At 46.8% G+C, this 524,251-nt stretch overlaps 1 protein-coding gene, 1 long non-coding RNA gene, 1 other non-coding gene and 1 pseudogene across 5 annotated transcripts; 2 read left to right on the forward strand and 2 right to left on the reverse strand.

Annotated features, from left to right (window-relative positions):
- Window positions 1–40,926: 40,926 nt before the first annotated feature.
- Window positions 40,927–44,280, reverse strand: LOC140642251 (large ribosomal subunit protein eL8 pseudogene; annotated as a pseudogene).
- A 12,242-nt stretch (window positions 44,281–56,522) lies between these two features.
- SH3RF3 (SH3 domain containing ring finger 3) lies at window positions 56,523–410,447 on the reverse strand. The gene is made up of 11 exons (XM_072842672.1): window positions 409,863–410,447; window positions 212,412–212,687; window positions 191,887–191,982; window positions 161,102–161,455; window positions 160,600–160,641; window positions 144,385–144,464; window positions 134,602–134,772; window positions 132,181–132,428; window positions 114,345–114,679; window positions 66,750–67,084; window positions 56,523–59,892 (listed from the first exon to the last, which is right to left on the reverse strand). Exons 1-11 carry the CDS (start codon window positions 410,445–410,447, stop codon window positions 59,724–59,726), a joined length of 2,691 nt encoding a protein of 896 aa, XP_072698773.1. The 3' UTR covers window positions 56,523–59,723.
- Window positions 147,020–154,585, forward strand: LOC140643007 (uncharacterized). Of its 3 annotated transcripts, XR_012039389.1 has the most exons (5): window positions 147,020–147,419; window positions 147,843–147,947; window positions 149,152–149,325; window positions 150,906–153,568; window positions 154,127–154,585. It is a non-coding gene; the product is annotated as an uncharacterized lncRNA (long non-coding RNA). The 3 variants fall into 3 exon arrangements; XR_012039390.1 differs by lacking the exon at window positions 149,152–149,325; XR_012039391.1 differs by lacking the exons at window positions 149,152–149,325; window positions 150,906–153,568.
- Window positions 410,448–478,076: 67,629 nt separating the features above from the next.
- Window positions 478,077–478,184, forward strand: LOC140600585 (U6 spliceosomal RNA). Its single transcript, XR_012003780.1, has one exon. It is a non-coding gene; the product is annotated as a U6 spliceosomal RNA (small nuclear RNA).
- The last annotated feature ends 46,067 nt before the right edge of the window (window positions 478,185–524,251 follow it).

Here is a 524,251-nt window from a genome sequence, read left to right on the forward strand (position 1 = left end):
CAGCCCTGTGTAAGTTTAAAGCAAAGAGCATAATGACTTGACCTTCATATATTGTGAAATGATGACCACGATAAGTTTAGTTAACATCTATTATCTCATAGAGACACACACAAAGTGCTTCTCTCCCCTTGTAGTGGGAACCTTAGGGTTTACTCTCTTAATGACTTTCAAATACACAGTACATCAGTGTTAACTTCAGTCATCTTCCTGTACATTACATCCCCAGGACTTGTTTTTCTTGTAACTAGAACTTTGTACCTTTGACTCCCTTCAACCAATTCTCCCTCTTTCACTTTCTTGGTTAAATTTATTCCTAAGTTGTTTTTTTTTTTATTTTTGAAGCTCATATGATTGGGACAGTTTTCATTTCTTTTTCAGTTGTTTTATTTTTAGTGTATAGAAATGCAACTGATTTAATTTGTTTTCTGTATCCAACTTCTTGAGGGTTTTTAATCATGAAAGTATGTTGTATTTTGTTAAATCCTTTTTCTGCATCCCATGTAGATGATCATAAAATGCTTACCTTTCATTCTATTAATGTGGTGTTTCACATTTATTGATTTGCAGATGTTGAACCATTCTTGTATCCCAGGGATAAATTTCATATGGCCATGGTGTATAACCCTTTTAATGTATTGGATTCAGTTTGCTAACATTTTGTTGAGAATTTTTACATCTACATTCATTGGGCCTATAGTTTTCTTCTCTTGTAGTGTCTTTATCTGATTTTGGTATCAGGATAATGCTGGCCTTATAAAACAGATTTGGAAGTTTTCCCTCTTCTGCAATTTTTGGGAAGAGTTTGAGAAAGGTTGGTGTTCATTCTTTTTTAAATGTTTGATAGAGTTCACCAGTGAAACCAACTGGTCTTCGATTGTCTGGGTTGGAAGGTTTTGGATTACCAATTCAATCTCTAATTTGTTGTTTATGGTAGTGTCTTATGATCCTATGTATTTCTGTAGTATCAGATGTAATGTCTCTTCTATTTCTAATTTTACTTATTAAGTCTTGTCTCTTTCTTTTGTAGTCTACCAAATGTTTGTCCATTTTGTTTGTCATTTCAAAAAACCTATTCTTAGCTCCATTGATGTTTTCTAGTCTCTATTTCATTCATTTCTACTCTGACCTTTGTTATTTTCTTTCTTATGCTAACTTTGGGCTTTGTTATTTTTCTAGTTCCTTGAGGTAAAGTTAAGTTGTTTGAGATCTAGATTCTATTTTCTTACTATATGCATTTATTCCTGTAAATATCCCCCCAGATGCTTTTATGGGATCCTATAGGTTTTACTGTGTTGTGTTTCCATTTTCATTTGTTTTGTGATTTTTAAATTTTCCCTTTTGATTTCTTCTTCAATCCATTGATTATTCAGGAGTGTGTTGTTTACTTTCCACATATTTGTAGATTTTCCAGATTTCATACTGTTGATTTCTAGTTTCTTACCATTGTTGTCAGAAAGGAAACTTGATATGATTTCAATCTTCTTAAATGTGCTAAGACTTGTTCTGGGCCCTATCGTGTGACTTATCCTGGAGAATTTTCTGTGTGCACTTGAGAAGAGTGTGTATTTGCCGCTGTTGGATGGAATTTTCTATAAATGTCTGTTATACCCATTTGGTTTAATGTATGGTTCAAGCCCAAAATTTCCTTGTTGTCTTTCTGTCTGAATCCAATGCTGAAAGTGAGGTGTTAGAGTCCACTACTATTATTGTATTTGTTGTCTATTTTTCCCATCAGATCTGTTAATAATTTGCTTAACATATTTAAATGTTTTTTAATTTTTAACTTATTTTTATTAGTTTCAGAGGTAGAATTTAGTGATTCATCAGTTGCATACAATACCCAGTGCTCATTACATCATGTGTCCTCCTTAATAACCATCACCCAATTATACCTTCCTCCTCACCACCTCCCCTCCAGCAACTCTCAGTTAGTTTTTTGTTTCCTACAGTTCAGCATCTCTTCTGGGTTGCTTCCCTCTCAATTTTCATCTTATTTTATTTTTCATTCCTTTCCCCTATGTTCATCTGTTTTGTTTCTCAAATTCCACATATGAGTGAGATCATATAGTGTTTGTCTTTCTCTGACTGACTTATTTCACTTAGTATAATACCTTCTAGTTCCATCCATGTTGATGCAGATGGCAATATTTCATTCTTTGTTGATGGCTGAGTAATATTCCAGTATATATATATATATATATATATATATATATATATATATAATGTATATATATAATGTATATATATATGATATGTATATACCACATCTTCTTTATTAATTCATTTGTTGATGGGTATCTGGGCTCTTTCCATAGTTTGGCTATTGGGGACATTGCTGCTATAAACATTGGGGTTCATGTGCCCTAAGAATCACTATGTTTGTATCCTTTGGATAAATGCCTAGTAGTGCAATTGCTGGGTCATAGGGAAGCTCTATTTTTAACTTTCTGAGGAAACTCCACATTATTTCCCAGAGTGGCTGTACCAGTGGTTTACATTCCCACCAACAGTGTAAGAGGGTTCCCTTTTCTCCACATCCTCACCAACATCTGGGATTCTACTGGCTGGTATTTTGGTGAGAATTTTTGCATCTGTGTTCATCAGGGATTTTGGTCTGTAATTCTCATTTTTGATGAATTGACTCCTTTATTTTTACATAATGACCTTCTTTGTTTCTTGTTACCATTTTTGTAAAGTCTATTTTATCTAATATAAATATAGCCACCTCTGTTCTCTTTTTGTCTCAACTTGCATGGAATATCTTTTTCTATCTCTTCACTTTGAGCCTGTTTGTTTCATTTAAAATTTTATTTATTTATTTATTTATTTATTTATTTATTTATTTATTTATGATAGTCACACAGAGAGAGAGAGAGAGAGGCAGAGACACAGGCAGAGGGAGAAGCAGGCTCCATGCACCGGGAGCCCGATGTGGGATTCGATCCCGGGTCTCCAGGATTGCGCCCTGGGCCAAAGGCAGGCGCCAAACCACTGCGCCACCCAGGGATCCCCCATTTAAAATTTAAATGAGGCTCTTGTAGGCAGTGGATAATTGAGTCTTGTTTTTATTTCTTATCCATTAACTACTGTGTACCTTTTGATTGGTGAATCAATCCATTTACGTTTAGAGTTACTCTTGATGTATAAAGACTTACTAATGCCATCTTCTTAATTGTCTTCTTACTGTTTTGTACCTCTACTATTTCTCTCTGTTTCTGCCTACAGTTGTAAGTTGATAATTTTCTGTGGTGGTATGCTCTGCTTCCCCTTCCTTTATCTTTTGTACAGCTACTCTAGGTTTTTGCTTTGTGGTGGTAACCATAGGGCTTATGTATAACATCTCAGATGATATTATCTATTTTAAGTTGATAGAAACTTAACTTCAATCATCTATAAAAGTCACTTATACCCCCCTTATATATATGATACATGTATATATGTATATATATTATATATAACATATATATTATATATATATATGTTTTAGGATTTTATTTATTCATGAGAGACAGAGAGAGAGGCAGAGACATAAGCAGAGGGTGAAGCAGACTCCTCACAGGGAGCCTGGTGTGGGACTTGATCCTGGAACCCTGGGATCATGCCCTGAGCCAAAGACAGATGCTCAATCACTGAGCCACCTAGGCATTCTCTCTTTTATATTTTTGATGTTATTATTTACCTTTGTATATTGTATATCTGTTAGCAAATTATTATTTTTTAGTACCTTTGTCTTTTAACCTTTATATTATAATTAAATGGGTAACACACCTTCCTAATACAGAATTAGAGTTTTCTAAGTCTGACTATATATTTATCATGACCCACGTGTTGTATACTTTCATGTCACTGATTACTGTTTTCTTTTAAGCATTTCCTGCAAGGCAAGTCTAGTGATGATAAACTCCCTCAGCTTTTGTTTGTTTAGGAAAGTCTTTATTTTTTCTTCAGATCTGAAGGATCCTTGCTGGATAGAGTATTCTTGGCTGGCAATTTTTTTCCAACACTTTTGAATGTCCTTCTACTCTCTCTGGTCTGCAGGGTTTCTGCTGAGAAATTTGCTGATAGCATAATGAGGGTTACTTTGTAGATTAACAATCTATTTTTCCCCTTCTGTCTACTTTTCAGATTCTGTCTTTATCTTCAATTTTTGAAGATTTCATTATAATGTGTCCTGAAGAATGTCTTTTTGCATTAAGATAACAGGACTATCGGTTAGCTCTGAACTTTGATATTCAAGTCTCCTGCCAGTTTGGGAAGTTCTTAGGTATTATTTATTTAAATAAACTTTCTGTCCCCTTCTCCCTGTCTGCTCTTTCTGGAACTTATATTATTCTTTTTTTAAAATAAGCTTACTCATTTTGTACAGCTTTATTGAGATATCCTTTGCAAACCACACAATCGACCCAAAGTGTACAATTCAATGACTTTTGATATATTTGTATGGTCATGCGTTCATCATCAAAATACATTTTATGATATTTTTATTATCCTAACAAGAAACTCCACACTATATCACCTAGCCTCAATGCATCTCTGTCTCACAGCCCCAGACAATCAATAATCTACTCTCTGTTATAGATTTGCCTATTGTGGACAATTATTACAAATGGAATTTAATCTAGTTTATTAATATGGTGAATATCATAGATTTCTTTTTTTAGTGTTGACCAAATTGTGCATTCCTGGGATAAATACCATTTGATCACAATATACTACTCTTTTCATTTATGGTTAGATTTGTTTCACTAAATTAAAAAATATTGCACCTGTGTTCATTAAGGACGTCAGTCTGTAGTTCTCTTTTCTCCTAAAGTCTTTGTCTGGTTTTGGTATCCATGTTGTGCTAACCTCATATGTTGGGAGGAAATAATCTTGCTTTTAAATGATCAGGAAGAGTCTGTTTAAAATTGGTATTCTTTCTTTAGTATTTGAAAGAGTTCACCAGTGAAGCCATCTGAGCTGATATTTTGTGAGAAGGTTTTGAATTTTAATTTCAATTTTGTAAATAGATATAAGACTATGCAGTTTATTGATTTCTTCTTGAATGAGCTCTAGTAGTTTGTCTTTCAAGAAATTTGTTATAAAAAAAGAAATTTGTTTTAATTTTGTCTAAATTATCAAATTGATGGGCATCAATTTTTATTCATAATATCTCTTTCTTATTCATTTAGCGACTATAGGGTCTGTTTATTGTCCTCACTTTCATATCTGATATTGATAATTTGTATATTCTCTCTTTTTGCCCTCCTCAATCTCCTAGTTTTTCAAAGAAACAGCTTTTGATTTTATTGAAATTCTTCCTTATTTTTTCACATTTTATTTCATTGATTTATGCTTTTATCTTTACTTCCTTCTTCCTACTAACTTTGGCTTTATTGGCTCTTGTTTCTCTAGTTTCTTAAGATGGAAACTTGAATAATTATTTTATAACTTTTTTTCTATTGTAACTGTTTAATGCTATAAATTTCCCTCTAACCATTATTTCAGCTGTATCTCACAATTTTTTTTTAAATTTATGATAGTCACAGAGAGAGAGAGAGAGGTAGAGACATAGGCAGAGGGTGAAGCAGGCTCCATGCACCGGGAGCCCGACATGGTATTCGATCCGAGGTCTCCAGGATCGTGCCCTGGGCCAAAGGCGGCACTAAACTGCTGCGCCACCCAGGGGTCCCTATCTCACAATTTTTTACGTGTGTTTTTAGGTTTGTTAAGTTCAAAATATTTTATAAATTTGTTAAAATTTTTTGAACCATGAGTTTCAGTTCATAAGAAGTGTGTTGTTTAATTTCTGAGTATTTGAGGGGATTTTCCAGATATCTTTCCATTATTAATTGCTAGTTTAATTCCATTGTGGTTCAAATAAAATATTTTATATGATTTCAACCCCCTTACATTTATTGAGGTGAAAAATATGGTATATGTAGGCAAATGTTCTGTGTGCACTTGAAAAGAATGATTATTCTGCTTCTATTGGGTGCAGTGTTCTACACATGTAAATTTGGGCAACCTGATAGTGCTGAGTATTCTGTATCTTTATAGAGCTCCTGTCTACTTGTTCTATTGGTTGCTGAGAACATTTTTGAAATTTCCAATTACAATAGTAGTTTTGACCTTTTTACTGGCTATGGGATTTGGAGATATTTTTCATTTCATCAGTTTTTTGGTCCATGTACTTTGGAATTCAGTTATTAGGTGCATATACTCTTAAGATTGATAAGTTCTCTTCATGAATTGTCCCTTTATCAGTAAGAATGATAAAATTTATCTCTGATAAAATTATTTGCTCTGAAACCTACTTTGTCTTACATTAATATAGACACTTCAGCTTTCTTTTCAATCACATTTTCAGAATATATCTTTTTTCCATTCTTTTTTTTTTCCATTCTTTTCCTTTTAATCTAGCTATGTCTATATTTAAAATAGTGTTTTACTAGGTGGCATATAACTGAATCTTACTTTTTCAATCCAATCTGATGACCTCTGCCTGCTAATATTGGAGTGTTTTTGGCCATTCCAGTAATAAAATTGAATTTAAATATACAATCTTGCTGTTTTGTTTTGCTTCATCCACTCATTGTTTCTTCTTTCTCATTTTCTTCCTGATTTCTTTGGATTAATTTAATATTTTTTATGTTTCCATTTTATTTCCTTTTTGTTTGCTTAAGAGGCATATTTCTTTGTTTTAAGATTTTGTTATGGCTAATGAGTTTACACTACACATCTTTAATTACTTATAATTAAATTATCATGATATTAAACATAAATGTACCACTTTACATATTTTTTAAGCATTTTATTATAGTATGCTTCCATTTTACTTTTTCAGACATTGTGTTATACTGTTTTCATATATTTTATTTCTACATGTTATAAATTCCATAATATCCTTTGATTTTCCTTAAAACAATTGGTTATCTTTTAAAGTGTTTTTTAATATGAGAAAAATCGTCTTTTATCATATTTACTATTTCCAGCACTCTTTACACTTTGTCTAGAGTTGAATTTCCTTCAAGTGTCATTTTCCTTCTGCCTGAAGAACTTTCTTTACCATTTCTTATAATCTAAGAGTACCAACAATAAACTTTTTCAGTGTTTGTTTGTTTCAATGTCTTTCTTTTGTTTTTGTTTTAGAAAGATATTCCCTGAGGAGGGAGGGGCAAGATGGCAGAAGAGTAGGGGTCCTCAAGTCACCTGGTCCCACAAACTTACCTAGATAACTTTCAAAACATCCTGAACACCTATGAATTTGACCTGAGATTTAAAGAGAGAACAGCTGGAACGCTAACAAGGAAGGAAGATGAAAAGAAAAAAAGAATAAAGTGGGGTAGGGGCCTGTGAGAAGCCAGGCTGAAGTGGAGCAGCAAGAGCCTCTGGGACAGGAAAGCCAAGCCCTGGAGAAGTGGAAACTTTAAAAATCCACACCGGATTTTTCCTGGATGGAAAAGTGCTTAGCAGGGAAATCAGGCAGAGTCGCAGGAGGGGCAGTGAAGCCTCAAGATTCCCAGAGTCACTATTAGAGGAGGGGCACCCAGGGGAAAGCTCACTACAAACCATGGGCTGAGATCTCTATCTCAGAGCGTCACAGCCCTCTGGGGCTCTGGGAGAAGCCAGTTGGTTAGGCAGGCCAGCTCTGGACGGAGGTGGCTGAGCCCCATTGTCTTCTGGAGAGGTGGCTCCCAGGTGGGACCAGGGGCACAGGGACACAGATCCCAGGGAGCCGAGCAGACACAGCCAGTGATCCTCTGTTCCCCCTGGGAAAGGCAGAAGTGCGGAGGGTCCAGGACAGCAAGGACTCTCCTGCTGCTGGGTGCCCCCAAGCTGTGCAGATCAGCGCACATGCACCTCCCCGGAAGCATCTAGGCCAGTGCAGAATGGGAGCTGCAGGTAGTTACTCACAGGGAGCATTCTCCAGACCTGGAAATCTGGTAGCCACCAGTGTTGTTCCTCCATGTTTCACCTTGTGCCTGGGAGAGGTGGGGTTTTCAGGGAACAAAGGCCTCACAAGGTGAACAGCTCCCACTGAGCCTGGCACCCGGCAGGGGGCAGGGCAGCTCCCCAGGCACACACCCCTGAGAATCAGCACAGCAGCCCCTCCCCCAGAAGACCAGCTGGAAGAACCAGGGAAGAGCAAGTTCTTGACCCAGCAGTGCTGGAAAGCTCCAGGACTGAGAGAAAATAGGCCCCCCTAGAGGGGCCTTTCCTTTTCTTTTTCTTTTCCTTTTTCCATTAAGACTTGTTTTTATATCAGATAAAAATTTCCAATATTTTTTCTCTTTTCCCACCTTAACTACAATATTTTACCAGCTCTTCATTTTTATGTTTTTTCTTTCTTGACTTTCATATTTTTACAACTACATGTCTTAGATATATTTTACACGTTTGGATTCCATTCAATGTATTCAATTAAATTTCGGGAGATATATGAGATATGGGATTTTGTTTTTTTTGTTTTTTTCTGCCTTGTTTGATTTTACAATGGTGGAAGTCAGTACCTTCTAAAACACAACCAACATACACCCAGAGCCAAGTGGAATACTGAGGTGGTTCATTCTGAGATTATCTTCTCTCTTCCTTCCCATTCTGCCTCCCTCATTTACCTTGTTTATGTTTTGGTGGTCAAGGTTGGGCTTTCTATAAGTATTGCTGGATTATGCAAATTTGGGATTGAGCATCAACTAACATACAGAACAAAATACACTCAGAACCAAGAGGATCACCCTCTAGGACCCCTCAGGTAGATTACATTCTCTCTCCACTATCATGTCCTCACCACCACCATCCCCCTACACCCCTTTTTTCTTTTCTCTTTTTCCTTTTTTCTTCCATTATTTTTCTTTTCTATTTTTCTTTGTGGTTTTTGACTTTTTATTTTCACCACTTTATTTTAAAATTTGTTTTCATTTTAGTGACCCTTTTATTTTGTGCTGTTCTTCTTTTTCTTTTATTTTGTGGTCTCTGACCACTTCAGAATCATCTAGGGTGTATTTTACTTAGGTCATGATTTCGTTGTTGTTATCTTTGACTCAGCCCACTCATACAGCCACTCTGCACTGGAAAAAATAACTAGAAGAAAGAATTCACCACAAAAGAAGGAACCAGAAACAGTACTCTCTGCCACAGTTACAGAATTTGGATTTCAATATAATGTCAGAAAATCAATTCAGAAGTACAATTATAAAGCTACTGGTGGCTCTGGAAAAAAAGCATAAAGGACTCTAGAGACTTCATTATTGCAGAATTGAGATCTAATCAGGCTGAAATTAAAAATAGATTAAATGAGATGCAATTCAAACTGAATGTCCTGATAGGGTTAATGAGGTGAAAGAGAGAGTGAGAGACCTAGAAGACAAGCTGATGGCAAGGAAGGAAGCTGAGGAAAAAAGAAAAAAAAAACAATTAAAAGCCCATGAGGAAAGGCTTAGGAAAATAAATGAGAGCTTGAGAAGATTTTACATATATTTCGGATTCCAGAAGCAGTTGAGAGAGGGAGAGAGAACCACAAAGTATATTTGAACAAGTCATAGATGAGAACTTCCCTAATCTGGGGAAGGAAACAGGCATTCAGATCCAAGGGTTAGAGAGGACAACCCCCACCCAAAATCAATAAAAAAAAAATTCACTGCCTTGACATTGAATAGTGAAACTTGCAAATTTCAAAGATAAAGAAAAATTCTAAAAGCAGCATGAGACAAGACACTATTATATGGGGAGAAATATCAGATTAACAGCAGACCTCTCCACAGAGACCTGGCAGGTCAGAAAGGGCTGGCAGGATATATTCAGGGTACTAAATGAGAAAATTATGCAGCCAAGAATACTTAATCCAGCAAGGCTGTCATTCAGAATAGATGGAAGGAGAAAGAGTTTCTAGGATAGGTAGAAACTGAAAGAATATGTGACCACCAAACTGGCTCTGCAAGGAATATCCAAACTGGCTCTGCAAGGAATATTAAGGGGGACCATGTAAAAGAAGGAGGAAGCCCAAAGAAACAATCCACAAAAACAGGGACTGTATACGTATTACCATGACACTAAATTCATATTTCTCAATAGTTACCCTGAACGTGAATGGGCTAAATGATCCCATCAAAAGAGCAGGGTACTGACCTGGATAAAAAAGCAAGACCCATCTATATGCTATCTACTCATTTTAGACCTAAGGACACCTCCAGCCTGAAAACGAAGGGGTGGAGAACTATTTACTACTCAAATGGTCTTCAAAAAAACGCTGGGGTAGCAATCCTCATATCAGATAAATTAAAGTTTATACCAAAGACTGTAGTAAGAGATGAAGAGGAACACTGTATCATACTTAAAGGGTCTATCCAACAAGAGGACCTAACAATCATGAATATTTATGCCCCTAAAGTGGGAGCTGCCAAGTATATCAATCAATTAATAACCAAAGCAAAGACATACTCAAATAATATACTAATACTGGGAGACTTCAACACAGCTCTTTCTGCAAATAACAGATATTCTAAGCACAACATCACCAAAGAAGCAAGGGCCTTGAATGATACACTGGACCAAATAGATTTCACAGATATATACAGAACTTTGCATTTGAATGCAAATAACTACACATTCTTCTCAAGTGCACATGGAATTTTCTCCAGAATAGACCACATACTGGGTCAAAAATCAGGTCTCAACTGATACCAAAAGATTGGGATTGTCACCTGCATATTTTCAGACCACAACACTTTGAAACTAGAACTCAATCACAAGAAGAAATTTGGAAGAAACAGAAACACATGGAGGTTAAAGAGCATCCTGCTAAAAGATGAATTGGTCAACCAGGTAATTAGAGAAGAATTAAAAAGTTTCATGGAAACTAATGAAAATGAAGATACAATCATTCAAAATCTTTGGGTACAGCAAAAGCAGTCCTAAGAGGGAAATACATGGCAATACAAACCTCCCTCACACCTAAAGGAATTGGAGAAAGAACAGCAAGTAAAGCCTACATCAGGCAGAAGAAGAGAGATAATAAAGATCTGAGCAGAACTCGATGAAATAGAGACCAGAAGAACTGTATAAAACAATCAACAAAACCAGGAGCTGGTTCTTTAAAAGAATTAATAACATACATAAACCATTACCCAGCCTTATTAAAAAGAAAAGAGAAAAGACTAAAATTGATAAAATCACGAAAGAGGAGAGATCACAACCAATACCAAGGAAACACAAATGATTTTAAAAACGTATTATGAGCAGCTTTAAGCCAACAAATTAGGCAATCTAGAAGAAATGGATGCATTTCTGGAAAACTACATTACCAAACTGGAACAGGAAGAAATAGGAAACCTTAACAGGTCAATAACCAGGGAAGAAATTGAAATAGTCATCAAAAACCTCCCAGGACACAAAAGTCCAGGGCCAGATGGCTTCCCAGGGGAATTCTATCAAACGTTTAAAGAAACAATACCTATTCTATTAAAGCTGTTCCGAAGGCTAGAAAGGGATGGAATCCTTCCAAACTCATTTTATGAGGCCAGCATCACCTTAATTCCAAAACCAGACAAAGACCCCATCAAAAAGAATTATAGACCAATATCCCTGATGAACACAGATGCAAAAATTCGCAACAAGATACTAGGATCCAACAGTACATTAAGAAGATTCTTCATCATTACCAAGTGGGATTTATCCCCGGAGTGCAAGGTCATTCAACACTCGTAAAACAATCAAGGTGATAGATCATATCAACAAGAGAAAAAGCAACAACCATATGATCCTCTCAATTGATGCAGAGAAAACATTTGACAAAATACAGCATCCATTCCTGATCAAAACTCTTCAGAGTATAGGGATAGAGGGAACATTCCACCATATCTTAGGAGCCATTTATGAAATGTCCACAGCAGATATTATTCTCAATGGGGAAATACTGGGAGCCTTTTCCCTTAGATCAGGAACACGACCGGGATGTCCACTCTCACCACAATTATTCAACACAGTTCTAGAAGTCCTAGCCTCGGCAGACAACAAAAAGAAATAAAAGGCATTCAAATTGGGACAGAAGAAGTCAAATTTTCCCTCTTCGCAGATGACATGATACTGTCTATAGAGAACCCAAATGACTCCCCCCGCCCCAAGATTGCTAGAACTCACACAGCAGTTCAGCAATGTGGCAGGATACAAAGTCAGTGCTCAGAAATCGGAGGCATTTGTATACACTAACAATGAGACTGAATAAAGAGAAATTAAGGAATCAATCCCATTTATAATTGCACCAAAAACCATAAAATACCTAGAAATAAACCTAAGAGGTAAAGGATCTATACCCTCAAAACTACAGAACACTCCTGAAAGAAAACGAGGAAGACACAAAGAGATGGAAAAATGTTCCATGCTCATGGGTTGGAAGAATTAACAATTAATGTCTAGGGATCCCTGGGTGGCGCAGTGGTTGGGCACCTGCCTTTGGCCCAGGGCGCGATCCTGGAGACCCGGGATCGAATCCCACATTGGGCTCCCGGTGCATGGAGCCTTCTTCTCCCTCTGCCTGTGTCTCTGCCTCTCTCTCTCTGTGTGACTATCATAAATAAATAAAAATTTAAAAAAAAAACAATTAATGTCTATGATCCCCAGGGCAATTTACAGGTTCAATGCAATCCCTATCAAAATACCATCGACTTTCTTCAGAGAGTAGGAACAAATAATCTTGAGTTGTATGGAATCAGAAAAGACCCCGAATAGCCAGGGGAATATTGAAAAAGAAAACCAATGCCAGGGGCATCACAATGCCTGACTTCAAGTTGTACTATAAAGCTGTGATCATCAAGACAGTGTGGTACTGGCACAAAAACAGACACATAGATCAATGGAACAGAATAGAGAATCCAGAAATGGGCCCTCAACTCTATGGTTAACTAATACTCAACAAAACAGGAAAGATTATCCACTGGAAAAAAAGACAGTCTCTTCAATAAATGGTGCTGGGAAAATTGGACAGCCACGTGCAGAAGAATGAAACTAGACCATTCTCTTATACCATACACAAAGGTACACTCAAAATGGATGAAAGATCTAAATGTGAGACAAGAACCCATCAAAATCCTAGAGGAGAACACAGGCAACACTTTTTTCAACTTGGCCACAGGAACTTCTTGCAAGCTACATCTATGAAGGCAAAGAAAGAAAAGCAACAATGAACTACTGGGAGTTAATCATGATAAAAAGCTTCTGCACAACAAAAGAAACAGTCAACAAAACTAAAATACAACTTACAGAATGAGAGAAGATATTTGCAAATGACATATGAGAAAAAGGGCTAGTATGCAAGATCTATAAAGAACTTATTAAACTCAACAACCAAAAAACAAACAATCCAATCATGAAGTGGGCAGAAGACATCAAGAGACATTTCTGCAGAAGACATAGACATGGCCAACAAGCACATGAGAAAATGCTCCGCATCACTTGCCATCAGGGAAATACAAATCAAAACCACAATGAGATACCGCCTCACACCAGTGAGAATGGGGAAAATTAACAAGACAGGACACAACAAATGTTGAAGAGGATGTGGAGAAAGGGGAGCCCTCTTGCACTGTTGGTGGGAATGTGAACTGAGGCAGCCACTCTGGAGAACAGGTGGAGGTTCCTCAAAGAGTTAAAAATAGACCTGCCCTATGACCCAGCAATTGCACTGCTGGGGATTTACCCCAAAAATACAGATGTAGTGAAACTCTTGGACACCCGCACCCCGATGTTTCTAGCAGCAATGTCCACAATAGCCAAACTGTGGAAGGAGCCTCGGTGTCCATCAAAAGATGAATGGATAAAGAAGATGTGGTCTATATATATACAATGGAATATTACTCAGCCATCATAAAGGATGAACACCCACCATTTGCTTCAATGTGGATGGAACTGGAGGGTATGATTCTGAGTGAAGTAAGTCAATCAGAGAAGGACAATCATCATATGGTTTCACTCACACGAGTAATATAAGAAAGAGTGAAAGGGATTATAAGGGAAAGGAGGTAAATGAGTAGGAAAATTAGAGAGGGAGGCAAACCATGAGAGACTCCTAACTCTGGGAAATGAACAAAGGGTTGTGGAAGTGGGGGTGGGCAGGGGGATGGAGTAACTGGGTGACTGGGTGACAGGCACTGAGGAAGGCACTTGGTGGGATGAGTGCTGGGTGTAATACTATATGCTGGCAAATTGAACTTCAATGAGAACAAAGCAATCAAACAAAAAAAAAAAGAAAGATAAATCCCCCAACATGGAGTTCAGGTTGATTTTTTTTCATTCAGTACTTAAAAGGTGTCATTGTCTTATGGTTTGTATTGTTTGTATTTTTTTTAAAGATTTTATTTATTAGAGAGAGTGAGTAGAGAGTATGAGTGGGGGAAGGGGTAGAGGGAGAGAATATCCAAGCGAACTCCTGCTGAGCTCAAAGCCTGATGCGGTACTCCATCTCATGACCCATGAGATCAGGACCTGAGCCAAACCCAAGAGTCAGATGCTTAATTGACTGAGCCCACTCAGGCACCCCTGACTTAAATTGTTCTTGATGAGATGTCTCCCTTATTCTTAACTTAGTTCCTCTCTACATACATGCTTTTTTTCCCTCTGGCTACTTTTAGCTTTTCTTTTTGTCACTGGCCCTCTGGAATTTGATCATGATTTGTGTATGCATACTGTGAATCCTCATGTGTGTTTTCATGTTCTTTCTACTTGGGACTCACGTAGTGTCTTGTATCTGGACATTTATAGTTTTCATCAAGTTTGGAAAATTTTTTTCATAATTTCTTCAAAGTCTCTTTTTGTCCACCTTCCTTATTTTCTCAATATTATATGTGTGTTAGGCTAATTGATATTTTCCCACAGCTCATTGACATTCTCTTAATCTCTTTTCTGAATGTTCATTTTGGATAATTTATACTGTTGTGTCTTCAACTTTATTGATCTTTTTCATGAATCACCTAATCTGCTATTAAGAGCGTAAAGTGTAGTTTTCACTTCAGGTACTGTATTTTTCCTCTCTATACATTACATTTGTGTCTTTTAAAAATCTATCATTTTACTTTCCATCATTTCCATGCTTTCTTTTACCTTTTTAAACTTATGAACTATAGTTATAATAATAGTTTTATTTTTTTAAGATTTTATTTATTCATTCATGAGAAACACAGAGAGGGGAGAGAGAGAGGCAGAGACACAGGCAGAGGCCCCATGCAAGGAGCCCGATGTGGGACTTGATCCCGGGTCTCCAGGATCACGCCCCAAGCTGAAGGCGGGGCTAAACTGCTGAGGCACCCGGGCTGCCCACGATAATAGTTTTAATGTTTTTGTCTACTAAATCTATAAGCTGGGGATCCCTGGGTGGCGCAGCGGTTTAGCGCTTGCCTTTGGCCCAGGGTGTGATCCTGGAGAAGCGGGATCGAATCCCACGTCGGGCTCCCGGTGCATGGAGCCTGCTTCTCCCTCTGCCTGTGTCTCTACCTCTCTCTCTCTCTCTCTGACTATCATAAATTTAAAAAAAAATTAAATCTATAAGCTGTGTCTTGTATATGTTTATTTCTATATACATTGATAGATGTATACATTCTATATACATTGATTCTATATAGATTGATTTTTTAAACGTTGAAAATCATATTTTAATACTTTAATTTTAATATAATCCAATCACTTATTAGTGATTCTTTATTGAATGGCAGATATTGTGAAATTTATATTATTAAAAATGGAGTGCTGGAGTTTATTGTATTCCTTCAAAAAATTTGGCTTTGTTCTAGATGCAATTAAATTCCTTGGAATCAGTTTAACCTTTATGAGACTTGTATTTGAGCTTTGTCCAAGCAGCTTCATTCTGGAGTGAATTTGGTTGCATTACTGAGACCACACCATTCTGAGGCCTCTTGTATTAGGAGGTTTCTTCTTACTTGCTAGTGGGAGCACAAGCTACTGGTCAAGTCAGTCCTGGGGATTATTTTGCCTACTTCCTCATGGTGGTGCTTTCCCAAGCTTGCATCATTCCTTCACATGGATTGGTACTCAAATAAAGGTTTGAGGGGTCCCTATGCAGATCTCCACATCTTGCTCACTCTGTACAGCCCCCTCCTTTTTGGTACTCTCTCCCACAAATTCTGCTTACTTTTGCTTCTGTCTGCAGAACTCAGCAGATTATCTTTGGGTCTCCTTTCCTTGTACTAAAGCTTAGATACTCTCCAGGCAGGGCCTAGGCATTCACTGGGTACACTCTGTGTTATGGGCTGAGTTGTGTTCCCATTCATATGTTGAAGTCCCATCTCCTAGTACCTGAGAATGTGACTGTGTTTGGACTTCTGAAGAGGTTAAATAAGGTCATGAGGGTTGGCCCTAATACAATGTAACTGATGTCCTGATATGAAAAGATGAGGGGATCCCTGGGTGGCGCAGCGGTTTGGCGCCTGCCTCTGGCCCAGGGCGTGATCCTGGAGACCTGGGATCGAATCCCACGTCGGGCTCCCGGTGCATGGAGCCTGCTTCTCCCTCTGCCTGTGTCTCTGCCTCTCTCTCTCTCTTTCTCTCTCTCTGTAACTATCATAAATTAAAAAAAAAAAGATGATTGGAGCATGGATATACAGAGGGAGGGCGTGTGAGGACACAGGCAGAGAGCAACCTTCTCAAGTCAAAGAGAGAGGTCTCAGAAGAAACTAATGCTTCCCACACCTTGATCTCAGAATTTCATACTACAAAACTGTGAGAAAATACATTTCTGTTGTTTCAGCCCTCCAGCCTCTGGTACTTTGCTATGGCAGCCCCAGCAAAATAATGTACCTCCTTTGGATTCCTTGTCTCAGGAATCAGTGTTCTATGATGTCTGTGTTCTAAAGTCCTGTCTTCTGTCTGATTTTCTAGTTATATAAGCTGGAAGGAAATCCAATTCCTGCCTTCCATTATGTCCATAAGCAGAAATCAGAACTATAGCTTTAGTCACTCAGCAATACCTGCTCCAGCTCTAGTTGTGATCCAAGAGATGACAATTCACAGAATGTCAGATTAGAGAGAAGTCTGAAGGAGACTATAAAACACAGCCATAAGAAGAAAAAACTAGCCTACTATAATAAGAAACTCAAAGTCAAAGGGGCTTAAACAGGTAAGACTTTATTTCTTTCTCACACAATACCTTGGGCAGGCAGCTTGATGGAGTCAGACCTCCCCGCTTCTTGCTTTTCTGCTGTCTGTAGTCTTGCTCCGGTCCTCATGGCCAGAGCTGGCTTTCTACACAACTGTGCTCCAGTTGCTGCAGAAATAGGGAGAGAAGTGGGGGACTGTATAGCTTTCCACACCTGCCCTGCTCACGGCCAGGCCAGATCACCTCGTGAGACCGTGAGAGGCAATCTTATACTCAGGTAAAATTTATATATCTATGGAAGAAGGGGAGAGTGATAGCAGTCTATGCCACATCAGTAAAACTTTTGTGTTTGATGAGATAAGAAGCTTTTTAAATGGGATGTAAGAGAGAACTTATCCTTGCAAAATCCTGTACACCAGGCAGCATCAACATAGCTGGGCATTTCAGGAGATAACCAGTGAAGATTTGTTTGGAATGGTGCATTTCCACCTGAATCGTGGCTGTGAAGTGGCTTTAAAGGGATGTCCCTTGACAATGGTCTCATGCCTGATACTGAGTAAGAGGGGATGAGGAATAAGCAAGCCTGAGAGATCTGGCCCCAAATCAAATTGTGGGGGACTTTGGGGATATAGTGTCTGCTGGATATAAAATGTGATAGCTGAGCTGTTTAACTTACCTTTGTGATATCAATTCTTGATCATATTTTTAAGTCTAAACATCCTTATAAGCTCCTCTAGGAGCATGTTAGAACATCACACCCCAACACAACTGACAGCTTGTCAATTGTTACAGAAATTTTAGATTACAGAAATGTTATATTTGCCAGGGAGAAATAAAAGGAGTCAAGAGCACACATGGTTCAAGGCCTCTTTATCACAGGGATTTGGGGCTTTTCTATATAAGACCTTTATGAGTGTTCTAGAATGTAGGGGGCATCCATAAAAATGGTATTCTGGGCCCCCACCTCTGTTTCAAGAAGAATAACCCTATCTAGTTTATATGTTAGACTTCCAGTTAAAATTTTTAATTTTTTTTAATTTTTAAATTTAAATTCAATTTGCCAACATATAGTATAATACCCAGCACTCATCATATCGCATGCCCTCCTTAATGCCCATGACCCAGTTACCCCATCCCCCTACCCACCTCCCCTCCAGCAACCCTCAGTTTGTTTCCCAGAGTTAGGAGTCTCTCATGGTTTGTCTTCCTCTCTGATTTCTTCCTCATTCAGTTTCCCCTCCTTCCCTTATAATCCTTCTCACTATTTCTTATATTCCCCATATGAGTGAAGCCATATAATGATTGTCCTTCTCTGATTGACTTACTTCACTCAGCATCATACCCTCCAGTTTCACCAATGTCGATGTAAATGGTAGGTATTCATCCTTTCTGATGGCTAATATTCTATTGTATATATAGACCACATCTTCTTTATCCATTCATCTGTCAAAGGACATCATGGCTCCACCCACAGTTTGGCTACTGTGGACATTGCTGCTGTGAACGTTGGGGGTACAGGTGCCCCTTTGTTTCACTACACCAGATGAGATTTCATTTGAACAAAAGTTTCTAGTCTTTTAAAAATATGAAGTATAAAGAAGTTCATTTATAATTTGCTTGCTTGGTGCAACTCAAAAGTCTGTATTAATAGATCATTCCAATGCCTAGAAAGTGACCTACTGTATAATCGAAGAGAAACCAACCTTCCTTGCAAATTCCGCCTGTTTATCCTGAGAGTCCAAAGCCATTCAAGCCCCAGTTCTGGGAGCAATGCTGTCTTACCACTGACCTTCTCCAGGTTCCACAAATGCTCATCTTTAGTGTTTTACCACATGTCCTACAACATGGCAGCTGGACTTTCAGTGGGACAGGGAGCCAGTGCCGACTGCAGTGCGACACTCTACATTCACCCACATAAGCTTTTTTAAAAAATGTATTTATGTTATATCCTACTTTTGGAGGAACTCCAGTCACTCTACAAATGATCTTTGGTCAAGTGCAATGAATTGCTGGTTTCTATATACAAGGTTTTACAATTATTCAGGTTGGTACATTAATCTCTTCCCTTAAGGTAATTTTGACCTTGAGTCTGTCATCTACCATATCTATCTGTCCCACTGGGCTTAGGGTAATTGATAGATGTGATATTTATTCCTTGATGCCTTCACCTAAATTATAGAATGCTTTACTGGGGAGAGCCCTGTGGTATGCCACTAGAGACTCCCCTTCACACTGACAGTGATTTGACTTGGCCCCACAGTAGATTCTGAAGTCTTTGATTAAAATCTAGGTCCTTTGATAAGTTAATTGAAAAAAAAATCTAAATCAGTGATGCTCCCAATGAACAGCTGAGAAGTCATTCCCAGACTGATTTACATTTATTAGGGCTATGATGCATGTTTAAGAGTCACATGAAAGGGCTGAGTTCAGGGTAATGTGTTGGATTGGCCGTGATTTTAATAACTCAGGGTGTGCCCCTCCTTCCCTTTATAAGTGCTCAACACCACAGCAGCTGATAACTGAGTAGAGAGAAATAGCCAAGAGGGAGGCTTCCAGAGTCCGCATTTCTGCAAAGCACGTCTTGAACATTTGAAAGGGCTGACATCAAACACGAAATCAGTCTGGAGAGCAGGATGTTTTCACATCAGAAACCAAGTGTCAGGATTGCAGCTTTGAACATCAAAAAAGAGGGAAGGAAAAAAAACCCTCTGACAGCATTGATAGCCAAGGGACAAGCTCTGAGACCAAAGACAGAGGTATTGGGCCACATTTTCAAAGATCTTGGTTGAAGGGTCCTCTGCCTGGATCTGCACTGTTTGTTCCCTCTGTTCACACCCTCCCTGGCTGGATAGGACAGGGTTGAACTAGGCCTGCGGTGTGGGATGGGAAAGCACATGCAAGCATGGGCCTCGGAATGGGTTGGGGTGGGGTTCTGAATTTTTCTTCATTTGGGCAGGGCTCAGCCCTACCTTCCACTGTCTCAGGCTCAGCAGACCGCCCTCAGGGCCACTTGGGGAGGAGGAACCAGCTTTGGCCCAGCCCTTCCTCCCAGGTGTCTCTGGGTAGGGTGAATACTGGACAGACGGATCCCCCCTACTAGCCCAGGATACCAACAGTTGGTGTTCAGCTCAGACTCCAGCCGAATCCAAATCAAATCAAAGATCATTTGATTTTTTTTTTTTAAAGATTTTATTTATTTATTCATAGAGACAGAGAGGGAGAGGGAGAAGCAGGCATCATACAGAGAGCCTGACGGGGGACTCGATTCAGGGTCTCCAGGATCACGCCCTGGGCTGCAGGTGGCGCTAAACCACTGCGCCACCAGGGCTGCCCAAAACATAATCTTCAATTTAAAAATCAAATGATCGGGCAGCCCTGGTGGCGCAGTGGTTTAGCGCCACCTGCAGCCCAGGGCGTGATCCTGGAGACCCTGGATCGAGTCCCCCGTCAGGCTCTCTGCGGAGCCTGCTTCTCCCTCTGCCTTATCTCTGCCTCTCTCTCTCTCTGTGTCTCTATGAATAAGTACATAAAATCTTAAAAAAAAGAAAATTATGTTTTGAGGGTGTAAGATATTAATATGGGTAAAAAGTAAACACTGTATAAAAGGGCATACCCAGAGCTGTCAAGGTCCCATTTCCTTAACCATTTTTATTAGAATTGTGTTTATCATCAGTTTGTTAGTATTGCTTATGCAAAACCAAGCAAATACAAAGTGTATATATGTATGTATGTGTGTGTGTATATGAATAAATATATATTCTTACTAGTTTTATAATACACTTATTACTGAAAAATGTACATTTCTACAAAAAGATATGCACTATTTATTGTTCCACATCTCACTTCCTTCATTTAACAAACCACGTGGAGGTGATCCCTGGGTGGCTCAATGGTTTGGCACCTGCCTTTGGCCCAGGGCGCGATCCTAGAGTCCCGGGATCGAGTCCCCCATCGGGCTCCCGGCATGGAACCTGCTTCTCCCTCTGCCTGTGTCTCTGCCTCTCTCTCTCTCTCTCTCTCTCTCTCTCTCTCTCTATGTCTATCATAAATAAATAAATAAATAAATAAATAAATAAATAAATAAATAAATAAATAAATCTTTAAAAACAAACAAAAAAACCACGTGGAGACATTTGCTAAGCTGGGCTCCCCGTGGGCTCTGTGGTAGGGATGTGCTATGCGTGCCACGTGTGTTCACTCAGTCCTTGGCTGCTGCACACTTGGCTGCTTTGTGTCATGTGATGTTACAAGGCTGCAGTGAATGCTCTGGTCCAAACGTCACTCTCGGTGCACAAGTGTGTGTCCATGTGGCTCCAGTCCTCTCCCCAAGCTATGCTCCTGCATGCACACTCCCAGCTGATCACCAGTGTAGCCTGCCAGGCATCTGAGGACATCAGTGGGTCTCATGGGCGATGAGTAACATCTCACTGTGGTTTTTCAATTTGCATTTCTCTGATGATGAGTGAGGCCATCCTTTCCTATGGCAAAGGTCATTTGTATTTATTTTCTGGAAACCACTCATTAGATTCTTCAGACGCAAAGCAGAAATATCAATCTCGGAAGTCAGGGAAAGAACAGTTTTTTGTTTGTTTGTTTGCTTGTTTTTTTAAGAAAGGAGTTGTTTTTATTGCCAGAAAGCTGAGGGCAGGGAGGATGTAAACCATGAGATTTATTCCGTAAACAATAGAATGGGGAAGAATGGGTGATGATTCAAGAGAAGTATCCATGCCCCGAAGGGCAAGAAGTTTCATTCATTTGGAGGGGCTGGGGAGCACAGCCTGGGGCCTGGTGGGTCCCTGGAAGGCATCTTTCCAACGGTGCTTCGGAGGCAGAGCCCCAGGAGTGTGATGGGTGTGGTGACAGGGTCCTTCCCCCCCCCCCCACCAGACCTCTGGGATGCCTTCCCCACCTCCCTGCTCCTGAGCACGTGGTTTCACTGTGTCCCGAAAAAGGAAGCCAACACGACCCAGTCCCCGTGGCTCTGCACCTGCTGCCGGGGCCACCTCGGGCCACCTCGGGATCTCCGCCGCCCGCGCGGCCCCATCCGCGGGCCAGCGCTCCCAGGCAGCGGGCTCTCCTCGGCAGCCACCGTGCCCGCCTCCTCCTCGGGCTTCGCGGCTCCGGGCTGCCTCCCAGCCCCACGCTGGGAGCCCCCCCTGGAAAATTCTCAGCAGCTTCCTCCGTGCCGCCAGCCAGGGCTTCTTGTCCTCCTCTGCCTGCTTCGGCCGCCCATCGCCTTTGCCTGGCCGCCTCCTCCTCCTGTCCAGGTTCAAACCAGCGCACCTCCATCCTTCCCGAGGGGCAGGACCGGCTGGAAGCCCTCCAGGATTCCCTGAGGTCAGACCGGGCCGCCGCATGGCTCGGAGCGGTCCTGCGACTGCTGCAGGGACTGGGGTCCGGGGCCACTCGCGTGGCGGCCGCGCGTGCTCCCCGCGGCTGCGGTAACCAGGCACCGCGCCCTGGAGGGGGGGGCACGTTATCCTCTGCGGCTCTGGCGCTGGTTCAACGTAGGCCTCACTAGGCTGAGATGGGGTGGCCGTCCAGAAGCTCTAGGGGGCAATCTGTTTGCTCACGTCTTCCAGCTTGTGGAAGGAAGGCCGGGTGCTCTTGCTGGCTCACCTCCCCCCCCCAATCAAAGCTTGCAGAGGCAGATTCAGCCCTTCTTACATGGCATTTGTCTCTCACTCTTCTGCCCCCTTATCTACCTGCAAGGGTACAGCCAGATAACCCAGGAGGATTTCCCGGGCTCGAGGCCAGCTGGGAAGCAGCCTCAGTTCCTCATGGAATAGGACAGATTCACCGGCTCCTGGGGTTAGGACATTGGGAGCATGGTTCTGCTTCACCTATAGGATGTTTGGCACTGGCCCCACCTTGCCACCCTGAATGGGCTTCAGGGGGATCTCCTGGTCTGTTCTCCTGCTCTCATCTCCACCCCCAATTTCCCTGGCTTTCTACCCGCCCAAGGATCTCTCAGCCAGTTATTTCCTTTTTTTAAAAAATGTTCATTTTCCCTTTTTTTAAATTTATTTTTTATTAGTGTTCAATTTGCCAACATATAGCATAGCACCCAGTGCTCATCTCATCAAGCGCCCCCCTCAGTGCCCATCACCCAGTCACCCCCACCCCCCGCCCACCTCCCCTTCCACCCCCCCTCGTTCGTTTCCCAGTTAGGAGTCTCTCATATTCTGTCTCCCTCACTGATATTTCCTCTATCCCTACACTCTGATCCCACTCATTTTTCCTCCTTTCCCCTTTATTCCCTTTCACCAATTCTTATATTCCCCAAATGAATGAGACCATATAATGTTTGTCCTTCTCCGATTGACTCATTTCACTCAGCAAAATACCCTCCAGTTCCATCCACATTGAAGCAAATGGTGGGTATTTGTCGTTTCTAATGGCTGAGGAATATTCCATTGTATACATAAACCACATCTTCTTTATCCATTCCTCTTTCAGTGGACACCGAGGCTCCTTCCACAGTTTGGCTGTTGTGGACATTTCAGCCAGTTATTTCCACTCCAATCTCTTTATGGAGCTGGGAAGGCGGCTTCAGTCCTGGGTCACTCTGACGACAGCTTGAGGTCCTTCAAAAGGAATGGATTGCATAGCAAACTAGCTAATATTAGCAGCCTGTCACCACATCTATTTATTTTCTTTAAAAAATTTATTTTATTTGTATATTTTTTTATTGGAGTTCAATTTGCCAGCATATAGCATAACACCCAGTGGTCATTCCATCAAGTGCTCCACTCAGTGCCTGTCACCCAGTCACCCCATCCCCCCGCCCACCTCCCTTTCCACTACCCCTTGTTAGTTTCCCAGAGTTAGGAGTCTCTCATGTCCTGTCTCCCTCACTGATATTTCCCACTCATTTTCTCTCCTTTCCCCTTTAATCCCTTTCACTATTTTTTATATTCCCCAAGTGAATGAAACCATATAATGTTTGTCCTTCTCCGATTGACTTATTTCACTCAGCATAATACCCTCCAGTTCCATCCACTTTGAAGCAAATGGTGGGTATTTGTCGTTTCTAATGGCTGAGGAATATTCCATTGTATACATAGACCACATCTTCTTTATCCATTCATCTTTCGATGGACACCGAGGCTCCTTCCACAGTTTGGCTATTGTGGCCATTGCTGCTAGAAACATCAGGGTGCAGGTGTCCCAGCGTTTCACTGCATCTGTATTTTGGGGGTAAATCCCCAGCAGTGCAATTGCTGGGTCCTAGGGAAGATCTATTTTTAACTCTTTGAGGAACCTCCACACAGTTTTCCAGTGTCTGCACCAGTTCACATTCCCACCAACAGTGCAAGAGGGTTCCCCTTTCTCCACATCCTCTCCAACATTTGTGGTTTCCTCTCTTGTTAATTTTCCCCATTCTCACTGATGTGAGGTGGTATCTCATTGTGGTTTTCTTTTTCCCTGATGGCAAGTGATGCGGAGCATTTTCTCATGTGCTTGTTGGCCATGTCTATGTCTTCTTTGGTGACATTTCTGTTCATGTCTTCTACCCACTTCATGATTGGATTGTTTGCTTCTTTGCTTTTGAGTTTAATAAGTTCTTTATAGATCTTGGATACTCGCCCTTTATCTGATAGGTCATTTGCAAATATCTTCTCCCATTCTGTAGGTTGTCTTTTAGTTTTGTTGACTGTTTCTTTTGCTCTGCAGAGCAATCAAGCTTTTTATCTTGATTAAGTCCCAATAGTTCATTGTTGCTTTTGTTTCCTTTGCCTTCATAGATGTATCTTGCAAGAAGTTGCTGTGGCCAAGTTCAAAAAGGATGTTGCCTGTGTTCTTCTCCAGGATTTTGATGGATTCATTTATTAGATGAATACCATTTGATGGATACCATTTATTGAAGAGACTGTCTTTTTTCCAGTGGATAGTCTTTCCTGCTTTGTTGAATATTAGTTGACCATAGAGTTGAGGGCCCATTTCTGGGTTCTCTATTCTGTTCCATTGATTTATGTGTCTGTTTTTGTGCCAGTACCACACTGTCTTGATGATCACAGCTTTGTAGGACGACTTGAAAACTGGCATTGAGATGCCCCCTGCTCTGGTTTTCTTTTTCAATATTCCTCTGGCTATTCATGGTCTTTTCTGAATCCACACAAATCTTAAGATGATTTGTTCCAACTCTGAAGAAAGCCCATAGTATTTTGATAGGGATTGCATTGAACCTGTAAATTGCCCTGGGTAACATTGACATTTTCACAATATTTATTCTTGCAATCCTTGAGCAGGGAATATTTTTCCATCTCTTTGTGCCTTCCTCAATTTCTTTCAGAAGTGTTCTGTAGTTTTTAGGGTATAGATCATTACCTCTTTGGTTAGGTGTATTCCTAGGTATCTTCTCCTTTTGGGTGCAATTGTAAATGGGATTGATTCCTTAATTTCTCTTTCTTCAGTCTCATTGTTAATGTATACAAATGCCACTGATTTCTGGGCATTCCTTTTGTATCCTGTCACATTGCTGAATTGCTATATGACTCTAGCAATCTTGGAGTGGAGTCATTTGGGTTTTCTATATACAGTATCATGTCATCTGCCGAGGGAGAATTTGACTTCTTCTTTGCTAATTTGAATGCCTTTAATTCTTTTTGTTGTCTGATTGCTGAGGTTAGGACTTCTAGAACTGTGTTGGATAACTGTGGTGAGAGTGGACATCCATGTCGTGTTCCTGATCTAAGGGAAAAGGCTCCCAGTGTTTCCCCATTGAGAATGATATTTGCTGTGGACATTTCATAAATGGCTTCTAAGATAGGGTGGAATGTTTCCTCTATCCCTACACTCTGAAGACTTTTGACCAGGAATGGATGCTGTATTTTGTCAAATGTTTTCTCTGCATCAAGTGGGAGGATCATATGGTTCTTGTTTTTTCTCTTGTTGATGTGATCTATCATGTTGATTGTTTTACAGTTCTTGAACGAGCCTTGCATCCCAGGGATAAATCCCACTTGGTCATGATGAAGAATCTTCTTAATGTACTGTTGGATCCTATTGGCTAGTATCTTGTTGCAATTTTTTGCATCTGTGTTCATCAGAGATATTGGTCTATGATTCTCCTTTTGGGTGTGGTCTTTGGTTTTGGAATTAAGGTGATGCTGGCCTCATAAAACGAGTTTGGAAGTATTCCATCCTTTTCTATCCTTCAGAACAGCTTTAGTAGAATAGGTATTGTTTCTTTAAACGTTTGATAGAATTCCCCTGGGAAGTCATCTGGCCCTGGATTTTTGTGTCTTGGGAAGTTTTTATTTTTCACTTTAAAGATTTATTTATTTGAGAGAGAGAGAGAGAGAGAGAGAGAGAGATTGTGTGCCAGTGGGGGGAGGGGCAGAAGGAGAGGGAGAGTCGCAAGCAGACTGCACTTAGCACAGAACCTGACACAGAGCTTGATCTCACGGCCCTGAGAATCATTACCTGAGCCAAAACCATGAGTGGGATGCTTAACCGACAGCCCCCCAGGCACCCCCAAACATCTCTGTCACTTTAAACCACATTTTACATGCTGACAACCTGCACGGAGTTAAAATAATTGGAAGATATCAGATAAAAACACAGATCCCAGTTTGTTTGGAAGAACCAGAAGACCCATTCCTGCAGGTGTCCCTGGGCTGGAGCCCCCATGAGGGGGCCCCCTCAGCAGGTCCTTTGCTGGCCTGCCCTCAGGCCCAGGCCCTTCCTTTCCTGTTCTGCTTCAGCAGCAGGAACTGGCCTCTGAAATTACATGCCCAGTGTCCTTTTTTTTAAAAAAAAATTATTGAAGTTCAATTTGCCAACATTTAACATAACACCCAGTGCTCATCTCGTTAAGTGTCCCCCCTCAGTGCCCATCACCCAGTCACCCCGACCCCCCGCCCACCTCCCTTTCCACTACCCCTTGTTCATTTCCCAGAGTTAGGTGTCTCTCATGTTTTGTCACCCTCACTGATATTTTCACTCATTTTCTCTCCTTTCTCTTTATTCCCTTTCACTAATTTTTATATTCTCTTGGGAGGTTTTTGATGACTGCTTCAATTTCCTCCCTGGTTATTGGCCTGTTCCGGTTTCCTATTTCTTCCAGTTTTGGTAATTTGTGGTTTTCCAGAAATGCATCCATTTTTTTAGATTGACTAATTTATTGGCGTATAGCTGCTCATAATATGTTTTTTTCATAATGTTTTAAAATTGTATTTCCTTGGTATTGGTTGTGATCTCTCCCTTTTTATTATTTTATTATATGATTTTATTAATTTGAGTCTTTTCTCTTTTCTTTTTAATAAGGCTGGGTAATGGTTTATGTATGTTATTAATTCTTTCAAAGAACCAACTCCTGGTTTTGTTGATCTGTTCCACAGTTCTTCTGGTCTCTATTTCACTGAGTTCTGCTCAGATCTTTATTATCTCTCTTCTTCTGCCTGATGCAGGTTTTATTTGCTCTTCTTTTTCCAGTTCCTTTAGGTGTGATGTAAGCTTGTGTATTTGAGTTTTTTCTAATTTTTTGAAGGACGCTTTTATTGCAATGTATTTCCCTCTTAGGACTGCTTTTGCTGTAATCCAAAGATTTTGAATGGTTGTATCTTCATTTTCATTAGTTTCCATGAATCTTTTTAATTCTTCTCTAATTTCCTGGTTGACCCATTCATCTTTTAGCAGGATGCTCTTTAACCTCCACGTTTTTCTGTTTCTTTCAAATTTCTTCTTATGATTGAGTTCTAGTTTCAAAGTGTTGTGGTCTGAAAATATGCAGGTGACAATCCCAATCTTTTGGTCAGTTGAGACCTGATTTTTGACCCAGTATGTGGTCTATTTTGAAGAAAGTTCCATGTGCACTTGAGAAGAATGTGTATTCAGTTGCGTTCAGATGCAAAGTTCTGTACATACCTGTGAAATCCATCTGGTCCAGTGTATCATTTAAAGCTCTTGTTTCCTTGGTGATATTGTGCTTAGAAAATCTATCATTTGCAGAAAGTGCTGTGTCGAAGTCTCCTGCTATTAGTGTATTATTATCTAATTATGTCTTTACTTTGGTTATTAATTGATTGATATACTTGGCAGCTCCCACATTAGGGGCATAAATATTCATGATTGTTAGGTCCTCTTGTTGGACAGATTCTTAAGTATGATATAGTGTCCCTCTTTATCTCTTACTACAGTCTTTGGTATAAACTTTAATTTATCTGATATGAGGATTGCTACCCCAGCTTTCTTTTGAGGACCATTTGAATGGTAAATGGTTCTCCAACTTTTCATTTTCAGGCTGTAGGTGTCCTTAGGTCTCAAATGAGTCTCTTGTAGACAGCAAATAGATGGGTCTTGCTTTTTTATCCAGTCTGAAACCCTGCATCTTTTGGTGGAATCATTTAGCCCATTCACATTGAGAGTTACTATTGAAAGATATGAATTTAGTGTCATCATAATACCTATTCAGTCCCTGTTTTTGTGGGTTATTTCTTTGGGCATCCTTTTTCTTTTACAGAGTCCCCCTTAATATTCCTTGCAGAGCTGGTTTGGTGGTCACATATTCTTTCAGTTTCTGCCTGTCTTGGAAGCTCTTTATCTCTCCTTCTAGTCTGAATGAGAGCCTTGGTGGATAATGTATTCTTGGCTGCATGTTCTTCTCATTCAGGACCCTGAATATATCCTGCCAGTCCTTTCTGGCCTGCCAGGTCCCTGTGGAGAGGTCTGCTGTTAGTCTAGTATTTCTCCCCATATAAGTTATGGATCTCTTGTCTCTTGCTGCTTTAAAGATTTTCTCTTTATCTTTGGAATTTGCAAGTTTCACTAGTAAATATCAAGGTGTTGAACGGTTTTATTGATTTTGGGGTGGGACCTCTCTATTTCCTTGATCTGAATGCCTATTTCCCTCCCCAAATTAGGGAAGTTCTTAGCTATGATTTGTTCACATATGCTTTCTGGCCCTCTGTTCCTCTCAGCACTCTCTGGAACCCCAATTATACGTAGATTTTTCCTTCTGAGGCTATCATTTATTTACCTTAAGCTTTCCTCATGGTCTTTTGTTTTTCTTCTGTTTCCTCAGCTTCCCTCCTTGCCATCAACTTGTCTTCTATGTCACTCACTCTTTCTTCTACCTCATTAACCCTCATCCTTAGGACCTCCGGTTTGGATTGCATCTCATTTAATTGATTTTTTTAAATTTCGGCCTGATTAGATCCAAATTCTGCAGTCATGAAGTCTCTTGAATCCTTTATGATTTTTTCCAGATCCACCAGTAGCTTTATAATTGTGCTTCTGAATTGGCTTTCTGACATGAATTGTAATCCAAATTCTGTAGCTCTGTGGCAGGGAGTACTGTTTCTGGTTCTTTCTTTTGTGGTGAATTCTTCCTTCTAGTCATTTTGCTCAGTGAAGAGTGGCTGTATGAGCAGGTTGAGTCAAGAACATCAATCATGACCTATGTAAATTTCATGCTAGATGATTTTGCTGAGGTCAGAGACCAGAAATTGAAAACAAAGATCAGAACGAAATAAAACAAAAGGACCACTAAAGTGGAAAGTAAATTTTAAAACAAAGTAGTAAAAAATAAAAGTCCTAGAATCCCAAAGAAGAAGAGAAAAAAAAAGAGAGAAAAAAAAGAAAAAGGGGGAAAAAAAAGTAAAAGCAGAAGAAAAAGAAAAAAAAGAGTGGGGGTACTGGGAGATGGTGGTGGTGACGAAGTTGTAGTGGAGGGAAAATGTAGTCTACCTGAGGGTGCTAGAGGGTGATCCTGTTGGTTCTGAGTATATTATGTTCTGTATGTTAGAAGATGCTCGGTTCCAAATGTATATAAACCCGAAGTACTTGTAGAGAGCCCCAGCATTGATCATATAAAAATAAATGAGATAAAAAAGGGGGGCAGGTTGAGAATGAGGAATCTCACAGAATGAACCAGCATGGTATACCGCTTGGTTCTGGGTGCATGCTGGTCGTGTTTTAGAAGGTATTAACTTCTGCCATTGTAGAACAAAATGAGGCAAGACAACAAAAAACACAAAACAAAACAAAACAAAACAAAAATATCTTGTATATATCTCCCCAAATTAAGTTGGGTATGTTGAAGTGAATCTAGAAGTGGAAAATATATCTAGGACCTGTAATTGTAGAAATAGGAAAGTCAAAAAGGAAGAAACTTAAAAATGAAGAGGTGGTAAAATATTGTAGTTAAGGTGGGAACAGAGAAAAAAAATGGAAATGTGCAGTCTGATATAAAAATGAGTTGTACTGGAAAAAGGAAGAAAAAAATAGGAGGGGTACCCTCTAGTTCTATACTGTAAATCCCTCGACTTCCCCTGGAGCTTTCCAGCACTGCTTGGTCAAGAACTTGCTCTTCCCCTGTCCTTCCTGCTGGTCTTCTGGGGGAGGGGCTGCTGTGCTGGTTCTCAGGGGTGTGCACCTGGGGGAGATGCCCCACCCCCTGCCGGGTCCCGGGCTCAGGGGGAGCTGTTTGTCCTGTGAGGCCCCTCTTCCCTGGCGGCCCCACCCCTCTGAGGCACAGGGTGACACCAGGAGGAAAGCCCTGGCAGCGACCAGCCCTCCAGCCCCGGGTCCGCTCCCACGGTAACTGCCGCAGTCTCCAGGTCCGCGCTGGCTGGATGCTCGGGGGCGGGGCGGGGGGCGCTGACCTGCACCGCTTGGGAGGGCTCCGCGGCAGGAGCGTCCTCGCTGTCCTGGGTGCCCCCCGCCTCCGCCTGTCCCGGGGGCAGTGCAGGGTCCTGGGCTGTGTCCCCCGCGCCCTGGGATCCGGGGCCTGCGCTGCTGGAATCGCGCTCCCGGGCCGCGGCTCCCGAAGGCAGCAGGTGCAGCCCCCTCGCCCGGAGCCCCCCCCCCCCCCCCCGCCCGGCTTCCCCCCCCGAGGCCCCGCCTGGCGTGCGCTCCAGCCCTTTACGGAGCTCGGCGGGCGGCGTGCAGCGCGCTCTCCCCGGGCGCACCTCCTCTGTCGGTGACCCCGGGAACCTGGAGGCTCCACGGCCCTCCTGCGGTTCTGCTCGAGTTCCCTGCTGAGCTCCTTTCTGTCCGGGAAGAATCCGGTGCAGATTTTTAAAGTTTCTGCTCCTCCGGGGCGGGGCTTTCCCGTCCGCCCGCCCGGCCTTAGCCTGGCTCCTCGCGGGGCCCCTCCCCCACTGGATTATTATTATTATTATTTTTTCTGCCTTCCTACCTTGTTAGAAGCGCAAACTCTTCTCTGTAGCATTCCAGCTGTTCTCTCTTTAAATCTCAGGTCGAATTCGTAGGCCTTCAGGATGGTTTGAAAATTATCTAGGTAAGTTGGTGGGGCCAGGTGACTTGGGGACCCTACTCCTCTGTCATCTTGCCAGCAGCCCTCAAAATTTATTTTGAGATAATTATAGACTTACAAAAGTTACAAAACAATACAGAATTCTCATATACCTTTCACCCCATTCCCCTCACATTAACATCTTACGTAAATAACCACAGCACAGCGCCTATATTGGAAAGTGGACATTGATATACTACTATTTGACCTTATTCAGATTCTGCCATCTGACCCACTAATGTTCGCTTTCTTGGCCAGGACCCCATTTTGCATTTGTCCTGCCTCTCTGCTCTCCTCCAATCTGCGAGAGCTCCCCAGTCTTTCTCTGTTGTTTAGGACCTTGTCACAACACATCTTGAATACGGGGAAAGGTGTGCAATATTCCTTTGTCTTTATCTTACTTTAGCTTCTCTTTTTTTCACACTGTGGGGAGGAAGGAAACAAATGCCATTCTGCCTCAAATATGCCATGTTCTGTTTGGTGTCCAACTTCTGTGCACGTGGCTGGTTTTCCATGGCCGTTGAATGTGCAGGTCCTCTTACCCTCTCTCCTTGTCTGTTCAGAACCCTCTCAGTGCTTGCATGTGGCAGCTGATCAATAAATGTTGACTGAGCTGGGGTTAGATACTTAAGAGAGTTTAGCGCTTGTGAGCTTGTGTGAGGTGTTGCACATTTATGTAAGCATTTGTAGAAGTGTGTCTGTGTGTGTGGGAGGGGGGTTCCTCCATGAACGGACTATGAAAATCAGTTATTTCTATAGGCCAAATTAAGCCATTTAATTTTTCAACTAAAATTTGCTGGGTTTCAACCTGGTGACAAGCACTGTACTGATTGTCACTGTACCAAGTCTTAGAGCAACCAATAATTGAATGAGGCAGAGTCCCTGTCCTGGGGTGGGGCAGTCTTTCATTGGAAGCAAAGCCTCACTGGTTGGAGTTCTAGGAACACAGAAGCAATCAAGGAGGGCTTCCTAGAAGAAGTGACATCTTAATTGAGACCAGAAGGTTGAATTGGAATTAACCAGGAGTGTGTGTGGGGTGGTGGTGATGGAGACCAAGGTGAGGTTCTCTGGCAAAGGTGAGAGAGGGTGCATTTGGGGAACTACAAGCCAGAAATGGGTTTGTACCAGGTCCCACATCAGACACACTCTACACATTTCCTTTAAGCCTTCCACCTCCAGAAAGTAGGCATTATTGTCCTCATTAAAAGCTGAGCTGAAAGTAACTCAGAGAGGTGACTTGTCCAAGTCCACAAGGCCAGTAGGAGGGAGCCCTGAGCGCTAAACTCAAGAAAAGGAAGCCAGTGCTGTGACTTCGAGGTCTCAAGGATGACAGGTTGACAGGTGAAGCCTTTATAAAATGGAAAAGAAGGGATTTCCAATCTGTAAAAAGACTTATAATAAAGCTTAATTTTGGTCTCTCTTCCCCCAGTTTCCTGGCTGCTGGAGCATGGATCTTTGGCAGCAGGATCTCAGCAACTGTGGTTGGCAGGCGACCCCTCACTGCAGGACCCTTGTGGCCTTGTGACTGTGAGCCACAACCTGTGCCCGGGTTGCAACCTCAGGGGGCAGGCATGGGCCTGACGTGGCCTCCCACCTGCACAGTCAGCTCCCCGGCGCAGTTGTTTTAGAAATTACCAGCAAGTCTTCTGATGAAGCTGGGAGAATTAGCAAGAGCAGCAGGACCAGCAAGACCCCAGACAGATGAGCTAAGAAGGGAAAGTGGGGCTGGTAACCCTGGACTCGCAACTGTAGTCCAGGCACTCACACATGCATCGAACAGGCAAAGCCAGTGGTGGAGGAAACATGTGCAGGTGTTAGAATGGAGCCTGATTTTTACAATAAGAACAATGGCCAGTCATGTGACCTTTCTCCCCTGTATTTTATGACTGATGTGCCCTCAAGTAGGTTGTCCTGAGGTACTCCGACAGGTGACTCAGGAGTCACAGAGGGACCTTCCATCCTGACTGCAGGAGACAACGTGCCGTGAATGCCAAGAACACTGTGATTCTTGAGGAACCTGACATGCGTGGGGCGCACACTGCGGCCTAGCAAGTGTACTCCAGCACACAGCTGTTACTCTATCAGGCCTCCACTCATATGCGCTGCTTCCAGAAGACAATCAGGCATTGAAGATGGTTAGTTTTTGACATTTGGGTAGAAGCAGTTGCAGAGAACTGGAGATCCTCCCTTATTGTTCCCAAGAGCTCACTTAGGGGTTGGCTAGAGCAGACACCCACCCGAGAGCCTCTAGAACTGAGAGCCGACCAGTGTGAGCAGTCCACTGCCCCTACAGGGCCACTAGTGGCATGTTTTCTTGCAGTCTGTGACTATCCTGGTAGGAGAAAATGGATCAGTTGATTTCACCTTGCCTTTTTCTTAAAAGGGTGTTTCTCAGGTGGCCCCAAACTGCCCAGGACTGTGGCTGGCAGGGCTGCAAATTCAGAACGTGACCAAGGCCAGCATGTAGGAGGAGGTGACTGACTGGTGCACAGAGACTTCAGTGTCCCACCTGGGTCTCAGGAGGGCCCTGGGGAACTGCCCATGCTGTGGGATCCAAATGGCCAGGAGGTACCATTGCCAGGTTGTGAGGACACTAGGGATCTGCAGAGCCAGTGTGGGAAGGTTGGGGGTACTGGGCTGGAATGATCTTGTTATGGGTGCGAGGAGACCATAGTTGGGTCCAGCCGGTGTGGCCTGGGAGGTCCTCTTCCCTCTGGCCAAGATGTGGCCCAGGGCTGCTAAGGTGCTGAGCTCTTCCAGGAGGAGGGCATTCATTTATATTCTGGTCAGAAAAGGCCTCCTAGAAGGCTCTGGGGGCAGGTGGGGATGAGGGGGGCTTGCAGCACAGCACAGCTCCCAGGTGAAGTGTGTCCCAGGTGAATGTGGATGGGGGCAAGGGTGCCCAGCCCCCCGTGGCCCCTATTCAGCTTGAGGGTCCTGTGGGACCCGTCGGGGCACGGCCTGTTTTGGAAGGGGACCTGGTCCATAGAGCGGCACACATGCCCCCACCTCGAGGTAAGACTACCCACATATCACCTATTTAGAATGTCCTGCAGGGTGGGGACCGCAGCCGCCTCCTCCATGCAGCCTCCCCCTCCATGCAGCCTCCCCCTCCATGCAGCCTCCCACCCTCCCCAGCACCTGCGATGACTCAGGGGCTGAAAGCCACGGGCAGCTGCCTCCCAGGCCTCCTGTCTCCTTGATCTGCCTGGGCTTGTTCCCGGAGGGCTGGCGAGCACTGACCTTACCACTGTGGCTAATGCTTCTGTCACTAGGATGTGAGCTACCACTCAGCTGGAGATTTATCCTATTTCTGATTTTCCTATTTGTGCCTCACAGCTCTGCTTCTTTGCTCTCACTGCAGCGGTTTCTACTGAGCCAGTGCCTGTAAATAGCCATGGCATGCAGCCCTGCCGGGGTGCTGCCTTCATCACAGCTGCTGACTTGCAGGGGCTGGGGGCAGCACAGAGACCCCCCCCCCCCGCTCCGCCCCAGGGACACGGGCCAGCTCCCACCTCTGCTGTGAGACAAAGGGCTAGGCTGTTCTGTGTGCACCTGCCTAGCTGCGCCTCTGGGCCTCTGGACCCCACTTTCTGCTTGGGCTCAGCGAACGCAGCCTCACACCCACCCTAGTAAGTGGAGGGATTTGATCTGCTTTTGTCAGGGGAGACAGTGGTAGTAGCACAACTATTCTTATTTAGCAACAACTAAAAACATCCACAGCTTATCTGCCCACGAGGCTGCAGTTTGGACTGGACTCGGCAGGGCAGTTATGCTGCTGGTTTCTGGGGTCCCCTATGGGGGAGAGTCCCCAGCAGACAGCTGGGCTGTGTGTCCCCAGCAGGGTTTTCACCAAGTTGGCTGTTGCGGTGCCAGCAGGAAGAGTTATATCCTGACGAGCAAGCGCCTTTCAACCTCTGCTTCTCTGACATGAGTCCCTCGGAGGACAGGCCTCTCCTGGTGTTCTCAGACAGTGAGGACCTGTCTGCTTCAAGACTCAGGGCCCAGTGAGATGCTCAGGAACTACATGGCCTAGCACTCTATGAGGCAAGAGGGTCGGCACTCAGGGCCCAAGAGAGCCCTTGGTCCAAGTGCATTACAGGGCAGATGGCATTTTACATATTATGTGTCCCCAGAGCTGTGCCCAGAAAAGGTGCTCAACAAAACTTTGTGGAAAAAAAAAAAATAGAGGCTGGAGGAGAGGGAACCGGTAATCATGAAAATGAGCCAGGGCAACCTGTCCAGGGGAGGGTGTTAAGGAAGCAAATGTCTGAGGGGTGTAGATCCATTACAAGAGGAAATTTAGTGACAGCTCATTTACATATCAGTGCATATTTGTTCCTTTTAGCACTTATCTTACAACGCATAAATGGAACTGGAATTTCTGCAGCTCTGACTAAATGCACATCTACTCGAACACCCTCCTCTCCGTCCTTCTCCTGAGCCTGACGGCTCCATGGTAGCAGCCCTGAGGCAGGCAGCATTGAGGGCCAAACTGTGTGCTGAAATGAAGGCACTGAGCAAAGGTTCTCAGCCGTGGCAGCATATTAACATCCCTGGGAAGCTTGTAGGAGACGCTGACGCCAGGACTGACCCCGGGGCTGGGGCACGGGACTGGGCATAATTGCTGGGGTGGGACTGGACACTGGTACTGTCTCCCAGGGATACTCATATGTCCCGGACCACAGTAGACAGCCCCACAAACAAAGATGCCCCCTCAAAACTTAGTCGGCTGACTTTTACTGATCTCAACTAGTTAGGAGATTCAATTCATATTAATCCTATGCTCATATAACAGTATCTTGTTTAAAATTAAATTTTGAAGAAAAATTCCATTAAAACGTTGAGCATTACAAGTAAAATGCTGCCATCCTAGCGTTGACGGCTGCCCCGGGGCCCAGGGCCAAGTCAGGGCTGTGCTGGACCTGTGCCTCTGAGCCTGCCTCACCCACGCACACGCACACGGAGCAGCAGTTGCCAATACTGCCTGCCCTCTCCCCGCAGGAAAGTCACCTTCAATTAACACCTACTGTAACAGTACTTAGGTAATGAGCTGATTTAATCTGTATTAAAAGTGCTAACAGCAGGGGCCCCCAAAGAGCAAAGCTGCAGCTCGGTCTGCTAAAGGGAACCACCTGTCCCCGTGGATGTGATCCTTTCTTCTGTTAGAAGCTGGTGCAGATGACCCTTCCAGCCAGCTATTTTTTTCTAGTGTCAAAAATATCAGCACTGAAATAAAGGGGTGGGAACAAATAGAAGAGTAAAACAGAGTAGGCTTAAGTCAGAGCTAAAGTGTCAAGCAGTAAGCACGCCCTGAATGCTGACTCAGCACGACCATTGCCACCGAGTCCAGCGCCAAGCCTCCCTTAGCTCTGCTCAGACACCCGTAAGCAGAGGGAGCACCCTGAGCCCCACAGCCATCCCCTGGCGGGCTGGCGCTGCCGAAGCAGCTTAGTAGTCCTGTCCTTTCCCAAGCACGTTCTCAGCCGCACTGGGGAGCCCGAGCCAGCAGAGCAGGCTCTAGGACAGTGGGCAAGCCTGCCAGCACAGCACCACCCCGCCCACCCCTTGGGTGGCACCTCCCTCCCTCCATCCCCTACCCCTCTGACGTTTAGTCTCCTTAATGGAGAGGACAGTGTGAAGCTGGGGTGCACGTGTTGAGAACACCCACCTGGCTTCAGTCTGGCAATTCTTCAGCAGGGCTCCTGTCCCCCACCCACTTCCTTCACCCTTTGGCTCTAAACTCAGTTCCGACTCCCTTTAAAATTCTCAGTTCATCCCTCCCTTTAAAATTCTTTTTTTTATTTTGAGATAATTGTGGATTCACATACAGTTTTAAGAAGTGATATAGACAGATTCCACATACCCCTCACCAAACTTCCCTGAGGTACTGGGCTGGCATCTTGCAAAATGATAGTACCGTCACAGCCAGGGCCCCGATTCTGGTATAACCCCATTCAGACTTCACCTGTTTTACTGGCACTTGTGTGAGTGTGCAAGTATACATGTACACGCATCAGTAGTTCTGTGCAACTTTACACATGTATAGACTCATGTGACTACCACCAAGACACAGAACAACCCATCCCCACAAGGGCTCCCCCTACCATGTGTAGCCACTCCCACCTCCCTCCTCTACCGCCCACCCCCTTGTCGCCACCAATCTGTTCTCCAACTCTATAATTTTATGGTTTCAAAACTGTTATGTAAATGGAGTCATATGGTATGTGACCTGTCGAATTTGCCTTTTATTTTTCCAATCAGCATAATCAACCCTGGAGATCTAATCAGGTTGTTGCCTGTTTGCTTTTCACTGATGACCAATATTTCGTAGGATGGATATGCCAGAGCCTATTTAACCACTTATCCACTGAAGGACGTTTGAGTCTTTGGCAGTTTGAGGTTATTATGAACAAAGCCTCTATGAACACTAATGTACAGGTTTTTGTAGGGGTGAAATAGTTCGCATTTTTCCAGGATAAACGTGCAAGGGTGTGCAATGTCTGGTCACATGGCAGTGCATGTTTAAGTTTCTAAGAGACTGCCAAGTGTTTATCAGAGTGATCCTACCATTTTCTATTCCTGACAGCAATGCATGAGAGACTCAGTTTCTCCACCTCCTCACCAGCATTTGCTGTCGTTACCAGCTTTTATCTTAGCCAGGTGTTTACTGGGTATGTGGTGGTGTCTGGTGGTCTTCATTTGCGTTCCCCACATGGCTAATGATACACACGGAGCACCTTTTCATGCACTTCTGTGCCATTCGTATATCCTTTGGTGAAATGTCTCTGTGCCTTTTGAACATTTTTCTAATTGAATTGTTTGGTTCTCATCCTTGAGTGCTGAGATTTCTTTATATGTTCTAGATATAACTCCTTGGCTATTTCCCTTCTCCTCCCTTAAAAAAAAACAATAAAAGCTATTCTTAAAGTGTTTCCTTAGGTTCAGTTTGCTTGAGGCTTCTGTGTCCACCCTGCTGCTGCCAGCTGCCCTTGGCAGTGGCTTCCATGCTGGGCCCACTCCCTTCACCCCTAGAATCTGACTCCACCTCTCCCAGGCTCTTCAGCCAGCCAGCTCAGCCCTGCATCACAGTTGGCACCAGAAGAGGACACTGCAGTTCCAGCCAAGCTGTGAGCCCAGGGTGGTCCCAATGGCCGGGCCAGCCTGCCCTTGTGACCCCTCCCTCTTCTGCAGCCTTGCTTCAGGGACCAAGCATGTAGCAGGAGCTCCACCCCAGTTTTTAGCAAAGCAGCCTTTGCCTCCTTCCTAAGACAGGAGCCCCATCAGCCACTTCCAATAGGTCCCCACCTGATTTCTTGGTTCTTCTCTGGCCTCTCTCGTGGGTACCTAACACAGGGACATGTCCTGGGTCTCTGGAACTGGAGGCCACCTCTGAGCTCTGGAGAGCACCTCCTCCCTGATTCCAGTGGCCTCTCTTCTTGAAAACTTGTTTTCACCTGCACGGGTTCTCTTCCCATGAGGCTGCTTGTTCCCAGGGGCCGGGCCCCATTACAGTGCCTCTTTGTCCACCTGCCAGGCTGGCATTTCCCGGGGAGTGCAGCGTTACTGATCCTACTCCATGGCTGGCACTGAGGGGGTGCTGAGAAAGATGAAGAAATGCATCTCCACCCGCAGAAACATCATAGGACCACGGACCCAGGCTAGGATGACCCAGGGGGAAAGGGTGGGTGGGCAAACAAGACTAGGAGCCTGGGGTGGTAGGAGGCAGGAGCCTCTTTCCCATCCTTGGGCACCCTGGCAGCCTTCTCAGTTATAGACTGTCAATTCTGGCCCGATCATGCCCCTCCTCAGCCAAAAGGCCTTGATGGCAGCTAGTGACCATAGCACTGGCAGTCTCTGATAAATGTTCACTAAAGACTCCGTGGATGGCAATATTTGGTGCCATCTACCCTGTGTCAGGCATGCCACACACAGTTCCTCTCCTCATTCTACAGATGAGAAAAGGCAGGCTGTGCTGAGGAACTGCCACAGCGAAAGGGGCATGCAGGGGGGCTGGATTTGCATGCAGGCTGCTAAGCTGCCTGGTGGGCACCTTCTCCCCAACTACCATTCTTCACTGCAGGTCAGAACAGCAGACTGCTCTCTGAGCCCCACATGGCCAGCTGATCACTTGCATCACCCTCTTATGCCATCTCCATCCTCGCTGACGGAAGGGACACCACACCATATGATCCTCACCTCCCTCCGTCCAGGCGTCCTGTTGTAGCTGTGCCAGTGACTCCAGCCATGTGGGCACACAGCTGGTGTATGGGTCCAGGGGCCCGCCTCCCCGTGCAGCTCACCCAGGACAGATCCTGCTGGTGACAGAAGAACTGGGCAAGAACCCACAGGTAGACAGCTCAGAGGGGTCTTCCCTCACCTCTGTGAGACCATAGGGGATAGGATTCCAGTGCCCTGACACTTCTCTCTTCCTGGAATGAGCGACAGAGGAGGCACCTGCCACAGTAGCTGGAGGAGTCCTCCACCTCCCGCCTCTGCAATGGCCTCGACAGCAGCAGCCGGGTCCCGCAAATGTTCCAAGTCAGGGCCACTGACCCAGGAGGCTGATACATGAGCAGGGCTGGAGCAGCGGCCCCTCTAGGCCACAGAGCCCACTGGCGGCGGGTTCACACACGCCCACAGCTGCAGGAGGGCATCCCCGCTGACACACTTCCCTATGTGCTTCTCCCTCTCATTTAGAAAGAGGTCATCCTCTCTGAGAAGTCGGAAGGCAGAAGATGCTCCTCAGCTCACTCATGTCTACTTCATATTGTAATGGGTACGTGTACAGAGCTTGACTGTCTTGGGCAAGAAGACAGACATGGTGTGCACTTACTAGAAGCTCTTCTGTGAGAGGCAAGCAGTGTGTGAGGGTCAACTGCCCCTCCTGCTCTCCTCTCCGTCCCGGGCCACAAGTCGCCTGTGTCCCCAGCTATTGCTAGCTTTCCCTCAACTCCGCAGAGGAGAGTGGCCAGCTGATGTGAGAGGGCACCCTGTGTCTCAGGGACCCCGCTCCAGGTAGCCTACCACAGAGAACGCAACACAGTGCTCTCCCTGAGAGCAGGGTCCTGGAATCCAGATCTCCCAGATCTCCACCCGAGTGTATGGCCATACTACAAAGACTCAGGCAGCGGGAGGGATTCGGCTCATATGTTAGACTACTTCTTCCCTTTTCCCTTCGGGCCCGAGGAACCTGGTTCCTGGAAGGGGCCTCAAGATGGAGGCCAGAGGCCAGAGGCTGCCCTGGGGGCTCCCAGCATCCACATTTCCCACACCTGGGCTCGCCGAGCTTGGAGGCACATCCAGCCCTCCTCCCATCTTCAGACCCTGACCATCCACTAGGATATAAAGTGTTGCACAACTAGTGCCCTGGCCTGGGCTACTGAGCAGACAACAGCATTAAGAGAGCAACAGCCTCGTACCCTTGACAAAAATGTGCGGAACCCCCAGTTGCTTTCTACATATCAGAGTTCTGGGACATCTGTTGATGAAGTGATAACTAGCTGGGTGGCATCCGGTGCGTATGTGATTATTACATTTTTAAAAAGATTTTATTTATTTATTCATGAGAGACACAGAGAGAGGGGCAGAGACACAGGCAGAGGGAGAAGCAGGCTCCATGCAGGGAGCCCGATGTGGGACTCGATCCCAGGACCCCAGGATCACAACTTAAGCCCAACCACTGAGCCATCCAGGTGTCCCTGATTATTACATTTTTAATACATGTCTGTCCTTTTTTTCTATTTTCTTGCACTGGCTGAAAGAACTTTTTTATTAGTTATTTACAGAAAATTCAACAGTGTCCACTTAGCCCAGTCTGGTGGCCATTTCTTTAGCCTGTGCCTGTCCCAACTTGGCAATGGGAGCCACCAACTTTGGACCCAGGGCACTGCCTCCCCAGTGGTGGCAGATCTCATCACATCTGTCCTTCTAATTGGTCCTGACAGCTTTCACCAGCTTAGCCAGAGCCCCTTGTCTTCCAAGTTAACCTGTGTGCAAGCAACAGGGTGCAGGTCTTCATGTGGACCAGATGCCCCCACCCGGCCCTCCCCTTGATAGTGCGGTAGGGAACCCCCATCGTGTGACACAGGCAGGCAGGAGGACAACCAGCTCAATAGGATCCACATCCTGTGCAATCACTACCAGCCAAGCCTTCTTGTTTTCCACCAAAGTGGATAACATTAACCCCTGCTCGAAGGACAGGTGGCCTCTGAGTGGAGACATCCCCTTTGCCGGCAGCTGCCTTTTCAGCCTGGGTCAACTATCTCGGCTTCTTCTCTTGCTTTGTCTCTGGTCTCTACACAGGCCAGCTGAAGCAGCTGGGTAGCTGTTTGGTGGTCCGAGGCCTGGGTGAGCTGGTTAATCTTGAGAGGCGCTTTTAAATGCTCATAGAGAATAACCCTTTGCCACTGCAGCCAGGGGTAGCAGGGCCACTTGACAAAGGAGGTGAGGTCCTTTTGGGGCTGGATGCCCTGTCCAATGACAAAATTCTTGGGCCTTTTCTCAAACAGGGTACTGACGACCTTCTTGGCCCCCTGCTTCTCCTTCACAGCAGAGGCTGGGGCTACCTTCACCTTAGCCTTCTTTCCTCTTGGCATCTTGGACAGCTGGAGGGTAGAGGCATATCTGCTCTTTTTAAAAAAGGAGGTGCAAATGTAGCATTTTCGGGTCAGAAGCGACCCTGGAGACCAGTGTGATCTCCTCAACTGGTGCTGAGCTGTGGAGGAGCTCAGGGAAGCATCTCCTGACCTGGGCAGTTTCTTGTGCCAGGACTGTTCTTTTAACAGTAGGAATCACATATGTGTCAATGATCAAATAAAGGTTTGGGTGGATTGTGCAGTAATGTACATGCATTGGAGCACAGAACACTCTCTGTGAGAATGCATTTTTTTTAAATCTCAGCAAAGCTTATGGGGGATTTTGATTTAGTGTATTTGCTTGACATACAATTCACTTACTAATTTTGATCATGAGAATGCCCATCAGAAATCACAGCGATGCCTCCCCTCAGAGTATACAAACTACAGGTGCATCCCGTGTTTGTGGCTCTGAAGGCACGGGTTCTGGAGGCTGCAAGGAGGGTCTGACTCCCAGCTCAGCTGAATGGTGGTTGTGGGGCCTCTGAGAAGCTACCTGGCCCCCCTGCGCCTCCACTTTCCCATCAGTAAAACAGCATGGGAGTGCTTGTGTGCAGGGAGCTAATAAAATTAAGTGAGATCATTGATAAAATGCTTGGAGCACAGTCACTGCCAGCTAAGATCATGTGTAATGCTAACAAGGGGAGGGGAGCTAATGGTCCCCTCCCTCTAGGGGCATACTGATTAATAGGAGGAACAGACTTGCATGTAAACAGCTCTTGCATAAGGGTTAGAAACAGATCTCTGCCAGATAGAGCAAAACTAGAAAAGTAATACAATTGCCCATATGTGATTGCCCATATTTATTTTTCTATCCTTCAAGTTATTTCTTAGGGATTTCGTTTAAGGACTCTAATGAGACCAATGAGAGAAACAAAGCGTTGGGTTAAGAAGACAGGTACAGAGCAGGCGTGGTGAATTTGCAATTCAGTAGAGCAGCCCACTTGGCAGGAGGACCTTGCACCTCAGACTGGCTCCATTTTTAACAGCATTTGCCTCTGAAGTCATAGCACAAGACTCAGTGCCACGCCCTTTGATCCAGTCGCCCTCGCTTTCCCTTAGGGGACATACATATGCTCGGCCAGCATTTGCGGACTGTGCAGGTACAACCACACTACCACCCTGAAAAAATCTGAGCCCCACACGTGAGTTCACCCCAGGCATGGCACAATTTGTGTGGAGCAACCAAGCCCATGTTTGTGAGTGTGTCCTTGGGGCTGCTGCATACATGCAGAGGGTGTCAACCTGAATTGCACATTAGGTCATCTGAGACCCTTCAACCCCCAGACCCTTAGTTTCAGGAGCTCAGACAGTGACCCAGTGATGGGACCTTGGGAAGCTTCCATGTGATTCCAGCACATGGCCAAGGTGCAGAATGAGTGAGCAGAGAGGTGCCAGGACCCAAGGGCAGCTCCCTTACAGTCCACAGGGGGCGCTCAGGAGGGAGGACAGCCATACACCTGACAAAGTCAGCCTCCTCCAATCCACTAATGGACTTCAGCAAAGCAAACAGCCAGGACCTGCCCACTGTGCATGCCAAACCTGCAGGTTTTCTGCTTCCGGTTCCCATTGACTTGTCTGGCCTTCCTTGCCAAGGTATGCTGAAGCTGTGAGGAGAAACCTTCCAGTGGAGGTTCCTGTGAGCCCTCAGATCAGCCCACTAATGATCAGTAACCCCTTCAAGCTTTGGTTGAGCATGAACTACATTCCAGGCACTGAGTGTTACCCTGCTGAAGAGGGTGGCGGGCACAGAGACAAAAGGGGGCATGGGTTAGAAGGGCTGCAGGAGGCACCAGCTTCCAGAGGGAGGGGGTGGCAAAGGCCACAACTCTTTGCACACAAGGGTTACCCTTCCCAAGCAGAGCACAGTGGTTCTGGCCGGCTCTGGGTCTGGGGGGTCAGGGATGGGGCTGATCTTCTTGGAAGGCTTTTGCTGGGGAGGTCAGCTCAGCGGTGCCTGCTGCCACTGTCCCCTGAATCATGAATGTCAGGGACCAGGCCGAGACTCATTAAGTTGAGGCCAGCCACTGGGTGAGGAATGCTGTCCATCTACCCACAGTGACCGGGATCCATCTTGACCATGAGGTGACGTAGTTTTTGCGCTGAAAGAAGTTATTATGGGAAAATTATTGGATTGTCTATTTTGGAAAATGCAGCCGTTGTTAAGGAGGTCTTCATCTGAAGGCAAGAGACAAGGAAATGTGCATTAATTACTTGGCAAGCTGAGAGCCATCTCTGCACTGCAGTTAGCTGCATCTCATAGTCCTGGCCCCGTTTCGAGGTTTGGGGGCTCCTATAGGGGCCAGCCACGATTTTCACCCCCAGGACAGCTTTGCCTCCTGTCTGCTGCCTTAGTGTGGTGAGTACTGAAAGCCTCGTGCCTGAGCTGCCTCAGGGCAGGCCCCAGGGCACCAGGCAGGAGCTGTGAGCCTGCAGGCCACCAAACCCAGGTGCAGACCCTAGGCATCTTCTCTCCTGAGGATGGGCCAGGCTCTTGGCACACACGCAGCCATAGCCTGTCAGCCTAATCATCTGTATCTGACCAGGTTCTGTTCCAGGACTGAATTTCTGTTCAGTCCCGGCTGGGGGTCCCATGGTCCCTGTGCTGGAGAGAACCCGAAGGGCCCAGGAGGCCTCTCCCGTGGGAGATGCTTTACAAAGATTGTGCCACTTCCTTCTTCAACCTGAGAGTAGGTCTGTCATATCCACATTTTCTAAATGCAAGATCCCTGACCTGACATCACATTGTCAGTAGGGACTTGGCACTTGAACTTGACTCTCTCTAATCCAGGAAACCCGTGAAATGAGTCCTGAAGTAAGGCCAGACCATGCAGGCTGACAGCCCATGTGCATGGGGGTGCTGGGAGGCTTTGCAAGTGGGCTCAGCAGGCCGGGGGCCTTAGGGGCTCCAGGGTCTGAGACTCAGAGTCTGCAATCTCAGACTGGCCTTCCTCTGCAGGGGGAGGGGCGGGACCCCACATCTCACGGCCCCAGGAAAGGTCCTAAATCAGAACCATTCTATTCAACTAGACACCTTGGTGCTGAGGGTGCTGAGTATGAAAACAGGTGATTAGGCCAAAGCACACCTTGCCTTGAGTATGAACATCTCTGACGCCAATGGCCATGTTGGGGTACCGGGAATCTGGCCGATGGGACAAGTGAGCCCCTCGGTGGACTTCAGCCTTCCTGAGTCCCACAGTGGGGAAGTGGGCATGAGATCAGGGTGTGCCATGCTGCTGGTTGGTCCTGCATCTGGGGAGTGGCCATCTCACTTGTGCCTGGTGCTGGGGTGATGGCAGCTCACACAGTGCAGGTGGTGAGCTCCCACTCCATGCCCAGGGAGACGGCACCAGCTTTGCCCCCATGCCTGCCCACTGCATCAGCTCCCTTTGCTCAGCCACTGCCTCCAAACCTTCTTTAAGCTACATTTGGATTGTCCGAGGTGTAGTGTGGAGTCACACGTCATGCCAAGCTCGCAGTCACTGGCTGCTGGGTGCTGCCAGGTTTCCATTAAAGCTGCTTCTTGAGCTTAGAGAACATCTCCTGCTTCAGGCCACCACGCTGAGCCTGACATTAAGGCTGAGCACAGATCCTGGCCCAGGAGCAGAGGCATTTGGTCTTGGAGGCCATGGGTGATTTGCAGGATGCATGTCATCCCTGGACTCATGTTCTACCAGCAGGTAGTTCATGAGGAGTGGGGAATACCCGGTAGTGGTTGGGTTGGTACCCTGGAGTTTCCGGGAGAAGCTGTATGTGAGAGGGAGGGTGTGGGGACCAGAGGGGAAGGGCGGGGGCATGTCATGGACTACAGAGGAGGAGGCCAGCACAGGAGGCACAGCAGCGTGTCTGTGAGCAGCCCAGCTCAGGCTGTGCACGGTTTGGGTGGGAGTTGGCGCCTCCTCCCACGGGCCCCGGGCCCCCACGGTGACTTCACACAGTCAATAAAACTGTGAGGGGCTTCCACATGCCAGTCAGTCTTACGGTGACAGGAAGTGGAAAATGTGGAGAAGGAGACGCCAGTGCAGCTGTGACCCACTGTGGGTTACTGACATTTGCCCACTCAGGCTGGGAGCTCAGATTCTGGGCCTGGAAGAGAAGAACACTCCACACCCAAGGCCTATGGGTTGAAGGAATTGTACCCAGTGGAGAATGGTGTGCCCTGAAGGACGGCCCCCAGGACCTGCACCTTCCCTCCAACCGCCTGGCCGGCCCGGGCACAGGTTGCTCCCCAGATGCCACCAAACACCCCGAACATGATCATTAGTTCCCCGGGGTTGACCTGCTTCTAAGTCAGAGCTGTTTGCAAGTCTTGACTCATTGGAACCAGGGTTGGCAGAGGTGGATGAGCGGCTGCGGGTAGCTGATATGGGAGCTACTCTTCCTAGTAGCCCTAGTCTGTGTTCTCATGGCCTCTGAGTCTATGGTAGATGCTCCACATTTACCTGCTCAGCGCTGCACTGAGGCTCTGCATCTGGAACCAAGTCAAGAATCACAATGAGATTCTAGAGGCAGCCTGCCCAACACATGGGAATTCCCGGGGAGTTACGTCAGCTCGGGATCTGGCCCAGGGAGCTTGGTGCACAGTTGAAGTTTCAAACAAATCTCTGAGCCCGGAGAGCATTTGATGGAGGAGACAGAAACTGGGCTTGCTGCCTTCCTGAGGGACGTGGGGATGTGACCTCTTAAAGGCGCTTCCCTTGTTCCCGCTCCAGGTGGAGCTGAGAAGTCTGACAGGGGCCACAGACCCCATGGGGATGGGATGGCCAGCCTCGATGGGCTGCAGGCCTCCTTCCTGCTGCCCCCCAGGGCGGTGAGGGAGTGAGCACAGGACAGGCTGGGAGTGAGGGCTTGGTCTGCTAGCGGCGGTCCCTTCCCCGCACCTCTAGCCAAGTCCTCTGCACCTCTGGGTGGCCTTGAGCAGGGACACAGACTATGGCCTCCATGGTTGCCTTGCCTCTTCTCCTCCCACGTGGTCCACTTCCTCTTAATCTTCATGCGACACAGGACAGGAGGCAGGGCTGTCTGGGCGGATGGAGGGCAGGCTTTGTCCAAGATGGGCCATGGTGCCAGGTACTTTCTTTTGGGCAGTTACTTTGGGGAACAGGAGTGGAAGACCTGGACAGCCAACCAAGGAAGAAGGGGTGTCTTAGAACTGTCCCCTAGGAAAGGGAGGTTCCACAGGGCATCTGTCCAAGCATCCCCTTCCACCCTCAGCTTTCTGTACATTCAGTGCCCTGTAGGCTCTTTCACTGGGGTGACAGAAAAGCTTCTGGACATGAAGGTGCAGCCAAGGGGAAGCATGGCCAGGTGACACCCACAAAAGCTAGTTGCCATGGCAATGGCTGCAGTAAGTGGTGGGCCTAGGGGATGCAACGTGGGACCCAGAGGGCTATTCAGCTTTCAGGAAGTGGGTAGCCAGGAAAAGAGGCAGGGGTGAGTCAGGGGTATTGTCAGTTCGGGTGAGAGAAGGGTGGATTTCAGGGGATCAGCAGGCAGAGGTCCTCAGAGAGACGCACACCCGAGGAGGTCAGAGACCGAGTGCTTGAAGGATCCACGATGCCCAGCTCACACACCAATTCTTACAGGGCTGGCTCCTCACCTTCTCTCAATTGGCCTCTGCACACACGAGTGGCGCAGCACACCTGCTCCCGCCTCACCTCAACACAGTCTCTGTAGTCAAGGATTCTCAAAAAACACTCAGCATGGAGATAAAGAGACACACCGCAGAGGATGAGACCAGTGAGGGGGATTGCAACAGACCAGGAAAGCGGCTGCTCAGGGCCCACGTGACAAATCCTCAGTGACCAGGTGAGGGGGCACACATCTGAGTAGGGGCACTGTGCTGCCTCCACCTGGTGGGGTCACACCTGGGCACCCCAGGGTGGGGGCAGATGGATGGAGTGGGGGCTGTGGGTTAGAAGGTGCCACTTCAGTGGCAGGACTTTAGGAAGACGAGGGAGAGCGTGTGGAGGGCAGCCCCTGGATGGTGCCTAGACCCTGCCAGGTCACCTTGGGATGTGCAGGGTGCCTGCGACATGGTGCATGGATGTGTCCAGCCAGCAGTCAGATCCAGCAGTGAGGCTCAGGACAGGGGGAGGCTGAGGCACAAGGGTGAGCCCTATAGTGTCAGGAGGCCCTTAGACAGCAAGAGTGTGCAGAGCCATCAGGAACACAATGGGGGAAGGAGCCACAGGACCTCAGCAGAGTCATGGCCAGAGCCAAAGGGAGAGAGAGTTTCTGGAGCAAGGGGGAGGCACCTCGCAGAGCCAAGCGAGGCAGAGCAGGCTAAAGAAGGCAGGGCAACTGCACCTAGAATGGTTTGTATGCTGAGACTCATGTCACCCCACTTTATTATCACACGAGTGGGGGCTTCCCAGGGGCCAGGGTGGGCATGGGCTCTCACATGCCCGGAGGCAGTGGGGCATAGGCAGGACCACATCCTCTGCAGCCTTCCTCTCCATCTGCAGGGCTTGGCAGCAGTCAGGCCATAGTGGCCATGGGCACTGGTCCGTGAATGGGCCTCACGCTGAGGCTGTGCAGCCTGGAATAGGTCCCCTCCTCCTCTGCCTTTTGCACTGAGGACCCAGACTGCCCTATGCCCTCAGCGAGGCCTTCCCCGGGGAACCAGGGCCCAGGCACCTCGGGGAGCCTCCGACCTAGGGTTCTGGGGCCCTGGTGGTCCCAAGACCGCTGGGTGGAAAGCCAGGACCTAGGGAGACGAGGGTCCAGCCTCTGCTCCTGTATTCCACGTCACCCCTCAGCTGGGCTGGCTGACTGGGGTGTGCTCCTGCTTTCTAGACACTTAGAGTGACCTCAGATGTAAGATGGACAGCCCATATCTCTGTGGGCTCATGTCTCAGAGGGCTGTGAACTCTGAAGAGTCCTGGGGCGGGCAGCTGGATCCCAGTCCTCCCCGGGACATCTGATGGGGTGGTATGGAGAAGGAGCCGGCATGAGTTCTCCTTTGACGGAGAAGAGGGGAGGCCCCGCCTTGACAGACAGCTGCTGGCCTGTGGTCCGCCCTGTCTGGTCTCCAAGGTGGTGATGGGATGAGCGTCTGCGCCTCGTGCCAGCCTGACCGCAGGTGGCAATGCTATGAGCAGGGCATTCTTCTCGCGGGTGTGACTCTCTGGTCCTCATCTGAGGGAAAGGAAGCAGGCATCCGAATACAGACAGTATCAATTAGGATGTTTGGGCAATTCCACAAAACAGAATGGAACCAACAGGAGCTCTGGCCTGTGGGGGCACATGGGACACTGGCCCCTGGCCCCTCACCCAGGTATCCTTGCTTCCCCTTCTGCCCTCCGCCAGGGCCCCATCTCTCCCTCTGCCTGCCCCCAGGGCCCATCCTGCCCCTCTGCCTGCCCCTAGGATCCATCCTGTCCCTCTGCCCACCCCCAGGGCCCCATCTCCCCCTCTGCCCTCCCTCAGGGCCCCACCTGCCCCTCTCCCCTCCCCCAGGGCCCTCCCCAGGACGCCGGTGCCTTGTCTCAGACTTGAGCAGCAGCAGAGTGGCAGCTGGCTGGAGCTACTCAAGGCATGTGGCACGGTCCCTCTTAACCTTGTTGTGAGGACAGCACTCCCAGGCCACCAGGCACCAGCCTGTGGGCCAGAGCAGAGGCACACTGCAGTGGAGAGGAATTTTCATTTTTGCCTCAAAGAGCTAGTTGCCTCCTAAGTGGGGGCACCTGGCACCCTGGGCCTCTGGGGCCCAGTCATCAGAGGCCACAGAGGCACAGCCAAGTACCCACTGTGGCTGTTGGGGACACCATCCTCCAGCCTGAGAGCAGAGACACATGGGAGAGCCTCCCAGGTAAGCTGTGTGTTGTGACAGTATGCAGGAGGTCAGGTGAGGGTGTTGTCACCTGCCGCTCAGCCAGGCCTGCCTGGGGTCTGGAACGTGGTCTTTGGAGCTGGATTGTCTGGATTTGAATCCCAGTGGCACCACTTTGCTTTAGCCTCAACACAGCTGTATAGTAGCTCTCTGCCTCAATTTTCCCATCTGTGAAATGGTCATGGTAACAGTTTCTGTCTCATAAAGCTGATGTGAGGACAAAAATGAGAAAACGTGCATGAAGCACCATGTGTGTGCCAGCAGAGGGAACTCTGTCAGCAGGGTCAGGGAGGCAGCACAATTCCAGGACCTGTGTCCACACCCCGCCCCGAACCATCCTCTACCTTAGCTCTCGTCGGCTTCCCCGGCGATCACTATGTCCTTCTGTCTCGCATTCAGTTCTCCGGAGGGAAACTTCTTGTTTGGGTAGTTGGATCAGCTCAGAGCCCCTGCTTGGCCCACCTGTGGGCAGGACTCTGGCCCCTGCTGCTGTTGCTGGAAGCTCCTATCAGGCGACTGGGGTCAGGGTGTGAGGGTGGCAGACGGCACACAGCAACGCCTCCACCGCGCAGGCTCTAGTAGCCTTTTGCTCAGAAGGGGCCTTGGGCAGTCGGAGCCTGTATCCTGCCAGGAATGGAAATGAAGCCTCACATCACCACTGGCCTCTGAGCCGGAGCATCACCCACCTGAAGGGCAGGTGAGAAGCAGAGGGATGGAGTCTGGCTCTCATTTCAGTAAACGCATCCACCTCCTTCATGTGAAGAGGGTCTTCCGGCAACCCCAACCCAATGGTCCCCTGGGGCCTGCTAAGCAGGGGATCCTGATGGGCTACGATCCCCCAGATGGTTCATTTCATGCGTCACCTCACTGGGTGAAGGGATGCCCAAAGAGCTGATAAAATAATATTTCTGAGTGGGTCTGTGAGGGTGTTTCTGGAAGAGATTAGCATTTCAATCAGTAGATGAGTAAAAAATATCTACCCTCCCCAGCATGGGTGGGTGTCATCCAATCTGTTGTCATTGAATAGAACAAAAAGGCAAAGGAAAGGTGAATTTCTTCTTGAGCTGGACGTTCCTCTCTTGCTCTCAGACGTTGGAGCTCCCAGTTCCCAGGCCTTTGGACTCAGATTGAATTATGCCCCAGACAGGCTTTCCTGCTTCGCCAGCTTGCCGACAGCCAATCGTGGGACTCCTCAGCCTCCGTCATCGTGTGAGCCCATTCCTGTAATGAACCTCCCTTTATATGTCTGTATATACCCTGCTGGCTTCATTTCTAGGAGAACCCAGACTTAACATGTGAGCCCGTGGTGGGAGGGGCCGGGCATCCTCCCTTCCCCAAGCCACGCTACCTCCTCTGTTTTCTTTACAGTCTTATAAAGAAACAAGTGCAAATAAGAGATCTTCGTCTGAGACATGACGACAGCCTCCTCCTGGGCCTTCACCATGGCTTGGCTTAATCAAGAGGCAGCGTGCTCATTTCTCTCCATGTCCTCGAAGCCAAGGGCAACACCATATCTTTCCTGGAACTTTTCAGTAGCTTCTTTATTGGCTTCTCTACATTTGTATGATCTGCTCTCTCTCTTGCCCAGAGAGGGAGTTTAAAGCACAGCTATGATTGTGCCACACTCCCTACAACTCTTCAAAGGTCACCCTTGCCTCTGGCCTAGAAGGCTCACTCCCACTGGCCAGTCCCCTGACATCTCAGTTCCCCCTTCTGCCCCCCTTCCTCCAGCTCGCCCCTCCCTTGCCTCACCCTCTCTCTTCTCCCCTTACCCCCAGCTTAGTCTAGCACTCTTCTGCTCCTCTGGGTACTTGCATATTCAGGTCATCCACCAGAGCAGCCTTCCCTCTCTCTAAGAACCACCTGCCATGCTGCTCCCCCTGCAACTAGGTGACATTCTCCTTGTGATCCCTCTGTACTTTGTGCATAATAATTATTTGCTGAGTAGCTATTGTCTAATTATTTAGCCTTTGACCTCTTCATTACAACATGGTCTCCTGAGATCGGCACTGTTATGGGCTAAGTTCTGTCCCCTCAAATTCATATGTGACTATGCTTGGAGACAGGTCCTTAAAGAGGTAATTAAGTTAGAAGGAAGTTACCAGGCTGGGCTATTCCAGTATGACTGTGTCCTTATGAGAAGAGAAATTTGGACACAGACATACACAGAGGAGGGCCACGTGCAGGCACAGGGTGAAGGTGGCCATTCACAAGCCAGGGAGAGAGGCCTTGGGAGAAACCACGTTGCTGATACCTCAGACTTCCAGCATCCAGAACAGTGAGGAAACAAATGTCTGTTGTTTTGCCACCCACTCTGTGGAGCTCTGTCACGGCAGCCCTAGCAAACTAACACAGGCATCGTGGATTTGTCCACCTCTGTTTCCATAGCACCAAACACAGTTGCTTTCTGCTTTACCTACCAGAGCCCCGCCGGGCAGAAGCTCCAGGGGTGCTCAGCGTCTTGAGCTGGATTGTCTTGCCTACATTCTCAGTGATGCTGGTGCCCTGGAAGGATGGAGAGCCCGTGCGCAGATGCAGAGCAAGTGGCCTGAAATGACCATGATAAAATGGGCCACATCCTCAGATTTCTCCTGGCAGGAATGTGCTTACCCCCTTTCTGGGCAGGAGAGGGCTTCTTCCTTGCTATATTGGTACTGCTAATTCTTGCTAAGAATCTCTAGGCAAGAAGCAGCTCGAATCTCATCCTTGAGTGGGCTGGATCCCTCTGCCGTGTGCAACCACTGCTGTTTTCCTCAGGCACAGGGCTTTTCACGTTTCTAGTTACTCATTCAACACCGGCCTTCCTCTCCAGACTGTAGCTCCATCCTTCCTCACCGTGTCTGTAGGGGCAGCCTGGCATCTGAGTGCTCCCTTGCCTTGTGTGTCCCACTGAATGGACGGATGAAAGCTGGAGCCTCCAAAGGTGCATGGATGGGTAGACTTCCTCCATGCACTTCCTTTCTGCCTCGTGGCTTTCATCTGGTTCTATTTTTTGGGACACCGAAGAATGTGATTTCCTCCAAACTGAGAATCTTACTCCATATTTATGTTCAAGTCTGTCGATATTTCCTATGGAACCTTTTTGAGATTTGGTGTTTATATCTCACCTTCAGAAATACAGTGCAGTATCTCTGATGGTTCACTTTACTTGATCAGACTTTGCTAGGATGTTTCTAGGGGCAGCTTGCTGGGGTAGGTATAGCTCTGTGGAGTGGGCATCTGCTGGTTTTAGCTGGTAAGTCACATTTTCCTTCAGTTTTGCCATCAGCACTATAGGGATGTTCTCTGGCCTCCATCTTCAATCCATGTGGTTCAGCTAGATGATAGCTCAGGGACAGCCTTTATCTCAGGTACCATAAGTTAGCAAATTCCCACCCTCTGTCCACAATGGCTGAGTCAGGGAGGTAAGCATGGGTCCAGACTGAAACAGTGGCTTCAACCCCAAAATTTTGTCTGGGACCACTGAGAAAGAGAAGGTTGGTCATCCCAAACCTGCTGGGGATGTGTGAGAGAAAGGAGCCAACATGGAGGGCAGCAAAGACAAGAGATACCCAAGAACAGCCTGTGAGTATGTGGATCCAGCAGTGCCTGAAGTAAAATATACCTAAGCTAGCTTCTTAGTGGATACACAATTGGTATTTTGGGCGGGACATTCTACACATCACAAGATGTTCACCATCCCCAGTTCCCACTAGCAAAATGAAGGAAGTTTTCATAGTCACTGTAACAATCAGAACCACCCCCCTCATTTTCATGTATCCCAGATGGCTACCCTTGGCTTTTCAGTTACTCGACTCAAGAATTTCCCCTTTCATTTATTCCATTTGGTTTTCTGACATTTTCAAATTATGACTAATGACAGTCTGTCTATATTTTTGGGTGTCAGGGATTTAATCCTTAGCATGTCAGTTGATCTTGCCTGTCAGAGCACAGAACTAGTTCTGAGAGGAGCCAATGGCCGGCACAGCTACCTATCAACGTGGACAAATGAAAAGTTGTCCAATTCTTGTTCTGGAAAACAGAACAGAGGAACAGACTGCAGCATATTAGGGCCAGCCTTGGATATTGGGGTGACAACAGTTGGACCTAAATCAGGACACTTCCAGCTCACAAGCCCAAGATGCACTCCCTTGTGGGCAACCAAACGCGGCTTCCTTTGAGAGATTAAGAGAGCCATTTGGAAGGGTAATATCAATTGAAAATGAGATAAGAACCTCAACATATTCAAACCAATAAGGATCCTTATAGGATCCATAAAGACGGCGAGTGGGTCCCATGAGGCCAAGCCAGGGTGGGAGCTGGCTTGGGGAGGGAGGGATTCGGGCCTCAGCATTTTCTCTGAGCAGCACAGGCTTTATGGGGGGATGCTGTGTCCTGCCTCCACATGTCAGGTCTGAGAGGAGAAACATTTATCTCAATGTTGGAAGGGACCTAGAGATGCTCTAGTCTTTCCTTCCCTCTAGTATGAGCCTAAGGTGTGTTCCCTTAGGCATAGCTCAGAGCAGGTTGCTAATAACCATCAATAGCTCCCCCACCTATAGGACCAAGCACAGACTCTTCTTAGTATTCAAGCCCCGTCAACCACAGCTCCCCCATGCACTAATGTGAGGTCTTACACAGGGCATCAGGCCTTGTGTTGCCTCTGATTCTCCATCTATAAATAATATGATAGCGGTGCCCATCTCAAAAGGTGGTTCCAGCTGATAACAGAGTGTTGGCTGCTCAACCATCATTTTAGGGTTTCTGCTGCATTCAGTAAAGGTCAAGATATTGGATGTTGAAAGTCCTGGCTCTGCCACTTATTTAACTCAGAGCTAATATAATTTCCTAGCATCTTGATTTCTTCACCTATAAAATGAGAATAAGGACCACATTCAAGGAGATGCTATAACGATGAAGTGAAATAATTTATGTAAATAAAATATAAGTGAAAGATTTTGGATAGAATATCAGTCCCTCCCTTTGGAAAAGCCCCAGGCCCTGGCCTCCCCCACCCTCTAAAAAGCACAGTTTAGGGAGAGATTCACAGGGAGGTATCTAAGGGGCTTGGCTCCCCCGCCCATAATTGTCACACAACTCCGTGAATCTCTCCCAGATTCGCCCATCTTGTTAACAGCCAGTTGTGTGTTATCCTAGCAGCTCTACTGAGGGCTGGCTGCTCTTACACCCTGTAGCTTGCCTGGCAGCACCCAGTATGGCTCTTCATGAAGAAATTTAAATGGCCTATGGAGCTTATCTCCTGGGAAAGAAGACCCAATGGTCTCTAGGGCAGACATGCCATCTTGTAAGTTAGAGGCAGAAGTGTGCCTCCTGCTCATAAAATCCACAGGACTGAGGCCTCTGCTGGGGGTTCAGCTTACTGGTAGATGGTGACAAATGTCCACCGTGGAGGCTGAGTGGTGGAACTTCCTTGATTAGAAAGCTGTTCTCCCTGTGGGTGTTAAATCAGTAAAGGGAAAGAAGTCCTCTTTGCTTAGCGGGCATGGATTCACAGACAGAAGTTATGTGATTTCAATGTTAAAATGGCACCAGGTCCTGTGAGGTTGCCATAGCAACCTCTATAGTCAGGGTACCTCTGCCCCACAGACTTGCGCATTGTCCTGCCAGGTACCCTTGCCTGATATGTTGTGAAGGGCACTGCCTGCATGTCCTCTGTCTGCTCTTCTCATGTGCTCACTCTCAACATTCTATTCCTGTAGAGGGTTTGGGGTCCTGCTTCTGGAGTAGTCTTGAGTCTAGGTCATAGCATTCTGTGAGCTATTGGACCTGAGGCATTCATTTCACCTCTTCTAACCTTGATTGCTCATCTAGCGAATGAGGATCAGAGTTTCACTGAGGGTGGGAGGGTTATGTGAGCAAGTAGTATACTTTCTTAGTATAGTGCTGGGCCCTCACCAGACTCCCCACTCATAACCTGTGCTTATACACATTCATTTAATTTTTGTAGAAGAGTAAAATGGCTCCTTGCTAAGCTCTCTTCCAGCTCGAGGATATATGTGATAGTCAATGAATATGTGGTATGTGTCTTGGCTACGAGGACAGTGAAAGCCTATTTCAGGAAGCACCCGGACATGTTTCAGGCTGGTAGGGCAGCCCTCTGCCAGGCATTGGTGTATCAGGTTGATCTGGGACAGGCCTACTTTCCTAGAGGTTGGTGGCCTCCTGAAGTCCCTCTTGTTAGTGGATTCCAGGTACTCTCCTCCTTGTGCTTCAGGGAACAGCTCCCCACAGTCCAGGTGCTCTGAGGGCCAGAAAGACCAGGGCAGGGCTCTGAGTATGCTGGTCTGGGAGGTCAATTCCAGGCACTTCTGGAATTTATGGACTTGAATACTGACACAAAACATTTTCCCACGAGAAAGGAAGGTGAGTTATTTGCAAAAAGTCACTCCACCTTTCAGGCAAATGAGCCACTGGAGGTCCTGCACACCCACCAGTGGGTGGCTGGCTCAATACTTAGTGCCCGGATAGTGCCTCTCTGGCATATGTTGGACATGGCTGTCTTGACATTCCTGGTCTCCCTAATGGCCCAACACCCTGTGCTTCCCACATGGAAGCATTCTGCAATGGTGGGTGTGTGAGCCAACGTGCTGGCCAGCAGGGACACAGTAAGGCACCTGCCTTGTCACACTCTTACCCATTTAGGCCTTTCTGCTCGGGCCCCTCTCAGCCTCTGCCCCAACCTCACTGCTTGAATCATCCAGACACAAGACCTCTCCATGTTCATTTTTATTTAAAGACTCAGAAACACAGGCATCATAGTTTGTCATCACTGTCAATTCTTTCAAAATCACACGCTGACATTTGTGTATAACAAAAACATCGGTGTGTGTGTGTGTGTGTGTGTGTTTGTGAACTGTGCAAAGTACAAAGAACTTCCCAGCCAGGCAGCTGAACTTGTTTGGGGTACCAGAGCCTGGCATTCACACATTGAGGCTGCCAGGGAACTGGCTGCCCACTGTCTCCCCACTCCACTTCTGAGGCCCTTAGGTTGGACCAGATGTCCCTGTCACTTCAGTGCCTGCGGACCTCAGTGGTGGCTATGGACTCTATGCATTCCTCAAAGCAAGTCACTTTGGCTGCCAAATGCCACTAATAACCAAGATGTGTAAATTGCTGGGTCAGGGTAGAGTGTGAGGGTTCAGACAAGGTGTTGGTTTCATCTTAGTAGCCAAAATGAGTTTGTTCTGTAGGGCCAGATGGTGGTTCCCAGGGCAGGGTGCCGGGATCAAAGGTGCCCCTTCCTCCTTTTTCTCCTCCTGGCTCCCTTGGATTCTGTGTCTGCAGCAGTGCCTCAAATCCCTTATTCTCCTCATTGTACTTCCAATCTCTACACCAACATCTGTACTGCCTGATAGGGAAACATTTATTTAAAAAAAAAAAAAAAGACAAAATCATCACAAGGTGGTAATTCTGTTCCTGCTCCTCTCTGTGGGCTAAATGGTCATGAAGGCTGATGGGATTTGATTGAATGTGTTTGAAAACAGCCCAGAGCATGGGTGCTGATCGTGCACTTCCCTGCTCTCTGTGAGTCCCACCTGAAAGGATGTCCTGGTGATGGCTGGCCTATGGCATTGCTTCCTCCCCAAGGTCATACCAATGCCTGCCCCAGCTCTGCTGCAAAAGGAGCCAGTTGACACCTTTCAAAGGCACGGGATGCTGGCCCCAACTCTCTGCTGTGAGGGGGTGCTGGGCCCTGCTGGGCTGCTGCCTCACCCACAGTCACTAGGCTGTTCAGCGATTCCTACCTACCACGAGCATCATGTAGGCAGTGGCTCGGAGAGGAAAGAAGATCCAAGTTAGTCTATTTGTTGCTTGGTAACTGTCTTCATTTTTTAAAAAAAGGCTTTCCTTATTATCTGGAGATTTGAGTTAGTTTTGGTCTCACTGGGGAACATGTGTCTCAGCATGTTAATCCACGCACATTTTTGGTGATGGCATGATTTTAAACATGCACATGATTTTTGTGCATTACAGGCAACTAATTTGGCACTGATGGCAAATGGTTACCTTCTGGTTGTCATTAACTCATGTATGGGGCTCCCCAGGTTTAAGCCGGATTTTGTCTTTCTTTGATTCAGAACAAATTTCTCAACTCTTATTAAATCTATGCTCATCTGGAGAAGGGAGAGGAACCTTTGTCTAGGTGTGATATCACCAGCATGGTAGCCACCTGGCAGTAACAAATAGCCAAGTAACATCCCCAAATAGGAACTCTGAAAATAAACATTTGGTATTTCAAAGGCATCACATCAGGCGAGGGAATGTGTTTCTGGATTTTGTTGCATCTTTGAAAACCAGGCAATCTTACATTACCAAAGGCTAATTTAGTCAGCCTAATTTAAACTTGAGTAGTTTTGTAAAAATAAAAAGAGGGGGCTTATGAATTGTGACTTTGAGCTGATAGGAATGTATTCTTAAGGTCTGACTCTCTTGAGAATGAGACTGCCTTCTCCAGTCTGTGTCTGGGAGGTCTGGGCTGCCGGGCTCAGGAGGAGGCTCTGACGGACCCCGCCCGGGACAGGGTGCCAGGATTAAAGATGCCCCTTCCTCCTTTTTCTCCTCCCAGCTCCCTTGGATTCTGGGTCTGCAGCAATGCCTCAAATCCCTTGTTCTCCTCATTGTACTTCCAGTCTCTACACCAACATCTGTACTGCCTGATAGGGAAGCATTTATTTAAAAAAAAAAAAAAAAAAGACAAAACCATCACAAGGTGGTAAATCTGAACTCTGGTTAAAAACTGCACATTTCAGTACCAAGAAGTCATATTTTGATTATGCTAATTGTATTCATTTTCTCTAAAGCAATAAAAGGAAAATTCTGCCTTCCTAGGCTGGGGTTGACCTTCATGTTCTTTTTACTGCCACACAAAAGCAATTATAGTGACCCTTCCTTGAAATGGTTCCAGTTCTTGAAAAATAATTACCACTGTCTAGACATAGCACGGAGCTTTGGTAAGGGTTTAAAGAAATTGGTTTTTACCAAACTCCCTCCAACCACTATTTAAGTGGTTCCCTCTTCTCCACGGAGCAGTAGCCAACACTGATGTTGAGTACGTGGGCTTTTCAGAGTTTTCCAAAATTCACATGCTACGTATAAAAATTCTGCCCACTTGATATCAACTTAGATATTTTTTCTTTCAAGCTCAACCAAGTCATTACTGGTTTTACAAAAAGGCAGCACCAGATGTATGAAAAATAGGCAATGTATGACCTATTAGAAATATAGAAAGTCTAACAGCTTTACCTTAAAAAGATGTTGTAAGAAAGAAGCAATGCAAAGGGACAGTGGCGGCAAAAGAAATGTGTGGCTTATAACATGGGCAGGAAACAAAGCCAAGTGCGATCTGGCGCCTGCGATGGGAGCTGTGCGCTGGGCTGGCCCGGGGACCCCACGGACCTGGCGAAGGCCCGGGCCGGGAACACCCTTGCTGTGCGGCCGGCTGGCAGGTGACTGAGGTATATAGAGAGGTGATGGAGCAATCTGGATCCCCCACAGGAAGCCCTGGGCAGCCCATCGAGGCATCACGCTGACGCCCTGGGCCCTGGGCCCTGGGCCGCCGCCCCTCGGCAGACTCCAGGCTCGGTGGGCAGCCAGCAAGCCCGCCGCCGCTGAGCAGTCCGGCGCGGAGCAAATCAACCCGCATCAGCAGCTTCTCTTTTCAATGACATTTCCTTACAGTTTACGCAGAGGGAAGCGTTTTTGTCGGAGATGCACCCCGGGGCGCGCTCTCGGTTGGGGGCTGCGGGTGGAGGCGCGACCCTGCGTCCCTCAGCTCCCGTCCTCGTCCGGGGTGGCCTGCCGGGAGCCGTGAGAGGGACCCAGGACCCTCGGCGGCCTGGACCTCCTCTCTTCACCCCCTGGGGACCCCGGGGAGCCTCGGTGCCCAGGAGCAGGGTGTGGGGCCGGTCCTCAGAAGCTCTCCACAAAGCTGCCTGGGAAGAGTCCGGTGCGGCCGTTCCTCTGCAGGGTTCCCTTGTACCAGCCGTCCTCTCGCTTCTTGTGCACAAAGACGATGTCACCTTCCTTCAGCTCAATCTCCGCCTCACTCTGGGGAGGGTAGGAGACCACCACGCGGTACCTGGGGGAGACAGACACCATACGGGGTGAGCCTGACCCCAAGGCCTGCTCTCAGGGTCTCTCTCTCTGTTCTTCCCTTCCTTTTCCCTGCCTGTTGTAAATTGTTATAATTTGGGGCTACTTCCTCCGCTTTTAAAAATTTCTACTTAAAAAATTTTTTTTTACGACTTTTTCATTTTTTATTAAAATTTAAAAGAATTTCCCCTGGTGTCCTCCCAGAGCCCACTCCTGTGGCTGGGACGCTTCCCTCCCTCTCGCCCGTCTCAGACCACAGTCTCCCCTGGGTGGGGCAGAGGACAGCCACTGTAGTCCCGGGGCAGACACTGGGGGAGGGCAGGACACGTGGCTGCATCCTCGCCGTCTCTCTGGGGCTCACCGGTCCACGGGCCGGCCGGGACCCATGCGGTGCCCACGGTAGGTCTCCTGCACTGGCAGGGGCAGGCGAGCTGGGGTCAGCAGCACCTATCACCCCACACTCTGGTTGTGCCCCCGGCCTACAACCAGCCCAGTACATAGGAGTGCAGTGACTGTGTGCCCGAGGGGACCTGGGGGGGGCCTGGAGAGGGCCCAGGGGCCAGCGGGTATCGTGGTCAGCGCAGGGCAGGAGCAGCCTGGGAGCCTGGCGGGAGGGGTGAGGCAGCCGCTGGCCGAGGGCAGCTTCTGCTGCTGCTGTGGAGGCTGGGCAGGGTGAGTAGCTGGACTGTGGCCACGCAAACCACCTGGCGCACAGCCTCCCTGCCCAGGGTGTATACCTCACCTCCTGCTGTTGGCCTCTGGCCACAGGAGGGAACACCGGCCAGACGAATGGCCAGGAGCTGGGTGACCCATGGCCTTCAGGGTCCCCCATGAGTAGGGGAGGAGCCGTGTGTTGGTGGGGGTGCTGCTGGGCCTCAGAGGGGCACCCCCAGCACACACTGTCTGCTGCTGTCTCCTGGCAGGGGAGGAGGGAAGATGTTCCCTGGGCTGCCAGCTGTTGCCTGTGCCCCCATCAGCACAACCACACGAGGGCCCCTGAAGGAGACCATTGGGTGTCCCAGCAGCTCTGTCCTGAGGACTGTCAAGGGGCTCTCTGCACGGGGCCTCTGACCTGTATGTTCTGGTTTGGAAGAAACCAGGACATTATAAAACACGTCAGCATTTCTTAAAAGTTCGGCCATAGACTGCAGGACCCGTGGGTCAGGTTTCTGGCTCTATCCTGGACCTACTGATGAATCTCTGATGGGTCCAGGAAGTAGATTTTCTACCAGTTATATGGACGAATGTTTGCCTGCTGCTGTCTGAGAGTCAAGGTCAAAGTGCCAGCAAATCTTCATTCTTCAGCCACCTGCTGACAGGGCCTGGGGCGCTGGCCCATCAGAGGAGGACTGGGAAGTCACAGCTTGCAGCAGCTGGGGTTGGTGCCCCGGAGGCTGGGGGACGATGCGCAGGCAGAGACGAGCCAGGCCCCCACTCTGGGGAGCTCACAGTCCTGGCTTGCTCCGGGCTGTGAGGGCAGGGGGCAGAGAGCAAGGTGGCTCCTGGGGCCAACCTGGCAGGCCAGCAGGAAGGAAGCAGGGCCAGCCAGGCAAGCTAAGTGCTCTGCAACAGCTGCAGGTAAGGGAGGGCTGGGCTAGTTCTCACTGCTGTCTCTGGACTTCAGAAACTGGCTTTTAGGGTACAAAGGAGGAAAGAAAAGACAGTATGCCTCCCACCCTCCTCCCAGCCCTGAAACTGTATATGGCTGCCTGCAGCCCCCCCTGGAGGACAGATGGCCACTGTGTGGATGGGGTCTGTGAGAGCGACCAGCACTGCAAAGCCTGCACCCTCCCACGCCTCTGGCAGCCAGGCTGTGTATGCGACGGGCGGGACCAGGGCTGGCCTACCTGTGGCTCTCTGCTACCCTCTACCTCTTCTCCAGACACCCACCTCCCTCTCTTCCCCGAGGAAGAAAAGGCAAAGAATAACATGATTCCTCAGACTTCAGACACAAGTTTTGGCTTTTGCCTCAACTGCCAGATGTGAAACAACAAGCAACTCTGAAAATGTAATTTGCTAGAAAAAATAGTAATTTGGTGCTTCTGAGCAATTCAATGATTTAATGAGCCCAGATGGATGATGTGGGCCTTATGCTAAGAGTTGGGCATTTAACGTTTCTGTCCAGATCATTCCAAGACTGAGCTATTTTTCCTGATAGTCCCTGTTATAGACACAAAGGGCCACATGAACAGTTAAGGACAGCAGCTCCTCCCGGGCTAGGACTGTGGTGTCACCAGTCATGAGACAGCCCCGTGCTGAGTAAAGGTCATGTCAACCACGGATCACTTCCAGACACAGAACTCAGGAAACCAGAAGGCTGAACGTCACGATGAATTCTTACTCCTGCACCTTGCAAGTAGCTTTACGTGTGAGGTGTGGAGTGTCCTCAGCAAATGTGTCATCTGCAACTCCCTGACAACGTGGGTGCCAGGGGGCACTCCAAGGGGCAGGCTCTTCGGAGCACTTGCTTCTGGGCTGTTGAGGATGTGTGATTCCCAAGCTGGTAGACTGTGATCATGGCAGAGCAGGGCCCTCTAGGAGCCTGGAAATAAGCGTATGTCTTCATCTTGAACACTAAACTCCACCATCGTCACACGTATTATTAGTTGCCTGTTGCTGCTGTAACAAATTTCCACAGAATCAGGGGCACCATTCAGCATAAATTTCTTACTCAGAGTTCCTTAGGTCAGACATCCAATCCAGTCTCCTACCCTGGGTTCCTTCTGGAGGCTCTAGGGAGAATGCACTTCCCCCTCCGTAAGCTCCTAGAAGCTTCCTGCATTCCTGGCTGGACACTCCTTCCTCCACTTCAAAGCCAGCAATGGCCACTGGAGTCCTCACTGCATCACTCTGACCCTCTGTGCTGCCTTCTTCTTCTACCTACAAGGACTCTGTGGTCACACTGGGCCCAGATAATCCAGGATCATCTCTCCATTTTAGTTCCAGCTGGTTGGCAACCTTATTCTGCCTGCAGCCTTCATTCCTTGAGATCATGTGAGGCCACACAGTCATGGTTTGGGGGATTAGGGCATAGACATCTTTGGGAAGCCATTATTCTGCCAACTATGACACATAACAGATCAAAGCCAAACATCTCTGAAATCCTAACAAAGCCAAACAATTCACAGGCTGGTTAGAGGTGAGGATAAATATATTCAGTGTGTGAGTACGTGAGAAAAACGACTTTCCAATCAAAAGTGGAGGAGAGGGTGCCAGTCAGCACCGGAGGGGTCATCACGTTATTCTTATGTATGTCACACCATTGCACATTATTACATATATTATTTCATATATTATTACTGTTCTTTTTTATGCATTCATGATTTCCTAGGTTTGGATCCATGTGTTTTACAAATATTATAACTACAAATAGATATTAATATCTGTACTTTGTATGTGGGGGAATGGGGACTCGAAGAAGTAAGACACCTATTTGGGTGAACTGGCTGGTAAGTGGTAAGCGTGCCCATTTCTCAGAGCCACTGCACAACTTCCCCAAAGTGTGAGAGCCAGGAGGGAGGCATCCAGAGGCTGGGGCAGTGGGACGGCTGGCTCGAGAAGTCCGCCACACCTGCCCAGGCTCGGCACATCCCTGCCAGGGAGACGAGGCATTAGACAATGGCACTGGGTCCAGTGACTATACCACTCTTATGTATTCCCGAAGTACCTTCCAGAAATGTGATTCCCTGCACACTGTCCATAGGGCATAATATATCCAGATGGCCCAAAGATTAGGTTTGCAAGGAAGACTTAGTAATGGGCACTCTGGTTTACACATTAGGCCTGTGGTTTTGGTGCCTATGGGTCTCCTGAGGGCTGGGCCTGCCCCTGGGGAGCTGACTTGCAGGCCTGGCCCCATGGGCCTGGGGGTAGCTCTCCAGGGTTTACTCTCCTGGGTGGCCTCCCTCCAGCCCACACTTCCTCCCTGTGGGAGCAATGTCTTCCTGAATCCTCAGGGGGGAAATGGAGAGACCTGAGGGAGTGTGTACATAGGAGACACCCACACGCAGCAGCCAGAGACCAGCCGCTCCACTCAGGGTGAGGGAAGCCCCTCCTCAGCATGCCGGTGGCAGACACCTCCTAGGAGTGTGAGCCCCGGGTGCCCTTTGTCTTCCTTTCACCGTGAACTGTAAGGTGGCCTTGCACACGCAGGCACTCTACAGACCTGTGGCATCTGCAGCAGGGAGTCTTGTTACAGCTGCTCCCCTCCAGCTGCAAGCTAAGTTTTATTCAGGAACCTGCAGTGCTCTAGGCCAAGTGCTTTCTGGACCTGCCCCAGCCTGGAGATGAAGCCTTTGCATTGTGAAACCCTTACTCCGACCTGCTGGGGCTCCCCAGGACATGAGGCAGCCTATGGGCTGTACAGGGTGAGGGAAGGGGGCATCTGGGGGCTTATTAGGCAGTCGTTGGTTTCAAGCTGTATTTTGAAAACTCTCATCACTAATGAGCTGCACGGCGTGCTGGGGACAAGCAGGGTGCCAAGAATCTCTGGGTACAATAAGCCCTGATTAGATGGAATATTCACAGAATGAGAGTAATTCTCTGAACTTTCTAGTTAATCAGAGACTTTCATGATTTTTTAGAATAGGTCTTTTAAGACCTTTTATTAAGGCGTCTGGAAGTTGAGGGATGTGAGGAGAACAGAAACCCAGGGGAGATATGAGAGCATGTCTGAAATACCTAGGTCTGTCCTTCTCAGGAGCCACCAGCTTTGTGATCCGAGGCAAAGGGACTGGGAGCCACATTCAGAAATCACAGGCAGCTGGTGGTTGGTCTTGTGGAAGGAAGAAGGTTCTGACATGAAAGAGCCACACAGTTGGAGGAGGCTCCCTGGAGGGAAGGAGAAAGAGAGAGAGAAGTGTGTACGTGTGTGTGGTGTGTGTATGGCATGTGTGTGCACATGTGTGGTGTGTGTGTGGAGTGTGCACATGTACGTGTGTGTGGTGTTTGGGGGGGTCTCTGTGTGTGTGCGTGTGTGGTGCGTGTATGTGTGCATGTATGTACCGTATGGTGTGGGGCATGGTGTGGTACGGTGAGCCCGGTCTCCTCGGGGCTGGGGATGTGCAGAGGGGAAGGCAGCTCATGGCAGTGGGCCCTGCAGTGACTGAGTCTGCACAGCAGGTGTAGGTCAGACACACAGGGCCGTGGTCACCTGTGGAGCACATGTAGGCGTCCTGGTAGGGCAAGATCCATGCAGTTTAAAGGATAGAGACACCCAGATCCCTCGGTGGGCAGATGATACATTGGGGCGACAGCTGACTGTGCTTCTCAGAGCGGCTGGGGAGCCCTGGGTTCAGTCCCTGGCTCAGCTGCTACCGAGCTGTGTGGTGTTGGGCCAATCCCTTAGCCTCTCAACAATCCTCAGCTTCCCATCTATGGGATGGGATGTGCTCTAGAGCTCCCATGAAGGCGGAGGTACCAAGCACAAGGCCCTTGGAGCAAGGTGGGACGCTGTGGGCCCAGCCTGGGATTTGGGGCTGGCACCACACCGCCTGCAGAGCGTCTGAGTGGCACGTCACCCCTGCTGGCTCTCGCTCTAGAAGTGGGCGGGAGCACGGCCCTGCTACGGCTGTGTCAGGGACCCCCAGGCCCTGCCACATGGGGAGCCCGGCGCCCGAGCCCAGAGCACCAACCCGGCCCCACGCCCACCCACCAGGTCTGCCTGTGGCGGTCTGTGTGGCCTGAGAGCCAAGAGTACCACCATCGGTTTTTTAAATGGTTGAAAAGCAAATCAAAATATGAATATTTCAGGACACAAGAAAATCACATGAAATTTAAATTCCCGGGGCCGTAAGTGGAGTCTTACCAGGAAACCCACACCCACCATTTCTGTGTTGTCTGCAGCTGCCTTCCCACTGTCACGGCCCAGCTGAGTGGTGGCAGCAGACCCCATGACATCTGCAGCATCCACCATCTGGGCCTTGACTGAAGAGGTGCATCTTCCCTCATCTACACGGAACCTCGGCCAGCCCGGCCTTGGTGCCAGAGGTCAGTGGGCGCTGGGGATAGCGGTGGCCTTCCCACCCCAGGCACCAGGGGATGCAGGAGAGGGCTGGCCGACATCAGTGTGGCAAAACAGGGCAAGGATCCTGACACATGCCAGGATCGCCTGCTCAGGAGGCCACTCGCAGTCTTACCACTTACACAGTGCTCGCTTAGAAGGGAGAGCTCATTCCCTCTCCGTGCGGTGCCCTCTAACCCTTATGTGAAGCTCTTGAAGGACCCGTCCACTGGGGGTGGGGGGGACACCAGCCTCCAGCCTTGGTAAAGTTCAACACCTAAGGCTCCTCAGGGGACCCAGTTTATTGCTCTGTACAACTCTAGGCTTAACTGTGAAATTCCTGGTTTTGGTAGAAAAGCAAATAAATATTGGCAATTTTGTGTGGTTCAACCCAAAAGATTATATACCTTGAAGCCAGATTGGGGGTGATGCTTTCTAATGTTAAGGTGTCAGAGCTGCTTCCGGGGTGGGGCACACAGACCACGGGATCAGCCTGGGGGTTCAGTCCAGGGGTTGAGGGGGTGTGGTCCCTCACCAACGTCATTGCTCACTCTCTGGGCTCAGGACCCCATCAGTGCCAAATTTCCTGACGAATCTCTTGCAAATCCTAAACTCAGGACCCCGGTGGATTCAGAATGTGAAATATGTTCCCTTCTTTCCCAAGTGTGTTTTATCTGATCCTTACCAACCAAGCTCAGGAACCGAGCAGATGTGGGTAAGAGGGACGTTTGGTCAATTTAATCTGAAGATCCCCTTGTCACTGTTCTCCCCAAATGGCTCCCATCTCGGAGACTAGCCTACACCAAGGTTCCAGAGGACGTGAGCCCTGCCCCCACCCTTACCTCTCCCTGGACAAAGGCTTGGGCTCCGGACGGATGGCAGCCATGGAGAGAGGTGCTTGCCTGGAGGGGGATGAGGAGAAGTTCAGATCCAAGGAGCCTGCCTTTCTGTGCAGCGGCTCCATCCCCACAGCACCCTGCATCTCACTCTCTATGGGGCAGGAGCCTGCCCTGCCATGCATGGACAGCGAGGACACTTCGGGCCCCACGGCACCCTGGAGTGAGGTGTCTGCTGCCACCTGGGCTTCGTGGGTTGGAGAGATGGACGGTGGGGAGCGGGATTTCTTCTTGGTGGAAGCCCCAGCGAGAAGCTTCAGCAGCCCACTCTTCTTCTCTTTCTGGAAAGACACACAGAATTGAAACCCAGTGGGTTAACACCCCTACGTTATCAAGTGGTAAGGGAAGTATAATCTTACTTATACAACATATACAACATAATCTTGTAAAGCACCGGTGCAGGTGCCCAGAGCAAACCCAGGAGGCCTGGGGGCAGGCGGAAGGCACTGATCCCAGGGGAGGAAGCTGTGGGGGCGCCCTTCTCTACAACATCCCCCCTTGCCATCGAGGACCACCCCAGACTGGCACCCTCACTGGCTGAGTCAGAGGGGCCAACAGTCAACATGATTTGGTTCTCGTTACCCAGGAGGGGAGTGTAAGCATTCTCCGTCAGGATCCTGAGATCCACTCCTTCGGCCCTTGGGTTTATAGAACCAAAGCCCATGTGTCCTGCACACATCTTTGGAAACTCTGGGCAGCACTGTAAGCACACCTTCCTCTGCACATAATTGACTGTACCACATGGGAAACCTGAGTGTTATGTGTGCATGTACGTGTGCAAGCGTGTGCCCTGCATATATTCCCTGAGAAAGTCATGTGTGGGCGGGAAGGACCACTTGTCCCAGAATCCAGGGCAGCTCCCCAGGAGGGCGTCCCCTTCGTGGGAAACATCCCGATGAAATATCTTCACCTAGCAGGTGGCTTTGTTATTTTAAGAGGAAGGGCTGCTATGGGATGTGACAACCTTCAGGTAATGGCCCTTCACACACAAAACAAATGACCTGGTCAGAAGAATCTGCCGCCACAGTCACGAGGCCATCCATACGCTGTCCCACTAGACGTGCAGAGCTCTCCTGCACCAGAGCTCGCCCCCAGCTCTCACGGAGGATTCCTCATCACGCACCACAAAGTCCCCCGCCGGCGGGACGATGGGCAGAGTCTGTACTGGAGATGCCCTCAGTGCACCCTCACGTCCTGGGGCTCAGGGCAAGCTCTTGATGGGTAACGGAGAGACAGACCCAGAGAAGGGTCCAGCCGTGTCCTCGGGTGCCCCGGCCCAGCCACCCTCTCTGCCCTGAACCCTTCGTATCACTGTCAGCAGTCGGCACGCCGGCCTCCCTCAGCTTGTGCCAATCCATGGAAGCACATGCAAGGAAGCGTGTGAACGCTGCCACTGAGTGATGTATGTGTGTGAAAGAGAAAGTGTGTACAAGTGCTTCTAGATCAATCCAATTGCCCTGGAACTGGAGTACTTGTATGGCCTTACTCGAGTTTAGTTTTCTTTTTACAGATTTTATTTATTTATTCAAGAGAAAGAGCACTCAAGAGACAGTAAGCACGAACAGGGGTGGGGGGTGGAGGGCAGAGGGAGAGGCAGACACCTTGCTGAGCAGGGAGCCCCACTTGGGGTTCAGCTCCAGGACTCCGAGATCATAACCTGAGCTGAAGGCAGACGCTGAACCAACTGCACCCCCCAGATATCTCTAGAGTTTGGTTTTCTAATGTTTTGGGGGAATCAGGTGGCAGGGGCTATGGGCACATGGCGTAGAACACACGCAAGTCTGAAACTGTAGCCACTGAGTCAGGGATGGCCACAGAAGAGTCTGCTTTGGTCACTGGGCTGAGCAGACCCGGAGCTGGGCTGACAAGATTTCCTCTTCCCACCTTCCTTGTCTGCATGGTTAGAGGCCCCTGGGGATAGCGGGCACGTATCAAAGGATGTGCACGTCCTTAAGCTAAGCCAGTAACACTTTAGCCTGAACGAGTCCATGTTTTTCTCCACTCTTAGCATTGATAGTGAAAGAAAGAATGGAAGCGGATGTCCTGAATACTGTCCCTGGTGAGGAGTTGCTGGCAGGGCGAGCAGACTGGTGGCAGCAGGTGGGCGTAGGGTAACATGGAGAAGGGAACCCCCCGTCTGTTGATGATGTCCTGCTTCCACAGGCATCAGCGCTGGGACACACTTAGGAGAGCTTCACGAGTGTGGCCACGAGGGGGCGCAACACAGCTGGCTCAGAGGCATCCTTGTCTCCCAAGTAGCAGGGGCTCCCGAGCCCACTACCAAGAGGTGCTGGCCGCTGGCCATGTGTGTCCGGCTTCTCATGACAACAGTCTGCTCACCCAAGGCCACAAAGGGGAGGGCCCTGGAGGTGGGCGGGGTGGTGTCTGACGGTCCCCGGCCCTCTGGGAGCTCCGGAAGGCTGAGCCTGCCCAGGGGATCTAAGGAGCCATGTGGACCCCCACACCAAACACCCAGACACGGTTAGGTCAAGTCTCACGAAAGCTACGTGTGATCAAATGTTCACATCCCAGGTACTAATCCAGTGGGATGGCGAAGCTGCAGACTACAAGCGAGAATAATTTAATCTACAGCCCTGACAGTCTACCCTGAGCAATGCTGCCAGCGCTGTGGTCAGAGGGGCCCTGCGTGGGAAAGCACCGCCACAGAGACTGTCCCCATCACCCCAGACAGCACCTGTCTCTCCTCCATTCACAGCCAGCGTCCCTGACCTCTTCTACATGTGACATAAAAGTGGAAGGAGACAGAACGAGGATGTGCCCAGGGCTAGCGGGGAGCTGCCTCTTAGAGTTTCAGGGGTGAAACTACAGCCCTACCTGAGACACCCTAGCAGGTTACAAAATAAAAAAGGAAGGGCCGAGGGCCCAGTGTCAACTAGCATGACAGCTCCTGTGGGTCACATGGTGGTGTCCTTCTGTCTCATGGGCAGAGAAGAGGTTTGGCCAACAAACGCCCTCTTGCAAGGCACCACTGAGGGACAGAAAGCCCTGGAGCTGTGGGCCGGGCCCCGGTGAGTGTGCTGCAAGGGACACAAGACAGAGCCACCGGGCTACGGAGCAGGTTTGCAGGGAATTCTGGCCTTAGTTGTGCTCTGGAAAGAGGTGCAGGAATGTGAGGGGTAATTTTCCTGCCTTAGTTCTCCACGATCAAATATGACAGATCATTCTCTTAATTTGACTTTGGCAAACACGGATATCACGACTGGAAAAAGCCTCTCCTTTGCCGTCCACGACAGAATTCTGCTAATGCCTTAAGTACCGGGGGATTACAAATGGCTGTGGAATTTGGTGAACTAGCAATTCCATGCACACAGAATTCACAAACATGTGGGTAGGTGTTCCAAGCCCTTCCCCTGGCGGTGGTCCAATTTTGGTGACACAGGTAAGAATCCACTCATGAGACTCTGAAGGTGGCAGGGAACAGACTTGCCGATCAATTTTAGGAGCAACGCCATGGGACAGTAAGAAGTTTTAGAGGACACAATTTCAGGTTAATCTGGACAAAAGGAAGATGGATTTGTTGGGGTTTCTTCTGGGACCAAGACTAAATTAGGGACTTTCCTGAGCCCAGTCAGGTGCAGAGAATGGTGATCCTGCAATGGTTTTGGGGGCGGCCCTTTCAGGTATGCTGCCAGAGTCCCTGCTGCCCTGCACAATTTCCTGCCTGCGTCTGCACCTCCCTCTATGGCCTGCCATCCCTTCTCCAGAGGAGGAACACTTTCTATCCCAAGGCCACAGGGCAGCCATTTCAGCCTTGTGGGGGACCCTGAACAGTCTGAGCTGTGGGAACAAAAAGCCTCTCTCTTTCAGTCCTGGCATGTGGGGGGCACATGTGCAGGGAAAAGTACCCTCACCTTCCGTCTTCTCCCAATGTGAGTGATGGGCTACTCCCGTGAGTGAGAGAGGCTCCCTTCACAGTGCTCCACACAGGCAGCAGTCCCATGCTGCCTGGCTCCCCTTCCTCTGCCTCTGGAACACACAGGAGCACAGGGGCAGCCCAGGCCAGCCTCAGGAAGGCCCAGCTCCATGTCCTGGCTCTGCCCACACTGAGCAGTTAAGATGACAAATGGCAGAGTGCTTTTTAAACTACGAATGCATGTCACAAATATTTGATTGTGTGGCTCTTTTTATGATGTGTTTATATGATGTGTTAATTTTAGGTTCTTGCAAAACACCCACCACCTAGTTAACTCCCAGTACACTTTTGTTAAATGAAGAAAATCAACTTCATTTCCACCCGAGGCAAGTGTCTCACTGTTAACCCTTGAGAGGTCCCACCAGTCAACATGGGGTCTCTTGGCTCTCCAACTTTGGCTACAAAGAACCAGCTAGGGAGTTGGATAAGTATAATGCTGGCCCCACCCTCAAAGATTCTAACTCAGCAGGTCTGAAATGGGGACAAAAGAAGTGATTCCTGATTCAGAACCCAGGAAGGGATCAATTACAAGCCACCGGTCATGTGTGACCTGCTAATGATTCCAGAAGACTACAGATAGTGCTGTAAAAACCCAGAGAAGGGACCAGCTTCAGGGGAAGGTGATGAAACCAGGTAGTTCACTGAGCACCTACTAAATGCCCAGCCCAGGGAACGTGCATGGGTTTAAAGCTGTGCTTGGGAGTGCTGACATGCACGGTGTGCGGATTCTAAGCTGAGTGTCTGAGCTGTCCACTAGCTCCCAGGTGGGGCCACCTCCCTCGGTGCACTTTGAGGGGCAAGGCTAATGTACTAGTAGAGGCTCAGCAAGCAAGGCTGGCCACACCAGGCAGAGGAACAGGCTCGAGCCAACAACTGCTGGCACCAGATGAGGTAATTCCAGAAGCCCCGCCTCTCAAGATACACATGTAGTTCTGAAAGCCTCCCTCAGCATTCTCATGTTAGGGAAGGAAGAGCTTACGAATTGCGTTAAAAAATTTTATGTGTATATGCACACATGCACACTAACACATACGTACACACACACCCTAAAATAAAGTCAAACCGTACTTTAAAAGCACCATCTGAAAACCTAACATTAAAAGAAGAGATATTTGAAGGGGTTCATTCATTATAGGAACATCATAAAACATCTTATAAATAAATAATAAAATAATAGTTTTTGTTATGATTAAAATAGGGGCCTCCCTAGGGGCCTTAATTGTTTTACAGAACATTAAATGTAAAAACTTGGCAAAAGGAAAAAGAAATTTAAAGCTTAAATTAAGAACTGCTGCCAGTTAAGAGTTAACCAAAAAATTATGGGAAATTCTCTGTGAAATTATGAAAAGCCGAAGGGAATAGAATTTGATTTATAAAATGTGGCATTAAAATTTTCAGGGATACAACTCATTTCACAAAAATGAAGTAAACCTATAAATGTGACCTATAAGTACCACGTTGTGTTTTTGTTTTTTGTTTGTTTTATCAGGTTGTCTCCCTCGTTAACCTACGTTAAGGAAGGTGGCCATGGCATAGCTCCTCTCAAAGAGACTCTTAATTCTTATTTTGTGCAGGGAAACACTTAATAAATCACTGGCCAGGCACACAGCGAACGCTGGGCCACCTGCAGTGGCCAGACTTGACAGTCTGGGAAAACCTCAGCTGGAAGAATCCCCAGTATGATGCCAGAAGATGGGGACACGCTCCGTGCGAAGTCAGAAGGCTGGCTGCGACCTCTTCCTTTGCAAACAAAGGATCAAACACAGTCACACATTTTCCCTCTGCATTTGCGTGAGCTGAGGCCCAGGAGACAATGGTCGCGTTCAGATCATGTGTGGACACTGAGGAACCTGGTGGCATCTGCAGGCCGAGGGAAGCATAGAAATATTCCTTGCAGACTGTTACTATTAGTTACAGGGTTGGGGGGTGGGAGTGGGGGTGGGGAGGGGCAGGCACAGGAGGGAGGCTCCAGGCAGCATTTCGCTTTTGTGATGCACTCTTATTTGTTTGAGTCATTATGTCAAATGTGTATCTCTTTTAGTTTAATGGGGGAACCATAATAAAGGAAAAAGTTGCATTCTGTTGCTCTGAACATAATGGTCCTAGAGGTGATAAACCAGGGGGAATTTTTGCTGTTAGCTTATGGAGGAGGTGGTTTTGTAAGAGGGGACAGTTGGGGTAGCCTTGAGGGCTGGGCTGATTTGATTGGATACGGTGAAATGGGTGGGCTTGGGGGTGAAATGGTCCCACTGAGGGATGAGAAGGTGTGGAAGGAGCAGATGAGATGCCTGGGAGATGAGAAAGGCAGGCGACAGCATATCTTGATGGCCATAAGAACAAGCTGAGGGGCTGAAGTCAGCTTGGCAGACGCTAGGAGCTGCAGGGAGCTGTGCTGGAGGCGGAGGTGGAGGAGAGGAGGAGAGCAGGTGAGTGAGTGACTCTGGTGTGGCCAGGTCAATGGCATGTGGCCATGGCTGAGGAGCCTGCGTGGGGACCATGGGACTACAGACAGTGATGATGACAGCCACAGGGCACTTAGGGGGAAGGTGATGCCAGCTCCTGCCAGCTGGAGACAGGAGTTGGGGCACGTGCGCCCTGCAGCCAGGAACTTGCTCTGTGCCGGCATGGGCACTGCAGGCTCTGGCTGACACAACCGGCGGAATGATCAAGAAAGCCAAATCCATGTAGGAAGAGAGCCAAAGAGTTCTCAGGAGCTACATCAATCCACGGTCAGCCAGGAAAATCACATTGCAGGCATCGGTGGCCTCCAGGATGGCCAGAAGCTTGGAAAGTGGGGGTGTCATCCTCACGCCCCTTAGATTGACTTGCAGCTGCCTATTTAGGAAGGAGCTGGTGAGACTAAAGTGTGGTCAGAGGCCCGATGCACATGGATTTGGCATGACAAACAGTGCCGGGGGCTTCAAGGAGCCTTTAGGTTCAAAATAAAAAACCAAGGGACGTGGCGCATCCTTATCTTCATATACTGAGTCTGGCTTCCAGACAGCCAGGTACACTTGGAAACCTTTTGATTAGAAATTTATGTTTGGAAAGTTTCCTACTGGAGATGGGGAAACAGTAATTAAAAGCTATGCCCTGGTAAAATTTTGATGGGGAAAGGCACATCTTTGCCTGAAAACATAGTTACTGTGAGAGCAGAGAAAGGGTTATAACAATATAAACGTGTAGTGCTCTTCATAAAGGGTAGAAGAATAGAGGAATATAAGATCTACAATAAATAAAGAGGAAGAGGTTAACAAGCTAATTAAAGGAGACAGAAAAACTGTGCATTTAGCTATTGGCTATTTTAGACATTAAAACATCTTCAAAAATACTGTCCTCAAACGACCAAAGTTGAACATTGATTCCTGAAAAAAATGCAGAAGGGAAGCAGCAGATAACAATGTGCCAATCTAACTGTGCTTTCTCTAGCTTTTGTTTTTGATGGGAGAGATGCCTGCTCCAGTATGCTGCTTCTCTCGCTCCTCCTGAGGACGGAAACCATTAAGTGAAGCCTTTGTTCAGTGTTCTGCCCATGGCACTGTGCTGGGCACTCTGAAAAGGGAGCCGAATGGGCAGAAGAGAAAGTGGGAGTTGGTTCTGGGTCCTTCAAAGCAGAGCCACAGGCACTGTGACAAAGACAGCAGTTTGTCAGGATCAGAAACAGAGGAAGAACACTGAGGAGCTGGGCCTGGCGTGGTTTGGGGCCACCAGCCAAGTTCAATGCAGCAAGAAAGACCTCCTGAAGCAGAGGATACCCTCTTCCTGAGGAACTTCCAGATGGCACATCATGACCGCCTTGAAGATGGAGGGAGCTGGGTGGCACTGCATTTATCAGCTGACTGATCGTGAACAAGTTACTTGACTGCTCCTAGAAGTCACTATGAGCTGGGCCCCAAGTCTTGGACATCATCAGCTCTGAGATTCTTAAAACAACCCAGTAAAAAAAACACAATCTCCGAGATTCTAAACAACAGACCCAGGGTAATCAACCAGAAAGAAAGTTGCACGATCTGGATTGAGGCCCAGGACTCGATTCCAAATTTTAATGCCAGCTCTACTGCTTTGTCCTGAGAGCTAAGGCACGGAATCCCAATATGGCACCAATAAGTGGGAGGCCCCCCGGCCATGCCCTGCCGAGGTTTTCATGGTTTAAGTCACTTCGTGGATGGGCACTGAGGTATTTACACAGAGCAGTGATTACAGAACTCCAATGAGGACTACATGATGGTAAAACAGGGGGTTGGCCAGTTACCCCTCATGAAACAGCCACTCTTTGCTCCTCTGGGCTGCTTCTTCAGGATGGGGCACTGCCAGTACCCTCAACACTGGTGGGGGACTACTAAGGATGGCAGGGAAAGCCCCTAGCGAGTGCCCAGCACACAGTGGGCTGTCGACAAGGCCTCTCAGCTATGGTGGCGGTGCATGCCGGCATCTTCATCCTTCCTCTGGCCCCCAGCCAGCTCGCATTCCTGGGAGCCATGGCCGACGTCACAGGAAGGCTCATGCGTCCACTTACCCACCAAAAGGAAGATCGAATAGGACTCAAGGACCAGCTACATATCCCCTAGCCTCTGGAAGCCTCTTGTGCAGTAAGAGGCTGAGAAAGATCCTCCGAGTCCCTGAAACGATGCACTCAGGCTCCCAACTGGAGGAAACACCCTGGTGTCTACTGAAGGGCAGGAATGTTGTGAGAAGCAAACCGCACCAACCATATTGTTTTCCCTTGTTTTGTTCACACTCAGCTTGCCGGGTGGAAAGCACCAGGTGCCCTTTTCATTTCTTAGAAAACACAGTAAATAAATATGGTGACAACATGGTGGGGACTAGAACTTGAGTGCAGAGAGACAGCACAGAGCCGCCTCAGCCAGGCTCTGGTCACCCTGGATGCGACCTGTCCAGGGCACCGGCCTTCCTCATCAACTCCCCGCTGAGCAGGGCCTCTCGTGGGCTCCTTGCCTCCGTACCATGTACCATGGTTCCTTCCCCTGCCCTCTGCACAGCTGCTGGATTCTCCCCCCGTCCAGGACACTCAGGGACTTTGTCTCCTGCTTCACTCTAGAGTGTCTCCTGCCGAAAGCTTTGACACACGATTGGCTCTTCTGTGGTGAAAGCATCTCTAGCCCCAAGGTCTCAAATGAGCTCTAGGTGTTTTATCTGCAACCTCATCTAGACATTCTTTTAAGATAGAAATCCCACAAATAAAACCATCAACAGATGCCTGAAGCTCTGGGCCAGAGGGCGTGCGCACACACACACACACACACACACACACACACACACACACAGCAGATGTGAGCCCTCAGCACCAGCGGCAGGCCAGTGCCCTGGCCTCCGAGCCACGGGTCCTTGTCCTCCTCAACACAGGGCAACGGCTCCAGGGCACCCGGCTGCTAGGGTGGGGTCCACAGCCCACGGAGGCTGTTTCTCCAAACTTGCAAATAATGGCAGCCCACGCTCATCCTCCCCCAACCTCCTTGCTCATCAGGCCCGTTCACAGGGCCCCTTTCCAGAGGCCTGACTCACTCTCTGATTTCCTTCTCAGTCAGGCAGGCAACCGCACCACTGTTTTACACAGGAGGACAGACAGCTCAGCCAAGAGGCAGGGGGGCACTGACCATGTGCCCGGCGTCTGGACACCATTGGTGTGTTCGTGCACCTTCTCTCAGCTGGCTTGAGCTGCTGTAACGAAACGCCAAATATGGGGTGGCTTACACAGCAGCAGTGTATGTTCTCACAGCCTAGAGGCTGGACATCCATGAGCGGGGCGCCAACATCGTCAGGCTCTCGGCGAGGCCTCTTTTCCCGGCGACACATGTCCAGCCTCTCACCGAGTCCTTGCGTGGCTGTTCCTCACTGCAGGTGCATGCAGAGGAAGCCAGCTCTCTCTTTCTCTTCTTCTAAGGCCACTAATCCCATCATGGCGCCCCACCCTCATGACCTCATCTAATAATTAGCCCCCAAGGCCTCATCTCCAAAGGCCATTGCACTGGGGCTTTGTCATATGAATTTGGGTGGCAGGGGACGTAAACACCCCTATATTCATGTCCTTCTCGTGCAAAATTTTGTCCATAACAAAATACCAGACTATACCCAGACACTAGCAAACTTCCTTTCTTGCAGCCTACCAGCTGGAGGTCCGCGGTTAGACGGCCAGCATGGTGAGGACTGTCTCCCTGCTTGCAGACAGCGCCCCTTCTCGTGTTGTCACATGGCCTCCCCTTAGGTGTGCAGGTGGAGGGAGGTCTCTCTCTCCCTCTTCTTCTATGGCCACTGATCACAACCTGAGGGGCCCACCCTCATGACATCATCTAACCCTCATTACCCCCCAGACGATCCACCTCACCCTGGGGGGTTAGTCTTTCACTTATGAATTTTGGAGGGACGTGAACACTCAGTCCCAGACAGTACTTTATGTAACACAGCTGTTATAGGGGTCACAGTCACCTGATTCACAGATGAGGAAATTCAAATTCAGGGAGATGAAGTGGGTGGGATTGGGCTTTGGATCCAGGTCTTGACAGTGAATCCCAGGCCTTCTCTACCTGTCACGCCACCTGCCATTCCCACTGCACTTGATGAATGAGCAAATGGAGGGAGGGTTTGTTATTCCTTCATCACTGGTGTCTTCAGGGCCTCTGGCCTCGACCCTCTCATCCCTGATCCACCCCATATCCCAGGGTCTGGCCAAAGTTCTGGAGCATTACTTGTGTCTGCTGAATCTAATCAGGCTTCACTTACTGCCCCTGACAGTCACACCTCCAGGGCTGGACAGGCTCAAATGCTCCCATAGGTCCCACAGTTCCTTGAACCAGCCTCCATGCAGTGAAACTCTCAGAGTGACAGACATTGGATGTCATCTCCAGATCTAACAGAGCCAACGTGGGTGGGGCAGTGGAGTCACATCACAGGGACAGAGCCCTGGCATCCCCGATTCCTGTCCTGATTGTTCTCTTTCCTCTTGGCCCCACTGCCACCAAAGCCTTCCCCAGGGAGAGCTCCTTGCACGCACCCCCAGGTCTTAGGCCCAGCCCAGGGCAGCACCCCACCAAAGTGCTGAACAGGGGTCAGAGCCTGGTCGGCCTGTGGCAGCCACACAACCAACTTCTTTGGTGTGGGCCCACGGTACTGTCACTCCACACAGCAGGTGAGGCCAGGGTCATGGCATCCTGGGCAGGTGTGGCCCACCATCAGTGGGTGCTGAATGAAGAAAGGACATGCATGGCTTGGAAGATATGCATCAGGCTTGTTGGGTGTGCACTAGGAAAGGACAGGTCACAGGGCACTGGGATACTCATTCTGAAGCTGAGATAGCAGTCTGAGACTCCAGACAAAGATGGGAAAGACGGGCAAGGCAGCAGAGCAACAAAGAGCAGGACACAGACCGCCTGTCTACTCCAGTCCAACTACCTACCAGCCATACACCTTGGACAAGTGCCCTAAAGTTTCTGTGCTTCAGAAGTGGGGTAACAGTAGCACCCCCCACAGAGAGTTATTATGGGGACCAAATGGAACCATGCATGCTATATGCCTGACACCTGGGAGATGCATGCTTGTCTGCAGTCATAGTCACTGTCACTGTCCATGGAGATGTTGGACTCAAGGCCTTCTTTCTGCAAGAATAAGTCTTGGTATGAATGACACGTGTCATTTCATAGCTGCTTTTTACTATGTTGGAGAAGAAAATATGACCCCTCAGCCAAAGGAACAGTGCAGAATCTGGTCTTTCCTTCTGAATCAATGGTCCTCTCAAGTAGCAATGTTGAAGTCACCCTTCCTACAGGCTGTGGTGACAGGTCTGGCCCAAGGGGACATACCACTTGTGCAGCACTGAGCTGTAGAGGGCTGTCAGGTCCACAGAGCAGTCCAGGCCCCTCTCCCTACTATTAAGAAACTGACAATCTATTTCAACCGAAAAACAAGGAGGCAGGGGGTGTGTGTAGGTGCCCAGCACTGACAGGTGGCAGGCGTGGACGGGGCTGTGAAGTTCAGTAGGTGGGCTCCTGGCACCCCCAGGCCACTGCTTCCTTTGCCCATGTCACTGGGAGCTGGAAAGCCAGACTCTATAAGATAATATATTCAACAGAATTTACTTTTGCACTTAATTTAAAAGTACTGAATCCGAGGTAGCCCTAATAGACAAGCAATGTTCCGGCTGAACTCAGGGAAAGAGTGAGAGGTCACAGAGCTAGATCCTAAGTCCCCTCCCATTCACCCTCTTTGTGAAGTGACTTTGTACTCCCCTTGTTACATGACAGGAGTTGCGTCTCGTCCACATGGGCCGGGGTCATTGGGATAGCCTCGGCTGATAAGCACTGGAAATGCCAGTGGCAGGACCGTGGCAGGAAGATGCCATGCACTCATGCTCGGAGCCCAGCTGCCATACTGCAAAGAAGCCCAAGCTGCCCACTCATAGAGACCCTGGAGAGGCCACAGCTGGTGTTTGAAGAACAGCCTAACAGAGGCGCAAGCCAACTGCCAAACCTGTAAGCAAAAACACATCCCAACAGACTTCTTTGGAAAATGTTACAGAAACATTGGAAACGTACAATTGAAGGCTCACCAGGCATCCAAATAATAGATGAGAAGAATTCTGTCAAGAGAGATGCCAAGACCTGAGCTTCAATATATTTTTACTGAGTTATCGAGTTCTAGATAACCTAATACAACCAAGTCAAAAAGGAGACCAACCAGATGGGGTGTGCAGAAACTAGAAGGCCCATCCTGATTTCCAGGCTTGACTGGGAATTGGGGTAGAAGGGTTTTACCCAGAGGATGCATTTTTCAGGCAGCTCACAGAATCCAATCCATGCAAATCTGAGCATATCAAAGAGACAGATCAGTGGCTTTACAGGAACCAAGAAAGAGAGAAGAAATAAAAAAGAGACAGAAGGTGAGACTGAACAAAGCTGTGAGGACATAAAAGCATTTAAATTGCTTTTCCCAAATGCTGCCTCCTACCAGGGAAGCTCATTTCCCTCGGCAAAGACACTGCTCAGCTAGCTTAGAGGACTTGGTGGGCCTTTTGTCACTGTCATTGGACAGTATGCTCAGGGGACTTATTCCTCAAAGCCCTCTCTCAGCCTTGTTGGTCCTCACCGGGGTGAGGGAGGCCAGGAGGCAGACATGTAAGAAGAGATCTCTGGGCAGGTCTACACTGAAGGGAGAATTCCATGGGGGCTGTGATCCAATCACTTCATTTCCCAACTCCTGCTGGGAGAACCTAAGTAAGGGCTAGCTCTCCCCTACCCACACATGTGGTGGGGACAAAGACTTTCTGATCTCCTGATCTCCTTTTAGGGACTTCAGGATTGGGTTGGGAGAGGGCCATGGGGAACCACCAAAAGCCATGGCTATGGTAATGAGTAATGGCAGCTGACTGTATATGGCTTGCCATTTCTTCCTTGGAGGGCAGAGAGTGACTCTAGAGGTGAAGGCTGTGTCTTTGTAGAGATGTGAAAAGAAATTTTCTCTCCTCTGGGTCAGTTCCTAATAGTCACTACAGGACCAGAGGGCCCCCTACTCTGGGGGAAGGAAGTGTAAGCTTAGAAGATTTTCCAGTTTTCCCCAAGGCTATGGTCATTCAGGGTCAATGTCTTCATAATCACCTGTTGAGGCTCCTGGAGAACCCAAGGGCACTTTAGAGGGCATTCAAAAGACCAGTATCCTTAGTTCTTGACATAGTAGAGTCCAGCTTAACAAGAACATTCAGATATTTTGTATATGAGATCTCATTGTAGGATCTGCTTGAAGAGTCTAAGACGATCTGAGTAGGAACCTCACCTTGGGGTTGTGCCACAATTGTCAAAGGCTCATTATGCACACGGTCATATCTGCTCTTCACCCAATCCCAAACTATGACAGCACCGGCGGCATTCCCTATGAATGTCACACTGAAGGATGTTAGTAGATGGGCAAAAGAAGGAAACCTAGACTTCTAGACTAGGCTAGGATATTCTTGAACCTTCGCTATGCTAACAAGTTAAATTTTCAAAAATTTAATTTTATTTTGAGAAAAACACTGAACACAAGATCTATCTACCCTTTTTAAGAATCCAGCACAGAATTGTGTATAATCTAGTATTGCTGACTGCTGGTACAAGGTTCTAGAGCAAATGTCCAGAATGAAGTCACCCTGCTTAAGGGGAACTTTATCAACAAGCATAAGTTGATAGCAATATGAATAAATTCTAATAAGCTAAGTTTTACTGCAGGATTTTTTTGGGTAGGCCTCGGGCTCTTTTAAAAATGAAGAAAGGATTCTGAAGATTTGGAAAGACAATGAGTTGACAGCATAGTATCAACATAACCAAGAGTCAGAGCCAAGCCTGGGCCCCGGGGTCCAAACTCAATTCATGGTTCTAGGGACACAGCTAGTTTATACACCAGCGGTTCTCAGCCAGGGGCAATTTTGCTCCCCAGGACACACAGGGAAGATTTCTGGCTGTCACAACTGGGGTACAACATGCTACCAGGTCTAGCTGGCAGAAACCAGTAGTGTGAGGGCCTAGGTGCCATAGATGGTTGAGCATCTGATTCTTGGTTTTGGCTCAGGTCATGATCTCAGGATCATGAGATGGAGCCCTGTGTCAGGCTCTACACTCAGTGTGGAGTCTGCTCTCCCCTTACCCCTCCCCCATCTCTCTCTCTCTCTCAAATAAATCTTAAAAAAAAAAGAAGAAAAAGAAAAAAAGAAACCAGGAGTGATGCTCAACATCCAAGAATCGTCTGGCCCAAAGAATGTGAAGGCTGCCAAGCCTCGGTTGCTATGGCAGGTGGCAGGCACTCCCTGTGGGTCTGTCCCTGTCCCTTGCTGAGGCCCACTATGGTACAAGGAGTGCAGATGCCGGCTGCAGGTTGGCTATACTCTGGCTGCTAGTCAGCATCACACTCCTCTCTCCACTTTGCCTCTGAGACCCAGGCAGCTACAGGAAGCAAGCTTGGACCAGCTCTTAGGAGGCAGGAGGGCAGGCTGCCACTCTGTGGGTTTGCTTTGGGGAGCAAGGAGGTGCAGGGGCGATGATGGGTGTGTTTGGAGAGAATGATCCAGAAGAACTTGGAGATTCGGAGATAACATCGAAAGGTACTATTTCAACGTCTGTGATCTGGGGAAGCGGGGGTCGCCCCTCTTGGTACTGGAGTGGGCAGGCCGGGGCTGGCTTCTGGAAGGCTGCTGAATTCTCCAGTCAGGAGTGAGTGTGGCACATTTATGTTCCCATCCTAAAGTGTCAGGGACGGCGGGCCTCCAAAACCGTCAATACTGCCCCCAGTTTGCTGTGAAAGCAAAGAGTCATCTCTGGCATTTTGGATAGTAGACAGGACTTGGCCCTCAAGCTTCCCAGACTCCTGGCTTCCATGTGTGCCCCCTCACCATGGCAGGCTTCCCTGGTTCCGAAGCTCCGACAACAAGTGCACACATGTCTGTGGCTGTGGGCCTCTATGTGGTTCTGACTGTAAGCTGCCCCCCACCGACTGTGGACATCACATGTTGCTCCCAGGTGTCCCCAGAGGGATGTGCCCTGCTCTTGGTCAAGGCCATGCTTCCCTCAACAGGGCACCACATCCGAAGCCCATCCTCTCCCAGAACTCTGCTGGGGTGTCGGCAGGCAAACATCCATGGTCAGTTCATGTTTGCAGCCCAAATGGTGTACAGAAACCTGAGGGCCTTCTTTCCTCAATAGGCCTGGCCCTAACTATCAAACTCATAACTCAATCTCATCTTCCTGTTTTAAAAGAACAGCTACAGAGAGCCATGCCCACAGCCACCTCCCCAAGGAGCAGCCAAGGCCTGCACCTGCGTGCCTTCCAGCAAGTGCTCTTGTGCACCGGCCCAGCCTCTCTGCACCTGTACCTTCCCAATACCTGCCAGCTCTGAAATCCACCAACCACCAGCCCCGCATTATCATCTCAAGTGCAAGCCCCCCCCCCAAAATAAGGTGATGAGGTCAGATAGAGGCATGGGAAGTTTCTCCCAGCACCATGGCCCCCTCCCTGACTCTGATCTCCACTTTTGAGGGAAAGACAGTATGTAGGTGGACTTTCTGGCCCTAAGTGGGGGCTGCATTTACATGTGGGGACGTGTTAGTGTAGGAGTAGGGGTAGCTCTGCTGATGACAGGGAGCCACACAAGAGAGCAGGTAGGAGACACTGCAGGAGAGAGAGCACAGGGGAAGGCAGCTGATGTGCCCTGGTGGGGGCCCACGCACTAGGGGCCCCTCAGACGGGCTCAGGCCAGGTGAGACAGGGCCAGTGGGGGCCCGTGAGGTAGGGAGGTACGTGGACAGGCTGGCGGTTGCAGAGGACACCAGCGCTCCCCTCCACCCATCTGCTGTGAGCCCTAATCATGCTTTCAGGCTCCACTTGGAAAACATCTCCCCTCTGAAACTTGGATGGGCACTTGTGGAGGAGTTTATTTCTCTCTCCTATGCTCTGCCCTGTTACATCTGGGTGCTTTAGGCCTTCTGCGGCCTCTGTACTTGCTGCTTTGACCTTCCCCGACAAAGAAGCACCAGGCACAACCCATCATATTCACCCCAGATCCAGGGCCTAATGGTGGTGCCCCCAGAGCACCCCATGTCCTGAGTGTGGAGCCAGCCTACACTCGGTAAGTGGCCACGAGCCCGCGGCCAAAGGGGAGGCTCACTCAGGGCCAAGGCTCACGTCCAAAGTCCTCCAAGGAGCCTGGGTGCCGAACGGGGACCAGATCAGACCTCTGGGTGGCACTCACGCTTGGAGGCAAGCAGCCATCCTCCGGAGGCAAACTATCAGAGCTGAGCCAGAGTGCACTGGGTTTAATACAGCTAAATGAGGGAGGATCAAAATGCTGAGGTTTCAGTTCTTTACAGATTCTTCTGGACTCAGCACCTGAGAAGCTGTAGTAACGTGTGACCCTGTGCCTTTGACATCTCGTTCCAATGCCATAATCTTTTCACTGAAGTAAGAAGGCCCTGTTAACTCCGTAGAATTTATAGCATCACATTCCTTTCTTTAAAATTGCTTCGAAGGAGATTAGGCCACAAGGCAGATGGGCAGAGATAAGAAACTGGAAGAGCATCGCTTGCTCTAGGGCATCCAGGCTGTGCTATGGTTTTGTCCTGCTACAACTTTGCCTCACATTTGGATTTCCAACAGGCTTCTGGCTCGTTTTCTGTAAAGCCTATACAGAACTTCCAAAATTATTAGATTAAATAAAATGGATTTGGATGAAATCTCTGTAAAACCTGGCATCCTTCTGAGAGATTTCTGGGATGGAATGAGAAAGATGAAACACTTTACTCAGGTATGCCAAGTCCATGTGCTTTCTGAAAATTTTTTCCCCCTAAAACAAACCAGATGGATATAAATCAATTCATCCGACCTGAAAGGCAGCTGCAGGATGGTCAGTTATGTGCGGAAGGAGCAGCATGCTTCGTCAAGGGCATGCAGAATTTCTGAGGCTCAGTTATGAGTCAAAGCTATTATTTCCATTAGCGCTTACCGTGGGCTGACAGCAACCCAGGACTGGCAGGCAGCCTGCAAGCTCTGCAGGATGATTTGAATTTCCTTCCTACATCTGTGTGCTTCTTAAAACAGACTGCTTCCAGGAAATGCGAGATGCACACCCCACCTGCAAGCCACCCTCAGAGCTGCAGGTGAGGAACGGAGGCCGGCTGGCAGGGTCGTCTCCAGCCACCGCCCTGCCACCCCTGCCACCACCTGGCTGGGAGCAGCCTACACCCTGGCCAGGAGCACCTCCCTGATTAGGGGCCCAGATTTGGGTGTTCATCCGTGTCCAGTTTTCAATTGGCAAAAGCTCCTAACTTTCTCTGAGGAACCACCATCATGAGGCCATGCGTGGGTGTTATCATCACATTAAATAGAAAAGGAAATCTGGAAGAAGCTGAGGTATCAGAATCCAGGTGAATGCATCCTACCGGTCCCCCTACCCGCTCTGCTTGTGCCTGCATTCCCGGTCTCATCTTGGAGGGAAATGAATTACCTCCTAGACCAAATGACATGATGGGTGATGCACACAGGCCTATCTTCTGAGAGCTGCCAGGCAGCCACTTTACCTGTGGTCGAGGCGTCTCAGCAGAAGAGAACGTGGGAACAGTAAAGTAAGAGGTGCTCCACGCAGAAGAGCAGGATAAGTTATCCGTGTGTTGTGGGTGGGTTTATCTTCCATGCCTTAATTCTGGGCATTGTTTTCTTTGTGGATGTGGAGGCTGAGACGGAAGGAGGTCCATCGGCCCCACCCCAGCTGCATCCTGGAGCAGGTGACTCAGAAAGCAGCCTCGTCCCATGAAGTGCCACACCATCGGCCTCTGAGCACAACTGTGGGTCAGGGGAGAAGAAGGAAGGTAGTGGATGACCCTGGCCCCACACAGGCCGTTCCTATGGTGGATGTTGTTACAAGTGTTTTCTTGTAATCAATTAAGAGGAATGGAATAGAGCTCATTTTGTTTTTGTGGTAAGGTCCTTGGACTCCTTGATGAGAGGCTGCTGTGAACCTGTAAGACGTGGCCCTTCTGTGCCAGAGGAAACAGGAAGGCTCTCATGTGTGAGAGTATGGATTTGCCTGTACTAACTAGAAGACAGTCCTGGTTGCTCGTTGCCAGCAAGGACTCAGCTACAATAACCACCCAAAATGGGATTCTTGAATATTAAAGTCATTACCATCAAGTAATTCCAGCTAGCAGGGTAATTCACATTATCTGCTCATGGGTTCATTTTGCTGCTTGCACTTTCAGAAAATGCTCTGAAAACCCTTGTGGTCTAGGTTGAGACGCTCCACGGAAGCACAAATGAGGCTGTCCACAGTCACAATGGACAAGTGCCTGGCCCCAAACATCACACAACTGCTGGAGGCCATTCAGATGTTCTTCTGACTAAAGTCACAGGTCATTCCCGACCTGCTCCCTGAGCCTCCTGAGCAGAGGCAGGTAAGATAAACCGCCTGGAGCTTTGAAATGCCTTGAATGTTACTGCATCTGGAAGCTCAGAAGACCACCACTAAGTGTGGAGCAGGTTCCAGGGTCCCACCTTTAGAGGGTCAGGGTCACCAGAAGAAACAGTTCTGAATTCTGCTTCTTTGTTATTCTGTGAGGTAACGGTTTGTGCTCTCTGCTCTCCACGCACATGGTAGCATTTTCTTTCCTGGCCCGTTGGGATCGGATGAGGGCATGCATCTCCTTCTGAGCAATGGGTTGTGGGAAAACTTGTGAGCAAATGTGATGTGTCACTTCTGGGCTGAAACATTTAATTGCTCATGGGAAACCTTCCAGGAGTCTCTCCCTCTCCTAACAGCCAGCAACGGCAGCGGTGGCAGGTCTACCAGCTGACTCCTGAGATGGGAGGACCTGGATTACTGACTCTAACCAAATGGCAAAGCAGCTGAGGTTTATATGAGAAATGATCTGCTATTTAGGATTGCTCATGTTTTGTTCCATTTTCCATGATTTGCTCCATCACATGGTAAATACAAAGACAAGACTGTAGAATGGTCAGGATCAGGAGTGGTAAGGTGGTATCATACCATAGTGCATGTACTGTTTCTGAAATAGATATGAAAACCATGTTCATTCTTCTGGCTCTAAAATGTGTATTTTCACAAAAATACACTAAGTTCTTTTTTAAAACGAAGTGTTGTCCTCTTTTTTTATAACGTGGATAAGTTTTGACATATGCATACACCTGTGAAACATTACCACAGTCAGGGCACATGCATTCCCATTACCCCTAAATGTGTGCTCATGCTCCCTGGTAGTCCCTTGCCGCATATCTCCTGACCTCAGGAAACCACGATCTACTTTCTGTCTCTATAGGTTGGTTTGCATTTTCTGAAATTTTATATAAATGAAATGATCCTTTTTTTTTTCTCTTTGGCTTCTTTAATGATCTTGTGAGTCATCTATATCACTGTGTATATCAGTAGCTCATTTCTTTTCATTGCTGATTTAGTATTCCATTGTAGAGCTGCCACCCTGTTGTTCATCTATTCAGCAGTTGATTGACATCTGGGTTGATTCCAGTTTGGAGCTGTTACAAATAAATCTGGTGCGAATGCTCATGTAGGAGTCTTTGTAAAAGCCTGTGTTTCCAATTCTCCTGGGTAAGTATTTAGGGGTAGAATGGCTGGGTACCATTTTTATATTTCCACTAGCAATAGATGAGAGTTCCCTATCTAATACTTGAAATACTCAGCCTCTCCTTCCCTCACTGAACATGGACACACACAGACATACAGACACAGACACACACACACACACATTAAGGAGTAAGTTTCTACATAAATACAAGCACAAGTCTTGTAGAAAAAATTCTAGCCTTGTCTTCTTTACAGAATAACTTTCTTGTCTCTATGGCCAAGTCAATTATTGTGTTACCTTCCTTCCCCCATCTTTAATGGTAATGTAATTATTCACTTCTTCTTCCAGAACAAAAAGAGTCTATCTTGCTCCATATTGCTTTCATCTCTGAGACCTTCACCTACTTGTTCCACTGCCTGCCTCCTCCAGTGGACCCACTGCTCTTTCTAAAAGCATATGCAAGACCCTATCACTCTCTAGTTTTAAATCACTAAAGACTCAGTACTGAATTTCCATGAGGATCCAGATTCCCTGCTGTGGCTCACGAGGTCTCCTTGGGCAGCCTACTGATCTCCTGTACCTCTGTTACTCCCATTCACCCAGTTCCTGCCACATTAGTACTTCTGACTTTCTTCAAATGTGCCACACTTACTGTCCTCAGGGCCCTGGCTCTTGTAATCTCCTGATCTAGAACACTCTTCTCCCTTGCATGGCTGCTTCCTTCCTTTCTTCCTTTTAGGACTCTCTAAAACACCACACCCCTCCACTGCTGCCCTGCTTATTTTTCTTCATTCTGCTTAGAGGATCTGGAAGGATATTTGTTAGTTCTTTGCTTACACATTTGGCTTTGCCCTACCACAAGTCAACTCCAGAAGGGCAAAGACCTTGTTTGCCTTGTTCACCACTGGATCCTGATGCTAAGAAACATACCTGAGATACGGTACTCACCAAACAGTTCAAGGATAATATATGTCTAGGGCGTTAGGAGCCCCACTGCATGAGGACTGATTTGTGATCTGCATTTGTTTAATCTAGATTTTAAAAAGTCTTGAGTTGGAGACTTCAGCACCCATCCCCTATCAGTAACTGACAGACCCAGCAGGCAGAAAACCAGTAAGGACATAGTTGAACTCAACCCCACCATCCATCCACTGGATCTAACTGATATCCATAGACGATTTCATCCAACAACAGCAGAGTACACATTCTTTTTAAGCTCACATGGAACAGTCACTAAGATAGATCACATTCTGAGCCATAAAACACGCCTGAATAAGCTTAAAATAAAAATTGCACAATGTCTGCTCTCAGACCACAATGCAATTAAACTAGAAATTGATAACAGAAAGATAACTGGAAAATCCCCAAATATTTGGAGATTAAGCAACACACTTCTAAATACAACATGGATCAAAGAAGGAATCTCAAGAGAAATTTAAAAATATTGTGATTAAGTGAAAATTAAAGTACAGCTTATCAAAATTTGTGAGATTTAGTGAAAGCAGGGCTTAGGGGAAGTTTGTAGCATTGAGTGCATATATTAGAAAAGAAGATCTAAAATCAATAATCTAAGCCTCCACCTTAGGAAACTAGAAAAAGAACAAAGTGAATTCTAAGTAAGCAGAAGAAAATAAATAAAAAAATTAGAGCAGAAATCATTGAAGTTGAAAACAGGGACTTGATAAACCTCTGGCTGAGCAAGGTAAAGAATAAGAGAAGACACAAAATACTAATGTCAGATGTGAAAGAGGGGACATCACCACAGGTCCTGGGGGCATCACAAAAAAATAAGGAAATATGAATAATTTCATGCTTACAAATTTGATAAGCTAGATGAAATGGACCAATTCCTTAAAAGACACAATCTGCCAAAACTTACCCGAGAAGAAACAATCTGAATAGGACTAACTCTATAAAATAAATTGAATCAATTATTATTATTATTTTTTAAATAATAAATTTATTTTTTATTGGTGTTCAATTTGCCAACATATAGAATAACACCCAATGCTCATCCTGTCAAGTGTCCCCCTCAGTGCCCGTCACCCATTCTCCCCCACCCCCTGCCCTCCTCCCCTTCCACCACCCCTAGATCGTTTTTCAGAGTTAGGAGTCTTCATGTTCTGTCTCCCTTTCTGATATTTCCTACCCATTTCTTCTCCCTTCCCTTCTATTCCCTTTCACTATTATTTATTGAATCAATTATTAACCTTCCAAAACAGAAAGCACAAGCCCAGATGGGTTCATTGGTGAATTCTGCCAACATTGAAGGAAGAATTATACCAATTCACTACCATTTCTTTCAGAAGATAGAAGCTGAGGGAATATTCCTAAGAGAATATTTTCCTCTTCTCCAAGGCCAGCATTATCCTAGTAACAAACCAGATTTAAAAATTACAAGAAAAGAAGGGCTTGGGGCAAGATGGTGTTAGAGTAGGTCCCCAAGTCACCTGTCCCCACCAAATTACCTAGATAACTTTCAAATCATCCTGAAAACCTATGAATTCGGCCTGAGATTTAAAGAGAAAACAGCTGAAATGATACAGTGAGAAGAGTTCAGGCTTCTATCAAGGGAGGAAGACGGGGAAAAAAGAAATAAACAAAAGACAACCAAGGGGGAGGGGCCCCGCGAGGAGCCGGGCTAAGGCTGGGGCGAGTGTCCCCAGGACAGGAGAGCCCCGTCCCGGAGAAGCAGGAGCTTCACCAACCTTCCCCGGGCGGAAAGGGGCTTGCAGGGAGTTAGAGCAGGGCCCCAGGAGGGCAGGGATGCCCTCGGGCTCCCTGGGACACTAACAGACACCTGTGCCCCGGGGAGAGCGCCCCACACCCCGCAGCCGAGCTCCCTAAAGGGCTGCAGCATGCACAGCTGGACCCGGGAGCAGCTCGGAGGGGCTCCGGTGGCGGCTCCGAGGAGAGGGGGCTGCGTGTCCCGGGAGGACGAATCCAACAGCGCAGGCCTCCGAGCCAGGGTGGTGGGGACACAGCCCAAGATCCGGCCTCCCCCCGGGGACAGGCAGAAGCCAAGAGGGCCCAGGACAGCAAGGACACTCCTGCCCGGAGCTGAACAGATCAGCGGCCCCGCCCCCGGAGCCTCCAGGCCCTGCAGACAGAGAGCTCTGTAGTTACTGTGGGAGCTGACTTCAGGGCTCCAGAGCTGGCCACTGCTACTGTTGTTGTTCCTCCTGGGGCCTCACAGGATAAACAACCCCCACTGAGCCTCACAGTGGCCTCACTGGATAAACAGGTTAAACAACCTTCACCGAGCCCTGCACCAGGCAGGGGGCTGAGCAGCTCCCCCAAGTGCTGACACCTGAAAATCAGCACAGCAGGCCCCTCCCCCAGAAGACCAGCTAGACGGAGAGGGGAAAAACAAATTATTGACCAAGCAGCACTGGAAAGTTCCAGGGGAAGTCCAGGGATTCACAGTATACAGAATCAGAGTTTTTTGTTTTTTGATTTCTGTTTGCTTCCCCTCTCTTTTTTTTTTCTTTTCTTCTCTTCTCTTTTTTTAACCTTCCTTTTTTTCTTTTTCTTTCTTCTTTCTCTTCTCTCTTTTTCTCCTTTTCCCAATACGACTTGTTTTTGGCCACTCTACACTGAGCAAAATGACTAGAAGGAAAAACTCACCTCAAAAGAAAGAATCAGAAACAGTCCTCTTGCCCACAGTTACAAAATTTGGATTACAATTCAATGTCAGAAAGCCAATTCAGAAGCACGATTATACAGCTACTGGCGGCTCTAGAAAAAAGCATAAAGGACTCAAGAGACTTCATGACTGCAGAATTTAGATCTAATCAGGCAGAAATTAAAAATCAATTAAATGAGATGCAATCCAAACTACAGGTCCTAACGACCAGGGTTAACGAGGTAGAAGAGCGAGTGAGTAACATAGAAGACAAGTTGATGGCAAGGGGGGAAACTGAGGAAAAAAGCAAAAAACAATTAAAAGATCATGAGGATAGATTAAGGGAAATAAGTGACAACCTGAGGAAGAAAAATCTACGTATAATTGGGGTTCCCAAGGGCGCCGAAAGGGACAGAGGTCCAGAATATGTATTTCAACAAATCATAGCTGAAAACTTTCCTAATCTGGGGAGGGAAACAGGCATTCAGATTCAGGAAATAGATCCCCCCTTAAAATCAATAAAAACCGTTCAACACCTCGACATTTAATAGTGAAGCTTGCAAATTCCAAAGATAAAGAGAAGATCCTTAAAGCAGCAAGAGATAAGATATTCATTCCTAACTTATATGGGGAGAAATATCAGATTAACGGCAGATCTCTCCACAGAGACCTGGCAGGCCAGAAAGGGCTGGCAGGATATATTCAGGGTCCTAAATGAGAAGTACCTGCAGCCAAGAATACTTTATCCAGCAAGACTCTCATTCAGAATAGAAGGAGAGATAAAGAGCTTCCAAGATAGGCAGGAATTGAAAGAATATGTGACCACCAAACCAGCTCTGCAATCAATTTTAAGAGGGACTCTTAAAATTCCTCTTTAAGAGGAAGTCCAATGGAACAAACCACAAAAACAGGGACTGAATAGGTATCATAATGACACTAAACTCATTATCTATAGTAACTCTGAAAGTGAATGGGCTTAACGACCCCATCAAAAGGCACAGGGTTTCAGACTAGATAAAAAAGCAGGACCCATCTATTTGCGTCTACAAGAGACTCATTTTAGACATAAGGACACCCACAGCCTGAAAATAAAAGGTTGGAGAACCATTTACCATTCAAATCGCCCTCAAAAGAAAGCAGGGGTAGCCATTCTTATATCAGATAAACTAAAGTTTATCCCGAAGACTGTAGTGAGAGATGAAGAGGGACACTATCTCATACTTAAAGTATCTATCCAACAAGAGGACTTAACAATCATCAATATATATGCCCTGAATATGGGAGCTGCCAAATATATCAATCAATTAATAACCAGAGTTAAGACATAGATAATAATACACTTATACTTGGTGATTTCAATGTAGTGCTTTCTACACTCGATAGGTCTTCTAAGCACAACATCTCCAAAGAAACAAGAGCTTTAAATGATACACTGGACCAGATGGATTTCACAGATATCTACAGAACGTTACATCCAAACGCAACTGCATACACATTCTTCTCAAGTGCACATGGAACTTTTTCCAGAATAGACCACATACTGGGTCACAAATCAGGTCTTAACCGATACCAAAAGATTGGGATCATCCCCTGCATATTCTCAGACCATAATGCCTTGAAATTAGAGCTAAATCACAAGAAGTTTGGAAGGATTTCAAACACGTGGAGGTTAAGGACCATCCTGCTAAAAGATGAAAGGGTCAACCAGGAAATTAAGGAAGAATTAAAAAGATTCATGGAAACTAATGAGAATGAAGATACAACCATTCAAAATCTTTGGGATATAGCAAAAGCAGTCCTGAGGGGGAAATACATCGCAATACAAGCAGCCATCCAAAAACTGGAAAGAACTCAAATACAAAAGCTAACCTTACACGTAAAGGAGCTAGAGAAAAAACAGCAAAATAGATCCTACACCCAGCAGAAGAAGAGAGTAAATAAAGATTCGAGCAGAACTCAATGAAATCGAGACCAGAAGACTGTAGAACAGATCAATAAAACCAGGAGTTGGTTCTTTGAAAGAATTAATAAGATAGATAAACCATTAGCCAGCCTTATTAAAAAGAAGAGAGAGAAGACTCAAATTAATAAAATCATGAATGAGAAACGAGGGATCACTACCAACACCAAGGAAATACAAACGATTTTAAAAACATATTATGAGAAGCTATACACCAATAAATTAGGCAATCTAGAAGAAATGGATGCATTTCTGGAAAACCACAAACTACCAAAACTGGAACTGGAAGAAATAGAAAACCTGAACAGGCCACTAACCAGGGAGGAAATTGAAGCAGTCATCAAAAACCTCCCAAGACCCAAAAGTCCAGGGCCAGATGGCTTCCCTGGGTAATTCTATCAAACGTTTAAAGAAGAAACCATACCTATTCTACTAAAGCTGTTTGGAAGATAGAAAGAGATGGAGTACTTCCAAACTCGATCTATGAGGCCAGCATCACCTTAATTCCAAAACCATACAAAGACCCCACCAAAAAGGAGAATTATAGACCAATATCCCTGATGAACTTGGATGCAAAAATTCTCAACAAGATACTAGCCATTAGGATACAACAGTACATTAAGAACATAATTTACCATGACCAAGTGGGATTTATCCCCGGGATGCAAGGCTGGTTCAACACTCAGAAAACAACGAATGTGATTCATCATATCAGCAAGAGAAAAAACAAGAACCATATGATCCTCTCAATAGATGCAGAGAAAGCATTTGACAAAATACAGCATCCATTCCTGATCAAAACTCTTCAGAGTGTAGGGATAGAGGGAACATTCCTCAGCATCTTAAAAGCCATCTACGAAAAGCCCACAGCAAATATCATTCTCAATGGAGAAACACTGGGATCCTTTCCCCTAAGATCAGGAACAAGACATGGATGTCTACTCTCACCACTGCTATTCAACCTAGTACTAGAAGTCCTAGCCTCAGTAATCAGACAACAAAAAGAAATAAAAGGCATTCAAATTGGCAAAGAAGAAGTCAAACTCTCCCTCTTCGCCGATGACATGATACTCTATATAGAAAACCCAAAAGACTCCACCTAGGATTGCTAGAACTCATACAGCAATTTGGCAGTGTGGCAGGATACAAAATCAATGCCCAGAAATCAATGGCATTTCTATACATTAACAATGAGACTGAAGAAAGAGAAATTAAGGAGTCAATCCCATTTACAATTGCACCCAAAAGCATAAGATACCTAGGAATAAACCTAAACAAAAAGGTAAAGGATCTATACCCTAAAAACTACAGAACACTTCTGAAAGAATTTGAGGAAGACACAAAGAGATGGAAAAATATTCCCTGCTCATGGATTGGAAGAATTAATATTGTGAAAATGTCAATGTTACCAAGGGCAATTTACACATTTAATGCAATCCCTATCAAAATACCATGGACTTTCTTCAGAGAGTTGGAACAAATCATCTTAAGATTTGTGTGGAATCAGAAAAGACCCTGAATAGCCAGGGGAATTTTAAAAAAGAAATAGCTGGGGGCATCGCAATGCCAGATTTCAGGTTGTACTACAAAGCTGCGGTCATCAAGACAGTGTGGTACTGGCACAAAAACAGACACATAGATCAATGGAACAGAATAGAGAACCCAGAAGTGGACCCTGAACTTTATGGTCAACTAATATTCGATAAAGGAGGAAAGACTATCCACTGGAAGAAAGACAGTCTCTTCAATAAACGGTGCTGGGAAAATTGGACATCCACATGCAGAAGAATGAAACTAGACCATTCTCTTTCACCATACACAAAGATAAACTCAAAATGGATGAAAGATCGAAATGTGAGACAAGATTCCATCAAAATCCTAGAGGAGAACACAGGCAACACCCTTTGTGAACTCAGCCACAGTAACTTCTTGCAAGATACATCCACGAAGGCAAGGGAAACAAAAGCGAAAATGAACTATTGGGACTTCATCAAGATAAGAAGCTTTTGCACAGCAAAGGATACAGTCAACAAAACTCAAAGACAACCTACAGAATGGGAGAAGATATTTGCAAATGACCTATCAGATAAAGGGCTAGTTTCCAAGATCTATAAAGAACTTATTAAAAAAAAAAGAACTTATTAAACTCAACAGCAATGAAACAAACAATCCAATCATGAAATGGGCAAAAGACATGAACAGAAATCTCACAGAGGAAGACATACACATGGCCAACAAGCACATGAGAAAATGCTCCGCATCACTTGCCATCAGGGAAATACAAATCAAAATCACAATGAGATCCCACCTCACACCAGTGAGAATGGGGAAAATTAACAAGACAGGAAACAACAAAAGTTGGAGAGGATGTGGAGAAAAGGGAACCCTCTTGCACTGTTGGTGGGAATGTGAACTGGTGCAGCCGCTCCGGAAAACGGTGTGGAGGTTCCTCAAAGAGTTAAAAATAGATCTTCCCTAGGACCCAGCAATTGCACTGCTGGGGATTTACCCCAAAGATACAGATGCAATGAAACGCCGGGACACCTGCACCCCGATGTTTATAGCAGCAATGTCCACAATAGCCAAACTGTGGAAGGAGCCTCGGTGTCCATCGAAAGATGAATGGATAAAGAAGATGTGGTTTATGTATACAATGGAATATTCCTCAGCCATTAGAATCGGCAAATACCCACCATTTGCTTCGACATGGATGGAACTGGAGGGTATTATGCTGAGTGAAATAAGTCAATCGGAGAAGTACAAACATTATATGGTCTCATTCATTTGGGGAATATAAATAATAGTGAAAGGGAATAAAGGGGAAAGGAGAAAAAATGAGTGGAAATATCAGGGAGGGAGACAGAACATGAGAGACTCCTAACTCTGGGAAACGAACTAGGGTTGGTGGAAGGGGAGGTGGGCTGAGGGTGGGGGTGACTGGGTTACAGGCAGAGAGAGGGGCACTTGATGGGATGAGCACTGGGTGTTATGCTATATGCTGGAAAATTGAATACCAATAAAAAATACATTTATAAAAAAATAAAATTAAAAAAAATTACAAGAAAACTACGGACCAATATTTCTCATGATTATAATGTAAAAATTCTCAAGATAATGTTAGTAGATAGATTCTAACAAGGCATAAAAAGAATTATATACCATGACCAAGTGGGATTTATTTCAGGTATACCAGGCTGGTTCAACATTAAAAATCAATTAATGCAATCCATCACATCAATAGCCTAAAGAAGAAAAATTGCATGATCATAACAACAGATTCAGAAAAAACATTTGAGAAAATACAATACCTATCATGATTAAAATTCTTGGAAAACTAGGAATAGAGGTGAAATTACTGAACCTGAAAAAAAGAATATTTCCCAAAAAATCCACAGCTATCATTATACCTAACGGTGAGAAACCGGAAGCTTTTCTGTTAAGATCAGGAACAAGTCAAGGGTGTCTGGCTTACCTCTCTTACCACATCATACTGGAAGTCCAAGCTAATGCAGTAAGACAAGGCAAGGAAATGAGGAGTATACAAATTGAGAAGGAAGTAATAAAACTGTCTATGTTCATGGATGACATGAGTGCGTAGAAAAATGAAAAGAATTGTCATAAAAACTTCTGTGACTAAGATGCATTATAGCCAGTTTGCAGGATCCAAAGTTAATTCTTTTCCTCTATACCAGCAACAAACAACTGAAATTTGATATTAAAAACACCATACCATTTACAGTAGCACCCCCCCAAAATGAAATACTTAGGTATAAGTCTAACAAAATATGTACAATTTCTATGAGGAAAACTACAAAATTCTGATGAATGAAATCAAAGAAGAACTAAGTAACTAGAGATTTATCCATGTTCACAAATAGAATAACTCAGTACTGTCTAGATATCAATCCTCCCTACTTCACATATCAATCCAACACAATCCTGACCAATATTCCAGCAAGTTATTTTGTGCATATTGACCAATTGATCCTAAAGTTTATATAGAGAGGTAAAAGGTCCAGAATAGCCAACACAATATTGATGAAGAATAAAGTTGGAGGATTGATAATATCAATGTCAAGACTAATACAAAGCTACAATAATCAAGATTAAGTTTCTGGCCAAAGCTCAGCGGTTTAGCGCCTGCCATTGGCTCAGGGCGTGATCCTCGAGTCCTGGGAACAAGTCCCGCATCAGGCTCCCTGCATGGAGCCTGCTCCTCCCTCTGCCTGTGTCTCTGCCTCTCTCTCTCTCTCTCTTTCTCTCTCTCTCTCCCTCTCTCTATCTCTCATGAATAAATAAATAAAATCTTTAAAAAAAAAGTTTCTGGCCAAAGAATAGACAAATAGATCAATGGAACAAAATATAAAGCCCAAAAATAGACCTATACAAATATAGTCAACTGATATTTGACAAAGTAGCAAAGTCAGTACAATGGAGAAAAGATGGTCCTTTCAACAGATGGTGCTGGAACAACTGGACATCCACATACCAGAAGAAAAAAATAATCTAGACACAGATTTATGCTACTCAGGAAAACTAACTCAATAGGGATTATAGAATTAAATGTAAAACACCAAACCATAAAACTAGAAGATAAAACAGGAGAAAACTGAGATAAATTTTGGTTTGGTGATGACTTTTTAAATACAGCACCAAAGGCATGATTCATGCTCTGCTCTGCAAAAGACTCTGTGAAGAGAATGACAGGATCAGTCACAAACTGGGAGAAAATATGTGCAAAAGACAAAGACAAATATGATAAAGGACTGTGATCCAAAATATACAAAGAACTCTTAACTCAACAGTAAGAAAACAAGTAACCTGACTAAAAAGTAGGCAGAAGATCCAATCACCTCACCAAAGAAAATATACAGAAGGCAAATAAACATATGAAGGGATGCTCAACATCCTATGTCACCACAGAACTGCAAGGTAAAGTGACAACGAGATACCAGTACACACCTATTAGAATGGCAAGGATCCAAACAGTGATGACACAAAGTACTGGCACGGATCTAGAGCAACAGAAACTCTCATTCATGGCTTGGTGGGAATGCAAAATGGCACAGCCCACTTTGCCTTTTCGTTTTGTTTATATTTTAAAAATTGTATTGTTTTTACTTTTAAATCCAGTATAGGTAATATAGTATTATATTAGTTTCAGGAGTACAATACAGTGATTCAACAATTCTGTGTATTACTCTGTGAATTATTTACGGTAGCCGAATTATGGAAGCAGCCCAACGTCCACTGATAGATGAATGGATAAAGAAGATGTGGTATATGTACACCATGGCACAGCCACTTTGAAAGACAGTTTTGACAGTTTACAAAACTAAACATGTTCACCATATGATCCAGCAATCACACCTTTTGGTATTTACCCAAATGAGTTGAAAACTTATGTCCACACAAAACCTGCACAAGGTGTTTACAGCAGTTTCATTTGTAATTGCCAAAATTTGGAAGCAACCAAGAATCCCTTGGTAGGTGAATGGATAAATAAACTGTGGTACATCCATACAGTGAAATATTATTCTAAAATGAGCTATCAAGCCATGGAAAGATGCAAAGGAACCTTAAATGTATATTATGAAGTGGAAGAAGCCAGCCTGAAAAGGTCACATGGTATATGATTTCAACTAAAGGACATTCTGAAAAAAAGGCAAAAAAAACTATGGAGACAGTAGCAGAATCAGTGGTTGACATGGGTTGGGGGGAAGAAGGATGGGTAGGCACAGCCCAGAGGATGTAAGGCAGTGAAACTATTCTGTATGATATTATAATGGTGGATATGTGTCTATATATTTATTGAAACCCAAAGAATGTACACCACCAAGAGTGGACCTTAGCATAAACCACAGACTTTGGGTGATTATAATGTGTCCACGTAGGTTCATCGGTTGTAACGAACATGTCACTGGGGAAGGATGTTGATAAGTGAGGAGGCTGTGCACGTGTAGGGGTGAGGCTACATGCGAGATCTTTGTACCTCCTCTTTGGTTATGCCGTGAGCCTCAAACTGCTCTAACAAAGTCTATTTAAAACACATCTTTGGGAGGGTGACTTACAATATCAGAGGGGCTGCTTTTAGAAGAGAAAATGGACAGTGAGGTGCCAGAACCACACACACCAGGGATCTATTCTGCAGGATGTGGATGTATGTATGTGAATGCATTCGTGCATCATGTGTAGGTGAGTGCACGTGCATATGCATGTGCAAGTAGGCATGCATGCATGTGTTAGTGTGTGCATGTGTGTACATGCAGGTTTGCATGCATGTGTGTATGTTTATATGCATGTGGCTGTGTATACACATGGGCATATATTTGTGTGCATATTTATATGTACGAAAGTATATGGGCTGTAAATTGTGACTCAAGATGGAGTTTTTAGCAACAGGTCGCTTCAGTCATAGGACAGGCTACTTCGCTCAATAGTAAATTCCCTGTCCCTAGAGGCATCTGAGAACCTGAGTGTTCCCTCTCTAGTCATGTTGTAGACAGACCTGCTGGGTTTGTGGGGGCTGGTGGGTCTGTGTGGTAAGCTCCCTCCTAGAGCTAAGTCTGTGCACCTGGAGCACTCCTGCATGAAGGTCTCTGCATCTTCCTTTAGCAACCTCTTGCCAGGAATTTTCTACAGGTGCCTTTTCCTGAGAGAAGACTCTGAGTGTTCACTTCCTGCCTTATGTATGTTCACCTCCAGCTCTGAGAATCCCGAAAGCCCAGCTCAGGGAATCAGAGAGTGCTGAGGGAGCCCAGAGGCCCCAACTGGGGAACATGATGCCGTCGAGGCCGAGAAATGGACATTTTTCCTGCATCCCTCTCAATACTTTCCTAATATAATTATCTGAAGCTATATCTCTCTAAGGTATTGAGGAACTTAAATAGCTTGATTACCGTGGAAACAAATGGTATCACCCTTCTTTTCTGTAAGTCCTGGAAAATTTATGGCTTCCTCCCCATTGCTTCCTAAGTACTGATTTGTTACCAAGTTGTGCAATAATCAGAAATTTGAAGTGATTTATGTCCTGTCCCCCAACAGGATGCATTTTACTTTACTTGTAGCTTCACATAATAAGTTTAAACTCTAGTTCCCAAATCATTCAGTGATGACTTTGTACAGAATTATAAATAAGAAATAGCTGTTATCATCATATGCATTGTGAAATCTTCGAAAATAAAACACCAGCCTTGGCCACGTCTCTCATAGTTTTATTTAAGTAATAATATGCTTGGAGATTTTTAGCAATGGCTCACCTAATCAGTTAATAGTATTCTACTGATGTTAACCATTACAGTTACTTTTGGGAGTTAATTTGGCTAGGCTCTTGTGGCCATTTGTTAGGTCAAATGCTTGCATGATGCTGCTGTGAAGGTATTTGTGGATGTGGTTAATGAAATGATCTACAATCATTTCACTGTAGTGAAGGAGGTTACCCTCCATAATTCAGGTAGGCCTCATCCATTCAGGTGAAGGCTTTTAAGAGCAAAAAGTGAGGTTTCCTATGGAAGAAGACATTCTGCTTCAAGGCTGCAGCCATCAACTCTTCCTGAACGTCTACCCGCTGGTCTGCTCAAGAGACTGCAGACATGCCAGCCCCCACAATCACATGAGCCAATCCTTTGGTTCTATTTCTCTGGTGAACTCTGAATGACAGATTTTGGTACCAAGATGGTGCTAGAGGAGCAGAATCTTCAGTATGAATTTTCTGAGTTAGTTATGTGTTTTTTGGTATTGGTTCTCTACGCTGACAGATTTAAAGGCCCCATGCCTCTATTTTCAGTGGTAAAGAGGATAGTGATTGTCCATGGTAGGATGTGCCAAGAGAGATACAAAATATATCACCACTGGACACTCCTAATCAAATACTCTTAAGAATCAAGCTTCTGGGTGATCATGTATAGGTTACCTTAGAACATTTTTGTCAAACTCATGAGTATAATGAGATTGGCAGTTGCTCTTAACTGTGCTGGACAAATGATGAGTTTAGGATTTCAAATTCCCAGCTCAAGCAACACATAAATAACCTGAAAGTTTCTATGCCCTGAAAGAAACCCTATCTCTTGCAGCCCTAGAGCTGAGACTTCTGACCATTAAATCCAGAGGTTCATCCTGTCAGTGGCTGAATTACCATGTAGATCAAATGCCCAAGCTCACAGTCAGTCCACTGTTGCAGGGGACACTGAATGGAAAGCAATGGGACCCTGGAAATTGGCAGGGGAATACATGGTTCGATTCTGATGAGGCTTGAACACTGAACCCTTAAATTCTACCAAGTCTTCTCTGCCAGTAGAAGCAGCCCATGCAGCCATGTGTGAGGAGGTGAACCCTCCTTTGACAGAGGAGCCCATTACGGCCTCCCCTCAGGTAGTTGGCTTGCAAGACACTGTTGATCCTCAGGACCCACCTCTACCACCTCTCTTCGCTTCTGGATCTAGAACTAGACTCAGGTCTGAGTGGACTCCAAAGGATGAGGGGCACAGTGTGACCCATGAGGACGTGTGCCACACTCGGACAGAAGTGTATGACTTTTCCAACTTCTAAATCTGGGGAATATGTGTGGAAATTGATATTAAGAGTGTGGGATAATGGTGAAAGAAACAAAATTGGAGCTGAATTTATTCATGTGGGCCAATGAACAGACATTCTGGATTTAATGTTTGGGTCATGGGATAAGAAAGATCTCTAATGGATGGCTGGTTGGCTGGCTGAACACAGATCAAAAGATGGAAAATAGTAAATGAGGTTGAAATGCCACCTGCCTTGATATACTATAGAGAAAGGTATGCAAAAGTTTTGGGAGATGGGAATGTTGAGTGGATTTGTCACATAAGACCTGCTCACTCATCTCAGGATTACACGTCTCTCATGTCCACCATGAGAAACATATTTTTGAGAGCTTCAGAATCCTTGAAGCATTCTGTGGTCATGCTTCCACACTGACCAAACCTTACAGGGAGAAGCATGGTGCAGAAGGAGATGCATGGAGCATCCTCCTGAATGCAACAGGAGGACGTGGATCCTGAGCCAGGAGAAGCCAAGTGGAGGCACTTAATTGCCAAAAATAAGCTAGTCATGGTTGCCACGATGGATGGCAGAGTCCAATCAGTAGTCAGATTGGTGGAACTCAATAGTAGATCATCGTATCCCTAGAAAAGGAGGAGACGGGCAGTTCTACTAAATCCTGATTTGATCAGTATAAGCAGAAGAGTTCTAAGTCTAGTGAACAGATTTCTAACTACGTTCATGACTTCTACATCAGTTCCCAGACTGAGGGTTCAGAGACCCAGAATCCCTTTGATGAAGGGCAAGCTGGGTCCTCTTGAGGAAGGACTCCACTATGTTGCTAACAATTTATACTGTGAATCTTTGTCCCAGCTCTCCCAAAAAGGATCTTTTTTTACCAGGCTAACTGTGCATTGGGGAAAAGGAAATATCAGACCTGTCGGGAACTTCTAGACATTGTACCTGAACTGCCACTGGCTCTGGGAGACTCAAATATCACCATGTCCCCTAGTCAGAGTGGGGGCTTATGGAGGTCAGGTAAATGATGGAGTTTTAGCTCATCTGTCTCACAGTGAGTCCTGTGGGTATTTAAACCCTCCCTGTGATTATTTCCCCAGCTCTGGAATGCATACTAGGAATACACACAATTAGCAGTTGGCAGAATCCATTCTCACGTTCATTTCTTAACCTGTGGAGTGAAGGCTATTGTGGTGGGAAAGGCCAAGTGGAAGCTACTAGAACTGCCTCCACCCAGGAAAATAGTAAACTTTTTAAAAAAATTTTTATTTATTTATGATAGTCACACACACACACACACACACACACACAGGCAGAGACATAGGCAGAGGGAGAAGCAGGCTCCATGCACCGGGAGCCCGACATGGGATTCGATCCCGGGTCTCCAGGATCGCGCCCTGGGCCAAAGGCAGGCGCCAAACCGCTGCGCCACCCAGGGATCCCAGGAAAATAGTAAACTTAAAACAATACCACATTCCTGGAGAGACTCCAGAGATTAATGTTATCTTCAAGGACTAGAAGGATGTAGGGGGTGGTGATTGCCACCAGGTCCCCAGTCAACTCTCCTATTTGGCTGGTGCTAAAGACAGCTGGAGGATTTCTGTAAGTTTATCCAGGTGTTAACTCTACTAGCAGCTGCTGTACCACAAGTGGTCTCCTTGCCTGAGCAAATTACCACATTGCCTGGTACCTGGTATGCAGCCACTGACCATGCAAATACTTTTTCCCCCTCCATATCTCTTCATAAAGACCAGCAGAACATTTGCTTTCAGCTGGCAAGGCTGGCAGTACACCTGCACTGTCCTACTTCTGGGGGATATCAGCTCTCCAGCCCTATGTCATATTTAGTCCACAGGGACCTTGACCACTTTCCCTTCCACAAGACATCACACTGATCAATCACATGGGTGATACTATGCTAACTGGAACTACCGAGCACTAGGCTTATTGGATACTAGACTTATCGGCAAGACATACACCTGTCAGAGGATATGCTGAGTGAAATAAGTCAATCGGAGAAGGACAAACATTATATGTTCTCATTCATTTGGGGAATATAAAGAATAGTGAAAGGGAATAGAAGGGAAGGGAGAGGAAATGGGTAGTAAATATCAGAAAGGGAGACAGAACATAAAGACTCCTAACTCTGGGAAACGAACTAGGGGTAATCGAAGGGGAGGAGTGAGGGGGGTGGGGGTGAATGGGTGACGGGCACTGGGGGGGGCACTTGACGAGATGAGCACTGGGTGTTATTCTGTATGTTGGCAAATTGAACACCAATAAAAAATAAATTTATTATTAATAAAAAAATATAAAAACATAAAAAACCCATTACTCAAAAAACAAATAATCCAGTTAATAAATGGAGAGAAGACACAGATATTTTTCCAAAGAAGATAGCCAACAGAAAAAAAAAAGAAATAAATAAATTCAGTGGCCTTTTACCTCCGTGAAATTTCTAGGGGCCCAGTGGTGCAGAGCACGTTGAGAAATCCATTCTATGGTCAAGGAAAAGTTGTTACATTTGGCCCTTCCCACAACAAAAAAAGACACACTACACCTAGTGGGCCTCTTTGGATTTATAGGCAACGTATTTCCCATTTGGATGTGTTACTCCAGCCCATTTACTGAGTGTCCTGACAGAGCTGCTAGTTTTGAGTGGGGCTCAGGATAAGAGAAGGCTCTGCAAGAGGTCCAGGCTGCTGTGCAAGGAGGTGTCAAGGAGGTCTGGGAAAGTGGTAAACGGATAGACCTCAATGAATGGGCAAAAGTGTGAAATGAATTTGTGTCCTATATGAATGCTCATTAAAGGCTGCCCTCAGCAGGGGAGGATTTTAATGACCCATTCTGCGAATACCAGTCATCCCTTTTCCCCAGCCAGTCCTGCCAAGTGGCTATTGTTACAGGACAGAGGTCATGTATAGCTTAGTATCATGGACTTCCACTCACCAAGGACAGCTTGGTTATAGGAGTGCCCATTCTGCCAGCAGTAGAGACCAACACTGAGCTCCTGATAGGGCACCATTCTCAGGGGTGATCAGCTGGCTATCTGGTGGCAGATTGATGACACTGTCCTGCTTCCATCATGGAATGGGCAGCATTTTGTTCCCACTGAAACAGACACTTATTCTGAATATGGATTTGCCTTCCCTTCATGCAATGCTTCTGCCAAAACTACTGTTTGTGGATTACAGGATGCCTTATCCATTAGTGTAGTATTCCACACAGCATTGCTTCTGATCAAGGAACTCACTTCACAGCAAAAGAAGTATGGCAATGGGCCCATGCTCATGGAATTCACAATCTTACTGTGTTTCTTACTACCCTAAAGCAGCTGGCCTGACAGCATGGTCTTTTGAAGATCCAGTTGCAATACCAGCTGGGTGGCAACACATTGCAGGGTTGGGGGCAAGGTTCTTCAGGAGGCTGTATATGCTCCAAATCAGCACCCAATTTATGGTGCAGTTTCCCCCATAGCCAAGATTCATGTGTCCAGGAATCAAGATGTGGAAATGGGAATGGCACCATATACTACTGCACCTAGAGACTCACTAGCAAAATTTTTTATTTATGTCCCCATGACTTTATGCTCTGCTGGCTTACAGATCTTAGTTTCAAAGGCAGGAATGCTTCCACCAGGAGACACAACAATAATTCCATTGAACTGGAAGTTAAGACTACCACCTGACCATCTTGGACTCCTCATGACTGAATACACAGGCAAAGAAAGAAGTTAGTTTGCTGGCTGGAGTGACTGATCCTAACTATAACTGTTGCAGTCAGAAGTTGGGTTTAGTTTGGGGGAAACTGGGCTGTACCCCACAATGGAGGTGAGGAAGAGTCTGGAACACTTACCTTAGGGCATCTCCTAGTTCTATTATGTCCTGTGATTAAGGTCAATGGAAAGCTACAACAAGTCAATTGAGTCAGTACTGCTAGCAGCCCAGACCCTTCAGGAATGGGTAATGGGGTTACCCTACCAAGGAAAGAACCACAACTTCCTGAGGAAAGAACCACAAGTTCCTTTGCCTTCCTTTGAAGGCAAAGACAATATGGAGTTGGTAGTGGAAAAAGATAGTTATAAATAGCAGCTATGACCAGTTACAGAAACCAGGATTATAATTGATTTTATTACGAATATGTTTGTATGTGTATAATCTCTTTTTCTTCCCTCTCTTAATTCCTTATCATGTAACATAAGTTGTACTGACTTCATATTATAGAATTTGAATATTTTTAACTTTACATCATGGTATTTAAGTTATGGTATATTGAGGAGAAGAGTGAGCATCGCCTAAGGACTTTAATCCTCTTCTGGGGAAAGGGTTAGTGTGCTTTCAGTTGTATACATGATAGTTGTATCATATTAGGCAGAAGCATGACTTCACTGCTATCTTTATTTGGAGACTAAGTATGGTTTACAGGGATGGCTATGGGTGCCACATTGACAAAGGGTAGATTGTAATGATTAGTTCTATGTGTTAAGTTGGTTGGCTATAGTGCCCAGTGTTTAGTGAAGCTCTAGTCTAGATATTGCTGGGAAAGCATGCAGTAGACATGATAAACTTCTACGAGGAGCTGACTTTAAATAAAGGAGATTGCTTAGAGTATGTGCCCGGATACGTGGGTGGGCCTCATGTAGTCAGTTGAAGAACTCAAGAGCAATCTGAGGTTTCCTGGGGAAGAAAAATCTCTGCTTCAAGACTAGAGCAACAACTCTTGCCTGGGTTTTCTGCTTGCTGGCCTCTGTCACTGGGAGACTTGCCAGCCTCCCCACTCATCATGGGAGCCAATTCCTAAAACAAGTATTTATATCTATTTTTTGTACTGGTTCTGTTTCTCTGGAGAGTTCTGACTTATACAAACAATAATTAATTTTTAATAGCAGAAGATATTATCCCTATTTTAATATAAAACAAACTGAAGTCTTAAGTGATGTGTCCAAGGTGATGCAAAGTGAGGAGAGAACCAAGAGTCGGAAGGAAGTTGGTGAAAATCAGTAATCTGGTCGGGTCTTACAAAGACATTGGAAAGCAATACTGTTTTGTTTTTATTAAACTGACCCATTAGTTCTACTTGAGATGAACAGAAGGAGTGTGAATCCTCTAAAAAGATTAATGGACTTCATTCTCATGCTATATGCAAATGTGTCCTGTAATTTACTAAGACATGAATTTACTAAGTCTAGAATTATGAAGACTGTAAAATATCAGGTCAACAAAAATCAAGGCTGCCCCAAGAGTGACTTCACCCTGGAGGGAAAAGATGGTATAAAGTTGTCTTACCTCAGTGAGTTGGCACGGTGCCCTCGCCTCTGCCACTACTGTCTGGGTGGTGAGCACCAACAAAGCAAAATAAAACCGCAGCAAACAATACGATGACACCAGCACTCTGTTCCTTCTCATCATGGCTTCAGTTATGTGACAAAATGGAAAAGCACTCACAAGTTTTTCAGAACATTAGAGATGCCCCATCAAGCTGACATTGTCTGCCTTTTGGAAAGGGCAGCCTGTTGGGTCCCATCTGCAGACATCGCCTTCTGGTGTGGTTTATGGGGTGCATGTATGTGTTTCTTTTTAACTGATTCCATCAGCTGAGTTTTTCCCTGGGTAGGGAAGACTAGAAAAAAGTACTTTGTCTTTATGAGCAATGTGGAGATACGTCATGAGAAAGAAGGTAGTAAGAGTGGTAGAATTTTGCAGAACAGAATCCAAACTTGTTGTGGGAATCAAGTGTGCCCCATGCCTCTTGGCCATTTGCACACTGACAATCCACATCACCAACCTTGCTGTCATAGGCATCTCTTGGTTGTCCAGAAGGGCTGGTCATGTGTCACTAGAGTGTAAAATCCCCTAAAGATCCAGATGAGGGCAGCCCGGGTGGCTCAGCGGTTTAGCGCCGCCTTACAGCCCAGAGCGTGATCCTGGGGACCTGGGATCGAGTCCCGCATCGGACTCCCTGCATGGAGCCTGCCTCTCCCTCTGCCTGTCTCTCTGCCTCTCTCTCTCTCTCTGTCTCTCATGAATAAATAAAATCTTAAAAAAAAAAAAAAAGATCTGGATGAGTTACAGTGGGCTCTGTCCTATGAGGAGGATCACAGAACCCTCATGGCTATTACCAGTAATCACAAATTCTTTTCCATGGCTAGTTTACTACTATTTTAAAAATGAATTTTGGTTAAATGCTTTGTGGTTGAAATGTAATTTCTGACTAAAATAGTTTTCTTGAGCTCCATCCATTGCTTCGGCTAAATAGGTATGAAACTGACACCTTAAAGATCCACTTTATGTTTCTCAGTAGAAAAAGAAAAAGAAACCAGAAAATGGAACCTCCAGTGGCAGAGGAGATGAAAAAAATACCATTTCCTTAACAGATTCCACCAGTCAATTCAGGTTCATTTTTAAGGAGCCTACATCTCTCCATTTTTCTAAAACTGCAAAACCAACTGCCCTTTTAATCTTTTATAAGAAGTCTCAGGGATAGAAATTTTCTCTCTGTATCTATCCCACAATTCTTACAGAATCTGGCCTTCAATTAACATCACATTATTAATAATGATTGCTAGTATTTTTGTCCCAAATACTAAGCTGAGCATTTATGAGATTAACTAATTTACTCTTCCCCCAAACTCAGAGTGACAGGTACAATCATCCTCATTTTACAGATGAGGAGACACAGGCACAGGAAGATGTCACAGGGTCGGTCAATAAATAGAAGGACCCTGACTTACACTTGGCAGCTGCACCCCAGGCTCACCCTGTTTGCTCATAAATCAATCAGCACCATCTTTCATCTGGACCATGCCTTGAATGCTCGGTGGCAGGAGCCCCTGGGCTCCCAACAGGAGAAGCCAGCCAACTTCTCCCGGCAGAGGAGAGGGGGTGGCATCAAGGGGTCTGGCTTATTCCCAGTGATGACAAGCTGCATGGTCTGGGGCAGGCCCCCTGACTACCTGGACCTCTGCATCCACATCTGTGCCCTGGAAGGGTCCCCAGCACCCTACCAAGCTGACACCTGGAAGTGCATTGGATTGAATTTGACCCCAGAACAAAAGCTGGGGTTTTTATGGGAGAGCTGGGGGGATGGCCTGGCCCAGCGGTGCCTTCCTGGGAGAAAGCCAAACCCTGAAGAAGGTCTCAAGCTGCCTCCAAGCTCCCCACAGATGGGGTGGGGTCACCGTCCTGTCCTGCCTGTGGGTCTGAGTTTTGACGGGCATGAGGAAGTGGTTCTGCCCTTGTCATCAGGAAAGTGACACTCCAGCAGCCTGCTCCCTTCCAAAAATAAGTTGCCTACAAAACTTCAGAATGGCTTTGTTTTGACAGCTGGGATTTGGTCGTGCTTTAAGGATGGGTTCATTTTCAGCCTAGAAATTACTCATAAGCTAAATGCCAGCTTTTCTCATCCCACAGAAGGCAGCCCAAGCACAGGGATGTAGAGGAGGAGGTCTGAAGTTGTTGGGGCTCCAGGTGGCCCAGGGCAGCCCGAAAGGGACCCGCTGCCCAACCAGAGAGCCAACGCCAGTGCCAAGGGTGATTAGAGCTGCCCAGCACGGGTGTTTCCCAGAAAGAAGTGGGCTTCCTCAGCCCACAGTGACCAACTGACCACCAGACTCCCAAGCCCCAGCCCATCCCTACTTCTGATTAATGTCATGGACACAGCAGGACACCTCCACAGCACTGGTTTGGGTGGCGGGGCTCATATAGCTGGTGTATGACCACAGGACGGTGTCTGCTGGTCTCAAAATTGGAAACACACTGCAGCAGCTGAGTGAGATGTTGATCACAGAGCTCACAGTAGCCCCTTCCAGTCTGCCATCTAGAAACAGCACACATAAAGGCTTGCTTACTGCAGAGAGCCCAACTGGAAAGAAAATGATTCATAAACCAGTGACTTTTCAATTTAGAAAAAACTTCCTGGCTGTTCTAAAGAGTTCACCCTCAAGATTTCTTTATATTGCATAGGCCTGGGTTTTCACTGAAAATATCATGGTAACCCTATGTAGTGTATGCCTGTTATGCTCTTCAACGGGTGGAATGTAGATAATAACAAGTTCAAAGTTCATCTGCAAACATGCTTCCCATGCTGTCCCTGCTATAGGCCAGGCCTGGCTGTTGCTGTTCTTGACCATTTTGTGAGGAGTGCCGCTCCCCTCACACCAGCTCCCCAAGGCCTCACATACAAAGGTCATGCCATCCATGTGGATTCGACCAAATGGTTCACTGCCTGGGCTCTGGCTGCAGGGGGCCCAGTGTGGAACCAGAAGGCAGACCCCCCGCCTCGGTCACAGTCCCCTCTCCTAGGCACACCCAAGGCCTCCTGCCACAGTTATCCCTGACCTCTCACTGCAAGACATCTGGACAAGCCAAAACCACCTGAGGCCTCAGCCTCATGTAGACTGGAGAGGCCACCACAAGTCAGCACGTCAGAGCCAAGCAGTGCCAACAAAGGGGTTGGGAAGCCAGAGTCCTTGGGCTGGCCTCACTGCTGATGCTGTGTGACCCCTGGCAAACCTCTCAACATCTCTGAGTCTCAGGAGCATCATCAAAAAAGAGGAGTTTAATGAAAAGATCTTCACAGGTTCCTTCCAGATCCAATATTCTTTTTTTTTTTTTTCTAAAGATTTTATTTATTTATTCATGATAGTCACACAGAGGGAGACAGAGAGGCAGAGACACAGGCAGAGGGAGAAGCAGGCTCCATGCATCGGGAGCCCGACGTGGGATTCGATCCCGGGTCTCCAGGATCATGCCCCGGGCCAAAGGCAGGCGCCAAACCGCTGCGCCACCCAGGGATCCCCAGATCCAATATTCCATTACTCTGTGGAACTGAAACTATTTCATCCATATACAAAAAGTTAACTTTCTTTTGGCCTATAAAGTAAAGAATTTCTCATAAGTCATGGGAATGAGAACTCATTGACAACAGTTTTCCCAACTCCCTTTAGTCCACAAATATCACCAGATAGAAGCAAGGCACTCTTCAGGGTCTGCTGATCAGGGCTCTGAGACTTTATGGAAATGAGTCTTGTATCGAGGACTCAGCACAACCACTACCACCATTTCTCCCAAATATACTGACCCCTCCTATATGTGATCATGCTGATCTAGTCTATTCTATTTTATTCTGTGCATTTTATTCTATTTTAAAAAATATTGGTTCAAATCCCCTGAATTGGTTTGGTGACTCATGAGAGGGTCACTTCCGAACCCGTGGTTTGAAAGATCCTGCTATAGCCATGATCACAGGAAAGGCTATGCCGATACCAAGGACAGCATTAAAAGAAGTAAGGCACCATCAGAGGGGCTGTCAAGAACTGGACACAGGGACCTGAGCAGGAAGAAGCAAGACAGTGAGCGGCTCAGAATTCAGAGGAGGGAAGGAGCACAGTTGGGGAAGCTTCCTGGCTTCTGGAGGGCCATGGTCTTTTCCTTCCTTACTCAGTGTGTCACTGCTGCTGGCCAATGACCGTGGCCTCTGTCCAAGGGGCAAAGAGCTCTCTCTCTGATGACTTTCCCCTGGAGTTGACCCGAGGGGTACAGATCTGCATCACCTCGTCCTGAATGTTCATGAGGCCTCAGACACAGAAAAGTCATGCATGGACATGACAGGTAGTATTTGATGGTTGTTTCAAGCACAAAATTTTTTTTTAAGTGCAAAAAGGTTAACTTAGAGACTACAGATCAACTTAAATTTCTTCCAAGATTTTCATTTCATTCCACTCTGTGATCTGCCCTAAAAGATGACCCCAAGAGTTGTATCCAGTCCCTTTATCAGAAAAATTAGACTCAAATCCTTGGATCGGAAGACCTCCAATGATGCCTACTGGCTGTACCTTCTTCCCTGAATCGAAGGGATCCACTCAGCCTGGAGTAGGCCCATCCTCTGTTTAACTCCCTGCCCTTGCACTGGTGCCAGGAAGCACTCCAGTCTTTGTCACTAGGCTTCAGGGCCGAGGCACAAGGGTACACCTCTGGACTGGGCACTGCTGGCAGAAATGGGCAGTTCTCCAGGAGGATGGAGCTACTGTGTGCTGGCAGCCGGGCCACAGGGAAAGCCCTGTAGGAAGCCACATGACCAGGAAGATGGGCAGGAAAGGCATCTGGGAGAGAGGCTGGAGGCTACACACTGGCAGAAGCCCCGGGCCCAGAGAGGAGCTCTGGACCCATCTATGGAAAGGGTCCCCACCCTGTCAGCACTTGAGTCTCTCCGGAGGCCTCAATCCCAAAGTTGGCCAAGCAGGGCCTATGTGCAAGGTGTGGGTGCAGCAGGGCTGAGAGGCCCAATCCCCCAGGGTAGCACTAGCAGAGTGCCAGCCTCCTGGGGACCTCCACAGCAACCCACACAGACGAGCCAGGTTTGGGGGCCTCTTCCTATGCCATGTGTAGGGACACATGGGAATAAATCTCCCCTGCTCCTAGGAGAGAATCAGTCCTGCTGCTACCTCAGGTGCCAGGAGTCCTGACGATCTCTCTTGGAAGGGCCTGGATTGAATTTCAGAAGAGCTCGGCACTGTAAAAACACACAGGCACTGTGGTTTGGGTCTCCAAGGACTGACCGCAGGGCTGGGAGCTCCACAGAGGAAACTTCACTAACAGAAACAACCTGGAGAATTGGGCGAGGGGACAAGGGGTGCAGGATAAGGGCATCGAGGCCCCCAGCCTGGTGCACGCAGGTGAGCTGTTCCCGTAAGCAGCTACTGTCTTGGCTCTTGTGGTAGAAATGGCAACTGTGGATGTTTTACTGGGAATACAAAAGGGAAAACCAGTAACAGGTGGTTTTTTTGTTTTGTTTTGTTTTGTTTTGTTGTTTTTTTTTTTTTTTGCTTTTGCTTTGTTTGAGAGGTGAGAAATGAAAACCACACATAACACTTAGAAGGCTGATACACAGGATTTGTCAGCTGGGGTTTGATATGACTGCTGCTGTACCTATGAACATATGCTCACCCAATCCCACAAAGTCCATTTCGCTCACTATCTGGGAGTGCAACCTGGACAGCCCCCACGTGTGGGCAGTGAGCACCCAGCCCCGAGCATGGCTGGTACAGGCTGGGGTGGGCATGCGTTGCGCTGCTGGAGCTAAGTGGACACATTAGCTGCTTTCCTTCTGGGAGCAGAGCTTCCTCCCATGGTGCCTTTCATCAAGAGGGACCTGCTGGGTGTCCCCTGGACTCAACTCTTCCTTGCTGAAGTAGGAGAACCGTTAGCACAGAATGAACGTGAAATGGAAACAAAATGTCTGCTAAGTGTCCAACAGGCTGGGAATGTGGAGAGAAGGCCCAGCGCTGGTTTCCCTTAGCAACACGCTTTAGAGGACAAGACGGTAGGCAACATCTCTCTCCCTGTGGAGTCCTACAAACCTGACGCTAGTCACCAGCCCTCCTGAAGCGCCCTATCGGTTCTGCAAACTAGTCCGGGTATTTTTTGGTAAAGAGCTAGAAATGTTTCCAAAATTATTACTGCCCTTTCCTTTCCAAGTCTTGCCCCCTTTTAAGGCCTAAAGGATGATGTAGTCTGCCCAGAAGGGTGTCCAAGTGAGAGGGTGGGCTTGCACCCCCACGTCTGCCTCCCAGTGAGACCCGGCCACGTGTCCCAACCAGGCTGCAAGGTACAGGGAGCAGACCAAGATAATGGGTTTGCAAATAGACATGGACACAAGACTCAGAGCAACCATTTCACTTTGTGCCGGGGCACCATGCTGGTCTCAAGCGGACTTGAGCTCTGCTGGCTGAGGGCACAGCAGCCACGGTTGTCCTGAGGCTCCTTCCACACTCCTGAGCGTGGGGGTAACATTCCTCAGGACCAGGAGGTGAGACAGGAGGTAATGAGGCCTGAGCACTACCGATCCGGGGACCCTGAGGAAATCGGAGTGCACAGCTCTGAGAGGTCCCTGGACTCCTGCCAAGCATAGGAAGTGAGCTGGTGGGTATGTGGATGGGGCAGTCGACACTGGGCACTCTCCTCAGGGCACGGGTGAGTACACCATCCTGCGTGGCAGGGCTCAACCCAATTCTGGCTAGCATGCTCTAGTCAGAAGACTGGTTTTATACAGAAAGGTTTTAAAAGTCCCACAGAAGGTGGTAAAGCCAAGAGGGAATGCGTGTGGGGCGTTCATGCAGCAAGGCCAGTGAAGAGAGTAGTTCCCAGGTGAAGACGTGGGTCTGCACTGTCCAGTACACTAAAGGGCAGTGCCATGGACCATGGGCACTCGAGAACGCCCCCTGGATTGCAAAGACTGAACGTGAAAAATGGTAAAACACCTCATCAACATTTTTATGTAGATCCCATGTTGAAATGATAATATTTTTAGATATTGGGTTCAATAAATTATAGCATTAAAATGAATTTCAGGGCAGCCGGGGTGGCTGAGCAGTTTGGTGCCACCTTCAGCCCAGGGCTTGATCCTGGAGACCTGGGTTCGAGTCCACGTCAGTCTCCCTGCATGGAGCCTGCTTCTCCCTCTGCCTGTGTCTCTGCCTCTCTCTCTCTCTCTGTGTCTCTCATGAATAAATAAATAAAATCTTTTAAAAAAATGAATTTCACCTTTTAATTTTGTCTCTCTTTTTAAAAAGATTTTATTTATATGAGACAGAGTGAGAGAGAGACCACAGGAGGAGAGGAAGGGGCAGAGGGAGAAGCAATCTCCCCACTGAGCAGGGAGCCTGTGTGGAGCTCAATCCCAGGACCCCGGGATCACGACTGGAGCTGAAGGCAGATGCCTAACCGACTGATCCACCCAGGTGCCCCTAATTTTATCTTTAAAATTATTTTAAATTATTATAAATGTGGCTACCAGAAGATTTTAAATTAGATATGTAGCTTGAATTATAGTTTTATTGGGCAGCGCTGATTTAGAAATCTGGACTCTAATCTTGGCTAATCTAGTCTCTAGCTGGGTAGCAACAGAGGCAAGCTCATTGGACTCCAATTTCTTTTCTGAAATAAGCCCAACTTCCTTCACAGTTAAAAGACTAGCAGAAAATGCTGTCTACACCAGCTATCAGACCAGCATCCCTCTCTTGTTTCTCCGCAGGATACAGGCCTGTCCCGTGTGGCTGAACAGGTCACAGGCTGCACAAGGGTGACACATTGAAGGGAAGGGATCCTGTTCAGAGTATACATAAGTAGATTTGTATATTTATTATTATAATATCCTGGTACCTGGCAATAAGTATCTTGTTCTAACAAAAAGCAATACTCTTTTTCTGATTTGCATAAAAGCTCCGGCGGCCCCACCAGAACCAGAGTCCTGCCTGAATTCCACTGCAAGGACAGCTGCTTTGCTGGTTTGGCCTCGGTCTCTGTCATAGGCCTGATGCATTGGGGGGCAGGAACCTGGTACCTTATTTTTACAAAATGTCACTAGTGTCTGGTGCTAAAGACTTACATTAACCAACTGGGCCATGGCCAGGGCTCACCCAGGATGTGCCACTTACCTTTTCATTTTTTTTCTCATCTGGTTTGCATCCGGTGTTGGTGGGGCTGGACGATGACAGGCCACTGCCAGGCCCCCCTCCGGCCTCCCCGTTGAGGTTGGCTGCACTGACATTGGGAGGCGTGACGGCTGATGCTGCGGATGTAAGTGGGATGGCTGCTCGGGGGCACTGGGCCCCAAGAATCGTCTGCATGGGGGGCTGGTGCAGGTGCTGCGGGGACACCATCGAGTGGGGTCTGAGGCTGGCAGCGGGCAGGCGTGAGGGGGAGTTCTGGGTGCGCAGGGGCGACACGGTGGCTGTTGGCCGGTCTTGGGCCTGGGCTGAGGAGTGGGCAGCTGGAGCACAGGGTTGGAGAGAGAGTGGGGTTGCAAGGTTAGTTTGTCATGGCTGTGCCATCATCGCGGACTCCACCCTGGATACATCCTCCTGGGCTCTCAGCCTCTGTCCTTGGTCCCTCTGCACCCACCCTGCTCCTTGGGGACAGAGATGGGGCCTGGTGCCTGGGGGAACACATCCCGTCTCCCTGAAGCCCTGCTGCAGCACAAACAGCCTGCCCTGGGGAGGAGCAGAAACCTCTTCTCCAAGGTTGTTGCCAGTGTGGACATGTCCCCAGTTCCCATGAAGCCTTCTAACTGGTTTTCTCTGCTTTGATGAGCAGACACACTCACAAGTTCTTTTACATCGCCCTAATGAAAATGTTCATAAATTAAAGCCCATGACAGAATCCTGAAGAAGCCCCAGGACACCCCCTAGAACTATTAGACACCACTGCATGCAAGGTGACCACTGCCAACAGCTGGATTCTGGTTGCTTTAGACCCCAGAACTGTAACTGGCCCTTGGTCCACACTCAGCATTTGAGCTGGCTGAGCTAGGCCTGCGTGCCTGCGGCAGCTCTTGTGGGTGACAGTCACAGGAGGAAGGTGCTGCAGCTTTGGGCCATCACCATGCTCACTGCTATCTGCCTGTGGCTGTTGCCTTGCTCGCACACCAAAGTCAGTGTCTGGATTTATGGAACAGAAATGTCACAATGATGTATCCACCCCCTACTTGCCAGCAAAAATGCCTCCTAAGGGTAGTAGGGTCTAAAGGCCTACCGTTTGTAAAAATCTACCATTTGAAAACATAAAGTTCCTTCCAAACCCAGCACCACATTAAAATTAATCCTGCTGCAGCTTGTGTCAGTAATTTTGAAGAACTGTCTCCTAACTCGTAACAGAAGAAACTTACAGGGGCTCAGAGTGAGCCACATCAGAGCAATGTGACTGGTGACCTGGGCTGGGGACCTAAAGGGAGACATGGGTCATGGCAGCCCACACCACTGCATGCCACGTGGCCCATGCCACATTGCACAACTCAGATTAGATCGTTTTTGCACGGTCATCCAGAGAAGAATTACACTTTACACTGCCCTTATTTCCTACCACCAGAACTCATGGCATTTGTAGCTTCAGCAACATGAAGAAACCACATGTGAGAAAACAAAACAATATTCTCAGCCCCCAAATATGCCTTGAATACATAGTCTACTCATAAATCCTAACAGCGTTTCCCTGGCGTGTGAAGTAACTTGGCTGGGCAAACGAGAGCCCCTCCCCACATGGCCCGGCCTCAGATTCTGACAGCGCTGCGTGGGAAGAGCTGGGGAGATCTAATTACGTGATCCTGGCCTCCCTGGGACTCAGGGACTCTGGCCGTGTCCTCTGTTTCTAGGAGGTGCGATGTATAAGGGCTGATTTATGGTTTTAAAAGTATTCAGAGTTTGGGGCGGGTTTGAATCCTCACTCAATGTGGCCTCACATTTCAAAAGACCAGGTTTTAGGCAATGATGCAGATCAATGAAGCCACTGGGGTCACTCCATCAGCCCAAGGGAACCCGTGACTTGGACAGTGCTCCCAGGGCCATTCGTCTGCCTCTCCCCAGCTATCTGAACTCTCCTTCACCCCAGCCCCCTGGCCCTGGCATGGGGTGCGGCAGCTGGACCAGGCAAGAGTAACAATCACTTGGGCCCAAGAGCCTGCAGGGGCTGCTCCACATTCTCCCACGGAGTCCCACGCTGCTCCCCTCCACCTCTGGCTGGCTTCCACATGCCTGCCACATGGCCCTGCCAAACCCAGTACAGAAGAGGAGACAGTGTTCCAGAGAGTTCTCAGCCTGCCTGCCAGGCAATCCCTTTGACATCCTCCCCCTTCTCTCCCTTGTTCCTCCCTCAGCCACTCCAGCCTCCTCACTGTTCTGCCAACACAGGCTCGCTCTCACCTCAGAGACTGTTGCACAGAATACACTTCCCCAGAGGGCCATGCGTCCCTTTGCCCACTTCGGTCACGGTCACTGCAGACTCTGAGCTCCCGGAGAGCCTGTCCTCGCCCACCCACCCAACAGTGCAGGCTGCCGCTCTGCAAGCCCAGCCACTCCTGGCCCGCGTCATCTCCCCTTCCCTCCCACGGCACCATCTGCTCTCCACACTGTGAGTCCCCCTTCATAGCGTGTGGCTGCTCCTAGCCTGCCTCCCCCCACCTCGAGGTGAGCCCACGAGGGAGCTCCACTTGCTGTGCAGTTCAGCAATCTACCCCCAAACAGTCGCCCTGGGGCCCAGCATGCAGATGCTTGATCAATTTCTTGAATGAATGAACAAGTCTTTGAAAAAAGAGAATTTTCAGATTTTACAGAATTGAACCACTGCAGAAGATAAAACTCTTCCATGAGAAAGAGGGGCATGACTCATCACACTGGCTGGTAGAACAATATGGGGTTCCCCGGAGCCCCAGGAGGATTCATCCTCAGGTTTACCCACCCTGTGCCATCCGACCTTGGACTGACCTAGACCACTTCCCTCCAGTCACCCTGCTACTTAGCAATGCCAAAGCCCCTGTGTGACAGAGGCAGCAGTCTGAGGAAATGTTCCGGTTCCATACTGTTCCCCTCTGCTTCTCCTCCGTAAACCTTTGGCACAGCCCAGCAACTCTGTAGTGCCTGACCCCCCTGGACCTCAGTCAGTTCACTGCTCCGTCATCCCACAGGTGCTTTATAAAGACTAGTTGAACCAATGAATGACCAACCTTACACCAACATTATCCTTTTCTTATCCTCAAGTTTATCACTTCCCACTTCATGGATGAAATGAACATTGGCAACTCCCCAAACTTCAGGCCAGGCCAGCCTCTCTCTCAACTCATCTAGACCCACCCTGCCCTCCGGTCTCAAGGATACAGGGTCCCCACAGGTCTGCCCCATCATGCTCATCTTGATCCTTTCCCCTAGCTCATCACCTTCTCACCTGTATTAAATTTCTCTATTAACTTTCCTCTTGCAATTTACTAAGCAAGTTTATGGCTCCCATTTTTAAACAGTCTTTTTTTTCTGGCCAGTACCTCTTTTTCCCATTTTCCTTTTACCTAGTATTCTTGAAATAGTGCCTATATTTGTTCTTTCTTACTTTTCATTCAATTATTTGCATGATCTGTATTTGCCCTCATGACAGTTGTCATCTCTGCTCTGTGTTCCAGATACATTCCCTTGTGCAGCTTTCTAGTGTTACTAATTTCCATCTACAACTATGTCTGTGCTATAGTCTATGTTACCTATAGAGATTTTGTATTTAAATAGATATATTTTTCCCTTTCCAAAATTTCAAGTTGGTTTTCATATTCACCAGTTTCTGATTCATAACTATCCATCCAATTTTTCCCTTTCATAACACACTGTTTTTTCTTTTTCTTAGGGGGGGGAATGTAGGTGTTATTCTTTCTTTTCCCTTTTAGAGAATTATTTACTTATTTATTTTTATTTATTTGTACTTTTAGCTAGACTCACACCCAATATGGGGCTTGAACCCATGGCTCCAGGATTAAGAGTGGGATGCTCTAATGACTGAGCCTGCCAGGCACCCTTAGAGGATCTTAAATATACTGATATCAAAGCCTTTTTCAGATTTCTCTTTTTTAAAAAAATATTTTATGTATTCATGAGAGCCACAGAGAGAGAGAGAGGCAGAGACACAGGCAGAGGGAGAAGCAGGCTCCATGTAGGGAGCCCGACGTGGGACTCCATCCTGGGACTCACCCTGGGCTGAAGGTGGTGCTAAACCGCTGGGCAACCGGGGCTGCCCCAGATTTCTCTCTTACTTCTCTCCCATTTCTTCAGTTTATTGGCTATCTTTTATGCATTAGTGTTCCCCTTGTGCTTTGAGATTTCAGTATGCAAGCTCCTCTTCAGTATGACTATCCTATTGCTCTTGTATCTTTGGTCACTGCTTCTGCATGGTCCCCTGGGACCTTCTCTCAGAACCAGGTATAACAGGATGGTTATAGAGCCAAACTCAGCTCCATGCCCAGGTGGCCCTCTCTATCCTCTCCCATACCCCAGGGAGCAGCTCAGTACTCACAATTCCCCAAGCATGGGGGGACTGTAGCTGTTCAAACCATTGCCCTTGGCTCTGGTCCCCTGATACTCACCAGGGACTTCTTGTCCGTTTTCTCCTGCAGGAGTTGAAAGTCAGCCAACACTGCCTGCTTTTCATTCCAGTAAGCCAATGCTTCAACCCCATTAGCTATTGTGTGTCCCATTTTGTTTTGATCCAAAGAATTGACTTTTTAAAAATTTAAAAACAAACAAATCTCTTTGTGTTTAAAAGAGGGAATGGGGGATTCCCACATGAACTCACTGTCCCATACTATCGAGGAGTTCTTCATTCACTTCTCAGTCTACTGAAATATAGTTTGTCACTTTCTTTCCATCAAATATTACCTGAACAAGATCAATTATGACTCCACCTGTTAGTGAATTTAATGGACACTTTTCTGTTTTCAGAAAAAAGTATCCACTGATCTAGTTGCTTAACTTTACACCAATACCACACTGACTTTATTACTGTAGCCTTATGTCCTGAAATCAGTGTTAGCCTTCCAACTTTGTTGTTCCTTTCAAGGTCGTTTGGCTATTCTAGGTCCTTTGAATGCCTATATGAATTTGAGAAACAGGTTACTAATTTCTACAAAAAAGTAGACTGGGGAGGGGCGTCTGAATGTCTCAGGTGGTTAAGCATCTGCCTTCAGCTCAGGTCATGATCTCAGGGTCCTGGGATATAGAGCCCCACACCAGGCTCCTTGCTCTGCAGGGAGTCTGCTTCTCTCTCTCTCCCTCTCCCTCTGTGTTCTCCCCCTCTCTCAAATACATAAAATCTTAAAAAAGATGTTGAGTGCATTTGTGATTGGTATTCCATTGAATCTATAGGTCAAAATTTTGGATAATAAATCCCTTAACAATAGTAAATCTTCTCACTCATAGATAAAGTGTTTTTTTCTCAGCTTTTTCAGTCATATTCAATTTCTCTTAGCAATATTTGGTAGTTTTCAGCAGACAACTATTCTTCTTTTATCAGATGTGTCCCTAACTATTTTTCATGTTCTTAAAATTGTTATTATCTTTTAAAATATCATTTCCAATTATTCACCACTAGTATGTAAAAATATACTGATTTTTGTATATTAATCTTGTATTCTGCAACCTTGCTGAATTCGTTTATTAGCTATACAGAAAGTTCTGTGTGAGTGTGGATTGCCCAGGGTTTTCTATATTCGAGACCATGTTATCTGCAAATAGATATAATTTTCCTCCCTCCTTTCCAATCTGCATGCTTTTTATATCTTTTTCTTGACTAACTGCTCTGGATAGAATTTATAGTACAATATTAAATAGAATCGGCAAGAGTGGATATTCTTGTTTAATCCTGACCTCAGGGGAAAAGCTTTCTATCTCTCACCATTAAGTCTGAGGTTAGCTGTGGTTTTCATGGATGCCCTTTATCAGGTCGAGCAGCTCACTTCTATTTTCTCATTTTCTGACAGTTTTTAATCAGGAATGTGTGTTGGATTTTGTAAAAAAAATTTTTTTCCATATCTGTTGAACTGGTCATATTATTTTTATTCTTTGATTTCTTTTATTTAATTATTTTTTACTGGTGTTCAATTTGCCAACATATAGCATAACACCCAGTGCACATCCCATCAAGTGCCCCCCTCAGTGCCCGTCACCCAGTCACCCCCACCCCCCGGCCACCTCCCCTTCCACCCCTCCTAGTTCGTTTCCCAGAGTTAGGAGTCTCTCATGTTCTGTCTCCCTCCCTGATATTTCCCACTCATTTTCTCTCCTTTTCCCTTTATTCCCTTTCACTATTTTTTATATTCCCCAAATGAATGAGACCATATAATGTTTGTCCTTCTCCGATTGACTTATTTCACTCAGCATAATACCCTCCAGTTCCATCCATGTCGAAGCAAATGGTGGGTATTTGCCGATTCTAATGGCTGAGGAATATTCCATTGTATACATAGACCACATCTTCTTTATCCATTCATCTTTCGGTGGACACCGAGGCTCCTTCCACAGTTTGGCTATTGTGGACATTGCTGCTAGAAACATCGGGGTGCAGGTGTCCCGGCGTTTCATTGCATCTGTATCTTTGGGGTAAATCCCCAGCAGTGCAATTGCTGGGTCGTAAGGCAGGTCTATTTTTAACTCTTTGAGGAACCTCCACACAGTTTTCCAGTGGCTGCACCAGTTCACATTCCCACCAACAGTGCAAGAGGGTTCCCCTTTCTCCGCATCCTCTCCAACATTTGTGGTTTCCTGCCTTGTTAATTTTCCCCATTCTCACTGGTGTGAGGTGGGATCTCATTGTGATTTTGATTTGTATTTCCCTGATGGCAAGTGATGCGGAGCATTTTCTCATGTGCGTGTTGGCCATGTCTGTGTCTTCCTCTGTGAGATTTCTGTTCATGTCTTTTGCCCATTTCATGATTGGATTGTTTGTTTCTTTGCTGTTGAGTTTAATAAGTTCTTTATAGATCTCGGGAACTAGCCCTTTATCCGATAGGTCATTTGCAAATATCCTCTCCCTTTCTGTAGGTTGTCTTTTAGTTTTGTTGACTGTTTCTTTTAAGATACCCAGGAATAAACCTAACCAAAGTGGTAAAGGATCTATACCCTAAAAACTACAGAACACCTCTGAAAGAAATTGAGGAAGACACAAAGAGATGGAAAAATATTCCCTGCTCATGGATTGGAAGAATTAATATTGTGAAAATGTCAATGTTACCCAGAGCAATTTACACATTCAATGCACTCCCCATCAAAATGCCATGGACTTTCTTCAGAGAGTTGGAACAAATCATCTTAAGATTTGTGTGGAATCAGAAAAGACCCCGAATAGCCAGGGGAATTTTATTTTTTTTAAAAAAAATTTTTTTAGAAATTTTTATTTATTTATGATAGTCACACAGAGAGAGAGAGAGAGGCAGAGACACAGGCAGAGGGAGAAGCAGGCTCCATGCACTGGGAGCCTGACGTGGGATTCGATCCCGGGTCTCCAGGATCGTGCCCTGGGCCAAAGGCAGGCGCTAAACCACTGCGCCACCCAGGGATCCCAGCCAGGGGAATTTTAAAAAAGAAAACCATATCTGGGGGCATCACAATGCCAGATTTCAGGTTGTACTACAAAGATGTGGTCATCAAGACAGTGTGGTACTGGCACAAAAACAAGACACATAGATCAATGGAACAGAATAGAGAATCCAGAAGTGGACCCTCAACTTTATGGTCAACTAATATTCAACAAAGGAGGAAAGACTATCCACTGGAAAAAAGTCAGTCTCTTCCATAAATGGTGCTGGGAAAATTGGACAGCCACGTGCAAAAGATTGAAACTGGACCATTCTCTTTCACCATACACAAAGATAAACTCAAAATGGATGAAAGATCTAAATGTGAGACAAGATTCCATCACAACCCTAGAGGAGAACACAGGCAACACCCTTTATGAACTTGGCCACAGTAACTTCTTGCAAGATACATCCATGAAGGCAAGAGAAACAAAAGGAAAAATGAACTATTGGGACTTCATAAAGATAAGAAGCTTTTGCACAGCAAAGGATACAGTCAACAAAACTCAAAGACAACCTACAGAATGGGAGAGGATATTTGCAAATGACGTATCTTTGATTTCTACATACAGTAAGTTATGTTGATTGGTAAATGTAAATCAAATCTTGAATTTCTAGGAGAAACTCTACTTAGTCATCATATATTATCCTTTTTATTTATTGCTATAATCGATTGCTAAATTTTTTATAGAGTTTTTACATCTATGTTTATGAGTTATATTGGTCTTTTTAAAATTTTCTTTCAATGTCTTTGTCTGGTTTGGGTATGAGGGTAAAGTTGGCCTTACAGAAAGTTAGGAAATATTCTCCCTTCTTTTCAATTTTCTGGAAGAGTTTCTATAGAATTGTATTTTTTTTCCTTAACCATTAGGTATAATCTAACGATGAAGTCACTTAGGCTTGGAGATCTCTTTGTGGAAAATTTTTAACTAATTCAATTTCTTTAACTAATAGACATAGGCCTATTCAGATTATTGTTTCTAAAGTTTATCAATTTCTGTTTTTAAGAAATTTATCTGTTTTGTGTAATTTGTTGAGTTTATTGGCATAAAAATTTTTTTAAGGATTTTATTTATTTATTTGAGACAGAGAGCGTGAGCAGGGGTGGAGGAGGGGCAGAGGGAGAGAGAGCAGCAGACTCCCTGCTGAGCAGGGAGCCCAGGGTGGGGCTCTATCCTAAGACCCTGAGATCATGACCTGAACCGAAGGCTTAACCGACTGAGCCACTCAGGTGCCCCTACTAGCATAATCTTTTAAATAATCCTTTATTATTCTGTAAAATCTGAAGTAAAATAATAATCCCTAATTATTCTGTAACATCTATTATTCTTAGTATTGATGATTTGTGTATTCTCTCTTATTCTTTATCCCTCTGGCTAGATGTTTATTGATTTATTACTGATCTTTTCAATGAACTAGATTTTTGTTTCATTGATTTTCTCTATTGTTTTTCTGTCTTCTATTTCATTTATTTCTGCACTGAATTTTTTTCTGCTTCTTTTATGATTCCTTTGCTCTTTTAGTTCTAATTTCTTAAAGTAAAACTGAGGTGATTGATTTGATATCTGTTTTGTTCCTAACATAGGTTTTGAATGCTATAAGTTTCCACTTAAGTACTGCTTAAGAGGCATCCCGCACATTTTGATATACTGTATCTTCATTTTCATTAAGTTCAAAATGCTTCCTAATATCACTTTTGATTTCTTCTTTCATCCATGGGTTACTTTTAAGTGTATGTGCCATTTATTTGGGGATATTTGGGGGTATCTTTGTGTTACTAATTTCTAATTCATCGGTATTGTAGTTAGGGAATGTGATTTATGATACTTGAATCCCTTTAAATTTATTGAGATTGAAATACTATGGCCCAAAATGTAGTCTATCTTGGAAAATGTTGTTCACTCGAAAAGAATGTGTATTTTGCTCTTGGTGTAGCGCTTCATAAATGTCAATTAAGTCAAAATAGTTACAGGTTGCTAAAATGCTTTATATTCTTACCAATATTCTGTCTACTTCTTCTGCCAATTATCAAGAGAAGTATTTAAATCTTTGACTGTAATTGTGAATTAGTCTATTTATTTCTCCTTGCAGCTCTACCAGTAATTGCTTATATATCTTGAAGTTCTGTTATTTGGGTATAAATATTTAGTCTTCTTCACGTACTGACCCCTTCATCATTATGAAATTGCCTTTTCTTTTAGTAAAAATATTCTTTGTTCTAAATTCTACTCTGATATTAATATAACATTTCAGATTTCTTTTTAGTAGTATTAGCATCATACATTTGATCCTCATTATCCATAGATTCTGTATGTGCAAATTCATCTATTAGCTAAAATTGATTTGTAACCTCCAAATCAATACCTATGGTGTGGGACACCTGGGTGGCTCAGTGGTTGAGCATTTGTCTTTGGCTCAGGGCATGATCCTGGATTCCTGGGATCGAGTCTCGCATTGGGCTCCTTGCATGGAGCCTGCTTCTTCTCCCTCTGCCTATGTCGCTGCCTCTCTCTCTGTGTCTCTCATGAATACATAAATAAAATCTTAAAAAATACCTATGGTGCTTTTGTAGTCATTTACAGATATGCATATACTAGCAAAAAATTGAAGTCACTGAAACATTTTCCCAGATGAGGTGCAACAAGATGATGCTCTGCCTTCTGGTTTTAGCTCATACAGAGATGCCCAGAGACAGAGATGGGAGGGGCAGGGAAGTGCAGTGCAAGACGCTCCAGCTCTGGGACTCAATGGATAGGCTTGAATCTTGCTTGTCACCTGTTAGTGGGGTGGTGTCTTGCAGTCACTTCTGAACCTTATTTTCTCTTTTGTAAAATAAATAGAATCTCCCAGAATGACTTATTTTTAGTATTTAAGATTATAATCTCTGTGAGATACATATACACATGCACATATTTCACTTAGCAGAAATAGTTTAGTATTCACTAATGTGTGGAAAATTTATACAGCATAGCTACTGTGAATAATGAGAATCAACTGCATATCTTCATTTTCTTACTCTTTTACTTATTCATGTTTTTATATTTAAAGTATTAAAATGGTTCCTGTTCACAGCATATAGCTTGGTTTTGTCTTTTTTTTTTAAGGTAATACTTGACAATCTGCATTCTTTTTAAAGTTTAGAGCATTTATATTTATTTTTATGAAAAGGTTTAAACCTACATTTTACTATATGTTTGCTATTTTATTCATGAATTATTTGTTTCCTTTCCTCTCTTTTTATCCTTTCTTTTGGATTAATTGGAAGTTTTTGTGATTCCATTTTACCTCTTCTGTTAATTTATTTGCTGTAACTCTGTTTTGATATTTAGTGCTTGCTTATGTCTTTAATTTACCACAGTCCACCTACAAGCGACTCCATAACTCTTCACACATAGTATAAGAACATACTAATAATAGTAGAATAACATCTAATAGTATAGTATAATAGTATGTTCCTTCACTCCCAACCTCTATACATTTACCATTATACATTTTACTTTTACATGTGTTTTTAAATTATTTATTTAAATTCAGTTTAACACATAACTGCATTATTAGTTACCGGGGTAGAATTTAGTGATTGATCAGTTGCATATAACACCCAGTGCTCATTACACCCAGTGCCCTCCTTAATGCCCACCACCCAGTCACCCCTTCCCCCCACCCACATCCCCTCCAATAACCCTCGTTTGTTTACTAGAGTTCAGCATTTCTTCTGCCTTTTGCCTCCCTCTCAAATTTCATCTTATTTTATTTCCCTATATTCATCTGTTTTGCTTTTTAAATTCCACATGAGTAAAATCATATGGTATTTGTCTTTCTCTGACTTACTTATTTTGCTCAGTATAATACCCTCTGGTGCCATCCATGTCATTGCAAATGGCAACATTTCATTCTTTTTGATGGCTGAGTAATATTTTGTGATATAGAGATATAGATATGGATATCCTTTAACCATTCATCTATTCATCCATTGTTGGACATCTGGGCTTTTTCCATAATTTGGCTATTGTGGATCTTGCTGCTGTGATTATTGGGGTATGTGTGTTTTAAATTTCAAACTGCATTGTTTTTATTCTTGTTTAAACAGTTTGTTATAGTTTAAAGATATTTAAATAATCAGAAAAAAACTTATAGATTGATATATACAGTTAATATTTCTTAAGTCTTTCACTCCCTTTTATAGATCCACATTTCCATCTGATATCATTTTCCACCTTCCTTAAGAATTTTGTTTAACATTTTTCATATTGTGGGTCTATTGGTAATGAAATATTTTAGCTTTACTAGGTGTGAATAATTATTTTGCTTTCATTTTGGAAGAAACTTTTGCTGGATGTAGAATGCTAACTTGACAGATTTATCTTTTTCAGTACTTCTTTCAGTTGCTTCACTATTTTCTCACTTTAGTGTTCCCAACAAGAAATATATAGTCATCTTTGTTTTTTCCAAATTTATGTATCATTTTTTCCCTTGTTGCTTTTTAAGATTTTATCACAGATTTTGAACAATTTGATTATAATTTGCCTTGATGTAGTTCTCCCCATGTTTCTTGTGCTTGGGGCTCACCAGCTGTCTTTGATCTGTGAATTTTAGTTTTCATCAAATTCAGGACAATTTGGTCTATTATTTCTCAAATAATTTTTGTCTCACTTTTCATTTGTCTACTTTGGAGACTCCAATTACACATATATTGGGCCACTTGAAGTTGTCACTGCTCACTGATGCTCATTTTTAAAAGTTCTCTTTTATGTTTGTGTTTCATTTTTCATAATTCCTATTGCTATTAACTTCAAGTTCACTAATATTTCCTTTGGCAATGTCTAACCTGCCATTAATTCTACCCACTGTATTCTTGATCTCACACACTGTAGTTTTTATTTCTAAAAATTTGATTTAGGTCTTTAAAATATCTTTCATGTTTCTACTTAATTTTCTGAGCCATTATAATATATAAGCACACAATAATAGATGCAATTATAATATCTGTTTTTATCTTTATCTGCTAATTCTAACATATGGGTCAGTTCTGATTGGCTGATTTATTTAATCATTGTGAGTCATATTTTCCTTCCTGTGCATAGGAATTTTTTTATTGCTATCAGACATTGTTATTTTTATGTTATTGAGAGCTGGATATTTTTTGCAGTCCTAGAAGTACTCTTGAGCTCATTCTGCAACACAGTTAAATGAACTGGAAACAGTTTGATCTTTCTGAGTTTGCTTTTAAGACTAGGTGGTGGGACTAGAGCAGTAGTTAGCCTAGGGGCTGGGTCAAGGCCCTTGTATAGACTACTCAATGTCATATGAACTGTTTCTCCATCTGGCTGGTGGAACAGGAACTATTTCCAGCACTTTGTGAATGCTGGGCACTGACAGCACTGATCCTTTTTCTCCTAGTTCCCCTGGCTTTGCACAGTTTCCTTGCAAACTCTTGTTCTTATAAATTGTTTCTGGTGGGATGATAAATCTCCTCATTACTTTAGGTTGGTCATAAGCAGAAGCCTAGATTTATCCTTTAGATACAAAAATCAAATTATATCTATTAGTTAAAACCCTCTAATGTGCCCCAATGCCCTTAGGATAAAAACCAAAATTGCATGACAGGTCTAAAAGAACCTCCATGATCTTCCCCTGCTTACCTCTCAGCTTTGCCAGAGGTACTCATTCTCTCCTTTCTTTGTCTTTTCACCCTGACTTCATCTCAGTTTTCAAGTGCACTAGCCTTAGAGGTTTCTCCATGCTTCCACCCTCACCTCATGCTCGGCTGCATCTAAATTCTACCCAGCTTTAAGACCTAAAATTAAATTTGGCCTCTGCAGAGAAATTGTCACCAACATCCTGGTCTTCTCTTGCCATGTCTTTTGTTTCAGTCACATCAAAATAAATAAAGTTACCTAAAATAGAAACTCTGGTATTTCTCATTGCCATGTCTTTGTCCTTGCCGGTCCCTCTGCTAGAACTCTCTTTGTGCTTTGTCTGCTCAGTTCCTATTTGCATTTTAAAAATCAAGACAGGATCACCACCTCTTGAAAACTTTCTGCTCTCTCATTTTCCTCCCCAGTCTGAGTTACATATGTCTCCTCCATGCTTCCATAATACCCTCTGGATACCTCCACTACAGTGCTTTTCAAGCTCTATTGCAAGAATTTATTTTCTTGTCCTCTTTAAGGGGGTATAGAATTGGGGTTTATGTGGTTCTTCTCTACATTTCTAGAGCCTATCAGAGTATCTACCTCTCTTTCAGTTTTTTTTTTTTTTTTGGTTTGGTTTTTATTTTGATTTGGGTTTTTCTGCAGATGAATAAATAACTGTACAAGGCTCTTGCCCCTGCTAAACACTGATATGAGGATGTGTGGACACTGGTGTTTTATAGGGAGAGCTCTGCCCTTGGAAAAAGGAGTTACATTAATCAAGCAGAACAAATCATATTGGATGCTATGGCCAATGCAATTAAGCCTTTGTCAAACTGCCTGACTTTGGCTCAAGATGAGAACATTGATGAAATGCCTTTCAACTGCCTGGGTTGGGGTCTGCTGAAATGGGCAATTACTGCAGTGAACAATCCATTACTTGTACTGTCAACAGCGTGTTTTTTCTCTCTAAATGCAGAATGAAGTGGAAAATGCTATGGGAACTCAGTGGCATTTAATTTACTGATATGATGTGGTAGGAGCCATTCTTTAACTTGACTGTGACAGCAAGTGTGTGGGGATAAGCATGCAGTTGGAATGCACTGGGGAAGCTGTTTTAAACATCCTGTGCCTCACTCTTTCCATATGTAAAATTAGACTGATGGAAGAGAATGCTTGTCACACCATGGTGGTTACTATGGTGATCAATGACTGAGATGCAATGTTGTACTGCCTCTAGCCATGCCAATTTCTTTCAATTCTGCTTGTTATTCCATGGAGGGAGAAATGACTGGCAGGTCTCATTTTCTTCTTTGAACTGGGAAAGTTGCTAGCTAGGCATGGCTTAGAAAGGTGATCATACTGGCATTTTGTGCAGATAACCCAAGGGCTACTGTGCTGGGATATTCACTCTCAGTGAGGACCTGGGCTACCCAAACTCTCCATATCGTGGTGCACATAGAAACGTGTATGTAGCACACTGGTGTGAACAGATTAGATGTTTATAGCCAGGAGGGACCTGGCATGGGACTTTAGTTGCCCCAGGTCCTGCCTGGGTGCTGCAAGGGTCAATGAGGTCAGGATCTTGGGTACTTCAGACCCAGTCACAGCACACCAGTCGGGAAGCTCTGCTGAGGGCTCACTCAATCACTTGGCCACTACAGTGGCTGTATGTCTAGCCAGAGGCTACTAATAAATGTCATCAGATGAACTTAAGCCACGTTACAAGCATGGCTGATTGGAAGGTAATTGTTGGGGGTGAGATGGCTGGTACCAGATAAATATTGTTGCAGAATTCTTATAGTATAAAGACAACTAGTTCTTCCCCGTGGGCCAGAGCTACAAAAGCAGAACTCATTCCTGGCTAATTTAACTAAAACACACATTTCTGAAAGACTATTAGGCACTTACAGAGTCTCTGGGATGGTATAGTCAGTCTTGGAGACTCTGAAGCCAAGACAGTGCCAAGCCCACTCATGAGACCTCCCTGCTACAGATCCCACTGCTGAGGGAAATGGACACTATCCAGAAGGAGGCTGGACAGTGGACACCAGATATGCACCCTGTGCCCAATGATGACTGGCACTGACACCACATGTCCATCCTGCTTCCCCTGAAGGAGGATGCATTTTCACCACTACCTTCTCTCCCAAAGGGATCCACATAGCCCTCATGTTTGCGGATCTTTTTTTTTTTTTTTTAAGATTTTATTTATTTATTTAGTCATGGGAGAAAACATACAGAGAGAGAGAGAGAGAGAGAGAGAGAGAGAGAGAGAGATTGGCAGAGGGAGAAACAGGCTCCATGCAGGGAGCTCAATGTGGGACTTGGTCCCAGGTCTCCAGGATCAGACCCTGGGCTGAAGGCGGCACTAAACTGCTGAGCCACCCGGGCTGCCCTGTTTGCAGCTTTTGAATGTAAGTCACATTACACACAGGCATGTCTGTTCCTAGCATCTAGGTCATGTGTCTGCACTTATCTACAAGGTGAGCTGAACCAGCAGGCTCAGCCTTCTACCATGACGAGGTGGGATTCATATACAGGATGCAAGCCCCATGTAAGGACAGTGATCCAAACCACTGTGGCATGTGCCCATTACACGTTGCAAAGCCACATGTCATTGTCTTCACCATAAACCAGCCCCTCTGGTTTCTTTAGGCTGATGATGCCGTTGTCATTCTCCTAATCACTGGTTCAGAGCTTGCTTCAGCAGCACATATACTAAAATCCCAGTCACTTGTCCGGAAACTGGGCAACTGGACTTGGTTCCTTGCCCTCCCTGAGCATTAGCTTATTTCTAAGTTACAACCATCTGCCTCCTAAAGATTTTGTCATTTGTCTCAATTCTACAGCCGCACTCACTGGGTCTGGGCCCCTTGAGACCTCTCACCTGGGGACAGCAACACCCTTCTAGTGGCTCCCAATTTCAGGCTGCCCCTCATCAATTCTTCCTCCCTACCATGCCTGCAGATATTTGGTAAAGTGCCATTCCTCTTGTGTAAAACCCCTTCAGTGGGTCCCCATAGCTTTCATGAGAGAATTCAACCCCCTAGATCCTTCATTAATAATTTATATTTACTTTTTGGACTCTCTTGCCCTTAGTATTACAGTAATATTCTTATTCTCTAACAGAAGAAGAGAAATAGCTACATGTACTGAATATAGACTAGATGCACCATGCTAGACAGTCCTCACATTATGCCCCTGGAGTTAAGTGCCATTTTACAGAGGGAGAAACCGAGGCAAGCAATAATAATGGTGGCTCAGCCCCCAAACATAGGTCTCAAGCTCATGCCTTCAGGAAGATCTGCGTTTACTCTGTCTTCACTGAATTTCTTGCACCTGGTTGCATCCTATGTGCATGCAGCATGTTATTTCTGTTCACTTGACTATTCCCTTCCTCCTGCTTCAAATGGCACCTTTCTTGGTTTCCCTACCCAAATTACTTTGCTGCTTATTCTGGGATCAACCTCCTCTGAGGAGCCTTTCCCAGCCTCCCCCATCACCCAGCACCCCACTTGGGACCCTCCTCCATAGCACCCAGAGTCCTCCAACCTGGTGGCACCACCTCTCTGGCAGTGTGTGGGAGCTGAGAGCAGGGACGGAGTCCTGTTTTGTTAGGGAGCAGGCTGACTGAAGTGAACTATCCCCTGAAACATTCAGGGTTCTTCCTGTCATATCTAGCAGTCCTTGCTGCCGCGTGCCAGCCCGCACCAGAGTGGCACCAGCACGGGGAGGTGAAGGCCAAGTTCCCCAGAGAATGGCTGGGTGGGCGTGTGGACAGCCACCACCTGCCCTCTTGTCCCATCAGCCGTGACTCGGGAGAAAGTATGGCCCCTGAGGTGCTAAGTATTATCTCGACTTTTCACACTTGAGAAGGTGCCTTCTGGAGCACTTCTAATGGGCCATCTCCTGGCTGGCTAGATTCTAAAAAATCATGTATTTTATTGCTCCAGAGAATTGACACTTTTTGTCCTTTAAGCCTTACTTTGAGAAGAAGAGAGATGATTTCTGAGAGAATAAGGTTGGGGTTGGAGCAAGAACTCTGTCATTCAAATGAAATTCAGTTACACCCCTGCCCCACCTCTGTCCTGGGTTCCTGCACCGCACGGTGACACTGTCGCTGGCTCTACAATTTGGGAAGGTGCTTGGTATGGGCTCCCAGGGGCACCATGAGCCAAGCTTCCCCACTTCCTCAGGGCTCAGCGCTAAGTGTTCAAGCCAGTTGTGCTGACCTTCTCTAGGCCTGTAACGTCCACCCCATAATTTCTTTTCATCTCACACTGTCCTGGGAACAACTGGATTTTCCATAAACTATGTCACCTTGGCTATTGATAAGGCTGCCAAAAAGGTGAAGGTGTCAGTGACCATTACTGCGTCTAGCTTCAAGGCATTTCAGAGAAGGAGCTCTCTGGCTCTGGCTGGTGGGGCGCTGCCTCGCCGGGCAGCCCCCGTGTGCTGGGCACCTGGAAGGCCAGGGCGGCGGGCCCAGCCACTGGTGCCAGTGTTAATCTCATTAGACCATGCAGTCCTCTTGCTACAATGAAGTGTATCAATATTTGGGAATTTTCTAACCCATTTCAGCTGTCAGGACAGGGTAATATAAGTCATTACACTTCCTGGAGATTAGCAGAAGCTTATGATCATGATAAGCATATACAACTTGCCCAGTCTTGGACTGCTTGAAACCTGGGTCATAATATTCCTCCTGAGAACCCCTTGTCAACTTTTCTTCCAGACTGAGACCTTAGGAGCAGCACATACCTGTGGGGACGGTGCCCCGGGCTTGGCTGGTGGCCGGCTGGGCTGTGTGCCGCAGGCAACTGCCCGTCGGTGGAGAGGCCGCTTGGTGCTGGGCCTGGGGTGTGGTGAGGGGAAGGGCTGGCCTTGTGGCAGTGGCTGGGCTGCTCAGACTTCCACCACCTGGGTGGATGGTTGTGGCCATCCCTTTGGCCAGTGGAGACCCTCCAACGACATTATTCCGGGGTGGCCCAGCCCCTCCTACAGGAGCTCTGAGGAAATAAAACAGAGTCAAGTCAGGTGGGGTCACAGATGAAACCACACAATACAGGTTGTTAATAAAAGCCCATTCCTACTTCCTAGCTCTGAGAGATGAAGGCCGCACAGCCCAGGGCACAAATACTAAAACAATGTCAAGATGATCCTGTAGGCAAATGTGCCCAGAGCCCAAGCTTGGCAGTGGAACACTCTTTACAAAACCCTCAGGGGGCTAACTTTCAAAGTAAATAGTTAAGAAACAGCAAAAGAACCCTAAGAATCAATATTAATCAAATATTTTGTACCAGATTCATTCTAAAAAACAGTTGTGTCTGTCCTCACACATCCAGAAGGATGACTCAGCCACATCCCATAAGGCTTGGACACCTCTCTGGTACATGGTGGGAAGCAGGGCAAGGACCCACTTTCTGGACACGGCCTCTGGGAAAGGGCACAGCCATGGCCTTCAGAGGGATGTCAGGGAACTTGCAGTTTTATGCCCGAAATAGATGCCCTTTCACCCCAAGTTTCCAGATGAAACCAATTTACAGTGTTTAAGAAATATAAGAGGAACACAATAACTCTCAAGATGGACTTTAGCCTCTGACCTCCAGGTATGTGCACCAAACTCAGGCACTGGTAGGGAGCATGAACTATGGGGCAGAGTCTGGGGGTCAAGTCCCCTTCTGTTCTCCCTGTGTCTCAGGGGTGAGACCCCAGGGGCCACGTGAGGGCGAGAACAAGCCACCAGGCCCATTGGCAGGTGGGCAGCCCCAGCCCGTGTGGCCAGTACCACCAGGCCATGACCTCAATCAGGGGTGGGCTGGCAGCACTAAGTCAAGGTTCCTGGACAAGCACCATGGGAAGGAGGCTCTGGGCAAGGACCCCACTGTCCAGCAGGCCTGACAACTGCTCTGAAATTCGTCTCTAGCCAGGAACTCCATCAGTGGGCCAGCCAAAACCATGAATGTTTTTCAAAGATTTATTTATTTATTTGAGAGAGAGAGAGAATGAGCAGGAGGGGCAGAGGGAGAGAGAGAGACTCTGAAGCTGACCCCGTGCTAAGCGTGGAGCCCTATGTGGGGCTCAAGCTCAGGACCCTGAGATCACAACTGGAGCCAGAATCAAGAGTTGGACACTCAACTGACTGTGCCACCCAGGTGCCCCATGAATTTTTTTTTTTTAATCACATCTGCTACCTGCTGCGCTTACTCTTACCCTGGGAAAAAACTGTAAAGACTGAATAAGTATGCTCACAAATCATGGGCCTTCCCAGGAAGCTAGGATGTGATGACGTGACCAGGAGCCCACCTCACGGCCAGCACACCCCTCTGGTGTGTCAATCCGTCTAGCCATCAGGGCAAGGTTGAGGCGTTAAGGGGTTATTTTTCTGCCAGTCCTGCCCCCAGAGAGCAGAAACCCAGAAGCCACGTCTTCATGTCATTTTCTTGTCCTGTAGTTAACCCAGAGCTGTGCCCATGAGAGGTTTCCACGTAAGACTGACAAATAAGACCAACAGTGGACTCCTCATCTTCATAGAAACTTCTCAGACAGCTCCAGATAACCTCTTGAGTAAATTTTTATATTGTATTTTCTGTTTTACAAAAATGATATACCAGGATATTTGCAAAAGACAGGAAAGCACAAGGAAGACGAAATGTTTAATTAGCCCAATGCTGTCATTCAGTCAAACTCAGTAGCTTTTGAGAATACATGTGTTTCTTTTGCACGTATGCAGATGTGTGTGTTTTATGCACAACAGGTTTGTGTGTAGGACACACACACATACACACACACACGCCTTAGCTGGACTAACACTGGACACACAGGTGCATGCACACACTTGACATCTCAGTCTCCTGGGTGATCTTCCATTTCCATTCCCCTTGCTGCCCTGACTCCAGCTCATCCTCCCCATCCGTTTCCCTCAAAGATGGTTCTGCTGAGTGAATGACAAGCAGAACCTAACTCAGAAGGTGAAAAACTTGCCATGTGGAACCCTTGCTCAAGGGGAGCTCTGAGCTCACAGGGCAAAACCCTGTGGGCAGTGGAGTCCTCGCCCACTTCTGCATGGGTGTTGGGCTTGTGCAGACTGAAGCATGATCTTCAGGCTGTAACCAGTGGCAGGGGGACGTGGGTGGGGGTGCTCCCTCCATTCCCAGACAGCGACACTGACACTGGCCTCACCTGGAGACGGGTGTTACATAGTTTCCTGGGAACACCCCAGAGAGCCCAGTCCTCAGGGATGTCCCCTTGAACCAGCCGTCCTGACATTTCTCTAGGACACGGTACATCTCGCCCTTCCGCAGCTCCAGCTCATCATTCTTCTGGGGCTTGTAAGCATAGAGTGCCAGGTACCTACAGGGAGAAGAACAGGGCTAAGGATAAGTGATGGCTGGCAGGGGTGGGCAGATGCCATCTGGCATCGCTTAGATCGCATGAGGGCTCATCTTTTGATGAACCCAAGTAGCTGATGCCTGCAGGGCTTGTGTGCACCATGCCTGACCTACTCTTTATGATAAACCACTGAGGGGGTGCAGGGACGGGAGAGCACCCAGCACTGCTGTTGCTCACCTGGAGGACCAGGTCCTGAGAGGTATGTGCAGGGAGGAGACAGGGCTCTGCCTCTTGCTCCTAGAGCCCAGGTCACTCCACAGCTCTGTGCTGGCTGACCTGGGTGGGCAGGTGGTCAGCACCACCTTCCCATCTGACAGGTCAGTGAGCCCACAGGACTCATCCCAGGTCCTGGAGAATAGGCTAGAATTAGATCACTGGTGTTTGGGCCCCACCATCTAAAGCCTGATGCTCTAAGCCAGAGAAAACTTTACCAGGCAAATTTGGGGCTGGATTTTTCTCATTTCGTCTAACCAGGCGCTGGCCTGCCTGGTTCATTCAGTCAGTCATTATGAGCTGGAAGATATCCCAAAGGCAGTCTGGTTAGGGGATTCTCAGGTGCATCCTTTCTTGCAGGATTTGTGCCACGACTATTTAAATTCTACTTTTGTCTTAAGCCTATGTGAAGGGAAACCAAGAACAATCCCAGTGGTGTAAATCCTGGCCTCGGGTTTAGAAGCTGTGCCTGTAGTATATGTAGCTCAGGACCCTGGGCCAGCCTCTTGTCACGTATCTAGTGAGACCTCAGTCCTCAACCCCAAAGGGCACTTGCAAGGACTGGATAATACTTGCAAAGTGCTTTGCTACTTTGGGGGTTTGGAGAAGTGGGTTTTAACCTGACAGAAAGATATCAGGCAACTATGTTGCTCATAAGATCCAGGAGGAAAGTTGGTGAGGCTTCAGCTCAATGAGAAACAAAAAATGAATTTTAAAGAAGTGTCATCTCTTGGCTCCCCTGGCAGAATGGATGGCTTGGTGGGCACGCTGAGCTCTCCCAGGACCATGGGCTCAGGACCAGAGGCTCTCAGAAGGCTCACAGACCACCCTCCTGACCCTGGGAGGGGCCTCCTCAGGAGGCAAATACAGAAATGGGACTCACCAGGGTTCAAGCAAGAAGGAGGCCCCCTGACTCTCAGAGGCCCATGCTAGAACATGCTAGAACAGAATGGGAACCTATGAAGATGTCTCGTCCCTAATATAAAGTAAAATAAGGTAAAACAACCTAAAAGCTGACACTCCTCTCAGCCCTGCCCCAACACATTACCTGCCTCTGTTCCATTCAGTGGAGGCCTTGCCTGGTTAATGTCCTTTGTTTATAGGTTGACCCCACTCCTCCCTCTTCCCTTAGAGATGAAAGGGTGGCTTACATCTTGATTTCTCACTGTTTGAAAAGATAAATGCCGACAACCAGGAAGGACTCTGGGCTTCAGGGATGATAAAGGAAGCTATCACTGGAGGCCCCCCCCCACCCTTGCTTGTCAAGGGCAGAAAGATCCACGTTTCTGACGCAATGCCCAGGTGACAAAGAGAACCTGGGTGTCATCCGTCTGTTTTCACATCTGATGACTCCCAGGAGCTCTCTGATGGTGACAAACAGGAAAGCCACATGACACCTGCATCTGCGCTGGGACAGCAGCCTGCCCTGTGACCACTTGGGGGCAGCCCCCGTGGGGAGGTGCCCTGGGCCCCAGCGAGGGCAGCATGGACACAACGGGAAGGAGTGTGAGAGGGCTGGGCCGCGGGAGGCTGGTGAACAGCAACAGCGACGCATGCCTTTTGTGCCTGCTCTCAGGGAAATGTAATTGAAGCATAAATCCTGTTTGCTTGCCTCCTGTCTCTTCAGGGTGTGAAAACAATCTTTTTGATTCTGTGAGTACACAGTGGCCATGCTGGGGGTGAGGGCCCTAGGAGTCTGTGTGTGTGCACAACACTGACCTCAGCAAACAATCACGTGTCCTCGGTTGGAGAGGGAGGAACCATGTGCTGCTTCTGTTCCCCTTGCCCAGCAGGGGTGATGGCACCAGGCTCCTGTCCCCAGCCTGGACAAGGTGCGGGCACTGACATCCACCGCGCCCAGTCCTGGGGCCTGTGCAGAGCCCAGAGGCCCCCGTGGAGCTGTGATGCTGCCGCATGAGGCCTACGAGCAGCCGGTGCCCCACTGGCTGCCTTCTCCACCCCCAGGCCCAGGAGGAGACCAAGTCCCAAGTGCCTGGGGTGTGTCCTCCCCCTCCCTCGGGGCCGCCCATCACCTGGTGTCCTGGAGAGGCTCCACACTGTGCCATCTGCTTGGGGAGGCCTTTTCCAAAGGCTGCTTTCAGGTGAGGAAGTTCAAAACGGCATGGTGTTGGAGAATGTAAATGCTCTGTGCTTCCACCATCATTTCCCACTCGGGGGGCAGGTGAGCAGCCCTGAGCACTCGAGTCCTCACGTGACAGATCCTCCTGCCCTCAGCTAGGATCCCAGCGAGAGACAGCCCCCCGCCACTGCCTAGCACGCTGACCTCCTGGGGATGGTGAGAAGTGGCCCACAGGAGCCCCGTCTAGGCCGAGGGAAGGGGGCTGCGTCTACGTGTTTCCACCAGGGCTCACCGCAAAACCTGGCTCAGGGCGGCCTACACCAAGGCACCCCCAACGTGCTATATTTGCACTGATGTTCCCTTCTATCCTCCCATCTGTTGTTCGGCCACTGGCCACTTCCCATTACACAGGATCTTCTACAAGGGCAGAGGTGGGTCCCTGTTCTGTTCACTGCTCTACGCCCAGCATCGAGAAAGTGTCTGGCACAGAGCAGATGCCCAACAAGTGCTTGTTTGATAAAAGAAGATAAAACAGGGGCTCTGGTGTTGGGACCAAGATGAAGACTGCTGAAGGGAGTGTGTCCACATGTACCTGCAAGTGTGCAGGTGCGTGCCACAAACCGTCCCCCACAGCCCTGAGGTCTGTTGGCTGACCTCGGACACAGAAACACACGCAAACAGGTGCCAGCCTTCCCCACTCAGGAGGTCAGTACGGAGCTGGGACCAAGCCAGGAGGGGACGGCATTGTGAGGAGGCAAGAAAAGGCATGGAGGATGGGGCTGTGGGATGAGGAGAGGCAGATGGTGCAGACAGGGCAGGGGGCAGGGAGCTCAGCGTCTGTCCAGCAGGGACCCAAGCTGTCCTGCAACAACCAGACAGACAGAAGCCAGCGGAGAAGGCAGAGGGTGGTGGGCGGGAGGTCGTGGACGGGTGAGAGGTGAGGCAGAGTGGGGAGGAGAAACAGGAGCCAGAAAGCTTCGATTAAGTTTCCCATCCAGCTTGTCCAGTTCCCGGGGGTCCAAGAGCCCTCTAAACAGGGCCCATGGGTGCCCACAGAAGGTCCCTTTGATGGGAGCTTCCTCCGTGCCTCTCCACCCATCCTCGCGGCCCTGGGGCCAGAGTGACTTCGTGTGCTGAGTGGAGTTCAAAGCCACCCAACCATGCCAGAGAGGACAGACCCAGGTGAGTGCAGGGGGACCCGCACCCACCCACCCCAGGCTCAGCGAGTGATGGCCAGCAGCACCCGACGTCCACCGCAGGGGAAGTACACTGCAAATTTCAAATATAACGCTAGCAACAGCAAGTGCAGTAAACACCCCAGGACCCATTGGAGCTGCTCAACAGTCATGTTCGTGATCCTGGGGGAGTAGCCATCAAATAACTGGAAGTCAATTATCTTTTGGGAAGGAGCCGATTATCTTACCCTCCACACTTGAAGACCCCCATGCCATTTAACAGAACAAAGACTTGGCATTCCCATCTCAGCACCAAAGGGGAGCTTCCAGCCTTCCCCCATCAAAACAAAAATGAAAAAAAAAAAAAAAGAAGAAGAAAATTCTTGATGTTATGGGCCTCAAGCCATCCAGACTAAACCTTCCAAGTCAGAAAAGTCTCCTCTCACGCTTCCACTCTCATTTTAGAGGAGTACACATGGTTCCTGGGGACATAGCGAAGCAGGAGGAAGAGCACCCTGGAGGTGACCACAACCTCCCCGCCACCCGGTCGGTCCTCCCCAGGCCTAAAGCACCTTCCCTGCCCACACCCACTGCTGGCACCAGACCCGCTGAGGGACAGCGCTCACGAGCACACGGCCGTGGGCCTCGGGTTACAGCGTGCCCCTTCACGGGGGGCATGTGGGACGCTGGAACTCACCGCTCCAGGTATTCTGCTCATCCCACGCTCGGGGACAGACGCCTCTCATGTGCTGCCAACGGGCAGTACTGACGGTGCCCTTCCCGGGGATGCTGTCCCCTCTGAGGGACGCCACGCCGCTCCTCCTCAAACACAACCCTGAACCCTCAAGTGTCAAGTGGCCGATGTCGTGCAGAGCTCCAGGCCACCACAGGCACCGCGGGCCACCAGCTAAGGCAGGACGGGGCAGGGGTGGGGAAGGGCTGTCTGCTACATGCCAGCCTGTCACGGGGCCTTGCTGAAGCCCCATGTGAACTCCAAGGCAGGGACGACCCCTCATTTCACAGCTGGGGAAACTGAGGCTCCAAAAGGTTGAGGACCTGTTTCTGCAGGGAGTTGGGCCAGAGGGGCTCTGGGGCCCCAGGGCTGGGTGGGGGTCCATGAGGGGCGGTGGGGGCAGCTGGCAGGCCCCCAGGCTGGGCTGGGTTCTGAAGCCGGGGAGCCCCTGGCGCCACTGCACGGGTGTGCGCTGAGCGCTCCTGCGTTTGCTCTGTTCATGGTGATCTGTCCTCCCATCTCAGTCCTTCGAGTTCGGCCTCCAGGTGTGCGCTGCCAGGGGACTAGAATGTGAACAAATCTGACTTCACTGTGGAGGGCCTCTGCCCCTCCCACTTGGGTTTCCTTTGGGGGCCTCAGAGAGAAGAGCAGAAGCAGATGGCTCTGCAGATCGTTTTTCTGCACGTGGTGTCCGCAGAGACCCAGCGTGTGGCTCGTGTGGGGAGAGGCGCTGGTTGGGGAAGGGGGGGGATATGCCATTTGACATCTGCTTTCTTTAGGAATGACCCAAGGAAAGCAAGGGATGGACCACACTCAAATGGCAGATGGCCCCGGTCACTGTCAGCCTAATGTCTGCAGCCGCCGGGTCCCCACAGCTTGTCATTCCCTCTCCATCCATGTCCCCTCCATTGGGTGCAGCCAGGACAGCGTTGCTGGTAGTCTTGGCACCAGCTGGGTGCTCGGAGCTGTAGGCTGGAGTCTACAGGGACCATGCACACCTGCTATGAAACAGGAGGCGCCCCTATGGTCCTGGTCTTCATGGTTCCCAGGGCCTGTTCTCACTTCTCACTCCTTCGAAAGGCCCTTCAGCTCCACAGCCTTCCACTGACCCCTCAGGGTCATTAAAAAACATGTGGATCGGAGGAGGCTGCTCCTCCAGGCTCAGAAGTCACCTCTATGGATTCACATACACAGGCTGGCATTAAACACACCTTATTTAATGCAATAGTAGGAGAGTCTGGTTCAGAGAGCCTGCTTCCCCACCATCCTGTAGGCTACGTGGGCTTTTAGGCTCTAAGGCAACCCTGCTCTGACTTGAAGCAGTCCTGCACGTGTGAGCCCAGGCTGAAAGGTCAGGCCCATGCCCCCTGCCCCAGCACCCTTGGATGTGTGATGCACACATGGAGGCGACTGTCAGGTGTGGCCAAGCAGTCTGGCATCATGCACCATCGACATTTCCCAGCAGCCTATCAGATATCTCTAGGACACCAATCACTCCTCTGTATTACTTACTCATTTCTATAGCAAGGTGTTCACTTGTGTTAATTATCTACAGAGTTTTCTTCAGCCCTAATCAAGGAGTGAACTGAAGTATTTTAGTGCCTTCATTTATTTCATACCCTTTCTCATCTATATGATGGCTTGCTTATGTTTCTTCTAGGATAAGTAAAAGATTCTTTTCAATTATTCCTGTGAAGTGTTCTGCTCCTGCTCTTCTCAGCACAACAGCTCAGGTTAGCATGACACATGCCCACTCCTTGTCTGTACCATTCAATGGATGTCTGCAGAATGATGATCAGGTGCATCCAGGTGGTGGAGAAGCCTGCCCCAGGAGCACCTGCTCTGGGGAAGGGGAGGATAGCCTAAGTGCATGACGGGGTCTGCACAGGATGCTCTGGGGACAGGGAGGGGCACTACCCCTGCTCAGAAAGCCACGTAAGTCCTCCATACAATGTGGCAGCTGAGCTGGGGAGGTGTGAGTCAATGCAGGTTGCAGATGGGGCTGCCTGCGGTTGCAAATGCTCAGAGTGGGAGAACAGGGAGCTTTTGGGGAAATGTTACTAAGCCATGGAATGGTTTCACCCAGGAGCTCATCCTGCAGGCAACCCCACTGGCTCTGCCCACCCTCCTGGTCTTTCTGTGGCTCGCACAACGATGCTCCCAGACCTCACAGGTGGCACACAGGTGCTCACACACTTCAGGAGGCTCCTGGTTTCCCCCTAGGGATAAACTACCCATCTGTGTGTGGAAGTTTCCCTCCCAGACAACCAGCGGCTCTCAGGGACCACAGCCATGCCTGCCCTTGGCTCACAGGTATGCAGACCTGAACACACTGGGACGAACAGGGAACGGCAGTCTGGCTTGTTGGCCCACCTGCCACCCATGCTTCTGCTCCTCCTCCAGCACAACAGAGTCCTCAGTAGGGCATCTGGGAGACTGGGCCAAACTGAGGTGGGACTCTGGAGCTGACTCAGCCCCCTCCCTTGCCTGGCCCTCCTCTCCACCCACCCCTCTGGTCTTACCCCCCCTCCCCCGGCTCTGCAGTGCCTGCATTAGAGGGGAGGCGAGAACTAAGCCCCCAGCCTGAGCGGTGGCCTACTCCCAGTGTACTGTAACACCGTAGCCTTGCCAGATGGGCTGTTCCTGACTCGACACTCATTTCCACCCCTGGGAGGCAGATAAAGGGCAGTGAGTCCATCAGCCAGGGGTGGACCTTGGGTACCTTCCCAGCACTGCACAAGTTAGCAGGGAGGGCACAGATCCCACAGATCTGAAGACCAGCAGCCACCTCCGTGCACTGGGTTTGCAAACTGAGACCCCCTTTTCACGTGTCAGGGCTACTGGGTCCCTCGGAAGCCCATGCCAGTGGACACGTTTACATGCTAGAGGGACATAACAACACCCCACACTGCAGGCTGACCTGAGGGGTCCTGCCTCGCAATCACATGGGCTCGTGACCCCGGCACATGAGCTGAGGTTTGGCAATCATACCCACGTGCCACAGGGATGACAGAATGAGGGCCTGTGGGAGGGACGCTGACTGGCCCAGCCCAGCTCATCGGGCACTCTCCGAGGCCCAGGGGCACTGCTGCGTGCAGGCTCCCCGGCTCACAGAGCATGCTGGCCGCTGCAGCTTTGTGGTGAAGGCACTTCCCACTCTCAGTCTCAAACTTTTGAACATGACTTTTGCACTGTTCTGGGAAGAACGACCAGATAAAGAGCGACCGCACTCCCCCCACAGACATCTGTCACCAGGATACACGGCAGGGCTCACGTGTTGGAGCCAAAGAGGATGGGAAGTGGTTAGGCTCATTCCCTACTCCATGAGCTGATGAGGTCAGCTTCATCTCCTCCCTCAGAACAACATGAAAAATGTGACCTCCAAGGTCGTGCTCTGCAAATGGATCTCGTACATTGCTACGTGTGGCACCCCCTCCCCTGGTGCTTGTTACACAGTAGAAAGAGCCGCAGAGAGCATACATTTAACTTACAACAGCCAATCACCGTGACGCTGGCCACGACTTATCTGCTGCTCAGACGACCACTGTCACCAGCAGTCACATGCCTGCCAAGATACTTTTCATCTTTTAAGTGACATCATCTGACACATAAATCTCCCTTCTGTTACTCAAATAAAAATCTCCCTTCTGTTACTCAAATGGGGACTCAGTGCTTTGGGGTAAGGCTGCTAGGGAGAGGGCAGAGGGCTGGGAACAACGGTGGCCTCCTCATCTCCCAGAGCAGAGCAAGGGCAGGAGAAAGGTCACTTCATACTCTATACCGAATTACAAAACCCTCCACAGCATGGAAGGTCTGTGCATGGTTGTGGCTCCCAGTAGCTATTCACAATATTCTTGGACTATATTAGTAACCTTTGTGTCTCGAAGACAGAGCAGCCTTCTTGGTGGCTGACCTAACATGTGAGAGCTGAGGGCTTTGGCCTGACACCAGAAGCCGAGGATGCACCCAGGATGGGGAAGGCTGTGGCCATCAGAACAAGGAAAACGTTACTGAGAGCCTGTGTGTTGGGCATTCATTTGGGGAAACCCCAAAATGAAACCCCTGGGCCTTGTCCTTGTCCTGCCTCTCATTTGGGCAGCCACATTACGGCCTAATGGTCTCCTATAGATGCTGGTCATTTCCTTGGGGATTGGGTCCTGCAGTCAGTTCTTCAAGAAGAGCAAGGCCTTCACTACCAGCCTCCTTGACACCCAGGTTTGAGTGGAAGCCCCGAGAGCACATCAGGACCCTAGGTCAGAAGATAGCATCTTCTGTCCAGGGTGGGTGAAAACCTGAATTTCAGCCTAAAGATACCTAAAGGTAGCTTCCTAATCTCTGTGCTCTTCAGGAAGCTGGGTAAAAAAATAGGTTAAGTCTTAATTTCCTTTGGTTTAGTGGGTCGTGGTAATGCAATCACAGCAGTGGGCAGAGAAAGGGAGATGTTCAGGGATTCCCTGTCTGCCACCAAATAAAGACAAACATTTCAACTGAGTTTAAAAAAGATAGGTGAACACATGCCAGTATATTTAAGCTTCTAGAAAACCTTTTGAAGCTCAGCAACTTGCTTTTTCAAAAGGCATTTTTGTTTGTTTTTGTTTTTCATTTGGAATATACCTTCTGTTCTACAATAGTGCAGGTTCTCAGTGTCTCCAAGGCCTGCACTGGGACTGTGGAACATGCAACTTTGCCATATTGTTTGCCAAATTTATATTCTCCACCTCAAAACATCCATTCAAGTAACTGAGCTCATTGCCAAATAAAAGAGTAGAAGGCAGTCTAATTTTTCAGAACACTATTTAAATGGAGAATTTTTAAACTGCATGTAGCTCTTAAGAGCTGTAATTTAACAAGAGCAAATTTTCTAAACAAGATAAGCATCTCACTTCCTGGCAATGATTCATCTGGTTATATTTGAGGATGATATGCAGCTGCTATGATATAAGCTGCCTTAACTGTAGGGCAGTAGTGGCTGTTAAAACATGGAGCTACTTCCGAGCACTTGGTAACCAGCTACTGCCCCATGCTGGCAGGCCCGCCCACCGCCCCGTCCTCTGCCCTCTACACCTCCTCACCGGCCTCCAGGATCTTCTCTGTGCTATACCCCGTCCTTTCCTGATTGGCTGGCACGTGTGCCATCAAATCTTTTGGATATCCCCCTTTTCACAAATGTCCTGGGGACAATGATATTGAAAGAACCTGCTAGACTTTGGTTTCCACACTCTCTTGTCAGCAGCATTGCTGGATGCACATAACTAAACTACCAGCTGGTAACAAATTCGAGAATCCTATGGAAGCCACATGTGGACATGCCAGCAGGGGCGGGAGGGAGGTGCTGGAGACACAGGACCCCAAAAACATAAACGGCAGCTCACACGTTGAGGGGCAGCTGGACTTTGGGAGCTGTGCCTTGCTGTTCAGCTGCTGAGGCAGGTCCGGCAGAGGAAGAGGAGTCCTGGAAACAGACAAGAGGAGATAGGAGTGAATTGGCAGGAGGCTCCTGCCCCAGGGAAGAGAAGGGCAAAGTCAGGCTGGAGTCCAGAGGCACCTGCTCTCCCCTCACCAGCCCCATCCTCTAGCCTCCAAAATCCTTAGGTTCCACTTGCCTGGGTTGTTTGTCAATAACATTTATATAAATATAAACATATTTATTTAAATTTACTGAAGTTTGATTATATATTTATTATATATATATTTATTGAAGTTTGATTTGCCAACATTTAATATGTGACCACCAAATCAACTCTGCAAGAAATATTAAGAGGGGCCCTGTAAAAGAAAGAGGAAGCCCAAAGAAATAATCCACAAAAATGGGACTGAATAGGTATTACGATGACACTAAACTTCTCTTTCAATAGTTCCTCTGAATGTGAATGGAGTAGCATTTTTTCCCAGCCCATTGGAGGGCGCTTGGTGGCCACCGACGTCTGGCCCAAAGCAGCTTCCAGGTGCCCCTAGGAATGAACAGCTCAGAGAAGCATACTTTGGGCCTGGGTTTGGGTTGGTCAGCATCACACTGTGCTTGACATAGAAGAAGGCAATGTAGGGAGACCCATTTTTCTTCTTAGAACTTGCATTAATTATTCTTGTGTTTGTCAAAGAAGACAAACCAGGGAGGACTCCCGGCTCCCTCGACTTCAAAGGGCATGGATCCCACCGTCCTGCAGACGTCCTGCAGACCCAGACAAAACCTTTCATGTGACAAAGCACAAGCTCATTTAAAGGCTGACCTCCCAGGAGCTGGAGATTAACCCCAAAGGAAAACTGGTCCTTTGGCAGTGACGGAGGGGCAGGTGTCGGCCGAGCAAGCATCCCCTGCAGTGGACCTGAGTGTTCACAGCTAAGTGTTCACTATACAGGGAGATGGCTGGAGGGGGGTCTACTTTGAGCTGCTCCCCACTAAAGCCTGTGAAGCATGTTAAACCGGCCAAGGGAAGTAGTGACAGGCCAGGTGGAGGGATCTGGGCCACAGGATGATCTGGTGAGAACCCTGTAGCCCCAGGCCCTCACCCCCTGCCTGTCCATCCTGTCCCCACACTCCCCAGGGCAACATCCTTCTTCCTGGGTGAGGTAGTAGATGCCACAATGAGTTGAACTGCGTCCCCCAAAAGAAACGGCCACGCTGTAGCCCCCGCTACCTGTGAAGGTGACCTTGTTTGGAATGAGTCTTTGCAGATATAGCATAAAGTAGGGATCCTGAGATGAGATCACCTGATGATGGTGGGCCCTAATTCTGGTGACATGTGTCCTTGTACGAGTATGGGACGGAACAGAGACACCCATCGGGGAAGAAATGCCATGTGAAGACAGAGGCTGACAGGAGTGATGCAGGGATCGGGCAGCCAGCAGCTGGGAGAGAGCCTCCTTCAGCCTCTGGAAGCGGCCAATCCTGCCAATATCCTGATTTCAGACTTCTGACCTGAGACCTGATAGACAGTAACTTCCCAGTGCTTTGAGTCACGCAGCGTGTGGTACGGTTACAGCAGCCCCTGGACGCTGATATAGATGGGTATGCCTGGCCGTGTCTGCAGGACGGTGGGATCCATGCCCTTCAAAGTCAAGGGAGTCGGGGGTCCTCCCTTCCTCCCTTTTAGGCTCCCCAGCAAGAGACAGGGCAGGGATCCTGGAGGAAACTGGATCCAGATGACCAGGGCGCCAGGCAGGCTCAGGAAGACCTCACGGGAGCCGCTAGTGCCTTGGTAGAGGCAGGTGGGGGAGCAGGCGGCAGGGCACCGTGGCTCCGACTGGCAGAGGTGGGCAGGACACTACGTGTGGTCCTCGGGTGGGGAGGGCCAGTGGAAGCAGAAACCACAAGGATGGGATGAGAGATGTACCTGGCATAGACCCCGGGACAACTGTACGACTCAAGTGGCTGTCCTGTCGCTTTCCTGCTTGTGTGGAGGGGCGAGGGGGTGTTTCTCCTCAGCTCACTGACCAGTCCTGACCTTGCTCAGCCGATGAGCTCTACGTGCTCCCAGTGGCCTAGGCAGCCAGACCAGGAAGGTGCCAGAGACCACAGCACACCTACACCTCTAAGAAGCTTCTACTTCTCGTCTGGATGACAGGGTCCCTGGCAGAATGGAACATGCAAGCAGGAGCGTGACTTCCCTTGCGTCTCCCAGGCAACTCCAAGTCTCAAAGGAGCTAGACTCCTGGGAGAGAGAACTTTGATTTTCAAAGGATTGTGTCCCCGTAGCTGGTGCACAGACGCTGGATTTCCAGAGTGCTGTGTAGGAGGGGCTGAACGGAGAGAAAGTTCTTGCTTGCTCATCACCCCGGCCCTCCCCCAGAAGGAGATGGAGACCACCAAGGGCTCAGGACTGTTTCCTTTCGGGACAGTTGCCAGTGTAGTTCACCACAGCTGGCCAGGGACCATCGTCCACAGAGGGCCCTCCACGGGTGTGCCCCCAGGCTCCAGGTCCCCCAGGTATGTAGTGTGTGTGTAGCCACGGGAGAAAGGTTAGGGCCCCTCGTTTGGTCACAGTGGTGGGCGTGGGCAGGGGTGGCACCACACCAGACATGGCCAGCAGGTGTTGGCGAGCACCTTGGGCATGGAGCTCATCAGCTGAGCATGATCACAACCAGTGAGCTCACGGGAAATGCCCTGCCCATGTACGAGGCAGGACAGCATGTGCCAGCCAGGTGGAGGGCTGTGAGGCCTGGAGGGCATGGCCTGGGCTAGCTGACCTCTGCTGGCCCCGACTGTCAGGACCCTGACCCCCATACGGGGCTCATGCTGGGGGGACAAGCTTTGTACATGTCACAGCACAGGCAGGGCCATGGAACACAGCGCCTGGGGGCAGGCCAGACAGGACCTCTGTGAGCAGCAGGCCTGTAGGGTGCAGGCACAAGGGCCAGGCAGGCGAGGGAGGAGCAGAGAGGCCTGCCTTCCTGGCAAAGGCTGCGAGAGGTGAGCCGAGACTTGTGGACAGAGCTCAGTTCTGCACATGGAGGGAGGGGTTGGGGGTCGAACCCAGTGACCCAGCTGTTTTCTGCTGGGAATGAGCCCTAAAACATCTGAAAAAGGCAGACAAGGATCTCACAGCAGAGCTTTTTATAATAGAAGATACTTGAACTACGGAACCAGCCCACATGTGCCTGGTAGAGGGCCTGGTGGCAAATGATGGCACAGGCCCCACACAACCACAATAGAGTGGACATATGAGGTCCATCAAAAGATGCATAGATTTCCATGGGGAAAAAAATGGTCTAGAAATGTACATATATCGAATGATAACACTGGTAATTATAATGGTAGTTGGGTTTGGGATAATTTTTTTTAAGTCTGTACAAGTTTTTCATCATTTTATTTTATTTCTCTTTTTTTTTTAAGAGAGAGAAAGAGAAGAACAGAAGGAGAGGGAGAGAGAATCTCAAGCAGATGCTACGTGGGGCTCAATTTCATGACCCTGAGATCATGACCTGAGCCCAAACCAAGGTCAGATATTTAACTGACTGAGCCACCCAGTACAGACCCCCCCCCTTTTAAAAGTCTTTCATCATCTTAATAATAACAAGTGACTATAGTTTTCTGACATTTCCAAAGTCATACAAAAAGAATAACAGGGCTCAATTATTTGAGGTCTGTTTTAAGGTCACACTCTGGTTGACAGTGATTCCATGCTTCCCTGGTTTCTACATATGCCATCTTTGTGGTGATGCCAGGAGGGGACAAGAGAGGACCCTGGGGATGACTCTTCAGATCAGCCACTGGGCGACTGTTGGCAGCAGCATGTGGGCATCGGCAATCTGCTGGCCAGCAGGTGTCATGGAGACACGGAGCCCAACCCATAACCCTGCTTTCTTCAACATTCCTCCTGTCTGAATAAACTCTCCCGAATCAGGCAACTAGTCCAAACCAGCGCTTCACATGCAAAGCACCGCTGACCCAATGTGGGAAGGCTCTGAGTCTCACTGCCTATAAATAAGGCAGCCTGTCAGAGGTCTCCACTGCCCAGTGTCCTCAAGCCACTCAAGCCAAAAATCCAGCCAGGAGCAATGATGTATGTGGCCAGGAGAGACAGAGCAGACAGATTTCCATCTGCCAGGCCTGGGCCAGTGGGGAGGCTGGGCCCACAGGCTGGCACTAGGGCTCCAGGCCCCATCTTTGCTGGCACCTGCCGACTCCCGTGGACCCAACACAAGACACTCCATGCAGCCAAGGGTCAGGAGGCTTGGGAGGACCAGGCTGCCCAGGCACGTGGAGCCACCTCAGACATGGCTGTGCACCTAAATAAAACCAGTGGTAGGGGCCTTCTGACAGCTTTGCAGGAGCCCTGGCCTCCTGCTGACACTTGATATGTCTATGCTATAAAGCAAATATGTGGGATTGCACAGCAAACCATTACTTAGAGCTGGGATGGAGGAGTGCAGAGACGTCACACTTGTGAAAGTGCTTTTTCTCAAAGGTCAAGATGGATAAGGTGGAGGATTGATGCTTAGCACAGTGTGTGCATCTGACTCGCTCCTCCAGGCAGGGCAGAGCCCAAGGCAAAAGCCTCCCAGGATGTCTGCTGAGGAATGGCTACACCAGGCAGGGCTCTATCCTCAGGGACAGAAAAAAACAAAGTGTGACTTTCTGATGGAGATGGGTTTTCAATCCATCCTGCTCTGCATCAGATCTTCGTTTTTGTTACTATTAGTAGGAGGTGATGAGAAATGTTGCTGGTGCCAGCGGGCGGACGAGGTAACTCCACTGACAACAGAGCTGTTGACGACAGAGGACCGCAGGCTCAGCTGAGCAGAGCGTAATGACGAGATCGTGGGCCCTTTTGAGTGGCCCAAGAGGCAGCCAGGCCACTGCTAACCGCTGGCAGGTATCACAGCAAAAAGGGGCTCTCCTTTAAGTGACTTAGATTAAAAATTCATGAGCATAGTGCATCGCACTGGATTCCCTGTCCTCAGCATCCTGCCAGGGCCTGGGAGGCACTGTGTTGACAGGAGGCCCTGCTACACCCTTAATGAATTGTTCTGAGAACATACAGGACAAGCTAAGTTTAGTCTGAGGTGGATTTAATGCAACCCCCAGGTGTTTTGTACCTCTCATTCCCCAGCTCTGCCCACACCAAACAGGGCTTTCTGGGCCTCGGACCCAGGCTTGTTTCCTCCTAGGCAAGAGCCACAGGGCTGATAGTGCTGTGGCTTTCAATGGCTTAACGTTATGATTCTGTGCCTTAGGGGATTAGCGAAGCCTTGGTGGGAGTGAGAAAAATTAGGCAGGGATAAAAATAAGGAAGGAGAAGCAACTACAGCTGCTTTCAGATAAAAATAATTGGGAATGCAGCCCTCGAAAAGATATCCTGTCTCAGAGGTCAGCAGGTGGACATCTCTGCCCTGACTTCAAAGCCAAGCCCAGCCCTGTGCACCATGGAGCTGTGCCACTGGGTCTGTCACAAGGAAGGTCTTTGACTCTGATAAAACAGATGCATGTCATATTCTTTCTGGGTGACTCTACGGCAGGACACCATGCCAAGGAGCCTAGTAATGCTGTTTCCTGGAGCCATGCACGCCCACGGCCCTCCAAGGACATGCACTGGTCAGGAGGCCGAGGGGCAGCAAGCTCTGTAATCACACACACAAGGCAAGCTTCACTCTTTCCAGGCCTCCTTTCCCTACCTACCAAAGACAGACCCCCGAGACTGCACACGTGAGTGGCTCACACACCTCTGGAGCAGAAAGTCGATGAAGCCTGGACTGCTACTCACAGAGTGCCCTGCACATCTCTTTATAGTGCCCTGGCCTCTATTGGTTGGAAGGCCAGCCTGTTTCTGGCTGCCATGCTGAGGCCACGGACCCCAGATTCTAAATTGTCTGGTTGTTACCAGACCCCCGCGGCCCAGAGCTTCATTTTCATGGGGCCCTGAGCAGTCCTGGAAGGTGGGCTATTTTATTTTCCTGTCAGGATTAGCAACAGGGAAAAAGGGATTCTGTGGCTGGCAGGCCGTGTGGGGGCTCCTAGTTGCCCTCCTGGACACATTGGGACCCTGAGAGAAACATCTCATTTTAATTTTTAATATGAGTCCAGAAAACACTGTCATCACCCCAAAGAGCAGTGAAATGAGCATGTTTTATTCATCACATTCTACTCTGGAACACGGAACGTGCTTCCTAAAGAAAACTTTAGAATGAAACATTTATGGCCTGATTCTTCTGCTTAGCTTCCAAAAGAGCTGCACATAGCCTGCAGGGCCAGTGGGTCCAGGGGTGCCTCCCTGGCCCTGGCCCAGGGGATGTGGGCTGGGGAGGCCTACCTGGGCCAGGCAGGGTGGGGGCCTCGGCTGGAGGAGCTCAGGCCAGCAGCGTGAGGTCAGGGGCTAGGAGCCTGCACAAGATGGTCCATCCAGGAGAGAGGGCAGCCATGCTTTGTGCCCACATGACCTCCCCTGCTCTCTCGTAGGCACTCAGGAAAGCTGGCTGGCTGCCCAGGGAGGAGGCCTCTGTTCACCTCCAGTGCTGCCCCCTGCCCGTCCTCCCTGCAGGAGTTGGGACGTGCTCACCAGCATCCGACTCTAGCATCCAAGCTGCTGACTGCAACTCTGCATGTACAGGCCTCATTGAGTCTCCGTGGTTGGCTTCGGGGTCAACACACTCACCCCAGTTCAAATCTGGCTGCTCCCTGCTTCTGTCAGTGAGGTGTTCACGGCACCCAACCACACCGACTCACGTGCGGCTTCTGCTCACAGAGCAGGAGCAGCTATGACGGAGACCACATGGCCCACGAGGTCTAAAATATTTATTACCTGGCCCTTTACCTGCTCTTGGTGGGATAGGATGAACCTCCAGCTTCTGCCCTCATCTCACTGGGCCAGCATTTGGCCACAGCTGTGCCAACATCCAGAACATTCTTAAGGCAAAAGGCAAAAGGCAAAAAAAAAAAGAAAAAAAAAAAGAAAAAATGGTGGACAGATATAGGAGAATAGCAGCCACAAAATGACTCCAGTTTAGGGAATGAAAATCGACTTGCTTGATGGTTCAGCGTAGGAAGGTGCCAGCAGCCCCTGTAGACAGAGCAACTCCTTTCTCTGTGTGAGGCCATACAACCCAGGGCATCTGTATCCTGCTTTGCACAAAGTGTACGTTAGTCATAGCCCAATGTCTTGCCTCCTGTATAGCGAGAGGCTGCCAGAGTGGCGGGCTTTGAGAAACCATCCGTTCAACCCTAATTGTGTGTCTATCCTCCCACCTGTGCCTCTGCGAGCCTGCTGTGGGGACGCTCTGTGACGGGCACTGAGGGGGCGTAAGGGACCAGCAGACCTGGTCAGTGAGGCTCACAGGCTGTGGTGCCATTACGAGAGCCGGTGGTGGTGCCCGCCCAGCTGTGCCAGCTCAGGGGACAGGAGGGGACTGAGGTCCGGGAAGACTGCAGGGTCTGCCAGGCCTTGCTGGGTCACTGATGCCCTGGGTGGGGAAGAAGCAGCTGGCAAGGTGTGCTCTGGGAAGTGGCTGGGGCTGGCCGGGCTGCAGGTGAGGTGACCAGGAAGTGAGAGGGTGAAAGGGGAGACTCTGAACATCCTCATGACCTCCTACCGAGAAACGGTGCTTCACACCAGCCCTGAGGGCACACGAAGATCCCGGAGGAAGCCAACTCAGTGATCCCTGCTGCCCATTCTTGCTTGCCTCCTTCTCTCTTGGCTCCGTCCAGAAGCAAAGCTGCCCTCCCTCCTCTGACCTGCCGTGGCCCTTCCCTTGTGCTCACGCACAGAACTTCCTACTGTCTACCCCCCAGCGCATGGACATGTTCCCAGCTCTTGGTGGGCTGGGTGGGTTCTGCAGGCTGGGCTCCATAGGCTGCTGGTTTCACAAAAGTCCACTAAACTTGAGAGGATGGCCTGAGGGAACCAGCAGCTTGCCTGCATTCCTGGGCCAGCAGGCGCCCACCAGAGCTTCTGGGAGCTTACCAGGTGCCAAACGGACCCCAGGGACCTTCCCTGACACGTCTCCCCTCACCCACCACAGACAGCCTGAGGCACAGACAGAAACCGTGGGTATGGTTCCCATCTTGTCATAGCCACAGGAGAAACCTGGTTGGTACCTGATGAAAACAGCCAGGCCACGGTTCTCTGTCCCCACAGCTGGTAAGTCATGTTCACAGCAGTTCTCAGGGTTGCAAAAGGAAGTTCTCCTCACACAAAGTCCTCAGGATGGGATTTTTAAAATTCATCCCATGTTCACTTGTTACTGTTTTTCTGGCTCCTTCTAAAGGCATGGAGTTCAATTCCTAACTCTGTGGAAATGCTACCATTAAGCAGCATTCTCCACCTGGGTGGTGCCGGAGCCTGGTGGCCTAGGGCTGACGGCAACGGAGCGGCCGTCACTTCCATCAGCACTGCCCCTGTGCTCCCTCCCACCCAGGGCTTCGTCCTGGGCCCCAGATAAGAGCTAAGAGCAGCGGAGCAGAGAGCCTTGGGCCTGCTCCTCTGAAGCCAGGTGGCTGTAGGAGGCATCTTAAAGATGCCCTGGAAGCTTCCAACGAGACTTCTCCTAATTACTTCTCAGACGCGGGCAGACACTCAAGGGGTATTCTCTTTTGATGTTTTCCCTGCTGAATTTCAAACGCTTCCCCTTCCATGGATTTCAAAGGGCATTTTCCTAATCTCCAGGGTTTCTGTTTGCTTGTGAGAAGTTGATTCGTAAGCCATCTAACTCCGACACTGAGAAACATTCGGGGTCTGGTGAAGGAGCCTGCCCCTGCTGGACAGGGCCAGCCGGCCGTGACCCTGGCCCCTTCACAGACCGAGCCCAGAGCCGGCCGGGGAGCCAGCACGCACCCGCAGGCGGCCCAACACCAACTAGCATCAAAACATTGCCTTCAGTCTACAACTGTCAGCTCTTCCACTGTCCTTGTCTGCAGACGGCAGTGCAGCCTCTTCAAGCTTCTCGGCCTCTGTGTAAACAGTTAAACATCTGCAAACAGATGTGCAGGTTCCGGGGGCTGATCTCTTCTCCTTATGGGTATCCAACTAGACTCTGTCTCTCCACCCCTGCAAGGAGAGCAGGGCCTTTGCACCAGTTCCCATACAGCCCACCCCTGCCACAGGGATGAGACATTCCAGAACAGAGGTCAGTGAGTGTTTTCCATATGGGGCCAGAAAATGAGTATTCTAGGCTCTGTGAGTCATCTAACACAGCCCTTTCCCAGCACGAAAACACGCACAGATGATGTATGAATGAGGAGGGGTGACTGTGTTCCAGTGAAACTTTCATTCACCACAACAGGGAGTGGGTCAGACTTGGCCCGTGGCCATCTGGTGGTGTCCCAGGAGGGCACCGTGGGTCACAGCCCTGGGCTGCCCGGGGCCAACACGGCTGGGTGAGAAGGAAGCCACTGAGGGTTTGAGGCTGCTTGTCACTGTTGCATAACCTGGCTCACACATGCCAATCCGGGGTTCTCCTGGGCTATAGGAACCCACAGAGGTTCCTCAGGCGGTCTGGTGATGACTCTAGCCATTTGCTTGGTTTCCTGTTTGGTTTATGAGGGAATGATTCTAAAATGTATGTAATCACCTCCTAATTTGATCCAATGATCTCTATCAGCAAATGACTGCATTTTAAAAATTGGAGTCAGCCTGAATAACCTCTCCTCTGTGCCTCCTCTGATAATCCTCCCTCTTCCCGCAGGAAGGACATGTTGAGTGCTGCTTCATTATTCATGAGGAATGGTGTTGACCCTCTGACCTCTCCAAATGGCAGGGAGAAATAATTCATAAAGGTGCAAATGTGAGCAGGGCAGGCCATCTGAGGCTCAGCTGACCCTGTGCCCCTGGGAGCCCCTCAGCTGGCCACCTTGCAGCTGAACCCTGTCTGCCTCCCCTCAGGGAGCTGGTAAGAGTGGGGAGGCCATGCAGCATCTCTGGCATCACATTGTTAAGTAAGCAAGACCATTCAGTATGTGGTGCAGCGGACACAGACCCCATGCTCACCCAAGAAGAAATCGAATGGGTATGAACTCTGCTCCAGGGCAGGTGCCAGGGTACAGAAGTGACCGGCACCTAGTTCTTGCCCTCAAAGAACCTGAGGTTCAGGGCGGTGGCCAAATACACAAATGACAGAGGCTACATCTTCCACAATAAATGTATGGAAAATGTCCTGCAGGCACAGAGCAAATGAATCTGGTTGGGGGGAAACGAGGTGTCCTAGAGCCATGGAAAGCTGCAGAGGGGAAGTGAGCAGGGATTTCCCACACGGGGATGTGTCTGTGTCAGGTGGAGGGAGGATGAGAGGGGAAGGGAGAGAGGACACACAGACGGGCTGGGCACAGGTCACGGTGAGGGGTGAGCCCGCGCCACATTGCTGTGTGGTACAGGCTACACGCAGGGCAGCCAACGTGGGAGCGGACAGTGACAGGGGAAGCTGGAAAGAATCTGGGGCTAAGTGGAAGGGCTCTGCAGGCCAACTTAAGGAACATGGAGTCAATCCTAAGGCAATGCAGAGTTCCAGAAGCAGTTGTGGAAAGATCAGCCTTATTACCGGTGGATTCTGGGGAACCCCAGAAGCAGAGAGTTACTTCGGAATCAGCCTGAACCAAGGCAGACAGGGTGCCACAAATGAAGGGGCTCCCGGGTGTGGCTGGAGTTGTCAGGCTGTTCTGGCACCCCCTGGCAGCTATGCTGGGGCTCGGGGATCAGGTTACGGGAATGACCTGAGAGGACAGGCCACGTAGACTGTCTTGAGGCTGAGGCACTGGAATGTCTAAAGGCCTCCTCTGTGGCCCTCTTCCCACTGGAGGCTGTGTGCTGTAGACAGCAGGGCTCTGGGAGGAGGGAGAGGAGGGCTGCCCGACCCACCGGCCGGCGCATGATGCCTGTGTCAGGCTGCACCGGTGTCAGGAGTGGTTTGTTACAGTGGATGGTCTACATCACCCTGATTGACACCACGGGAGATAGGCTGTGGAACTAGAGCGACTCCCGGTTGGATGGCAGAGGGGACAGGGCAAGCAGGGGCAGGGGGGTGGCACAGTTTGGGTAAGATGGGATAAAGATGAGGAAGCGGGCTTGAGGACAGAAGAGGACAGCTGCGCTCTTCTGATGTGGCTGGAATGAGGTCCCTGTGTAGGGCCGCCATCGGGTGAGGCCTGAAGGCAGAGCGTGGACAGTGCGCGGCCTGGCTGCTAGTTAGATGAGAGCCCCTGGGAGCGGGCACGGGGCACAAGGGAAAGGCTGATGTTCACATGGGGCAAGAATGTGCTCGGAGTGTGGGCCCAGCTCCCAGGAACCCAGGGAGGGGTCGTGCCCACAGCATCTGGAGCTGCAGGATCTCAGGGAGAAGGACAAGGGGCGGGGACACAGGACCTGTGGGTGGCGCGGGCTGGCTGGTGTGGCAGCAGGGGTGGAGGTGGGAGCCATGGCAGAGCTGAGGGCGCCTGCCGAGTGGGGAGCCATGTGCTCTAGGAGTAGGAGCGGGGCGGGGCACGCACCCTCTCTGGACAGTGTCACCATCCTCACCCCACAGCTCCGTGGGAACCCGAGGCCCAACTCTCGTTGTGGGTCCAGGGGGAACATTCCATCAGGTGGCCATCCTTCCGACACAAGGTCCCATGATCATTCCTTGCTGGACACGAGGAGCCCACATTTCTGAGTGGGAATTTACCATAGTGGCCTTGGATGACTGAAGGCAAGAAGAAATAAACACAGTACAGCAAGAACACGGGCAGAACACGAGAGGAGGAAAACCCTCCACCGGCAGTACTGAAAGGGGAAGCCAAGTGGAGGGGCAGTGGGCTGGCCAGGGGCCACCTTCCTTCCGGCTCCTGCCCATTGTGCCTCATCCCTGTGCCCCTGGCTCTCCGGAACTAACCCCCCGGGCAGATTCTAGAGCCTCAGGATTCCCACGGGTGCGCAGAAACCTCACGACAAGGTGGTGTCCGACAGTACCCTCCATGGCGAGAAAGGCACTCGAATTCCAGAACCTTCCATGTTCCCAGCCTCCTGTCAAGTGCCAGGCCAGGGAGGACCTGGTGTTTGCGCCTTCCAACTTTAGGCCAAAGTCAGAACCTTCCTCTCGTTCTGCCTGAGGACCCCACGCTCCCACCCAGGGTGAGCCATACGACGGCCATGCTCTTCCTTTTCTTCACCTCTTGGCCTTCCCGGCCTTTCCAGGACATCAAAGCTGCCTCAGACGTGAGCCTCTGTGTGTCAAGGGCCACGGAGTGTATACTTCAGCCTCTGGCTTGTTCTCTGTCTCCTTTTCTTCTGTCTCCAACCTCTTTTCTTCCTTTTTGAAAACAACCCTTAACAACATGCAAATTGTTCTGAGAGCCAGAGCCGTGGAGCAACAGCCCCAAGGGTAGGTACAGTGTGCAAGCCTCGGGCCCAGCACAGTGTCCTGCTGCACAGCTGACCCCCTGCAAAGGCTTCAAGGGCTCGGCATCCTTCTCAGCCCTCACTCTCACTCCTGCCTGGTGCTAGGACTGCATCCTGAGCCTGTCTCAGCTCTGAGAGGGAAGCGATATCTCAAGCCTCAGGGAACTGCTGCCTCTCCGAGCAGGGTATCTAATGAGGCCCTGGGAGCAGACCTGAGCCCACCTGGATGGGAGCCCGATGTGGCTCCCAGAGCCCACTGACTGTCACACAGCACCTTGCACATGGGCCTGGCTATTACAGCCAGACCACCCTCCCTTTCTGATGGGTTTCGTTGGTGGGGTCAGCCCTGCGGTTGGGAAGTTTTAAAAGCCTCCCCTTGTGGCATGAAACACACCAAACAAGAATCCAGACGGCCGGGATCCCCAGCTCTGTCCTGCAGCAATGCCTCGAGTCTCCTCCACCACTGCCCTGGGGGCAGGGACCAGGCATCCCTGGCTTAACGGACAGGCCTCTGGGACCCAGCACAGGTCCCACAGCCTCTGAGGTCCAGTGAAGGGAAGAGAAATCTAGGGCAACCAACTGCCCCGCTGTGCCCAACTGTCCCGTTGTTAGCACTTTACTGCTGTGCTCTGGGCATCCTCAGTGCCAGGGGCGATGGGTGCTGGTCATCCAGTGTGGACTCGGGGCTCATGTCTCGCGCTGGCCTGCACTACTGCCTGGAGGGGGACAGAAGGGCTGCTGCAGGTGTCTGAGGTGCTGGTGCCTCTTGCTACACACAGGAGGCCAGGAGCTCTCAAGGCCCAGCCCAGGCTGCACCCAGACCAGCCGCGTTGGTGCTGTGGGGCCAGAGCTGTGTCAGGGGATGTGCAAGCCTCCTGCTGCAAAGGCTGGATTCTGGGAAGGGTCCTCGGACTTGCACGGCGGGTATATGAGGCCCTGGGCCCACACAGCTGGGCCTGGTTGTCGCTGGGGACAGACCAGTGAGCTGCTGGCAGGCAGGATGCTCATCAATCCCCACCCTCACGAGGTACTGCTGTGGGCGGCGCCACCCCCCTTCATCTACCTGTGGCCTCTGGCACTCCAACGTCTAGCGCAGTCCATGGTACAGGGAGAACGTGGCCAGCACACATGAGGCCTGAGCCCCGGCTGACGTACCCGATGCAGCGGGGCCGGTCTTATTCCTGATCCCCAGCGGCAGAGGAACCACTACACATGCTCACTGAAAAGAGGTCAGCCTGTGCTCTCAATTTACCCTCACAGCAATAGCTGCTCCATTTAACAGATGAGAAAGCTGAGGATCTGGGAAGAGTTGGCACCTGGACCGTGATCAACCTGGCGCTTAAAGGCAGCTCTAGAGGCTCAGAGAGGTTCAGCAATTCTCCTGGGTGCACAGCCCATGAGCAGAGGAGCCTGGCTGTCCACTGAGACACTGCCCTCATCTGCACGCCACCCGGGTCCCAGACTAAAGGAGGAAGGGAGGAGGGGAGGGAGGGAGGAGGCGGCCTGGACAGGGTGCCAGCCACTCTCCACAGGCACTGGCTGTATTTTCCTTCTCCATCTCCTGGGGCTGAGGTCAGCCCTGTGCATTTACAGAAGAGGAGCTGAGGGGCCGCGGTGTCCATAGCCTGGATTCGTGTCCGTGCCATCTGGACAGGGCAGGGAGTCTGTCAGGCCAGTGCAGTGCTGAGACATGACTCATGCTCTCTGGGCTTCAGTTTCCTCATGTGCAAATGAAAATAATCCAACCTGCTGGCTCTCCTGACGGTGGGATGTACAAAGAAGCCCAGACAAGGGAGGTGAGAGCAGGAGCGGAGGAGATGAGGCTGGAGCAGCACTGCCTGGGGTCACGCAAGCCGCACACTTGCACACACCCTGGATGCCCCCCCAGGCAGCCGTGCAACCCCCACTGTGCTCTGCAGGGTGTGGGCCCAGCTTTAGGTCAACAGTGCTCACTGCCTTCCATCTGAGAAGCAGCTACCGAATTTTAGAGCCATTTGTATAAAAACCATAGCCCTGACACTTCCCCTCGACTCTACGAAGGAACACGAAGGAGAGCGAGGAGAGTCAGCGATGCTAACGAGCTCTGGCTCAGCTGCGGGGGCTTCCCTATCCCAGAGCATCTCACCTGCGCTGTTACTGTGTGCACGTGCCTGGTCTGAATGCAGCTCATCTTCCACCAGAGGGTTTCAGGATCAAGTCCAGTAAACAAAGAGCAGCATAGTCACTTCACATAGGGCAGCCCTTTCTGATCAGAGTCACATCCATGTAAGGTACCTGTCACATGAGAGCCGGTCTTGCAGACTGACTCAGTGGCAGCTGCTCACCCGAGGCCATGCACACCACGAGCACACACTCAGCCACCCCTTTTCCATGCAGGTAGCTGCTCTTCCAGGACACACAGGCCTGTTGCCACAAACTTTCTATAAACACTGTGCAGTGTTCAACCAGGGTTCAGTAACTGTGACAACCAGTGACCACAGTTGCCCTCATTCTCCAGAAGAAGATGCTCTGGGACCCCTGGCCTAAAGTCCTAAACCCCTGCTCTTGTGGCCCAAGAAGTCCTGGGTGTGTGGGTGGGGGTGCAAACATGTGGGCAGAGCTGGCCTGGGTTCCTGATGACTGGCCTCGTTCATCTCACAGAGGGTTAAGGGTTCATCTTGTCAGTGATGATGGTCTGTGTCACGGCCTGTCTGCAGGGGCCTGGGGGACAGGAGGGCAGGGGTCTACCTGCACACTCCATGCCCCAGGGCACCAGGAGGCCCAGGCAGTCTTGCTCTGCCAGCCTGGAACCCATCCCTGACATCTGTCTGGCATGTACAGGCCTCCGTTTGTGGATGGAGGCAGGCCTGCAACGATGCTGCGTTTCTCCAGGTTCACAATCACAAAGCCCAGGTCTGCCTGCCAGGCACAGAAACCTGGGACTGGGTCCTGCTCCAGCGTGCCTGGCACAGTGGGGAGACGATCCGCATGGCACCGTGGCCAACTACAGGACCTACAGCTGCCACACGGGTCCTCGGGTCGGCCAGGAGATGGATGTCCTGGTGTGACCACGGGTCAGCACAGTCACACCTAGCCAGGAAGGCAGCAGGCAGGCGGCAGAGCTGGGGTTGGTCTGCGGGTGCATCTGACCTCGGACGGCATGCTGGTGCCTGCAGGACACAACCTGTGGTGTCTTCCAGCCTTACCCTTCCTACGGCTGCTCAGTGCCACCTCTTATGTGTCCCAATAATTAAGTTAATATGGGATGGGAGATAGGTGGAAACTGCTTTGCTTGACCTCTCACCCTTTTCAATGACCCTGACGAAAGCCTAGAGCCTGGCCATGACTTTCACTTCTAATGTAACTGCCGGAAAATGGGACTCAGGGTCCCAGTCCTTGCTAGGATGAGCTGACTCAGCACTGAGGTCCTTGTGCAACAAAATGGGACACAAATTAAAAAAAGAAAATCTGTTCCCTTCCTACCCTAGAGCCTGTCTCTAGTAGACCCAGACTGCATGGCCTGAACCTGCCCTCTGCTGCACTAACTCAGGAGCTGTGGACAGACAGGAGGGCAAGAGCAGGTGAGGATGAGGGCGAGGCAGACAGAACGCCAGAGCCCACACATTGTGGGGCAGGAACTCTGCTGATGTGCACTCAAAAGCTCCTGGGAACACTGGGGAAGCCTGAGCCTGGCAATCATTACCCACGGATTACAGGACACCATGGCCAGCACACGGAGACCAGCACGTGGTGTGTGGGGCAAACAATGGCTGGTAGCTTGAGAATAACGTCCCCCTCTTTCCTTCATCTTACCTCTGGAATGGAACCAGTGCCATGTCTAGAAATAGAAGGTCTCTGTAAAAATAAAAATCAAAGTACTAAACAAGGCAGTTCATTCTGGTTCTGAGCTTCTTTTGAAATGAGACTAGCAAGTGCTACAGAGATGCTAAAAACATACCATGCTGACAATAAACTGTACCCAGACTTCCTGCAAGACTCGACTGGATGCCCTGCGTGCATGCTGACAAAGGAGGACTTTCTCGAGTACACAGGCCTGTGTCACACACCACCTAGGTCACCTTTCCAACACCGAGTACCACTCCTCCATTTACCCTGGGAGCTACGAGACCAAGGCCTGGGGGTCCCTGAGGCCAGGCAGACACTGGGAAGTCATGGTGGCCCCCAGGGGCACGGCTGCCGTGGCCTTCCTTCTGCTAGTTAGGAAACCGGACGCTGAGCGCATGGCTGAGGATGCAGCTCCCTACCCCAGGACCAGAGGCCCAGCACCGCCCTGTCCACGACCCGAGGACATTACCTGGGTGGGAGCGCTGCAGGACAGGTGGGCCAGGTCCCCGATTCTGGCCGCGGCCCGGGGATCACTGGAGCTGATCAAAACTGGAGCGCTGATCTCCATGGAGTGCCTGTGGCTCGTGGCTTGGGAGGACTTGTGTGTCACACTGAGCGCGGTGAAGGAGTGGCGCTTCTTGGCATTCTTCTTGCTGTCCACACGCCGCTGAAAGGCGCTGACCGCCCCCGTGCTGCTCGCTGAGGGTCCCACGGCCACACTGGCTGCTGTGCCGGGGTCACAGGGCACCGGGGCGTGGCAGCCAGACACAGCAGCTGGGCAGGGCTTGTCCATCTCCATGAGCTGCTTGGCCGAGTCGTTGAGCTAGGTGAGAAAGGGAGGGGAAGCTTCAGTTAGTAGAGGTCACAGGCTCCAGCCCGCGTCCTCCCCACCCGGCAATGTGTTCTCACTCACATGGCCTTTCCAACAGACCTCCCTGTGAGTGGCGCTGGGCACAAACACAGCAGAGGCAGCAGTGACCCCCAAAGACTTTATTGCAAAGGTCTCCAGAGCAGCTGTTTTTGGGGTAGCCCCATCCTTTCCCAGAGTGCCCATTTCTGGGGTGTGAGGTGCACACCTGCAGAGGGCATGGGGCAGGGGAGGGAAGAAGGAATGCCCAGCCACGGGCCCCACACTCCCCACGGTGACGGGTCTGGCCTGCCTGGCACCACTCTGGCCATGTGGGCAGGAAAACGCAAGGCATGTGAGCAGAATGCACAACTGTCCCTGGTGACGGCAGGTGGTGGCGAGTGTCCCACCTGCTCGGCAGCAGCCATGGATGCTGTTTGCAGGACCAGGCTCGCCGCAGGCTGATCTGACCCCCAGTCCATGAGGGGGCAAGACCGTCCTGTTTTCAGCGATTCTGCAAGGACTCAGGGCACTGCTTCTTCCATTTCTCCCTACTTGTATCATAAAATAGCAGATACCTTCACCGGAAAAGTGCCTCTGACAAAAGTTCAATCCCAGGCAGTGCTTATCAGGTCAGGTGGGATGGGCTCGAGCCCCTGAGCAGCCTGGGGGACCCAGGGTCGGCACCCAGGCTGGCTGACGGCCTTCCCTACCAGAGCTGTGCTGGGCGGCACCTGAGGGGGGGCAAGGCCTCATGCTCCTGGAGATGCTGGGGGGGCCTCAAGGTCAACTACCTTCTGTGAGCCAACTTGACTCTGCCTCCTGCACTCCCAGCAAGTTTTCCATCCCAGGTGCGCAACAGAGCCCTTCCTTCTCGGTCTGGGCTGGGCTCAAGCTAAGTTCCTACCCAAGGGGCAGCGCGCACAGAATAAAGGACAGAGAACTGGTTACCATGTGTTCAGTGTGGCCAGGAAGACAATGTGATGTGAGAAGCAGCCTGGGAACGTCTCTACAAGATGGGTTAAATAAATGTCGTTTTGCTAGGTAATGCCTGTAAAATTCTACTCTTTGTCCCTCATCCTTTCAGAAGTAGCAGAAGAAATGGAGTCACCACCAGCTAGCCCTGTGGGAGCCCTAGTTCAGGAAGCACAGAGTGAATCATGAAGGAGCTCGAACCTTTGCGTTTTGTTTCCTCCTGAGCCAACAAACAGCTGAGGGTGTCATGGGCTCAGGTGGGCCCGGCTGGCCCAGTTTCTGCCAGCACACTGTGGCTCTGCTGGTGCTGGGAGCAGTGGCCACAATGACCCCTACATCACTGGGCATGGGTGCCCTCGTCCAGCTTCCCGACCACGAGGCAGCAGCAGGTGGCTGGATCCCAGTGTGGCAGCTGGCAGGTGGGGCAGCGTGCCTGCTGGGCTCCAACCCTGCTCTGTCTTTTTTTTCTCAGCACACATCACATTCCTAAATGTCCAGCCTATGATCACAAGCTCTTTGAATTCCCGAAGGGCAAACGCCCTGAGGCCAGTCATTGCCCAGCTCCGGCACTGCTCTCTGAACGAAGGTGATAGCCTGGAGCACACCTCCCTGGCCTGACATGGAATAGGTGTTCTTGCAGGTGGACAGGGACATCTCCAGCCCATCCATTTCTTCTCAGCGTTCTCAAAGGTGAAAAGGTCCCTTCACTCTGAAGAAGCACCAGTTTTCCTAAAACTCACTTCAAGATCTGGGCCTCAGCCAGGGTTTTTCTGCATGACAAGGGAGGCAAGCACAGGCGTGCCTGTCCCTGAGAGGCCTCCAGTGGCTCAGGGGTGTGAGCAGGGATGGTGGGAAGGATGCTTTCATTGGCAGGCTCTCTGCCAGAGCAGTGTCCGCGATGGGCTCCTGCATGTCGCCCTTGACACTGCAATAAAACTAGAGAAGAAAATCAGAGGAGAAGGGGGGATCAGAAAGACAAAGTGTGTCATGTCAGGCCATCCAGGAGGCTGAGGGGCCCCAGCTCCCACTTGGATTTGAGATGCCAGCAGCAGGGCACCCCCATGGTCCTGCCACAACATTGGGGGGTGGGCTTCAGCGGTCACCCACGCATGGGAAGTAGAGATAACATTCCTAACACAGACAGAACGTCAGAGGTCAGTGAGGCTGAGCCAACCAATAAGCCTTAAACTCAGAGGCTGGAGTTTCAGGGTGTCCAGGCAGAGCGAGCCACCCCAGGCTGAGGCCCAGGAGGTGTCAGGTGAGTGCATGGGGCACAAGTCGCCCTAGAGTCGGTATCTGAGTTAGGGCCTGGGATAGGAAATGGCTTGGTCACAACTGTCCACCCAGTCTTCCACCTGGGATGAGCCATGACACAGTGTGTCCAGAGGAGGGGCCACAAAGGGCAGACGTGAGGGACAGGGAAAGGGAAGAGGGTACAGCAAAGATGCATCTCCCTTCTCCACACTGTGGCCCCGACGTGCCCCCAGAGGGAGCATCAGAGTGTGGGTGGCACCCCACATGCCCCTGGCCTTGCCTTGGCCACTTCCAAGGCTACATGGACTTCAGAGGGAGAGTACTCGGGTTGCTGGCAGAGCCTCTGCCTGAGAGGTCAGGGGAGAAGGCAGGACGCAGGGCCCTCCTGAAATATGCACCAAACCATGGGTGCAGAGTAAAGAGTTCAGGGCTGAGGGCGAGGCACAGTCCAAGGTGCAGGAGCCACCCCCAGGCCCTTCCTGAGCCGGGGATGTGCAAGGGAGCTGAGTGGGGGGCCAGGCCTGGAGGGGTCCAACCCGCCTGCCGTGGAGTCTGGGTCAGCCCTGGGACGGTGGAGGACAGACCACATGTTCACACCCAGCCTGTACTACTAGGGTGTGCAGCTGGTAGCATCCTAATGAGTTAATAACAATAAAAAAAAAAAAGGCCCCTCTGAATTTAAGCAGTGAGAGGAGGGTATGCTTCATCTCCATAATGCCAAGCAGATCACACACGCAGCAGTAGCTGCTCGTCCAGCCCCTGCAGACGCCCAGGCGAGGGCTGTAGAGCTGTCAGCATTTCCATTACAAATACCTGCCTTTCCCAGGGAGGTTTTGAAAAACTCACTGTAGGCCCCAAAATGTGTGATCTAAATCCAGGATTATTTCCTTTGAAACGTTTCTTCCAACCAGGCTCAGCTGTTTTGCTCTATTTTATGACTTTATTCATTTGCTGCTTCTACGGCGCTGGCTCACAGAACAGACCGGTGGCCATGGCCTCGCACGGCCATCCTGGGGCTTTTCGCACACCTGGGCTCGGTCTCCTGGGCCCCAGTGCTCTGCACCAGGCTGCAGGCCGCAGGCCAAGTGGCCACAGAGGAGCAGGAAGCAACAGGGACAACGCCTGCCACTTACGGGCAGCAGAGCCCAGACCCAATACCTTCATGTGGAACAGCAGTATATGGATATATTAGCACTGATGCCACCCAAGGTTGGGCTAAAATAACCTGGTTCTTCCTCCCAAGCAGTTGATCTGGAGCATCTCACGTAGTTGCCCTGTGATTCCGCTGAGTGTGAGAAACGTGTGAGAAACTCTAGGATATCCAGGCATGGGCAGAACAGAGGCATACGCGCGTCCAGGGCAGAGGGAGCCATGATCTGAGCTGAGGCCACAGCAGCTGGGAGCACCACAGGGGCTGGCCTGGCAGGACCTGCTCACTGATGGCCACAAGGCTCATCCCAACACCGCTCAGTCCTCGAGACCTTTCCCCAGCAGGCTGCCATGGCCAACCACGCCGCCCCCCTCTCAATGGACACCAGAGTGTGGGCCGCATGCCCATGGTGGGCACTGAAAGGGAAGGCCAATAAATGTCCAGAGAGATAGACATGGTCAGCAAGCCACAGGGGTAGGGAGGGTTTCCTTCCTGTGCTGAGCGGTCCACACGTCATCCGTGCCAGAGCCCCTGACATCTCTGCGGTAGGCCAGTGGCTGGCCAATGAAAGCCCCTCCCAATGAAGATAGACAGTTCAGCATTAGCTTCTTCACTGAACCTTTGCTTTGGTGACAAGCAGCTTCTTGTTGGAGCCGTGTGTACAGGGGATTAAGCCGTAATTTGCCACCCTGGACTGGACTAGACAAGCACACGGCCGGTAAGCAGATGGTGGGCCGGCAGATCCCACGCCGACTGCTGCAACTCTGTGACCGGTTCCTGGCAGCGACCGTCCCCACTGGGGGAGCTGCCAGCGTCTTCCCAATAAGCTCCGATTAGCCATGTCATGTGACACTCAGGGCTGGGCCCATCCACGGCCTGACTGCAGGACACCTTTGCCCCGCACGTGCTGGGCAGCAGCTCCTGCAGTACACCCTCCAGGTGCAGCCTCCATTTCTCATCTCCCAGACTCCAAATGGGGCAGTGCCCGCCTGCCCGAGGCCTCCACGCCCCAGAAGCCAGATGGCTCTGCTCTCCCCGGAGCAGGCTACAGCCTGTCTCCTGGGCCTGAGGGATGCTGCCCAGGTAGCCTGGGAGCCCCAGGGGAAGGACCGAGGAGGCTGTAAACTCTGAAGTCACCCCCATGTTCCCCCCACAAGCAGAATGCTAGAACATTCTGTGAATGGCTGCTTCCTGCCAATGGTGAAGAGTGATATGTGGAGGGGAGAACGCGTGCTTCCTGGAATTCTGCCCCAGGATGCTCCCCGCTCCCACCAAGATGTGCTTCTGGCAGTGACAGGGCTCTGCTTCCCCATCTGAACATGGCTGGTCACCGATCTGCTCCTCTCCTCACAGAGACAGAACACACAGGCCTGGGCTGCTGTTTGCACACAGATGACACACACACCCCAATGCATCCAAGAACCCCTATTCTGCCCGCTTGGGGATGAGAATAGAAGACATCTCCAACTTCCATACAAAATGGAAACAAAGTGGCACCAACATGGACCAGTCTCACTGGGTTTGTTCATGTATCCTGAGGACAGTCAGTGTCCCTGGAAGGGATGGCACCTGGCAGGCCTGTCCCCTCCCTCTGTGGGAGGCCCTCTACAGTAGCCAGCCCAAGCCCCAAACACTCAGCCGCCACCCATGTGCCTCGTCCCCGGGTCCAGTCAGCCATGGCGCGCCCCAGTCAGGGACCGTGGGTCTCCCCTGGCACAGGACCCTCTTCCCAGGCCTCTGCCTCACCAACTTCGTCAGCTCAGGTGTGGTCTTCCTCCACGCCACTCTTCTCTCCAGCCACAGAAACATCTGGAAACGTCAGAACTGAAGGGTTCTTCTTTCCATTGTTGCAATAGTTCCATACGAAGTCCTCTTAGAGTCACCACTAGAGAGGTGGCATCCTGGCTGCAGGTGATTTTGGGGACCGGATTGAATAAAAAAGCTCTCATCTGCAGGCTCAGGTGAGCCCTGAGGCCCCCGCAGGGAGCCTGAGGCTAGCAAGGGATTTTGGCACTTGATCCCGGGCAGGGCTCAGTGACCTGAAATCACCAGTGCTGGCCAAGAGGACTTGAGACTGAGGGAATGTGGGGGGATCTTTTAAAGAAGGAGTAAGACCGGAAACCAGACATGCAGGCTGCTGTCAGATACAACATGCAAGAAGGGACAATGGGGCGAGGGGCCCTGCAGGTCTCAAGTGAAATACCAGGAAACCTCCATCCTAACCCAGAGGCGAGAAGTCCAGTCTGCATGCGCCCGCACCCCAGAACGACAGGCTGGCGATGGAGACCAGAGGGAGGGAAGTATGTGTCTTTCCTTTCTTGGAAATCCAGGAAGCCAAAGAGGGGAGCAAGCTGGAAGGCAGGTGTCACCATTTAAAACACAGGCAACCAGTGGATGCGGGCACACAACCGCTACTTCCTGAACACCTGTGGTGTCCTGGCTCCACTCCTGGGGATGCTCTGGTGAGGGGGAGGGGCTGTCCTAGTAAAGCCTATACTTCTGCATGGGGCGAACTCTTTGGGAGCTTTGTAAAGCTGTGGATTTTGGCTCAATAGGTCTGGGATGGCCCTCAAGTTCCTGCATGTAGACAAACTCCCGGGAGACACTGCTGTGGCTCTTGCAGACCCATGGTGGCTGGAACAGACTGCTTTGCGCTCTCCCCACAGAAGAGCCACATGACCAGAGATGGAAGCCTGGGCTTGGCACACAGCTTTAATGTGAGGCTTCCCCCCCACCCCCTCATCCCCCGGTGGGCTCCGGAGAACACAGGTCACCAGGCCTGCTAGTTGGCCTATTATTCGTGACAGCTTCACAAACTCAGGAGCGGAGGAAGACTGGCCTTTACTCGCCTGAAACTTTTGTCAGGAAAAATCTCAGGAGCCTCCCGCCTCCAGAGGTGGGCAGGCACACACGGCTGACTGCATTTTGATCTGTGCTCGTCTGTAAAACACTCCGTTCTTTGGGGACCAGATCGTCAGCAGGGGCAAGTGAGAAGAGAATGATCTGCTTTCAGCTCTGGCACCCCTCACCCTCCTCCTCGAAGGCTGTCTCGGGAACACAGCTTGTGCCTTTGATGAGCAAGGCCTTTGTGACCAAAACAAGGATTCTGGAGCACTAAGAAGGTTAAAGCAGACAGGGGATGACGGCCAGCCATGCACAACACAGTTCCACCCTCGCCCCACAAGGCTCATCTGACCCTCATACCCACCGTCCAAGGTCCACACGGCCATTTCACAGAGGAGTACACTGAGTCTCAGAGGAGAAGTTTAAGTGTCTTGTTCCAAATCACACAGTGAACAAGTGGCCAGATGGCAGGCCTACCACATGTCTGTGGGTCTGCCATTGTTCCCTTCTTACTGCAGAGTGTGGAGATGCTTTCTGGTCCTGCTACATCTTTGGGTTAAAAAATTATCATAGCCATGAGGGTACATCTATGCCTTCTGCAATCAGAGGGGCTTGGGTTCCTTTTAGAGATTCAAATGTGGACCTTTAAAACATCCAGACCTTTTATGGGAGCATGAAAATTAGGTCAGGCAAATTCTCACCCTGGGAGGACCCCAGTTGCAATTATCAAGGGTGGGGGCTATTTCTATTCTCTTTCATTTTATTGCAAACGGGTGGGGACCTCACAGGCCTGACAACAATGCCAAACCTTTTTTTACTGGAAAATTGAACTCTAGACATTTGTACTACACATGCCAACAACCTGGGCTGACATTTTCCCATTCGCTCAACATGTATTTGTTGTGTACCTGCTATGGGAAAGGCTTTTCTACCCTGGGAGGTATCCCCATCCTCATAACTAAGCACTCTTTGAGGTGGTGAGCACCCCAGTGGTGTAGTGGAAGCCATCATCCCAGGCTGCTGGCCAGTCCGCGTTGACCCACACCCACCCAGCCCAGGGCAGCTGCTTCTTTTCTCTTCTGTTCTCTCCGTGTCCTCTTCTCAAGGTGACTGGATTGGACAGGTGAGGCTGCACTTGCCAAAGTGGGCTGCTGAACTGAAGCAGTTATTCAGATGACTGAGGTTTCAAACAAGAAATATCCAGCAATTAAGACAAAGCTGTAGACCTGAACTGCCTAGACAATTGCTTAATCTTGCATATAAAGACTGAGTTCGGGTGAGGATTGTGGAAGAGATGATCCTAAGAATTAAAGTGCAGGGTGGGGAATGGGATTCATTTCAACACCCCATTACCACAGACTCGACAAGGACACTTGTCAGACCAGGACACTTCCCATGAGAAGGGGGCGCACATCCCCTGGTCCCCTAGAAGCTTGTAGAGCAGGGGCTGTTTCACATACCTCCATCGTGCTTGCAGCTCAGAGTGGGGGCAGCTGGGCACGGCTACCCACCGCCTCGGCAAACCTGTCCCACCCCTTGCCCTCGCAGATCACGGTGACATTCACATCATAACCCTCTATGACCCTGTGCTGCCCTGACAGCACCTTCCTGAGAGTCAGAGGGGGGGCCCTGGTCCTCTGGGGCACATGTGACAAGGCAGTGAGTCCTGGCCACGACCTCATGGCCACATCACTGCCATGTGGGCTCCTAAGCGGCCCTCAGATAGAAAGGCAGTGTCCCTGCTTGGGGAGTGGGTCCCTCCACTGCAACCAGAAACTACACAGCAGGCTCCCCCTTTCAGCTTCTGCTCCAAGTCATCACCCCTTCCTTCTCAGGCATGTACCCCAGTTACCATGGGGAACAAGGCTTCCTCTCCTTTGAATTCAGCCTCTCATTAGTGGGTTATGTTCCCTGTCCTAGCAATCACACTCTCCATTCAGTATCCGAGCCAACAAAAAAGGAGAATTCCAAGGAGTCTGATAAAATTATAGAAGGAAAAAGAACTTCACTCATTTGCTAAGAATGTGTTAAACTCAGGAAAAAAGCTCGTAAGCGGCAAAGAATTATGATTAGCACCTTAGCAAGGTGTGTCCTGTCAGCAAAGCGACCGCTTAGAAGTTTTGAGATTCGTGTAAGGATCCTATCATAATTTTGTCTGAAGATAAAATGTAGAAGGAAAAAAAAGGTTGTTTTTCAACTAAGAAGAGGAACACAAAGGCACCATTTATTCTCCATTTTCTGTAAGAACCCTCAAGGGGACATCTTGCTGCTTGGAAGGTAGCAAGACATGGGACTGTCCCAGCAGAGATACCCCCGTGCCACAAAGCGCACTGCCTGGGGGGGGGGGGGGGGGCGGGGGGGTGTGCTTGCACCTGTATCTCTGACCGTCTCAGACCAGCACTGACTGAAAGTGTCACAGAAGTCACAGATTTTGGGCAGCTGAGAAAGGAGGAAAAGGGAACCATGAAGGGATGTGGCTGGTACAGAATTCAGATTCAGATGGCAGACAACAGCTTCTTTGATGGTACCAGGGCCAGTCCAGCAAGGTGACCCAGTCCAGGGCCCTGCAACCTTTACCCCCAGCAGTAATGCCCTTCTGGGCATACAGTGCCAGTAAATTACATACGTGTTCTAGTGTACCACTATATTAACACGCATCAGAAAACATACACATAATAGAAATTGAAAGGAGTCAGAAAAATTTAAATAATAAATTTGAAAAAAGTTCTAATATCTCCTTTCTTTACTCACAGAGCTTCATGCATCCTATTTTGTTTTTGTTTTTTTTTTAAAGATTTTATTTATTTATTTGAGAGAAAGAGAGTGTGAATAAGGTTGGGAAGAGCAGAGGGAGAAGCTGACAGCCCCTGAGCAGGGAGCCGGATGTGGGACTCGATCCCAGGACCTGAGATGAAGGCAGACAGACGCTCAACCACTGAGCCACCCAGGCGCCCCATCGTGTACCCTACTTTGAAGATCTCTAGCCAACAGGAATTTTTAAAGTGCCAATTTAGTGGGTCTTGATCAGTGTTTTCTAAAAAAAAAAAAAAGAACCAGATTAAAAGAGAAAATGCCAGAATGCATCACGTGCTAAGGGTAAAAAACAGCTGGTTTAGTTTCACATACACACTGGTGCATTCTCTGGGTCACTATGTAAACGGCATTTCTCATTGTGAGATGCAATCTAAGACGGCTGAAAGCCATTGGTATTAAGAGGGAAAGAGAGACATTTCCCTGTCAAGAAATAAAAGTCCTCTTTTCCCTGTCTGCATGGCTTCAATGTGTGGTGTGAGGGTGCCTGGGGGGCTCAGTTGGTTAAGCGTCTGCCTTTGGCTCAGGTCATGGCCCCAGGGCCCTGGGATGGAGCCCGCTCAGTCTGCTTCTCCCTCTGCCTCTGCCTCTGCCACTCCCCCAGCTCTGTCTTCCTCTCAAATAAATCTTATTTTAAAATGTGTGGTGTGGTGCCTCCAGCCCCCATGGCTTGGTGCTCCCCATGAATAGCTGGAAAGCCTTTCTGGGGACACCCAGGCACCATAGGCTCCCTGCAGAGGACCCAGGTTGAGAACACTGCTTGCTGGGGATCCCTGGGTGGCTCAGCAGTTTGGCGCCTGCCTTCAGCCCAGAGCATAATCCTGGAGTCCCGGGATCGAGTCCCACATCAGGCTTCCTGGATGGAGCTTGCTTCTCCTCTGTGTCTCTGCCACTTTCTCTGTGTCTCTCATGAATAAATAAATAAAATCTTAAAACAAACAAACAAACAAACAAACAAAAAGGAAACACTGCTTGCCTCTGAACCCACCCAGGCCTTTCTGGTCTCCTCTAGCGACGCACATCTTTGAAACTACACACCAGCTGGGTTCGAGGATTTAAGGCCACAAGGGAGATGCTCATGGCCCCATCTGTCCTTGCTGACCCTGGGCACCTGTGTATCTGCAGTGGGGCCCTGTCATGCAGGGGACATCTCTGAGACCAACTCCCAAGGGTAGTGAACAGAGCTTATGTAGCCAAGAGACCCGGGATGCCACCCACAGCAAGCTCCCGGTATGGCAAGGGACATAGCTTGGCTCTGGTTTGAGGAATGCTCACCAGGCTGTCACCGAGTTGTTCTGCTGTGGTCTTACATTCTGACTGCTACTTCCTCACCACTGAATCATAAACAGCTGTCAAGCACTCACAGTGCCTGCAGACATGCATCTCCTCCATGCCCTCCCTCCCTCTCTGCCTCTGTCCCCATCTCTCTCTCCCTCTCTTTTGAGATCTCAGGGCAACCCCTGTATCAACACTATCAAGATCTCAGAGCTGATACAGTTTTGAAATTTAGAGCCTACTTCTTCCTCTTGTAAATAATCACCTCACTTCACAAATGATTCATGAGCTTCATGCTGGGCATGCAGTAGATGCTCAACAAATAGTCAACGAATGGATGCAGCTAACGTGTGTGTGTGTGTGTGTGTGTGCATAATAATGTCTACTTATTGAGTACAATCTAAACGGCAATTCTGTGCTTTGAGCTGTGCTCTCATCAACACCCCCCCTCCCCCCCCCACATACACCAGGCCGGGGGCTGAAACTCACACCTGGCTTTGTGCACACCCACCCACTGGCTAAGAGGAGAGGGCATACTGGAGCTGGCACTCCAAATCTGAGCCTGAGCCCAGGGTCTGAGCTCCCAGAGACAGCGGGAGCCCCCTCGGTTCAGAGTACTCACTCATCCTCACCAGCTGTCACATGTGAGCTGCACACAGCAGCACGTGGCCAGAGAAGATTTTCATAGAAAGAACTTCCTTTGGGATCTATTCCATGGTCACAAAGTGGGTGTGAGAATATTCAGAATTCATAAATGCAAATCCACTGAAAGATCTATTAGAGAAAGATCAGGGTAAGTGAGGAAGGAGCTTAATTTCAATGGTTATGGACCGAGGCCAAAAGTGATAGGAGCATTTCAAGGTAGGGCAGGCACAGGTGGGTACAAGAACACATGTGTGCATGCGTGCATGCACGTGCTGTGTGCACAGACTCTTAAGCCAGCACTCAGGTCATGGATATTTCTGGTTCAATGCAGGTGAGGATGTGATCTGAAGCCTCTGTGGCCTGCTGAACAGTGGTCAGATGGCTCCGAGGAGCTGGTGCAGAGGCTGTAAGGAAGACCTGGGCGGGCTGCTGGGGACTCCTGGGCCAACTGGCAGCAGGGCACAGGCCCAGATAGACTAGCTGGGGGAGAGGTGTCCCCTAAACCACCTGAGTTTGGTACTACAGAAGTAGAGGATCTGATTACTGAGTACACACATATTAGATGCTTGCTGTATGCCAGCGGTTTTGCTTGGCACTGAAGGTACATCAATGGAAAAAAGTAGATAAAACCCCTGGCTTCATGGAGACCCAGCCAGTAAACAAATAAATATGGAGGAAAAAAGTCTGCAAGAAGGTGCACTGGGAAGGGTAGGGCTGCACGGTTACAGGCGGTGGTATGGAAAGGCCTCTCTGAGACAACACCCAAAGGACACGAGCAAGGGAACCTGTTGACACCTGAGGGAAATGTGATGGGAGTGAGTAGGTACTGCAAGTGCAAAGGCCCTGGGGTGGGAGCAGGGCTGGCAGTCTGAGGAGGAAGACGGAGGCCAGGGAGGCCAGAGCACACTAGTGGTGGAAATAAGGTCAGAGGTGACGAGGATGAGCGGGCAGCCTTGGCTTTGCTCTGAGTGAGACAGTTGGTCTGCAACAGCAGACGGACATGTGAGGTGCATGTGGCAAGGCCCCCTGACTATTGTGCTGGCGGTAGACTACAGGGCCCAAGGGCTTTGAAGCTATTGCAACAATGTCACTGGAAAATTCTCACAATTTAATGGGAAAAAAGCAAGATGGAAATACTGATGCAGCACAATCCCAAATTTGTCCACAATATATGTAAATTTATACATAGAAAAGAATAAAGGAAATAAAACAATATGCTAACAACATTTCATTTTTTTCCTAATGTGCTCATTTATATTTACTGGTAGGATTATAGGCAATTTTATTTTTTTTGTTTGCATTTTTCTGAATTTCCCTGTTTTGAACAATAACCTGGTGTTATTTTCACAATCACAAGTTATTAAAAACAAAAGCGCAGATCAGGCTGGGATATTGATCAACCTACAGTGACATTTCCTGAGTTGTGGCAAGAACATATTTTTTTTTCCATTTTGTAAAAAGTGTATGAGGTGCCATAAAAAAATTGTTGTTTTTTAGTTTAGTGAGATGCAGTATTTTTTTGGAGCATGACGTTTCAGGAAAGGGCTAGCAAAGTTGGCCTCCTCCCAGGTGGCTTGGTTTCTGGCCCTGGCTGGGTGGTGGCACCTTGATGTGGGAGCGCAGACAGGCTGTCACAGTCTAGAGCCCTCAGAGAGCTTCACCTGGCATCATGCTCCCACAAGGGGCTCAGAGAGCTCAGTAGGTAGAACGGAATCTTGGCCCAAATGCAAGGGAAATGGAAGCCCTGAGAGGTTAAGCAGAGGACAGAGTAGGGGCCAGCAAGCCAGGCCCACAAGCCAAGTCCAGCCCAATGCCTGTCACTGCACATAGTGTGGGGACACGGCCACACCGGCTTACCTGTCGTGTATGACTGCTTCTACCTAACAAACTAGCACTTGAAAAACAAATGTGCCAACTCCGCCCTGGAACAGTGCTCTGTCTCAGCCTGCGCTCCTGTCTCCTCCTCAACTGACTGCTGGGAAGGAAGGTGGGCACAGCGTCTCTTAACATCTTATAACAGACACAGAAATAGTAGGATGCACCTGGTCATTGGTGTCAGCAGCCACCACGCTGCTATTCCTCTGTCACGTGCTGCCTGCCCTGTGCCCCTGGTTGTTTGGAGCAGTTAAAGCAAAGCACAGAAGCCATATGATGCCACCTGTGGCTGCTCAGCGGACAGAGATACACACGGTCACTAGCTCGGCTCAGGGACTGGTGGGGGGGAGACAGTAATTCTAGGTGGGTGTGCTGGCTCTTCAGTCTCCACTCAGGTGGGTGGGGAGGTCCCTGGGTCTCTGCTTTGAGGGTGAGGAACCAGCAATTTCCCTGATTCCAGGCCTGATCTATGTTCTCCTACTGAGATTTATCTATAATTATGTTAACCTTTCAACTTCCCTCTCTCAGACACTCATCTTTTCCTCAGCTGAATCCAAGAACAGGGTGTGAACACTTAATAGGACCAAAAAACCCCAATGACAGCCCAACAGATTCTCTGCAAAATTTATATATTTAAGAATATGTTAGCATATGAACTATTTGGCCAGGAGAAACACAACCAGGAGCAGAGCCTCAACCACACCTTCACCCCCTCCAAATATGAAAAGGTTTATAGAAGCAGAAACAGACCCCCTGGGATTGTCTTTCTGTACGTGGTCCTGGACCTTGCCTCCAAGGTCGGCAGGCACAGGGCTGCGCAAGGAGCTGGCTGGGAGGGCAAGGGTGCCTCCAGGGCAGCTGTGGGAGCAGAGAGGCATTCCTCTGCAGGCCCTGCGCCTGCACCCCCTGCCTCTCCCATGCTGCAGTCCCACCGAGTGCTGGGCTGCTTCGTTTTTGAAAGCTGGACTGTTCCACACAAGGCTCCCTGGCCCACCCACTTAATGGATACCCATTCTCCAAATGACGTTTCCTTCACTCTGAACAAAACACAATACTATTCCAAATAAACTTTTCAACACGTTGGTGTTCTTTTCCTCATTCATATGGTCAGTCTCCAACACAACACTCCAGCAGTAAACACGATTTTGTGGTAAGTCTCATGTGCTCCCGCTTCCTGCTCTCTACACAGGCTCTAACAACGTTAAAGGGAATGTTATTTTCTTTTTCTTTTTTTTCAAAGATTTTATTTATTTATTCATGAGAGACACACAGAGAGCAGAGACACAGGCAGAGGGAGAAGCAGGCCCCCTGTAGGGGAGCCTGATGTGGGACTTGATCCCAGGACCCCAGGATCACACCCAGGGCCAAAGGCAGATGCTCAACCACTGAGCCAACAGGCGTCCCGGGAATGCTATTTTCTAACACATAGTTCACACTCTGTGCTGGCCAGTGTTATATGAACTTTACTCATGTTACTGATTTAATTCATACCTGAGCGAAGTGAGGTAGGCAAGTATATTATCCCCAGAACACAAATTAGGAAACTGAGGCATGGGGAGGGGAAGTCTGATATGTGGGAGAGCAGGGCTGCTCCATCCAGGGCCAGTACCACAGGGGCAGTGAGAGGCCAGGGGTGAGGCCAGGTGGGTTCCATGGGTCCACAGGCTACGGTGAATCTGGATTGATTCCAAGAGCCACAGGCCCCACAGGAGGTTTCACAGGAGTGAGGCCACTCAAGTAACCCTTGTAGGGATGGTTCTGCTCACCGTGTGAGATGGAGCTCACAGACAAGGTAGGGCTCAGGGCGGCTGGGAGAGGGTGAGAGGTAGCACCCCACCTACAGGGGGCCAAGGCCCCGGGGGTCTCTGATCACTGCAACTTGAAAATTTTCAGTCCAGGAGGTTTTGTCTACACTTGTGTCTCACTAATGAGCCTGTAGGTTGAGCCAGGGGTGGGCATACGGATGACATGGACATGGTCGGGGAGAGTCAGTGAGCTCAGAGACACAGGTAGTATGAACAGAGATGGACCCAAACCCAGACTCACAGGGAGTGAGCAAACACCTCCACTTGGAGCAAACACCTCCATCCTCAGAGTGGCTGGCCCCCCGCCGCCTCCTTGACCTCACCTTACTCAGCCTGCCCTGTCCTGCTGGTCACCACTGCCCCTTAGCCACGAGCCAGCTCAGGCCACCACCTGGAACCTACACCTGGAACCTGCACTGCTCACTCACAGGTGGCCTCCTGGGTGGGGCCTTCCAAACATGCTAATTAGTATTATAGTCCCCTCACCTCAGCTTCCCGCCCCTCCTGCCAGCTTTCTTCTCCACAGAGAATATACTACCTTCTAGAATTTGTCTCTTTTCTCCAGTCTTTGTCTCCCTCCCACTAGAATATGGATTTCAAGACATTTCTTTCCTGTTTTGTTGGCAGCTGCATCCCCAGGGCCAGGCACATGGCAGGCACTTCAGCAAATGAATGAACAGAAGGGATGGGTGAATGAAGAAAAGAACAGTGGTGTGAAAGATAGAGTCTGCAGAGCACCGTGGTGCTCTCTCAAAGGCTAAGACACACCCACAGAAACCTAATGAAGGAACAAACAGATCTCCAGCTCTTGATAACCGCCCTGGCATCGGCAGATGTATTTCTATTTTACAGTTGGAGACGGCAAGACTGAATGCGACTGCATTTGCCCTCCCTGGAGACACAGCCAGGCACTCCTCCCAACAGGCTGTGCCGTAGAGGGTATGCTGCCTTCACCCACAAGGGGCAGCCCAGGTAAGTGTTGGAGCAACTAGGAATCCTCTACAGTCTCATTAAAATGTTTTCCCAGAGAGGCTAACACAGTCCTGCAGTGTGCCGAGGGTCTACAGGCAGGGAGATAGGCAGGGAAACCACTGAAAACAGAGACATCTGGAAAACAGTGGTCGACAAACCAAGTCTTTGTCTCCGCTTGCAACAGAAGGAGAGTCCTCAATAGCTTCAAACTATAACTCTTAATTGCTCTCACTTTGAAGACGTGAAAGAAATAAAAGCAATAGAGAATAGCTTTGAGTTTCTCTAAGTCCAGCAGAAACCAAATGAAGCCAGAATTAGCTGCATTTTCTCATTTTGCAATAATCTGTTGAACTGTGGCAACAAGACAGCATCTCCCATATGCACGGGCATGGTGTGAGCATTCACCTGAATCCTAAAAAGGTCCTGGCCACCAGCAACTCACGCCCCCTCCTTTCCAAACAGGAAGCATTACCAAAGGGTAACGGGGAAAGAACAGCATAAGGACAGGGGAGGCCGTCTCCAACAGGCTCTCGGGGTCAGTCTTGGTGAGAGTTCACTGTCCAGGCTCAGAACTACTGGTAAAGTGGCCGCTGGGACCCGGGGGCAGGTGTCTCCACTAATGCTCGTCAGGTCTGGAGGGAAGACACCCGAGGCCCCTGGCGATCCCAGCGACTCCACATGGCTGTCTGCTTCCAGGTGTTCCTGCACTGAACACAGGCCTGAGCCTCAGCCCAGAAATATCCCACCATCACCTCATTAACACCTGCAGTCAAATCTCCGTGGCTAAATATGCTTTACCATCACGTCTGGAGAACAGCCACCACCACCACGGCCTGCCCAAGGAGGTGAGGGGGCCTACAAGCAGGACTCTGCTGGGGTGGGCGCTCCCATGATCCCAGCCGAGGCCAACCCCTGGGGCTAAGTAGAATCTGACAAGTTTCCTCCCCAAGTTCTTAGGCTCGGGCCCACCCAGACCCACCGCATCAGGTTCTGGAGCTCCCTGGGTGTTTCTAACACTCACTGAAGTTTCTGAGTCACTGGCCTGGACTACTCCAAAAGGAGAGGTAAACATGAAGAGAGAAGAGGAACGCAGAGAAAAGGGTTAAGGTGGTGGGGTATAGCCATGCCAGAGGGAGGGCCAGTGGGATTGGATGGCTCAGCACCCCATGGGGCAGTGGTCGGAGCAGACGCAGAGGAAGACAGAGGGCCCAGGGAGGGTGCTCCAGGTAGGTAAGAAGGGAGCCTGTCCTTCACCCCTGGGTGTGCGGGACGGAGACCACCCACTGGAGCAAAACTCGAGGGGAAGGGAGAAAAGCAGCTGGAGCCCAAGGCAAACACGGCTGCACAAGTACGTGGTGGGCACACTTGCTTTCCCACTAGAGGAACCGGAGGCTGCGACATGGTGATAGGTTTGGACACGGCAGCCAGGAATGGCTACTCTTTACTGTCACCTCACCTCTGTTTTCAGTTGACTCCAGGCTGAGACATCTTTAGTCCCTACTTGTCTCTTGAAGATGGAAAGTCATGCAGGCCTTCTCTGGCTTCCTGCTTGGCCCACGGGCAGCTGCACCACTCAGGTGTGGGCTCCTCCTCATCCCCCAGATGCTCCCACTGAGATTGCTGAGCAAGGGCAGCAGTTTTCCCAGGGACCTGCTGAGTCTGGTGCTGAAAGCACCCCAGCTGAGGCCTTGCCATAAGTTTGATAAGTCATGTGAAACTGGCTCACAAGCCAACAATACCACACAGGTGCACCTGTCTTATGCCAACACAATGCTAAGATCGATAAGGGAAAAAAATTATGTGCTACGGGGTCCAGCCTCTTATATCTGTAGTTAGGGAGGCAAAGAATGACAATGAACCCAGAAACTAGGGAATGTACAACATTGTATTATGAGATGTTAACCCCAGAAGTGATTCAAAACCAGCTGAAGCAGTGAGAAAACAGGGTGAGCTGGTACCTCATCACTTGTCTTTGTTGGGGGAACCCCCAGTGATCACACACACGTGTGCACGTGTCCTGCCTGGGGGTGCAGACCCAGACCCTGGCCAGGCCAGGCCAGGTGCATAGAACTGAAGTCTTCCTCTCTGGTGGGACTGTCTCGTTTCTTTGTGTCATGCCGTTAGCAGTAAGGTAAGTGAAACACGGTGAAGACAAGATGCGCTGCTCATTCTCCTGGTGGGTTTAGGAGTTGGCCTCCCAGACCAGTTCGCCCAGATGCAGAGAAAGCATGGAACACCAGGAACTGCCCTGCCTGGCTCCTGAGGAACCTGTCTGCTCCACACTCCCGCAGCCTTCCTCCACCAGGCCAGTGCCCTTTGGTGACTTCGAGTTGCCCTGCGAAGCGCATTAAGTTTTCATGAAGGCACAGTCCATGCCTGGACACAGAAATGCAGGCAGAATTCGCAGCCAAGTCAAAGTGGGGAGGAGTCCCTGCCAGCAGCTGCCCACTGCTGTAGAAACTCCTAAGAAACAGGCTAGCAACAAGAAGAAATAAAACAAACTTTGTTTAAAGTTAAACTTTGTTTAAATGGGAGATGCCCCTCAACATTCTATGGCAGAAATCCCTGAGAAGTTTCTTTCCTGTGTCATTTCTGAGGCCTTTTCCCCCCCGCACGCCCCTGAGGCGGTGAGCTCAGGTGTCCCAAGAGAGGCTAGGTGGGGAGGGCGGCCACAGGGAAGGAGGAGACAAGGGAAATACCAGCAGTGAGACACACACACCACTGGCTCACCTTCAAAGCTGGACTACTCGACAGTGTTTAGAACTTGGTCATAGCCAGTATCCATAGTGAATAATTACCTCAAAGGCTTTCACTAGTTCCTCATCTCTCTAAAAAGAGTCCTTGATTACTTGGCACTGGAGTCACGGATAGGCAGCACTGGAGAGCCATAACTGACCTATAGCTTTCCTCTTCCACCAAAAAATACCCCTGTGATTCTTTCTCAGCCCTATTTACCTCTCCCTGCAGTTTCTTTTCTTTTTTTTTTTTTTTTAAGATTTTATTTATTTACTCATAAGAGACACAGAGAGAGAGAGAGGCAGAGACACAGGCAGAGGGAGAAGCAGGCTCCATGCAGGGGGAACTCGATCCAGGACCCTGGGATCACGCCCTGAGCCGAAGGTAGATGCTCAACCATGGAGCCACCCAGGCGTCCCCCCATCCCCAGTCTCACTGAGCCATAGCTGACACAGAACACTGCACTAGGTGATGGTACAACGTAATGACTTGTCACCCTTATTTTGAAGTTCCTAAACCATCACAGGTTAACACCATTTAGCCAAGGATCACGTTTACCCTCTTGCCAGATGCACTGACAACAGATCTATGAGACACCGTCTTCACACATGGGGCATCAGGAGCTCAGGACAGTAACTGCCCAGAGAGGTGAAGGCTGCCACCTGAGGCCTCCAGTTCACCAGGGCTCCAGGGCTCCTCCGAGTTGGGAAGACAGAGTTTGGGGGCTGGGGAGGCAGCAGTGGCTGGGGTCTGTGGGCCTAAGTCCTGGAAAGGAGAGATCTGTAGAGAGTCCGTCCCACTGCCCCCCTGAAAACCCCCCAACAAGTTTATAGCTGAGTACTGATGAGGGCATTCATGGGAGGAAATTACCCAGAGCTGGGGAAGAACCACCAAAAGGGGAAGACAGAACAATTCCTGAGGCTCACACAAAGCTGGAAACAGTTTGCATTCCCACCTTTGAAAGTGAAAACCTTGTCAATCATAGGGCTTGGAGCTTAGAAGATTACAGCTTCGGAAGTGGGGATAATTAGCTCTACATTAGAGGCTGCCCTAGTCCTGTGGAACAGAGCTTAAAAGCAAGGCTCGAAACCACCAAACTGTTTGTAAGTGACCTAGTGACATCCCAGAACAAAGCCTGAGCATATTTATGGGAATTAAAAAAAAAAAAAAATCCAGCATCTGAAAAGGCAAAATTCACGAAGTTGGTGTCCAATTAAAAATAATCAGCAATGCAAAGAAGCAAGAAAATGCAATCTATAAATCCATTTTATAGATATTTATAGAGGAGAAAAGTCAGTGAGTAGAAACAGAACCAGAAATAACACAGAAGACAGAATTTGTAGACGAGCATGTCAGAACGTTTACCATGACTTTACCTCCAAGCATGGGTGTTAAGGAGAGATACAGAGGACGTAAGAAAGACTCCAGAGATGGAAACGCGGTATCTGAACTAAACTCCCCCAGACACTCAAAGCAGCCACCCAACTGCCCCAGTCAGAGGCGCAGCCCGCTCCCATCTGTCTGTCTCTGAGGGTTCTGTGCTTCTCACTTGCCAGTTCCCTTCACGGAGGCTGTCTTTCATCTCCTTCCACAGACAGCAGGGATTTCAGCAGTGTGCTTCAAACGAAACCTCTCTGCAGGAAAGAATGGGTGAGGTTTGGTACAATGTGCTACAGAGAGAAAATGTGCCACCCCTGTGGAAGGTTCGGGGGTCTGGCCCGCCCCCCAGCTCCCACAGCAGCAGACCTGGCCACAAGGGAGGCCCCAAGGGCAGGGAAGAGCTGCAGAGCCCTGGGAAGAGCTGCAGCCGCACAGACTCACTCCACTGCCTCTAAGTAAATTGTGAGGACCAGGCTGCATGTCATTGGTTTTCAAAGTACATCAGGATGAAATGTCACTAAAGCCTCATCAGGTCACTAACCTGACATTTGGGGTGTTCTCCTGGGTCCCCAGTGAGCACCTGCTGTCAGCATCACCGTTCCCTACCCTACCTGTCTGTACATACTCTGAACTTCTAACAGCCCTGTGGGGAGAGAAGCTGAGCTGGGGAGAGAAAATCCAGCCCGTGTCAGCACCAGGGTGTTTCTGCCAGCACTTCATACAGGTTAGCACAGCTGATTATTTGTGGGCAGTAAAGAATGATAAAGGGAAAGCAATAAAAAAGTAAGCAATGTCCTTGTCCAGGAGAGCCCCTCAGGCTGGGAGCCACTAACCCCCACTCGCTGGGCTGCTGAGAGCGTGGGGAACGGCCGGCTGTATCCCCAGCAGCTGTCAGAAACCTTCCACCTCCTCGGGAGTCCTGTTTCCCTGAAATGCTTGCACGCAGATGCCGTAGCTGCAGAACCATTGCTTTCATTTGTGGGATGTGGGACCATCGCCATGGGGCTCGCGCCTGTCACTTCCTTGGATCCTCTGATAGGCCTCTCAGGGGGCGCCATCCACATTTTAGAGGCGGGGGGGAGTTCAGTGCAGAAGCATCAGAGCTGGACAAAGCCCACAGAAGCCTCTGCTTCCAGAGTCCTTAGGTAGAGCAATGGCCCTTCCAACCCCAGGCCGACATTCTCGATGGGAGGGGGGCAGTCACCTGGCAGCAGCTGCCCCTATTACTTCCTGACGCGCTGGCTCTCCCTCTGAGGAGCAGGGCATCCTTGGAAGGAGGAGGGAGACAGACACCAGGACTGGTGACTATGAATGAGCACCCTCCCCAAGTTGTCCCTACAAATTTGCCCACCCTGGACCCCATGGACAGTGTGGGGTCTGGGGAGGACGCTGAGTGGGGGAAGAGGATCTTGAGCTCCAGTGCCTACACTTTTCTGCTCAGGAACCTGGGAGTGAGCATGCCCCCAGAAGCCACACCCTGTCCTCCACTTCCTCCCTGGAAACAGCTGCCCGCCCCAGGCAGCGAGCTAGAAAACTATGACAAAGTGGATGAAATCATGAGCAATCCGTTCTTACATTGGGAAATGGCAAATTCGATGTATGGAAGCGCTGTCTACGACTTCAGAATGGTCCACAGTGCATATGAGGATAACTTCAGACTCCCTTTGTTCCCAGTGAAAGCTGTCGCTTGTGCCAGTGAGTTATGACCAAATGCTTTAATACCGTATTTCGAGATGGAGGCTCAAAATAATATCCTCTGTACAATCTGAAGTGACAAGGAGACAACTGTGCTACATGACGAACTGAGTTCAACATTGTAATCACCTGAAGCTGAGAACCCACCTGTCTAGCAATGTACCTTGGAATTGCTGTGCTGCAGACAAGGGCTCCCGAGTGGGCATCAGCTGTCATTAGGAACAACCACCACATTTCGTTTCTTGGCTAACTCAAGATTTTCGTTTTTGCCTCCGTCAGTTTTCCAGGATCTAGAAACAGCATCTCGTCAACAGTTTTCCCTAACAGCACATAGGATTCACTCAACACCAAGACTGGGGCTGAGGCCTAGACACCAATGGAGGGCTGGGGTCCGGCTCCCCAAAGTCAGAACTGTCTGGGCTCCCACCAGCCCCCATCTCACTTTCTGGAGCCTGGCCCTGCTCTCCCATCTCTCACACTGTCCAGAATACAGCCCCCTGAGACATGCCCGCAGGGACTCCAGGCCTCCAGTGCCGAGGACTGGGACTCCTTCCCATCGGCGGGTGAGGTCATGAAGGGTTCATGTGTCAGCAGCAGAAGGGCAAGAAACCGGATAGAGCAGAGCTGTCCTAGGGCAGCAGGAGCTGAGGATGGAGCCACCACGTGCCCCCTGCTTCAGCTCCTAGTTTGAGAAATGGGCTTCCTGCAGAAGCCACTCTGGGCTGCATCTGGCTAAGGGAGGGCTCATGAAGGGCAGAGCTGTCTTTGATGCATTTTGAGTGTCAAAGGAGATAAAATGGACTTTAGCACATGCTCAACCTTCAAATTCTATCTTCCAGTGCTCACATCCAGGTTTCTTCCCATCATTACTTGTCCCCTGGGAGCCTTCTCTCTCCTGAGTCAGCTCTTCTTTCCAAACCACCCTCTTTGGTCACCGTCCTGGCTCCAGAGCTAGTGACCTCTGTCAGCACCCCACAGCACCTCACAGCAGCCCGCAGCAGCCTGCAGCATGCCGTAGTACCCCCAGCACCCTGCAGCACATTGCAGCACCCCACAGCACCCTGTAGCATGTTGCTGCACCCTGCAGCACATCGTAGAAAGCCTAAGCACCCGCAGCATGCTGTGGTACCCACTGCCCTGCGCACACATCCCACTAGCACCCCTACACGACTAGGCCCCAAACCCAGGAGCCCTTTGCCCACCCTCTACTTCTGCCCCCGCTCCTGCCTCTCTCCCACGTTCCATCTCCCCCTGGCCAGAAGCCCCCACGTGGCTTCTGTTCTTAAGCCCTAAGCCTTGTCATTCTCGACAAATAATGAGCCCAGTAGCGGAGACCAGGACAACTGGCATAAACTCTGAGTATCCCCCAGGTCTCGGGCCTCGGGCTTTGGAACCTCCCAATTCACCTCCTTCTCCCTCTGAAGGGCAGGTTTCTCCCCTGTCCATCAAGGGGGGCCCTCTTCCCCTCCCGGCTCTTCTTCAGCTGTGCCCTGCAATCCCTTGGGTTTTCTCATTGCCCTCTCTCTACTGTCCTCCCTGCTGCCCCATCTAATAGAACCCTGAGCAAGTGCTCCCTTGACTCTGATAACCACTGAAGATGTGCTCCTTTCCTGACTCTTCACCTGAGACCTCACCTACCCACCTGCTCATCCCTCCAGGTTTTATCTTTGTTCAGCTACACAACAGATGCCTTCACAGGTTGATAGGGAAGGGATGCTTTCACAGAGGAGAGGTATTCCTTAGGGGTCCTCTGAACATGGCTTGTCACTTCATGTTACCTCCTTCTAAGTGCCAATGAAACACACACTGAACAAAATTAGAAAGCACCGGAAGTGGGCAGTCCCTCCTGTTGGGAGGATCTACTCTTCGCAACCTCCTGGGTCCCCAGAACCCTGTGGCCAGGCAGCTGTGTGACCAGGTCCTGGTGGTCGTCAGTGGTGGTCTGACGTCCCCTGCCAGGCCTGGCCCACGAAACTCCCACACTATCCTCACTCCTACATGTTACAGACAGCAGAGCCCCCCAGGAGGGTCGGTCCCCCTAGAGCCTCTGTGAGCCTGGCCAGCCTGAACAGCCAGATACGACCCTCTAGTGTGGTTTAGCCCTGGGATGTCAGGGTTCACCTGTCACAGCAGGTACTGATACCTCAACTAGTACACTCATCAACCCTCATCCCAATGTCTTCCCTTCTTGTTGCACGCCTGCTTCCAGGTACTCCCGTCCCTAGACTCAAACCCCCAGGGATCTGCTCCTTTCACCTCTGCAGTGTGAGGGTCTCCAGGTACCGGGCACAGGAGAGACACCCGCAGAGTCCCAGAGTTGGCCTGCACCCTTTCAGGTGTGGCCAAGGGCGGCCACTGTTCCTTCGCATGTGAGTTGAATAAATTATCATCAAGAGCAGTTTGCTTTCCCCCCCAGGGAACCGAGGTGGCCATCCCCTTACCTACATATTTTTTTTATAATATATTTTTTTCTTTCTTTTTTTAAATTTTTATTTATCTATGATAGTCACACACAGAGAGAGAGGCAGAGACATAGGCAGAGGGAGAAGCAGGCTCCATGCACCGGGAGCCCGACGTGGGATTCGATCCCGGGTCTCCAGGATCGCGCCCTGGGCCAAAGGCAGGCGCCAAACCGCTGCGCCACCCAGGGATCCCCCTTACCTACATATTTAAATGTAAGAGCACAAAACAAGGAAATGCATTAACGTGTGTCTGTTAAATAAGGGTTGACATGTGACATACAAGAGGGAAAGAAAGATCACCACTTCCAACCCAGAAGTCCTGCCAGTTGGCAGGAAGACAAAACGGTGCTTCCCTGGCACCGGTGGCCAGCCTCTGGGCCTAGGTGTGCTCAGCGCGGACAGCACAGCCTCTCTCTACCGGATGTCACCACCTGTCCACAGGATGAACAGTCTTCACTATGCGCCTGCATGTGTGCATCAGCCCAGAGCACAGGAAAGCCAGTTTTCAGGGGTGGGTGGCTCCCTCTCCCACGGAAACCTGTCACTGCCCCTCTTCTGGGTGCCAAGCCCCAGGAGATGAAGGGGAAGGAGATGGATAGAATCCTGCGTGCACAGTACAGCTGGGTGAGTGCATAGTCTGTTGGGAACACGGAGGAAGCCCTTACCCCAGCAGGGGCAGAGGTCTCTCACAGAGGGGGTAGGAGCTGGCTGGAAGGGTGTGGGGTTTGGCCTCAGGAGCTATATGAGGGGAGCTGGGGGTGAGACATCCCATCTTCTCCCCAACAGCATCCTCACTGGCAGGAGCCAGCCCCACGCAGCCATGGATTCCAGGGCAGGTAGGTCAGGCAATGGCACACAGCTGGCAGGGACAAGTCTGCGCACCCAGCAGTGCATCGAGAGGATGTGAGACCCAGCAAAGGTGCACAAGAGTGAGGGAGGTGCTGGTGGGCCTTGGGGGAGCACCAGCAAGGGAAAATCTGGGCCAACTCCAAAACTCAGGAACAAGGCAACCACATTCTTCTGCTATGTCGACAGCCAGTCCCTGTTAGGCCCCCTCTAAACATTATGTGATGTGTCTTTAAAGTTAAAACCAGTCCAAGCCCATTTCCTCCCACTCACTGTCTCTACTCAGCGTGCCCCTCAGTCCCCCAAACAGCCTCTGGCTCTGGACAATCACTGCATTTTGTTGGACACAGAGAATGGCTCCTGGCGAATTCCTGTGCTGACCTCCTGACAAGCTGTCACTCCCGCAAACATTTATTAAGCACCCACTGTGTGTAGTCACTTTGCTAAGTGCTAAGGATATTAAAAATGAATAAGAGAAGGACCCTGATCTGAGCAGGGGAGTGAAGAAGTTTAGGAAGTGCTGGAAGCCCTGCACTTTGACATGAACAGGGTCCTATGGCTCAGGAAATGATTTCATGAAGTGAGGACCATTTGAATTGGGTTTTGAAGAGTGAAGAGGAGCTCTACAGGTCCTAGCATAGAGACCCTGAGCTAGGAAGGGCAGTGTGGAGGTTTGGGTGGCTGGAATCTCAGGTCCCTGGAGAGGGTCTGGTGCCGCCATACCAGGTGGAGGTTGTGAAGTTGGGTTTCAGCATCTCATGGCGGGTTTGGAGATCACCACCCTGGAGGCCACTGAGCCCAGGCTGGGAGGGACAGAGAAAGCTGGGACTTGGGGTGGAGGGGAGGGCAGGGCGGATTTAAGAGAAACACTTCAGGTACAGGGTGGAGGGCAGACTAGTGATGAGAGGTTGGTGTCAGGGGCAGGCCCAGCCACTTGGCCTTTCTTGCTCATCCTCAAGCAAGCACGAGCAGACCACCATGACAATGTCTCCCAGGGAGCCAACCTCATATACCCCAACCATGAAGTACAGCTAATGTTTAAATATCCCATTCTGCAGGAGTAAAGAACCATCACGTCACCTGGTAACGGACCTGGGTTAACTGCTGGTGGTCCCGGTCTCCCCACACTCTGCCTAAACAACTGATTTTCTGAACGTGAAAGGAGAACTTGACACTTAAGCTCATTGCATTCTTTTCAACTGTATTTCCAGCCTATCATGGTCTTTGGGATCTTAATCCTGGCCGCGTGGAGAGGTTTTCCTGGCAGACAAGCAACACAGGCAAATTTCCTCATGTGCCTTCTATGTCTCCATCCAGATCATTAATGCTCAGAGCACAATAGTCCTGTGTCCTGGTTCTGGATCTCTCCAGACTGAGACTAATTTCTATGAACGCTCAACAACAGCTTTCAAGTGAGCAACCTCTCCTATCACGCAGCATGTAAATATCTGCATTGCTTGTCTTGACATTACCCAACTGCACACCTGGCTGAGCTCAGGAAATCATGGTGGGGCTGTCGTGCCTGTACAGAGTGGGGGCCTACCTTCAAGGAGCTCTCACCCTGCTGGGGAGTGGAATTGAGCATTTGTGAGGAAACACTCAGAAATACAAGGCCAAATATGGTCAATTCCCAGGAGTGACAGAGATCTCCAGTAAACTCATGAATGGACCAATGAGCAATTATTCACTCAACAAACCTTCCTAATAGCAGAGCAACAACAGAGTTGGCCCTTGAGAGCCTACCTCATGCCTGGGCTGTGCACTCTGTTATTGTCTTAAAGCCTTGCAATGATCTTCATGAGGTCTATGCTACTGCCCTGGTATGAGAGAGGAACCAGGCTCAGAAAGTCACACATCTAGGCCATGGTGTTGAGCCCAGTGCAGGCTACCTTTGAAACCCATGATGCTCTGAACTGCCCTGAGGCCCATTCATGATTCTGCCACTGGGGCTGCCATGGCCCATGAGAAATAGGCCTGTTCTTGGAGCATGACCTGAGGTCCACATTAAGGGTAGATGCCAAGCATGTCATCTTGGAGCCTTGTGGGAAAGGATGATGGGTCTGGCTTGGCAGGACCTCTAGTTGGGTCTACTCATACCGCAGGGTGGAATCCAAAGCCAAACCCAGCCCCACCAGGACCTGAGAAGAGCGAAGTGCCTCACCTGTGTTCCTACAGCACATTTACCCCACAGCAGGCAGCACTGAGCCCCCACACACAAAGGAGGGGGGATCCCTTGACCCCTGGGCCTGAGGAATTCTCTCAGATTCATTCTCTCTGAAAGAGGAAAACGATGACAATTACTCTGCCTCCTGGAGGCACCGAAGGAAGGCCATGTCACCTTTATGTGTTTGGGTTTATTCCCCGATGGCCAGAGCAACGCTGATTCCTGTCTTGGGTAGACATCAGCTGGGGCGCCTTGCCCAGCTGTAATCCAACACACAGCAGGTGTCAACAACACATGCCATGGTCCTGGTGAGGAGATGGCTGCTGATCGTGACTGTTCAAGAAACCAACAGGGAGAAAAGAACCAGGAGGCAGGTTCAAGACGACAGGCCAATGGCTGGGGAAGCTAGAAAGGCAGTGAGGAGGTCAAAGGCGGGGAAGGAAGTCACGCAGGAGGCAAGAATTGAGGGTGAAGGAGCTAGGTGCGGGCATTCAGTGCCTGAGACCAGCTGGCCCAGGTCACCGATGGGGACACCATGGCAGCCAGGCCCTGTGCATTAGGGGGAGTGGGGACAAAAGGGTTGTTTCTGTAATACTCCAGAAATATAGATATTTCTGGAGATAGGGAACGCCTTCTCAGAAGATAAGCTGCCAGGTCTAGGCCATGCAGCCCCAGCCTGGCTTTATACCTGCCCTACTGTGCCTGCCTGGCAGGCCCAGGCTGAAGAAACGGCCCTGCTTAGGGGAGGATTGTACAATCTGTGAAGCACAAGAGCTTGTTCCCTCCTTACAGATCCACCTGGGTCAAGCACAAGGCCAAGATCTGCCTCAGTGGGAAGTCAGATTCAAACTCTGTGGAAGACCCGAGCTCCAACTGCTTGGATCTCAGAGGCTTGCTCAGCCTCTTGGAGGGAAGACAGCCTGAACTCGGGACCCCCTGAATCCACCCCTAAGGCTACAAGGGGCCGGAGCCACCCACGCACTTCAAAAAGGAACTTATCCAGAAACAGTGAGACATGGTCTCAGGAAATACCCATTTGGGGCTTCTTGTCTACAGTGGTGGCTAAGCGAACAGCCAGGAGACTGCTTCGGACCAGGTCAGGGTGCAGAGCTGCAGCCCAGGCGTCCAGGGCCATGGCATGTGGCCAGGCAGCTGCCCGGGAGCTACCCTGCCCAGGAAGGAGCAGGGTCCAGAGGAGCAAGGCCCCTGCCACGGTGGCTTAGGGGGGGCTTTGCCAATGCTCCTGGGAGGGCAGCTGAGTACCCCTGCACCTCGAGTGTCCTCAGGGCATCTAATCTGAGGAGACACATGAAGGGATCAGGAGCCATGTTGAGAGCAGAGGTGGGACTGTCACTGGAGGTATGAGGCATGGAGGGCTTTCAGGCCAGCGGAGGAAGGAGCCTGCCTCGAGGGAGACATGTTCGAAAGCATCTCCAATGGCTGGGCACTAAGGCCCTGGGGAGGCAGGGACAGGCCATCTGCCCTTTGGGTACATCTGTGGAACCAACGGGAGTCACAGTGCACCCAGCTGACAGGTTTCCCAGCACTGACCCCCAGCCCAGCCTGCCTGATGATGCCCAAGCCCTTCCAGAGGGCGGGTAGCTGACGGGCCTGACCTGGCCTTCCCCAGAGGGTGCCCGTGACCTGCTGAGGCATTCCTTAGCTCCTTAAGCTGCACTCTAAAGTACACAAATGTCAACTGCACACCAGTTTACAACTGCACACAACTCTGAACCACTCCCAAGACTAAGATATCAATACCCCAGCATCCCAGAGTCATCCCTCCCTGCAGAGGCCCCACGGCAAGTGAAAACCGTATATACTCTTTGGTGTCTGGCTTCAAAGGTTTGTCTCTGAGATTCAGTCATGCTTGGAAATGTAGTAGTCTATCGTTCATTTCCTCTGCTGGGTAGTATTCCCATCATATGGATATACCCCCATTTACTTATCCATTCTGCTGCTGATGGATGGACATTTGCAGCATATCCAGTGTGAGGCCATCACAATAAAGTTTCTGTAAGCATTTCTGCATATGTGTTTGAGTATCCTTGTAAGTTGGCCAAGGAAAACAAGTTCCATAGGCTACCGATGCCTGCAAAGCCAGATTTCTCACTTCTAGACTGCACCGCAAGAGTCACTCTTGATACCAGGTTTATCTAAGCAGCAGGATAGGAAAGAAAATACCCCTGGAAACTGGAACAAATGCCCAAGTGGAAGCTTACACGGTGTTGGAGGAGGTTTGACTTGTACAGTGCATGATAGAGGGGTGTGTCTGAGCATGTGTCTGAGTCCATTTGGGAGTTTGTGACTGTGTGAGCACTGCGTGTGCTGTGTGTGGACCTACTATTACTGTGTGACACAGCCTTGGAATCTCCTGGGCAGTTTATCCAAAATTACTGTGAGAACCACTCATCCAGAGCATTTAGAGAAAGGAGAGGAGGTGAGCAGAGATGAGGCTAGAAAAATAGATAGGAGCAAACTGCATTCAAAGTGGTGAATACTTTACTATAGCATTTGGACTTTATCCTGTAGGTGACAGGAATCACCAGACGTGTTGAACAAACACCCAGTGGCACCCGCACACCACTCAGCAGGCATGGCAAAGCCGGCTGCGTCACCGAGCAGATGTGAAACCCCGCACCAGGCTGAATGAACTACAGTTTGCTAGTGGGGGGAGCCGGAGGGTAGGGCAGTGAAGGGCTGAGTCTGTGTTCATGTTCTGGCTCTGCCATTTATCAGCGAGGAATGGGGACATTCCTGGCTTTCATATACCAGAGTTGTTGAGAAAATTAAATGAGCAAGTACTTGAAAGTGTTTGTCACACAGTCAGCAATAGCTGAAATGATTCTCAGGATAACTGCAGTGGTTAATAGATGAAGCATGTATTGGCTCATGAGTGTACACATGTGACTTGCACTGACAAATGGCACACGTACACACGATGGGCAAACACTCCTGCACACAAACAGCGGTTTACAAATCAGACATTCTAAGATGCTCCCAGCTCAGCCACTGCTCATAACTTACTCATTGGAAACCAAGTGCTCCTCAGTTATAGAAAGGAGACAGGAAATTAACAGGCCCCAAGTCATCTTGGCTTCAGGGACTCGCAGCTGGGTGAGCTGCCCGGTCACCAAGTCCTCAGAGGACTGCAAATGGCCTGCCACAGCCGTTCTTGCAGTGACACGGGGAATGCTGCCTTATCTGGGCTGGGGAGACATGAGCAGCAGTACCTAGGAGAGTCTGGGGAAGCGGGTGCCAGCACAGGATTTCTGTGAGAAGTGGGGAAAGCCCACATCTGTGATGCCCACACAGTATGATGGTCTGCAGCCAGGCCGGGACAGATGACTGCAGGAGCCGAGGCAGTGCTCCTAGCACTGGCACAGCAGTCAGAACAAAACCCAACACAGTCTCCATCCTCCTCTCCACAGGCCAGGAGCCCACCCCTGCCCCTTGCCCCACCTGGTGAAACAGACAGCAGGGTGGAAGAGGAAGCCCATCTGAGAGCATAGTCTTACCTCCACGTACAGCAAGGGGAAGATCCCAATCTTGTCTCCCAGCATGCCTTCTGCCCAGTTGTCATCCACTCTTCTGATGACAGTCAGGATCTCGTCCTGGGGTTGCCGCAGCCCACCATGCACACAAATACATGGACACGCAACAAACACAACAAAAACAGAGACAGTCAGTACTGCAGGAGCTAGGAAAAGATCCCAAGCAATGATGTAAATAATAGTTTATTATCTATTCTGGGATCTGACATATGAAAAGTCTGCCCTTACATCTTCACCCATGGTCTCCCTCTTTCTCTCTTACATATTGATTATAGCTGCAAAAATCCTCAAATAGAAAAGCGTGGCAATTTACAATATGGTTAGTATTTTAAAATTCATGTTCCTATTACTTATTTACTGAAATAAAATAATTTTGAATAAAAATAAATTCAGCAAATATAAAGCTTTTTAAGTTTCTGGCTCCATCCACGAACAAAAAATGACCCAATCCAATTCCATTTATTTTGAGTCATGGGTACAAAAAGCTTTGGATAACCCTCTTAAATTTTTTGGCAATGCAGACGATGCCAAGTATAGATGCACAAAGTGGAAACAGATGGAATGAGAAAGGAAGAGGCATAAAGCATGGAGGAAGAGGAGCTTTCCGGGGAGACTGGCAGCTTGGTGGTTGTGAGAAAGGTCACGCCCAGGATGCCATCAGTGTGCCAGGAGCTGCAGGGACAAATGACAAGGGGTGCAGATAGGAGGGTGGGAGAGAGAAAGTGATGGAGAGCAAAAGAGGGAATCCACCAGGGAAGAGGACTGGGGATGAGAGACAACAAGGGGCAGCATCAAGTGTCAAGAGGGCCAGACAGGGATCTCACAGGCAAAATGGTGCCTCCATCAGCAGTCTGTGGCTGGCCTCTATTCCCTCTCCAGTATCCATCCTCCTCACACTAAGCAAGGTTTGTTTATTTATTTATTTTTTCTAAGCAAGGTTTATAATGGAACCCCTCAAAGACTGTCTGCCAAACCACCCTCTCTCCCCCTGCCCTGCCACATTAAAACCTTCCTGTCATTTGTCCCTCAGCAAAATCTGCTAGGGGACTACTTTGCCCATCTGGGGCTTGTGATAAGGAGCTGATGGTCAGCCTAATGGGGTAGCCCCTCCTGGATTTGAAGGTATCATCTGAGTCTTTAATACTTTCATATGAAAGCAATGAATCTTCCAGTGAGGAGCTGAGTCCTCCAAGAGTCTTCAGTACTTTAATATGAAGCAGTAATATGGGACTTGGAGGCTTCTTTCATGTCAGAGACACATTTTAGGCCAGCACACTTCATCAAATTATCAGAAAAGGTGGCTTATCTGTGAGCTAAGGGACCACACATTTTTGGGGTGTTCATCTGGGTCAAGGTAGAGTGATCTAATGAGGGTGGGATATGCCTTTTAGAGAACACAGATAGGGAAAAGCAAGGGTGAGTGTCTGTCAGAGAAGCTCCCCATGGTCTATTTCAAACCTCTCCTCACCTGCTTCTCACAGAGGAGAGTCTAGGAGCAATCATACGCCTCATTTTCTCTGCCCTCATCCCCAACCTCCCAGTTAAAAAAAAAATCAAATAACAAAATAATCTGTGACTTCAGAGTATTTCTTCTCTCAATTGATACAAGCCAGAAAAACACAATAGACACTACAAGGGGAACATATCCTTTCATATGTTACAGGGTAGGTGGTTCTTAGGCTACAGAATGATATTTGTAAGGGTTCCCTTCTAGCTCAGGAATTAGAATGCACAGGCTTTTCTGTAATCGTTGGGCCAAAGCAGCCAACTGTCATGAGGAGAGATGAAGAGAATGCCCCTGAACTCCCATGCCTTGCTCACCTCACAAGTTCAAAACTGGTGAGAGTCCTGGGCCTGTGATGAACTCAACTCAGATTCAGCCAAAGGGAGGCCCTTAGGATGTGTGCTGATCATACAAAGGGAAAGGTAATTGAAGGTTTCCTACATGTCAGAGTTTTTGCAACAATAAAATAGCACCAAAAAAAGACATTTAATTTTGTAAAATTCAAAAGAAGAAAATGCCAGGTTAATTTTGGTTAAAAACCAGAAAATACCGGGGGATCCCTGGGTGGCTCAGCGGTTTAGCACCTGCCTTTGGCCCAGGGCGCGATCCTGGAGTCCCGGGATCGAGTCCCGCATCGGGCTCCCAGCATGGAGCCTGCTTCTCCCTCCTCCTGTGTCTCTGCCTCTCTCTCTCTCTCTCATAAATAAATAAATAAATCTTTAAAAAAAAAACAGAAAATACCATATTATCCACACTATTGCTTAGGACTGGTCTAGACATTAGAGCCAAAGAAATAAAAGAATATAAGACAGAAAGCATGAATATTGGAAAGAAGGTATAAAAAATTTTACTTAGAAAAAACAGTATAAACTAAAATTAAAATAAGCAAATTTGAGAAGTACTGCGAATTTTATTTATTTATTTATTTATTTATTTATTTATTTATTTATTTATTTTACGGGTCAGGCTTTCTTCTTCTTTTTTTTTTTAATGCAATAATTCCTTTATTCTGCAAATGCAAGAAGTTGATTTCTCATCCAGTTGTTGCTAGCTTGTCCCTAGGACTCAAAAACCCCATCATTTTACCATAATCTTGAGATGCTTACACTTTTGTTTTGTTATTAGCTTCAGTAGAATTTAGTGATTCATCAGTTGCATATAGCACTCAGTGCTCACTAGATCAAATGCCCTCCTTAATGTCCATCACCCAATTACCCCATCCCTCTACCCACCTCTCCTCCAGCAACCCTCAGTTTGTTTCCTATAGTTAAGAGTTTCTCTTTTTTTAAATTTTTATTTATTTATGATAGTCACACACAGAGAGAGAGACAGGCAGAGACACAGGCAGAAGGAGAAGCAGGCTCCATGCACTGGGAGCCCGACGTGGGACTCGATCCCGGGTCTCCAGGATCACGCCCTGGGCCAAAGGCAGGCGCCAAACCGCTGCACCACCCAGAGATCCCCAAGTTAAGAGTTTCTTATGGTTTGTCTTCCTCTCTGATTTCATCTTATTTTATTTTTCCTTCCCTTCCCCTATGTTCATCTATTTTGTTTCTTTAATTCCACATATGAGAAAAATCATATGGTACTTGTCTTTCTCTGAGATACTCACATCTTAACCCAAAAGGGCAGGGTGGTTAGTGCAATGCTGGTTTGCTTTACTAGGGGAAGCAATATTGTTGTACATAGGATTGTGCCAATAACTTTGATTCTATTCTGAAGAAGATCATTTGTAGGCAGGTTAGAAGAGGGTCAGGCTTTCTTTACTGGTGAGCAGGCAGGTGGCGGGTGAGTCGGGAGCTGGGGAGCAGCTGGGGAGGGGGTCCTGTGGCTGCCTTAATGGCAGACCCGCAGCCCTGGTGGCCAGACGACTCCCCTGCAACCGGGTGTGGATGGCAGGAGTGGGGAGGGGCGGGCGGGGCCGCCAGCAACCATGGGGTCAGAGCCCTCCGAGGCACAACACAGACCCCGAGGCAACCCGCCAGCACGGACTCGGGCAGGCAGGACGCTTGGCGCAGTGGGCAGCGCATCAGTCTCATAATCTGAATACTGCAAATTTTAAAATACATACATAAAAATCATTGGTTTACTCACATACTAGCAATAATAAGTTAGAGAATATGATTAAAATTGTCTATTTAAAAATTTCTCTAATACACCATATATGCCAAAATGAATTACATTAAAGATTTAAATGTTAGAAAAAAACTCGAATGCCCAGGAAGTAAATATGAATTGGTGTTTAATCCCAGCTAGGGAAGGCCTTTTGAAGTATGATAACAATGATTTGGCTACACACAAAAATGAAATTTTCTATAATAAAAACAGCAAAAACAAAACAAAAAGGCAAAAAAAAAAAACCTAGAAAAAACTTGGAGAATCTATGAGAAACAACAATTTAATATCAATACTACATAAAACTTAAAGATACAATAGAAGAAAAAGACAAATACCTTTAAAGAAAAATAGGCCAAGGGCAAAAATGAGACAACTCACAAAAAAGAAGAAAAGTAAATTTGCCATTCAACATATTTTTAAAAGTTATACCTCACAAAACAATACAATTGTAAACAAGAAGAGGTTTTTTTTTTTCTTCAATGTTCTATTTGGCCTATCAAACTAGCAAAAAAGAACATAAAGTGTTGGTTGGCATGCAGGGAATAGGCACTTTATCATTTCTGGTGAAGACATAAATTTATAGCAGGTAGTTCGGCAATTTCTATCAAACATCAAAGCCTGCATACCCACTGATCTAACAAGAGCACTTCTAGAGACTTTACCCTAGGAAAATTAAAGATGTGCAAAAAGATTTAGCTCTGAGAATGTTCATTACAGTGTTGTTCAATTAGAGAGAAACTAAAGACAAATGCCCAGCAAGAGAGGTCTTGTTAACTAAATTATGGTAGTGCCCTCCAATACTATCCCCACCTCTGGCCCACTCTAGCCATCTTGTGCTACATAAGGAGACAAGAGGAAAATAGAGACATCCACATGGAGTTCACAGTTTAACATACAGGTTCCTTAAAAGACTAAGATCTGATAATAGGACCATAGGACTATACAGTGCTCCCCCCTCCCCAAACACCACCATATTACTAAAGGCCAATTTATAGCAGTTCTTTTTACCTGGTACATTATACCTGGCTATCAAGGGGGAAAAAATGTATTACTGGACATACTAAAAGGCGAAACAAAACAAAAACCAAAAATACAGTTTGAAGAGACAGAACAAGCATCAGAACAAAACCAGACTCAGACAAAGCACGGATGTTTGGAACTATCAGATGGGGAATTTAAAACAACTCTGATTAATATGCTAAGGGCTATAAAGGACTAAGTATACAGCATGCAAGAACAGATGGGCAATGTAAGTAGAGAGACAGAAAGTCTAAGAAAGAAACAAAAAGTAATGCTAGAGATAAAAACACCATCATAGAAATGAAAAATCTTTAGATAGGCTAATTAGTACTCTGAACATTGTCGAGGAAAGAATCTTTGACTCTAAGGATATCTCAATAGAAACCTCCAAAACCGAAAAGCAAAGAGAACAAAGACTAGAAAAAAAGAACAGGATGTGAGATACCGACAAAACGTGTAATGTATGCATAATGGAAATATCACAAGGAGAAGAAAAAAGGAAAGGAAAGGAAAGGAAAGGAAAAGAAAGGAAAGGAAGGGAGGAAATAGAAGAAATATTTGACACAATAATGACTGAGAATTTCTCCAAATTAATGTCAGACATCAAACCACAGACCCAGGAAGTTCAAAGAACACCAAGATAAGTGCCAAAAAACCTCCCACAACCTAGGCATAATCAAAGGACTGAAAATCAAAGATAAAGAAAAAATACTCTCCAATTGATTTACAAGGGGTGGTAAAAGGGGAGGTGGGCAGGGGATGGGGTGACTGGGTGATGGGCACTAAGAGGGGCACTTGATGGGATGAGCATACTATATGTTGGCAAATAGAGCTCCAATAAAAAAATACCAAAAACTAAATAAAAATAAAGAGAAGATATCAATGTAAAAAAAAGAAAAAAGAAAAAGAAAAAATACTCAGGCCAGCGAGGGAAAACATCATATTATGGAAAACCAAAAATAAGAATCACACCTGACTTCTCAAAAACCATGTAAGCAAGAAGACAGTGGAATAAAATATACAGAGTATTAACAGGAAAAACCCACCAGCCTAGAACTAGGTACACTGAAAAATTATCCTTTGATAGTGAGGGATAAATAAGGACTTTCAGACAAACAAAATTTAAGGAATTTGTTGCTAGTGGACCTGTCTTGCAAGAAATATTAAATATTAAAATAGTTCTTTAGAGAAGTATGTAGGTCAAAAACTTGAATCTACATAAAGAAAAGAAATTGGAGAAGGAACAAGTGAAGGTAAAATGTAACTTTTTTTTTATTCTTAATTGATCTAGCTGAATAGTTTGTTCAATTAAAATAGGAACAATATATTCAATCACATATGCCTATATGTTATTATATATTATATATACACATATATTACATATATCATGTATACACATGTGTAAGTAAAATGAATGACAGAATGATATAAGGGACAAGAGATAAGAGTTAGGATTATTTAATTATTGTAAAGTAGTCATACTACCTGTGAAATAGTACAGTGTTTTTTGAAAGTGAACATTATTAACTGCAAATTTATACTGCAAATTCTAGGGCAACTGCTAAAAATTTTTTAAATACAATTGATATGCTAAAAAAAGAAAACAGAATCACATAAATTGCTCAATTAAAACCACAGAAAGCAAAGAGAGAGAGATAGAGAGAGTGGAGGGCAAATATAGGAACAAAAATCAAGGGCAACAAATAGAAAACAGAAACAGATGTGGTAAATATTAATCAAAAATATCAAATAATCACTCTGAATGTCAATGGCCTAAATTCACAAATTGAACAACAAAGATTGTCACAGTGGATCAAACAGCCAGACCAAACTATATGTTGTCTACAATAAACCCACCTGACATATAATGATACATGTGAATTAAAGGTAAATGTATGGGGAAAGATATACCATGATGAACACTAGTCAAAAGAAAGTGGGAATAGCTACATTAATTTTGAACAAAGCAGAATTCAGAGCAAGGAATGTTGCTGGGGATGAAGAAGGGTATTAAATAATGATAAAGGAATCCATTCTACGAAGAGACATAATAACCCTTAGTGAATATGCATTTAAGGACAGAGAGTCAAAATATATCAGGCAAGACTTACCTAACTGCAAGGAGAAATAGATAAATCCACTATTATAGTTGGATACTCAATATCCTTCTACCAGAAATCGACCAATCCAGCAGGCAGAAAATCAGTAAAGACACAGCTGAAGGCAACAATACCTATCAATCAACTGACAATAATAGACATCAATAAACTACTTCATCTAAGAACAAAAAAATATACATTCTTCTTAAACTCACATGGAACATTCACCAATATAGATCACACTTGGGGCCATAACCCACCTTATAACAAAGTTAAAAGAACAGAAACAATACAATGTCTGTTCTCAGATCACAGTGGAATTAAACTAGAGATCAGTAACAGAAGGGTAACTGGGAAATCACAAAATACTTGGGAATTAAATAATATAATACTAAATAACACTTGGTTCAAAGAAAAAAATATCAGGAAAATTTAAAATATTTTAAAACAAATGAAAACGAAAACACAACTTGTCAAAATGTGTGAGCTGAGGGAAATTTATAACACTGAATGCATATATCAGAAAAGAAGAAAGCTCAATAATCTATAAAGAAAATAAAGAAAATCAATAATCTAAGTTTCCATCTTAGAAAACTAGAAAAAGCAGAGCAAATTATATCCAAAGTAAGCAGAAGAAAAGAAAATAAATAGAACAGAAATCGATGAAATTAAAAATAGGAAATCAATAAAGGAAATCAACAAAACCAAAAGCTGATTATTTGAAAAGATCAATAAAATAAGCCTCTCACCAAGGCTAACAAAGAAAAAAAAGAAAGGGAACAAATTACTAATATCAATAATGAAAGAGAGGCCATTACTATAGATCCTAAACATTAAAAGGATAATAAAGGAATATTATGAACAATACCACTCCCACAAATTTGATGACCTAAATGAGACGGCCCAATTCCTTTAATGATGTTATCTGTCAAAATTCATATAAAAGAAACAATCTGAATTGACCTATGTCTATTAAAGAAAATTAATCAATAATTAATAAGTTTCCAAAACAGAAAGCACCAGACAAGTTCACTAGTGAATTCCCCCAAACATTTAAAGAAGAGATTATACCAAATTATCTAACAATCTCTTCCAGAAGGTAGAAGCAGAGGGATGACTTCCTAACTCATTTTATGAAGCCACCATTACACTAATACTGAAACCAAAGACACAGCAGGCAAAGAAAACTACAAACCAATAGTTCTCATAAGCATAGATGCAAAAATCCTCAACAAAATATTAGCAAATCGAATACTAAAAAGTATAAAAAGAATTATGCAGTATGACCAACTGGAATTTATTTTAGGTATGCAAGGCTGGTTCAACATTCAAAAGTCAATTAATATAATTCATCCCATTAACAAGCTAAAGAAGAAAAATCACATCCTCACCTTAATATACATAGAAAAAGCCTCTAACAAAATTAAACACTGATTCAGAATGTCAAAAAAAAAAAAGCTAGTTAGAATAAAGTAAAACTTCCCCAATTTATGAAGAACATAAGAATAAAGTAAAACTTCCCCAATTTATGAAGAACATTTACAAAAACCCTACAGCTGGCATAATAATGGTGAGGAACGAGAAGCTTTCCCACAAAGTTCAGGAATAAGGCAAAGATTTCCCCCTTCACCACAGCCTTTCAACATTATACTGGAAATCCTATCTAATGCAATAAGACAAGAAAAGGAAATAAAAGGCATACAAATTAGGAAGGAAGAAATAAAGCTTCTTTATTTAGTTTGCAGATGACATAATTGTTTACATAGAAAATCTGAAAGAATAAATGAAAAACTCCTTGAACTAATAAGCAATTATTGCAGGGCTGTAGGATATAAGATTAATATACAAAAGTTAAACACTTCTATATACTAGCAATGAGTAAGTGGAATTTGAAATTAAAATCACAATACTGTACATTAGTACCTAAAAAATGAGATGCTTATGTACAAATGTACCAAAATACCTACAAGAGCTATATGAGACAAACTGTAAAACTCTGGTTATTAAAATTTAAAAACAAAACAGAGAGATATTCTATGTTCATGGATAGGAAGACTCTATTTTCAAGACGTCAGTTTTTTTCATCTTCTAGATTTAATGCAATTTCAATGAAAATCTCAGCAAGTTATTTTGTGATATTGACAAGTTGACTCTAAAGTTTATTTGAAAAAGTAAAAGACGCAGAATAGCCAACACAATTTGAAAGAGAAAAATAAATAGTGACATTATATGACATCAAGGCTTACTGGAAGTTACATGACTGAAGATAGTGTGGGATGGGTGATAGACTATAAAGTGATATCAAAGGAGCATAACAGAATTATGACCTACATAAATACAGAATTAGACCCACATAAATACAGTTAATTGATCTTTGACAAAGGAACAAAGGCAATACAAGGAAGAAAAGATAGTCTTTTCAACAAATGATGCTAGAATGATTGAATAGTCACATGTAAAAAATGAATCTAGACACATACCTTACACCCTTCATAAACATTAACTAATTGAATAATGGAATAAACATGAAACGCAAAAATATAAAACTCTTGGAAGATAACAAAGGAGAATATCCAGATGACTTTGGATTTGGTGATGATTTTTTGGATACAATATCAAAGGCCAATCTATGAAAGAATTGATAAGCTGGGCATCATTAAAATTAAAAACTTCTACTCTGCAAAACACACTATCAAGAGAATAAAAAGCCACAGATTCATGAAAATATTTGCAAGAGATATATTTGTAAAGGACTATGATAAAAAAATACAAATAACTCTTAAAACTCAACAGTAAGAAAACAAGGGCACCTGGCTAGCTCAGTCAGTAGAGCATGTCCTCTTGATCTCAGGGTTGTGAGTTCAAGGCCCACATTCGGCATAGAGCCTACTTAAAAAAATAAGAAAATGAACAATCCAATTTAAAAATGGACCAAAAACCTAATGACACCTCACCAAAGAAGATATACAGATGGCAAATATGAATATGAAAAAAAGTTCCATGTCATATGTCATTAGGGCAATGAAAATTAAAACAACAATATGCCAGTATACATGTATTACAGTGGATGAAATCCAGAACACTGACAACACCCAATGCTGGCAAGGATGCAGAGTAACAGAACACTCATTCATGGCTGGTGGGAGATGCAAAATAGTACAGCCACCTCAGATGATAGTCTTGTTTTTAACAAAACTAAACATACTTCTAAAAAAAAAAAACATACTTCTACTTTATAATCCAGCAGTCACACTCCTTGGTATTTATCCAAAAGAGTTGAAAACTTATATCCACACAAAAACCTGCACAAGATATTTATAGCAGCTTATTCATAATCCTAAAGCTTGGAAGCAATTATGTGATGTCCTTCAGTAGGTGAATGGATAAATAAAATGTGGTACATCTAGATGGTGGAATATTATTCAACACTGAAAATAAGCTATCAAACCATGAAAAGACATGAAGGAAACATAAATGCATAAAGCTAAGTGAAAGAAGCCAATTTGAAAAGGCTACATATTATGTTATTCCAAGTATGTGACATTGTGGAAAAGGCAAAACTATGGAGACAGTAAAAAGATCAATGGTTGCCAAGGGTTGGGGAGTAGAAAGGGAAGGGATGAATAGGTGGAGCACAGAAGATTTTTTAGGGTTGTGAAAATACTCTGTATGATGCCATAATGGTGGATATATGTCCTTATAAATTTGTCCAAACCCACAGAATGTATAACCTCAAGAGTAAACCTTGATGTAAAATGTGGACTTTGGGTGATTATGATGTGTCAGTGAAGGTTCATTAATGTCATTACACATGTACCTCTCTGGTGATGGATGTTGATGGGGGAGGCAGTGTCCACATGGGGCTAGGGTTACATGGGAAATCTCTGCACCTTCTGCTCAACTCAGGAGCAAAATTAAAATTGCTCTACAAATTAAGTCTATCTTTTAAAAAATAGAGTGATGAACATGAACAAACAATAGCATCCTACAACAAGGTAGATGTAGCTCACAAATGTAATGTTGAGAGAAAGTAAAACTGGACACAAAAATATACATGTATGGTCCATGTATTTGAAGCTGGAAGAACAGACACAACTCATCTATGGTGTTAAGGACATGGGAAGAGGGAAAGGTAAAAGGACTCGGGTGCTAGTATCTCACCGTCTCTCCACTGGGTGAGTGAGTATAAGGATATTTTTTCCAATTACCAACCTGTACAACTTTGATTAGCGGACATGATGGTATATTATGGTTTATTTAGATTAAAAGATTTTTTTATTTATAAATTTATTTTTTATTGGTGTTCAATTTGCCAACATATAGAATAACACCCAGTGCTCATCCCATCAAGTGCCCCCCTCAGTGCCTGTCACCCAGTCACCCCCACCCCCCCGCCTACCTCCCTTCCATCACCCCCAGTTTGTTTCCCAGAGTTAGGAGTCTCTCATGTTCTGCCTCCCTTTCTGATATTTCCCACTCATTTTTCTCCTTTCCCCTTTATTTGCTTCGACATCGATGGAACTGGAGGGTATTATACTGAGTGAAATAAAGGAGAAAGGAGAAAAGATTTTTCTAAGGTAATAATCCATTCAGTGTAGACAAGTCACAGCATACCCTGAGTACTGCAATTGGTTCTAACACATCTGTAAAGAGACATCACACACTGAGGAAGCCAACCATTACGTGATAGTCTGAAATCAAGTCACAGAGAGCCAGAGAAGAAAGTGGGATCACTGAGCCTGAGATATGAGATATCTGAGCAAAGGGCATGGTTACTGTCTTCCAGCCTTGGCATCATTACCACACTGAAGATCTGGGTTCATTTGAGTCACCTGGGAAGGGAAGATACGCATTAAGGGCTCCAAGGTACTGAGAAGTGAATGCAGCTCCACATAAGGGAGAGCCATCCAAAAACAAGTGTCACCTCTTAGGCCAGGGGCTTGTCTTCACTCTGAGCGTTAAGCAGTGCCAACCTGTTTCTGCTGTGGCCACCAATAAGCTAGCATCCCTTAAGAGCCAGATATGAGTAAGAAACTTTCCCTTCCAAGAAGAGCTCAACACTTGGTGGGAAAGGTCTGCTCATAAAGAGATGGACATCACCCCATACAATGTAAGTACAGTGAAATCCCAGCAAAATGCAATAAGTGGGGTTCAAAGTCCAATCCTGTCAGTGCGCTCCTGTGAGGTTAGTGAGATGAGCAGGTGTAACCTGCATAGACCCATCTGCCTATCAGATACAAATTCAATACAGTCTCAGTGGTGGTTTGGTGGTACCTGGTGGCAGGTCTCTGATCGGGCTCAAATATTGATGGAGGGCAATTCCTGGCTTCATGGCAGTGGTAGGATCCAAAACAATCCCATTTAGCTGGCATGAATTTTGTTGGGGAGACTGGGCTGGCTGGAAGAAAAGTGGGTGTAGGAAGCCAGTCACTCTCTATACACACAAATAAGTAAAACTACATTTGCCTAGGAGTGTCGAGAAAGATCTCCTACAGCTCTGCCTCTGACCCAAACTTGCACAATGGAGACAGCCTCCCAAGAGCATTTGAGTGCTGGGCAATGGGAAAATTCCCTGCAGCACGTCAGAGCTACCAGCACGAGGTCTGTTATGTTCTGGAAACAGTATTAACTTCTCCTGCCACCAATACAGGACCAGGGAAACAATGAGCCTTTTTTCATGGCTGGACCACATCAGGTCTCTGACTCACTGTCATATTTTAAAAAGCTGGAGGCAGTGCTTTCAGAAGGATAAGGAAAAGGGGAAATCCCTGCTCTGTGGCCTCTCTGGAGTATAGAGAATTGCTCCCCACTCAAACTCTAAATGCCTTTCTAAATGACAGTGGCAGGATTGAGCTACATGGTTCAGACCTGAGTTTTCAGTTGCTGCTTCATAGAGAAAGGCATCCCTTGCATGTCACACTCAACATGGTGTGTTGCCAGTGGCCTCAGAACAAAGCCATGCTGAGTGAGATGCTGAAGAACACTGAGTGCTTGGCCTCCATAGCGCTGTGCTCTATGTAACAGATCAGCAAACTTTCCTAGAAAGGGCCAGTCAATACCTCAGGATTTTAAGGCCATATGTCTCTGTCACATATGCCAGTCTTCTGTTTTGGTGTGAAAGGAGCCAGACAACGTGTAAATGAAGAGTAAGTGCCAATAAAACTTTATTTACACAAATGGCAGCAGGAGGGTAGGATTTGACCTGCAAGCACCAGTTTACCAACCCCTGCTTGATATGGTTGAGTAAACAAAATCTAACTAGACACCACTGATAGTCAGGAGGGGCAGACAAGCTTTGGGCCAATATGGCAGCATGTGAGGATTTTATGGAGGAAAGCTGTTCCCACCACATCATTTCACTTTCAGAGTCATGGCTCAATTTCATTCACATGTTTCATGTCAGGTGCTCATTATTCGCCATGGGGCAATTTAATTCCATATGCTGTTTTCCTTCTTCCCTCTAATTTCCAAGCTTTGAAAATACACCACATGCCACTGGTGTACAAGAGTGGCTCTCCTTTGCATTCAGGTGGTCTCAGGGTGCTCCTAAGTGACCGTAAGTCTGGGCCATGAACGTAACATGGTTATTAAAAAAGTATATTGCTTTTCTTCCCAAGGCTCAGTAGGTAATACATTTGCAAAGGATTCAGGTACCACGGTAGGCCTGCCATCTAAAACGGGCCTTCAAAATGCATTTCTTTTTTTTTTTTTTTAAGATTTATTTATTTACTAGAGAGAGAAAGAGAGAGAGCGCGTATGCAAGGGAGAGAGCATGGTGAGAGGGGCAGAGGGAGAGGGAGAATCTGAAACAGACTCCCACTGAGCCCGATGCAGGGGTTGATCACATGACCCTGAGATCATGACCTGAGCCGAAACCAAGAATGGGCCCCCGGGGGCCCCTCCAACTGCATTTCCATTTCACTCACCTAACCCACCCAAAGTCTGTGCATTTGTTCCTACCCGGGGGAAAACGGATCTGTAAGCAGATGGGCTCTGTTACAAGCAGAAGCTGGGAGCAGAGCACTGAAGTTCCCCCTTCTGACCCACAAGGAGGGTAGCACGTCTGTGTGCACACAGAAGCCCTCTGGATAACACTGACGGTTGCTGGCCGAGCACTCTGTCCTTCAATACCATTTCAGAAACATAATTCAGGAAATGTCCCCGCTCACCCATTGGGGACTCAGCTGAGACAGCCCGTCCACTGACAACCTTGGCAGGTTCCTTCAGCAAGTCTGCACACACCAACCTCTGAGGCTCTAGTGCTTCACTCTCCTCCACATGGGGTGTGGCAATAACATGGACAAAGCAGCCAGAAATGTCCCTGCGGGGCCACGGAGAGCAAACACACTCCTGGAGCGCCACTCAAATATTCCCGTCCCCATCGCCACAGTCAAGTGGTTTCCAAGAAGCATGGGGACCAGAGGGAGTGCCTCTTTCACCTGTCCCTGTGGCTGCCCCAGGCCATGGCCACCTCGTCCTGAGTGTACTGTCACTGACGCCTCCCCACCAGAAAGCTCACCAGTGTGCAGAGCCCCTGGCCCACTTCCCGGGAAGAAGGCAAATGGAAAAGGGAAAAGTTCACAAACTCCTGCAGCTCTTTGTTGCAGAAATAGCACAAATGGTTCCTCTGGGCAGTTCTGGGTGAGGCTCTCAATGCAGTCATGGCTGCCATTAACCCTCTACTGTCCTCCTGAGGACACCGGGAGCCAGGACCTTCCAGAACAAGCACTGTCCAGTCTTGCACACCCCATCTCAGTTCCAGAGGCCGTCAGAGGCCTGGGACACCCAGAGAAAGGCAGTGCTCTAGAAGAGAGGGGAAGAGCTGGAAGGGGCCTCGCCTACACCCACAGGGGTGGTCCTGGTATAAGAGGAGATCCCAGAGGCCACACACCACACCCTCCTGGGGGCCCAGAGGTCTCCTCTTACACACACTGCCACATGTATGCACACACACCACAGACACACAATGCCACACAAGCCATATGCACACACACATACTCTCTCCATAGGATGGAAGCTCAGGTTCTGTGACGATCCCTCTCCTGGTGCACCCACTGTGGGCTGTGGGCACTTGAAGGTGAGACTCTGTTCCCACCCACTGGCCCACCTGGAACACAATCCAGCAGTGATAAACATCTGATGAAGGAATGAATAAATGGATCAAGGAGGCTGGATGAAAATCAGCTTACACTCTCTATAGCAAAGCAGGTGACCCCTTGCCCAGGCCAAGGCAGAGTGCCTGAATGTGTATTCAAAGTCCTGTGTTCCCTTCACTGTCCCACAATGGGGACAGGCAGTTAGAAACTGCAGGATGGCCACCCTTGGGAAACCTACACGCACACATAAGACAGACACCTGTCACATTAAAATATGCATACTACCTTCTCAGGAGGAGAAAATGGGGTGTGGAGTGCTGCATAGGGAGGTTCCACCCCTCAGGGGTCAGGGGCCACTCTGAGGGACGTGCAGACAGGTGGGGAGGGCTGCAGAGGCCCCAGGAGAGCCAGCAGGCTTGGATGGAGGGAAGGGCAGGGTGGGGAGGCCAGTGGAGCCAGGAGTGGAGTGTGCCAGAGGCAGGCCCGGGAGGGAGGTGGGCGCTAGGTCAGGTAGGGTCTCACGGGCAGCACAGCTTCTGATGTTGGCTCTGAGGAGACTGGAAGCAGGTGGGGCATGCCCCAGCCACTGAGGTGACAACAGGCTGGGGGTGCCTGCAGTGAGCCAGGGAGACGGAGCACACCAGGTGGGAGGCTAGTCCTGGGGAAGAACTCACATTGTGCACCTGTCTGAAAATATTTTCTGACAAAGCTTCAGACATAACTCAAGCTCTGCCTGAAAATCTAAAAGATTCCCTGTCAGTGTCTCCAACCCTCACCTGGATGTTCAAATAAGGGGCTGGGCAAGGACATTCCTCAGCAGTCCTCTGGCTGCTCTCCTGTCACCACCTGGGTGCTCATGCTGGGGACTGGCCACCTTAGTAAAGGTGCCTCCTCTGCCCAGATGGCCAGGCAGCAGAGGAGGCTGGGAAGAGGGAGCCCCGAGCCACAAAGGTAACTGAGATTCTCTGGTAACTTCTGAAGGAAACCTGAGCGAGAATTGCATTGAGGCTCATCCCACTTTGTTTCCTGAGTCCTTCCAGTCCTGAAAGCATATCTTATCACCCCTCCAGAAGAAGCAGGGATGACACAGCAGGCCTGGTGCTCAGCGTTGGGGACAGCAGTCTTGACACAAGGCTGAGATTTCACAGCCCTGGGCAATACCCTGAGGGAGTTAGCCAGAAAGCTATGGGTGTGGCCAACTGGCCAGATAGACTCTCAGCTCCCCGTGCAGCGTGTGCCTCAGGAAGGGTGTCCGTGTTTCTGTGAGCATTCTGGACCAACATAAAAAGTGCTAAGTATCTGACCTAACTTCATCTTCTCTTGAACAGGAAGAAGGCAGAGGATAGAAAGCAAATACTTATCGAATGCCTATTTTGAGCTCTGTTATCCAAATGCCATTGCTCATTGAATCCTGTTATAGACTCCACGGCAGTTAATAAAAGAGACTCAGAGAGTAAGTACATGTCCCGAAGTTGCCATTTAATAATAAAAAAGTATCATGATTTATAACCTTGTTTACCCGACTCTAGACCCCAAACTGTCTAGACTTGATTTTTGTCTAAGCCTGTTCTCTGGATCAGAAGCACACAGTTTGGGATTAATGCTGGGTTAATTCACATAGGACGGAAGCCCTACACTTTTGGGAAACAATGACTAAACATTCAGTAGCATCATAAGATCACATGGAAGGCGCCTGTGGTGATCCCAAGAACAGAAGACTAGGGCTAAGCCAGGACAGCATGGAGGTGATTTACGTGGGTCTTTGCCGACTCAGAGCATCCCTCAGGCCCTTGGAGATGGCCAGGGAAGAGAGAGAGGTGAGCATTGGAAAGGAGCTTTCCTGCAGCCTCACATGGCAAGCATGACGGGGTTCAGCCCAACACAGTGAGCCTCAGGCTCCTGCTGCTAGCTGTGTGCAAACGTGGCTTTGGGGTCAGCCAGGCACCACCCAAGAGAAAAATCTCATGGCCTCTCAGGATTTCCGAGCATTTCAGAGTGAATTCACTAAAGGGTAGTCCCAGGCCCTTTACTTCCAGTACAGCTCCCTGGCAGGGTGATGAAAGCGTTCTCATTAACTGGAATTCACATCGTTAGGGCTTAATGAATATTTGCTGAATTTTGTAGTTGAGTGAAAATAAGGTAATACGGAGAGTAAGCTGCCACCAAGCAAATGGAACTCAATGTCCCCACTTGTCTGCCAAGCCCTAAGTTTAGCTCTTTACTTGGATCACTCAGCCCTTGGTGCCCCTCTGTAGGATCTGTGTCCTGACCCTGAAGATTGGGAGGCCCAGCAAGGTGAAGTGTTTTCCCAACATGTGAGATCTCTCACTGCCATGTCCCTGCACCAAGGGTGCCTCCCCAGCAGGCCCCTTCCCTCCCTGTGCACGTGGAGGCAGCAAGCATCAAAGCCTCATGTGAGAGCCTGTAAGAGAGCAGCCAGCAGAGCTGCACTGGGCACACTGTAGTTCTTTCCTTTGGGTTTTGTATTTTCACATGCCGTGCTTTTTGGAGTGGGACTACTAAGTTATAAATTATGCTTTTCATAGCTGCTTTACAAAAAGTAATTATTCATTTTCTTCTTAAATGAAACAAGGCCTTTGGTCTTAGAATGGCTTTAATTAATGCAATTTTAACAGGACTGTTCAAGAGCCAATGCCGAAGGTAAAAATCTTGCTTTGATCCCCCTGCTTCCTGCCTTTTTTTTTTTTTCTTCCTGCCTTTTTAAACCCAATCAATCCCATCACAATGATGCTTCTGAAAGGTCAGTTAGCATCATCTGTGGATTTTAGAGACCCTTCTTGCCTTGATGTCTCCAGAGTGGAACACATGCAAACAACAAAGCATTCCATGCAGGCAAAACCAAGCTGGTCTGAAGCAGTGATGCCAAGCCCGGAGTCACTTGAGGTATGATATAAACGGAGGTTGTCAGATGGAAACAGCATCCCAGGCATGGAAACAAATGAGCTGGTCAGATGTACATGGAAGGGAAATGTTAGGCAAGCAGTGTGGGTAAGAGGAAATATGAATCAAGCAGAAGAGAGTCATGATTCCTCACCCATGTCCTTCAGACGCTTTGTCTGAAGACGTTTAGAGGTAAGAGCTACAGATAGAACAGATGCTTGGTAGGTGTGGTTGTGTCTTAATCCAAGTAGAAGGGCAAAAATGGGTGCTCCTAAGAAGGTTATGTGAACATGACAGGGGGTGGATGTCACAGCATGATTTTCACCGGGAATCATGTGCAGGTGTCTCTAACTCTCCACATTCACCCACAAGATGCAAGAAAGAAAAGTCCTTGAAAAACTCCCTAAGATATGCACTTCCTACCTGGCTTCCAGTGGGAACAGCCACATTATGTAGCCAGAGACCCCCAGGTCCTCTTGCACTGGCACCTTTGCCCCTAAGTCTCAACTCCAATGCCATCTCCCAGAAGCCGTCATAGCCACAGACACCTCTGGTGATGCCCGTTCACTCCCCAGATGCAGACACTGTACCCCCAACTTAATTCAAAATAAGAACATTGCCAACTACAGAATGAGTCTAAGAAAGCCTGAGTTCTAATGTTCCCCATGAAGACTACTTTACTGCCTCTTTTGAAATAGCAAACATGAAGCACTACCATTGAGTATTCTGGAGCCTTTACTAAAAGACCATAGCATCTCACTCCCGGGTGGCCAGGGCTATTCTCTGAGGCTGGCTTTGGAACACTTATTTCTTTCTTTTTTTTTTTTAAGGCCCCAAATCAGTATAGTTTTTATTGCATCTTTAAAGTATCACAAATAAGTCTGAAAAATCACCTGGCATCTTGCTGTTTCTGTTGCTGGACAACTCAGATCTTATTCATCAGCCTGCTAAACTGTTCCTTTTTCAGAAACATAGACACACTTATTTCTTGACTTGCTCCTGCCTGCCTCTCCCACTGGACTTGGGGCTATGAAGGACTGTCCAAGTCTCCCGGTGTAGCACAGTGCCCAGCAGAGGCAGAAGCAAGAACACTTCTTGATAAGTGGGCAAGCGCCTCTCTGTCCTCTTGTACAATGGGCTCGGGTCTCCACCCTGGAGGTGAGGGTCCCAAGCAAAGGATGTTAACACAGCAGTTATGACACTGGTGGGAGAGGCAGGCCTGTGCTCACACTAGAGGAAGCTGGGGGCTCCAGGGCTCTGCAGTGGTCAGTGCACATCGCACTCTCCCGGGTCAAAGAGCCTCCTCCAACACAATTCTGTGAGGATGGCTGTTGCTGGAGCCAGCTGAGCTCCAAGAAGTCTGGAGCCATCTCTTCAGCAAGAGCCCAACCAGAACCCAAGAGATTGACAGGGATTCCTGCTCTTGGTCAAGAGTGACAGCACAGAGCATCACAGGCCCTCAGGGCATTCTTCTCTCAGGGCAGGTTCTCCAGAGTTCATTGGGCAGAAAAGTGAGCAAAGTAGGGGCTCTGTCCAACACTGCACTCCAGGCCCTGCACTGTAGGCCTAGACCCAGAGAGACCAAGTGGGGAGATGGGAGGAGGGAGGGGCAGGTCTGGCTGCAGCTTCCTAAGAAGCCACATCAGCCAGGTGACAACCAGAATTAGCATCAGAACACCTTGATGAAAAGGAAGGAAGAAAGAGTGGAATCTGTGAATGAAAAATAGATTATTCACTGTCAGTCTGAACAATGGAACAAGACATAAATAGCAGCCAGGCACAGGACATGCCAATTTTGCTCAAAAATGGTGCGTGCAGTCCTTCCGTGGCCCTCCAGAGAGTTCACCAGCACCGCTAAGCTCTGCCTGAGCCCAGTGGGGAAAAGGGGGTAACCTTGGCTCTCAGAAGAAGGAAGGCCCTGGGCTTTCAATTTTGAGATTTAGAGCTATAGCTCTGTCCTGACAGTCCGTGCTCATAGGAGGCAGGGTGGGAGAGGGGAGCAGGAAGGCAGGAGAGGCTGAGCCCTGGCCTCAGGAAGCACCTCAGCTCTCTGAGCTTGGACTCCCACAGCAGGGAGACAGCCTGTAGGTAAAGCTGCTGAGGGCAACTGCGTCACCTCTGGTCTCTCCACGCTTCACAAGGGCAGAGGCCCTCCTGCATCTCCCTGGGCTCCGCTACAACAATTCCACCAGCACCTGCCACTGAGTCTGCCACCACCCGGGTCCCTCTCTGCAAGGTGACCCAGCCTGGCCCCCAACACACGTGCATGTGCCCTCTCCACAAGGCTGACCCAGGCTTGCCCCCAGCACACGTGTGCGTGCTCCCTGGTGCTGCAGAGCACGGGGCTGAGGCATGCTGGTTTCTGGGCCCCACACCACTTCCTTGTGAGCTGCAGGGGTCTCTGCAGCAGGCTCCCACAAGGAGCCCCCCTCCCAGGTCTGTGAGTCCGTCCCTGAGAGACTTCACTCCTCTGCACCTGAGTTGCTGCAGAGACCCCAAGGTTCAGGTGACAGAGGGTGTCGCACCTGTTACCCAATGAGCACACCGTCAGCTCTCAGGCGGAGCTATGTGTCAGGCTGTGCAACATCTCTTTCCATCAAACAAAAACTCAGGAAGTAGGGACAGCTGCTCTCTCTGCTTCCCAAGGCACAGCAGGGAGGGTGGATGGCGGGAAGGAGCCAGGACTCAAACTAGCAGGGAGGTGGGAATCACAGAGGTGGGCGGCAGTGTTCACGGGGGTCCCCCCCTCACCTTGGTGAAGGTCAGACAGTCCTTGTCCTGGTCTCTGTCCTTCATCTCGAAATCATAAAGTGCTTTGCCCTGGGGCGGGGTCTGCGGCAGGGGCCGGACACACTGGATATAGCTGGCAGGCAGGAAACCATGTGCCCCATGCAGCTCCCCATGGTACCAGTGCTCATCCACCTTGCGCCGCAGGATGATGACATCGCCCTTGCTGAACTTGAGGTCGCCGGGTTCCTTTCCCTCGTAACTGTAGAGCGCCTTCCCATAGGGAAGCTGGGAAAGAGTCTGAAAGGAAAACATAGTACCTGGTTACTCAATGTGGCCTCCCTGCTTCAGATCTGTTCAGGGTGGGGGCTCCCGTGCTGTGTGGGCACATACAGAGTGTTCCAGAGTGGGAAGTACTTCAAAGAAACAGACCCCTGTATGGGGATGCTTGCCCTGCTGAGACAAGACAAGACAGTCCCTGTATTGCCAGGCCCCCCAACACTCCACGTGAGACGGGGACCAAGCACAGTCCTAGACTGTCCACAGGAACCAACTCACTCTGCTGAAAAGTACTGTGGAATGGGGGCTGAATTACTGTCATTTACAGGTGAGGGGGCTGAGGCAGGGAGAGAGAGAAGGTAAACTGGCCCAAAGCCACATTCCCGCAGGGTAGCAGAATCCCCAGCAGGGGGCTGCCTCTGATATTCCCATCCCCTACTCTGTGCTACACTGTCATCCACTGCAGAAAACAAAACACATGTTAATGGGGTTTTCAGGTCAAGGGGACAGACCGGTACTTACCACAGGACCTTCCCACTCACAGCCTTACAACCAAGGGCATGCACCTGTCACATCCAGCCCAGAGGGACAGTCTGGCCAAGGAAGGCGGAGGCCACTGTTGCCCCCCCGCCCCCCGAGGACCTTGGTCCCCAATGCACTAGGAGTTCTAACAAGTGGTCTCTGGCTGTCACACAGTCATCCACCCCCCAACATACACACACCAATGACAAATAGTTTTGTGATGCATACAGCATGGCAGTCTGGTCCAGAAGTACAATTTCAAGACCATAAAATAATATCCTCAATGTCATGGGATGTTCTGGGCATCCTAAGATTAGCCAGCCCTTCTCAAAGTGATCTGCCATCTTTGGTCTCAAATGGTGAGTGACCAGTTCGAAAACCAAAACAGAATTGTGGCAATCTCCTGTTTTTCGCAATTAGGAGTCTGCTGAACCACTCTGAAATCTGATATCACCATCCACTTCGTGGGCTCCTCGACTTAAGTGGACCCATTTCATAAGGATCAGTGGCCGCTGGGGTTTCTATTCCTCTCCCATATGGGTGGTCAACACCCATCAACTGGGTAAGCTCTGCCAGAGGCCAAGTCTCTGCCAGAGGAAAACCAAAGGAAAACCCACCACTGTCCCTGTGGCAATGCCCAACAATTTCCCAGAGAGAAGCCGCATTTTCTTACCAGGGCTGTCAATGCCAAGGATTTCTTTAGTATTCGAATCAATCAATAGAACCACAAAAGCCTGAAGCAGTAGTACATCGAAAAGCTCTTTGTAGAGGACTTAATAGCATGTTGGCAACTCAATCACTCTGCATTTATGTTTCAGCAATGTCAAATGACAGCAGTTAAGAGAGAACCTGCTGGCAAATTGACAAACAGATACCACCAACCAATTAAATAGTAACACCAAAGGGTTTTTCATTGCAGAACGCATGAGGAAAAAAAAAATCAGTTTGCTTCCAATAACACTCATTCTGGCCAGCTTTGTACCATGAACACAATAGCCTACAACAGGCCCCGATTTCAGAGGGGTGACTTGTAATCTAAGTACTGTGATCAGGAAAGAATGGAAGGGGCTGTTGGCTGTGAATCACCAGAACAGCTGACACACAATGGCCAGTCAGTCTCCGCCCAGGGGTTCTCAATCAGGAACAGTCTTGTCCCCCAGGGAATATCTGGCAATGTATGAAGGCATTTTTGCTTATCACGACTGGGAGGTGGGGTGCTCCTGGCATCTAGTGCGCAGATACCAGGGACGCTGCTAGATGTCCTGCAATGCACAGGGCAGCCCCCACGGCAGAGAACTACCCTGCCCAGAACATCAAGCCTGCCAATGTTGAGAAACTCTGCCCCAGCCTGTGAGTTAGATGTACAAAAAGACAGGGTAGCTTTCTTGTTCTCTTTGAACTTAGCCTATCACAACTTTACAGGTTAAATGTAACACTGACTTCCATTGGCAGTCATTTCACTACTGAGCACACCCATCAAGGGAAACTGAGACACCCATCAAGGTAAGAGGTGTGAGAGGGACAATAAGGAGAGAACCCACCCTCAAGTCTGAAAATGGGCCTCAGCTCAGTGCACAAAAGGAACCTTCACTTTGCCGCTTTGCCATTTCCTTTCACCCCCAGATGAAGCGTACAGTGCTCAATAGCAATGTTTGGAGAACCACAGACTCGTAGGTTGTTGGCTAAGTTCTGCTAGTCTTCATAGCAAAGAAAAGTAAGAAAGGCCAGATTTGCACTCTTGCCTGGACGGACTCTGCATCCATCTGTGTGCTATTTGGACATCCGCACCTCCCAATTATCTCCAGGAAGAGGGGTCACTGGTGTTCCCACTCCGGCCGCCAGCCACCAGCTTACCAGCTCAGGTGACACACAGCCCACCTCAAGCACCACTCCTGTGCATGCTGTGCAATCCTGGCCCCCACCTGCTTGGGATGCAGCAAAGGGCCTGATGCAGCGACAAAAAAACGAGCCCTTCCCATGCGGGTGGCCTGGCTCCAGGGCTGGTGCATTCTTTCAGTTCCTGTGAGCACAGACTGCTGATGCTCAGGAGACCTGGTCTTTCCCTGCCTGTCCAGAATGGGCACAACCTCACCCATATGGGCAGCGTGGCTCCAGGCCTCCTGGTCAGCCCAGCACCTTCCACGGCCCCAACTCTACCTACCTCTCTGTTTCCAGCTTCCCTTCCAAGTCGTGGACTTAGTTCCAATCTAATCACTTGCTCAACTTCTTGATCCAGACATCCCACGGCTGTCCCTAGAGCCTCCAACCCCTGTGTCCCTCATCCTGGCCAGGGAATGCCTGCCTGCTGCTCAGAACGTACCCTCAGTGACCCGTGTGCACACCCTCTCCCTCCACCTTGGCTCTCATCTGCAAGTTCTACTGCCCCACTGGTAAGCGAGTGCTCAGGGAAACAGCAGGGAGGCGTGCTTCCACTCCATGGCCAGGCCCTTCCTCTCTCCCACCTACACTACTGCAAACCTCCACCAGGGAGCCCTTAGGCCCGATATGCCCACTATGAGGTGGGATGCCCAGACGCAGAGTGGGTCCTAGCACCCTGGGGCTCCGAGCTTTCAGAGGCTACCTACTACCCTCAGGGAGGAGGACCAAGCTCTTCAGCACAGCATTCAGGGCTCCCCATGTGGCTCAGCACAGCTTCCAGCCAGTGTTCCCGATGCTCCTCCCCACAGCCCGTGCCAGCCATGGGGGGGGCAGATCCTCACTCATGGAGCACAGGCTTCTGGGACCTCTGGGGCTTTGCGACCACCTTGGCCCCTCTCTCCCTCTCCAACCTGGCAGCAGCAGGCTGTATTCTCCCATCCTGGGAGCATCTACTCCATCAACCCCTCCCACAGCAGCCCCCAGGAAACCAAGCTCCGGATCAGGAGTGTGCAGCACACAGCAGGAGTCCTGTACATGTGTGTCCATCGGTCGGTCTGAGTTTCTTTGTGAGATAGGGCCTGGGTGGGGACTGAAGTGGAAAAAGGCCCTGGTCAGCCAGCACGCCTCCCACAGAGGATCCAGGATCAGGCCACTCCCAGTTCCACACTGAGGAGCAGAAGGGCAGCTATACTAGGAGGTGAGTGGAAAAGAGAGGGGCCAGGGGGATGTGAGGCAGCCCCAACACCCCGTGACCCTGAGGTCAGATCTCAGTGCTCGGAGCACACAGTACAGCCTGGCTGGTCCAGTCAGGTGGCCACGCTCTGGTCCGTGGTCGGGGGTGGGCAAGGAATGGGTGAGTGGAGACAGTGAGGGAGCACCACAGACAAGGAAAGCGAGAGAGGGAGCCTGCCCACCCCAGAACTCCCTCCCCACGCTGCCGAGATGGACACCTCAATGAGCAGGACTGGGATGCAGGGCTGTTTCTGAGGGCAGCAGCACAACTTAGGGATGGCACCAAGACGGCGTCTATTCAGGGGCCCGAGCAGCTAGAACTGGGGTCTTGCTGTTAGGAGATGCTCTGAAACAGGGACTCTCAGGCCTCCAAGGGGCCTGTCATCTTCCAAGCCCTTTATAAGATGAACTAATTAGTCCCTGACAGGGCCTAGAGGCAGCACCCTCGAGGACCCTCCCACCTTAAGGAAACGGAGGGGTGTCTGTGCAGCCACCTCCTCTTCGCCCGCAGACTGTTCCTGCTACCCCCAGCTGTGTACGCCCCCCTCTGGAGGAACCCTGTTCAAGCGCTGCCACCCAGCTGGCCTTCTATGGGCTCAAGACATTAAGGAAAAGAAATAAAAGGCAAAGGGAAATACATCTGGGATGCCTACAGGATAATTAACACCAGCCACCCCTGCAAGGCATTAATAATAATTAAAACTTATAATGTCAATTTCATGGCTCATTACTCAGATGTAGCACACAAATCTTACCGTGGGCTTAATGTCCTACCCCGTGGAGACATGGGTGCTCACGCATGCACGGCAGCACCATCTCCATCTTTTATGGAGATCATCACGGCAGCAGGCTCTGACAAATGTGCCTCCATTACGCCATGCTGCTGACAAGGCTCTAAGTCACACCGGCTTCCCTGGGACCGGGGCCTGGTATGTGTGTGTGTGTGTGTGTGTGTGTGTGTGTGTGTGTGTGGAGGGGGCAGCATGGCAGGGCCAGGTCTTCCTCCTCCAGATCCCCCAGCAAGCTAGAGCAGAGAACTCACCCATGTTTTAGACTCTAAGGACTAACCTGTTCTTCCTCACTCAGAGCTTCCCAAGCAACAGGTGTAGTGAGCACAGCCTCTAACTACATGTTACCAACGGGAGCTCCCCAGACTCTGCCCCAAGAGGACAGATAATGTACCCAATTTTCATTCCATGTTGCATCCCTGACCCAAGGCCTGATACAGATCACATGCTCAAAATACCTATTGAATGAATGAACACAAGGACCAATCAAACCAGCCCCCCAGGACTGGGCCTGGGCTGAGTGCCTCTGGCTGGAAGAGCTTCTCCTGCACATTGTTTTTTCCCAGAATGTGAGGGTCAGGGTCCACGTAGCCCAAAATCCTATTGCTAAGAGTGGCTGGGCCTGGATAAATGGGGAAAATCCCAACGATTACTTGAGGAGGAAGGCATTGTAACAGGAGGAAACAGGCTGAGCAAAAGCACAGAGTTAGGCACAGACATGGGTCTGCCTCACAGACATGGCGGAGTTGATGGTCACTGGGGAAACAGCCTGGCACGGTCACCTGGGGATGGTGAGCAGGCCACAGAAGGGAGGCTGCCTAGCCACACAGGTGCCAAGCCCGCAGGGCCTGCAAAGGTGGCAGGACAGCTATCTGTCCCCCAATATCCATTTGCTCCTTCTTCTTCCCAGAGCGACTATTCCAAGCTTCAATGGGAGTCAAGGTCACACAGCTCAAGACTCCATTTCCTAGCCTCGCCTTCAGGTGGCCACGGCCATGTGTCGTGACTCTAGTCATTGGAGTCCATGTGAAAGCAGCCTCTACAATTCGGGACCTTGTTTCCCAGTGACATTTGTAAGGAAATCCAATTCCTGTTCCCCTTTCCACAGTCTGGATGGCGAGATGGTGGAGGTGAGCCAGCTTTTTCCAGTCCATGATCCCACTCAGAGTAGAAGAGGGAAGAACCTGCTCCTTGGATGACCACATAGAACAGATCCCTGGACTGTGATGTGACGGAGAGAAACTTCACCAAGAAAGCTGCCATGCCTGGCCATCCTCCCACCCGAACTCCCCCTGGATCCTGGCTAACTCAGGATCTGTGATATGATTGACCATTTCTCCAGCTTGTAAGCAGTTCTCAAGGCAAAGCACTTACCCACACCACCGTGGAGGTTACCATGCATGTATTTCCTGTTAGATCGGTACTTTGAACATGAAACCTTCAGGTTTAGAAGTTCTTGAAAAGCCCTGATTTCTTGGCCTTATCATGTGTTAAATAAAGTACTGAGACAGAATATCCTCTCCCTCTAGTTTACACATTGAATCTGTGATAGAGCTGTCACCACATCACACGTCAACCAGGGTGTTCCCAGGTTTTAGTTTTATGGCTCTTCAAGCTCCTTCTCCCATTTTTCTCATTAAAAGCTTTGCATTGGGTCCTGGATTTTTGTTCCTTTCACTCTTGGATCCCAATGATTTTTTTTTCTGGTATTTGAATACACATGCTTCCCAGAATTTATGGACTACCTCAATGTGCCAGATCCTGCAAGCAGGCCTGCCGGGGAGGAAGATGCATCCCTTTATTCAGAGGGTCACTGAACAGGGCAACAAAAGAGAAATGTACTTTTTGTCGCCACACACAGTGGGGTGAGGACCCACTAAGCAGTTACCATGGGATGCAGACTGAAGCTGTCTACAGCCAGGAGTGGCTTTAGTTCCTTAATATTTAGCACAAGTTTCATGCTGCAGCAAGATTAGTGAGGATTAAAAAGAAATTGTACCTTTCTCTCTTTTTTTCTTTTATTTTTCCAGATCTTTCTAGTCAAAGGCCCTCTTCCCAAGTTTGCCTGCTCTTCTATGTACTCTGGCAGTCAATTTGCTGATGTGAGCAGTAATTTGCTAGAAGGTGGTGGGGCTTAGCTTCCCATTCTGAGCTGTTAGAAGTGAGATTTAAGGAAACTCATGTTCTGCCTTCGAGACATCTGGTGACTTTGGATATCACCGTTTGGATGGAGTCATTTGTATGTAGAAGGTGTGAAGCCCCTTGGGTTCCTCCAGATGAATGGGGCTATATAAAGCAACGCTGTGCTTATGTCATATAAGGAATGTGGTTCTTTGGACCTCTTCTCAAATTAGCTGACACAACTTTGTAATAAAATCATGTTATAAGAAATAAAACTTTTTCAAAACAACATGCTCCTGTTCAAAGAATTTATGCTCTAAAAATCTTTAGTCACCCTTCAGAGGGTGTGAAGCCACTTTCTAAGCCACTTGCATTTGTTACCCTGGAAAGAGGAGAGACACTAGGATCCAGAGAGAAGGTAAAATCCAAATCAAGGTCTTCTGAAAGCCAACTGAGAAACAAGTCTACAAAAAAATTGCTCCTAACAAGGACATAGTTCAGTTAGGAGGGTTTTTGCTTTTTATTTGGGGAGATTTGTAGCCAACATGCATGGAAATATTGAGAGTGAAGATCATACTAGGGAAAGCACACATGCACACACCTGTGCACACACTGACATGCTCACAGGCTGGGCCTTGTCTCAGCATTCACACTGATGAGGGTCTCAGACAGTTTGCTGCCCTGTGTGTGACCATCAGATCTCCTAGCACCCTCCTCTCCATCCTCAGGGAACATGCAGTACCAGGGTCCTTCCCCCCACAGCCAGAAGCTCACTTTCTACCAACCATATGAAGAGGAATAAAGGGAGCCCCCACGGTCACCAAAACAAAGTCTTCTCTGCTGCTGCCAGCACAAGACTGCTGCTGACATCGGCAAGGCAGGCTCACACGGGTGTGGGGAGCTTCTTGCCACCTGTGTGCATAGACCTGGGGAGTTGAGATGCACACTTGTATATGCCCTTTCTCCCTTTGAGACTTGTGCATCCTTCAAAGTCTGAGCAGCTTCTAACCACACACAACTACATTTCTGTGCACCAGCTTTTCCAAAGTTAGCTGGTTTTACAGAGTTTCCACAGGAACGCTACAGTGTGTTGCATCCTGGTCAATCAACAGCTTCATAAAGTTCTATTTCTCTAGCAATCTCTCCATTTCTGGTTTGCAAAGATAAAGATGCCCTGGAAGAAGTTTTTCAGAAATGCTTGTGTTGCCCAACTCCAGATTATCTACGCTATGGCAGGGGTGAAGGGCTGTGACACTCTAATATGCGTTTCAGCCCTCCTTACCGTGCCCCTCAGAGGGTCCTGGATGCACAGCAACCAAGCTGTCACACCCAGGCCCTGGCTTAAGTCCTTGCTCTCCTCCAGAGAGAAGGGAAAGGGGCAGCTCAACAGCCATGTTTGGGAATGAAAGCCAGAGGGTTCTAGGAAAGGGAGAGCCAATGCTGAAGGCTGAGGCCCCTGACCAGAATTCTGTAGTGCCCTGGCCCCACGCTGTGTGTGCCACGAGGCAGAGCACCTAGCTAGCCACATGAGAGGACTCCTGGGAGCTGCAAAGAAGGCTGACCACCCGTGACAGGTGTGGCCAGGAAGGGGGCTGGGAATGGCCTCCCTTCGCTGACATCAAGACACGGATGCCCAGAGTCTCCCTGCGCAGAGCCAACAGCCTGCCTCCCTCTCAGTGGGGAGAGGCGGAATCTGACTGCAAATAGCCCACCAGCAGAAGGGCAGGGTGAGGCCCCACATGGGAGGCCCCAGCTTTACTGCGCCCCCAGGGTTTCCAGACAGTTCCAGCCCAGTGCCCAGCGTGACCCTCCAGGCGAGAGTGTGCTTTCCTTCATTTGCATAACGTGTTTCCACTCAAGAGCTTGCAAAGGTTCAAAGGCTAACACACGAGGCCCTCAACCCCCGCGGGAGACCCTGTTGTACATGCACATCCCTGTGTTCTGTCCAACGCCATCCAGCTACCCATGGACCTCACCTTACCTGCTGGCCACCCCTGCTACCTGCGAACCAGGCTCTCCCCAGGCCATCTGCCGTCACCACCTCACAGTGCTGCAGAGACCCTGCCACTCTGGGAGCTGTGAAGGCCCATTTGTGTTTCATTCCATGACCTACTCAAAGTGTGAAGGATGCCCTATAACACCTGGTTCATAAAACAAAAGTAATTCTGTTCTGACAATGATGAAAACATGAGATAATTAGATAACTGCCTCGAAAAGCTTTAACCCTAGGCTTAGCAGTCTTATATCTAGGGTGTTAGTAAGTATTGTAGGTATTTGTCCAGTCTCCTGAGATCCAGCTTTCATACCTCATACAAAAAGAGGCATGTTTGAACAGCATACATGTAGGCACGCAAGCACATCTGCACGGACACACACCCAAACTGCTCTTCAAACATAGTCTGTTCCGCACAAAACCAGGTTTATTGTTTTGAAGCAGAGAAGAGAAAGAGAAGGTGAACATCTAATATTAGCATAGATCAGGAGCTGGCAAACCATGGCCCTGGGGCTGTCAATCCTGCCTGCTATCTTTGTACATCAAGCTTTACGGGGACGCAGCCACACCGTCCACTTACAGCAGCAGAGTGAGTGGTGGCAACCGTCCACACGGGCCACAACGCCAAGAGCATTTGCTATCTGGCCCTTCACAGAAAAAAGTCTGCTGACTCCTGGAATAGAACGTCAGAGCAAGCGATGGCCCAAGGTCAGATGCTTGCCCAATTTCCACTCAGTCCTGCGAGGGAGTGGCTGCAGAGCCCCTCTGTGCAAGTGGAGCACACGCTGCTTTTAAGAACAGCACTGCCACGTCCACTGTCAAAGCAGCGACTGAGGACCTGGACATGGCCCTGGCTTGGTGGTGGCCCTCCAGCATGTCTCTTGATAAAGCACCATATGCAGGGCCTCCGTTTTCTCATACGCTGGAGATAATCAAATCTTTCCTTCCAAATTTCCTAGTAATGTCAAGAGAATAAAATTGATGGCATGTAATGAGCTTTCTCTTAATGAAGAAGGTGCTATAAAAATGATCACCGTAGACTGTGTGCTGAGGCAAACAAATGTTCCAGGATCCTGGACACCAGTGCTTGAAAAGGCACTAGTAATGACCCCCAAATGGAGACTGTCAGATGGACGAGGCAGGACAGTGCCCTGCCTGGCACCGGCACACATCAGCTCCATCACGCGCCAGATGAAAGTAACATCAGCAAAGGTCTAGTGTGTTCTCTCAGCTGGGACATCCTCTCCTTCCCCTCCCATGGGTCCCTGTGTCCTGCTGAGGGTCCCAGGAGTCCTTCGCACCTTGTTTCCAAAGGGATGCTCTTCACCCTGACTTCCACAGTTCCTGCCACCCCTTCATCAGAAGGACTGGCCACTCACTGCTGAGCTCTTTGGATGTGCCTGGTGCTGCATCCTGCACTCTCCTTGTGTGACCCGTGTCTCCTCACAGCCACCCTATGGGTTGGTCTTGTATTACTGACACTCTATAGATGGACACAGGCACATTGAAGTTCATTCCTTTGCCCAGTGTCCTGGACATTGTACAAAAGAGCAGACCAGGGTCAGAACCCAGGTGGTCTGACTTCCAAGCCTGGGTACCAACCCACCATTTATATCACCTTCTAAAAACAACATGACCATTTATTTAGCCGCTACTTCATGTCAAACTCCAGGTAACTCGATTATTCCTCATAAGAACCTTGTAAAGTAGGAATTACTACTGTCATTTTATATAATTGAGGAGAATTAAGAAAGGTAAGGAAGTTCCTCAGTGCCATGGGGCTCCTAAGGGAGGACCAGCTTTCTAGTTCATAGTCCCAGTCTCCCTCCTCATGCTCCCAAAGTGGGAGGGGAGGCCGTGAGGGGCTCTGATGATCACCCGGAAGGAAACATGGAAGGAAAAGGAAAGGTATGGACTGGTTACCCATTAAGCTAGAAGGATCCAGATCTTTGTTTGCATTTATCCACTTTGGAGAAGTAGTAGTCATTTTCCCACTTTTGGGGAAGACCACGTCAATACTGTGAATGACATGGAGATGTTCCTAGACGCGTTCTGGATGATGGTCACCTAGAGGAGCCTGTGGCTGGCAAGTGCAGCAGGCCCTGGAATGGGGACTGTGGTCTACCCTGAGAAATGGTCTCTGTCTGGCAGCTCCTTTATCCTCTGATCCCTCCCAGGGAATGAAGGGCTTGCTGCCTGCAACCCCAGCCCCTCCACCAAGGGTACCACTGGGGCCTGAATCCAGGGGTATCCAGGCCAGTCTCATGTCTGACATCATAACCAAGGTCCCCAAGGGAAGCACGTGCACCAGAGTGTCCTTCATGAGGACTATACACCAGGATCTCTAAGCACTTCCAAGGTCAGGAGGTCAGGAAGGATGGCAAAGGGTTCCTATCCTTCAACATCTGCTGTTTTTCAAAAAGGAAAGTAGGGGCAGATGGTTCCTTCCAGACCCTTATTTCAACCGAAACCATCACATGATCTTTAAATATTTTTTTCACATCTTATTGTTTTAATGCTACCTTCCACCCCAGAAAAGAAAAAGGAATACAATAATGTAAGGGGAAAAATAAGAGATTTGTAAATGTCTATATAAAAAAAACAAGTTTCCCTAAGAATCCAGCTTTATTTAAGGGCAGAGAAGGGAGGCCTGAGTTAGAATCCCGGACCCTTGAGAGGCTGGGGATGGCCATGCAGTGATGCGTCTAAGAGCTTGACCTTGCCGCCTGCTGGACATCCTGTGCCTCAGTGTCCTCATCTGCAGAACAGGTGTCATAAAGTCCTTCTCTGCCAGGATTTTGTGAGAGTGAGTGTGGTAAGAGTTATCAGATACTTGTACCAGTGCCCAGAACCCAGTGAGAACCACGGGTTCCCATTAGTCTTAAATAACTTCCTGAAGACACCGTCAGAAAGCAGCACATCCTCTGTTTGCATCACACGGCACAGAGATTTCACACGTGCTGTGAAAATAAAGTCCTCAGCAAAATAAACTTGATCGTGATACTATATTAGTCAGTTATAAAAAGAAAAGCTTTCCCCTTGACAGAAGGATGGGTGTCACACTCGCTGCAGCCCCATACATCCCTCTGGCAGGGTTTAAGGGCAGTAACACCTCAAGCACCATCCTTCATCCTTCATCACCATGCGAGGAGCACAGTTTGCAGTGTGGGAGGTGGCACACCACAGGCCAGGCAGCCATGGCCTCAGCCATGGGGCAGTCACAGGGCAGATAGAGGGCGGGCCGGGGCCAGGAGAGAGACAAACAGCACTCAGCTCCCCATGGGCTCTGAGCCTGGAATCCCAGGCAGGACGGGCCTGGTCTTCCCCAGAGCAGAAAGGGGTCGTGGGATGGCTGGGGGTCCTCTCACCTACACACAGGCCCTGTTCCTAGAAATCTTTTTGTCATGGGGCCAATCTCAGAAAAAACATCCCATCAGCCTCTTTTCTATATTTTCTCTGTCTTCTATAAATGCTTTAGGCACTTTAGATATAGGATAGAAAAGCATGAAAACTTCAAACCCTGAATTAGCATATTGAATACTAAATAGGATTTGCTAATAAGTTAAAAAAAATCAAGCATGACTCAAAGGATAGCTAATGGTTTGGGCTTAATTCATGCCTATATTGAATTGTCCTGCTTTACACTAATCCTGGAATTTGCTACCTAACCTACAGAAGATAGGGATCTGGGTGTGCAGGGCTCAGACCACCGTGTAGCTGGGACAGGCAGGCGCAGGGGCAGGACTCTTCACCACAGCCTTCCGGCTGAGCCCTGGTAAATATGGCTAGAGCTGGAGGGGAATCCCTCGGTGCTTTCTTTCCATGTTGATTTACAGAAATCATTAACTCCAGATATTTATTTACAAAATGCTAGGCTAACTTTGTAATGGAAATCACCACAGAATTGTATGTCACACTTTTATAGACTTCAGGTGAACTTCATAAATCAATGATTAATGGAAATAGTCTCACTAAGGAGAAACAAACAAATGGTGTCTGGAGTCACTGCCATCATGTGTGTCGGAGGGCGGTGGACCCCTGCCATAGCCAGTGTCCTCTGCCCACGCAGGAGCACGGGGCACTGTGAGCCCTCCGTATTTGTTAGTCCTGTACTCCAGGGAGAAATTTCCTGGAGGCAGCTTCAGTCTGAAATATATTTTGTAGGCTAGAGAATCATCCCAGTTACTACCTGTTTTATCTATGAGAAATTCCTTCTTGAATGCTTCAGGCTTTGGTATGACTTTGTAAACCTACTCAAGTGCAAATGGGGTCTCCAGTTGTCCTTTTATCCCACCTACAGAACAAGACCACCTCTCTAGCCTGGAACCTCTTCCCCCGCGTCAAGAAGGGTCTTCAGTGGCTGGCTTCTGGGCCAAGTAGTGATTTTTGACCTGCCTAAAATATTCAATATTTTTGAGTTTACTAAAAGATTAAAGAGCTTACTTGGCCTGCCCGAATTTTTAAAAACTAGGAAGAGGAACACCATCTACTCTAAATGTTTTCTAATGGGCAGTGAACAAAACACCACGAAGTCCCTGCCCTCATGGAGCTAACGTCCCAGCTAAGGGGCAAGTGAGGAAACACCCACATAAGCAAAACTGAGAAGTAGAAAGTAGTCAGTGCTGAGGAGCAAAAAATCAGGGAGAGAGAAGAAACACCAGGAAGGGGGCAGGTGGGAATCTTAGACAGGTGTCGCCAAAAATGGTGATTCTGGGCAGCCATGAACTGGGTGTGTGGGGCTTGGGAAGGAGGGAGGGAGCCAGGAGAGGCCATGCAGCTCCAGGGGTTCCAGGGGCCCCTGCATGAGATGGGTGTGGGTAAGGGCTCTGCTCTTGCAAACTGAGGCACAGGAAGAGGATAAAGAAGGACTCAGAAAGTTCCTTCCTCAGGGGGAGGCGGGGTGGGCATTTTTGGAAGAGATGAGCTGCTTGCCTGGGGCAGTGAGAGCTGAGCCATCAAGCCCCACAGCTCTGCCGCGAGCACGGCCACATCTGGCCGGCATCCTGGATCAGGCTCAGCCACAGAGGCAGCATTCTCACTGCCAGGATGCCCCCATCCTGATGCATCTGCACTCAGAACACACAAGTTTTACTTCTGAAGCAAGTAGTGCCATAACCATTCCCTGTGCAGAAACAAAACTACCTCAAATGCTGAACAAGGCATGTGAGTCATCAGTGGTTGAGCGTTTGCTTTGGCCCAGGGCATGATCCTGTTTCTCCCTCTGCCTGTGTCTCTGCCTCTATCTCTGTGTCTCTCATGAATAATAAATAAAATCTTTAAAAAAAAAAAAAAAAAAAGCATGCCTTCCTGTTGCTATTTTGTCTGCCTCACTGGCCTCCCTGCCTCTCTTGCTGGGATCCCACAGCACATGGGGACTGTGGCTGCCCCACAAGCCCCTGTCATCATGTGAGGGGCTACTCAGAAAGTCCTCTGCTTGCCACCCCCACCAGTCACTACCCTTCCTCCAGACAATCAAGTCTTTACTCCTGTTTTCTGGGAAAAGTCATCCAAGGACAAAGTCAGACAGGAAACTCTCAGACCCAAAGAGCAGCGTTTTTTACCATGAGAAGGCCTCATGGCGGGGGGAGGCACCCAACCAGTGAAGTGGTCTTTAATGGTTTAGGGTACAAATGAAGAGCTGGCAGAGATTTGAATGAGTGGCTGGAATTTTAAGAAATCTAACAAATTCACCACCTTCCAGAGGTTATTCTAAGATGCTACAATTATTAATTAATTTATTTTACATGACATTATTAAGTGAATATTACTACTGTCTCCATTGTGCAGATGAGGAAACTGAGTCACAGAAAAGTAAGAAGTTTGTTCAAGGTCACATAACCTCTATGCCAGGGGTCAGCACACTTTTCTCTAAAGAGCCACAGAGTAAATACTTCAGGTTTGCAGGCCGCAGGATCTCCTGATAGACCTACTCCATTCTGCTGTTGTAGCATGAAAGCAGCCATAGATTCCATAGATTATACCTCAGTGAACAGGCGGGGTGTTCCAATAAAACTTTATTTACAAAAACAGGCAGTGAGATAGATCTGGCCTCCAAGCTCAAAGTACGTTCTCTCGCTTTGTGTCCTGCAAAATGTGATCACTCTCAAATTGTCCTCAAGGAGCATCAGGTTCAATCTATTTTGTTTTTGAAAGCAAGAAACCAATGCACTGACTTCCTTAAATTCTGATGCCCAAATTGATGTATCAGATTGGTCACAGTGTCTTATGCAATTTAGTGATATAAGATAACGTGTCCAACAAGGAGAAGCTGGGGATTTTTAATGGTAAAATTAATCACCCTAACCTGAATTTTCAACTACAGGCAGGGGGATGCCTGAACAAACACCCCTGGTTTCCTCTGAGGTGCAAGCCTGGCACTGGCTGCCACCGAGGCTGTGCCCAACGCAACATTTAACTCAGGAGACATGTTAGGGCTCAGATCCGAGTTCTATTCTGGAAAATGCTCCAGGGCCAGTGCCTAGGCTCTGTGGCCATGCCCCAAAGCCTGGCAGGGCCACACCCACAGGGAAATCAGTTGGAGGGGCCTGCGTGCAGCTCCGGTCAGGCCAGGCTCCTGGCACACTCACCTTTCCATAGGACCCCAGGCTGGGCTGCAGCCCAGCCCCACCTGCTGCTGGGAGGAAAAGACTGCAGGCTGTGCTTGTGCTCTGTAAGCTGTGGCAGCAGGGACTGCCAAGGCTGTGCTTTCACACTATTTCCGCCCCATCACAATAGCTCAAAGGAACCCATCGGTTTTGAAGCCTTTATTCTGCATGGCAAGAAATACCTGAATGTGTTTGTAAGGACACAATGGGCATACCATGTAAATTCGAGAGCGAGGCCCTGAGTCCCATCCACCCAAACTAGTGCCTGAACTGCTGCATACTGAACTCCTGGAGCTATAAGAACTGCTGCACAGGGTGATGCCAATGTCACCGCGGGTGGCCCCAGCCTCCTCAGTGTGGCATCCTGACAGAACTAAAGGCACAACAGTGTGTCCGGGAAGAGCTGAGCAGACAGTATGTGGCCGGGGCAGGAGAAGGCCCAGTCCCTCTGTCCCACACCCGGTCTTGGAAGCAGGCAGGGGTCAAGAGCAGCATCGTAGAGCCTCATGCCACCCCAGCCTCGCTCAGGCTGCCAGGCCATCCAGAAGACCCGATTCCAGCCAAGCAGCCCAGTCTGCAGTGCTCACCTTCGTCACCTGATGCAAAAACAGGTCCAGGAGCACAGGCAAGTGCGGGAAAGAACTGAGGCCATGGAAAGAAGTCAGGAGATGAGGGGGCAGGGCTGGACAGACACAGGAGGCCTGAGCGAGGGCCCCAGGCCACGGCAGCTCCCTTCTGGGGTGAAGCACCTCTCCTCCCACTGCCTATGGTCAGCCTTGCCCGCTACAGACCCCAAGCAAGCACCAACGAGCCTGGAAAAAGTCGTGCAGTCTTTTCATTGTAGAGAAAGCAGAAACGTAGAGTTCCGGGAGCCACTGTGGCTGGGCAAGGCCGGCATCCACGGCTAAGTGTGGGCTGCACGCATGGCAAGACCCACAGCGCTTCGGGCCCAGCTCTCCAGGCAGGCCGGGCCCTTGGAGGCAGCTCTCTGCCAGGCCTCCCACCAGGAGTGGCCCTCCCACAGTCTTCACCAAAGACCTCAGAACCCTGATTCCTGTGATTCATTCACCTGAGCCAGCAGTCACTGGCCATCTGATCTGTGTCAGCCGCGGTTCTAGTAGTGCTAGTAGGTGAGAAACAGAACAGACAAAAATCATCTATGCTCTCTGAGGGAACACACATAAATCATTACATAGATGCAGCACACTGAAGTCAGGAAGGATTCCAGAGGAAATACCCGGGAAGAGGACAGGAATGTCAATGGGGCTGGGCTGGGGGTGGATTGCAATTTTAAATTCAGTCCAGGTTCTGGGGGAAGTGGCCCAGGCAGGGAGGACTCAGGCCATGCTTGGGTGAGGCCCCAGGCCTTCAAGAACTCCTCTGTTCACACTCAGATCAGTGTTTTTACAATACAAACAGAAGAGCGAGAAGTGGGGTGGGGGGGGCAGGAAAAAAGGCTGGGGAGGCGCTGGTGACAAATGAGGAATTTCTGTGATGGCCATTCCCAAATCTTGCTCAGGCACACAGCCTTGGGGGCAGAGGGAGGGTCTGTGTACAGCATCAAGGGCTGTCGGCTTCATGAAGCTGAGCCCCAGCTCTCCTGATGCTCAAGAAAACAGAGATCCAGGCACAGAACATGGAGAGAAGGGAGAAATGCCTCTGGTCATCTGGGGCAGAGCACCTTCTGTGCTCAAGAGAAAAGCTGACGGGTCCTTTTTAGATTTTGGTCCAAAGTCAACAACAGAAGCTACAAGGATTCCAAATGCCTGGCTTTTCACATGCGGCTCAGAACCAGCTAAGATGTGGCACAACTTCCACTCAGCAGATATTTCCTTGGCATGCCCTTTCTTCTCCTTTTTTTATTTTAAGATTTTATTTATTTATTCATGAGAGAAACGGAGAGAGAGAGAGAGAGAGGCAGAGACACAGGCAGAGGGAGAAGCAGGCTCCACGCAGGGAGCCTGACGTGGGACTCGATCCTGGGGACCCAGGATCAAGCCCTGGGCTGAAGGTGGCATTAAACTGCTGAGCCACCTGGGCTGCCCATGAGCACGCCCTTTCTAAAGCACTTCGCAGGTGCCAGCAACCCAGAGAAGACTGGAAGACCTGACTAGGGAGTTCTCAGTCCCTTCACACACAGCGGGATCGTTGATGGGAACCAGGGTGAGAAAACACACAGACACTCACCACACCCCGCTCCCCCCTGCCCCACAGACCTCTTCAGGGGCCTGGGGAGTGATGGGGTCTATTTGCCTATCTGTGTACATAGGTGAAGTATCTACCTTTATCCATCCATCTCTCTATCCTTCCATCATCCATCCACCCACCTACTGACTACCTTCTCCATGCCAGGTACTATGTGAGATCCTAGAGATGTAACAGTTTAAGGGCTGACTCACTCCTCATTCTCACAAAGTCTGTGAGGAAGACATAATTTTTGTTTAGGTTAATCATATACAGAACATCCATGACTTTTAAAAATCTACAAGACAAAAGCCTTGGATACTTCTTTGTATTTGTTTTTATTTTTTAATTTTTTGAGAGAGAGTGTGAGCAGGGGGCGGGGCAGAGGGAGGAGAGAGAGAATCTCAAGCAGGCTCTACACTTAGTATGGAGTTCCATGTGGGGCTCAATCTCACGACCCTGAGACCATGACTCCAAGACCACAACCCAAGCTGAAATCAAGAGTCGAACGTTTGACTGAGCTACACAGGTGCCCCAAGCTTTGGACACTTCTGAGACATGCCATGATGACAAGCAAAAAAAAAAAAAAAAAAAAAAAAAGAAGGGGGGTGAGAGAGATGGGCACAAGAAGTTCACCATTTTTCTTCAGTTTTCTTTTTCTTTTTTTAAGTTTTTTTTTTTTTTTTTTATGATAGTCACAGAGAGAGAGAGCGAGAGAGAGAGAGAGAGAGAGGCAGAGACACAGGCAGAGGGAGAAGCAGGCTCCATGCCGGGAGCACGACGTGGGATTCAATCCCGGGTCTCCAGGATCGCGCCCTGGGCCAAAGGCAGGCGCTAAACCACTGCGTCACCCAGGGATCCCTTCTTCAGTTTTCTAATAACATTTGAAGTGCTAACCAAAATTGAGGAAAAGGCAACATTCTTCTTTCTGTGGACCAGTAGGTTAGGCAGATTCATCACATACATTTCAAAGTGGCAGGAACTGGGCAGAGGAATTTCTTTCCAGCATTTTCCCTCAGAGAACCTCTTCACTCTCCCCAGAGAGGGAGAAGATGGACAGTCGGTACATATACCACGTATGCAGCTTTTTAAATTTTTTAACCATTTGCTTCATCTAGATGAAATTACATATTTCTTAAGGGCCAGGAATGTTGTCTTCTCATGGCATCCCCTTTTCAATGCCTGGCTCAATGACTGGAGACCCAAGAATCCACTGGAAAATGTGATCTATCTGGACCCAAAGTTAAAAGGTTCTCCAGAGAGACTTTTAGGAACCATTCACTTTCATATAACTTTCTTCTTTGGTCACACTCTGGACATTGAAATATTGCCTAAACATGGGAGAACGGGTGGGTTGAAGGTGCATGCTGGGCTCATCTATGGTAAGAAAAAGCATCTATTGCTTAGTTGGCATCAGGCTCCCACAATTTATTTTACTTTCCTTTCTGCTGTCTTTTGTCTCAGCTCTAATCAAACCAAGAGCAGCCTCGGAGCAGCCCTTGGAGAGGCCTAGACCTCTCTGCTGAAGCGTCCTGTACTGGCCTGCCAGCTCAGAACTCCACTAACTGACCCTCCATCTCAGAAATGTGCCTGAGGAAGCTGGGCCATGGCAGGGGGAGGGGACAGACACTGGCTCTAGCCACGACTTCTGGGATCATTTGTTTTTCCTCCCAGCACAAAGAATCCACTGCTTTCCATCCATTGGAAGAGTCTTAGTGAATTCACATTCCTTTGGGACCAGAAGTGTTCCTCACAGGGACCTATCTCCATGCAGAAGCCCTTGTGCCATGATTTCCTCTTTGCTCAGAAATTTCCAGGATGGTTCCCGGATGGAAAGATTTAGAGGCAATCCACAAAGCTTGGTCAATGACCAGGTCTAGAGTTAGGGACACAGAGAGGACAGCAGGTTGAAATGCCAAGGAGCTGTGGACAGGCAGCCCATTGCAAGAAGCTGCAATGGCAGTGAGAGGAACACACTGAGAGAAGAGGAAGGTGACTACAATAAATATCTGACCACAAGAAATGTGGATGCTGTGGTGCCTCTGTGGACATGTGACCAGACCAGGGAGACAAGAAAGGCCAGCCAGGACATGGGAGGAAGGGGGGCACAGGCTTGTCATGACTACTCCATTAACACAATCACGATCGTGATCACGATCCCTGGGTCAGAGAGTGGAGGTGGGAACTGGGATTTCACATGCTTGACATTTCCACATTTCCAACTCTGGATGGCATTTAATGCTCCTGTCAGTGGCTGTCACCTCCCCGCCACCTCCCCGCCAGCAGAGATGCATGATCACTCTGGTTCACAAACACAGAGATTGGGGGATGAGAAGAAACATGCTATCAGATTACAGGACAATGTGCAACCTGGAGCCTAAAATGGAGAATAGTCACATCACCAAAAACTATTTCTGGATTTCCAATCCTATCGGTACTACCATCTTGACATCCTGGACAAGCCTCCTGACTGAAACAACTAAGATGCTAGATTTAAAAGTACCAAGACCATGTTTGAAATGCACTGCTGAAACGAGAGGTTCACAGCACGTCCTATGAAGTGTTCTTGGGGGTGGGGAACAAAAAACAAATCTATTCAAACCAGTTTATGGGAAACATGGGGGATGCAGGCACGTGATAAATAACAACACAAGGATGTAACCAGCAAAGTCAAGAACATGGGAATTCCACAGCACAAACGACTAGGTTTCTTCAACACATCAATGGCATGAAGAGCAGTGGGAACTATTAGGTGAAAAGGAACAGAAGAGACATAATCCAGTGCCACACGTGGATCTTACTTCAAACAAACAAAGAAGCCATGGAAAGACATGTTATTTATTTTTCTTTTTTAAATTTAAATTCAATTATAGTAGCACATCATCAGTTTCAAATTTCACATTTTAGAGATTATCTGGGAAATTTGCACATGGGTGATATTAGAGAATTATTGTTAATTTTGAAAGATATGATGATATTGTGGTTATGTTTTTTTAAGACTTCATCTGTTGGAGATACATAGTGATATATATATATATATACAGGTAAATGATATGATGCTTGAAATTGGCTTTAAAAGATAACACGCACACACAAAGTGAAAGGAGACAGGAAATAAGATGAGCAAATGTTGATAGCTGTTGATGCTGGATACGCGGGGTCATTCTACTAGACCTATTGCCATTGTGTATGAAAGTATCTACAATAACAAGAGAAAGAAATACATGGCTGAGCTGTCACACAAAGAAGGATTATGCAAAGGTCAAAAGTGAACACAGGAACCCTGGGGAGAGTGCACCAAAGCCATTTTACTGTGAGGTTTCTGTTGAACCATTTTGATGCTGGCAAGCGGGTAGGCTGTGAAGCCTCAGGCCCATTCACAGTGGGGAGTCTTCTCAGAGCTACCTAAGAAAGTTTGGCTAATAGGCTACCTCCTTTGTGGAAGCAAGAATGAGAAACATGCCAGCTGCTCTGAAAGCCAGTCTCCTAAATACAAGACTTGCCAGCTGACTCCATCAATGTATAAAAAACCATAACACGTCATATCTAATTTGGGTATTCCAAGCATATAACATGGTTTAAAATTAGAAAAATTACTCATTTGTCACACTGAAGATTGAAAGAGAAAAATCTATATCATCTCAAAAGTTTTTTTAAAAAAAATCATTTGACAAAATTCAAATTTGACTTTCCATTTAAAAATAACCTCTGAATAAATGGAAACAGAGAAAAATACACTCAACCTGATAAAGAATATCAACAAAACCCCTAAAACAAACACCATCCTGAGTAGGGAAATCTTGAACACAGTACCTTGAAGATCAAGAACAAGGCAAAGATGCTTTTTTTTTTTAATCACTCTAATTCAACACTGCACTGGGGATGCTGTCAGACAAGAGAGAAAAAAAGGTAGATAGATTGGAAAGGAAGAAACAAAGCTACAATCATTTGTAGATGATATGATCAACTAGGTAAAAACCAAAACTACTACCCAGAAGTGATTAAATTAAGAATTTGGCAAGGTTACTAGATACAGCCACCAATATGCAAAAGTCAACTGTCTTTCTATACACAATCAACAGAGCACAGAATTTTAAAAAATACTCTATATTTTTCTTGCTATTATAAATGATATCAGGAATAAATTTAACACAAGATATTCATTCCCTTCATGGCAAATATTATGAAAGTTTATTGAACGACATTAAAGATGACCTAAATAAATGGAAAGTAATACTATGTTTTGGAGTAGAAAGTTCAGAAAAACTGTGATTTTCTCTCAAATTGATATGTAGTTCAAATGCATTCCTAATGTAAATCTCAACAATTTTGAAGTTCTTAACAACCTGATTCAAAATATATAGAGAACAGCAAAGTCCCTTGTCCTACTAGATATCAAGGCTTTAAATACGTTATAGTAATTATGAACGTGTAACGGAATCAGGAATACACAAATGGATGGAGGGAACTGCCCCAGCCCAGAAACAGCACCACACAGACATGGTTACAGATCAGCAGGGGAAGGCTAAGCTATTTAATAAATGATATTGGCAAAACTGATTTATCTATGGGGTGGGGTGGGGGGAATGGTCCTCTACCTCATCCATATACAATGTTATTTCCAGCAGAATTAAAGTCTTAAATATGAAAAGTAAGTCTGTGAAACATTTAGAACTTAACATAAGGCTCCAGAGTTGGAAAATACATTTAAAATAAAACATGAAACATTCACCATAAAAGAAAATGTGCTCAGTTCAACAACATCAAAATTTAAAAAAAAAAAACTTCTATTCATCAAAGGGCACTAAAAGAAAGAGCCAAGCCACAAACTGGAAGAAAATATTTACAACACATTTCAGAAATAAGGTATTTGTCATCAGAATAGATAAATAGCTCAGCAGCAGACCTACACTGTGGTTAGGGTAAACCTTGCTGCCGTGGGCTGGGGGACTGAGAAAGATGCCCCATTTGCCCCATGGACTCCTCCCCAGTGGGGCAAACATTGCAGCAGTAATGCCTACTCTGGTGGGAAGGATGAAGACAGGTAATATATCCAACACTACTGAGAAATAAACTTGGATAAATATAATCCATCTTCAAGAAAGGGAGAAGTAACTCCACCAAGCATTGTATAAAAGACAAACAGAAGTGCTCCATAAATATACGAAAACATACTCATCACCCCGGGTAATCAGAGATCTGCAAATTACATGCCATTTCACACTCACAAGTCTGGCAAAAATTAAAAAGGCTGACAATAGCAAGTGTTGACAAAGGGGTAGAAAGAAGTATCTGCCAGCAATGCAGGTGGGAGGGAGAGAGATGCTCTCGCCTGGCTACTTAGTTCCAAAGAAGCTCGCCCTGTGTTCTCTAGAGAAAGGATGCACTTCTGTGTGTGCATCAAAACAAAACAAAACAAACAAAAAACCCAGAAGCAACCCAAATGCCCATCAACTGTAAAGTGGGTAATGTGTGATACACACAAATCACGGACCACCACCCAACAGGAAAGACGGGTGAACATCATCTGCAGCGTCAACACAGCCGACTCTTTGCTGGGTGGAAGAAGCGAGTCACACGTAATGATTCTAAGTATGTCATACTCAGCACCAGGCAAAGCTAAATAAAACTAAACAAACTATTCAGAAACACATACACACATTCTTAAATGGTTTTGCCGCCATAAGAAAAGCAAAGGAAACAATAAAAAAATAGGAAAGCTGCTTGAAGAGCCTCTCTTGTCCTGACATTCTTAGGCTAGTGAGAGACGCACTGCTGTGTGTTATCATTCCTTAAACTAGATAGACTTCTGTGCATATGTTTCACAATAAAAGTATTGTTAAAAATAAAGTATAAAGACTGCTCATTTTTTTTCTTTTTTTAAAGATTATTTATTTCTTTGAGGGGGGAGGGGCAAGGCAGAGGGAGAAGCAGCTCCCCACTGAGCAGGGAGCCTGGGCTCAATCCCAGGGCCCTGGAATCATGACCTGAGCCAAAGGTCATGCTTAGCCCACTAAGCCACCCAGGCACCCAAAACTATTTCTAATCTAAGCACTATGCACACTTTAACCCTCCATAGCTTCTCATCCGGAATGATTTGGAATGAACACCTACTAGGTTCACGTTCACATCAGTGATGCTGTGCAACAGCAGTAACAAGGCAGGAGGGCAGTGGGAACAGGCAGGATCCATGCTGCTCTGGGCTGGCGGTGTGTGACATACTCAGAGAGGGGTCACTGGAGGAACAGGGGGGATATCTGGCCTGGAAACCAGATTAGTGCAGATAGGGGATAATAGGTGTTTTTTTTTAATACTTTAATTAAAGTGTCACCATGTAAAAGATTGGGACAAACACATAGAGAGCAGCCCACAGGATGGAGCCCAGAACACCAGGTAGATGTTAACGGCAGACTGAGAATTCTTATGGAAAAGAACCTCCTAGCACCCAGAGTGGGGAATGGAATGGGCTGCCTCTGGAAGGAGTGAGCTCTGGGATCCAACTCAATATGGAAGAGATATTTGGGGACTTTACGGGGGCTGGGTCACTTGGGGCTGATGGAAGGGGAAACCAAGAAAGTAAACAGAGGAGGAGGTCCCTGAGACCCCCTTCAGGCCCTGGGATTCTAGGATTTCTTGGTTCACCCTGGGCAAACCGACCTACCTTGACTCCTGTGATACTAGCTGTAGAGATGGAGTAGGCTGCTGAGCTTAGGGAAAATTAAAGACTAGTGTGTGGTTCCTGAGCACTGCAAAGGAAATATGGTCAAGAACCCCCGCATTGACCTCCAGGGCCTGGTAAGAGTCATCACATATTCCCTTTCAGCCTCTAGAAAAAACAAAACACAAAAACCACACATTCTTAAAATGGTTCTTAACACAAGCCAAAGGCCTGTCCCAGAATAGCCATTTCCTTGCCAAGGTTATGGACTGCATTTTTCTGTATGAGTCATTACTGTTTAGGAATGGGAAGAAGAGAGAGTTTGGGGAATTGACATCTCACTGTTGCTTCCAGGAGATGGAGTGCCAACATGCACACATGCACACATGCACACTGCAGAAGTTCAAACACACTGCACATAAGGGAGGAAAAGGCTGCGCCTCAGAATTGGAGGCAGATTTGTCAGGCTCTGTTCCCATCTGTATTCATCCTCCCTAGTATCACTCAGTGCATATACAGCATTGTTATTGTCATCTACTTGGCTACCAGAAGGCATCAACAGCCTCTGAGCAAGAATTCCAGGATCGAGAACCAACTTTGCCTTCTTAAAATACCATCTTCAAAGGACTTACTAGCAGTTTACAAATATTAGTTGATAGATCATCGACGTGGTTTTCCTTCCAAAGGTAAGTGGTCACTGCAACCTTATTAATTTATTAGATTAATATTAATAGATTAATTAGATTTATTAATTTAAAATCTAAGAGATTAATCAAAACCAGTTCACACCCTCAAGGATGGCTATAACCACAAAAACAGACAACAGGAAATGTAAGCACGGAAGTAGAGAAATGAACTCTCATACTCTGCTGGTAGAGATGTACTGGTGGAAATGGTGCAGCCGCTCTGAACACAGCTACACAGAACTACCATATGACCCAGTGATTCCACTCCTACATCAATGAAAACATCTGCCCACACAAAACCTGCACATGAATATTCACAGCAGAACTATCCACAATAATCAAAAAGGAAGAAAACCCAAATGTCTGTCCACTGATGGCTGGATAGACAAATGTGTTCTAACCACACAGTGCAGTATTACCATTCGCCTATAAAAGAATGAAGTGCTGATATATGTCACAACCAGGATGAACTTTGAAAACATTATGCTAAGTGAAAGAAATCAGACACAAAGTCAACATATTATCTAATCTCATTTATATGGAATATTCAGGATAGACAAATTCATAGAGACAGCAGATTAGTGGTTTCCAGGAGCTGAGCAGACAGGGAATAGGAAGAGTCTATTGTTGGGTATGAGGTTTCTTTTTGAGGTGAGGAAAATGTTCTGGAATTAGGGGTGGTAGTTATACTAAAAAATACTTTAAAAAATAAAATTAGGGATGCCTGGGTGGCTCGATGGTTGAGCGTTTGCCTTGGCTCAGGTCGTCAGCCTGGGGTCCTGGGATCAAGCCCCACATTGGGCTCCCTGCAGGGGGCCTGCTTCTCCCTCTGCCTATGTCTCTGCCCCTCTCTGTGTTTCTAATGAATAAATAAATAAAATCTTTTAAAAATATATAAACTTAAAGAAATGAAAAGGTTAGCACTCTGAGATATCTGGGGACCTAAGATCACAATTGTTAACATGCATAAAACAAGTTAACTGGAGCAATGTCTTCACGTTCACCATCTTTTCCAAATTTTGCCACCACTTGTACGAGGGCAGGAGCACAGCCATCATGGTTCTCCTCATTTCTTCTGGCTCCTGCCAGAAGCACACAGGTGAACCCGCATGCAAACCACACGGGCATAAAGGATTCTAGCTCCCAGTGCAGAAGCACATGGACTCAGGTCACACTGGAGACCACTATATTGAGGAGTTCCCAGTTTCTGCTTGCCCACCACCACTTTTAGTATTTTTCCTGGACAGAGAGGTAGGGGCTACAAGTTATTAGCAGAGAACACACACGGATAGTTCGTTTGTTTTTAAGTCTCACCAAACATCCTTTGGGGTGACAACCTCCAGACCAATCTCCCTAGGTCTTCTTCCTTCTTCCCCCACATTTCCCCCTTCCATCCATGGAAGCCAAGACTATCTCTGGAATACATCCTAGACACTCAAGCAAGGCCAGCAGAAACAGCAAAAGGCAATCCCCAAGTTCCTGCCTATCTGTGCTATAACATTTTAATGAAACAATCCCAGGGGTAGGATGATAAAGACACTGACATGGTACAAGAAAATCCCTCTGCAACACAGCTTCATGGCCATGCCCACATCCCACACTTAGCTGTTTTTATGTCTGCCTACTCTCATTAAATTCCAATCTAGCCAGGGAAAAGTCACCTCTTGGCCTCATCTTAACATTACAAGAGTTGTGCATGGAACTTTAATTGATGGCAATAAAGCTGTCTGCCCATATCCCAATGTGGTGAGATATGCAGACACAAGAAGCCTGATTTCCAAGCTGCAGAAGGGTCCTCATTTGAATTCTTATCTACTGAAAAACCAAAAATGAGGTGACAGTCTACCCCTTAATGAATTAGAAATCACTTATGTGGGTACCCTTTGTGCTCCATTAATGCATCCTTTTTAAAAGGTTATTTCTGTATTGGATTCGTCCTTTCACATTCGACTGGCAGCTACTGCAGATTTATTCTTTCAGTAAATTTATTCTTGCAGTAGTTCTCAAAAATCAGCACACACTATTATACAGCACAGGCCCTATTTGTGAAATTATTTATAGCCTTATTTAGAAAGCTAAGCTTCCTTAAGACTGACAATTTTATTGGCTGATGTAAGCTCAACTCCAAAGCAAGGAGCACTAACACTTCTTAGTTCAGGATCCTGGGATCCTGCCATACCTTTCAAGGCCAAGGCTGCCCTTGGGAGCCACTTCACAGGTTTGGCTTTGCCTCTGCCTGGTCTGGCTGCCATCAGACTAGGTTGGTTTACAGAGGAGGATCTGGATCTAGGACTTCAATGGGAAATGCAAAATACCCAAAGTTCTGCTAAAAAGGGAGAAGGGGTTGCTATTATTTAGGGATCCGAGACTATGAGAAGCCATGCCAGGCATTCTGTGCTTGCCTATCTGTCCTTTCCCCCTCACCCTTTACCTTCTTCTCCTTCTCACTTTCTCTCCCTCTCTCCTTCTCTCCCTGCCCTTCTTTCCTTACCCTGATTTCTAATGGTCACGGTGATTATTTTTTAAAGAACGTGAGTCACCCATTCTTGAAATGTGGTATTTGCTTCAATACTAAATTACCAGGACAGATCATCTTTAGAGCTGAGACCTGCCAGAAAATGGTCCCTCTCCACTTCACAGAAGTCCTAAAGTCCTAACCACACTGGGATGTCAGGAAGGTGAGGTAATCCACTGGAATTTGGTCAGAACTTTGGGATTCTCATGGCCAATCTTGAAAGTCAACCTGTGACCAATCCCTTAGGCATTTCTTCCAGCATTCATAGTGGTAGTTGGAAGTAGAGTCTTTCCCCTCTAGAAATCTCTTTCCTTTTTTTAAAAAAAAACTTTCTTTTTTAAAATTTTATTTATTCATTCATGGTAGAGAGAGAGAGAGAGAGAGAGAGAGAGAGAGGCAGAAACACAGGCAGAGGGAGAAGCAGGATCCATGCAGGGAGCCCCACGTGGGACTCGATCCTGGGACTCCAGGATCATACCCCGGGCCAAAGGCAGGCACTAAACCACTGAGCCACCCAGGGATCCCCAAATCTGTCTTTCCTTGAGTTGCATGGCAGGGGACCAGGGTTGACATCTGCTACACATTCATTTTTACCAGATCTGAGCTGCCATGAGAGGGTTTTATCTAGACAAGGCTCCTAAATTGGCTTGGCAACATTTAATGCTTTATTGATTAGTCTTATCTCCTGTAATCCATCTAGTCATTGAAGAGTGTGTTTGTTAAATTTCTATTTTAATAAAATCCCCAACAACATTTCTCTTCCTTTGTTAAATGGAAACAAAGCATAATCTTAAATACTGTAAGCAGATAATAAAAATTTGACAACTGTATGCTCTGACTCAACTATTTTCCACTTCAAATGCTTCTAATCCATGCTGGCTTTGGCAATGAATGATGTTCTGGAGTGAGGAAGAAGCAATTTGCATGCCACATTTGCTCTACCAATTTACTAAATTAAGTGGCAAGATAGTGAAGGGGTGGTGTTTTGATGAGAACAATCTAATTAAATGTGAATCCAAGGTTGGAGTTCCATTATTGACTGCATACCTCAAAGAATGCAAAGAAAGAAGAAAAACATTTGAGAGATGTGTTCATGTACCTTAGCATCTTGTGCATTCATGTGTCTTTCTTTCATGAATAGTTTTTCTTATTATCAATATTCATTACTTAAATTGCTATAACTTGTCATTAATAGCAGCCATTCTTGAGGTCCTATGAAACAATCTTAAAAGCATTACATACATCCTAATCCTCACTTGCCTATCCAGCAAGATAGGTGATATTAGCCTTATTTTACAGATCAAAGGTTCAGAAATATTGAGAAAACTTTATAGGGCCACACAGGGCAGGGATTTTAATCCACGCCTGGCACTGAGTCCAGGGTTGTTGGTCATCACAGCTGCTCTGCACATACCCAACTGAGCACCATGCCTAGACAGCTTGAGATTCCTCCAGAAATAAATTCATTTGCATGGCACTGCTTACTCACCTGTAGCACTTGCCTCTGTGTTGAGATTTTATGGGAAAGGAATACCAATTATCTTACAGGCACAACAGTTCTGTGTATTGTGCATTAAAGTGCTAGAATCAATAACTGACTCTGGTGACTTAGTAGGCAGAGAGTTTAGATATTTTGATGAGGTTGGGATAGGACTAAATGATCCCAGATAACAAATGTGGATCTAATAGGTCGAACAACCTCCTTTTTATAGCATAGAAACCAGCCTTGGATTTGAAGATGCAGGGGAAGCTGTGATCCACTGCGGAGAACCTGAGTCCTGTGGTCCTGTGGCTGGAGCTGTTCTACCAGCAGGAAAGGTAGTCTTGTGCTCACTGTGGTTACATTTGTCCCTCCAGTCAAGGGGGCCCCTGGTGACCATGCAGAGGGCAGGAGGAAGGAGACCTGTCTTTATGGTTGTCACGTGCCCCCTCCCCACAGGGCCACCTGCCCAGAAACAGCCAGCCAGGCAAGCAGGGGCCAGCACGATGGATCATGGCCAGGAAAAGTGGGCAGGGAGAACAGCCACCTTCATTCCAGAAACATACTCTGCGGGGCTGCAGTGACAGGCATTCTAGTGTTCCCCAACAACCCATGACAGAGAGGGAACAGCCACAGCATGGGCAGCATCTCAGAAGACAGCACCGCAGGGGAGGTTTGAGGGGACGGACACACAAGCCAGCAGCTGGACAGCCTGAGGAGTCATATGCCTTCCCAGAGCAGGGGACACGCAGGGTTCTCAAAGATGAGTAGACTTTTGCCAGACGGAAGGAAAAAGTGAACATGGACTTAAGAGCTTGACCATCGAGCATGAGTAGTGAGTGAGAGGCAGAGATGCAAAGGACCACCTAAGGGAGAGACTTCAGGTGCACAGGGGCCAGGTGTCAAGTGCAGCCAGGTAACGCAAAACAACTCTTCTGGAAACCTGCTGAGGCTATTTTATTTCATGGTGTGGGTGGAGAGGCTGTGTTTAGTGACCAGAGCCACCTATGGACTCCAGGCTGGCAGCCAGACTGCTGCTTTTGCCCTCCTTCCTGCCCACTGGGGGTGGGGGATGCTGGTTACTTGAAACCCTGGTTGGCACAAAAATCCTTTCCCATCCCAGGGGCTTGGTTTCAGGCCACATTCAAAGCAGATGCCCGCTGAAGATTTAAAATGGAAGCTGCTCCAGTTGGCACCTGCCACTGCCCTCTCTAGCCCTGCATATACCGTCAGAGGAGATTTAAAATCCTAAACGCAGGGAAAGTGGACCACCATGATGCCTAACCCTCTCTCTTCCCAGCTGCCAGGGGCTCCAAGGTGGACCAGGGGAGGTAGGATGTGGCCAGGATGTCTGGGACAGGGGAACAGGCCAGGCCTGGGAGCAAGCCAGCCACATTCGTTTGGCTCTGCCCTGGCTTCCCCCTAGTTAGCACATTTTAAAAAGAGGGAAGGGGGACAAAGCTAATGTTTAAAAACAACAGGGATGATAGGAGAAGATGGGGCTGGGGAAGGACTTTCTGCTTTGGAACAAGCCCCATGGGGTTGCTTTTTGCCATGTGAGCCCTTCCCATTGGGAAACACAAAGCTGTATTCGCATTTCTCTGACAAATAAGCTGCAATAGAGGAAAAGCAAAGTCCTTGTAAATGCAAGCTCTAGGCTCAGAACATTTAAAGGAAAGCACTTCATGTTCTAGGAGTCTCCGCTGGGCCTGTGGGCAGACACAGTGAGGACCATTCGTCTCTTTCCAGCCACTGCCTTCACTGGCTCAGAAGAAGGGGAAATAAATGTAGAGTTTATATCAGGATGCCATAGGGACCAATTCTTTCTCAATTCCAAATAATGCAACAAGCTTAACCCTTGGATTTTGTTTTGTTTTTAAGATTTTATTTATTTATTCTTGAGAGAGAGAGAGAGTCAGAGACATAGGCAGAGGGAGAAGCAGGCTCCACACTGGGAGCCCGATGTGGGACTCGATCCCAGGCCTCCAGGATCACGCCCTGGGCTGAAGGCAGGCGCCAAACCGCTGAGCCACCTGGGCTGCCCAACCCTTGGACTTTGGAAAACCATACTGATGTCACTATTTAACATGGACAGGGTGACAAGCAAGTGTGAGGTATAGGGAACGAAACCAAGACACACCCCAGGCAGGGTGGGGAGCTCCCAACCCACAGTCAGACCTGAGCAGCCACTGTGTCCGCAGCTGCTGTATTAGGCAAGGCACACAGGACAGTCCTGATGCTGCTCATAGAACAGGGACACTGCTTAGTCTCCCAGCTTTTATCCCAGCCAGATGAGTGCTTTTGATCTGTTCTAGAACAGAGACTTTAAATAAGGATGTCCTCAGAGAAGTTCTGAAATAAAGTTTCATTGCATATTTAATCCATTTGGCTCAACTGTCAAGAGGTAAGTGATTCCAGTTGGGTCTGACTCTAGAATCCTCCCTCTTTCTTCTAAGGCTACTCTGCCTTTGAGAGAAGCCTCAGGCCAGGCTAGTGAGGGTTTACCTCTTCTACTCCATCTTGAGATCAGATGGTGGCACACAGAAGGCCAGCACCTGGGCTTCCCCTGGCAGCTGTCCAGGGTAGTGCCGGCTTCGGACCAGAGCAGATTCTGCGGACCGTGCCTGCTCCATGCTGTGCTCTGAATGCCACCGCCGACATATAACTCCCTTCGGAGTCTGCCCACAAGCACCCTGACTTTGAACCGATATACCCCACAAGAGCAAGCTCCAGTTGTCTGACATCTTTTATCCCACCAAATCCAAAATACAGAGTTGAAAAGTGCTGATAAATGAGTATTTTGAGAGCAATCCTGCCTTGCTCCTCCCTTACACAATTCTCTCTTAATCAACTGGCACTCAATGGTATTCCTTCTTCATAGACGGCATGTGCAGTACTTGGCGAAGAGTGAACATTCAGGAATGGGCTTTCAGCATCTGGGAGGTATGCAGCCAGTCACGCTAGGAAGAACAGCCGAATGGAAATACTCCCAAACATCTGGGGCCGCGTTTCAAATTTCAAAGTGATTCTTCTGCTTGCACAACTTTACAATCTTGGCGTTTGCCAAATGCTTATGTTTTGCTTAATCTGAAATTAGGCAAGGATTTCAGCTCTCACTCTCCACATCCCTAGAATGGTTTTGCCGTGTAAAGGGGGCCTTTTGCAAACCGAAATTCAGCTGCTTATGGTTCGGTGAGACCAAGGAGAGTAAGGGAAATCAGCAGCCACATTCCCCTCCACTTTGCAATTATCTGCCTTCCTGTCAAATGCAGGTTTGCCCTTGTCCGCATGATACCTTCTAGTCAGTAAAGTCAGCGAAGCTGCCCCAGGTCCCTCAGTTCTCAAGCTGAGGGAGACACTGCTGGCCGCACTCCTCTTTCCTCTTGACCCAGACTCCAGTTATTTGCCTTCCTGAGAAATTCACCCCAGACAGATGAAGTCCTTGCATGTACTGCCCAGTTAGCTTCAGGATACCATGCAGGCAGGCATAGCAGAGGGCATGCTGTGAAAAGGTTCCTTCTCAAAAGGCAGCCATCCCTCTTATTTTAATATCATGGTATAAAAATTAAGGTAACTAATACTATGCAACTGAAGTCATTTAAACATAGGTCAGTTCTCTTTCCCCAGGGACAGAAACCAGAGGACTTTCTAATCATCCTGTACCATCAGAACAGAGGGGCAAAGCCTGGCAGAAACTGAACCAAAACTGAATCCTTACTGTGACCCGGGCTAGCCACTTGCCAAACCATGCCACGCCATGTCCTGATCCAAGAGCTGGGGAAGTCAGGGGAGTGGGGTTGGGGTACCCTCACTAGGACTAAGACAGCTGCCTCACAGAAATCCAACAGGTGGAATGAGAGATGAGGACTCTCCTCCCTCTGCCCCTTCTCCCCTGGAATTAACTCCCTGGGGTGGGAGCAGGGTCAGCATCAATGGTACTGACCATGGGTACAACCTGACACAAAACCACCATCGGCTGGTGGACGAGAGCCAACACTCCAGGAGTTCACCTCGCCAGAAAGCATACCCAGCACACCTGAGCAGGAGGTGGCTCTGTGGGCTCAGGAATCTGACACCATAAAAACAAGATAAACATTTACGCCACTCAAAACTTGCCCTCAGACATTTACAGCAGCTTTATTCATAACTGCCCATATTTGGGAGTGCCTTCAGTAGGTGGATGGATAAATAAACCTCCAGACAATGGAATACTATCCAGTGTTAAAAGAAATGAGCTACAGAGCCACAAAAATAATAAACACATATTGCTAAGTGAAAGAAGCCAATCTGAAAAGGCTACATACGGTATGAGTCCAACTATGCAACATTCTGGAAGAGGGGAAGTATGGGGACGGTAAAACGATCAGTGGCGGGCAGCCCCGGTGGCCCAGGGGTTTAGCGCCGCCTTCAGCCCAGAGCGTGATACTGGAGACCCGGGATGGAGACCCACATCGTGCTCCCTGCATGGAGCCTGCTTCTCCCTGTGTCTCTGCCTCTCTCTCTCTCTGTCGCTCATCAATAAATAAATAAATAAATCTTAAAAAAAAAAAAAAAAAAGATCAGTGGCCTCCAGGAGTCGTGGAGGAATCACAGATGGATTTTTAGAGCAGTACAATTATTCTATATGATATTACAATGAGGAAATGTATCATTATACATTTGTCTAAACCTGCAGGATGTTTGACACCAAGAGTGAACCCTAATGTAAACCACAGACTCTGGGTGATAGAGATGTGTCAAATTAACCAATTGTAAGAAGTGTAATCTTTCTGGTGGGAGATGCTGACAGGGAGCCTGTGCATATCAGGGGGCAGGAGTCATACAGGAAATCTCTGTACCTTTCTTTTGATTTTGCTGTGAACCTAAAACTGCTCTATAAAATAAAGTTGATTTAAAAACAATAAAGTCAATTTAAAACAAAAAGCAGAGGAAATCTCTAGGATAAGAGACAAGTTCTCTTCATGCCAAGGGCTGTGTTGCTAAAGACCACCTGTGCAGCAGTGATGGCAGGGACCCCAACACCTGTGACAGACAGGAGGCCAGCCTCTGAAGGAGAAAGACCAAGTGCAGTGAGCTCTCCAGCAGCTGGAGGCCCAGAGCCAGCCATCGTCACATTTCCCATGATCAGTGCCAGCCTCAGTTCTGAATCCAGAAAGACAAGCATGAACTTCACCCTTCCCTCCTGCATCCTTTTCACATCCATGTGCCCCAAGACAGAAGGCTCACAGTGCTGACCACCAACTTAGGGCTATGCACATTTGCTCCAAGGGATGAAGATCAAGAACCAGGATGTATCAGGGGACCCTCCTCCAAGCCCTCACGTGCAAAAAAAGCAGCTCTGGACACCTCTTACAGCTCCATTGTGCCGTCTCTCTCCTTTGAAGGCTTCATTTCTTTTTCCCTGCTTTAGAACTGCACGCTAGGAAAGTATTTTTTAATCACATCAAATCCCTAAGTATTAAAAATCTTTGCAATGTAAACAAACAAAAAAACAAATATATTTGTATGACCTCTCAGACCAAAAAACCTCCAAACATATCTCCAAAGGTTTCCCATTCGTTAGCGTGACATAGGAGCAGAGACCTCCCTGCTCTGGTTAATGGGTGATGTGCTGGTGGCTTGGTACTTAGATCAAGTCCTGACATGAGATGGTAAGCAAATGGCCTTCCCAGATGGGTGTGCTACACTTGGCTGTCCACACCAACAGAGGCTCATCTATGCTAATGCCATCAATAGCTCTTAGCAATCTACTCTGTCAAAGGTCACAAGGGTCAGACATTTCATCTGTGTGAAATGGAAGAGCACACAGATGAGCTCTGGATGGGAGAGTGGTAACCAAGACAGGAGGCCCATGCGGATCTTGACCTGGCAAGCATGTTCTCGTGTGTTATAGTTTTTGACATCTATAAGATACTCATTATCCCCTCTGCTCACAGCAAAACTGGTTCTGTGGATTTATATTTTCATTGAAGCTAATGATTTCCTCAAACTATCCTACTGAGATTGGGGTTTATTTTCCCTTGCTTTTAATCACTAAGAGAACTGTAAGACTCAAAGGACAAAGAATTGACCTTGCTTAGTATTACTCAGTTAATAGCCCAAAGCTGGGGGTGGACCCAGGGGCCTTTTAAATTGCTGGGCTTGTCCCACTGGACAATTCCGCGTTATTGTGCAGACTCACTGCCCTGTGACACACTGTGGGTTCACACATGAGCAAGGGGACCCCAAAGAATAAATCATTAAAATAAGACATTTTGCCAACAACAGTCATAAAACCTATGGCATTTGTCTTTATTATTCTGGGGCAGTGTTGCCTCGATGGACCTTTCTGCATCAGTGGATACCCTCTGTTTCATTGTCCAATATGGCAGCCATCGCCAAGTGTGGTTGTGGCTACCTAATCAGATAGCACAGCTCTGGAATACAGGTGCTGGCAGTTTTAATATTTGGGGCTAAACTGAAAATAACAGTCACAGAGATGGTGCTGTGACTTTCCCGTGGTCACCAGTGATGTTTTAGCTATGCTCCACCTCCTACCAACACAGACAGGTCTATGGTGGGCTTGTCTAATATCCTGGTAGTCTGATTCTCTGGTTCATGGGCAGAAATTTGATGCCAGTAAAGTTATACCCCACATTAAATAAAATCAAACTGGCAAAACACAGAGTAAGAAGTTGGCTGGTGAAGATTATGCACTGTTTTAAAAATTCATCAAATGATTCATTAAGGAGCATTTGCCTTATGCATGTAAAGAAGGACTAATTTACAAATTTATACACAACCTTTAGAGACCAAGCAAAGTGACAGACACATGCAAATGAAGGTGGAGACATTATTCATGAGGTGGCAAGAATAATAAAGATGAATAAGCTACTAGTTTTATTCCTATGGTGGAGAAATCCCCCCCTTGCAGGGAGGTAAAGGCAGAGGTCAGGCCATTTAGGGCTGACCCACTTTCCCAGTGGGATCTCACCCCTATCTTTCTTCACTGCTTGCCTGGCTATACCAAAGCATTATTATTATAATTTCTGTATGATCCATGGGATTTGCCTCTTCAAAAGATCCATTCTTTGGAATCCTGAGCCTTTAGGATAATTGAGGATTCATTAGCCTAACCAGTTCAGGGAAAATAAACTCTTCTAAACTATATTTCAAACCCTATTTCCTTAAATAGGCTGCCTGATGCACACATGACCCGGTGTCATTTCTGTGCCTCTGTCCTGGTCCCCAAGTACACAGCGTAGTGTCATCTCTGCCTCAGTAAGCCTGCTGCCTTCCGCCCTTTGGGGGGGCCCCAAAGCCACACTGGCCCAGGGGCCTCTTCCTTCTCCGACTGGCCCAAGCCCCGGTGGTTCTGGAACTCCTCCTCGTCACCTTCTCTCTTGCTCCCAAGCCTCCGCTGTCTCTCTCAGGTCCTATTCAGTGATGTCCAAATGCCTCAGCTTACATGTGAGGCCCTGTGCACTTTTTAAATGTCTTCTCCCTGTCACTCTTCAGACCCCTGTGCTCTAGGAAAACCCACATCACCTAGTCTTCCCCAATGGCACTCAGAACACTAAGCCTTTTTCCTCAGCTCACCTGCCACCTCTGTGGAGCGGACAGATATTCCATCTCGACATATAAACTCCAAGCAGCTTTCAGGCCTGAAGGCAAACACCAGCACCTGGAGAAAGGTGTCTCTTCTTCAAGCCAGGACAATCAGTCTCTGTCCACTAAACTCCCAGAATATTTTCATCCTGTCTCTCCTGTGGCTGTTAGGCTTGAGAGGCAGCCGGACTAGAAGTTAGCCACAGTGAGGTCTCCTGCCAGTTGGGGCCCCGGGTGTTCAACTCACAGCTAAGTCCGCAGCCTCCCTGGGCTTCTGTTTCCTCTTTGGCAAAAAGGTGATACTAGTGACACTTACCTCATCAGGCTATTGTGAGCACTACCTGACACACTACTCCTCAAGGGTGGACAGCAATCTGGCACTTGGTGAGCTCTCAGATGTGAGCCTTTGTTTGGTATCACCTCAGACCAGTGCCTCCTGCGAACACATTAAAACCTGATGCTACTGTCACAGTTCTCATCCCCGGCTGTGCACTATGATCAACTGGATTAACAACCAAAGTGGCAGGAGACAGATGCCAGGTCCTGCCCTCCAGATGAGAACTCACTTAATTGGGGGTAAGGTCTGGTCACCGTCAAGAGGAAGGTGGACCCTGAAACCAGACCAACATTCAGAGCCCAGTTCAGGCACTCAGAAGAGACCAATGAGCACAAGACACACATCTCCCCTGCTGAGGTATGTGTGTGAGTTGGGCTCCCTGCCTTCTGCCTCTTCTTAGTGCTATCAACGTGCCTACCTGGAACACCCGGTCCCCATTCTCCTTCCACTTTACTCAGATAAAAACAAAATCAAAGCACTACTCTGGAAAAACAGTGTGGCAGTGCCTTTACAGGACAGAAGTACCATGTGACCCAGGGATTCTATTCCTGGCTATATACCTCAAAGCCAAGATTCATAAGGAACATTCACTGCAGCTCTAAGTACAATGACCAAAAGGTGGGGGCAGCCCAAATGTCCACCAGCGGGTGAATGGATATGCAAAATGTATGTATGTATAATGGAATATTAGACTTAAAAAGGAACAAAATTCTAATGCACGCTCTAACATGGATGAACCCTGAAGATGTCATGCAGAGTGAAAGAAGCCAGACGCTAGAAGACAAATACTACATGATTCTACTTATTTGAGGTACCCAAAGTAGAAGAGGAATTCATAGAGATAGAAAACAGGAGAGAGGCTGCCAGGGGCCGGGGAGGGGCGACTGGGGAGGAAGAGCTGAATGGGCACAGAGTTCTCTTCAGCTGATGAGAGGTTCTGAAACCAGTGAGAGGTGATATGTGCACAGTATTGCAGATGTGCTAAATGCCACTGAATTGTAGGCCTTAAAATGGGTAACCTGGTGAATTTCATATAATGTGTATTTTACCACAATAAAAAAAAAAAAATCCAAGACCTGAACTTGTTAAGAGTTATTATAGAGAGGAGCAAGCTGACTTTGAATGAGTACCTGGTCTGGTCCACAAGAAAAGGGAACAAGATTTAGAACCTGAGCTATGATGGATTTTTGCCCCTCCAGCCTTTTATGTTTAATTTATTAAACTCTGTGTTTCTCTGTAAGGTTTTGATATTCAATAACCAAATTGCCAGTTCTGGGTAGCTGACATATTTGCAAGCTAAAAATGCTAAAAGAAATCAAGAAATGTCCTCCTCAGAGTTCCTCCAGTTGGTGTCTCCCTGCTGGACTGGCCACTGTGGTGCCCAGATCAGCTCAACAAACAGCACTAACAGTGCTGGACTCTTTTGGCCTGGACTCACCATCATAAGGTAGGGATTTAGGATAAAATTGTGACTTATAGAAAATACCAGCTCTGAAGTCTACGTGACAGTGTCCCATCCATTAGAAGATCATGTAATTGTGGGTAGGGAAGAATGACAAAACTCCAAAGCTATATTTAAAAAGATAATAATAATAAAGAATGGGACAAGCCACTCTTTTCATAAAGTTCACTGCTTGTGCCATATGATTAGCCTTGATGTGACTCATCCATCACTGGAAATTAGTGCAATTTTCAAAGTGAAGCCAAACAAAGAAAAACAACCACCACCAGGGTACACCAATTAGAAAGGTATTTCCATAGACTTGATCCCTAGTCAACTACTAAATCATTCTTCATCCATCCACTGCATTTAGGATAAAAATGCATCTGTTCCAAGTGATAGCACAGAACACAGAACAGAGCTGAGCTGAGCAGAGAAGCAGCGTCCTGCTTACCCTCAAAATTATACCTTTATTAACTTCCCCTGGCAGAATGCTCCCAAAATGATCTTAACAGAACGTCTTCAATGCCATACATTACAACACAGATTTAAGAATTAAATCGATTTGGCTACATAAAAGCTCAATTTGTGAAAAGGTACTTATGTATATTCAATTTCCAAATATGCACCTCCCAGCAATGGAAACCAAATCTGATGAATGGAATGACAGGCGCAAATATTTTTCTATTTCCAGCCACCATGAGACAGAAATACAGAACTGCGGATTACACAGAGAGTTAAAAAATGCACATTAAAAGTCCCCCGTTTTAGGTTATAAACCTAAAAATGTATTGCAATAACACTGGGTGCCGTTAGCTAATTCCTTAAGTCATACATACCAAGTGGCAAACGATAGAGAAAGAATTCCTCTATGAGCAAATCACAAAGCCAGCAAGGAGTGTGGCATGCAAGCCATACACACACATGGAACCAAGCTTCCACGCTCTTGCTATTTATTCAAAATACACACCAACTGTGTATTGGTTGAACATACTATCAACCAATCCATCAAACGACCCTGTGGTGGTTTTGTTTTGTTTTTAAGATTAATTGATTTTTGAGAGAGAGAGAGAGAGAGAGAGAGAGAGAGAGAAAGCGTGTGAGCAGGGGAGGGGCAGAAGGAGAGGGAGAGAATCTCAAGCAGATTCTGCACCGAGCACAGAGCCCAATGTGGGGCTCAGTCTCACAACCCTGAGATCATGACCTGAGCTGAAATCAAGAGCTGGCCACCCAACTGACAGAGCCACCCAGGTGCCCCAGCCTTGTGGTTTCTAAGCTCTTTCTTGAATCGTCCCCTAAAGGAGTCCCCAGACAATAAGAAAGGTGATCCTGCCAAGTCACCTGGGATTGTCTTAAATAATGTCCCAAGTCACTGAGTGTGCTTGGAGTCAACTGACTGGTAACTGTGAAGTCATCCTGAGGACTCAAGTTACACAGCAGGGCCCCCATCAGTGCATGTAGCTTCCTGCTGAGAGAACACCAGCAGCTACCGTACCAGGTGGTCAGGGAACACATGCACAGGCCAGGTCCAACAAGCATAGACAGGGGGGACCTGCCCTGCTTCCTTCATAGGCCATGGGAGACAGAGGCATCAAATGGCCCCCAAAACCACAGTGTGTCATCACCACGGGCTCTCCCTGCCACAAATGTCCCGGACCTGGTTAGAGGACAGAGCACTGAACCTTAGCTGGGGAATGTATCTCCATACATGCCACATCTGCTTCTCTCATGACACTTCATGTCATCAGGCTGCTACGAAGGGTATCTGGATGGCAAGTGTTGTCCTTTCATCTTGCCACCCCGAGTAGGAAGGCACTTGACAACAGGGAGGGGAACCCCATGAAAACCAATTTCCTGCCAGCCTCTCTAAAAATATTTTCCCAGAAACCACCTTCATTCAGCTCTGCCCTCACACCTTCTGCTGTGCGTGCAGTCTCTCCTCCAGCAAGGGAGGAGTCTTAGGGCTCAGCTAAGTGCTTCTGCAGCATGGCCTTCTCATGGCAGGACACAGTCCTGTGAGGGACTGGACAGCACAGGAGTCAGAATGGTACCACAAGGTGGCTGCCAGCCTGTGTGCAGGGACACCCTCCCTACATCCCTCGGCCTGGCCCCATCTGGACGCTCCTCAGGTACTGTGCTTTGCTAACTCTACATCTCTTCTGAGGGACAGTCTGTGCCTTCCTTGAATGCATCCTGCCAGGCACAGCCTTTCTCTGTAAGCAAGTACACAGATGATGTGACAGCTGCTTCCCGCTGATGATACATGAGTCGGGCTCAGCACAAGGAAGGACAACACCCTTCATGTATCCCCCTGTGGCTGAGGTAAGCCCAGCAGAGCCACTCCTGGGGTCACAAGTAACCCTGAAATGCCTGAATCAGTGACAGCTCTTCTTGTCCCACCACAGATGGGCATGCTAGTGGGGGGAGGCCCACCCAACAGTGCAGTCTCAAGGTGCATGCAGCCCACATGCTGGCATAGTCCTCCTAGGGTATCGTCACGGTACACACAAGGGAGGACTGGCGTCTGCAGAACATCCTGCCACCCCTTGCCTTCAGCCAGAAGCCACAGGGCAAATGCCAGTGCATGCTGCCCTGCGAGAAGCCCACGGCAGGGCAAAGGAGAGGACCCGGCACAAAGGCTAAGGAGCCACCTTCTGTTCCTTGTGGCCTGTCAGTTCGAGGTCTGGAGGCACCACAGCAAAGTGGTGGGACTTGACCCACGTGGTCCTGGCCGCCCGGCTCAGCCCCTAGAGCCAAGAGCACTTTTCCCAGTGGTGTGGTCACCAAGTTATGCTGTGTGCAAGGTTAGGGCCCAAGTAAACACAGCTGTTTCAGCACCATCTTTGGTGCACGTTTGTCTTTTCCTTTTAACAACAATGACAGTTTATTTAGCTACTTTTATAGTCACAATAAGGCAAGATGTTTTGTTTCTGTTTGGGTGGGTGCTTATTTCCCACACAAAGCATGAAGCAGTCATGAAACATCCCGTGCATTTCTCGTTGTCTTGACTTCTGCCACCAAAGCTCAGCACAAATACTCACACAGGGAGGGAGGTCTGCTTGCATGACCACCGGAACCCTATCCCCCACATGTGCCCCAGGCCCCCAACCCCAGGCCAAACCACCCTCTCTCCGCTCTTCCTTTCAGCCCAGAACCACCTATCCCTGTAGACACAGCCCTTCTGCTTTCCCGAGGGCCTTTCTTGGGCCCCAGCCCCCAGAAGCCCTGCTCACCCTGCATGGGGGTGGCTGTGCTCCCTGGCACCCAGGTGACTTCTTTCCTTCCTTTCAATTTTACTGAGCTATAGTTGAAATCCAGCACCGTATAAGCTGTGTAGTGCTTGGACTCACCCGGTACTGTGAGTACAATGCCTGCCATAATAAGCTTAGTTAACATCCATCACCTCATAGAGATACAAAGAGGAAAAATGTGTTTTTTTTTTCCTTACAATGAGAACTCAGGATTTATTCTCTTAACAATTTTCCTGTGTATCACATGTGTGAGCACGTCCTCATGCTCTCCCGCACAGCTCCACAACTCAGTTAACTTACAGCTGGAAGTTGATAACTTCTGACCACCTTCACCTGATGCCCCCACCCCTACCCCCACTCCACCTCAGGTACCAGAAATCTGATGGCTTTTTCTAAAAGTTTGGTTTGTTGTCATTTTTAGATTTAATGTATAGGTGAGATCATTAGTACCTGTCTTTCCCTGTGTAACTTATCTCACTCAGCATAATGCCCTCAGGGTCCTTCCATGTTGCTGCAAATGGCAGGATTTCCTTCTTCTTCATGAGTGGGTAGTATCCCACTGTACGGTGTGCATTATATATATATATGACACATATAATGCATACACATCTTCTTTATCCATTTATCCATCAATGGACACAGGTTGGTTCCGTCTATATCTGCTACTGTAAATAATGCTACCATGAACATGGAGGTACTCGTATCTTTTGAATTAGTGTTTTTGTTTCCTTTGAATAAATATCTGGAAGTGGAATTGCTGGCCTATCTAGTAATTTTGTTTTTTAATTTTTGGAGGAACCTTTGTACTGTTTTTCAGCGTGGCTGCACCAATTGACATTCCCACCAACAGTGCACGAGGGTTCCCCTTTCTTCACATCTTGCCAACACTTATTTCCTTTTGACAATAGCCATTGTGACAGGTGTGAGGTGAGATCTCATTGTGGTTTTCATGTTTCTCTGATGAGGAGTGATGTTGAGCACCTTTTCACATACCTGTTGGTCACCTGTGTATCTTCTTTGGAAAAACATCTATCTTCTTAGGAAAAACATCCTTTGCCCATTTAATGAGATTATTATTATTTTGGTATTGAGTCATATGAATTCCCTGTATATTTTGGATATTAACTCATTAATAGATATACAATTTACAAATATTTTTCTCCCATTCCATAGGTTGTGTTTTCACTTTTATTTTTTTTTTTATTGCTTTGCAGAAGCTTTTTAGTCTGATATAATCCTGCTTGTTGATATTTGATTTTGTTACTTGTGCTTTAGGTCTCATACCCAAAAAATCATTACCAAGACCCATTCAGGGAGCTTTTCCCTATGCTTTCCTCTGGGAGTTTTATGGGCTCAGATCTTACATTTAAGTCTTTAATCCATGGAGAGTTATTTTTTGTGAGTAATGTCAGACAGGGGTCTAGTTTCATTTGTTTACATGTAAATAAACCTTTTCTCAGCACTATCTACAAGAGGACTATCTTTTCTCCACTCAGTATTCAAGGCTCCCTTGTCAAATATTAGTTGACCAGATATGCATGGATGTGTTTCTGCCAGGTGCCCTCCTCTAAATCTCCACATTGGGCAGAACCACATGACCAAATATGGCCTGTTGTAAGTAACTTTCTCCTGATGATTGGGCCTTAATTTTTATCTTGAGCTTTCAGGGCAGGAAACCTTGTTCTATAGGTTACGAAAGGAAATGCTTACTTTTGTGGTTCTTAAATAACAAAAATATTTATTGGTTTAAATGTCCTTCTGTCTCTATAAGGAGACTGGAAGGGAAACTCAGGTATAAGGAAGACAGTACCCCTGTGAGATTCTACAACGAGCTTCAGTAAACAGGCTTCCACTTTAGGATAAATTGCAGAATTTAAGAGCAAGAAGCAGTCAACAGGTTAAGACCAGCTGAAGAATAGATAAATTAAAACATCACAATTCTGAGAACTAATCCAGGAGAAAATCAGCAAGTCCCTCGCTGTGGATTCCTTCCAAAGAGATCAATATTATCAAAACAATCAAAAGTATCTTAGGCACCATTTCACCTCATGGACCTAGATAACATTTAGATGGAGAATCACACAGAACTTGGGAAGTCCCCAAGGAACCTCATGGATGGATAAATTAAGTAATGAACACATCGCATGTTCCTTTTCATAAGCTGAAGGATGGAAACCAGCCAGGCAACTGTGAGTTCTGACCTATCACTTCTGTAACCTCACTCCATGTCTCCTCATGGTGTCTCCAAGCTCCCATGACCTGGCTCCTAAGGCTGCTGTCTGCGGGGTAGCACATCACAGCTGCACTTGGTGGGGCAGGTGTGCCACCTGAGGGGTGGGCCCCTCCTCTCACCTGCTCTGAGGCTGCACCTGCACCATCCTCCCAGTTCAGTGCCACATGCCAGCTCACCATCAGCGGGGTCCTCCTCAGCGATTTCCGAGGTGGCTCTACCTGCCACCATCACCAAGTGAGGGGCTGAGCAGGGTGTGAAATGCTTCCCTTAGAGGGGGGCCAAGCTCCTCACAAAACTGTAAATCCAGGTTGGGGTCCAGCCTTTCCTGCTGACTAGCTTGGTGTTACCTATTTTCTTAATTCTGGTATCCTCAGGGTCTGGCCTAGAAAACAGAATCCTCCCACAAGGGGCAAGTTTTCCCTGGCATCCACTGATTCCAAGGGCTCAAACAAATACATACAGCTCAATTCGAGTTTTCTGGTGTGTTGACCCACAGTTGAGCTGATTCAAGGGCTCACTTCAGCTCTACTTACACAATCCTGCCTCTGCTGGGACTCAGAGAGGCAGCCAACCGCTACCAGGCACAGCTGACATTATTTGAAGCAGATTTTAGGTGTGCAGCAAGTGTACTGACCACATGGCAGACCACTGCTCCATTGACGCCCTCCTGCTCTGAAGACCAGCCCCACTAATGGCTGCCCTGATGACAAGCAGCCAGGGCTGACCATACACACAGGAGGAGCTGATCCAGGAGCATCTGTGCACTGGTTGGCAGACCCTCAACCCTACATGGCCTGATTCATAATGAATGGCTGGACCATACTTTCACCATCCGGAGCAGCAATGGACAGACACCTTCTGAGATGACAGAAATGTATCACATCTGTGATGTCCAGAGCAGTGGTTGCTGGTGCTTAAGCCCTTGAAGAGTAGCTGGTATGATTGAGCAACTGAATCTTATCTGATTTTCATTACTTTAAATTCAAGTCTGAATAGCCCTAAATTGCATTGGGCAGTGCAGCTCTGAAGAATATGCACTCACTAGACAGAGGACATTCTAGTGTGTGTGTGTTGGGGGGGGGGGTGGTTGAGAACTTTGGTTATCTAGTCTCTGGAAGCCTTTGCAGGTGCCACATACTCCCCGTGACTTGGAGAGAGGAGACCGGGGACCCCATGGAGGAGGACAGAAGGCTGCAGGCCGACAGCAGGTGATCTTAGAGCCAGGCCTCCTGAGCCTGACCACATAGCTCTGCTCACCTCCCTGTTGCCTGTCACTCATGCCACAGGAGTGGGCCTTGCTTCCTTGAAGTTGAGAAGGGAACAGAAAGCACCTCAGGACCACCAACCCTACTGGGTGCCATATCCTAAGCCTGAAAATTCTCTCACTTAAAAATAAAAAAGTTTCAAAAAAAAAATAATAAAAATAAAAATCAAAAAAAATTTTTTTTAAGTTTCATCACTTTTCAGTGTTCAGTCTCTGAGTCTACACAGAGATCATCTTAACTAAAAATGTAGTTTGAGCTGGAGGAGGAAAGCCTGGCCCTAAAATAGAACAGTGCTCACCCTCCATCAAGTTGAATGTGAATTTCCACTTAATCCTGCCGGAGACAGGCACTTCCTCCACATGGTGCTGCACACGTTCCCTGTGATGCGCCTGCAGGGAGCTGCTTCACCCCACACTCCTGACGACTGTGTCAGAGCTGGCACCTCCCCCAAATTTCCTCAGCCACACTGAGGAGTTGAAAATTCAGGAAATTTTAAGAAAGCTTAAGGAAATCAATACTTCAGTAGCAAATTCGATGTCGAGATAACTAGAATTTTCCCTCCTACTCCGGATTGCCCTCATTTAACTAATTGGGGCTTGGAGGGGGAGGTGAAAGCTAGCATGTGATGACTCATCCCTGGGATGGCTCTCTGCGGGGCCGGCGAAGCCCCAGGCCACTAGCTGCAGCTGCCCCCAGGTCTGTCCTGGCCCCAGGGCATGACAGAGTGTCCTGGACGCCAGGAGAGCAGAGGCCTGAAGTGCCAGGGAGACTCCTCGGGGCCCCAGCCACCCCCAGCATGGCCACACACAGCCCAGCTCGCTCACCAAGGCGGGTGTGGCCCTGTGTCCTTCCCCATGGGGCTCCTGAGAACCAGGGACAGCTTTGGGGATCCGGTTCAGGGGAGCAGGCAAAGAAAACAGGAGTGAACTTTCTCCCGCCTCTGTGCCTCTGGCGGGGGAGGGGGAGTGGGCAGACCTCCAAACAGGAGAACCTCCAGGAAGAAAACACAGCAGGCGCCATCTGTGTGGATTCCTGGCAGGAGCTGGGGCCTGAGGACACGGACTCAGGGACAGTGACGGACAGGCTGGGAGCTGGAGGAGCAATGCATTTTCGCCTTGAGAGGCTCAGCAGCTATTTGGAGGCACAGCCCTGCGAACAAATGTCTGCTTGATCCAAACTTGTCACACTTCCTAGAAAGGCAAGACAGGGCCAGGATGACAACAACAAGATGGGTGCTTACGGGTCACCTCTCCCAGGAGGACGACCCGGGATGTGCAAGGACCTACACATACACTCAAATAACTCTCCTCCTCCGAAACAATCCCGCTCCGTTACAGCACGAGACCGAACTTCCTGGCAGAGAAGCAGTGTGGCCTGCGCTTGGCCTGGGGAGGAGGACGCTCAGGCCACAGGAGCACCTGGGGAGGGTGATGTGCAGACAACTCGCTGTGGAGGCGACCTGTCCATTTGCTCCAGGCATGCCACCTGCTGGATGTGTCCTCATAACCCTGTCATCAGAGCTGCCCGCTCCCCACATGAACCATCCCTGCTCTCCCAAGAGGAGAGGAAGGCGCCAGCAGCTCCTGGGTGTGCTCAAGTGCAGCACTATCATCAACACACATGCACACATACACAGACACCACATACGCACAGAGACACTCAGTGTGGGCCAAACCCATGCTAACGTCTCTGGGGTATACATCAGGGTCCCTCTGCTCTCTCTATCCCTGAGGTGTGGGGATGTGGGCACCTGTGCCCGCTGTCAAAATCTTCACCCCTCCCACGTTCTTGCTCCATGGAATGGCTGTCCTCCCAACACAGTGCAGGCTTCCATTCCCTCACTCATTTGCTCACCGGCTGTGTACTATGGGCTGCAGTGCTTTCTGGCCAAATGACAGAAGAAAGGACAAAATAGAACAAACCCTTCCTGCTTTAAGCTTTATCATTTCATTCCTTTCTGAGTTGGCTCTGTACATTCTACTTGTCATTCAGCAGTTCTGAATTTTCATTTCAGGCTTTTTAATTGAATGTTCAGCCTGGCTGTACATGCTGAGTTTCGTAAGCATTTTAATCAATAAATAAATTAGCCTGCATCATGGCCACATCCTCCATCTGGTGCTGACAACAGAGCAGAGAGTGAGCAAAGAAAAGCCTTGCTTGTGGATTCTCTCTCTCTTTCTCTTTTTATCCCCCGGTTATCTAGAATATTCCAGACAGAACCTGCTTTGAGATTCATCAGGTATAGGGCAAAAGAGGGGCCTCATAATTCAAGGTTTCCTGGGAGCTCCCAGGAGGGAAATTTAGGAAATGAAAGGCAATTTTACCCCCTGGTGATTGTTGGAGGTTCCCCTGGGAGAGCAGTCCTCTTGTCCTAGGCCAAAAGGTCAAAGGCCTGGTGGTGAATCATGAGGATGTCTCCTTATTTCAAAAGGTCCCAGAGGCCAGCAGACTTTCGTTAGGGTAGCCCCATAGTCAATGACTCAGGTATGCATTGAAGGTTTTATGCACCTAGCACCATTCCTAAATATGTGGTTTCAGCAGCAGCAAAGTGGGGAAAATATCTCTGTTCTCCAAGACCTCAAATTTTAGTGGGAAAAGACAGACAATAACAAAATGTACCAATAAAATATAGAGAAGGCTAAATGTTAGAAAGTCTTCCAGGGAAAAATAACAAAGGGAGAGGGAACAGGAAGTATTCGGGGAAGGCAAGGCTGCAGTTTCAAGAGTCATCAGTCAAGGAAGGCCCCACTGAAAGATGACATGGCGGTGCCAACAGAATGTGCAAATGTCCTGAGGCAGGAGCCTTTCTGGTGAGCGATGGGAATGGAAGGGGCCTCTGCAGTTGCAGCAGGTGGAGGGGCAGAGAAGAAATGGCCAGAGAGGCACTGGCAGTAGGGACAGGGAGTTGGGCCCTTGGAGGCCATCACACACTCTCGATTTTTCCCTGACATGAGGGGAGGCACTGGGGGGTTCGGAGTCTGGTACGGCATGGTCTGACTTCTGTTTTAACAGGATCACTCTGGCTAGTGTATGGGAAGAGATGCAGGGACAAGGGAAAGAATAGGACAGACTCAGGAGACAGCCCCCTCATCCAGGGAAAAGGAGACCAAGCCCCACAGAAAAGGAGGTGAACTCCCTTTGTGGGGAACACTGATGGGTGCACCAAAGAAGGTTAGGGCCACCGATAGCCTGCTTCATGGAAGAGTAACTGTGGAGGTCCTGCAAGGAGCACCTGACCAACTCCCTGGCCTACCACCTGCGGCTCGTCCTCCCCCAGGCCCAGCAAGTGCAGGTGGTGACCAGCATCAGGTGGGGATCAGCACCTGCAGTAGACAGACCTCTGGACTCCTGCCTATGCTGTCCTCCACCATGGGAGACCCTCCTTCTGGGGCCACAGGCCACGGGTCCAGGGCAGCCACCAGCCCACTGGTAACCATGCACAAACCTGACCCAATGTGAGACCCTGCCTCAGACACACAGTTCCCCTCCCACCTCCACCTAACCCTCGTGGAGCCCTGCTCCCTGGAAAACAGCTAAGACCATGCATGCCCTGCCCTCTCACAGTCTCCTCTGTCTCTCTCCATCTGTTTGGTGACTACACCAACTTCTGTGATCTCATACCTTCTGTCCCTCCCCTGACACTGCTCATGTCCCTCACCATGCCCACCTCACCCTGCCCACCTCAGCTTCACTCTCCCTACAGACAGGTCTGAGTGGGACGGTCCCCCCCGCCCAACAGAGGATGCCCCTGCTGGCCATGTTCTCATGCCGCGTGCCACACCACTTTCCAGCGTGGCTGCCCGTGAGCAGAGTTACACCCAGGGTGGGGGGGCTAGGGCAAGTCCGAGGCGCCTCCTTGTCTGGGTGGCAGTTGAGGTTCTGATCACCTAGGTGGCAGAATGTCAGCTCTTTCCCTCCCCTTTCCTGGGCTTCCTCTCAACTGTTTTTAGCAAAGGGCATCCTCAAAGAAGGCACACAGATAAGTCTTTTCTATTATTTACAGCATTTGCAGTAATAATAAAAAAATAATGTCCATGGCAGAAGGATGCATTGGCAGCAAAGTCTTTCCAGGCAGTCAGCTCCTGACCATTTCATGAATACCTATGCAGGTTCCTTCCGGGTATATCCCTCTTCCCTGCTCAGTGTCTCCCACGTACTAGCACAACCTGCAGGCACGTATTTGGGTGTTTATGTCCTGGCTGTCCATCCCACTGGAACCAGGAGCTCCCTGCAGCCAGGATGTGACTGGGGTGACCTACCAGTACACACAGACGGCTGGCCTCAGCAACTGGCATGCAGCAGGGGCTTGGTAGGCAAGGCATGTGAAGGAGTGAGGAAGGGGATGGATGGCTAGAGCCTTGCGGGGAGCTCCCACATTGAGCTCACCCATACTGCAGCCTAAATATTACAAATGCTCAACAAATATTAGCTAAAATAACAACTGAGAAAACTCTAGGGCCTCGACCAAACATGCCCTCCCTCTCCCCAACTGCTTTTCTCCTTCCTAAGTCCGCTTTCCACTTGTTTTGTACCTCCTCTGAGTTACACCCACACACTGGGCTCCGTGTCAGGGTTCTGCCAAGGCCTGTGCTGGGCCAGCACCTCCTCCAGGTGGGCCTGCCTCAGAGAGTCCCCGCCTTGGGTCATGACACTTGGGTACCCTGGGGTGGCCCTGCTCCTCCAGGAGCTGCACCTGTCCTCTTCCCAGCTGAGTCCTCGGACCATGTAGAGGTGCTCAAACATCCACCGTTCAGCTGAAGGAAGGCAAGGACAGGACACCGATCTTTGAGAAGCTCTCCAACAGAGCGAGAGGTCCTACCAAGGAACTTTATCTGACACACAGACTCCTCCTTTGAAACAACAGAAGAAAACCTTCTGGCTAGAGAAACTATCTCACAGAGGGCCCAAGGAACAATCACCACCCACAAAGAGCTCCCTGCTGATGGGTCAGAAGAAAGACTCCATAATCACTTCTCAGGCAGAAGACAGACCATGTGGAGAAGAAACACATGAGCGGCTGCTTGGCTGAGCCATGGCTGCTAGGTGCTGGATGTCTCGTGCAGAGGTGCTCCTGGAGGATACAAATGAGGACATGGGCGCCTGCTCACAAATCTGGGATCCTCAAGCTGTGGCCTCCACATGCAAGGAAATGTGGGCAAGGAGTGAATGTGGACCATTCTCCCGGTTCTCCTGACCCCTAGTCTGAAAATAAACTAAAGAATTTCTGCATAGGCGTGAGCAAGGGAGAATTTTCTTCACCCCCATTCCATGCTGATGATTTCAAGAAACTCTGATAGCCAAGTAAGGATGCTAGGACAGGATGCTTATTCTCTGGCGTAACTCACTCCCATGTTGACCAGGGCACTGCCTGAAGGACAACTAAATAAGTCTGGGAAACTGGATTTACTTTGAGAAAGGAGCTCCTGGGTTGGCATGGTCTTTCTGCCCTTTGTCTTCAAGAGATCAGTGGGCTCAGCAAGGATGCTGCCTGGCCTAGCAGGAGCTGACTCCAAACAGGCAGTGGAGTGGGGAGGCTGTGTGGGTGAGCAAGGGGTGGCTCCCCTTCTGTCACTGGCTACTCCTCCCCTTTGCTGGTGGCCTGGACTGGCAGCGACTGACAATGCACTGAACGCCCAGGCCAGTCAAGAGGAGGCAGGCCCAGGCCATAGCTCCTTTACCAGGTTTTGCTTGTCTCTGACTCTGCATGAGTGGATACTGCTGTGTTGTATGAGCTGGGCTGCAGACCCAACAGGAAGGAGGAGACAAGACTACGGTTGGCATGTGGACTTGCCTATGTGCACTGCAGTGCTGGATATTTATCGAAGGAGCATTTCCCTTCTCATTCCCCTCCCTCTGCTGTGCCAATCCCAAGGCAGCACAAACATGGGCACATGTCATGGCATGCAGCTATCCAGGAGGGCTGAAGGACACTATCTCATGGTTTTACCATAGAGCAGGAGCCTCCCAGACATCTCAAGGCATGGGTCTTCTTTCTCCAACCTTTCTTTGCTTGTGTCTCAGCAAAAGTCTGATCTTTCTGCCTGTGTGAACACCACATGGCCATTGAGTAAGCCAGGCAGGTATGACCCCCTTCTGTACGCTATCTCAGCAAGACAGGTACTCTTCCAGGCAAGGCATGAGGATAATAAATTGGCAAAAGAAAAAAGAAAAAAAAAAGATATAGAAGAAAAATTTCCAAAATCCAAATTAGGAAATGCTACTTAAAACAAAAAGATAATATTATTTTAAGTAGAGAATAAAAAATGAATGAGCTCTAACAGGTCAACGGTTACATAAATTATGAGAAGTTTTGTAATGATTTATTTCCACAGCTATTAAATATCCCATTAAAAAACATTTTAATGAAGTGAAAATATTCTAACTGAATACATCACTAAGTGAAAAGACCAGGATAGAAATCTTCATGTTTCACATGATCCCAATCATGTTTGGAAAACAAGCACATATGCAGAACACCAAAATATTAACAAGGGCATTCTCTGGATTACAGAAAGGGCAAGTTCTATATCCTTCTTTAAATGCTATATTTATACATGTATACATCCCACATTTCCTGTCATGAGCATAAATGTTTTTAGTTAGAAGGAAACATTTAGAAATGCATACTATTTTCAGACTGAAGAGGCATCAAACATGACTCGGCTTTCAGCAGCTCCTCCACAGAGCTGAGACGCTGTGGTCACTTGAAACTGTTAACTTTGCCAAGTCAATGGATGAACCCAGAGCCTAGGAGCAGGTTGGAAACAGAGTAGCTGGTGGGAGGAAAAGGGCTCCATGTCCCCTGGAAAGTGATTCAGTCTTCCCAAATCTCTCCATTTTCTCCCTATCACACAGGGTCTACCTGGCCCCAGAAGGCCACAGGGACTGCAGCATCCTTCAAGAGCATTGCCAGGATGGAGAGGGCTTCGTGGCATCTCATAAGCACTCCCCGGAGTCATGCATCCCAAGAGCCACCTGGACCTGAGCCCAAGCCCCACCCCAGGCAGCTCCAGCTATCAGTAATGTTACATGACATCCCACTTGAATGTTGAGTAGATGGGTCTTATTCAACCAAAAGCAAGAGAGGCAGCTCCATGCTAAACACTGAAAATCAAAACAACTTCCCTCTTCCTTAAGCATAATGCAAAAAAAAAAAAAAAATATATATATATATATAGATATATATATAGAGAGAGAGAGAGAGAGAGAGAAATTTCCCTGTTTCTTTTTCCTCCTGACAGCCTTCTGTTGTGGCTTTTCTGGCATTTCTCTGAATTATCTTGACAGCATTTTCAAGGGAATTATGTTAAATGGTACCCTGCATCGTACCCCAGAATTATGAGAAAAGTATCTCAGATTAGGTTGTTTGATCCACTCAGTGGCCAGTTCTGGATACTTCCCAGCTCAAGGGAATGAAGGTCCCAGTGGGAACTAGATGAGCACGAGAGAATATATGAGGCAGAGCTGCTGGGGGCAGCCAGGCCATGGTTCCTATGTGCCTATGTGTACCCAACGCTCTGCCAGGCACTCCGGGGAAACAGCAACAAGGCAGGCAGCCATACACATGGTCCCCGTTCTCAACAAATTCACCATCCAGCCAAAGAGGTAGAAAACACATACACGAAGAACAAAGATGATACTTATTCCCCAAACCAGGATTAACAAGATGTCTCAAGCAGTTGTTTAAGGCGGTCAAGAGCACTGTGTTATGAAGGATTCTGAAGCCCCATCATGAGGCCAGGATGTATGAGCAACAGCAGTGCCTCTGTGAGTGCTGCCAGGGCAGGGGCAGCCTGGCCTGTGTCCTTCCTCCCAAAGACCAGGGGTAGTACAGGGAGAGCAACTCAGAAGGCTTTAAGGAGGAGTTAGGGCTTGAGCTGATCTAGAAAAATGATAGGCTTTGGGAAGATGAAGACATTTTAGTGAGAGGAAACATGCCCAGGCATGGTATGTGTAGAAGGCTGAGGAACATGGACTGAGTACCACAGAACATGAGAGTTTGGTTGGGTGGTTCCAAGAAACGGAATCAGGTAGGTATGGGTACACAGGTGTGTGTATGTGGCATGTATGTGTGTGTGTGTGTGGGGGGAGCCTGAGCATTCTATGGTATACATACATCTGAATACACTCATTTCTTCTCCCACTCAATTAATCTAATAAATATTTATTGTATGCCTGGATGCAATGCACTGGATTACTGGAAACAGAAGACCCCCTTTGCCTTCCATGTTTCTCTTGACAAAGAGAAAAAATAATGTGATGAGCTCTGAAAATCTTAAGAAGACAAAGAAAGGTTTGGTTCACTCAAGGACCACACAACTTTGGCCACCTACATTCATGGTAATCGAAATGTGATCTATGGATCAGGAACACTGGTATCACCAGGGAGCTTCTTTGGTTAATGGTGACTCCCAGGCATCCCCCTGGACCTAGAGAATCAGAATCTGCATTTTAACAGGATCCCACCATGGTCAGTCAGCACATCAAAGAGTAGAAGCACTGATCCAGGTCAAAGAGCCCCAAAGGTTCAGAATCCAAGATTTATAATTAGAGCTGCAAGGGACCTCAGCAATCACCTAGTTCAATCCCACATTTGCTAGATGAGCATATGTGCTAGTATGAAAACGTTAACTGGGTTCCTAATTTTCCCATTTTTTAGGATTTCATTGTCACCTAGTATGGGGCTAAAAAAGCCCCAAACCATCAAAAACAGGTGTTTTTCACAACTACACATCCTCCCTCAGCAGTCATTCCCAGGAGTTAAGCACCTGCCACTCACTCTTCATTTCCCATTTTGTAGCATAAAGCCACACTTCTGCCAGCCAGAGTGAGAGTCACAGGAGGATGAAAATTAACACAGCCTCCCATGTGCCTTGAAATCAAAACCCAAAGACACCTAAGTGTGAGGTAAAACTTCCCAGTGCTGCATCGTGGTGACCATTATTACTGGCATCTTTACACAGAATTCCATGACACCCAATGTTTAGCTAAAGGTACTTGTAGACTCATTTTTGTCGAACTGAGACATACGACAAGAAAATTCAAACTCATAAACAACACTTTGCTATAGAATAGTACATACAACTCTTAGTCAAGTAACTATCTAAAATGGTTGTTTCTATGACTCCTTTATATACTAGCAAAGGATTTGAAATCTTACTTCAGTTGGGAGCAAATAATGAGAAGAATCATCTCCAGCCAGTTAGTGATAATGTGGCATTCATTACAACACTGTGTGCACAAAGAGCGTGCATTCCAAGTCATATGACAGCAAAGAAAGGGCTCTTTTTGCAGGAGAACAGAGGAAGGGTGGAAGAAGAGATAGTTAATAATTTTCATTTGACAGCTTGGAAAATCCCAGTTCAGCTTTAGAATGCCAGCTCCTCAGTTATAATTTAACACCCATTCCAAGAACAGTTGACAAACGAATGTTAGTGAGCAACACAATGCCATTTTCATTTGCCAGCCAGAATGATTTTTTATGTCCTTGATAAGCCCACAAATAAATTTGTCAATTTATTCATAGCTGTGATTTGGAGTCAAGATGCATTCTCTTATGCTCTACAGACACTGGTACCGCTTTCTTTACAGTACCTCCATCTGTTTTTCTACCACATGGGCATAAAGATTTCCAGAAGCTACTAAATAAGAAAGTGATTTCAGTCATCCTGCTGTAGTTCTCTAGCCATCTGCCATCTTACCCCCATGTGTCCTCCGTTGTGACAGCCACTTTTGCCCCTGTTCCCCAGGCAAGGATCAGGGCTGGCCATCTCGAAGGCCCTGGCAGGACCCCATTATGCAAGGAGGAAAAAAAATGGTGGCAAAGGGTAAAAATAAGTCAGGCCCCTTTGGTGACAGTGCCTTTCCTTGCAAAAATCCCAGTGTGTACTCAGGAAACATAGAACAACCTGCACCAGAAAAGGAGTAGGGTGGCTTTAGTCCTATGCAGCCAGAAAATTCTGTACTGGAAGGTCACCTGGGGTGCCTAATAGTGTAGGGAGGAAAAATGTCTTTAATGACATCTCTGTAGGCTAACGTACATTCTGGCTTCATCCAATTTTAAAGCTGGCATATTCATATTAAAATGCCTCCTCTGTGAACTGGTCTTCAGATAAGAACACCTCTCTCTGAGTGTTCACAAGCCCTAATACATTAAGGACTAAGGCAACCTCCTGGACGCCAAGGCTCCTGTAACTCTAATTGGAGGAATGCAAAAGCAATTACAGCTAATAGCAGTCATCCTGATTTTTAACTTCCTTCCTTCATGAGGCGCAAGGATTTGGATTGCTTTGCCTTTCCTGAATGGTTACAAGTGCTGTGTGTCTAGGTTTTACAAGTTATTAGAAATAGAAGTTAAAAGCATTTTCTTGGCAGCCTCCACCTATGGCCAACAAGGTAGTTTGGGGACATGGGGCGGATGAGACAGAATTAAAACTAATGACATCAGGAAAGGACAACTCCACCAGCTGGCAGCCATCAGTCAAAGTGCCACAAGGCTGCCCATGCCAAGGGCTGAACCATTCTTTTGGTTTCATAGTTTTATCAGGTGGGTCCTGGAGAAGAGAGAGGAGACATTCAACTGGGCAACTGAGAGTTTATATAAGGGAGATTGCCAGGAGTGTGGGCAGGGTTTAGGACATTGCATCCAGGGTAGTGCAGCCCCCTACCATGAGCAAAACTTTAGCATCCTGGACCCAGAGCAGAAGAAAGGAGAGAGGTCTGCAGAGCCCAGACAGAAGAGTTCCAGGCAGGGGGCTCATGGACAGGAGCAGAGGGCTCTGTGGAAGGAGGCAGCAGGCAGTACATACCTGGGTCCATGCTGCTTCCTCCTGGTCATATCCAACCATGATTCTGGGATGCTGTCCAGACATCTCAGCCTCCCGGGCATGCACAGGCACAAGGGGGAGGGTGACTCTGCAGAGCCAAGTGGAAGCCACCTGAGAGTGGTACCCAAGCCTGGTGTTCTCCAAAACTATTGAACAGCTGTTAGGTGCCCAAATATCTCAATTAAAAAAAAAAAGATTTATTTATATTCTTGAGAAGCTCACAAATTAAAAGTGTCTATTTATTAATAGCTATGGTTTGGAGTCAAGATGGTCTGTAGACACTGGCTGCTTTCCTATCGGGTATCAGGCAGCAGGGAATGGCTCTGATCACCTGGCACGTTCCAGAACCACCACAGGAAGAGAAGTGGCTATTCATGAGATCCCAGTAGAAACCAGGCCCTTGGAGAAATTTCTACACTGCAAATTTTGGATGCAAAGTTCTATGTCATGTGATCACTGCTTCTTTCGAATCTCTGACAACCTGACAGCCCTCCTGTGAGGCAGGTACCACTGTCAAGACCTGAGCGTCACAGGTAAGTAACCGAAACCCTGAAAGACCAATGTGGATGTAGGCCAGGAGGCCTGAGGTGTGGGAAAGCAGGCAATCTTGTGTTTCACAGAGTTCCCAGCCAAAGGAGAGTGGCACAACTGGGATCAGGGCAGGATCAGAGAACTGCTCATTCTTCCTTTCAAATGCAGACCCATATCACTGCCGAAAGCCCTTGACAACAGATGGGCTTAGGAATTCAGAAATGGTTAGATTTAGGAAAGGTAGAATTACAACCTCCCCTATGTTACATAAACCCTCCCAATAGGTCCTGCCCTGCAACATATTTCTGCAAGGAAACATAGAGATCACTAATTTATATGGACTCATGGGAGCACACATCGGGTTCTGTGGTCAGATGAGTTTGTGCCAAACATAAGAGAAGGATGTTTTGTTTTCAGTGCTTTGGGATTTTCAGCACTACAGATGAAAGACTTGTACATAGGGGCTCCTTGCTCCTTCTAATCAGGGAGTCTCTTGGTCATGGGAACTAGAGCCAGCCAGCCCTCATGCTCAGTGCCCATCCTGGTGGCCAGTCAGGGGGCTGAGTGTAAGGTAGCCTGGGTTCCATCTGGCCCACAGGGCCACATCCTGGTTCCAGGCCAGCCCTCAGGGGCTGCCTGACTTTTAGCAAACCACTGAACTTCTGTAGGCTTTAACTATTCCACCGGAATCATGAGGCGATAAGAACAGATCGCCTCCAGCAGGATCACTGTGAAATGGCAGCAGATGGTGCTAACAGACCCTTTGCCTTCCCCTAGACTTTCAATCTCTCACCAATCTCCCTAATTGCAAGAGGGCCATGGATGAGGCCAGGTAGGAAGGCCTCACCAATTCCTTCCAGGAGGATCAAACATCCCCAGCATGTTTTATTTATTTATTTATTATTTATTTATTTATTTATTTATTTATTTATTTATTTCCCCAGCATGTTTTAGTTCTCACAAACAAATCTGTTTCCTTCACAGTTCCTCCCTCAGAGTGACCAGGAAATCTGTCCAGTCCCTTTTGTCCATCCCTTTCTTTTTTTTTTTAATTTTTATTTATTTATGATAGTCACAGAGAGAGAGAGAGAGGCAGAGACACAGGCAGAGGGAGAAGCAGGCTCCATGCACCGGGAGCCTGATGTGGGATTCGATCCCGGGTCTCCAGGATCGCGCCCTGGGCCAAAGGCAGGCGCCAAACCGCTGCGCCACCCAGGGACCCCTGTCCATCCCTTTCTTAAGAACTCAGAGTGATGGCAGCAAGTGCTGTGTGGTCTGGACACATTAGGCCACCTACCCTGAAATATCCACATACCCCAGCCAGGAAAAAAAACAACAAAAAAAAAAACAACAAAAAAAAAACAAAACAAAAAACAAAAAAACCCCACTGAACTTGAAGTGAAATCCTAGGATAAAGTTACTTTGAAAAACCACAGATATGGGAGTCACGTCTCCAGGGCGCTGATCATCACGTAATTTTCCTTTCTCCCACTGAATGAACGACACTTGCTAGACGTCCATGTCAAATGTCAAAAACATCATCGTTTTTCATCATTTTTATTCATAAGCATGAGGTCAGGTTTACCAATACCTTACTGGAATATGATTATCACCGCTATCTTAGCCCAACTATCCTGAAGGCCACAGAACCTCAGAACCCAGAGCAGAAAAGTGAAAAACTGGACCAATGAAGCCACAAGCCACATGAGTGAAAAGAGAAATAGGAATGCCACAGAAGAGAGTCCATAAAGGTGCATGGGTGAGAAAGCAGCACCCTTGGCTGGGCACTGGGTAGCAGTGTGGTCCCCGAGAGCACATGACAGTCACTGAGACCCGGATGAGGAAGGAGGAAAGGGCCTCTAACCCGCAGACTCGCACACTGCTGGACCCAAGAGGGCCGGTGCCCCCACACTGGCCCGGTGACCCTGACAGATGCAACAGCAGGCCTGCAGAAGCCATACGTGGAGCCCTTCCCAGCAGAACTCCTGGAAGGACTGCCATAGGCACACCGCAGGCTCCAGGCTTGGCACGAACACACTCCAGGGCATGACAGGATGAGGCTCAGCACCAGCTCACTACGCTCCCTCCGCCAGCGCTCAGGTGTCCTGCAAGGGTGGGTGCCCCGCAGGCACGGTTAACACACTACTTCCAATGGGCTAACCGAAGGGCACCACGCAGAGAGCAGGAACACAGGAGAGCAATGGTTCATGCCCTACGTCTAATTAAGACAAAATATTTTGTACAATTGCTTTGGAAACGCATGCTATTGATTCACAGACCGCCCTAATCCGGCTATTAATACCTGATGTTTCCGCAGCCCTCCCACAGCCCCCGGGCAGCCCAGCTCTACGCCGGATGGCATTCCGAACACTTGACTAGTGGCACGCTCCCCGGACCAGACTGCCAGGGCTGGACACCATGGCCCGCTTTTTCTGGAAAGCAGCTTTCCACAGTAAGCCCCCCCCCCCCCCACACACACACACACAGCACCTCTTCTCCTCCCTTCTTTCCTCCTTGGGATGGACGGTGAACTGTTTGTGTGTCTTGCTGTTACTCTGGGCAATGATAAGGTAGGTGTGGCCTAGGTGCTGGTGTGACAGCACAGGTGCAGAGCCAAAGGCAACACGTCCTGGAAGAGGCACCTGTTTCCTACACTGAGTGTACTTTTGATAATGTGAGGCTGAAATATCTCTCATTACTTTCCCAAACCCTGTCATCAGGAAGGCAGATGATGAGCCCTCTGAAGATTTGTAAATCCAGTCTATTCAGAAGCATTGTCCTCACATACAGCCACAGATCATTTTAATCCACACGCTCACTCCACAGGGATGTGCCTCCTAAGCACCCAGTGGAACTGCCTTGAGGACAGTGAGTCTGTCTGGCCTGGCCTGAGGACAGCCCCACAAAGTCACCAAAGCCTCAATAGTACCATTCAGCCTAAACAACTGGCAGGGGTCCCCCACATGCTTGCAGATGCCACTCCACATCCTTCTTCCAGCCAACGACACTGTTACTACGCAGAGAACTTAAACATGAGGTTTCCTGCAATAGAACTGTCTCCTGTATGTTCCCCAAAGTTGGTGGCATGGAGGCTGGACTTCCAGAGACAATGGGGAGAAGGCTGGGCTCCATGTCCTGGGCCACGTCTCATCTGCGCCTACCTCACCCCTGACCAGCTGCCTTCAAGAAGGAAGTCGGAACCTGGGGACAGGAGCCTGTCCTGACAGCCACCAAATTTCACTTATTCCATCTCTTCTGGTTTATTTTATAAATTGGGTCACTATTTTATAAATTGGGTCATAAATTTTATTTTATACAAATTTTATGCAATTTTTTTATAAATAAAAAATTTATTTTATAAATTCAGTCCCTGAATGCCTTAAGGATTAAAATGACCTTTAGTAACACTCACTGTTAACAAGAGAATGAAGGTGCTCTAGAAAACCAACAACCCCCAAACGATATGCTTCTCGAGAAGAGGTTCCTGAGGGGCACACCCCAGAAGGGAAAGCTAGAGGGCCTCCAGCCTCACTTCCCTAGTGCGGTCCCTTCTGGAAGACTTATGGGCTCAGGACCTGACAGATCCTGCTCTTCCAAGGTCCTTCATTAAGAGGGGAAATGGGGAAGCCCGCCAGCCAGTGACAGAGGACTATCTGTGCCAGTTTTGATGAGGAGCTGTTCCGTGAAGTGCCGTCAGCAGTGCCACCCCCAGGACTCTCCTCTGCCCGGTACACAGCACCTCCACACAGCTACGGGGGGCAGGAGAGGGTCAGAAACAGAGTCATAGCCCTGAGCCACATAGCCCAGGGGCCACTCTGTACAAGCTTGACTGCAAGTCCACATAAAAGAACCCTCCACCCAAGACCCCTGGCTGCTTAGCACCCGGCCTTGGTTTGGGAGCCAGGAAAAGCCATATTCAAATCACAAGACCACCGCTTAACAGCTCTGGTACTTGGGACAGCTACTTAACACTCTAATTCTCAAATTCTTAACCAACAAAGGGGAGCAAATGTCCCCCCTTACAGGGCCGCTGCCAGCACCGAGAGGCACACAGTGGGAACACCTCCCTTATAACCACTTTACCACAGCCCCAGCCGTGAGAAAAAAGTCACAATTCACCCCATCGCCAGCCCTCCTCTACCACGCACCCCACGTCCTCCTTAGTAGCAGGCCAGACCTCACTGTATCTCCTGGAGACCCTCCTAGCTACTAGCAGTGCCCAGGCTCACTGGCATTTCTGAAGCCCCTCCATGGGGAAGGAGTTCCCACCCTGGGGCTGGGTGCTGAGCAGAAGAGTCGCACTGGCCCTCCACCCCACCCTGAGGGGAGGCCTGCATGGGAGAGGCTGGCAACCAGCCATGGGGCGGGGGCAGAAGGGGGGCTGGTGTCTGGGCAGGCCTCCCCCAAGCAGGTGACCTGGACCAGTGGGCCTTCTGGGTAAAGGGAAGGCTGTGGGCCCAAGCTCTGGGTGGGAAGGCTACCATGCTGGGAATGGGAAAGCAGGGAGCAGAGTGGGGGTGATAATCCCCAGGTGTCTTCACAGATCACACCAGCACTTTAGAAAGCCAGGCATTTTCAGTTATCTTTTGGGATTTATCATGCTACTGCCTTCAGCACCAGCACCTGTGAACCAGCCCTGGGCCAGGCCCTGACCTATGATCTACCCTCTGTGCGGGAATGCAGTCCTGTGTTATCCCCTCCTGACTCCCACACGGAGGAGGAGCCTGGCTCCCCAAGATCACCAAGCCCCCCAGCAGCCTCACTGCCAGCTACTCCGTTTCCAACCTGCCTGCACTGAGACCCCTGGTGACCCTGCCTGCATCCCCCTCGGCCCTAGGACCCCCTCCACCTGGCATGCCCGCAGCCCACCCTCACCTCTCACACTGCCCCACAGCACGTGGACAAGCACGGCAGCTTTCTCCTTTGGCCCTTCTGGTTACTCAATGATGCAACAAAAACACAAAGTTGAAAGGTAAGAGGAAATAATCACCTGAACCTCCTTTAGGGGAATTGATCCAAGCACATGAGTGTGTAGACATCTCCAGCATAAAACGGAATGAGTTAAAGAGCTCCCTGCACTATCTACTCAGCAGATGGTCCCCAAGCCCATGCGGCGACCCCACACCTTTCCAGGCTTCCCTCTGGAGGTTCGGGCTGTGAAGGCCAGCGGGGTTCAGGGCCTTCTTGACTGGTGACACACTGGGGACCAACTGTGGCACAGGCAGGAAGGGCGGCTCACGCACCTACCACACCTGTGATTTAGCATCTCGGCAGAATCCGAGTTCACTGCTTTCCCAATGTGGATTCTTTTGGTTAAAAAAGAGCAGACAACTTGTACCAACTGTAAGTCTGGCTAAATGATGTCGTCCAATCTGCACACGTGCACAAAGCATCTCTCTTCCTTCATTAATATGTAAAGGAAAGATGAAGATTTAACCCCAATAAACACACATGGCAATAAGATAAAATAAAAATAGCTGCCGTCCATCACCAGTCAGAAATTGTTCACTTGGGAAGGTAACAAAGAACGAAAAACGGTAGAAACAAGCAAGCAAACAAAAGCTCCTTCCGTCCCTGGGCTGTAACACAGTTAGAGATGGGCACCAGCCAGGGCCTGTCAACTCAGATCTCTCGGCGTTCCCTCTGGCATTCCTGGTGAATGCCAGGAAGCAGCACCTGGAACCTGGGCACTCCCTCACCCCCAGAGCACAAAGGTGACTCCCAGGGCTCCCGCTCCCCATACTCAGTGCTAAGCCAAGGCCTCTCAGCTCCAGCCACAGGCCACCTCTAGGTTCTGCCTCCCTGGAGGCAGCAAATATCTGCTCTGGCCACGTCCCAGGGCAGTCTGTGTGCCTCCCTCCCCTCACGCCCACAGGGCACTGTGCTCCACAGCCAGTAGTTGGGGTACCCCCCGGATGGCTGCTGTGCCCCCCACACCTTTCCTGTGGTCTGTGCCCCCACCCCACGCTCTGTGTGCTCCCCCCACCCCTCAGGATGATTGGCAGGCTCATCTGCACAGAATCACCTTGCAGATTTGATTTTGGGTCTGCGGCTACTCCATCATCATGGAAACCAGAGACAGAGTCTTTTGATTTAACTCTACCCCGAATCCAAGAACTATGGAATATTTGCCAGCTGCTCACTCAAAACACATTATGTTCAGATTTGATGTAGCACTTTCCAAGAAGACCTAGAGCCTGATTAAAGGTTCGTATTCTTAATTCCCAGCAGTGAAACTGCCATTGTAATGCCTTCACACACCCTCTGCCGGACAGTTGACAAATACATCTCCAGATTCGACCAGGAAAGAACCGCCCTGACACACCTGGCTTTCTTGTGCCTGACCTGGAGACCAGAGGAAGCCTGTCCTGAGAATTCTACACTAGCAGAGTGGCTGAGGCCATTTCCTCTCCTCACCTTCTTCGTCCCAGCAAGGAAATTCATGATAGAGAATGAAGCAGGCTGGATAAGGGGGTATCTGAATGCACTCCCACCCGAACACACCTCCAACAAAGGTTAGCGATGGTCTAGGACTGTGTCAAGGTGGAGACTCCAGTTCTGATCACAAGAGTGACATTTGTAGCCATTCTTACTTCTCAATGATCAGTTCTCTCTGTCTCTCTGCCTCTCCAGCTTACCTCAGTTGTTAGGAGCATCAAGCTTTGCAGCTCTGCAGATCACCTTTGTCCCCCCACTTCTGTGGGGTGCACCATGAGTCTGCACTCCTTAACTTAGGACTTAGCCCTGTGAGTTGTTTTGGCTGAGGGGATACTGCACAAGTCCGTGTTTCAATCTGCATCACCATTTCTACCGGGGTGACTCCATATAACTTCTTAATGCCTCGCATTTCAATTTCCCCATTTGTAATAAAGATAATTCTCTATTTCCAAAGACTTCTTATACACAGTATAGAATATAGTGAACACAGTGCAGCTGAACACACAGTAGGTGCTCATTACATGGAGAGAGAGAAGGAATTCTTGTCAAAAAAAAATGCACAACACTCTCAAATCACGAATTCACAGTCCACTTTGGGCAGCCCCCTTTTCGATTTATCCAGACATACCATTTAGGGACTCACCTTTTAATGCTAAATACAGAGAAGTTCTTTTCACTTCCCAAATTGTCTCAAAATAATCTTTTGAGATTCTTTGGCTGGTCTACTGTTTCAAGTTTCTGAGCTTCAAAACTCTTTACATAAGGTTTTTGAGGATTGGGAAATTGCATCCTTGCATTTCATTCCTCCCGGAGCAAGTCCTGGATCACAGTCAAACTCTGATCTGGTCAATGATGACTCAGAAAGTGATTCCCCACTGCTTCCCCTTCCCCACTGCTGACTATCCACTAGGCTGACAATGCTACCCAGCCAAGAGTGCATGGCCATGGGTCACAGGGCAGTGGCAGGCACCAATAGGCCGTGGGGCCTCAGGTATGTCCACCCCACCCCAGGCTGGTTTCCTTGTAGGTGACATGAGGTGGTTACTGGAAGGCCTCTGGGCTCCCTTCCTGTGCTAACACGAGGGGATTTTTATGCTGAATTCTCAATGACCAGGTATTATGTGTTTCCTATGCTTTTTCTTTCCTTCACCAGTGCAAATCATTAAGGTTAACTGTAGATGTCAGTTGTTCCTGATTCTCACTGAGCACTGTGGCAGGAATGGAAGAGTTCCCAAAAAGCACAGGAAAACTACCTTATCTTCTGGGACAGAAAGAAAAAGCAGTAGCGGGGAACTTGTCTAGCATTCTCAAGTGCAAAATCTCTACCACTTCTACTCCACAGCAGCACAACCCAAGAAATGCTGTAACTAGTGGTTACTCTCACCCCCCCCACAGCTGCCCAATGCCCCCCAGGGTTACACCCCAGCCCCCAGCACAGAGCAGGCTCTGCCCCTCTCTCACACTATTGAGAGATCTCTATTCCCTTCCCCTGAAAAGTAATCCTCCTGTCCCCAATCACCAGGCTTGAAGCTGCTGGAAATCCATCTGAGGAACCAAAGAGCTGGCCAGGAGACCAATGTCCGTAATGCTCCGTGTCACTGCTCCCAAGAATATTGAATTTCAAAGGAAAACACAAGCAGACAGGAGCTGTAGAAGTAGGAAATTCCAGTGATGGAATTCCCCAAGACGAGTGGTAAGAAAATTTATGGGAAAAGGTGAGGGGGTGGGGAAGGAACATATCCTATTTCCTCAAAATTTCACCAAACAGGCAACTCTCTTGGCTTCTCGATCCAGCCCTGGACACACAGAATGTCAGTGATGGGGAGTAGTTTCCCTGGCCAGAGCCTCAGGGCTCTTGCCAGCATCAAAATGAGGTGGAAAACAGACCCTGAAGGCAGGGTGAGGCCAGAGAGAGAGCCCTTCAATTGGGCAATACCACTTCTAAAAGATTAGCATTCTCACATCCTCACTATCCCTTTCTCAGCCACTAAAATCTTTGCACGGTTGTCAGCTTTGAAAAAGCAACAAAGATGATGTAAAGGTTTGGAGGCAAATCATGTCCCTTCAGAAGTGAACAAATCTCTCAGCAAGCTAATTAGCAAAGAATATCTAAGCCTGTTCCCAAAATGCATACGTGAAATCTGGACCACAGCTTAGTCTCCTGCTCACTCAGTACCATGTGGACAATCTTCTGGGTGATAAATGCATTCGCCACAAACTGAATGGTGCAGCAGGCCCCAAGACCTCCTTCCTTCTTTCATGTTTCACAGCAGGTAGAAAAATCACCTCAAGGTCAAGCACATGCCCACTGACTTTGGGATGAGGACATTTGCAGCCGAGATGTTCAGTCTTCCCCTTATTGCTGAAAGCACATGTCCATGCAGCACCTGGATAGATTATTACACAGTAAACACTCCCTTGCTCCCTCCACATCTATAGGGATACACTTCCTAACCCCTTGACTTTGGGCTTAGCCACATGACTTGCTGTGACAAAGGAGATACTGAGAGACAAGATATAGGCAAAGGCTTGCAATGTGTTTGAGCTGGGCATAGGTGGGCCTGCTTTCTTAAAGTCTTGCCCTCTGTCATGAGAATGTGGCTCCAGTGATTGCTGGGTCAGAAAAGGTAAAAGTCAAATGCAAGAGGACCTGGACCCAACTACGGCTTGAAGCTAAGCTAAGCATATGCCAGCCAACACTCACAAGTATGTTAGGAGTAGATGCTTACTGTTGTCTGCTGGTGATTCTTGGGGTAGATGATGTGCATCATTATTATTGGGGCACTGGCTGACGGACAGACTGTCTTACATTCCTGTAAGTACATGGTTGGCCTTCTCCACGGCCAAATCTATGTGCCTCATTGAAAACCATGGGCTTTTGGTCACTGGCGCATTTACTTCAGTTAAGCAGAGACTAATGAACACTAAGGTAGAAGAAGAAATGCCCTGTTCTCTCAGAAGTGTCATCACCACTACAAATTGACAAGTTCCAGCCTGAAGCTCCTTGGGCCACACCTGACACGGGTACCAGCCCATCCTGCACATGGGCCAGCTCTGCCAATAAGGTGTCCACCGCAGACCCACAAAACATCCTCCACAAATGAGGGCAAACAAATAGTCCAGGAGAATTATGGAAATGGCCTTAAGCAAAAGAAATGCCCGTATAACTCATTCTGATGAGAAAAGAGTCTTAGTTACTTGGCCACTGTTTCTCCATTTTCAAGATGTGACACCATCAGGCAGAGGAGTGTAATTTTCCAAGTGATCATTTTCCCAAACCTAAGCATCCATCCACAGCTATGCTTGGGATCAGTGATCCTGTTGTCACACAATCTATCCGAGGTTTCTCATGAATGGGAGGTGTCCTGAGTGGGAGATATGGAGTCCCAACCCAAGGATTGACTATTTAATCCAAAGTTAATTCTGAGCTGCGCTGCAGAGCAGTACAGGCAATAATATAGACAGTGCATATAGGAAGTCTCAGGGAGGCACTTTCAACAGAATCAACGCCTGTTAGTTGGTATTCTGTGGACTGTTCAGAGGTACAGGCAGCTGCTAAATGCCCTACCAGAAGTAGGGCTCTTCAGAGAAGATACTAAATCTTATGAAATTACACAGTCGTAGTAATTGAGAGCACGAAGCTGATTTCCATAACCGAGTCTCGGGTCACATAAAAAGTCTTAAATAAAATGACACTGAGAAAAGAACCCATTCAAAATCCAATCAAACCATTATCTGCAAACCTGAGTAATACCAATCTCAGAGTCACATTATGTTCTTGCACAGAGGCGAGTGAAAAATTTAAAAATCCAAAATGGTGGCACCAACATGACCAAAGTTCTGGGAATCCATTTCTAACCACATAATGAAGACATACTGAAGGCATGACCCTCCCTACTCAAGTCCTGAGTTCTACAAACCTAAGGGGCTCCCAGCCCATGCTGACTCCACATTTATTCTCAGCACCCAAGAGTGCTTGGCATTTCACAGTTATTAAGTCTACTGGATTATGGTCATTTGTTTAACACTCCTTTCAGGTAGAAGAGTGTTCTCAAGCTAAGTACTCCTTGACTTAAACTCTCCCCTCAAACATGAAGCTTGGGGCCAAATGTTTCTTTTTTTTTTTTTTAATTTTTTATTTATTTATGATAGTCACAGAGAGAGAGAGAGAGAGAGAGAGAGAGAGAGAGAGGCAGAGACACAGGCAGAGGGAGAAGCAGGCTCCATGCACCAGGAGCCCGACGTGGGATTCGCCAAACCACTGAGCCACCCAGGGATCCCTTGGGGCCAAATATTTCATACTTCACATCTGCTCTCTTCAAATCATTTTTCTCTCCTGTCAATTGAGATTCTTTTATCTTGCTTAACTATATTATTTCTATAAGGCACCTTACATCCTTTCAGGAACAAGGTACGTATGCAAATAAATCAAAGCTGAGTTCTCCAGGTGCAAAACAACAGAGAAAGCTTACATGTCAGCAATGCCAGAATAAAGGAGGTTTTTTTGTTTTGTTTCGTTTTGTCTTGGTTTTTTTTCAGGTGTTCTCTATCTGACTTAGACTATTTGCCTGGTAACAGCTCAGGCCTATGCAGCTGAGCAAAGCACTCATGGCATAATGACAGTAATTGTATCACTTAGTTTCATAATATACACATAATAATGCAAGTTTACTTCAGTTATGGCATCCATTTCATAGATGGAGAAGATAAAACACCAAGTGACTGGAACAAGGGCCTCCGTGTGGCACTGACAAGGCTAGGGCTTCAAGGACCCATGGGCATTTACACTCTTCAGACAGGTCTGAACCCTGATACAGTCATACCTGGGCCATTGGCATTGGGCTTGCCCCCAAAACAGCTGCTATGTTTACCAAGGACACAGATTTGCCATCAATGCCATTCATATCCCAAAGATATAATCCCATATCAACCTAATCGTGGCCCTTTCTAGCCAGAGCAAATGATTTTTTATTCTTCTAAGTTATGAGAGTTTTACCACCTCCAATAATACTGATACTTGCACATTTGGTAATGTGAAAGGATGTTTGTGCTCACTCCGCCTTTAGCTGAATACCTGCTCCTATAGGGCCAGACGTCAGCCCCAGAGAACAAAGGGCTTGCTTGCTCTTACCCTTCAGGTTGGGCCAAAGGATGCCTCAACCATCTCCAGGTCAAAACCACTCCACCCCAGGGACAGCAATACCACATGAATGAATGGTTGTTGAGTTACTCTCTGACAACCCAACCATGAAAACCTCCCCAGGATGAAAATGCAGAGCCCTGCCATCAGATCAAATGGGAGTATGTTTTGTCTTCCCACACCCAGCTACAACTGGCATGGGCTATAAATCCATTCCATAACTGAAGCCAAAGAATGTCAGATTGTAATGAATTTTCCTCTCCATAAACCTAGAGTGGACTTAAAAAACCAACCAACCTTGAAAGGAAAAGCCTAGATCCTATTACTACTTCCCCCTGAACCCTTCAGACCTCTCTAACTGGTGCCTCGCTCCATAAACTATCATTAGCGGGGGAAGCAGGTAGGTGGCTCTGCTGGAGAGGAAGGGAGGCCAGCAAGAAGTGGAATGTAGAATGGAGTTCTTTTTAAAAATGCCTCAGTTAATTCCTGAACTTGGAAGTGGCAACTATTCCATAGGCAGAAGAGGAAAAAGATGGGTGCCACTAGGTGCAGATACAATTCGAGCAGTTATCAACCAATTCACTTATTTATAATTAAGATTTCTAGGTATCTCCATCATTTGGAACAACCTACAACCCCAAAATAAAAAGCACCCCAAATCAGTGAGAAAATCCATTGCCCTACAGCCTATGGAGACTGGAAAGCCCAAGAGGGCAGGGCCATTGACTTCGTGAGTTCAGACCCTTGCAGCCCTGAGCCCACAGTAGGGTCCCCAGGACCCTCCTCAGATCACATTAATAAGCACTCAGGTAGCCATCAGGGGCCAGGTATGGTTCTGAGCAACTTACCAATATGATAACAAATACATAAAATGAAGTGCGGCCATCTGATTTTCCCTGGGATGCTCCAAGTCTCTCCTTCTCAGGATCAGACGAAAGGGCAGGATGAATATCTATCTCATCTGGCAGCCCCTGGGGCCTCACCGTGTTGCAGTAAGGTATGTTAAACATATTCATGGTGATTATCTAAAGCTTCTCGAAAGGTTACACTTGGGCTCCTTGCTCTTGGTGGCACAGGCAGATGAACACTTTTTTTTTTTTTTTAAATAATGGAAGTTGTTCTGAGCAGATGCTCAGACAGGATAATTTTGCATTATTTGTAAAGGTTGAAGTCATATAAAGGAGGTATTATGGTAATCTATAAATAATATCATGGAAGTGGTACTTAAAGCCAGCTTTTCTAAAAACTGAGGTGAAATTCACACAACATGAAATTAATCATTTTTAAGTAAACAATTCAGTGGCATTTAGCACATTTGCAATGCTGTACAATCACCACCTCTATCCAGTTCCAAAACATTTTCATCATGCCAAAATAAAACTCCATACCCATTAAGCAATTATTCTCTGTCCACCCCACCCCCACCCCATTCCCTGGCAACCACTGATCTGCTTTCTATTTCCATGAATTTATCTATTTTGGATATTTCACACACAGTTGACCCTTGAACAACATGGGGGTTAATAAGGCTGCTAACCCCCCCACAGTTGAAAATCCGCATGTAACTTCTGACCCCCCCAAAGCTTATCCTACTATTGACCAGAAGCCTTACTGATCACATGAACAGTCGATTAACACATCCTCTGTACGTCATATGTATTCTATTACTATATTCTTACAATAAAGAGAAAATAAAATGATATTTTTAAAAATCATAAGGGAAAAATATATTTATAGTACTCTGCTGTATTTATTGAAAAAGGTCCACAGATAGGTGGACATGCACAGTTCAAGCCCATGTTGCTCAAGGGTCAACCGTGACAAATGGAATAATATAATAGGTAATACTTTGTGACATTTTTGAGCATGATGTTTTTGAGGCTCACTTAAATTGCAGCATGTACAAGTACTTCATTTCTTTTTATGGCTGAATAACAGTCCACTGAATGTGCATTCCACAATTTGCTTACCCACTCACTCACTGATGGACGCTTTGTAACCACTGTGATTAGAGCTACTATATACATGAATGGTCAAGTGTGTGTTTGACCACGTGCTTTCAATTCTTTGAGGCATACATCTAGAACTGGAATGGCTAGAACTAGCTTTTGATGTACAAAATACCCAATGTTATAATGTGCTTGGGACTGATGCACCCGAAATCTCAAGTCTTCAATGTTTGTTCCCAGGGGTGGTGAATGTTCAACTTTCCAATAAACTGAGGTTCCAGGTTTCTAGAGCTCCAAGACTGCATTTGCTCCAGTACTAAGGATAATAATGATAATTATAATAACATACGGAAAGTAACAGCTCTTGACCCTGACTGAGTCAAGCGTGACACTCAGTATTGTATGTGCTATACACTACCATTGCCATTCTCCAGGGAACAAGTCATGTGGCTCCAGAGCCCAGACTCTTAACCAGTAAGCCATTTTTCCCATTTTGCATTGAGCAACCCCATCAGCAGCAATCGGTATCTAAGCTGAGTACTTTCTGGATTTTAGCTCCAGCCCACATTCCCCTGTCATCACAGGAAGGGAAATCTTTGGCTCAGGATAGGTCATCCCACTCTGCAGAGTACTAGACCCTAGGACCCCCTCAACATTACACGTGTCTAACGTCTGTCATCATTATGACACCATGAGCTCCAGGAGAGCAGGGACCTCCTGCCCCAGCACCAAACATCCAGCACTGACACAATGCCTGGCATCCTGCATGCATTCACTGAGATTGTGCTGGAGGGGAGCTGCAATAACCTATTCCTCTACCAGCATATCCTGCACAATCTTCATTCATCACATCCAACCTCATACACCTCTCAGAAGCGGATGTGGATCCATACCTCCCCTTTATGACTTCGCTCCTCCTCATCCATGCTGCAAGACTTCGCCAAGGACTCATTCCTCCCAGCCAAGCCCAGGAAAGTCTCTGCCTCAAGGGTCCTGTGCCCACGTGGCCCAGATGCTTACAGGGACACATGGGCCTGGCTGTCCCCAGCCCAACAGTTGGTACTCAGTTAAAGACAAACATGTGATAATCCTTAGAACAGGCCTATGACCTTGATGGTTAATGGGCAGTGTCTTCAGTTCTCATAAAGGAAATTTAAAATTTGTCCTTCAGTCACCCAGATGATCATCCAGAACTAATATTTCTCCAACCCAGCATACTCAGTAAATAACTCCTGTTGGACGGTATATTAGTCTCCAACCCATTGGTAAAACTAAAACCAGTTTGTTTAAGTGGCCATTTTCTTTTCCTCTTTGGATTTCTTCCAGCAGCTTAATAAGGAACAAATGAAGCCTTTGAGATTCCCTCACTGTGGAGGTGAACGTGCCCTGATTCAGGGGACATTAAAGAACACTGGCCAGTGGAAGAAAGCTAGCCACAAAACCTCCTGTCATGCCATGTGCCATCGGATTGATTTTATTGAGATGCATTCATTCAGGTTCCTGATCCCCTCACTCACCCACCTTCCCCAGGCAGGTTTATAATTGCATGAGATCTTGGATAGCCCATGAGAGGCATCTGCTCCTTCCCAGATCACAAATGGACAGGCTGTACCATCTCCATGACTACTGCAGACTGATGGCCAAGAAAATTGTCAGTGACTACCTTCAGGTGTGAAAGCAGGTGTTTTTAACTCACTCAAGGCAGGATTTTCAAGGGTACAAAAGCTCCTTTTAGCCCAAATAGACGCTATCACTAAGAGAAAACCAACCAGCCTCCAGCACCAATGGTGGATAGGCCTGGAGGACCTCCCCACTAATTCCCCCCTCCCCACAGAATGTGGATACCACAGATCCCAGCAGGAGAACTGCACAGGCAGGACCCCACCACTGAGTCTGGGCTCAATCTGCTCTGCTGCGTTTCTTCTGGGCTCCATTCAGAAGCTCTTGCTTTTCAGAGGTGGCATTCTTCATAGGATGGGGAGCCATCAGCTCTAAGAAGTAGGCTTTGATCTAGCAACTCCCAGAGATTTGGCCTAGAAAAGCAGACAGCTGCTCAATAGGAAAAAGACCACCAGACAATGATGGGAAAGGACCTGGTGAGGTCTGAACCTCAGCTAAATCTCATCCCTGAGACCAGGGATGGCTCCCTCTGCCAGTCCAGACAGCTGGCCAGAGGCAGATGAGGCTGCCCTGGCTAGTGGGTGGCCTGGTTCAGGAGAGTGCACCACAAGGTCACTCAGCCAGTCAGCACTCATCCACACTGGATGCACTGAAGGTCCCACAATCTGCAAAAAGTCAATCATTACATTGAAAGAACAGGTAAGAAAGAGAATCCCAGGTTGAGGACATGTGTGGATAGTCATTAGAATTTCATTTCCTCCCATGGACTAGTCCAGCCATTTTCAATACTCAAGTCACAAGATAAATTATCCTGTTCAGATTTGCATAACATTTTATTTTGTGGTGTCAGGAGTGACACCACAGAAGACCAAGAGGTCACACAGGCTTTGCTGTGCAAGCAGGCAGTAAGCTAGCAGTAGGGGCTGCACTGGGGTCAACACAGAGCCCCAACGGTGGTTGGAGCACACCCTTCCAGGGCTCCTGGCTGAGATGCCATAGCTGTGAATTTGACTAGCAGTTTATAGTCAGTTTTGAGGGCATCCAAGAGCTCCCTCCTCCACTGCTCTTTTGTTACCTGGTAGCAAACTCTTCCACTGATTTCAGGGAAGGGCAAGCAATATGGTCTGAGTCCATTCTTTTAAAGCTCACATCCAAAAAACCAACCACTGAATGTTTCACTCTTTAAAAAAAAAAAAAGGTTGTGTTTTTTTTTTTTAATTTATTTATTCATGAGAGACACAGAGAGAGAGAGAGAGAGAGTCAGAGACACAGGCAGAGGGAGAAGCAGGCTCCATGCAGGGAGCCCAACGTGGGACTCAATCCCGGGTCTCCAGGATCACGCCCTGGGCCGAAGGCGGCGCCAAACCGCTGAGCCACCAGGGCCACCCTGTTTCACTCTGTTTTTGAGCTTTTTGTTTTATGTTTCCTTTGCACATCTATCCAGGTTTCCCATGAGAGGGTTACGTTTCTCCGAGGAAAGTACTGAAAACACAGAGAAGTCTACAAATATCATACAAGCAAGGCAGTTGGATCCCAGGGGCTGGGCCAGTCTTCTCCAAAGCAGCTTTCTTGGCTTCCTGTCGCTTTTTCATTTCAAGAAGACACACCTTATTTTGTTCATTAGCAAACACTCCAGGAAGACGAGTGCCTGCTGTTTCTCAGCTCAGGCCCTCTGCTTCTCCATGCTCACCGGCTGGAAATTTGGGTGGGAAGCACTGAAGTGAAAACTGATAATCTGAGGGGAAATCATACTTAGGATATGTACTAAATATTCAATAAATGGTGACAAAAGATTGACTAAAAATGGAAAATAAATTGTGATCCAGGTAGAAGATAAGCCATGGAAAGCCCAGCTTGTGTCTTGTGTCCCTGCATGGGCCCTGTGCCTGTCACTGAACAGGCAGCACATAAAGCTCATCGCAAATCACCTCCTCAAGGTTTCTAACAAAGTTCTGAGGTTTGGTTCTCCCGGGGCAGCATCCCCACCGAGGGAGAGGTAAATCCAAGGGGGTTCCAGACACACAGGGGTCCACTCTTCCCATGCCCAGGGGATCTGAAGGAGACCAGGGAGTCCTCCCGGAGGACACACCTTCAGGGGTTACAGTGTAACCTATGCCCCCCACATCTTCCGTCTGACTGGCTACATGCCGCCCCAGTTCGCTGATCTGAAATCCAAGCCACACACACTGCAGTCACCCCTGTCAGCCTCCTCTCTTGCCCCTGCGGCCCCCCCTGCCCTCTGGCAAGGGGCTGACACACTGGGGACACATGCAGTGTTTGCCTCAGTCAGTGTTGGGCCGATCTTCAGGCCCTTCAATTTGTAATCTATTAAGAATTTCATCACATTATCTTCTCTAGTGCTTCATTACTTTTCTGTACTGCCAAGAATTCCCTGTACAGCTGGCTTATTAGCACTAGTTACATTTCGCTTTCTTGCCATGGGACAGTGGGACTTAGCCAGATGAGTTGTCTTGAGTTCCTAAAATGTGCAAGTATTTTGGCAACTATATTTCTCTGGTGCTTAAAATCTAAAGAAAGGGGGGAGCTGGCTTTCTCAAGGGTTAACACGAGGAAACCGCAGAGCAGAGCCACCCAAAAAGAAAACCCCAGAATGATGTGTCACCGCAACAAAGACACATCGATACTTTGTTGGAGGCCTTCCCTGTATTCTCCCCAGGGAGTGGCAAGGTTATCCAATCCACAGCCATCATTCTTGATTTGGTGACAGTCACTCTATATCACTTTCAAGAAATTATGAATGAGAACTCAGGAATCTGATTTCATCCCCAGTTGCCCCTCCCAAGACTAAAGTTAAAGGGAACCCACTTCTTCTGATCCCTCTGGCCTGGCCTGCCTCTGAGGCATACACTTCCAAAGCCTGCTTATTTCAAAGTCTCAAATATGGCTCCTATGCCATGTTTATGCAAGGTAATAGCATCGTGGAGGTAAAGAAAAAAAAAGCTATTACTGGAGATGGGGTGCTTTATAAGTATCATCAATATCATAGCATGTTTTATAGCTTGAGAAGTCCTCATTGGACATTTGTCCAAAAAAGCGGGGGGGGGGGGGGGGGGGAATCAATCTCATTTATAATTGCATCAAAAATAATAAAATATCTCAGAATAAATTTTACCAAGGAGATAAAAACTCTATATACCGAAATGTATAAGACATTGATGAAAGAAACTTGAAGAGAACACAAATAAGTGGAAAGACATGTAATGCTGATGGATTGGAAAAATTAATATTGTTAAAATGTCTATACTACCCAAAGCAATGCACAGATTGAATGCAATCCCTATCAAAATCCCAATGGCATTTTCATGTAACTAGAATAATCCCCAAATTTATGGATCCCTAGAAGATCTCAAATGGCCAAAGCAATCTTGAAAAAAGAAGAAAGCTAGAGGCATCACATTTTCTAACTTCAAGCTGTATTATAAAGCTATAGTAATCAAAACATTATAGTACTGGCATGAAAACAGACACATACATCAATGGAACCGAACAGAGAGCCCAGAAATAAACCCACCAAAATAGGGTCAGTTAATTTACAACAAAGGAGAGAGGAATATGCAATGGGGAAAGGAGAGTCTCTCCAACAAAGGTGCTGGGAAAACTGGACAGTCACATGCAGAAGAATGAAACTGGACCACTCCTTTACACCATACACAGAAGTAAATTCAGAATGGATTAAAGTCCTAAATGCAAAACAGGAAACCATAAAACTCCTAGAAGAAAATATATGGCGTAAAGCTCCTTGACATCAGTCTTGGCAATGAGTTTTTGGACTTGACACCAAAGTCAAAGGCAACAAAAGCAAAACAAAACAAAACAAAACAAAAAACAAAACTCAATTTCATATAAAAATTACTTGGGGAAGATGAATCTAGCACAGCCTGCCACTCTTCCTCTATCTTATAACATCCATCATAAAAGTCAGCCAGAGCGAGTATTGAGTATGGAAGGAAGTTCTTCCCTCTGGAGCTGACCCTGAGGCTGTCCCCGCTTGCTGCACCTCCTCCCATCCTTCTCTGCACCTCCCAGCACCTAAAGGCAGCCTGCACTGAAAGCCAGAGGAACAGGGATCTGCCAACAGGGAGCAAAGACACTCAAAAGCAGAAAGCACAAAAGTCAGATTCTTCATCGTTCTCTTAGAAACACTGATTCTGTCTTCATGACGAAAAACATTATATGGTCTCATTCATTTGGGGGAATATAAATAGTGAAAGGGAATAGAGGGGAAGGGAGAAGAAATGGGTAGAAAATATCAGAAAGGGAGACAGAACATGGAAGACTCCTAACTCTGGGAAACGAACTAGGGGTGGTGGAAGGGGAGGAGGGCAGGGGGTGGGGGTGAATGGGTGGCGGGCACTGAGGGGGGCACTTGATGGGATGAGCACTGGGTGTTATTCTGTATGTTGGCAAATTGAACACCAATATAAAATAAATTTATTATTACAAAAAAAAAAAAAAAAAGAAAGAAAGAAAGAAAAGCCTAGCAGCCAAAGGTATCCTCCTGCTGGGGGAAGGGGGAGCCTCTGCTTTGCTCATCTGTTTACTACCGCTGAACACTCAGAACTTTTACAAACCACAGTTTTTAACTTGGGGTTTGTCTGGGCTTTCTTAAAGCTGCTCATGTTTGTGTTTGGATCCTGTCCCCCTCCTAATGGATGACCCCCTCCCATAAATCTAACAGGAAGCCTTGACTGCTTCCTTGGTTTTCCTCAACACATATTTCTCCCTTGGAGGGAGGGAGACTCCTTTAAAAAATAATAACTCTCAGCATATACAGGGAATATCACAAATAGGAAGAGACTTGCCAACTAGCCAGAGGCCCCCCTCAGACATGGGAGGAAACCAGGATGCTCTCATTAATACTGTATTTCAATATTAATTGATATTATTGCCAAAAGAGCAGATCTTAAAAGTTATTACAAGGCAAAAAAAAAATTGTAACCATGTGAGATGATGAATCTTTTTTTTTTTTTTTTTTGAAGTTTTGAGATGATGAATCTTAACTAAACTTAGTGGGATAATCATTTCAGTCTGTACATATGTCAAATCATTATACTATACGTCTTAAACATACACAACGCCACATATCCAGCATCTCCCAAAACTGGAAAAAATAGTGATCAATGCTTTTATCCATGTCTGTCTACAGACAGTATGATTTCAAGTCCTAGAAATATTCTGTAGTTTTTCAAATTAAAAGTTGCTGCTGACACACATTCGTAAACAAATTGGATTGCTCATACTAGCCTTTTCTACTCAGGGAAATCACCCTTGTCCTTAGCAAAGAGGCTACCTGCAGAATTGGTCTTTAGCCCTGAATATCTGAAGAATGATTAAATAATGTGGGAAAACTCTCACCGTGGCTCTCATATGCATGCTCACACATTCACTATTCTTTCTTGCTATTTGTTAATTGAATAAGCCATAATTGAGTGTGTCCATTTTACTTTTGATGTTCATGTGAGTATGTTGTTAATAAAGCAAGCTTCAGGCCACCCCACCAGTCACTGATCAAGGGAAGGAAATGCCTGAAACAAAATCCTCCTAAATCTATTTCTGCATTGGCTGCTGAGCTAGCCTCTGAGTGTGAAGGACTCAGAGGCTGTGCCTGGCCCCACTTGCAGCAGTGCCATTCATGCAGCATCCACAACATGCACACAGGCACCTGCCCACCACCAGCAGTTTAGGGACCTTGCTCTATTCGGGATAGGCCCAGGGTTGGAGGGAGTGAGGAAGCACAGATTAAAGATGCCTCCAGAGAAGCATTTCCAAATGTGGGTGTCCCCTGTCATGTCCTATCGCTGGGAACAAGTCTCTGCAAGTCAGAAGACACTCTGGTCTGATGCATGAGAAGGATCTCCTATGACATACGCACACACAGGCGTATGCACACGTGCACGCACGTGCACACATACACACAGAAGCATACTTCCACACACCTAAGAATTTTCCTGGGACTAGGCAGGTCATTTCTACTTTTTTTTTTTTTAATGCTGGCAAATATTTCAGAGCTGAACACATCTGGAACTGGGAGAGATCTGTGGCCCCGCTCTGTGGTTTCCACCCTGTCACCTACCTCCTGATATTCCTCACTGCCCTCCAGACACCACATACTAATGCCTATATGCATCAATCTCTTCTATTAATTTTTCATTTTTATGAATAAAAAATTCACAACTGCTCATCAGAACTCCTGACTATAAACAGATAACATGTGGCTATAAATTCAATCTGAAGCAAAAAACATTCTTTGTCAAGGTCAGCTGCCTCACTGGACCCAATGCAGGGACAGAAGGTGCTCCCCTCTGCCTCTAAGGGGACCCAGGCTTTCAGGGACCCTGGACCAAATAGCCTCTCATTTCCTAGACAAAGAGCCTGAGTCCTAGAGGTGGAATCCTGCCCCCTCCCCAGCTGGGACAGCTCTGCCATTACAAGGTACAGGGTGCCAGGAGCTCAACAAGAGTATCTGGCTGATATATACAATTACAATGTGTGCTCCCACCATCTCACTTCTGGAGACTTTAATTATGTGAATAGAAAGAGTAATTAGGAAAGGTCCACTTTTCTTCCATTTTGTTTGCTTTTCTAGTCATTCCTTTTCGGCAGTTGTGAATGCATCTGTGAACTGCCATCCATCCTCACTGTGCCTTCCTCCTGCTGGGGGACTCTAAATCCTAATGTGTAGCCCCTCTGCATGCCTTCTTTTCCACCAATATTCTCACAGCTTTCTTAAATTTTATTTTCAATCACAAGAAAACACAACCGCATCGTAGTGAAAAGCCACAGGAGCCAGAGTCCAAGTGGCCAAACCCCTCTCCAGGGAAAAGGCCTTCCTGCCGTGTGCTCCCCAACTGAGCAGCACCTCAAGTGCAACACGTGAGACTATCCACGATGCACCACACTCCTCAAAAAAGCCCTAGTTTTACAAGAAGAATTTTGCCAGGAAGGGAGTCAAAGATGTTTGGAAATCTACCACTAAATGGGAAGTGAAGAAACTATGCTTCCTAGAAAGCCCAGACGGGGTACACATTTGGGTGGTTGAAGGACAGGCTCTTGGCTCTTGGAGAGCTCCTCAGTGCCCCCATGCCTCCATTTCTCATCCACAAAGTGGGGTCACAGTACAAGTGCTGATGTGGTAAGGCTGGAAAAGGCATGGGACAAGTCAGGCATGGAAAGCTCTCGGAATGCACCTGGGACCTGCAGCTCTAAATCCTCCCTTGAGAGCTTATAACAAGCATCGCCTTGGCCTTCAGACTTCATTCATTCAACACACTCAGTCACTGCTTATCTACTGAACATCAAACAAGCAAAGGAGCTGGGGGAGAGGCACCAGGCTTCCTGGTCTCGGGCCCCGGGAGCCCGGGCTGTCATTCCTCCCGGGCTGAGTAAAGCCCCAGGGGCCATCTACACACCACACACAGCACACACAGTGAATGACCAGTGCGAGTGACTAGCGGACAGCTTTGGTCTCAGTGGAGTGGGCACCCCCCAAATCAAAGAGCTTTGCTTTGAGCAAAGACGTTTGTGGATGTCCCCAGGCTTCTGCCAGAGCCCATCCATCCCATGGGAGTGTGGGCCGCTCCCCCTCTGCAGTGCCAGGGCAGGGTGGGCGGTTGGGGCTTGGCCAGCCTCCCCCCTCCCCGCCACAGGCCAAGGGGCAGGGGCGGAGGCCAGGCTGGCTGCGGTCATGGCAGGGTAGGGGCGGCCCGGGGTTGCTGTTGGAGCCCAGGTCCCGTGGGCAAAGGCTCCATGGGCTGCTCCCTCCCAGGCTCACCGCCCACTGTCTTGGACAGGACGTTGCAGCAGTGACCACTGACACGGAGGAAATGGTGAGGGAGGCACAGTGCTCACAGGGGAAGCCTGGGAGTTCTGACGGCGACTTAGGCCCCTGAGCTCCAGGGAGCAGAATGCAGCAAGGGGGACTCCTCAAGTGACTGCATGTGCCAGGGCATAGGACAGAGTGGCATGTGTGTGGCAGGCTGTCTGTGGTATGTGGTGTGTGTGTGGTGTGTATATGTATGTGGTATGTATATGTGTGTGGTGTGTGTATACGTGTGTGGTGTGTGTACACGTGTGTGGTATGTCTGTGTGTGGGGTGTGTGTATTATGTGTAGTGTGTATATGTGTGTGGTGTGTGTACATGTGTGTGGGGTGTCTGTGTGGTGTGTGTGTACATATGTGTGTAGTGTATATACATGTGTGTGGTGTGTGTATATGAGGTACATCTGTGGTATGTGTGTGGTGTGTATATGTTCCTGTGTGGTGTCTTTGTGGTGTGTGTGTCTTGGAAGGAGGAAGACACAGAAGCAGCTGTGACCCGCAGGTCCCCTAGAGTAGGTGCTGACCTCTGTCCCGCTCAGCCACTGGAGTGACAGGACAGTGATGGAAAGCCTGGGGTGCATCCACCAGCAGACCACAGGGGTGACTTCTAGATCCACAAGAAGATTCCTGTCTGCGCTAAAAGATTGGGGAAACAAAGCCTAGGAGTAATGCATTTCAAGCTAGTGTCTCCCAACAAGAACTGCCCAAAACTCCACTCACAATCAGGCAGCCGCCACGCAGTGGTGCCTGACCTACAGGCCTACTGACACCCTCTCTCCCGACCCAAGGACATGGCTGGAGGACGAGGCCCCAGTGGGCACTGGTCGGAGGAGGGGCGGTCCGTCCTGCCAGACCAGAGCACAGGGGCACGGGGCTGGGCATGCCACAGTCTCTGCCGCAGGTTCCCAAATGCGGCAGCAGGGGCCTTGTGGTCTCAGGAGAATCACAGCTCCCCACAAGACAGTCACACCTATTTCTAGAGAAAGCACAGGCTCTGGAGTCGGGGACCATGACCTGACAGTACTGAGCAGGATGCCACCCCTGGGCCTCGGCGGGCCTGCAGTGGAGGTCAGCAACCCCAGAGCCGCTTCATAGACAAGACTGCCTAGGACAATGCCGGGTGTGGAGCAGCAACCCCACAGACGCCACCGTCGTCAGCATCAGCTTCCCATGCCCCCACCCCACCCCCCGAGGCCCTGGCATCTAACAACAGGCTGAAATCGGGGTTGTGGATGGGTTTTCTGTTTTTGCTCCTCACTTTGGTGGGCTTGGGTCTATGGACATGCAAGTTTCAGATCTGGGCTGAATGACCACACTGCACCCTGGCGCACACCATGTTCACCAAATGTCAATAGGGAGGGGACAGCCAGCTCGCCGGACACCAGTGAAGTGTAGCAATTGCCAGAGGATCTCCTACTGCACTGCATCTTTACCTCATAGCTCTTAGTACACAGCAAACAGGCCACGTGAGAAACCCAGACCGATGGGAGAAACCTGTCAAGTGATGAGACTGGAGGGGAAGAAGGTTTAACAACCCACCCCAGAGAGCATCACATCCTGAAGGGAAGAGGCCAGGGCTTGCCACATGCTACATACACGCACAGACCAATTTCCATGTCTCTAAATGCCGTGTTGGGTTGGATAAGGTAGCGAACGTCTAATCTGAACAGACCCAAGTGCCAGAATGATTACAGAGGCAATCTACCTGCAACCAGAGAATACTAGCTTAGGGGTGCAGTGGGGGGGGGGGGGAGTGAACACCTCCTTCCTGGAGAATCTTCTCTCTGCTTCAGGGGGTAGCTGACCTGAGTTATCCTAGGAAGCAGGACCAACCAATCCATGCAGGATTGGGCCTCTTGGGAGGTTGGTCACCAGCGGGAGAGCATCTCTAGCATGTCAAAGCCATTGTTGGCTAACAAGCTCTAGTTCTTTCTCATGGCTCCGAGAGCCTTTGTGGGCTTTCTTCTTGAGGCATTCTGATAGCAAGTAGGCTCCTACAGACTGACTCATGTAGGAAAATTGAGTCTCTAACAAAATCATCTGGGTCTATCGGCATCCCTGACTGCTCCATGGTGTGGGCACCACATACTGGGAAGCCTAGTGGGACACATGGCAACCATGTTCAGGTAGACTGGAAGCACTCACAGCCTGTGTCAGCAGATGGGGAGCACTCACAGCCTCAGGCGGCAGCTGTATGAAGGCAGATGGGGGAGCACTCAGAGATTGGGGGCAACTGTGTCAGCATATGGGGGAGCACTCACAGAGTCAGCATATGGGGGAGCACTCACAGATCAAGGGGCAGCTGTGTCCCCAGATGGGGGAGCACTCACAGATCAGGGGATGTCATGTGGACGTAAGCTGGGAGCAATCAGCCTCGGGGATGGCCATCTTGAGGTAGATGGGGAGCACTCACAGGTCAGGGGATATTGTCTCCAGGTAGAGTAGAAGCAGTGCACAGACCACGTGAGGCTCCCACATGCTCCTGGCTGGGGCCTGATATGGTCCAGTTTACAGCCCCTTCCAGCACTATTTCCTCCCTGGGCGGCTTTCCAGGTTGGATGAACTAAGTCTATCAACTACCTTTGCTCAGGCAGTGAAAATCCTGAGCAGTTTCTGCCTGACTTCTCACGGGGAAAAAAAAAAAAAAAAGTAGAGACTGAATCTCTCCGTGCTTCAGCACCCTAACCCACAAGAGGCTTTTTCTAAAGAGGCTTTTTTTTTTTTTTTTCTAAGCCTCCATATCCCAGCCACTTAATAACTCTTTACAAAGCCCTGCAGGGATGAGGCATGAGTCGGCCTCAGATCTCAGGCTGCAAGGGAAGGTCCTGGACAGCTTCACCTGCCAGCAGACAGTGGGGCCAGGGGAGGCCACTCCTGACCCAGAGCCTCTGCAATCATGCCAGCCTGCCCCGTGCACTGTGAGGGTCTCCTGATCCTCATGATAACGTCTGTCTAGTGCTTCTGAATGATGGTCACCTGGGACACGGGTCCCTCATATCTACAAAACCAATCAGCCAAGTGTTTCCCTGCAAGCATTCAAGCCTTAAATATCCAGACGCAGAATCTTAATGATGGTCTTCATTAAATAAGACTTTGTTTAAAAAATACAACATAACCTCAGTGGGAAAGACCTGAACTCTGTGGTCTTACCAGCACCAAGGTCCTGAGGCTCCTTGGGCCCACATTTATGTTAGCCTGGCAGGGAAAATCACTGGCTGGCCTCCCCTTGCTCTGGCCACACTCTGTCCTGCTACGGGACCTGGTTCTTAGATCCCCATGGCCTTTCCTCCTGATCTAAGACAGTCACATGCCACATACCCATTGAAGGATTTTTAATATACATCATGCTTAATGTGTCAGAATGTCTCTTGTGTCAGTGGAGTGCAGAGAATACAACGAAGAAAGAGAAGACCCAATGGCCGTCCAGGGCCTCAGTTTCTCCACGGCCAGGGAAGGGTTGGAGGAATGGGCTCCCGGGTTCTCCCAGCTTCCAGACACCATAGGAGTCCATGAGCAAGGCCTGGGAATGCCTGCTGTTAAGCTGATTCTCAGTGAGCCGAACTTTAAATACATGCCTCCTTCAACACGACCAGTAACTATTAAATGCACAGAGCAACATGGGCTTTACATAGGGGATGTCTCGTCCCCTCCAGGCAGGGTGGTGACAGAATCACAGCAGTGTCTGGAGGAATCTCAACAGGCAAAAGCAGCAGGTCCTTTGCCTTCAAGGCAACTAAAATCTAGGGAAGAAATAGGAATTGAATACTTAAGAACTTTAAACAATGGGAGTAAACAATAGGGCTGTTACAAGGGCAGGTATTTTCACTGGTAAGTGAATCACCAGGTTAGTTAGCGTCACAGGTACTCAACAGAGGAAGGATCATGACCAGTCAGTGTGCTGGCCCGACAGTTTACAGAGAGAATGGTTAGCGCCTGGAGCTCTGTTGTTGTCTTATTTCTTAATCCATAATACTCACAAGGGAAATAGTGGCATCCTAGTAGCATCCAGAGCCCCGGTACCACCACGCACTGAACCCAGCTCTTGGCAGAGTGCTGTCTGGCTGGGCTCCTTCCCCTGCTGCAGGACGGGGATCCTCCACCTGCCTTCTACGGGGTGTCTAAAGATGCAGCATGGCCACGCTAGGGAACCATTCCAAAAGCTGGGGGAAGCGTGTGAGAACAGTCACTAGTTCTTACCCGACACAGGAGGCTCTCAACTACTGCTCCTACATGACGGTGGACAGATGGACCTACAACACTGGCCTCCCCCCCCATGACGTCATTACATTGCGTTTACCACAGCCCCTGCTCTCTGAGCTCGGAACCAGTACGCTGCACACTTGCCCTAGGCAGAGTAAACCCAAGACCCCTAGCAGCTCTCCAGGTGTTCCCTGAATGCCACGTGGGCTCCCTCCAGAAGACATCTGTGCAGGGTCACGCTGGCGTGGGGGTGCAGGTCACATCCCAGGGTGTCATCACTGTGTGGGCCTGCTCCTGCACCCCTCCCATGCCTGCCTCGAGGATGCTGGCCTGAGCTCTGGGTAAAGGACCCACCCCATCCAGTGGCATGTTTCCCCTGCTCTGGCATCCTCAGCTCACAGTGTATGACTACCCTTTCAACCAGTTCCCAGGGTAGTAAATAAAGGTCTGTATGACATGGCATGGATGTCAGTCAGTGGGCATACAGCCAAACAACACAGACGTGACTTTCTCAGGCTGAATGGATAGAGACCATCCATCTGTGGGGGGAGGGGGGCACACACCCACACAACCAGTCTGGGTGCCCTGCATCTCTAACAGGAGGAAAGGGCAGAAACAGGAGGAGCTCACCATGTGATGAACAAAGGTAGAGTAGCTTCCTGCCCACTTAGCAGGGCCCTAACCTTGCCCTGCTCCACCAGCTAGGGGCTCATCGGCACACACGGTGTCAAAGGCCAGGTAAAGACTTCTTACAGTCACACGCAGTTCTACCTGAGTGTCCCTCCCCTTCTACAAGCATCTGCGGTGTTACCCTGTCTTCCAGCTGTTCATGGTGGCTGGGGGTGGGAAGGCGTGCACGTACGTGTCTTGGCCAATTGAAGATCCCTGAGGGATCAGTCATTTCACTGCACTGCTCCCACCACAGTGAAAACTCAAAGAGTTAAAAATAGACCTGCCCTACGACCCAGCAATTGCACTGCTGGGGATTTACCCCAAAGATACAGATGCAGTGAAACGCCGGGACACCCGCACCCCGATGTTTATAGCAGCAATGGCCACAACAGCCAAACTGTGGAAGGAGCCTCGGTGTCCATCGAAAGATGAATGGATAAAGAAGATGTGGTTTATGTATACAATGGAATATTCCTCAGCCATTAGAAATGACAAATACCCACCATTTGCTTCCACGTGGATGGAACTGGAAGGTATTATGCTGAGTGAAATAAGTCAATCGGAGAAGGACAAACATTATATGGTCTCATTCATGTGGGGAATATAAATAATAGTGAAAGGGAATAGAAGGGAAGGGAGAAGAAATGGGTAGGAAATATCAGAAAGGGAGACAGAACATGAAGACTCCTAACTCTGGGAAATGAACTCAGGGGTGGTGGAAGGGGAGGAGGGCGGGGGGGGGGGTGAGGGTGACTGGGTGGCGGGCACTTAACAGGATGAGCACTGGGTGTTATTCTGTATGTTGGCAAATTGAACACCAATAAAAAATAAATTTATTGTTAAAAAAATAAAGTATATTAAAAGGATTACAAGTTATGACCAAATGATATTTATCCAGACTGCAATGGTAATTTCACTGGTAATTTTTATAACATCAAACAATGTAATATACCACACTAATAAAACAAAAGATAAAAAAATATCAAAAAAAAAAAAAGATGCTGTCTTCTCGACTGATGAGTGCACCTGCTACACACTGTGCAAACACAGGTGAGGAAGCGGGCTTCCCTGTGCCCAGGAAGGGGACAGTCATCTCCTCACCAGCATTCTGTTCTACGTGGTTGGAAGAACCACCAGGAGTATTCTCCCTCTATGCACACCACTCCAGGTGAAAGGCTGCTCCCTGGGCTTGACTCCCATATCTGTGTAACAGAGCAGAACATGCTGGAAGGCCCACACTGTGCAGCACCCAGCCCTGGACAAGGCTCCTGGGCGTGTGTGAGCCATCCCAGGCCAAGTCCTCATGTGGCTGCCGTCTTCCCTGCTCCCCACCCCACAGACAGCTGTAGGCAGCTCCTCCCACGTGTTTCCTCTGGCCCTAGATGACCAGTCAACACTTACCCACCAGCCATCACCTCCTGTGGGTCAGCACTGTATGTGCAACATGGCCCCTTACCCACTTTGCAGGTGAAAACACTGAGCTCAATAGCAACAGCCCAGAGCTGGGCTGGAGGCCAGGTGTGCAGGCTCAGAGGCTGACATGTGCCAGCACGGCCTTACCCGGCCCCTGAACCCAGGACAGCCAGCTCCATCTGTGCCACCACTACTCACACACTGACTTGCTCTCTGTTCCCTGAGGCTGTGGACTTGGAACCAGAGCCTCCTGGGGGAACCTGGGCTCAAGCTCTGCCCTCATTGGCAAAGAGGAAACGGCCCTCGAGGCTCCTGGGGCAGAGTGAAGTGTAAAGGAGTTCCCCAGAGAGTGCTTTCTGACCTTCACAACAGCAGACCAATGTAAATGGTGACAGCAGGACACCCGCTCCCTTCCTCCCAGGATGGCCCAGAATCTACCACAGATGCTCTTCTCATCTAACTCCCCCAGACAACACAGAGGAGCTTATTATTTTTCCCAGTTTCCCAGAGAGGCATGGGGCTCTGTGCTGCCCACTCTCTCCTCCAAGCATGTGGGAGGAACAGAACAGCTGCCTCCTGCACAGGCCCCTCCACTGGGTGTGCCCATCCCCACTCCCTCCCACAGCTTGCTCAGGGTTCCTGAGCCTGTAGGTTGGCTCACCCACCAGCTGCCCATTCCTAAATTCCACCTGGGCACACAGCATGCTGACCCTCACCCCCCGAGTCCCTCAATGGGACCCATGCAGCTCCCTGACCAGGGCCACAGGTCCCCTAGCCCAGCAGAGACTGGAGTTCAGGCCACAGTTTGCATGGTTTCCCCACCAGGGAGCAGGTTAAGTAAGAGGTTTGCAAAGCCTAGTTAGTTCCCCACATGTTTATAAATAACGATGAGGACAGTCACAGGAATACATTTACTCCCCAAATCTGCTGAGAATTTAGAAAATGAAAGGACCCTAAAGAACCCCTCTGCTCTCAGAAAGGGCTGGAGTCAACATCACAAGGATCTCTCTACCAAAAAACATTCAGGGCGTCCTTTGGGAAGGATCTCTCTGGCAGGGGGCTGGGCAGGGAGAGAATATAAGCAGAGAGAGTTCTTAGGACACCCAAGAACATGGGTATCGTACCCTGAGCCCCTGCTCCTCACAGCCCATCACACACAGGGCTCAGACAGTGCCCACTGTCATCTGTCCCTCAGCCTGGACCCTGCCTAAATGCTAGAAGCTCGCAGATGTCTCCTCCCCAGAGACATTGAGGAGAGCCCCATTTTGACACAGAGCCCTTCCACAGGCACCTATTTGAAGCCTCCACATCACAAAAGTGAAATGAACAAATCCAAAGAAAAAAATTCTTCTGTAGGCAAGGAGAACAAGTATAGAAATCATTATATTTTAATTTAGCTCAGATTCTCCTCCCCCACCAACTTCTCCTATATATAAAGTGCCTCTGAAACATGGCAACTCCAGGCCACTGGGAGAAAACGTGCTCTGCGAATAAGCCCTTGGGAAATTATAGCTCAGCCAGGGAGCTGTCCTCTCCAAGGTCCTTGCAGTCAACATGTCACCACATCATACCACCCAGAGAAGCCCCAGGAACCCCAGCCTGCCCTCTTCGGTGGGTTAACGACTCCCCACACATACATATACACATCTCTGGATGGCGGTCCCAGAAGGTGCTGGGGCCAGGCCTTAATCTGCAGGCTCCAAGCTGGCCCTAGAACCATCTCAGGACCTATACAGGCTGGGATGTGTCCCTCCATCTGACCCCAGAAGCTAGAGAAGCCTAAACACACTCTTTGAGAATCAAGTCCTATGAATCCCCTGACCCAGCTTTTGTGATTGAGTCATCAACCTGCATGGATATGTCACAGCTACCGTTTATAACCGTTTATGATGTGAGAGCAGGTGTGTATCAGAAACCGTGTGATGGAAGTCAGAGAAAACCAGACCCCCTGATAGCCCAGAGATGTCTCTCCCTTCTGAAAGCATCCTTCACCCAAAGTGGGTGCAGATCTGTCCTTCTTGGTCACCCAGCTAGAGACCATGGTTCGCATATGAACTACAGAATCAGGGAGAACAGTGGCCTCAAGACAGTCTCTCTGTAGTTCATTCTTGAAGGCAGGATTCCAGCCACAGAATGTTCTGGTTGAATACAGCACAGCCTATTAGCATCATTCAGGCAGCTTCCCACAGGCAATCAGGGCTCAGATGCCCACCCCCCAAGCACCCAGTCCAGACCACCAAGCCTGGGCATGTATCTGGGAACACCCATGTAAGAGTGGCAAACAGCAGGGTAGCATGCTGGTTTAAAGCACTGTGTGCAGTCTTGCATTCAAACAAACCAGAAGCTCAGCCAGCACAGGTCAGCTAGAGGGGGGCTCCCAGAAGCAGAAGGCACTCAGCTGCATCACAACAGGATTGAATGGAAGCAGAACATCCAGGGGTCCGCTCTACATCCCAACCCAAGAAACCAAGTATCTCTGCAGTCATGGGAATCACCATGACTGCAGAGATACTGGCCAACTGCTATGGACGGAACGACCAATGAGGACTAGACTTGGCGACACCAAGCCTACATCCCACAGGAGTGAGCTGAGGGCAGGAGGAAGCACCCACTCCCGGCCTCACCCCAGAGAGAATAGAAGGCCTTTGGGTCTCAGTTTCCAGACACCATTACTAAAACCCTGGCTCAGGGGCACCTGGGGGGCTTAGTGGTTAAACATCTGCCTTTGGCTCAGGGAATGATCCCAGGTCCAGGGATCGAGTCCCACATCAGGCTCCCTGTGAGAAGCCTGCTTCTCCCTCTGCCTGTATCTCTGCCTCTCTTTCTCTCTCATGAATAAGTAAATAAATATTTAAAAAAAAGAAACCCTGGTTCACTAGGGTCCTCAACTCATCAGCTTCTTGCTCATAAAAATCTGGGTACAGTCTCCTACCTGGTTGTCATATTGACCGGTCCCATTAGGATCTCCTCAGTCAACACTCATCTCACCCCCTACAAAAGACTCCAGGAAATCTTGGCACCAGTCATTTCTTTCTAGGGACTATTAAGGTAAATTTATTCTTATAAAATATAGGTTGATGGGCTAGAGTATCACTGGCTAGTAGCTCCATGGTGCATGGTGTTTCTAACTTTTGAACCAAATGGGCACCAGGGCCTTTCCCTTTCCCTGCATTTGAAAGTCTTCATTAAGGAACCTGCTTCCCAAAGTCCATAGATTCCTGGGCAGTCCAGGGATGGCAGGGCTGCCACGCCAGCAGGAGAGAAAGTGCTCATGTACATGTGTGTGTGCGCACGCACAGAGCATAGTACCAACCAGAGAAGGAAAGCCTCCTGAAACCACTGGCACAAAAGCCAAGCAGCATGCCGGTGTTTATGGGGACTCATCTGGGAAGACGGGTTTCTGATAAAGTCTCCACCTGGACTGTGTCTCTGTCTCCTTTACATAAAACATATATATTCTCATATGCAGACACGTATATATGGAATATATACATAATTCCCAGCCTGGGTTTCTGCACTTGGGTCCCTTGCTTTTTTTGGAAACAGGGATGGGAAGCTCTAGCTGTGTGGTTCAGGAAATGGGCAAGGTACCAGAGGCTCCTGTAGAGTATACACTAAAGCATGGAGAAGGAGGGAGAACCTTCTTTATGCAGCTGGTGGCAGACAGAGCCATCCTGGCCCAGAGCCATCTAGGAAAAAAGTCATGTTAACTCTGCTCCTGTGGGTTCCTGGATGGGTGGGGGGAGGGGGGGGACACACGATCTCCAGCCCTGGCCCTCCCTGCGGCCATGGCACAGACATGGGCAGCTGCCACTACAGGGAGGCCACAAGGCTGCTTCCTTTCTTTCTCTTTCTTAAACCCACAGAGTTTAAAAGCAGAACAATTGATTTATTATTTCCTTGTCATATGATGAACTGAATGGCTTGATTTAGCCTCTCCAAAAAGGGCCTATCTTTGTGCCCACACGGGCATGACAAGCTCCCGGCCAATGGGCACTTCTGTGGGGTGTGACGTGAACAGGGGCATTGGAGTGGACGACAGGGATCCTGGTGGCGCTGAGGTGGCCGCTAAGCACATTCTGAGTGGATTCGAGGAATCCTGGGAAGAGAAGAGGTGGTTTAACACCTTCCCCACTGAGAAGAGCAGCTAGTTCCCCGCAAGGCTCCATCCATCTCCCTTCGTGAACACACATCAAAATACGGTCTGGCTGGCAGCTGGTCTCTGGGGCCGTAGGACACACAGACGCCACTGTCTGTCCTCTGGCACCAAAGGTACCTGAAAATAAAATCTTCCTTTGCTGATTTCCTCCAGTGGTCCATCCACTCATCAGTAGCTTTAAGTTTTCCCTTTCACGGAATAAAACTTAACTCCATCCAGAGAAAAGGAGGAAACAAAAAAAGATTCAGGAAACATAATTTAGGCCATGAAAACTAGAAAGAAATGCAACAACAAAAACTATGACACAATCTTCTAAGCAACTTCTCCAAATGCTCTCAGAGTGCCAGCCCACCCAGATCAGAGGGGACCCGGCAACACGCACCCAGGGGGTGGGCTGCTCCTGGACCTGGAAGTGTCTGTGCTTTGGATGCTTCTTCCCTACTCCACTAAGCTTCCCTGACTCCACATTTAAATAAGTCACGAGGTTGAACTGCTGAAGTTCCTGCCAGGAACGCAGCCCTGAGATTAAAATCACATGCAGGGGGCATGTCAGAGCCCTGCAGCGTGCCCCTCAGGCCCACGTAGCAGCACTGGCCTCCCGGATTCCGGGAGTTATGCTGAGCCAGCACCGGGAGGACGATGGACTCCCTGCAACTGGCAGTGTCTTCAAGCTGTGCTGCAACCTACTTTCTCCCTCATTCTCAATGCCGGGAACATGCACCATGGAAGCGGGTGCCCTGCAAAGGCACTGAGGCCAGAGCAGCATTAGCAACAGCCTGGGTCTCTCCTGAGCGGCATTCGTGGGCTCAGGAGGAAGCTGAGAGGAAACACTATGTGCTCGCACTTGTGACGAGGAAAGAGGGTACATAGGACACAGGCACACCCAGTGAATCTTCCTCACAGTGAAGGGTAAGCCATTGGCTGCAGCGAGAAAATAGAGATGCTCTCCCCCTTCCTACCACTATGCCTTGATTCACTGGTCAGGAGCAGGGATAATGAAAGAGGCAAAAAGAAAAACCAACTTAGTTGGCTTATTTCTCTGAAAACCTCTGCTTATTAAAAGCACAAACAATAGGCAGCTTGCTCCATGTTGTTAAGTTCATTAAATCAGGAAGATGCACCACAACCAGGGTTCTGGCCCCAGCTGCAGATGGTACTTACTAGAAGTTACCATGAGGATCTATCCCGTGTCCTCTGATAAATACTTTCTTTGCTTAAAATGACTCAGAGGGCGCCTGGGTGGCTCCGTTGACTGAACCTCTTACTCCTGGTTTCAGCTTAGGTCATGACCTCAGGGTTGTGGGATCGAGCCTTCGGTCTGGCTGTATGCTCAGTGTAGAGTCTCTCTCCCTCTCCCCCTGCCCCTTCTTGCTGCTCTCTAAAATAAACAAATATTTTTAAAAATGACTCAGAAAGTTGCTTCCAACAGTTCTTATAAGTTGCCCACATTGTTAGGTGCATCTCATTTGACATTTCATATTTGTAGAGGTTATGGCATCTCTGGTAAGAACTGTCGAGGTGACTTTGATGGAGTCATTTGCTAATTTTGTATCTTTTGTGACTGAAGATTTCTAATTAGGTGACTAATACGAACACCCCCCCCCTCCACGTCTGATTCTAAATGTGTTCACAGCCTCACAGATCTTTATACTCATTTATGAAATGAAAACAACCCAGAGATTCACTGCTGTCGGCAAACCTCACAAAATTAAGTATGTCTAAGGCTCTCTGTTCTTAGAATAGCTTTACCAAGTTGTATTCAATAAATGATAAGCTGCCTACTGGGATCCTGGTGTGGTGGGCTCACCAAGAAACACCAAAACAGAGTGCACCATTTTGTGGTCTCAACGGGCTGCCTACCCCACACACAAAGAAGGAATCACATGCATGCATGCACACACACGACGGCACAGGCACACCGGGCTCTCCCTTAGCCTGGTGAGGACTATGAGCTTGTAAGCCTTCCAGAGAGAATCCTGCTCTGTTTAGGTTGCAACCCCAAGTCAGGCTGAGAACTGCCATCCCAGGTCTGATGGAAATGATACTTACAGAGCCCTACATGCATGTGCAGTATCCTTCTGGAGTACTTTTCTGGATTTTGAGACCAGAATGGGGCATGTGGTAATTGCACCTGCCTGGGCCTGCCCATGAGCAGTAGGACACAGAGAGAAAATACTGCCCTGAAGAGGCAGTGCCTCCCAACTCCAGGAGAGACTCCATCCATCCACTGAGGTCAAATGCCCTTGGCCCCCTGCCATGTACCTGGCAAAATCCTGGAAATCTAAGCTTCCTCACAGGAGAGACTCCATCTCATTAGCACATAAGCTCCTCATGTGCTCAGAGACAGCATATAAACAGACAATCACACGCCAGGTAGGGGATCTGCTGAGCTAGGGAGAAGCAAAACCCAGAAGAAAAGACACAAAGAACTTGAGAATTGACCTGGCCTTCTTCTCATGGGGTCAAGGGAACAGGTCATGACTTCTGTACCTGTGTCCACACCCATTAACCAGTGTTTAAGATCTGGTCTTGTTAAAGAGAGCTGTGGATTAGAGCAATGTCAGGTACAAAGCTGAGCAAGCTGGGTAGCGTCTACATGCAACACATCATGCACAGGTGTAAGTGCTTTACACTATTCATTCATTTAACCCACCCGATAGCCCACGAGAAAGGAACCACCCACACTGTATATATAGATGAGGAACATGAGGCACACAGAGGGCCAAGTAACTTCCCCTGGGTTACAGAAGTAGAAAGTGGGCACTGGCTCCTGGTTCTGTACTCTATATCACTATGTTGCTATGTGTTAAAAACTAGAAAAAGAAATCAGTTGTCTCAGGCCAGAGGTTTGAGGGTCTATAGTGCAGGTAGGGAAGGCTACAAAACATAAGCAGAAAAAAAACTGTATTTCCTTCATATTTTCTCTTAAGTACCTTTGTGGAGGTGGGGGGGCGGTGGTCATGCTGGCTGTCACTTGCCCAAGAGCATTCTTGTGCAAGTCAGAAAAAGCACCCCTTTTTCAAGACAAATCTAGGTTAACTGGAACACTAATAGTTTCTCCCACCACCACCACTCCTGAGTTCTGCATTGCACGACCTGCACAATTTCACAGGGCAGACTTAGGTGCTATGTGTATTGGGGCGGGGGGTTGGGGGGCAGAGTTAAACAGTATAATGGTTTTAGAATGAATAAAATGCAGCATAAGAAACAATGCTCATATATAAACTCCCTGGTCTCTATTTCCTGAATAATTCTTTAAATTATATACTATAAATCTTCAAATGTCAACCTGTATAGCAACATTTGCCTCTGAATAAAAGAGAAATTATGATCTCCACTTGACCTGTAGTTTAATAACTACCTGTTCTATGCTCTGTTTTCCAGACAAATGCCATTCCAAACAACCAAGATACAACCAATTTTTATCAAAGCACAGCCCAGAGTGCAATCAACCTAAACCAAGAGACTCCTAAACAAATGAGAAAAATCAGAATATGCTACTTCAAAATCTTAGCTCTAACAGAAAAACCACGAATGTAGGCAATGCTACTACTATGACACCTGGATGAGAAAATGAGCAGTAAGCTCGGGAAATGTCAGTGTTGGGCAACAAGGAAAGTCCCTCACCAGCCTGGGAGCAGCACACATGCTCCCAAGACCATCTCCACAAAACCAATCCCGGGGCCCTGCTTCCTGAACACTTCTACCCCCAACAGAAATGATTTGTGTTGGAGGAGGGGGGCGAGTAAAATAATCAAAGAAGGATGTTGAGCAAGGTAAACACATTTAAATCACCATACAGTTTCACTCATATACGGAGTATAAGAAATAGTGAAAGGAAAAGGAGGGGAACTGAGTGGGAAAAATTAGAGAGGGAGACAAACCATGAGAAGCTCCTAACTCTGGGAAATGAACAAAGGGATGTGGAAGGGGAGGTGGGCGGGGGGAGGGGGTAACTGGGTGACGGGCACTGAAGAGGGCACTTGATGGGATGAGCACTGGGTGTTATACTATATGTTGGCAAATTGACTTTAAATTTTAAAAAATCAAAGCACATTTAAAGACTAGAGATGTGGATATGACTTTTTTTTCTAAAGTTTGTGAAGAATAGGGTAACCAACCAGCTCCAGTTTGCCTGGTATGTAACCCAGTTTAGCACCCATGTCCCAGGAAACTCCTCAGTTCTAGGCAAACTGGAACAGCTGGTCATCTATGAAGAAGATAAAACTGAAGACTTGCAGGAAGACAGAGGACTCACTGGGGTGAGGAAATTGCTTCATATGTAAACATCAAATTCAGTAAATTTGAAGAGTTTGCACTCATCCACTCTTCTGAAAAAATAAACTTTGGTTCTGCTGGACACAGTAAAAGTTCTAGGTTAATACCAGTCTTTTTTTTTATTATAACGGTGAAATATTTATCTTGTGTTTGGCGTGGGAGTATTTTTGCTTATTTAAAAACATAAAAACAAGAGAACTCCAAAGTCTAGAATCTTACTATTCATCCTTTTATATCTCAATATATTTTTAAAAATATTAGAAACTTTGTATTTTTCTTAATATATCAAATTGTCTTAAAAGAGAATTTTAAAAAGATATGCCCTTATTTAAATGTACTCCAAGTGACTGATTAGATGTTTTGTCCTACTAACCAACACTAGGTATAATTTTCCCCCAGGGCTTCAAAATTCCTGAAATTTCTAAATCTCAAAGCGCCTTTTTAAAAATAGCTAATTATGAAATTACAACAGAGAAGTTTAATTTGGTAAATTTTAGTAGTTTGATCCCAGTTCCTCCTTGGAGATAAATAGGTTTTCTGTATTTGTTTTAGACTATAACATTTTCCAAGTTTAGCCCAGAAAATATACCATTGTTATTATTTCATTGACCTCATTTATTAAAAGAACTTCTACTGGTCAAAATCAATACATGTAACTATCAAAGAATTAGTAACCAGATTACATAAAGAACAATCTTACCAGCAATATAAAAGACCAACAGCCTAAAAGAAAAAAGGCAGTAGTTACTGCAGTGGGTTGCACAATAATGCCCTCCAATGGATTCCTGTCTCCCCGGATCCAGGCCCTTGGAAAGTTCTGTTCCACACTGACCCTAGCCTTGGTGGCCATGTGACTTGCTTTGGCCGAGGAGACAACAACACTACATTTTAACTATATTATAATGTAAGCAGATGTTTAAAAAGTGCACACTGGAGATTTCGCTCTCTTGCTACTTATTAGAATCCATCGTCCATCACAGGAGAAGCCCAGCTTAGCCTTCTGCAGGATGAGAAACCACATGCAAAGGGTCCGCAGACATTCTCGCTATCCAAGTAATCTCAACCAACACACAGGATTATCAGCTAAATGAAATGGATATTATTTTAAGCTTCTAAGTTCTGGGAGTATTTGTTATGCAGTAAATGCTGATAGAGGAAGACACATACAAAAAAAGATGTTCACTCTCATTGACAATCAGGAAAATGCACAAACTGAGACACCATTTTAAACTCATTAGATTGACAAAAATTAATAAGCTGAGAATACCCCAAGTGTTGTTGAAGACACACAGCACCAGTAGCTGTCATCCACAGCTGCTGGGAACATAAACTGGTACAATCTTCTTGACAAAAAATTCTTTGATGCTATCTATCATGGATAAAAAAAAAAAATGCATGGACTGTTATAGCCTAGGATTCTGCTACTAGGAATATTTCTACAGAAATCCTTGCACATGTGCACCAGGAGGTAAATGTATGTTTATGTCAGCATGAACCATTACAGCCCTAAACTGCAAAAAACTCAAACGCCGTCGATGGTAGAGTAGGTACATGAATTTGTTCTATTTGTCCATAGAGTTATAAGCAGCAGTAAATGTGAATAATCTACTGCAGCATGTAGCAGATTAACTACAGTGCTTGCTTCTGCAAGTCACAAAATAGGTACCATTTGAATCCATGTATATAAAACTGACCCACAGGTAAAATCAAAGTATACCTAGTCCAGGGATAGATGCATACACACATTCCCTTCCACACCATTTAGGACGGTGGTTACCTATGGGGGTTGGGGGGAACCTGGAGACCTCTGGGCTGTGTGATGTTCCACTTTGTTCTGGTTGCTGGGTGCATGAGTGTTCATTCTACTATTATCCATGAAGTTGTATAGATATTTTTTCATTTACCATAAAATACCTTTATTTTGCCTTACTTTTTAATACCTTTATTGATATGTTTCACATACCACACAAACTGCCTATCAGGTGATTCAGTGGTTTTTGGTACAGTCACAGATGTGTGCCACCATCACTACAGTCAATTCCAGAACATTTTCATCATCTCAAAAAGAAGCCCTCTGCCCTGTAACCTCCCAACCCTAATCTCCAGCCCTAGGCAACCAGTAGTTTGCCTTCTGTCTCTGCATATTTCCCTACCCTAGACAATTTATACAAATGAGAAGATCTAATATACAGCCTTCTGCAATGGGTTTCTTTCACTTAGCATAACTTGATTTATTCTTTTGTTACATGTTATATTTCACAATTAAAATTTTTAAAATTTTTAATTTTTAATTTTTACCTATGAGGAATGATGAAAAGCTCAGTTTGCTAATATGAAAACTAAAAGTTACAAAACCTGCCCCAAAAAGGGTAGATTTGAGAGGAAGCACTGCCTAAGCAGCCAGTTTGTTGGAATAGAGGAGCTGTGGCCCTCATGTGCACGTTTACAAAGGGAAGAGGTCCTCGGTCAGGGGAAGAGCTTCTGTGGAGAGGACCAGGACAGGCAACACTGAAGCATTACTGTCCTGTATCTTTCTAATCAGGAAGAGGCTGGCTCTGTACAGGACCAATCCCAGTACCACCACTTCCAGAAGTGTCCCCATCGGCAGGGGCAGGGTGACAACATGGTGGGTGGTGAGCTGCAGGGGTCATCTGGGAGCTCAGTTTGCCTTGCAAGTTCACAGATTACTTAAGGAGGATATTTCCTTGGAAACTAATGGCCTCAGAGGCCATGGAGCTATGGAGGGAGGGAGCTTCTGAAGCTCTCCAAAGCCATCCCCAGCACACCACAGGCTTCTGCGAATGAAAGGAAGAATGTCAACACTTAATCCGTGTGCACCTGTATGTGGGTACGATCTCCATCTGCTCTTTATCCCACTGCTCACCTGGCCCCTGCAAATCCAAATCTAAGTCCGCGTCTTAGATAATATTTATATACTCATGGGATTTCCGCATCCCCATCCCCAACGTGGGAGAATTAAAATATTAAAGCAGCACTACAGTCGAATGTAGCTGTGATTCCAGGTAACGTGTCACATTATCTTAAGCAGCAAAAAATCTAACTAGAAAGAAACTAGGCTAAACTGTCTGCAATCAGGTCCTCCTCAGCCGCCGAGGACCCTTCCTCACTCACAGTCTCGTGGCAGCGTTCCCCTGGAGCTGGTAGTCAGTGGGGACGGAGAAGTCTACCTGCACAGGGTGGTCCTCTCCCTCAAGCCCATGTCACACACACTCATCACATCACATAGGATAGGCCTCCCAGCACTGCTTGCAGCCAGAATATAAACTTGTAGACCACAGCCCGGGATGCACATTCACAGGCCACCCCAGAACAAAAGAGGCACTTCAGGTTCACACACCACCTCCACTCCCACATCCACACTGCCGGTCCAGTCACCTATGCAACGGCGTCCAGCTTTAAGACAAGCCAAAGTAATGCCACCAGTCATTACACATTAACGCCACGTCCGTGTCAAATGAGACCTTTGCAGGCTGGTGTATCTGCTGCTTGCATGGAAGGGAGTGGGGGAAAGCACCCCAGTGGGGGAGCATCTGCAGTATCGGCCACCCTGGGCTCTTTCTAGGTGTATTATTCTTTGGTCTACTTCTACCTCATAACTACCCTGAAAAGTAGGCATCATCGCACTTTACAGATGAGAAAACAGAAGCTCACAGAAGTAAAGCAGCTGGCCCAGTCCTAGGTATAAAACGGATTTGAACCCAGGTGTCCTGATTTCAAAAATCACTTCCCTGCACTTTTAGTGAATCAGCAACTTTCATTACAGGGACATATTTTTTTCTTCCCTTAAAGGATTTCCTGAGTCCACTAAGTAATGACCAAGATTGTGTTAGATGTTCTGGATTCCAAGTTCAAGACTCCTCAACCTCAGGGAATTTACAAACTCCATGAAAGATGTGAGAGTCCCATGAGGCAACTTCAACGGTAAAGCCTGAAGGTCAAGGGATTACAGCAAAACAATGATTTATAATGAATTTCCTGAGTTGGAATTATTAGGGTATTTATTGTGGCCAACTTCTGAGGAAAATCCTAATGAATCTGGTCTCAGTTCAAGAGCTAAAAAGCAAACATGAAAAAACATGAAGGTAATTTATAGATACTCTTAAATTTGTCTTCTTCAAAGCCCAATTTCCTATAATAACAAGTCCGTTCAGAAGTGTGGCTTGTCCAAGGAAAATAAAAATTAATTTACTTTTACTTTCCAGTTGACACTTGTAAAGGAAACTTACCACTTTACATGGGAAGAACTATATGCAAGTTATCTTGCCAGACTCTGCACATCCAGACAATAATGACCACAAGGAAACAAAAATTACATCTGAATGCCAAGAGGGAAGTCAAGTGACAGTGGAGGCCAATGCTGGCCATCAAAGGAGGACAGAAATAAGTGACCGCAGGCCTGGGCCTCACTCTGACCATGGCTCTGTTCCTTTGTGTCTGAAAACCTCAGAGCAGCAGCCAGCTGACCCTGAGAGAGACGGGGTCTGTGGTGCTCCAGGAGGGCAATGCGGGCTTTTAGCAAGAGGCACCAGAGACCCTTCTTCCCCTCTGCTGACAGCTAGGGAGACGAGTACCCGGGCACTGGGTCCCTCAGCAGAAGGCTGCCCAGAACAGCACTACTAAACATTTCAAGAGGATGACATCCAACAGCAAGGACAGCAAGAATTATGCTCACCTCCTTAGCGACACCAGGCATCAAGGCCAAGCCCAGGCCAGCTGCTTCTAACTGCATGTCCACACCATTAGCAATGAGACGCCACTGGTGACAGTGGTGCAGGCTGCAGTGGGAAGGAGTGGGAAGCCTCACTTGGCTTCGGCAGGGAGGGCTATTCTCAGCACCAACACCAACCCTCCTCCCCCAAGAGGCCTCATCCTGGGCCACCAGGTGTTTCAAGTGCCCAGGAATCGAGGCTTCTGCATATCTTTGACTCCAGGCTCTTGAGGCTGTGATTTTTAGGGCTGCAGATAACACCATCCCCGGATCTCCTCCCTGCATTTGCCTAAAAGGAATTCTGATAACATCTTCTCTTACTATTTAGTATTTTTGGGTTTTCCTCATTCTGCCAGTTTATTCCTTAAGGAATTAGTAGGTAGAACAGCTCTCAGCTTAAAAACATAGTTCCACACAGCTTAGGGCCCTATAAATTTAATCTCTAATCTTACATTTGGCATTTGTTTTGGGGTATTTCCAACACACCAGGAAGATAAAATTGCATTCATGGATGGAAATAAGTACCAATGGCTTTGCCTAAAGACTTAATATAGTATTTATTTTCTTAATACTACCAGAAGTTTATATATTACAACAAATCAGCTGTGTGCTGCTTTGCTAAGCCACTCCAAAATGCAAAATGTGCACATTTTCCTGAGAAAGCTTTTGCATAATACTCTGTTGTGATTTATGCGTGCTTCTTCAATGTTTTATGCCCCCCTTACATTTTATCTCTAGCTCAGATTAGAATCTATTGTTGTGCAGTCCATAAATAGTATATCCTTCAAACAGTACAAGAAAAACAGAAAAATAGCTAAAGAGGATTCACTAAATTTTCAGTTCAAGGAAACTATTGTTTCCATCAGAATTACAGAGAGCCTAGGACCAACAGAATAGAAAATAATGGCTCTCCAAGTATTCATTGCAGTGTTTAATGATCATTGCTGGAGCAGACGCATACGTATACAAATGAATGAGGTGGGCAAGGGGGAAACAGAAATACCAACCACCATGGCTGTTACGCTGAAGTACTTGTACTAATTCGACTACAGTTCCAATCCTTCACTCACTTGCCCCCTCATCTATTTGCTCACTCACTCACCCATCCACTCTCACTCATCCACCCACTCACCCATCCACTCATTCAGTTTTCCACCCCCTCATTCATTCACTCACTCATCCACCCACTTTCATTCACTCACCCATATACTCACTCATCTACCCAACCACTCACTCACTCACTCACCTATTCACTCATTCACCCATCAACTCACTCACTCATCTATCCACTGTCTTGACCATTCACTCACTTATCCCTCTACTCACTCAGCCCTCTATTCACTCACCCATCAACTTAGTCATCCACTTATTCACTCACTCACCTACCCACTCACTCATCCATCCACTCCCTTGACCATTCACTCACTTCACTCACTTGTTCATTTATATATTAAATCACTCATGATTTACTCACTCATTCATCCATTCACTCATTCACTCACTCATTTATTCATATATCCATTCACTAATCCATTCAATATTTCTCAAAAGTCTTGTAGGTTCATTGAACTGTGACAGGCTAAGTTTTACAGGCAAGATAAAGATGGAAAAGAAATAGTGTCTGCCCCCAAGCAGTCTGTAGTCTAGGAAGGTGTCAGGTACACATGACTATCACACAATGAACAATTTAAAAAAGTTATAAACAAGGAACTATGAGAACACAGAAGGACAACTGGTTGGACAATTCCAACCAAGTTCATTGTTGGAACTTGAGGTAAGTTTAATGGAGGAGATGACATTTAAATTAGCTCCTCCCAAATAAGTATGATTTTGTTATGAAAAGTGGGGCAGCACATAGCAAACTCATCACACTTCTTAGCTCCTTAATTCAGTTCCGGTGGGTTCCCACCTTCGCCCTCCCACTGGGACCTCCCTTATGAAAGTGCAACATGCAGTGATCACTAATCACTCTTTGTGTCATCTCACTCAATCACATGTGACCACTCTTTCCTTCCCAGCTACATTCCTCTCCTGGCTGGGATAACTCCACCTTCTCCTGAATTTTCTCTTGCTCTAGTGGCTGCTTCCTCAGTCCCCTCCCACATCAACATGTTGAAGTACAACAGGTTCTACCTGTATTTTACCCCTCTCTAGTAACTCTCCAGTCCCATGGCTTTAAATACCATCTCTGTATGAGATACCATCTCTATATGAGATATAGTACAAACAGGTATGAGGCTGAGAGTAAAAAGGGGATCCTTTAACAATGATGTTGGGACAACAGGTGCAGACCACGACTGTCCCTGGGGACACAGGAACATGTAATCATTCTTTCTAAATGCCACTGACCAATTCCAATAGCCCATGTCTTTAGCCTGTATAACCCACTATTTGTTTTTGTTTTTGTTGTTGTTTTATAACCCACTATTTGACATCTTTCTTCTGATGTCTAATAAGTACCTCAAATTTTGTATGTTCCAATTAGAAATTTTTATACTCCCTTTTGGATATTTAGCAGTCTTTTCAGCTTTGGTAAATAATATTAATAGCCAGCCAGTTGCTGACGCCAAAATTCTAGGAGTTATCCTTGATTCACTTCTCCCTCATGCCAAACATCCAATGTGTCAACAAGCTCTGTTGATCATTCTTCCAAACAAACCCTATGTCTGTCCATGTATTTTCATCTCTACTACTACAACCTGATCTAAATAATCATTTATGACCTATAATATTATAATCACCTATATCTGGTAATCTGCTTCCAGCAGCAGCCAGCAAGATCTTTCTAGAGCACACCTGATCAAGCATTGCTCTGATTAAAGCCTTTCAATGACTTCCCAGTGCACTGAGAACAAGATCCAAATACCTTCCCTAGACTTTACAACATTCAGGCTGCTGCATGGTTCTTGAAAATGCCAAAATCATTCTTACCTTAGCACCTTGGCACCAATCTTTCATCTTTGCCTGGCAGGCTCCTTGTCATCTACTCCGATCTTCAGATATTGGCTACAACAGCATGTCCCCAGCCACCATTTTGTCATTCTCCACTTTCCTTCCATATACTGTTAACTATCTGCATGTCACCTGCCCTACGTGTTTTTTTCTCTTCTTTTACTCTTCAAGTATAACTAACATACAGTGTTTTATTAGTTTCAACTGTGTAATATAGTGATTCAACAATTCTGTGCATTATTTAGTGCTCATCAGGATAAGTGTACTCTTAATCCTCTTTACCTATTTCACCCATTCCCCCCACCTCCACCTCCCCTATGGTAACATTAGCTTATTCTCAGTCTGTTTTTTGGCTTGTCTCTGTTTGTTTTGCTTTTTAAATTCCACATATGAGTGAAATCATATAGTATTTGCCTTTGACTGACTTATTTCACTTAGCATTATATCCTCTAGATCCATCCATGTTGTTGCAAAAGGTAAGATTTCATTCTTTTTAATGACTAAATAATATTCCTCTGTGTATGTGTACGTACATATATATCATATCTTATTTATCCATTCATCTATCAATGGACACGGGTTGCTTCCATATCTTGGCTATTTTAAATAACACTGCTATAAACATACGGGTGCATATATCCTTTCAAATTAGTGCTTTCATTTTCTTTGAGTGGAATTGCTGGATCATATGGTAATTCTATTTTAATTCTTTGAGAACTTTACACTGTTTTCCACTGCACCAATTTGCAATCCTATCAGGAGGGTTCCTTTTTCTACATGTCCTCAACAACAATTGTTATTACGTGTTCTTTTTTAATTTTAGCCATTCTGACAGGTATAAAGTGATATCTCATTGTGGTTTGAATTTGCATTTCCCTGATGACTACTGATGTTAAGTATCTTTTCATGTGTCTGTTGACCATCTGTATGTCTTAGTAAGAATAGGGGCATCCTATTTGTGGTTCACCAGTATGCGCATGGAGTAAGGATGGCAGCCAGCAGGTTCTCTGTATGTGCTGGTAAGCGGATTAATGCAAAGGGATGGAGTAGAAGAAAGTTCAGGGGTTCCAGATGCACCACAGGAGCCATGAGGAGCCATGATGGGCATGTGACACTGGTTCTACCCACACAATGAGTCCCGACAGCTTCCAGGGATAGCGTTGGGCCTTGGGCCTGCAGTCCCTAACCACCACTAGCGCCCATGCATCCCCAAGAAGTTTCCATCAGCCCTCACTAGGCATCCTTCTTCTAACTACTCTGCCTAAAATACAATGTCTTACCTCTTCTTCCATGGTTTTAGCTTGGTTCCGACAGGCTAACTAGGCCATCATTGTATAGGAATACAGCAGTCCACATTCTCCTTGTCACAAATCTTGATACTGGGACCCAATTTCTCCAGTAGGCCCACATACTGAGAATCTTAGAACTTTCAGTCATGAATGTCCAACCCAGCCTCACACAAAGGATGGGACTCCCTTTGGCTGCAATTTCTGATTTCCTAAGGCTGTTGTGTAAAGTCTTCTGATGCCAGTTCCCTTTGTGAGAGCAGACAACATGAAGCAGAGAGGAAGGCCCTACTGACCCTATAAGCCAGAATCAGGTCACAATCCCCTCCACTTGTATTGCATCCCTGTCTGAGAACATCAATAGTGAAGGAAGAGGAGTCCCCAGTTTTGGCCTCAGTGGCTGAGCAACAGAGCAGGGAACAGGGGCTTGAGAAACACGTCCTAACTGCCTGCAGACACAGGCCACTGGGGTGAATTATACCAGTTTCTTCTTCATTATAAGGGAGGCACAACCCCAGGGGGTAAAGTCAAGACAGGAGGTCTGTTTGGGCTGATCAAATGCCCGCAAGACCAGCACCGAAGCAGGGTAGCCAGTGAAGAAACACACTTCCTCATTCAGACTTATCTTCACTCCTACTGTTCTCCCAGTGCCTGGTACTGGCGATCTGTAGGTCTGGGTTAGGACCCCAGAGACTGGCACATGTGACACACACACCCCAGTACAGTGAGACACCAGGGAGGAGAGAGTTTCTAGGCCTTGATGCCAGCACACTCACCCAGGAGCTTTAAGACTCCCCAAGTCCAGTTTCCTCCCAGACCAAAGATCCAAAGCCACTGGGAAGGGACTCAGGCCTGGGATTTCTGAAGCTCTCCCTGGTAAGTCCAATGTGCTGCCAAGCCTGCAAAGCCTGGGAGAAAGGGCCATATAATACAGGACAGCAACGTGGAGGACAGAGGAACAGATTCTGCCTAGAACAGGTTCTGACCCAGAGAAATGGAAGGAAAGAGAATTGATGTTAAAAGGAAAGAGACTAACGAACACTGGCGTTCAGACCCAAGCAGAATACACAAACTCCCGACGACACTGGGGAAACACACGGAGAAGAGAAAACCAGAAGATACCAAAGCCAAAGATGAGAGGGTTTCAGAGGATGGGGCAGAGCACTGCCAGATGCCAGACAGAGGAGGGTGGCCACGAGGCCACGATGAAGGGGAGGGAGGAAGCACATTTTTAAAATATGATTTTCTTATAAAAAACTAATCGTTATACAAATTCATTATAAGAATTTTCAAAAGAGAAAAAAAGACATTCCTCTGCACAGCAAAGGTAACCATCAACAAAATAAAGAGGTAAACTAAATGGGAGAAAATATTTGCAAATCATGTATCTGATAAGGAGTTAATATCCAAAGTATATAAGGAACTCATGCAATTCAATAACAAAAAAAAAAAGTCCAATTAAAAAATGGGCAGAGGACCTGCATAGACATTTTATCAAAGAAATATAAATGGCCAACAGGTATGATGAAAGGTACTCAACATTACTCCTCATCCAGGAAATGCAAATCGAAACCACCATGACTTATCACCTCACACCTGCTAGAACAGCAGAATCAAAAAGGAAAGATAAAACAAGTTCTAGTGAGGATGTGGAGTAAAGGGATCCTTCTCATACTGTTGATGGGAATCAAAATGGTGCAGCCACATTGGGAAACAGTATGGAGGTTCCTCAAAAAAATAAAAACAGAACTATCCTATGATTCAGGAATTCCATTTCTGGATATATATTCAAAGGAAATGAAGTCACTATGTCAAAGAGATTGATGCCCCCCCCCCCCCCGGTGTTTACTACAGCCTTATTCACAATAGCCAAGATATGGAAACAACCTAAGTGTTCATAAAGGGATGAATGGATGAAGAAGATGTGATATATATATATATATACAATAGAATGTACTCAGCCATGAAAAAGGAAAATCTGTCATTTGTCAAATTATCATTCATCATTTAGATGAATCTTGTGGACATTTTGCCAAGTGAAATAAGGTAGAATGGGGGAGGTGCCTGGGTGGCCTCCTGGGTGGGTGGAGAACGCGACTCTTGATCTCAGAGTTGTAAGTTCGAATGCCAAGTTGGAGGTAGAGATTACTTAAAAATCAGTAAATTTTTTAAGCCAGACAGAGAAAGATAAATATTGCATACCCCTTATAAGGAGCATGTTCAAAGGAGGAGGAAAAGAATGAAGAGGAAGAAGAGGAGGAAGAAGAGACAGTGGTAGCGGCGGTGTCAAACTCATAGAAACCAAGTAGAAAAGTGGTTGCTAGAGGCTGGGGAGGTGGGGGAAACAGAGAGAGAGGTTGGCAAAATGATACCACTTTCAGCTCTATGATGAATAATGTCTCTGGATTTAATGTATAATAACATGATGACTATGGTTGATTGCAGTGTATTCTATAACTGCAATTTGCTGAGAACAGAAGCTACATGTTTTCACAAAAGATATGATAAATATGTGAAGTAATAGGTGTGTTAATTAACTAGATGGGGGGAATCCTTTTCTCTAAGATTTTATTTATTTATTCATGAGAGACAGAGAGACAGAGAGAGAGAGAGAGAGAGAGAGAGAGAGACGCAGAGACACAGGCAGAGGGAGAAGCAGGCTCCACGCAGGGAGCCCAATGTGGGACTCGATCCCGGGACTCCAGGATCACATCCTGGGCTGAAGGCAGGCGCCAAACTGCTGAGCCACCCTGGGATCCTCAGGGGGAATCCTTTTCTTTTTTTTTTTTTTTTTAAGGGGGAATCCTTTTCAAAGACAAACAATTTTTAGATAAAGAAATTTATCCAAAAAAAATAATAAATAACTTTATCAAAAAAGGCACCCCTAAAACAGACACTCCTAAAATATGCCTTCCAGTCTCTTTTCCCCAATACATCCACATGGCACTGAAAAAAGGGAGAGGATCACACCACATAAATATTTTGTATCCTTTTTTTTACATTAAATGTTCCAATATCCTTCCATCCTTTATAGTGGCTTCGCCATCCTGACAAAGTTCCTCACCACTGAATAAATGAAACACGGTCTATTGTTGCTGTTGTTTTGTTTGTTTGGTTAGATTCTCACCTTTGAATTGCCAGATCAAAGATGATCTGTGCCTTTTCTAGATTTAGACAAACTGCTTTCAGAGTTTGCTTTTCAACTTGCAAAAGCGCAAACTTGACTCATTCATCATTGCAAATTGACTAATTTTTTAAATCAATTATGTAGTCAATGAGGCCTCTCATTCTTAGACTTTATCTATAAAGTCACTTATTTTAAACATATATTTTTAGCAATTCTTCCAATGCTCTATAGAGTTCTTGTTGGCCAAAAGGGCAGTGAGGTTGGTCTGGGGGGGGCAGTGACTGGATGTGGGTTGTGAGGTGGTGGGAGAGAGAAGTCCCCGAGGATGCAGATGACCTCAGGAGTCCAGAAGGATGATGTGGGCTTGCAACAGGAGAGAACAGCCTCATGGGCTTTCGGGAGGAAAAGGCAAGAGGAGAAAAGGTGAACAAGCTCACAGGTAGAGAGAGAGGGAAGGCCAAGGTGCTCCCATCTGCAGGCACGTCATGTCAGCAGCAGGGGAGACGGGAGGCATGGAGGGTTTGAAACCATGGTACAGAAGAACCTATTTATCAATAGGGTAAAGTATTGGTGAAGGTCTACCCTAGGGGCTCCCCACAGATGGAACGGGAAGAGACCAGCACATGCAACCCCGATTCTGCATGCAAGGAAACTGAGGCATGTAGGTATGAGGTGGGCAACCAATGGTGCCCCAGGAAGAAGTGACAACATCAGCGGATAATCCTTAGGTGTAGCCCCTGCGCTGGGTAATACAGCAGCCCAAACTAGACTAAGCAAATTAAGAACAGGAATCTGGGCCAGAGGCTGGAAGCCCCAGAGGGCCTGAGTGATTTATCCACCTTATTAGCCAGCAAGCCCTTGGAGAACAAGCTGGCATCCTGCTTGCAAACCCCACTGCTAACCAGAAAACATTTCCAAAACAAGTAATCACAGCCAGGCTCCCGGTGACCGGATGGCTTCTCATACCCTTTAGCACATGTTTTTCTAAGCCTCAAAGGAAAAGCATCAGAAATTCTGGAAGACTCTGTGAGAGGCCATGGCTTAGTTATAGAGCTCCGGGGATGACCGGCAGGTGGTCATGGAAACCCAAAGACATGCAACCATCAGAACAGCTGCCAGCTCCCTCCATCGGCTCTTCTGTTCCACCTGGAGCTCTGGGAGGAGCAGAGCATCCCCTTCCCCTAAAATCTAATGTTCAACTAAGAACACTCCTGACCATCATCACCCTCCATTTGCCCCTACTTTTCCCTGTTTTCTGGATGATCAAACCAAAGCCCCACAACCAGTCTTGTGTTTGCAAATGAGGCATCTGTACATTAACCCCACTTCCTCCGTCAGATTTTAAAAGTCAGATGAAGGTCTTAACTCAGAATCTCTTCAGAAAAGCAGGGTTCATTTGTTCTGACAAATTCTGAATAGGGGAAAAGACCCAGCTTTTCACTAGCAACATGTGTCCTCACTGAGTTTATTTTTGTGGGAAGAGAAAGAGAGGACTACTCTGGAAATGACCCATTGAAAACATAATGAAATAAAAGCACTCCCTTTAGCAGGAGAAATGTGTGAATGCTTCCTTTACAGAGACCCCCAAGGAAACAAAAGCCACACAAAAAACCAAAGCCAGTACTCTGTCATCCACTTGTCCTTTTACTGACTCACGACCGCTTAGAGCACCCTGCCCACGGCCACATACTCAAAGACAGTAGGGTCTGGGTGCAAACTGCAAAGTGCCTACACGACCTGGAAAGACAGATGCTCCACAGCCTCACGGGTGCCAAACCATCCTAGACTGACACACAGGGAACTCATTCACTCTGATGGCATTTCTCACTGTTCTATCCACTAGGAGATCTTTACATTCCGCCAACAAGAAGAATAGGAAGCAGAAAAGCCACCGAAGGAGTTCCCTCTCCAAAACTGTGCCAACGGGTCCTGTTTCCAAAGCTGGCCAACTGCCACCCAGCTCCAGACCATCTCTCCGGGACACCCTGGAGCAGATCCACCCTTACCAGACTGTTCTGGGCAATCAGAACAGAGCCTCATTTGTGGTAAGAGCAACACCAGAAGGCTATTCAGGCAACTGCAGAGTGAGCCCAGCCGTGAGCAATCTCTGTTTTCTTTAACCTACTCCAGGTTTAGAAGCTATGAAACAAAGGCATGAATAAGGCAAAAACTAGCTGCCAAAGAAAATTCTCCTTCTCCTTATTTTCTAATTCTGCAAAATAAGGATATAATAAACAATTCGCTGACATGCTTCACAAAAAAGGGAACATTCTTTCTTCAGGTAGCAGAGTCACCTCGCATGAAAAAAGTCAGGAAAACTGGCCTTCCTTCCCCAACTGCATCTCTGGGCCCCCACCCTCATGATCTGTGGTGAATGGGACACTGATGGAGAGCATTGCTGCCAGCCATAGCCATCTGTGAGCTCGCTCCTATCATCCCTCCTTCCTCCTTCCCTCCTGCCAGTGCATTGATGGGCACATGTCCTAGGAGACGTGGGGCTCGGCAGGGACACCCTCCAAGGGACCTTCTCTTCACCCACCCTTTTCCTCCCAAGCATTGTTAACATAGTGAGGGCTGCCTTGAAAGGAAGAAGTGATGATTGCACAAAGTACTTTTCCATGACCATCACGTAAAACCACAAAATTCAAACTACTGGGTAGAGGAACCCACATACCAACTGCTTTTAAGTCAGGAATTCTCAGACCAATATTCTGCATGAGAACAAGAAGACTCTGACATGACACTGCACCTGAACTATCACTCAAGAGCTTAAATATATTTTTTTATTTTCATCATTATCAGAATACATAACAAGCAAATGATAAAATACAGACTGTAAGAAGTTTGTGTTAAAGCACCACCATGGACCTGCTAATGCAGTCTTCCAGCCTTCTCTCTGTGCACAGGTTTATTAGATTTTTTTAATATGATAATAGCATATATACCATTTGATATATTCTTTTAATTAATTATTTATTTATTTATTCATGAGACACACAGAGAGGCAGAGACACAGGCCGAGGGAGAAGCAGGCTCCCTGCAGGGTGCCCGATGTGGGACTCAATCCCAGGACCCCAGGATCACAACCCAAGCCAAAGGCAGATGCTCAAACACTGAGCCACCCAGGTGCCCTCCTGTTTCTTTTTAAGAACCAACACTTTTCTGTTGAATTAGTCTTCATACAAATCATTTTAAATTATATATGTAAATATACAGTAGTTTATTTAGCAATCCCCACACTATTAATTAATAATATTGAGGTTGTTCTTCCTTTTCTGGAACTTCATGTAAAAGGTATTTGAGTTTTGTGTTTCTTTGTTTTGAGGATTATTTTCTTACAGCTGATCCCCAAGTGCAATCTCTGGGTCAAAGATATGGATGTTTAAAAGGCTTTCAGTCCATCAGGCAGGGCTCCAACAGGATTAGTGACTGACCTTTGACCACAGCCTTACCCAGACTGGCACTTTTTTATGTTCAGTTGAGAAATGGCATTAATTTTCTTATGTGTGTACCTCTTAAATTACTGAGATTTTATTCTTAAGTTATCCGATTATCAAGCTCAAATCTTTTTCCAGCATTAATTATTGTCCCTCTATTATGAATTATTTATGCTAATTTTTGCTGTCTTAGATGACCAGGCTTTGGTAGTTTAAAACAACTGCTTTTAAAAATTCTTCTATTAAAAATATTAACTCATTGAAATATACTCTAAATATCTTTCCCCCATGTGTATTTTGTTCTTTTGATTAACTGGGTTTTTCTAAACTTGCTTTTAATATTGTATGCAGTCTACATGACAATACTATTTTCATTCGTTGCCTGGTCCCCCTTTTAAGTTTAGACAGGGTCTTACACAAGGTGTTGATTCTTCTGGTCTTACTGTGGCCTAGTTTTTAATATTTAACCCTTGGCCAGTTAAAATTTATTTGGAGGCTGCTTCTGCCGCCCCCTCCTTAGCTATAGTCTGGACTTACCACCTGAGCCCATAAGCCCAGGTCATCCATAAGCTTTACAACCTGTCATAGAAACTTTTGACCTTGGATCTGAATCCCTGAACTGTGTGGGCTGTGTCTCCAGGCTCATGCATCTGGCCCATGTCATATTTTAGCTATAACACCCATCTGCAAACAGGAAACAGTGTCATGGGTGTCAGGAAGCAGACAGGGAAGGGTCAGTCAGGATTTCCTTTTCTCAACCCAGACCTTCAGGTTTCTTTCAATTTCTATTTATGCAGCTTCTTCTAGTGGTAGCATTAAACAGCACTGTCCTTGCCTCTAAGCAAAACAAAGCCTGAATGTCTTGTCATCTTCAACCAAGTGTATGCAAAGGACTAGCCATAACAAAATACATTATTTATTTCCTTTTTAAAAAAATATTTTAAAGATTTTATTTATTCATGAGAGACACACAGAGAGAGAGGCAGAGATACAGGCCAAGAGAGAAGCAGGCTCCCGGCAAGGAGCCTGATGTAGGACTCGATCCTGGGACCCTGGGATCATGCCCTGAGCCAAAGGCAGATGCTCAACTGCTGAGCCACTCAGGCGTCCCTATTTATTTCCTAATATGCATTGACTCATGAAGATTTTTCTGCTTCCTAAAAAGCAAGGTTCACAATCATCTGGCCTGTGGTACATTTCAGGGAGGAGAAAGCAGGAGTAATGAACAGTTTTGTTTTAAGATTCTTTAAATTTATTTGAGAGTGAGAGAGAAAGAGAGAACACGAGTGGGGGGGAGGGGAGCCTGGCTCAGGGCTCGATCCCAGGACCCCAGGATCATGATCTGAGCTGGCAGACACAACACACTGAGCCCTGCAGGGACCTCATGATCTGTGGTGAGGGATTCATCCCCCGCAGGGATTAATGAACAATTTACATCAACAATTGGAAAGTGATGTTGTTCAGTGGTGGTGTATCCTGGTGCACAGGAGAGGGAAGAACATCAGACAGTCCCCTCAGAAGGCTTCTCTGGGAGAACTCACAGTCACTGCTGAACACAGGCCCTTCTGGGGCATCACCCCACATCCCCAAATACAGAAACATCCTGGTCCCTCCAACCCAGGAGAGTTTGATCATTAATACAAACACTGTCACCAGGAGCCAGTTCTCAATTCCAGATTTTTCTTTTTGGCAGAGTGATTAACAGCTTGAGAAAAATGTCCCCCAGAAACAAATCATTAATCTTGGAGAGGTTTTAGGTTTAAATAGGCTTAATGCATATTATAGTAGGTCAAAGTGAAACCCCACAGTCTCCCAAAGTAAGGGCAGTGATCTTAGGAGACTCCCCGCTGTGCAATTTATTTTTGCAGGGTTAAGAGGTTAATAAGGTTGAACAGGTACAGGGACTGGGTGCGGGGAGTGAGGGAGGGACACACAGATGTGGAGTAAATATAAAGACTGAAAAGAATGGAGGGTGATGCATGGTTACGAGTCATGTAAATGCTATCACCAAGCTCACACTTTCCCCCAGGGACACCTGACTACAGATCTTAAATCTTTACAGTAGTAGAGATGCACACCTTCCCTCCCTCTCTCTTCCGCCCCCCCCCCCCAAAAAAAAATCAAGAGCAAAATAAACAACAGCCTTGTAGGCCCACTATGCACAGCATCTCTCACACTGAGCTGTGAGCCCCCTCCTGCCAGTCACCTCTAGCCTGTCTCCTCCAGTCTAGGTGACTCAATGGCATGGCAGGCCCACATACACCTGTCATTCTAGCATGAGTCCTGATATGTATGGTACATATCCTACTCAGGCACCAGATAAAGGATTAGAAGAGATTAGGGACTCTTAGGCTGGGTTCTTTGGAGGCCCTTGGAGATCACTGGGGTGGAAAGGAGGAGGAGGAAGGGAGTGAGAAATGCTCCAATTCAGTCCTTGTCTCTCCTCCCACAGACTCACATCTCCAAGAACCACTCAGAAAAAAAAAAAAACCCACTCAGAGTTTGTGTACAATACAGGCTGACTTGCCTTGTAAGCTTTCACCTGAAGAAAGGTTTCTTCTGCTACAACATATTTGGAAACCCTAGGCTACACAGTCTCCAAGAGAGTGCCCAACTCCAAAAGGTATCATTCTGTGGTCTGATGTTAAAGCCCTGCATCCTAGGAAGGAGAAAATGGTGGCCAAAGGTACCAGACACAAGCCCCAATAGCCAACTAAACAGTGACAACAGGTGCCACTGAGGAAAGGGTACTCATCTAACACTCCCAGTACATAAATGCATAAAAGAGAACAAAATCATTCTGCCTTGAGCCCTTTAGAATTCAAGGTGGCAACAAGGACTCTCTGATACTATTCCATTTCTTCTCCTTCCAAGACACATGTTTTGGTTGATCTTCCCCAGTAAGTCAGCTGTGGTACATCACTCGTTTTAGCAAAGGTCAGTGGATATGGCATGTGTCACTATGAGAGCCAGAGTGCTATCTGCCACATTCCCCTCTTACTGGCCAGTGCTACTGTGTGCAAGAAACAAGACCCAGGTCCCTCACCTTCTGAGGTACACACAACAGGAATGACAAATATACTTGTGTTGTTTTAAACAGCAGAGCATAAGGGCTATTTGTTCCCACAGCACACCGGAACCCATCCTAACCAATATAGAGATAGTTCAGATAAAATAGAAGCAACTCATTGAGAAGAATCTGTGCTACTCTAGCACAGTGTTCCCTTAAGTTGGTTCCAAAAAGCACTGGCCCTGTAAGACATTTGCCATCAAATACATTTAGAAAAACTACCTACTCCGTCTCCCTCCTGAAGGGCAACAAGTTTTAGATACCAAATGCACTGCAATAAAGAAATGGTTTAACTTTACTTAACCTAAAGTTTTCCTACATGAATCTGCCCAGGGAATGTGCATGTCATGGCATTCCTACCAATAGCTTGAAAATCACAACTGCAGTCACTTCAGGAAAGCTTACAGATAAGTACCAAGACTCAAGCTTATTCTTGGTAACCAGATGGTAACCAATTCAGAGATTTCAGCAGCCTGGTTATAACAGGCTTTTAAAAAAGATTTATTTATTTGAGAAACACACAGAGAGAGAGAGAGAGAGAGAGAGAGAGAGAGAGAGAGATGTGAGGGGGGAGGGGCGGAGGCAGAGAATCCTCCAGCAGGCTCCCCGCTGAGTGTGGAGCTCAGTGTGGGGCTCAGTCCCAAGACCCCAAGATCATGACCCAAGCTAAAATCAAGAGTCAGCCACTTAACCAAATAAGCTACCCACGTGCCCCTACAATATTATTAATTTCATGGTATAGCTACTTTGGAAAAACAATGTGGCAGTTTCTTATACAGGTAATATATACTCACTATATGATCCAACAATTGTTCTATTAGATGTTTAACTAAATGAAATGGAAACTTATACTCACATAAAATCCTTTATGTGAATGTTTACCATGACTTTATTAATAATTGCCCCAAATTGGGAATGACACACGCCCTTCAGTGTTGACTAGACATACCTTGGTGGTATGTCCATACACAGGAACATCACGTAGCACTGAAAAGGAACAGACTCCTGATGGACACAGCAGCACGGATAAATCACAGACAGGATATGCTGGGTCAAAGAAGCCAGACCCAGACTATACACCATGAGATCCCATTTATATGACATTCTGGGATATGCAGAACTACAAGAAGAAAAACTGATCTGTGATGGATCGCCAGGGGCTGGGGGTGGACAAAGGTGTGGCAACAAAAAAGGTGGAAATGATGAGAGTTTTGTATCCGGATTATGGTGGTGGTCAGTGCACTGCAATTAATCTGTCAAAACTCACAGCTCTGTCAACCAAGAAGTGTGAGCTGCTGCACATAAATTCTTCCACAATAAAGCTGTTTTATTGGTTTCAGATACAAAATGAAGAGCCAGATGTGTTTAAGTGACCTCTTTAAGCCCTACCAGTGAAAATTCAGGGCAGCCCACAGAGCTCCTGATTTCCATCGTCTTTATTCCAATTTACTCATCTTTCCTCAGCCAGAATGAACCCACATTTTTCTAGAATTTATTGTTAATCACTTCATTTGTAAAAACAAGGGGGACAGATAGGGTGGACTGGAAGGACAGCAACTCACAGTTGTCATCATTTTATGCATAATGATAAAAGTTCTTATCTATCAAGTGTTAAGATGTGTGAGGTGCCATTATGTTTCACATTCTCTGTTAATAATCACAAGCATCCTGTGAGACAGGCGTAATCATCTGTACATTACAGACATGCACACTAGGGTTCAGAGAAATTAAGCAATTCACCAAGGTGACACAGTAAGTGGTAAACTAGTAACCTGAATCCTTCTAACAATTTGATATTATCTTTCAAGACTAAGAAATCTGATCCTACTAGGATGGCTACAAACAACAGTACAGATAGTAATATGTGTTGGCAAGGATGTGGGGAAATTGGAAGTCTCATATATTGCTGGAGGGGAGGATGTAAAGTGATGTAGCCACTGTGAAAACCAATGTGGCAGTTTCTCAAATGGTTAAACAGAGTTATCACTTGAGCCTGCAATTCCACTCTTGGGGTTACACCCAAGAAAAGTGGAGGCATAGGTGCATACAGAAGCTTATACATGAATATTCATAGAAGAATTAATCATAATCGAATCAAATAATCAAATAATAAACAAATGTCTAAATGTCCAATGAATAGATGGACAAATATGATACATTCATATAGTGGAATAAGATTTGGCAATTAAAGGAATGGATGGGGATCCCTGGGTGGCGCAGTGGTTTAGCGCCTGCCTTTGGCCCAGGGCGCGATCCTGGAGACCCGGGATCAAATCCCACGTCTGGCTCCCGGGGCATGGAGCCTGCTTCTCCCTCTGCCTATGTCTCTGCCTCTCTCTCTCTCTCTGTGACTATCATACATAAATTAAAAAAAAAAAAAAAAAAGGAATGGATGTTCTAAAGTTGACTGTGGTGGTGGACACACAACTCTGAATATACTGAAAGCCCCTGGATCATATACTCTAGGTAGGTGGATTATATGGTATATGAATCATATCTCTACAATGCTATTTTTTAAATGGCATTTACCTACCCCAGTTATAGTAAATTCTACATTACTGAAACTGAGTAAGAAGAGAACAAGGAATAGAAGATCCAACATAACAATAAATCCCAAATGCTCTGTAGCTGCCTTTAGAATGCATGGTAGAATTTAAATTGGAAACAGACTAAAAATACTAATTATATTTTTACTCAGGCTAATGTTAAAATTAGTATGTATTCCTGAGCCACATGTCAGCAGAGAGTAAGGAAAACAGCCTAGTTAACCAGCAGGTAAAAAGAAGCCCATCACAGAATAAAGAAATACAGAAGAAACCCCCAGTGGAAAAAATCTATGAAAAGATAATGATATTCACCCTCAGTAGATGTTTCTGGAAACAGAATTCAAGCTCTATCCATTAGAACATGGGTGAGACTTGGTCTGCATGAAGAGAGAACAGTATCCTGCCCAAAAAAAACACAAATCTAAGGATGTCAATGCTAACGCGGCCGATAACTGCATTAACCTTCTCCTAAGGGAGTTATTTTTTATTGTAACACACTTGTCAAAGTGTCATCACATTAGCCTGCCTGTCCCACATCCGCCCACCGATCCCACTCCACTGTGGAAGAAAGAGCAGTAATTAGAGCAGGAAACAGTCCCTGGATGAGTGACTGCTCTAGCCTGACAGTCCACCCGAGACTTCTACAAAGGTGGTCTGCAGAGGCTACTCCTGGAGGGGTGGCAGGCAGTCATGCGCACGCAGGTGAGGCAAGAACCCAAGGCCTCTTCACGGTCATGGGCAGCGAGCAATAATTGCATCCCAGAAACCAACCCTCCTGCTCCATCTGAACACTGATGCTCAGAAACGTAAGAATTAATTACAGTAATGAAGTGCACTTCTGTTCTGCAAGGCCAGCCTAATTCCTGCCACAGATGAGTTTGACCTTTCCTGTCCTCTGGTATGTACCGTCCCTTAGCAGAGATGGGAGAAGCCCTCAAAGGGACACTGAGTGGCCAGTGAATTCCCAGATTGAGAAACGAAACTGGAATTTTTGTCTTCTTTAAAAATAAATAAATATGTTTAATGGATAAACACAATGTGCGGTATACGTATATAGTGGAATATTATTCAGCCTTATCAGGAAATGGCATTCTGACACATGCTATATGTGGCTGACCCTTGACAACATTATGCTTAGTGAAATAAGCCAGTCACCAAAAGACAAATGTTGTATGATTCCACTTACATGAAACATCTAGATATATTAGCCATGTCTTATTTTCTGTATTCTGATGCTCTAGCACCTGGGGCCTGGCTTACCCTAGAGGGACTGTCCCCCACCCCCAGGGTTAGCCAATTTTTAGACAGGAAACAAGATGCCCATGAATGTGCCCGCCAAATGCAAATCAGCCAATCCAGTATCCACATACCACCACCATCTTCATCAGGCTCATGCAATCCAGGCTACTATCCACCTGCCCTGATCACCCCAGGGCCAGGTTAGGACAGTGAGAGACAGCCCCTGTGCCCCAGAGACCCCCAACAACACTCAACTACCCGACCCTTGGCCTGCTTACTCAGCCTTGGCCCTTCCTTCCCCAGAATCTTCAACAAAGGCTCCTGCTCCCAGTTCCCCTGCTTCCTCTGCTGCTCCCTCGTGTGGCTCCTCCTGGTGTGGCATGCCCCCCTTTTAGAAACCATCTATCTTTTCATAAGCAGTCGTATTCTGACCTACTGGCCTCAATGTACCTGGATAGTCATAATCCCTATATTAAAACACTTAGAAAAGTCCAATTCATAGGGATGGAAAGTCGAATGATGGTTGCTGTGGTCTAGAGAGGGGGCTACGTGGAACAAGTGTTTAATGGGGACCAATCAAGTGAGGATGATAAGAAAGTTCTGGAGATGAACGGTGAGTGATGGCTACACAACCATGAGAATGTACCTAATACAATTGAACTGTGCAAACAAAATGAACACAGTATGTACCCTTGATACAATTTGATGAAGAGGACACTTTATTCCTGTGGTCTTCCTCCCCAAAACCCATAACCTCGGTCCAATCATGAGAAAAACATCAAACAGACCCGTTAAGGAGCATTCTACAAAACACCTGGCCAACCATCCTCAAAACTGTCGAGGTCATCTGAGAAATCATCACGGCCTGGAGGAGCCCAAGGAGACGTGGTGAGTAAACGTGCTGTGATATGGGGTCCGGATGGTACCCTGGGACAGAAGAAGGCCATCAGGGAAAAGCTAAAGAAATCTGAATAAAGGAATGGATGTCAGTTAACAGTATTGTACCAAGTGTATCATATTACAGTACGGTATCATATCCATGCAAAGCATTAAGAAGAGGGGAAACAGGATGTGGGTCACATGGAGACCACTCTCGACTATATTCATAACTATCCTAAGATAAAGGATTATTAAAAAGAGAGAAGAGGTGGCATGTGAGGATGGAACACACATCCCCCACGTCCTCAGACTAACAGAGATGCTGTCTACAACACAATTTATCGCACCTGCTCATTAATGAGACAATAAAAGCCCTTGGGGAATAAACACGCACAGTGTAACACCTGCCACCAAGCACATTCCAGGGACTGTGAAGGCCGCTGATTGAATTTCTGACAGTATTATAAGCGAGTGGCACAATGTTTGCCAAACATTGCAAGTACATAATGTGAAAAAAATTTAACCATTAGAGACTGTATTTATCAGGAAAGAGCTAAAGTATCCCACTAGACACACACAGCAGTGTCTGGATACTGCTTTCCCACAAAGAAAGGGAAGTGCTGGGCTGCTCCCCACTCCTTGCCACCCATGATGAGCATGACCTGCAAGCCCCCCTGAGCCAGGCCAGGACCAAGGCATTATCAGCGTGATCACTGAACTGGGGTCTCTGGAAGGAGAGCAGGGGCGGGGGCACCAGGACGACCAGTGTCACCCATGGACACCTAAAGGTAGCATGACCGCAGACCTGAGGATCAGAGGACGAGTAGGCTGGAGTGCATAGAGGAGCCCTGGGAGGGGCACATGCCCAGAAGGACAATCAGTCTGGACCTCGGAGGGCTGCCAGAACTGATCCGGGCAGGGGGAGATGTGACAGGCAGGGACCAGAGCAGGGCTGCCAGGGCATACTGCACCCGAGGCCAGGGTACAGCCAGGCTAACTCGAGGAGCTTCCACACAGAGGCACTCCCAGGAAGTCAGGGCTTTCCCAGGGAAACAGGTGGAGGAAGGTCAGGGACCCAGGCAGGCCCAGGAAGTCCCATGTTTAGTGGTCCCTGATTTCTCCCACTGCTTCCACCCTCAGCACTTCCTCACACTTGGTTTTTACTTGACTTCTGCCTCTTGTAAAGCCTCTCAGTATGGTAATTTCCTGGCGTGGACACAGATGGACCAGAGGTCTCCCACCTGCCTGGTATTCACTCTCCTCTTTCTGGCAACAGCTAGAATTTTCTCTCTTTCTGGCAACGCCCACTCCTCCCCCAACCCTCTGACATTGAGGCCTGGGTAAAATCCCCACAATTTATAGAGGAAGCACAGGACCTAGGCCTGAGCCAACCACTATCATAGTCACAAGCTCTCACCACCAACACAGTGAAGCTCACATGTTCTGCAGATGCTAGCAGAGAAGATTCCAGAAGGGCTTCCAGACAAAGACTGTACACCATCCTGCTCCTGTGAAAACGACCCTAGAGCTGCCATGTGATCACAAGGAGTCCCAGGTGAGGCCCAGTGCTGGAAAGAAACTAAGTCTGTCATATCACCTGGGCCCTGAATCCAGCTCCAACCAGATACCACCTACCCTAAGGACATTCTGTCCCTAAGCTACTGCATCACTTTCTTTCTCTGTTTGGGCAAGTTCAGGGTAGGTTTTCCATCTCTTCCAAGTGTAAGAACCCTGATTCATTTCTATAACCAACTATTTCCAAAGTCCTAAGCTCCTTGATGCATCAAATGTGCTGTGCACCTCTGAGGATCCTCAAAGAACCAGCAGAATGCAGTCTGCATGGAATTCTGCAAGCACCCAGGACAGCCCTGAGCTGGGCCCAGTGGGGACAAGCGAGATAGGGATGGAGATGTGGGAAGGAACGGTGGCTCCAGAAGAAACAAGGAGAAGCTAAGAGAGACAAAGTCATCCTAAAGAACAGGAAAGAACTTAAAAGGGCTTAGGACAGGCTGGTGCTCCAAGCAGAACTTGGAGCTGGGTTTATGAACTGAGAGAGAGAAAACAGACTCTATTTGCTAAAAGATGTCTTCTCCATGTCCTCCCAGAAATGAGAAAATAGCTTGTTCTGAGTCAAAGATGACAAGACTATAGTTAGGCAGAAGAATTGGTTAGGTCTGTTTTTCATGACAAAGTCATATTCTAATATTAAAATCACATTCTGGGGATTCATTGTGGCTAGCTCCAACGACAGGAGATTACAATAGGGTCTCTTGTAAGTAAAACTTGAAACTCACTTACAAATATTAAAGCTAAGTCAAGGACACATGCACTGACCTGCTTCTCCCTCTCCCTCCTTCCCCCCGCATCCCCCGGCAATATTTAAAGGAAAGAAAGGAGTAACTTCCCATTTTCTGAATCCAGGCATGAAGGTGATTTTGGCTGCCTCGCTGGCTGGTCCTACAGAGGGGGCTCAGAGTATTCCACATGGGACACCATCTTCTGGCCCTAGCTTTCAGGGGGGAAAACTCCACAGTGGGTATCTGCACTGACCAGGCCAGGCAGGTGGCTCGCAAGGTGCCTTCAGAGTGAGTCATCTGTATAAGAACTGCTGGGATAGGTTGGGTCGAGTCCAGAAACCTGTACTTTGAAATCAGCCTCTGCCTTACCAGGTCTGCTCACCCAGTTGATGCTGAAATAATTTGGGAATCAAAGCACTTCACAACTCAGACAAAGCCAGCCCACAGCAGCTTCCACAATGCTCTGATACCTCGAGCGGGGGAAACAAAGTCGCCAAGGTAGCTCACCAAGGGGGTAGAGGGTGAACTATGTCACTTGAAGGCTCTGACATTCTGGCAATAACCAGCTGCTTGTTCTGAGGGCACATGTGATGTTATGGGGGTAGCAGGAGAGGGGAGAAGCATTCAAGACCTTTCTCAGCAACAGTCTGGTTTTAGGTAAGAAGGGCCTGCCACATCCCCTGGCCCCTCCTTGCAGCCACTTCCTTCCAACCTGTTGTAGACAAAGAAGCAGCAGGGCTGGGGTGCCAGCCTTTGCCAAGCCACGGACTAAGGACACCTGATGGCCAGAGTGGTAGACCATGTTCACAGGACCCACCTGTCTTAAAGTGGATTATGGGCCATAACAGAGACAAATGAATTGCTAAACCAAGCTCGACTAATACCAGACTGTCCAATACAGACTCCCCAAACCTCATATCCAGAAAGCTATTACACATATTGACATAAAGTTTTAACCTTGTAATTTTTTTCCATTCAAATTAACAGTCTTTCTTTTCTTTAGAATGTATTTGTATAAACTTGCCTACTGACCTTTCTCAGGAACAGGCATACCATTCAGATTATGTTATTTCTATTTAAGAAAAAATGTGATAAAATATATATAACATAAAATTTTCCATTTTAACCATTTTAAGTATACAGTTCAGTGACATTAAGCACATCTGTACTGTTGTGTAACCACCACCATTATTTCCAGATATTTTTTATCCTCCCAAACAGAAACTCTGTCTCAATCATACTAATTTTCCACCCCCTCCTCCTCTGCACCCCTGGGAACCTGCATTCTACTTTCTTTCTCCATAAATTTGACTATTTTAAGTACCTCACAGAAGTAGAAGCATACAGTATGCGTCCTTTGGTGCCTGGTTTATTTCACTTAGCAAAATGTCCTTAAGGTGCATCCACATTTAAGCATGTGTCAGAATCTCCTTCCTTTTGAAGACTGAATAATATTCCACGGTGTGTATAATATTCCACTGTATATGTATCATATTTTGCTTATCCTTTCATCCATCGGTGGACACCTGGGTTGCTTCCACATTTTAGCTATTGTGAATAATGCTGCTATGAACATGGGTATATAAATATCTCTTCAAGATCTTGCTTTCAATGATTCTCAGAGAGTGCTCCCTTGGTAGCACCAGCATCCCCTGGGAACTTGTTAGAAATGCACAGTGTAAGAAGGCCCCACCCAGACCTAGACCTGCTGCTGATGGGGGAATAGTAATCTGCATTTTCACAAGCCCCAGGTGATCCTGATGCATTCACAAGTTCTGGTTCTGTCTTGCAGGTATGAAAACAAGCTCCATAACCTCAGGTTAAGGGCAATGGTTCTGGGGTCAAATCTCTGCTGTTTCAAGCTGTGACTTCGTGGATAGGTTGTCTAACTTCTCTGAACCCTAATCTTCTCAACTGTGAAATGGGGACAATCCATCCCCTACATCTTGGGGTTGCTGAGAAGGAGAAGCAGCCATGCCCATGAATGATGTAGCACAAAGTCTTGGAGAACCACCTGCCATCCTCACTATTGCTCCTCTGTGTCCATCTCCTCCATATAACTGAGGATCACACCTCTCTGAGGCCAAAGCTGAGGGCTCTCATAGGATAAAAATGGAAATGTTCCTTCTGCCCTGAATGTTCATGCATGTCTTCCTATCACAGCAGATAGTACGCCTTAGCCTGGTGGACATGCAATTCCTCGGGACTTTCGAACTTCCTGCCCTTTCTCCTTGGCCACTAATCTCTAAACTTGGAATTCAGAAAATGTGTTGAATCTTAATTTCTTCTCTGGGCACAAGAGGCTCTCCTAGCCTTCCTTGATCTAATCACCTTCTTCATCTTTATTTTTCTAATTGTATTAATCGTGGGTTGTTTTTTTTTTTAAATGAATCACTTCAAATTTAATTGCAGCCAGGCAGAGAACATTAAATAAATAGAGTATGTAGTAGAGCCCTAGTGAGTAGCTCTTTTTGTTTTCACTTAGAGTACAAGATGCCAAAGCAAGGCTCCCAGGACAGGATAGAAAAACAGCACCTCCCTCCACTGCACAGTCCCATGTCTGTACCCAAACTGTAGCTTGGTGCTGCTTTCTGACTGAGAGGGGGGCAAGAAGGCTCTGTTTTGCCTGGGAGATGAAAAGGTCTATTGTTTGATTTTGTGGTCAGAGGCGCCAGTAATACACACCTTTCATCTCCCCCATTTCTGCCTAGTAAGCAGCACCGCATAGGCTCATACACCAGAAAGAAGTGGAAACTGAAGCCCAGTTTTGTTAAGCATAACATTTTCACTCAGAGGCTATTTCTAGAACATTCCATCCAGAAACTCAGAAGCTCATATTTCAAATCAAGAGAAGGACAACTTCTGGGGAAGTAGAAAAAATCCACACCTTCCCTCCAACCACAAAAACAAGAGCAGGAGAGCCAAGAAGTCCCAAATACTGCAAGTCCTCGTCCTATGAATGAGCTCTGATTAAAACTAGGTTTTGTCACACATCTTGGCAAGCTGGTGAGGTGAGGTGGGACTTTTTAAAATTTTTTAAATGTTTTTCTGTTTTTGTTTTGTTTCGTTTTAGGGCAGAAAGGGGATTAAAAATTTTCTGTTTTAACTCAGTATCCAAAACCCTCTAGCTTGACAACTGTGGTCACCTTCATCATGGCCCACCCTTAGAGTGTACCTCATTCTCTGCAAAGTCCACAGGCCCATGAGAAAGCAGGGGACAGGAACACAGTAGAAACCCTAGTGGGGAAGGGCCACCATGTACTCCTGGCTGAGCTGCCCTGCAAGGTCTCAGGAGCCAGCAGCTCCTTTTGTGTGAGGCCATGAAGAGATGCCCTGCCAGCATGGGGGAGGCAGTCTGAGGGGAAGTTCGGCCCCCATGTTGGGACCAAAGGAAAACACAGAGGTCTCCTGGACTTATTCTCTGGCCTGCTCTGTACCAACTATGTGCTCGGCTCAGACAGGCCCTGGGTCTGTCTACCCAAAGGCCACCTGACACTCCCACTTCCAGTAGGAACTGCAGTCCCTGTTTGCTTTTCTACTGTATTTTCTTTTCCTCATAAGATGTCTCAAGGGTAGAAATTAGGCAAGTCATAAATAAATGAGTCAGGGAAGGAAGTTCTCACAATCACCTCTGTGCAAGAGCCTGGCCTGTCTGAGTCAACCAGTGAGAAAGTCAGAACAGGCCAAAGAGAAAGCAAATTTAAAAGCCACTGTGCCCTCATCAGCTCTCTGCTCATATATTAATTATGCACATGACAAGCAGAATTCTGGTCTGCAAAGGCCTCTGTGTGCCTTGTGGAACTGTGCCTCACTGTATTGACAAAGACTGGATGGGATGAAGGAATGCTGGTCAGCCAGGAACCCACAGACATCGCTAGGAACCTGCAGACATGACCAGGAATCTATGGACATGGCCAGGAGCCTGCAGATGTGGCCAGGAACCTGCAGACATGGCTAGGAACTGGCAGATCTGGCCAGGAACCTGCAGACATAGCTAGAAACCTGCAGACATGGCCGGGAGCCAAGCCTATACAAAGGAAAACAGGTGAAACACCAACATCTCTCCTCATTTAGGACAGGCAGGACAGAGGAAGAAAGTATACACAGGAGTGAGGGGTGGGTCTGAGACCTGGGAAGCCTGCCTTTCAGCAGCTGGTTAACCTAAGATGTATAAGATATCTTATACCTAAGATAAGATATATATAAGATATATAAGGTTTATTCTTCATAGCTCAGTCCATTGTTTTTAAGCTCCATAAGAGGTCTTTAGCTTACAGAGAAAACTTTAAGAGACTTCTGGTGGGCTAGGGAGTGACTAGAAGCACCAAAGTAGCCCTGGGATGACTTTGAGGGGACAGTTGGAGTCCCAGCTGCTCTAGAAGGCAGCCCAGGTCAAGGGGTGTTGGTAGCCTATGTGTTGAGGGTGTGCCTGTGGGGGTTTCCACAGAATTATCAAGGCATCATACCCTAATTCCTCACAACACCTGGGTTCCGTCCACAGGAGACCACAGCATGGGGGTCCAATGAGGGGCTGAATGTTTTTACTGATAAAGGAAAGATGCCCTAATCAAGAAGGGGCTACCCTGGGGCTTCTTTGCAGTCTTCTGGGACTTAGAGGAGACTCAGAGGACGTCCTGAATCATGAATTCAAAGGTACTGGCAAGGAAAAAAAGCATAGTTCTCATCTGCACTGCTACACAAGCACAGCTCCGGAACTTCCTGGCCAGCTCAACACCACTGCTAGCTTTCTCCCAGAAATAAGGGACTTTGTCTTGAAACCACAGGCTGCATGTGTAGCCCAGAGCTGTCAGTAGTGATGTATGTGGCCCTGTTGGGGCACATCCTCGTCACCCTCAGATGCAGGATCCAATTCACAACCCAGAGATGCAGATGAGGCAACACAGGCTCAAGGCTGGACAAGTCCGTGACACTCGGGCCTCCAGGGCTGGTACCAACAGGTGGGCCTGGCCTGCCCGGCCACCACACCCAGCCTCACATTAACTAAACACAGTAGCAAGAATAATCTGTGCTTATTGTTATGCTCTAGTTATTTGGTGCTAAGTAACATCCCTCCTTCCCGAGCAGCCTTGCTGGCGACCCCTGTGTTAGTCCTTCTCATCCTCATTCTGGTGAACTGAGCATGTCCATCAAACATGTGTGACAGAGTGGGTCAGAGTGGGGGAAAAAACCTGCCCTGGGGCTGGGCATCCTAAAGGTGGCTGGCCAAGAAGACTTCCTCCTATCATAGGACAAGGGGTAAGCCTATTTTTCAATCCTGGCCCTAAACCCTGTTTTGGAGAAGGACGCAGCTGAGCAAAGTCAGGTCAGGACCAGGGATGGCTCACCTGCACCAAGGCTAGAGGACCTGCAGTGGTCACAGAGGAACACATTAAGAGCTGTTAGCCAGGCAGCCCGGGTGGCTCAGCAGTTTAGTACCGCCTTCAGCATGATCCTAGAGATCCAGGATCGAGTCCCACGTGGGGCTCCCTGCATGGAGCCCATTTCTCCCTCTGCCTGTGTCTCTGCCTCTTTCTCTCTCTCTCATGAATAAATAAATAAAAATCTTAAAAAAAATTTTTTTTTAATGGGTGGCTCAGTGGGTTAATTGCCTGCCTTTGGCTTGGGTCATGATCCTGGGATCTTGGGATTGAGCCCCTTGTCATTGGGCTTCTTGCTCAGTGGGGAGTCTGCTTCTGCCTCTCCTCCCAGCCTCCCGCTTATGGTCTCTAATAATCTTAAAAAAAAAAAAAAAAAAAAAAAGCTGTCAGGCAGCAATGTTCACCTGGGAGCTTGAGCTGTCATTTCCCTTGTGTCTGCTAACAGCAGCCCCAACTTTGTATGTATGGATAAGGACGCCCAGGTTCTCAAGGACTAAAAATAATAACAAAGCATACTCAAAAGCTTCAATGAAAAGCTAAGACTGTATTAAAAGAGGTGTTGCTCCCAGAATACAGCCTATGAAAATATTTTTACAAGAGCAAACTTTGACAGACAAATGGATAAACAAAATAGGGTCTATCCATACAAGAGAGCCTCAGCCTCAAAAAGGAAGAAGAATTTGACATGTGCTACATCATGGGTGAACCTGGAGGACATGATGCTCAGTGAAATAAGCCCATCACAGAAGGGCAAATACTGTATGATAACACTTACATGAGGTCCCACGGTCATCAGATTCAGAGTTCTGTAGTAGGATGCTGGGTGCCAGGGGTTGGGGGAGTAAGGATGGGGAACTGGCACGTAATGGGAAGAATTGCAGTTTTACAAGATGAAAAAGTCACAAAGATGGATGGTGGTGATGGCTTACAAAACAACAGGGATGTACTTAAAGCCACTGAATTGTGCACTTAAGAATACTTAAAATGATAAGATTTATGTGTATTTTACTACAATTAAAAAATAGATATTTCTATGCTGATTTATATCAGGTTCTAGGATAAGCGTTTGACTCTATAGTCTGACCCGCCTTTGCCACCATGAGGACACAGACTGGAATGGGGTAGGCAGCTGGGCCAGAAGGAAGGTCCCTAGTGATGTGCATGGCTGGCTCAGCCCTACAGTCAGCCAAACAGCCCCAAGAACACTTGGCACCACCCTCAGGCTTCAGGATTCCTTTCCCAGGAGGGAAAGAGCATGGTTCTGGAGCTCCCTGACCAGATGCAGGGCTGTACTCAGGTGACCGATTCACCTCCACAAAGTGGATCTAATCACTTGAACACAGAGGGCTGCTTTGAGTACTGGATTCAATGAGATAGTGTAGGCCGGTAAACACTGTTCCCGGTGTTCCTTAGGCTGGGAACTCAAATTCCTAGCATCCTCTTTCCTATGGTTCAGGGCTAGACTTGGCCAGGGAGGAATCTGCTCAGAATCTAAAGGAGGCAGTGAGGCAGCAGCAACTACTCTTCTGGGGCCAGATGCGATCGTGGGCAGGCGCCACAGTGCCTGGTGGCTCCCATCCTGCTCCCCGCTCCATGCTGCAGCCAGGTCTGAGCTCTCCCCTGGAGGCTGATGTGTTCACTGCTTAGATCAACTAGCCAGGGTCTCCCTCTAGCCCTCTCCTCCCTGGCGACCATGTATATTTGAGAAGTGCAAGGCATGGAAGAAGCCTGGGAACTCAGCACTCACACCAACTCGAAAGCCCACCCGACCCCCCCCCCTTCCATGGCCCTGGCAAGGCCAGAGCCAAGCACACATCTGCAACTTGGAGCGAACCCCAGATAGAAGGAAATGGGACAAACTAGAACAACCTGCACATGGGCAAATTCTAGTTTCCCACTCCACCCTCGGGAACGACTGTGTGCAATGCCTCCTGTGAGGTCAAAGCAGCAAGCACATGGCACGTGGCAGGATCCCAGAAGCAGCATCCCAACCACTAGCACTGCTGGGACCCCAGCCTCAGCAACAAAACGGCTCATCCCGTAGACTGTCACCAGAGGCAGGCAGCAGGTGCCTGAGACAAGCAGCTCTCCAAAGAGGACACGTGTGCAGAACTCACAGTGCGTTCCCAGGAAACACGCTGTTTAAATAGACTCATTTTCCTCCTGCTGCTCTTCCAAAGGTTTAAAGTGGTTTGTGAAGAGGTTGGCTAAACTGCATATTTTACAGATCATCTAGGTTCATTGATCTTCGTCAAAATGTTTCTTCTTGATAGAGCAACTCTCTTCCCCTGTGTTAAATTGACTGTCATGATTTTAACCAAGAAAACAGTTGTATAATGAAGACTCATTCTCCCTTCTCCCAGGACCCAAAGCTGCCTTCTCCCCCTTCTATCCCCTCCATTCCCCTGGCACTGGCAAGGAACTGGACTGTAGACTTGTTATCACAAAAATGACAAATGCTCCAAGAGAGAGAAACAAGACAGAGAGAGAGACAGACAGACACATGAAATATTTTAGCATGGTAAATTGCAAAACTTCGTAATCTCAGCTGAAATTTTAATGCCGCTCATGTTTTTTTCAAGTCCAGAATTAGAGGCCCCTGGGTGGCTAAGTCAGCTAAGTGTCTCTTGATTTCAGCTCAGGCCTTGATCTCAGGGTTGTGAGTTCAAGCCCCACATTGGGCTCCATGATGGGCATGGAGCCTACCTAAAATAAAACTAGGGACACCAGGGTGGCTCAGTGGTTGAGCATCTGCCTTCAGCTCAGGGTGTGATCCTAAGGCCCCAGGGATCGAGTCCCACATCAGGCTCCCTGTAAGGAACATGCATCTCCCTCTGCCTATGTCTCTGCTTCTGTCTCCCATGAATAAATAAAATATTTTTAAAAATAAAAAAATAAAAATATAAAATAACAGTCCAGAATTACTAGATTCAGATGTACTGAAGTTGTTTCCCAGATTATTAGATCCCTCATTATGCCATTAAGGAGACATGTGGCCAAAATGGCGAGTTCTCACGGAGCCTCAGTCCCACCAGAACACGCAGGCCCCGCCTGGTCCACAGCTCCACCTGACGGCGCTTCTGCTCCACCCCACATCTCTGTGGCTTCCCCACTGGGCCTTCCACTTCCCAAAGCCTCCCTGCTTACCTCTCCACCCTCCACAGCCTGGGTCCCCCTGGGCCCCACAGAGTTGTGCCCTTGGCAGATGAGGAAGAAAGGGGAGGGGGCAGTGACTGGCTCAGGGTCATGCACTAATCAGTATCCAGACCTCCTCTCTCTGATGGTGGAATTCACAGAAGCTCAGGTGTCATCCAGAAGGTCAGGCTTATCCATGCTTCCAGGGGAAGTCAGAAGTCAGATGTCCCCTTTCACGAAGATGGCGCAGAAGGCGAAGAAGGAAGCCCCTGCCCCTCCCAAAGCCAAAGCCAAAGCAATGGCTTTGAAAGCTAAGAAAGCGGTGCTGAAAGGCGTGCACAGTCACAAAAAAAAGAAGATCCGCACGTCACCTACATTCCCACGACCCAAGACCCTGCGTCTCCGAAGGCAGCCCAAATATCCTCGAAAGAGCGCCCCCAGGAGAAACAAGCTTGATCACTATGCCATCATCAAGTTCCCCTTAACTACTGAGTCAGCCATGAAGAAAATAGAAGACAATAACACACTTGTGTTCATTGTGGATGTCAAGGCCAATAAGCACCAGATCAAACAGGCTGTGAAGAAGCTCTATGACACTGATGTGGCCAAGGTCAACACCTTGATCAGGCCTGATGGAGAGAAGAAAGCATATGTTCGACTGGCTCCTGACTATGATGCTTTGGATGTTGCCAACAAAATTGGGATCATCTAAACTGAGTCCAGCCGGCTATAAATCTAAATATAAATTTTTTCACCATAAAAAAAAAAAAAAAAGAAGTCAGATGTCCTTCAAAATGGGTCCTTGTCCTGTTGCTTCATGTCAACACAAAGCCTGATCCTGTCTTACTGCTCACTCCCACAGCAACTGGCAGTCCTGGGCCTCACTCCTGTTTCCACATCTCTGCTCCTTGGTGCTCAGAGCTCTGACCTCTGCAGGCTCTTGCCTCCCTCTTGTGGCCCTTGGGCTCCTCCTCCATTCAGCCATCATGGCAGGTGCTTCCAGAAAGAGCAGAGGAGCCCCTTCTGCCCAGTTCACCTGTCACTGGCCTTAGGTGTCCCATCCCCTCACGTGGTTTTAATTGTAAACCATATGTTTGGAGTTCTATTTCCAGGCTACATCTTAGCCTGTTTTGTCCAACCACTTGCTGATGTTAGATGCTGCACAGGTATAAGCACATACATTTACAACAAATCATAGAAAACATGGGTCTTCCTCCTGTCCGAACCTGATCACCTGCCTGCTCTCCCTGATTCATTTACTCAAACCAAAAACAGGGGGTTCATTTCAGACTTTCTCTGTCCCTTGGTCCTGACATTCAACCCCATCAACAAATCTTGCCTCACGGACTGACCTCAAGCCCCCTCAAGGGGTCACTCAGGCAGCCTTTTCTGTGTTCTAGTACTACCACCTGCCTGGATCACTAAAATAAGCTCCTGACTAGATGCACACCTCCCTGCCATCCACCATGCTATAACCACAGTGATTGTGTCCTACAGCTCTTTAAAACCATCCCATGAAAAAAATAAAATAAAACAAAACCATCCCATGGTTTCCCACTCAAGGGAAAGGATAAAGTCAGACTCCAGAATATGGCACATGAGGCCCCTATTGACCCAATCCCAACTGCCTGTCCACACTCAGTTTGCAATCCTGATACCACTCAAAGGGGCCTGCCATAGCCGACACAGTGGTACCCACTTGACTCCTATCCCTCCCCAGCCACCTGTGTCTTCCTTGTTTTAAGAGCCCCTACCTGAAAGAAAGGCTAAAAATGCCCAGCACTCACTTTCCCAGATCCCTTGCAGATCCTATGGTCACATTCCCATCAGTGAGATACAAGGGGAAGATTTTCTTCCCTCATAAATGGAGAGCAGCTCAAGAAGCCCTGGTGCTTCTGTTCTATCACTGGACTTCGTCCTTGGAAGACACAATGCCTGGACTGTCTCAGCCATCTTCTACTGTGAGGAACATACTGTGTGTGGTAGGTAGGGCAGAGAGGTAGAAAGAGTCCATATCCTTGATGACATCTGTGAGCCCAGGACCAACACTTGGGAGCACTTACTGCCAGAGTTCTTTACAAATAAGATCTTGAGTTTCTCTATGATTTAAACTACTTTAAGCTGCATTTTTGTTACTTGTAGCCAAGGGCATCCAAAAGACACATCTACTTGACTACGTTAGTAGATTGCTCTGAACTTCCCCCCCCCAGACCGTTTCCTCTGCCTACTCAGGATACCATTCCTACCTGCTTGACTCTCCTCCTCCAGGGAGCCCCAGCAGATGTCTGTCCTATCATCTGGCACATCATAATCCAACCATCTTTCTTCCTCCCCAAACAGAAGCTTGCTGTGCCTGGTCCTCCCTTTTTCTTTCAGTGCCCAGCCTGGGACAGTGGTTGTGCCATATATAAGCTCATCAGCTACAGTCTCATTTCTTCACAGACGGTCAAACAATGCCAGGCATTCCTTGGTGCTATATTTAATCCCCACAAGCTGCCACCGTGATTAGAATGGATTCATTTTGAGACTTTTATATAGTTTCTCCTTGCCAGGTTCCTAAATGAAATGCTGTCCAAGTTGGGACTGATAATCAGCTGTGATCGGTGAGAGCAGTTTCCTCACTTAGGGCACCTGTGTTAGAATTTAACTGTAAGCCAATTTACCTTCCTTCCCCTTTTCTGGGGAGCCTTAGTTCATGGAATTGGAGAGACAGGAGTGAAGGAAAGGAGGGAGAGAATTCTAAGTGAGACACCAGTGGCCTGGGATCCTGACAAGTCAGCTAGAAGCCAAACAAAATCATATCCCACTCAGGGCCATGGTTCTGAGCCCTCATCAAGCAAGCCATACCCACCAACCCATTCACCAAACACAGAATCGCCCTTGAATCTTGAACATCTTCCCGGAATTCTGGAGCCAGCCCAGCTGTGCCAAAGCAAGTGCTCACTGAATTTATTGAACTCAATGGAATCCATCAGGTTTCTAAGAAGAGGTGACAAAGGGTGGGGAACTGTGAAGGAATACCATTGGTCTTTGCATCTTTAACATCCTCCAGGGCCACAGTGTTCTAAGCTCACCTCTCCCCATCTGCAACGGCCCCTTTGCTCTCCCGATGCCTGTCCTCCTGACACACCCCTGTGAAGGCTGGTTCCTCCCCTCCCTCTGCTTGTTCTCCCTTGCATTTTTCCTCAACAAGGCCTATGCTATGTCCTCTCCATTTTTCTACCTTCTCCAGGGCTTTGCTCTGCCTTCATTGCTGTTTGTAACACCTCTCGATTTAGCATCATCTGTGATTTTCATTAAATTGCTGTTTACTGATGCTTCCAGCATCATTAATAAAGATGTTAAACAAAATCCAGGCTTGTATCCAATGCCTGCTGCAATTGGGACACCCCCTCTCCACTTCCTATCCTGTCACTTATCATGGTCACTTTCTTGCTTGTCATCTCTGCCACTGAACCATCCCCACCCCCACCCCCGCCCCCAGCTTTCAAGCCCAGTGGCAGGGCTCAACTCTCCTTTAATTGAGCTTAATTCTGCAAGTAATGTTTTCTCCAGAGGCCCCACAGATATGCATAAATGGGTGTATTAACCAAAGTAGATGATTATTTACAGAAGACCGGAGCCAAGCAAATTGACCCACAGCCCATCAGCAATCCCCATATCCTGAGAGAGTTGAGCAGAGACCGCATGCCCCCCTGCAGAGGTAGTGAGCAAGCCTGGAAGGGTGTCTGGAAGGTTAAGTACAGTAGTAATTCCACCATGTGGAAATAGGGTTTTTCTTTTTTTTTTTTTTTTTTAAAGATTTTTTATTTTATTATTTATTCATGATAGTCACAGAGAAAGAGAGAGGCAGAGACACAGGCAGAGGGAGAAGCAGGCTCCACGCAGGGAGCCCGACATGGGATTCGATCCTGGGTCTCCAGGATCGCGCCCTGGGCCAAAGGCAGGCGCCAAACCGCTGCGCCACCAGGGGATCCTGGTTTTTCTCTTTTCAATTGAAAAACCAAAGTTTCTTACCTGGATTTATAAATTGATTTTTTAAATTTAAAATACTGTGTTTAGGTGGCTTAGTCGGTTAACTCTCTAACTCTTGGTTTGGGCCCAGTCATGATCTCAGGGTCCTGGGATGGAGCCCTGCATTGGCTCCTGCTCAATGCTAAGTATGCTTGAGATTCTTCCCCTCTCTCCCTCCCTCTGGTCCTCCCCCTGCTCACACTCATGCGTGAATGTGTGTGTGCAAACACTATCTCCCTCTCAAATAAATAAATCTTCAAAAAAAAATAAAATATTATGTTTTCTACTGCCTCATGTTTTAAAATGGGGACAGTGAAAAGCTCTGTAGCATTTCTCCCTGCCTGAAACAAGAGAACCTCAGTAGGAAACCCAACTGTATCCCCTGACTCCCCGCCTGAAAGAAGCTCACCAGACTCCATCTCCCTACTCTGTCCAGCCTGACCCAGATACCTCCCTGAGTTGGGACAAGGCTGGTAGAAAGTTTTCTCCTGCCCGTGCCTGCAGGTGTCAGGAAAAACTGGTAACTACCCTGCTCAGATCATTTGCTCTAAGCTCAGATATTCATTCCAATTGTTCAGTTCATGTCACTCCAGCCAACCCTGTCCCCCAAGTACTTGGGTTCCATACCTACCATTACACATATTAGCTGGGCAACTTTGAGAACAGCATGTAGCCTCTCTGGGCTCAATTTCCACAGACAAGAATGAAGAACTGAGAAGACCAGTGGTTCCCAATTGTGGACTTTAATGGACCAGTTGCATTAGAAATCTTGGAATATTACTTCTAGGTTTATGCTCAAAAAACATAAAAGCAGGGACTCAGATACCTATATACCCATGTTCACAGCAGCATAATTCACAGGGCCCAAAGGTGGAAACAACCCAAATATCCATCAACGAATAAATGGACATGCAAAATGTGGTCTATACCTACAGTGGAATACTATTCAGCCTTCAAAACGAAGGACATTCCGACACATGCTACAATATATGGTATGACCGCACCTACCTAAGCAGTCAAATTCAGAGACAAAGCAGAACAGAGGTTACTAGTGGGCTGGGTGAAGGAGGGAATGAGGAACAATTGTTAAAAGGGTACAGGGTTTCTGTTTGGGATGATGAAAAAGTTCTAGAAATGGATCATGGTGGTGGTTGCAAAATACTGTGAATGTTAATGCCACTGAATTGCACACTGAAACATGGCTAAAATGGTAAATTTTGTATTATGCATATTTTATCACAATAAAAATAATAAATCCACTCATAAAGGAAAAACTATTTTAACACCAAAAAGAAGACTGGACAAAAAGCTCAAAAGGAAGGAAAATCTTCTCTGGGACAGCTGGCACCTTTACTCAGATACTGTGAGACAGAAGCTGCATGCGTGCACACACCCTTCACACTGTTCTCATTCCCTCATCATGCCAGGGACCTGGGCCCAAGCCGCCTACAGTGGGTCAGGTGAGCCAATAGTGTACATCTATCCCCAAATCAGTGACATCACGTTGGTGGCTTGAAATCTGCCGTGATGGGAATATTTACACCCTAAATTGGCATATGTTATCAGGGCTTTTTTCCAGATTATTGATCATTAAGCATTTGCCAGCATATCCCTGCAGCCAGAAAAAAAGTAGTCATGATTGTCAAAGTCACCTGCACATGACCTGGCCGGAGGAAACTTCAAAATTTGATGACTTCTTGGTTTCCTATAGTCCATAAAGACCTTATGACTCCAGAGGATATCAGACCATCAGGTCTCAGCTACACAACAATGGCAGCCAGACCACAGTGCTTTTCTCCCAGAGGGAAAAAAGAACTAATGCATCCTCCTCACCCTTTGCATAAATTACTCACCAAAGGCCCAGCATGCTCATCCTCAGGACAAGCACATGGCTAAGTAAACACAGAACCAACCCCAGACTAGCACACTGAGAATGCTGGCTGTGCCACAAAAAGACCTCATCCAACTTGGAGCATTTAGGAAAAGAGGGGCAAAGTTTGTGGGTTTGGTTTGAGACATCTAGTGGCTCTGTCCACTCATGGTCACTCCATCCACTCTGGGTGCATCCCTATCAGTGCTGGACCTCCTTGGGAGCCCCCCTATCAGGTGACCTAGGTCCCTCAGATCTTCTCCATCCACCCACACTAATCCTCTTTAAAGATCTTCTCACCCACATTGGCATTCTTTAAGGATCTACTCTAGCAGATCAGTAAAACAAAAGTTATTGGTAAGGGATAATTATCCTGAATTTGTCTATGGTGGGAGTTGCTTGTGCACTTCATCTCGGGACATCTATCAAACACATGTATGACCTAGGCCAATATTCCTTACCTCACTTCTTATGAAAAGACTACTCCACGCTGGCACATTCCCAGAACAATAGTCGAGAGGCTGATTATCTATTGCTGAAAAGCAAACCAGCCCCAAACTCAGTGACGTAAAACAACAGTTTTGCTTACAAACATGAAGCTTGAACAGTGCTTGGCAGGAACAGTGTGTCTCGGTTCCACTTGAGAATAGCCTTGCAGGTCAGTAGGGGCCAGAGGATCCGCCTATGAGCAGCTCATTTGTGGGGCAGGTACAGGATGCTGGCTGCTGGAGCTTTGCCAAGACCATCAGCTGGAGGCCTTGGCTCCTCCCCACATGGACCTTTCCCCAGGGCTACTTGGGCTTCCTCACAGGATGGCCAGGTTCCAAGGGCTAGTGTTCCAAGAGATGAAGCACAAGCTGCCAGTCTCTGAAGGCTTGATCCAGAAGCTGGCCCAGAGTCACCTCCACTATAAGCCACCACAGAGTCCAGGCTCAAGGGGAAGGAGTATGCCCCCACCTCAATGGCAGGAGTGTCCACAATGTGCATGTACGTCAAACCCACCTCTTGAAGATGTGAGCTGAAACCTCAGCTCTACTAGTAGATCACGCAGGAACCACAGGTTAGTCCCACCATGTCTCAGCAGAGCTTAGACTCAGGGCGTGAGCTCCATCAAGGCCAACAGAGGACCAGGTCAGTGCCTAGCACACACATTCCATAAACGTCTGCTCAACTCTTACATTTACCAAGTCCTGTGCTCTTTCTAATCACGTCCGAATTCTAAAATTCGGTGGGGTGGGGGTCAGAGCGTGTGAAGGGAGAGGAGATTACCAACTGCATGTGAGTAAAAGAAAGAATTCCAAATTAGAGCAAAACTAAACTGCAATGCCAAGGAAAATGAGGACGGAGGGAAACCACCATGTGTCAGTGTATTAAACTGGCTCCCAACAATACGAGATACATTTTAATAAAAAAGGAGACAGAGGGATCCCTGGGTGGCACAGTGGTTTGGTGCCTGCCTTTGGCCCAGGGCGCGATCCTGGAGACCCGGGATCGAATCCCACGTCGGGCTCCTGGTGCATGGAGCCTGCTTCTCCCTCTGCCTGTGTCTCTGCCTCTCTCTCTCTCTCTCTGTGTGACTATCATAAATAAATTAAAAAAAATTAAAAAAAAAAAAAAAAAAAAAGGAGACAGAGGGGCACCCTGGTGGCTCAGTTGTTAAGTGTACAACTCTTGGTCTCAGCTCAGGTCTGGATCTCATAGAGGTGAGTTTGAGCCCTGTGCTGGGCTTCACACTGGGTGTGGGCCTTCTTGGGGAAAAAAAAAAAAAAAAGGAGAGAGAAAGAAAATGGTGCCACTGATACAGCTGCTCAAAATCAGTTACTCAGCAGACTAAAATTGACCTTAGTTACCTACCCAGTTCAGTCTCACATAAGTCTTAGGATATAAATGTTTCATTTCCAAGGGAGAAAGCCTCCCCAGTTCTGTAGGTGGCACGTGGCACCGCAGCAGCTGCACCCCTGCACACACGTCCAGAGCTCCAGTGCATCTTTACCGTTCACAATCCCTAATAACACGCAGACAGCATTGTGTGCCATACAGAAACACTGTCCTACTGTAAAATTCCATGACACACATCTTTCCAAAGGCAGATGGCTCTGCTGTATAACAGTATTACATATATAATTACCTACATCACAAATATTTTCAAAATCGAAACTGCTAAGCTTCCTTGCTGTCTCTTTTTCTTATGCCATCTCCATAGCAACCTGCCTCCCCTCCCCCAGAGACAAAGAATACAGAAGACATCTTTAAATTGGCATAAACTAGAGACAAATTCTTTATTTAATCAGATACACAGCTTACACTAATGATTACCATACACCAGAATTATCCAGAAATAATCATTGTAGCTCATAAAAATGAACCTCTGTAAACAGACCTCTCTGTTTACACTCAATGATAGCATAATTATAAAACACAGCACTCAGTCTTATCTCACCACTGTGCCCTCGCCCCCATTTACCATCCTCCACACCCTTACCCAGCCACAGCACCCCTCCTTGGAGAAGCATGAACGGCCCCACGGCCTGGCCTGCAACTGGTTGCAGGACAGGCCCTGCTTCGGGCACCCGAGGGCTCATGCACGACCTTGGCCCCTCACCTTCCGAGAGGGCAGAACCAGCTGTACACAAGTGTGCCAAGGTTGACTACAGCCATCGCAAGCTGGGCAGGTGTTAAGAATGATCTCGATGAACTCTGAGGACAGGTACAGGGAGAGACCTGCAAGAGTTCAGCGACCCATGGTCTCTCCTGCCACAAACCCTCTAGCTCCTGACATGGTAAGCAACAGCCACTGAATGCCCAGAACAACCGCAGCCACCAGCCGCATGTCCAGGCCGGGAGGGCCCACTGCCCTCCCATTCAACCACTCTGGCTCATGAGATCCCTGGAGGGTGACCGCACAGCCTGCAGGGCAGCCTCAGACTCCAAGCGACAGGCCCCTGGCGGTCCCAGCTACCCGCTGGCCTTCAAACACTTTTTTAAAGGATGTATGATCACTTCCGTATTCCATGGAGCGGAGAGGAACACACATCTACTTTTTTAAGTAAACAAATAATACAGAACCTTCGGGTGGTCTTGATGGAAAAACAGGAAGTAGACGAGACTATGTGAGCCTGAGGGGCCCAAGAGTGTCAGGGACACGGGTGCACGGATCTCTCACCGGCCCCAGGAAGCGCTGTGTGGGGGGCATGGCAGAGGCCGGTGGCCCTCACGACAGGACAGGCGAGCAAGGCAGCCCGCAGGGAGCCGCCGCTGGGCTTTGCAGGGGGGGGCTCTCCCCACGAGGTCAGCCGGCGGCCACTCTCACCCACGGGGGAGAAACGCACCCTCCCCCGCCCCCAGAAAGGATCTGTGTTGCGAGTGTACACAGTCACGTACATTGCTCTACTTTAAAAATTAGGCTTTGCACATCATTTCATTGAAATGTAACGAAGCCTTTGTCTGGCCCCATTTCCAATTTGGAGAAAATACAGGGAACTGAGAAACAACTTAATGACCAGAATGCAAATCTAGAATGTGTGACATTTTATCAGATAACTACCGGCTTGGTGTCTTCAAGAGGTCAATGCCTTGGAAAACAATGTTGGGGAGACTGTTCTGGACAGCGGTTCTCAAATGAGCAATCTGCCTCCTGGCAGGCCCTGGGCCACGTCTGGACATGGTTTTGGTTGTCACAACAGAGGCAGGTGGTGCAAACAGCATCGGGAGGGTGGAGGCAGCGAGAGAGAAGGTGCTACCAAAGCTGTAAGTCCAATATACCCAGGTACAGTTTCACAGCAGGAAACCCGAGACGATGGAAGGCCCCTGAAGCAGCTAAAATGCAGTCACCAGAGAATTCCGCTGGCAATCTCTCTTTTAAATGGGTTCAGAACCCTTCCTGCACTGGACCTGAAAGCAGGTGATGGTCCATTCTGGCGGGACCGTGACAAGCTGGGATGCTTGGGGCAGCCTTGTGGATGCTGATACGAGGCCAGGGGCCTGCCGTCCACAGGAGGGCTTGGGGTGACCTGGGTGGTCCAAGACGAGGGCCGAGGGCCAAGGGGCTGCACTCTTCCCTCCGCCCACCAGCTGTGAATGCAGCCCTTTATTCTGTGCCATGAGGGTGGGCAAGGGGAGGAGGTGGGCCAAGGCCGTTGTGAGCTTCACAGTCACAAACCCAGCCAGGCCTCGCGGCAAATCCTAAGGTGACCTGTGGTCACTGCTCGTGTCCTCCATTTTCTCTGGATATATGACCAATGACCTTCATTAAAGCAGCTGCCTCTCAAGCAACATTCTGTTGTGACTCTGTGTGCCCTAGTATTGATTCAAACATGGTAGACAAATCAGTGGGATATTGCTGGCTTAGCAGCACAGGACATGACTCTCTTAGGAGGGCATTATTTTCCCCATAAAGGAACACGAAGACATCTGCTGAGCAGCATTTCTGCTGGTTTCCCAAGGCACCAGCATGAACAGCCCTGCTTACACCACTCAGCACCATGGCTGTGCCCTCCCGCCATGTGCCCGCCTCCCCAGCAGCCCACTGCTGCTCAGCAGCTCTGCAGGGTGAGTTGAGGAAGAAGTAAACAGAGTCTCTCTCCCATGTGATCCACATGGACCGGGGCTGCTCAGCTGGTCCCACCTGCCGCGGACGTCTGTCTGTCCTCAGTGCCATCACCTCCGCTCCCCTCCCAACTGGCTGTCCCCAGCAACACCTGACAACAAAGCTAGAAGGGCCAGGTTGACCGCAGAGCCCTGCACCAAACCATGGGGACCCCATAGAGCATCCCATATCAGATCAACAGGGGGAGAGAGACCACCGACAAGGAAAAGCCTTTACTTCTTCTCTTTGCTCTGGGCCCCAAAGGACCTGGTTATGCAGCAGATAATGTGGGGACAAGAAGTGGCAGCCCAGAACTGAGCACTACAGCAGATGAAGGGAACAGGCTGGTGGTATCACCCACAGGGCAGGCTGTCGGGAGGGGCTTCCCATCTTGCCAGGTCAACTACCCCACAGTCTCTTTAAAGAGAGATGCTGCTTCCCAGCCTTAGCACTGGTGACATTTCTCTGTGGTGGGGTCTGTCATATGCCCTGGAGGATGCTCAGCAACTGCTCCCTCCCCTTAGCTTAGCTTCTCCAGACATTGCACGTGTGCCCTTCAGGGCACATACAGTCAGCCCCCGCTACCCCAAGAGGCCATTCATCATGCCTCTTCCCTCCTGCACACACCTAGCTCACTGAGTTTTATTTTTAGACTATTCATCACATGGACTTTTAAAGTAATCCCTCTCTTGCCCTGTGGGAATTTATCCTTTAGGGACATAAATGTTACTGCCATGCATACTTACTGCAGCTATAATCTCACAGGGTTTAGATTGCGGCTTTATATTTTTCATTCAAACACATGCAGTCAATGTCATTTACATTCCCTGAGGTTCCTGGCATCAAGAAGGGACCTCCAAGTGTGCTGGTCACAGCCAGCCAGCCAATGCCAGCCGCAGGCACCACGTTCCCAAGCATGATCTGCCTGCCAGGAAAACTAACAGGGGTGCTGCTGAACCACCCCCAGGGCTGCCACACTATAGGCCTATTCCTCACAAATCATAGGCCCAACTCCATGAAAATCCTCTACCTTCTAGATCCCAAATAATAGAGGCTGCCACCGAGAGCCACCTCCCTGTGGGACCCAGTACAAAATGTAGGTGCATGCAGCAAGCAGAGGCTCTTCCTCTCTTCTGCAATCACACTCCCACTGGTCACAGTGGTTTCTACATGCTTGTCCACACTGGCTCCCCAGGCAGGAAAGGCAGGTGGGGCAAGCACAGAGGCTCAAAGACACCCAGCCACCCTTGCCCTACAGGTGGTGGCACCAGCAGGGAGTGGCTGTTCTGGGGAAGCCAGACCTCGTGGGAGCCCAAGCACCAAGCCTCAACACTTGCTGCCCTACTGAACCTCACAAAACACAGACTTAAAAGATCATTCAGAATATTAACACAGTGACCACAGAGCATTAAATGTCAAGCTCAGGGTCCCCTTGAGGGCCTGTGGCCACTTGCCTACATAGACCACTCCTCAGGCGCCAACCACAGGTGACCTGCTTCAAGGAGCACCTGGGGGTATGTAGGTGTCTGAGTCCCACATCGCTTCTACAAACAGGATCAACTTTGCTCCCAGATGAGAGTTTCATCCTCCCCCATCTACTAATGAAAAAAAACATGTGGTCCAAGGAATCACACCACCTGCCTGAGGACAAAAAGCCTGCAGGTGTAAGAGGCAAGACTGAGCCACGCAGGGGCTAGCCCACCCCCACCCAGCACCCACCCTGTGCCCTCCAGGGCTCCCTTAGGTCAGGCGGAACAGCAGGGACCCCAGGGATGCACAGCAGACCACTACTTGAGCTCAAACCCTCTGCCCGCCTTGGGCAAGTTCTTCTCCAGGCCTCAGGTGCACCCACCTGCAAAGAAGGGAAACGAGTGGCACCCTCGCACTGAGCTTGTAGTGGAGGCCAAGGGAATGGATCCAAACCTGGGCACAGCACGTGGAAGCCACGAGCTGAATGGAGCAGTTATCTTCCTCGGCAGGTGAGCCCAGCCTCTGCACACCTGTGCCCGGGCTCCCGGAAGATGTTCATCTGGGCTCAGCAGCACCCCTGCCCCCTCCCCCCTGCCAACCCCAGGGCTGCAGCCCCGCAGGTCGGCAGTCAGACTGGAAGCAGTGCTGGGGTCCACCACGCTGAGCCCTGGTTTTCTGTTTTCCTTGGGCTCTGTGGGCCTACGAAGGGTGTGAGGTACGGCATCCCCGGCCCCTGCTCGGGCACACCATGCAAACACATCAGGATCTCCTCGGTCCTCATGCCCAGACCTGGGCCATGCAGCTCAGGGCACAGCCTGTGATCACAAAACAGCAACACTCCTGCCACAGCATGCCCAGGGCCCATGCACATGGTCTAGCCCTGTCTCACCATCTGAGCTACCCTACAGACGAGCCAAGACTGTCTCTGCACATGTTTTAGGCAGCTGGTCCCAGCAACCAACCAGATGAGAACGTCTGCTTCTCTCTCCCCTACCAGCGCCAGGGGAGAAGCTGAGGCACAGGAAGCATGCTCAGGGCTGGGGGCCACATGCCAGCAAGAAATGACAATGAATGTCTGGGACAGGACCCGGCCGGGCTACAGGGGGGAGGATGACCTAGCCGTGAGCCAGCCCCATCAGGCCAGGGAGCCAAGGGAAATAGGAAGGCTGGGGTGGCACCCACAGTCAGGGCCAGTCTCTACCATTACCCCCTCTCAGAGATGCCCTGTGATGATCTCCAGGACTGTCCATCCCAAATGCCACCTGACACCACCTCTAGGGATGCCAGAGAGCCAGTTCTGCCTCAACTGATCAGCTGTGTTACCTTGAGTGCGACTCGACCCCTCTTGGCTTCTGTGCCAAATCCCACAAAGGAGGCTTTGAACAAAATGGCCCAGAGTCACCTCCTGCAGACCCTTGGGATCACATGGATTCCAGCTACTGAAAAAACATACACCCGCAGATCAGCAAACCAACCTGTGTGAGTAAACTTCTAGAAGGTCCACAAGATGGACAAGTCACCTGGCCCGTTCCACTGTGGGCCAGGCGAGAAGCAGCAAGGCCAACACTCAGAGGTGGAAGGGGAATTAGAAAAATCTTCCAAATACCTGGAGTTACTCCATTCCAGATCAAGTGATGACCAAAAGCAGGTATTTTAAATTGGAAGAGTAACTGTAAAAGGCCAAGAGCCCACAAGGAGCCCCAAAAGGTATTTTTAAACACCCTATTAGAGGTCCAGGTCAAATAAGCACCAAAAAACCCACGAAAATAGTAAGTCCTCTGAAAAATAAAATGCAAAAGCTGAGCTATCTGGCACACAGTCAGAGGCTGCCTGCGGCAAAAGAGGCAACTTTCCAGAAAACGACCTAAAAATAGCTCCAATGAAAGAAATCCACCACAGATGCCAGTGTTAGGTGCAAATGGGAACTTAATGAAACAGGTCTCTGAAGAACGTGGGTTTCCCAAATAAAACAGACAGCTCTTTAAATGCCCAGGCCAGGAAAGGGTGGGGTCCCCAGAGGCTGGGTGCTTGAGCCAACAGCAGACACTGCGGTTAAAGGGTTAGAATCCTGGGGGAAAAAAAAAAAAAAAAAAAAAAGAATCCTGGGGGAGGGGGCAGCTCCTGTGTCCCCTGTCCCTCATGGAAGTCCCCTCCCTGGGCATGGGAGGACACCTGCAGACATCCCCCCGCCCCCATACAGAGGCCTCCTCGCCTCTCCACCTCCTGAGCACGAGCACAGGAAAGGACTGAGCCAACGAAGACATCTGCTATTCACCTATTCCTGTCTCCAGTGAGCTTCCCTCACTTCAGAGAGAACCAAATTCATCTTCTTTTTAACCATCTGCCAAATACATTTGTAAAGTGCTTTCTTTTTCAGCCAAGGAGCCAAAATATCAGGGTTCCTTTTAAAAACCATTTCACTTTTTCCTTTTCATTGCCCTGCTCCTAAACACTGCACGTCTCCGGGTCTGCAGAGAGGATCCCTGTGATAGGCTACATCTCTCCCCTGCCTTCTCATTCCACAGGTTCTTGTTTCACCCTCCATTGGACTTTTTCCTCCTTTTTTTTTTTTTCCAACTAGCATTTTTTTAAAAAATGAGTCTGTAGTAGGTGAGCAAGAAACGCAAGAAATCCTATTTGGCGTCTAGAGCTCTGTGAGCAATTCTTCTCACTGGCCTGACTGCCATGTCCTGGGTACTCTATCCAAGGAAGTATCTCCTGCCTGCCAGGCAGTCTTTGGGGGCAGGGGAAGAGAGCACATCACCTGCCCCCATGACATGTACATTCAGTATTTACCAAGTACACAGTCCCCATGTGTGAAAGATCCAGAGCACACACCTAGGAGTGCAGGCACTGCCTCATCCAGCACAGCCCTCTACTGAGTGGATGCCCCATGCCCCTAAGGTAGATTTGATCCAGCAGCCTTCACTGGATCTCTTCCTCAGACCCCTCTTCCTCAGACCCACACAGACCCGGGCGTATCAGTGGGCTTCTCCATTACAAATAGCTGAGACATGCCTGCCGTCGGCTGACAGCTCAGCCAAGAACTATAGCCGGCAGGGAGGTGAGGCAGCACCAGAATGGATCACCAGGAGAAAAGCATGCCTGCCCCTCACAAGCCAGGAGGGGATTGCACAGTGTGGAGCCAGCAGGGGGAGGGCTCACAGAAGGCCTAGCCCCTGTGGCAGTCTACAACTACCATGGCAGCCAGGAGTCCGGGGAGCGTGGGAAATTGGGAAGGGGTACATCCAAGGGAGATCAGAGCCTGAGCTTTCAAAAACTCTCCTGGAGCTGAGCCGTCCAGGAACCAGCATCTCCAGCCTTATATATCCACCTGCGCATTGCAGCTGATAGGTGCTGAGTTCCCAAACGTGCTCTGTGCTCAAAGCAATTGAGCCACACTTGAGGAACCCCACAGACTGCTAGCAAGAGTGTCAGCAAGCTTGGGGGCAGTTCATCAACAGCGATAGTCCTTGAATCTCGTGTTCTGTAGAATTTTTATTAGAATATCCTAACCTGCAGATTCGGCATTTTGTGTACATACCAAGGCAGAACAAAGTGTTCTAAAGCTCACAGTGTTGATTTCCAGGCAGAAGTCGCTCATCTGATACACCAGAAGAACACAGTCTCTGACTCTACATTGCCATCATTGTTCACTGGCCAGGAAACCTTGGGAAAGTCTTGTGGCCTGCCAAACCCCGAGTCTGAACCAGGTTTGCTGAGGAGTTAATGAAGGTGTGTAGGAAACATGTTTTCCAAGGGATCCAGCATTATGCTGATATTTTCCCTTTGTCAGCTTGTTGTCATGTGAGAAAAAGAATAATTTGGTCCTCAAAATGGAGAGTATATATTCATTTTCCTATACAATCATTAAAAATAATGGGAGAGGCAGGAACAACCCAAGTAGCCAATGATGAATGGACAAACAAAATGTGGTATATCCATACAATGGAATATTTCTCACACTTGAAAGGAAATAAAGTACTGATTCACACTACAATGGATGAGCCTCAAAAACATGTTGAGCGCAAGAAGCCAATCTCAAAAGGCCACATTCATCTGAAAGCCCAGAAGGGCTATGGTTGCTCATGGCTGAGGGTGAGGGGTGGAGGGCATGGGGTATCTTCCTGAAGTGATGGAAATGTTGTATACGGACAGTGGTGATGGTTGCACATGTCTGTACCTACATTAAAACCACTAAATTGTACACCTCAAATGTGAGAATTTCACAACCACCTCCCTCTCCTTTTGGTGTCAGGAAAGGACCTTTCCATCCACATTTCTAAGAACACCCCCCCGCCCAGCCTCTCCCTTCAAGTAGCACCATCACTGTCCTTCCTTGTCCATGGCACACAGGGACCTCCTCCCCTGCCTTGCCTTCTCCCCATTCATTTACAGATCATTTAGGGCTGCTTTCCTGCTACCACCCCAGAGCTTAGACCATATGTGGCCTGCAAAGCTTAAAATAGTTACTATCTGGTGTTTCATAGAAAAAACTTGCTGACTCCTGTATTAAATCAATTATTACAATTAATTGGAGTTATCTCCCCCACAAAAACATTTGCTTCCAGGGGGCAAGATATCACAATACTCTTTACATTTTCTCCTTATATATAGCACAGTGCTTTGCACACCATTAAGCATTTAATCAAATATTTTCTGGATTAAACACTAAAAAATTATTAATGAGTCTTGTTCTTACATGTTACACCTGTTGGTTATCCCACTCCATGGGTGTCAGGTCATTTGACTAAGAAGAGAGATGCCAGATGCCTACTATATATAATTTTTTAAAATAATTTGTGGGTGATTTTAAGTGCACATGGGCTGTGGGAATAAAGCGAGGAAAAATTCACACTAAGTCACCACAACATAATTAGATTCGATGGGAGTTTGGTAATTTACCCATCTCCATTAACAATCTGTTCTCTCAGGTGCTACACAACTCCACAGGAAAAAGAATCAACATTTTGGAAGTTTATAACCCATCAGCCACAACCCGTAAAAATAAGACGCCAATCTGATTATAATAGGGGAAAAGAAGATTTTCATCAAGGTTTTCGTAAAAGTTCACATACACAAAATTATCCCACCTAAGTGCAGGAAAGTTTAAAGCGACAGCAGTTAGGGTGTCAAGAAGCACTTAGAAGTCTCCTCGCCTGTTTATTTCAGCAAACTTCCTTTATCATAAGCAATGGATACATTTGCTAAAGAAACATTCTGGTGCCATTTTACACAACCACAGTTTGCTCCCCACATCACTGAAGCATCCATTATGCAGTTATATGCAGAGAGAATGATCTCCAGCTTTATGCCAACTGCCGCTGGATGCACCTAAGAATGGTCTTCAGTCACTATCATCTTGACACCCTGACCTGCATTGCAAAGCAGGTATCACTTTGGGGGAGTTCATAGAAGACATAAAAGCTATTTTTAATGGGCTTATAATTTCAACTTTGGTTATTTAATAACACATGAAATTGATATATTTCCAAGGTATATACTTGTGATAAGCTACAAAGTCATTTGCTGGGAAGGTATAAAAAATGGAGAATTCTGATATACAATGTAAGGCTTTGAGCGGGGAGGAGATTATAACCTGATCAAGATAGTCATTTTTCTCCAAGAGGTACAACACAAAAAGTCAAAGGGTCGAACATAAATTCACCTCATGTGGGGTGATGACGGATCAGATGGAGCCTGACAATTACAAACACACACTTGCTGCCATGACCCCAAGGCTAGGCAACTCCAGATCACTCCTGGCCAGGCCTCATACCCTGTCACGTGAGGCCTCTCTATCACCGTGGGGAATCATAAGCAGCATTTTCCATCCCAGAAGAAACACAACACTGTCCACAAGTCACAGAGCCCACCAGGAGCTTCTGCTCACAGGGGCACAGAAGCTCTCCCCCCAAATCCATGGGCCTTCAGGTCTCTGCCCCAGTCACTGCCTGCATTCTCCCCCATGTTCAGTCTTGGGGGACACTGAAGGCTGCCAGGATAGAGCTGCCTCCTTCCCCCTGAAGAAGCTTCTGTTTTTTAGACTGAAAAGGGCACTTTAAACATATTTTCAGATTTTTTCATTAAACAAAAAAATGCCAGAATAAATGTCAGCTGCCACACAGTGCCCCAGAAAAGCAAATACTTTCTCCCTTTCAATTACACTTAAAGCAGCAGCCTAGAAAGTATGAACCATTTTTTATTCTATTCATGGATATCAATAAATAAGCAAATCGTAATATTTTTGCTTTTACAATGGTGTCTCTCAGCAAGTGTCAAGTGTCACATGGACAGCAGCACCATGTGATGGGATGGAGGAAAACTCAAGCAGACTCAGGCACTTTGCGCTTAATCCTGCCCTCGGCAGTTCAGGACAAGAGGGACTTGTCGCTGCACAAACTTGTCTGACTCTCCTTTCCAGATACAGGCCATGATGACGGGAGAGGGGGGCTGCTGTTCTTCTGAACATGGTCTTTCATCTGGATAATGAGGCAAGTCCACGGAGAGCACAATCCCCAGGCAAAGGATCACGCCCTGCTCCGCCCTGATGTGTCGACAGTGTGGCCCTTGGGGTCTCAGCCATGTTCCAGATCAGACAGTTTTTCTTCTCTGCTTCTGGATCTTATAGAAAGAAGAGCACAGAGATTGCTGGTGGCAGGTGAAGACTATGATGCTGGCAACAGAGATGCCCTGGGGGGCCCAGGGAACAGGTCTGGTTCTCAGAAGGTCCCTCCATGGATGTAGATCACCTACTGTTTTCCCGTTCATTGGAGCCCTAAGGGCTCTGGAGGGAGCAGGTGGCTGCAAAGCAGAGACCCCTCACTGCCTCCCAGGGGTGCCATTCCACCCTCCCCGTGTTGCATCCTTGCTGCAATGGGCACATACATACATACATATTTACATGCATATAGCCTCAAGCACCATCTTGAGTTTTTCTACACACTGCCAATTTTCAAAAGTCTAGAACAAAACACTATCTCAAACTAAACAGAGGCCACTCAGCAACTTAAATCAGCATCACAAACGTTTTTAGTTGAGCAACCACTGGAATTTCAAGTAGATTTTTACAACCCCACCTTTCAAATAAAAGGTAAACCAATGCCTGTGGGAATGATTTGCTGTAATGACAAAAAAGTGGCATGCACTGAGGGGCCCAGGGTCCTTCACCTTGCAGCTCTGAGGCCTGACATATGGTGTGACCAAGGTGCTCAATAAACAGTGCCTACCAATGTGACCAGCCAGGCCAGCGCTCACAGGCTGCAGGACACCAGAGCCAGGCCCCATTTGGCCTGTGGGAGCCTCGCAAACTTGTCAAGTCCACTAACAGGGGAGGCAAGTTGGCGACCTCTAGGTCCCCACCCAGCCCCAACATTCTTTTATGTTATAAAATAAGGAGACCTACAGAATCACACATTTACTAAAAATTAAATTCTGGCCCAACAGCTGGCAAAGCAAGGTAGACGCTAAATTAGCAGGTTGACTATAATGCAATATTGGACTGGGGCCCTTCTCTCCCACACCCTCCTAAATCCTTACAAATGTGCCGAAAGTGTTCACCTTAAAGTCGTAGGTAGGTTCTGTTATTAGGAAAGAACAAATAAGACAGATCTCCTACGTGGACATCATAGGATTCTCCATCCCAGTCTAAAACCCTATTAAGTATGAACTTTTTATTTATTTGTTGGCAAGGAGATATTTGTTTTAGCAGTTGTTGGAAATGTTAACACAAATGAGTTTCTGAATCAGAGTGGCTGACCCTATGTACTGTTATTTCACATGCGATTTGAACTTGCACAGAGCATCTAGCAAACTCATGTGGTGGCAAAGAGCACACACTGTAACGCCTCACTCCCTGGGTTCAAATCCTGGCTCTACCTCTTAGTGCTGTGTGACCTCACCTAAGTTACTCAGCTTCTCTGTGCCACAGAGTCCTCAACTGGAGGGTGGAGGTGGTGGCATTCCCTGCCTCTAGGACTACTCGAATCAACCTGCGCAGACACCAAGAAGACAGTAAGCAGTCTGGTTACCATTGTCTTCGTCCCAAAGAGGCAAAAGTGTCAGTCTCAGTAATGACATTGTCAAACAGTAGGAAAATTACTGAAAGGAACACGCCAAGGACACAGAGACACAGAAGCTAACATCACTCTGGGAATGTAAAACACAGGCAGCGACACTGGGCTAAGTTACAGAACAGCCAAGCCAGTGACGAAGGGAAAGAAAGCACACCGAGAATGGCAGGAACTGCGCACTCGCCAGCCAAGTCCAGGCCACCACTGGCCAGCCACAGGACAGGGCATGGAGCCAGCCCTGCCAGAACTAGGGGGAACAGTGACTACACAGCAGAACACAGCATGTCCACACTAGTGAGTCACTTGGCTGCTTCCAGAAGCGCAAGAATGCCTCTCAGGAAGAGACACCATCTCGCTGTTTCTTCCACTGCAGTCCAGGAGCTTAATTATAACCTTATTCGTGCACCAATTTAATCATCTAAAATCACAGTATAAAATCCTGGATGAGCTGTATTCGTCTAAACTGTATTAAGTTCCCACTTCCCAGCCAGGACGCTTCCCTTCCGCTGTGCTATGTGCCTTGTGAACTAGCATGAACCAGGAGCGTCCTCGGCTGGCCCAGGCAGGCCTGGCCCTGGCTTCTACACCATCCCCAGCAGCAGGAGAGCCAGCTCTGCCCAAAGACATGGGGGACACCCTCTCCCCCCGCCCTGGCTCCTCATGATGTCTGCACTTCTCTACGTGTTCTGGGACTCAAGGAAAGGTGATGTCCTCCGTGTATTTCATCACATTAATTTGCCTCTTCAGACTAAGGGGATTTAAAACAAGACTTTTCATTTAAGTGCCCGAAGAAAACAAACACAGCTGTCTTCACTCTTCTCTGAAGCTCTAACAATCCAATCTTTTATTGTGGAAAAAAAATGCACGCCCACTGAAGTCTTCCGTGGGACTGTATTCACATCAACCCAAAAAGAGACGTCCCACACATGTCCCTGTCACGTTATTCTGGTCAATATACAGAAAAACAATCACCCTTCAAGTCCCAATGGGAGGACTTTCAGCAGCCAGAAAAAAACATTCCAGATGCCACCCAAAGCATCTACCAATGCATATGTTCCACCTAGCTCACGTTTTATTATCTTGAGGGCAGAGCTCAGACCCCAACTAAGAAAATGGAAGAACGCTGAGAAGGGGGTCTCATATTCTAACCACAGGCTGGTGTGGGTATAACATGGGGATAACACATTATTCAGAGGCACTTAGAGTTTTCTTCATGCAGTAAGTGGGAAATGTAAACATTTTTTCCTGCTTTCTGCTGTTTGAGGAGGCCACCTGCCCAGCACCTGCCTCAGTGACAGACACCAACTTCTGCCCATGTTCTGCACGACCACTCAAATGCCTCACTGGGCTGGGCAGACAAGTTCTCGAACTCCCAAACTCAGCAAACCCAACAGTGAGCTGGGCTGGGGCAAAAGCAGAACCAGAAGGTGCTGCTGCCAGGTGGCAAGGAAGGGCATCCAGTCCAGTATGGGATGTGGGTGAGAGGCGCGCTCTCTAGGCGTGCTCTGTGAAGGCACAGGGGTACCCCAGGATGGGGCTGAGGTAGCAAACACTCTGGAAAGGAGGGAACCTGGGGCTGAGGCACGGCTTGGAGCTCCACCTCCGCCCAGGCTGGACAGGGAGCAGAGCCCTGGGCCAGGGTGGGAGGAGGACCCAGCACTCCTTCCAGGGGCCCACTGCCAGCGGCACAGGTGCACCGGCTACATCTAACTTCATCTCTTGAAAAATTGCTTGTGTTTCATCCTACAAGGAAACTACAGGCCTTTATGCAAAAAAATGTCTATTTTTATGAACAGGGATATAAACCTGCTCATTTAAAGAGGCAGGTGTGGGAGGAGAGACAGAGCTTAATCATGGTTAGACTAACCCAAGAGCCTCCCAGAGCTCCCAAGGGCAAAAGCAGAACTAGGAGATCTGGATCTACCGAAGTACCACAGCCAGGTGCCAGATGAGGCAGGCCCAACAGCAGACAGTGGCAGTAGAAGGTGCTCCCAAAGCACAGGACACCACCAGGCAGCCTCAAATCCACATGCCATACCCAGGAAGAGACTGTGGCACCCCACGGCAGCACCCAGAGCTCCACACACATTGAGCCATTTAACCCCACTAAAGACTGCTCTGTCTTCATTCTATATCTGAGAAAAACTGACCTTGCAAAACACTGAGGAGCTCACCACCCTGAGTAAGTCAGGACTGGAATGTGACAGCCCCACTCCCAGACATCACATGACCCCGGTGGGACAACAGGGCCCTTGGCTCTACTCCCTATTAGCATTATTAGCACTATGACCTTGGACAGGTAACTTAACTTCTCTGGGTCTTACCTCCTTATCTGTAAAGTGGATAAATTATTTCTGACTTGACAGAGCTCTTGCGAGGATCAAATACTCTATGTAGCAATGTACTGGCAGGTTTTATTTCTGTTTTGAGGGGTGAATTATTCATTTTCACAAAGAAAATAAGTGAGCAGACAGGCAGGAAAGGTAGATGTTAATTTCTAGGTTCGTCTAGTCAAAAAAAAAATTAAGACTAAATTGGGAAGAGCTGGTGTGGGACTCAAATGTTCTCGTACTGGTTTACACACAAAAGGCACAGCCTTCAAAAGGCCCTGGAAACATCTCCAGCCTTCAATTTCCTGATCTTTACCGTGTGGGTGTTGAACTGTACCACATGTTCCTGGATACAAGGCAAAGCTGTGTTTCCAGCATCACCAAAAGCAGCAGCGAGGAGCCACATTCTCCTGGGCTTCCTACTCAGACTGTCACCGTGGAAAGCACTCTGCCATTTACTTTGTTATCAACACCAAAGAAGTACTTGAAGGAAACACGCAAGCCTGAGACTAACTCAGTCAACAGTGGTCTTGGGTTGTGCTTTTGGGGGATCGTGATACAAGGGACAAAGTTAACACAGAGTAGGTAATGAACCTGAAATGAATGGCCCACATTCCAAGTGCTGGCTATATTATAAACAATCCTTTAAAGATCACTGTATTCAAAAAAAAAAAAAAAAAAAAGCAGCTAACTAGCTAACTGTTCCAGTGTTGGACGAATCAGTCATTGAAGCTCAGAATAAAAATGATCAGAGAGTATGTCTTGAACTGAGTGGATGATGCAAGAAGGGTGCAAAAGAAGGGTGAGTGTGTGAGGTGCAAGGGGTTCAAGTATGTGTGTAAAATGTGAGGGTCGTGGGGTGTCTCGGCTTGCCAGGTCAGCACCCCACCCCCTCCCCAGCCAAGCAGTCTGCATCTGTGCTCCGCTCTTCCTGAAGGGTAGACATTCACCCAGGCTTCCTCGCAGTTAACACCTCTACCCTCCAGCCACCCCTCCCTGAGCCTCCATTGTGAAAAACTAGGAAAAGAACAGACATCCACTGGCCGCCTACTATGGGCCAGATGCTGGGAGAGGTGCTTTCAGGGAACTCGCCTCGCCAAAGGCCCATGAAGCTCTGCAGGAGAATAATTTGTGCAAAGCCACAAAGGGCGTAAGGGATGGAACAGGCATTCAAACCCAGGTCTTCCCACACCCAAAAATCCCCCTCGGCAAACTCTGGAACTGCACTGTCCAACACAGCCATCAGCTACATTAGCCACTGCACATATGAAATGGGACTCTCTGAATCGAGATGCAAAGTAAGGGTAAACAGACCCCAAATTTTGAAGACTTAACTCCAAAAAGGAATGTAAAGTATTGCATTAATAATTTTTATGTTCACTACATGCTGAAATGATATTAATTTGGAATATACTGGGTTAAATAAGATACAGTATTAAAATGGATTTCGCCTGTTTCTTCCTGCTTGTTTTTTTTTTAATGTTACTGCAAGTTTAAAATTATACATATATGCTTACGTCAAATTTGTTTTTGGCAGCACTGATGTAGAACACTAAAATGAAGAGTCTCAAGCCTTTGCAAAGTACCATCCTGGTGTAAGAGCCACAATGCAAGGAGTAGCCAGGAGTCTGGTATCAGATGGGATCAGAAGTTCTTGACCAGTGATGGTCTCAACCTCTCTGCATCCTAATATTGTGTTTTGTTTTGTTTTGCTTTGTTTTTCAAACCTCCCAGAGGCTCTATATGGTGCAATTTTATAAATTAATGAAAAAGTTCATTTGAGGAAAGAAAAGGTGTCCCACAATTCAGTCCTGTTTAAGAATGACATGCTCTGAAATCAGTTAGGATACCTAAGATGGGCATAATAAAGCCACCAATGGCAAAAATTCATGGGAAATTTCTGAATTGTTTTCTGAAACATGAGGGTGAAAGAATATTTGTAAAGTAATATATGTGTTTTTTAGTATGTATAATTGAATTAACTAAATATTAGAAGTGGACATTTGAGTATTCCACTTACATTCCCAGAAATTAAAATGTCCAGATTGGCCTGATGCTCTTTTAAATTTTCATATAGAAAAAAACAGGACATCACTTCATATTTAGGGAAGTACAGTAGATGACACAAAGGATATAACAGGGTAGCTACAAGGTATTAGAATTTAACTGGAGCCATCGTTTATCCATTCACTCATCCCCATACTCCCTGGTCCATTCAACAAGTATTTGTGTGCCATGTCCACCTGCCTTCTATGTCTCAGGCACAACCAGCAGAGACACTGGCTATGTGAGACAAAGATTCTGTAGACAACTGCATGCAACTTCTTCAGGGTTCAACAGGGTTAGCATTATTTTCAAACATTATTCTGGTTGCAGCATGTACATGTTTATCATATGGAGAATATTGTTTTAATCCAGAATCAGGATCCTCTTCCTCCTGAGCAAGGAGTGAATGTCACTGAAGTAGTTCATGGTTCCCATCCCTGTCAAGCATGAAGACCTGGGGAGGCCCTCTCAAGACCCTTACAGATGCAGCAGTATGGTTACACTAAGATCTAATAGGAAAACAGAGAATAGGCTAACATGTAAACTAAATATCTGCCCAGACATCAAACCAAGCGGCATCACAGAGAAACAATCTTCAGAAAGTGACATGAGGAAGCATGTTCAGAGATGCAAGGAAACCAACAGCAAATACAAGAGCACAGGGGCGGGGTGGGGGGGGTGTGAAACCCCCTGGCTAGAGAAGGGGGGGGAGCAGGAGTGTATGCATGGACCAAAGGATGGGAGGCCCAAGGGCCTGGTCAGGAGTTTGGATTTGATGTGTTCTGCAACAAGCAACTACTGTAGGTCCTTAAGGCAGGAAAGAAGGCAAAAGCAGATTTGATGAAGGGTAATCTGGTAAAAGTATGTAGAACGAGAGAGACTGGAGAAGACAGGGGCTGCAGACTTGTACACTTTCATGTCAGTGGGAGTGGTGTGTGCGTGTATGTGTGTCTGAGTGCATATTCAGCAGTCCTTTTTCTGACAAAGTCTTACACAGCTAAACGCAATGTGGTGTTCTAGATTGAATCCTGGAACAGAAAAGGCATATGCATGGAAAAACTGGTGAAATCTGAATAAAGTCTATAATTTTGTTAGCAGGAATGCATCCATGCTAATCCCTTAGTCTTGACCAATGCACCATGGTCGTGTAAGAGGTTAACATTAGGGGAGACTGCGTGATGGGTATACGGGAATTCTCTGTACTGTTTCTTCCACATTGCCATAAATCTAAAATTATTCCAAAATATCAGGTTGATTTGAAAAAGTCTGACACAGAAGTCTAACATTGAGAATAGATGGACTAAAAGGGCCTACCCACTCCTCCTCCTCACTCTTCTGCCTGCCTGTGTCCACAGAGGGTCCCCATGAGGAGGGTCCCCTGAGCAGGCCGGCCCGCCACAGGGACTCCACGTCAAAGAGGGACAAATAGGGGATGAGCAGGCTGGGAACTCCGTCAACCTGAGAGACCTGCTCAGAGTAAGCCGACTGTGGCCCACTGGCACCCTTGACACAGGCCTCGCCGTCCCTTCCCTCAGTCGACTCGGCCCCACGGGCCCATGTGACCACCCTGCCAGCTGATCACAGGAAAGTCACCCAACCCCAGAGAGCCAGCTCATGGGCTAGCTCAGGGCAGACTTGGGCCTGCTGTCCCACTATCCCAGGGCCCATAGGACAGTCTCTTTGGGGAGTGGGAATCAGGACCCAGGACAAGAAGAGCCACATCAGGAAAGGCAGCACGAGCTGGAGGCAGTGGGGGACTGTGAGAAGGGCTGGGGGACAGAACAGAGACGGAAGCAGTCAGCCATACAACAGGGAGCGGGGAAGCGGGCAGGTGGGGCAGAGCCCAGCCTGTGCCTGGCCCCCACCCGTGGGACGGCTGCCCCTCAGCCACCTCTTCTGAGGCCTGGTACCCAGCTATGCCAGGGTCCCCATAGGGGGAGACCTTCCAATAAGCCCCTCCATGAGGGAGTGCAGTGAGTCTAGTTATTGCAACCAAAGGAGTCTTTAAAAAACGCCTCTGAGCCAGAACAATCCAGCCTCTGGCTTTAATGCCCTCCTTATTTTTCAGTGATTTATTTATCTGGGCAGGGGGAGGTTGGTGTCTCCTATTATCCTCCTATAAGGAACACTTTGAGGGTAGGAGATGGTGTGGTTCAGGTCCAAAGGTCGTGGACCAGCGGTTAAGAGCTCCTGTGACCCTGACACCAGGCAAGTCACGGCCTCCAGGATTCTGCTGCTTCACCTGCTGCAAGACAAGTTTAGACTTGGTCTCAGCCACTCCAAAAGGCTCCTAACCACCTTCCTTTACATCATCCCCTTAATCCTTGATCACTGCTTCTAGAATCAGAGAAGGAAGAGGACTGCTTGATGGAATAGGAGGTAGGATCTAATTTTGGTCCTCTCGATTTCTACACAGCTGTGAGAAACCTGTTTCCTGATCAGAGGTACTGCACATCCTACTCGCTTTCAGCTGCCAAGGCATTCTAAATTCTTCTGAGGTTCAGTCAAAGGCTGTGAATCCCATTTTACTTACAGACTCACACAGTTAAACATACATATACACACAAAATATTATTATTATCATCTAAAAGAAAAAGCACATTTCTTCCCTCCAGAATCTCCATACACACATAAAAACTCAATTTCAGTATTACACTGAAAAGAAAGTCCATAACCACTTTCTCAGGAGGTTTCCATGAAGTCATCATTTAATTCATTTATTAATTCAGTGAATATGTACATATTCATTTCACTGTAACACAATTATTTTGCTCATTAAACATTTTGTGCTGCCAGAGACACCTATGAAATCTAATAAGCAGTTTCCAGAACTAAACAACATGCCAATTAAAAATGGTAATTAGATCTAAGTGAACAGCACAAGAAATTTAACAAAGTGAATTCCAGAGAGGGAAAGGAGAAGAATATGATAAGTAAGCCAAGAGATAAGCAGTTAGCTCCACCTGGCTCTCCTACCTCAGACCTTTTTGATTCTGAAAAATGCCATATTTGAATTCAACAATATTGGGCCAAAAAGCTGACATAATACATAGCAATGCTGGGAATAATCTCTGAGTAATATACTTAGAGAATGTAAACTATCCAAATATAATGTGTCTAGAGCATCTGCTGCAGATGATGTAAGGCTCACACTGAGCCACAGCTCACTGGTACAGCACAGCAGCAAATCACATAGCCCCCACCCCTTCTTCTTCCAACATGCTCAGTGTACATCAGGCCTACTAGCAGCACTATATATTCACGCCCTTCAAAATTAAACAGAGAACGTACGTAAGAGAGCTCTAAAAATTAAAGCAATGAGGAGGACAAAAATGTGCCTCCTATGTTCCCAAAGAAGTTTCAGAATAAGACTTTGCAACGTATGAAGTACATACAAAGGTATTTTGCTTGGTAGAATGGTGCCTCATATCTTTTTGTCACCCAAAGTAAAGCTTGCAGTGTAACAGGACAGATTTGGTTTACATATAGGAAGAGAAAGTGTCTGGTTTTAGGATGTATTTGTTTGTTTTGCTTATACCTTAACATAGAAACATACTTAAATAATTAGGAGAAAAGATTTAGGCCATTAGGTCTTCTGGCTTTCTGATTAGTTAGATGCTTTGGGAGACAGAAAGACAAATCAAATGAGACTCCTGCTCCCCAGAAGTTTCCAATTTAGTAATGAAATCCCACCTCAAGGGAGGAAGATGGATTAAACAAACAAGCTCACTTGCTCCTGACCTACAAGTCATCAGGCAGTCAGTCAAAATAAATCAAACAAATTGCTTTGTCTAATAAATAGGTTTTGATACTCCTTACATTTAAAGGAAGGGAGCTCCTGTAATTTTCCTCTGCAGCATTCCTACCCTAAGTTACCTGAAGAGTTGTTAGATTGCTTTATAAGAGCAGGACCTCAGAGTCCTAGACATCTAACCATCTCCCTCCCACCCACCACACACACCATTTCATCCTTCCAGATCACTCCTGCCAGGTCCCTCCAACCAGACCCCTCCATATCACTGACTCTAACCTTGTGGGGGATCATGCATCCCCATGGGAACCTGATGGCCACACTCCACAGGAAAGAAAAGCCCCGCCAATCCATCATAACATCAGCTTTCACGTGGCACCAAGGGCTCCTTCATGTCTCCTTCTGAGCCCATTCATGGGCCCTTTTAGGGAGCTACAGGTCCTAAGTTAAGAAATCCCTGCTCCAACTATTTCATACCCAATTAACCCCTGAAGGGGCAGGGCCTAGTTGGTTACACTCTTTGGCTCTACCACAAGTATCCTTTATAGATACGAAAGAAAACCACCATTCACTGGGCCATTTCCATGCACTAGCCCTATGCTAGGAATTTAATCTTACTGCTTAATAATCCTACAAAGGGGCTGCTGCTTCTCCTGTGTTTACACATGAGAAAATAGTGTCCCTAATCCCGACCTCAAGGTTGGATAAGCCTTTAAGGAAAAGATCTCTCTTTGAGAGAAATTTCACCATCACTGACAAATAGGTCACTACATGGGTGACCTTTTTCCACCAAAGAGAACTTATTGTCTTAGATTTTGGAACCGTTAAAAGTCACTGACCCCATGTTACAGGGTAAGTGATGGGCAAAGCTGGGAGAAGCCTGATCACCCAATCCCAGTGGAAGGCTTTCTCTACTACACTGTGGTAAGGTCCTCATTCATCTCTTCCCACCTCCATCACCTTAGTGGAGACCAACATGTTTCATGGAGAATACAAAGTCTCCTAAGTGATCTTCTACCGCCAGCCTCACCTCAGATAAATCCATCCTCACCCTCCAGCCAAAAATATCTCTCTCCACTAAATACATATCAATCTGCCAAAAAGCCATTTAACAATGTCCTGTCATCTATAAAATAAAGCTGAGGATCCCTGGGTGGCTCAGCAGTTTGGCACCTGCCTTGGGCCCGGGGAGTGGTCCTGGGGTCCCGGGATCGAGCCCCGCATCGGACTCCCTGCATGGAGCCTGCTTCTCCCTCTGCCTGTGTCTCTGCCTCTCTCTCTCTCTCTCTCTCTCTCTCTCTCTCTTTCTCTGGTCTCTCATGAATAAATAAAATAAAATCTTGCCAAAAAAATAAATAAAATAAAGCTCTTCTGCCTACACAGCAGCCTCCTTTCTTACTTCTATGCTCTTGATGCCTTTTGATCCAGAAATTGTGAACAACTATTGATCTCCTAACATTCAAAAAAAAAAAAAAAAACATGTCTTTGCAGATGGCATTCTTTCTACTTGGAGTATCTCTTTCATTGCCATTCATCTGTCTTTTCAAAACACCTCCATCTAGCCCACTCTGAAATGACCTTTCAATTAATTGACTTCTTCCTCAGCACTTTTATATATTTTATGAACTTCTATAATTACCACTTAACTCAAGCATTACAAAATAATTACTCCACAGTCTGTTCTTCTCCCCCGCTCACTAGGTTGTATATTAGTTATTACCCTTTGAATTCTCAATATTTATCACTGTGCCAAGCAAAGAGCAGGTACCAAGGAAATGCAGGTCAACCAAGTAAATTTTTCCAAAAGCAAAAGAAGACAAGCCCCAGGCAAAGACAAAGACTGTCTCATTGGATACACATATAGAGCAGCATGTGGACCATGTGGATCTTTTCTCCTTGCTCTTTGATTTGCTTCAATGTAAGTGACCCAGACAAATAAAGTATTACCGTAAAATGTTCAAAGGATTCTCAGGAAAAAGAAATCAGTACTTATCCAATAAATAATTTAAGTGCAGGCTTCTCCCAGCTTTGTCCACCATTTACCCTGTAACATGGGGTCAGTGACTTTTAACGGTTCCAAAATCTAAGACAGTAAGTTCTCTTTGGAGGAAAAAGGTCACTCATGTAATGACCTATTTGTCAGTGATGGTGAAATTTCTCTCAAAGAGAGGTCTTTTCCTTAAAGACTTATCCAACCCTGAGGTCAGGATTAGGGACACTATTTTCTCATTAATGAAAATGTCATGCTAATCTACTGGCATGACAGCTTGAAGTTAGTAAAAACTGAATTACTCCCTACTTCAGGATGCCTTTCTATTAATCCCATAGGTCACACTGTTCAAAATTACTCACTTCAGTTGTGCTCTCTTACTGATTCTGAAGATCCTTACACTTTTCCTCAGATTCCACTTTTAAACCACAACAATAGCATAAGATTTTGGATTTGCTGCTCATTGAGCATAGTCACAAAACTAGCTTTGTTAAGGGAAGCTATGAGCTCACCCTTGTTTGCTCTCAGTAGACACTTGTTGAGCAAATGAACAAACGGATGTATGATCTCCCTGCCAATTCACAATGCTTCCTGATTAGACAGACAACTGCAAATAATTCTGTATTTACTTTCAGAGGTGCCTAACTTCACCAGCATTGACTTTTCAGTAACCTAACCTTTTTTATTTCCATGACAAAGGATGAAATACAGATCCCTCAGAGATTTCATCAAGATAAAGCTACGCAAAGGCGGGAGGGGAAATGATAAAATGCAAGCACCAGCTGAAGCAACAGAGAAGTCCTACAGTCTGTGGCACCAAACTGACCTCTCATTGGCTCTGGAGCTGATGATTCAGATTCCCAGTCTTGATTCTAAGGTCCTGGGCTTCAACAGGATTGAATACAACCAGGCGTGCATACAAGCAGGCATGAATGCATTCCTCAGCGGCATCTCAAAATACTTTCAGGATGGGTTTCTACTGCCAGACTCAAGGAAAGGCTGCTCACAGAAGCCTAAAGACAAATGCACAGTATATTATTTTTCAAAGAGGTAGAAAGCACCTTTCAAATACATCATTTTTAGGCAACTAGAAGGTTTCTCCCTCCTTGATGGCATCCACTGTTGAACAAGCCCAAAAGACAACCCAAAATATATGGTGAGAAACACAGAACTTACCAGGGCACTTGCCAGTTCTGAAACACGCCCTCAAAGCCCTCAGAGCATGTCTCCAAGGGGTTGTTCTACACAATAATAATAAGGCAAAGTCCCCAACCCTACCTCCGAAGATGCCACTAAAATTCCCCGTCTCAACATGAGCCCCATCTTGCAATAATTTTATCTTCCAAATAAATGCACTTATTAACCATTCATCTTCTGATTCCTTACCAAACATATCCAATTCCCAGTTGTACCCTCTGGACATGAACACTGTGGCTACACAAAGGGAATTTCAAACACCATGTGATACAGTAGAAAAACCACAGTTCTGAATTGTAGGCCTGGCTGGGCTCCTCACCAGAACTTCTGAGCATCAGCACTGCACCATTCCCACCCACAGCCCAGCTACAAAGTGAGATATTAGCTACCAACTGCAGTGAGGTCCTCTGAAGGAAAACATGAAATGAAATTAAAAAATTATTTCAAGGTGTGCCCAGCACCTTGACTGGCACAAAGGCAGCATACCCAAATATTTGTTCCTTTCCTCATTCTGCCAAAACAATACAACTTGATCTTTCTCTTTGTGCATGCTGGCCTGTCCTAGATAACTGTTCCATGTCCACTCATGCTCAGGAACACTATGTGGCTCAGGGGACTCCCTGGTATTCAGCACCTCCGGCTGGGAGGCTCTGCTCTGTGCTTGGCCTTCCTCTCCTGGGGGGCACCTGGGGCCACTGCACATGTGGGGATGGTTGTGAGGACACTGAAAGAGGAGCCTACCAGACTGCTTGCTTGGCCATCCTCTGATATTTCATCTGAATTAAGCCCAAATGGTATTTTCCACTGCAGATTCCAGCCTCCGGTACTTAGTGCCCACAGCCTGAACTTGACATCTGCTTTAAAGGGCATAAGAGTTGGCCCACACCAGATTCTACATTCCTAATGAGAACATTCCAGATGAAGTAATATAGCAAAAGAGCTGAGTTTTAATATCCACTCCCAAGTATAACAGTAGCTTTCCAGCCCCATCTCACGCCTTTGGTCAAGGGGGGGCCAAAACTGAGATCATCTCAAATGACAGAGGCAAGCTAGCACTGGTCTCTGTTCTCTCCTGGACAGTTCTACCCCCAAAGTGTAGACTGCCCATTCTTAGATTTAGGGTCCTTGTCACAGATCTGCTATTAACATTCACCATCTTACAAGTTTTACTTTTTTTTAAGATTTTATTTATTCATGAAAGACACAGAGAGAGGTAGAGACATAGGCAGAGGGAGAAGCAGGCTCCCCGTAGGGAGCTTGATGTGGGCTTGACCCCAAGATCCTGGGATCATGACCTGAGCCAAAGGCAGACGCTCAACCACTGAACCACCCAGGTGCCCTTCTTACGAGTTTTAATAGCCATCGACAAACTGATCTGAAAGGTCAGGATAACCAACACTCTCCACTGCACAGGCCATGAGGTCTTTGCTGCAACCACTCACCACTGCTGTTGTAGCTCCAAAGCAGCTGTTGACAATGCATTAACAAGGGGGCACAGCTGTGTTCCAGTAATAACAATCTTCATTTCTAGGAACAGGAAGTTGGTCAGTGGGCTGTAGTCTGCCAAGCCCTGATCAATATTATCTGTGAGTATGGCCTTAACTGCAAAGTAAATAAGGAACTACAGCTTTTGTCCAAACTATCCCAAACCACAATAGCCCACCTCTGTCTGAAATAGTCATATAAGACACCCAGGTCAAGGATGGCTTGGTTAGTGGTTGAAAGGGTCTAAGAGCTAGAACCAAAAGGAGAGAACCCTCAGGGCACTTGGGTGGCTCAGTTGGTTAAGCATCCAACTCTTGGTGTCAGCTTAGGTCATGATGTCAGGGTCACGAAATCAAGACCCACATGGGGCTCTACACTGAGTGGACTTTGAGATTCTCTCCTTCTTTCTCTGCCCCTCCTCTCCTACTCTCACTCTCTCTAAAGTAAATAAAAATAAATTTTAAAAATCTTTAAAAAAAAAAAAAGGAGAGAATCCAGGTGTGGGCTATGCTACCTTTCATCTGAATTATGAGTTTTGAACTTGGCAATCTTTAAGGTTCTTTCCAACTCTACGATTCTAAAATACCTATTACTTAGTCGTCAATGTCCATGAAGAAAATGAATCTAAAATTCTGAAAGATTATAAATTCTTTAATCTGAGTAAAAAAAAAATTTTAAATGCTATGAAAACTTAAATTTAAAAAAGCATAAAAAAGAAAGTTATAATTCCTCTTAAGCCTCACTGCCCAGAGATGACTGGCATTGGCATTTTGGTGAAGTCTGGTCTATGTAAAGAGACACACGTTATAACAAAGCAAGCACGGTAGCCATAACAAGTACAGCCACAGCCAAGCAATTACTTTGAACTTGTATATTCTTTTTGGAAAAGAAATACTGGCCTCACCCAAAACAATCCTCTTCTGTAATACATGCCATGAGGTTAAGTGCTAAGGCCAGCAAACTAAGGAGGCCACTTCCACAATCCACAATCCACATGTGGTCAGCTCTCCCACCAGAGCTTCACCTGGGCACAGGTGCCATGTCATGGTCTCAAGTCACAAGAAGGAAAAGAGCCCAGAGCAGAGGACAGCCACTCCAGACTGCAAGCAACTGCCACCCTGTCCCTGCTCTCCCGCAAGTAATGCAGCTGATTAAAAACATCAGCACGAGTGGCAAGGCAGAACCATGGAGCAACTCACATTTAGAGTAACGTATCCAGGAAGGAAGGCAGAGAGAAGAGGAGGAAGGGGGCAGATTACACAATGAAAGGATATTTTTCATTCACCAGGGAGGATAAAGTTTGATACTACAATAAATATTCTCTAAATATTTTTAAATTGTAAACATAGCCACAGAAAGAGGGAAGCCACCACAGACAGGGAGAAAGGGAAGTGAAGGTAAGTGCATAATGAACAGAGGTATTGAAAGCTGGAGGAGGTCTGAGAGGTGTTTCCAGGCACGTGCATGCCCAGTGCTGAAGACGGTGGCCCAAGTGATCCTTCCTGCAGATGAGATGTTCAGTGACTCAATGCCTCAGCAGCTGTGCTCAAGAAACTTGGAAGCCTGCGAGTCTTGCCACTTGGCGCTAATTTCCAGCTTACTCATCAGCACATTCCAGATGGCTTTGATGGGGAGAAACACTCTCCATCCTGCTTTGCCTCTGGGTCATTTCATTGGAAATGCCGTGCATATCAAGTTTTCTTCTTGCTCCAAAGCAAGCAACCAAGTGGGCCGTCAGGAAGCCCACAGCCCTGGACTCTGTTATCAACTGGAAAACAGGGCCACTCCACTCAAGATCACACTGAAAAGAAACAGTTCTACCACAACCAAAGGAAGGATTTATGATTCAGTTCTCTGCACGTTCATGTATTTTATGGGAACACAAAATGAGGTTTTCACAAATGAATCCATATAAAACATGAACAGCATGGCTTCATTTCATGAAAGAGATGCCAGCTCAGAGCAAGCAACCACTCTCTTCCTCCCAAATTGGGAGTATGTTTAGGCCCTCCATGCCTCTGAGGGCCATGTGGGGAGCAGGGGCGGGAGCTGGGGCCACCACATGGAGGGGCAGAGCTCTGGAAGGCATCACTAGGACCAAGCTCCCAAAGGCCCAGACCAAACAAGCCTGGAGAGTCCTGGATCTTGTTCCCCAGAGGAAAATTTCTCCAGTGCAGTTCTGCACAGATAATAGACGGCAAGAAGGAAATGGCATCATCTGTTCTGTGTTCTCATGCATTTCACTGTCCCACCCCAGGCCTAAGCAGCCTCACAACGCCTGCGAGCCCAAGCGCCATGCATCCTTATAAGCAAGACAGAAAGAAAAGCAACAGAAGCACGGAATGTGGGGAAATCTATCTTTAGTAGAAAGGGTATTTCAAGTCAATACTCATCTAATTTTCTCTGCACATGCATAGTAACTAGCAGCAAAGCACATCGTTTTGTTTGAAGATGACAAAAACTCTAAATTCTTAACAGACTGTAGACAAGACATAGATATGGCAAGGAGATAAAAGGACCTTCAACCAGACAAATATGCAACCAACAAAAATCTGATGTGCTGTTTCAACTCTGTAAATTACTCCAGAAAAGAGAAGTCAAACAGCATGTACGCTACATAAACATGGGATTTCAATGAACCGATGCAAGATACAGACTTCTTCGCTCCCAAGCTTGGACACACTTCGGTGGCAAAACCTCCCTCCCATCTGGCTTCATGCTCCTGGGGAGCACACCCTATTTTCTGGGGTGCCTCTGAGCCCCAAGCCTCTGTGGCTCACAGCAAGGAGGGGTTGCAATCCTGCCAACAGTGTGCACCCCTCTGTCATCTCTGAATTGCAGAAGAACATGCTCTCTCTTCTCATTTGGAAATCTGCCCCGAGCAACTGAATTCCAGCTCCTGATCTCCTGAAGGGTCAGGCCTCTTGACCACTTTGCCCTCAGTGCCAGGCACATAGTTAGTGCTCGCCAAAAAACAGGTTTGATGAACAAAGGACAATCTCAGATTTGGAGCAGGACCAATCCTCAGAAAATATCCTGCCACTCCTCTGCAGAAAAGGAAGTAAGAGCCAACCTGGTAACACTGTGTGTAAAATTACAACACTTGTCACAGGCAAGCCCTGTCCTGGATTCCAGGTATTCTGAATTGAGCCCTGTTGGCCTTATCCCACTGTCACCTGTGATCCACACTCTAGAACACCTTATATCCTAACCGAACTTTAAAAGACATGTCAATTGTAGTTTTCAGTAAAGTGTTTTAGCCAAAATGCCATGATTATCAAAGTAATAATAGCTATGGTCTAAATGAAAATCAAGGCCTAAGTCACTATCATCAAGTAAACAGGATGTAATATTTCTTTCATCGTTGGTTAATGCATTACAATCTCTAAGTTAAAGAAATTCACATGTTTTTGCTACTTAAATCATGTCAATGAAACAATGAAATTCCTACTATGTTCAGACATGTTACCCAGTTCTCTCTTATCCCTACTTGCTAAGGGATGGTCTGTTTGTTCAGCATAAAGTAATTTTATGCATCAGTCCAGATTCCTTCAAGGAAGCAAGAAAGAAAATGGTCTGGTGAACACGTTAGCACAGAGCAGACAACAAGCCCCTGTGCCCCCCCCCCTTCCCTATGACTGACACCATCCTCCTCCTCAGGTAGTTGGGTTGTGTGGCTCTTCACCTTCATCACCAACATCATCCTCATAACATAGAGCAAGAGAGCATTTCCTAAAATTTCTGCAGGTTCAGAAATTAATTTCATACCATCAGTGGAAGGCTCTATAAACTTAACAATATACCTACCTCCTGATGAGTACAAATACATCCCAAAATGGTGTTAAATTCTAGAAGACAGATCAGCATTGTCCCATAGTTGTTTTTTTTTTTTTAAGTTCTTATTTAAATTCCGGTTAGTTAACATACAGTGTAATATTAGTTTGGGTATACAATATAGTGACTCAACACCTCCATACTATACCCTGTGCTCACTGAGACAAGTGCACTCCTTCATCCCCATCACCTGCTTCACCCATCCCCCCACTTCTCCTCTGGGAACCATCAGTATGTTCTCTAGAGTTAAGAGTCTGTTTCTTGGTTTGTCTCTTTGTCCTTTTTTCTCCCTTTACTCATTTGTTTTGTTCCTTACATTCCACATCAGTGAAATCATATGGTATTTGTCTTTCTGACCTATTTTTAATATCTCTACCACCATCCATGGTGTTGCAAATGACAAGATTTCATTCTTTTTGATGGCTAATATTCATATATATGTATGAATATATATATGAATATATAATATCACCTCTTTTTTATCCATTCATCTGTTAATGGGCATCTGGGCTCTTTCCATATCTTGGCTATTTTAGATAGTGCTGCTATAAACATCAGGGTGCATGTATCCCTTTGAATTAGTATTTTTGTATTTTTTTAGTAAATACCAAATAGTGCAATTGTTAGATTGTAGGGTAGCTCTATTTTTAACTGTTTGAGGACCCTCCATACTGTTATCCAGAGTGGCTGTACCAGTTCACATTCCCACCAGCAGTGCAGGAGGGTTCCCCTTTCTCCACATCCTCACCAACACCTGATATTTGTGTTGTTGATTTTAGCCATTCTGACAGGTGTAAGGTGGTATCTCATTGTGAGTTTGATTTGTATTTCCCTGATGATGAATAATGTTGAGCATCTTTTCATGTGTTTGTTGGCCATCTGCATGTCTTTTCTGGAGAAATATCTATTCATGCCCACAGCTGCTTTTTAACCACAGAGAAAGTTACAACTTGGGATCATTAGATAGTACACTCACAGAGATCCTAGCAACACTGCTTTATGGAAAAGGCTGCCTCCTTTGACAACTTCCCAGCTACCAGGGACCAAAGGATCAGCCCTTGGTGACCCAGGGGGAGTCCCCTTACACAAACCCATGGGCTGCCTTTCTCCCAGACACTCAAATGCTACCTTTCCCTCAAGGAGGTGAGGAAACCTGGGGTCAGTACAGAGCCATGGAGATACAGCAGAAGGCCATCAGCACACTTGCAAGGACCATTCTCAATGAGGTCTTAACACTGGGAAGACAGAGCTGTCCCCTCCAGGCCTACTTTCTATCAGGAAGCATGAGGAGGGTTGACAGTCCTAATGGCCTCTCACCAGGTCCATCCTGGGAGACATCACAGCAGCTGAAGGGAGGGGGACTTCCTACTCCTCTCCTGGATGACAGAAACCAGAAGAAAACAAAGAGGTACCCAGTGAGTGGGAGGGGATATTTGTAAATCATCTATCTGTAAGGGATTAAAGAACCATGTAACTCAATAGCAAAAAAAACACAAACAATCCAATTTAAAAAATGGGCAGAGGACCTGAAAAGACATTTCTCCAAAGACATACAGATGCCCAACAGACACGAAAAGATGCTCAACATCATTGACCATCAGGGATATGCAAATCACAACCACAATGAGGTATCACTTTATACTTGTCAGTATGGCTAATATCAAAGAGACAAGAAATAATGAGTGCTGGCAAGGATGTGGAGAAAAGAGACCCCTGGTACACTGCTGCTGGGGATGCAAGCTGGTGCAGCCACTGTGGATAACAGTACGGAGGTTCCTCAAAAAGTTAAAAATAGAGCTACCAGCAAATTGCAGTTCTGGGCATATACCCAAAGGAGATAAAGTCACTATCCCAAAGAGCTATCTGTACCCCTATATTCATATTTATCGCAGCATTTACAATAAGCAAGACATGGAAACAACCTATGTGTCCATCAGTGGATGGGCAGATAAAGAAAATGTAGTATACACCCACACCCACACACACACACAATATCATTCATCCATACAAAAGAAGGAAATCCTAACACTGGTGACAACACTGATGAAGCCAAAGGACACTAAGTAGGCCAATATACATCAGGGTGAAAAAGACAAATACCATATGATTTCACAAAACCTAAAAGGAAAAAACAAAACAAAACAAACTCACACATACAGAAAACAGATTGATGGTTGCCAGAAGTGGGTGTTGGGGCTGGGGATGGGAGAAATGGGTGAAGGGGACTGCTCCTAAACCCCTGGCTTCAGTTCCCGCCAGTCCCTGTCTGGAGAGCACAGATAGCCATTCTTGCTGAAGGATAGAATGAAGCTTATCTTCATAAGAATCTACAATCAACTGTTGCCTATAAGGATTTAATGTGAAAATCATGCCAAAGCCCACCCATGTGGTTAGGACCTATTTGCATGGCTTCCACAGGCTTCTTAATAAATTATAAATTAAACTTCTAAGGCTGGAAATCATTTTGCCTCTTTATTCTAAAAGTATGAGCAGGGAAAATCTAAAGACGAAGTGGGTTTCTAGGGTGGAGCCATGACTAGCCCCAGGAGCGACACCCAAAGATCCAACAGGAGCCCCCAGAGAAGTGCCATCTCTCATCACCCTAAGTGACCACATCAGGCAGCCTCCTCACCCCACCCCAGTCTTCCCACCTTCCCCATTAGGTGCATGAGAACCTGTGAGGTCGACTTCCATTTCCAAATGCATAGTGTCTTCCTTGATAAAAGCATCACTGCTTGAAAGGAAAAGCTACCTCTAATGACTCACCCTGAAGCAGGAGCTCAGAGAATTTAACGATCCAGACAAGCACAGATTTGCAAGATCACAACAACCTATGCCCAGCTCAGGCAGGTAGCCTGGGCAATATCCCGTTCCAGGGATTCTCAAGAGCTTGTCCAGAGGCATCTGCACCACACAAGGGTCTCCTCCTGGCCCACCCCCTGCATTGGAGCATCAAGTCCACTCAGCTCACAGTGGACAGCTATAAGCCACCAGAAGTCAGGAGAAGGAGACAATCAAGAATTAAGGATTTATTGCAAGTGGTCCCCCTCAGAACAGGGACCGGCCTCCTATCCAGAGCCGTCTGCCAAGCCCTGGAATCTCCTAGTATTATCAAGGCTTCCAGTCATGTCACTCTTCATAGCTGTTCCAAACTAGGCAGGATAACTCTGGACTGGCTCGTCCTAGCACCAGGCTCTGAGATCAACTGCCGAAAGGCCAGAATCAAACTGAGAATGGGAATATCATCTCCCAACGGCCAGACCCTCTAGCAGATGGTGAAAACGTGTAGTTTCTATCCCTCCAAAAAGGCTCTGAATTTGTAACCTGGTGATGAAATGTTTGCAAATCAGAGCATTCATCGCTGTTTGGACTCCCAGAAAGCAGATATTTTAAGCCTAACAAGGAAGTACTCTAAACATAACAGAAGGCCTACCTTATTTGGGTTTGTAAGATGATTTCATTTTAGCAAATCAAAGTGTCACAGAGACCTTGCACAGAACAAGCTTCTCTCTAAAGCCACATTTTAAAGGGATCACCTTGTACAATGTGCTCATCCATTTAATGAATGTTTCTGTTATAGATGCAAGAGATAAAAAGTGAACAAAGCTAGAGCCCCTTACCTCAATCATGAGGTAACCCTCAAGTGGGAACTTCGGACACGAAACAGTACAAACGTGCTATGATAGCCCAACAGGAAGTCCAGAGTATAACAGAAGGGAAAAGGTAAGATGGGGGGCTCTCCTACCCACTGATCACCTGTCACCATCAGCCATCAAGTTTCTGCAATACTCTTTTTATTTTTTAAAGATTTTATTTGTAAGTAATCTCTACAGCCAACGTGAGGCTTGAACTCACACCCCCAAGATCAAGAGGTGCATGCTGCCTCGACTGAGCCAGCCAGGAACCCTAAGTTTCCACAACATTCTTTAATCAAATATGGGCCAAGATTAGACACAAGCATTAATTCAACTCCTGTTACAGGCTGCAAATGCTGAGAAGCCACCTTGTGTTAATGGCTCTACTGCATCTCCTGCCCCTGTGATTTCTCTTGTCTGTAAATAAATTGGCAACCATGTATCAGACTAAAATGCCACTTCTTTTTCTTTTTTTAAAGATTTATTTATTAATTTGAGAGAGAGAGGGAGATGGAGAGAGATGAAGAGAGGGGGAGGGGAGAGAGGGAGGGAGAGAGAGAGAGAGAGAGAGAGATTGATTGAGAATATGAGTAACCAGGAGGGGCAGAGGGAGAGAGAATCTCAAGCAGACTCCATGCTGAAATGGAGAGCCTGACATGGGGCTCAATCTCACAACCTTGAGATGAGCCAAAACCAAGGGTTAGATGCTCAACTGACAGCACCACACAGGCACCCCACCACTTCTCTTTTTATAAGGCCACGCTGTTCTAGAAAAGTGGAAAAACAGAATCCCCCATGGCAGGAACCATATCACAAAAGAATACTCAGAACTACTCCTATACCAATTCTGCTAATAATTCACCTCTGGGTTGACACTGGCCTCCATGGGATGCCTGTGGGATGCCTGCAGGAAGCTGGCATTGTACTTCTGACACTTCTCAACTCTCTAGCTTGTGGGGGCCACATCAAGGGAATGGGCAGCTGCATACGTCATGTTAACATAAAAACAGTGATGTTATTTTTAAGTAGTGAGCCCTGAGCATACCTTATAGCCTCCAAAATTATCTTTTAAAAATCACATATGGGGGCACAGAGTTTTAGAATTTATTGTAATTTCATATTACAATTTTAACATATGTAGTATATAGCCAGAACTCATAGCAATTGCCAATAAGGTGAACAGGGAAAAAAGACATTCCATATTGCTCTAAGGAAGATTTTACGGGGTTTCTTTTATTTCCTGTTCCCTATATTCTTTGTACTTGGGACTTCCCCCTCACTCCCTCCACTGGAATTCCCTCAAAGTAACTACTTTGAATGCTTTTTTTTTTTTTTTTATGAATAATCTTTTCTTATTGACTCCACTATGACTCAGCAAGGGAGATGGTGTCTCAGCACACAAAGGTGAAACACTACAAACGAAATCAACAGAAATAGGAAAGGGTGTACTTCCTCTAACAGAAGAACTTAGGCCAAAGCCAGCCATACAAAGGCACTCACGCCCCTCCTTCGTGGTCAGCCGTTCCTATGCTCTGCCCCCTCCAGGCTTCACTCTGAAAAGCCCAAGCTTACCTATGCAGTCTGCAAGGGTATTTATCTATAGAATGTGCAGGAAAACTGACAGAAATGGGAAAATGAGTAACCCAATAGAGGGGAAAAAACAAAAAGGGAAGGAAGAAAGAGCTAAAGTCAAATACCTGAGACACAAAATTAGTCTCTGCACATTTCTCAGACAGGACACAGCCAGGGGGACACACAAAAACACTGAATGTCTACACGGAGCCACAAATACACTGAAATGTGCTAAAATAAACGTGTTTATCTCACTCATGCCAAGTGAGAACTCTCATGTGCCTAAAAAAGGAAGAACCAGAGGAGGGGAGTCTGGGCAAGGGAAAGATCTCAGGCCTGCCATGTCTCTGGGGCAAAAGAGACTGCCAGACTGGCTCTAGGTGGGGCGTGTCCATGCCTGGGGAGATACAGTCTGCAGAATGGCTGCTGTAAGGTGGGTCAGCAGCATCTCTGTCAAGAGCCTGAGACACATTCCAGGCTTTGCAGGCCCCAAGCCCCATCACTGCTCCTCCCCCCCCTCTGCTGCTCTCTCTAGCAGGAAAGCAGCCCCAGACAGCCATGAACAAGGGGCTGTGGCAGGGTCTGACTCCCCCAGGCTGAGGTCCACTCCCCTGCTTCAAGGCTTTCCCTTCTGCTCCCTCCAGCTGACTCTTACTTTCCCTCCAGCAGTGGCAATGAGGTGCACTGAGCACACCATTCCCAATCCTGCCAAAGATCCCTACTGGAGGCAGGAAGGCACAGGGAGGCTGTGTGGACATGGCCACAGTGGCCCCAGACAGGCAACCCCACTAGCCATTCCTCTTCCCTCCAATGTGAAAGTTAACTTTCCTAGTCCACCTGGTAAAGATTTGTGGACTTGGCACCATCTTCCCTCAGCTTTGTGGGTGATGGTTTTGCTTGAATTGGGCAGGTTGTGGACCTAACACCAGTTATCTCTACCAAAAGAGGAGGGGTCCTGCAGGAAAAAACTAACTCTAGCGGGGAAACACAAAGTCCAGTCAAGGGTTATTCCCAACAGGAACAGAAAATGATCCCATGGAGGACCCTGGCTGCCTTTCTTTATATTCCAGTGAAGAGGCTTTGAAAAGAAAAACATTTACAACATCCCCACTGTTGGTTATTTTCGTTTAGAAGGGTCCGATGTGGGATCCCTGGGTGGCGCAGCGGTTTGGCGCCTGCCTTTGGCCCAGGGCGCGATCCTGGAGACCCGGGATCGAATCCCACGTCGGGCTCCCGGTGCATGGAGCCTGCTTCTCCTTCTGCCTATGTCTCTGCCTCTCTCTCTCTCTCTGTGTGTGACTATCATAAATAAATAAAAATTTTAAAAAATTTTAAAAAAGGGTCCGATGTGATGCAATAACCATCATTCGTCAGCCCCTCTTAAATCTGAAAGTAACCTGAAGCATCTAGAACGGGGAAAAGAAGGTAGAAACTTAGGCCCTAGTGTAGGGGCTGCTGAAACCAGCTCTCACCAGCTCAAGGATTGCCAGTTAAATTGGGGGAGGTTTTGCAAGCCAGTAGACATCAAGGTTGGTAGCTTGAAACTGACCAAGGTGTGAGTGTTGACACCCTGAAAATCAGTAAATGCTACAATCAGTGGGCTTTCCTTCCCACTCCCAGAGGCCCAGTTTTTAAACCTTTATTATCCCACCATTGTGTGGTAGAGTCCTAGAAAAGGAAGCTGGGAAGGTAGAGGCAGGAATATTTACATTACATTGAGAAGCAGGGTTGGCCATAGAGTCCACACACACACACACACACACACACACACACACACACACACACAAATTAGAAGGGGAGGCAGAGGAGTTGTCCCAGGCCAAAAGTTTCTTGGAAATTAACATCAATGGGAGAAGAGAGAGCCCCTCAGCCCTCCAAAGCCGGTGGGGTTCACCTTAGAGACAAATATATAAACACAGGGATCATGTAGCCTCTCCCTTCATGAAGTCAACGAGAGACCCAGGGAAGGAAAGATGCTGAGAAGTAACATGTCCAGATCACGAAATTGAAATCAGTCCCAGCCCATCCATCAAACTCTAAGTGCATTCTTTCATTCATACTTGGTCCAACCACAAAGAGTTGGTAAGAGACCAGAGAGATCATGGAAAACACATTGTGTAGGAGGAAGCGGAGCAATTACTGAGCTGTTTCCTGCTCACACCAAGCTGCCGCTGCACTCACCCTACTGTGATATCACTTACCAACTATGGGGCCGCGAGACTTCCAAGTCTCAGACAGCTGTTCTCCGTGCATCTAGGAAGAACCCCAGCTGCCCTCTGATGACCCTTAACAGTCCATCTTCAACTTCTGTTCTCCCTACGTTGTAATCACCTGTCTCATTAGAGCAGAAGCCGAACATGGGGCACACGGCTGACGCACCACACCCCAAAAGTAAGTGTGTCTGAGCCACAGCCGCCCCCAGGCTCTCACTCCTGCTTCCAGGGACAGAAATGGGAAAATGAGTAACCCAATAGTGGCTCTCGGATTCCAGACCCCTCTGTGGGGCCGGGTGTGGCCCGGCTGCCAAGGTAAACAGGGGTCACTACGACCGTCTACTCCACTTCAGCCTATTTGGTGGGACAAGCCCTGGCCGGGCACTATAAATATCCTGGGCTTTTTTCCTGCCAAGTCTAAGTCACCAGTCAGTCCAGGAGAAGTTGCAAACCTCTAAGCCAGGTGACCACCTCAGCCACCTTAAAACGTGGCAGCCAAGGGGCTCTCACAGTCAAGAAAGGTTAGGACGAAACTGCTCTATTGTAGTCTGTGGTCTCCAGCACCATGGCACCAAAGAAAAGAAGGACTCGGTCACGGAAGGAACCCTTCATCTCACATCAAAAACTAGAGGAGCCACAGGGGGGAGCGTGAGCACAGCCCCAGCTTCGTGGGCACCTGTCGGTTGTCAGAGCAGCTTCCTGCAGCTTTATTTACACCAGCACCTCGCAAGGATTTCAGCAGCTGCGCTGACACGTTCCGTGCTCACAGACGGCGAGCTTATCTTCAGGGAGGAGTGGATGGAGGCCACCCCAGGGTGCACGTATCGGGTGAGCTGCAGGGCACAGGTCCTCCCTTCTCTCTGGAGTCCACTTCACAGCCATAGAACTTTGGGGCGGAAAACAAGAGGCGTCTCGTGCTGCAGCCAACTCCGCCACACCGCGAACTCCTGAACCAGCACCAGGCTCCGCACCCTGACGGCCTGTGGAGGAGGCTGCAGCAGCGGCAGCACCCCGGAGACGCTCGGGCCGCAGGAAGCACTGGCGGGATGCGGTGCAGGGGATCCACTCCTCTACCCCCCAGGAAGCCTCATGCTTGCGCTGGAAGGAAGGGAAGCAGGCCGGGCTGGGCAGCGCCTGGCTTCCAGGCCAGAGAGCCTGAGGCCGCCCGCCCTGCACGCCGCGCCTGCCAACTCCTGCTAACCTGGGGCCGGCAGCCGCCACTCACAACACAGAGCACCGTGGGCTCATCCCAGCTCAGAAGCCACGACCTCCGTGCCTTTCAAAGGCCCCACATGACTGAATCATTACCCCACAACCAAAAGAACCAGTCTTTCTGGGGGTGACCATGATTTTATGCAGAGGAAGCAAAGAGCACAACAGGAAGCCTCCAAGAGAGTCTCTGTAAGGAAAGTCCGTTGCTTTGTGCTCTCAGCACCCGCCCTCCAGCTCCTCCCCAAGTTCATGGCCAAGTCTGACCCAGGGCTCAATGCCCCCCTCAGCCTCCCCCCTAGCTAAGGCTCCTGGCACCACCTTGCACTGGACAGCCCAACCACAGACCCATCTGCAGTCCAGCAGCCTCCTGGCGGCCCCTGGGACATCTCCTGCAACCGCACCTCAGTGACCCTCCTGGCCTGCAGGTCAAATCCATGCTCCTGGACCAGACCCCAGGTGTGTCCAGATTTGGATTCCAGAGCCAGAGAGCCGACTGAGACAGCACAGCCTCTGAGTCAGAGACGGGGAGTCTGAACTGGCTGCACCGCTTCTGATGCATGTTCCCTGGAAAATCAGGGCTCCCAAGTACTTAGCTCAGTTCCTGTGAGAAGCAGACAAGGTGAAGTCAGCGAACTTGACAACCACCCAGTTGTAATGAGGAGGCAGGGACCAAGGCCGCGCCCCCACGGGAGCTGAAGGATGAGGTAGTGATGGGCCACTTCCACCGCGGTGTTTCACTTCAACAGAAGGAGCTGCATGCAGGAGCTCCAGGGAGCCCAGCCTTCGCCAAAGCACCCATGTGACCTGGGAGAGGGACCCCTCCTCCCCTCAATTCCTGGCCCAGTGCTGCAGTGGGGCCTTCATGGGCTTTACATTAAGGTCACAATCCGTTCACCCAGCTCCAGGACTTTGACAAATCATGTAACCCCTTATGAATTCTGCTGCTGGTCCATCAGTGGGGCTCCTGCCTCATGATGTTACGGACAACACATAGACTCTGAGTCTACAGAATAAAATGAGTCAGAGTGTAATATGTAAAAGTCCACAACCATTAATATAACTCCCTCTGGTAACATCACAACAACCCGGAAGTCCATTTCAGGAGCTCTCACCCAGCTGGTGAGAATGTCCTGAAGCGTTATGTGCGCAGGTCAGCAGAGGCTGCTATGTTTACCAAAGAGAGTCCTGCAGTCCCTCCCAGGGCCAGAGATGCAAATCTCTCCATGTAAAGGAAGCAAGCTGAAGTAATGCGCAGCCTCTGTGTGATCTGAGGGACAAATCAACCTCCATTCACCTTTATTTGGTAGTCCTTAAATGAATGATAGAACATGAACTGAAAAGAAAGCAGAACATGTCTCTGTCAGCTATTATCAATAAATCAGTAGTGTCTCCTCTGCTCCCTTGGTTCTGCATAGGGCTAGTTTTAAACTCATAATCAAGGAAGATAAAATAGCCCTTCATGTGATTTTTTTTTAACTTAAAATTCATACTACTGTCCATACTTAGAGATTCTCCATGGAATCACTCGAAGGTCCTGAAACAAATGCCTTAGGTGAGCACTTGCTCTCCCTGCAAGATCCTTATACAGGATAGCAAGTATCAAGCGCCCAGGGCACTACCAACAACTGAGAAAACACCAGCACAGGAGGGGTGCGTCTGATCTTCTTAAGCATGTAGGGGAGGAGCCTCCTATCAATAACTCATGGGGTTAATTCCACACCCAGCACCAAGCAGCCAGCAGTCTTTAAAGTGACAGGAAAGGTGGAGAAAGGACCTCTACTTTCAGCAATATGGTCCATCTGTCCAAGAGCAAAACAGACCCAAGAGCACTATGGGAGCTCCCAGGGGGAGCCCTGAATCACAGGACATACAGAATGGCCCCTAGTCACCAAGCAAACCACAACTAATCCAATATACTCGGTACAATAAGTACAGTAATTTTTGAAAGACACACAACAAAACAGCCCAAATAAAGCCCTTACTGGAGAGTAAGAATGTACTCAATTGTATATTATTTATATGCATCAACACATGTACTATTATACATATTGGCAGCGCTCACTTGTTCTAAAGTACTACTGGAAGCCATATCAAAGTTGAATGTTATAACTCAGGACTGAATTACAGGCCAGATACTCTGCTTGAAATAAATCATAACTGAATATGTTTCATCAAAGCAAAGATACAACTTCAAAATTCTACCCTCATTTAGACAGTAATGTTATACCACAAGTACCATAAAATAGGCATAAATACAAAATACACATCATTTAGAACACCACCTAACATTAGCACAGCAATTTGCAATAACACCTTACACAGCACATTCAATAGTCAACCTGACCTCCAGAGCACAGGAGGAGCTCCTGCACGCCATACAGCACACATGAAACATTCGAGGTCCTGTTTTATGAATCCAACAGGAAAAGAGCAGGAGTTATTCCAGGCTACAATCATTAAAGGTGACAAATGAAATGGAAAATGCAAAGCACCCTAAGTCTTGGGAGTCACAGCCTGGGCCCCTTCACCTGCACCATGGTCCTATCTTAAACTCCTATAACCTGAATAAGGGGCCAGAATTTCACTTTGCATAGCGCCCCACCAATGACGTAGTGGTGCCGACTGAGAAGGCCACAGAGTGCCGGGAGGTGGGTGGGTGGCTCTGTAGGATGGGTCTGCAGGAAATCCCAGCTCAGTGTGAGCACATGGTCTGAAGGACCCAGTCACAGTGCATTCCCAGGGCACCAGAAGTGCTCATGTGCGTGAACTCTCACTCCAATGTGCTCCTCTTTTGCAGTGGCTTCCGTATGTGGAGAGATGGCACCTGATGTCCCATCTGCGGCACCCTTGGCCCGCAGTGTCCATCTATTCCCAACTTTACGATTCCCTTCAGGAATCCCAGCACATTTTCTACCTCTTTAATACCCCCATTATTTCCTTCTCAACAGAGCCAATCTGTCCAACAAAGGTACAAATTAAAAAATCACTAAGAAGATAGAGAAAAAACACACAACTCAGCGTTCTCTCAGTAATGCCTTCTCAGTTACTCCTCAAATGCCCACATCACCTTTGAGGATGGATTTAATTTCTCTTATCAGATAGGAATGTGCTCGTGATCCTCATCCACAGGCCAGGTAGAGGGCTAACACTATCACACACACATTCTGACTGAGGTCAGTTCTCTTTGAGTGAAATATTTGCCCCAATGCTATGTTCTGCTCTGGTGGGGGAAGGCTTTCCAAAAAAAGCTTCACAATTACTGTCTGAGGACCAGGTTCACTTCTGCCGGTCAGAACGTGCTCCCCAGGGGAACTCATGCTTAGCGCATCATCACATCAGGTTTAAGGGCAACCTTCACCAAGGGAGATTTCATCCCAGAGATTAAAGCTTTAAAACAGGCTGCCCAGAGAGAGACTCCACCAGAGGGAAGGGGAAAGTGTGCTAAGATTTCCATTTCTTGTTTGAAGGACAAGCTGTCTCAACTATGACTAACAAAACACTGAGAGGCGGCCACGTGGGGGACAGTAACTGGGGCCCCCACCTCCTAGTGAGGACACAAGAGGACACCCCAGGTTCCCAACCATGCCCACTCCAGATAGAACCCATCAACTGAATTTCTGATGAGAAGCTGACTCTTTATTAAATAGTATCATTTAAACAGAATAATCCTCACCACCTTAAATATAAATCTGATAATACACAATGTAAATAATAAAATGCAAAAATCCAATTTCCATGTAGTGAACTTTCAAACTCCACTGTTTCCATTATTCTAGCTTTCAATCTAAATGCTGCAAAAAAAAAAAAAAAAAAAAAAATGCTGCAAAAAGCCACTGCAGGCACATCAGGCCCCCAGAACAAGGCTATTATACACTTGTTCCTCACTTGAAATATGAGCCCAGAATTATTTACTCAATGCACTGTACGTGTCAGCTAACAAAAGCATTGCATGAAGGATGTGACAAATGCACAGGGAAAGTACAGGCCACCCCCAAGCATATTCCCCCAAACCATAAAGCTATAACAGGATGATGGAGAAGGGGAAACTGTCCACCTCCCCTTATGATACTGCCTGTCACCTCAGAAAATGGACAGGCTGGCAGGTGACAGCCTTGTAATCACTTAATCCTAAAACACCGAGCACTCTTCCTCTGAAGGAATGTAAATCCAGACATCAGATTCCACTCCCTCCAAAAAGGGGCCAGAAGAAAAACAAAATTAGACTCCATGTCCATCAAGACCACTGAAAAAAGACTGCTGATGAGGAGACATGTCAGAGAAGTAATAACTTCCCATTGGGAAATTTAAATAATCAGCTGGGTCTGAAAAATGTGCACCTTCTGGGTTTCAGAGCAATTTCTCAGCGTGCCTTTTATAAGCCCTCCAGGCTGTTATTACATTAGGCTCAGCCCCAAAATTCCTGCAGTGGTTTGCAGATTCTATCACTACAACAATCTCGGTATCAGAGGAAACTTCAGATCGTTGCCTATTAGCCTTCTGAAAGTACATCATACGGGTACAAATCGGTCAGAGTAATGAAAAAGCACATTGGCATCAGAACCTCTCTCATGGCACTTAGAGTATCCTAAGTGCTCAAACCCAGCCCTCCAACATGGTGCCACCAGCCACGTGTGTGGAAGGGGGTGAGTCAGAACCAAGATGTGCTCTAAGTGTGAAATAAACACCACACTTCAAAGGAAGCCTGGACAAAAGAAGGCAAAATATCTCACTAATATTATTTGTAGTGGCTTATGCTTGCATGCCAATATTTTGGATACAGTGGGTTAAATAAGACACAGTATTAAAACTAATTTCATCTGCTGCTTTTTACGTTTTATAATGTGACTGCTAGAAAATTTTATTATACATGTGGCTCACATTCTTTCTGTGGACAGTACTGTTTTGGAGAATGAGATTAAGAATTCAAGCCATCAAAAGACTTTATTTGAACACATGTTAATCCATTAGCTTTCTGTAAATGTTTTTGAGACATGTAAGCGCAGATGTCCAAGGGAAAAAAAATCCTGTATTCAGTCTGTCTCCATGGCCACAAATGTGGAGCCCTACAAACATCTGGGCCTGATTTTAACACTCAATCCAGAGAGGAGAAGACTCAGATGCTGGGGAGAGGCTACCTTTGCAAGAAAACATAGAAAAAAAAAAAAAAAAGACAGCACTGACAGTTCCTTGGGGTCACTGGGTACACATTTTCCATAATGTTCATTTCACTATGTGAATCAAGAACAAACTGAAACATAAGCAAGAACCCAAGGACCCATCTCCCCAATACAAGGCAGGTACTTCCCATGTTGCGCTGTGAAATGACACAAGATGACCTTCAAAAGCCTCTTCCTGTGTTCGGCCCCAAAGGCAGGGCTGACCTTCACCAGCATTCCAGCAACAGAGCAGAGAGAATCTTCCTGTTCCCATCACGTCCCCCACCAGCTCCTCTTTATGTTCAGCTATGAAAATTCTACCAATGACTTGCATCTTTATACACATATTTTTTTTATGATACGGTAAAAGATAGCACAAAATATTTTAATTTCCCCTGGTCCAGGCAGCTGGTGAGGAGAAAATAATGGGAACTTTGAGGCAATCAGAAGTGAATTCTAATCCCAGCTCACACCTTGGTTTCCTGCTCTGTGAAATGAGGTTCATGGCATCAATCCTACAAAAATGCACCGCCCAAAGCAAAAGCCAGAGTCCACCTGGTCCCAGCTCCCACCCACCAGTTGTGTGACAAGCCACTCAACTTCTCTGGGCTTCAGTCTCCCCATCTATTAAATGTGGGTAATCAGAGTACCTATTTCACTAAGTAATTCATGAATTGAATTCATTGTTTTTGTACAAAATTATTTTTCTAGAGAATTACTCTTTAAGTGAATTAATGAGTAGAATAATTCCAGGCTCATAAATAAAATGGTTCCAGCCACCAGCAGGTAAAGACCAATATCCCTCGCATGGTCTTGCACCTCTGCCTCCCCCGGCCCCTCCAACCTTATCTCAAGCTGGTCTCATGATCCCCACTGGGCCCTCAACCACTTCCTTTCAGTTCCCCATTTGCTCCAAGCACTTTAGGACTCCAGGCCACTATGCCTGCTGTTCCCTCTGCTAGAACACTCTTCCTTCCTCTTCACCTGGCCTAGTCCAGCTGCTCATCCTTCCTGCACAGATCAGGCGGGATCCTCCAGTCCTTTGCTTTCACAATCCTTTATATTTCTCTGCAGGTTGGGAATGGGTTTCCAGAAAAGGTTCCCTCTACCCCACCAACTTTTCTGTGGTTTAGACCAGCACTGCTCAACCCTGGCATCAGCATCACCATCACCTGGGGATCTTTGACAAGCTGATGCCAGGTTGCACCCAGACCAATTATATCAGGACCTCTGGGCCGGACCCACACTTCAATGTTTGGGCAAGTTCCCCAAGGATTTCAACATGTGACCCAAGTCGAACCACTGCATCGATACAAGAACACAGCTGTTGTATTTTAAAGGATGGTTTCAATCTTCCAATAGTATTTTAAAAATCATCTATCAACTCTAAAGAAAACACATGATTTTTTTAAGTAGAGTATAAAAATACATATCTTACAAAACATCTCCACTGTATCTGAGATTTTTAATCAGCATTTTATTCAGTCTCTGGACAGCACCCCCATAATATCAACCCACTGGAAGCTCTGGGAAGCCAGAGACTTGATCTTGCTCTCTGTGATGTCAGCAGCATATGGAAGCATGCCCAGGAGACACAGGTGCCACATGGACACCTGTGACATGAGGTGCAGGCCTTCCCCGACCAGACTGCAGCTGACTGACGGGAACACCTAGCACAGAGACAGACACTGCTTAACAGCACTGGCTCCTCTGAACAAATGAATTCCCCCATGGCTTTTCCTCTCTGTGTGCCTGGCTCCCAGTTGTCCGCTCACTGCAGGAGACAGCCCCCCCGCCTGCGTTTGAAGCCATTCATCTGCAGTTTATGAAATACTGTGGTAACCTTTGAGATGCAAAGAGGTTTAGAAGTGCAAATGACTGTCAATATGAATATTAATAGCAGCGTTATTAATAACTCAAGTTGTCTGCCAGACACTTGACTCCTGATTAAAGAAGTGAGGAGCTCAAGCCAAGCCAGAAACATCTCAGCTCAAGGCGGAAGGATCCGTGCTAGAGCACTGGTCCCCAGGGGGACAGAGGATGTGCTCAATGTCTGACCAGAGAAGTTTACACCAAGTCAGGTGGGTCCTGCCACTCCCGCGATCAGGTCACAACTTCCCTGTGTTTTCTGTTCACGAGGGTGTGAGCTCCACAGGCAGAGCTCGGTGAGGCTTGCTGTTCTCCCCAGAGCACAGAACAGTGTCTGGCCTGCATATGGTACCCCAGCAAAGTTTCTGGATTCAGGAAAAAACAAATGAATAAAGGAGAAAAGGGGGCAAAGGAGGAAGGAGAATTCTGGATGGAACACTAGTAAGTGCAGACAGGAACTCAGACCCAGGGCGTACACTGCTCTCTCTGCCTACTCCACCGAAGACAAAAACTAGAACTACTTCTTTTGGTAAAATCACCAATCCAGGACTGCTCCACAAGCTGTTAATTCACCTAAAATACTTTTCTTTAAAGCACTATGGTCACTGTCACTACAAATATTTGAGACACCAGCTGTCCTGACAAATAAGCAGCCTGTCTATAACCAAGTCTTAGTAACTTCATGATTCAAATACATCCACGTTATGTTCTGCTTCTTAAGTCATGAATGTACTTTTCAGCATTAGAGATTATTCCTTTCACATCTTTAAATATTATGGTTTCTGCCTGACTAATGTTATCTTTAATTATACATCAAGTATTTTACTATGATCTAATGGGGTCTATTACTCATTAGAATGGCCCCAGTCAGCAATCATATTCCCCAGAGCCAACGACTCAACCCTTCTTCCATTTCTCAAATGTGCCAGCCTACACGTGCACAAATTTATACACAGATTGAGCCATAGCATCTTACCAATTTGTCCAAAAGACAAAGCTATCCTTGGAGGAACTCACTCTACATTGGCTTCCTAGTGAGTTCTGGCAAAGTGACACTATGGACCAGTGAGGGAACAGCCACAGCTCCCTGTCACCCTGCACAGAGGCATGAACAGAAATGGGTACTCTGGATGGTGAGCGATGTGCCCAAGCCCAGCAGCAGACAGGGGGAGTGCCAGGATCCCACCCTCACTGACAGCACAGGGCAGGAGTCCAGGAGGAGAACATACAAGACCTGGATAGGCCACATAGCAAGTTGGGGTGCTTTCCTCAGCCTGATTCCCACAGTCACCAACAACAGTCCACCCAGATGACCCTTTCCATTATACAATGTATTTCAAAGGGCCAAGTAATCTTAAGCAAACCTCAGGATCAGAAGTCAGCTCGTCTCCAAACTCTCAAAGGGATGAACTGCCAGTCAAATTAATCACCTTAAATGCAGAAATTATGAAAAGCAAAAAGATATACATATATTTTCTATATATCAATGTACATGTGTATATATACATATAAACATACTTAACTTATATACATTAGCATGTATTAGTTATTGAGTGAAAAGTGAACAAGTCAGACATTTTACCAAGTTCCAGACATTTTACCCAGACAGCTGGGCATTAACTTCTGCATCCTTACAAGATAGACAAGATAGACTCAAACTACTAAACCAAGTGTCCTAGGACCCAGAAGCAGAAAACACATAACTAGAAAGGTCACTTGATGGACAATGAACAAATAAATCATTTTGAAAGAACTGGAATCAATGACAAGCCAGGAGACCTTGATGTGTCTCTCTTGAATAATTGACGAGGCATCTTTTCTTGGACCATTTATAAGACTATGTTTAGAATCTCATTTTAGTGCTACCAAATAATTCACACAAGTGTTGGCTTATCAGACCTGTTGACCAAGCAGCAGATGGAAACAATAAATACGCACAGATCTAGTGTCCATGTGCTGCGCCAACAGCACCAAAGCAACAATTCAAGTACTGCCTTCACTGGGCCTGGTGACCGTGGGGCTGCTCGTCAACCCACAGAGCCCACACTGGCCTTAGGGGTGTTGGTGTGCTCACGTCCTCTGGCAGAGTGCAGCACTGTCCCTGTATTCATTGTCTTCTAACAGCCTCCCAGTAGCCACTGGCAGTTGTGATTCCAAGAAACAGGCACCGTGGCCATTCATCCCAGGCATCTCTAGGAAGGTGCCACCCAACACCGCTCTCCTCGGAAGAAAGGGAAAGCCTGCTCTGTGACCCACTCCAGGCTCATGGCGCTTGGGGGGCAGAGGAAAGGAACAGAGCCAGGGAAAGAGCTTATCTGAATAGTAGTGAGGGAGGAAAGGGCTTTTGCTGAGGAGAGAGCCTCAGAGGCCACTGGGTTGGAGGGGAGGCCCCAGGGAAGGCACTAAGAGGAAAGGAGACATAATGGTAACTGCTGGAAGGGCTTACTAACAGGACCGTGAGAACAGAGAGGAAGGGAAGGGCAGCCAGTGAAGAGGGCTCCCCACAACGAGGAGGGTGTTACCATCAGGACGGTAAACACAGAAGGCTGCTCTACGTGATGGGGCTGGCTGTGAGGTCACGTGAAGCCTCTTAAGGCCCATGATCCTCAATAAAGCCTTGGTCAGTGCCTTTTAGGAGATTCTCCACAGAGGACCCAAGACCACGGGAAGTGAACTGATTCCATGTCAGTGGAGGCTGTGGCAGTGGAGGCCACAGGAGGCTTGAGAGAAGGCACAGGCCCCCAATCTCCTGAGAGACAGGGAGGGGAATACAGGGCCTCCCACACACTTGGAAAGGCTACCAGCCAATGTCGTGTGACCTTCAAAAGGCCACTGTGAGGCTCATGTGGAGCCAGGGCTCCGGCAGAGGTCACAGGCTAAGCACACAGCAGGGCCCACCTCCTACCCATGGCCACGACTCCTCTGGGTGAGCATAGCCTCTAACTCTCCCTTCCCAGGGGCTGCTCTGGGAATGTGAGAAGTGCAGCTAACAAGAACATTACTTTACTTGAATACCCTAAAATCTATGACACCAGCAGGTGATCCAAAACTAGATAAAAGGGATACCCGAAATTTTTGAAAGGAAGGATTGAAAAAAAAAAGATACACATATATAGACTCTGTAGGGTCCCCCAACCTTGCCCTCATGTCCTTCTACAGGGTCCCAGACATCTCTGTTGGGGTTTAGCCATTCGACTACTTATTATTATGAAAACTCAAGGCTCAAAAATAATGACAGACCACATTTATTAAAACACCTGTCTCAACACATTCAGCTTCAGTCCTTTGAGATGCTAGATGCTCTTCCTGGGCCCCAGATGAGGTCACTGCAGCCCAGCAGTCACATCCCATACCCAGTGGCTGGCCCACCCACACACTGCCAGGAGATGTGGAGAGGGGCACGTCCATCCAGACGCTCAGGCCCCAAGACTCCAGGCCTGCCCAGGGCCCTGTGCAGCCCTCCATAACTCATTTGTCCTTTCCTGGTTTTCCTTCCACATAAAAACCAACTAACCTATACCAGTACCACAACACAAGTCCTGCTCCCACATTGCTCAGACTCAACGCAAGGCATTGTCCTGATCCTGACAAACTTATGGTGAACCCTGACGAACACTTGCACAGGGGGAGAAACTCAAGACCTAAAGAATGACAAATTCTAGAGAAGAGCTTCAGATGTTTGTGTGTAGACAAGTATGGCTTAGAGAAGTGCATAGTCCCTCCCGTAGTGGTCGGCACTGGAGAGATGAGACGAGTGGCTAGAGCATTGTCCCTGGGACAACACGGGGTGGTGGAGGACACCTAAGGAAGCACACACCGATGATGTGATAACAGGCTCCTCTGTGTGTCCTGAGGACAAGGACAGAGGAGGGGGGTACCAGTCCTTCGGGGAAGGATCACCATGATCAATGGCAGAGAAGGCACCGGGTCTTGTGCAAGCACTGAGCAAGTGGCAGGAGGCACCTCACAGGGCAGGATGGGAGAACAGGCACAAGCTCCTGGCCCTGTGGCCACAGGTCATACAGAAATAAGACCACAGAACCTAGAATCTGGCCCAACAAAGAAGTTGAGGAGCTATGACAACCAAACAGCATTCTGGGATAATTGTTCAGACTGGGAAGAGCAGCAGACTGGCAGGGAGTGGGCCATCGGGGACCTGGCCTGGTGCAATAGAACCTGGGTTTGGTGCTGAGAAGCAGGCAGGAAGACATAGTATGCTCCTGATGCAGTAGGATAAGACTGGGCGACACAGACACAGCTGATGAAGGAAAATCCAAAAGGATCTCTGTCCCTGTAAGATGTCAGTACTCACTCAGGCCCTCCCCACTCCGCATGCTGTCCTGAGCTTACCCAGACAGCCCTGCAGTGGCCCTGGAGCTGGAGCTGGGATTCTAAGACTGGGAACCAGCATGCAGAGCCCTCTGCCCTGAGACGAGCCCTGGAGCCCGCACACCCCCAGGACACTAGAGCTCTGGGGACAAGGTGGTGGGAGAGCCTGTTTCAGAGCCTGTTTCGTCCATTTCCTTTACCCCTCGTGTATCCCTCCATTCTGAACCATGTGCCACTTTTCTGCTGTGATCACACTTTGCCAAGTTCAGGTACCAGTCTGGTACGTGACTGGTTCAGGTGGGTGTAAAGATGACTCCATGCCAGGTGGGTGCCCCAAGCTGCAGATGGGTGTGATGATGGCCCAGCTCAGACCCCAGCTCAGTAAGCATGAGGACCCCCAAAACACACGTCACTCTTAGTCTCCCTGTCCCATTGATATTTCAGCCCGAAACAAACCCCAAAAGCTAAGTTGCTCACACTTGCTATTTGGGTTGAAAAAAAATTTTTAAGTGGTTTTTCCAAAAGTTGGCTTCCAAGCATCAAATGCTGCCCCTTCTCTCATATTCACCTCACCCAACCCTCTCCAATCTTAAAAATCCAGTGCCCAGGCCCAGCAGCTAAGATACAGAGGAAACTATGAGTGGAAAAGATAAAATGTTGAGATGCTCTAGGGAAACAGAGTCGACTTACTCTGTGACTGCAGGTGGTTTTTATCCAAACTATAGTCATCCATGCCTCATCTTCACAATATTTGCTTAATGAGGTTCTTTAACTTGACTAACTTTTTATTTAAATTTGCTTCCCGATGTTTCTAGCAGCAATGTCCACAATAGCCAACCTGCGGAAGGAGCCTCGGTGTCCATCGAAAGATGAATGGATAAAGAAGATATGGTCTATGTATGCAATGGAATATTACTCAGCCATTAGAAACGACAAATATCCACCATTTGCTTCAACGTGGATGGAACTGGAGGGTATTATGCTGAGTGAAATGAGTCAATCAGAGGACAAACATTATATGTTCTCATTCATTTGGGGAATATAAATAATAGTGAAAGGGAATAGAAGGGAAGGGAGAAGAAATGGGTGGGAAATATCAGAAAGGGAGACAGAACATAAAGACTCCTAACTCTGGGAAATGAACTAGGGGTGGTGGAAGGGGAGGGGGGGTGGTGGGGGTGAATGGGTGGTGGGCACTGAGGGGGGCACTTGACGGGATGAGCACCGGGTGTTATTCTGTATGTTGGCAAATTGAACACCAATAAAAAATAAATTTATTATTAAAAAAATAAAATAAAATGTAAAATCCAAAAATTAATTAATTAATTAATTAATTTGCTTCCAAATAAGATTTCTTGTAACTACCATAAATTTTTTAGTGGGCCGCTAGACCTAATAGAAAGAATAACTAAAATAAACACAAACATCAACATAGAGCATCACCAAGTACCACGTGGGACATCTCTCAGGCTATCCTCCGCCAGCCAGGCTGCCACTCTGAGTCCTCAACACCCCATGCAACACCCCTCACTGTATCTGTCAACATAACAGTTGTCACCTTGAAAACCGACAGGCTTGAAAATCCCTCAACCCAACAGAATGTTTCCCACTTACAGTCAGAAAGCAGAAGTGTTCCCAAGCAACAGCCACCTCTCCCCACAATGATGACAAGTCACAGCACATCCTTCATTCAGCAACAGCCCAGGACTGCTTCACAGGGAAGGCCAAATGCCAACTATTAGAAAATAAGCCTCAGCCAGACCAACCATACTCCAGGATGAAGGCTATGCTCCACGTGGTGTACCAGGGCAATGGCAGCTCTTCACCCACAGGAGGGAGTGGGTCTCCTGAAAATGGGCCAAGCCCATGGCAGCAGCCCCATCTACAGCCCTCCTTCAGTGCACACCACTGTCAGGACCCGGAGAGACCACCCACTCCTCTTCAGAGAAGCCCCATGCGGGAGCCCTCTCCTGTGGCTGGAAGCCAGGACATCCCACTGTGCTCAGTGGCACCTCACCTCCCATAGCTGTGCCCGATGTGCTGGGGCCTGCAGGGCTGTGGGAAGTCATGGGAAACCCATCTGATTCCAAGTTTGAGCAGAAAACCCCACAAAAATTAGAGGAAGCATATTCTAAAATAACATTCGTGTGAATTTTTAAGAAGATAATACAAGACCTCAAATAAACACCTGTTGCTGGAAAGAATGCAGCAGGAGGGGTATGGCTGGGAAGGGAGCAGCTAGCAAAGAAGTTGGGATACACAGGCTACCCAGTCTGAAGGTACCAGTCCACCCAGAGGGGACCTGGAACCTGGGGACAGCTCAGCACAACAGGCTGGAAGTTATCACCCAGCAGGCAGCAGCTTTCCCACAAAGGCAGCAGTGGGGTGGGGACCAGGGAGAACAGATGGGAGACCAGAGGAAGAGGTCAGAGGGGCCCTTAGGAATCACAACTCGAGAAACACCCAGCAGGGCCCAGGAGGCAGAAGTGACGAGGCAGAGAAAGTTCTCCATGTGGTTTGTCCAGGTAAGAGCAGGGGAGGTCTGTGTGTGCTACCTCGGGAGCCTCAAATAGGGAAGCTGCCGCCCATGACACAAGGCTGCTTCTCAGGTTGGCATGACCTTCCAGTGTGCACCCCACAGAGCACAGCCAGGAACATTCCCCAAGGCAGACACCAGACATATCTGTTCATCCAAAGGCAAACCGCTGCCAATGAAAACGCCATGTGATGGTGGAACAACCAGAAAGATGTCCTCATTCACCGGATACCAACCCTGAACAGACAGGATGCCCTCAGCCTCAGCGTGAGCACACCCAAGAACCAGCAGGTGCCACGTGGTGGCCCAGCAGGCATAGAAGGGGGTGAGCTCCTGGGCCTGCTGGGTGGCATTAACTGCTCTAGGCATGCTCTTCTCAGCCCCCATGGCCACTCTCTCCGGTCTGACCTCCCACGGGTAGCCTACAGGAGGTCTTTCCCCTGAGCCTAGCAAAGGAGCACTCTGCTGTCTCTGGAGAGATGCTGGCTTACAGGCCAAACCCTCCTCCCGATGCAGGGATAGCCTCACCATTTCTGGGACAGCTGCCCTAAATCCACAGCAGACTTCCATGTGCACCTGGAAAGAAGCTCTAAGGCCCCAAACTGGTGGTCCCTGAAGACTGGGGACCACTCCACGCCCAGCCTCTAACCCCTGGGAGGGAAGGCAATGCCACAGGGCAGCAAGGTACCCCCGTCCCCTCCTCTGAGCCACTGCCAGTTTTGGGGAGAGCCCGTTAATCACTAAGAAAGCCAGAGGAAGGGGACCAGAGACCACATGACGAACTGTTGCCTCTGGGAAGCCAGATGATCCAAACTTTAAAGGGCCAACAAAGCAGTAATTGTCAGGAAAACATGCAGCCCACAGAAGGGAACAGTGAAGAAAAAACACTGAAAACAGCTTGAGGAAATAAAAATGGAATCATTTTTTATGTGCAGAAGAGACAAAAGATAGGGCTGCAGAGGTTTGGGCTTCAGTGGGTTGGGCTGGTGACAGCCACCTTCTGACCTGGGAGGGAGTAGTCCGGGACCTGACCTAGACCACTGCCCTCAACACAGACCTGCAAGCCACCCGACATCCCGGGGTCTCCCACAGAGGGCCTGGCTGTCGGGTGCATCTCAGGAGTTGTTCAGTTCATGATGACCCCAGATGCACAGCCCAGGGTTATATGAGGAAGGGTTTCTATTACAGGAAGTAAAGCATTAGGTGGAAAACTGGCACCCTGGGGAACAGACCGTAGGTGCTGGGTGGTTAAAGCTGATGCATTGATTAGTGTGGAGACACACAGGAAATGCTACAACTAATATCAACCACACTTCACTGACTGGCTATTAACCCCATGTAGAGTACATATGCCTTCTGCTGAAAGGAGCAAGAAAGAAAATTCTATGTCCTAAACGCCTAAATTAAAAAAGAAATGTTTTGATTTGCAAGAAATTGCCGAAGTCTAGGGGAATGGAAGAATGTCAGTATGTAAAAGGACCTTGAACAGGACCTTGAACAGGACCTTGTGAATCATGGTTCACAAGGCAGAAATGAAACCCACCAGCCAGCAGCTGACCCCGGAACAGAGCATCACACACTCTGGGGTCTCCGGGCCCTCAGAAAGGACATCACCCCCGCAGTGGAAGGACAGCACAAAGAAGGCCCAGCCCCGGGAGGAAAAGACTTCCACCAGCCTGTACTCTTCACCTCTGCCTTGATCTGAGTTTCAACATTTATGGGTCGCTAGCTCCGCTCAGTAAAGCATTCTGTCCATTTCTTTAGAGCAGCTGTATGGGAGACAGCTTCCACCTGCCTGGGAATGGACATCACATGCGTCCAAAACTGCCAGGGCCGCCCCTGCTGGCCGGGCCTCATCCACGCAGCCCTGGGGGACACAGGTCCACGAGGGCACAACAGCTCCAGCGAAGGACAGATGGGAAAGCCAAGGAGCTGCAATCCATCATTCAACGGGCTACCAATATTTGCAGCAGGTTCTCACTGCTGAGGCTCAACCACATGGTACATACAAGTCCTCAGAATCCAAGATCAGCTGCCTCATTTGAGATGTTGGGGGCAACAACCTGAGTCTGGGAAAACTCATCTCACAGACCACAGGCCAAAGCTTAAGTTTGTCAGGTGACACCAGAGAAATGCCCAAATCTGTAAGAACCAGACAATACAAATTCAGCCATAGAAGGCACAACAGCATGGCTATTCAGCAAAAGAAGAGCTGTCTTTTCTTTAGGAGCACCCACCTTTCATCCTACACACCTTCAGACTACAAATATGATCCAGAAAATCATTGCTAGTGACCTAATTAACCCACAGGCACCGTGGGTTCATTGCTGGTAACTCATGGTTAAGCTGGTAGATAAGGGCGGGTCTCGCTGGTTATCGGTTTTAAGGTGATGGACCTTCGCAAAGTCTGCATGCCTGCCCCGTTCCTGATGCTCTGCAGGCTTCATCTTGCACAAGCACATCTGGCTTTAATGACCTTTACCTATGTTTGGGAAAAGGAACCACATGCAATTTTTAAGTTATGCAGAATTTGAAGTATGATGATAAAGAGTTAAGGAATCCAATGGTTTGTCCATAACAGTAAATACTTACACAGAAATTTCTAAACCATTAGGGATAAATAAGGTGGTGGTGCTGCAGTTTTGTGTATAGAGCAAACAAAGCCTTGGGAATTTAACTGTCAAAGAAGGCACAGGAGCTGTTGTTGCCAGGAACAGCACCATTTTGAAAATGAGCTTGGTGTTCCATTTGCTGCAAAGTGACAAGCAAATTTTGTGCCACTTTCTAAAGACCTATATAGTTTTTACCCCAAGTGTTATTGTAGTGCCTGAGACGTAGTAGGCACTTAAATAAGTTGTCAGTGAAGCAGAAGAGAATGCACACCATCCTGTCCCTTAAACTACTGTCACAGCCTCGCCGTGACGCCCCGGTGCTCCTGGAAGCCTGCTTCCTGTCTGAGCATTGTTGAGAACATACTCTGAGCTCTAGAACATGTATATCCACTCCCACTACCAGTGTGCTCTTAAAATCCCTCACCACTTCTATTGACTTGAATTCCTGCGGCAAATCTTAATTCATTTAAACTCATATAAATTCACATGAGCATTATGCATACATTCCATTAAGCAGAAATGCAAATATCATAATATCTTCATGTTTGCAGATAACCATCATATCCGTTACCAATGTAAACATGTGTGCCAGATGAGAGAAACACCCCACTAAAGCAAGTCCTCTCAGCTGCTCTTGCAGGTCTCTCAAAGGACAACTGCACCTCTAAATACCATAAGCCACCAAGGGCCCAAAAAGCAGCGTCTGTGAGTAGAATTCAGATTGTGCTTCTACTTTAGATGCCTTTTTTATTCTAACTTCCACTCAATGGGCAAAGGGAGCCCCACGTTATACTGTGCTAGCACATGTTTAAACCATTCACCACTGCCAACACCTTCAGCTTGACACCTTATTCTTTTAAGGTTAATTAGAATTCCTACAGGATGCCCATTGAGCATGCATTTCTAATTCATCAAATATGAAGATCTTCCAAGCAAGGCAATCTGATAAAAACTGACCTTGGCCTTTGCAAGTGGTGCTATAATGAGCATTTTCCTCTAACTAAATCCTTGCTGATGTTTTATTTCAAATATGTACCCCGAAAAAGAGCACATTAACTGCAAAAAATAGAGATTAAATAAAGATTGAACTGAAATACACACTTAAAACAACTGCATAATTGAGACCCGATTTCGTCATGCTCCAGCAAGCAAACGGGCTCTCAAAAGCCGGAACGAAGGAACAATTGGATATAATTCTGCTCAGCTCAACCGCACTGAGCAGCCTAATTCCAGGCAGTTGTAGACAAGCTATTGTGTCCTACAGATTAAGGAGGTGTGCTTCATTTTTCAGGAGAGCCTGCCAACCAGCTAATACCCACAACTGGGTGGCATTATTCTCCGCTACTGCCTTTCTTAAAACAGTTATAATTTGGATTTTGTTTCACTTTAATGAATCTTATAAGGATAAGGAACACTACCTGTGATAACAAAGATAGAAATCAGAAGCAATTTTAAAAGGTGAAACAAACAGATTCAAGCATATAACTTTGCTGCGCATCAATGCTCAACAACCTAGTTACAGTGACACAGGCCAACTTCAAATCTCAAGGCAAAGCATTATATCACACACACACACACACACACACACACACTCTTAAGATACCATATAAATGAATCTACTAGCAGGAAGGTAGGCCCTGTGAAGTGTGCCTCACTGGTGACACAAAATTTTGAGATTTTTGTATTAGTAATAGGCGCTGAAATGATAGCCAATTATGTGTGCTAGGCACTGCAGGTACATCCTCTCATTTATCTGATAAAGCAGATAGGATCCCTCTCACTAATAAGAAGGCTCAGAAAAGCTAAACCTTTGCCTAGAGGCACATGGTGAGGAAGTAAAGAACTCAGGATAACTCCACCTGTGCTACAGCTCCCCACCCCTGTGCTCTACCTCTGCCCTCCTTCTTCACAGAACTCCGCAAAGCCCAGGGATACACCCTGTCTGCAGCCACACGCACAGGGCGGGCAGTGGGCCTCAGTCCCTGGAGGAGAAGCTGATGCTGTGTGCCAAGTCCCTGGCCGAGCTGTGGCTGGTCCGGGCACCTGAGGTGAGAAGGGAAGCGTGTGAGGGTGATCTAGAGCAAACATAAGGGGAAGAAACCATCCTTTTTCTTATGAAGTTGTGCCATGAGGATATGATGCCTTCTGACCCATTCAGATTCCAAATTTACTGCTCATGTTGTTTACGTAGAGCTGCCTATGACATTGCCACCAAAACCACAACTGATACGATATTCCTTCCTCGGGACCTAACTACCCACAAGGCTCACAGCCTAGGGGTACAAGATGACAGCCACAACCCAGAAAAGCATCTGCAGCCAGGGGGCAAATGGACCTAAAAGTGAGTGGGACACTGGTCTCTAATTAACTGGGTTCATTATAGAGGGACAGGCCTCCTCTGACACGAAGCTGTTAGCCTGTCAGTCCAGAGTCCACCTTTTGAGTATACCGCCTTTTCATTGGGTGTCTCTGAACAAGGAAGCTTGGCGCCTCTACTTCCCCATCTCTGTAAATGGCCACCTCACCGAGCTGTAGTAAGGAACAGATGAGACGAGCTGAGACCACCTGACTCAAGCCCTGGCACACACAGGCACTGAGTGAACACCTGACACATAGCATGCACTCATGAATGGTAACTTGAGATTCTTTACCAACTGGCCACTGAAACACAACACTGGTATAAGTCTCAGAGGTGCTGTTTTCACACCCAGGAGCCTTCTGAAAACAGGCCCAGAAAGGACTTCACTGTGACTCACCTATTAGATCTCCAAAAGCTGGTGTCTGCCCTTGTCACCACAGAGACCACAAGTCAACCACTTGTCCGCTGTCCTTCTGAGCTGTCTGGCTTTCTGTGAAGCCTCCAGAGGCTGGGCCATTTCCTCTGCAGTCCTTATTACATCCAAGACCAAATGACAACAAAACCCCAATGATACAGCCCAGCAGAACAGAATAGGAAGGGCAGGTGAACGGAGCCCGAGAACATACCCTGACCCCAACACTTCCTATCTCTCTGACTTGGCCATTTTGCTCATATATCAATCCCTCTTGGTTAATTATGCCACACATCTCACAGGATTATGGTGAAATTTCTTTAAGCAACATATGCCAAAGTGCCCAGCATGTGGTAGGCACTGAGTCATTGTTCAAACAAAATCTCAAGCATAAGCTGCCCAACTGCTGATGACTAAAGAACACACACTGACTTGTTTTCAGATACCACAGACTCTCTCTGAACTGGCCTCCAGAGAAGTGAGTAGCTGGACTGGTCAATTCCCCATCTCCTTCATAGGACTCCTTCCTAAGGCACCCATCCCCTTGGAAGGCTCAGTCTGGCCCACTGTTGCCCAAGCCTTCCTACCTGCCCAGGGATGCCTGTGCTTATTTGGAATTCACTGGCTTGATTCCCAACCATGTTTACGCAAGTATACTGGTAATGGCAAGCATACACTCCAATTAAATGCTATGTAAACAAAAGATGTTTAGGGCAAAAGAAGTCACTCTTTGGAAAAACTCAGTGACCACTTAGGAAAGACTGACCAAATACAGATCAATCTAAAAATCATCAAATTAGGCAAAACCAAAACCACACAACATTAAGTGGGAATTTTCAGAAATCTTTGAAAGTCTCTTTGTCCTCAGTTTGAAAGAAACAAATAGGAAACCATAAACTCTGGCTGTGGCTTAAGTCAACTTGGAACTCAAAGACCAGTCCTTAAACCTATATCCAAAACACAGTGAACACATAAACATATGTCCTTATAAAATAAAACCTCCAATAGATATCACTTGTATGATGCTCCAGTTTATTTGACTTTTCCCGTTACAGGGTCCCAGTCACACTGGCTGAGAAATACAAGAGATTTCCAGTTGAAACATAGCCCAAACATAGCCAAACACAATCCAGACAAACTAGGCTCCCCCACCTACATTTTATATCATCAAAAGCATTATCCAAATTTTCTAGAGTTCTTTAATTTGTGAAAATGCTCTTCCTCTTCACCTTCACAGGATGGACACCAATCCAGTGCCTTCAGGAACCTCCTGAAACCAGCCTGGCTTTCACTCCCTTAACGGCAGCTCCAAAAAGAGAGCCCAGGCTGGCCCAGTTCACCTGGAATGCTGGGCACAGTGTAGGTCCACAGTAAATTCTGTTTATGCCCAAATAATAAGGCAAGAGGTTTTCCCCACCAGAAAAAAAAAAAATCACTCAAAAAATTAGAATTGTCTTACAATGGAGTTCTTATGAAAGCATATTGAAAAGTACTCTGTAAATTACTCAATTTAGAACCACAAAAAACCTTTTTAAAAAACATGTTGCCCAGAAACACCTCAACCAGTGCTAGTTGGGGGTGTTACAGGGGTCACCTCACACAATGGTAAAAACAAAACAAAAACAAGTCAGGCTGAGAAACTTAGCACACATTTAGCAATTGTAAGGGTTGGATGCTTCTGTTAAGACAGGACTTTTTAAAAGATCACTTTCAGAAGCAATGCAGAACAGCAAGTATTTCCCAACAGGCAAACAAAGAAACCAACAATCCTAACCGTGGGCAGTGGGTACCTGTAACTTGGTATAAAATTTCCAAGGGAAGCATAATTAACTGATTCAAAAACTGCCTCATCTCAGATAGCTCAAGTGAAAGCAGAGCTGAGAGGTTCTGCTCACCAGGCTAGAGGATTCCAGGCAGCTCTGCTAAGAACCAAAACCTTGATGAAAAAGATGCCGGTGAGGAGTGTAGAAAAATTATTTCATGAACTCCAGGTAGAACCAAACAAGAATCAATCCGTTCTATACATAAGGCAGAACCAACGTCTAATTGTAAGTAAATATCCAATCTACGCAGATATTTATCTACATATCTACAATGTTTACATATCCCAGTTGGCCCAAAAAAAGGTCTGAGGAGCTTCTCACTAGGAAAATTGGAGACGGTCTTCTACTTACAGTCCACCTTCTACTAAGGCATGTATCATATTTGCTGAATCATGACACAAGTGCACATCTACTAACATACAGCAACCTCCAGCATGCAGCCTTGCTATGAGGAGTCAAAGCAATCCAACAGACAGTGAAGTATCAAAAGCCTATTTGGAAGTAATTTTCAGCTGAAGTGTTCGCCTGCCAAATTTATAGGGTTGCTTAACGTGCAACACTCCATGCAGGACTTCTGGCTGCCCAAGAAGACTCCCACTGATTTAAACATCAGTGACTAAAAAGCTAGAAGATACCATGATCCCCACCGTCACTCCATTTGCCTTTTGGAAAACGATAAAATATTAATCAAAAATTGGATTTAACTCAGACTTCCTGGAACCCAAGCTTTGTCCTTATGAGGTGAGCCTGTGAAGAAAGGGGTCAGGGTCACACTCAGTTAACACAACAAAAAGAAAGCGAGTGCATTCTAAAGTTTCCCTGAGGCTCAGACAGCCAAAAACCCTACATATGCCTACAGAGAAAGTCCACCAATAATCCCAAAGTCCAGAGAACAAAAAGTTACCACCCCGTTAGTGTCATTGCTTAAAGTTATAAGTTCAACCTCTTTGACAAATTTTTTTTTAATGCCACAAATGCCACAGAGTTCTCAGGAGCTGCCTCAGGCTACCGCCTTTCAAATTTCAGAGGTTACCTCCTAACCTTCCAGATCAAACATAATTCACATAAAATGAAGTGGGAGGACATTTGTAAATACACGCTCATCAAAATGTCCTAGTGTTTAACTACAAACATCTTTCCAAAAACCAATCAGTTTTCTGAGCATGAGGAGGTAACCTGCTTATTCTGCAAACAGACCTTTAATTATAATACTTTAAATGAAAATAACAAGGACAGGAGAAAAGAAGTTTGAAAATCTGGAACAAGCATACTCATAACTGGATTTAAGCACAATTAAAACCAAAGAAAAACTATTTACCTGCCTTCCCCCCCAACCCCACAGCAATGATTCCTTGACTATTCATGATTGCCCATTCTTCTTCTACCCAATACCTCCAACAAAACCATTTAGCGGAAGACCAAAATTTTAATCAAGTTACTTGAGCACAATCCCTATCAAATCTTAGTTTTCACTAAGCTGTGTGGACACAGGGTAATCCTCGGGAAGCTAGACAGAAAAATAAAGAAGTTAAAGGAGAAAAGAGGACTTTTCTCCTGTGATCTGTAGGAAACACCCAGTTCGGTAAAGTAGGGCATTTACCTCTAAAGCTCAACACCCAAGAGCTTAAGTTCCTAACCTCAAAGATGCTGTAGTACTAATTCAGATGGTTAGAACTTTTCCGGCTTCTTGGTATTACACACATTGGAAGGATTATTTAAATTGTTTATGCACCACCAGCTACTTAACTGGTCAAAAGCAGAGAAAGTTGTGTTTTCCAAAATGAATGATAATTACAACAGATCAATAATGGGTTATTTAAAATAATAATAATAATAATGGGTTATTTTACCTGCAAATGGAATTTTCTACATTTAAAGAAAATACAAAACGTGAGTACTAGCTTCTCATTTAAACCAGCATCCCATAGGCTGTCCTCCCCACTCCACAATAATAGTAGTAGCAGGGGTTGTGAAGTGATACATTCCAAATAGCTTCTGAAACCAAATCCCTGAAACCCCAAGATAAAGTCTTCTACTAAAGCAGAAACTGTGAAAGATGCCCTATAACGTAGTTGCAAAAAACCCCAAAAACCAAAAAACTCAAATAATGTCCCACCTGGGAATGTGACCCCACCTAAGAGCCCAAAGAGGTCTAGGGCTTGCTGGCAGACCAAGTTCAAGAAGGGCTGAACCAAACATTCCCTCCATCTCCAGGTTAACTTATTCTTCCCTCCTGTTACCTGGAGTTTGTATTTTATGTTCTTCCAACCCCAGTCACACAATTCCCTCTGCCCCATCCTCCCTGGCCAGACACGCAGGCAAGAGGCCCAGAGTCTCCCCAATGGCCAGAACAACCCAGGAAACACTGAGCACTCACTTTACCCCCCCCCCCCCCCCCCCCCCGCAGACCAGCGGAGGTGTGCAGAGGGCTAGTATGGGGTCCAGGGGAAGAAGACGCTTTCTGGAGAGATGGGAGGGCCCAGCAAAGTTAAAAAAAAAAAAAAAAAAAAAAAAGTTAGAGAAACAGGCCCTGCTAGCAGAGGGGCTACAGGGACTAGAGGTTAGCAGGAAGGCGTTCCCACCCTGGGGGAGGTGGGGTGTCCCCACATGTGAACAAGCGGCAAGGTTCCCTAGGACCGCATGCTGGCACGGAGTAAGTGCAGGTGGTGCAGAAAAGGATTCCAGAGACAGGGGACGGATGGACAGCAGGTGCAGACAAGCAGTTCAGAGAGAAGGGGACAGGATGGGGGTAGGGACACCATGCCCAAGAGTTGGCAAGCGGGACTCGTCACTGCCCCGACACTGACGGCCCCCCACCCTGCTGCCCCTGCCCCTCATCACTGTCCCCTACGTCACGCCCCCCCTACACACACACAGATACGGGGGCGCCGCGAGGCAGGTACCCACCTTGGCCACGGGCGCGCTCCTGCTGGTCGCCAGCTCGCGCAGGCTGGCGGTGGCGGTGGCGGTGGCGGTGGCGGTGGCGTTGCCGGCCCCCGCAGGGAGGAAGACCGGGGAGCCCGGGGCGCTGCCCGCCGCGCCGCCCCCGCCACCCGCGAGCGCCGAGGCGGCCCCCGAGCCAGGGCCCGGGCCCGGGCGCGCGGGGGGGCTCCCGCCGGGGCTGGCGCCGGCGCGGGGCCGCTGGCGGATGCCGTCCAGCAGGCGCACCAGCAGGATGTTGGCCGGCAGCTCGTCCACGCCGCAGCCCACCAGGATGCGGCACTCGGGGCAGCGCAGCTCGTGGCGCGAGCACACGATGCTCTCCAGGCAGCGGCGGCAGAAAGTGTGCTGGCACGGCAGCACCTTGGCCGTGGTGTCCAGGCGCTCCAGGCACACCGAGCACTCCAGCAGGTCCAGCAGCGACGACTCGTCCATGTCCTCGCCCGCCGCCCGCCGCCGCCGCCGCTCGCCCGGCCTGTCGTCGTCGCCCTCGCTCTGCGCAGCAGCGGCGGCCGCCTTGGACGCGCACAGCCAGGACGCTCCGAGCAGCATGGGGAGGCGCCGGCGGCCGCGCGCAGCTGCCTAAGTCCCGGGGCCGGAGCGGGGCCCGCCGCGCGCAGCGGGCATCAGGGTCGCGCCCGAGCGGCCGCCGGGAGCCGCGCTCTGCCGGGGCCGCCTCCAGCCGAGGGGCGCCCGAGGCTCGGCCGGGCCGCTGCGGGGGGGGGCGCCGCCCCGCCTGCGTGCGGGGCCCGGAGTTCGCGCCGCGCGGGCCAAGTCCCTCCGGGCGGAGCCCCGCAGTCGATCTGCGCGCGGCGCCCGCGTCGGCGGGGCCACACCTGCCCGGCCCGGTGTCCGCCCAGCCCCGCGGGGTCCGGGGCACCGCCCGGCAGGCGTCAGCGGGCGCGGCGCCGAAAGCGGAGCCCCGCGGCGGGAAGCGCCGGCGGCTGCCGGCCGGGTCCCCTGGGAGAGCGGGGCTCGGCGTGCGCGCTCCCCCGCGGCGCCTCCATGCGCCCGGGGCCTGTCCGCGAGCCCCTGCCCCCGGCGGGCTCGGCCGGACCTTCCTCCTCCTCCTCCTCGGCCGCGAGCACGTGCGCAGGGAGCGCGCGGAGGTCACGGCGAGGGAGACGGACGAGCCGCCGAGGAGACGCTGCGCCCGCCGGACCGCCCCTCGGCCGGGCGCCCGCCGGCGACTAGTCGCGGCCCCCGGGGCGGCTCCGGGGCTCCGGGCCCTCGGCGCGCGCCCTCCCGAGCAGGCTCTCCGCGAACCCCGGCCAGGGATGCCTCCTCCCAGGCGGCCGCCAAGGAAAGTTTGGGCGTCGTTACCCCGACCGCCTCGGTCGCGGGCGCCGGCACGCAGCGTGGGCACACGGCCAACACCCGGGCATCTCCCCGACGACTCCCCGGAGCGCTCGCGGCCCGGCCCCTTGCGGGGGGCGCAGAAGGGGCCGGCCTGCAGCGGCGGTGTGGGTGCGGGTGCGGGTGCGGGTGCGGGGGCCGGTGCGGGGGCCCCCGCCCCGGGCGGCTCGGACCCCTGGCGGCGGCGGCCCGCCCTCCCCGGAGCCGCCGGCCGAGGACCCGCACGCCCGCGGCCCCGCGGCCCCGCGCCCCCGCGCCGGGCACCGGCTGCGGCGCAGTCCGCGAACCCCGCTCTCGAGTCTCCTCGGCAGGCGCAGAGGCAGGGGGAACCCGCGCTCCCTTCCCGACGCCCCGGCTTCTGCGAGCGTCAGAGCAACGGAAGTACGTACGGAGGACCGGGAGCAGCAGGGAAGTTTGGCCGCGGGCTGGGGTCGGCCCCGAGATTCCCTGCAGCGCGCTGCCCCCTCGTGGCCGCGTCGGGTTCCCAGCCCGGCCCGCCCGGCCCGTGCCCAGCTGCACGCGGCGTCTCTCTCCTCTAAGGGCCGGAGGGGGCGTCCTGGGCCCGCTCACCGGGTCAGGCACACGTGGGGCGTGTGAAATTAAGCGCACCCTGTTCGACTTTTCAGGAAGAAAGTACCATTTGCTGAGGCCTAAATGCTAAGGACTTGCCTGTGTATTATTTTATTTAATCCTTCTCTAAACAGCCCCGTGAGATGATTATCTTACACTCATTTTACATGTGAGGGAAATAAGGTTTATAGTTATGAAACCATTGAGGCTGAGCTTTGTTAATTTTTGTGTCTCCCGAACCTAATGCATACTAAGATCCCATTCCACTGGAATACTGTATTCCAGAATATGGAGCTTCCCTATAGGCTACATATTTTTACACTGTTAGAACCCCCGTGCTAGGACAGTTCTTGGCACATGGTAGGTGCTCGATCAACCTTTATGGAGTTAATGAAATGAAGGTCTCAGAGTCATCACCTAGTGCTGTTTTGAACGTGCATCTTAACATCTCAATTCCAGGTATCCTGAGCTCATACCAGGTCGCCAGTGCCTAGAAACCTGGTGCCTGCTTTGCGGATGTCTCTGGGTGGTCTGGATTTCAGTATGTATTAATCACATGAGCACTGGCAACCGTGTGAGATGGGTGGCATTCCCGCACTGCCTGGCTAACTGGTACCTGGGAACAGACTTCCAGGAGGGCCAGAGGGCATGTCACAGTGCCCAGAAGCACATTCACATCATCCTCCTTTTATTCTTTGACCCTCCCTCAGGAACAACAAAGTGGAATTTTTGAGAGGACACAGAATGCTTGATCCAAAAGCAGGTGGCATGGATACAGGGCACAAGGGGGAACCTGAGACACTGGCAGGTTTTGCACAGAGTAGGGGCCACTCGTGATGACATGCCTCGGGTGCTTTTGGTAGCAAACAATAGAAACCAAGACAGGTTTGAAATGAGGAGAATGGACCTCACAGAACCCCAGGCTAAGAGCTGGGCCAGCTTACAGCAGAGGGACCACAGCGTGTTTTGCTCTCCACATTTCCCTATATGATGGTAGTCTCTCTCTTGCACTAGCTGCCTCTATTTCCCAACCCACATGATAGGAAACACTCTCAAAGCTCCAAAAGCATTTAATCCAATGGCACTGTCACGCGCTGGAAGTTTTAAAACCATATCACCTAGCTTGGTGCACATGGTCACTCTATGGACTACTGTGTGCTGGCCACAGGAGCAGGATCATCCACAACCTGGCAGCATCCTCAGGTGCCACTGAGCCCCACCTTTCCCAGACCTCCCCTGCTTCCACTCTACCCTTTTTAGCTCCTGCCTTCACCAGCTCCCGCAGCAGACAGGTTGTCGTCACAAATGTACACAGAGGCTGCACAGGGCATGGAAATTCAGGAAGCAGTGCAAAGTGGGTGAAGCGATAGAGCATGGTGGGCCCTGCAGTGAGCAGGGTCTGCTGTACCTTGCAAAGCGGGCAGCTGCCACTCAGCTGCAGCCAATCACACCTGGCTTCAAGGAAAGGAGAGCCTGGTATTGCCAGATCTTTCTACTTTTCAAGAGGAGTTGGAAGGCCTGCTCGTTATGTGAGATCTCCTGATGTTCAATAGTTGGCAACCAATTCAGTTCTCAACAAAACACCATATTAAAGCCAAACAAAATGAATGCGGGGCCAAATTGGCCCACAGGCCACCAGTTTGCAATTTGTGATAGAAGTAGCCAAGCAAAATGTACTAACAGTGTAAAAGAACTTAAGGGTGTGAACTAAATAGTTGACGTATTACAAATACAGTGTTATATTACTCGGTTAAATGTGCACATGTTCAATAAGGCAATTATATAAGTCAATGATTGAAAAGACCTGGCTTAAAAGCCACTCATAGGAAAAGATCTTGGGAATTGAGTCGACCACAAGCATAATATGAGCCAACATGAGTCATCAATACAGTATGACTGCCTAGAAAAGTAATGAAATCTTATAATGCATTAATAGAAGTTAAGGGACTGAGTATGGAAAGAAATAATCTCATCATCCCTTAGGCTTGTCAGACCCCATTTGCAGGATTACTTTCAATTTTGGGTACCAAATATTAATGACAGGTGGTAATTAGATCTAGAGGCCTCACCCATGAATTTAGGATGAAGGAAGAGAAGGTGTCTGTCCAAAGAAGAGAAAGCCCAGAGGAAACAGGATGGGTAGCTGTGTGTCAAGTTTTTGGCTGTCCAAGAGCTGAACTCCTTCTTAGGTTTGGGAGATTATCCGCTTGGTGAAATTTGTTTTTCCAGCTGGGGTGTGGGGATGTGACTCAGGCTCTGCCATTTGAGAGCTGCCCTCGCCCGCCCCCTACCCCGTGCCCTAAAAGGTGGAAGGAAGGTGACAGATGCAGCATCAGGGGCAGGGGCGGGAGGACGGCAGGGGGAACCACGTGGTATCTCAAGGAGCGGGGCCAACTGTTGTCAGCAGAGCAGCCCCAGCACAATTGGCCTTGTGAGCCTGGCCCGTGGCCTCCATTGCTTTGCCAGCTTTCCTGGTGATCCTATGGATGTTTCAGTTTTCCTTAATTTGTTCCTTTTTTGTTAAATCGGCCAGTCTGTTTTTGTTGTTTATGAGAAGGTGCCCTAATTGATTTGCATTATTTATTATAAATCAGAGACTGGGGAAAACCCTCGAGATGAGACCATTGTCACTGTGCTGAACTGTAAGTCCTCTTGGTCTTCATGCTGGAAAGGCATCAAAGTGAGCCACCCGGAGCACTGTTCATTCATTCAACAAGAACTTCTTGAATGCGTTGGACAATGCAGTGCCCGCAGACCAGGTTGAGAGCAGGGTGAGAGCAGGGCCCACAGACCAGGACAGGCTGTGTGGGGCAGGGAGGGGAGCCTGTTCCTGCGAGTGCAGGAAGCTCAGCAGGGTCAACTCTTCGCAAGTGACATCACTTCTGTGAACCTCAGTTACGTCTTCTATAAACCGGAAGGCAAAAATATCTCACCTCTTTAGAGGCTTTGAGGCCCTTGAAATCTCTTAAGATTGAATGAAATATTAGAAGGGATGTCGGTTTTTGCCTTGTTACTAGGAAGAAAAGTAAAATGAACTAAAGTTACAGGGAGGCAGTTTCCAGCTGAACATAGAGAAGGGCTTCCTGATAAGGTCAAGTTGTCCAATTACAGCATTGGCAGTCTTGTGAAGTGGGATCCCCAAAAGAAAGAATTCAGGCACAAATCATGTCTGTAAAGAATCTGCTAAAGCACCTCCGGTCGGCCCAGCATTGCTTTCTTTGGTGAGCCCACCAGCCCTGCCTGGTCCACTTGGCCCTCATAGACGGCCGCTCACTGTGCCTATACCTAGGTCCCCCCCCCCCCCCGTGGGTCTTGTGGCCGAAGCTGGCCAATCAGAATCGCTCACCCCTTGAAATGATTGGTTCCAGGCAGGCACTTCCCTCAGCTGCACCTGAGATTTGGCAGATAGCTACAGGTATTGAAGAAGAGGGAGTTCTTTCTTCCCTTTGGATTCTGAGCCTTAAAGATGTAGACACCAGGATTGTAGGGGCCACATTTCCTCCCGTGTGTGGAAAGCCTGCTGGAGGGTAGGTGGGGGTCCATGAATGAAACTATACCTGAAGCATATGTGAGCCATGATAAACCTGCTTCTGTTGAAGATAGTTCAAGCTGGGTGTCTGTCACTTGGAACTAAGTGAATTTCAACCAAAAGGCACCATCCTGTGGCTACCCAGACCCCATCCTTAACCTGAGTGCCCACGTTTAACACAGAAGCCCACCTTGGAGGACTCCCCAAACCCAGGCCCTTATATGTACCTAGTTACCTTTTTTTTTTTTTTTTTTTTTGCAGCTTCCTAACATCATAATGGATGTGCATCCCCCAGGTGGCTCCCATTTCCATCTCCTCTTGCCGCCTCTAACTGGACCATGGCACTTGGCGTCCACAGCCTCTTCTCTTCCCATCCGCTGCAGGCTTTTCCCAGCTGGTTTTCCATGGGCTGTGGCTCCTCATCTTCCAAGCTCTTTCCCAAACCTGCACTTCCTTGCCTGTGCATATAACTCATGCTGTATCTATCCTCCTGTGGAGACCCATCTATCTCACAGACCACCTCCTCCAGGAAGCCCTTCCTGATAGCCTCTCTTTTGGATCCACTTGGCCTTTTTTCCCCGCATCTTTCATATTCTTCCCTGTCTTTATATTTATGTTATGGAAGTCTTGTAGCCCCTACCAGCCTACAAACTCCTCAAGGGCAAAGACTGTGTTTTATTGTTCATTAAGACCTGTCAAAAATGTTCTGAGCAGTGTAGGCATTTAATACAAATTTGCAGAGTTGGACTAAACTGAGTTTGAAAGGGCTGAACCAGTTGACCTCTAAATTCCCTCTCACTCCAAAACCATATGAGATCATAACAAATGCTTTTCAGCATCTGAGATCTGGACCTTCTATTGTGCTTTCTTTTCATAAAAAAGAATCTCTCAAAATTAATTTCACATAGTATATGTTGTGTGCACAGGCATGAGGTCATAACAGCAAGACTCCTAATAGCTGTGGAACTCAACGCCTCCCGTACTCAAAGTGTCCGCATTTGTAATGTACGGAGAGAAGGCAAGCAGGAGCCACATGCCATCCACAGAGCCAACTTTGACATCAGTTGTCCCTTTTCTGCAAAGCATATGGACTTCTCTCCACTGCACATCTGCCCCTCCCAATCCTTATCTATTGTTCTGATCTCCAGAGCAAGCCCCCTTTGGATCTATCTTCCACGGATACAAATACCCATTCACTTGGGTTGGAGGCCCAATTCACTGTCATAGACCCAGAGAATCAGTAGGCAGAAAGTTCATACATAGCCTGTCTTCAGGATTTGCAGTCTATTTGTGAAGTCGGGCCACCTACTGACACATTACCATGAAGTCAGCCAGGAGCACTCCTGGGAGGAGGCACTAAGTCTCCTGGATGGACCGGACCTGCCTGAGCTAAAGGAGGGGAGACAACCCCCAGGTCGGGCACAAGAGTATCTGCAAGGTCAGAGGTGGAGCATAGGCGTGGAGAAGAAACCTCACTGGCAGATCTGGGAGTGATGATAGGTTTGGAGAGTAAGTAGTCAAAGACACAGCAAGAAAGTGCTGGAAAGTCAGGGACTAGTGGAACCCTGAGGTCCTGAAGCACCATCAGGGTCTCTCTTAGGGCATTGCAGTGTTTAGGAAGTTGGGCAGCCATGAAACGCAGTCGTTTGGGGCAAGGAGAAATTAGATAGCAGCTCACCGGTTAACAAATAATGTAAGAGTCACAACAACATGAACACCTAAAATGGTTACAACAGTTAAGTTTTATATTCCATATATTTCACCATAATTTTTTAAAAATAGAAATAAAAACTGAAATGACATGGGAGTTGGGGCCTGGGTGCTAAGGATCCTGGCCCTGCCAGAGTTCTGTGCAACAGGCCGGTGGAGATACCGTAGCTCTACAAGCAGGGTCATGGACTGCGAAGTAGCTGCCAGGCATAGCCCCACGCTGAAGTCAAAGGAATACGCTGCCTCCCCTTTACAGGCAAGGAAATTGAGGCAGAGAGAGGAGGAGTAACTTGCCCAGGGTCACACAGCTTCCCAACAGAAGAGTCAGGATTTGCATACAAAGGACACGGGACTCCAGCATCTCTTTTTATATCCGCCCAACTCCTGGAGCTCATGAATAAGGCAAGAGCTGAAAATGCACACTTGAAATCATCAGCTTCCAGGCAGCAGGAAGGCCCCAGGGGACAGAGTGCTTTTATCCATGGAAAAGAGGCGAGGAAAGCTTTCGGAGGGCAGAGCCCTGGGGAGCACTGCACTGCAGGGGAGACAAGGAACAGCAACAGAGAGGAACCAGACAGGAGTGGCTGCGAGGGAGTGCAGGCACCCCGCTAGCCCATAAGGGATAAAAGGCAGGTGTGAGGGTATCACCAACTTGGAGCCAGGGCTGAAACCCACAGGTCGCTCCCCCCCCCCCCCCCCCCCCCCCCGCCAGCTTTAGGAGAGCCACACAGTTGCATGACGGGCTCTGGTGCCTCCTCCGTGCAGCCTGCTACGTCTCCCAGCTTGGGTTGTTGAGCCAAGATCGTGGACTATAGAGTGGAGTGGCGTGCCGTCAGGCCTCTTTCCACCACGGCCAGTTTGCTGCACAAGCTGCATATGCACAAGCCTGCCCATCGCAAGTGAGATGAGTTAAACCTGGAGGAGTTTCAGTGAGATGATGTGCAGGGAGTGGCAGCTGTGGAGGCTCTGCTTCTGTGCTCCCGACCTTCACGGCCTGGCCCATAATTGTGTGGTGGCCGGGAGGCTCTCTGTGGCTGCCTGGGGTCTTCTCTGCTCCAGTGCATGTGGCCAGTTTGAAATGCCAGGGCGGCCTCAGCAATGGCAGGGAACAGTTCTCTTGCCCCTTGGGAAGGACAGCTCTATACTGGCTCCCCAACACCTCCTGCTTTAAGTAGGTTGAGCTTTGGGTGCCCACAATGGAACTCGGTTGGCTGACTTCCCTTTCTCTGTGTCACACCCTTGCAGATGCTGCCTAGGACCCTTTCCCAAATATACCATTTGCCTCCAATCCTTCTCTTGGGATCTGCTTCTGGGGAAAAACCCAAACCAAAGCAGTGTGCACTATCCTGAGCAAAGAGCAGGCACTCAACAAACATAAACCCTCTTCGTCGAAAGTGTGTTTCCCCATTTCTCTTCAAAACTATCTGTAATCTTCATTTTGATTTTGTCCCTCTCTCTCATGCAACATGGATGCTTTGCCTCCCTTTCCTGAATCCAAGTTCCTTGAGGACCTGGATTTAAGCTTGCATCCTCCCTAGCAAGCACAGTGCTTTACACAAAACAAGTACTCAGTAAATACTTGTTGAATACACACATAAAAATAAATACCTCCTCTCACTGGTTAGATGCAGAAGGAAGATCAGAGGGAATCATGGAGACCCTCCACCAAAAAGATGAGTCTGGAGGAGCCAGATAACAAGTTTTATTTTAGGGACATGAGTTTGAGGTGCTGGCAGGCCAGGGAAGGGTAGATGTCTGGAAGTTAAGGATTGATTCAAACAGCTCCAGAGGGAGGTCAGAGTTGGGGATGGGAATCTGGGAATCATTTTCCTAGAGGTGATAGATGAAGCTGTGGTGAAAAGAGCAGGCATAGCTGCTTCCTTGGAACCTGCCGAGAAGAGTCATTCCCACTTCCTACATGGACAACAGGGGAGGAGCCTTCACCAGGGGGTCTCATCAGTCACTCTCAGTTACTCATAACACTTTCCATCTGTGGGTTGCAAAATGCTTCACAGATGTGATTTAGTGCTACAAAACTGTGGCCCTTGCCATTGCAGAGAGAATGACAGGAACGTTCTTGAGCTTGTGAAACACATGCCATGCATTTACTTCACTGGAGCAGTTGTTCTAGGTCATTCTGGTGGAAATAGTATCAGTCCACATGCAGGATACGTTATTGCCCACAGGAGCTCACCTTTGGGTCTTAATGTTGAGATACCCGGATACCTGCTTAGGCAGAACTTGAACTATTTTTAAATCTGTGTAAGCTGCCTCATCAGTATTGGCCCTTTGACTGTAGGTGAGGCTGCAGGGCACCATGGAGCAGGACTCCTCTGTTTTGGGAAGAGATATCTGAGTGCTCCCTCTGGTTACACACAGGTAAGACAGGTAGGTATCTGCTGCCTGCAGAAAGCCAGTGGGACTGTTTTTTTGTGACTTGACAAAAGCTACACCCCTTGAACCTCTTGGTGTATAAAGCTTCGAGGCTTCCAGTTTCTATCGTCTCCTCAGCCCTTCACCAAGATACTTTTTTGACTGAGGAGTTGGAGGGAGAGGCCAGAGTGTAAGGGCCCCCCATCAGAAAGAAGTGAGGTTGGTCTGATGACCTAGGTCTTGGTGGTCATGGGAAAGCTAACCCAGCTGAACTGGCTGAGGCTGGTAGACCTTCCCTATCCAACCTCTTGCAGGGACAATGGTCGCATTTGTGAGGGTAACTTCAAGAGATGCCATCTGGAGGGTTCCATTGGCTGAAGGTGGCCAAGGGGGAGAGACTGACCCTTGGAATGTCTCATGGTCATCCAGTTACAACTGCCCCTTTTGTAAAAGTGGGTGAATCCAGACCCCTGATACGGTGGGTTATGCCGGGTAAGCATATATTGGAGTCCTCTCCTTCTCACCCAGATGAGCATAGGCAGGGTGACCGCACCCTAAAGAATGCCTGAGGCCACCAGGTGCCAGGGGCCTGGGACAAGCACTCACAGCCTCCAGTTCTCCCCGTGATGCCTTGGAAGCAACCAGCCAGCCTCTCTAGACTATAATTCTTAGACAATGTAGAGGGAGGTCCCTCCCAAGACAAATTTCTGGACTTCCTTAATCTGATCAGGTGGAGACTGGAGAGATTACTTGGAACATCAAGATTTAAACATGAATTTGTTCAAACTGATAAAACAGGTCATTCAACTAAATATCTAAGGCAATGAACATTTTACTCAGGAGGTATCTCCTTGTTACTGACTGCAGTTTCCATAGCACTGTGACAAAAATATTTCAAATTCTTTTTGGGAATTAAAAATAATCCTGCAGTTGTCTGTTTTCTTTCACAGTCTTCAAAAGAATTATAATAAATTCTCTTCTCCAATTTAGAGACATAACACACTTTATTTTAGTTTGGCTCAAGAACTTGGAAGGTACTTAAACTTGTATGCATGGTACAGTTATTAAGCTAAAGCACTGCATTGGTAATATGTTTAACACAATAAAGAAAATCCCATATTTAAATTACAGTCATAAGCAAAATGAGTGAAAATTGAATATAAAAAAGCTTCCAGAATAATCACAGCATAATTGACATTGAATAATATTTAATATCTAAATTCATGTCTTGGCAGAAGTACATCCTAAATCATCCAAGGGGAGGTTGTCAATTATAAATAATAGTGATGTGTTTTCTAGAAAAATGTGAAATACTTTATGAAATATACTGAGCTAAAGTAGAATAATCAATCTCATGAGAAAGAGTAATGGAATCTTTTCAGAGATAAGATGATATTTGCCTCCTTCTCAGGAAAAGTTAGAATTGTATTATGAATCTGCCACGCGTTGTTTTTGTTCTGAGCTGTGGTGAAATACAAAGACTTTTTCTAGAACAAAATACATATTGCAAGTCTGCAGGTAGCTCGATAGACATCTTTTTAGAGACTCCAGGGCTGACAAGCCATTCTTGGCATTTCCAAGGAGCTACCTACGAAAGACTCAGACACTCCTTGAAAAGCCAGGTCATAGCCTCATGTGTGCCCAGTATGACACTTTCCAGAAAAAGCTTTGCAAAGGCAGCAATGGTCACTCAGTTACAGAATCACAGAATCAAATTTAGAATGTCCCCGGGTTGAGCCTTGATGCCTAATGCCAACACCCCTGCAGCACGGTGGCCACTCACTTTTGCATGGCCATTGCCAATGAAAGACGATTGCCAGTCATAGCCCACAACCTGGAAAGTCCTTCCAACATACCTGGCCTGCATTCATGCTCCAATTAGCATCCACCTATTTTCTCTGCTCTACGAAAATGAGAATTAATGCGGTTCTCAACCACATGATGACAAATATTTGAAATTATGGCTTTTTTTCCCTAGGAAATCATCTGATGGATCTTGTGTGAACTCTGTTGACATGCTCACTCTAACTCACCCAGGACAGGAGCGATATTTGTAGACCCTGTCACAGGCTGTCATGGTGAAATGTTCTAGTTATCTATTGCCATGTAAAGAACCACTCCAAAATTTAGAGGCTTCAAACAATGGTACTCTTTATTTTGCTCACACATCTGTCATCTGGACAGGGGCGTGTGGGAATAGCATGTCTCTCCTCCACTCAGCTTGAAGGTGGGGACTAGAGTCAGAAAGTTCACATGCCTGGCTGGCAGTGCTGGTTGACCTTGGCAGGGGCTTGTTAGCCAGAACCAACATGCAGCCTCTTCGTGTGGCCTGGGTCCCAAGGTGAGCATCCCCACAGAGCGAGGAGGTGGAAGCCTCCTCACCTCCAAAGTCATGCAGACTGCTTTCTCTGCACCACATCCATGCAGATGGTCACAGGCAGTAGTCACAAGAACTCATGCAGGTTAAAGAGCTGGCAAAGTACCCTGCACCTCTTAATGGGAGAATATCTAGGTTTTAGAAGAACATAAGAGATTGAAAATATTGCTATAGCTCTTTTTCTGGGAAAATGCCTTCTCCCAAATACAAAGGGTTTGCAACGTCATTTAGCCTTATACAAGTCTGAAATGCTGAAGGAGAGAGACTCAGGGTAAATGTGGCAAGGGACAGAGTCCAGGTGTGAGCCTGAGCATTTCACTGTTCTGGACTATGGCTACTTCCCTTTGGCTACAGTCATAACTTGCTCTCATCCCATGCTGCTATTACACTGCTCAGTGGTGTGACAGGCAGGCAGTACCATTCCTATGCCTTAGTGTTCTCGCAGCAAAGCCGTATTTCAACGGTTCATAAAGATAAATCTTTGTAAATACAGATCTGCATGTAAAAAATGGGACTTGGATCATTGTGTATGGCTGTACTGAGGCCAACATGTGGAAGGTAGAGGGAGGGGGATTTCAATGCGTGATGAAGAATGGTGATCTATTAATTCAGAAATAGAATGGACTGTCTTCTAAACCAGGAAGTATCTCAGCACAAAAATATTCAAGCAGTGATGGAATCATCTTCTGTGCTAGGGTAATGCTAGTTGTCATTATAAACAAAAGCCAAATTTTCTGTGCCTTAATACCTTACAAGTTTATTTCTGACTCATGTCCAGTGTGAGCATCCTAGCTGGTAGGGTTGATGATGTGAGTGGTGATGCAGGACCCCACACCTTCCATCATGCCATGCCACTCTGCCTACTACAGTGCTTGGAGTCCTCTGCCACCAGCCAGAGGACTGTGCCTGAGTGATACACAGCACCTCCACCTCCATCCACAGGGGCGAACTTGTATGAACTGATCTCACCTGGTGCAAGATAATATGCATAGCTACCTCCCAAGACAGTTCCTCACCTTGGAAGAAGAAACCTTAGCTTTAAGGGACTGGCCAACCAGCTCTGATGCAGATTGCAGATGGAACTCTTGCATTGGCCAAGAGACTGAGCCCATTACCCTCAAGGTCCCTATGACTCTAGAATCTATAAATCTCAGAATAGTATGTTTAAGTTTTAAGTATTGCCAAGACAGAGGTGGAGAGGATACCTCTCTCAGTTCCAGGTGTTATTTTGATGGGTGATGATATTGATCTGCCCTGTGGCTCTGGGTTAGGACTTGGACAGGAGCCCTCCATGCCCTGGCCATCTCTAAGTGCTGTGGATAAGTGATCCCAAGATCAAGGACACAGATATCTGGGACTCTGCCAAGTTTCAATGATGGTAAACGTCACTGGCCTGTTAATGGTTCAGAGTCAATGAGGCCTTCTTGTGATTTCCAGCGCCCTAACTCCATTGCCCCTGGAGCATTCCCACCTACTCACAGAGCTGCTGCTACTTGCCAGGAAGGCAAGAAATAAATCCTACTTACCAAGTACCCCAGGAGGATAGACACCCAGGCATTATTGGGCAAGTAGGATTTCATTTATAATCCACTTTATGCCTGTTGTACAAAAATGCCTGCATGTATTAGATTCCAATATCCCTACTGTACCTTCTAGTACTTTGTTGCAAACAAACCTTGGAGAAACAAGGAAAACAGATGAAGGGACTAAAGATCTCTAAGAGAAGAGATACTGTGTTGCTTAACAGAAGTGGTTGTCTTCTATTTTCAGGGTCTATTCTGAACATTTGTCACAGAGCTGGGGGGAAGGAGGACTGTGGGACTCATGTGCCCAATTGCCCATATATGGGGTGACAGAATTTAAGATCAAAGATTCTGTTTATAATGATAAGAGCAGGGACGCCTGGGTGGCTCAGCAGCTGAGCGTCTGCCTTCGGCTCAGGGCGTGATCCCGGAGTCCCAGGATCGAGTCCCACATCAGGCTCCCTGCATGGAGTTTGCTTTTCCCTCTGCCTGTGTGTGTGTCTTTCCGTGTGTCTCTCATGAATAAATAAATAAAATATTTTTTAAAATAATGATAAGAACATAAGGACCAGAGAAAAATGTGAGAATCATGCCAAGACTATTATCTTCAGGAAAAGAAAATTGATTCAATGTCCTTTTAACTTCACCTAATTGCATCAGGATTAGTAGAGCTGAGCCTCTAATCTATTGATACAAGTTAAATATAATTTGTATTCACATTTATGAAGTCTATTTTGGCAGTATAGTAAGATGGGATACTAAGTATTCATATCACATAAATAGAAAACATATTTTTATTAATCAGCAATGGGTTGCATTTGAAGGAAGCAATTTAATTAAACTTGCAATACAATAAATAACTGGTCATTAAAAACCTATTAGTGCTCTTGGATTTCCTGTGTCTGCTTGCCTTTAAGTAATTGCTTGCCTATACTTACCTATGTTATCTATAATTAAATATAAAAGCCATTTCAAAACGCCGTTAAGGTCCTGAATTAAATTCATGTTAGCAGCAAGATTCAGAGTGAGAGCCCCCACTTGGCCCTGTCTCTTCCGGGGCTCTGTGCATTCCCCACAAGGGGGACCAGGAGTGGCTGCTGCTCAGGTTGTTTGTCCTCAAGAAAAAGTGGCAGAGGAGTTCTCCACGCTTTCTTTTGTTTTTGTTTTTGTTTTTAAAGATTTTATTTTATTTATTCATGAGAGACACAGAGAGAGAGAGAGGCAGAGACACAGGCAGAGGGAGAAGCAGGCTCCATGCAGGGAGCCTGACGTGGGACTCAATCCTGGGTCTCCAGGATCACACCCTGGGCTGAAGGCAGGTGCTAAACCACTGAGCCACTTAGGCTACCTTTATTTTCATGTTTTAATTAAGTTTTTTATTTAAATTCCAGTTAGTTAACATACAGTGTAATATTAGTTTGGATGTACAATATAGTGACTCAACACCTCCATACAACACCCTGTGCTTACTGAGACAAGTGCACTCCTTCATCCCCATCACCTGCTTCACCTACCCACCCCCATCTCCCCTCTGGGAGCCATCAGTATGTTCTCTAGAGTTAAGAGTCTGTTTCTTGGTTTGTCTCTCTTTTTATCTCCCCTACTCATTTTTTTTTTCCTAAATTCCATATATGAGTGAAATCATATGTCTTTCTTGTCTTTCTCTGACTGGCTTGTTTCACTAAGCATAATACACTCTAGCTCCATCCACGTCATTTTTTTTTTTTTTTTTTTTGTATTTTGGAGGTAAAAATCTAGCAGTGCAATTACTGTATTGTAGGGTAGTTAAATGTTTAACTTTTTGAGGAAGCTCCACACTCTCTTCCAGAGTGACTGCACCAGATTGCATACCTACCAAGAGTGAGGAAACGGAGGATTTTTAAACAATTGCTGTTGTTGCTGCAGACTAAATATCCCTTTCATAGAATTAAAGGCATAAGAAATTATGTTGAAGTTTCTTTTTGTGGGTGAGGCTGAGTTTCTCTGATCCAGTCTTTCTGAGACTGAAGCACTAACGCTATGGCTTGAGAAGCATAACCACGCAGAGGTAAGAAGCTTGTAAGTGATATTTGAATGAAGGTAAAGAGACACAAAGAATTGACCTTCTCCAGGAGAAAACAATCTCGGGGCAGAGACACTGCATCACTTCCAGGGATCCTGGCAGTTAGGAAACTGGAGACTGGGTACCCAGCACTGCTGGTCCCCCTTGGACACCCCGGATGTACACGGGTAAGAACACTCAGCTTCCTTTACTTTGTCCCTTTTCACTTTGCCCAATTGCCCCATTATAAACCCCAGGTCCAGACCTGTACTCATTCCAGAGAGTGCCTGTCTAGCCTACCATCCTCGCTTTGCCCTCTTCCCTCAGTGGTCACCGAGGTCTTTTCAAACTCTCAAAGTCTCTGGCAGCTACAGAAAATGGAGAAGGCCCACAGAACATCATTAACGGGAACAGTAGGGAAAAAAACCTGAGAGATTAGTTTCAGAAAAAGTGGCTAATTTTGGTTGTTGAGATGACAGACAAGAGAAGATACTCCCCAAACAGATATTTCTGCATTCCCAGGTGGGCCACTGTATTTGAGAACAACTTGGAAGTTTGCTTAGATGCATCATGATCCAGTTGCTGTCTTGTGCAAAATATGACCTTATACCAAGGCACGGCACATCTCTTGAACCAAATGAAGTAGGTCCTTTACATTCAGAGCAGGTAGTTCACAGGTCCTTCATCTGTGAAGTGGGGTGATTACAGGACCCCCTTCAGGCACTTGTTGCCAAGACCAAATGAGTTAATGTGTGCACTTGGAACAGTGTCTGGCGGGTAGTAAGGTTTCCATGCATGTAACCATCACGTTCACAGTTACATCTTGACCTCTATCATCTGTAGGGTCACACCGAGGCTAGAACATTCGCCCACAACCTTGGCTCCCCTATAGTCAGGAAGCCGGCAGCCACAAGCTGTGCCCACTGCCTGGCACAGTGCCCCCCAAGAGCTGGGGCTCCATATAAATGTTAGTCTCCTCTCTGTAGTAGTCACATGATGCACTGCAGTAGTCTTTTCCAGAATTGTTTCCTGCACCACAAATCACTCCTCTCCTGAGGATTTTATGACACTCTACACAGCTTTCAATTGGCTTCTCCTCACTTGTCAGTGCCCTACCTCAAATTCCTTTTTTTGGACAAAACAGCTTATTAAATGATTTACCAAAATACTTTTGTTTTCTTGCAAGTACTTAGTAGCTTACATCATTCTGTGGTACTTACCGTGTCTTCCGAAACTTGAGGTCCCCTCCCAGCTAAGAGAGAAGGGACATCTTGTCACCTTGTGGGAATCCAGTCAGGCTATGGGACCCTCCCTTCCTCATCCTCCCCCTCCCTTGCAAGAGGCTCTGCCAGGTACATTTTGACAGGTGATGGGCTTTTGAGAAAATAGCCAGTATTGCTATGGGATTGTTGAGCGCCACGGTCAAGAAAGAACTCTTGAGGGGCACCTGAGTGGTTCAGTCTATTAGGCATCAGACTCTTGGTTTTGGCTCAGGTCATGATCTCAGGGTTGTGGGATCAGGCACCATATGGGGCTCCAAGATCAGCAGGGAGTCGGCTTATCCCTCTCCCTCTGCTCCTCCCCCAGCTCATGTGCTCTCTCTCTCTCCCTTTCTTACTCTCATTTTCTCTCTCTCTCTCTCAAATAAATTTAGATCTAAATGTCTTCTTCAAATTTCTACTCATAAAACCACTTTCACCAGATTTCTCTGGTGCTTATCATTCAGTTCAATATTAACCACTATGGATGAGGTGTACAGGCAATCATGAGACCCTTTAAGAACCCAGCAACCAGCTCATGTTTGATCTTTATGGAAACTATGCATAGGTCAGCCTTCTGGGCTAACGGTGAGCATTTCTCTGCTTCTATCCCTCATCAGTATAGGGTTCTTTCACATTTTTATCAAAGTAAAATAGGTACCAGGTAGTGAATAACAAAACGCAGCACACACACACCCCCACCACTGCCACTCTTATGCCCCTCCTGACAGAGCACTTGGAGAGCATCTGCTTCTGAGCTTCTGCCCTGGACCCCTCCAGCCTAGCCCACACCCCCCCCCCTTCCTTCCTGATGGTGAGCTGAAATAACAGCCAGGCTTTGTACCCCCTTCTCCCTACCCCCCTTCACTGGACAGTGCCCCACACTTTCCCTTCTCCCTTGCTGGATCATCCCTCACTGTGTTTTGGTTCTTCCTCTGGTTAGCTGGATGGCATTACACAGTTCCAGCCTACATTCCGGTGCTGACAACATGGCCCAAATCCGGATTTTAGAAGCTGATGACCATACAGCCTTGCCTTTCTATTATTTTTTCTGAACCATGAGTTTCCAGTTTGGCTTCCTTCCTACTCCCAGTCCAAAAATTCCTTATTGTCTCCCCTTCTCTTGCATTATTGCCTTTGTTATAACTTCAATTCTTCGAGCATTATATCATCAAATGCTTCCCATATAATTTAACATAGCAAATAAGCCTAATTAATTTAACATCACCAACAATACTTAGTTGTCCTTTTAACAAAGAGAAATTCAAATTCTAATTTTGCTACCAGCTTACTTTTGATATTAAAATTCGTTTAACTTAATTAAATTCATTCTAATCTTAGCCAGCTTGACCACATGTTAAAATTTCTTTCCAGGGATACCTGAGTGGCTCAGTGGTTAAGTGTCTGCCTTTGGCCCAGGGCGTGATCCTGGAGTCCCAGGATCCAGTCTCACATTGGGCTCCCCACAAGGAGCCTGCTTCTCCCTCTGCCTATGCCTCTGCCTTTCTCTCTCTGACTCTCATGAATAAATAACATCTATTTTAAAAAAATTTTTTTTAATAAAATAAAATTTCTTTCCAAAGATTTTTTTCCCCACAAACCTTCTACAACTTTCTTTTTCACATTCATGTTTTGTCTGTTTTTTCCCCTTTAGGACAAAATTACATTATTTTCCTTCAACAAAAACATCTCCATTCCTTATACTTTCTCCTATTTTCCTTGCATTTGGAGATGTGTCATTTATTATATTTAGTAGATTTAATTAAATATACTAGAATTTTTAACTCTAAAAAACTTAATTTCTGGTGAACGTTAAGAAATGAACAATTGTAGACTGCCTTTTATCCTAGCATTTTGTGGATTGGCAGATTTATAAACACTTTGTATATTTTTTATTTTTTTAAAGATTTTACTCATTTATTTGAGACAGAGTGAGAGAAATAGAGAGAGCATGAGCAGGAGCACAGGGAGAGGGAGAAGCAAATTCCCCGCTGAGCAGAGAACCTGACATGGGGCTTGATCCCAGGACTCTGAAATCATGACCTGAGCCAAAGGCAGACACTTAACCAACTGAGCCACTCAGGCCCCTGTATAATTTTTAGAAGTGCAAACTTTCTTATAGTGAATTTATCAGTGTGCATAGGACATGTTTACCAATAGATACAAATATCTTTAATTCCTCTGCAAAAGGAAGCCCAAAGTAAATAAACCTATGTTCAGCAATTAATATTTCAAAATTTTATCTTACTTGCAAATGATATATTTAATGACTATCCATCATTTACTTTGACTTAGTAAAATTTTAAGGTTTCAGGTTATCAAAAAGACTTCAGAAAACTATTTTAAAAGTTTGCCTAAAACTTTTTATACCATTTATATCTATTTAATTTATGAAAAATCCATTATACCAAGTAAATTTTCTTGCTGACAAATTTTGTAAGAAAGATAGCATGAACTTCCCTAATAAACCCAGGAAGAATAAAGGTTGCATGCCAAAATTATATTCACTGTTGATACCTCTAAAGATTTGTGTATTTTAATCCAACTACATACTTAAATTAGCTTTAATACAAAATATTTTCCCAGATCATGTAAATCTGAAAAATATTTGAGTTTGTCTCTATTTTTGAGAATTTTAGAATAATTTATATAAATCCCTAATTTTCTTTAAGTCAAATAGAGCTCTTTTACAAATTAATTTCAGCAATACCACTCAGAGGTAAAAAATATCACACATCTACAACCAATACATGTGTTTGATAGTCTAGAGAGAGGGGGGAGGAGAACTTATAGCTTCTGTTATATAATTTTAGCCATAAAATGGGCATGATAATGCAAAACTCACTAGCTTTGGGGTGTCTGGGTGACTCAGTCAGTGCCCAACTCTTCATTTTGGCTTGATTGTGATCTCAGGATAATGAAACCAAGCCTCACATTGGGTTCTGCCCTCAAAAAGGGGTCTGCTTGAGATTCTCTCTCTCTCTGCCCTTTCTCCTGCTCACTATAAATAAATAAATAAATAAATAAATAAATAAATAAATAAATAAATAAAATCTTAAAAAAAAAAAAAAACCCTCACTAGCTTACAAGAGAACAATTCACCTGCTCAGATGGCTAACACTTTTTCTACTAATATTTGTGGAGAGGACACTTCAGATTTTTCACTCACCTGAGTTTCAAATAACCTTTCCCCCCTTTTTTTCTTCTTCTGATAAGAATTACCTCCTTGAAGTTTGCATTTTAAAGAGATGGTCTGGATAAGGGTTCTTGGAGAAGCCCAGCTAGAACATTTACATCTCAAAGGCACAGGGAAAGAATACAAGTTCCTGCCAGAAGGACTCTTGTCTCCTAAAGCCAGGTTTTTACAAAACATATAAGCTTTCTGAGATTAATAGGTGAAATTTGTGGGACTGATAAAGAGGATAGGTGGACTTTGAATTGCTGTTAGAACTGTATTTCTGGTTTTGCAAAGATTTGTAAAGTAAGGACAGTAGCTTTAAATTTTCAAAGATCTGGGTAGAAGCCTAAATGACTTTACAGTTTGATCCATCCATCCAACTACATTATCTTCAATGTGCTTTTCTATATCAGGGAGATTTACTATTAAAGTAGAAATCAAAAGATATCTGTGTTCTGGATTGAAAGCTGCCTGTTATCAGATTGTTATAGTAAATAATTTCACAAAAGCTTTGGAAGGTTTTCTTTCCCTCTGGGTACATAGTTTCATTTTAGCTTAGAAGAAAGGCCTAAAAATGAAGTTCCTATCACGTTTTGAATATTAGCTCCTAATTTAGCCAACTTCTGGCCATGGAGCTACTTAAAACAAGATCCTTTTAAATATCTTGCCAGGCTTCAGCCAGACAAATAATAAATATTCTTGGCAATATTAAACAATCCATTGGCTGCAAGGGGTATCCCTAGAGAGGGTTCAAAAGATATTTTGATTTCCTCTTTCAACCAGGTACTACAGACAGAGATCCAGGAGAGTGATGCTGGTTAGAATTCTCACCTTTGCTGCCTGCTGCTGGGTTTCACAGGATCCCATCTGCAGGCTCTGGTATCTACCAGAATGTGGCAAAGATTTCCATTAATTTGAACTTTGGATTCCCATTGCAGTTTACCAGAAAATCCTTCAGAGTCTCATCAACTCTGGGAGGGACCCATATGGAAGCCCTCCTGGAGGGTACATATGGGGGCATCTGTAAGGCTGATTACCTTGGCAGGTGTTTATGGTCTTGTCTCAAAATCCTTTCAAAGCAGTCAGCTATAATTGTGAGTTTAGTCAGAACAGTGGCTTCCCAACCTATTTTCTGCTTTTTTATCAACCCACTAATACCAGGAATCAGTCCACTTACAAAAACTTTTGAGGTTTCTCTCTGTGCTTAGGAAACTTTTTAAACTATGGCCCTTCATTTAGCCTTTGACCAAGGGGTAAAAGATATCTGAAAAAGATTGCCTTTAGCTTTGAATGGTCTTATATTAAAAGTTAACTGTTTAATATTCTCTTCAGATTGGAAAGGCAATTGAGACAGAGGGGTTACTAGAATGACTACTCAATAAAGAATAGAGGAGAGCAGTAGGAGTTATGTCAGCCTTATATAGTCTTTCATTTCATGTACTTCTTACAGGCTAGCTTTTATAACAAATCTTTCCATGAAGCTATTTTGGAATCTTGAAGCCTTTTGGAGTCCTCTCTATACCAGTTGAAATAGGCATGCAATTCTGTTTGCTGATTTGGGAATCCTTGCTTTTAAGTACATTTGGTAAATGATCTTACCAAATCGAAACATTTCCTATAATGACCATTGTGATTCTAGCTTGTTTTTAGTACAATTTTGCTATTTTTCTAGATACATATGCTTCTGGGGCCACAGTCCTTATACACAAAATAAGCAGGTGTGCCAGAAGGTGGCACACTTGACTCTTTCACATTTAAGGAGCTCATTTCTTCTAACTAAGACTCTGGGTCTCTAGGAGCCAAATTAATACCTAAAAGGGATGTGTCACTGGGTTGGGGATTGTTTGGTGTTTTAGAGTATACCTTGTTGAATGGACATTTTCTTAAGTTTGGCAGGTGACACAGTGTCAATCTAAACCATTCTGTGACCAACTTATTCCAACACAGGAGTCTTCAAGTTAGGTGGTAAGCACTCCAACAGCTTTTAAGTGCTCAGCCATGACCACTAATTTTGTGGCTTTTGTCTTCCAAGATGCATGCTAACAATAGCTTTGACCTCATATGCACATTAGCACACCAGCAGTAGCGAATGAGATGTCATGCAGACTGGCCAGTAGAGGCCTTGTGTGTACCACCAGCAGTTCCCAACATGGAACTGGAGACAAAACCAAGAACTGGGGTTCCCAGATGGGGAATTGGGTTCTGAACTACCAACAGCTCCCTCCATAGAACTGACTGGAAAACCAATTAGATCCAGAGCTTGATACGAGGACAATGGAGCTCAAAACTGAGAGGAACTTACCCACAGCCTTCAGAAAGAGAAAGACAGTGAACTCAAAAGAGTTTGAAGGTACCTTGCCTCTGTTTCTTGTTGCCCCTGAAACTGTTGGAAGTCTCCTTTTGTTCTGCCACTGCCACGAAGTCTGTTTAAAAAAATAAAATTCAACAAGAAAATGTGAAGATCTAATTGGCTTTATCCAATGATTCTTGAGTTAACAGTATCCCACCTAGTAGACAGGAAAGAGTCCAAAGAGCTGTGGAAAATGAAAGACTTTTATTGACAAGAAGGGACAGGACAAGAACATTTATAGAAAAGAGTTGATTGTTTCAGACAAGGTCACCTTCCTATGGGGGATGGGATGGGTCTACAGAGTGGATTACCTCTCTAGTGCTGACCAAATAATTCCAGATTGACCTGTTAAAGGGTGCATTCCTCAGAGAGGCTGAAACTGCAATTAAGTTAGGTTTTAAGTCTTGGTCTGCTGACATGGGGCTTAGCACAGTGACTCCATTTGGAGCCTGTTGTCTTTTTTTTAATTTTTTTTTTTAAACAGATACAGAAAGCTGGGAAAGGCATAGTTCCCACCCTTACAACAATAGCAACCACAAAAATATAGGGCAATCTAGAACTTCACAATTTTTCTTGAACCCCTCAGTGATTTGGAGTTGCAAAGCAGCCAATGACCTAAAATCTCCAAAAAGACAGATACATCCAAGCAGAGACAGAAATGAACACTTGCTTACTTGAGGAAGATACCATCTGACACTAGTGAGAGGAATTAGGCTAAAATTCTTAATGTATCACTAACAGCTGAGTCTGGGATTCCCAGTGCCATATATTTAGGGAAGAACTGGATCTGCTTAAAGCTCTTCTCAATTTACCTCACAGGGTAGTCACATAATGACTCTGAGTGTCCTGAGGAAGGAATCCCTGTCATGCTAGGCTGAGGGAAAGAAAGTGGCTGCATGCTGGGTTGCCACTGAGGGAAAAGTACAAAATCTGCCCAGCTTGCTCTCCCCGTCTCCCTACAGAATAAAAGCTTTGTCTTCCAGGGATGGAGCATGCTGCCCTTCTGGTACTGGTGAAACCCCATTTCCACTGGGATAAGGAAACAGAAAAAAGTCCCCAAGCTTGGTGGAGGCCAGATCTATAGCTGGGGTAGGCAGGACCACTGAGGAGACCACACCACTGAGTCCCAGCCACACTGCATGTCCAAAGACAGTCTTAATCAGAACAGCAGAGAACACCCTGTCTTGCAACCTCCACAAGGCCAGCAGGTATTGAGAGACAAAGGACAAGCTGATAGCATGGGAAGAGATTTTCTCTGAGGTTCCGTCCGAAGGGAAGACCTAAAGCTGAAGGAGGAGCAGATACTGCTTTTTAAAAACCCTCCAGCAAACCATGCTCATCTTAAACAAAAATCACACTGGAAGAAATTAAAGTCTGTGGTGCACTGAAAGCAACCACAGCAACAAGAAATCTCAAACCCAGCTCAATTCCTGACTAGACTGACACACCTCTACACAAAAGACCCAGTACAAGGAAGGGTTTGTTCATTTCTGGGCATTAAATCTATTCACCCGTGTCTTTATCAGCTCACACAAATATCGGACTTTCAACAAAATACAAGGTATACAAAAAATCAACAACAAAAGACCCACATCAACAAGAGACAAACCTTTCCTTGTACTGGGTCTTTAATGAAAGTATATGAGAAACAAAACATCAAAATTTTAAGTAAAAACAAGATCTGAAAGGATTTCTGGTTTTCAGTTTCACATGTAAGGAGTTTGGAAGTTGTCACTCCACCTGGAAAACAAATAAAAACCTGAACAGACTGAACAATTAATAGATCTTCTTGGATAAGAGAGAGAGGTCAGGACACAGGGCAAAATGCTATCCCCAAACAGACAGAGAGACAGACAGGTGAATACAGAGAGTCACATCTTCCTGCAACAGACTCAAGCAGAAACTGCCATGGGAGCCAGTACCAGGGTCAGGAAACCAGAAATGTAATTGATTAATTACCGGAGGCTCAGTGCAGGCAAGCCTAAGAGTTAAAAACTCCAGGGACACCCAGTCATGGAAAGGCCCCACAATATTGTAAAACTTACCATCAGGAGCTTGACCAGGTTCTCATTGTAAATATCAAAGAAATACGTCTTTGTGCCTCTGGCAGGAAGAGGGAAAATTAGACCATTTTGAAATAACCCAAGGCATTCTATTTTTCTTGACCCAGTCTCCCTCAAGGGGAAAGTAGTTAACCAGAGTCTAACTTCCTAGCATATTATCAGAGTCTAGATAGACCTGGGGGAAAGGAAATACCCAATTCAGGCCCACTCTAACCATCTTCTCCCACCTAAAAAGAGAGTAGATAAAAGAAAAAAACCTGAGAAACACTTGAAAGTTCATAGTCCAGAAACAGAGGCTCCTTTAAAGACTAAGATCTAACCATAGGACTATAGAAAACTTCCTCTCCCCCAATAGCTTACTACCACATTACTACAGACCTTTTAACAGAAGTTCCTTTTACCTGATACATCATATCCAGATACCAAAACAAAGTGCAAAGCATACTAAAAGACAAGAAACACAATTTGAAGAGACAGAATAAGTATCAGAATGAGACATGGCAGGAATATTGAAATTATCAAACTGAGAATTAAAAGTAACTATGATTAGTATGCTAAGGGCTCTAATGGATAAAGTAGGTGGCATGCAAGAACAGATGGTTAATACAAGCAGAGGAATGAAAATCCTAAGAAACAACTAAAAATAAATATTAGAGATTTTTAAAAAAGCACTATAACAGAAATGAAGGGTGCTTTTGACAGGCTTATTAGTAGACAGGACATGGCTGAGGAAAGAATTTCCGAGCTTAAGGATCTATCAATAGAAAACTCCCAAACCTGAAAAACAAAGACTTAAAAAAAAAAACAAGAAAATATCCAACGGACAAAGGTGTGACATACATGTAATGAGAATACCAGAAGGAGAAGAAAAAGAGAAAGGAACAGAAGAAATGTTTGAAACAATAATCAATAATTTCCCCCAAGTTAATGTCAGACACCAAACCACAGATCCAGGAAGCTCATTGAATACCACATAAGATAATGCCAGAAAAATTAAACCTAGGCATATCATTTTCAAACTATAGAAAATCAAAGATAAAGAAAAAATCCAGAAAGAAGCCAGAGGTGGGGGGGGGCGGGGGGGGGACCTTACCTGTAGAGAAACAAAGATTAGAATTAAAGCCAACTTCTTAGAAACTGTGTAAGCAAAAAGAGAGTAGAATGAAATAATTAAACCTGCAAAGGAAAAAACCCACTAACATAGAATCTGTACCGTGAGAAAATGTTCTTCAAAAGTGAAAGAGAAATAGATTGTCTCAGGCAAACAAAAATGGAGGGAGTCTATGGCCAGTAAATCTGCCTTGCAAGAAATGTCAAAAGTTCCTTTGAGAGAAAGAAAATAGTATGTCAGAAACTTGGATATATGTGAAAAAGGAAGAGGATTGAAGGAGTAAGTAAGGTAAAATAAAAGTGTTTTGTTTTTCTTATTCTTAATCTAACAGATAATAATTTATTTAAAATAATAATAGCAACAATGTATTCAATAATGTATGCTTATGTATCATATATGTATATATGTTATATAATACATACATATATACATACATATACATACATATACATATATAGATTATACAATATTATATTATTTATAAATGCTTATGTATGCTGTATGTAAGTAAAATGAAGGGATGGGAGGGAGGAATTAGGATTGTTATTATAAGGTACTCACACTACCTGTAAAGCGGTGTAGTGTTATGAAAGTGAACTTGGATTAGTTGTAAACATCTATTGCAAACTTTAGGGCAACCACCAAAAAAGGTAAAAAAAAAAAAAGAAAAGAAAAGAAAAGAAAAGAAAAAATATGACTGATACACTAAGGAAAGAAAATGGAATCATAAAAAATGCTTGATTAAAACCACAAAAGGCATAAAGAGAGTGGGAGATGAAGGGAGATGAAAATAGTAACAAAGAACAACAGTAACAAATAGAAAACAATAACAAATACAGTAGAGATTAATCAAACTATATTAATAATTACTTTGAATGCCAGTGGTCTAAATGCATCATTAAACAGAGATTGTCAGAGTGGATCAAAAAATAAGACCCAAATATATTTTGTCCACAAGAAACCCACTTTTAATACAAAAACACATATAGATTAAAAGTAAATGAATGGAGAAAAATATACCATGCTAACACTAATCAAAAAGCAGGAGTAGCTATACTAATTCCAGATAGACCATAAGGCATACATAATGATAGAGGCCAATCCTCCAAAAAGACATAACAATCCTGAATGTGTATGCACCTAATAACAGCACCAAAATGCATAAGACAAAACTTACAGAATTGCAAGGAGAAATAGATGAATTTACTGTTATAGTTGGAGACTTCAGTACCCCTCTATTAGAAATGGACAGATCCAGCACACAGGAAACCAATAAGGACATAGTTGAATTTAACATTATCAATCAATGGGATATAACAGATATCTAAAGACTACTTCATCCAGTAATAGCAATATACATACATGCTTTTCTCAAGCTTGCATGGAACATTCACCAAGACAGATCATGTTCTAGGCCATGAAACACATCTTGACAAATTTAACAGATAGAAATCATATATCTTGTTTTCATAGCACAATGAGGTAAGTTAGAAATCAACAGACAACTAGAAAATCCCCAAATGCATGGATTAAACTATTTCCACTTCAAAACTTACTATAAAGCTACAGTAATCAAGACAGTGGGGCAGTGATGAGAGAATAGACAATAGATCAGTGGACCAGAAGAGACGGCCCAGAAATAGACCCATATAAATATGCATCTATTGACAAAGGAGAAAAGGTAATTCAATGAAAAAGAAATATGTGACCAACCCTAGCAAATGTGCAGTCAGAGTGGCAGGGGTAGAAGGCATTTCCCAGGGCAGTGGAGTGGTGACAGGACCTGTCACTTAAATCTTTGCTGCTCATGAGTATTTTCTCAAATAGCAACACTGATATTACCTGGTGGGAATCTGATGAAATGAAGAGTCTTGAACTTGGGACGTACTGGAATAGATCCCACACTTTACCTAGGTTCCAGCAGACCCACTCAGTGGGCTTAGAAACTAGAGATTGGCCTCTGCTCACCCTGGCTTGTTGGGCCCTTGGGGCCACCATCGCCCACCTCAGGGCCTCTGGCAAGTTTCCAACCTGAGCTTTGTCTGTAAAACAGAATGACATCCTGCCTCCTAGGGGTGTTTGAAGAATTACATGAGATCACAAGATCCCATATTTAAAAGGACTTGGCACAGCACCTTCCTGCTTCTGAGAGTTCCAGGGACTCTGTCAACAGTAGAGGTGAATGACTTTATTTAAAGTGATACCCTACAGACTCAAACAGATACTTGTACAGCCATGTTTATAGCAGCATTATTCACAAGAGCTGAAGGATGGATGCACCCAGGGGTCCAATGACAAATGAATTGATGAATAAAATGTGATATATACCCACAATAGAATATTATTCAGCCTTAAAAAGGGAAGAAATTCTGACACTCACTACAACATGGATGAACCTTAAGGACACATGCTAAGTGAAATAACCTAGACACAAAAGGACAAATACTGTATGGTTCTCCTTATACTAGATGGTTAGAATAGTCAAATTCATAGAGACTGACTGCCGGGGGCTGAGAAGAGGAAGGAATGGAGAATTCATGGGGTTTTGTTGTTGTTGTTGTTTTCAAGATTTTATTTATTTATTCAAGAGAGACACAGAGAGAGGCAGAGACACAGACAGAGGGAGAAACAGCTTCCTTGCAGGCAGCCGGATGTGGGACTTGATCCTGGGACCAGGATCATACCCTGAGCCAAAGACAGATGCTCAACTGCTGAGCCCCCAGGTGTCCCAAGAGAATTCATGTTTAATGGGTATGGAGTTTCAGTTTGGGATGCTGAGAAAGTCCAGGGGTGGATGGTGGGGATGGTGTGCCACAATGTGAATGTACTTAATATCACTGAACTGCACACAAGAATCAGTTAAAAATGGTAAATTTCATTATGTGTGTGTTACTACAATGACAAAAAAATTGATAATCTGATCACTGACCTGCCTACACTGTGGAGTGCAAAGCATGAAGCAGAGCAGTTCAGGCCCTGGACTGGAACAGTGGCTTGGCTCTTAGCTGAACTGGGATTGCCTGAGGCAGAAAGTGCCTCCCTGGCTGTGAACGCCCACATTCCCCCACCCACAGTCCTGCCTGAGTTCACTGTGGTTCAGATGCTCCCACTGGACTACCTCAGCTGATGAAGCTGCTACCACAGTTCAGAGGACAGACACAGACCAGGCTTCTGTCTGGTGGGAAATGTTTGGAAATTCCTTGAATCTACTACTTCCTCCTTTTGAAATTGAGGACATTTTTTGGCTTCAGATTTGTGGATTCTCTTCTTCTTCTGAATGTCTTTACCCACCTGGCAGGAGGCAGACGTCTGTTGTTTAGCAAGACCCCAAGTGGTTGTCATGTGCCCCTCAAGTGAGAACAACTGCTCTTGTATTGCCCAAGGATGGCCAGCCCTGGTTCAGTTCTCACCACCACAAATTTCTACTAGGATCTGGATTAACTTGTCAAGATCTGTAGACGTAGATCTGCTCTGCAGCTATCTTCTCTTCTACTTTACGCTTTCATTTCATCTCTAACAGTGACCCTTCTGTCCTTCACATTTGAATCCCAAGCTCCTAGAAAGAGAAAGCAGACAAAACCTGGGCAGAGTCCTTCTGTGTTCACAGTGTTGTCTTCTGATGAGGAGCAGTGGGCCCTACACCTTCCTCCTTGCTCTAAGGATGAAGAGAGCCCACTTGTATTTTCCTTAAGAGTTTTACAAGCCTCAATTCATTCTAACCTTGAGTGTCCCTGGCATAAGTCTGACAAAATCTGGGTTGCTCCATCTCTACCACCCCTCACCTCTGCAGGAGGTAGAAATGATAGGCCACACTCTTTTTGGAATCCCACAGGGACAGCAATCTCACAGACAACCTCAGCCTGGTTTCAGGCCAACTCTTCTTATAGAAAGCTCTAGGAATTTGAAGGATTAGGAACTGTCCGGTTTTTTATATCAACAACATCCTTCACCTAAAGTAACAACATTTGCCTCCTGTTTTCCTGAAAGATTCACAGCTGCTGTCAGTAAACTCAGTGATTGCCACTGGCTTTACAGGTGTATTTGTCATTTTAAAGTAAATCTTAGCTCTTTAGTAGTTACAGTTTTACCACCCTTCTGACCAATGAGAAGACTTCCCTTTTTTTTTTTTTTTTTATTTAAGGTATCAACATCCCAGATGAGTTTGGTCTGAATTTAGTTAAAATTCTGAAGAAACAAGGACACATTGGCACCTAGCTGGTTCATTTGCTATTTGGGATCCTTTTGTTGTGGGTTGAACTCCAGTGGAGGGAAAAGGAGGGTCTTTGCAAGGCAACAGAAGAAGCCACAGATTGGAGCTTACTGGGGATCAAAGCTAGATCAGGAACTTAACTGTTACTAAAGGTCCTCAAAGATCCACTTTGTAAACAATTTGTGGCAGTTCTAGGACACCTGGAGGGGAAGGGTAGCACAAAGCATTAAGATCAGTGTGAAAAAGGCAAAACATGATGTCTCTGCAAACCACTAATCCTGCCAGTACTTATGCTATGAGGCTGAATTATCTACTGAACAAGGGTGGATTATGGTTTTGGTTTTGGTTTTTTTGGAGGATGCAACAGTAGGCAGAAAAGAGAAAAGATTGAGGAAATTAAAAAATGTTTTGGGAAAGCTGCTGAGGAAGGAAGACAATGTGACTGGTGAAAAGGAATGCCATGGTGAGTAGGGCTGGTGGGAGAGTAAATATGCAGCCACCATGGAAAACCGTATGGCAGTTCTTCAAAATATTCTATGTAAATTACCAAATGATTCAGCAAATCTACTTCTGGGTATATGTCCACAAGAACTGACAGCTGGGTCTTGAAAATTTAATTATATACCGATGTTAGTACCAGCATTGTTCACAATAGCCAAAATATGGAAGCAACTCAAGATTCCATTGATGGATGAATGGATAAACAAAATGTGATATATGAACACAATGGAATATTATTTCAGCCTTGACAAGGGTGGAAGTTCTGACATGTGCTAACATCATGGATGAACCTTCAGGACATTATGCTAAGCAAAATAAACCAGACACAAAAGGATAAACACTTAACAATTCCACTTGTATGACATCCTGAGAATCATCAAATTCATAGAAACAGTAGAATGGTGGTTGCCAGTTTCTGGTTGGATGATGAAAATCAGTTCTAGAGATGTGGTGCTGATGATTGCATAGCAATGTGACCTGAAGTGAATGGTACTCTCTAAAATGATGAAGATGGCAACTTTTATCAAAAGAAACATTTTTTTTTTTAATTTTAAAAAGGAAAGCATGGAGCACTGGCAACTGACTGAGGTTTGTAGTCATCAGCTTGGTTCAGATCTGCTACTTGAAAAGAGGTCTGAAGGTGTGTGCCCGCCCATTGGTAGGTAGAGCGGCCCTCCATGATTCAGTCCTAGCTGTATCCTGTATCAGTGTCTAGCTGTATCCTGCCTCACAGACAACACTCTAGTGGCCGAGAAAGCCCCCAGTGCTTTTCAGCTGTCCTTGTCTCTGCCTTGTTCATGATCTCTCCTCTGCCTAGAATTCCTACCTGCTGTGTAGATAATCCCCAGTCCTTTATAATCCCCTTCCCCAAGAAGCCTCCTCCTTTAGCCCACATGGGCCCCATTGGTGTCTCAGCTACGTTTACACTTGTAGGTTTGGGATGTGTGTGTGTGTGTGTGTGTGTGTGTGTGTGTGTATTTGTCTCCCCTCACATGAATGAATTCAGGGACAGGCCTTATCCATCTTTGTATGCCTGGCACAAAACACAGTAATAGTTGCACTGATACTTAGTGAATGAACAATGAAACTATAAATAGATGAGAATTCTCATTGACCCCTTTGTACTTGTTTTTGTTTCTTTCCTCCTCCACCTCCTTCCATGTGGGATATATGATGTGAGAGGCAAATGTGTTCCCTCTTCCCTATGATATTGTCACTAAATCCTCCATCGCTCACTAATGCCTGTTGTGTGATTGTGGTTATATGGTTATACTAGAAACTCACTCTTCTCCAGATATTTAGGAAGGCCACTCACTCCTGTTTACCCAAGATAGTCTGGTTCTAGGTGTTTGCTCCATGCTAATTTTTAATAGCAATGCCTTTCCCTCTCAAAAGGGTCCTAGCTTAATGACAGATTACATGGTCACCCTACCAACATGCCGTGAAGCTTCATGCCTTGGTGCCTTACCTCCTGGTGAGGCCCTCTGACCTCATTCACCCCCTACCTGCTGAGTAAGGCCAATATCCTCAAGGCTTAGTTCACAGGTCATCATATCAATCAGAGTTTTTAGTCCAAACAGAAGAAATCATTCTGGAGAGTCTAAGCAGCAAAGAAATTCATTAAAGGGTTTCCCACTGCTTACAAATCTCCAGGAGAGCTGGACAGACAGATCTTGAAGTTGCACAGTCAAGAATGAGACCAACTAACCTGCTTCCTCCTTCAGCAAAACAAACAAACCAACAAAACCACTGCAACTAATACCTCTCAACACCTCTGGGACTTGTGATTTCATTACAGAGGCTTTGCCCCATCAACTCAGGAGTATCCATGCCTCTGCCACCAGGCTTGCAGAATAATAATAAGAGTGGACAATGCTTATGCAGTTCTTACCCTGTGTCAAGCGTGCTTGTAAGTGCCTTCCATATTCCAGCTGATACTCCCATGAGATAGTGCTATTATTATCCCCATTCTATGACTGGAGAAACTAAGCCATGGGAAGGGAAGGTAAACTGCCCTTGGCCACCCACTCCAACCCCTGCAAAAGACAGATTTCCCTGCCTGCAGGCTCTCCTCACGTGGCTCACTTCTGAATCCAAGTCCAAGTAAGGGTCTATATCTCATAGTCAGAACCTCGTTAGCAACTTCCCAGTGCCTGCAGGAAGGCCTGCAGTTGCAAGACTTCTGGCTTCTACCTTGAGAAGGCCAGATTCAGAGTGAAGTGAGAATGCTCAAAAATGTTGGTAAAGGATGACTGTCCTATACCGTTGTTACTTCTGTAATTCTTTCTTCAGCATCCCTAGCCTCAGTCAGCACTGATCTTATACCAGGACAAGCAGACCCCCTACCCCAGACCTTGCACTTTGGAGTATCTTCCTCAAAATTTTCTGAGTTCCCTTTGGTGACTGGGACCTGATGGGGCCAGCTGTTCCACCTGGATGTGTGACCCTGAGCCCAAATCAGGACCTTTGGTGCTTTCCCTACTCTATATGTACAATTGACCAGGTGCCCTTCATATCCAGAACTTAGTATCCACAGCCAGGACACATTCAGGAGAGTCTGGCTAGAGTGTGTGCCCCCTGGCCAGCCCAGCACTTCTTACATGGGACTGTGTGAGAATGCAACTGACCACCACCATCACAATGGTAATGATGCACTGGTTTAGGGAGATACACTCACTTGGGGTACAACATGAAGAATCTTCAAACACACTAACTGTCCAATAAACAAATACAGAAATACCTCTTCTTACCCATTATTCTAAGTCTTTATTGATAAAACCCCCACAAAGGCCCAAGAATTTGTAATACATTTTAAAATTGAATTAATCCTATAGACAAGAGCCCCCCTACAAATACTTGCTCAAGGTGCCATGGACCCTAGAGGCAACGCTGCCCTCAATATCACCATAACACTTCGCATTTGCTTCTGCTGTAAGATGTTTGGCAGCATTTGACACAGTTGAACACATTCCTCTCGGTGGCATTTTCTGTAGTCACCTTCCATGATAACCCTCTGTCTGTCCTTCAAATGCCAGAGTGTTGTAGTGCTTATTCCTGGGCCCTTTTCATCTTCTTCTTCTATTTAAAGATTTTATTTATTTATTCATGAGAGACACGGAGAGAGAGGCAGAGATACAGGCAGAGGGAGAAACAGGCTTCCTTCGGGGAGCCCGATGTGGGACTTGATCATGGGACCCTGGGGCCATGCCCTGAGTGGAAGGCAGATGCTCAACCACTGAGCCACCCAGGGGTCCTTGGGCCATCTTCTTCTAAGTCTCCCTCAGTTATCTTGTCTCTTCTTGTGGCTTTAAATACTATCTACGTGTTGGTGAACCTTATGTCTTTATTTCTGGCCCTGAACTCTCCCCCAAACACAAGACTTTTAACCAAATACCAACCTGACATCTCCACTCAGATGTCTAATGGGCATTTAAATTTCACACATCCAAGGCAAAATCATTGCTTGCCCTCTGAGCTCTCCGTATTTCTGCACTGTTGCATAAGCAAGAAACCCAGAAGACATACTTGACCTTCCCTTTTCATTACAGCCTGACTATTCCATCCATGAGGCCTGCTGTTCACCTCAATGCAATCCATGCTCCCTTCTCCAAGCCACCACCTTGGCTCAAGCACACCCTCTCTGCCTCAAGCCCATCCCTCTCTTGCTGCTCTGGTGTGGTAGTCCCTGTTAGTCTCCCTGCCTCCCCCTTATTCTCCATAAACTATCATTTTAAAAGCCAGAGAGCTCTTTTCATAAAGTAAGTCAGAGCATCTCATTCCTCTACTTAACATGCTTCAAAAACCCTGTTTCCCTTAAAAAAGCATGCAAATTCACCTCAGCATAGCTTTTAATGCCTACATCTTCAGCCACTCCCTTCTATCTCCTCACTCAGTTTCTGCTGACTGGTGCTCTCTCTTATTCAAGACCAACCTCCAGAGGAGGGGCAAGATAACGGAAGAGTAGGGTCTCCAAATCACTTGTCCCCACCAAATTACCTAGATAACCTTCAAATTATCCTGAAAATCTATGAATTCGGCCTGAGATTTAAAGAGAGAACAGCTAGAATGCTACAGTGAGAAGAGTTCGCGCTTCTATCAGGTAGAAAGACCGGGGGGCGGGGGGGGGGGGCGGGGAGAAATAAAGAAACAAAAGGCCTCCAAGGGGGAGGGGCCCCGCGAGGAGCCGGGCTAAGGCCCGGGCGGGTGTCCCCAGGACAGGAGAGCCCGGTCCCAGAGAAGCAGGAGCTGCACCGACCTTCCCGGGCGGAAAGGGGCTCGCAGGGAGTTGGAGCAGGGCCCCAGGAGGGCGGGGATGCCCTCAGGCTCCCTGGGACAGTAACAGACACTTGCGCTCCGGGAGAGTGCGCCGAGCTCCCTAAGGGCTGCAGCGTGCACGGCGGGACCCGGAGCAGCTCGGAGGGGCTCGGGGGCGGCTCCGCGGAGGGGGCTGCGGGGCGGGAGCAGCTCGAGGGGGGCTCGGGGGTGGCTCCGCGGAGGGGGCTGCGGGGCAGGAGCAGCTCGGGGGGCTGCGGGCCGGGAGCGCGAATCCAACAGCGCAGGCTCCGGGGCACTGGGCGCCGGGACACAGCCCAGGATCCAGCCTCCCCCCGGGACAGGCAGAGGCCGGGAGGGCCCAGGACAGCGAGGACGCTCCTGCCCCGAGCTGAGCAGATCAGCGGCCCTGCCCCGGAGCCTCCAGGCCCTGCAGACGGAGAGCTCCGGAGCTACTGCGGGGGCTGACTCCAGGGCTCCAGGGCTGGCCCCGCCACTAGGGCTGTTGCTCCTGGGGCCTCACGGGGTAAACAACCCCCACTGAGCCCTGCACCAGGCAGGGGCACAGCAGCTCCCCCAACTGCTAACACCTGAAAATCAGCACAACAGGCCTCTCCCCCAGAAGACCAGCTAGACGGACAAGTTCCAGGGGAAGTCAAGGGACTTAAAGTACACACAATCAGAAGATACTTCCCCGTGTTTTCTTTTTCTTTTTGATTTGTTTGCTTCCCCCACCCCCTTTTTTCCTTTCTTTCTCTTTCTTTTTTTCTTCTCTTTTTTCCTTTTATCTTCCTTTTTTCTTTTTCTCTTTTCTTTCCTTTTTTTTCTCTCTCTCTTTTTCTCCTTTTCCCAATACAACTTGTTTTTGGCCACTCTGCACTGAACAAAATGACTAGAAGGAAAACCTCACCTCAAAAGAAAGAATCAGAAACAGTCCTCTCTCCCACAGAGTTACAAAATATGGATTACAATTCAATGTCAGAAAGCCAATTCAGAAGCACTATTATACAGCTACTGGTGGCTCTAGAAAAAAGCATAAAGGACTCAAGAGACTTCATGACTGCAGAATTTAGATCCAATCAGGCAGAAATTAAAAATCAATTGAATGAGATGCAATCCAAACTAGAAGTCCTAACGACCAGGGTTAACGAGGTGGAAGAACGAGTGAGTGACATAGAAGACAAGTTGATGGCAAAGAGGGAAACTGAGGAAAAAAGAGACAAAAAATTAAAAGACCATGAAGATAGATTAAGGGAAATAAACGACATCCTGATGAAGAAAAACCTACCTTTAATTGGGGTTCCCGAGGGTGCCGAAAGGGACAGAGGGCCAGAATATGTATTTGAACAAATCATAGCTGAAAACTTTCCTAATCTGGGAAGGGAAACAGGCATTCAGATCCAGGAAATAGAGAGATACTCCCCTAAAATCAATAAAAACCGTTCAACACCTCGACATTTAATAGTGAAGCTTGCAAATTCCAAAGATAAAGAGAAGATCCTTAAAGCAGCAAGAGACAAGAAATCCCTGACTTTTATGGGAAGGAGTATTAGGGTAACAGCAGACCTCTCCACAGAGACCTGGCAGGCCAGAAAGGGCTGGCAGGATATATTCAGGGTCCTAAATGAGAAGAACATGCAACCAAGAATACTTTATCCAGCAAGGCTCTCATTCAAAATGGAAGGAGAGATAAAGAGCTTCCAAGACAGGCAGGAACAGAAAGAATATGTGACCTCCAAACCAGCTCTGCAAGAAATTTTAAGGGGGACTCTTAAAATTCCCCTTTAAGAAGAAGTCCAGTGGAACAATCCACAAAAACATGGACTGAATAGGTATCATGATGACACTAAACTCATCTTTCAATAGTAACTCTGAACGTGAACGGGCTTAATGACCCCATCAAAAGGTGCAGGGTTTCAGACTGGATAAAAAAGCAGAACCCATCTATTTGCTGTCTACAAGAGACTCATTTTAGACAGAAGGACATCTACAGCCTGAAAAAAAGGTTGGAGAACCATTTACCATTCAAATGGTCCTCAAAAGAAAGCAGGGATAGCCATCCTTAGATCAGATAAACTTAAAATTTACCCCAAAGACTGTAGTGAGAGATGAAGAGGGACACTATATCATACTTAAAGGATCTACCCAACAAGAGGACTTAACAATATTCAATATTTATGCCCTGAATGTGGGAGCTGCCAAATATATCAAGCAATTAATAACCAAAGTTAAGACATACTTAGATAATAATACACTTATACTTGGTGACTTCAATCTAGCGCTTTCTACACTCGATAGGTCTTCTAAGCACAACATCTCTAAAGAAACGAGAGCTTTAAGTGAACACTGGACCAGATGAATTTCACAGATATCTACAGAACTTTACATCCAAACTCAACTGAATACACATTCTTCTCAAGTGCACATGGAACTTTCTCCAGAATAGACCACATATTGGGTCACAAATCGGGTCTGAACCGATACCAAAAGATTGGGATCGTCCCCTGCATATTCTCAGACCATAATGCCTTGAAATTAGAACTAAATCACAACAAGAAGTTTGGAAGAACCTCAAACACATGGAGGTTAAGGACCATCCTGCTAAAAGATGAAAGGGTCAACCAGGAAATTAAGGAAGAATTAAAAAGATTCATGGAAACTAATGAGAATGAAGATACAACCATTCAAAATCATTGGGATGCAGCAAAAGCAGTCCTAAGGGGGAAATACATCGCAATACAAGCATCCATTCAAAAACTGGAAAGACCTCAAATACAGAAGCTAACCTAACACCTAAAGGAGCTAGAGAAAAAAACAGCAAATAGATCCTACATCCAGCAGAAGAAGAGAGTTAATAAAGATTCGAGCAGAACTCAATGAAATCGAGACCAGAAGAACTCTGGAACAGATCAACAGAACCAGGAGTTGGTTCTTTGAAAGAATTAATAAGATAGATAAACCATTAGCCAGCCTTATTAAAAAGAAGAGAGAGAAGACTCAAATTAATAAAATCATGAATGAGAAAGGAGAGATCACTACCAACACCAAGGAAATACAAACGATTTTAAAAACATATTATGAACAGCTATACGCCAATAAATTAGGCAATCTGGAAGAAATGGACGCATTCATGGAAAGCCACAAACTACCAAAACTGGAACAGGAAGAAATAGAAAACCTGAACAGGCCAATAACCAGGGAGGAAATTGAAGCAGTCATCAAAAACCTCCCAAGACACAACAGTCCAGGGCCAGATGGCTTCCCAGGGGAATTCTATCAAACGTTTAAAGAAGAAACCATATCTATTCTCCTAAAGCTGTTTGGAAAGATAGAAAGAGATGGAATACTTCCAAATTCATTCTATGAGGCCAGCATCACCTTAATTTCAAAACCAGACAAAGACCCCCCCAAAAAGGAGAATTACAGACCAATATCCCTGATGAACATGGATGTAAAAATTCTCAACAAGATACTAGCCAATAGGATCCAACAATACATTAAGAAAATTATTCACCATGACCAAGTAGGATTTATTCCCGGGACACAAGGCTGGTTCAACACCCGTAAAACAATCAGTTAATCATATCAGCAAGAGAAAAACCAAGAACCATATGATCCTCTCATTAGATGCAGAGAAAGCATTTGACAAAATACAGTATTAATTCCCGATCAAAACTCTTCAGAGTGTAGGGATAGAGGGAACATTCCTCAACATCTTAAAAGCCATCTACGAAAAGCCCACAGCAAATATCATTCTCAATGGGGAAGCACTGGGAGCCTTTCCCCTAAGATCAGGAACAAGACAGGGATGTCCACTCTCACCACTGCTATTCAACATAGTACTGGAAGTCCTAGCCTCAGCAATCAGACAACAAAAAGACATTAAAGGCATTCAAATTGGCAAAGAAGAAGTCAAACTCTCCCTCTTCGCTGATGACATGATAATCTACATAGAAAACCCAAAAGCCTCCACCCCAAGATTGCTAGAACTCATACAGCAATTTGGTAGCGTGGCAGGATACAAAATCAATGCCCAGAAATCAGTGGCATTTCTATACACTAACAATGAGACTGAAGCAAGAGAAATTAAGGAGTCAATCTCATTTACAATTGCACCCAAAAGCATAAGATACCTAGGAATAAACCTAACCAAAGAGGTAAAGGATGTATACCCTAAAATCTATAGAACACTTCTGAAAGAAATTGAGGAAGACACAAAAAGATGGAAAAATATTCCCTGCTCATGGATTGGCAGAATTAATATTGTGAAAATGTCAGTGTTACCCAGGGCAATTTACACGTTTAATGCAATCCCTATCATAATACCATGGACTTTCTTCCGAGAGTTAGAACAAATTATTTTAAAATTTGTGTGGAATCAGAAAAGACCCCGAATAGCCAGGGGAATTTTAAAAATGAAAACCATAGCTGGGGGCATCACAATGCCAGATTTCAGGTTGTACTACAAAGCTGTGGTCATCAAGACAGTGTTTTACTGGCACAAAAACAGACACATAGATCAATGGAACAGAATAGAGAACCCAGAAGTGAACCCTGAACTTTATGGTCAACTAATATTCGATAAAGGAGGAAAGACTATCCATTGGAAGAAAGACAGTCTCTTCAATAAATGGTGCTGGGAAAATTGGACATCCACATGCAGAAGAATGAAACTAGACCACTCTCTTTCACCATACACAAAGATAAACTCAAAATGGATGAAAGATCTAAATGTGAGACAAGATTCCCTCAAAATCCTAGAGGAGAACACAGGCAACACCCTTTTTGAACTCAGCCACAGTAACTTCTTGCAAGATACATCCATGAAGGCAAAAGAAACGAAAGCAAAAATGAACTATTGGGACTTCATCAAGATAAGAAGCTTTTGCACAGCAAAGGATACAGTCAACAAAACTCAAAGACAACCTACAGAATGGGAGAAGATATTTGCAAATGACGTATCAGATAAATGGCTAGTTTCCAAGATCTATAAAGAACTTATTAAACTCAACACCAAAGAAACAAACAATCCAATCATGAAATGGGCAAAAGACATGAAGAGAAATCTCACAGAGGAAGACATAGACATGGCCAACACGCACATGAGAAAATGCTCCGCATCACTTGCCATCAGGGAAATACAAATCAAAACCACAATGAGATACCACCTCACACCAGTGAGAATGGGGAAAATTAACAAGGCAGGAAACCACAAATGTTGGAGAGGATGTGGAGAAAAGGGAACCCTCTTACACTGTTGGTGGGAATGTGAACTGGTGCAGCCACTCTGGAAAACTGTGTGGAGGTTCCTCAAAGAGTTAAAAATATACCTGCCCTATGACCCAGCAATTGCAATGCTGGGGATTTACCTCAAAGATACAGAAGCAATGAAACGCCGGGACACCTGTACCCTGATGTTTATAGCAGCAATGTCCACAATAGCCAAACTGTGGAAGGAGCCTTGGTGTCCATGGAAAGATGAATGGATAAAGAAGATGTGGTTTATGTATACAATGGAATATTACTCAGCCATTAGAAACGACAAATACTCACCATTTGCTTCAACATGGATGTAACTGGAGGGTATTATGCTGAGTGAAGTAAGTCAATCGGAGATGGACAAACATTATATGTTCTCATTCATTTGGGGAATATAAATTATAGTGAAAGGGAATATAAGGGAAGGGAGAAGAAATGTGTGGGAAATATCAGAAAGGCAGACAGAACATAAAGACTCCTAACTCTGGGAAACGAACTAGGGGTGTTGGAAGGGGAGGAGGGTGGGGGGTGGGGGTGAATGGGTGACGGGCCCTGAAGGGGGCACTTGACGGGATGAGCATTGGGTGTTATTCTGTATGTTGGTAAATTAAACACCAATACAAAATAAATTAAAAAAAAAGACCAACCTCCAGCAAACATCACCTTTCTTGACTGCTCTTTTCCCCTCCAGACACTTACTACATTCTGGAGTTATGCTGTTTATTCATCTGTTTATCAGTTATTTAGTTGTTTCCAGATTGTAAGCTTCATGAGGGCAGCATACTTATCTTTCTTATTTTCCACAAGATTCCCGGGACTTAGAACACTGCCCAGAGAAGAAAGAATTTAGTAGAAGGTGTAACATCACCAAGATGGAGGCAGAGGTCTTTGCTGACTTTGCTCCCAATCACAAGAACAACTAACAACTATTCATGGACAAGACACAGCTAAAAGAACTTTAGTACATGAAGGTGATGCTGAAGAACCCCTGTACCATGGAGGCCACGACAGATGCATTAGAAGGGTAAAAGAAGAAGCTACGTGTTGACCATGTTGCCCCCTCCCACAGGCCAGGCAGCTCCATGCACAGAGGCTCCCCTCAACCTACAGTACCTCCAGGGCAGACATTCAGGTTCCCTAATGTAATAGGTAGCTATTTGAGAGGCCCCACTCTGATGTCACCCTATGAGGATTACAGGGGAATCTGTGGACATTGACCACTGGGAAGCCAATTATGATGGAGAACGAAGAAGGGCATGCAACAAGCAGCACCCAGACCTTGATAGACCAAACTCCTACCTGCAACATCCAAGGAGTAGTCCAACCAGTGGTTTTGTTCATCAGCAGAGCCAAGATGGTGGCTCAATCTGATCAGGGAACTTAGCAGGGTACAGATCTGCCTACTCAGCTCCTCAGTTGAAAAGTCTTACTGTCTCCAGAACTGGTTTGACCCCCTACATGTCACCCAGGGAGAGGAGCTGAGTCATAGCCTAGCTCGTTGTTGAGTGTAGCTCCCAACCCCACCCAATCATGAAGCCTGGATAAAACACCTGGAAATCTGTGTAGTTCAGCAACATTTAAACAAAGTCAAGCAGGCAGAGCAAAGCCAGGGGCCCCATTTGACCAGAGAATTTGGGGTGTAGGTCGGCTTGAATCAAGACCACAAACAAAAAGCCTTGTTGGTGTTAGTTCTCCAACCTGTCCTAGACAGAGAAACAAACTTAGAGCCCTATCAATTGCTGAACACAGACTTCAGGCTACCCAACCAGGGAATCTAAGCAGAGCACTCAGGGAGTCGCATAGCATGCTTGACACCCCCGCTTACAGTGGCACTTGAGCAGAGTGCAGCCCATGGTTTTTCTACCTGTGGAATAAAACTGGTGGCCCCATCTGGCCAGGGAATTCAGTTCATGGTCTTGCCCTAGAGCCTTTTCTGTTGCCCTGCCAGGGCAGAGAAGCTAACTCATAGTCCCACCTATTGCTGAATGGAGTCCCCAGCCCTGACCAGCTACTAAATCTGAGCAGAGAACCCAAGCAACTACAGAGCCAATTCTACAGCCTGGCTTGTGCAGGGAACCAGTCAGCAGTCCTATCCAACCATTCTCCACCAGCAGCAACCTCCCTACCTGCAAATTTAGAGCTTGGGCTTGCCCAAAAAAGAGATCCCGATAGGCCCTACTTCCCAAGGATGCTCTCAGCTGACAAATCCAGAAACCCAACACAGCTGACTGGTGAAGAAGTCTCTGCCAAAGTGAACCTGTAAAGTCTGGAAGACTCAAATGCATAGATACCAGCATAAGGAATCAAGGATGATAAGAACTCTGGCAAACATGATAGCATCAATAAAGTTCTAACAATTGACCTTAAAGAAATGGAGATTTATGAACTGTCAAATAATTCAGAATACTCCTCTTAAAGAAGTTTAATGAATTATAGGAAAAACAGAAAACTAAACAAATTTTGGTAAACAATGCATGAACAAAATGAGAAGTTCAAAAAAGAAATAGAAACCACCAAAACAAACAGACAGAAATCCTAGAGCTGAAAAAATACAATGAGTAAACTGAAGAATTGAATACGGAGCTTCAAAAGCAGATGCAACCATGCAGAAGACACAATTGGTGACCTATGGCTGGAAGTCCTAGCCACAAAAATTAGGCAAGAAAAAGAAATAAAAGACATCAGAATGGGAAGAGAATAAGTAAAATTGTTTTTATTTGCATATGACATGATTTTATATGTGGAAATCCTAAAGGTTCCACAAAAAAACCCTGTTATATCTAATTAATGAACTCAGTAAAGTTACAGGTTACAAAATTAACTCACAAAAATCAATAGGGTTTCTATATATGATAGATTATCTGAACAAGAAATAAAGAATACAATACTATTTATAATAGCATTAAAATTCTTGGGAATAAATTTAATCAAGGAAGTGAAGTATCTCTACACTGAAAACTGTAAGACACTGATGAAAGAAATCAGAGAAGATACAGATAAATGGAAAAGATATTTTGTATTCATGAACTAGAAGAATTAATACTGATAAAATGGTCATACTACCCAAAGCCATCCATAGAGTCAGTGAAATCTACATCAAGGTTCTAATGACAATTTTTAAAAAAGATTTTATTCATTTATTCATGAAAGACACAGAGAGAGAGAGAGAGAGAGAGAGGCGGAGACATAGGCAGAGGGAGAAGCAGATTCCATGCAGGAAGCCTGATGCAGGACTCAATTCTGGGACTCCAGGATCATACCTTTACCAAAGGCAGACACTCAACCACTGAGCCATCCAGACGTCCCTCCAATGGCAATTTTTAAAGAAGTAAAAAAAATTTAAAATTTATATAGAATCACAAAAGACTCCAAATAGCAAAAGAAATCCCGAGGAATAAGAACAAAACAGGAGGCACATACTTCCTGATTTCAAACTATGTTACAAAGTGATCAAAACAGTATGGCACTAACATAAAAAAGACACATAGACCAATGGAACAGAATCAAGAGCCCAGAGACAAACCCATGCATACACAGTCAACTGATGTTTGACAAGGGATTAAGAATACTTAATTGAGAAAAGACAGTCTCTCTTTTTTTTTTTAAGATTTTATTTATTTATTCATGAGAGACACAGAGAGAGTCAAAGAGAGGCAGAGAGACAGGCAAAGGGAGAAGCAGGCTCCATGCAGGGAGCCCGATGTGGGACTCGATCCCGGGTCTCCAGGATCAGGCCCTGGGCCAGAGGTGGCGCTAAACCGCTGAGCCACCCAGGCTGCCCCAAGAAAAGACAGTCCCTTTAATAAATGGTGCGGGAAAGTGGATTCTCAGATGCAAAAGAATAAACCTAGACCCTTATTGTATATCACTAACAAAAATTAATTGAAATGGATTAAAGACTTAAATGGCTTTAAGACCAAAACCCATAAAACTGAAGTAAACATAAGAAAAAAGCTCTTTGATGTGGGTCTTGGCAAATCTTTTTTGAATATGACACCTAAAGCATAAGGCAACAAGATCAAGTAAGACAACATAAAACTAAAAAGCTTCTGCACAGCAAAAGAAGTGGTCAACAGAATGAAAAGACAACCTACAGAATGGGAAACAATCTTGCAAACCATTTATCTGATAAGGGTTAATATTCAAAATATATAAAGAACTCATGTAAGTCAATAGCAAAACAAGTAATCTAATATAAAACTGAGCAAAGGACTTGAATAGACATATTTCTAAAGAAGATGTACAAAAGGCCAACAGGTACATGGAAGGGTGCTCCATATCACTCATCATCAGGGAAATGCAAATCAAAACCACAATGAGGCATCACCTCACACATATTAGAATGACCATCGTCAAAAAGACAAAAGATAACAAATACTGGCAAGGATGTGGAGAAAGGGAAGCCCTCTTGCACTATCAGTGGGAATGCAAACTGGTATAGCCACTCTAGCAAATACCATGGAGTTTCCTCAAAAAGTTAAAAATAGAACTACCCTATGATCCAGTAATTCCACTTCTGAGAATATAACTGAAGGAAACAAAAACACTATGTTGAAGAGATTATCTGCACCCCCATGTCCATTGCAGCATTATTTACCATAGCCAAGACGTGGAAATAGGTATCCACTGATGGATGAATGGATAGAGAAAATGTGATATACATATGCAATGGAATATTAATCAACTATAAAAAAGAAGGAAATTCTGCCATTTGTGATAACATGGGTGAACCTTGAGAGCATTATGCTAAGTGACATGAGTCAAAGACAAAAATCGCACGATCTCATGTTTACATGTAGAATCCTAGATACAAATTCATTGAAAAAGAGATAAGATTGGTGATCACCAGATTGGGCGGGGCAGTAGTCAGGGGATAGGGCTTGCATGAAGGTGGTCAAAAGTTACAAACTTCCAACTATAAGATAAATAAGTACTAGAGGTGTAATATATAGCATGGTGACTGTAACTAACACTGTTCTATATTATGACAGTTAAGAGAGTTCTCATCACAAGAAAAAACATTCTTTTCTTTTTCCCTTTTTCTGTATCTATATGAGATGATGGATGCTACTTAAACTTATTGTGGGATCATTCCACAATATATGTAAATAAATGCATTATGTTGTACACCTTATACAGGGCTGCATGAAAATTATATCTCAATAAAACTGGAAAAAAGAATTCAATAAGTAATTGTTGGATGAATAAGTGAACTGCTGATTCAAGGAAAGAATAATGACTCCTTGAAGGAGCAAGCCAAAAAAAACAAAAAAAAAACAAAAAAAAAACCAAGAAGTAAAGACGTGAATTACGTTGCTAGGTAAATAATATTTACATTCATTTTATATCAAATTTTCTAACGGCTCTTTCAGATTTAATCCCTGCCGAGGCAGAAAGGTGAAACTCTGGAATGAAGCATGTTGTCTCTGGACCCACGATGCTGCTCACTCTTTGATGTTGTGGGGCTTTAGACAAAGGCCTTCCGATGATCTGTCATGAGTGGCTATTCATTGCCAGCAGGGCGGAATGTGCTCCCTAGGGCTTGCTCCTAACAACTTCGTAAAGGATGAAGGGAGTTGTAAGCTGGCTATTTCTGGTCTCCAAGACACATTTGCCAACATTATTGCATGCTGGCATCCATGGCCATGTGCCTTTTGATGTTTCATTCATAAGAAGAATGTGATCATATTGCAAGAACGCATGTGTCCAAATCAAACATCTGGGGTCCCTGCACTCAAAGGCAGCCTTGATAACAACTAGAAGACCAGGCCCTTGATTTACAATCCCCTCCTTTTATTTTATGATGTCTATTTTATTGGGTCTTTCTTTAATTATTTTCCCTTGGTACATGTCTGAGAAACAAGACTCAAGACAGAAAATTTATTAGTATTATTTTGAGCATATTGTCTGAATTTCAAATGCAAAAGCTGTTCAGTAAAATATATGTGATATGTGTGTTGTATTTTAAAGGGCTGTCTCTTCCTTTTCTTCTCTCAAGATACCTAAAGAAGTGCCATATGGGCAGAAATGGAAACTCTTTGAAATTATGAAAAGTGGGCTCTCATAATCAATATGAGATTGTCAGCCATGATAAAATCAATTGTTTTTTCCATTTTGCAGTAGGCATCACATAATGGCAATCATTTAAAGGTATTTAGTGCCTATAAGCCTTTGACATATTATCCTGTTTTCTTATCCCATCAGTTTGACAGATAAAGAGAAAAACAAATTTTATTCCAACCTCCTAGATGAAAAAAATGAAATCTCAGAGGGGCCAAGCAACTTTCCCAGAGACACACAGCTCATTATGGCTGAGCTGAGGTTCTTCGATGCCTAGTCCAGCACACTTTCCACTCTGTCACACAGTCAGGAGAAGGGAAGAGACTTTTCTGAAAACCTTAGGCACAGAAACTACAAACCCATAAGGAATGATAACAATCTAAACTAATATTTACCAAGTGCTGCATATGTGCCCACCTCTCTCTGTCCACCCAACATTTATTGAGCTTCTCTTATATCAAGCTCTGTTCTGGGTGCTCATGGTATCACAGTGACCAAAATAGGGGAAAATGACTCTTGCTCTTCCAGAGCTCATGTTCTTTTTTTTTTTTTTTTTTTAAGATTTTATTTCTTTATTCATGAGAGACACAGAAAGAGAGAGAGGCAGAGACACAGGCAGAAGGAGAAGCAGGCTCCACACAGGGAGCCCGATGTGGGACTCGATCCTGGGACTCCAGGATCACGCCCTGGGCCAAAGGCAGGTGCTAAACCATTCAGCCACCCAGGGATCCCCTAGAGTTCATGTTCTAGATCTGGGTTTCTCATCATAGGTCTGACTCACATCTCGATTAGGTGTTTCTTTGGCGGAAAAGATAGAGTACTCTTGCGTGGAAGCATCCCTGCTTCCACCTGGCAAGTGCCGGTAACACCCCACTCTCAGTTATGACAACCTGAAATGTCTCCAGACATTGACAGATATCCTGTGGTTGAGAACTGTACTTCCAGAGGGAAAAATGGGGTAGTCAAAGAATGAGTAAGTGAATGGCATGGTGTGTTAGAGGTTCGTATATGCTACGGGTAATACTATACCACAGATAATAATGAACCAGGTAAAGGGACACCTAGGGGTGGGCAGCGTGGGTGGCAGTGGTCAAATGAGGCTTACTCGGAAGGTGGCACTGCCGCAAAGCTCTCAGGCAGATGTCTGGGGCCCCAGCATCCCGGGCGGCTGCCTGAAGCAGTGGCAAGCTGGGCCTTCCCCTGAAGCAGGTGGTGTGGCCGCAGCAGGGGGGCCTGTGCCTCCACGCAGGTGACGGTGCACAGGGCACAGGCCGAGCCGGACCGGCCCTAAGGGCCCGCAGGGCTCCGGTGGGGCAGGGAGACTGCTGGGGGAGGCGACAGGCCACAGCAGAGCTGTAGGGATGAAGATGCGCAGTGAAGCGACTTCTGGGTACAATTAGACTGGAGCCCACAGGATTTGCTGGCGCACTGGATAGGAGCCGTTGGAGGAAGAGGAGGATCAGGAGGCTTCCCGGAATTTTGGCCTGAGCCACTGAAGGATCGCAGGCCGGGACAGGAATGGGTCTGGGGGGAAGAGGAGCTCAGTTTGGTTCCTGGAAAGCTGGTGGCGTCTGTCACGTTTGCAGTGTTCTGCACGTGCGTGTGTATACACTGGCTTCTCCACACCCTGGGAGATGCCGCTACACCCCTTCCTGGCCATGAAGGCAGTGGTGCGGTGACTTGTCAACTGGTGCCTGGCAGGCGGTGGCGATGTCCAACCACACAGTTCCCAGGCCACTGCCACCTCCCCTGAGAACCACTCCTGGCAAAAGAGTAGCCGAGAGGCAACACAGTGACTGATCTCTGGAGGTGGTGCTGTCCACGTGTGTTTTCGGATGAGTAACTGCTTTAATTCTCCAAGGCTGAATGGAGGAAGGGGCAAGACTGGCTGAGTCCCCCTAACCCTTATGTAGTGGCTTCTCCCGGGAAAGCACAGCCAGGGGCCAGCCCAAGCCAAGCACTTACTCCCTCCTCCCTGTGCATTCTGGGCTGAACAAGCCCACTGAGCTGGCCTCTCTGTGGCCTCTGCAGCCTTTCTTTGCAATATTGGGTTTTATTTTTTTTTTCTTTCTGTATTCCTTTTTATTATTCTTTTGTGCTATATGTTGTTTCCTGCAGAGAGGAAGTTCCAAGGCTATGCCAGGATAAAGCACCAGGTTTCCTAGTCTGCCTCCAGAGCCCCCGCTTTGGAGAGGCTGTGACATCACTATGTTGAAAGGAAATGAAATTATTGGATTGATCTCATGTAGAACTCCATGATTGTCTGAGCATCCTGGCCACCTCTTGGATTCAGAGAAGTGTGATCCACTGAGGGGCCCTTGGTGACTTTGAGATGCTCTCTCCCCCCTCATCACCTGTGACCCTCTTCCCATCTGGCTCAGCTCTAGCATCACTCATCCTGCAACTCAGACTGTCTTGGCCACAGCCTCCGAACCCGATGCTCCTCCAGGCCAGCCCGGGACATCCACCACATCATATCTTGGTCAGGTCCCCAGAGATTGAGCAGCAACAGGGGTAGGGAGAATGGGACATGTGGGACCCAGGTCTAGAAAGGTGACTTCGCCAATGTAAATAGCCTTCCCCTGAGGAATCAGAGCTGACCCTGTGAGGCAGCAGAAACTAAGCGCATGTTTTCATATTAGATGTCTGTTTTAGGGAGACAGCTCCTACATGGGGGTGGGGGTGGGAGGCAATGAGGAGGGCAGTTAGGCATTGATCTGGGGGTCCAAGTAGGAGCTGGCAAGGGTCAGCTGGATCCAGTGAGGGTAAGCAGCAGGGCTTGACTTGGGCAGGACTTTACCAAGAAGCATCAGCAAGAGTTGAGGACAGAAGACTAGAGTAGACAAGAATGGCAGTTCCTTAGAATGGAGAGGATCTTGGCCACCTCAGCAGGATGTCCCTGGGCAGACATCAGGCAGCCTGCCCAAACCCCTCCCACGATGCAGAGGCCCCTGTATGGACAGGCACTTCCATTCTTATACAGGGTCCCCAGGTCTCTGCCACTCCCTACCCCACCCCCCCACCCCCGCCTCCCAAAATGCATACTTTCCTCTTTGGAGCTGCATAGGGTTGGACCATCATGACTTAAACAGCCACTCTATTTCCATTGACCTCCTCTCTTCCAGGTCCAGTACGGTTTCTCACCCTTCACTAGCTGCTCACCCCCAGTTAGTCCCCAGAGCCTGGGGACGCACGCCACACAGAGGCCCTGGGCTTCCCGGAAAGGAACAAGGGTTGACATCTACAATTTAAGTGGAACACTGCAAGTGTGGGAGAGGCTGCAGCAAAAACCTCAGAGCAAGCATCCCCAAGGGCCCATCCCTCCACAGAGACACAGGAAAAACGGGCAAAACTGGCAAGATCAACTTTGTTAGAAGTCTAGAAAAGAGTCACAAGTTTATAGCAAGCAAGTAAAACCAAGAGAAGGCTGACTTGGAGCATAATGGAAATCTCTGTCCGGTGCATGCTGACCACAAGCTGAGGGACCAGGGATCTCTAAGGTCACGTACGACAAGGAGCTCCGTCCTTACCCAGAATGACTCCTCACGTGGGTTTCGAGGAAGCCAGGCCAGTAGTGTTGCGTGTGGTCCACTCTGCTTCTTCCACAGGCCCCTGTAGTTAACCAGGACTCCCGACCCCCTGCATCTCCGTTCATGCACTGAATCTAATGGCTCGACATGATATGAATCCTATTACATTCCCTTTTATTTATTTAAGCACCAAAGCTCCTGTCTTTCAAAATCGTTTGAAGTTTTTATTTTACTATCCAGCTCACAGGCTCTCTCTCCAGATTTCTGTTTTCTGTAATTTCTAAACCATTCTGCCTATCTCTTCCTTAAAATTATTGATTAAAAAGTGTTAAGCTGAACTGGATCAATACAGAGCCCCAGGCACATCACGCAAGCCTTCCATTCAAATAACCCTGGTTCTGTGGGCACATTTATCCATCAGCTACAACCCACACAAGGTCTAGTACCCCCAGAAGGTTGCACTCAAAAAGGAAAATTAGTTTATTTTTGTTTGATCTATCTGTTTAAGAATCTACCCCAGAATTTTGCTTAAAATGGACTCAAGATGTTTTTAGTTTCTTTAATTTCTTTTTCTCCTTTTTTAGAAAAGTGATCCAGTCCTCCAGGCCCTATCTGCTAGAAGGAGGGCTGTGGGCTTGCCTAAAGTCCTGTCTCCAGGCAGAAGCTCCAAAGGAGCTGTGGTGAGAGTGCAGAAGCTCTTTCCCCATGGATACAAAATCACAGAGGACTGAGAGACCGTCTGGCTGGAGAAACAAACAGCTTCAGGTTGTTCCCCTAGACAGGAAAGAAAGGAGGTTGAGTGGGAGGGATGCTCATCCCTCCTCCCCTGTGTGTCCCGGTCACACTTGCTCCACAAGACCCTACTCACTCACCGCCCCTGCTCACTTCTCCAGCCAGAAAGAATCACTTTTTAAAGAACTTTCATAACACATTCTCTGTATTTCCTTTTTTTTTTTTTTTTTGGTGTATTTTTTATTGGAGCTCGATTTGCCAACATATAGCATAACACCCAGCGCTCATCCCATCAAGTGCCCCCCTCAGTGCCCGTCACCCAGTCACCCCAACCCCCCACCCACCTCCCTTTCCACCACCCCTTGTTCATTTCCCAGAGTTAGGAGTCTCTATATGTTGTCACCTTGACTGATATTTCCCACTCATTTTCTCTCCTTTCCCCTTTATTCCCTTTCACTAATTTTTATATTCCCCAAACGAATGAGACCATATAATGTTTGTCCTTCTCCGATTGACTCATTTCACTCAGCATAATACCCTCCAGTTCCCTCCACATCAAAGCAAATGGTGGGTATTTGTTGTTTCTAATGGCTGAGGAATATTCCATTGTATACATAGACCACATCTTCTCTATCCATTCATCTTTCGATGGACACCGAGGCTCCTTCCACAGTTTGGCTATTGTGGACATTGCTGCTAGAAACATCGGGGTGCAGGTGTCCCGGCGTTTCATTGCATCTGTATCTTTGGGGTAAATCCCCAGCAGTGCAATTGCTGGGTCGTAGGGCAGGTCTATTTTTAACTCCTTGAGGAACCTCCACACAGTTTTTCAGAGTGGCTGCACCAGTTCACATTCCCACCAACAGTGCAAGAAGGTTCCCTTTTCTCCACATCCTCTCCAACATTTGTGGTTTCCTGCCTTGTTAATTTTCCCCATTCTCACTGGTGTGAGGTGGTGTCTCATTGTGGTTTTGATTTGTATTTCCCTGATGCCCAGTGATGCGGAGCATTTTCTCATGTGCGTGTTGGCCATGTCTATGTCTTCCTCTGTGAGATTTCTGTCCATGTCTTTTGCCCATTTCATGATTGGATTGTTTGTTTCTTTGGTGTTGAGTTGAATAAGTTCCTTATAGATCTTGGAAACTAGCCCTTTATCTGATATGTCATTTGCAAATATCTTCTCCCATTCTGTAGGTTGTCTTTTAGTTTTGTTGACTATTTCTTTTGCTGTGCAGAAGCTTCTTATCTTGATTAAGTCCCAACAACTTCATTTTTGCTTTTGTTTCCTTTGCCTTCATAGATGTATCTTGCAAGAAGTTGCTGTGGCAGAGTTCAAAAAGGGTGTTGCCTGTGTTCTCCTCTAGGATTTTGAGGGAATCTTGTCTCACATTTAGATCTTTCATCCATTTTGAGTTTATCTTTGTGTATGGTGCAAGAGAGTGGTCTAGTTTCATTCTTCTGCATGTGGATGTCCAATTTTCCCAGCACCTTTTATTGAAGAGACTGTCCTTCTTCCAGTGGATAGTCTTTCCTTCTTTGTCAAATATTAGTTGACCAGAGAGCTGAGGGCCCCTTTCTGGGTTCTCTATTCTGTTCCATTCATCTATGTGTCTGTTTTTGTGCCAGTACCACACTGTCTTGATGACCACAGCTTTGTAGAACAACCTGAAATCTGGCATTGTGATGCCCCCAGCTATGGTTTTCTTTTTTAATTTTCCCCTGGCTATTTGGGGTCTTTTGTGATTCCACACAAATCTTTTTTTTTTTTCTTAAGATGATTTTTTCCAACTCTCTGAAGAAAGTGCATGGTATTTTGATAGGGATTGCATTAAATGTGTAAATTGCCCTGGGTAGCATGGACATTTTCACAATATTAATTCTGCCAATCCATGAGCAGGGAATATTTTTCCATCTCTTTGTGTCTTCCTCAATTTCTTTCAGAAGCATTCTGTAGTTTTTAGGGTATAGATCCTTTACCTCTTTGGTTGGGTTTATTCCTAGGTATCTTATGCTTTTGGGTGCAATTGTAAATGGGATTGACTCCTTAATTTCCCTTTCTTCAGTCTCATTGTTAGTGTATAGAAATGCTACAGATTTCTGGGCATTGATTTTATATCCTGCCACACTGCCGAATTGCTGTATGAGTTCTAGCAATCTTGGGGTGGAGTCTTTTGGGTTTTCTATGTACAGTATCATGTCATCAGCAAAGAGGGAGAGTTTGACTTCTTCTTTGCCAATTTGAATGCCTTTTATTTCTTTTTGTTGCCTGATTGCTGAGGCTAGGACTTCCAGTACTATGTTGAATAGCAGTGGTGAGAGTGGACATCCCTGTCTTGTTCCTGATCTTAAGGGAAAAGCTCCCAGTGTTTCTTCATTGAGAATGATATTTGCTGTGGGCTTTTCATAGATAGCTTTTAAGATGCTGAGGAATGTTCCCTCTATCCCTATACTCTGAAGAGTTTTGATCAGGAATTAATGCTGTATTTTGTCAAATGCTTTCTCTGCATCTATTGAGAGGATCACATGGTTCTTGTTTTTTCTCTTGTTGATATGATCTATCATGTCGATTGCTTTATGAGTGTTGAACCAGCCTTGCATCCCAGGGATAAATCCCACTTGGTCATGGTGAATAATCTTCTTAATGTGCTATTGGATCCTATTGGCTAGTATCTTGTTGAGGATTTTTGTATCTGTGTTCATCAGGGATATTGGTCTATAATTCTCCTTTTTGGGGGGGCCTGGTTTTAGAATTAAGGTGATGCTGGCCTCATAAAATGATTTTGGAAGTATTCCATCCCTTTCCATCTTTTGGAACAGTTTTAGTAGAATAGGTATGGTTTCTTCTTTAAACGTTTGATAGAATTCCCCAGGGAAGCCATTTGGCCCTGGACTTTTGTGTCTTGGGAGGTTTTTGATGACTGCTTCAATTTCCTCCCTGGTTATTGGCCTGTTCAGGTTTTCTGTTTCTTCTTGTTCCAGTTTTGATTGTGGTTTTCCAGAAATACCTCCATTTCTTTTAGATTTCCTAACTTATTGGCATATAGATGCTCATAATATGTTTTTAAAATAATTTGTATTTCCTTGGTATTGGTTGTTATCTCTCCTTTTTCATTCACGATTTTACTAATTTGAGTCCTTTCTCTTTTATTTTTAATAAGGCTGGGTAATGGTTTATCTATCTTATTAATTCTTTCAAAGAACCAACTCCTGGTTTTGTTTATCTGTTCCACGGTTCTTCTGGTCTCTGTTTCATTGAGTTTTGCTCGAATCTTTATTAACTCTCTTCTTCTGCTGGGTGTAGGTTTTATTTGCTGTTCTTTCTCCAGTTCCTTTAGGTGCAAGGTTAGCTTGTGTATTTGAGTTTTTTCCAATTTTTTAAGGGATGCTTGTATTGTGATGTATTTCCCCTCTTAGGACTGCTTTTGCTGTATCCCATAGATTTTGAACGGCTGTATCTTCATTCTCATTAGTTTCCATGAATCTTTTTAATTCTTCTCTAATTTCCTGGTTGACCCTTTCATCTTTTAGCAGGATGGTCTTTAACCTCCACGTGTTTGAGTTTCTTCCAAATTTCTTCTTGTGATTGAGTTCAAGTTTCAAAGATTTATGGTCTGAAAATATGCAGGGACAATCCCAATCTTTTGGTATCAGTTAAGACCTGATTTGTGACCCCGTATGTGGTCTATTCTGGAGAAAGTTCCATGTGCACTTGAGAAGAATGTGTATTCAGTTGCATTTGGCTATAAAGTTCTGGAACTATCTGTGAAATCCATCTGGTCCAGCGTGTCATTTAAAGCTCTTGTTTCTTTGGAGATGTTGTGCTTAGAATATCTGTCATTTGTAGAAAGTGCCGTGCTGAAGTCTCCCAGTATTAGTGTATTATTATCTATATCTTTACTTTGGTTATTAATTGATTGATATACTTGGCAGTTCTCACATTAGGGACATAAATATTCATGATTGTTAGGTCCTCTTGTTGGCTCGATCCTTTAAGTATGATATAGTGTCCCTCTTCATCTCTTACTACAGTCTTGTCTTTGGAATAAACTTTAATTTATCTGATATGAGATGGTTTCCTCTGCTTTCCTTAGAGGACCATTTGAATGGTAAAAGGCTCTCCAACCTTTCATTTATAGGCTGGAGGTGTCCTTAGGTCTCAAATGAGTCTCTTGTAGACAGCAAATAGATGGGTCTTGCTTTTTTATCCAGTCTGAAACCCTGCATCTTTTGATGGGATCATTTAGCCCATTCACATTTAGAGTTACTATTGAAAGATATGAATTTAGTGTCATCATAATACCTATTCAGTCCCTGATTTTGTGGATTATTTCTTTGGGCTTCCTGTTTCTTTTACAGAGATCCCCCTTAATACTTCTTGCAGAGCTGGTTTGGTGGTCACATAGTCTTTCAGTTTCTGCCTATCCTGAAGCTCTTTATCTCTCCTTCTATTTTGAATGAGAGCCTTGCTGAATAAAGTATTCTTGGCTGCATGTTCTTCTCATTTAGGACCCTGAATATATCCTGCCAGCACTTTGTGGCCTGCCAGGTCTCTGTGGAGAGGTCTGCTGTTAATCTAATATTTCTCCCCATATAAGTTAGGGATCTCTTGTCTCTTGCTGCTTTAAGGATTTTCTCTTTATTTTTGGAATTTGCAAGCTTCACTATTAAATGTCAAGGTGTTGAACGGTTTTTGTTGATTTAATTGGGTGACCTATCTCCTGGATCTGAATGCTTGTTTCCCTCCTCAAATTAGGGAAGTTCTCAGCTATGATTTTTTCAAATATGCTTTCTTGTCCTTTGTCCCTCTCGGTGCCCTCTGGTACCCCCATTATACATAGATTTTTCCTTCTGAGGCTGTCATTTATTTCCCTTAACCTTTCCTCATGGTCTTTTAATTGTTTTTCTCTTTTTTCCTCAGCTTCCTTCCTTGCCACCAACTTGTCTTCTATGTCACTCACTCTTTCTTCCACCTCATTAACCCTCATGGTTAGGACCTCCAGTTTGGATTGCATCTCATTTAATTGATTTTTAATTTCAGCCTGATTTGATCTAAATTCTGCAGTCATGGAGTCTCTTGAATCCTTTATGCTTTTTTCCAGAGCCACCAGTAGCTTTTTAATTGTGCTTCTGAATTGGCTTTCTGACATGGAATTGTAATCCAAATTCTGTAACTCTGTGGCAGAGAGTACTGTTTCTGATTCTTTCTTCTTGTGGTGAGTTCTTCTTTCTAGTCATTTTGCCCAATGCAGAGTGACTAAAAATGAGCTGTACTTGTTAGAAGCGCAAACTCTTCTCTCTGTAGCGTTCCAGCTGTTCTCTCTTTAAATCTCAGGTCGAACTCATAGGTTTTCAGGATGATTTGAAAGTTATCTAGGTAAGTTGGTGGGGCCAGGTGACTTTGGGACCCTACTCCTCCGCCATCTTGCCCTGACCCCTCTGTATTTCCATTAGAGTACCGTGAACTCTTTACTTTGTATTGAAAGCTCAGGTCACATTTAAAGGAAGACTGCATTGAGAGAAGTGGGCTCAAGTCCAAACTGTGCCACTTACCAGTTCTTAGTCTCTGTAAGCTTCAGTCTCTTTGTGCCTAAAATAGGAATACCATTAGGACCTATTTTATAGAATTACCATAGGATTAAATGAGATAATGCTTGTTAGCACAGTGCTTGGCACTTAGAACTCATATTGTCTCTTCTCTTATAAGCTCAGTGTGGCACCCAGAAACAATCCAACCACTGGGAATGGATGTGATGGCTGGAACTGGGGCAGTCATTTTTTTAGATGTGCCACAACAGCATAAGGATAAGACCAGAACTATGGTCAACAGCTATCACTGAACCCCTGAATCAAAGCCAGAGCTTAATATTATGTGAAGGGAAAAAAATGTTTTCTAAAGACACTATATCAGTTTTCCTGCCACTTTTGGTTACCCTTTCAGCCAGCCTGCCCTAACTCAAGCCACTAACTGTATATAATTTGTCATGAGTTACATCTGCACTTAAGAAAGTCAGAAGTTTGTAGTGCGTATGTGGGGAATAGATGCCGTGTGTGTGTGTGTGTGTGTGTGTGTGTGTGTGTGTACTCAGGTGCCTTCAGGAAAATTCAAGCTGTTTGTTCACTATCCAATTCTATGTCTCATTACTGGGCAAGATCACTTGAGAGTCTTCTCGTTTGCATATGAAGTAGCAGGCAGCAGGTGTTTCTGGCAGGACAGTTGTGAGGGAGAGGCCTACCACATGCTCATTTACTAAGCTGAAAGGAAGCTCCTTGCTGGCTGAAGGAGAGGCCATAGCAAAGGCCATAGCAAAGGCCAGTGTGGGCCATGGTGTCAGGATGCCCTGGGAGTACCTGAAGAAGGAAAGGCAAACCCAGGTACAGGGCAGTTGGAGAGGGAGGGAGCCAGGAAATACTCAAAGATTCAACCAGTAATTTGAAGCAGGATCAAAAGCCCGCGGAGTGGGTGGCTCCCGCTCACCTTCCCCAACCCCTGGGGATATACAAGCACAGTTGGAAAACCTCCAGGTCTCACTCATAACCTGGGGACCCAACAAGCACAGCAGAGGGGAGGGACGTGATAGGGTGGCCCCAGGGGAAAGACACAGCTGGCTCTCAGGCTGGCATAGAGGGTGGTGGGGAGCTGAATACTATGGCAGGGGAAGAGAGAGAAGTGGCTCCTGTCCTGTCCTGAGATGGCAGGACCCAGTGCTCTGGCCCATCTGCCTGCTAGTTCCTCTCCTAGCACAGCCTGGCCCAGGGGCAGTGTGCGTGGGGGGCGTGGTGGGACGGGGGTGCTGGCAGGGGCTCTGCACAAGTGGTCACCCCAAGGTGAACAAATACAAGAGGCTGCCGACACCTTCCCCCACACCATCCCAGCACCCAAGATCTGAAATCTTCTGGATTTTTCCCTGGGGATGTGACAGCAGTCTTGCATTTGTTCAGTCACACGAGAAAGGGCAGTGTAAATGAGGGTTTGCTCCCAGCTTCAGTCATCCCATCTGAGAGTGGGTCAGAAACCTCTTGCTGAACAGAGGTTGTGGGGTGGGAGTTGGGGGCCTCATGGAACTTTCCAGGGTGTGTGAAACCTTTTGTTTTGATGTGGGTGGTTTCTACTTGGATGCATATATATCTACACATTTACCAGCTATCCATGTGAGATTGTATGCTTCACTGCATGTTGAAATAAGGCCCTGCTTTAGAAATTAGTGGCACAGGCTGCCTCTGGTGTGGTCTAAGTGGCCCAGGGCATCTCCTCCAAAGACATTCACTCCACCCCATTCCCCCTCTCATTGGTGCTAGAAATTCTACTGTTACAAACGATCTCCTTTGGCTGAAAGTTCTGTCTTGAATTGGTACAGCAGTCAACTGTTGCCTTGTCTCACTTCTACTTCACGGGGCAGATAGGGATGGAGAGAGAGGACCAAATATACACTTTTCCCATGTCTTATCTCTGCCCAAAGCAGACTATGTATGAAGAGCTTTGCTCCTCCCTCTGGAATAGAGAAAGGAACAGATGAAAAAGCAAGCCACCCGCCTTCTCCCCAACAGGCCAGGACTCCAGGGACTGAGGGCACAGGGACTAGAGAAGATGACAGTAGGGTGTCCTGGGGCCCTAATGAGGGAGGGGACAGGCTCAGGGACAGCCACATGGCCAGCTGGCCCCTGCTGCTGGGGGTACATATAGCTCCAGGCTGATCCTGCCCCCTATTTGAATCAGGCAAGGGGAAACTAGCCCAAGAGCTCACCAACTTCAACCGGTACATTTTGAGAATGTGGATTAACCACTTTTTAACATCCCAAATCATCTCCCTCCCCCACTTCACCCAGCACATAATAGGAGTTGTAGCCTTAGGAAATTCAGAATATCCAAAGTTACGGTGAATTGAGGAATATTTTAAAATTCTTTTGCACGTACCAGCCATGACAATATCTAGTTGTGCTTGAAAAACCATTGTACGTAAGTGTGCAAGGTGAATGGCTTCAGGCTGCAGTTACCCCAGTGCCTCCCTGCTCTTACAGCCCAGTGGGGGCCAAGGGCTGCATGTAGACCCACTGAAGCAGCGTACACACCCCTGATGGAGATGAGAAAGACAACTGGAAGGGAGGGAAAACCAACATGACGAGTGATGTAAAGCAAATCTTCCCTGTGCTGAATGAGCTACCAGCTGTCCCTTGGCATATATTTTCACAAACATATCTAGAATTTCTCAGAAATACTGAATGGGAAATTCAGCTTAAGCTCAGGGATTCTTTTGTGCACAAGTACACATATGTAGGTGCATGTGCGCACACACACACATACACCGAGAGCCAGTGTACCAGTCTCAGGGTCCCCCCAGAGCCTTGATCTAAGCAACTTATATCCTATAGGCTCAGTGTTAATATAGGGCATCTGCATCCCCTGGAACTCAAGGGGGAAATATCAGGCAACCTGGGAAGCCTGACTCAAGTCTCACCTCACTCCCAGTAGAGCAGCATCGCTGGGGAGGCCCCAAGGGCCTGACCACGGCCAGGGAAGCTGAGTGGATCCCTGTGCCTCGGGGCCTGGGCCCCACCTAGGCTGGCCTCTGTTTCCTCATCTGTGACAGGACGCCACAGAACTGGCAGTCTCTGCCACAACTGCAGTTCTCTGTTTTTACTACTTTAAAGAGATAAGAAGAATCTCACCAACATCCCTAGAACACCAAGGAAATCAAGGAAGCACCAAAGAAATAAGATCATAGATCAGGCAGGATGCATGTTAGCAACTTCCCCTTAATTTGGGCTTGTAGGTTACGGCTGGGCAGGCTGCTGGGCCCTCAGCTCCGGGGGACAGCGAGGGGCCCGGGCAAGTCCCCAGAATGTCTGTGAGGACCTGAAGATGCTGACAAGTACTGTCCATTCCACAGCCAAGAAGGAAGCCTACCTTCACCACTTATCTATGTGTAAAAGCAGCAACTCTATTTGTGTGTGTGTATGTGTACATATATGAACATATATACATAAAAGCAGAAGAATAAAAGGTTTCTCTATGCCAATTTCTTCATAGAAATGGAGCAAGTTTGAAAAACTCTGCTGGAAGGATGCCCTCTAAGCTAAAAAAATCAGTATTGACTTCCTCAGGGTGCTGGGACTATGAATGTTCTTTGCAACATTTTGACTTCTTCCAAATTTTGTACATTGAGCATGTGAGTTAACTACAGGTACATATGTTACATTTACAATTGAACTTTTAATCTCAGAGAAATTCATAAAGTGTAAGACAGTCATTAAAGGCCCGAAAGGAAGACCATTCTCTGTGACACATGGGGGAAACTGAGGCCCAGAGCAGCAGTTGGATCATCTTGGGATTGGTACTTTGTCCTTGGTCTCTGTACATTTGCTCAGCGAAGCCAGCCCAGGGAGAGTAGCTTGCATGCAGAACGGTCCAACTCTCCCACTTCCCGGAACTCAGAATAATTCACTGGATCTTTATAATTTAGAAAATGGAGCCTGGTCTAGTCCCAAAGTTCTCAAATGCAAGTAAGGGTGAGAGCAAAGCAGGCTCATCCACGTGTGGGCTGGGATGTGGAGAGAGGCGGGCAGCTGTGCAGGAGTTCCTCACTGAGTACAATGAATAGACCATGACATGTGGGAGCTGGGTCAACATTCAGTCAGATGCTTGCTTATTCCAAAGGCATATTTATTCACCATGGAACCAAGTCAAGGTGGAGCTAGACACATGTCTCCAAGAGAGCAGCCAAGGTGACAGGGTGTATTCAGTTACTGAAACTCAGTTCCTTCCTTATTTCTACATTTTCAGCTTCTAGATACATGGATCAAGTTTTCCATTTTTAATCAGCTGTAACTGCAAAATTTTCTAAGGATTGCTCCGCATGCCTCAAGATGTGCAGCTCTGAGGTGGAAATGGAGTTCTCATTACATGAGGTGAGCGGGTCTGGGAAGGCTGCACTGGGAGCCCCAGGGACCCAGTCAGCTCTGCCATCAGGCTTGTGGGGCATCGGAAAGCCCCCCCTCCATTGTCCCTTACCCCTCGGGGGTGCTGGTGCTCTTGTCCCGCTATCCTTCCCTACATTTCAGGCTTGAAGGCACAAAGGCATTTCCTAAGGGTCCTCTGTGCGTTCATGTTCTGCCAACAAGACACACTGCCATCAAGTGCGGGTCGCACCAGGGATAGAGGTTCTCATGCTGCGGCATGGTGGCTTATGAGCAAGCTCATTGGAGGTGTTCAGGCACGCGGTCCCACATCCTAGTGGCAGAGGACACGTGGTTACAGCCATGGTTGGTGGGAGCATGCAACTCCCTGACCCCTGGAGGACAACTGTACTGTCTGACCTTAACACTAGATGTTGGACCTAGGCCAGACCTGCCTCTAGGCCAGCTGGTGATTTTACAGGCCTCTAAGTCCTTGGAACTTAGAGTTTCTGTTTTCCAAACTACATCTTGATTGGAACCTGCTCACAGGTCCAAGCTGTGTTTGAGATCCACCAACTCCCTGCCCGCCCTTGGGACAAGGCGGCCCGTGGCTCCTTTGTCCCACCGCACAGTATCCTCATTGTGTTCTCCCCTCCATCCGCCGTGTGCTCCCTGCCTCTGTGTTCTGTTTGTCTCCCCCCTCCACCCACCCCAATGAGAGGGCAGCTTTCTACCCCACCTGTGTGTGTCACCGCAAAAGTGATCCTACATGGGACCATGTTTTCTCCAGGTCCTGCCCCCAACTAACTGCCCCCAATGGCTTCCGGAGATGTCACCCCTTCCACCTCCCAGAGATAGCCCCTGCTCTCCCTCCCCTCTCCCCACCCCAATCAGTTCCACCCTCCTGACCAAGGGGGCCCCCCGTATTTATCATGATTACCCAGGCTATAAAAATGATCAGCCCCGAATCCTGACAGGATGCTCCCCATTCTGACAGGTCAGTGAGCACCAGCATCCTGGCACAACCCCTGGGTGAGAATTGTCCGTGTTTAATGAACCACATCACAGAAATGGTGAGATAAGAGCAGAATAATGGAGGTCCTGGGAGAGAGTAGGGCAAGGAGGACAGGCTTGGGATGGAATCGTTAAATAAACGCCACATTTATGCAAATATCTTGGGCCAGCTGCATCATCTCCTCTGTGCTTTTCAGAAGTCTATAAATATCTCTGGAAAATGAGACAATGACTTAGAGCTTCCAGATGCCGCTTTCCTAAGGACTGTGGGGCATGGTTCCCAGTAAATTCATTGCCCTGGGGCCAGGCCCCCAGAGGGAGGCTGGGGCTGGCAGGCTGGCACTGGAGTAGCTCAAAGCCCGGAGGGCTCCTGGGGCTCCCTGTGGCTGAGCCTTCCGTCACCCTCAGCCCCCACCTGCAAGGTGGTGCCGTGGGCAGGACAGGCCCGCTGCCTTTGCCACCGCGGCTTCGCGGCCACCACCCAGTGACCCTCTAGCTGACAGGGCCCCCATGGGTCTCCAGTTGAAGTTTGGGCAGAAAACTCTCCTGGTTGCACAGTACAACCCCTCCCTGCTGCAGAGGCCTTGCCTGGCATTCGAGCACTTGATAAACACGAAGAGTAAGTACTGATGTAGACAGTCCTCATCTTCCTTGAAAACTGCTAAGGACCTAGTAGGGGCCAGGCTAGGGCCTACAAGGTCGCAGCCCGGCAGACCCAGGCCCGAGGGTGCGCAGAGGATGAAGTGAGTGCCCAAGGGCAGCTCAGAGAGAAGCAAATGTCTGTTCTCAAGTTCCCGGGGGGGTGGTGGTGGCGGGGGGCGGACAGGGAAATACAACAGTGTGCGCGGAGCAGCTGGCAGGAGGCTCTGCAAAGACCTCTGCTCCCCTCGCCCTGGACCAGCCACCAACAGCCGAGGCCCACCGCTCCCCTGCGGGCCCTCCTGAGAGGTCCAGAAGAGATACATCCCACAGGGGGCTGAAGGTGGCCTGCTGTCGACTATGCCATCTGCTCAGCCCTCGGTCTACCCTAATTATCAGACGGTGATTTTCCTGCCGCAAGTGTCAGAGTCAAGGTCAGGACAGTCCTCTGTCACTAAGAGCCAGTAGAAACAATTTGAGGTACCACACCGCCATTTACATTACAGAAAATACAGAAATCCAGTTCCTCCTTACATAATTCATACAGCGCATAGATCAAATTAATAAACATGCTGACCCCTTTCTTGAAAAATGTCTCTAGTTTAAAGTATTAAAATGGTAGATTTATGGGGGACACTGACAACTGATTCAAGAGAACTAATTAGGTTGTAACATGCATAATCATGTGCTGTCAAAGGAACACCATAGGAACAGACACTGACACCTGCAAATGTATTTCCTGAACCTACAGAAACCCTAGGTATTCAAAAATTCATTTCAGAAGGTAAGTAGGTAATAGTAAAGACACATGAGTAAATGCTTGATTTTTAATCAAAGATGAGCAATAGATTAAACCCAAGAGACCGAAAGACAGGAACACAGCCATTTCCTCTTTCTTTTTCAGACTCTTCCCTCCTACCGGTGACTTTCAGAGACACTACTGAGCTCTGTTAACCATGTACGGCCTGACTGTGAATCTTTCCTTTAGACCCTGGAGGGCCACACAAGTGCTTCTTAGGCATCGTCACGTATTTTATCCAAGGGATATTTAACAAGCACCTGCTGTGTACCAGGTACTGTGCTCAGCAAGATAGAGCACTGCAGGACACTGGTGTTGAACAAGACCCTCGCCTTTGGGGGCTGAGGGACCAAAGAACAAATTACTCTGAGAAGAAAAGATCTTCAGAACACTGTACCTAAGGTACCCTGAGGTATCCTAAACCCTCCGCAGCTTATAATTCAATAGGAAGCAGCACCAATGAGTTACCCTGGCTACAGAGTCGGTGCAGAAGTTAGGTCACAAATGCTATCACTCAGGAGAAGGTTTTGAGCTCTGCTGGTGGAATAGGAGGAAGAAATACACAGAATAAATGCCAAGACCCCATTTTCAAGGACCCTACCATTGAGTATCTTGGGAGAAAAACCATAAGAATTAAGTAATCATAACTGATGGTGCTAGAGCAGTCACAGGGGTTACTGCAAAGGCATGAAGAAGACTTGGGGACTCTGAAGAGAGTGAAAGGACAAGATGCAGACTAGAAGAACCGTCCTCGTTTCAATAATAATAAAATAAGCAACTCAGTTCTTAAGAATGGGCAAAAGACTTGAACAGATACTTGATGAAAGAACATATATAGAACATGTATCTATTCTATGAACAAGCAATTTTCCTATTTATCCAATAGAAATGAAAACATCTGTCCACTCAAACACTGATACAAGAATGTTCATACAAGAATGCTCCTCCTTGAGGAGGGTCTGGGAGGGGGGCAGGAGGGACCACACTGGGCGATGGAAGCACTCCATGTCTTGACTGGAATGGAGGTTTCACAGGTGTGTGTATTTATCCAAACTCATCCAGCTGAACTCTTAAGATCTGTGTCTTTTATTTTATGTAAATTATACTCAATTAAAAAAGAAAGATGTTAGGGAGTGAGAAAATCTACACAGGAGCCCAGGATCCCCTGGGGAGAGGAGGGATGGGCATCTTCTTCTTTTTGAAGTTTCAGCTTGAGTAGACATTTCTAACACATTGTCTCAATTAAGAGCAGCGGCAGCTGAAGAGGTCAGAGGCCTCTGGAGAGGTTTGGTCATAAGGAAAGGGGGTGTCTGCCCTGGTGATCCTGGCAGAACTCCAGACTTGGATGGGAGGAAGAGCCGATTTGGGGCAGGGCACAAAGGCTTGATCTCTGGGCACAGAGTACAATGAGGGCCTGCCCCGCTGGATGTGCTGGGCTTCCTGCCGGGGCTCTGCCAGGGCACCTCGGAACCAGGAGAAGCAGCAGGGCTCATTGGGAGACCCCACAGAAGAACAGGCTTCCAGAGCCCTTTGAGGTTGACTCTCAGATGGATAGGATAAGGGTTGACTCCATGATAAAAGTAATGCTTTGTGCAATCTAGGAGTTAATCGGATAGTTTTCTTCTAGTAATAGCCTTGACAAATTCACCCCTGCTTCCCAAATGGATTCTTGCCTACCACACTTATTTATTATTTCCTGAATTATGATTGAAATGGATTCAGCATCTATCACATGCTGGGCTCTCTGCTGGGCACTGAGACCCTGCAGTGAGGATAATAGATAAATCTTCGCACTCATGATGGGAGACAAGCAAAGCACCCAAGTCTCAGGGGGAGACTAGGGCCATGGCAGAAAATGAAGCTAAAGGTACAAGAAGAGGAGCATGGACCACAGTGTGGGTGCGGGGACTACTGTACAAAGTGGGGCACGGAGAGCTTCTCCTAAGACGGTGGGTGTGGAGCAGTCACTGCAGGGCAGTGAACGTGCCAGGCTGGGGTGATGGGTACATGCTGTTTGAAGTGCCTGGTGGGACGGAGCAGGACGTGGAAGGCGTGGCACACTTGGGCCATGGGACTGATGCTGTGGTGGGAGCCCGAGAAGTTTCTGACTGAGGAGGGAGTCGAGCCCACACTGTAAGGTGTGCTCTGCCGGCTGTTTCAACAGCAGACCATAGGGAGGAGGGCTCTCCTCACTTTGGGGGATTTCAGCTTCCACCTGCCTGTCAGCAGCAAGCTGTTCCCCCAAAAGCCACAGACCCATGAGGGCAGGTTGTTGTCCCTGGCCCTTTGTGCAAGTCCCTACTGTGTCCATAACCACAGCTGGGCACTCTGCATGGATAGGACCTGCCCCCATAGCCCAGAATCTCCATCACTTCTAGAGCAGATGGCAGCTTCTGAGCAGCATTTCTTGGTCCAATCCATGCACTGCTGGCCACATTGTGAGGTGGCACTTCGTGAGGCAGAACAGCAACCAAGACCTCAGCCCAGGACAACTCTTGCCATGGTGGGAGCTACCAGACTGCCCCACGATGTTCCCAGACCCCGACACCAGGGTGCCTTGTGGGGCCACCTGGGGTACACCCAGTGACAGTCCGGGCCTACCTCAGAGGAATGAGCAAAGCCCTAACTACCAGCATGTTCTGGTTAAGAAAACTCAAAACACTCATTCCTACTAGTTTTCTGGATTTAGAATGAGCATGAAATTTCACCAAGAACCCATTTGATTCCTTGCCAGGAGAAAACCTGGCAGGAACGGGCACTCCAGGGCATTGGCTGACAGCATAATGAACAAAGGTGCTCTTTTAGGTAGGCCCAGGTACCTGGGGCCAGGTGACCAGCCCAACCTCCAGCCCATAGAAAGAGGCCTCTCTTCCCTGCCCCACCACCATTTCCTGTTAGTGATAACCCCTTGTAAGAAGCTGCACTTCCCTTTGTTGCTCTTGGGCACAGAAACTATAAAGAAGCTAAACCAAGGTCATCAAAATGCTTTTTAAAAAATTGGAATACTTGTGCTTTACCATTTTTTGCCCCAGAAACACTCAGAATTAAGAATTGGTTTGAACCCATCAGCCAGCTCGGTCCAGTGAGAACAAGTCACAAAGCACTTCACCACAAAGTGTGTCTCTCATTTGCCGCTTTAGAAAATCAGACTTGAGTCAAAGCTTACTGCAAAAAAGCTTTCCCAAAAGTATAAATATTGTAATATGTTAAGCCCACCCTTAAGATATTGATATAGCCTGTGACACTATGTCCATCTTTCTATAAACTATGCCTTCTATGTTTGTTTTTATTAAAGATATTTAAACTTAGGTTTAAGGACATTCTGACATTTCTTAAGACACTGGAGAATTCCTGGGACATTGGAAACCAATGTTAGTCACTACTGTTAAAATTTGTGATTACTGTTAGTGATTGAATTTTAAAACCAAAACAAACAAGAAGAGAATAAACGCTCCTTTCATTCAATTATTTGCCTGTTTAGTGACCGTTTATTAAGCACCAAATATTTGACAAGTTCCCCCAACCTGCACAATCTGTTAGAAAGTGGCCCAGACTGGGAATGAACCCTACCTAACCCTCAACCAGCAATAGGACCCTGACCCTGAGGACCACCTCCTTGGGACTCTAAAATGTTATAGAATAAACTGGGCAGTAGCCAGGCCTCTCCCATCAGCCAGCTCGGTCCAGTCAGAACAAGTCACAAAGCACTTCACCCCAAAGTGTGTCTCTCATTTCTTAAGATGTCAGAAGCAGTCTAGCAATTTTAGTTAAAAAATAAAAAAGGATTTAGAAAATCACAAACATGGAGTTTTCTTGAGCAACCATAATAAAAGCAAAGGACATTGGTGGCTCAGTCAGCTGGGGTTTTTTTATTTGAAAAGAACACATTCTTTCATATAACTTACCCTTCTCTCTTTTAGGTTATTATTTCTAAGGTTGATATGTTAAATATTGGTTTGACCTGAGGAAATATTTGAAAGCAAACCTGCACACTTTCTCGGCATGCTCTCTAGTATATATGGAGCTCTAGTATATAATACGTGGAGCTCTGTAGTATTGCTTGAACACCAGAATGGGTTTTGACGCCTCTAATGCAAGCATAGGGTCATGGAGAAATGCCCCTCTGGAACAAGAACCGTTTCTATTGGATAAATATTTTGATCAGCTGTTTGGGACCTTGATGGGGAAAGGGGCGAATATTCAAGAGGGAAACAGAAGATGTTGCAAACTCAAGTCTTCATGAACAAACAGGAGCCATTACCATCGCGGAATCAACATGGAAATCGTTCTCTTCCCAAGACTCAGGATGAGACTTCTTGCACCACAGCAGCGCAGGGCAGACAAGAAAGTTGCAAACAGATGCAGCAACTAGCTGTCGTCCCATCTAGGTTCCAGAGCAGACAGATGAAGACGCTGCCCCCAGCAGGCCTTACGCAGAGAGCAGTATAGGCAGTTAATCTCCTGAGAGCCTATGCTGTTGGAAAGAATAGTCACAGAAATTTGTTGAAGATGTTATATTCTAAGCCATCCTATTGAGCAACTGCAGACAGAGAGGCTGAAAGCTATCTCTGCAATTGGTATGGGAAGTCCTGATAAAACAAAGCAAGAATCCCACAGCAGATGGTATGGGATACAAACAGTGCGGGATACACAGGAGATGGACAATGGGGAAACCAGGGCAGAGGAAGTGGGACTTACTCACACCTGGCTAAATTAATCGTATGCTGTCTAGTGAGGAGGGATGGGGAGCTAATACCAAACTAAGTACCACATTTTGTAGAAATTATATGTTTATACATACCATACACATCCTAAATGTGCAGTAAACTGTACATTGTCTCCTGCAGTGTGGATTCAATCCTTTATAGTTAATACTTCCATCTCAAAAAAAATGTAAGAACATTGAACATTTTTTAGTATTAAAAAGACTTATTAAAGTCCCTAAGACCCATTAGACCCAAATGGCAATTATAATCAAGCATTAGGAGCCTGGAGAGGGACTATCGGATACACAGCCCCTTAAAATCTTTAAATCTTGGCTGTTAAGTGGTGGATGTACTTCCCATTCCAGTGCTGTCCAAGAAAAATATGATGTGAGCCACATATTTGTATTAACAAGATAAAAAAGCAAAACAACACAACAACACAAAGAAACTGGTAAAATTTACTTATTTATTTTTAGAAACTGGTAAAATTTAAAAGATAAAGGAAATAGGTAAAATTAATTTTAGTATGTTTTATTTAACTCAAAGTATCCCAATAACACTTCGACATGTAATCAATTGTAAAAATAATTGAGATATTTTATAATTTTTTTAATATTTAGTCTGAAATCCAGTGAATATTTTATACTGACATACGTTAGACTAGGTCTAATACTGCAAGGTCCCAAGAGCCACAGTGGCTAGTGGCTGCAAATCAGACCTCCCAGGTGTATCACATGAGCTCACGTACATGCACACACAAGCGCACACACACACACACACACACACACACTTTGCATCTAGCACGTAGGAGACAAAACACTATGACCAAAGTGTGTTTGTCAGCACTGATGTTGTTGGTTTTGTTGTTTATTCTGAGCAAATGAATTATAGCTCCAAATACGGAAAAGCTAAATTTCTGATGTTTTCCTGGCAACATTTTGCACTAGCGTGATCCACAGATTTTATTTAAAGCTCCATAAATTCCCATGTGCCATAAAAGCTGAACTAAAAAGGGAAGCAATTTCTCAAAAGTGAGGGGCTAACTTGAGTGCCTGCATAATGAGTGGCCCACGTCCCACTGATAGAAGTAAATACAAAAAGCAATTTAAGCAGATTCTAATGCTTTTTGTGTTCCCTTCGGCAGCACACATGCTAGAGTTGGAAGGATACAGAGAAGATCAGCATGGTCCCTCGCAAAGATCATCATGCTTATCAAATCAAAAAAGAAAAGGTTCTCAGTTACACCTCTGTTCTCAGATACCAAGAGAAGCACCCGTCTAGAATAAACCTGACCTGCAAGTGTATTAAAACTAAGAGGGGTTCTTCATGGGGGCGAGGAGGTCGTTTATTGGCAGGACAGCAGAGAATAGCTCACTGTGAATGATCTGTGGACCCAAATGGGACAATTGGCTGCTACAAGAAAAGTATACACTAAATATACACCTAAGTACACCTCCCAGAGGCGTGGTCAGCAAAACAGTGCTCAGGAGAGAATGGATGAGTGAGGAAGGAAGGACAGGGTGGATGGAAAAGGAAGTGAAACTCCAACCCCAAAGAAAGATGGCACCTGCGCTTGGCCTCCCATGGTTCCAGGAGTCTCCAAAGCCTGCAGAGCTCCTGAGCTCTAGCCACTCCCAACCGTCCCACAATGAGCCCAGTGAGGAAAGACACCTCCGCCCCCAACACAGTCACCTGGAATAGCTTTAGTCCAAAATACCTTTGTTTGAAATTCTTGCCCTGTGGGTACCTTAGGAAAAACTGGGTCTTTTTTCTTCTCCATCTTATTCACAGAGAGTATCTTTAATGCTGTAAACGCAATGAGCCTTTTAAAAGGAGACAGAGGGGGGAAAATAAATATAAAATAAAATAAAAAAAGACAGAGGGAAAACTGTGAATGATCCAAAAATGAGAAACATGATACCAAACCGGTAATAAGATTTCTTTTAAAACGAGGAAACAAAATCCTCATTTTTAAGGTTCATTAACTCCCTTTAGCAGTGTTTTCATGGTCCAGATATAAGAATATATTATGTATGAGATGGACCTCCTGCTCCTGCTCTAAAAATGTCAAATTCTTTATTTTTGTCTCCAGCCCACAAGAAAAGTTAAGGTATGGGATTATTTAGGAGGAGGCTGTCGGGGACTGTAGAGATGTCTATAGAATATAGAACAGCTTCCAAAGATTCACACTCCAAAAAATATTGGTTTCACTTTCTACAATAATTAAAAGAAAAATGGAAAAGAAGTATAAAAAGGTCTCAAAAGAGCAGACACTGGAGGCTTCATGTGAATTCCCCGAAATTCAATTACCACAACGGAAACTCAGCACAAGGCATATTGTTATAGGGCGCAAGGAAGGTCAATAGGCTGCTTTGCAGGATCTCAGTGGCGGCTTTATCACAGATACTATGTACATGGGAGCTTGGGGCCCCACGTGTCTGCAGCTGCAGTAAGCTGATTTTCCAGGATGGCATTAAATAATTGCCAACAATGATTAAATTTAATGTCCCCATGATATAAGTTATGCCTTTTAGGAAGGAGTCTGAGCCTAATATTTAAGACCAAAGACATGACTAAACACTGAAAAGTAAATAAATAAATCATGCCTCACAAGAAAGAGCAAAATTATTCAGCTACAGCTATTATATTTACAGACAAAATTAATGGCTCAAATGCTTCAAAAAATTAGATTACACAGAATTTCTAAGTATTTTTTATCAATTTTTTTTCCTCCATGTGACTTACCCAACATTCAGAGATCTGCACATTTCTGTTGCACATCAGTGAGTATTGACTGCTGATGAGAGTGATGCTGTGTCCTCAGAAATAATGACAGGAGAGGTGGGCTCACATGCCTAAGGCCAGGACTAGATTCTGGGGGATAGTAGCGCAGCGGCCAGCCCCTGGGGGGCTCCCTTCAGCTGTGGTGGAGAATCTGGTTGCAGCCAGGCCCCTAGTTAGCTGTGTGATTGGGATGAGGATTTTGTTTGTTCTTATTGTTTGGTCATTGAGGCTGCTAAGCCTCAGTTTCTTTGTTTGTAATCTGTGGACAGTCGTGCCAGTCCCACAAAGTTATTGGGGGCAGATCTCCCTTGTGGGAACTGTGTGGCAGAGCATAAGGCCTACTTTTCACCTACGGGGTCACTAGGAGATCCCCTCTAAAATAAAAAGGTAAAAGGCCTTTTTATAATATTTAATAAAATAATTTTAATATTTTATTTATAAAATATTTATATTTATAAAATAAAATATATTTAATAAAAAGGTCCTTTTGGCCCCTCTGGCCCCTCAGAAGGTCAAGGAGAGACTGGGCATTAACTCATCCCCATTTCTTGGCCCTAAGTTCTTCAGGACGGCCAATCCCCAGCACAGCCGTGGGGAGCCATGTCCTTGGCCAAGCACAGGTGGGGGTAATGAGGCAAGGCCGTGTTGGAGCAGAGGGTGCTGCCCCAAGGTGGCAAGGCCAGGCAGAGCCACAGGAGGGGCATGAGAAGGCTCTGGGCAGAGAGAGGGAACATGCAGCCTGGGGGGAGGGGGAGTGCGCGGAGCCAAAGGGTAGAGGGGATGCTGGGCCATCAGGGAGGCTTCCTCCTCCCCAGGCACTGCCTTCCTCCTGTCTCCTGTCTCCCTCCTACCTGCCACCTGTTGGTGGCCTCACTGCTGGGCCCAAACCCAGCCCTCTGTCCCCACAGCAGCCCAGACAGAGCTCTGGAGCCCCAGCCCTGGAGAGACAACCACTTGCTCAGGGACACAGGGGTGAAGGGAATGCTGCTTGTCTCTCTCTCATCTAAGTGCACATAGCCTTATAGTGTGCATTGTCTTGTTTTGGAAAAGAAATAGCTACACGTGGTCATAAAATGTTCACCCAATTCAAAAACCAAGAAAAATGGCAAAAAGAAAAAAAAATCACCCATGATTTCACCACCAGAACCAAACACTGTTTTGGATTCTCCTTCACATAAATGAATACACACATTTACCAACTGAGGACTGCAAGATGTTGGGATCCCTAATTTCCTATAACCTGCTCATCCTGCCAATGAGGATGAGAGTGAAGGTGTCCCAGGAGGAGGAAACTCAGAAATTCCCATGTGAGAGAATAAACTCACTCAGGTGGACAGCACTGTCTTTCAGGTCACCTCAGTCTCTTTGGAAGTAATGGTGTGTTCTGAGTTTCTGGGTGTCTTCTTCCTCCTTCATTTCCAGGCCAAGAGAGTAGAAAGCTAAAAGTCACCAGAGACACCCCCCCCCCCCATGCTGGGGCCTATGGCTAGCCTCTGGCAGGAGGGGAGGGCCCAGACCAGACCACCCCAGGGCTCCAGGGCTCCAGTTGTCCTTCACACTGCTGGGCTTCTACCAGCCCCCATGCCCTGAACTTCCTCTCCATGGGACTGTGCTCCTACCCTGTCCTGAAGAGGGAGCACCCCACTTACTCCTGACCTCAGTCTTCGCATGTTCACCTGGCACCGTCTCTTACAGAATGGGCTCCATGGGGACTTGCGGCAAGATTTTCTGTTCAGCCCCCAAACTCGGATTCTGGCTCTCCCTCCCCTGGGGTCACCTTCCTGGCTTAGCCCCAACGGGAAAAGGTTATAGAAAATAATGAAACATAAGTTGATTTCATGCTTCCAAAAATATCATTCCTATTGGGAATAAAACCCACTGTTTGGTAACCTTTCTTTATTTTAACAATATACTTTGAACATCACCAAGAGACAGCTCTCTACCTCCGTCCTGTCTGACTATGCTCTTTATTCCTTCTTCACACCTTAAACTTTCCAGATATTTAACAGGGCACTCCTTGCCCCACAGGGCTTCTCAGGGCCCCTGCACCTAGAACAAGATGACAGTTTTGCAGAGGTTCATTCAAGGAGGCTCCTCCAGCTACCCTGCGCTCACACCTTCAAGCATATTGGCTAGTCACAGAGCAGGGACTTTTTTGGAATAAAAATTTGAGCTAGAACTATCCTCACAGTTCACCCATGGCTTACAGGTTTACTATATCTGATACAGTGAATCCTTTTTGTATGAAAACTATAGTAGTGCCAATTATTTGTTCAAAAGAAAGCACCCTTTTAGATGACCGAAATAATTTTGGGGGTGCTTTTCATTGACACATGAACTGCTTGCTTTGCAGATGCAGACTATGTCTTAACTACAGTAAAAATTTCCAAACATGAGTAGAACGGACATGGAGTGTAACAGGCTTCTTTTCTCCAGCCCTGCCTTCTCTTCCCCCCGCCCCCCTCAATTCCCAAGGGCCCCAGATAGCTAAAAGCAGAGCTTAGAATGGAAAAGGACTATATAAGAAACCCCCACATATTTATATGCTTCCACTTTATAGCTTTGTGGCGTTGTGAAATTTTATTTTAACAGAATGAGTCAAATAAAGGCAATTCCATAATACTGTTTTTAATTGAAATTGGTGATTTATCTTACTAATCTTATTGTTAAAAATTCTATTCTAATTAAACGAGAGATAACACCATGGGTTTTCTCTCCTTAATAATTTATTTAGGAATAAATAATTTTATTTTTTAATACCATGTATTGAATGATATAAAGATCTTTAAAGCACAACTCAAGTTTTAATTCCTAGAGCTAACAACCACTTTTGATTTTTCCTTCTTGATTATTCCCCTCACTTATTAGGTGACAAGCTGTGTGAGGATTCTACCCCAAAAATGCCTCCACACCATCTTCACTTTGGGCTTGGCTCTCCTTGTGGTGGCCCCTCCCTGGCTGGGCTACACCACCATCAATACTGTGACTGTGATGGCTTCCTTACCCATGGTTCAGCTCCAGGCTGCCACCATCTTCTCAAAGGCCTCTCCAGAACATTCCTGGGGGTAAGCCCAGGTAAGTGTTCACTATAGGATGACATCCAACTTCTTTAGCATGGTGTTTTGGTCTCTTGATAGTCTTCTGACTGTATCAAGAATTCATCATTTTCATCTTCCAATGTCTCTCTTCCAATGCCAGGCTTCAAGTGACATTTAAATAGCTGTGCTTGGGATGCTTTTAAAATGCATTTATTCATGTCATGAAATCATCATCTCTCCAGACATGCTCTAATGCAAACATAGGGTTTTACTGTAATTCAAAGGTAATCTATAGTAAAGTTTACTCTTGTATTAACTATTGTTTGAAATTTTTTTAAGTTGGCAAGGCAAGTGAACAATGTAAATAAAACTTCAAGAAAAAAATCTCTTATATGAATAAATACCATAAAGTAATTCAGAAATCAAAATTTACATACAAAGGATTCACTAATTACAAACCATTCTTGGCTGTTCATTAATTCAGGAAGCCTCCCACACTATGCCCCTCTGGTTAGGCTACCTATTTTCAGGTCTTCTGCAAATCCTAGGGACAAACTTTATCTTCTAGACCTTTGCAGTGTCAGTTCCTAGCTAGGGTCACTCTTAGTCTTCATGCAGAATAGAAAAAGGTGAAACCTACATGGATGAGTTTGGCCAGCAGAGCCTGGTCTAAAATTCCAGTTCCCACTCATTTTCTTTGCCAAGAGCCCTTATGGATTGAACACTACACACAACTGAATGTAGTGGCCTTCCTTGCTTCTATCACTGGGATTGGCTGAATACAGATGATTAATAAATGTTGGTTGAATTATAGTAAACTTATTTTCTTTGCATTACTTTACTCAGTAACATGTATTTAGTATGTGGACTAAAAAAATTTAGGGCAATTATTTTGAACCTATTCCTGATTCTGTATGTATCTCAAGCACTTACATACATATAAACAACTATTTTTCAAATATATTTGTAATTATTACATACAAAAAATAAAATTCACTTTTAAAGTTCATTAAACACAGGAGACTGTGATCATTTGGTATATATATTATGTAATGTAAATAGAGTTTATAGTCATAAACTCTAAGAGTAATATAAATTTACTGACTATGAAAAGGGTCATTAGGATTTCCATTTTTGGTAGACTAGGATCAATCTTCCTTCCTGGAACTCTTATAAAGAATAATTAATGCTTTTTAAAAATCTGTTTGTGGGCATAGGAGAGCTAACAACACAGATAAGAACTGTAAAGAAATATCCAGGAGAACCCTGAAATCCAGATAATCAAGCCCAGTCCTTGAAACTAGCCCAGTCTCTTGCGCTAGTTTTTTTTTTTTTTTTTTTTTTTTGGATAACATGGAGACTGATGAGAGGCTGGTGTTGTTGCCTAACATGGAGATTGGTGACAGTCCTTTAGTTTCAGGGAGACAAACATCAGAGCCCCATATTTCCAAGGGCTGGGATCTGGCAAGCCCCTTGAGTTTTGGTATGGGATCAAGCTATAAGAAGACTGGAAATAATCCAGCTTTAACACAGACTACACCACAGATTCATGTCCTCTGGGTGTCTTGTAAACAATTCAGTTCTTCCAATTGGATTAAGGAAATCTTGGATTGCTAGTATCCCAGGAGAAAAAGAAAGAAAAATAGAGCTCTCTGGAAGAAGATAAGCTCACGGCTGAAATTATTTCTACTTTAAAAATTTCAAATAGAACATTCATCACAAAATCAAAAATAATAGGCACAAAAGGACATGACATCAAAAGCAAGAAACAATAGAAGTATACCTACAGAAACTTTATGTATTGAAATATTAAAATAAGATTTTATTTTATTTATTTTTTAAAGATTTTATTTATCTATTTATTCATGATAGACATAGAGAGAGAGAGAGGCAGAGACACAGGCAGGGAGAGAAGCAGGCTCCATGCAGGGAGCCCGATGCAGGACTTGATCCCTGGACTCCAGGATTGCACCCTGGGCCAAAGGCAGGCGCTAAACAGCTGAGCCACCCAGGGATCCTAAAATAAGATTTTAAAATAAGCATGAGATAGGGACCCTAGAACTGAAAATAAAGTAACTGAAGTCAACATAAATAACAATATAAAACTAAAACTCAGAGAATAAGTTTAGCACAAAAAGTGACCCTACTGAGAAAACAATCAATTAACTGGAGACAGGTTAGAAGAAATTATCCAGAAAGAAGTATGGATGTAAAGAAAAGGATATGAAACAAATAAAAGTCAAAACAGAAAACAATATAAAAAATACAGAAGACAGGATCCAGAATTTCTTCTGGGAGAGAAAAACAATGGAATGGAAACAATACTTGAAGAGGTAATGGCTGAGTAAGTTAAAAGTGTCAATACCACATATTTCAAGAAGCCAAACAAATGTTAAATAGGATAAATACAAATACACAATAATAGTAAGACTACAGAAAACAAAGTCAAAGAGAAAAATTTTAAAGCAGCCAGAGATACAAGATGGATTCCATTCAATTACTCATAATCAGAAACTTCCCAGAAGAAACTGCGAGGTCCTCAAAATATAACAAAATGATATCTTGAGTATACTGGAACAAAGTGACAGTCTTCCCAGAGCTCTGTACTCAGACACTGGAAAAAGAAGGAACTTATTTAATGAAGAAAGTTCCACTTGATTTTAAAACTAGACAAGAACATTACAAGAAAGTAAAAGAGCTGATTTCTCTCAGGAATGTTATGTTCTCTCTTAGAAATCTGAAGAAAAAAAATCAAACTGAGTCCAGCTATACGTAAAAACATAATATCATAGGGCAGGGCACCTGGGGGGCTCAGTCAGTTAAGCGTCTGACTCTTGCTTTCAAATCAGGTCATGATCTCAGGGTTGTGAGATCGAGCCCCTCCCATGTCTGGATCTGTGCTGGGCATGGAGCCTGCTTAGGATTCTCTCTCTCCCTCTGCCCCTCCCTGCTCTCTAAAAACAAAAATAAAATTATTAAGCTAGAAACAGAACATTTTAATCAAATAAGAGATAACTACATAAAGGTGTATAGTGAACATCATATGTAAGAGTGAGATGTGGAAAGTTTTCTTTTTGAAGTAGGGATTCAGACGAGGATGTCCTCTATTACTATTTCTTTTCAACATTTTTCTGGAGGTCTTAGCCAGATAGATCAGTAAGGCTAGAAGAAAAAGAGAAAAAAAGGAAGGAAGGCGGGGAGGGAAAAGAAAGAAGGAAGGAAGGAAGGGAGGGAGGGAGGGAGGAAGGGAGGGAGGGAGGGAGGAAGAAAAGGGGATTATCATTATCTATGGATGATATAATTGTATAAGTAAAAACTGCTAAGAAAAGTATAGGTAAGCTATTAGGATCAATAACTGAGTTTAGCAAGATCGCTGGGTATACACAAATCAGTACTTTAAAAATCAATTGCATTTCCATATACATGTAAATAATCAAATAACAAGATACAAAATATGAGACGTAATAGCAAAAGTCCTGAGATATATAATCACATTAAAAAATGGGAAAAGAATCTAGCAAGAAATGCGTAATACCTCCAGGCAGAAAATTAAAAGTCTTAGTAGGGAAATTAAAGATCTAAGTAAATGGAAAAAGATACCATGTCTATATGTCCATGGATGGAAAATTCAGCACCGTAAAAATGTCAGTTCTCCTCCAGTTGGTAGAGATTCAATGCAATCCGAAAAAAATTTCAACAGGTTTTGTGTATGTGTACTTTTACAAGCTGATTCTAAAATTTATATAAAAATACAAATCATCTAGAAGAGTGAAGACACTCTTTAAAAAACAAAAATGAACCAGGTGAGAGAGTTTAATCTTTTGGATATCAAGACTTATTATAAAGCTGAAGATCATTGAGACAGTGTGCTATTAGTTCCAGGATAGGAGATAAAACCAGTGAAACAGAATGGAGACCCCAGAAACACATCATGCATGTACAGACACTTGATTTATGACAAAGATGTAGAAAAATGGGGCAAAGAATGGGCTTTCCAATAAATTGTTCTGGGACAATTAGATATCCATATGGGGGAAAAATAAAACCTGACCCTACTTCATGCCATACACAAGAATCGGTTCCAGGTGTATTACAGATCTAACTGTGAAAGAACAAACAGTAAAGGCTTTACAAAATGATGTAGAAGAGAACTTCATGTTTTTAGGTTAGGGAAAATTAGGTTGAGGATACAAAAAGTACTAACTTGAGGAAAAGATTGATACACTGGACTACACTGAAATTATGAATTACAAATTATGAAATTATGAATTATTAATTAAGTGATGCCATTAGGAGAATAAAAAGGCAAGTTATAGAATAAGAAATTTGTAACATACACTACTGCATAGGGCTCATACTCAGAATATATTTTTAAATGCCTAAAAATTATTAAGAAAAAGATAAATATACCAATAACAAATAGAGAAAAGACTTAACTGGCATTTAACAAAAGAGAAAATCAAAATAGCAAATAAACATATGATGTATTAGGTTTCTCCAGAGCAACAGAACCAGTAGACAATCTACCTATTTGTCGGTCTATCTATCTATATCTCTATCTATCTGTCATCTATTGAGAGAGACAGGGAAAAAGAGAGAGAGATTGATTTTAAGGAATTGGCCTCTACAACTAGGGACCTGGCAAGTCTGAAATCTGCATGGAAGGCCAGAAGATTGGACACCCAAAAAAGAGTTAATGTCTTGAGTCTGAAAGCAGTCTAGAGGCAGAATTTCCTCGTTCCAGGAAACATCAGTTTTTGCTATTAATGCCTTCAACCAATTGGATGAAGCCCACCCACATCGTGGAAGGTGATCTGACTCACTCCAAGTCTGCAACTTAAATGTTACTCCCATCTAAAAAACACATTCACAGCAACACCTAGATTGAGACTGGTTCAATCAAACAAGTGGGTACCGCAGCCTAGCCAGTTTGAAACATAAAATTAACCATCACATTCAACCTCCTTAACAACAGAAAAATGCACATTAAAACTACAATGAGATACCACCACACGTGTACCACTACACATGTACCAGAATGGCAAAAATTAAAAAGACAAGCCACATTAACTGTTAGAATGTGGAGAAATGGGGACTTGCACATGCTGCTAATGATATCAAACTTGGTGAAACCACTTTAGAAAATATTTACAGATGGTCTTAACCTATGACCACTCCTTGGTATTTACCCAAGGAAGTACATGCACATACTCATGAGAAGACATGCAAGAAAATGTTGACCCTAACATTACTCAAGGTAGCCAAGAATTGTAAGCAATTCAATTGTCCGTCAAGGGAAGAATGGGTAAGTTATGGTCTACTAGTCCATGGAATTTTATATAGCAAATGAAAGTAGAATAATTATACACATAATATCTTAGGTGCATCTTATACTGTGTTAAAAAATAAAAAATAAAATAAACAGAATGTGTTGAGTGAATAAAGAGCAACACAATGTAATGTATCTTGCATGAATTCAATCATATAAAGTTTTAAAATCTCTAATATTTAAAGATGCATGGGTATATAGGAAGAGAATAAGAGCAAGGATGTTGTTACCATAAAAGTTAGCAGATACTAATATAAATGGAGGGACTCTAAAATTTTGTCTTTTGAAAAATGTTATATAAATAGAACCATACAGTACATAGCATTTTGGGGTTACCTAGTTACACTAAGTAATTGCCTGGAGATGCAGCCAAATTGTTGTGTGTGTCAACAGTTCACTTCTTTTTGTTCCTGAAGAGTGTTTTATGATATGGATGCACATTGTGCTAAACCATTCACCCACTGAAGGGCATCTCTCTTTCCAGTTTTGACTATTACAAGTAAAGCTGTTATGAACACTCATATACAAATTTTTGTGTGAATATAAATCTTCACTGGGATATATGCCCCAGAGTGCAATTGCTGGGTCGTATGGTAATTGCCTGTTTATTTTCGTAAGAAATTGTTAAACCATTTTTCCAGAGTGGCTGCATCATTTCATAATTCCCACCAGCAATGTGTGGATGATCCAGTTTCTCCGCATCCACATCAGGAATTAGTGCCATCACTATTTGTCTCTTTGCCATGCAGCAATATCTTATTGTGGTTCTAATTTGCATTTCCCTAAAGGCTAGGAATGTTGAACACCTTTTCGTGGGCTTATTTGCCATCTCTGTTTCCTCTTTGTTGAAATGGCTGCTCGTAATTTTCACTTATTTTCTAACTAGATTGTTTGTGGACTCTTAAGTTTTAAGGTTTCTTTGTTCTAGATCCTAGTCTTTGCCAGATATGTGGTTTGTAAATATTTCACCTCGTCTGTAGCTTGCTTTTGATCCTCTCTGCAAGGTCTTTCACAAAACACAAGTTTTTAATTTTGATTAGTCCAATTCATAAATCTTTTATATCTAAGTCTGTGATCTATTTTGAGCTACTTTTTATATAAAGAATGAGATTTAGGTCCAGGTTGACTTTTGTCCAGTTTCCCCAGAACCATTAGTTGAAAAGGTTATCCTTCCTCCATTAAATTGCTTTTGTATCTTTGACAAAAATCACTTGGGTATACGTGTAGGGGTCTATTTTCTGGGCTGTCTATATTGTTGCATCGACCTATGTGTCTGTCACTCTGCCAGTACCACACTCACGATTGCTGTAACTAGAGAGTAGGATAAACTGCCTCCCCTCGGTTTATTCTTCTTTTTCAAGATTGTTTTAGCTATTCTATTACCTATGCCTTTCTATATAAATTTTGGGATAAACCTCACTCTGTCTATAAAGCCCCTTGCTGGAATTCTAATAAAAATTGCATTCAACTTACTGATCAGTTGAAGGAGATTTGGCATCTTTATGATGTTGAGCAGTCTAATCCGTGAATATAGTGTATCGTATCTTTCCTCTTTCTAGGGTCTTCTGTGATTTCTTTCATCAGCATTCCATAATTTCAACATGCAGATTCTGTACAAATTTTGTTAGATTTGTGCTTAAGTATGTCATTTTATTAGGAACTATTGTAAATAATACTGAATTTTTAATTTTGGTTTTAAAGTGTTCATTATTAGTATATAGAGATGCCCCTGGTTTTTGTATATGGTTCTTGTATCCTACTACCTTGCCTACCTCATTTCTTAGTTGTAGGAAATTTTTTTTGTAAATTCCTTGGGCTTTTAACATGAACAACCACATCACTGGCAAAAAAGCATCTTACACATAAGATACTTTTTAATTTTAATGTCTTCCTTTGCAACTGTTATGTTTTATTTCTTTTTTTTTTTTTTTCTCCTAACTAGGTTCCATGCCCAGCACGGAGCCCAATTAGGGGTCTGAACTCACAACCTAAGATCAAGACCTGAGCTGAGATCAAGACTGGGATGCTCAAACAACTGAGCTACCCAGGTGCCTCTATTTCTTTCTTGTGCCTTATCTCAGTGGACAACTTTCAGTACTATCTGGTGAGAACAGACACCTTTGTCCCAGTCCTTAGGGGCAAGCATTCAGGCTTTCATCATTATGCATAATGTCATCTATAGGATTTTTGTAGCTTCCTTTCATCCAGGTAAGGAAGCTCCCTCTACTACTGGTTTGCTAAGAGCTTTTATTGTGAATGAATGTAAGATTGTATCAAATTTTTTTTATGCAGCAGTTGATATAATCATACAATTTTTATTCTTTAGTGTGTCAACATGCAAATTACATTGACTTTTGAATACTGAACTAGTCTTGCATGCCTTGAATAAATCCCACTTCGTCTTGGTGCATTCTTTTTTTAAAAAGGTTTTATTTATTTATTCATGAGAGACAGAGAGAGAGAGGCAGAGACACAGGCAGAGGGAGAAGCAGGCTTCATGAGGGGAGCCCAATGTGGAACTCAATCCCGGAACTCCTGGATCACCCCGAGCGGAAGGAAGGCAGACACCCAGCTGCTGAGGCACCGAGGTGTCCCAGTGCATTATTCTTTTTATACATTAGTGGATTTTATTTGCTAAGTTTACACTGGGGACTTTTAAATTTTTATTTCTTTTTTGTTTATTATTTTGTACTATCTTTCTCTGGTTTTGATATCAGGGTAATACTAGCCTCATAAAATGTGTTGAGAAATGTACTCTGTTCTGCGATTCTCTGAGATGGATTGTGAAAAGTTGGCATTAATTCTTCTTAAAATATCTTCACCTGAAGATTTCCTTTTTAAGAGCTTTTTACTTACAATTTCAATTTACTGAATGGCCAAAGAACTATTCAGGTTGTCTATTTCATCTTGGTTGAATTTGGTTGTTTGTGGTTTTCTAGGAATTGACCCGCTTCTTCTAACTTGGTGACAAATTCTTCAAGTTTTCCTTCCTCTGGCAATCTCTGATTTCCCCTTCATTCCCGAAGGATATTTTTGCTGGATATAGGCTTTATGAGTAACAGTTCTTTTCTTTCAATACTTGAAAAATATGTGCCTCTCTCCCTTGTGGCCTCTATGGTTACAAGTGAGAAATTCATTGCCATTTGATAAAATGTTCCCTTAAGTAAGGCATTGTGTTTCTCTGATTCTTTTACAATTATTTTTATTCACTTTTTGTTTTCACACATGTATGATGTTAAGGAGTTTATGATTTCTTTGTGTTCATCCTATTTGGATTTGCTCCACTGGGGGATGGAAGATTAGTTCCCAGCTCCCTACTCAGGTGCCCACAACACTGGAGTGCAGAGTAGCAGTACCTCAGCCAGCTTCTGACAGTAGAACAGGTACCAGTGGGGCTGGACCCTCCCTGTTCAGCCCACTGGTATTTTGGGGGGATAGGGTAGATATTGCTAAAAAGTTTCCTTTTGTTGTCAGGCCACCCTCCTCCCTGTCCTTTGACCAGGGAAACAGGCTTTTCTTAAAGCTTTTTTGTCTATATCTGTAGGTAATTTCAGATTAGAGGCTTCTGCGGTGCCCTGTCCAGGATATGTGGGAGTGATAAAAAAAAAAAAAAGGGAACTTAGCATCATGTAATTCTGTATGTCCTGAGAGCTCTAGGCTTTCTGTGTTCCTTTTTCCACCTTTCAGAGTCTCCCTACGCTTGTCTATTGTGTTAAGTCTGGGGCTTTGGGAGTGTATGAAGAACTTGTGAGGAATGGGACTATCTACCCATGAAGAACCAGAAGTCAACACTCAAGTCTTAATATGTTTTCCTCTGTACTAGTTATATTTCACTCTTAAAAAGTGTGAAAAGGTGAAAAAGATGACCATCATACCTGCAAAGCTTGAAGCACCCTGACAGTACAAATTATTCCATTTTCTTACACATAACAAAATTGCATTTCTTATAAGTAACAGACATGTCCAACCCATCCAGACCCTCTGGAGAATTTGACTTTGGGAAGTTATTTCACAAAGTAACTTCACAAAGATCCAGGCCAATGGCCCTGGATTTACCTTGTTTGCCTTCTTTAAATGTATCTCTTTACTTTTCTGTAATTTCCCATACCTTTTCATTTTCCTGCCCTCTCCTTGTGATCAGGCTTCTGAGCAATCATCAACCATTATTGTTTATTGGCTATTAACAGTGTGATCTGCTCAGAGTAGAGGTTTCACCCAAGCCCCTGCTGTTTTTGAGAATGTCTCCTCAGCTGTTGAAGAATGAGCCCAAGGAACCACAGCTGTCAGTTCATCCGAGAAGGCCCTACACATCCAATAAGCTATTTAAGATGTATCTGGGAGTACAATGTGGTGGGGTTGAGAGCCATCTGGTCTAACTCTGGCTCAGTGAAATGCATGAAGCCAGGTGGAGGAGGAATGCTGAGATGTGCTTACCCAGCTCCAGCAAGCATGCTTCCTTTGTTTGCTAGGCCTTCACCTTGCTGCTGGCTTGCTGCTTTCTTCCCCTATCTTCTTCCAGATCCTCTTTTCATGAGCCCTCTGCTTGGCCCGCCAATATTCCAGGTCCCCACTTTCCTGTGTCCAGTCTCCTCCTTCTCTGCAGTTCACTCCCTCCAGAGATAGAACAGGAAACAACTCCCAAGGGGCATAGCCCGGGACCCCACCTCACCTGCTTTCTGGGGCAGGTCTGAACCGTAAGTGGCTGGGCCACAGCACCCAATTCATCTCAGTGGTTCTGTTTGCAAGGAGAGTCTTGGAAATGGAATGATCAAAATCTCAGCTCACAGAAATGAGCTAGGCTGAGTGAAAGATTAAAATGGACAGGTGCCATCCATAGCCATGAGTATTTGCATTATTCTATCCTAGGGAAAAGAGTGACTAGTTGATGAATGACTCCCTATGAGATGTCACCATTGCACTCAATGAACAAATGAAACTGAGGCCTGATGGTCAATCTAAAGGAAATGGATTTCCCACGACCAATGTCACATGCTCAGCTTCTAACAACTCAGAGAGGATTTACATCTCATCATTCCATGACAGGGATCAAATATGAAGCCTCTTTAGGGATCCAGGGAAAATTAGCTCCTGGTCACATATGGTGCAGTTGTCAGCTCCTAATGACATGTGCAGAGATTCCCCTGAAGCCCAGAGAATTAGCAGGTTCTATCATAGAATTAGGTGATTGCTCATTAGTATTTACACCTGCAACCCGAGGGAAATTAATTTTCCATTCTGACCTGTGATTTCTAATCAATGTTAACTTTAATCAGATGCTTGATGATCACAATTTGAGTTTCATTTAAACCACCTACCTGAGCCAGAGGTAGGAAGTAGCCCAAGGATGACAGCCCAATAGACACATCCTGTTTGCCTTGCCAGGCCTCTGGTCTGAGCTGGAGGAAATGGCATCACAGAGGGAAGGGAACCTCCTTAATGGAGTGGGACAGGGAAAAAAATGAGTGCACTGTATGGGGTAGAAGTCAAGGGATCCACAGAAGAGCCCCACATCCATGTAGTTGACTTCACCACAAGTGTTGTAAGACAGGGAGCTACAGCCGGCAGGCACAGTGTTGGCTTGCAGACTCGGTGTTTGAAGGAGCTGAGGTGCTTGCGTTCTAATTCCTTCCTCCTGCCTTATTTCTCCTTCCTGCAAAAGGGGTTCGGGGGCAGAAAAACAGCCCTGCAGAAGCTCACTTTGGAAAATCTCTTGGAAGAGGATCAGCAAGACTGATGCACAGGCAATTAATAACTTTAAAAGTAAAGCAATCTCAGAAGATCTATGACTTTTTAACAAAATAGGGGGAAGGTGGTCAGCGCTCAAAACAGAATGGTGGTAATTATTCATAGAAGGAAGTCCCTAATGAAGCTGAAAACAAAGCTCTAAAGAAAGAAAGAAGATCAGCTCCAAGTACTGTTTATGTAACCTCAGGGGGTTTGAACACCAGGAACTTACAGGGCCTGAAACGTGGGGAACAGACGAGATGGAGGGCGGCTGAGTGTTAAGAAATAGAGTATTTGGCAGAAGGTCAAAGAGAGTGAACGGATGTGGTGGGGCTGGAGGTGAGGGAGGGAACTGGGGGTGAGCACAGCTTTCATGTTGAAAGAAAGTTAGCAAAATAAAAGCTTGGTTGCTGAAGAAAATGCAAAGAGGGAGGGGGGTTTTGTTGACTGAGGCATGAAGGGTGGCTTTGCCCCCATGTTTCCGGGTGTCTACCCCAAGGGCCTGGAGCCCAGGCACCACGCCAACAGCACTGAGGCAATGCTGCCTTTCAACCACCTGGTACCACTCAGCTGAGCCGGATGTGAGTCTATGGTGGAAACTACCAGAAGAACATAATGGCCTAGGGCTGTGCATCCCTCCTCCATGTTTACTGAGTGCCAGACCAGGCCAGATCTTGGAGCTAGTAGAGTGAACAAACACAGATGAGGTCTTCCCCCTCCACTCAGAGCCAGGCCAACTGAGGCAGAAGTACTGGGACCCACAGCAATCAGTTACATTGGCTGAGTAATTATTTATATAATATATATATATATATATATAATTATACAATAATTATTTATATGTGAACATTCTCACAAAGGGCTTTTATACGCTTTAGCTCTCTGGGGCCTCAGTGACCCAATGAAACAAAAGGCACAGATCTTCCGCATTACAGTATGTACACCTACCACAGTAGTATACATATTAATGTACGTACTAGTTTAGTATGCATACTGTTTATTAAACCACTTTACGAAAGAGAAAATCAAGTCTTGGGAAAGCTTCACAACTGTCAAGAGGGAGAATGTGGATAACACACTGGTTATATAAACCAAAATGGCCCAGGAATTTGAGCACACCAGGGCCTCAGGGTGGTCCTCCACCCTCATGGGAAATCCTCCTTGTGGGTTTTCCTCCTCTTTGGCCTTCCCCTACTGCTCTGCTGTCTAGCCGTCCCTCCCTGCCTCAGGGACCCCTCTTCTTCAGCAGGTGGACAGAAGAGAGAGCAGAGTTGCATTTTTTTTACTTTAGCTACTCATTTGAAAGCATTGTCAACACCTAACCTACCCCTCTCCTGGGGTCAGGGCCCCTCATCAGCCCTAGGTCTCTGGGACCTCAGTGGCTCCATCCACATCCATCCCTCAATGCCCCGTGAGGTTTATTACCCTTCACAGTAGTCCACCGAGGCTCTGGAAGGTTCAGCCCCTCTCAAGGTCACATAAAAGTAGGAGGTAGGTACAGGCTTAGAGTCCCAACCTCTTGGTTTCAGGCTCCTCAGGCTTCCTCAGTTTCATGCTGCCTTCAAAAGAGGAAAATCACTTTTCTCTTCAAACCCCAGCCTTTCCTTGTGGCTTCAACAACCCTCCCTTGAAGCCCCTGCAGAGAAACAGCCTGTCTAGGCTCTGGGTCTGGGAGCACCCTGCAGGGCCCCCAAGGGGGGACGTGTCCAGCAGCGGGCTAACGCACAGGGTGCAGTTAAGGAATTATGTAAGAGCCAGTGTTAAGTAAAAATGTTGCAAGTACAGAAAGGCACACATAAAGCATGCCTACAGACAAAAATGGACATAAAAACATAAATATATGTGGTTTGACATGACTGGTCTAATTGTTTTTTCTTGACATTACATTTTTAATGATCTTTTAAGTAACTGGTAACTCTGAACTAGCAACTATCATGAAATATGAATGAGAGGAGCCATTTTGACCTTTCTCCCAGCCTAAAGGACTCTGAGTTTCAAAGATGTAAGGAATACATCTTTGAGGGCTGCTTTCCCCACTTAATTGCATGATTTATCCATTGTGTCCTTCCTGGCCCCTAAGAACTGGGAGATCGTGACTGCTGGTTTGCCTTCTTTCCCCTTGCTTCAAAGTAAAGAGGGGACCAAGAGGATGGTCACTACTTCAGGCATGCAAAAATTGGTCATTGAAAAAAATGTGCTTTTTTGCATGTGCTGAATCCTCCTGAACTATTTTCCAGGCCTGGGGAGGGCCTTACACAGATTCACCTCCCCATCTCTCCTGATGGGCTCTGGACTGGCACACACTCAGGAGCCTCCCCGCCAAGGCAGGGATGTGGCCTGAGGCTGGAGCGTGATAATCAGGGCCTTTGGAGGGCAGAAGGGGCACAACTAATAGCTATGCCTAGCGGTGCCTGAGTGGCTCAGTCAGTTGAGTGTCTTCCTTCGGCTCAGGTCCATGATGCTGGATCTCAGGATCAAGCACCTGCTTAGTGGGGAGTCTGCTGCTCCCTCTGCCCCTCCCTCTGCTCATGCTTCCATTTTTTTTCTCTCTCTCTGAAATAAATAGATAAAATCTTAAAATCAAACAAACAAAACAGCTATGCCTAGACAGGTGGCACCCACTGGAACTATCCTAGGTGGACTGTAGGAAGCTAGAAATCTGAAAATTAACATGTGGCCACCAGAATCTCAGCAAGCTCTGAGGGACTCTCAAGCTTTTTATAATGATGCCAAAGCATATTCCAGAAATGCTGTAGACTGAATGTTTGAGTCCCTGCAAAGTTCATGTGGACGCTTAGTCTGCAGTGTGACAATGTTTGGAGATGGGAGCTCAGAGAAGTACTTAGGTCATGTGCATGGTGCCCTCACGATGGGACCAGTGCCCTGATAAGAGACATGGAAGAGCTTGCTTCCTCTCTGCCACATGAAGACATAAGGAGAAGGAGACTGTCTACACACCAGGAAAAGGGCTCTCATCAGAAATTAGCAGCACCCTGATCTTAGACAGCGAGAAATCAATTTTTGTTGCTCAAGCCACCCAGCCAATAGTATTTTGTTATAGCAAGATACCCTGACACCTTCTATTCTAGAATCTACCTGCAAAGTTTTGAAGTTTTTGAGAGTAGCTATGAAAAAATGCAGAGATTAAGGACTATTTGTCAATGTCACCAGCTTCCTATAGACTTCAACTGATAAACCTTATTTGTAAGATACCATTTATAAATCACCCCAATTTTATCTTTTTTTAATAAGGTCATAGAGGACTTTTTTTTATACATTTATGATAACGTTGATCTTATCTTCTTGAAACCACAAAACCGTTTTACCCAGAAGTAAAAGCAGTGATCACAAAGCACAGGCACATTATCTTAAAGGAGAAATGAGAATCACTAGGTAGAAACAGAGAATTCTAACAGTACGACCCGCAGACATCAGCAAAATAGTGCCAGGAATGCCTGGCAGCAAAAAGCTATTTTAAGTCCCATTTTAGTGACTTTTTCTTATTTCATACATAAGTTTTCTCCAATGAACATGTATTACTGTTGTAATTAGAAGAGCAATTTTTAACAAATAAATGTCTAGTTGTCCTGTTTTCTAAATTTGGGGGGGAGGGGTCACTGAGGTTTGGGATTGCTCATTGTAGGGGACAGCAATATTGTAAGCTCTTTCAATCCTCCAGGCACTGCTATTAACTTAGGACAGCCCAGCAATTGGTGATTATAATGATATAATGATATTCCTGAGTCATCATGAAAAGACAAATTACATTACGTATTTTCTGCTTAGAAAAGTCCAGAAGCAAAAAAAAAAAAAGAAAAGTCCAGAAGCATTCGGACATATCATAAGGTGCTCATGAGAAACAGTGAGTTTTTAAAAGTTTTGACATGCAAAGGTTTGAACTGCCTGTGATCTGGAAAATGCACCTTTGTGAGCACCTGCTCCACAGGCCAATGGGGTGATGCTGTGCGCAGGTGAACAGTGTGGACATTGTCTGAGCCGGAGTGTAGTCGCTACTTTACTCCAGAGAATGCTCATGGACAAGGTGGTGCACCAGTACACAACTCTCTTTTAAACTGTTGATTCATTCCTGACAAACAAAAAGTCCGTAAAGCAGGGGTGGGGACGAGTGGAATTTGCTGAGTATTCCAGTGTTTACGTTGGGAAAAGGAAAAAAGCAGAACTGAAAGTTTACTTCTCACCATACATAGTGTTGGTGATCCCCAGAGGCCAGCTGAGACCATCAGGGTCACTCTCACACGCTGCAGCTGGACTTCTGGTCCTCTTCACCGTCCCCTGCAATGCGGCCAAACAGCAGAGGGGTGAAAGTGAAGGGGTGTTGGAGGGCCAGCGGGAGGGGTCACTGGAGCGCTGGCCTCCTGATCTGGAGCACGGTGCCAATCAATGCCACACACAACAGGCAAGCCGGGACCCACGGCTCTGTGCCACTGTTTCCATAAAGCTTTCCAAACACACAAGCCTCTGTGCAGGCCAATCGGATGTTTGTGTAAGAGCCACATGCCATGGTCAATCCTCAGGCAAACTCCTACTTGGCCCCAAGGTCCATTTCGACATCCAGAGCAATTCTTAATCCCTGGAGAGGTGAAAGTCATGTCTTTACAGAGCCCCTTCTCATTAGGAAGGGGAGATTGTCTTTAAAGAGACTTCATTTGGATTTCCAAACACCTACTTGGCTGCTTCTGCAGTCCCCTTACTACGGGACCCCGGATGCTACCCTGGGGCCCACCAGTGAAGTAAAGGCTCCCAGGTCCTTTGCAGGTCTGCTCACAAGCCCGTGTGGCCTGGGCTACGGCTGATGAATAGAAGCTGCTGGAGAGGCCGCTGTCCTTCCTGCTGCTTTCTCTGCCCCCACACCTCACACCTTCCTGATGCATCTCCTTCCATCCATCTTCTCCTCGACATCCTCAGGCCCATAAATGTCTGTGCCAGGATCCTGCATTCCCGAGGCAGAGCCCTTCTTTGCCATCATGTCTCACACAAAGCCACTCAGGATCGTAGCTTATTGCTTGAGTAGCACTAACCGAACCATCCATAAACAGCCCATGAAGCTCCTTATGCTGTCTTCTCCAGGACTCTGCCTCTGCCATAGATCCCTCTCCACCACTTCCCAATTTTGTCCCTTTGGCTGGAAAAGGGATTTGGAATGATTTGAAATGTCTCGTACCCTCAGAGACAGGAAACATGGACCTGTCGGCTTGATGGGTGCCCTCACTGAGACTGGGAGACAGGCCAGGGCAGGCGTTCCCTGTGGTCTCTCCCTCCTTGACAATCAGGGTCCTCGGGCCTCTCACTTAACACTTCTGCCACCACATCCCCCCCGACAAACAATCTACCCTCTCAACACCCAGACTTCCCTTTTGTGAATTGCTTCCTGCAGACTACAGTTTTTGATAATACTTGAACTGTTAAAAGTAAACACGCCTCCCTATTGTGGTAGAGACCATAGTCCTCTGGTAAAGACCTGTGTTTGTCCCAGCCTGGCTCCCGGACCGCTGGTGGTGCTGTCTGGATTTGCCCATTTCCCATGCTTAGAAGGGCCAGTCCAGTGCAGTCATTCAGTTGGGACAAACTCTGTGCATCTGTAGCACAGTTCACTGAACAACTGCGTTGTTCACTCTGGAATCTACAACTATGAGGGTTTTTCTCCTTTGCTTTTGCTAAAAATAGCCCTGATCTCTGGAAACCCTACCTGACTTCCTCTCCTGCCCGCTGTTCAAATGGGAGGCTGTTAGCGGGAATTCGAACCCTGACCTCCTTTGTTTGATCTCTGCCTGTTTCGTAAACTGGGGGAAAGGTTACTACAGGCTTCTTGTGGTGGCTTGTCTGCGTTGTTCCCCTGAATGGCCAAGCTTTGAACGGTGTGCTGGCAGCGTCTGTGCTGTTTACTCTGCTGTGCTCACTGGTACGGCTTCCTTTGTTGTTTTGCAAATGGTGCTTCATATGCTTCCACATCCTTCTAGGACATCATGCCTCCCTTCAGAAGCCCCTTCCCAGTATTCACCATGAGGAAGTCATGGAAGAAAATGAACAAATCACAAGAAAAGTAGTGTAAAAACGTCCTGAATGGTTCCCTGTTCAAACAATGTTGCTCCATTGAACACAGAGCCCCAAAATGACCCACTTTTGTTTCTTCACCACCTGTTTTCCCTGCACTCTGTAACTGTTCACTTAGAGCAGGTGACCCTAGAGCTCTGCCGCTGGAGATATAGATATGGTCTGTGCTGGCCGAGATGATTTCAGAACTATATTGATTAAAAAGAACCGGTTGGATAGGGAATGAGCTCAGTAACAAAACATAGAACCCCAGACTTTTATTAATAATGTGGATTGAAGAAGCCAGATGCATTCAGTTTATTCACCAGATAGGTAAGAGGGAGATGGATGGATAGATAAATGAGTAGAGAGGATGTTTCTTTTTAAGTCAGTAAGAACCTAAATAGAATTTAGGTTGCATATTGGCAAAAACCAGTGAGCCAAAAATCAAACCAGCACATTGCTGAACCAGGGACCGGGGTGGCTCAGTTGTTGAGCATCAGCCTTTGGCTCAGGGCATGATCCTGGGGTCCTGGGATCGAGTCCCACATCAGCCCTGCAGGGAGCCTGCTTCTCCCTCTGCCTGTGTCTCTGCTTCTCTCTCTGTATCTCTCATAAATAAATAAACAAAATCATAAATACATACATACATACATACAAATTGCTGAGCCAAACCAAGAGCTATTGGCTTGAGTCTGACCACAGAAAAGACACTTCCAGGATGACCTGGATGCTATGTCCTTTCCCCGAGGAAGGATCTAATCTAGAATACATGGCTTCTGTGTGCATTTTAAACTAAATTCCCTTCCCACCTGCTCAATAGATATTGAGGGCATGCTAGGTGTCAACACCATTCCAGTGCTAGGGTCCTAATCAGGTGAGCAGAAACCTGCTATACTCATAGATAGTTACAGTTTATTGGGAGAGAGACTTAATCAAAAAAGCAAATGTGTAACTCCACGTGTGGTAAATGGTGTACATGCTCATAACAGGGGAGCTTGACTGGAGGACAGGGGATGGTTCCTCTAAGGAATAACATCATAGCGGGAGCCAGTGCCTAAAGGGATTAAGTTGCAGTTAATAATTGAAGAGTGGAGAGGTGTGGCCCTGGCTGGAGAGGAATGCCCTGCGCAGGTGGGAGGACAGCTGGAGGCTGCCACAGGAATGGGAAGTCGGTGCATAGTAAAGGTGCCTCATAAGGGGCCAGATCTAATGGACTTCAGAGGCAGAGGGAACACTTGGTGCTGGGGCAACAGGGAGCCTTTGCAAGGAGTTATTCAGGAGGTTGGGTGTGGGTAGAAGGATGACCTGAGCCCATCTGTGTTGGAAGGAGACTGCTCTGGACCAGTGGCCACAGTGCTTGGGGGAGGCCAGTGAGCAGGTGCAGCCTGTGCTGAGCCGAGAAGGCCTCAGGGAAGTAACTACAGTTTTGCTCCAGATTCCTTCTATCCTGCTTTGAGAACCTCTGTTCCTGGCTCTGTTTGCCAGTGAAAGTTACTTTCTCCCTGCAGACAGAAGCTAATTAGTAGGATAATAAGGTTAGTTATTTATCCCTGTAATAGAAATCTTCATGTTAAATTTATACGTGGCAACATTTCCCTTTAAGTCATAATTGACAGGATGGCCCACTCTGCCCAATTCTGACCTTTCATTGATTCTAATCCCGAGGCAGTGGTTGGATCTTAAGGAAAGGGTTACTAGTGCAAATGTACTTTTCTAAACAACAAGCATCATTACCTTTGCTTAATTAATGAAGCATCTGTAAGAGGCGGAAGTCAGAGATGCATCTCCTTACCATTTTAACTAGAATGTTCCTCATGTCAGCTACTACTTCCACCACCTCAGGCAGAATTCAGCATGATTGTCTTAAAGGCAGAGAGCACACACACAATAATGGGAGCGCCATGCTCAGTCCTAGCACAGGGTGGGTTTAGACAGGTGTCTTGCTCCCTCCCCGACTGAGCAGTCTCTGTCCCTAAGATCCCATAGATGCCCTGTGGGTTTGTTCATCACACCACACAGAAGGCTGAGTGCATGACACAACTGAGGGTCACATTTCCATTACTAAAGTATCCACTGACCTCTCATGCCAGTTTTGCCCAATAAAATAAATAAATCACCGTAGAAAAGGTATGGAAAAAACAAGCAACTAGAAAAGTCACTCTAACCAAACTGGGTGAGGTAACATTTCAAAAGTCTTCCTTCATTTCATTCAAAGGTGTCTCTAACTCTGCCCGAGAGATCTGAGAAGAGAGTCAGGAAGTCGAAGAAACCAGGCCAGTCAACAGGACAAGACATTATGGCCACCACTATCCTGGAATTTCCAGAGTCTGTTGCCTCTACTGAATGCATGCTCAATAGCATTCTCTCAACCTCTCTTTCTCTCTCTCCCTCTCTTTCTCTACCTCATAAGCTGACAGCAAGGACAGAGCATGCTAAGATGTCAAGCCAGCGATTCCTTGCAGCCTCAGCATTACACCAAAGAGATTATATCACTCAGCCCCCTCCACAGAATTAGAAAAATAGTGACACATTCTGGGCATGGATGAAGAGAGCACTTTCAGAATCCAAATTCTCACCATCCTTCATAGTAAGAGCCTTTGACAACCAGAGGAAGGCAGGGTTTCCCCTGGATGTGAATCAAAAGTAGAGCCCTTTCTATGCTGATTAAGAAAAGAGAAAGAGAGAGAGAGACAGAAAATGTGGTCAAAATAGATACATGTTGAGGAAAAAAACTTAGACTCTCTAAATTAAAAGAAAAAAGAAAAAGAAAAAGACTCTCAGCAGGTTCAGAACAGCCAGATCTTCATGTGCTAGGCTTTGCAGTGAGATCCAAAAAGCAGATTTCTTTCTCAGGTCTGCCTTTAAATCACCCTTCATACTTTGCTTCCATGCCATTCTTTGCGTATGCCTTTGAAAATAGTTAAAAGAAAGAAAGAAAGAAAGAAAGAAAGAAAGAAAGAAAGAAAGAAAGAAAGAAAATAGTTAACTAACTTTGAGTTAACTAGTAGTTAACTAATTTTCCTATTGTATGTGCCAGTGATCACCACAATTGCAGAATAAAGAGCCACCCCAAAACTCACTGGTTTAGGGCAGCCTGGGTGGCTCAGCAGTTTAGCACTGCCTTCAGCCCAGGGCATGATCCTGGAGACCCAAGATCGAGTCCCACATTGGGCTCCCTGCATGGAGCCTGCTTCTCTCTCTGCCTGTGTTTCTGCCCTGCCCCCTCTCCTATGTGTGTGTCTCTCATAAATAAATAGATAGATAAATAAATAAATAAATAAATAAATAAATAAATAAATAAATATCTAAAAAAAATCACTGGTTTAGCACCATCACTTATTCTCACTCATGCATGTTCAGATTGTCTGGTGACAACCAGCCAGGAGTCAAGTGAACAGCTGGCTTGGCTCTGAGAAGCCAGATGGGCCCAGCTCTGCTCCACATGTCTCTCATCCTCCCCAGATGAGAGGTGTGGTTGGGATTTACCACTCTCAGGAATGATGGTTGAAGCTTAAGAGCACAAGTGGGAACACGTAATACTTCTTAAGGCTTAGGCTGGAGATTGACAAGCTCAAACCACACACCGTTGGCCAAAGCGAGTCATATAGTCAAACCTAAAGTCAAGGGGTGAGGAGGTGCATTCCACCTCTAGAGGAGGAACTTCAAAGACACATGGGAAATGGAGGATATAATATTGGCAACAATAACTTCACCTATTACACTTGTGAAGAAAATAAAACAATAATAATGATGATGATCCTTTTTAAGCACTCTCCCTGTGCTGTTACATGCACTTCCTATACATTAACATATTTGTTCCCCACAACTCCTCAAGTTCTATCACTATCCTTATTTGTCAAGGAGAGAGGACAGAGGAGGACAGACACTAAGGAATTTGCCCAGGTCGGCACCTCTATTGGAGCTAGAAACCCCTGTCTGGCTCTGTATCTTGTGCCCCTCTTTCCCAGGCCATCCTGAACACTCTAACAAAAGGTGTCTGAGAATGTGGGCATGCACTGCCTGGAGGGGTGCTCATATACACTCTGCATGCTGGAGAACCTTGTCAGAAACCATGTTCCTTATAACTTGTTTCTGAGTCCTGGGAACTTGAACAAGGAATAAAGGTCACCCCTTTCTTGCACAAGGTTACCAGTATGTCACTGGCTATTTCTAAAATAGAAGTTGGCTTGGGGACACATTTCTATTTCAGAAAATCATGCCAGTATTTGTTGGACAATGAATGTTTTTTCTCTTGTTCAGTGATATAGACTATAGGTACTGAGAAAAGAGCCCCAGACTCTAGGGGAAAAGAGTCTAAGCCACGGGGAGGCCCTACTCAGGGAGCACAGACCCAGAACACATTAACAGCAGAGTTTGGAAGTGAGTTATTACTAGTGAGTTATAACATGGCCTTCAACACAGCATGAATGTTTCACCATGTCTCCATTCAGGACCCTATATCTCTCAGTCTATGCTTTTTAAAGCAATAGCTATGTGGACAGCCACATTGAAAAGAAAGGCTATGTGTTCAAGGGTAGAAGACCTTTATTGTATAGTAGGAGAAAATATGGTTGATTCCAATGGCTTATTAAAAAATCACTTTATTGGGGCACCTGTGAGGTATAGTAGGTTAAGCATCCTACACTTGGTTTCAGCTCAGGTTGTGATTTCAGGGTCATGAGATCAAGCCCCACATTTGGCTCCACTCAGCACAGAATCTATTGGGTCTCTCTCTCCCCCTCTCTCTGCCCCTAACCCACCCTCCTCTCTAAAATAAATAAATAAATAAATAAATAAATAAATAAATAAATCTTTAAAACATTTTAATTTAGTGTAAAGCTGTAAGTATGGCTGGTCTATAAAAGATGTATATCAAATTTAGTCCTCAAGACATCTGAATTCTGGTTGGCTTGTCACATTGTCCAGTTAACTCAGAACTGGAACAGCTCCACTGTTATTCAAGAGTGAGGAGCAAAATAACTGTAACTGACTTTTGAACATCAAACCTTACCTAGTACCAAGCCAGAAATGGGAGTAGGCAACAGCCATTAAGAATGATTAGGAAGAGATTATCCTGCACTTTACAATATAAACATGTTTAAATAGACATCTGAGTATATCAAAGAATTGTTTTACCACCAGGTTGCCAGAAGCACAGACTCCTCTGTTTTTCTAATGATGTGTTTGTGCATTATTAAATCATCTGCGACCCAGGCATCCTGACAAATCCCATTACCTTCTCATAGTGGTCAGGTGTACCTCTAAAGTGAACCACCCATTTTACATGTAAGAAAAGTGGTTTCCTAGGAACAACAAATCATTACACTGAAGATAATGCATATAACCTCTTAAGCTATTATAATTACCTCTGTCAAGATTCCATTAAAGTTTTCTAAGAGGAAGCAAACAAAACCCCAAGCCACTTGCTCCTTGAGAAAAGTCAGTTGTAAAGTTAAAAGTTAATCACCAAAAAATCTATGGCTGTCATAGTGACAGCTTATGAAAAACTTCTAAACTAAAAAATTATAAACTAAAAAGTAAATCACATTTTAAAAAAGTGCTTTCTGTGCTAACGATAGAAAGATATTCTTGGTAAAATCTACAGCGAATTTGATCTCATTTTTCAACTATGAAGTGGATGACTGATAGGACGTGTCTGCAGAGATTAATCCCCTGGTTGATACTGAGTAGGAAGAAAATGGATGTCCTCATTGAGTTTCTTGCCCCAGGAAGGAGCTGGAAACTATTGGCATTAGAGGGAAAGAAATCATGTGACTCAACCAGTGGACAAGAAAGGGTCAGAGATGGGCCCCTTAGTTGGAATTAGGCAAACTGTGCAGAAAAGGTGTTAGGCAGGTATCAGCAAACTAACTCTTTTTACCCCTGCTGTGAGCAAGGAGCCACTATACCCTTCTTCAATGATTGCTGGCAGCTTAGAGAAACTGCTCCCGCCCCAAGCATACAGAATTCCTCTCTTTTGAATGAAGATCTTAAAAACGTTTTTTCTAAAGAGAAGAATGGGGTTGCCTCTTTGTGTATTCAGGCAGAAAAGAATCAGATTCCTCTGATAGTCCTGGATCAGCACAGATGCCTCTTAGAGCTAAGTCAGTACCTCACTGGGTCCTATTTGTGAATAACCTGGGAACAAAGACCCTTGAATTCCAGGAAAAGATAGTATCTGTTAATAAAATACTGACTTGTGTACATACCTGTGCTCCCTCCCAAACCTCACCAAAATGGACAGAAAAGGGGATTTCCAAAAAGGCACAAGCGCTTGAGGAAAGAGAGGATGAGAAGTTTGGTAACAGTAAGAAATGTGGAGTCTGCAGAGCAGACGGATGTGTGCAGACCCCAAAGGTGTAGCCTCAGTGGCAGGACAAACCGAGCACTGCTCCCTCTGCCCTGCATGACTCCCACCTGATTTGGTGGCAGATCTGGCGACAGGGAAAGCAGGGTGAAGGTGGGGCTAAAAACAGGATTTGGGGATGTGATGTGTCATTCTGTGCAGTGCTGGAGAGAACACTGAAGAAACAGAGCACTCACCTCTCCTTCTCTCCTGCTTTGCAATCCCAAGCAAGGCTAGGAGGTGAGGAGAAAGCTGGGGGAGGTGACAGAAAATCCCAGGTCTGACTGTGGAGGTTCCTACACTGTGGGATGCCAGGCACCACTGAGGACTGTAGGAATGCTGACACACCAGGCAGCCCTTGCACACTGATGGTCAAGGTCATACCCTCCAGGAAAGAGACAAGATCTTTCTTGGAACAAGGAAAAATCCTCCAGATACTAATGAAACAAGATCCCATAAAATGGTTCTGCTGTGTCATCATAAGATAAAGCCTTATGTGGGCACATCCCCAAACTTCTGGTCAGATTTTTTTTTTTTAGATTTTATTTATTCTTGAGAGACAGAGAGAGAGACAGAGAGAGAGGCAGAGACACAGGCAGAGGGAGGAGCTGGCTCCACACAGGGAGCCTGCCGTGGGACTGGATCCCGGGACTCCAGGATCACTTATGAGCATGCACACACGATTTTTAAGGAACAATTAGAAAACAAAAAGTTTTTGGAAATTAAGAAATGATAACAAATTAAAAACTCAGTAGATGCATTTGGAAGCAAAACTGAGGAAATTTGCCAGAAGGTAGAAGGGGGGAAAAGGGCAAAACTCAAACAAACGTGGTGAAAATAGAGGAGGAAAGGGAGGAAAAATAGAAGACTTGGTTCCAGAACATTCCAATACCCATGTGATAGGAGTTCCATGAAGAGAGAACCAACAAAATTAAGGAACTTGGTAAAAAAAAATTATAGCCCACTGAATGCCCAACACACTGGACGAAAGCTGAACCACACATCATCACAAGATTTCAGAGTTTTGGAAAAAAAAAAAAAAAAAAAAAAAAGATTTCAGAGTTTTGGGAACAAAGAGATCCTATGAGCTTTCAGAGAGGAAAAAAAAAACAAAAGGAAAGCTTACATACAAAGCCCAGAAATTAGAATGGCATTGAACTTCTCAGCTTCAACACTGGATGCAAGGATGCTTCACGAACATGATTTCCAACCCAGAGTTAAGAGGGGGGAGTAGAATGGAGACACTGTCAGACATTGAAGACCTGAAAACATCCACTGCCTATGAACTCCTGGTGTTCTATCAGTGTTCCTGATCATGTGATCCACAGAAACGAGAATATAAACCAATAAAGGGGACATCATGGCATCTAGGAAACAGGAGGTCTAAATCAAAAGAAAAAAAGCAAAGGGACTCACCTGGATGGTGAAGGTGATCCCAGGATGAAACAGAGCACCACGTATAGAGCATGCCCAGCCCGGACTAGAACAGGTCGGATTCCTTCAAGAATATTGGGCTGCATTTGAATTGGGTTAACTTCACTGCATTAGAACTCTACCCCGCAGAATTCCTTTCCTGAATGATTCCAGATTAGCCTTGGCCAAAGTGACATTTTGCATGAGATGTGGAAGGTGAAAAAGTGGGCAGCAGCCCTGCTCTTGCAGGTTAGGAAGGTGGATGCAGGGCACCAGGAACTGTCACAGCTCACACACACACTGTCACTCACCTGCTGGCTCACCTGTGGCAGCCAGGCCCACAGTAACCCCAGCTGTTGCTGGGTCTCCTCTGAACACTGGACAAATTTTAATTCCAGAGAAACAAAAAGACATGCCAGAAGGGAAAAGTAGTCATAGTATTTCTTGGTGGCTTAGTAGTAAATAGCATTGGCATGCATTTAATAATGTAATATAAATGTATAAGAATGTAATATAATGTATATATAAATATATATAACCTCGCCAGAGTTCTAGGAAAGATGAGTTGAGGGATAACACAGGGGTGGGCAGTGTGTATGTATGTGGTAGGGCCAAACTGGGGGCTATGGTGGTGAAACATAGTTAAAGTTTCATCTTCTGCAGAAAAAGCTACTAGTGCCCAAAACTGAAGACACAAGATGATGCATTCATATCAGCACATTATTGGAAAATATGGAGGTAAATTCCTAAAAACCAGCTAAAAGAAAGTGATTGCCTCAAGGATCAAAAGGCAGAGCTCAAGGAATTGCTGCCTTCATCAGAAGACTTAAAGAACCAGTTTACTCTATATACTATGTAAATGTACACATTTTTTAAAAAACTGTTTTGAATGGAAGTATCCATTCACAGCACCCAGGCTTAGAAGAATCGTCAAACACACTCGAGTGTATCCAGGTAAATATCCAGAATATTCAGTAGCCACTGATACTATGTCTTTAAAAGACACCTATAATGGAAAGGGAAATTCTCAAAATGTAGTTTAAATACAGAGGGCAATATATAACGTTCCATGTACCATGTGATCCCAACTATAAAATCAAATAACGCAGAGAAAAAAGACTGAAATGATATCAAGATGTTAACTGCAGTGATCTTGGGTGGTGAGATTACAAACTTGCTAGGTTGTGCCATCTCATTCAAATTATCTCCAACAAGCCCAGACTGCTCTTACAAGTGAAAGGAAAAATTAGTAAAATCATTTTTAAGCTCTCACATAACAAGAATTCCCCACAGAAATTAATCAAGCTATCTTTTTATCTCGGTCTATAAAATGTAAATAGTATTAGATACAAAAGAGGGGTCAGTGTACATAGAATTTTTCTCTTATTCACTTCATAGCAGTTGCCGACCGTTCCCTGGCCCCACGTTCTAACATGGGAGAAGGGACGAGTACCGAGTCCCCAGGGCCCTGGCCCAGCTTCCAGTGGCTGGCATGGGTTACTGGAAAGCGTCAAAGTACTGCTTCTGTTAAAATACTCTTTGAATTTGTTTTTGCAGCTCAGTGTTTGGTAAGTGCAATTGGGGAGTTAATTAGAGTCTGGTCTCCTTCATCTATGTTACTCCACCTCATGCATTCATTCATTCAGTCAGTCAGTCAGTCATTCATTCCACACACATGAATTGCATCTACCTTGTGCTTCTGTACTCAGCTACAGTCCATGGGGGGACTCAGATGGATCCTGACCTCAAGAAGTCTACTCTCCAGCAATGGAAATACATGTGCACATAAATAACTATGATACAGGATCAAATTTGGTGAGGGCCATGAGAAAGGTATAAATGGTTTCTGAAGAAATGGAGTGTGATAAATATTAACTCTCAGCTCTTTGTGGTTTACTGTGGCACCAGGTCTGTAAAATATTCTTGTGTTGTTCATTCCCAGCATGACTTAACGTTTCACGAAAAGGCAATCTTTAAAAGCACACTTCTAAACAAAGAACAAGTCACCCTGATGTGGTCAGTGCCCCCTGCAATGTCAGCTCTTGTCTGTCTGTTCTCCTGTCATTAAAACTGCTGACAGGTTTAGATTCCTTCTTAGTTTCTTGAATATGTAAGTGTGCAAGAGGGCAGCTTTTTTACCATTTCCATTAGATAAGAGACTTGATCTCTGCTTTCTAAGACAACACAAAAGAGATGTCCATTTCTACCCATCTTCATCCGAATCAAATGTCTGTTATTAATGGAGTTTTCTCTTTGCACCCACAAGCAGCAGGGGAAAGGCCCACACTTCTGAAGATTCAGCTCCATCCCCAACTTGTCCTGATCCCCATGCCTACACTGTGCTGTGCAAGAGGAAGGGGGAGTCAGAGGGGAGCCCCTACACCCCTTGCACCCCAAAGGCAGTAGTGTGCCTATGCTGAGTAGAGGTGGCAACGACTACAGGAGAGTCTGGGAGTAGTCGCAGTCGCACTCTGAGGAACTAAAAGCTATGGGTATATGTTGTTTAGCCAGGAAAAGCCTTCTGAAAATCAGAGTGCTAAATTCATCAGCCTCCTACAGTGTGACTTCGGTATCCTCCCCATGGAGCTGAGCTCCCACAACAATATGCGTGCATCTTATCTGCTGCAACCACTAGGGGGTGGTTGATCAAAACAATCAGTTAAAGTGGGGAATCCATTAAAAAATATATAAACATAACTGTTTTAACCTAAAATACAAAAATAATACGTTTATTTGCCAGTCTTTGGAATTCAGGCCAGGGCCTTCTCCTGGGTCTTGGTGGTCCTTTCTACAAAAGCCACACATGTAATGCATCAAATCTGATTTCCAGTTTGAGTTTCTTCAAAGCACTGTTAAAGCTGAAAGACACCCTGAAGCAATCAGAGCACAGAGTCCTCTATACTTTTATCATCCCCACCCCTTTTCCCCATAGTCGTCTCACAAACACCCTCTTTGACAATCACCTTTCACTCAAGTTTTTTTTTTTACTCAAGTTTTTCAAAATAGTTATATAAATTTTTATTTAAAAAATATAATTTCGAGAATCAAGCGTATATTACGGTGATGAGCACTAATATACAGAATTGTTAAATCCCTATATTGTACACCTGAAACTAACACACCACCTTCTGTTAATTATCCTGGAATTTTAAAAATAATAAAAAAAAAAACTTTTTCACTCATACTTCCATGTTGCTCAACAGTTTCTGTGACCTGAATTAAACAGGGGTGGCAGGCACAGCTGCCCCGAAGAGGCGAGGACAGACCCACCCAGGGCTAGGTGAGCACACAGCTCCCCGCTGCAGCGCATCCCTCGGGGGCGGCGCAGAAAGGGACACTTGCTGCAGCCAAGGGAGCGCAGCTCAGCCAGCAAGTCTGCCAGACTCAGCTCTGAGAGCAGACCCGCACCCGCACCCCCTGGGGTCACCCCGCTGGCTGCCAAGGCTCCCAGGCGCGCACTTGAACCACCACCATTACCTTGTGTTTGCTTGGCCTTTTAACTGAAGGGAATAAAGTAAACAGCTGTGAGAGCGCCATAGCCAGCCACGCTCCTAACGTGCTCCCTCTGCCTGGGTGCTCCTTTGTCCTGGGACCCTCTTGGGACCACGCGACTGGCGGCTGGCCAACGGCACCCATGGGAGCCACAGACACTGCCCGCCTGCACGGGGCCCCACCTCGACCTGCTCGCGTGACCTCCGGGCTGAGCTCGGTGCGTGGGCGGCCCCTTAGCCGGAGCCCCTGGGGCGAGCCTGCAGCCCGCCAGTCTGGAGGCCGCTGATGGGGAAGGGCCAGCTGCTGGCGCAGGAGTCAGTGCGGGTGTCCTCGGAGCACAAAGGGGTGCGCAGACGGGCAGCGGGGGGTGGGGGTGCTCTTGGACTGACCATCGCAGTGGGAACCGGGGTCCTGGGGTCAGTGTGGGTGTCCGCAGAGGGGTGCACAGAGGCAGGCAGCGGAGGATGGGGGGACCGTGCTTGGGTTGATCATCGCTGTGGGAACCCTGGTCCTGGGAGGGACAAGGAACCCTGGTTTAAAAGCTGCTTGTGAGCCCTGTAGTTTGTTCTCAGGGCACACATACAAAGGTAAGTTATGCCAGGGGTCCGAGTGTGTTCAGGCCAGAAAGAGGAAAGAAACCATTTCAGGCTGTGACTGTCCAAGAGGTTTCAGAGTGGTAGCAAGCACTGTCTAGTGCTTCTGCAGGCTGGGTGAGAAGAGGTGGCACACCAGCCAGAAGGATGGGGAGACCAAAGGACCGTTGACTGCAATGGCCTTGAGAGTCCGGGGAGTCCTGGAGAAGTGGCGTCTAGAGGTCCAGCCTGTAGAAGGTCTGCATGTAAAGCTAGGAATTTAGTCTTGACCCTCTGTACAACCCGGGGAACACAGCATGGAAGACATGGGTAGGGAGATTGAGATGATCAATTTAGGGAGATTAGTCCAACAATAGTTTATAAACTTGGTCACTTAGAAGGCCTGGAGGAGAGAGATTGATTCATTAAGTGTGAATCCTCTTATGATTCAGGAACCCAGTTATTTAAGCACAAGGGTCTGCTTTTTGTCCCATCAGGGGCTGGCACAGTGCATGTCAGATGCTAGGTATCTAGTAAATATTGCCCAAATTGGGTTGGAAATTAAAAGGTCTTAAGTGGAATTGAAGCCAGGAAAACAAGGGGCAAGAAATTATATTAAACCTATCACATGGGAGTCTGTGGAAGAAAGTGAGAATCCATGCTTGCTTGTAAACTAGAGGCTCTCCCAGCACAAGGCTTGACTGTAGGTGTGAGATAATTGTGAGAGGGAGGGAGGGAATAATGACCAAAGAAGTGAGATGACTTAAACTGGGAGAAAATGGTGAGTTTTGTTTTAGATGTTCCAGATTTGAAGTTACAGTAGACTCTACAGGTGGAAATGACTACTAGGGAGAAAAAAATTTATGGAAGAATTGGAAAGAAATTGGAGATGAGAGTTCGGTCAGAGCTGGAGCCAGGTTGTGGATTAACCCAAGGGAGAGAGTGGAGAGAGAGAAGAGGCCCAGGAAGGGCCCTTTATTCCACCATCTCCTTCCCTAGGCATGGAAGCCACCCCAGACCCCAGAGCCATTACCAGAGAGGACTGGACTATGACAGTGCTTCCCAAGCCTGAGCAGTCATGGAAGTCATCCGGAGAATTCATTAAAACTCAGCCTACTGGACCCACTTCAGAGTCTCGGCTTTGGAGGTAAAGGGGAACTCGACAATGTGCATTTCTAACACTCTTGGTGATCCTCATGCTGTTGCTCTAGGACCACTCTTTAAGGAACCTTTGAACTATGGGAAAGAAGCAACAGCCTCACTGAGCTCAGATCCCACCTTCACTCTTAACCTCAGGGCAGATGACTGGGGTGCTTTGGGGATCTCAGCGTCATTCCCACACCTTGGGGAACTTGGTTTGCAAAGAGATTCCTGCAAGCTTTTCCCATAAAAGGCCAAGTCTCCTGGGCTTGAGCCTTTTTACCAAAGTGATTTTATATTCCTTTACAAAAATGTGCAAGCATCAACATTTTTTTTCCAGAATAAACAAGATAGGGAAAACTTATCTCCGGTTTGTTTTTTGTCAGCCACTCCACTTCCCTCCTGACTGCCAGCCATCTTCAATGTCAGCTAACTGAGACCAGAATGTCTGCCACTCAGGGAACCTGGGAAACCTCGCAGCTCTACGAGGCAGTAAGGAATGACCATGTCAGTTCAGGCAAACCAAGAGCCAACCAAATGGCTCTACTGGTGTTTCTTTTTATGCTGTTGTGACCATGCCTGGAGAGGAATCTTCCAAAGTCCCTTATAAGCACAATTTTATTCCCACAAATGGAAGAGAGCTACTTGAGCTTACTCTTGCTCAAAATGAGAGCATTAAAGGAGATGATACACCGCCTATCAGTTACTTGTTCATACTTTTGGCAATTTTTTGAAAAATTGCTAACATGTGCCAGGTGCTATGCTAAGTTCAAAAAGACTTGTTCTTTGTCCTAAAGGAGCTAGCAGCTGCTGAGGAAGACAGGCAAGTGAATACATTTCCTGGCATCTAGAAAGCCTTCAATAAAGGGACATCACAGAGAATGGGCTTCATGGGTGAAAATGAGTGAGGGCATTCAGAATAGAGGAGACGGTATTGGGGCACAGAATGACACAGATTTCTGCACACTGAGTCTGTTGGAATAAAGGGGTTTTATTTATTCTGCCAAAAAGCCCAGGTGTTGGGCTCTATATTTAGAACATGATCAGTACCTGTTCTTGAGCTATGGGGGTCCCTGCCGAGTGAAGGGTGACAAGGAGGCAAGCCCAGGCCTGCATCTTAGGAGCTGGAAGCAGGCTGCCATGGGGGCCAGTCCAGCCTCTTGCCTGCTCGGTACAGGCCTTGCCTCTACCAGGCTGGTTGTGAAGGGATGCGCACGAGGGATGAGCTGGAAAAGGAGGGACAGGCGCCCCTCCCACAGATCCCACAGGCTCCGAGTGAGGTTAAAGAGAACAGCTGGGCCAGGTTGTGAAGGGCTTCATGTACTAAGGCTTCATAACTAGAACAATGGCTTAAGATGTGATGCCAAGGTCAGTCAGGAGCCACTGTAGGTTTTAAATGTGGAGGTCCAAGGGACAAGGGACATGAGTCAGAGGCACTGTGGGGCCCTTTATTTAAGCCCTAAATGCTCAGCAATCTGGGAAGTGGAATCCCAGCTCTTGAGGCATTGAGACACCCAGCGATGGGCAGCTGGCTGAAGGTACCATTCCAGAAGAAACCAACATAGGCTAGGAGGCCAGGTTCTGGTCTACCAGCATCCTGGGGGAGTTTGCCTCTTGAGAGCCTCCCCTGGGGACAGGAAGAAAAGAAGTTGAGAGCCAGGGAGGTGTGTGATGCAGCCTCTAGACACAAGTAGCAGCAAATGGCAACAGCTGCCTCCCTGCTCTGAATGGAGAGCTACTTTTCTGGCTGTGTTAAAAGCTTCATCAGAAAATCGTAAAAAAGAAGCTCTCCTGGAAGTGATAGGGTAAAGAATTTAGGGCTGATTCAGTGTGTCTCCTTTCCAAAAGGGAGCCCAGGGGACATGCAGGCTTCTTGAGACGGAAGCCACAAGAGGCATGTCAGTAGCTGCTACGGGGCCTTCACAGGTTCTGTGGGAGGGGCGCCTGTCCCTTCTTTTCCAGCCCATCCCTCGTGCACATCCCTTCACCACCAGGCTGGTGGAGGCAAGGCCTGTACCGAGCAGGCAAGAGGCTGGACTGGCCCCCACGGCAGCTGCTTCCAGCTCCTAAGACACAGGCCTGGGCTTGCCTCCTCTGTGTCAAGCTTCCCTGGCCCTGCTCTGACCCAGCTCAGTCTCCAGCCAGCCCTCTCCTCCGCCTCAGCACTAAGTACTCGGTAGGCCGGAAAGAGCATCTCCAGCCCAAGGATTGGTTCATTCTGTGATTGTCCCCTGGTGCCAGAGACTGTGCCCTGGGGGCTCCATGTTGGTGAGACTTGTCCTGGGCTGTCCGTGAGCGCTTGCACTTTCATGCTTAGGGCACAACTAGTTCCTCTGTGGGTTTTCTCACGTTGCTCATGTAGCAGTGAAACGCTGAGCACCTTTGCTGGTAACAAGAAATTCATCAGAACCATCCAGAAAACCAACAACACCTGGTGCTCTCCTGATGTACACATTCCTCCCCGGTGAACAAAAGCTCATTGCCCTCAGAGACCCCCCGCCCTTTCCTCTGGGCCTTGTGGCAGCACACTGGAGGCATTCAGAGCTCTGACCCCCAGGTCTGGCTGTCGGGGGCCAAGAACTGACTGCTCCTTTACTGGCCCAGTGACTCGGGGCGGGTCACTCCCCATCTCTAGGCCTCAGTTTTTTCACCTGTGAAATGAGGTGACAGGCATGACTTCTTGGGGTTGTTGTGAGGATTATTTAGCCACGCAAAGCTTTAGTGCCTGGTACATGCAAAGCATTCAGTAATGCTGGACACATCGTTAGCACCACCATCTACCACTACCAGCATCATGATGATATCTCTTCTTTAACGCTGACTTAAAGGTATCCATGCCCTTTTCCATGAAACCATCCCCAGTTTCCTAGTGGGAGAAATCTGTCTTGCCTTGTGCTCTCACAGGACTCGATTTGCATCTTCCCTTTGGCTCTTGGGCTTTCTACATCAAATGTATAGCTTGCTTGCTCGCCTCCTTGTCTGGCACACCGTTTTCTGCCCTGATGCTGAAAATTCCTGCTACATCAGAGTTTTTCACAGGACAGATTCTGCATGATAGCTTCATGCTCCCAGAATATAGTCCTGTTGCTGGTTTTTGATAAAGGAAGCACATAGATTTGTCTAAAGCCTGCAGGTGGCCTTTGGGTACAAGAAGTTACTTACTAGGACACATGTAAGACAGTGGCCCAGACAGGAGCACAGGATGAGGCTGAAATCCACATGGGCAGATTAGAAACATTGCTCTGATGAAACCTGCACCCTGTACAGCCCCAAACTCAAGCAAACTCTTGACCTCTGCCACTGAGAGAAGGTCACACATCCAAAGTGTCTCCATTTCTCTCTGTAACCCCTACCACATTTTTGTAAAAGTAAAACGAGAATTTAAAAAAAAATTATTCAATCTTTATCTTCTAGAAGGCCTTAGGCCTTTAATCACAGATTTCACAAGCTTTTACAAAACATAAGAACTGAAAAGTATGTATTACACAGTTTGTACTTTTTGCTCCCAGCCTGACCAAGAATTTCCTTGTGTCACCACCATACCAAAGCCTGGCGAGCTTCTCTACTAAAAGGTTAAAAAGTCACATTTTGTGGCCTCATCTCAAAATAAAGCGAGTACTTACTATTTGATCAAGACCGGGTCTCCTTGCTCAGTGAACAGTGTGGAAAGCGGTCTTGGTAACCCATCTATCTCCAACAGAGGGCTTCCTTCAGTTCCTAGCGGCAGGTGACTGCTGAATCCGTAAGTCACTCTAGTAATAGCCAAGGTAATTTTATAGAATGAAATGTGTAGTTTGAAAGAGACAGTTAGTTTCTAATTAATGAAAGTAGTAGGGATCCCTGGGTGGCGCAGCGGTTTAGCGCCTGCCTTTGGCCCAGGGCGCGATCCTGGAGACCCGGGATCGAATCCCACGTCGGGCTCCCGATGCATGGAGCCTGCTTCTCCCTCTGCCTGTGTCTCTGCCTCTCTCTCTCTCACTGTGTGACTATCATAAATTAAAAAAAAATAAAATAAAAGAAAGTAGTAGGCAATGTCACTTGACAGTTACACCAAGTACCAGGCTTGGGCTGTCCCTATGTTATAACACAACAACCATGTGGGGTAGACACTACTATTATCCCTAAATACAGATGAGGAAACCAAAGTTTACAGAGGTCAAGCAGCCTAGAATCTGTGCTGGGAAAAGGACAGCTCTGTGTAGCACCATGGCCTCTCCAAAAACTACATTTTTATGCTAATAAAATAAATTTTAAATTCTCTGGTTATTGGGACAGTAAGAATATAAAATGGGTTAGCTTATTGGCAAAAATCATTGCAGAAAAACAGAATGGCTTGAAACCATAAACCTTTGGTTGCTAAGAGAGTCTAAGGTTCAAAGCAGGCTTGGGGAACCAGGGTCTGGTTGCAGACACCACAGGCATGGCTCTCAGCCTTCAGGACGGAGGGTACCTCCTGACTCCCTGGGGGCCTAATTCAGTCCAGAACTTCTTGTGTATGTTTGTTTGGGCCACACAGATTATTAGCCAATATTTAAATTTTTTTTTAATTTTTATTTATTTATGATAGTCACAGAGAGAGAGAGAGAGAGGCAGAGACACAGGCAGAGGGAGAAGCAGGCTCCATGCACCGGGAGCCCGACGTGGGATTCGATCCCGGGTCTCCAGGATCGCGCCCTGGGCCAAAGGCAGGCGCCAAACCGCTGCGCCACCCAGGGATCCCCCCAATATTTAAAAATGAGAGGATTTCATGCTTTTTAAAGTCCTGATTTTTTTAGTTTCTTTTTTAAAAATTGAAATATTCAATATCCTATTCTTTCCGGTGTCCACTAGAGTGATTTGATGATTTTTATGCATTATGAAATGATCCCCTTAAGTCTAGTTACCATATGTCATCATAAAAAGTTATTATGATATTATTGACCATGTTGCACATCTCATCCCCAAGACTTATTTATTTTATAACTGGAAGTTTTTCCCTCTTACTTCCATTCACCTATTTTGCCCACCCTCCCAAACCCTCCCTGCTCTGATAGCCAACAGTTACAAGTCTGTGTCTGTTGTGCTGTGTATTTTGAGCTTCTCATGGAACTCTGTGGACCTGCCTTGCAGCAACAGTTGGCAGAGGTTGATGAGCAGGTACTCTCTCCATTCGTTTACTGAAGACAGTAACCTGGGGCTCAGCATGTGAGTTTGTTTATTTGTTTTAAGGTTTTTTTTTTTTTTTTTAATCTTTTTTGAGAGAGAGCATGAGCAGGGGTGGGGTGGGCAGAGGGAGAGGGAGAAGCAGACTCCCCACTGAGCAGGGAGCCAAATGCAGAGGATTTGAGCTTCAGATAAATCACGTGGCAGCTGGATTGAGAAGAAAAAAGTCAGAGACAGGAAATACAGGGTGTTATAATCCGGAGAGGACATAATGAGAACCTGAACTAGGGCATAAAGAGAATGGAGGGAATAGATTTGTTTTTTGTTTTGTTTTGTTTTGTTTTTGTTTTTGTTTTTGTAAAACCACTGGGAAAACCCACTTTATTTTATTTTTTTTAAATAATAAATTTATTTTTTATTGGTATTCAATTTGCCAACATACAGAATAACACCCAGTGCTCATCCCGTCAAGTGCCCCCCTCAGTGCCCGTCACCCATTCACCCCCATCCCCCGCCCTCCTCCCCTTCCACCACCCCTAGTTCCACTCCTAACTCTGGGAAACGAACGAGGGAATAGATTTGAAACATATCTCAGAGGTGAAACTGGCAAGGTTTGGAGACCAAGAAAGAGGACGCTAAGAATGATCTCACGAGCTCCTCTTAGGAGGCTTACTGGTGGCCCCAGCTGAGCCAGGGACTAAGGCAGAGAAGTAGGTTGGGGAGTGAGGATGGGTTCATGTTGGCTGTGTGTGGTTCCTAGCATCTGTGAGACTTTGCAACAAGAGATTATACATGCGGTAGGCTACAAGAATTGAAGCTGAAAGGATGAGGTCTGGATTGAAAACATAAATGGAGGAGTCCTCAGCCTGCACATAGCTGCTCTGGGAGAGACCCAGGCTGGGACTGGGGCCCTGAGCCACTGCTGTCTGAGGGGCAGGGCAGGATGAATTATCCACAGAAGACCAAGAATCACCCTCAGAAACAGACATAAAGACCCCAGGAGGGTTGTGGAATTCAAGGGAGCTGGGTTTCACAGGGAATGAAGGGGTCGATGGTCTTGGTAGCAATGTCATAAGAAGCTCCAGGAGAATAAAGACCAAAAGGCATCTGTTGGCTTTGGCAATTAGGAGGTCCTTGGTGACCTAGGCAAGAATGATTTCAGAATGTAGGGAGAGCGCCAAGTTCTGGCAAAGAATATGTACAACCTCTTGGTGGTGGAATTCAGTAAAACCCTATGAAAGGCAACAGTGGTTCTCAGGTGTGCACACTGGGGCCTGCTGGGAGGAGTGGCCAGGAAGGCTGAGAGCAGCTCCCATAGCAGGGTCTTCAGACTCCAGGCCAGAGCCTATAGCCAGCCGCCCTGCTTTCCATGAGTGTTAGACAGCCTTGTTGAACATGCAACACGTTCTCTGGTTGTTTCTAAGCCCTGAGCAACCATAATCTTTTATATTTATACGAGGCCATCATTTTTCAGAGCAACTAATCAGCAGCAGATCTGGAGGAAAGGACAAAAGTTGAATATGTTTTTGGTAAACAGTATAAGAAGATATCTTGCAGCAGAGACTGGTTATACACGCACAGATCCTGTTTTCTTTCCCTGGACACATAAGGACACCGTGTTTTGCAGCCTTGGGTTTTAACCTGTAGGAGTGCCATGTTCTACTGCCAGGCCTGGCTCCGGAAACATCATAACATGCTCATCCACACTTTTCCTCCCCTGGCTGTCTTGGGGTGAAGGACTTCAGGGTGGTGGAGCCACAGGATGGAAGGAGCTTACATTTCCAAGTCACTTCCTACAGGAGAATCATCCAGCGGAGCCACCTCACCCATGTCAGAATGTGACATGAGCAAGTACTAAGCTATCATTGCATTATGCCACCAAGATGTCTAGTCAGCATCACTTGGCCTCCACAGACTGTTCCTGACAGGGAAGATGACTAGGAGAGGACCATGCTCATTGGCAGGAGAGGAAAAAAGCAAATGAAGATGGTTAACAGTTAAATACTGAAAGTTAATGCATGCTCAAAAACTCTTCTTGAAAATCTAAAACCATTTTGGCAGCCTTCTGGTGTAGTTTGATTAACCCTGTTTTTACTGTGTAAAATAACTTGGATCCCTAGATTCAATATGAATAACATGCTATTTGTGTCCTGTATTTTAGACATTGGATATCAGCATAAGTAGAAGTTTTAATGTTCTGTCCCCACCCTGTGAATTACCTTGACGGCCTCTGGGGTGCATTTTCCCACTTCAGAGACCCTGGCGCATACAGTTAATGGACCTCTTAATGAGGCCAGTGTCCTAAAAGCTACTCACCCATCTGGAATCTTTCTTCTGCTTCAGGAAGCTTGGTTGGAAATTGTTGGGCCCCTTGAAGGAGTGGCAGAGGAGAGGCTTGTTGTCCAGTCCCATTTGGGATTGTAAGAAACCATGTTGAACTTAGCCCCATATCCCTGCACCTGGGGTGTGAAGATGCCTAAAAGGTGTGGCTTAGAGTGGGACCAGACCTGGCTCACACCCTGCCAGGTCACAGACTGGGTCGGAAGCTGCAGCTGGACCCCTTGGCTCCTCCCTGGGCTGGAGTCTCTGGCCCCCTGAGGACCAATAAGGCAGAGGGAGGCTCTCACTTTTCACTGCCTGTTTACAATCAAAATCTATTCAGTTAACCAACATTCAGGTCCTTGGAGAGCCATTTTGTACTCTGAGTGACACCCTAGTACAACCTGAATGAAAGCTAAGGTCATCCAAAAACAGACATTTTTAGACCTTGGTTATCTAGAAAAAATGAATTGCAGATCCTGATTTTTCATAATGAGAGAGAGAGAAGCTCTGCAAATTATCTAGACTTCTAGTGATAGAGGGCTGAGCACAGTGGCTAAATGACACTGCTCCATCCCATCACTGAGGTAAGTAATTCAAGGCTGATGTGACAGCTCTGCCGATGGCCAAAGCTCCTGTCCTCTTGTTCTGTCACTGTTAATATTGGTTGTTACATTCACTGGGTGGCAGCGAGGAGTAAGCAGGAGAGGGCACAACAGCTCTCCTCCCAGAGGAGAAAGCCGCTGAAGCAGCCTTCATGGAAGTCACACACCTCTGCGATGTGGCTACACCTAGCTGCAGGGGAAGCTGGGACCCACAGCCGTGTAGCCGGGTGTGTTGCCCTAAGCAGAACCAGGAGTCACTAGTGAGACAGGACATAGGCAGCAGGTGGCAGGGAGCAGACCTGCCAGCCAGGTGGAATTTCCACTAAAAAACCTTTTTGTCGGGGCAGCCCCAGTGGCCCAGTGGTTTAGCACTGCCTTCAGCTCAGGGCATGATCCTGGAGACCCGAGATCAAGACCCATGTCGGGCTCCCTGCCTGGAGCCTGCTTCTCCCTCTCCCTGTGTCTCTGCCTCTCTCTCTCTCTCTTTGTGTGTGTCTCTCATGAATAAATAAATAAAATCTTTAAAAAAAAAACCTTTTTGTCCCCAATCTGGTTTTCTCTCACCAACCACAGCTTCTGAAGACAGCAAGCTCATATCAACAGTAAGAGACAAGTACAGACGTACTAAATACTCTGTAGAATCATATGTGCCCCCAGGAACACATTAGCCCTTGTAAACTAATTATTCTTTTGCCTCACAGATCATTTGCAAAATGTTCCCATAAATGTGATAAAGCTCCATTAATAAATGTTATTAAATATAACCCAATGAATAAATAATTTTACATGTTTAGATTATGGACTCATATTTTCCTGCTGTGAGCATCCATTGATAATGGAACAATAATCTCATGAACTACTCACTAACCCCAGAGCCATAAATTATGGTAGAAATATGAACTCATCTACTGGAAGAATGAATGTGTTGGTTTTTAAATGAAGACATCAATATTCCATATTTCCAAACTCAGTTCCAACCCCCTTTAATTTTTCTGGTACGGTGCAAATAGGTTTTATAATACTCTTGTGGTTTTCTTTTATTAGAAAAATGTACTGATCTGTACGGTTGAGTTAAATGACAATATTATGGGTGATGAAAAAGATTTAGTATTTTGAACCTTTGCCCTGTTCAAGCTCCCAAAGTCATTCTGGGTGAGGATAAATTTCAATTATACTTTTACTGCTTATGTAACAAGGGCAGGTGGGGGCCACCCAGCCTGGGAGCTCTCGCCTGCACCATCTGCCCAGGTGTGCCCTCCATCCATGGCAGAGGGTTCATGATGGTACTTTCTCTGTGTGACCAGAATCATTCCTGACAGCCGAGTGTTCCAAATCCAGGTGACTGTTTTCAAAAACAGTTTCCAGGGTAGGAGTCTTGGGCAGACACGTAGTAAAGGAAAGCCAGACTTTTGTTTCTTTAATTAGCAGCAGGATGTTGAGTATGGCAAAGTTAGATAACCAGATGCAGAGCCTCATTCTCGGAAGAGCTAAAATCTGTCAGAAGCCCCACTCGTTTGCTCTGCCTCTGACCTGGAGTTGGCGTGTCTTATTTTGCACTGGGAGAGGACAGAGCACCCAGGCTTTTGCTCACCACTCACTCAGCCCTTCATCCCCCAGGACTGGTTTACAGAAGACCCAGGGGCTGGCGTGTGCACCCCAGACTCCGATGCTCACCTTCCTCACTCAGCTGGTGTTAAAACAACAACGACAAAATCCAGCTGAGCAAATTTGAAGATCGAATTGGCCTGATGAAGCAATTCATGAAGGCAGCATCCCATTGAGCAGGTAGACGGATAACCCCAGGAGTTGTACAAAAATGGCAGGGTTTTCTGGGGAGGAGGGTGGGACCAGATGGAATCAACAGAAGAAACTAAAGGACTGTTCCCAGCAAGTCACTTTCCCTGGCCAGGAACACCAGAGGTCTTATCATTGCAGATGATGTAATCTTCCTTTGGGGGTGGGGAAAGCCCCCAGAAGATTCCTGGCTGACCAGATAAGACTGTATCTCTGGGGGAGGTGGAAACTGCAGTTAGCTGAGGTATTGAGCCTCAGCTGGGCGACAAGGCCTAGCGTAAGTGACTCTGTTTGGGGCTGTGGATTTCTTTTTGACGCTAGCAGTTAGAGGCCTTTTCTCTCCTGAAATAACATTGCAATGTCTTCAAATCATGATGTCTTATCACTTGAAATAAAATCCAAACACCTTTACTGGGCTGTGGTCCGTACCACCATCCCCGAGTCCAGCTCAGCATCCTTAGCAGCCTCCTGCTTTTGGTCACATGGCTTCTGTCCGTTTCTTCGGTTATGCTCGGCTTTTACAGCCAGGGCCTGTGCACAATCTGTTCTTTTTACCCAAAACACCTTTCCTCTGCAAGACTCTGCAAAACTTCCTCCTCCCTGGCAGAATGAGCAGCCCTCACCCCCTTGTTAGCCACAGCACTACCCTCACACGGGCTCACTCTCCAACTCAACTGCTGGCTTGCCTCCTTTATACCACTTCACTCCATTTGGATATTTTGAACATCTGTTGGCAAACGAAGGCCCTCCACAGGGTTTGCACTCTCGGGAAGACATCGTAGGAGTTTAAATCACAAGTATTTTATCCCTGTTTCTTCTGCTGATGGAGCTGTAATAGGCATAGGCAGCAAGGAGCCTGAGATGGTGCTTTAAAAACTAGCTAGCTCATGCTCTCAGGAGGGCAGAACTGGTGTGTTGACCCCTAGCAGGAGTGGGGTCTTGCCTTTTGTAGAGAAAGGGGAGGCACTGGGCCAGGATGGACCTGAGGACTCTGGCATCCTCAGTATCACAAGGGCAGGGACTGGGTTCTCTGGGAAAAGAATTCTAAGTCTGCTCTAGTTCTAAGACAGATTTGAAGCTACAGATTCCACACCATAGACAGAGCTGTGGTCATTTTATTCGGAACAACTTTGTTTACTGAGCACCTACTATGGGCATATTAAATGTCATGAAATACTAGCTTCCTGTGATTTGAGAACAATAATTTCCCAGAAGTAACTCCGAGGCAGACTTTATAGGTAACCAGAAGTCTACTTGCCGTGGCCACTTGTTACAGGTAAAGGCAGTTCAGGGTTGGGGTGAACAGCTGGAAATAGCCTTCTGGTCTGATGAAATGCTTTACCAGACAGTAATTAGACAGCAGGAAACTGTCATCAGCAGACAGTAGTGGCCTCCACCCACACAGCCCAAGCATCCTGCACCCCCTCACCTACTTATCACTTTCAGAAACAACACTGTCTTGAGGTCAGAGTTTGACTGTCTCTTTCATCGTGGCATCTAGGCATCTCAAGTAGAGCCTGGCTCCTTAGGGGTGCATCATGCACTTGCTGA

Source organism: Canis lupus, chromosome 11, assembly GCF_048164855.1.
Source record: "Canis lupus baileyi chromosome 11, mCanLup2.hap1, whole genome shotgun sequence".
NCBI lineage: Eukaryota > Metazoa > Chordata > Mammalia > Carnivora > Canidae > Canis > Canis lupus.

Coding starts and splice junctions, on each gene's coding strand:
- SH3RF3 (XM_072842672.1), bottom strand. CDS start 410,447: ATGCTGCTCGGAGCGTCCTGGCTGTGCGCGTCCAAGGCGGCCGCCGCT. Junction 161,456..191,886: donor TCCCCTTGCTGTACGTGGAG/GTAAGACTATGC, acceptor TTTCTCACCTAG/CTCAACGACTCGGCCAAGCA. Junction 134,773..144,384: donor GTCCAGCTGCCCCTCAACGT/GTGAGCTGCCGT, acceptor TTCTCCCTGTAG/GTACCTGGCACTCTATGCTT.